The following is a 576,716-nucleotide window of genomic DNA, read 5'->3' on the forward strand; positions in this document are numbered from 1 at the left end:
TTGTTTTGGCAACAAAGCCAAGTATTTATATATAATGGTCCATCACTATGGACCATATGTAATGGCCCATCACCTATGATATACAGGAAGTGCATGCAATATACAGGAGATGTACACTTCATTTACATCACCTACAACGGGTTGGTTATTGGTGTGACTGATACACGCTGGGAGCAGTGGTGTTCCTGATTCTTGATGGGGTGAAATAAATTAAAGGTCCAGAGTTGACACGTGTTGGAGAAGAGGCTGTGCATAACCTATTAGACTTGTCCTTTCCCCAGGTCTGAGGAGGTCTCCTAACGTCCCAGAGAGGTGGGGTTTCCTTACTTTTACTGAGGATGTGCTGGCTGCTGTGTTACTCCTGTTCCACCCACTCTGGGACAGCCTGCCAAGTGATGACCTGTCACACTATGAAGACGAGGAGGTGGATCAGACAAAAGAAACTGAGAGGAAAAGAAGCAAAAAGCCGGGGATAATTAATGGCTGACATTCCAAAAACACTTCTATAGGGTACAATAACACTGCCAAATACACGTTATCCAAGAGTTTTAACACAATTTATTTTATGCTTAAATAATCAACTAGATCATCCAGTGTTTGTTGTTTTCATACATATGTAATTAGAGCTATTATCAATGAATGCTGTTTCCATATGAATATAATCAACAAATCAAAGTATTTCACCAAAACCCAAATAAAAATGCCCTTTAAAACACAGCAGCCTTAACAACCTAATATTACACTGCTAGGATGATTACAGATGATTGGCTTACTGAAAGATTCTACATCTTATAGCCAGTACACAATACAGTAATAATTTTACAGCGTGCTGCCAGTCTATTAGCTAGTAATTTCTCTTCAGTTCATTTAAAAATATCCCAAACTTGTGCCCATCAGAGCACCAACCCACTTCTAAAGCTGCAAGCATTACCCCCATTATAAAGCGAGAACAGATAGCACCCCCCTCCCCATAATGCAACTACTGTATATGTTATGGTTTTTAGGTCATTTCATTGAAAAATTGGCAACAGCAACAAATATTAGATGAAGGGCTTTGTGTTTACAGATAAAATCTTATTTTTCATGTTGCAGTATAGTGTTTGCAAAACTGGAAAAGATTTAATCAAAATAAGGTGAAACACATGCATCAAAATATTAGTACTCTGAAGAAAAATTTTCACAGAACTACAGAATTCCTCATTTTGGGAATCATTTAAATTTGCAGCAGATTTTAAAGATTTTTTTAAAATCAAGCTAGCGTTTTTGCATATACAAACATTATAATTGCTAATATACAAGAATCTGTGAAGATACACCCAGAATATCCCTGTAGGTGTAGCCACTTGAGACACCTAGCCTGCTCAATGCATTCGCAGTATTCTGTTTGTGATTGAAAAGGCAGTGCCTTATCAACATTTATTCTATTTGTTAGAATTTATACAGTGTTATTTATTTACAGCAAAACTATTGATGTTTAAAAAAGAAACAAACAGTGTTTTATACCCTGACAGTTTGGGTCCAAGAAAAATAAGGCGAGCTGTTGTGGATTTTAGTAATTTTAGTGTCTTTCCATGGTTTAACCATTTCGTCTTCATACATCCCCTCTGGCCACAGGAATTTATTTATTTTGTGATGACATCAAACTGCTTGAAATAAGCTGTTAACAGCATGGCATCTTGTATATACACTGCATTGTTAACTGTGCACTCTCCAATCCTGTGAATGAAAGTGAATTTCCATGCTCTGTAAATTGGCTCATGCTAAATTAATTTTTTTTGTTTTGTTTTGTTTTTGTTTTTGCATAAAAACCATGCGGTTAATGTGTGGAAGCAGCAAACACACGCACACTTTTATAGGTGAATGTTTAATTCCTGTTGATTTTTCTTCCAGAATACTGGCAGTAAAAGCACACAGTCCTACGGAAAGAAAAGAGAGCACAAAGTCATTTCAGAATATCTCAGAATCAATTTCATGCCTTTCCCTGACTAAACAAAATAGTTCTAATTGGCATTATGGGATTCTGTAATGGGATAAATCATACTGTTTCTAGGTATGTAATGAAATTAGTTGAGCTCCCAGCATGAAGGGAAAATGCATCCACAGACATCCACGTTGCTCATGAACTGATTTACAAATATGTTTGCTAGACACTGCGTTTCATCACCCCAGACAAAGTAACAGCTCTTCGGAAAGGATTACAAGAAATCTGTACTCTGTAATGGGAGAAATAGCATTCATTATCTCCAGGAGCCGCTTCTTTCTCAACCCACTTTCGTTTTTTGTCTCCAACCATCCACAGTGGTCTAAAACCTGCGCTCCTTGGACATCCACCTCTCTCAGCTGCTTGGGGAATGGGACCAAAAGAGCCAGGAATGTGGAAGCAAGCCTTTATGAAGGACAGTTCATGAAGGACAGAGCAAGGAAGGGCTGCCTAATCCATCTTCCACCTGGCTCCATGAGTGGCACAGAGGAGACAGAGGGTCCAACCCCTGTTCTCCTGCCCATCCCAAAATGATCATGCAGCCAGCACGTAACGACAAGTTTGTTAAATCCATCGCGTGACAGTGACGTCTTTCAGTACGGACGCACGAAGCAGAAACAAAACACTGGTGAATGGGAGCTGCAAGACCTGCGAGCTCCCCAGCACCTGGGTGCTGGGAAGGCTGTTTGTGAGTGTGGCTTGTGCAGTGCCTGCGGGATTCAGGCTGGCATGGACATGCCTGTTTACTAATCAGGTCACAGGTCCACGCGCATTCCCTGGGAGTGCTTGCGCTCTCCTATGCTGAAACAATGTGTCCTTGCCCACATCTACGCTGACATAGATCTATTCCGCAGCTGAAAGCTGTCTGTTCACAATGCAGCAGCAGCCAGGCCAGCTCGCACAGTACTGGGCGGAAACCTGTCCCGTAGCCCTGCAGAGCTTCATGCAAAAAAAAATCGTGGCTTTTCCTTTCAACCCATATTTTGCAATGGGTTTTTTTGCAATGGTCACAAAGCAATTTTTACAGCAAAATCTAGCAAAAAATGTTCACCCCCCCCCCAAACATTTAAAGGAAAAGCAACACCTCTGTTCCCCATATATATATATATATATATATATAAATATATTTATTTCTTGTCTTTTGGGACCAAGAAACCAACTGGTTTTCTATCAGAATCCTTGGTCTCTGAGAACATAACCTCTTCTATATTCAGATGGAATGTCTTCAACAGACACTTCAGACACTTGACTGAGCTAACAATTATTTAATACACCTTTGCTCATGACCTCTTATCAAAGCTTGGACCACAAAGACTCGTCTTACATGACAAAGTTCTCCCTGAGCAAGGGCTCATCTAAGGAAGGCTCTGACTTTCTGAGGGGCTCTACAAGGGCAAAATTGCCTCCTAGAAAGCACAAAAGAAATGCATCAGCAGCCATGGGAGCACATCTGCTTCTGAGGAAGTCAGACTCTGGCTTTCTCAAGGTCAGAATGTGTTTCATACATTAGGCAAAGACTGCTTTATTAATGACATTTTATTTTAAAATATCTGCCCTCCCTTATTCCAAATATGTGCTGCATCACACTTGTAGGCTGGCAGGCTCTTCATCTGCACCACTTAAGGAGTTCAATGCCCATCCTGCCTTCAGTGCCTTCAAATTCACACATTTCCACTGGTTTCCCCCTGCAGATCCACAGTGGCTCTGGGTGCACAGAGGTAACTGCCCAACAGATCTCATCTTAGCTTTAAGCATGTAGATAGCATTCAGATAGAAAGGAAAACTCCAAATTTCAAAAGAGAAGCATGGGAGCTAACTTGGGACACAATTTCATACAAGCAATGCTGTCCCTTTGGCTTGCTTTCCTCTAGTATCCCCAAGCTCCATGAAGGAGGAAGGCCTGCCCTTTCAAAACATTAAATATTTTATGAGTATATTCAGCAGCAAACCATGTGAAGTGGTATTATTCTATTAGCACATGTGGGAGGGCTCTCAATAAAAGCAGGAATTCAGTGGTTGTGCTCGACTGACCCAGCAGGTGCTATGAGTGGCTAAAAGCACACTGAAAGCAAGCCAGTCACTTTACGGTGCTTGCTCTGGAGGGCTTGATCCCATAAAGCTCTCTGCAAGATCCCACACATCGAGTCCCTGTGGTCTCATTATTCACATGCTCAGAAAACTGGTACGGCCAGGTGGCTTTAGGGGGCCATATTACAGCACTTGGAAGGGACTAAGGACACCCTGTTCTTTACTTCCACATCACTATTTGTTATGTTTTACAGGCCCTGTTTATTCTGTTCTTTAACCCTACAAATAATCCCTATACCAGATATATAGGAAAATGATAAAACAAACTCCCATTTCCCCAAATCCTCCTCTGGCCGTTTCCTAAAAGCCACCAAAGCTAAGAGAAATTCTGAGTGGAAAAAAGACACAAGGTAAATACACTGTGTGATTACAGCTATAGACAAAGCAGCCTCTTGCTTCACATGCTCTGGCACACCGTTACAGAGCAAGTGCAAGCCACATTGCACCTGATTGTGAGGTAAGACTTCACTGCGAGAGTGACAGAGCACTGAAACAGGTTGTCCAGAGAGGCTGTGGAGTCTCCTTCTCTGGAGATATTCAAAATCCACCTGGACGTGATCCTGGACAACCTACTCTGCATTTCCCTGCTTGGACCAGATGATCTCTAGAGGTCCCTGCCAACCTATGCTGTTCTGTGAGTCTGTGTCGGCCGGTGGCATTTGGATTTACTTTGGGGAGCCCTTATACTGTCAGCTGCTCTTTTCTTACAATCACTGAAGTTGGATCAATAAATTTTACAAGAAACATTTGGTAAGGATTATTTGTTGGCAAATATTTAGACACTTACTGGCTCTTACAAGGACACTCACTTGCATAACTGCCCGCAGATCACATGTCCAACTGTGGAAGAAGTCTTTCACTCTCAGTACATTTACTGGTATGCAGCTCTTTCACTAGTCATGTCTAAGTCCACTTTTAGGAGTAGAAAACGCTGTGGATTACAAACTCTATGTTTTGTGAAACTCCCCAAATCTTACACATGGCTCAGTTTTGCTTTGCTTTATGTTCCAACAGATAAAGCTCAGCTTCTATGCATGAACTCGAGGTCATTTTCTTCATACAGGACCGAGGACCACCTATTCAGCTTTGCAGCTTGAAAGCGATGCCAAGGTAGCAGAAAGCAAGCCACTGCACTGCTCAGGTACTAGCCCCTTCTCTATACGCAGTGCTGTGCTAGCAAAAGCTTTACAAGGGAAGAAAATTGATCAAACTGACCGTTCAGTGGTTGGCTTTCAACTTTCATGAGTAACTTTTCTTCTCCACATGTCTGACTTCTTTCTTTGTCTTAACCTTGTAAGCTTCACCCTGCTTTAAAGGAAAACATACGCATTAACACAGCCTGTGGAGAATGCTTGTAATTATAAACCTGCTTCCAAAACAGGCTCCACATTTTGCTGTAACAGGATAAGTAAAAAGCAGTTAAATCACATTAACACTTCATTTCAAAGATACACACAATCTATCTATCCACTCCGCTGAGCTGCACAAGCACAGGCCTGAAATATCATCTTCAGGTAGAAAATACAGGTCTACAATTTGGGAAAGAGCATCTGGGCTGGAGCACGCAGCCTTCGGAAGAGCCCCTGCCATCAACTACAGCTGGATTCATCACCACCTTCAAGGAAAATCACTTTCCAACCAGACCCCTGGGCCAGCCAGGGTCAGTGGACATTTTTAAGAGCATAGGCCATGTCTGCTGTTGTGATGTTTCACAAAGTCTGTGCTTTAAAGTGAGCAGGTTAGTAATGGAGTAAAGGGAAGAGGAAGAAAGCAGCAAAAAACCATCACCAAAGCAGAGCAGAAGTAAAACCATTAACAGTGACAAGCAGTGCAGGTTTTGGTGTCTCTAAAACAGCAAACCCCCAAATGAAGTTCATCTGTACTCATTAAAAATAGCTCAATAATCATCTAAAAATAAACACTCCAGTAATCACAAGCCTCATTCACATCACAGAATGCATCTGTTTATGTGTGGTTATCGGCAGAATTTACCCCTTGGCTGATCTGCATTGATGTATTTGTAACTATTTGTAGTTTTTCAGTAATCTAATCTGGTGCAGCAAAATTCTCCTTTGCTGGGCAGAATTTCTATTTTCCCTGATAAAGGGCTAAGAAAGAAGGGATTGAAATATGTTTAATTCTTTTCTATTTCTGTGCTCCCTACCGCATTTTTCTCTTCACCAGCAGAAAAAAAGAGTATTTTTCATGTTTGCTTCTTTCCAAGTCCTCAATTCTGTTTTCACTCGGACAAAAACCCATTAACCCCACTGTCAGTTTTACTGGAGACAAGAGCCCTGGCCATGCACTAGGAGCAGGGCATGAATTTCCTTGCAGCAGTTTGTCTCCAGATGTCCTGCCTGTTCCCTCCGAGGCCTCCAGGCCGCCTGCGTGCCAGGGACCACAGCGTACTTGGGATGGAGAGCAGCTCAAGGCACAGCCCAACCTCACCCACAGGGCACCCTGGAAGAGGGATGGGGTGTTCCTGCAGCCTCGCAGCCCTCCTTTCCTTTTGCAGGCACTGAAACAGGGCACAGAAGGACAAAACCCCATCTTGATGTGTGTTAGTATATGATACCGTTATGTAGATATGTTCACATCACCCTGAATCCTGCAAAGCCCCAGTCTCCAGCAAGGGGTTATTGCACACGTGAGTGAGAGGCTGGTAGGGACTGAGCTGGGGTTTACTCCTTTGGGCTGGTGAAAAAGCAACATAGCATACCTGTGGGTGTCAGGTACAAATTCTGCAAGGGCTTAACCTTACTCACAGACACTGATGAAACAGAACAGGCCCCAAACCTACATTTTAAATCTGCTGCCTGTTTTACATGAGCAGACCATAATGCTTTCATGGGGAAGGCGTTTTGCACACCGCAGAGCTCTGTGAGGCCTCCTTGAGAGATCCCTTTCCAGGAAACGCCACGAAGGTAAATCCCTGCCCCTTCGCCCCAATGCACGACTTGTCAAGAACTGCAAGCACTGCACTTTGCCAAGGCTTCTTGTTAAATGCAAACCTCCAGCCCTTTAGCAGCGCTTTCTAGCAGTCAACACAACCCTCTGCATTTACTGTTATTTCCTGGCAGTCCCCGTTCCATTACCATTTCACCAACTTTCCTCTCATGTGGGATAACAACACGTCTTACTACCTTCCGGGTGATCTGTAGGAAGCAATACATGACAAGTATCGATTTTTTTTCCTAGATTCTAAGGGGAGAAAGTATGTTAAAAGAAGTTACTTGAATGCAAAGACTCAGAGCAGCGATATAAGCCATGATTACTTTTCTTGTGATGATGTTGCCTTCTTCGTCGGTAAACTGCTCCTCTGTTACAGATTCACCAGGAATGTTTTTTGCTTCCTCACCCTAAAGAACGTGTTATAAGATTAGCAACATAACCTACAATCTGCCAAACCCACACATATTTCCACACCAATCCAAGCAACAAGCACATGCTAGCTTCAACTTTATGTAACAGATTGGTTTATGTCACACAAATAACGTGAAAGCCTTTCTGATTTAGCATGCCAATACCTGCGTATTTATTCCACAAAGTGTGTCCTTAAAACATGTAGTGAGCTTCTGGCACATTTGTCAGCTAATTCATGACATGATGCTCTCTGGACAACAAATAATCTTTCTGTTAGCCTGAGTCCTATGAGATGGAGGCACAAACTCGTGATGATAACATCTCTGAACAGCATCCATTAGCAGGAGACTTTTCGCAGCTTCTCAATACCCAGTACACACAGAAACATGTTCTAACACCAAATAAGGTGGGGAAAAATTGGGATTTTAAAGACGGCTCTGCCTATAGCTTGCTGAATGCAAGATCTTAAATGCACACAGAAGACAAAACTACTCAGCATTTGCAAAATTGGAAAAAGTAAAAGGTATCTTACGTGAAACCTTCTCTGGCACAGCATCATCTGCCAGCCTGCCGAGGAGTCTCAGCAGCCTGGTGCACGACTTACTGAAATCGCACTCCATCCACCAGTTCTCGCAGTACCCACTATTTATGGGACCAGTGTAATAAATCTCTAAGCAGTGTCCTAACTGCTGTGCTAGGACCAAATACTACAACAAGAATTGTTGCTAAAATTATAAATAAAGTCTAAGGCTAGCTGGTAGCCATGAACTTCTGTTCTAGAAGAACATTGACAACTTTACCTCACAAAGTCATGTTTCCAAATGTGGGTGCTGAAGTAAAGCACCACATTTGATGCTCCAGAAATATCCATCATCTGTGCTTATTTTGTATAAATAAAACAAATCTAACGTAGCATTTTGTTTCTGAAAACAGAAACCTGAGAAAGAAAATTGCAATCTATGCAATAATATCCAGTTCATACATGTTGGTTTCCATGCTTCCCAACAAACATTGGCTGCACTAAAATCAGTATTCTCCGACCCATAAGCACAGCCCATAAGGAAGGAAGCATTATTGACTGTGTTCATGAGATCATGGACAAATCTAGGCTCTGCCTCATCTGAAGGACAAAACCATGTTCAAAAGTCAAGACTGCAGATGACTTGCCTTTTCCCTCTGCTGAGAGCAGAGCTATAGCACTTGGAGATTAGATGGTCAGGGAACTCCCCTGTTTTTTCCCCAGAAATTTTACCTTAAAAAAAAAAAAAAAAAAAAAAACCTTAAAACTTTTCCTCTCCCCTTATCCTCAACCCACCATGGAAAAAACAGCAACTAGAAGAAGGAAGTGGAAAAATTGTTATATAAAACTTGTAAATATCAATATTACCAGCAAAATAATATTTGAAATTACATTATTAAAACTACATGTCAAAACGTCATAATGCTTTCAAGTACTAAGAAGCACCATACTTACTGTGGTCTACACACTACACAGTTATCTACATAAGCTCCCGGCACTGCTTTACAATGAACAGATATAGTGATGCCGTGTTTATTTTTTGTAACTATTTTCTCTCTAAACACAGCTTTTTTAATGTGTACATTATAACATTAGACTTGTATGTTATTTCAGAGTGCTAAAAGAAATAAACCTTCCTTTCTGTTCACAAGCAATTTTCTATAGTCAAGGTTTTTTCCCTGCTTTAGAGACATTACATCAGGCAAAAGCTACACTGAAGAGCCTGCTGCAGCTCTGCTGCCAACTGCGTCTCCAGTGAGTATCTGTCATTACTCAAAAGTGCAGAATTTCTGCTTATTTCATACTGAAAGCTGTGTTGAAATTACCACTTGATAATAAGTAATTAATCCATTTCAGACATGTTTCTTTTTCCCCTTGCTTTCATGGGGTATATAGAAACTGTAAAACTCGCCAAACTTTCATGCTTCAGGGAGCATCACGGAGAGACAGCAGTCTCCACAGCCAGGGGCACGTCACTGCCCAGGGCCACTTGGGTGAGGCCTCCCTGTCCGAGCCATGCTGGGACTGCGGGCACCGGGCCGAGGTCCCCAAGCCCAGGCAGGGTAGCACCCTCGCAAGCAGCACAGCAGAACAAATTGCTGCCGAAGCTTTGGGACAGCCCAGGCTGGGCCCACTGGACAATTCGTGCCCCAAAAGGACTCTTCCAAGGGGTTCCTGGAAGGAGAAACTAAACACCTACCTAAGGACCAATTTCACTCTGTACCCAGGATGAGGGAAGGAAGACTTGGGCCTGTCAGTGAGCAGGGCCCTAGCGGGAGCCAGCTCCTTCCTTTCTCATGAGCAAGATAGCAGAAATGAAAATGGCACAGGGCCTGCTGCTGCAGGCAGGGGCACCTATGACTGGGTACAGGTTTTGAGAACTGAAACCTGTAGGGCCTCCTAGCTGCAGTGGAACGAGGGGAAAACAGTGATTTTGGAGACAGTTTTATCAGCAGTGCAGCAGACAGGGAGCTGGCTGCACTGCTTCTTCCCTGGCCTCCCACCCATGGGCTCAGAGTCCCCAGCAGCTCCCAAGCAGTGAGGGCTTGGACAGGAGTGAGCCCTGTCCCAGATGTTCCTCTCCCTCAGTGCACAGCGGTACTGAGAGCTTCCCTCGTGCAAGTAAGGCCTCCAAACCCACTAGGATAAAAACCAGAAACAGAACACCACGGCTGGTACAGCATGGTTGCCAGACTACCTGGTACAACAGTACTGTTCGCACGTCCTGGCCCCTACTGCCACAGCAAGCAAGGTTGCTCCTTAAAACAAGTTAGTGAGAATTAGCGTGTTCAGTTTTAAAATGGAAAATGCATTGATACACTGCAAGATAAATGCAGTTTTAAAGGTATTGTGAATCTTGGTTTTTAATTAGCTATATGCTCCTTTAAGCACGGTCTAAGGATAAATGCTGTAAACACTCAGCAGCCAGTATGCATGAAATCCAGCTTTCACAATTTTCTTTCTTGTGGGTAGTTAAACAAATTGCAGGAGGGCTCACAATTGGCAGGAGGCAGATCTGATTTACTGACGTTTCTAATCCTCTGCAGCTATAAAGACGGATGTTTGCTAGAAAAAAAAAACAACTGCCTTACCCACTGGCAGTTCTACTTGTCAGACCTCAGAACAGCTTTGGGTTAGAATGGCACATTAGATGACCTTGTCAACAAAAGCTTTTTTAAACACAAAGCTGGTGCATCTGCGTCACAGCTGAAGAATAAAATTATTTCTGCAGCATCATACTTATGCGGGCTTCATTTCACCCTTGACCAGTCTAAATCACTGTCACAATACCAAGCACTTTAAAAATTCAGGGAGGAAACTTAACACAGTGATTACTGGAAGCTCAGTTATATCCCTGGGACTAAACCGTACAAAAGCTGCACTCTGCATGCCTCAGCCCCAGAACATGCCAGGAAGCTTTGCAAAGCAGAGTGCTTTAATGTCACCCAGTTCGCTGGAGTGTAGTCCTGCCAAAACCAGCTGGTATCCCCGCTGCTGCTCTCCAGGGCAGGAGAACTAAAGAGCAGCTTCTTCAAAGTCTTCTGCCAACTCCACTGATTTTCTTAACAGTTATTTGCAGATGATGGGTGTTCCCAGGGACCTCCAGATAAATGCAGGAGTTATACAGTTGGTGCTGCAGTACTGTGCCAAAGTTCACTGCAGATTTGTCAGACCTCTGGTTCTCTTTCATGTTTGTTTTGTTACTAGAGGGATAATAGTCCCTTTTATTCCTCCTATATAGCTAGTGTTGTTGTAACAGCGGAGTATAAAAGGTGCGGCTGGATGTCTGTTACCCAGAATTTAAAAAGGAATTTAAAAGCAGACGGAAATAAGCAAGATGGAAAGATCCTAAATATTTAATTTCTCCAAAGACTGGGGACAGTACTGCAACTGGAACAGGAGCTGTACAGAGCGATGAGACCTCTTCCTTTTCTGGTCTAAGCCACCAGCAAGACATAATCCTTTCAGTCTCGAGATCACATTCTTGTAATGCATAACCAGCAGCTGCACCTCTGTCTCCTTGGGATCTCAAGCTGCTGTGGCAGTAGAAACAAACATCTTTCATTAAGGTCATTTTCATTAGCGAGTTTTGCCTACTCAGAGAGACCTTGTTAATCACATGCCACGACTGTCTGCCTGAGCCTGTGCTGAGTTTGTACTTGCTTGTTTGCAGATGTATTGCTAAAGCTGTTGGGGGGGAACAACAGGCAAGCCAAGGAGACCCAAAAGGACATGGTGCCGCATACAGCAGCACAACAAGCCCAACAGTGGGAGATGGGTCATTGTTCTGATGCTTGATACAGGAGGACCATGTGCAAACAGACCTGCTAGCAGCACTCTGCAGCCTGAGTTTCACTTCCCAGGTGTGTTACTGCACTGTGGCTTGCAGCTCCCACCCTGCTGGTCTCTCCCCGGGTGTGGTGGCATTTGGGAGCAGAGCAATGCTGCAGCTGTCTGAGCTGGCAGGACTGCAGCAGGGAGGCTGCGCCCAGCTGAGCACATGGATGGGAACACTTCCATGTGCTGCATGTGGGGCACAGGCCCCTAACTGGTCTCACCTACAGGATGGCCACATTTTCACTCTCCGTAAGTAAGTCTCCTCTGAGTAATAACATGAGAGCTGCTGATATTGCTCGTTACTAACTGCTGCTCAGGATCCCTCTGTGCCATTCCTCCAGTGCAGGCTGAACCGACCCTCCACAATCAGTAATGGGGAGCTTCATGGGTAAAATGCATGGGAAGATACAAATCTATAATAAAAATCAGCAAGAAACAACAGAAGTACAATATACAAAGTAATATCGGATTTGAGTAATTCCTGCTTGGAAGTCTCTTTTGTTTTCCATTACAAAATTCTACCATAAACCTTTTGGCAAGAATCTTACCGGACAATTTTTGCCAAAAATTTGTACCCATGAAAGATTTAACAATCTTTGAAAAGGCATGAAAAATCAGACACTGATTTCTGTCATGAGTGAATAAAAGGAGCTTTGGATCAGGCTCTGAATGTGTGCATTGTGGCAGCACTCATTTTTCCCTTGTGTGCTAATTGCTCACATTCCTGCACTACCATAAAAACCCGTTGCTTTTGCAATGCTCCATCCCATCAATCCGCCAGGCGAACAGAAGAGGGAAAGGAAGCAAAACCAAAACCATCTGCATTACCTTGAGGTTAGAATATGATCCTGTTACATGTGGAAATGGGCATCAGCCCTTGCTTGTCTGGTTTTATGGTCTCAGCCCTCTGAAGTGCTAAATCTCATGGGAATGTGCTCGAGAGCACTTGACAGGACCCTGCTCTTGGACTGCTGGGAAAATACCTCCGGGAACAGAAGAGCCTTTCCACGTATTTGGGCCAGGACAGAGGGCTGAGGTAGCAGTTAAACGGAAATAATAGTGTTAGCAACAATTCAGAATAGCATTGAAATGAAAAACAAGTTAGGAAAGAAGAACAAAGGCAATGAAGCAATTCAGTCTTGACAGAAACTGTGGAGGCACATTGCAAATTCTTTTTTTCCACGGGACTCAATTTATCCTCCAGATTTAGGTGTTACAAAACTTCATCCCTGCAGGCTATGTAAGTACCTCTGTTGCTTTTAATGCAGCACGGAGGCAGTAATGAATATTAACTGCAGTACAACACTGACCCACGTGCAGCTCTGCCCGGTGGAGGCTCCAGGTGCACCATCCTCCATGTCCCTTTGCTGCTGTTGGCACAAGCCAGCAGAGCAGGCTCACGGCACAGGCACAGCACTGCCATCGAGTTCTGAAGCCTGTGTCCAGGCTTTGCAGATGTTCAAAATATTCTTTATTCCAGAGAAGACAAGCTCAACCCAGATTTCCAGGGCTGGCTCCATAACGTATAAGACAGTATAGGATATGTGCTCCCAAGGCCCAGGCATGACTCCCAGAAAGCAGCTGGGCATTTCACCACTGCTGGGAGTCGCAGGCTTGCTGCGTGGGGGAGAAGCCAGGAAGAAAACATCCCTGCACAGCCTCCAGTGCATCCATCCCATAGCAGCAATATGTTTAGTGGGGAGCATCAGGAAACATAGGAGTAGGGGGACAGCCCGATTCTCCTCTCACTACCACGCTGCACAACTGATGCTGGCTGAGCTGTGACATTTGGAGTGGGGTGCAGGGGCTGAGGGGTCAGGTGCAGCAGCTGCTCGAAGGGTGCTCAGCGCCAGCAAGCAAATACAGGAGCCTGCTGGGGGCTCCCGACCACTTCTTGTGGTCCCATGGCAGGAACATGGGGGTCATGTCCTCCCTGCAGGCTGCGAGCTTTGCTCCACATTCCTGTGTGCTGCACCCTGAGACCTCCTGCCCGAGGAGCTGGTCCTCACCCAGTGCGTGCCTTCTCTGTGACTTCAGTTCATCCAACCACTGCAGCTCCCAGGAATTTGCAAAAATTCATCAAGGTCCAGATCCCTTCCAACTTCAAAGCTTGATCCCTCTATTTCATGCCATCAATTCATGAGCTATACATGATCAACATACACCTACGGAAATGGTTGCTCCCTTATCAAACTCTTTCTCTAAAAGGCCTGGTGACTGCTGCTTTTAAAATTTTTCATGCTCCATTTTAACCCCGTCTTAAGTTGCGGGGAGGGAGAACAAAACAAGCAGCAGAACAAGCAGCAGCTACAAATCATCAGAAAATGACAGAAGTATCACAGGTACCTTCAAATCTGCCCTGGTGCAGCACAGCCACGTCCCGAACAGTGCAGGTCTGGCCGCCCCCCAGCACGCACGTCGTCCCCGAGGGCCTGGCTCCCTCTGCACGAGCTGCAGACTGCACCACTCTACACAATTGCTCTACCGTTGCTGTGTACATGCAACCCCAAATGACACCACCACATTTAAAAACAATGTTCTATGCACTTCTCTAAACCCAGTGGATATACTTAGAAAGAAAATGAAGACTGTCTTTTTCACCCTCTTTTGTACTCTGACACTTCCTGATGCCCAACCAGTGGACACTGAAACAGTTCAGACAAATTGGATGGCAAATCCCAAAAACAAGGTGACTATGCACTGCCTTTACCATTTTCAGCCCACTGATGCTTTATGTCTTACCAGCAATGCTCTTACAGTGTTCAAGGGTCTGCGATCACCCTCAGGCCACCTGCCCACATCTGAAAACAGAAACATTCCTAGTTCTTGTCATGTCTTATCTGCAGAGGAAATTACTGATGAATGGTTATACCCTTGACCTGCCCAGGTGCTTTCATTTAAGGCAGCAGGTTCTTCCTGTAAAAACGAGGTCTTGGATAAAACATTTACTTCTCTTGAGCTCATTTTTGCAATTATTGCCTAGTTCAGAATGGGAACACAACTAGCACACTGAAGAAATACAGGGTGAAGGCGGTCAGAAATGTCATTCTGCATTTTGTAAGTGTCTGTGTCTTGGAGAGATCAACAGCTGTGCATAGCAGCCTATCTGCCATCTACATTATACAAAAGGTGCAGTGCATGTGTATGTACCCTTCTCCACTAAACACACAAATAACAGCAACATAGGTAAGTGTCACTAATCATCACTGAAGTAACAATTATATCCTAGGCAAACTCAGCTATTGCTGTAATAGCACTACAGTGGCTGTTTGTCCTTTTCATGGCTTTACTACGTGATTTTCTAATAAGAATCTAATAAATCCTTTAAGTTACTGAGAATTAACATCATTTCTGATGAAGAATTATTTTCTTATGCTATATGCTCAAGGCAAACACTACCATACTATGCGACCGTACAAGAAACTACATGAGGGCAAATGCAATTATTTCTGTTTCTACCATTGTTATTAGCATATAAAGTATGTTGTGCTAGGGCATCTGTAAATAAATACACTAAATAAAGCCTACTGAAGGAGATGCAGGGCCTCTTATTAACTGCAGTAGGTTTCGAATCAGGATCACCTGCTGCTTTGGAGAGGCTTTCCAGAACACACCAGGGCCTCTGGATGACAACGTTCAGCCAGAGTACATGGCCCAGACTCTCCTATATCCCACTCCTGCACATTCCTGCTTTTTTTTTTTTTTTAACTTGTAGTTTAGATTTTTTTTAGAAAAGAAAAAAAGGAAAAAAATGTGTCAGCCATATCTGTCTGTAATTCGTTTTGCTCTGCATCAGATAAACACGCTGCATCTAGCTGCAGTCTTTAAGATGGCATGCAAAACAGTGAAGAACACAACATGCCATGCAGCACAGTAGTTTTCCAGCAGAAGACAACCATAAACCTCTGGGTTAAGCAAGGAAAGGCCACGTAGCATTTGGTTATAAAAACAAGCTGGCATGGAAAGCTAGTACCAGAGGGACTCCATTATGCCAGAACTGACATTCTCACACGGCAGTCCAAACCCACATCCATGCCAACGTCACCTCAAGACGCGAATCACAAAATACCTTCAAAATCAACCGCCGTCGATAAACTCTTGTAGTAATCCTCTGCTCCTCACCTGAGCTTGAATCACTCTGAATCTCACTGTCACTGTCACTACATTCCTAATAAATGCAGTTTTAGTACATTTGAACAGCACATTTGCAAGACACAACGTGCTACCAGAACTATAAGAAGAAAACAGAGGTTATCATGGACAACATTTTTCCTGTCTGTATTATATACATAACTCGCAGTCTTGCTCCTAAAGTATATGATGGGAGGCCTCTGTTCTTTGATATGCTGTAGAGCTTGACAAGTATACCAGGTATTGAATATTGCAGCAGCTTTTAAGCCTAAGAAAATGGTATTTGGAATGCATTTGACCTCCTACCTTTTTTTATCTTAGTAGTTAAAAACATTGTATGCAGAAAAATCTGTCATAACTGCTTGCTGTTTCCTCCTCAAAAATTAACAATTCAGACTAATTACATGGATTCACAAGGTATGGAAGTGAATTCCCTTACAAAGAAAGGCAACGGTCACACAAAGATTCAGTGGCCCACCTACCAAAGACTAAAAATTAGCATTTTGAAGACCTTCTCCATGCAAGTGGTTTTCCTACTCAGTATTTAACTATTTTTAAATGGTACTAGCTGATCTGTGAAGCACAATCATCTGTGTTTTTTAAGAAGGGAACTGGCAGAGCTCAGCTCAGGCCAGGTCAGAAGCCTGGTGCTGGGGACATGCAGCAGCTGCACGCAGGTGTCCGCTCCATCCTGGGGCCCTCCGACAGCCCTGATGCTTTCCCCTGCAAAACCCACAGAGCTCTTGGGCTCTGGGGCTGAGCAGCTGTGTGTGCACATGGCTGGCAGAGAGGGCTTTGATGGACTAGGCTCAAACAACTGTTTTCTGAACAGAGAAATTGGATAACTTTCTCTATAATAACTCAACAGCATCCCAAAAGTGACTCTAAAAACATGTGCAGTCGATATTGCTAACTGCATCTCTGTTTCTTTTTTTTGAATCTGTCCCAAGACATCCCAAACCAGAAGCACTTCTCAGAAATGATGTGTCAAGTAAGAGTAGGCATAGGTGGGCGGTGGAGAAAAAGGGCTATGTAACAAAAAGCAGTTGAGGCAGGATGACTGTACTCATCTGCAAAGTCTCCTGCTGTCCTCTGACACTAGCCAAATATATCAATACAAAAAAAAAAAAAAAAGAACAAAAAAACCCACACCCAACGCTATCCTGAACAAGTAACAGGAAGCAGAAGATTCCCAAGAGGGCACAAAGGTTTTTGGAGGAAGAGCGGTTAGTAAACAGCTTCAAGTGTTTTAGCCCTGCTGAAACTCTGACACTGGGAGTCACCGTGACCACAGGACATCACCTCGTTGGGGTAACAGAATAACTGCGCTGCATTCCTCTCATTTCCAAAGGTCACTTGAATGTGATGCTTGATCACTGATAGAGCATTACATGGTCTACACTGTCACTGCACTGCTTTTTTAAATTTTGGGGCAGTTAAGTGACATGGGATTAAGCCAACAATTCATTTCATCCTCCTCACCAGGCAGCAGCCCAGTACCTATGGACCAAGTTTATCTTCTGGTGCAGAACTGTGTGCCAAACACTGATGCAGACCCCTCCAGGCAGGTGAATGCTTACTACTTCTTAGGTGTTTCCCACATGGTCACAGAAAAAACTGCTAATTTTAGGAAGTCATTTTCTTTTGTTCCCCACTTCTTTCCACAGAAATGAATCTGCTTCTTTCAAACCTTTACCCCTTTATGGCTCATTTCTGAACAATGCCTTCCAGAGACACTACAATTGAAACTCTTTTTTCATGACAGCACACGAAGTATCTCACTATGAATTGGACTCAGAGTAATTAAACTACAGACTTCAAGAAGATTAAGTGAGAGACCCAGGTTTAGAAATCACGTTGTTTTCTGATACCAGTTGATTCAAAGACCATGTCCATAAAAAAGACTTGTTACTTGGAAGATAAGATTATCACCCTTTACCAAGAAAGCAAAAGTAGTGCAAAAAGCACACACATGAAATGCACACACTTATTCTTACCAATCCAGATCCAAAAGTGAAGACAAAACAGAAGTGGATGACAACTTATCTTCTCACTGATGGGAATCCAGAGGGGGGAGTGCACCACTGCTGCACACCCCTCAGCACGTGTTACAGTGCGCTTCTATGCTTATCCCTGTGTTTAAACTGAGCATAACATCATCAACCCAAGGTCTGCCCCAAAGCCAAATAAAGGAACTCTGATGTCTGCATTTAGCTGCCTTTGCAGCAGACTCTTACTTTTTTTTTTTTTTTTTTAAAAGTATTCAGTAATTAGTGATCATTAGGAAAGATCTTTGCTGCTTTAAGTATGTCACGAATTAACAACAAGATAATAACAATCATACACTGCATAACTGGTGAGACTGATTATGGTACTATCTAATAAAAGAATTCTTGATTGTATAATCGAAAGAATAGTTTAAAATGAAGTAATTTAAACTTGAATGATTTATTGCAGACCACCACAGCTGACATTTTTATTGTGCTACAATAAAAAAAAAGCCACATCATGTAGAAGCAAATACATCTACTAAAATGCATCACTTCCAGAAGTTATAGTCTCCTCCTGTACTACACCCAAGAAAAGACAGTATCAGTAGAGAGAGAAATGTAGAAGAAACTCAGTAATTCCCTTTTTCACAGTCACTGAGCCTAGGGATTGCCCACCAGCCCCAATCCCTACACTGGGCTATAAGCAATTCCTTGCATCAATTTTACTGTTAAGCTTCTGGGAAATAAATATATGCCATTGAGAAACCTATTAAAATTTTCGTTGTCTGAAACCAATTTAAAAATGAGATACTATAGGTAAGGATGTGCAAGCCAGGCAAGGTAGAACCAAAGGAGAGCCCCTCAACAGTATTTTAAGAACAAACCACCACCTGGAAAGGTGCTTTATACATTTGCGCATCTTTTGATTCCTCTTTGCTGGATGCACCTTGGAGTTGGAATGAATGAAGCCAGGGAACAAAATATATGGAAGAGATTAGATTTTACTCAAGATTTATTTTCCTGCACATTAACAGAGTAAAAAAAAAAAAAAAAAGAAAGAAAAGGAAAAATGCAGGGGTGTTAGGGACAACGAAGAAGATAGAGTACCTCTCTTTGCTCACCTCAATGTCACAAACAGAGATGAAAACAGTGGCATCACCTTTATGGAAGCAGCTCGAGGACAGCCGAGCGGTTTGGCACTGTCTGCACAGGTAGTACTTAGGCAGGAGGGGGGCCTGCTCCCCAGCGACACAGGACAGCAGTCACAACCTGCTCTAACCTCTTCCAAGGCTCAGGGCCCCCTTAAGAACAAGATTATGCAGCCCTGCTTGGCTCCTCTGACTGCCCCGACTACACTTTGTTCTATTTACACCGCAGAACATAAATTTCCACTAATTTCCAATTTTCTTAATTTAGTAATAAATAGAAAATGCATAAAGATAGATTAAATAAACCAAACCACACCTGGCACAATGTTACAAGTCCTATAAAAATTATGTTAAGCAATAGGGACTCCTCAAGCAGTTAATAATTACAGGACATACTGTACCTTCTGTTCAGACGTTACTGCTCCCTCCTCCTCTTGGATGCTTGCTCTTGGCTTGCCATCTTCTGAAGAACTCCAGCTCATCTTCTTCACACTGACAGGCACAGATGTTTTGTTGCCTTCTGTTGTTGGCTTGCTAGTCTCTTCCAAAGATTTCTGATATGCGGTTGATGATAACCTTTGCTCATCAGTACCAGCTGAAAGTTGGGGCTTTGTTTTCAGGGCTTCTTTGTCACTGTGTTTTCCCACATCGTTTAAAGATTCTTGGACATAGGATTTAGTTTTCATCTCAGCTGTGGATTCAGAGAGGCTTCCATTTGTTTCTGGCTTCCCTCCTTCTCCTTTGACATATGAGGTAACAGAATCCCTACATTGGTCCAAGCTACAGGGGAAAAAAAAATAGACAGCCGTTCAGTGTTTAAATCACACAACAGAAGGCAGAAGCACTGAACCCCTTTACTGAGCCTTCACTCAGCGCACACATTTCAGACAAAGTAAAATTTTTAATTCAGCGTGCAAGCGTCAATCTATTTAATAGCCTTGTCTTTGCATCACGGTATCTTTTCAGAAGCAATGAGAACATGGTGAACACTGGAATCAAGACCAAATGCTATGTGTTAATTCCCTTCCACTTAAGGGAAAAAAAGAAAAAAATAAAAAGAGAAAGAAAAATACACAAAACCTACCATTTCCCTTGTATAATCACATGAGATAAATCCCCAAGGCAATAATTCTTTAACCTGCTCTCTACCCAAGGAGGTGAACAAAGTATCTGTTACTCTGCAGTTACTAATAATTTTGGTTATTTTCCCCTCCAATTGCAGTACCTGTACTCCAAATAACTCATGCATCTTACAAAATATTAGTACTCAAGAATAATTCCTCAGTACAGTTTCAATAATATACAGAGCCAACGGCAAGAAACATTACTACGAGATAGAAAGCTCTGGCCAAAACTTTGTCTCAGATTACCTATGGACAGGTTTAACCTGCACCTCTGATGCACAGGTTTCTGTTTTATTTTGCTTACATTTCAAATAAACAGTTGGACTGTACACATGAAAATACTACAGCTATTTGCTGGCAAAACTGTTATAGAAGATAGCAAATTGAATTCATCTAGCTAGAAATTGACAGGTCATCTTCTAAGGAAGGCCTTTTACTTCTAGAAGAGATATTTTATTAATTGAACAGAGTATAGAAGGCAGAATAACAAGCATTGCTTAACATAACAACAGGAATCACAACACTAGTAGATCAAGTGCTTTATGGCCTTGATAGAAAAATCAGCTTGCTGAAATCAACGGCCATGTTCCCACTTGATTCAGTAAGAGTACCTCATGCTACCTGGAACCCTTAAACATTCTGAGTCAAAGATGCAAAGGATCTGCTGACAGAGAGAAAATCACTCTGCAGTCAGTCATTCTCTGCTGATTTACACCTCATGCAGAGCTGGCTTCTTCCATTAGTAATCATGGAAGCCAAGTTCAGAATAAAAGCAGGAGACCTTCACCCAGTGGGTACCAGTATGGCCAAACATGCCAGTACATACTGTAAATGCTGAAAACTTATGTAGGTCCAAGGGGAGGCTGCAAAGGCTCATGCAAGAGAAATACGTTGAGGATAAATATGTAGAAAGCATTCACCATCTTAGCAGGTCATTATGCTGAAAGCAAATTGACCTTGGGAAAGTAGAGGAGGGAAAAATGGAATTTTCTTCCCCAAGCATCCTCTTCAGTCACTGTTGGGAGGCAGTATATGGGACGAGATGGATTTGATGTTGTCATTCTTACCTTCCTATGACTTGCAACTCATCTCTTAAAACGTCAAGTAAATTAGCATGACATAACACACTTAAGTAAGTGTTATAAAAACAGTGACAATTTAAAAATTGGGTTATGGAAAAGTAATGACTATCTGAGGGAAGGCAGAGATATGCCATGAAAAGGGTGACTGCTAAAAAGGTACTCTAGAAATAAGAGTAATGCAGTATTAGTTTCAACTGATATACATTTCATAGCCCCACATTCCAATTCCATCTATGCCTGCTTAGATTCCTTCAAAATGGAAACACACAATTACAAAGAACGTGAAAAGCAATATTATCTAGAAAATGTAATAAAAACTAATCTTATATTACGCATGAAACCTGCTATATATACATGTTTAAAGTTAAATGCGTTTCAGGCCTGAGTTAAGCACCGCTTTTTCTTCTAAATACATATGCGTATATGTATATAAACACATACACACAGGGAACTACAGAACCACAGCCTGAGCACTGCTTCTGAAGGTGAAAGCAGCGCAGTTAGGCTCGCTTACACGCACACCTTTGTAAGCAGATTCTCACCTATCATCCAGACGATCTAGCAGGCTACCACCTATTCTGCGTCCCGACGTTGGTGGCTCAGTGACACTTGACGAGTCGGTTTGCCAACCTGTAATTGAAGACATTTCGCGTTCTGCTTGCTGAACACCTTTAAGAATTGACCATACTTTCTCTTCCGTCATCTCCTCAGACTCAGCTCCTTCTTCCAGATGAATGTCCTCAAACAGAGATTTAAACTTTTCTTCCGTCATCTCCTCATCACTACCAGACTTTTCTCTCTCAGGCTGTTCAGTCCTTATTCCTGTTTTGCTAGTCTCTTCACTCTGCTTTTGTTTAGCATCCTTTGGTATCCCGCCATAACTACCAAGATACCGCGGATAATCTTTAAGGTCCACTTCCTCCAACTGGCTCTGGCCTACAGAAATATCTTTGGGTGTTCCTTCTCTAGGCACTGAGAAATCGAGTTTGCTGTCGTCCAGAGAAGTATCTTCTTCAGTCACCACTGGCGGTGTTGCTGCTGTACCATCTACATGTCCCTGGGAGGTCACTACCACGTCACTCAGTCTACTGGGAGTTCTAAGGGGTGACTCTAGGCTAGAGGTGTCGCTAAAGAAATCGTCCTGATGGAAAGGGGTGGGCGGCACGAAGCGCAACCCAGTGGGAGTTTCCAGTTCCACTTGAATGGAGGGATAACCTAAGGAAGACAGCACATTTGGACTAACTGGGATGAAGCATGGAGCAACGAACCAGCAAATGTCAAATGATTCATGAATTACATAAAGTATGAAAACTGTGAAGATGCAGATTAAGAACAAATGCAGTTCTGATAGATTCATTTACTTTGTTCTAATTAGATGAACAAAAATGAGCATTGCCAAAATAGCTAGTACAGCAAAGCCAGTACTTTTGAGTATTTTGTAAATAGTCTGTAAAGATTTCAGCAATTGTTTTTTGCAGCCATTTGAACATTTTCAAGCTATAGCAGATTGCCTTACAAGCATGCATGGAATTAAATGTGGACAGGGGTGGCTGTCCGTTTATATCCAATCCAGTATCTTGCAGCCAAATTGTGTATATCTTTCTTTCCCAGTTTTTACTTCCTTGAATTTGGAAGTTTAATAAATAAACTTTAAAGACAGAAGCAGATCAAAACACAGGACAGCCACTTTTTTGCAAGTAGGTATTATTTTTAAAACAGGTCCACATTTTTAACATATTTATATCAAAAAGTACACAATACTAGCAATACAATGCTACTAATCTATATCTCCATTTAACCACAGAGCCACAAGAATGGAATAGTTAAAGAACAAGGAACAGAAATGGATCTCAATAAGGATAATAAAGAATAGTAGATCTAAATATGCAGCAGGATAAAAAACTAAAAAGGGAATTTAACAAAGGGATAAGAACACAAAAACACAGGGAGAGCTATATGAATATTTCAGGTACAGTAAAGCTATACAGGTGAGAGGACTGTGGTGAGTAAGGAGATCTTGGTGATCTTGGAGACTGAGGTGATCTTGGCGACATGGGTACAATCAGATACACTGATCAAATAAAGAGAGAAAAGAAAAGGAAATCGATGAAAACACAGGAAAATACAAAAGGATTAAACTGAATATAAATATAAAATGACAACAAAATCTGAAATTTTCTCCAGCAAATTATAGGTTGGGTAACCTACAAAAGGAAAAAAAAAATACATTGTGTGGGGTTAACTGGACATTGTACTGCCTGCAAAGGGAGGTGCATTTACAGGGTTGGGTTTTCTTTTTTTTCTTTTCCCTTTTTTTTTATTTCCTGAATCAGCTGAGAGAAAGGTAAAGGTGGTCTGGTCTTGGTGAGGAAAGGAAGCTTGAGGAAGGTTCAGAGAAGAGGAGAGACAGAAAGCAACTGCAGAAAAGCGTATTTTTTCATAAAAATACTGATGCTACTACTGAAAGGCGCAAGTAACATTTCAAGAGCAACTTTCTTAAAATGTCAACAGAAATTTTTTTCTGTAATGCAATGATTCAATGACCAGTAATGCTGCTCAGTAATGGAGGTACACTGAGCTTATATGTTCTGACTACAAAATAATCCTACTAAAATACAGAGAGACTAATACATATTTGAACCAATTACAAAAAGCAAAGGAAATAGAACTCAAAGAGAAAAGTCTTACTTAACAAGCTATTTATAATAAACTTGTCAAAAATGAAAGTAAAGGATGCAGCAACCCAGTGCCTGTTAACTAACATTTAAAAGACAAAACAACAACATTTAGCATCTTCAACATGATAATAAATACTAAGTATACCTACGGCAATTCTGTTTTATAAGCAGAACTCCATTTATCCTTTTAAGACCTGGCTCAAAATTAACCTGCACCATTCTGTGCTCAGTGGGTACAGCTTCCATGTGAAGATCACTGAACAGTTCTATTCATTAGTAGGCTGAAAAAGATATTCTCTCATGCAATAATAAAACATTTTCTTATTTTTCTACTGCCGCTGTACATTTGGACAATAGTGGTCCAAAAGCACAAAAATTTTGTGAAAATCTCAAAATAACTGATGTTTATTTGTCTCAGGCTGGGTAGTAAACTGCACATTAACGTATCTCACGCAACTGCTACACACTTGATTTATTTTTTCCATTTTTTTTTCTTCGGAGAATTCTGTTACTTACCTAGACAGAAATCCAAAGAAAATATATATACATGTGTGCGCATGCATGTGTGTCTATTTCCAGCAAGCTTGGAAAGCATGCAATACCAAGCACATTAAAAATATACATGGGCAAGCATCAAAACACAACTACCACAGGAGAAAAAAAATCAGGTTTTGTCAACTGACACTGAGGCTGGTAGGAACGAGCTCACTGAGGCGTGCATTTGTGGGATCCTGAGCTTATTCTCTGAGATGTTAATGTGCAACCTAAATACCATACCACGAGGAAAAACCCTTGACATGAAAACCAGTTATTCTTTAGAATTTACTTTTTCGTTTTTTTTTTTTTTTTTTAAACCATCTAGTTCATACAACATTATTGCATTATTGCCACTGAACTAAATATGACCATGGAATTCAATTACCATCAATGGGATCATGAAAAACGTTATTTTCATCTGCAAAACTTCTGGTGCCTGAAATATTTCCATAATCAAATATTGGTCCTTCCAATAGGGTCACAATATCTATTCGATTAATTTTTGTCAATACAGAAGTTAAGGCATCAGCTGAAAAACAAATAAGACATGTCAGGAAAAAAAGTTCAGCATTGCAGAACTGTGTAATTGTCTTTCTCAGTTACATTCACATTTTGCAAATTATAAGTTGCTTGCATACATATCTGTCCCAATGCCTTTGGTTCTAGCAAACTCCATTTGTCTAAGCAGACATTCTGCTGCCTACTAACTCAAGATATACACCTACTAAGATTCTCCCCTCCCCAAGTATAATCCTATTATAACACGAGAACCACAAAGAATAAGGTCAGGGAGTTCTTAAATAATATATTTACTTACTACTAAAACAAAATATCCTTTTACTGGAACATAAAGGGAATGTAAAGATCCTTGTTACCATTCTATTTTGAGGAACAGAACAGGTAGCTGTGTAGGTAATAATGCATGTAAGGGTATTCATGCAGTACATCCTGAAATCTCATTTACAATAATCCTGTGTTACAAGAACACAGTAGTACTGGAAACGACTTTTATGGTGCAAAAGATCCAAGTTGACTCAAATACCGTGTAGGGTTTTGTGGATTAGACAACTGTAACAAACACTACTGACCTAATGCAAAAATCAACCCTCTATTTCAATTTGAGCAGTTCAAGCACAGGTAAGAATAGCAGAATTTGCCCAGAAATGTGGCCTCAAAGAGATCCATTGTCCCAGTCACACCCGCCACTCCTCACAGAAGGGTATATAGTCTTGTTACAACCTGCAGTACTGTGAGACTACCTAAATTTTCCAGGCAGCCTATTTCCATGTTTCACATTCCTTGCTATTGGCAAGTTTTCCCTAATACTTCCTTTGCTGGAATTTAAGTTTCTTACTTGTCCCATCAATTATGGATGTGGAGAACAGATTATTTCTTTCTGCATATGTACTGAATAAATATGACACATCTCTGGCTTCTGGTAAAAATGTAACTAAAACTTTTTTTTTCCATTAGTGGTTTGTGAAAGAAGTTCATTTTGTTTTCTTCAATTTAACCTACTTAGAACAGGCAACATTTGGAATGGGCTATAATTTACAAACAACAGAAGTAACTGCTTGAACTTACTTGTAGCATTTTTCCCGTCTCTGGTAACCCATTTTTTTAATAACATGAAGCTTTGAGCAATAAGAGAATTTGGATTTTCTACTCGGATTTGATTTATTTCATCCACAGAAAAATTCAGTTCTCTTGCCAGTTCTATAAAGCAAAAAGAAAAAAAAAATGGAAAAAAAAAGGAAAAAAAGAAAGAAAACAACAACAAAAACACCAAACAAAGCACATATCTCTCAATTATCCTGTCAGGCTTAGAAATATTAACTTTCTTAGATCACACAGACATCAACAAAACTACCTGACATAAATGGGTATCTTAACAGATAATAATGAACATGGCATTATACACTTACACTTTAATTTCCTAAGACAGGCACAATTCTGAATTTTCAATCAGATCTCTTCGAGCTATTATTGTATTTACACCCAGTAAGACACTTAACCAGAGCAAAGTAAAGCTCCGTGGAGACCTCGTCACTGCTCACTGATAATGTGCTTGTTCTGGTGACCATCATTCGTGAGCTTGCTGTGCAGCTCAGGCACCAGCACTGTGTTCACCTATGCCCATGGAGAGTTGGCTGCTGCACCCATAAGCCCATGAAGGGCCAGCTCTGCATGTCAGTGTGTGGAGGGTACAGTGGGTGTATGACGAGGCAACCCCACATGGCACCAAGCTGCTGGGACCCCTAAAAAGCTCCAGCACTTTGGGGGATTCTCTGTCCCGAGACACAGACAGCCCTGACCCTGAGCAGATAAGATTCTCTCAACTATTTGAGTGTAACATCTTGGGAAATGACTCATTTTAACTGTTTGCTCTATCAGTTTCTGTTTGATTTATTGTGAGCCCGTAAGACAGTTCTTCACAGCTATTTCGTATTGGGCATCTTTGCCAAGTGATCTGCTGAATATTTTGGGAGGCCGAGTTCACTGCAAATTCAGGAGAAGGGAGGCCTTCTCCTGATGGGGGCCTTGCTGCAGCTTTTAGTAAAAAGACTACCTGAGAATGTAACAGCTGATTTCAATATAAAAGCAGAAAATCTTACCTGTCCAGCTAAGTCCCAGGTGATCGGCTACAATTGCCATCCTTATATCTGTCCGTTCACATGGACTCTGTGGACCTGTGATTTACAATTTCTCGATTAAAAGGGTTTTGCACAGAAAACCATAATACCGGACAATAGTTTATTATAAATAATAGCTTTAATTCAACTAAGTTGCCGGTAATTATATTGTTTACTAGAATGGTTGTGTGTCCTAATAACCTACAAAGCACATTTTTTCACCTGTGTAAAGCCAAATGTCAAACTACATGATGTCGTGTAATGAAACCAAACATGCTGACAATCTAGCCGTTAGACTGTACACAAGTTGTTCATTTACTGGTGGAAACCACCAAGACCAGATTAACATCTATTTTCTCTACTTTGACAGAACAAATTTGCTGTCACAAAAGAAAACTTTCAATTTCTGAGTTACAACAATGTCTTTGGCATGCTTCACTAGCTTTCTACAGTACAGGATTTGTTTAAAGGAAGAAAGAAGAGTATAAGACAGCACGTACAGATGACAATGACAGAATGAAAACTACGGTTAAGTCACTCCACAGGCAATCACAACAGTTCATGCACTAGGATCAACAAGTTGAAAGTTTTACAAACTAGGCTTGATCTCCACGAGGTGAGCCATGAGAGCTCCAGAAACCTGACTGCCTTCATTCTCACCAGTCCTCTTACTCCTCCTCCTCTCACTGTCGGCCTTTTCAATCTTTGATTTTATAGATGCTGCCTCTGTTCTCATATCTCTAGCAGACTTCGATGTAATGGAAGGCTGGTAAACTTGAGTAGCTTCTGATAATGATGTGTTCCTTGATGTACTGTCTTCTTCATCATCAGAGACCTCTGACTGCATCTTTTTCTCTTCATCAGATAGACGATCCACAAGCTTTAATGTCTCACCACTAATTCCCTTAAAATATTCAATAGAATGTTTACATACCTCCCTAAGCTGATTTTTTCTTACTTTAACTGTTGTCATTGTGACGGAGGTAGATCTTACCTTTACTGGTAATTTAGAAGGAAGCTGTTTTGTTTTTTCTTTCTCTACCTGCTCTTGTTTTGGCAGGGCTGCAGGTTTTCTAGCTAGATTGCTCCTATGTGTATTTTTTACAGGAATCCTAGACCTTGTTTCTAGACAGGGAGGAGAATTATCTTGTTTTGCTTTGTCAGGCTTAATAGCCCGTCTCACTTTACTCCCTGCATTGCTTTGGACATTATTTTGTGGCAAGACGTCTTTTACTGAGCTGGCCTTTACAGGAAGTTTTGATTTTCCTCTAGTCCCTACCAACTCTGTTGACTTTTGCTGCTCTCCATGTGCTTTTTGCTTATCTCTTACTCTGTGTCCTTGTGTTGTCCCTGTACCTTTTCCTGAAGTGCTTTTTGCTTGATTAGCTTTCTGCAGGGAACATTTCAGTTCTGAATGTTCTTTTAGCACTACATTACAGGTAATATCATCTGTAGGGACAGCAGATGAATCCAAATTGTTGTTGTTATTAAAATTATCTTTTGGAAACTCAGTGTTTTCTGTTTGCCTACAGCTTGTCTGGCTAGAAGCTGAACTCGCAATCACTTCTACGGTTTCATTTTCTAATCCCTGACCACTTGGCATCACAGCTTCTATCTTATCTGTCACTTCGCCAGGGCCATCTTTCTTCAGAGTCATGGTGGAAGCAGAAATTCCCATTTTAATTGGTGTGCGCAATTTGGGATCAACTTTAGAAGCGTTTACTGCTGCCGATGATTTTTCCAGTGAGTTACTACCAAGTGTTTGTTCCATGCAATCTCCACTGGCCTGGATGATGGGCTTATGTTCATCTGCTGTTGTTTCTACTGGTCTCTCTAGGTTTGTTTCTACAGTGTCGTCCCCTGCCTGTGGCTGTGTGATGGCAGTGACTGTACTTTTATCCCCTTCCCCCTTGTCCCCTGACTTCCCTTCAGAAGTATGCTCACCAATCTGAAAAAATTGGAGTCTTTCTTCAACAAAATCCCTCTTGCTCATGTCAATTGCACCACTGCGAGTCATCTCAAACATCTTCCCTTCATGAAATGGGAAGGGGTTGGGCTCGCTAGTTGGCGTACTTTCATCTGTTGGAGTTCTGGCTGGAGTTGTATCAGGTGTTGTTGCTTGAGATCTGTCTTCCACTGCCAGACCAAATGGCTTAGCCTCATCATCCCTTGATTTAGTCTCAAACACTTCGTCGTCACCTCGGTTATTGGACCACGGGTCAAAATCTAGACTCTTAGTGGCCACTGTTTTGAAAGGTGTTGCAAATTCTTCATCTACTTTGTAACTGAAATACGAATCGGGAAACACAGTCCTGTCAGGGTGTCTGCCTTCCAAAGTGAAAAACTGTGCCCCTGACTTCTGTTCGCTTTTATCTCCGGCCTTTTCAGAAGCTGGACCCTTCGAAGGCACCTTGTCTTCTTCAGGGCCTACCTTGCCTTCCTCCTCAATGACTTCAAGTTTACTCTGGCTAAAGCAGCGATCAGTCTGCTTTAGAATACCTTCTGTAGTCCATACGTCCTTTTTGGTTTCAACTGCTGGACCTGCAAGTTTAGAATCACTCTCAGTTAAACCATCATCTTCATCTTGCAAATCATAACCATCAAGAGAGTCAATCTCAGTCGCATCGGTATCATGGGAGAATTCTGCAGTGGTTGCTATGGAACACTCTGTGACAGACTGGTCATTATTATTCCCATTTTGCACTACATCATTCTGGGGTGAATCAAGCCCAACGTCAAACTCACTAGGTTTCCCAGAAGTGGGATGTCCTAACTCTTTCTGTTTCTCAACCTTTTCGGGGGCTCTGGGTTTTGAGGTTTCTTTCTGGTCATCTTCCAGTTCTTTCAGTTTGAATGTATATTTTTTAAGTGGAACGGGTTGATAGAGAGATTCGTCATCACTGGAGTCACTGACATCTGCTCCCGGTGGCACAGGAGAAGGTGGCTGCACTCTTATAACTGGTTCAGCCAGTTGGTATTTGTCGTGTTCATCTTGCAAGTTCACTTCTGTCATCTCCATTTCACTCTCAGTGGAATAGTGGGGCTTCTTTTCTGCCTCGCCTTGGTCTGCATCCAGTGGTGGAGGAGGAGGAAATTCAATGTAGGCAACTCTGTTACCCTTTGGTCTTTTGTTAGAGTCCTTTTTTATATGATTAGGTAGTGATTTGTCAGTTTGTGGTTCCTCAACTTCTGCCTGTTTTACAGAGGTTGATTTAGCCTCTGCTTCCTCCTCTGATTCCTCAGATACCTCAGGTATAGGACTGGGCTTGCCAGGGATATATGCTATTAGTGAGTCAGGTGTTTTAGATGTAAACTCGTAACTCACTTCCTCTGAACTTGGTGTTTCTGGTGTTAAAGGGCTTTTGCCAGAGCTGTCTATAAAGGACACTTGTTCTAGGGTGTCATCTTCTGGACTGCCTTGTGGAGAAGGAGGTTGTTTTTGCTGTCTAGCTGTGTAAAATGTCCCCCTTGTCTCTTGTACTGTCTTACTCTCCTGACTGACTATTTTTTTTATATTTCCTTGTTGCACCTCTTTCTCATATTGCTTTCCTACTTGAACAAAACTGACATAAACAGGTAAGGTCTTAATTTCTTTCACTCCCTCAGTACTTACTAATGGTGCAACTTTATTCAAGTAATCACTGGCACTGGGGTCAACTAAGTCACTCAAAGGAGATTCCTTTCCTGGACTAAATTCTAAAGAATCTGGTGATTTGCTAGGGGATAACTCAGTTTCCTCAACAGGAGGACTTAGACCTATTGAGCTCTGCTGCTTGGTAACTTTTCTGATTTCTGAATGCTTTATCTGATCATCTTCCACATAATCAATCTGTCTCTCAACTTTCTCCTTAATCACAGCTGATTGGGATACTTTAGCTGAAAGTTGATAAACTCCATCAAGCATGGCTCTCTTCTCCTCAACAATCCTGACTGGAATATGGGACACAGCAATTTCTTCTTTCCTTTTGGACATTTTATCAGCTACTTCACCATTATGGTCTCCCTCCCTGACAACAAATTCTCTGTATAAGACCTTTTTTGAGGGAGATTTTACAGTCAGTTCCTTCACTTCTTCCGAATGAATTCCATTTGCTGCCAATTTGTGCTCTGTCACAGTGATAAATTCACTTTCTTTGTCAGTTTTAGCTTCAACATGATCAACATGGTTTTCTTTCACTGTATCTGGAACAAGCACATGTGAAAGTTTTTCTTTTTGTGTTTTATGATTAGAAGTTCCAGGACTTTCCCATGTCCTATAGATTTTTTTGTCCCAGTGTCCCTTTGTTGAGTCTGAGCCATACACCAGGTCTTTTGTCTGCAGTTCTGAAAAGTATTCTGGCACGCTTTTACTCATTTCAGTTCTTTGCTTTTGTGTCTCCGAAGCACAAAAGTCTTCTATAGCTTTTCCTTTACCTGGAACAAAATCTTCCTGTATTTTCACCTCTTTCTGTAAAGCTGTACTCCCATCAACGAGCTCTACTTGTTTTGCATGTTTCTCTCTGGAATAAAACTGATACACTGGTAACTTACTTTCTTGCAATTTCTTTACTGGAATTTTGGACTGACTGTCCAGCTTTTTTTCTTCTTGAGTTAGATCCTTACTCCTTGGGCTTATACTTTGTTCAAACTTTAGCCTAATGGAACTGAGCTTTGATTGCTTCAGCTGAAATCCAGTCTGTGAAACCTCAGGTGCTCCAGTCTGCTGAGCACTCCCTTTGTGTTCCATAGTTTGTTTAGAGTCCTCTGCTGGTTGCACAAATATCCTTTTTTCAGGACTGCTGGGCAAACTGGACACTTTTCTTTCATCCACTTTGGGAAAACATTTCCCATCATGTGCGTATTGCTTCACCTTACTCCATTCGTCACCGGACGCTGGTAATTCAGAGAGCAGAACCTTCTCAGGGCTGCTGCTGGCAGAGCTCTGGCTAGAATGTATTTCTTTACCATTTCTTTTATGCTGCTTTTTCTCTGGAGACTGTAGCTCATCATTCAACTTCTCTGTTTTATCCCGAAAAAACTGTGATACTTCAGTCAGTTTTTCTTCTGCCTCCTTAACAGTCCTGTCCACCCTGTCTTCATATATCAACTTTTCTCTACCTCTGTCTAATCTGTCCTCAGTAAAGCGCATCCACATCGCATGTTTTGGACTACTAACATCTCCAGTATAGTGTAACACTGTCACTTTATCATAATGATCATCTTTAGACATTTTACCCACACCATTTTCAGAAACATCTTTATAGATTTTGGAGAGAATCTCTTTTTTGGGGGCAGTAGCTACTTTTTCTCTGCATCGTTTATCAGACCCCTGTAACTCTGCACTAAGGGGTAGAGCATGGTCAGTAACTGACTCCTCAGTATCAGAATGAGAAACATCTAGCTTTTCTGAAAGAAGCATTTTCTCAGCAAACCTGTAAGACTCCCCTCTTAGTTCTGACAACTCATCATCATGGTATTCTATTGAGTGCTGACTCAAAAGCTTCAGTGTTTTGTAAGAGTCATCAGACATGAGTTGAGCAGAACTAGGGCGACTGTCTTCTTCCTGGGACACAGGAGTGTTAACTCTAGAGGATTCCAGATAAGAAGGAAGTGACTCTTCGGCTGTGAGCTCCTCTTCTTCTTGCTGACCTTGTTCATCTGAACAAGGAAAAGCATCATGTTTTTCCAACTCTTTTAAGTTAATATCTCCCCGAGGTAAGTCTTTCTGATATACATACATTTCTTTTTCTGGATGCTTTTTTGTTTCTCTAATAATCACTTCAGTAGGTTCAGCCTGATTACCTTTTTCAATATGGACCTCTATTATTCGCTCCAGTTTGGGTTTCATTTTGCTGTCCTTCTCTGCATGTTGTGGTGAAGTTTCAGCAGACTTGCTAACATCGGATGTTACTGATGATTTATGTTCAAACAGACCTGCTAGTTCTTTGGAAGGGTCACGTCCAGACTGAAAGGCTTTCATTATGTCATGAACAGACATTGTTTCCTCAATTCTTTCAGATGTGCTTTCGGTGCATGGAGGTTTATGATAAACCATTCTAGTCGTCGTAGTGATATGAGTTTCTTCTTTTACTCGGACACCTTTGCTAAGGACACATTTGTGGTCATCTTCCTCACTGCTGCTGGCTTTCATTTGAAATGCTTTAACCTTCTCTTTAATAGACCCAGCAGGCTTTTGCTCCAGCTCCACAAACGTAGGTGCAGGTTTCGAGGCTGGTAGCTCCTCTGCTTTCTGCTCTGGAATTTCTTCAGATGACGGTTCGTAGCTGCGGATAACATGAACTACTTCAGTTCTTGTTTCTGTAATGACAGGAGGGATGGGTACATCATGGAAAAGGGGTTTTGGTCCTGTGCTTTCAGCACTTTGTGGGGCAGAAGGTGTCTTTTCACTCCTTGTTTCAAAGCCACTGTCAGATAAGGGACTTTTATCTTGATCATGTTGAGAAAAGTCATCCGGAGACTCTAAAATTGTATCTGTTCCAAAAAAGGAATCTGCAATTTTACATAACTCCTTTTCTGATGTTGAAGGCCTCATGGAGGCTGGAGGCATTTTAAGTTTATGTTCCTGCAAAGCAATAGCTGGTTTTAAAATGCGTTTTTGTCTCTCTTCACCTTCTTTTTTCCCCTCTTCAAACTTGTACTTTATGTTTGTTAATGAACTGCTACCAATATCATTTGCTAAGTAATCAATAACTTTTGACAAGTTATAATCCTTTTCCGACATGGTTTTAGTTTTAATTTGGACCTTCTCTGGAACAGATATAGGACTTGTCAAAGCTTGCTGTCTCGCTTCATCAATCTCCTCTGTACTGAACTCTACCCAGTCATCCTCAGATAGGTGTCCTTGATCACTTTTGGATACTTTAGCCGACCCTTTACTTTCTAAACACACATCTTTTTTCAGTATCTCACTAACTTTTACTAAGTCCTCTTTTACTTTCTCAACAATTTTAAAGGGCTCTTCATCATCAATTCTACCCTCTTTTGGTATCTCGGGTTGGAATGGTTTGTCCTCTGCGACATCTGTCTGCAATATTGCAGTCATTCTTATTAGATCCTCCTTCATTTCGGCAACATCTTTCAGTATCTCCTGACTGGAGGATAAAGAAGATGGTGTGGACAATTTGAGAGCAGAGGGTGTTAAGAACAAGGATGATTTTATTGGAGAAGAAGTTCGATTATAGGGAGGCTGTGTGCGTGCCTCTGTAGTCAATGTTTTAATAGGTGACAGTAACGCAGCAGCTGATTTTGTAAGCGGAGATGACTCTGGGAGCTTCTTTAATGCTGGTTCAGACAAAACATTGACTACAGAATATACTGGCACTGTTATTGTTGATGAAGTTACGGATGAGGTAGTTGCTGATATTGACCCAAGGGCTGTATACAAAGCACCTGCAGGAGGAGTTCTTATTGACTGGAAAGCTGATGGTGCTGAAGACACAAATGACCTGAGTGGAGAAAATGACATTGTTGAAGCAGTTGAAAACACTCTCTCAGCTGTGTCAGCAACTGCGCTAGCAGCACAACTTGCAGAATGTGCAGCTGCAGTGATCTTGTCTTGAAAAACAGCTGCAGCTTTGGATCCATTTATTAGGTTGGAAGAAGACGGGTATTTCAGAGGTGACACAGACCCATTAAGCAATGGTACATCTGTGTGCCCAGCTACATGTTTTGCTGGCGACGAGAGAGACGAGGCCGTCATGACCTTAGAGGATGAAACAGCATCAACTGCTGACTTAGCAGGTGACACCACTGACTTTAGAGGGGACGATAAAAGTGAGGATGCTGATGTGATGACCGATTTAAGAGGCAAACTTGAAGAGTACATGTTAATGTTGGATTTGGGGGATGCTGGAGGCGTCATGGTTATGGATGATCTCTCCAAGAGAGACCCTGCTGTAGTCACTGGAGATGTCCGAGAGGGGAATGTGGTAGTGGATGCCAGCCCTTTTAGGCTAGCAGCTTCTGTCACTGCGGGAGCTCTGACGAAAGAGCCTGAAGTAACCTGTATATTGTATGGAGGCTGTGATACCACAGTTTTTATTGGTGAAGAGATTGTCCGAAATGATCTAATCGGAGATGCTACATCACTAACAGATTTAACTGAAGATGTGGTAGAAGCTCCTAATGTGGATTTGATTGGAGAAGCAGAAGAAACAGACCATATTGATTTTAATGGGGAAGCTGTAGGAGTGTTAGAGGAAGAGCTTGATAAGGAAGTGAAGCCTGATTTGGTTTGCCCAGGCACTGTAATTGGAGCTGTTGTCCATGACTGATATGGCCGTGTTGAAAAGAATGGCTTGTATGAGTAAGTAGCAGGTAGGGATCTTGTTGCTCCTGCACTCCGTTCAACTGTTTCTTAAATTGTTAAATTAAAATCAAACATAAAATCAACAAAAATGATTGAAAAACAGAGAGACCAGAGAAGAAAATTGGTCAGTAAACGTTGTAATATTACAAAAAGCAAATACAATTGTTTGCATGAATTGAGATGGAGGAGGCAAAAGAAGATTAAAAAGGAAATAAACAATAGGAATGAACCATATACTGACAATTGGTCCAAAACAAAAAGCAACGTAAAATGAAAGACAGAAAGCACATTGCAACCAAGTCTGCAAAAAATGAAGAACAGAAAACACAAAGAAGGAATCCACAAGGTAAAAATAAAAACCACATCAAAAATTCTTCTCTTACTTCCTATTGACTTTCTGATGTCGTAATTCTAAAATATTTGTATCAGTTCTATTTTGCCTGTTTAGGTATGTCTTTGATTTGCACAACTATTAGAATTATCCTTTTAATTATTTCTGTTGTTGTTGTCATTCTATTCAGATATTGAACCTATACAAAATATAAACTTGTGTAAAAAGACATTATATATCTAAAATCTTTTTTTTTTTTTTAAACCAGTCAGAACTATTTCATGCAGAACCCAAAATTCCTTTAAGTGACAGGCAATTGATGTGCAAACTGTGAAGCAACTGGAATAAATTCAAATCTCTATCTCCCATGCACAATTCGGATATGCTTCACACTCACAAAGCCAATAAGAGCAAGAGCTTTTCTGAGTCAATATTTTAAAAAATAATAAAAATAAATGAAGAAAAGGAACTTTTGCATTTATTTATCATGCGATATTCCTTTTGGTTGGAAAAACTAAAGTAAAACTTTACATGAAATGATTTTAAGAAGCATATGTCATACATCAAATATGGAAAGTATGATATATGATAAATGTGAGCAAGCAAAGCAACTGAATCAGTTTTCATTCATGCACAATATATCATGTCAAAACAAGCACACATTAATACATTTTGTATGCTGTATAAAGCACAAATATGTAAACCTTAAAAAAATCATTTCACAAAAGGCCATTAAAAGAAGAGTACACTTTTTCTACAAGATGTAGTGTCTTGGTACCTTTTGAGGAGATTTCTTGCATCAGCTCAAAGACAGACCTGTTCAACTTTGCATTTCTCAAAAGGTAACATTAGAAAAGCAGTCAAAGAACAATATATTATGCAAAAACTTCCTGGCAAGGACAAACCTGTTAACTGTTATCATCCCCCAGAACACTCAGCTTATTCATAGGCATTTTGAACAGAATCATCATCAAACACATTTTGCATCACAGGAAATACTCATGCCAGAAGACAGTATTTCTGGGAATCCCATTACAGCATACATATCCTCTGATACAGCAATAACATTCAGAGAGTTGACACTGAAAGTAACCTAAAGGACTTTTTTTTTTTCCCTTTTTTTCCTTCTGTTTAAAGTTGGAGTTAGAAATGGGGCTGAAATATTTAAGCAACTTATTCAACACACCTTTCTCTGAAGTTACACTAATAATTTGTCAAACTTACTTGATCTGTCTTATAGACAGACAGTAACTTACAGTGAAAGAAGCTTAGCAAGGCTAATACTGAACTGTTAAACTTAAAGCACACACACACATACAATAGCAAATAAGTGTTCAGTATACCACAGGTCCATACCCTGCAAGGAGAAATATGTGGGTCCTATAAAAGCCAATTGAAGCTCAGAAGCTGATGTGGATGGCTGGTGATACTGCAGTATTAGAACATTTAGGTTGAAGAGAGCTTGAATATGAGGCCTGACTGGCACAGCCTATTTCAAGAAAGATCCACTTTCCCATCCTTATTGCAATTTTATTTTTAAGCACAAACATACTTTCTTCCCCCAAAGAAGAAAACACTGTGTACTTCATAAAATGAACTAGACTTTATAATAAAGATTAACTATCAGCAACTGCTAACATTCACCAGAAGTTCATACAGTCCCAAGTGCAAAAACCAAAACCCCAAAATCACTCAGGGAAGAATCAACATCAAAACAACTTGTTCAGCAGTTCATGTTTGGGAATGTCTTTAGAGGGACCCCACTGCACTGTGCTGAGCCATTGTGCCACAGCTGCTTAGCGAGGCAATCAATCAACAGGCTGCCCTTTTAACTGCTCTTTCTCCTGTTAAATCACAAATTCAGACATGTCTAAGATGCTTTTTCTGTGCTCTGTATCGCAGTCAAGAAGAACTGGTACAAAGAAAATGGAGTGATTTACCAGCATGTGAAGCTATGACAACTGAAGCAGCATGAAACCAGGCCATTTTACTTTCTGAAATAGCAAAGAAATTCCCACAACCATGCCAGAATTTAGAGTGGGATAATATTCTAAAAAGTGAAGTGGTTTTCATAACAGCCCTTTTTGGCTACTGGACACTCTTGGCCAAAGCAGTTTCCATCACTCTGTATCCAAGATTTTATGAGGAAACAGATGTTACTACCTTCTGTGCACCAAATTGCATTTCCTTGCTTGCAGCTGGTAACTTAAAGCACTGAGTGAACCCATACAAGAAGCTCCAGCTCAGCCCTGCTCCTGCTGCTCTTCAGCTGCAAGCTAACAGGGAGCACTGAGCAGGTTTAACCCACTCCTCTTCTGTGGGAGACCTCACTGCTGGGGAGGGCAGAGGGGTTCTTTGGCCACTTTTCCTGAGCAGGGATAAGGACAGGTAGGCAGGGGAATACCCCACCTTCCTCACTCTCATCTGCACCAGCACTGGCATTGACACCAGGGTGCAGAGGAAAAAAAAAACTGAGCGTGCATGCATGAGCTCGAGAGAGAAAACAGCCCAACCTCTGCTGCTACAGAACTGCAGAGTTGTGCCACTGAATTTGCTGGAAGGAGGGAGAGGTTCATCACTCATCTCTGATCAACAGAGCTAACACCCTGTGGTGTAAAGCAGCCATGGCAGCCATCCTGGCTCTATGCTGGGTAGTGTGCACACACTCTGGAAGAGCTGCACCTCTAAACCTGCAACCTTCCCTCGCACCAGCATTCTGCAGGTGGTGGTGGCTGATGACTGCATGCTACATGTACACAGGAGGTGGTGGCACTCCAACTGATAGCCAAACCCTGTCTGCCACCTTTCCTGACAAATACAGTAATTTTTGCATACCCTTTTTGGGTAGCTCACTGCCACAAGTAGTAACCATTGCCAATAGGGATACAACAATTAAAGAATGGCTGGGGACTTCTATTATATCAACACACCTTTTCTTAGAGTAAAGCTCATTAAGTGCATTTGGGTTTTTTTCCCTCCACTTTTTGCAAATGAGACCTAATGAACCTTTGGTGAATAAATATAAGACTTTTTTTTTTCTTCCAATGAGGCCTGAAAAAATAATTGTAAACAACATACACAGTCAAGCTCCTTTCAAGCAGCTTCCTTTTCCCTGTCTCTCGGTTCCCAACAAGCCTTTGACGGTACCTTAACAGTCCATCAAGATGTCTCAGTGGATCTGATAGCTTCTTCAGATGTTATATGCTTGAAGTCTTCTTCCAGGCCTGAGAAGTATAATATATTCTGGATATATTCTGATCCAAAGAAGCCACAGATCTTATAGGGTAATTAAAGAGCAGCCATCCAGTGGAAACTCCCAAGACCTGACGCAGTTTGTCTATGGATTTACGGAATTATATCAAAGGGTCTGTTGCAGGGTAGCAACTGAGAAGTTATGAGGCAGAAAGAGACAAGAAAAGACTAAGAATGGGGAACAACAGCATTCAACTGCAGGCAGGGGAGGCGAAGGAAGAAAAGCTAAGCCGAATGCATTGTTGTACTTAATAGGGAAGGAAAGCGATGCCATGGGTCTAGTAAAGGAGTACAGAGTTTAAGAGGAAGCAATGTGTGGTGCCAAGGAATAAAAAGCATCTGCAGTGAACAGAGGAAAAAGGGAAGAGAAGGAGAAAAGAGGGAGATATAAAATATGAGAGTCCACTTTGGCTAAGCATCTAAACATTCAAGCGCTTATCTGAATGGCATTTTTCAGCTTTGCTGAACTTTTGCATATTGCTCCCTTAGGGAAGAGGAACAGACTCATTTTGAAAGCAATTTGTAATCCTACTCATCTGGAGCTATATGGCATTTAAAAGAATGTATTTTTACTTAATTAGCACGTCATTTGCCAGTCAGGATTCTTCAAGCTCTCACAACACAAGATTTCACAGACCATCCAACAGTTTTGCTTTAGATTTTTTTTCCTTTTTCTTTCTTTCCTTTTTTCTTTTTTTTTTTTTTTTTGTAAAGTGACACCAAATACAACGTTTATAGAAAAAATGTCTCTTCTTATGAAAAATCACATATATATGGTTTAGTACTTTGTTAAGAGCAACTCACTCATTCCAGGCTCAGTCAGATAGCTGTAGCGCTTACGTAAAGCAAGGGAGACAAAATTCTGACGCCGGTCGGCTTTCTCCGTCTGTAACAAAACATAATGCTGTTTGGTGCCATCCCCCATTTGGACAATCATCAAACCTCAGCATGATAGGCCACATTTCGTGGTACATATCCCCACAAGGGAGAACAGATGTCTCCGTTCAGCTTCAGGAAGGCATGCTGGAGTCAGATTTGGCAGGGAATGGCCAGAGCTGGTCTCCATTCCTGTCTGACGTGTAATGAGTGTCAGGCACTATGGAGCGGGGAGCATGGCTACCAGAGGTGAAAGAAACCTGCTATGAACCACCAACCTTCTAGAGCAAGCAGGGAAGAGACTGCATCTCTGGGAGATGACCACATGAACTCATTCCTGCTCAATGTTTCTGCTTACGAGGTGGAAGAGCTTAGCAGACATAGTTCATGATCCTGCCCTACTGTATCTCAATACTAGCTTATCCCATTACCACTAAATAAACTGCTTCATACTACTAGAAATGGCATGATATTTTTAATTCTCTGTAAAATAAACCATGTTTGACTAGGAGAACAGGAGATCAACACAAAAGACTACAGATACAGACATAAAACATTCAGAGAAGTACAAATTCGACTGATCAAATATTTCTCCCCAGATTGATTTGTCCTGGAAACACATACACCACAATGTACACTGGCTTTAAAGTGAATACATTAAGGACAAAAAAAAGGCATGGGAGGGGATTTTTTTAATAGGCACAAAATGCAAAGATGCAGATTAGAAAGCAGACTACTACAGTTAACTAGTAAATTGTATTGTAAGTTGCTGCATTTGATGGGTTAGCTGCTAGTGTAATGTCTTCAATATTACAAGTCCTTTAGAAATCAGTTCACTTGACTGTGTCTAAAAATATGCTTTATTTAGAAAGAAAACTTTTGTTCTAGCTATATAATAGCTCACTGGGATCAAACACTGTGAATACAAAGTGATATGGTTGCTATTATTATTTTTCAACATGTAAGGAGTGTGTTATTTTTATTTTAGTCAGCAGGTGGCTACTGATATTTATTTTCCACCAGGAAGAGAAGAAAACTTTGCTGCTAGGTAAAACGGATGCATCTATGTGGTTTCTTTTATAAGGTGATCTCATTTATTGCTATCTCTAGAGTAAAATCCACTCAATTTCCTGACAATCTAATGTTGCAGTTTCCAGCAAACTGGGGATTTTTAAGCTGCAAATAACTGAGGTCTATTTGAAAATAGCTTTATACACAATAGTCAGAAATTCTTCTTAGTTATTTCGCTTTTTTGGAAGAGTCCAGTTTATTTTCAGAAATAAAATATTATAGGCTACCATTGCTAATACTTTCTCAGACACACGAGTTACCAAAGTACCAGCAGCATTATTTGAAGAGCTAAAAATCACAGCCAATAAGCTCCTCTCAATTTTGTAAAAAATAGACTTGGTCTGAATGTAGTAATTATATCTTTTTTTTTTTTTCCCAAAAGGAAATTAGTTAAATTTTAGACTACTATTATTCAACATGTAGTTTAATTTTGTAAAATATAATATTTTTTTTTGTCCATTCGTGAACTTCAACTGTTTTGCAACAGAGTATGTTGAGGATATGGTTATTCTGTAAATATTACTTCAATGCCATAGTTAATAATATTATTTATTACTTTCTGTAACATATTTACTTTTCTTCACTACTTCACTACATCTGAAGAAAATAAAAACAGAAGACAGTGTTTATATTACCTCATCATCTTGATCTGACTCTGTTTCCTTTTGGTCCAAAGATGCATTGCAGAGACAAGGAATATTATAATGGACAGCAGGGAAAAGAATATCAGGATATGAAAAGGACCAAATTGGGAGCACAAAATGCAGGCTGATTTATAATGCAAAGCAAATCCAAAATGCCAACACACACACAAAAAAATCTTACATCCAATGCAAATCATTGTGTGACATTACTGAAAGCATAAACCTATGACTTGCAGGCTGAAGCATGAGCTGTAAACAGAATCATAAAAATTACAGGAACTTGACACCACAGTAACAAGAGACTCTAAAAGCGTTCTACGTACAGAAAACCAATAAAACAAATTTTAAAAAGCCTTTATCATATTCCAAAGCATTCTCATGACCAGCATTTCTTAAAGTTTCTTTAGCAGAAAAAAGACAAACTAAAAAAGCAAAAATAAAATCAAACCAACCCTAACACAGATGTTTGTTTCCCAACAAATACCTTTTTTTGTGCTGGCAAAGTGATATTCAAGTTGCAAACAGCTGTTTGTGGCAGTCCTTTTGTAGTCTTTGGTTCTTTCAAAAATGATAATCGTCCACAGGGTTCCTGGCTGGTGTCTCTTACCTAGAGAAGAAATTACAGTATAGTTGAGTAATATGCAGTAATTTAGATAGCTAGAGGAGGCTTCTGGAGGGTTTTTCAGAGTTTCCTTCCACAGGAAACTATCTAATGGGTCAAGACCAATATTACTGAGGTGGGACTCAGCCTCCTCTCTCAGCAGGATAAATGGTGGTACCATGAAACTCTCTAATGGGAAAAAAGTTCCTGCAATCCATGTAAGAAGGGACACTGGGTGAGTCCAAACAGATAGCAATATCCCAGTATAAAACTGAGAGGTATTTTCAGCTCACCTTCATTTTTTTCTGCAATGTTCTGCACTTATGCTCAAAACTTATGTGCTTAAAAACTTCTTTTGCACAAAAGCTATGATAACACAAAGGAAACTGAGCATCCATTCATGGTAATTTAGAGGAGACCAGTCTGTATGCACTTTTTGTAGCCTGTTCTGCTGTACAGTCTGTTATCAAACATATCACCTTTTCTTAGTCCCTGGGACACAGCGATCTAATCCTGATATTCTGCTATTCGTGAACAGAAGTTCATGAATCCTTGTCATGGGTTTTCTGGTCCCAGCTTTGTCAGCAACTCTTTTGTGGCTTCATGCAAAGCACTCTCCACACTATTCACATATTAAACAATGACACTTACATCCTCAGGGCAAATTAGTTCTATTTAGCTGAAAAAGCGTTATCACAAGAAAAAAAACACCTCAGCAGAATTAGCTGGCTTGTTTTGCTTTTACCTTGATAGAGAATGGCAGTCTATTTTCTTTGAAAGCATAAAAATTAAAAACAAGCTGCTGTCCTCCTTTAGTCAAAGGGGCCAGGTTTCCATAGCAATCAACGTAAATAGGTTTTCCTTCCAGAACCTATCAAAGTAATAAAATGAAAATCAATAAAACCTCGTTTCATAATATATCCACACAAGTAAGTATAGCATGATTCCCCCACTACAGTTCCTGAGTTTAGCATAAATCTCCATTCAGATTAAATTCAGTGACAAACTAGAAAATCACTGTGCATTATGGCAAGGCATTTTGAGTGCCAGCAGTTTGGGAAACTGTGCTATGTGAGTGGCTTTTCTGAAGTAAGAATATCTAGATTTCCTTCAAGAAACTATGTCTTGGTGCCTATTCACCATAAACCAGCCCTAGTTCTGACTGTGTGTCTGTGAGGCCATCGAGAAATAATTCCAGGTCAGCTTTCTGAAAAACCCAAGGTTACTTGACAACAGCAGGTGCAAACCCCACCAAAGGCTAGCCTGGGGCATCCATCTGGAGACAGCTCTTCACGTTCCCCCCTCCCTTGTCCTTTTTTGACATCACCTCAAGAAGCTTTTTGAAACAGCATTGCTGCAAACCTTTATTTAACTGGGCTCACAGTTACTTTTACAGAACTTACTGCCATTTGGAAAACACACTGTCTGTTTACAAGGAGGAAGCCAGCTGTAAGAAATATACCTCAATGTCTTTGCTTCTTGCAACTTCTTCAAAATTCTCTTGTTGCTCCAAAGTTTTGTCCACTTTGTCATCAGTCATGCAGAAGCAACGCAAATTGGATTCCACAGGGTCATTCATTTTGGCAAATATAACAAACTTTGCCATGTAAGGAACGCATATTAATTCTCTATAAAGCTGTGTTGCCAGCCCAACAGTCTCTAGTACCTGATGGCAGTCTGCAAGCCAAAATCTGAACACGAAAAAGAACTGTTAAATCAGCTTTTCATTATGCTCAAACATTGCTCAAGCCTTTAAAAATAAACCAAAAAGAACTCTACTAATTCCATAAAATTAATTTAAAACCTTGTGTGTTTTTTGTACATTATATTTTTGTGAAAGTAATTTTACATAATCTTCGACTAAAAAGCCAAAGAGCAGCAACTTTTACATTTTAATGTACATTTTCCAAATTCTCCAATGTATGTAATGTAAATAACTCCAAATTCTTTTATTGAATGTCCATTTTCAACTTCCCTATTCTGTTGCTGTTTCCAGAAAAACAAACCCCTGTGTGGCACTGCCACCTTTGTTTAGAGAAACAGCATGTGCGATTGCCAGGAGACTCATCCCTAGCAGAAAAGGCCAGGACAAAGATTCATGTGCAACCTCAAATATGTAGTATGCTGATACACGTGACAAAGAAGCATCTGGTCCATTACTGCTTCATCAGTCTTGCAGAAGACTTATAGAAAGCCAAACAACAACAACAACACAACACCATCACCACAACAACAAAAAGCACCCTCACAATAATGCACACTGTTAACCAACAGTAACTACTCCCTGGGTGCATTTGACAAGGTCTGCCACCATACCTGGCTGAAACATTGGTTGTGAATGAGACACAGTCATTTGAAAACGTCAGCGGAGTGGTGCCTGTGATGTCCTCCCACTGTGCAGGTGAAGTACCTCCTACGTAAATATAAATCATGGAGATTTTCTTTTAAAAGTCAAGCACAGGCTACACAGGAATATTTCTATCTTAAGTTATTTTGCTTCACACAGCAAAAAACAACTTAGATAATGTTTTCCAAGAGCTGAGCTACATGTTATATATGTATTATGTCATATGTTACATACCAGGAAATGATGCTGATGTAAGGAAGATACATACCTATAGTCCATAGGGAAACTTCTCTTGATATCAGCTAGGCCAGAATGACTTCCGCAGGTACGCCAGAACTACTTCTGCATACTACTTTTATTAACAACTACATTTAATAGTCAAGGCTGAAGTTCTTTGTACTAGCTAAATATAAAATAGTATTTAATATCTGTTGGCAGGAGTTCTTTTACAATAGCATGAGATGAGACTAAAAGCCCAGGGAGTCAGTGGGAGCCTTCCAGGTGACCTCAGCTGGCTTTGCTGAGAAGAAGTGATCTGAAATCTACTGGACCGAGCACATCAGCCTCCCTAACTGGAAAGAACGAGTTGTACAGCTACTTGAGTGAGCACAGAGGCACTGCTGTCACCGAAACCTTTGCAAAGAGAATGATTTTATCTAACCTGTAATGCTACATAGAAGTCGAAGGCTGGGCGTCGTGTCTCCTTTGTACCCATTGGTTACACCTTCTCCTGATGGAGGTGGCACAGGAATTGTCATGGTTATTGGCTTATGAAATTTTCTTCTTCTTGGCTCCACAGTGACGATGGGACTGAAAGTCGCTTTATTTCCAAGGACTTTTTTAACAATCTCCTCTGGAACTGGTTGAGCCTGTCAACACAGGGAAGATATTTTAAACTAGTGCTACAAATTGGCTGTAGATATGCACAACTGTTTTTGAAAAGGTAGCTCAATTTTCCTTTAATTTTCTATAAAATTTTGTTTTTTTCCTAGGGAGCTTTCTCCTATACCTCCCTTGTGTGATTATTAGTGCAATTCATGCCTTAGTATTTTTCTCCACAATCCACTTATGATTTCCTAATAGCTAACTTGTTGAGCAAAGCTATAAATCTCAGAAGGTTGCCTGTAGTGTTTGCTGAGAGGTTTTCTGAGGTTGCCTGTTTTTAATTTACAGTGATGGGTGACATCAAATAAAATTTCAAAATGCAAGATGAGCCCTACTTTGTTAGCAGAGTATTGAGAAGTGAGGACTAGACATGCTGTCTCAGATGCTGAACAATTCTCACGTCTGCCAGGCATGAACCCATGCTCCTAAGGAACACTTTGTACTCCTGATTTACCTCTGTCCCCAGTGCTTCCTAGGTCATTCCATTACTGATTACTATTTGCTTGGGTCAAATTCAAACAGAGTGCAAATAGTTGCTGTAAGCAGCAGCTGAGATATAAGCAATTTTCAGACTTTCTACCTCAGTTTTGTGCTTCTGGAGATTCCCTAACTTTTTATAGGGGTAAAGGAAGAAGAAAGAATAAGCAGTATGGAAAGTAAAACTATGTAATTTTAACAGTTTTTGTCATGCAAGACTTGAACTCAAAAATGATAGGCATCTCATGGGAAACCCTCGTTTTGCATGTACTTTTTTTTTTTTTTAAATAATTTTGAAGTCCTTGTTTCAATCAGGCTGAACTGTGACTTGCTGTATTATTCAAACTACACACTGTACTGATAGAGTATGCAGCTACTTTGCAATCTCAGCAGCGACCACACTGCATATAGAGATGCATTTCCTTCACACTAGATAGCTCTGGAAAAGCAGCTGTATAACTATAATAGCAGAGCTTCCAGTTTCTCAAGTTCAATTGCCTTTATGTGAAATATTGTTAGTGGATGAAAAATGTTCCAGAGTGAATTCCAAGCACTGGAATCCTGATTCCAGTATCCTGATTTCAGCATCCTGATTTCAGCACCCAGATTCCAGCATCCTGATTTCAGCACCCAGCATCCTGATTTCATGAACCCATCAGACCTCTCAAGTTATTAAGTAATTTTAAGTGATAATTAGCAGAACCCAATGAAAAGATACATCCTTCAGAGTATTTCTCCACTTTCTGTGCAGTTTGTTCATGGAAAGTTATGGAAAGCTATTTGCTCTTCCCAGATTCTACCCATCACCAGGAACACCAGTGTCCTAAGCTACAACAGATGTATATAGGAGGTCTTTGACCCAGAAACAGCTGGCAAACAGCTGCATAAGCTCCATCCCAAATGCACTACTATGTCCACTGACACCAGCCACAAGCTGCTACTTGGCCACAGGAGACTGGACTGCACAGTGTCTGTGCAACTCATAGAAGACTATCACTGCAGCTTGCTGTGGCTCCAAACCTCTGCCTTTTCTCTCTGTTTTTCAGAGGCTAAGTGATACTCAAGGTGAGCTGGGTTTTTGCCACAGGGTGGAGGACTGTGCTTTGCCTGCACCAGGGGAGCACTGAGATGCAGAGCATGTGCCTGGGCAGCCACACACCAGTTCAGAGCTCATGTGTGAGCCGCAACTTGCTCCTAGGGACCAGGGAGCAGCAGGCTTCTTAGCTGTAAGCTTTGTGTATTAAGACCAACCACACAGGTCATGTCCTTACCTGGAGCCCCACGCGGATTCTTTTGGTTAGAGCACCCTCAGGGAAGGACGCCTGGACACGCGGCACTGTTGTGCTGCTCAGCACCCCTCCCTCCGGGCCGATTTGGTTACTCTCCTGCTTGATTCGTGAGACCACTGCGAAGTACTGAGGGAAATCCTTTGTGACAATCCTGCAGATACGCTTCTTCTCTAGCTCCTCAACACTGTCCAGCTCTGGTGGGAGAAGACAGTTAAAAATACCTGACATTACCTGTCCAGGTTCAGACCAGACACATCTGGAATGTGTAAAGTTTTTAGTCTGCCTTAAAATACTTTTAAACATTTTTTTTTAATTTACTACAGGAAAAAAAAGAAACAAGACAAAAAATAACACTATTAATCATTAAGCTTTGGTTTGCGCAGTGAACTTTTGCTGAAATCATGACTCTGAGTGCCAGCAGCATCAGACACAGATCTGCCAGGGCACTGAGGCACTGGCACATGACATTCTGCAGCAGCAGCTGCCATAGGATGGCAGGTCTGTCACTGGAACCCACCGAGATGTGGAAGAGGTAGTCAAGCTTCTTTCCTCTCTCATGTAAATCTGGAAGCACTAAGTGCATTGATCTTTCTGAGCACACCTTCAGAAGATGTATATTTCCAGTCCCCTCCCTCACACAGCTCCGGCATGCAGAGAAAATCACTGTCAGTTCGTGGACTAACTTTACACCAGGTGTCCAAACCAGAGCTTGCCCAGCTAAAGCACTTGAGAAAGTTATCTCCCAAAGTGGCATCCACATATTCCTGACCAGACACTGAGGGCTGTAGTAGACTGTGGATGTGACAGAGCTGTCTGCCAGCACTACCTGTGAAACCACAGTGAGGATCCCTTCCCAAATAAGGCTTCCAGTCATGCAGGTATATGCCCCAAAATAACTGCATTGTGCTCCTCAGTTCCCAGAGATACTTAATGAGTTCTCAGAAACACCTGGAACACAAACAGGTCACCAAAAATTTGCATGCTCTGCCACATTCCCAGCATGTGGGGTCACCAGGACTCAGAAAGAGATATGGAGGATCCACCTGTATTAAGTAAATTCTGTGTACATGTATGCACTGAGGAAAACTGTTGTGTTACAAGAACAACTAACCATGCAACTGTATGTATGCGTATATATATGCACTAATGAAATCCCTGGGATATAAACACTGTTCACAAATGGAGACAATTATGTGACTACCAGGCATTTCTCCTGTAATTTTCTTGCATTTTGCATTTTTAGCTATTGTAATTGGGTTTTACTCCAGCACTCCACAAGCCCCCACTCTTATTTTCATCCTTTAAAAAGCACCACATTTCTAAAGGAGAAAGTTTATTCTCAAAAAGATTATACTTCTACCAGATGCAGCAAGAGAAAGCAAGAGGACCAAAAATGGTACCACAACAACAGACACTTGTACAAGTCTGTGTGTGGCTGAGACATTTTCCTCCACGGAGCGTGTAAGCTCAATTACAGCTCCAAAAGAATTAGAATTTATGTTTGGTAAAATGTCAGTTTTCCATTTAAAACCTTCAGCAGCTAATTTGGATTAATTGCACAGTGTTGCTGTGGATCATAAGAAGCTACCAGAAAATGATAATTTCTTATCATAACGTCAGCTTCCATTTACTTTGACTCAGAGATGATATCTGAAGCCCTCTAATGAATTAGGTATTCTGCCTGCAGCGTCTGGAAGCAATGGCTTGTGCTGGAGACAAACTGGATCTTTAAATTCCCAGGCAGGTATAATCTTGACTGGTAAATCCTGTGTACTCTAGTGTTTGTCACTAGAGACAAACCCACTGTAAAATGCTCACAGAGCTGAAGGATAATCAAAATTCTCCTGAAGTAGAAAATCAAGTGTTTTATGTAAGAACTTTTCAAAATCCTTTGAGTGTGGCAGGCACTCTCCTTTAGAGGAGGAAGGTGCACAGATGAGAGTGGCAGAACAACAGCCAGGCATGGAGAGGAGTTGGACTACATATATGGACATTATGTTGAGTAATATGTATGTAAGCTTCTATGTGAAGTTGCCCTCTAACAAAAGCAAAAGACCCCCAAAAAACACAGAAGATGAGCAATCTTAAACCACCTCTCTGGATGCATAAGGAATGCAGTGTTAGCATGACAGAAGTAATGAAACAGGGAAAACTTGTCTTGGGAGAGGTCACGTTTCCTGAACACACCTTATGCATTTCACAGCAAGAACAAGCATCACTATTTTCCTCAACTGCTGACACTTCATTCCTATGTAATGCATTACAATTAAAAACCTCAAAGCTTTTGTTTGTTTTTAAATCATAGAGAAGTATGCTTTACACCTTAATTTACAGGTAGGAATGGCAAAGCAGAGAAGCAAAGTAGAGAGGTTAATGGCAGAATTGGGAAGTCTCCTAGTGTCACTGTCCAAGATTGTACTAATAGTCCAAAGAACACCTATTGCCGTTGAGTTTTGGTATGTCAAGAGAAAGGTATTACACATACTCCTCGCACAGGTCTTCCCCTGCCTCCAAAGTATATGGTACACTTATTGTAAGGCGGCTGGAGGGAGTGAGTAGCCAGAGATGAGACGGAGAGAAGGAAAGAAGGGAGGAAAGGAAAATCACTCCTTACCCTCCCTCTAGCCCATGCCATATGAGTGTTATGTTATGGTTCCTGGACAGGAGGGAAGAAACCCAGCCACATTCTCCAAGGTCAGAGGTGGACCTCACGTAGGCTAGCTCAGGTCAAGAAATGCAATCACACCAGTTTTGTCAGGTGAGCGCCAGCTGTGGATCAACTTCATCTCATATCTGATACCTTTCATTTTTACTTTCAAATAAAGTAACACAGAGCAAGTGACTTTTACCTGGAAATGGTACTAGAGAAGACACAGAACACCTGGCTGTTCCATGAGCTCCAAGGTGTCTCTGTGTGATCTGGGATCTTATTTCCCTTGCCAGGGCCTTAGAAGGAGTTTTGCTAGCTCTGAAAAAGCAAAGCTCACCTGTATTTAGCAGACTGAACAGCTCTCTGAGTTTTGCAACCTTCCTACATTTCTGACTAGCTAGAGCAGAGCTGACCTTGTCTCTGTGCAGAGACTGAAAGACTGGACAAGCATAGGACACCAGTTTCCCCAGTAAACAGACATGCCCATTAAGAAATTGCTGCAATAAAAGCAGGTCACACAGGAGGAGGTGCTCACACGCAAAAAATTACAGGAGATGGAGGGATGCAGAAAGGGGAAGGGCCAATAATAAAATGAGGGCATTGAGGCTTGCCTTAACAATGCTGGTAATGCCCCCTCCCAGCATCAGGGTTTTACATACATAACTAGGTGCTTCCAGTGCCACAGCTAGCAAGGAGGCCTCATCTTCAAATGAGGCAATGTCCCTTATGTGCTGCTTTGTCTGTTTTAGGACAGCCTCTTATCTTGCCGTTCACAACATGAGGTTTAACAGTGGTAGTTTAAAAACTTTTCTTGGAAGTGTGGCAAAATCACTGCAGAGTGATTTATGGTGGTATTTTAAACTTCAAGCATAAACAAGGTCATTCCGGTTTGATCTGTAGATTCAAAGAAGCATTTGTATAAAAACTCCCGCTTCCCATCTGAAACCACACACTGCAGCTGCCAGCATATTGTAGCCACAAATAATTACAATTCTTGTCTCATTCCATAGTCTGCAAATGACTGTCAAAACATTCGCTGCCCTGGTGTGTGCATTTGTGCCCATAATTTATCTACAGGTACAGAAAGGTACTTGTAAAAGGTGCAAGAATGTATAAAGCAAATGCAAGTTATACCTAAAAGGAGCCCTACTGAAAACGTAACCTATTTGTAAGACAGAGAGCTTTTCCTTTTTTTATATATGTAAAGACACACACACATATATTTCACTTGACTTAATTTTAAATAAATGTAATATGGTCAAAAGCTGTGAACTAGTACTCCTGTATTTGGAATCAAACCCTTCCTATTCTTAAAAAAAAAAAAACATATTCCCTGTATTCCATCAGCCCTATATTTACCCAGCACCATTTTTCAAATAAAATTAATTTAAGCAGAAGCCTGATGGCAACAAAGGAACAGACTCTTTGCATCATGGTTAACTATTCTTCCATGGTAATAAAAGCAAAGTTCTGCTATTATTTAATCCTGCATTTAATACCCTGAAGTACTTCCTTCTGGTCTGGATTATTTTGAGTTTGAGACACATTTTTCCAGCAGATGGTGCTGCTTCAAGTAAAGAACAGGCAGGTTTTCAGCAGTCCCCATGTCAGGAGAGGAGCAAAGATGTCCTTCTTCATTGTCATCCCCAAAGGCTGAGCAGCACAGCAAAACAGGAAAAACAGAACAGAAGAGCAGACTGCACCTTTAAAACAGTCAGCATATTAAAGATTCAAGAATAAAAATCTGACCATCCTTCTACACAGACAGGAAGAACCAGTGAAACACAGCAGGTCTAACACAGAACGGACCAACTGCTTTTAATAGGAAAATGGCCATTCCTGCAGCATGGAAACAGTCATGGAATCATCCAGCATTTAGGGATGATTGTACAGACGAATTTTGTTGCAAAGAGATTAAACTTCTAAGAATGACTGAGCATCTAGATGTTGCTTTTTCTTTCAGTCAAGATTGCTTCTGCCTCCAGAGTTCATACCTGGAATCAAACTTCTTAAAGCCACGGCTTCTGAGAGCCAAAATATTGCTTCAAAGCCAGGTCTAATTGTGGCATATTGCAACAAACCAGTAAAAGCTCAGATAAAAAATGCTTTTAATTCTACACATTTATATTTTATATTATCACTTGGAAGACTTTTTGAAACAGAAAAGGTGTCATCTGTATGGAACAGAATTTTGTCAAGGCCCTTGTACTATTTTAATGAAGGTTTTGTTTTCCTAACTAGAGAATAATTAAAGTAAAATGAACTGAACAAATGATCAACACAATGCTCCGGGTGTGACCGTAATATTTTTTCTCTTTTCTCTCACATAAATGATCGCCTGGGTTCATAAATGACATTTTTGTGGCTTGGAGTTTAAGGTGCTAAATATTTTCCCTCTAAGGGAATAGCTCAGTATCCATCACACTTTCTGTGATTCACGAGCTGCACTTCTGCCCACTAACCTCAAACAGCAGCTCCCCAGAAGGGAAGAGCCACCTGAAATCCTCAACAATTGTACCCTGGCTCCAAACTGTGAAGCTTACTATTTTAGGATTTAAGTACAGAGGGCTGCATGCCCACCGCTCAAATTGTTCTTATTTATTGAGCCCTCTTTCTCTGCAAGATGTGAATTTATCCATACAGCACCCCTGGGAAGTGCCTCCGTTATCAATGCAAGTTGCAGCACTCCAGAACAGGGTTTTGTGCCTAGATTTCCTATCTCCAAATTGATCTAAGCTCAGTTTAAAAAGCACAAAAAGCAAATAATAAGCAAGTTGCTTTTCAGTTCTGACTACCTCATCATGGACAAGGCACAGATATTTCACCCAAGTGCCAAATCATTATTTTCTGTTTCATATGCTAGTGCACAGAGAAGCAGGGGGTGGTGGTGAGATTTTTTCTTTCAGAAAGGCTAAAACGACACCTTCAATCCCAGTGCAATTCTTACCCAAGCAATACCATCCTGGGCCACACTTGCTCTTTTGCCTGCTCCACTGCTTTTAGGTACCTTTCTGTGATAAGGTTTATTATATTTTTCCAAACCCACTGACCCTACATATTCAGTGTTTCTGCCCTAGTGCTTGATTGGTTCTATTATATTTATTTCCAAATAAATAGCTACCATCATGTAACAAACAGAACTTTACACTTGCTCTGTATTTTTACAGGCTCAGGTGCAGCTCAGTTACTTCAAAGTGACAATACTACACCAGCTCATCCTGCAAATCCCATTCCCAGATGACCAGATCAGTAAAAATGCTAATCTCATTGCCCAGGGAACCCCTCACAACAGCACTATTTTCCTTTCTATATCCTCAAAGTTTGTCTTCTACTGAGGCTGCCCTCTTCAAACAAGGAAGATCAAAGACAGAGCCTGCTCACAGATACACCTCATAGCTGCCATCCACAGCCTGATCATTTGCTTCAAACACTTTTGCTGATAATGAAAAAACTTTCCTGCAGCTTGTGGAAAGCTCACCACACCGTGACTTTCTGTAAAAGGTTATCCAGAGAAAATCCTGTGGGTAAACCCTTACACCAAAGTCCTACACACAGGCTGTTTCATTCACACTCAGATGCAAAGAGCTAGAGCAATGGTTTATCAGCACAAGCACTGAAAAATACTTGCTAGGAAAAGAAAGTAGTGGTGGCACGGGCTCTCTGTGGCCGCAGCCTGGCTTTGCTCACAACATGTCCGCAGGGACCATCTGTCACAGCATCTTCTGATGAATTGAGTACAGCTGAGTCCTCTCATCTTAAGGGACTCTCACATAAACAGCAACATCCACACAAAACAAGGGAGCCTGACTTCCCAGATGGGCATCGAGAAGCAAGTTGTGTGTTTGGGGGAGGCAATCCCTTAGAAACAATACTGTTTCTAAGAACAAGCTATAGGATGAGGTCTGCATCTGTGGGAAAGTCAAATAGAACTGGTATTTACTTTTTACCCGTGGTTTGGAATGACCTTCACATGGCCCTGCCTGAGTAGCAGAAACACACTTACCTCCAGCTGGGATGTTATTCTCAACTCCGTGCTGTAAAGCAACCGTGCAACTTTGCTTAAACTTGGCACGACTTCAGACCAAAGCTTACCACTCTTTTCAGGATGTCTCCAGGCCACTGCTGAACAATTTTTCTTTACAATCCTTCCATTAGTTTAATATGTAACACACACTGTATTCCCCAAAGTCAGATATCCTCTGCACTGTTTTATTTTAGGTTGCTTTAGTCTGCTCATGTCAGCAAGCCTGCACAAAGATAAGGCTTGCTAAAACTTTGAGAAAACGTTTACCTTCATCCATGCCATTGAGTATTTCAGTTAAGTCTTCATGTTTGCTGTCATACTGGTGTTCCTTCCATGTTTCACCATTTTCACTTCGAAGTACGATTAATTCTCTTTCCTTTCCTCGCATTGATCCAAAATGTGGGATTTCCACTATGACAGGGCTAGACAAAAAAGGAATCATATTATTTTTAAGTCACATATTTCCTCACCACCCTTAATTTTCCTATGGTTATTAAATCCTTAAGAAAACTACAGTCGTTTTAAATTGTAAGCACTGTTACAGTAAAAATGCTTTTAAAATTGCCAAAGCTGCACAATCCTTTATCATTTAAACTGTAGATCATATATAACTTTGAAACATTTGTATGTAGCTTATTTTTAATATAAATCTTTCGAAATAGCTACCTACATGAAGAAATGGCTACAAATTTTGCTGAAGACAATTCTCCCTGCACATATATCCTGGCCTGTGGGCAATCTAGCACATGCAGCACTGCTGACCTTTAATTGACATTACCATAGTCAAAAATTTGGATTTGGCTTAAGGAATTTAAAGTGGCCAAAGTTAGTTCAGAAATCGAATTTATGCAACAGCTATTGACTGCAGCAAGAATTGTGTGTGCCTGTAGATTTTAGGCTTCAAACCAAGTCCCAAACTTTTCAAAGCTCTCCCTGGCTCTCTGTTGATGCAGCTCCTGTGAAATACAATAGGTTGTTTCTCATTAGTTTCACTTTCTGGTTCTCATGCCCAAAATCACAGCTGCAACATCTGTAAACATCACTGGGGAATGTTTAGATCCTTACAGAATGGATTTTTCTGAGTTTAGCAACATCATGACCACATTTATATTAGTTACTGTCAAACATTTTGGGGAAAGGGAAGAGAACGGGAAGGTGGTTAATAATACACCTAAGTCAACAGACAATGTACCTTAAACAGAGGACTGCAAGTGCATTATTGAACAATTATTGTGAACAATCGACAGAAACCACCATTCACTTCATGTGCCATTCCTTAACAAAACAGACATTTTTGCCAAACACTTCACAGGCAAGATATGCATTTTCAAGTATGCTACGACAACCGACTGAAATCACGCAGTAAGTGAACAATTATGGATTATGCAGCTTTAAGACATTTAAATAGACAGTATCATTATTTTCCTACAGAGGTTGTAAAGGACTTCACCTCTTTGTAACAACTCAGTGAAAAGTTACACCACGTGATGGGAGGAGTATGCAGCACTTCCACAGTATGGTGCACCAGCAAGGTGCTTGTCTGCAGTAAACTATCGATTACCTGAGTACGGAAATCACAACAGCCATCATGAGTAAAATATGAACTGGAGTCCAGTTTTCGTGTTACATACCAAGGGAGGAAAGTTATATAGTACTTTTCCCAGTTAATACGCATTTTAGATACTTTTAAGAACACCCAGGCTGTTACTCCAATCTCAAGTCCTTTAACGAAGAATAGAAATGTGGCTGCTGTCTCCCATTGTGTGCAGCAAGTAAATACCAAAAATTTGAATACATTGCTTGTTCAGATGTTTACTTTCTAGTTCAAAAGGAGTGTAAACTAAAGACTAACACTGTAGTACAATCTTTGCAGGCTAATATTTCAGATACTGTCTCTGTAAATATTTAGAAACCACACAATTTTGTGCATGACATTTAACAAGAATACTCAGTGAGAAGGTATTAAACAGGTATTGAACACCAAACACTCACCAATATTTTGAAAACCTAATGCAATAAATTTCACAATATGGCTTGAAAACAACAGTCAAAAATGTACAGAAACATTCTTACATTTTAGACCATACACTGCAGCTCCTTTGGGTAGCATACTTGGCTTTGTAAGTCTATTTTAACAAGATGCCTCTCACGGTCTGAAAAGATTAATGTTTCTCCATTGTTAAAATAAGTTATTTGCTCAATGAGATTTTCTTAAATAATCTTTCATAAATAATAGACTTGATATGACCACATTTTACAATACTCTTCCCAAAACAGACTCACTCAAGGCCTGTAAATACCTTCTCTACCACAGGGCTGAACTTAAAGGACTGTCACCGTGTATTAAAATGTATTTGATGCAGTTGAAACACTTCAAATTTAAAAAATTACAGAAGCACAGAAGTTATGAAAGCAGAATGCTGGCAGTGAATTTTACATGCCTGTAAGCACAAGGTAGTAGCAGAGCTATATTAAATCAAGCCACTATGATTTTCTTTCAGTGACATAAATCAACTGAAAGCTTCAGAAAACTAAATAAATAAATAAATAAATGGGAATAACAAAAAATTAGAAACAAAAGAAAAACTGTAGACATTCTGTATCTTTTCCATACATATCCTACCCAATAAATTTTGTTCCTTGTGGACCAAGCTGCAGGATTCGGCTAACCATGCTCTCGCCCTCATTTAGAGGGGGAGGAGTTTTAGGAAGATGCAGTTTACTGAATAACATCCATGCAGCAGGAAGAGAAATGAGAAGGGGAAATTAGGAACAAGCTGTCATTCCCGACAGAACCGGCAGTTTACACCAGGGTGCCACTCACGGTAATGAACAAAATTTATAATTAGGAAAAAAAGCCACATCATAGTGGATTGTTTCCCCTATTTTAAGCTTTAAAAAAGTCATTTCCTAGCATTTGCACTACTTGACACTCTCCAGTAAGCACTCCACCCTCGCTCGCGGTGGCCTTGCTCACTGAGAGGGACTGAGGCAGCTCCCAGCAACTCGTGCATGGCTTCTGCACGCACCGTGGCATAGGGAACAGAGTTCAATGTGGGTGACTTTAGGCCACGTTTCTGTGACAGTGACATTACTCTGGTACTCTATGAGCAGGAGGGTTATAACCTGTTCTGGGTTACAGGCTCAACTCCTCCTGACTTCAAAGAGAGGTTGCATAAGTAGCAGGGGACAGGATCTGGCCTTTTCATGGCTTTCCTTACCTTTGGCTTCACCCTACAACCATCACAGAGGCAAAGATCCCCTTAAAATACAAGGGTACTTTCAAAGTAGGAATGGCAATTTGGCATTTTTCACTATTTCCAAACAAGTAGCCTATCTTACATGGTCATATGAGGTAGAGTCAATGTTTAACTTCTTAGATCCACAGGATAAAGGAAACAAAAGATGCAACATGAGTGTAAACAGTGAAATTCATAAAACAACTCACCCTAAAAATTGTGCCCCTGCTGGCCCCATTTCTACAAGTCTACTTGCTAATCCTTCTCCTTCAACCATTGGTGGTGGGCTGGCCAGTTTATGCCTCTTCACCAAGCGGCAGGTGATGCGGGTCGGTGCAGTGCACTTGCGTGGTGGGATGATAATCCGCATTCCATGATGGCGACTACCCCTCATCGAGCCCCCACGGGCGTCAACCATAAAACTAACCAGGAAACTGTAGGGAAAAGGAAACACATCAATGAAAACAGTCAAAAAATAAGCAAGAAAAAAAAAACAGCAAAAAGTCAACTACCACAATCTTCAAAATATTATCGTAAAAGTCCTCCCAATCCCAGCTAAACTAAAAAGAACTTGAAGATTGTTTTAACACTTATACTTACGTGTTAACTACTGGTTAACAAGAGCAGGAATTTCTCAAGGTCTATCAACATATGGTGAAACAAACAGGTGCTACTGAGTAATTTGGATTAAAGAGCACACAAGTGTTATATTAGTAGTGACATACTGGAATTTAAAATCAGCCCTCTGTTACCATTAGCTCTACTACCCATAAATGAGTAACTAGCCTCACATGCAGAAAGGAACCAGACAGTGTAGAAAAAGGAAAATCAAAACTGCTTATTGTTTTGGGGATCTCAGTCTTCAAAATCTCCCCACATTCTCCTCTGCAAACACTCCTGGTGGCCGGCAGAGCAAATGTGGGCACTGTGGGTGACAGTCCAAGCTATTAATTGCTTCTACTGATGGGGAATGAGTAATATCAGTAACTTTCTTTAGTATCAGTAAAAGTATGTATGTATGTATGTATGTACTTTAAGTAAAGTATATAAAAATCAGTAAAAGTATGTAACTTTCTTTAGGCTGCTAGCACTCTTGAGGAAATCATGTCATTACTCCTCTATGAAAATGACATTCTTTAGCAAAAAAGCTACATTAGAGAAAAAACACATTTTCCAATGCATAATTTTTCAATTAATAACAAAACAGTAAACAATTACATTTTTAAGTGGGAATTTTTTTTTTTATTTTTTTTTTTATTGTTTAACAAGTGAATAATAATATTAACAAGAGTTACTGTTAATAACCATGGTTTATTTCACCTCTGAAATGATGAGAAGCTGTGTATGTGAAAAATTACTGTCCTTAAGAACAGTGACAGGGAAATAGAGCCTCCTTCCAGGACCAGCAACACACCTCACGTTCTTTCAAAACTCTGCTGCAAAAGCTCCTTCCCATTTAAGTGGGTCAAAACATACAGGTTACTGCAGGGCTAAGCAGTTACTGAGGGACTCCTTCGGGGTTCAAAATACCTTCCCTTCTTTCTCTACCATAAGCTGAAGAGAGATTATAGTTTCAGATAGATGTGGTAATGGGCCAGCATCAATGGGGACATGAAGTTATGAATTCAGCCTTGGTGCCAATATTTTTTTGTTTGCTCCTTCTCTTTGGTATGCACTGACACAGCTGGCACATCTGCTGAAGAGTTTCATTATTTTCAAAGCTGCTGCAAAAACTTCCAGAACTTACGGACTAAATCTTCAGATGATTAAGAGGTGAATCCGTTCAATTTCCTGGCTCCCTACTGTAAATTGAACTTAGGGTAAGAGCCAATAATCCAGGGGGAGTCGTGAAGATCCTTTAAAAAAAAGACCCCAAGTGCTCTTAAATATGAATGTGAATTTATGTAAGACAGTTTCATTTGCTTTTGAGACCAGCGGGATACCAAAAGTACCAGCTGACATGCATTGGCCAGCCCTGCAGATAAGTTGCATTCGAAGTCCAGCCAACGTGGGTGGGAAAAATCTGCACAAAAGCAGGAGCATAATCAAAACTTTGAATTTAGTGCTCTGTAGGAGACAGGCAGATAGGGGATGTGAGCTGTAAAGCAAATAAAAAGTTGTCCAACTGTATTACAGGGAAAAAAAAATGCTATGCTGTTCTTCAAGTCAAATTAAAATATGTTAGTAGAGATGGGAAGGTAAAACAGGCCTCTGAGATGACCCTAACTCCAGTTTATCATTCTTTGTGCCCTAGATACTTCACAAGACTGAAGCATGGAACAATATTGACCATATTTTACAGGAGTTTCCATACAAATAAATTGTATCTGCATTTCTCTCTTAGATAACACCATGCATACCACTGAACAAATCCAAAATGTTGCCACTAGGGTACCCCAATTCCAGGTAAGAGGAATTATGTTTCAGTGGAAGGGGATCTTTGCTGAATGGTTAACCACTTTCTACAAATATGAGATCTGTATCAAAGGCAGCATTCCTGATCTTTAAATTACAGCATAAGTAAGTTATGCTAATGTTAATATTTATAGATACAAGATCTTAGATGTCCTGCACACTTTGTTGAGTGGAACCTTTTCATTCACTACAAAGGGGCTGTAACAAGCAGAGACAACAGCTGTAGAGCCTGGACCTTTGGTTCTCTTTGCTCACTAAGTGCTATGAGCCTGTCAGCTTGTGTATATTGCTTTTTTTTTCCTCCTTACGACTGCTCTATACAGTGGGTGGTGAATGTTGAGGGGATAAGACAGTTGCCTCTGAGCATGTTGAAAGGTGGGCCAATGTTGGTCTTCAGAGCTGGCAAGGAACCAGCTTGTGACTAGCTGTGAAGGGAGTTCAAGACAATCCGTTAAAATTTACTACGAAGCCAGGTAAAATACTAAGTGGGGACTCACAGTCCTTGGTCACCACTGGGAAAATACTGAGAGGAATCTGTTACAGTTGTGCCTTGGCGTCCTCTTACAACTAACTGTATATGGTTTTGGTCTGCAGAGGAGACAGGGCCAACCCTGACTAGATGGAAGTGCACAGGGCAGCAGGGGCCTGACTGGCTGGAGCATCCATCCCTTCAGGGCTGATGTGGCAGCAGCTCAGGGAGGCACATCTGCACGGTGCACCGCAGAGCCGCAGAGAGAGGCCTCCCGGGGAGCCTGGAAAATCTGGGCCTGGCCTGATGGCTCAGTATAAGGCAGTGTTTTGGAGAGCTGCCTATCGTGTACATGATTACTGGCATGTTATGCCAGCTCATAATTAATCAAAAAGGTTTTCATCTCATGCAAAAATGCCAGAGCTCCCACTCAGATAAGATGCCTCTGCATCCATACTATTTAAGTGATGCAAGTATGTAAGAGTAGATTTTCAAAAATCTAGGCACCTAAATCAACTGACTTAAATTAATCAAAAAGCAGTGGAAGTCAGAAGTAAGTATGCATGAAATTTGGGCCCAGAGTTCTCAGGAACATTTATGTTGTAGATTTCAAGGCTGTGCAGAGACAGCTACGCTGGGTTTGATGACAGGCACTTACACTGGTCCAGCCTTGGCGGCCTGGGGCTCAGCACTGCTAACACGCACTACTCACAGCAAGGGGAGCTTAGTCCTCCACACCAGCTCACTCCTCACCACAGGAACTAGCCTGTTTACAGCCAGCCTGGGTGTCTACACCACACTGCAGCCTCCAGTGAAGACAAAACCCTTAGCAGATCAGCCTTTATACACATTGATGCCACATAAAGGTAGTCATTGTCAACATCATATCGTTTCTTTCTTTGTTTAGTTTTCAAGTTAGTATTTTATTGTTTGAAACAGTAACAGTATTTCCAAACAGTATTTCATGCACTTTCTATCACAAAGATTAGTAGCCTAAATTAATGCTGCACTAATAATGGAAACTACAATATGATCTCTAAAACACAATGCTAAATGCTGGTGAGCAATTTCTACTTGCATACATGGAAGGGATGAGGATGTGGGCGGATGCACTACGAACATCTACATACACTCTGACTGTGGGAAACAAGTTTAAAAAAACACAAAATGAGGATTCACGGAAAGCACAGAGTTATCACCTTGAATCATACTGGGGAAGTGGAGAGGAATAGCTGCAAAATAATTTAGAAAGCAAATGGGAAAAATTAATGTAAGATAATTAGAGGCAAGCAACAGAAAATATCAATAATAAGCGCAAAGGAAAAGTAACAATCAGAAAAATAACAAAAGCAACACATTTGAAGGCCAACTTTAGAAATGATTTGGCTTTTGCTTTGCATATTGTAAAATATGTCATATAAAATATGCTACCCATGGAAAAAAAAATAAAAATGAAGCATTCAATTTTACTAGTCAGCACAAGTCCGTAATTTCTCTGGGAAGTGCAGAAGTACATGGAACAGAGAAGAGCGCTTGTGATTTATTCAGGTCAAGAGAGAATTTATTGTAACAGAACTTCTTTAATTCCCAAAACATGGTTCACTGCACCACGGAAAATCAGTTCTTGTGCTTTCTTATAGTTTTATTTCCCAGAGTATAATGTATAAAATATGTATGGCAGGATGCCTGAAGGGAGTATCAATCATGGAATCATAGAATCCTTGCCATTCATGCCACTGCTTTCAAAAAAGTTCTGTGTGTACAGGAGGTTGGCGTAAACTACAATTAACTTCAAGTATGACACCTTGCAAGAGTGGATCAAGCATTTCTGAGTTTATCAGTATGGGAGAGAATATGACACATTAGTTTCTTTCTTTGAGCTCAGGAAACCAAGGAGTTAAAAAAGGCAACATGAAGAGAGCACAGCCACATTTCAAGATGTACAAGGACGCTCACATCTGAAAGCTGAAGGCCACCTTGGTGATGGAGCTCTACCTTTCCAGAGGCCTCAAGATTCCTGACACATTTCAGTGCACTACTTATAATGGACCCTGTTCAAAGCATATCCTGGCAAAACAACTTATCTGAACTCAAAAACAAAACATGAAGCACCATCTTGGCTTAAAAAAAAAGAAAAACCAGAAGAATCAAAATTCCTGCCAAGTTTTCCTTCCTTCTTCCTCTTTCACTGATACATTCCTGGATATCCACACCCTGGCTCTCCAGAATTCCCCTTCTGCCTCAGATTAGAGATGGGAATAAATGTTGATGCTCTCTTCTGACAGTGAGTGCAAGGTGAAAGAAGCAACCCGAGGGAATACACTGTGGAGGGGCTCCCCTGGCATGGCACACTGGGGGGCTTGGGGGGATGAGGAACGCAAAGAGCAGACCACGAGAACTGTTGACGGCTGGTGACCCTAGCTGCCACACCATTGCCTACAGCCACAGAACAGACAGGGAGAAGGCAAGGGGATAAAGCACCACCACCAAGCAGAAAAGGAGCTGCTTTTCAGAAAAGAGGAAAGTCATGATCCAATGCATATCAGATATGCCGAGCTACTGGAAGATGAGAAGGCAACATCTGTTGATTGCCCCTAGATGAAGATAATGAGGAAAATCAAACAGTATCATATTATAATAGGGAGCCACAATAGAAAGAAAATAAACAATGACTTTTTTCTGAGAAAGGAACTGAGTCATCACAACATCATTTCTGATGGACTTTATCCATCAAAAGAAAAATGTGGTAGGTCAGAAAAGCTATACCTGGTGGCAGAATATTCTGGTGATCAGATTCTCTCCCTTACCACCTCCCCTGCAGCCCCCCAGTTTGCCCCACTGCTGCAAGTCTGCAGCCCTTCTCCTCTGGGCTGCAGCTAAGGCCGTGGCTGCACTAGTGAGGACTGATGTATAAAGTGAACAGATCTGAAGTAGTTGATTCAAAAGATCCCATGTCCTTCAAAAGAACAAAGAGCCAAAATATACGTAACTTGTCAAATTAACTTATTTGACAGGGTAACTTACTCAGTGGATGTATGGAAGGTCTGTATTTTTATTTCAGTAAGCAAATGAAACAGCACAGTAAGTGTACAATCACCAGAGAAACTACTTCAAAAGAGTTACTATCTGTGCTTTACTGTCAAACTGAAAGAAAACTTCCACCAGGGATTTCACTGTGTTGTCCTGGGCGGAGTACTGAGATAACATCTTCGTTCATGGTTTCAGCACTGGACAGAAAGGGCTGATAATACTTTGAAAAAGAGGATCCAAATTAAAAGCTATCTTGCTAAAATGGAAAAGGGTTCTGAAACCAACAAGTTGAAAGGCAGTAAAGGCAAATGCAAACATAAGGAAGAAACCAAACACAAACTCAAAACATAGAAAAAATACTAAGACTGCAGAATTTCAGAAAGGAACTAAGAAACTCTAGCAAATCACAAACATCAGTTAACAGGAGCTATAGTTACCAAAATGATAATTCTCACTGCGGGATTTAGACTAGGTGTGTCATGTGTTAGATTAAGGAGGTAGTGGTCCTGCCCTACCTAGCCAGTACTGGTGCCATCTCTTTGGGAGTTTGGTGCCAAAACTGGCTTAGAAATAATCTAACATCAAAAAGGGGAGAAACCAGGAGACAGCAAGCAAGAATCTGGTGATATGTGCAAAGAACCACCTAGGAAAACCTGGTAAAATTATACTTTACAAAAGAGAGAACTACACATCTTGCAAAATAAAGACATTGCAAAGAGACAAGTAGGATATTATTCTCCATGACTATCACGGACACGACAAGAAATAGGCTTAAGTCACAGCAAAGAGATTTTAAGTTGAACATCAGGAAAAGGAATATTGCAGCAAAGGATAGCAAGCCACTGAAGCTGAGGGACTACAGACCCTCTTTTATTTTAAGTGACCATGAAGAAATTGAACGTATTTCAGGAATGGCTTGCTTACATTTTATGCTGTTATAATGCAAGTGGATGGCCTACTGGCTCTCTGAGGTCCTTTGCTAACATACCCTTCTGTGCTAACCAACAGATTGCAGCTTTTCATTCCACAGCTCCTGATATTTCAACCCTAGCATTGACCATATGCAGTGTTTTATTAGATCAGGACCTACAAATCCAACATTTTTTAGTTCTATTCACTTCTATCAGGTGCTTACACTTAACTGTGGCACTGTAGCTTTGGAGCTGTGAGATTCTCTGTGGAACTTGTGGACTTGCTTTGAACTGAAATCTTTTGGTATGTGCTGAACACATTTTCATTATAAGAATGGAATTAGTCAAAATTGAAAAGGATATGAAATTTATGTCCTGATCTTGAAAATTTTATAACAAATATTTATATTAGACAATCTCAGATACAATGATTCCTTTCAGCTATGTATTTATTTGTAAATTTTAAAACACGCAATCCAAAATTACTCCTATTGCATTTAAATCAAGTGTATGTAGTACTTTCAAAAAGCACTGTAAGTGCAGTGATGACTTGTGAGTAAATAACTGAACTTGAACTACATATTTTGGAGAATAAACAGGAGTCTGGAGGTATAAATAAAATAAGAAGTTAGAGCCCCCTATTTTTTCCTGTATGAAAGAACAGAAAGCATAACATTCTCTCTCTGATTTCGTATTTCAAATAATTTAATACAATTCAAACAAAATGACCTTGTGACACTTAAAAGCAAAGCATAAGCAACAGAAAAAGCAAAACAAGACTATTAAAGAGAAGCCTGTAGGATTACAATGTTTTTGGCATTCAGAAAATTAAGTGCAGAAGCAAGCTTCTGGTTTGATATGCAAGAATTTAGCCTGACTCCTGTTATTAAGCACCCTCATTGAAGTCAGTACAAATTTTGCCACTGGCTTCAACCAGAGCAGGAATAGGCATGTTATCAGCCATTACAGCAGGCTGTATTCTTCGGCTAACAATACATTTCCACATTTAAAGATAAAGGAGATCTGTTAAGCGACCTACCCAGAATGGACGGGACTTGAAACAAGGTTAACATTGTCCAAGGTGTCTGCAGCCCAGCTGTAGTGTCTGAGAGAATCAGAATCAAACTCCCTTTGAAACGTCAGGTGCTTTAAAAAAAGAAACACAACACTGAAATTCAAAATTAAGATGTAAAATGCTTGTCTTAAATATAAGGTCGTTAATATAATTCCATTAAAATTCAATCTGTCCCCTTTCCACATAACAGTGCTGATATCCCAGGTGTTAAATTACTAGAAATCCCATAACAGGAATTTGGAATCCACAGAGAAATTAATCTTACACATCTTTATACTTTCAAACCTTCTTTTTGTCTGCTTTTGCCACTTCCTTCAGTTACAAGTGTGTCTCTCTCCAATCTTTATTTACATGTGAAAAGGTAGAGAAGATTATTACAATTTGTACTGCAATAATACACCATACAGACAGGCAGCATAACATTCCCACACAGAAAATGCCATTGGATCGACCCTTTAAAAGCGGAACTTAGATCTGTACAATCACCACCATGGACACTGTTCTGGAGTGCTGCTGTCCCTACTCACCTATATAAAAATAGTTTTAACCCTGTGAAGCACTGGCACAGCAGTGCTATAAATAAACTGCCCCATCTGACAGACATCAAGGCGCAATTTGTTTCTGACTGTTCCTGTGGACACGCGCATGCACATGCAGGCATCCTGTGTCCCACAACAAGGTCTCACGCTATACATCCTCTTATCTGGATAGCAAAGCCATTCTAGTCAAATATATACGGTTTTCCCCCTAGAAAATCAAACAGATTACATCTGTAAATACTGTACGGCCATATTTCCAGGGTAATATGAAAGCTTCTGAACCTTTTAAGGAAGCACCATGAGAAGTTACATCAATAAGACTAAGTCAAGATACTGTCATGCAATACGCACAGACCATCTTCAGCCAAGACAGTGTTAAAAAAATATCCATGCTTCCTCTAGGCAGGTTATTTTTTGCTCACAGGTAAATGCATCTAGAGAGAGCAGTTATCTGCTTTTTTCCTCAAATACTGTGAAGATGAAAACCTCGTGGGCTGTTTTCAAATTAAATACCCTTCCACTCAAACCTGAGCCAAATGTACACTCTTTACACAGGGAAGTTTTATAACTTCCACCTTTTATTTTTTATTTTTTAATTTTACTGTATTATGTATTATTATGTACTGGCTTGCAGAGGTACTGTAAATGAACTATTTGAAATGGAAATATCAGCATTAGTAGTAAATCTGAGAAAGCCAGTCATAAGCATACGAAAACACTTCTGTTCAGAAGCTTCCACAAGACAAGCAAGCAGACAGTGCTCTGGTGTTGGCCAGAGCATGCAACCTTCCTACATTACTCTGGGGTTCCAGAAAATTTCTCTTTAAACATTCCTTGCAATTCAAACGAGCATCTCAGGTTTAATTCCAAAACCCATCAATATTATCATTTTCTGCCCACCAGTAATACTAGCTGCAGGGTACAACTTTGCTTTGTCATACGTAGCACACATTTTTTTTGATACCTCCTTCTTTTGCTACTTTAACTCTTATGGGGATCTTCCATCAATCTTTGTGCTGTAAGATAGGTACCGAGGCCTGATGGTACGAGCACAGACAACAGTAACAGGCAAACACGGCTAAAGCATGGCATATGCTAAATACTGAAATACACCAAGAGACATAAAAGATAAAATGAATGCCATTAAAAATGATGGTAATTAAACAATGGCAGTGGATTTAATTAGCACTGCTTTGAAAAATATATCATAATTTAGTTTACCGAAGACAGTTTTATAATTTTCAGTAAAACATCAGGGATTCTTCCACATTTTTGAAGGGCCTGCAGTTTCAGCAGGAAAGACACAACTGTGGATTTCTGCTGTTCCAAGTGATTTAACTCCATAAGAGCTCATACGGACTACGCGATCGCTTTTGACACCAAGCAGCTGGTATCAAAATTGAAAAATTTAGATAAACAAAAATACATTTATTCCATTGCCCAGTGATGAACTTTATCATCAAAAACAGGACAACACAAATTTTGTAAAAAAAAAAAAATGCATAAAAAAGGAGGTCAACACTATTTAGAGTTTGTCATTGAAACGTCTGCTGAGGCATAAGAGTGTCACTGTGCTGAGGCCCAGACATGTACCAGGACACACACGTCGACAAAGAGGGGATCACATTTACTGTAAACAGATGAACAATGCTTAAGATCTCCCAGCAGCACGATGCAGAAAACTCAATGCGGCCATATAATTTCTAAGGAAATACCACCCCTCTAAGATACTCTGTGCTAGATAGAGACGCTGCTATATCCTGCAAGTTGCTGTAAGTTTACTTCCATGTATGCATAGGGTTCCTTGCTCTATTCCTACACTGTCTGTGTATAAGGTGACCTTTTTTTTTTTTTTTTGGACGCATTCCTTTCTGACAAAGTGCACTCAAACAGATTTTTTGGACATATTTACAGCCAGCAAAAGCACAAAACCTGCAGCCAATAATTTTGGCAGAGAAACAGGCTAGTAAAAGCTAATGGCTGAACAAATGAATCTTACACACAGCACACATCTGTTGATCTCATTTCGTTGATCTGCTGAGGTGTTGAATTTTCCAGGCAGGCAAAGAAATCTTCCTGTGCAAGCTGCAATATGAGCAGTTCAGGAGATGGTACATCATCCTTGACACCAAATCGCAGGATTGATCCTGCGTTTGGTCAGGTCGCAGCATTCCCTACCTGGGCTGAGGGAGATTAAACATGCATTGCTACAGGGTGTGGCGCTGTCAGATGCAAATGCGTGTATGAAAATACTGACAGTTCTGCTGGCAAGAATCCCGCTGGTTGCATAACTGAATATCCAGGCTGTGTAATGCCAGAGTTCAGCAAACGGAAGAATTTACGCTTCCTCCCAGATGAATTTATCCAGACAGAAGAGATTCAGCAAGCTGCTATGCAATGGACAGCCTGAATCATCCTGCCTTTGGCTCATGTAAATTATTCCACAGAGAAAAGTCGCTTGGATTTGGTCTGAGTTACTGCATCCATGGTAACGCACTTAGACACAGCAATTTTAACTCTGCTCTAGTCTGGTTATGAGGCACAGTATGGCCTGGGCTCAGCCATCTCTGTTGAATAGGTCACCTAAAGCACTAAATGCAAACAAGAGGGAATGTCTTGACTTCTCAGGCAATTATTAGAAAATCCTCTCAAACACCCAACATGTCATGCTGGCAGCCAGGTTCAGCCAAGAATAGTTTCAAGTCTTCCTCATTTGACTCTCTTTAGACTTCCAAGTCTCCCAGTGATCTTGGGAAGAAGTGACCATGGGATCTTCTGATTCCACCTAAGAGGCCGACAGCTGCCCCTTCTCTTTTATATACTTTCGTGATAAAATTAATTCCCTTTACTCTGAGACTGCTGCTGCTGTAATGAACTCCAGACAATTACAAGGTTTACAAAAGAAGAGAAACCAAATATGCAGATAGGCAATGGCTCACTACTTCTTCAAAGTTGTCCGGTGCCCCAAAACACAGCCTTAACAACTATCAGCTTCCAGATGGTCTTTCAGGATATTGGTTTTGAGTCATCATGATCTTTGTTCCTATGACTTCCATGGCTGGAACACAGAATTTTTTTTCCTCACTTTCTCCTGTCACAGCACAGATTATCTGGAAGCCCAGTGATGTAAATGACGGATGTAGAGGCAGGGGTATTCTCCTTTGCCCAGATGTACTCCTCCTGCTTGAGCCAAAGCACCATAAAGCTTACCACATCCCTTTGGCACATGTTTGGGCTGGGCTGAAGAAAATTCCAGAGGACAGATGCATCTTTTTGCCAGGACTTTAAGGCTTGCAAAAGCCACAGCATTTTTTTTTTCTCATGAAGGTAATTCTTTGTTTAACTGTTGTTTGTTTTCAGGGAATTCATGGTTTTACTAATGTCTCAAGACAGCCCAGAACTAGAACTGACGTTGTTCCCACTATTACCTTCATCATTCCTGCTCTGTTCCTGGATATGAGAAATTTGAAGTTTGTCTAGAGCATTAAGATTAAAATAACATTTAGAATTAGACTGTCAGCCAGGCTTCCAGCCTGGCTTCATGTTGCATGACAAATTTGGATCAGAGCTGAACTGCAATAATTGCACAATCATTGCTGGATGAAAATTGGAATTACAAAAATATGAAGACTATAAACACAATGAAAACAGCCTGAACTGTACTGCTCAGCATTAACACTAGGAAGTTTTCATATCTGTTGCTTTTTGGCTGAAGAGCCACCACTACAAGGGATTCTCCAAAAAAGCACAGAGGTCCATAACCACTCATACAGAATATTAAGTTCGCTCCTGTATGTGATGTGGCGTCACTGCAACTCCTCCATGTACAGATAAGTCATTCTTAATTTTCAAGAGTTATTTTGTAATACAAAGCAGGTTAACAGCACACATTATGAACAAACAACATTCTATGGAGTTATTCATTGCAATGCTTGCTTTCAAGTCTTGTCACTTATGAAATGCAACCTAGCTGCTAAATCAATGCTTTGATGGTAATCACAAAAATGACCAGAACCATTAAACAATACAATATGTTCTCAGACAGGAGGGCCTTCCTTTCCTCTGTTACATCTATCATATCAAGAAGATTTAATGAAGGCTTAGGAGAAGTAACTGTCGAAACAACTTTACGTTCTCAGCTTCAAAATATCATTTTTTTTAGCTGGCTGTTCTAAGCTTATTGGAGGTTTAAAGCATTTCATTTGAAAGTAGCAACCTATTATTAAAAGTTTAATTGCTAGAGAATCCAATTTATGCCATTCTCAGAATGCTAATAAAACTCTGTGCAAAAGCTGTAGTAAAACTGGATAATTTGCACTACACTGGAACTTATAGATTAATACAACTAAGACTTAAAATGCTAGAGTCCCACCCTGTGGACCCTTTTCCCCATGACAGCATCCTCTGAGATCAATAAACCCCTGTGCAGAAATACTTGCCGCTGCTGAAAGGTACCTCTGTGTAAAGGGCAGCAGAAAACCTGTTTCATTAAAATCTACCTTAAGCTCCTCCAGGACATAACATTTCCACTTCACAATCCTTTAACTCGTAAGTAAAGACTTTTTGGTGAATTTTTATCCAGCTTCCTAGCAGACCTCTGGCTTCTATGATCTAGAAACTCTTGAGTAATTCTCTCAAGTCTATCAAACACCGAGGAACTCACAAAATAAAGCCTACAGCACCCTATCACCTCCAGCATTAGCTTTTAGAAATAATTTCCCACGCTATAGTCAGGTCAAAAGATTCTGCTTTTGCTGTATTAGTCATTGCACAAATGTTTGGAAGATACATAAACTGGTTAGTGCATAATAGCTCAATCTTCACAAGGCCAATTTTTTCCCAAGGGTGGAAAAACAAGAACAGCAGTTGGAGTCCAGTCTACTTGGACAGAATGGGCAGACATAATCCATGGTCTATACAGTGCAGACAAAGGTTGTTTAATGTAAAATATATTGTTCTCAGCTTATCAAAGCACTCTAAAGATGCATGTAACATTAAGCTCATGAATACTCCTAATGACTTGAATGAACAGTCTTACATTCAGAAACGTAACTGGTCCCTTGTAGACTTTTGGTTTGGGAACACACCATCCTGTCTCTTGCAGGATCAAAACCACAATGTGGTAAACCCACAATTTCTTTCTTTCAGCTCTCCTCTTCTCCTTTTTCAATGAGTAGTGACAGCTGCTGCAAGCATGGCTGAGGGCTACAGATGGACATTCCTTATAAATAAGGAGCACAAATACCTGGTGCCAGAGAGGCAGCACATACCTGATCCTTTGCTGGTACCAGCAGCTCTTCAATCATCATGCTGTCTCGGGCATAAGAGCTTCTGTTCAGCGTGTAGGACCTATCCGAACTGAAGGAGCGGAGGCTGTTGTATTTACCATTTATCATAGAAAGTGCAGGTGACAATGAGATGAACAAAAAATAAAAATAAAAAATTAATACATGCAACTTCCAGGGATAGCATAAGATGGCAAAATATACATAATATATGAAATAAATACAAGGGAAAAATGGAATAAGTAGTATTTGACTCTATTTCAATATCTCCTTCCCTATAAATATACATAAGCAAAATCACAACAGATGTTTACTGCTTTGGCAGCAATGCTGTGGCTTTAGAATAAATCCACAGAAGTGTATTCGAGTATTTAGGTGAATTTTGATAAATGTCTTCATGTCCTAATCCTGCAAGGAGACCCATGAGGGCAGGTCCTAGGGGACCTGTGGGTAGGTTACAGTGACTGCCAATACGGCTCTGATTGCTGCATCAGGTTAAACCACGAGCAAGTTTTATGTGGTGGTGTTCTCTCTTTGTGGCTGAACCACTCCTGACTTTGTTGTAAACACCCTAGTTACTCACTTGGGAAAAAAAAAAGGATAGGAATTTTGAAAAAAAAAATGAAGAAAGAAAATAGATTTGCTTCTTAATGATTAAATACAAATGCCAGTGCTTTGGGGATTATTTTGTGCATGTTAGACTATTCAAAAAATAACAATGATCACTCTGAATGTGCTGCAATTAAATCAACGTAGGAGTGTGTTACACTTAACCCTGGAAGATACATAATGGTATGTGCTAAAAACATGCTGCAGGCCTAGACATGCTTGCTACGTGACAAAAAATAAAGTAGTAAAAAATGTGAATTAATAAGAAGCAACATCCAACAACATATTAACACTTTTGAACTAGCAACACTGTTCAGACTCAAAACTCTACAACTTGTTTCATGCACTTTGTAGTTGTTAGTATAACTTTTCTAGTCCATTAGCACACCTTCCTCCTTGTGCTGGAAGCAGAATTGGGATCTTTATTACATACTGTAGACATATGTTAAGCAAACTCTTACATGACAAAGGGTATAAAGAAATCAAGTTACATTTGTTAGAACATAGGGATAATCTCTAACACTGAGCAATCTACCCCCACCCTCCACTCAAAAATAAAAGCATGTCACTTTCTAATGCTGAATAAAATGAAGATGAGCAATGGCAGCAGCGGAAGGATGTAACACGATGCCATGCCTTCTTACCTGACTTTTGGACTAAAGCAATTTACAGTGGAAAAGAAACAGGAGAAATAGAAAGCAAAGAATCAGACGGGAAAAGCAAGATGTTATGGCTGGATGGTTTATATATTTAATGTGTTTATTTCTTAATGTTACACTCAGAATCAGTAGTAAGATACATTCCCAGAAAACTTTTTGCTAAGTAAAAAACACTGTATTTGTCTCCTCTGAGCATAACATATGTGCAATGTAAAAAATGAGTTACGCAGCAACAAATAGTAATGGCGCTGCTAAAATCAGAAGCATGGGAATATTAGATTTCTCTCAAAGAAACAAATAATACGAAGTTGAACCCTCAAATCTACGTAACAGTGAAATTTTGCTCTCCCACTTGCAGAATGAGAATTTAGGCCAGTGCAGGAAGAGCAGTGTGATGTGGGGAAGGTGTCCTGTAAACCAGAGTGCCCAGCTCTGTACACAGACTTCACGCTCTCCACCATCACTGCAGTACTTCAGAACCGACCCCATCAGTTAGGGCTGTGTGTGATGACCTTGTTCATGCCAACTCGTGTTTAAAAGCAGCATGCCAACTTTGCTAATTAACTTTAGAGACGTAAGATTCTCACTTCACATCTTTTTTTGCTGATTTTCTAGCTATAAGACTATTTAAAAGCATTTTGGCATTCCTTGCCATTGTATTATTGCATAAATACGTATTAGCTTACCTAAAAATTGTAAGTGAAGCAAAACATGGCTGGGCTATTATAAGGAGCAAATGTGCACTGCATGCTTGCATTTCTAATGCAACCATAACAAACAAGATTGAAGAGCAGACATCTAAACTTTACCTTATGGGAGTTGCCATTCACTGTTAGACAATGAACTCACTTTTTGAAACAGATCTTTAAACTACAGTGTAGGAAAAAGTCCTCGGGGCTCCAGCTTACCAGGTTTAATTATTAGCTTCAGTACAATCCAACTGTCAGTAAACACATTGCAAATCCACAACTATGGAGGTAATCTCTACTCATACAGTTTTATTTGTTTTGAGCAATGCACAGTGCAGGCTTTAGCAAGACTCAAAGAAGAAATCTAAAATGTTGATCTAGAAACATGAGTTTAAATCAACAGTAGTCAGACGTTATATTAAATCTACAATATGTTATTGGGTTCACAGAAACTCTGGCTTGTTTGCTGAAACATGCAGAGTATTTCCTGTCAAATGAAACCCTACTACAAATTCAGGGTATGCCTATTTTTTTAATTTTTTTTTTTTAATTTTTAATTTTGGGAGCAATTTCTTTAATATAGATTATCTCTGTTTACTTACTCGCTGTCACCTTTAAAGAAATAAAAGCAGTAAAATAGCAAAATGATTTCATTCAGTTTTTCTGGCATTTACATTCCTTAGCTAAATGAATTTATTAAAGAATACTCAGACACGAGTATCAAATTGACAGTTGGTAGTGAAAAGAAACCTGGCTGTTCTTGATCAATTTCTAGACCAGTTGCAAACTCACAGGAAAGACACGCCTTGGAGACTGATCAGAACATCAGCAGATACCAGAAAAAATGAAGTTACTTTTCTGTATCATTGCCATAAGAAGCCGACATGAATAAAGATTATGAAATAAAACAGCAATGAACATATGCATTAAATGCGCAGTATTATCATAACACAGAAATACACCCCCTCTACTTCATTTCAAAATAGACTCCAGTTTTGTGTGAAAGAGCACTCTTGATTTGCAAGAACTTGTAACTGTGGTAACACACAAACACAAGAAACATCAAATGCAATACCTGGCGGAGCGGGCTCCCAGGCTAAAGCCCATGTATCCTTCAGCGGGCAAAGAATCGTCTCCCAACTCTTTTAGATCCTGGGGTCCAAGATATTTATCTGTATCACCTGTCATTGCATCCTCACCTGCCAGAAGAAAAGCCAAGCTGAAATCAGAAGCTACATGTATCGTAAATGTTTGTGTGCTTAGTAATTCACAACGCCCTTCTCTGCTTGCCAACAAGTAATCAATCCCGTCAACCCCACTTTCCCTAAGGCTCTTTCCATGCAGACCGTCAATTACGCACCCTCTGAGCAGGCCTGAGAAAATAATTTTATTGGGGGCAAATGTAAAAGGCAAGTCTGCACACTGACATAAAGCCAATAAAGCTATACAAGGGATGACTTCTGCCCAATCATTTAAGCGAGCTAAAAGGTTCTTCTGTACTTTGAACCATTACACTCACTCTTGCTTTCCTTACCAAGAAGCCTGAGCTGACGAATTACGTTGGGTCTCTCTGTATGCTAAAAGAAACGAGCTCTGAGGCACAGCCTGCTTGTCCATCAGTACTGAAAAGTGCAGGAAGCTTTAACAGGCACTGAGTAATACAAGAGGCCTGCCCTCCACCTTTGATATTTCTCAATAACTTTTGCAAGTTTCAATGCAAGAGGGTTTTGGTTTTTGTTTTTCCCAAATGCAGTGCTCTACACGCCCTGACTCATTTTATCCAGGTAAGACAAGCACTTATCAAGGCTCTGGACTTTACAGCCAGCTGGGGGGCAAGCGGCTAGGGCATGGCTCCTGCATATCACCCGCGGGGAGCAGAACAAAGCCGTGCCCCAGACAAGCGCTCCTTGTTCGGCAGCATCTGGCAGCCAAAATTCACCAAAGTGACACTGTTCGCAGAGCTCAGACCGTCAGACATGTTTGATACACAGACATCAGCTGAGAAGTAGAAGATCAGCACGTTAGAGAAAAGGATAGGAAAGTTAAGTCTTGGGGGAGGAGGGCAGATGTCGCAAAGGGTTAACGGAGCAGTTCGCGCTGGCTAGGAGCATTTGCATACCATTACATCATGCAAAACCTACATTCCTGCATTGACAGAGCAAGTCCAAAATATGCCTTATGCGGCTGAAGGAGTTTTTTTTCCCTGTTCCCTCTACAATGCAGAGCAGAGAGCTCCCTGTAAGCTCATTACTTGCCTACGCTCACGCTCTCCTCCTTTGTTGTGAATATCCTTTAGGCGTGTAAGAGTTGCACAACAGAGAAGTTTAACAGCGGACTCGCAAAGGTAAGCGACTCTGCACGCCCGGCTCCGGTTCCAGCTTTCATTCAAGGAGTTTCGGCTGGTTTCCATTCACTTAACTCAGGAAACCACAGGCGAGCTCTGGTTTTAAACTAACAATCAATTCTAAAAATACCCGTTCGGCTACTGCTCTGCAAACGGCAAACAAACAATTTCTCCTCCAACCCAGCAACAACGATTATTTTAAGTAACACTTTAAAAGCTAAAATAGTTTATAATATACCATAAAGCATTGGAAGAAAAAAAAAAAAAAAAAAAAAAAAACAAAACCAACATATAAACAGAAACATTACATATGAAGTTAAACTTTAAAAAGTCTTACTGTTTTGGAAAGCCATTTTCACCAGCCTGGTGAAGACTTTTCCCCTGATGTTTCCAAGAATTTCTATTAGTCCTATTAGTCCTTAAAGCTGTGATTTAGAGTTAATCTCCAAACCAGCACAAGCAAACTAATCCCTGTGGGTCATATTCGCTTCCCACACAACAACTGAGATCTTCTTAACATCTTGATCTCTTCGCGTGTATTTTAGGCCATGTGCATCTTTGTCCTCGCAACTCGGATCAAGGTTCTTTTCAAATAAGAAACAAAATGAAAAGTAATGACTACGGTTTAAAAAAAAAAATCCCTTTTTAATCACTCTGCAGACATCCCTTTAAAGCTCCTGCTGATTGGATTACAGCCTCCCTTGGCAAGCCTCTCGCCTGGTGACATAGGCGCAGGCTCTCGGGTTATTTGTATGTAAATCGGGGTGCTATGAGGGTGCAGCTCCGCCGTAACCCGAGAGCGGGGCTGGGCCGGGAGCGGGGCTGCGGGAGGGCGCCGCGCTCACGCCGCCCCTCAGCGCCCGGCCCCGGCACCTCAGCGCCCGGCCCGGCCGGGCCCGGCCCCAGGCCCCAGGCCCCGGCGGAGGAGGTGGGGAGGCCGAGAGCGGCTCCAAGCCGAGCCGGGAAGCTCCTGCCCTCGCCGCAGGTGAGGCGAGCGCTGTGGCGCTGGCAGCCGGTGAGGTTTTTGCTTCGGAGTGGCGCCGGTTCGCGGTGAGGTGGGACCGGTGACACGGCTCCTCCGCCGGCTGCGGGGTGTTATCCCGCGCTGCTGCCAAGCTGCTGGAGCGCGCTGGAGAGGTGCTCCCTTCAAAGGGAGAGCTGCACCTGGGAGTGGTGATTTCAAAGAATTCCCCGCGTTGCTTTGTGATCGTGGGAGGCTCCGGCAAAACGGGCGGTGCACATTGCAGCAGCCCCACGCTGCTTCATCCTCTGCCTCCCAGGTCAGGAGCGCTGCCCTCAGCATGCTGCGGTCTCACAGACGTCCCACCGAAACGCGAAGACAAAATGCCTCTTGGACACAAAGTACACAGAAATGCCCCAAAAGCGAGGCCCCAGTGAAAAATAAAAAGAAAATTGCATCACTTTTTTTTTTTTTTTTTTCCAATTGCCATCCTTCTGTTTTCCTTCACCGTACATTAGGTGTTGCAGAAAGATGTTCTTGTACACCATGGGCAAGCACCGCTTGGCAGCTATTGGAAACCAGGAAGTCCATGGAAAAATGGCAGCAGCAGGTCACAGCAAAGGTCTGTCTGGTCAAGAATATCCCTTCTCTCACAGCAGCCCCACTTCACAGAAGAATACAAGAACATGAAACAGTGTAAAGTCCTCCAGGACATTTTCTAGCTGGCAGTGATTTGAACACATTCTGTGAACCCAGGAGAAGTTAGTATAGCCATAAAAGGCTATTTTTTTTTCCTTTTTTAGTTCTTTCAGTTACATTCTGAACTCGCATCAGCTTCTTGCATTCCCCACAGCAAGGAAGTGCGCAAGGAGTCCCAGGATGTAACCAACTGTGGCACGGAGAGCAGCGCTTCTCACCTGCATCTTGCTGGTCTCACTGGTGCATCCTGTTCTTGGACTTCTGGGGAGGCAGCAAGCAGCCCATTATCTGCTCACTTTCCACCCACTATTTCATATGTTCTAGCCTATCCCTCATTTAGATCTTCTTCTGCGATAGACAATCCTATTCTGTTTACTCTTTTCTTCCCTAGCAGCTTTTCCCTATCTCTGATCACCTTTGTCACCTTTTCCCACACTTTCCCCATTTTTCTGATCCGTCAGAGCCTGTGTCATACAGCTGGGAACTGCAAAGCCACAGGGTAGGTGCTCTTTTTAGAGGCCAGTGAGAAATACAGGCTCTCTGGCAGCAGGAGTGAAGGGATCGTGTGGCTTGGGAAAAGTCCCAAACAAAATTTAATCATAGCCTGGGATCCAAATGGACATTTGACACTGGCTTTGCTAAAGAACTCTGGAGCTTTCGCCACTCCCTCCTCACAGCCTGTCAGGAGCTGCCTGATGGCAGAAGAGGTATAGCCACAGGGCAGAGCAGGATGCTTCTAGCTGTAGCCAAGGTTATGGTTTCACACAAGGATGAAGAAAAGCCAGTATCAAACCACTGAAACTTTTATTAATCTGTAAAAGTTTATGGAGACAGTCTCAGAAAACCAAGCATAAAAATATAATAAATCCATCCCTCCTAAAATCAGTAACAGACTTTAATGCATGAGGACGTCCAGACCTGTCTGAAAGGAGCTCATTTTTGGTATCCCAGCACCTATTCAGGGATCAGGCAGTGTGTCCTCATGTCCTCCTAGGACATCTGCCTAACCTGCCAGAGACTGATTAGCATGATACTTACCCCTACCAAGAGAGAGGAATATCCATTAAATGGGTTTAAAGCACTGTCCTTATTTACACCAAAATAAAGTTATCTACTAAAGACCAAATTAAAAAAAAAAAAAAAAAGAGCTCATTGTATTTCAATGACCATCTAAATTCTCAGCATCTGAACTACTGCTGGCTTTTGCTGTGTTTTTTTGTTTGTTTCTTCTTTACTGCTCACATAGTTTCACCCCTCTTTGTATCAGCTTTCTTTGCCTCCTTCGCCTCTGGGACAGGGGACTGCTGTGACAGAACTCACTGCCACTCTGTGGCAGTCACAGCAGGGCTCCAACTTCCACCACCAAATCTCTTGCACCCTCTTAGAGGGATGCTCTGAGGCTGAGCATCCAACTCTACAGGAGGAGGCTCCCTCGGGGCCTCCCACAGAAGGCTCTCACTGTGCTGATGCCCCCCTGGCTCCCCACCAGCCACAGGGTGTGCTGCTGGCAGCTGCACAGCGGGTGGGGTGCAAGCTCCATCTGGAGATGGTGAGAGGAAAGACCTGGTTCTGGCAGCCTCAGACTTCACATTTGTAAGATCTGAAATCTCTTCAGAAACAAAAGCAGAGCACTTATTCAGCCTGCAGCGGAAAAAGAAGTGTTCTATATTCATATACAAACTTTCTGCTATCTAAGAAGATGAGCTTTCATTTCTTCCCACACAATCGTGTTGCAATCTTTCAGAAAAAAAAAGACCATTTCTTTTTTGTGGTGTACCAGTTTCCCAGCACCTAACCTCATTTAGGTGTAATTACCAGAATAGTCTAGGAAAAGGAAGGAAGATGTCCCCTCTAATCTAGTCTGACTCCTAACTAAATTGTCCTCTGCAGGGAAGAGAGAGAATTTCTGTGTAAATACTTATTTAGCAGACATAGTAAGAAACAAACAGAAGGAAATAGTTTCCCGACACCTGTCTCCAAGCTCTGAGAATACCTTCCAAGCCTTCAATTCCTCTTACAAGAGAAACCTTGAGGTTTGTGGCATATTGAGAAATCACTGAACAAGTTTCTCATTTAACAATTTAGCTGATGAATGCTCATCATGAGGGCATGAATGTTCAGTGAGGGAGAGTTCAGGTTTAGGATGTAAATTTGTGCCCTTCGCACTTGGGAATTCATTCCTCAGGTACTGGCTTTGTCAGAGTGTGTCAGATCTTGAACACACTTGTTTCAACTAGCTTAAGCGGGTGCTTTGTGTATAAATGCCCTATCAGCACTGGGGAGCTGTGGGGAAATACATCAGTATGTTATCTTCATGGCCGCACAAGGCAGAAGAGAGAGACAAGCCAACGGGTACTATCTCAAAGCCTGTAATTCACTGCCTGCCTTGCACACTGGAATGCTTCATCACGGATTAATAAAATACCTGTTATTCAATTTGAGAGCTCCTGTTCAGCATTAGGCTTTGAAAATGACCTTTTAAATATAAACCAGTCTCTTAGGTCCCCTAGTAACAACACATTTGCAGAATACAGTCTCTAGGTCAGGAATTGATTATATTACCCATATCTTCTATATATATATGTTTGTGTTGTTGTTGTTGTTGTATATTTTTTTTGTCAAAATGAGAGCTAGTGACTACAAAAATCTCCCACAAATCTCACACATCCCTTCAGCCTTTGCATTTGGCCATAAGAAGTGATCCCATATATTAAAGACAGGTTTTACATCTTCATATCTAATATTCTGATTCCACACAGGCTTTTCTCATCTGCACCATGGGCTGAGGCTATAGTTGCTGCTCAATTAACTAACTTCAGTGTTCTGGTCAGTTAAAACAATACATTATTCTGAGCGGTACAATAGCCTAGAAGAGTTATTTGGAAAACACAGGTGCATGGTAAGAACATGATCTATTTGAGAATGCAGCAATATGAACACAGTGACGAGCAGAAAAAAAAACAGAAGCCTCAATGCATGAATTAAACAAAAGCTGCACACAATGAGTTTAGCTAAGAGCTTTTACACCTCACTGCTTAAGTGTTACAAACATTAAAAATAAACGTATTGCTAGGCACAAAGGCTAACTGAAGTGCCACAAGTAAATTGGACCCGGTCACTTCTTTACCTACTACAGAAGAAAAAAATGCAGTTCTAATGCTAGTGACCAAGGACACAGACAAAAAAAACCTTCAGGACACTGTCGTCCTTCTCTTCATCAACTCAAGACCTTTCTACTTCCAAATGTGACCTGGGAACCTAATCCCACTGTGACCTCTGGAAACCTGCAGTTCCTGATGAGGCTCACACAGACTCCTGCGCATCTGCACCACAGAAGGTCGGACCTAGCAGGGGCTGTTGGTGGAAGGGAGGTAACCAGCTGCCAAATGAGTTTTAGATTCCTAGGGACCACTGAAGCCACACCAAGCCACCAGCACCAAGGATTGAGCTGGGATGTGCAGGTTGTTAGTGCCAATAGCAGAAATCCTATTTAGAGGAACTGAAACCATAAGGTTTTATTACCCTGCTCACAGATTTCATGCCACTTTGCAGAATGATAGAGCTGAAATCTCAGCTAAAAAGTTCTACCTTACTCCCAACAAATAACGTGCTAAATTCGATGCAGCATCCTCTTTACTCAACACAAAAGTAATCTGATGTGGTTTTACTGAATATGACAACTCAAATACAATTTTCTTTGTTTTAAAGCCTAAAAATACTTCTTTTCAGACTAAGGGTTGACTATCAATGCAAATCAATCATTCCACAGCTGAACACATGGCAGAATTTAAAAAACAAAAAAAACCCACCTCATTCCTCCTGTCTTCACTTTCACTATCAGCTATTTCTTCCAAAGTATTTTGATATTTGACTCTTTTGTCTGATATTTAATTTTTTAGTTGCAATAATAAAACTGTTCTCCACAGAAGCAGCAGCAAAAGGACTATTCCAGGAAAGTGGAGGTAATTTGATTTAAAAACTGGGAGTAAGACACTCAGAAAATTAGAGGATTATCAGCAACAGCTCAAAGAATTTTTGAAAGCATTCTTAATTGTGAAGTAGAAATTGTTAGTGGGATAACAAGAAAATTATCTGAAAGGATTAATTTCCAGTCACAGGAAATAAGAGGAAGAGGTTTAAGTTAAGTAACACTGCAATACAAAAATGCACAAATACCTTCTTCAACATCTGACAAATATTCAGCATCACTGAGTATTTCAGGGGCATTGGCTTTACGAACTGCATGATTTAAATAAACAAAATAATTAAATAAAAGCATAGACTATCAATGAATCAAAAACAATGTAAAACAATGAATGTGCAGATACCATATCCAACTCATACAGTTTTTTGTTTGTTTTTAAACAAATACTTCTTCCAAAAACAACAGACTGAAAAATAAGTGACAAGTTTTTTTTTTTTTATTTTCAAATACCTTCATCATCAGACATATCGAGAACTTCATTCATCGTTTCAGGTACATTCATTTTGTGCTTTTCTGTAACAGTCTGTCAAAGAAAAAAAATATTTCAGAGCTCACTAAATTTTTCTTAACATTGTAGTTATTTCAAAAAATTAAACACAAGGTAGGATGCGTTTTTATCTGCAGTTAGCAAGACGAGATTTGATTTTTTTAAAGCTTTTTATTCCCTTGCTTTTCATAGATAAATAGAACTACAAATTAAAAAAAAGCTACATTGAAATAATACAGAAATATGCAATATTATATTTATGTAAGTCAAGGGTTTTTATGAGAACCCTCTAAAAAGTCATCTAAATCTAAAGCAGGAATGCATCGTCTATATTTCAACTGTAATGTTATTCATTCTGAGGGACCTATTTCGTCTTTTTCATTGGGATCACAATCTTTTAGGTTGGAAAAGACCCTTAAGATCATTAAGTACCAACTATGCTGTAATTTGGGAGCAGGGTTGTTCCATGTGAAGATTTTCAGAGGTGCCTCGTCAGTAATCGTGTGTTTTTTCCCCACAAATGAGAACAATTGTAACCACATGCAGGCTAAATGATTCCCCTTAAGGAATTTGTGCATGAAAGACATTCAGAAGTGGTTGGTTTTAATCCTGATGTTTACGTTGATTCAGACTCAAAAACCAATACAAAAAAAATAGAAGCAGAAAAAAAGATATTCTGAATGCCTGAAATCTGTTCCTAGAATACCCATGCATCCCACAAAGTACACAACCATGCACATTTTACTCTCCAGCTGGGGCAGAGTGCAACAAGCACTTTGGTAAAGTTTTAGATCATGCAGGAGACACTGCGGGGCTAACATTCAAGTAGTGGCATTCAAAAAATTAAACAAAACAGTTCCATCTTTGTTTATATTTTTAAACCACCATCACTTCTCATCCTTCATATACAAATAAGAAATCATTTGTAAGTTTAGGACAGAACAGTTTTTCTATCTTCATTTATTTTAAAATATTTCAGGTTTTCTATAGCCTCATAATTACTTGCGGCAGTTCATGTTTCTTGGGCTACTGCCATCACTTGAAACAGCAGAAGAGCGCCTGCATGCTCAAACATCACAAAACTTATAAAAAGCCTCACAGTATTTCATTCTGTTGGAATTACTTGCACAGCTTTTTAACATGTTGCTGTTAAACTGGTAAAATCACAGGACTTTTTTCAGGCACTACTGGATTTTTATTGGTGTTTGAATATAAATCAGAGTAAACTAACTATGCTCATCCCTGGTTTCATTGAATTTACCTTTCAGAGTTGTTTAGCCACATTACCCCAGAAATACCCTCAATAGTTTGAATTTTTAAGATACTCAGTTATAAATCAGATTTCATGATTAGGCTTCCAAAGTCTGCCAATTACACACTTTGACTGATAAGCAGCATATTTTGGTTTTCGTGCAAATGTTTCTGGGCTTGAGAGTAGACATTCACAGGCATTAATACAGGCCTTTCAGCTTCTAACATTGCTTCTAAAACAATTCACAGCTTGATCTACCACCTTTTTACTCTTCTACATCTACGGAACATAATAAATGATGTCGCTTTTGTGGCACAAACTCACATAGCTTATTAGTTCTGCAAATTAAGAATGACCTTATGATATCGGGAGTTTTTAGCTAACAACATGGTTTTACTTCTCTTGCAGCTATCTAGTTGTATACTAGGCAATCATTCAAGTTTATGCTACTCTGGATAACCTTCAACAACAAATTTGTCAGGTTGTAGAAAATTGTTTTGGAATCTTTCTAGAAAGACAGATGTCCTTGAGAAAATCAAGAGAGAGGCTGTAAGAAAGAATTATTATTATTTTCTGGCATATTCCTTTGTATTTTATTGTGGCACAATCTTATCTTCTATGTGGTAGATTTTATGTAAGCTACTGTATTACAAACCACAGCCAGGAAAGTCACAAGAAGTAAAGGCACATGAAGTAGAACTAAAACCTGCCTGTCTTCCCAAAGGTTCACTGTATTGCAACCACCTGCTTGCACCAACAGACCACACAAAACGGGTGATGACAAAACATAGGACATACAGTAAACATTTTCCATCTCTGAGATGCATAAAAATACGTACATGCACATATTTCTCTTTTTAATCAGAAAAAAAAAGTTGCAGAAAGGAAAAAGTCAATTTGGAGACAATGCTCTGAATTTATGTTCTTAATACTCTGTTCTGGCTTAATTACTATGGTGGTTCATGAAAGCTCCTCACCTTATTAGAACAGTCTTCATAAAGCAATTTGGCAAAATGTTAGTGAATAAGTATCTTTGAGCAGTATTTTAGATGCTGTGAATTGCCATTTTTCTGCTGGCAATATTTGACCACTGCCGCTAATCTCCCTTGGCTAACACTGCAGCAGGCCTTCTTGAAAGCCAGGACAGATGATCTGGATATCATGTACATGTCAGTGAATGGGAGCTGGGGTTGCGGAAGCTGACTTTGGCTGAGTACAGAAAACAGGCCTTAGCCATCTTTGAGAATAAATCAGATCCTAGGCAAAGGGGAGCTTCTAAGAAAATTCCAACTACTTTTTTTTGGTTGAAATAGTTGCTCTTAGAACAAATACAACCCAATACACATCATTCCTTGGCAAACTGCACTCTCTTAAAAGGGAGAAGCAACTTCAGTTTACAGAAGCCTCTAGGAATGTCTTTTCACAACTATAAATCAGCCCCAATTCACTTCATTTGTGACATAAACAAGATGCACTCTTAGAAACACAGCAATTATGACTAGTTATTTAAACTGTCCATTTTCTGCTTCATTGGTATGTCTACCTTAAAATATATTACAGACATATAATAATGCCTACCTTAAAAATGTATTAGTTTTATCTGATTTAATATCCACTCCATAAGCACTAAAAGGATAGGTAGAAACTAGACTGAAATCTCAGTAGACAATTAACTAAACAAAACTGAATACACTGGCTTAGGAAAAACCCTTCCATCCACTACTGAAGCGAGCTGTACTTACAATTGTAGTCATGGTCTCTTCTGTCACCACCTTCAATGTGTCAACGACTGAAATGTAGCCAAGTCGCTTTGCGATGGCAAGGGCAGTGTTTCCATTCTAGCAATTGAAACATGTAAAACAAAAGCTGAATGTTAGCAATAGTAAGTGTACAAACTATTAATTAGCTATGGAAAAATGCACAGTAAAGGCCACATAAATGTTTGCATGTCAGTGACTGAAAAATACATTTGGGGTAGTAGGACACGTAACTAGGTTTTTAACTCTTTACAGAAATGGGATGAAAAGGAAAAACACTGTCCAGATGTTTGCTGTCCTAGTTTTGGAAGAGACAATGGAGGACATGGAGGACACAGAGGCAATGGGAATATGCTTCCTTTGCTCTTTTCCTCTCCCTCCTCACATTTCCCTTGCTCCAACACAGCGGGAGCACAATGCTTTACACAGGATGGGATGACCAAGCAAGCCTGAGCAGTGGCCTCTCAGCACTTACCACAGTGAGCTCGTTGGGTGCCGCGCCGTGCTGGAGCAGGACGTTGATGATGTGGGTGTGTCCCTGCTGTGCAGCCTGGTGCAGCGGCGTGTACCCATTCTGCAGGCACAAGGAAAGGGAGAGGCTGCGTTGGGCACAGCACACTTGTCACCCCCACAGAACGAGTGAGGCAGAGGCAGAAAACTCACCTTCGTTTTGGCATTGACTTTTGCAGAATGTTGCAGAAGGAAGTTAACAATCTTTATGTTTCCGTAGTGGCAGCCAACATGCAAAGGAGTGTATCCCATCTAGAATGGATGTAAGCAATTAGCAAATGTGACTAACCCCATGCATCCCCTGACAAAAAAAAAAAAAGACATGAAACAGCAAAAATCCTGTCAAACTTTATTTCTTTGTCTTTCTTTTCCCATGAGAAGAAATATGCAACTATGGAAAAACATGCCTCTCAAGAATACCATTTCAAGTCCCATTTGTTGTGAACCTCTCTGCCTTGTAATTCTGTAATCTTGAACATATGCAATGTTGATTAACAATTTGCTTTCCTCTCCAATGCTAAGATCATCAGGTCCCTGGGGTGAGCCTGTTTTTTAAATGAATGTGTGTATACTGCCTTGCACAGTGAGGTTCTCATGCTTGATGGGTGTTCCTACAGTGTGATAACAAACAAGTAAATGAGTAATAGCAACTTACTAAAAACCAGGCCTGCTGAGGGCTGCCTCAATATAGGCCAATGTGCAGCCCATCCATTCTGACTGAAAAATCCAAAAGGTAAATCTGAAACCATGCAAGTGATGTGCCATATTTGCAAGAACAACATAATCCTACCAAAATTGGAACCCCAGCTTTTAAGTTAAGCCTCTAAAACAACCAGGTTTAATTTTTTCATGTGTCTGGCCTTGTGTTACACAAAATAGAAGAAACTGCTTTTTCGTGGCAACTGTAAAGATGGGAAAGTTGATTGTTCCCTATTAGTCCCTGCTACTTGGTTTTCATTACTAGTGAACAGGCTAAAATCATTTGTCAACATTGGGACTCGCCTATCAAATGCTCTAAACACAACTAAATATTTTTTATAGTTAAGTGTTTGGAACTTTTTCCAAAAATGCTTAATAGAAGGAGATTATGTATCACTTTAACAAAAAAATGACTAAAAGGGTAGCAAACGAGGGCTTGCTAGGCTGAGTCTGAATTTGCTCTTTTTGAAATCCACACACTTTAAGTAAGTCAAACAGCAGGTTGAAACCTGTTAATTGTAATAAACACTTGAATCAAGAGTTAACATTTAACATACAATAAAACAAAACAAAGAGGATCAAAGTTTGCTTTTGCTGCTCTTTTTCTAATCTCTTAAATTACTGAGAACACTGTTAACAGTTTAGAACAGGCTGGACTTATTTGAGATTCTTAACGTAGTAGAAATGATTAGATTATCTATCTTGAAGTAATTATCTTTTCCTTCCTTATCTTCCCTTCAAGACATCATTATCTCTTCTTCCTTAGCAAACATACTTACAATCAATCTAGAGTTGCACAAACAACAGTTCAGGAGATGGCCACCTCTAAACAGTACACTTGCTATGTTTTTCCCCACATGGAGAGAAGCTGCTTTTCCCAAAATCTCCCCCCCCAGCTCACACTGATAGCTCAATGGCTTTCCAGCAGATCCTTTGCTTGGCTCCCAGAGATGCGCTTCCCCTCCTCTGAAGGTGAGTCATCAGGATTCTTTTACGCTGGAAAGGTCAGGTTTCAAGGGCCCACTGGCTCTGAGATGCCAGAAGGGTCATATCAGCCAGCGTCCACATAGAGATTCACCATTTTGTGAGCTAGATGAAACTACACTGCCAGTCCAGTATGTCCTTTTGCTACTCAGTGGGGATTCCAATGTGGTATTGGACTCATGCTCCATTACCAGTTTTTAATGGAAAAATTAACTGCTAGCCTGCAAAAATCATATCTGATATGAGGAACACAAATACCCTGAACACTTCATAAAATACACTGCAAATGTGCTGTGCTGTTAATTTGTAAGAATTCTGCTTTCAGAAAAAGGTAATAGGTGGGGCCGTCTGAGAATATTTATTCCAGTGGCAGAAAGATCAGTAATAATATTGTTGGAGAAACGTGGACATGATGCATGCCTTGGCTCCTGGTAGAATGCAAAACAGCCGTATGGCCAGAAGATTTAACACTGAGACTGAACCACCTGGAACTAGATCCAAAAGCCAACTTTGTGTATAGAAACACTGAAAGATGGATTATTCTCTTATTGACCAAGCTCCTTCGCTCTTCTGCTCCGAGGGGAAAAGCCTGGTGCCCAAGAGGCACAGAGTTAAAAGCCATAGCCTGGCATCCTTCATTCGTGTGTCCACCTCAGTGAGGTGTGGCCAGGTCAGACACCTTGGTCAAAAGCACTGAGGAGGCAAGTCCAAGGTCTACCAGGAGTTCAGGAGCCAGCCCTACACTACATGTTCAAGCTGTTTTAAAGAAAGAAGACCCCTCAGATGTGAACTATTTCCACTAGAGAGAAGTTTCAGCTATCTGTGGGTTTAGATGCACCATTTTCTTCGTGTCGCTTTGCCTCTGACACTACTTCACTTAGTAGTGAACCCAATTCACCCAATTTCACTTATATTTGCAATGATAGTATAGATGGTAGCAGTGCCACCTACTTGAAATTACGGTGTCTATATTTTCTTCAGTTAATTACATACCTATTGCCATCTAAAAAAACTACTAGCACTGACAACCAGGACAAGTTAATCATTGCAAGAAACAGTGACGGATACAAATTCCATTGGCATCAGCAGAATGATTTTTTTCCACTGACTTATACGAACATTGGATCAGATGCCAAATGACTACAAGGAACTTTTCCCCAGAATAGTAGTCATCATGTAATGAATGCTGGAACCTTGTCTTACAGTTACTGTTATTATAGGGCTAAGAGCTCCAAGCAGTACCCAGGATCTGAGTCTGACAGGGCTCAGAACATACTCATGTACCTCAAACACAGCTTCCAAAGACAAATTCAAACTAAAACAGGCAAACTACCAAAACATCAGTTCAAAAGAATGCAGTGAAACCTCCTCATACAGGAACTTAACTCCCTACAACCCCTTCAAAATACAGGCCTCTTGACCTGCAATGTCAACAAAAATCATACATTGAAAGATCAACTGGGGAGATGAAATCCAAAGTCAAGGGCTACCTGCTGGGAACTCTCTGCTAATAACTCTAAAACATTAAAATCTGGAGAGAGTTGGAGAGCCAAGACCTGCTGATCTCAGCTCTCCCTTCGAAGTGATCTATAAAGGCTCCTCTCTACAGCCTGTAACAATGAATATTGAAGAATGAACTATCAAAACCCTGGTATTCACTGCACTACAACATCGATTTCCTCCTACAAATGGCATATAAAAGGTTTACTTGTGGTACCTCCATAAACGGCTAGAAGAGTAATTAGTGATGTTCTATGTTACTACTGACCAGCCCACTGTTGAAATCTGAGATTAAGTGAAAGCTTTCCCTCTTTCCCCTCTAAACATGTGGTAGAAACTGGGAAGGCTTAAAAAGCCCCATGATGACATTTCTGTGGTGACACAGTCACTATTCTTCCCACCACAACCATTGGTGTCCCAGAGCTGAAGCAGTCTCTTCGTGAAGTCCTCAGCACCACTGGCTTGGCAGCTGGAGACGTCTTCACTGAAAGGCAGCTTCTCTGCACAGGAGTCATGCACATCCAGGGTAGCGATGTGAGCACCTGCTAGCCTCATGGCAAAACACCAGTTTCCCCATCTGAACTCTCTGGAGGAGCCTGGGAGCTTTCTTTTAAGTTTGAAGTAACCTGTGGTCACATCACATTATGTTTGATGAGGCAGTGCCTGATGCAGCACTCAGTCACTGATGGCAGAGTGACAGAGATATGACACAGCGGGTCACATCTCACTGAGCATGCTAGACCTCCTCAGCCACCAGAGGACATCTTTCATGTTAACAGTCACCAGTGAGGGCACTGGTCAAAAATAATGCTAACTATTAGCATGTCTTTTCAGTGCCTGAGACCCAGAAAAGATATCCTTTGCTTCTCAGATACAGCACAGATTGCTATATTCAACTGTTTCTATCTCAGGAAAGTAAAAAAAAATAATTGTATTTGTATCCCAACATCCTCACTGAAAACTGATATCCTGTTAACTTTTCTGAAACAATGGCAGATTCCGCGGTTATGCAACCAAATTAACTATAAAAGCAGTAATTCTTGCTACTTGACCATGCTACTTTCATTCTCTACAGAAATGTATCCGGGAGGCTTAAATATTTTGCTACAAGAACTACTAATAATTATTAAGGGAAAAAAGAAAAAAAGCCCTGCAATTATACAAATAAGTTACTTCCAAGAAAATCAGGCCTTTTGTTTAATACAGCTCTAAAGCACATCACCTGGCAGTCAGCTGCCATGCTGCTTCTAGTTGTTCTTAAGAATGATCAGCAATATGGGAGTTAGCAGCTGGGAAGGGTTTATCAAAAGCCACAAGAGTAAGTGCCAAAAAAGATCAGAAATACTTAGCTTTTCTACTCTAACAGAACACTCAAACACAGAACACCCCTTATTTTCTTGCCCTTGCATTTTTTGAGGGAAATTATCACAAGCGTTGTATATCATGTCAGTGTATTGCTTTAATATCCTCCACTGGCAATAGCCATAAATCCTAACAGCTTGAATTACTGCATCTTTCTAGTCATGCTGACTCTCAAGCTGCTCTGTTTTTGTTTTTCTGCTATAAATGTCAGACAATGAAGCTGCAGTATTAGCGTTGGTTAGACCTGAAAATGCTCTAGTTCTAAACATCACAAAGGCATCCAGCCTTGATCCAATGAAACAAACCTGTATGTACATACACACTTCACAGCTTTGCTGAATCGGGACCTAATGTATTGAAGTACCTTACAAAGGTTGTTTATCTCAGATTATTAGGCTAGACATTTCCACATAAACGCCTGGGTAACAACTGAGCACTAAGAGCCAAGGAGAGACAGATAATGTACTATGAAGATACCATGTCTGAGCATTTGTTCTATGTGAAAGGGATTCTTCTGGACAGCACTTCCCACCCTCCCTGCTCCTTCCCATCTTTTTCTGCACTTGAAAATTAGGTATTCCAGTGGAAAAATAAGATCACAGTTATAAGCCACTGTAGCACTCAGGCTGGTACAGAGTTCCTGTTGGAAGAGAGCAGGCAGAGCTGAATAAATCTGAAATAAAAGGTCCAGCCCAACCTGCAAAACAAATCACAACCTCTTAGTCACCCTTATCTCCTACCAGCATTACAGTTTTAGAAACAAACACAGTTTTATGATGGCTTTGTCAGCCAGACAGTCGTCAGCCAAGGACTATGAGACAATCAGTTCCCCTGGCATAGGCCCAAGTGCAGAGTAACAACTGCTTGGCTAAAATGACCTGCACAGAGATAAACGCTCCAAATCTGCTCTTCATCCTTGACTGAACCAGCGCTCTTCTCCCATTGGGCTTCTTTGGCCAATCCATCACCTTAATGCTGTATCCTACTATAACAGTATCCAACAGGGAAAAGAGTTGAAAAATAACATGTGGAGACTTGCTGATTCATGAAATGGTGTTTACTTGTGCCAACTCTCAGCACATAAGCCCTGCAACAAAAACCAACACCACATGTACCAGTATAGCTTTTATGCACTCAACATGATCACCAGGAGAAGGAACATCTGCTTGCAACCAGGGCTTCAAATTCATTTTTAACTCCCAATATGACGTGTTAGATGAGCACTCCTTGCTTTAACTTCCTTGCTTTTGCATGATACTACATAGCAGCTTCAGTATCAAATACTCTTACAAACATAAATTCAGGCACTTGAATAGAATGTCAGAATTGACAAAAACTGCTGCCTTTGTAGCAGGGCCCTACCATGCCTTCTGTAAACATTAATTATTTTTTTTTAAACCTTTTTAAATGTGAAGGACTCTAAAGCTTCACCACCTGTAGTGGTGAACCACGAAGTTCTGGAAAAAATTTCTTGAGAGGGAAACCACCCCAAGTCAGAACCACAGTTGCAATGGTTACTGAGAGTAATTTGTATAATGCTCTCAAGTTTTAGAACTAGAACAGATCTTAATCATACAGACCAATCTCCCACATAAGAGATTTTCTGTAGTATTACATTTTTTTTTTTCTTCCCTACTATAGCTTGAAGGTACCAAATATGTTTCTGTCCAATCTTCCCTTTTCATCCCCAAATAACCCCAAATCATGTGTGTGGCCCTCTGAACTTGAAGCAGGGATAAGAAGTGTTTCCATGTGTTACAGCTGCAAACTCTAGATGTTTTCATAGGGAGTGTAAGTTATATATAAACGATGATTAAAGAACATGTACCAGAAGTGGAAGATGATAGCTCACTGGTCCATACCCAACAAGTTTAATGACCTACTGAGATACTGTGTTCTCCCTTCATTGACAGATACTGTACAGGAGTGACACAACCAACACTTACCTAACCTGGAAACACGATGATGAGAGAATCTATTCAAAGAAAAAAAAAGGCAAAAAAAACTATTGGCTGCTCACCTAGCCTACAATAAATGAGGTAACAAAAACATATGGATGCGAAACAGAGAGAAGAAAATGAAAGGTTAGTGTTGACACTGCTGGTGGCACACAGAGATCCCTAATACAATGCCACTAAGCTGTGTGGCTTGACTTTTTGATACTTAAGGCACAGATGGCCACAGCCCTGCCACTCTATGCCCAATGTAGTGAATCTGAACTGTATATGCTGGATGGCATTGTGCAAACACACAAGCATAGCAACAGTGCTTTTGCAGCCCACTCAGCTGTTGCTGGATCTTGCTCCCCAGTGTCTCTGTTCTTAGGGACAGCACACACGGACATTTTATATTTCCCAGACATTTTAATTCCACAGTTAATCCATCTCAGAAAGAGAGCCTGCAACTACAGAGTTGCTATATTACAAGCCAGTCATCTAAAACCTCACCTGCATAGAACAAGAGGTCAAGGCATGGCAGTTCTTAAAGCATAACACTTTTTCCTTTGCTGCAGCAGTTCAAAGCTTGCCAGCTATTCATAAGGAACTCAAGATGATCATCAGTTTATCCAGAAACTATCCCATGCAGAAATACATGGCACTGCATTGTCACTTGCCCAGTATCACAGGCCACAGTGAGTGGATATCTGACAGAGGACCTCCATGTGGCTGACTGTGTGGAGTCTGGAGACAGCACTGCAGGGCTCACCCACTGCAAACCTGGCAGGTGGGACCCTGCTGAAGCCAGTGAAAAAGCATCAAGCTCACCCCACTCTAATGCAATCCTACAAGGCATGTGGATGCTTTCTTCCGAAGGAGCAGACGGTCCCCTACAGCAGAGGGTCAGCTAGCATGGTCGGGAGAAGGATAAAGCCATTGCAGGTGTTCTTCACCATGAAGGCCTACAGCATTAATGATTCACATTTTCCCAGACATGCAATTTGTTACACTGCAAAGCAATTCTGCTTAAGTACACTGGGGACTTTGCCTGATCTATCAATCCCTGCTCCACTTCCTGACAACTATGGGGAAGTCCCATGGAAACAAGCGTATACTGGTAAACTGTTGTTTACTTGCACTAGTTACATACGTAACTGAAGAAGGAAGGTAAAACACAAACTAACTTCCTTTTTTTTTTTTAAATGATGTGAATTACTGATGATAGGATTCAAGCTGCAGACAGTCAAATACGACTTTTCTTTAAACTTGTGCATGGTTTTACTTACTAACTAGTTCAATTTTCAGAGATGCTATTAAGAAATTCAGCTCCACCCAGAGGAGACCTCTGAATGAGGAAATTGAAGCCCTTTTCCCATGCGTCTCTACAGAGTCTTGTCCCCGCTCCACCACAGACATACTGCCAAGCCCTGAGACCCAACTAACATGCCCTCTTTCTCAGCTGTGACAGTATCTCACACACTGCACCATGCTAATGTGACTAAAAGGCTATTAGTCCTGAACTGGATACGATTTGGACGCTGGAGAGAAGGCAAGGGGGACACATGACTGCCTGCACCTGTTGATGTAAATGTCTCCTTAGACTACTTACTATTTGTGGGACAGGGAATAGTAGAAGGCAAACAGACAAGCTTCACAGACTAGGAAGTGATTCAGCTCTTGGACCAAAGTAAAAGAGCAGGTTCTACAATGTCATTTTACAGAAACCAAAACCAGGTAAGGTTTCCTTTCTCCAGAGAGGCAACCATATTCATTTGAGGAAATCATGCAAAGAACGAACCAGGACAGATCTCATCTGCTGCTGGATGATCTAGCAGCTGGTAAGAATCCACACTGATTCATCTGCAAAACAGAGGCTGAAGACATGTTACAAAAGTATAAAGACAGTCAAAATCCTGGGATTTCAGCAGAACTATTTAATTTTCACACCAGAATACTGTAATCGAAATCAACAGCCTAACGCAAAGGTACAGCTAGAGTTACACAACACAAAACCAGGTACCAATGACTTTTCCCTCTACCATGGGTTATAATCAACCAACCTGCAGACAGAAAGGATGATGGATTCAGCCTTTTTTGAGATGTCAGTGTGACGACAAAATGCTAATATTGCTGGACAGTCTGACACACGGGGATATTTCTGGATGCAAGCACAGCAGTTAACTCAGAGCACACACGTAATGGAGTTGTGAAAGCTGCTACAAGTTGTGAAGGCTGCACAACTCTCTACAATCTGCAGATCAAACTGTGAGACTGAGTTAATTTTAGCTGATTTGATCAACTACTGTTCAAGCACTTGATCACAACTGATTTCTTATCCACCTAATGATCATCTACTAGATACCAACAACGCGTGAAGAATCTAGGTGTAATGAACACTGAGGCAATCTTCAAATTCTGAGCACTGTATGTACCCTCAGTAAGTATAAAATAATTTCTAAGCAGGCTCTTGGAATTAGGCCACAGACATCACACTCAAACCAATGCCATGAAGTGGGAGTAGTTATTGCTTGGGATCCCAAAATTCATGTCCAAACACCCTGGAAAGTCAAGTCTCTTATTTAGGAGTCCAAATATTTACTTTAGACAGAAGTATTTTTAGGCAAGTAAGTTTGAAATGGACCACCATCATGTATCTGTATTTCATATTAGGTAACAGCAATAAAAAAATTCGAATTTGTCCTAAAGAGCTATTCGGTTCATCTCTAATACTATTTTTGAAGACAGAATAGAGCAATATTTACCTAGAAACTAACAGGTTAATGTGTACATCAGGAGAACACTGGCCAAGTCTCACTTTGGGATACAAGAAAAAGTCTGCTTCCTAAATGTACCCATATTATAAAACAGCCCAATCCACCATGCTTTGCAAAACAATATGGTTTAGAAATTGAGGCAGTCTTGAAGGCTGATTCAAGCTCTAAGAGTAGGGGTAAGTCTTTACAAATGAACAATGGCTGTACTTGCAGAATTGTGCCTATGGATGGCTATTTAGTAACAGCTCAGTAAAAGAAGACTGCTTCATTTCATAAATTGTCTTAAGTCACCGGAAAAACTATTAATCATTTAATAACCAGAAATGCCTACTTTGCATTTTCATTGCTTTTCTTTCTGTAAAGAAAGATATTTTATATAACAGTTCTCCTGTGCTTGGTTTCTACTGTCAGCTGGCTGGAAGTATGTGCAACATGTAAAAACTACCAAAAGCAGATGAGAGTATGCATATGGTAAAAGAGCACATGACTCTTTGTAGAGAGAGTTCCGGCTTTTCTGAAAGTTTCCTTACATAAAAATACAGATCAATCCCACTTACCTTCAGTGAAATAGTAGGATACAGCTATGCTGATCTAAATATTTGGCACAGAAGAAAGAAACAAGCTTATAGCTCAAAGACTGAGCATAACACTAAACACTCAAGCTTAAAGGTCTTCAGTGTTCAAAATATATTCTATAGCAATTTATTACAAGAAACATTTCACTGCTATTTCATTTTCACCCTGAAACTGATTACTAGACTGGTCTACAGGCTCTTGTTTCCCTGAAAGAAAACAATACATATTGATAATGGTGTTCATACCTTTGTCTGTGAATCAACAGCAGCTCCTTGGTTAACAAGAACCTCTGCTACATTGACTCTGTCCTCCTGAGCAGCCAGGTGGAGTGGTGTCAGCCCGCTCTGTAAATTAGAAGCAATAGGTAACAATCTTCAGAGGTGGCACGTGAATATTAAACACAAAATCAACTATAAGTAAGATTCAAAAAGTCTTACTGAAATTAAATAAATAAATGAAGAACTCTACCTTCACTTACAAGCTGTGTATTGTGCTATCTGATTACATTTGTTGAATTACAAGAAACTAAAATTTAAAAACCAGGAAGATAATGGTTCTTTTACACAAGGAACAATTCTTCATGCAACGTTAAATGTGGGATACCAAATTATATTACAGCACTTGAAGAAAAAAAAAAGCACAGTATTTTTCCCCCTCCTGGGGAGCTCACTTCCTCAGAGTAAGAAAGATTTTAAAAGAAATATCGAATGATTGTTCAGACTTCTATAAGTTTTCTAGTACCAATATTCACTCAGATTTTAACTTTACCTTTTACTGATAGTAGTTTCCTACCCTTAAACCCAAATTCATCTCCACAGAACTGCATAGCTGTCCCCTACATCTTGCAGTGTGGATTCCTTACCAATAGCAGTAACTGTACTGCTCTTGAACAGGCAATGCTGATGACAACACAACTTAGGTGGGTCACACTGCATAAACATGTAAAAGTAATCAACTGCAAATTACCTAATGGGACCTGGATATTATGGGCCAAACCTTCTAAAAATGTTTACTAAGTGCTCAGTGCCCAAGCTGGGGCTCTGAGTACTTAGCTCCCAACTGTCCTGTGGACCCTGAAGAAAACAAATGGCCTTTTACTCTCATGGCAAAACTCAGAAGTTGGTGTGCTTTAAATATCTGGCTTCAAATGTAGGTGCTGAGCTCAGAGGAAATGTGTATCCCTACGTGAGTAGAGGAGAACTATTTTCAAAAGGTGCTGTTATCTGTATAATGAGAAACGAGAGACTGTAACTGAGCAGTAACAGATTGAAGGATGTTGCAGATAATTATTGTCTAGTGGGGCTGAACCAAAATGCCAAGCGACAGTAATTGTGGTCTCCGTATTAGCCTCAGTAGCAAAACCAAGCTAGCCAATGTAACGTAGAATGTGCCCACGGCAAATTGCACTATGGGAATACAAGGTGCATTCAGCACTGCGCAACAGTATTTGCTTGATTAAGACAAGGGCAAATCAACAACTGCAAGAGAAGCTACCTGAAGGAGGGACCAAAAATAATTAAGCTTTAAAGTTAGAAATGGGAAAACAGAGCAGCCCTGTGCAGCACCACCCACAGCCTCAGAGGACAGAGTCTTTCTGCCTGCTGAGAACAAGAAACGCTCTCCATGAAAAAAAATGTCTCTTGCCTTTCTATGTTAGCCACATAAATCCACACTGAAACTGCACTTTACAGTATCTCTGATGGCTAGAGGGGCATTTAAAGAATTAAGGCTAAAGATCTGCTAGAAACATTACCACAGAACAGACTTAATAGTCTATAAAGTCATACATACAGAAACTAAAATCTACTAGCTTCTTTTTCATGCCCCCTGGAGAAATTACACTGAAAGTCACCATGCTCTGAGGAACAACCTCTGAGGAGGAAAAATCACTTACATTAATGAACAAAATCTCAGACAACCTCACTGTTATTACCCCATTAAAAATCAACAAGTTAGTTGTTACCATTGCTTAATGGGGAGGCGTATATCTAGAGGATCCTAAAGGACACACTCCTACCCCGCTAACCGTTAGGGTGAAGAAGCCATTTTCTCTGGTGGCAGACTAGCATGATATGGAAGGAAAGGAGATGGATTTATAAATTCCTCTGCAGCACGTGGTACTAGCCATCATCAAAACTTAGGTACTACAAAATACAGTTCATCCAATGTGACATGGGGTTTGCTGCAAACTGCTCTCTTTGCTAGAAGAAATGATGATGTGCATTCAAATGTCATGTTGCTATGTTTATTGCCTTAGCACCAAGCAGGGGAAACACTTACCTTGTTGCTGAGATTTACATTAGCATTTCTAGAAAGAAGTAACGACACCATGTCCACGTGGCCGTCCTGAGAGGCCAGATGTACAGGGGCAATACCCTGTCTGGTTACAGCATTGGCATCAGCACCGTATTCCAACAGTGTAGTTGCTATGTCCATCTGGTTTTTCTTGGCAGCTATGTGTAGTGGCGTATAGCCATTCTGTCAACAGAAAGCACTTCATTGCAAGCTACTCATTAAACAATGTGATACAATCTTCAACAAAGAGAAGAGCAGGATGCATGTACATAACTCAGAACAGCTGTTTTTTTTTTTTGTTGCTGTTTTGTTTTTTGTTTTCCTATCTCCCAGTATGAATGAAAGCATTATGTATATGAAATATAGCCTTCCTTGCAGCATGTACTCTAACCTTACTGAGACTCTTGGTTCAGGTCAAGGGAAAATTAAAACATATCACTTTAGTCTTGCATTCCTTTTTTTCCTTCCAATACATGAACCCAGCAAGTCCACTACCACGAACAGAAACTGCATGATAAAATTTTCTACTTTTGAAGGAAAATGGATTTGACAGAAAATAGAAGAATATATATAAACGATCAGAATGCACATACCAAAACACTAACCAAAGCATGACAGGCTTTTGGATACAAATTGCAATACCTGTTTAATCAAGAACTTTCTATCTTTCAGGTATATATTAGCCCTCATTTTGAAGCAAACAGTAAACATGAACATGTATGCATGTGACTAAGGAAGAAGGTGTGGGAGGGCGCAAGACCTTATCTGCATAAACCATTTCATACGGTATCATAATTACCATGAGCATTTCAGATTACACAGTCCAATAAAATCTATCTAAATGTACAAAGCATTTACCTGGCTTGTGTCCTCCCTGTACCTCACAGGGCACCAGGGCTGGACATAACAGATGGAGGGTGATGCAGGTAGGAGCAAAGAATAAATACACAGGGGTACACCAATGAGTGCAGGATTGCATTAGTAGTAATCTGGAAGTGAGAGCTGCACAGCACTAACTCCATATGGAAAAGTCTCTGAAACCTTCAAAATTCATTTCAGATTTGGTTTAGGCCTTAGATACTAAGATATTTCAGGGCAGTCAGCATGACACAGCTCATGCTCTTTGTTCAAAGTACAATATGCACCAAATAAGTGGGGTCAGAGTGTTCGGCACCTCAGCAAAGCAGGCTGCAACGCTGCCAAAATGACACCCGGGAAATGTAGTGCAGTGCCATGGCTAACGAGGGAAGCACACAATCACTTAATGTTCACTTTGAAGATAAAACACATCAGGAAAAACAATCCCCTCTCTCAGACTTCCTGCACAAGACTGATGTGTAGAACAGCCATTACCACATGAGCACTTGTTAGTTGTGTTAAATCCTGCATATATGCTAAACCCTGTATAATTTAAATGGAGCTCGTGTATTTTCTAAGATAACAAATGCAGTTTCAAGCCTTTTCTCCAGAAACGGTTATAGTTTGATTTCAGTGGAATGGAAAACAGCAGGTTGCCAAGAAAAGGCAAAAAGAGATGAAAAACAAAAACTAAAATTCATCTCAGTCTCAGACTATCTTCTCTTAATAAGGGGTGTGCTCTGTCACTACAAATAAATGCAGAAAGGAACAGAGAAGTTTGGAGGGAGAGTATTGGGTTATTCTGGCTGCCATGGTAAAGAGGTAAAAACGGAAAAAGGTTAAAGATGGAAGGACAGAGAAAAAGACTGAGGTTTGTGGTGATGGAGGGGAAGGAAGGGAAATATTGCAAAGGCAATGAATGCCCAATTAAAATTGGGCACAAGCCTTGTTTTAGTCTGTAAGAATGAATGGTTCATTTGAATAACTGTTTGTATCACAGTGCTGTACTCGTACTTGGCCACTTCTCATCCCCTTTCACTGATTCTTCTTCAAGGCCTAGCTAATAAGCTACTCCTAAGGTGAGCATCAAACAGAGGAACATCACAGAGAAAACAAATGCTGATGAAACTAATTGTGGAGCTAATGATGAGATCTTTGATGTAACACATTTTTTTATTAGACCACATTTACAGAAGGAATAGGAAATCATCTGCTGTAAACCAAAATCTTCTTTCAGATGACTGCACTGTGAGTGCCTACAGCAACAAACATGCTGCCATTAATTTTATTTAGTACTGATGCTCTGCTCAGTGTGTTGCTGTGGCTCACTTGCTGCAGAATAGTAACAAATGCTTTCTTTTAGGAAGCTTACAGCTCACACTGAAGACACAACGTGGCAGTGTCAAAACTATATTTTTTTTCTTCCCTAACAGACAGGAAAGCTAACGTGACCTGACACATGGGTTTGTGTAATATTATACTGTAGTCTATAGGGTTTCCACCTTGGTTTGGGCTTCCCAAGCCCCTGGCAGTGGGAGCTGCAATCCCTGCCCCTACATGACGTATAGGTTCCTCTGGCAGTTTCTTTCCATGAAAACCAGGTCAATGTCTTCTCGTCCCTTTCAGAAGGTCCTTCCTTCTCCACAGTGACATTTAAGAGTGCTGTGTTGCAACAGTAAAAGACCAGAGATCACTCCAGTTCACCTCCTGGGACACTGCTCTGGCAGACTGCCACTATTGGCGTTCTTGATTTTAGACTGTGCCGTTGCTGCTGGCTATCCATGTTTGTTTAACTTTCCTCTCTTTTGCACCATAAGCTTGGGGACCTACCATGTATGACAGACTGTCCTCCTCTTTAGCCATGCAGAAGGGCTCCTCTATTATGGCTGTACTCAGTCATGTGTGAGAGGAATGCAATCAAGGAGAGCTGTCTGTGTACGAAACTAGCTGCTCCACTAGCTCTCCCTTTCCACAGTGTTTCTTCATGGCGATTTTAGGAATGTATCTGGGTTGTTTCAGATGGGGTATTTACAATGCACCCCACCTGATCCTACATAGCTTCCACCCTTTTTTATTTATCACTGCTGTCCAACAATTGGCCAGTATTTAAAACTGGGATCCACAGAAAATAGAGACTTTAAGCTTCTCTAAATTTGTCTGTTGATCAAATTGTTATGTATTTAAGTACAAATTCTTTCACATCCCTTGAAATCTTACACTGTGTTGTCTTGCCTACAGTATACTACAAACCAAGCAGAGCTGTGACTAGTTTTATTTTCTCAACAGTCCACTTACACTGAGGTGTAAATACCATGAAGCACATTAATAATACTGTATGTTATACTGAGAAACTTTCCACACTTACTCTGGCACAATACATTAGCACTACTACCCCTGTGTAGCAAAGCACTCCAAGCCCTGAACAGATGTCAAGATGGCTTTGAGGTATTAAGGAGATCAGACAAGTGAAAGCAAGACTTAGTAGTCACTGAGACTGAACTTCAATGAAATTAAGTATTTCAGATTTTTTCTATACCTATGCTTGCCTTTTTTTTTTCTTTGTAAAACAACTATTTTATTCACTTGCAGAATCATTCTAGCAACTTACAGAGATTTGGTTGTGAGACAATACAGTAACTGGGTTCCCTGTAATTGCAAGCACACACATTCTAGAAAGAGCAGAGGTAGATAGGAAACAAGTGGCAAAAGGCCTAGGTATTGATCCCCAGAGTAGCCAGTACTTGTACCTTGGCAGATGCGTGAGGTGAAGCTCCCTGGTCCAACAGCAGGAGTGCCACTTTTTGATTATCGTAGTGTGCAGCTACATGCAGTGGTGTTAAACCGCTCTAAAAACACATGCAGAACAAACAAGTGCTGTTACAGATCTTCAGGGAAAATTTAGGAGTTTGGAAAATTAGAGCAGATAGGTGAAAAAATACATTTGTTATTCATTCATGTATCAGGAGTCTTTGTTAAATTTTGAATCAAAACACAAAACAGGGATTTAAAAATCTTTACTGAGCTGTGAAAGCCCTTTTTACTTTTCCCAGGGAGGGTGAACAGAGAAACACACATCTGTGCTGCCCCCAGGACAGAGCAAGTAAGGAATTTTGACCCTGAGGTCAAAACCTCAGCAATGTTTTCTTTTTCTGCAGTGGATAAAGTAAACCTTCCCTTGGATCTGTAAAACCCTCAGCTGGGCCGTTTTAAATAGCTTGAGGTCCTACCGGGCTTTGCCCCCTGTCACGGGACCTGGGGGAGCAGAGCCAGCTGCTTGAGTACTCCGATAAGGACTATAAATAGTCTGGGCAGGAAGGTAGGGGAATGGCTTGTCTTTTTTCCCCTGGATGGATACAGAGAGAGCATAACGATTTTGTTGTCAATTAATGATAATAAAACTCACTTTTGTTAAAGAGATTGCAGACTCCTGACAGACCCAACAGGGATTGGAATATTACAAGAAGCCTATTCCAGTGAAACCCAGGGTGTGGATATTAGTGCGTGCAATGGTAGAAGGATATTACTAGAACATTATGTGTGCACAAATGTTTGCTGTGCAAGTGGCAGTGACCTCTTCTGTCTTACCTTTCCAGAAGCATCAGGAGATGCATTCTTCTGAAGCAAGAGGTTCGCTACCTCAATTTTCCCGTATTTTGCAGCCACGTGTAGAGGAGTAAATCCTTTCTGTGAGAGAAATCAATTACATAATATCCACTAGCACTCTTTTCCCAAAGTGCCTAGACATCAGAGGCATTCAAAGTTTGCCTCTGACCTACAAGGATATTATTTCTATCCATCCCCTTAGATAGTCCCAAGTCCAGGCAACAAGTCTGCAGCTTCCCAACTGCCCTGGCAGGTCTGAAGGCTCTCTTTTGCAAGGAAAAGCCCTATCTGCATTAAAATGACTGTAAAAAGGGAAGAGCCAGTTCCTTTCTTCAAACCACCAAAGACCCAAGGACAATGCTGGGCAAGAGCTTATCAACTCCTACCAGGAATTTCTGCCCTGCATTCCTTTCATTCCAAGCAAATGCATGGCTGACCACTAGGATGTGTTATACATCAGACTGAGGTAAGAGTGTGAAGCTTTTTACTCTTTTAACAACATGCAGCTCATGTATATCACTGTGTATATTTATGATGCTAGCCATATTTAACTCAAAAGAAGCACTTCTTGCAAATGCATTTTACTACTGAGCAACTCCCTTACCTTGGTAATGATAGCCAAAGATGCACCGTGATCCAAAAGAACAGAAGCTACATCTTCATGCCCTTCTCGAGCAGAAAGATGCAGGGGCGTATAGCCAGACGTTGTAGCCGCATTTGGAGATGCTCCTTGCTGTAGCAGCTGCTGTACTATATCTGCTTTTCCCAGTCGAGCAGAAATGTGCAGTGGTGTTTGGTCATCCTAAACATAAAGGAAAAAGCACAATTCTACATAAGAAAACTGAGCCCATACTTTGACAGAAAATGCTCAGATTCATTGTTTTTTGAAATCGCAGATGAACATTGATTCTACTTGAGGTTGTACCTGATGAGAATCAAACCTTGGCTTTCTCTTTGTCATAAAATAAAGATACATTTATGCTTTGTTGATGCATCACAAAATATTCCAGACAGATGCATAATCCTTAACAGTAAATAAACTGATCAACTTTCTTAATCTGGACTTGTCTTGCTTTACTTTGCCACTGAAGCGCATTGAGTTTAATGTTGAAATTCCTCAAAATGCAGAGAATATATAGCTCCATTCCTCACATCTTGATCTCTTTTAGGATCCCAACAACATTAGTTGTCTGGAATGAGTTGAGGTGCTTAGCATGTTACTACCTATTAACTTGTATTAAGTACTATATTTTGTGGGTTTTGTATTATCGCTGCTATTTCACAGATAACTTTACAGTAGCAGCAATTGGAGGTAAATTGGAAAAGTTAACCTATACACAATGTTTTAAAGATGTATTATTACGAAATTCAACTATTTAAAAAAAAGACTAGGAAGAAAAAAAATTGTGATGCTTAAGTTCCCTGTCTTTCTGACCGCTTATTCCAAACACAGTAACCCTAATGGTTCTATATGCAGGGGTTGTACTGCTGTGAGTCTGCATATTTTTTTTTTCAGTGAAAATACTGCTGTAGTTTGTGACCATGTTTGGAGCGTCTAATTGATAATTTCTTCCTTATTCATTATTTGGTTCTGTATTTTTGTCCTCCTTCTTCTAGTTGTACAATCTTTGGAGTAAGCACACTATCACATCAGCATGGCCAATGAAATCTGTGACTTTATCATTTTCCCTTTCCTCACAAATCTATTCAAACAGCTTTCTCTACCCATTTTTTCCCCTACTTTTTGAGCAGTGCAACCCCATGTCCTGCCACAGAGATGTTCTGGAGTGTTCTTTGACAGGGAAACTTCTGCCCATGTCCACCCTACAAAACACTGATTTTACATCCTTGGGATTTAGATCGAGAGAGTGTCAGGATGTGAATGCTGCTTCACTGCAGGGAAATTCTCCTCCAGCTAGTGAAAAGCCTTTATGATTCTTAAACATTTCCAGTTTACACCTGTTTCCCACAAATTCCTCACCACTGCTAGCACTGGTGTATAATCTATTACTTGTATTTAGTTGTTATTTATGGCAACAAATCGATCACAAGCAATGGCAGTTTGCACAGATTAATTCATTTTGTGAAATTATTTAGAGACTATTTGCATGACAGTGCTTCTGAGTACAAGCTGGTCACCTTTGAGGCTGGTCACTTTCTTTGTAGATGTACAGACCCCATGATTCACTGCTGCTGTCAGACTGCTTCCTGACACGAAATACATCTGCTATAAATATGTAATCAAGATTTCCTCATAAGTAAATGTTCTAACTAGCAACTTTATTTGTGAGCCAATTCATATACAATAATTTCACAGCGCCAACAGATTTATTGGAAATTGTATGCATTTAACCACTATTTGAAAAAAAGTTTTCCTGGTTTGACTTAAAAACGGACACAATATATGGCAGTCCTAATCGCCTTTCCCTTTGTGTTTCCTGGAACTCTATCATTTCTAAAATTTCTATAATTTTCTATGATTCTTCAGTGGCTCCTGACCATTTCTTTTTCCTCCTCTGTTACCTTCCTCAGTTGCAATTGTTTCTGTTAATTGTTTCTGCTCCTTTTTTCCAGCCCTATACCACATTCCCTTTCTGTGCCTTCCAAACTTTACTTGACTTTGTGCCCACACCTTCTTTTCAAGCCTGCTTTTCCCATAGACAGACCAACCCATCTTACAGTCAGGTCAAGTCACTGGTTGTATTGACACAGTCAGTTTTGCTTTTCTCTTGAACATGCCCATCACTGTTTGAGCCACCTTGTAATAACAATTTGTTCTTCCAGTGTCTTCCAAATTCTTTCCTTCCTATCTTGAACTGTCAAAATATCCTCCTTTTTATTCCACTCTTTGAGATGCAGAGAAATAATTTAAATTAATACATTTCCCATCCATCCACAACAGTGATCTTTCGACTGAAACAGCTTACCACGTTCATCCACCCACTACTCAACTTGCTCTCCTTAATCTTCATCCGCTACTGAGCAACTCTCACAGGTAACTCGCTCTTTTCCCTTGATATCACTTCATTTCCAGCTTACCTAAGACAGTCCCCTCCAGCTCTTCCTTTGTATCCTCTCCCCAGAGCTCCCACACCTGTTTTCTAAGGAGTTTCAGAGCTGCCACCTCTCTGGTGGGCTCTTTAAGAAGTGTTCTTTAGAAGCATAACTATTTCTGAATGCATACAGGCTGATGCTTCAGGGACATGACAGCAGACACCGGCAGAATAGGGTTTACAGTTTTACAAAAATGAAAACAGATCTGAGGCATTCCTCCCACCTTGTCCTGCCTCCTACCCCAAAACAAATCTCCAAGACAGAATATTCTATATTAAAAGTTGGTGAAGAAGGAGACATGGTATCAATTTGACATCTCCAGACTTCCTTCTTACATTCAGCTCACTCATGACTACAGTAACAAAGTACGTGATAAAACATCAGTGATCATTATGCTAAGGCCCTTGGCTTCACATGTCTTTCTCTTCCCAAACAACATGTCAGATGAATGCAATTCCCTGCTTTGTTAAATATAAATAACCTGGGGTTAGTAGACCTGGATCATTGCCTTACCTTAGCTTTAGCCTCCACCTGAGCTCCATTCTGTACTAGGTATCGAACAACCTCTGTTTGGCCAGCTCTGGCAGCCATGTGCAGCGCTGTTTCTCCTCTCTAAAATGCAGCAGCAAAAACAAAATATCAGCAGAGAAAAAATACAGGAAAAACAAATGCAACATATTTCATAAACACTAATATACTGGAGATCCAATTCAGAATAATCACCACTAGAATATTTGATACAAGTTTTCCTGTGAGCAAGATGGGGGACAAAATCAATAGTTGACATCTGAGCTGTATGCTACAAAGCAATTTCACTTTCTCAAAACAAAAGTGCCTGTACACCTAGGCCTTTTGCTTTAAAGAGAGTGCAATTTTTGTACTTATTACCTCATTACTAACAGTGTTAAAACTTATGACCATTTAAATACAGCCTAATTTGGTCCAACTTTTTCTTTTTTTCAAATTTTGTATATTTAGAAACATATTTTTCCTGGATTTTCTCCTGCTATGCCCTATGTCCCTAGGATCATTTGTTATCTGAGAAGCACTGAAATGAAAGATCACGGGGAAAAAATCACTACTAATTAAATTAAGGTTTCAAAGACCTAATTAAAGGAAAATCCAAGGAAACCAGAATTAATTCACGAAGGAAACAGCTTTCTAGATTTTTGGACGTCAGTGTGTCTTTAGGAACAAATACCTAGTTTAAAAAAATGGCATTGCAAATTTATTTAATTTATACAGTTAGCAGATGAAGACTTTAACAAAGGGCTCTCTAAGTGCACCAAAAAGTTTTTTGAGGCCAAAGTGCTAAAAACAATTAACAAGCTTTGACTTTCCTCCCATTTCTCAACTTTCAAGTACCATCTAACAATGACTTCAGTTCTTACACGTGCCCCAGGAGCCCTTGGGCACACAGCGCACATCCAGTAGAAAGGCACACTTGTATGGCTGTATGGACACAGGCAATATGTCCCAACAATCTGCTGCAATCTGTTGATAACAGCAGAACTTCCCTTAAATGGTAGGCCCCCGGGGTCCTGGGAAAACTGTGCTCAACAGTCAAGTACACATCTCAGAAATCACGCGAGGGAAGCTACAGCACATTCTCATTCTTTACTTCAGAAAATAACGAAAATGGAGCCTGCTTAAGGTCAGCCTCTTGTGAGGTGTCCTCAACCTGTCAAGCACCTCCCAGGCCGGAGCCAGAGGCTGCCTTCTCAGATGACTCCAGCAGGAGCTACAATGCAAAAGAGGTGGATGGCCAACACCAGACTTTGACACTTCACAACTGCACTGCTCACAGATACTCTAATGCATTTGCAGTTCTGCCATGCTGAAAAGCAACCTGTTACTCACCACGTTGGTAGTGTTGGGTGATGCTCCATGATGCATTAGCTGCGATACAATATTTACATGTCCCATGAAGGCAGCAACATGGATTGGAGTTAGGCCCGACTGAAAACCAAATCAACATCAGGCATAAATGTTTACTTCTGCACTCTTTTACAAGATTGATGTGGGGAAAAAACAAGTTACTCTGAAATCGGTAAACCCAAGCACTTACTCTTCTGATAAGATCTTGACTTAAAAACATACACACATCCTTAAAGGGCAGATTTTGAAATACCTATAAGTATGATTCATAAGCAAACAGAAAGAACGCTATAGGAATTCAGTACAAAGGGAAGACTTCCTGTAACATACAGCTAATGCAAAAAAAGATTCAGTGTCTGTTGTCCCTACCAAATCCAGTTGCTTTTGGGTGAACAAAAAGGCCTATTGATCTCAGTGGTGAGCTCCACCCCTACTGTTTCTTCATGAGAAATTGCATTCAAAACCATGGCATCCAGCCAGAGAGGCACAAACAACATGCACAGAAGAGAATTCCCCCTTCCCTTAGCACCTTGCAGCACCATCACCATTGTAAATCTGTACCAGTGCCCTTCTACGGGGTAAAGAGGACCAACTGGAGAGACAGAGAAACAGGGAGAATGAGAGAAGAAAAGAGCAGTCACTTAGCAGGGCATGACCTCAAGGATTTTGCCTCAGAAATCCGATCAATAGTTAATATTTCTCCAAATAGAATTACCCTAAAGTCTCTTCACAGATACTCCTGCAGAGCTGCAGCAAGTCAGCCAGAGCCTGCAAAAGGGAGTTTTGCTACCAGGAGAAGGAGAAAACTCAGTGGATTTCTGGAAATACCCTGATTAGGCAACTTCACCATTAATGTAGACAAGTCCCAGAAGGGTAGACATGAGGAAAACAGGCTTTTGTTCTTTTCTCATGTGGAACAGCAAACATGAGCAGAAAGGCAGAATAACTGGTTGAGTATGTTATTTCTTTTTCCTCTTTCACTAATTTTGTAAATACTTTTAAAATAAGACTGTAGAAAATAGAACACGTGTCATATTGGGCCATAAACACTAACTCATACTGCAGGGTTTCGAGCCTGCAGCTGAAAATGAATGTATGAATGAAAGTATGGAATCTACCTGGAAAACAGAATTTACCATAGAAGAAGATAAACAGCATTATCTTTAGCACACAGCTTATATGCATCAATGGCTATTTGCAACACATTTGGTAAGGTACGGATGCTGAGTACCACAGCTCTGAATTCTGCCTCGAAAGGTTGTTGCAGTACAGCCAGCCAGTGAAAGAGGCAGGAAGACAGGCAGAGCCCTGCAGTAAAGTACCATAATGAATCTCAACAAATTCAGTCAAATGTGGTATGAGATCATGTGGTGAGGTAGAGGCAGGAAATAAAGGAAGAGCTCTTGCTTTTGGAAAGTTTGCTTGAAAAAGTAATTCAGAGCGTACTGATCAGATGTTTAACCTGGTTTATTCACACAAGAAAATGTAGTTATGTGTTGCTGTTATTCTTCAGTAATTATTTGTATTTAAAAGGGATAAAATTGAACAGATAGCTTTTCTACATCCAGGGTGACTGATTAATATAAAGGACAGACATAACTCTTCTGTTAAGGTTCTCTTTGTGCCTTTCACTCATCTGCTAACATGACTTCTGCAAACCGCATCTACAAGCCCTGTGGCTTTAAAAAAAACTGGTCTGGAGCTACATGAGCTGTAGCAAGGCTCAGTTCTCTCAGAAAAGCCAGGAAGTGAACTGTGTGATTTGCTACTGAATAACTAGAAGAAAACCCCATGGATCAAACGAAACTCCATTTTGGGGAGATGAGCTGCTTCCATTTGTACCTTGTTTATCATTTTCTAATTTGCCTTCTTCCACAGTGGTCACACATTCATCTATGTGACCTTTGCTCCTAACTTAGCTGAACACACATATAAAAAGAACCCAAATTTTGCCACAGGTTCCTAGTTCATCTCTGAATTGTGTCAATAACAGGGTTGTTGACAATCTCATGCTAACTGAATAACAGCATATTGATTGCTGTCTAACAGATTTGTGATGACCTGTGATGGTGATTGAGTATCACTTCTGTGTGGAAAGCCAAACAAGGTCTGTGAATTAAATCACCTTTAGAATTAGAGCTTGAAGCACATGAAGAAATGAAGCACAGTCTTCACCTTCATCTCCTTAACAGGGTGAATTTCATTTTCTGTGCATGTAATTACAGACAGAAATAAGCAGAAATGAGCATGTAGAAAATTTTGCCTCTTATGTTTCACTTGTTACCGCCACTGTATTCCCAAAGCACATTAATTGGGTGTTGTAATCCATTAGTGCAACTGACTTTATTCAGTTTTATTATTTGTGGATATCTATCTGAAAATTCTTGTTCACTTGAATGGCACATGCTCTTTCAGAAATATTCAAATATTAATCAATATAAGAAAACCTAAGATAAATGTGAAAGGACCACTTCTTACCTCAGTCACAGCTTGGATTGATGCACCATGCTTCAGAAGAAGTTCCATTACTTTTATTCTGTTCTTCTTGCAGGCAATGTGCAGAGGTGTAAAACCATTCTGTAAATGAGAAAGAATATACCTTTTAATACTGCATATGTCATTAAAAAGTAGAATTGGTTATGGAATTCGTATAAAACATTCCTTTATGATAACAAAACACCTCCCAGATTTGTTTTGGCTTCAAACTGTTCATGTAAAACAGAAAAAACTTCTAAAGAAGAAAAAGACATGTCTTATACAACCACTTTTTATTATGAAATACGTTGTCCACTCATATTAAAAAATATTTCTAAAAAATGTCTTTTCACCTAAAGCTACCAAAAATTTCATTTTAGTTTAGGTTTATTAAGTGTTCACTTTTTTTTTTTTTTTGGACTTTTCAGAACTGCTGGTGAAAAAGAGCACTTTACATTTACAAGCTTTGACATTTGGATCCTTTTCTAAACTAATCTTACTACTATTTTTTCTTTCATTACTTACCACTTTACTATTTTGTCTTCTCCATTAAAAAATATTGCTTGTACAGCAGTGTGAACATTTTCAACTACCATCTTATTTAGCATGAGATGATACAGCAAAAACAAGTAACACAAGAAAATAAGCCATCCACAGCATCCAAGACTGGTACCACAACACCAGTCACTGAATGCTGATGCCACTCTATACACTCATGAAAAAAGTCTTCACAAAGTAATTCTGAAAACTGCTCAGATCTGATCAAAAATAGCTTTGTTACCTGACAGATGATAAATAATATCATATGCTTTTATAACATCGGGTCAGTGCAATTGTCTGTTCCAGTTAAGTGTGAGCAGCTCTCAACTCTGCTGTTAACAGTGGACAACATCCAGGGTAAGCTCAGATGTGTTTCAGGGTGAGCCCAAATTCCAGGTACTGCACTCAGGCTACCTTCTGCTTAATCATCCTGAGTGGGGATCAGACAGAATAACAGGACACCCTAAATGACTTAGGTGAAATTGAAATTTGTGGCTAGGTTACAAGACCAATCATAGGCCGCTGCTGGCAACTCTGAAAAGCTTAACTGTTAATGCTTTGATTATAACACAAGGCCAGAACAAATACTACAGGCCCACAAGCCTCCTCACTTGCCAGTTATAGAGAACAAAACCCAAAATACCTTGACCAAAGACACCTAATCTTACACAGAAAACAAAGGGATTGTGAGAAGCAATCTTTGGAGCCTGTGCTATTTTCAAAACAGAATCAATCCCACCCAGCTTTTAAGGGTTTCAGAAGCTCACGTAACATTGCAGGTACTGAATGAGTTACTAGCTGTGAAACCCACCACCCCAATTCATTTCAGACTGTTTGGAACAGCTACTGAAGACCCATCAAATAAGCCCAACATTTTAAAGACAGTGGATTGCAAGTAAAATTTAGAACAAAATGAATTCAGTTTGTATGTAGTTTCATTACACTGACAGGTTTTATTGTTGGTTTTGAAGTAAGAGGGCATGTGGCTCCATTGATATAATTACAATATACCACAAATAATCCTTATGCAACTCATTCTTACTTTTTACCATTTCACATCTTTGAGAGCTAATAAAAATTCTTTTTTTTTTTTTAAGGTTTAAGGTGATTATTTTTTATTTACAAACATTTAAAAGTAAGAAATCTCTCAATACTAAAAACTACAGTGGTTAATCTGCAGCTGCTTCATCTATTCAGAATCGTAAGAAGATACCAGGAGGCAAAAGTGCTCTAGTTATACTAGAAATACATAAATCCATTGATCATTTGTAAGCAAGGGTCTGCTCAGATTTCACGAAACACATTACCAAAGCTTTGAACCTCGAGCATCATCTCCTGGGCTGTAGTAACACCACACAACCTCACTGTCAACAGTCAGCAGGCAGAAAACTCTCAAACCAATCTCACGGCAACTTTGGAAGAATGTTAAGCTGCAAATAGTAACCCACTGTGTACTCACCAGTGCTTTGGCATTAGGATTAGCTTTCTTGTCCAAGAGAACCTTGGCTACTTTGTAGTGGCCACAGTGGGCAGCAACATGCAGCGCAGTCAGATAGTCATTAGTGACGTCATCTACAGGCACGTTGTGCTGGATCAGGAGCTGAACACAGTTTAGATGATCTCCTTGCGTTGCCATGTGCAGCGGAGACAAACCGTTCTGCAAAAAAAAAAAAAAAAAGACTCAACACTGATGGGTTACAGGATGCTCAGAGAAATTAAACTCTCACCTTACAGCATGTCCTGTACGAAAAGCATCTTACAAGCCCATAGAGCACCCAAAATGAACTAAATGTGTTCAGTGTAACAATGAAAGTTCTTACTCTGGCAAAAGCCGCATGGAATAATGGAGTTGTCAGAGTTTATAGACAGCTCTACCTTAAAAAACAGCAATAACAGCAATGTTCTAAGCATAGCTTATTTCAGCTAGCATAGCACAGATAAGTTGGCAGAGTTAAATGAGTTATGTGAAGAACAGCACTTTGTGACTTTTAATACTCTAACTAGGAAATCTGCTGTTTTTAAAAGCTGCATTAAACTCACCACAGTAATAGAGCCTGCCTGTGCCAGGCATGAGAAAGCAGGCCAGAGCATCACTCAGCAATCACTATAACCTTCCCTGCTCCCTCCACTAGTACTTTCCTGAATTTGGGTTGTACACATGCCTTACATCACATTACACACCTGTGGAGACCATTCTTCCCTGCTAACATTTTTACAAGAGCAAAATCTTCATATGCGACTGGACAAAAATAGTATCTGAATGAGACAACCATGTTGTGACCTACCAGAAAGCAGTGGTAAAGCTCTATTTTGCCAGGGAAATACCTGAAAGATTTATGTTTCTAAATCTCTATCAAGACTTGTTGCTTGCACTGCTTACAGCAGTTCATGAACAAGCTGCTGCATATATTACTTTTGCAGAGTAAGAACAGGTCAAACGCAAAGAGAAATAATTACAAGAACTTCAAAGGACTGATTCTGTTTTGTGTCCAAAGATTAAAAAATATTGCCTGAATCATAGAGTTCTTGTTACCAGAGGTACCTTACTTAGATAAACCTCAACACACCTTCTGTCATTTGTATTCTTTTTTACTTAGTCCTTCCAATGCCAAAATTAAATTCAAATTCAAGCTACTCTGGTAACACATAATAATATATAAACTATGAATGACTGACAGTACACTGCTTGCCATCATGAAGAAACAAAAACTCTTGCTCTCAGATGCAGTGCCCTCATGTGACCACAGTTAGCAAAGGCAAACTGGCATTGTAAAACCAGCTGAGATCTCAGGCTACCTGAAACAGATGATTTCTTTCCTCTCCCACACACCAGGATAATAGCATAACAAACACTCAAAAATAATGTGGAAATACAAAGAGTGTATTTTTTTAAATGAAATGGAAGAAGGATGATAAAAACAAACAGGCTAATACTGTCATAATTTGAAAGCAGTTTACATTCAGTGCTGAAAAGCGGAGATTCTTGGACACAGCTTTATCTTTCAAATACAATTATCTCATGAGCATCTCAGTTGTGATTTATGTTGGCCTGGGTAAGCCTCTCTCCCATTCCCAAAGGCTACTACAGTAATTATATACGCAGAAGCTTGATACAAGCATTGAATTTTAAATATTTTCACTGTCTTCTAGTTAAATAGCGGAATTAAAATAAATCATTCATTTCCCACAGTCACCAAGCCCTCCTGGTAACAGTTTATGAACTGATAATGCTTTTTAGGTGACAGCAAAATATCATGAAAGTTTATACATCATTCTGTTCCACCATTAGGAGAAACCTCCAGGTGAAAAGTGTCATTCATTTAACAACAGCCAATAAACCACACTTACTAATAGAGTACGAAATTAAGATGATGACATGGTGCTCCCTCACAGGAGACTTATATGACAGAGGCTGACAGTGTTGAAAAAGAAGGGAAGAAAGAGAGCAGTCACACATCCATTCCAGAAAATCAAGAAGATGCTTGACAAAAATTTGTTGTGCATGCAAAAATAGCTAGATTTTTTGCAGAACAGCATGAGACAGAACCAGATGGTAAAGAAGTTGATGAAGACAAAGGATTACTGTCTTTTGTTACGATCTAAAACAGGCTTGCTCTTAATTCTGTTGTAGATAAAGGTACACTGCGATCTTAAACAAGCCAGGTAAAATTTGAATGCCTTCGGCTTCCCAGTAATAAAATAAAAATATTATGTACAACAACGTTCTCCTGTACCATATCCATGTCGTGAGACAATCCACCCATGTTTGTAAGAAGTGATTTGGTATTATGAGATGGAGCTACTATATAATTAGTTTATTACTGTTTTTATGCAGATTGCCAAGAAAATATTAAAAGGTGAAGTTTAAAAGGATTCAAAGAGATTGATGGCCATATGATACCTTAAACAAAAATCAGAACATGACCACAGAGATTAAGCAGAGCATCAAATGCCTGACTTGACAAAGACAAAATCAGTGATACATAGCTTATTTGATAGCTGTGTCTACAGATTTTGATCAAGGAAAGTCATTAACTCTGAAGTAAAATAAAAAAAAAAAAGGAAAACAGCCAAATAAGCTGACAAAAACTGTAATGAAAAAAGACAGAAACTGATACAAGAGATGTCATAGCTCCCACGGCAAATCATTGGCATATTCATTACTACAATTCAAGTTCCTTTTGTTCTTAGAAAACTTAGATAACCAATTAGGTCACTGACACCCCTGAAAATAAATCTAAGGTTATTCCAGTGTGGAAAAGGGCCATCGTTACCCTAAATAACCTTTAACAGGAAATAGCTATCGAACTGCAGTCTGTATTCTTTTTAAATAGTTTCATATAACAGAGGAAAACTTTGAAAAGTTAAAATTCTTTCAAGGATATGTCCTATTGCCAATAGAATATGACTTCATTTGAAGAGAATGGAGCCATGTATTTTTCCAGAGAACTGTACCACAGCTTAGTGCCAAATGAATGGCTTCATTAATGTCATTCGAGGTACCTCTACTTCTTAGCATACCTTCTGAAAACAGCAGAATTAACATATCAGAGGGAAACTCGGGAAGCTCCTTCTGCTCACTTTTTAATACATATTTTTCCCTCCTCCAAAGAGGAGCTCCCATTTTGCTGTAGATGTTCACACAAGCTTCTGCAGGTCAACACCCAAAGTGCACCCTCCAGCCTTGTGCTATTTCCAACCCACCATCCTATGTTCTCATCTGTTTAATTTTGGCTAGTGAACTCCGGGCCAAGCTGTGTGAAACTCCCCAGGATGAGGAACAAATTCAAAACCCACAGGCCCTGAACGGCAGGTTAAGCTTCAGAATAACACCTGTCAGCACAAAATCTGCATAGTGAAGAAACGTAGTTCCTTAGGAGAGGGTCTCATTTAAGAAGATGAAAACTAAAGCAATGGGCTTTACGTTTTCTCCTTTAAGTAATTAATTGATCTACCAGAGAGTGTGGAAGAGCCTGACTGCCTTGAGTATGAGCTCTAGGCTCTGAGCATGATAGTGGCATGGAGACGTGCCCCAGGGTGCTCCTGGACAGCCCCTTGCTGTCTCCCTCTGCTTGCGGAGGTTGCAAGTCAGGGCTCTGGGAGCCCAAGGAAACTCTGCATGCAGAGGATGGGTGGGTCCTGTCTGTCAGATTACCCATGACAGCACTTGCCAGTGACTCACTGAGCAGAGAAAAGCTGGTGTCAACCTCCCCAAACACATGCTAAATATATTCCAGTGAGGGGAAAAAAAAGAAAAAAAGAAGAGGGAGGAGAAAAGCAGAATATAGAAGGGCACTGAGACAGAATAGGACAAGATGACAGAATAGAAAAAAAAATAACAGAAGGAAAAAAGACACGTTGTTGAAATATACATTGCTTACAGCCTGAGAGGAAAAATGTGGTAGAAAGTATCTTGGGAAAGAACCTCAGCAAACTGCACAATCCAACTGTCAGACCTGGATGGGAAAGTCACGGATTGTGTTGTGCTACAAACAAGGCTGCTGCACTGAGATTTAATGCCAGCAATAACTGTGCAGCACAGACCACCACCAGAAGAGTTCTGGGAAGAATGTGCTTTAATGCCAGCCCTTGGCTCTGAAGCAATCTGCACACCCTAGTGCAGGTGATTTGCAATTTCCATGTAAAACTTTGTGTGATAAACTGCAGAGAGATAAGAAGTGGAGAAACTGGTAATCAGTCTAACTCCTAAGGAAATACGAGCTGTCTCCTGCAAAGAGATATTACTCTATTTTTATCTCTTATCTCTACTCTACCTCTAGGGTAATTTGGTGCAAGCTGAAGATGCATTGTAATCATCACGTATTTATTCAGGGTACAGAGATTTTCTAGCTACTGAAATTCTGAGCCATAGTGTTACCATACATGCCTTTTTGGTTGGCAGAGAAGCCTTTCATTGTGTGTCTTGATTTAACATATTTTAGATATGCAGACAACCACTACATACGGCATCCACTCTGGAGACCTCCCACACAGTTACTTTAAATAGTTATGAAAGAGGAAAGTTATTGTCAAGCCCTTAAATATCAAAAACATGCAGAATTACATTTTTTGAAAAAAGTACAAGGATTATCCTAGCAGAGAAGAGAACAGTATCAGTTACCTTGGTTTTGGAAAGAATAGGGGCACCACGATCCAGCAGCATTTCTACAACTTGTTCATGGCCACTTCTTGCTCCGCAGTGGAGGGGAGTCAACCCATCCTGTGGGACACAAACATTGTAACATATTAGTTTTAGGCACAGGAAGACTTTTTGCACTTTTATAAAAACCTACAACATCTAAAGAAAGTAATTAATTCCTGCAGGATGCTGATCTTGCATATCTGAACAGCTAAACCTGTTTCTACAAATAGACAAAGTACATTTTGGCTGATTTTATAAACAGGTAAATAGTCATATCACCTTGGTGCTCAAGCAATGGGCTGCTTCCAGGCCCTCACTTTACATGCATTGAAGTGGTAAACGCGCATACAATAAAAAGATGAGATTGTACATCAGGTACTTTTTGCCTGCATGACTTTAAGAAAAATGGGTCTTTCATTTGTCAGTATGAATCAAAGTGAAGGGATGATACCGATATCAGAGGGAAAAAAAATCTTTCTTATTTAGTTTGATTTTATTACATTGATTTTGACAGGTGTACAGCAGATGAGTAAGCCATCTTAACTCCAGGTGGTAAAACTATGCTGGATTAACTCCTGTTTCTTGTACTGCAGACCATAATCATGTGAATTCCAGTTGAATAGGGTCTAGTCACAGTCTACTCTCAATGCTTATTATAGTTTTTAACCAAGTTACTTCAAATTAATTTATTCTTTGATTTGTACCCTGTTTACAATACTCCCGTATCCTGCTTTACATGAGTGCTATGATGAAAGATGGCACACATCTTCAGCAACTGAGAGTAAAGTCACATAGAGTTCTTCAAACACTATATGACATAATGGTTTGTTGCAAATAGCAAAGTCGTGGCTTTGAAAAAAAATAGGAAGAAAAATTTGTGGTTTTGGAATTAGTAACAACAAGCACTTCTTTTGTTACAAGCAAAACAAATACACGGGAGCTACTGTCACACGGGAACTACACTGTATTTTCATCAAACATGTCAGAGGAGAAGCCCTTATAACAAAGACTGAAATGAATAAAGCAGCAAGATAAATATTAATTTTCCGAACACAGGCCATAAAGGAAGGGGGCTCTCTCCAGTGCCTCTCAGCACTCTTAAAAGTATTTTATGTTGTCTAAAATATTTTACAACGTTTTAATAAAAAGTATTATCTAAAATTTCTTTTCATACATCCTGTGCATGTTAATTCATGAACATACACACCCTCTCTGCAAGTAGTCCCAGTTTACCTCCTTAGACCCATTTTTGCCATGCATAATTGCAATATTCTTCCTTGATACTTCCTAATCCATTACTCTCTGGTAGATTATCAGTTTAAGACTCATGAAGTGCAGCTAGCTGGGGAGATGGAGGTACTGATTCTGAGCCTCAAGCTCTTCTGCTTCTACATTGCCCTCTCCTAATAACATTTGAAACATAGCAGCCTGTAATTGTTGTGATTATTTTTCCTGCTATTCTCATTTAAATATCATATGGCCCTCACTGTGCATGTTTTTCCACTTAAATGAAGGCATAGGATTCTGATGTAGGTGAAGGAAAGATTCTTGGTTCAGACTTAACTTGATTAGGACTGAGGGAGCCATTTGTTCACACAAGACGAACACAGTTTGACTCACCATGTTCTTACATGTTTCACACTTTATGACCCCCCACAATTCATTCAAACAAACGTGCCAGGGGTAGTATACACCAAGCTCACAGAGAATGAAACACGTTTGCTCATCTTCACAGGCTGGAACAGACCCCTCAGAGCTACCTCAGTGCTCCCCAGGGCACCGAGCCCCAGCCCTCTCATGGTGCCATCCCTCCGGCTCCTTCCTGTGGCTGGCAAGGTTCCTGGGGCCCAGGAGGTGGCAGGACATCATGCTCGGCCAGCTAGAGTTCGTTCTGGTCTTTGCAGCAGTCACCACCAGCAGGTGCATCACATGGCATGACACAACATTACAATGCATTGTAGGTTCTTGTTGGGACAGCACATCTAAAGCTATTTTTATGAGAATGTCAGGACTCCCACCATAAAAAGCAAATACACTTCAAGACAGCTCACTTGGCTGCAAAGGTGGTTTTTTTGGAATTTAAAAAGGAACCCTCTATTCACCTGGCATGGTCAATTGCTACATGGCCCTAAAAGCAAGCAAAGAAATGAAGAGGCAAACAGATGAGAAAGAGGTACAATTTTGTTTTAAAAAAAGAAAAGAAAATGAGATTAGAAGAGACTGCTCTGAACTCAGCAAGACTCTACTGATTATGTCAGGAGATCTTCTCATTGCTTATTTACTGTTGATATAAACTATACCATGTGAAACATAAAATCTATCACGTGGATTAGGAAACAAACTTGCCTTAACATGGTAGTCTGCAATGGCTCAGAAAAACCATTACAAACGATTATGACAATAATCTGCAGATTAAGGACTCTCTAAGTATGTGCTGACATAATAAATCATATCATCTGTATTATCTAGCCCTCCAGAGAGCCCGAGAGCAGCTCCAGCAAAAGGCAGGAGGACAATAGGAAGAATTCTGCTTAGAGACAGACTTCCCATAAACATTGCACAAACTGTCTCTGGGACCACAGCTCTTTCTTTAGCTTTTATTTCAAAGACCCCCATCCCCCAAATAAGTGCAATACAATTAGTATCTCTGGTTCCTGTTGAGACTTGCATGGAGGTCACAAATGGCTTGAGTTTAGCAGATGCTGGTGCAGGTCACTGGGCCTCCCGGCTGCTGTTTCCCTGCCCCTACATGTGGCTGTAAGGACCCCTGAGCAGTGTGGTTTGGCACAGACCAGCCTCCCTGTCCCCCTCAGGGCTCCTTCCCCGTTAATGCCCACCCAGGAGCTCCCCTGCATGACAGGATCCACTGGGCCATCACCACAAATCCAGTACCACAGCTCTCGCACCAGTGAGCAGCAGCTTTAACCCAGTCTGTAACTGATGAAACGAAGCGCAAGCACCCAGTAAAAAGTTTCCTGTGAGGCCAATACCCAGCAAGAGCTTGGCAGACTTCGAGCCAAATCCCCTGAGTCAGAGGCAGAAGGCATCCTTCCCCCAGTGGAGCAACTACTGCTGCCTCCAGGGTTTATCATCCCCATAGCTGCTTAGTGAGCCTCTGAGCAGGTGCTTCAGCCTAGCAGGGCTCTGCATCGCATGGTGCCTCCATGCCCTAAAACTCCCAAAGTCTTCACTTCACTGGCACTATTGCAAAGAGACCCCAGTGCAGCAGGGTAACAAAGGAGGTTTGCTCTGCCTACACATGCAAAATGCACTTACATTGACAAGTCAGTGTTATTCTTGTCATTATTTTATATCTTACTATACGTAGCTTTTCTGAAGCAGCTTATGTATGATCAGAGGCATCTTAAAAGAGTGTATCCCGCACATTCTCATGCAGATATGAGTACTGGACTGTTATTTAGCTGCAAAATCAGTAAAATGAAGATTATGAAGACTTACTGTTAATCCAAGCTAAAATGTGCTCACTGCCTGCCTTCAGACAAATTCACTTTGGCATATGCAGTATTAAACAGCCAAAGCAAATCAAGCTAATTTAATCAAGCTCTCTAATTACACTATTTTTAAAGTCTTTTCTGGAAGACAGAAAAAGTAATTAGGGCAACATTCAGTAAACATGTTATGTGAAGCATCAGTAGGTCTTTGCTTGAATGTTATTAAAAAAAAAAAAAACAAACATCAGAGTGATAAAAGTTGCCCTGGGCAGACTAAAGTGGCACATAGCTAGGACTTTGCATGGTTAGTTATTGAGGAGTACACTTTAGAGTTCAGTACAAACCCCAACTGCCAGCTGCTAGACATCATGTACAAAAAAGGACAGACAGAAGATAAACAGCTAGTTAAAAATAAACAAGTCAATGTAAGTGTGAACTAAAAGAAAAAAACATGGCTGAGCCTCAAAATAGATATTTTTGGAAATAACCTCATATGCTCACACCTTATCTGAATTAACTACAGTTTGTAGGTGCATGACAATGTTTATGCTGCTCATCAAATCCTATTCCTAAGGAATACAGAGAAATCTGGAGTCCAGAGATGTCTTTTACAGTAATTTTAACAGAATAAGGATTTAGCCCTTTAGGTTAACCTTTTGTACAGTACTTCAGCATTGCAGTTTCCAGGACCATCTGCCAGAAGCAAACAGAAATGCTCATGGAGATGACTAAGGAAAATAAATGATTACCTCAACTTAACTTAATGCTCAGAAAAGACTGTATGTGCATTTATCTATAAAATATGTTCAAGAAAAATAAAAACTGATGTTACATGGAGAACATTTACAGTACCACATCCAGAGAATGGATTGCGAGCACAGATCGCAGAATGACAGCTGAGTAGCTAAACCTGTCCCATCCAAGAGTAGCAAATCCTTGTCTTGTCTGTGTTTGGTCAACAACATTAGACAGTATCTTCTGCATACTCATGTAAAGGTGAATTACATGATGAAGGAGAAACAAAGGGCTAGGAATTCCTGCCTCTGAGCAAGAGAAACAAGCAATTTTCAAAAACTGTTCTCCTTTCATGTGGGGACAAAACCTTTGTCATTCATCTTTAAGGAGTTATTTTGTGTTCCATAATCAACATCTATATTAAATAGTATCATGGTGTCCAACACATTTTATTTAAAGCAGAAAAAAAAAGCTACAGAATTCTGCTTCGTTTAAAATTCCTGGAGAGGTCTCACCTGCATTTAAAAATCTGCTAACAGAATCCTCACTTATTTTCACATGCAAATCACACCTATTTTTCAAGTTGTGTGTGTATTCAGCACATGCCCCTACCCTTGCAGAGCACTACAAGGCTGGGCTCAGACTGGGCATCCCGCTGATAGATGTGACTTGACACAAGTATCAGAAAACACAACCCTGGCTGCTTTGACTTCCAATACGTTTAGAAGTGGTCATACTGTTGCAAAAAGATATGACTGAAGCTTTTGTCATCTCGTGTTTTTTAAGACCGTTCTAAGTCTAAGACATTGAAAAAAACAACAGATGGCACTTAAGAAAAAAATGAAATGTCCGCAAAGTTGACATACCTCAATTGTTCTGCCTTGGAAAACAACATTGGGTCAGGTAGGAATAAAAAGAGAACTTTAACAGGAACATGTGTTATAATGGCTCACAGCAATTAATTTTTGGTATTGAATACGACAGCCAGGCAGACACTCCTGAAACAATATTCTTTTTAACTTTAACACCACATTACTCTGAGACCTCTCTTCCTTCTTGTACTGATTCATAAACCCGTTTTGATCTACTCCAGCGACGCTGTTGCCTCTCCAAGTCTCCTTGGTAGAGCCACTTACTGCCCAGACCAGGGGCTGGTAAACCCTTGCCAGGATGAGTCAGTGACGCTGGGAGCTAAACTTCCACTTAGTCACTAACTGGCAGAAAATGATGCCTCTGGTAATGTCAGACAAGTGCAATGATGAGTGACACCCAAGCAGGAGAAGTTATGCAAATCCCTTCTGATTTATAGGGAGAACGGGTGTTTGGAGAAACAGGCAGTGTCTGGGGAAGTTAGACAAGAAAAAAAAAAAAGAAAAACTACCAAAACAAACAAAAAAACACAACCAAACAAAAACTACAACAAAAACTAAAACCCACAAAACCTTCATGAAGCACACTCATCCATTGCCTTTTGCCTCACTGGGAAGCTCTGCCAGACTCCAGAGCTATTAATGCTTCTGCCCTCTTCCTGGATCCTGTTTCCGTTGCAGCCTGTATTTTTAGTTACAGAAATTATCCTAGTATCTAACCCTGGGGTCTGTGATACAGAAGAATGAAACAGATCGGGAGCTTTTTTAACTACAGGAAAAGAACAAGCTGGACTCAAACTATTTAAAGTCCTGGTCCCAACATTTTGGCTGCAGTGGGCCATGTAAGTTCTTGCAGAGAGGACGCAAAGATTCCCTTGCCAGGTCCCTTCCTCCCTGCTGTGACCAAATGCACATCTGCCACATCACTAAAACGTGGCCTACCCCAACACAAGGTGAGCCGAGTCCAGGATGTGACAGGACAGGCAAACTTGCCCCCTCAGCCTGGCAGCCCCAGTGTGCCACATAGGAAGCTGGTATTTCAGTCCAGAACAGATCAATCAGAATCATGGAATGGTTGAGGATGGAAGTGTTTGAAAAACATCTCAAGTACAACTGCCTTTTTTTTTTTTTTTTTTTTTTTAAGGAGGAAGAAAGAGAGAGGAAGAGAGGAGGCAGCTGCTCAGAACAACAGCCACATCCCTACATGAAAAACAAACCCAGGAGGCAGTCCTACCCCTGAGAGGTGCTTCTAAGAAGCTAACAAAGCAAAAAATCAGGGGTGAGACAAAGCCCGCAGAGTGGGGAAAAGAAGTTTAATTCTGGTCAAGTGCTATATACGCTGTCATTTTGAAACACAAAGGTGGAAAGTAAAGGGAAGTAACATGAAAGGAAAAAACAGATGTTGTAGACACGGGGTACTATGTCCTGACAAGAGTACAGGCGTATTTGGGATGCTGTAAAGACTCCAATTCTATGCGTGCTAGTTTCATCATACTGTGCATAGGACTGAAGACTTTATGCAAGCTGCTCTGTAAACCCTCTCGAGATAGATACTGTGCCTCTGCTAGTGCCAAGCACAAGAAGAACCCACTTTCCATGTTATCCATGACAAATCATCTCTTCCATATCCCCCATTTAGAAAAAAAAAACAAACACATTTTACAAAGTAATTATGAATGACTTCTTAAGGTAAAATGGAAAAAAACAACCAATAAAAATGCACGGACAGAGTGAAGAGAAAGTAAGTTGACCCAGTTTCTGAATTTGACAGAAATTAAAAAAAAAAAAAAGAACATGCCTCAACAAACACCAGAGGATATCTCAGAGACTGCTGAAACACTGGAAAATCAAACAGAAACCTGTGGATACAGTAATAAATGCAGAAAAGGTATTTTTAGGTTATATCTTTTATTTGTTCAGAGTTTTTTCTGGTGGAAATTATACAGAATAACTAAAAATGGAAGATGGATAGGTGACAAGCTAATATTTTGAGGAACTGAAAATTGTCAAAAAATTAGTGTCACAACTGAAGATTTCCCCCCCATGCACAGGAGCATGTTGCAAAGACTGCTGTGACAGCCCAGAGCACTCGTTCTGGGTTTACCTCCAAACTTCGGAACCTTTCCTTTTCTTTAGACCACTATATGTAAATAAAACACTCCTAAACTAATTAGATTGGATTTTAACAACAACAATTAGGTATAACCACCTGCATTGACCTTCCAGGACACTCAGTGACTCGAGTCAGGTGTCAACCTGCTGGAAACCGTCACTACGCCTGGCCCATTTGGTGACAAATCCAAGGCAGCAGCTAAGCACTGAGTCAGGCAGAGGCTGAGCTGCTGCACAGCCCTGCAAGAGGGAGGTGAGACTCAGCAGCAGTACTGTGCTCTGTGACACTGCCCTGTGGGTAAAAGAAAGGCAACCACGCTGCAGTTGTATGTAACTCTTTTAATATTCAAATTCTGAAAGATCTGAACTGAATTCTTGGCTTTTAGTGTATTCACATCTAATCGCAACTAGCTCATAGCAGCATTTAATTAAATGCTCTGAGAACATAGGAAGTAGTTGGTTCTGAGCTTTGCCATGCATGGTATTTCACACAGAGTTTTAAGAGACGTAAATTGTTAGCATCCTAATGAAATCTTTTACAAAAAAGAAATGCATTACGGTTTTGATAGCCTGCCAGGAAGACAAACGATTTAAGCTGTACAGCAGCTAACAGGTCAGAGGCAAGAACTCCATACAGTCACTTACAGCATTCACACTGAAGCTTACCCTTGTTTTGGCATCAATTTTAGCTCCTCGATCAAGTAGGAGTTTGACCATATTTGCATTTCCCCTCTTCGATGCAACATGCAATGGTGTGATATCATTCTGTGAAAGAAAAAAAAAAACACAAAACAACACATGAAAACAAATATTCATCTACCCGTCTTTCAGGACCTCCATGATCAGTTTTGCTCACAGAATGAACTATGCACACTTTGCTAAAGGGTAAAACAGTTTTGTTTCTCTGGGAGCATGCAAGCAAAAGAAAGCTGTTTTTTTCCACGTATGTGAATTACTGGTCTGAGACTACAACCTTTATATTATCGAGGCAAATGTTCAAATTGTGGTTGAAGTTCAAATGAGACATCCTGACTGTGCCTCAGTTCTCAGTTTTTGTATAGGAGTTAAATATCATCAATTTTACTCTCTAAACCCCAGCAATTTACTTTAGCTACAGTTTCTGAATATTTGGTGATAGGGATTAATACCTCAAAACTTCATTGGTCAATTAGAATTCATGAAAAATAAATAATAAAAGATACATCTGCAGGTGTAATTCAAAAGCAACAAGATGTCAGTGCCATTTATTTCTGTCAGCAAGCTCTGATAGCTTCTTGAGCACCTTCGCGTCACAGTTACATCACTAATTTCCTCTACACAAATTGTTCCTCTAATTGATGTAATACTTTACTTCAAGTGAGACTGTAAATAGGCAGATGTGCTTTGCTAAACAATGCCTTGCAGGACAGCAGCTTGTAGCTGTGCTGCACATTGAGGGCAGTTACATAACCAATGCGTGCGCACACAAACATGCTTTTTTAACAAGATGTAGCTAGGACATTTCTTCATGCTCTGATGAATCCTTTATCTTCTGGTGTATGAAGGCCACATCCTGTATATATTTGATCATACGGAGTCAAGTGAAGATAAAATAACTTAAACAGAGCATGCAGCTAGGGTATGGAGACAAACAGAATTATCAAGAACATGTTCCTGAGCACTCAGGGGCAGCCAAACAGCTGGCTGTGTAAAACTGGCTTCCCCATGACTGAGCAGAAAGCAGTAAATTTTAGTGAGCATGTATCCTATGCCTGACTGAACTGGAAAGGCACCCATCACCTTGAATAGCTGGAGAGCCGTACAAGTGTCTTACCTGGCCAACAGACCATTAAACAGCACTTCCTCAAAACCGCAGGTGAGTGAAATGATAGAGAACCAGTACCAAAAGAATATCTCCTCTCAGATGTGACAAGTTGACTCACAGTCTAATAGTAATGCTGAGCACCTAACCCAGTATGCTCTATCTTTATTTACAAGCAATTACACTACGAAGCTAACCTACAGCTACTAGAAAATACTAATTAATACTACCACAGAGGCAAACCACATTTTAGAAAGAAGAAATAACTTCTTTCTCTAATAATAATCACCATTAGAGCATCTAAGTTACTATTCCAGGGTAACTTGTGATTTCTTTAAAACATGAAATAAAACAAAAGGCTGCTTAACACATTAAACAAAGAGTATGCTAAGCCTGATCCTCCCAGGGATGTAAAACTGTGTGATTGCATAACATGCAATTTGCAAGTTGGTTTAGAAACAAGAGTAAAGGTGGGGGAATATCTATTTTCATGGTCAAAGAGAGGAGTCCTCCTCAAAAGACCTTCGCATTTCAGGTTAGTACTGAAATATCAGGACCTGCTCCCTGTGCAGCTGGTCTCAGCTTCTGGCAGGGGACAAGCTCCCTGGCTGAGAACATGAGGAAATTCACCAGCACCTAATAGGGACTAAGTTCATTCCTTTGCTGGAGAGCTAGCAATCCATCTTTCTTTCATCTGATACACTGTCTTTAAAAAAAGCATATAAATTTAACGTCTTGAGGATCTTGAAACTCTGAATTACATTTGGTTGAAAACAGGCAGCAGGATCGCACTAGGAAGAGATAGGTAAGTAAAGGATATGTTCACTTTAGACAGTTTGTTAAGAAAACAAATTTCACACAGCTACTCTGAAATAATGAACTGAACAGGAAGAATCAAGGAAATGAAACCCTACATACCCAGTGAAATATCTGTCCTTATGGATGAACGAGATCAGTTCCTCTTTCCTGGGAAAAGAGCACTGCAGGAGCAGTATTTCCTCACTCTCTAGTTTTCATCACACACTATTAATCTACTCAGACAGTTCATAAAAAGAATTAAGAGATGAAGAAGAAAAAGCATATTTGGCCCTATTCAGCCCTAACAGCTCAGGGAAATATTGTGGGGAAATCAAAAGGAAAAAAGAGAGAGGACAGCTCTCCATCCAGAATTTAAGTTTGGCATTTAGCTATTTGCACTTTTACTGGTAGCAAACAGTATGAAGTAATAATTGTGCATGCTGAGAGTCCTGAACCCTGAACAGAAGACGGGAAGCATTATGTGAATGCTCGCACAACTGCACACTGAAGTTTAGGGTGAGTAACTCTTCTTTGGTCAAGACTGTGTTTGTCCAAGGCTTGAAGTATCACACCCAGATGCATTACGCTCCTCCCATCTCTCAGCATACATTTGTGACAATTAAGTACAACTGAGATAAAAATAAACCTCAGACATCATCATCATTAATATTTCTGATGACAAAACGTAAAGCAAGCAAATTCAAACTCCAGTTGTTTGTACTTGTCACACGAAAACAGAGATTTACAAAAAAAAAAGCTTAATATGCACAGCTTGGGTGTAGGTTATTAAAACTGTGGTATCAGCAAACAATATAGCCACCAAATGTAAGGTTCTGAATTCTTCACTAAATCAACAGCATCTGCTGTCTTTTCAGTCTATTTTTAACTGTTTGATCTTCTATAAATTTCTCCCTTTGTTCTCAAGATAGAATAGTAAATCAGGAAACTTTTGAAGATGTTTTCCTGCAGTAACAAAGCTGAAATGCCTTCAAAAAGTAGCCAGAAAAAGATGCGGTTCAGATCTAGAATGTCTATTGGAGCACTCCTTGCCCTCGCTGTTGAAAAATCAAATGCTCAAAAAAATCAAAAATGCTCAAATCAAATGTCTCATGTAGACCCCTCGACAGCGAGATCCTTTGTCATCCAACCTGAGAGTTAACAAATTCTGTAAGGAGTATGTAACATAACTTGTGAGAATAACAACATGAAATTGTAAATAAATGCTTGTAGCGTTCTGAAGTAGCACATGGCCTTTTCTCTTCCCCTTGGCAGATGTCCTGGGGTACATGACTCAAAGTATTCTGGAAGTGTATACAGATCAAAGTGTGATGGATTATATGCATGCATTTTTTTCTATACCTCACAGCATTGTGGATGGCTGTTTTCCCTTTATCTCTATCCATTGCCTGCTGTAGCTGCTACCCTCTCATGAAGGGCCTGTGCCTTCCTTTGGAGTCTCCCAACGTTCAGAAATCTGATGGGTGAAGAGAGATCTGCTGTTCTTTTTTGATGGCTTCTGCTCATGGCTGATGAGAGGAGACACTAAGCCCTTTCAGCTGCATCTCTATCTACAGCTTCATAAGAAAATTCAAAAAACTTCAAGTTACCCTATGCTGAGCAACCTACATTTCCCATCTGAAATGAGATGAACTCCTCTCTGACACATGCCATCATCCATCACAGTTCACCACAGCAGTCCAAATTATTCCTGTTACAAATTAGCAACACAAATGGCTAGGAAGTCAGAAAAAAAAAAAAACAGAAACAAACTTAAAATGGACAGAGTGCAAACACTACGTATCTTGCAGCTTTATTTCAATGCTTTTAGAAAATGAAGAATTCCCCCCTAGATTCTGGTATGATATGCTATCCTACAGACTGCCTTTTACTCTTGTCAGTCTGAGTTTACCAACATAAGGATGCCAATAATAAACAAGAAAAGTAAATATTTCCACTTATAAGTATCATATTGGGCTCTGAAGTGTAACTCTAAATACAAACAAACAACAGATGAAAGTTTCCTGTTCATGCCTTACATTGTTTTAAATGCTGTTTGCATGGCATAAGCTTGGTAACACAGTGATAAACAGAACAAGACGAAATCCCCCTGAGGCAATGGTGCTCTACCAGTGACACAATACCCAACTGATTTCCCAGGCACCTCCGCCACAGTCAGAAGGGGGAACTGTCCCTCTCGCAGTCCTGCAAGGGCCAGCCACTGGCTATGGATAGTCCAAGCAGTTTGGTTGCTTGGTTGGGTTGAAGGACCTTCTCCATTCCCACACTGCAGCTATTGCCAGGGGCAGACCACGTAGGGAACTGTGAAGACCCACTGCCAGTCTTGTAGGAAATTGGTATTTCTCCTTGCTACCAGTGAGAGCTTACCTCCACTGCTTAGCAATCCTCCCAGACCCCCACCAGAGAATAGTTTTATAAAAAACTCCATTTCTTTACCTTCAATTTTTTATTTTTTTTATTTTTAAATACAATTTCTTACCAAAATGTTCAGATGAAGCTGGAATTTAGTAAGGTTGTCCTCAGTTTTCCCAACTGAGAGCAGACTCAGAATTGACAAAGAGTGCATCAAGAAAACAGAAGCTGAAAGCAGGCAGACTGCTAAAGTGTGAAGTTTGGAAAACCTCTCCATCGTTATGAGTCCTTAAGAAAAGAGCTTAACATTGATTGCCATATACTGGAATTGTCATCAACAATCCTGCATGGCTATTATTAGCATTGCCAGTTTGTGTGGGTAGAGAAGGATTGTGCCGTGTATGTGAAGACTGTCATATGTAACCATGCAGCTACAACACATTTTATATGAGAACAATCAGTATTTTCTCCTCCTATATTTTTCTGTAATTCAAAACTGGAGCTAAAACTCAGTACAACCCCTGCAGATAAAAGTATTATGTTCTAGTAGCTGTTACTGGGATCACTGAGACTTGCATGGGATTTTCAGCTATAAAAGAAATTAGACGTACAACCACAAAACACACAATCAGATGCTCTTCAGGAAACCTTATGACAGTTCAAAGAATTTTCAGCTTCTTTCTCCTCTATTTACTGTTAATGAATCTTATATTGCGCTAAATTAATTCTTGTGTGTACTTCTCTTTCTTCAGGACTGAGATGTATAAAATGAATCCTGGAAGAAAAGAAGGAAGAATATAACAAGGAACTGTTATGGCAAACTACCACTAGGGAAATAAAAAGATGTTCTTCTCTTATGTTACTGTCACTTACATATTGCCTGCTTGTTTTGATGGGCTAACGGTGTTCTTCTCCTCAGCCTCAGGGTCATCATTAACGCATGCTGTCCTCACACCACCCTCTCAAGATTACCAAATCCTTCCTTTCTGCATGCAAAGCCCACTCCCAGTGGAACTGAGATCTGCTCTAGAGTAAGGAGTGCTGTGAATCTGGGAGGCTCTTCACAGGGCTGGATGCAGACACATGGCACAGTGACTACATCCCATCTGCTTGGAAAGAAAGATGAGGGCAGAGATCACCTTCACATCGAGAATTACTTTGCTACCTGAATCTTCTGACCTGCTCAAGTATGGAATGGATGTGAGGGTCACAGAAGTTTCTTTCAGTCACTGCCCTGGAAGCTGCAGAGAATTATTTTTTGATTCTTTTCTAGCCACTATACTTTCTCAGAGAGGGGCAGAGCTTGTGAGGCATTTCCTTACCTGGGCTACACAGATATTTCTACTAGAAGATAATCTGAGACAGAAGGATGATACCTGAAGACTCTGCGAACCCCCGAAGATACTTTTTGCCTAATTACAATTCTCAGAAAATACAGTTTATTCAAAGCACCTTTCCCACCTCCCTGGTCTGCACAGCAGCCGTGGAGAAACACTTTTTGTGCTTTCTTGTTGCTGACTTCGCACAGGGCAATCTGGCACCACAGCTCCATCACAGCTGGCCATGAAGCACAGCAGATCAAACTGCCTGCCCTCCCTGCACACTGCCCCAGGGATGAACAAGCAAGGCCTGAATGGGAAAGCGCAGGCACTCTGCAGGGATTAGAGCTGATTTAGAGCAAAAAAGCTTTCTTGCACCAGATACTGTAGGTGTAACCAGAACTGCTAAGGAAACTGGTTTCTCGTTCCTTCCAGTGGCTGTTAGTTGGTTTTAGCATGTATCTCAATGCATCTTTCCAAGTCCTAGATAGCAAAGTGCAAAGCAGTCTACAGCAAATTTGATGGGGGCAGCAGAGAGACAAAAAGAGAAAGGAAACCTTCTGTGACCTGTCCTTTATGTTCAGCACAGTCACCTGCCCTCAGGCTGAAGGAGACCTGGTTCCTGGTAAATCAGAGTCAAGCAGATGGCACGAAGCCCCCGTAACTGCATCCAGCTCCAGAAGCAGCAGCTAAGATGGGAGCACGGCAGTTATTACCATGCGTTTGGTCACTGCGTGCCACAGCAACAGGTCTCCTGAACCGAAAGCCTGGAACAGCAAAGCCCACTTGGCAGACTGCATTTCTCTACATTAATCACTAGATTAGTAGTTCCAGCAGATGGAAAGTAGATATTAAAACCATCAAAACTCTGGGTAACACACCAGATAGTTTGATTTGAAGCTACAAGTGGTTGATGAACAATATTTGTTTGTAAGGAAATGGTGTAACAAATTGTTGCAATTCTTCAAAGCACAAGTAGTGAGGATACTCACATTAGCTTTGTTACAAAGGAGACCTACTTCACCCTCAGTTACCCTTTGTTCTATTCCTCCCCTTCTTTAGCCCATACGTGATTATCTCACAGTTAAGCAAGAGGGAAACAAGGCAATGTGATGAAGGAATTTCCTTAGCTTTGAAGAGGTTCAGAGAAGCATAGCCACACACATGCAAGTCTCTTACAGAGAGAGATGATGAACGGATATAAAATGCCGGCTATGTCCAAGCCAGTGTGTACCCTGCCAGTAATTGTAACAGGTTTACAGTAGATTTTGAGCCCAAGAAGTCAAGCAATTTGGAGTGAGTGTTTTTCCTTCATTACAAAGTGGCAAAGACTCAGCCCAATATAGAGATTCTGTTTCATTTGGATCGAGGTTATGAAGAACCTTGGAGCTGCCTCTCTATAAATGGGTGGAAACAGGGGTATCACAAAGCTGATTTTACTGAAGTCATCTCCATCCATCCTGCAGGGAACTTTCCATGTTGTGCCATCTTCCCTGCACTTGCAACAAGGTTGGAGGAGAAAGCACAGACACAGAAGAGCAAACACAGTTCAGTGGAAGAGCTGACACTAAATCAACTGCTGGTCTGGAAGAGTGCAAACCAGAAGCAGGCACCCTTCCAGCCCTCCCAGCCTCTATGTTCCACAGGTACATAGGCCAGCAGGTGCTGTCACACCTGCAAGAGCTCCTGGACCTATGCCTATTTTTCTTAGATGCAATGAAAGAAAGGAACAAGGGAGTTTATGATAGCCAAGAGGCAGGCAGGTGTACACTGGCAGGGGTGAGGGGAGCAGCTGCTATTGCGTATCACCAGGGACATCATTTATTTACAATACAGCACCACTGCTCACCTCCTGTACACACACCAGGAGCCATCATCAAGCTCTCATCTTTCCCTGCCTTCATTGCTGGAACCTTTTTCTTCCCCTGGGCCTCTCAGAAACCCACTGAAAACATACCAGCTGAAGAAATCTCTTTTGCCTCCCATCTGACCTCCTGTTTCTTACATCATTTCACCAGCTGCTCTTTTCACCACACTTGCCCTTCCCCTTAAAGCTCAGAGCTCTGCCTTCATCTTACATGTCCCTCTCATTACCTCCATCCCTCTCCACCGACAGTCAGGTGTCTTCGTGTTATCACCTTCCACACAAGTGTACCATTACCATAATCCCCTGTTCTTGTTCAAATCCCTTCCCAGAACTGGTAGTTCCCTAAACATTTTAACATGAATTTAGAGATAGAGAAGTGTCAATTTGTATTTATTTAGCAAGAACAAAGGGAGAAGAGTTGGTTGTCAAAAGTGCTTTTGATACCCCCATCCTACAGTTTGCTCTTTGTACTTCTGAAAGAAGAGTACAGACACACCGTATGATTTTATTTGGGTTATATCCCTTCCAGAACTTTGCTTTGTTGCTTGTCTTCCCAGATTGTGAGCAACTCAAACAAGGGGCTTTCCTCCAGGCAAGCCATGCTGCACATTGTGGATATTGGTTACACAAATTAAACAATGAGGTGGCAGCGGGCAGGCAGTACCTGCGGGTCCTTTTTAGTATCTGTTGTAGTGCCTCTGCCTGCTGTGCACTCTGGGCAATCAAGGATCAAGTAAGGTTTCTGTTACCTGGTGCTGATAACGATACTTTATACTCCATTTACATTTGTCTCCATTTGCCTACAAATTCACTGCTCTCCCAGAATCTGACTCATCAGTCTGATAAGCACTGAAGAACGAAATTCAACTCCATTATTACTGTTATTTATGCTACTATTCCTCCCATCAGAGCTGCCTTACCTAAATTTGCAGCCACCATGCAGTAGAGATGTGCTCTGCGGATGCCCCCACCCAGCTACCACAAGCACAACAAGCTGCTTCATGCTCTGAGTCACAGCATCAGCCCGCTGCTCTTCAGGCTGATGTCAGTGCATCTGCACCTCCCGGTTCTCTGAGCAGTCTGCCTCTCTGACGATGACAACTAATGGAGGCAGAACCTGGGATTTCCAAATCTTCAAGAGGAAGTGAGGATGCCCTTATTATTTTGGATCTACTCTCCAACAGTGCTCTTAATCCTAAACAGAGCTGCTGAAGCCCAGGATTTATTATTTTATTGAAATAAGCATAGGCAGATGATGCTTAGTGATACTGGTAATAAACACTGCTAATTGCTAATGTAGTAGTATGGCTAACCCCTCATCTTGTTTCTGAGTGAGGAAGAGTTGTCCCAAACCCATTCACCTTCCTTGCTCCTGTGATTAGCACCTATCAAACACTGAACACCAAAGTTTATGACAGTTTGAAATGACTTAAAATGCTCTAATTTGGTTGGATTAAGGCCTCAGGAGTAAGAGGGAGTAATGTTATCAGTGAAAATCAAGCATGCAGTTAGAAATTTCCCAGAAGCCCTTTACACCCCAAATCTACCTTTAGTTTCTGAATTTCACATGGATCTAACCTCAGACTTTCTTTCATCAGTAACAGAAGATCCATATGAGTGATGCATGTATGTGGAAAATAATTTGTGAGAAATATATGAGTAGATCCTTACCTTTGATATGCACCTACCAGCTTCACCCAGTATCTACTAGCATTCCTCTCACCAGCATTATTAAGTACTAGGTCATGCCTTATAATAGCATTTTTTAGCTTTGGGGACTTATCTTCGTTAACAAATCATTTAACTACATTCATAGATCTATGTTGAGTGAATAGTGGCCAGCATCTGTACTTTCCACCTGCACTCCTACTTACAGTGAAAAAACTTTCTGGGTCAAAACACTGAGGGTGCTTTCCCCAACATTTCTGTTCCTGTTCTATTATATCCTCCATCAATTCCTCTTACTAACCATAGACGAACTCTACCAAAAAAATGTTCATTTTTTGTTTAACTCCGAGTCCCATAAATAAAATAATTTTCCTAGTAAATAAACGTAATACTATTTTATCAGTTTTGTGGGTTTGCAATGTTTATCGAACGTTTTGCTTGATATGTTTTTTTTCCAACCTAAATGATTCTATAATTCTATGTAAATATGTTCTTTAACTATAGAAGCAGTGAAGTTTTTAGATATACGAATTGTCTGAAGTAAAAGAAAACATTACAATTTGCTTTTTGCTATGTGGCAAATGCTTTAAGCAGTAGCACAGTACTTATTCTCATGCAAAAGCAATTAAAACAACACATACTCAAAACCTCTGCAAAGGAGCTGCTGAATTTTCCAGTTCAGTTCTGTCTAATTGCAGATACCATTCCAAGTAATTCCCCTCATAAATACCATCTCCAGTACACACTTGATCACCCCAGAACACACACACTTTAATTGAAATGCTGTTCTACACTGGACCAGGAGACACCTGGGAAGCCCACACCATTTCCCTCCTGGCTTCCTCTATTTTTCCATTTATCTGATGAACTATCCTGTCTCTTCCTGGACTGTGGTCATGACTTTCAAGCATAGCTTATGGGATCAGGAGAGTTATTTCCCCCACTCTACCATGGCTTCTGCCATACAGCTCAAACCATCAACTCCCCTCCATTTCTGTACCTCACTTCATTTTCTACCTGTCTTGTTTCTCAGATTTCCTTTATCATCTGACACTCGCATACGCAGTGAAGGCACAGCTGCTTTATTCACCACCAACACCTGCCCTCCATGTTCACTGGAAACAACTGCATATTGAGGACAACTCAACAGGGACAGCATTTCTGCCATATGGTAAGGCTACAGGTGGAGGCATTCATCTCACTGGATCTTTGCAACACTATGAAATCAGCAGCTGGTTTTGATTAAAACGGAGGTTTTCAAGAGTGAGGACTAGAACTTAGGTTTAGTTCAGAAGCACGGACACCCTGCTCCATACACCTTAAGGTAACGAGAGCTGTCAGGCCAGGCCTCTTGGCTGGCAAGCACATCGCGCATTTCTATACCTTGTGGAAAAAGTGTTTCAAAGTAAAGATGAAACAAACTTAAGTGTAACTATGATTTCATTCTTACCCTTGCAGTGAAGTCCACAGCAGCACCCCGATTTAACAGCAATGTAGCTACATTGATATTTCCATAGTGAGCAGCTATGTGGAGCGGCGTGAACCCACTCTGGAAAAACAAACAAACAAACAATTGATAATTTTTTTTTTATATATATCTCTTTGGTACTCCCAAATTTGTATCACATCACTGACAAAAGCTAGTAATAGGAGTGTGCTGCAAGTCACCGTTCCAATTCTGTACTAGTTTTTACTCACTGACAATTATTTACACACCGAGTCTAAATAAAAACATATTGCTCTGGAGAAGGGAAAAAAAATAGCATAATTATTCTAGAAGACCAGAACTAGGACAAAACTTTCAGTTACTTCAGAAAAACAGCAACAAAACATGTATTAAAGTAATGATCTTTTGTAAGAAAATAGTTTCTAATAGAAACATCTACTTGTTATCAGTGTTGTCAGTCTTGGAAGTTAAATCTCTTAGAGATTCTTTGCAGAAGTTCAGATAGAAGTCATTTGATGATACTTGCTTTTTTTTTTTTTTAAATAAATTCAAAGTAGATGCAAATGAAAACAACATCAAAGACCATTTTAAATGATTAATATAGATTTTTTTTTCCAAGGGTTAGTACCATAAAGATCAGTCTCCCACTGAGGGTGATCACACTGTGTTATGTTCAGACACCACAAGTTATCAACCTAATTAGAAGATGTCTTACTGATAACACCACTTCACTGAGTTATTTTCATATTTAAGTAGTTTTACTTCCTTTTAAAATAATGCTAAAACATGCAGCAATTCCATCAGTCCTGCAAAGTATGAAACCTTATGGGAACTAGATGCATTTCTAAATTGTTAGCAAGCCATGCTAGCTGCCACTGCCTTGCTTCAGGAGTTTTGCAGATTTAAAACCACTCTCAGATTGCTCTATTTGCTGACACCATCAAGGTAAGTGTCATGCAGAAGCCTGAAATCAGTCCTGGATGCACAACACGACAGGGTTGTCTGCAGCTCTTGACACATCTGGTAAACATCTACTCCATGAGAATCCCTGAAAACTCCATCTTACATAATACGGCTCTTTTATGATGGCAATTAATTCCCAAGAATGCTTACTCATTTTTAAACCCTAGTTTCAGCTGCAGAAAGCCCTGGTATCTAAACTACAGTCTTCTCTAGCACATGCTACTTTATTTCATCTAAAGCGGGTGTCTATCCTATAAAAGGCAATGCAAAAAGGAGGAAGAAATGATGCAGAAGCACTAAGTCATGGAGGAGTGATGATGCATATATATATTTATATATACCTCTGTTGTTCTATTCACCATCATCTAGGTTAACACATTTGGAAGCAAAGAGGGGGAAAAAATGAACGGTTAGTTCACCACTGGTGATATGGATGCAGAAAGCGTCATGATTGCTACATGGCACGGCAGCTCAGATGACAGCACAGTTGGCACAAAGGAAGCTTGACTGAATGGAAGCTGAATGATAAGTATTTTGAATGTTAATTGTTACATGTTTATCAGAGTTCTCTAAGTGGCAATTTCACAAACAACTAATCAAATGACTTAACTGGATGACCTCTAAAGCACACCACTACATTAATGTCTTTCATTTCCAAGAGAACAGCTGTAATAATATATTGTTTATTATTTACCATTTGAGAAGATTTTAAAGGAGAAGTTAACCCTGATTTAAATAAAACTGAGGTGAGGAAGAAAGAGGCAAGGGAAGCAAAGTAAATATTTTTAGTTACACACTATAGGAGAAATTTACACGTAACTCATAAGCAAAGTACCTCACTAAGAGAGATCTTCACTGGACATGTGGTCAGCACTTAACAGCAACAAAAGTTGTTTCTTTTTACAACTGACCTTTGACTCCACATCAGCATTGTGGTCATTCTGCAGGAGCAAAGCTGCTGCCTTTGTATCATCCTTCCGAGCGGCGATGTGAAGAGCAGGAAGACGGACTTTTCCCTTCGTATCATTTTCAAGCAACAGCGAAACCACCTGGTCATGACCTTGCTGCAAAGCTACTGCCAAAGGTGTGAAACCATCCTGCAACATACAATGGGGACTCTCAACACCTATCCTGAACTTTGCAGGGGATGGAAATTGGAAGGGAAGAAACCTCAGCATTAGTGAGAGTAAAATTACAAGACACAAGCAAGCAAAACTGACTGGGACTTGGAAAAAAGCATGGAATTATTCACTATCATTTAATACATTTTATTATATACATAAGTATATGTGGCGATGATGTCTCCAACACAAATTACCATCCTTCTTCCCCGAACCTACAGGTTATAGCATCCATTTATTTTTATTTTATTTTTAAATTTCATCTCTACCCTCTTAAATATCTAAATGTGGCAATTAAAACATAAATATATGCTTTTTTAAGCATATATATATTTTTAAAATTATCAATATATTTATCTATTAATAATGCATTTCAACAATATTTGAAAAGGAATTCCACTTTCTCCCACGAAACCAGTTGTTTTACTACAACACCAAAGAGCACACTTCCATTTATGAAAATATAGATGTGACATACAATCCACTTATAAACAGAAATTATTTCCTTTCAGACTAGTAAATAGCCAAACAAAGAAATCTGGAATCAGAGACCTGAAAAATAGAATTTTTGTTTAAAAGATTTTAGAGTGGATTACCCAAACACAGGAAAAGTTCAGTCTGAGATGATTTAATAATTTTATTTTTATGGATTTTTAGAAAACTGAAAAATGAAAGAGTTGTTATTTAGATTCCCCAACATTTAAGTAGCATTCCAACCCAGGAAAACACACAGATTTGCCCAAGATAATACCCATAAACCCCTCAAAAACCACATATGCAAATTACTCTACTTGGGATATTTCACTATTACTTTTGATTCTTGATTAATATGTCTGAAGTTTATATTAGCAAACTTTGTTAAAGTCCGGTTGGCAAACACATTCTGTGACTTTTTAACTACTTCTGTCACGTTGAATCTGTATGTGTAAGTGTGAAACAGAAGTGCAGCAATGACATAGAAGAATGCAGGTCCCTACCACGTCAAAAGTGCAGAGTTAAAATGTTAACTTTTGGGAAAACTGCATTTTAAGAGCAGAAAGGAGTTCTGGAAAAAAAAAAAAAAAAAAAAAGCATTTTTGCAAAATTTTGGAGGAAAAAACAGATGGAAAATATCACTAAAATTCGTCGAATACTAACAAGGTTTTTTTGCACCCCCCTTTTTTTTGGGCGGGGCGGGGAGTCATCTTTCCTTTTTTTGTTTTGTTTTGTTTTGTTTTTCTTTCCTCTTTTTTACATGCTGCACAGCTCTGGAGGCCAAAAAAACATCATGAGCACCGCAAAGAGGGCTCCAGAAATATAGCTACACTGTACCTGCACAAATGGATGCTCTTGCCTGGAGGAACCCTGATTGAGACAGCACATGCCTTGGTGACCTGGAGGCACCCGCTTCCCTCTCTATTTATACAGCCAACAGCTGCAGCACAGTCAGTGCTTCACGACGACAAGCTATCAACATAATCTTTTCTTATCAGGCTTTCTCTTCTGATAAAAATGAGAAAAAAATTCTCATGAGAAAATAAAAGTCCTAGGAATTCATTTTCTCCTTTCCTTAGGGAAAAGGGAGTGGACAAAGGGGAGCACTTCATTTCAACACCAGAACAGCTGCCATCTTCTATACTCCAGTTTCCTAACTGATGAGAGCTGCCCGTGGCTTTAGTTTATGCAGAGATCCCTGTGCCATGGCCAATCAAACTGTGACCAAGAATATTAGCAATGACAAAAATGCATTTCCACCACATGCTATCTGAAGATGCCAACCTACAAAAAGCAATTGCAAGTATCTTAACGTCAAGTACTATAATTAGTAACTGTACCTTAAAATATAAAGTAAAGCCCACCCTTGGAAAAAAATAATTAATTTAAAAATAAAAAAAATTAAAGAAAACAGGTGGTTCTATTTTTTTTTTTTATTTAAACACCTTTGTTATAGAGTTATTATTAGTGAATAGTTAGCTATGTATTAATTGTTTAATAAGGAAGGCTTTTGAACTTAAATTGACAGAGATCAATAATCTTTGTATTAAAGGTTTGACCAAGAGAAAATAATAAAGCACCTATAAGCAACTACCACAAACAAGTAGGGCAATAAAGGCAACACTGCTTTGTAGTCTTATCTTCAAAGGAATTCTCCATGGATAAAATTAGATCACGCCTTATCAGGCTGAGTTGGAGAACAGCTCAGCCTAGACTTACATACAAAAAGCTCATGGGTAAAAATACCTAAGAATCAGAACCAAGTACCTGTGCACAACTGTATATATCTATTTTCAGAAAATCATATAGTGGCTAGGATATTTTCAAAAGTCAGAATCTGCTGTAGGTCTCTGGGTGTCCAATGACTTCGCTGTCTCTAAGAGAAATTAGTTTTCTGAAAGCTGTATTTTTCATTTAATGTTCTACATTTAAAATACTTCGTTTTATTATTTCTTGGCTTTCGTGTCTTTGAGCTTTTCCAGGAAGTACTCTCTGATGCACATCGCTAGTTGTAAGAAAAGATTAGTGATTTTGAAAACTTTATTTTGATCCATGATTTATCGCTATAATACTGTCTTCAAAAGAGACGAAATTTTCCATACATGTATCAGTGTATAGTGATGCAATGAAGCGATTTTGCACTTTGTATTTTGCAAGAAGTGTGACCTTCTCAAATCAGCATTATTTCCTTTGTGATTTAAGTTCAGATAGAGCAATCAGATGTCAGTAAAAGGTTAGAGCAAATACTGAAATACTTCTTTTTGTTTTTAAACCAGATTAAATTCAGTACATTTAGGTACTATTTAAGACTAAATTTAAGACTATTACTGTTTGCTATTCTTATAATCACCAGTACTTTTTTTCCTTCCAAGTTGCCTCACTTGAGTTAGAATTACTTTTTAAATTAAGAAATAAATTTTTATTTTATTTTTTTTATTTTTTTTAGAAAGGTCACAGAACACCCTTCAAGGATAGATCTTCTGTCATGCTGTCAGCTTGAAATTATCACTGCAAGACCAGACAGGATAATTGAATGCTGCAGAGAGGGTATCAACACGGTAATAAATACAGTTCAGAAAATACTCCAAGCGCTAAGTAACCCTGGGTTTTTACTGGCATCCCAGAGCTGGCTTCAAAGCATAGATGAACACTTCTTGCTTTATGATTGCCCCCTACATCACTCAGTACTTTTAACAAAAGTGTGGAGAATTTTTGTATCATGCACACAGCTTCCCTTTTTGAGTACATAACCTGAAAGATTACCAGTAATGACTAAGAGCACACCTATTTTTAGAACTGTTTCTAGTTAGAGTCATTTTTTGTTTTAGAAACGGCAAGAGAAGGTTTAAAAATCTTTAAAAGCCAGTAACTCAATATTCATTAGCACACTTCACAAAGAGAATTTTTACTGCTCTTTGATTTTGTATTTAAAAGACAAGTTCGGTATCAGCTGGCAAGGATCACTGCTGAAGCACATTTTGTTTTGTTCATGAACTGTAAAACTCAAACTTTTACCTCTGTGGCAAGGCTTTGACTGGCACCATTGTCAAGAAGAAACTTAACAACCTCCAGGTGGTTTTCTTGGGCTGCCATATACAGTGGAGTGAAACCATTCTGAAATAGGAAAACAAGAGTGTAAACACAAACATTTTAAACATACCAAAAATCTGCCAAACTGGTAGATTAGCAGGAAAACAAGTAAATTGCATGCTCACATACAAGTTCGTGGCATGATCACCGCTGATTTAAGTGAAGATAGGAGAAGGGTAGTGTTATTTTAAAAGACGCAATGGAATCTTTCAGCTGCTCAGATACCATTACCACAGCTACGCAAGAGTACTTCCCTTTACATCTAATGTGAAGTCAAACTGAAAAACAGTTTGAACAAACCATTTGGAAGAGAGAAACTCCGATCCTTGGTAAATGCAGCGGCAGCAATGGAAATGCAAAATGAGACATGCAAATACAAGGCAAGTCTGTAGCAACAGCAAGGACAATGACTCTTCAGAATACTTTCCAGTTTTTTTAATCTCTTCTCCATTACCTTTGACTTCTCATACACTTCTGCCTCCAACTTAGAGCTTTTGTCTCCTCAAAAAGCTGCCTTTAGTGCACAGCCTGCTTTAAGTCACTGAGCTACTTCCTATTTCAGGCACCAGGAGATCCCAACGATAGCTGGTTCTCAGTAGTTTGATAGAGTTTTATCAGTGTTTCTGACCACATTAGAGCATTTCTCCAACTATGCTTAAGTGAGTGACTTCAGTCAATGCATTACAAGTATTAGAAACTGAAGAGCTTTATTCATTCTTTGGCAATTGCTTTCCACTTACTGTCAATGTTTTTGTTTTTCCCCTAACTGTATACAGGCCACAGCCTTTCAGGAATTGGATTTTTGGGTTTTAACATTAAAGCATTGTATTTTTCTCTATTGTTCTACACATTTCTGAAATTCATGACTCACAAAACCAAAACAGCAAAATGAAATCATGAAACCTGTCCTGGGTTCAAGGTACTGCTAAAGAAATTCATGAAAGTTGCTGATTTGCACCTGAAATTGCTTGGTCTTCCTGTAGCACTGCATTCCCCACAGTGCAACAGTCATCATCTTGTGGATAAATACACTTTACAGTAACAACTTAAAACATTCATATTATATTGACTGAACTGTTTGGTACTGCTGAAACAACCAAAAACAATCCCTTTCTCCTCTGATTTATCATGTCCAAACACTAGAGAAAGGCTGAAACACAGTTAAGACAGGCAAAGACGGATTTTGAGTGACATGAAAACTTCTCATCCCAGTCTGAAAGTGTCAATGAAGTAAACAGAATAAAACAAAGAGGTAAGGGGTGGTTAAAAACAATGGGTAAAACAGAAGAGGTATTTCATCTGGCTTAAGTAACAGAGAAGTTCAGGAAGTGCTTCCGTATGACCGGGTTTGGCTGAGACGGTGTCAGCACTCTCAGGTCTGCAACATGGCCAGGGCAGACATTTCGGCAGAGTGAAAGGAGCAGGGGAAGCAGCTCTTACAGCTGCAACTCTTACAAAGGACACTGACCTAGCTTCTGCAGGAAACTAATAGAGCCAAACAGAGATGAGCTGTAACAACTCTGGTCATGTATTTGCATCAAAGACATGAACATCCTGAATTCTGGAGAGATTAAGGCAAATTGTAGTCTAAGACTTGCAGCAGTGAATTATGTCTGAGTTGTAGTAGCCACAGTAAAAACAGCTGAGAGACATCTGACTGTCACAGCAATGGGGCAGAGCTGCATGGCACACATCCAACCCAGAGCACACAGGAGAGCGCAGGTGACCTGCGGCCAAGCACACAGGCTTCACTGGCAGCAGAAACAAATAGGAGTTCAGAAAAAAAGACAGTTGGACAAACGGCATGAACTGGACATTTGATCCAAGAAGAATTTTACAATCACCAAGACACTGAGCAGCTGTGAAGCCACATGTTTACAAGGCTTACACAGGCTGCAAGGTCTGTGGCTGTTCCGGTATTTGAGTAATTTGGTGTCTATTTAGTAAAGCACTGCTACAAGCCTAAAGTGGGCACCTAAGTCCTTCCAGAGCCCAAGCAATGTGTTAATATACTCTCCAGAAACAAGGCCTAACAGTTTAGCTACGGTACAGTTAAAATTCTGTTTAATGATTACGAAAGAACCCAGAAAGTGCTTGCTGAGGAATCTAATATGCCACATTACAGGTTATTTTTATAGTGAACAGCAGTGTCTGGCATTTTTCCCTATCATTTCATGGCACACTCAATATCTGTTTACTAACTCAGCTGGAAACTAAGATTAATTTTTTTTTTTTAAGTTTTAAACATTTGTATTTAGAAAGCAAGCAGGAAATGATTCCTAATTATTAGTTTTGGAAAATAATTAATAGGTGAAATTTCTCAGAACCAAGTATTATAGCATCTGGAGGCAGAGCAGAACCTTTTCTCCTATGCTAAAGTTATTGTACAGTACTCATCATCTTTCCCCCCACACTGTGCTTTTTCATCCCTCTCAAAATAAGAGGCTGAAATTGCCAGACAGTCAACAAGCCCTAAGAAGTGGTACAAAATTCACACTTTTTTTTTTTTTTTAAGGACAGGAAGATTTGGTTAAAAAAGGCCTAACATTACTATTGCTAGTGCTATCAGGAAGGTAGAACTGTTATCTTCAAGGGAAGACAAAACAAAGCCCAACTCACACAAAACAGGGTCAGCATCAAAAAGAAATAAACAACCAAAACCTCTGGGTGGTCTCTCTGTGGGTAAGCCAAACTCAACAGAAAGTTATTATAAGCTTTAGAAAGGCTCAAGTGATGCAGAGCCACAGACAAAGCTGGTGCGGGGCAGTTTGTTAACAGGGTGCTCCAGGGACAACAAGGATCTCCCCAGGAAGACTGATCTCAGGTGGAGTCACTCCCAGGTACTGGTGTGAAATGGCCAATATAAATGTCTCTCAAGCAAAGACATCACTGGCCTTCAAATGGAGGAGGGAAATCTTTTATTCTCACATGCTAGCAGAATTAGGGTAATGTGGCCAAACCTCAGGGTGTATGGACAATGCAGTTATGTAAGGTGTTTACAATCTCAAATTATTTTTAGTTTCAGGGCTGAATACAAAAGTTCTGAGCCACAAGAAGAGACAATCCTTTCATAGCCATCCTACTTCAACAAGAAAACCACTGGAAATGTTTCTGCTTTGTTTTACTTTCTAAAAGTCATAATTTAAATTGAAACTATTTTTCTTCTCTTCAAATTCTGTAGAGCCTGAAACCAAATATTACTGTATCTAGCTAGTATAAAGGAGTGAGAAAGTGGAACCAAGTAGCCTGTTTCCTTTGTCTGGGTGAGAGAAACATGAAATACAGATCACAAATAACTAACATGCTTGAAATATTCTCTTAAATTTTTGTTTGTGTTATCTGAGAGACATTAAGAACATTTCTTTAAAATGTACTACACAACATTTTTACTGTTAATTTTTAAATTTCCTTTGTAAACAAATAACGTCTATCATGCCCACGTCTTTATAGTGCAGAATAATGGCAATACTGGGCCAGATAAGGCCACCTCCTAATCCAATCCCCCTTCTCTGACACTGCCTGCCTGCCAGCCCCTGAGCAGCAAGAACAGAAACAGGGCAGGCACCCAAGGACACCCCCTGTGACAGAGCCACCCAGCTTCCAGCTGGCTGTGGTTTATGCGTGTTTTGAACCAGCGTTTTCCTCTGTTTCATTCTGCTGCTTTGAACACCAACACTGTTTTCCCTCTTTTCAAATTTTCTATAATTGACCTAAATGTTCACTCAAAGGACTTCACGAAACTTAAAAGCTCTGCATATGCTTACAGTATCTCTTCATACACAGAAAGGAGAAGGGCTCAGTGAAGCCTGAGACACTGGATTATGTGAAACAAGATCCCTCTCATTTGAGTAAATTCTCTTCCACTGTGGTTTTATCAGTATCTCCTCTGACTCTGTAACAATTAGCAGCTCATAGGACACTGGAGGGCAGATCTAAGGCTGAAGGGTAAATGCTTTTCTCTGCTGCCTGTTACAGAAAAACTTCAAGTATCCTGCAAACACCCCTGGACATGGCTGTGCTTTTTTCATCTCCAGGGGTGTGTCTGTGTGGCTCCCAGACAGCTTAAAATGGAGATATTATTTCTATGCTTTTTCTGCTGGTGAATTAGGTGGGCAACTCAGAGTTAATCCCACCTGATGGTTGACATACCATGTGGGAAAAGACCTAAACACAATTTGGGATTTCACTGTGTCTGCAAGGGAAAAAAAGACTTGATGTCTCCATAATGCTTCTCACAGCTGACGACCTGGTGAGGGGTAGAGCAGAGGAGCTGGAAGCATTTAAAGTTTTAATTGTATGTTGAGTTACAAGGTGGGAGTGAACTCAGCACTACACTCAATAAAATGTCTGGTTCAGTAATAAAACAGCAGCTGTGTGTTTAAACTTTGTCCTTGCACCTGTCATCATTTATCTGCATTGTGTGGAACAGCCAGAAAAGGATGCTTTTTGATTTTTGCAGGACTGTATTAATCTTACTGAATATATCAAATATATTCAAGGACCAGCATTAATACTATGACTCTACCAAACAAACCTAACAACATTGTAAGGGGAGAAAGATTTTCATGTCAGCAATGTTTTTGATAGACCAAGACCCAGAAATACTACTTTACCTGAGACTGTGCATTGACATTGGCCCGATTTGTAACCAACACTTTGACTACTTCTGCTTGCCCAGCGAGGGATGCTATGTGCAATGCTGTGTTTCCTTTCTGAAACGAGAGAGTGATATTTGAAAAGAGTACAAAACTTGAAAACATGACAATGCTTTCAAGAACACGGTCCAGTCTAATATATACAGTATTTCTTTGGATAAAATACTCTTACTGAGTATTTCCAATGACTAAGTTGATTCTAGAAGATACAGAAACCTACACATGGAGACCTAAACAGAAATGTACAATTTGTTGAGTAAATCACATCCCTAATAATCTGTGACACTTACCATAATCTAAAATGTTTCTATAAGGATCCTTGAGACTGTTTCACTAGTGGGAAATGGGCAATTAGTGCTACAGTAATGTCTGTAATCAGTTGGCCAACACCTTGCACCCATGGCATAAGCGTGAACAAGAGAACAATTAGATAGGCCTGACTAACCTTTGTCGCTGCATCCACGCTGGCACCTCGCTGTATCAGTTCAGAGACAACTTCTACGTGCCCTTCTTTGGAAGCGAGATGGAGAGCATTCAGCCCATTCTATTTAAAAATATAAGGGAAAAAAAGAAAATGAAACACAAAAGACTGAACCAGGTTTTCCGTTGCACCAAACACCACATCAGGAGACGAAAGATTACATCCCAGTGAGAGGGCTGTTTCCAAAAACTATTATTATGTGAACTTTACAACCAGATAGCAATGACAGAGTATGAACTAAGTCAGGACATGCTAGTTCTGGGGTCTCAAGTTCCGTATGCTGTCCCATGACCTGATGTAAAACAAATGAAATGAAAGAATGCTAAAGAGCACAACATTCGTTAAGAGGAATTGAAATGATGTCTTGGTAAGGGGTAAAAACAAAAGTTTCACTTGGGTAAGATACGTAAACATGGCTCATCAAAAAACAAACATAAGTTATCGCTGACATGAAGCGCAAATATATAAACAGATGCAAGAAAGAGGGAGAGAGCATATCAAGCAAATTTCATGAAAGTATTTTTCAACCTGATTAGAAATGTTGATGTCTACTCCACTTTTTAAGTAGTCAAGAGCCTTTTCCAAGTTGCCAGCTCGAGCAGCTCTCAAGTAACTTGCATTCGTGTCAGACTAGAAGAAAGAAGGAAAAACTCTATTAGAAATTACAGCACCATATAGAAATATATTCCCTTGACAAAGAAGTTACTTATGACACAATGTATTGTGCACACATTTAACTAGGCAGGGAAGGATTTCAAACTGAGTTATCAAATATGGGTTAAATCCTGCCCTCCTTGCTTATGCAAACTCCCTGTGGTGTAAACAGGTTTTCCACCTGACTAGGCAGCACCACATTTGACTTCAGACATAAACGTCAATTATGCAGCACTGTCTAACACACAAGTCTAGTAGCCAGGGACACATCTGGTACTCAGCAAGGAAGACAAACATGGTGAGACTCAGGATAGGACTCCATGGAAACCATTCTGCTCTTTCCAACAGAGCTGCATCATCTTCAACATCCAAGCTGAACAGACTGGACCAGTACTATGAGATCTTACATGACAGATTAAAAAGCAAAATACTCTGTGTTGAAAGGCTGGACTACCTGAATGAAAACCATGATTCTATGAGATAAGGCATTTTACAATCTAGTGACTTGATAATGTTTTATTTTCCCCATTCTCCCTCACTTTATGGCACATTTTGATTACAATATTTGTCCACATTTCAGTGAAGTAATCAGAAATCCCTAGGTACAATGCCATTATCTCTTCACTGCATATTAATTTTTTTTTCAGATCTTCTTTTCAGGATGGCTTTCAAATTTGCTTTATTATGACCTCAGCTTGAATGTCAGGATGGCAGAAAGGATGGTTAAGTCATGAAAGAGATCGCTGAAAAGTAATTCCCATCCCCAGAGGGTTTTAACAATGAGTTATGCAAATAATCACAAAGAATGGTTTAGATAATGCTGATCCTGCCTTGGAGCAAGTGGAATGAACGGTGTTAGCTTTCAAGAGGGACAAAATCATATAATCTTTGATTTTATCTGTACCAGAGCTTCCCCTGCCATCTTGGGAAGTCAACGCATCTTTTTGTGCCTGAGAGGAACTGTCACGTTTTTTCTCAGTATCATTTCATCACAGGCTTCCATCACTGCAGCTTTAAATGCTCTAAGATCCTGTAAGGTTCTAAAAGAATGCAGTGATTACCTTTAGAGGAACAAAATAAAGGCAGTAACTGCTGAAATATAAAACATCCTGGCACCAACACTCAGTTACTTATCCAGCACTTAACTGATTTTTTTCATTCCCCATTTTCTAGATTTGCTATAGACTTTTCTCCTCTCCTGTCAATGCAGCTGCTGCAAACTGGATGTTCTGTTCAAGCACTGCCTCCAAGCCCATCTGAAGTCACTTTCTCATGCAGGATGAAGCAATCCTGGGCATAATGACAGCAAAACAGCAAGCTGCATGAAGACGGCTTTCCTGCTTGCACAGGGACAAGCTACAAAGCTCTTTCACTAGTACTTTCAATAAGAGAAGCTCTCTCTTTCAAGGACAGAACCACTACTTACAGACTCTTCATTTTCTTCTAAGTTCTGTCCACACAGCATTATACTTTTGATGTTTAATCACTAATGTACGATCTTCTTTGCTCTTAATTTTTATTTTCCAAGCACACCATGCTGATCATTACAATTGAATACAAATCAATTTCTGTGATATGCTTCCAACAAAACAGCCCTCAAATACCAATGTTCAGTTCGGCTCTATCCAAAGCAAGGTGCTACTACAAGCTGCATGGTGAGAACTGTAAAGAATATGGGGAAAAATAGCTGCCTGGAGAGACACAGTAGAACAATGGCATTTGGAAGATCATCTGAACCGTGCGATGCAGATTATTACAGGAGACAGGCCATTTTCTCAGTGCTTAGCAACAGCAGTCATTGGGGTAAAAAACAGGTCAGCACTTTATCAGCATTACCAAAGGTATGAGGAAGGGCTTAATAGACCAGGAGCCTTTTTTGTCACAGCGCAATGGCATGTCTGTTTGGCACAGTCAGCAGGTGGATGATAATTAACATCAGCTGTTTACAGCTGCTTCTGGGTGGGGAAGCGATGCACCAGACAAGCTTGCTATGAAAAAATCAGTTCCAGCTAGTCACATTAATTCCTGCCAGACAAGAAACATGCTGGTACTCAGAAACATTTGAACCTTTCTATTTGCTCAAGCAAAATGCAGGGAAATGGAAAAAAAAAAAGGAGGAAGAAGGAATGATAAATGGCTAATATTCACATTAATGGCAAACTGCTGTCTCACTGCAGAGGAACAGCAGTGCTAGTGTCTTTTAAGGACTTCTCCTAGAAGCACTTGTTCTATAAAGAGGGAGGACAAAGGTTAGGTCACACTCCCAGCGTGGGGATGTATAAAAATGTTTCAAATCAAGCCAGCTCAGGTGCTGCTAAGTGATGCACCAATCTATTCCTGAAAGCCCTCAAGCCAAGAGAATGCCTCCCTTTGCCAGTCACCACTGAGAACTCGCTTGTTTTGCTCAAATTACCAGCAACAGCCCTGCCAGCAGCAGCCAGGGGAGGCAGGTTGGGGGGGGGACAGAGCCACGCTTACCAGCTCTCACTGTGCAAACCAGGAAGAACAGTGCAGACGTGCAGAGGCACTGCAGTAAGAACCTGGAAGCACCCAGAGAAATTGCCACTCAGAACACGTTGGGGCTAACAAAAACTCTCCTACACTTCAGGTGGTCTGAGCTGGCACTCCCAGCTTCCACACTAACGGCTTCCAGTTGCTTGAATGTGATGGAGCTCGTGTGAAACTGCACAAGCTGCCTTCACAGCCAGGGTGTAACACATCCCTATGTACTGAGAAAGGCAATAGCAATGCTGTTCTAGCTACAAGTGCAGAGCACAGCACTGTATGGGCTGCTGCAGGGAAAGTTAACTCCATCCCAGCCAGACCCAGTACACTAACCTTGGCCAAAGCTCCGAAGTCCTCAGACTGAGTAAAAATTCACCCTTTCTAGGGCACCAACCACCGAAATTTTGAGGGGACAACAAATTGAGGTTGTATAATTGTGCAGAAAGTTCAACAGGGCTTCTGGGATTCTCTCCATCCATTATGGTCTCTGCCATAAGCAGAAACACGCAGTAACACCAGACAGAAAAGTGAGCCAGCATCTTTGGAAACCGAAATCAATTCAAGCCTCTCTAAAAGCAGCACTGCCAGCTTCCAGTTTCCCTATGACTAAGGCATTATTTCAGACCTACTCCAATGGAGAAGAGTCTTACAAGCTTTTTCTATCTTACAAAATGACTTGAATACTCTTGTTTTTAAGGCATTCCATTTCCAAAAACCAGGAGAACTAACAAACCATATGCAACTTTTACAAAAGCTAAGCACAGAGGTCAATCACCTCCTTTCCCAATTAAACAAGCAAATGCACAAAAACAGTTTTAACAAGGAAAATACTGTTCAGTGACTGCAATCAAGAACTCATGGGGACAAGCTCCACAGCACCTGGAGCAACCTTTCAAAGATGACAAAAAGATTTTGCATTCCAGAATCACGGGCAGCAGCCAACTTCTCACCTGAACAAGGAGGGTGAAATCAGAAGGTGAAATTCCACTTAAATATGGGTTACCCTGCAGTGCTAATGGTGCTCTCCCACCTTCTATGATTTGCATGCTGAGTGCAGTATTACAATAATACGGTTTAAGCTCCTAATCTGCTCCAAGTCTTGGGACTTGCAAGTGGTATCTACTGTTGCTTGTGGACTGGAGAAACATATTTTACAGTTTACAGTCACTTCTCAGTTTTATATTCCACCATCATTTCAGCCAAACCCACTGAATTTCCAGAACACAGCCATATACAGAAAAGTTTCAAATAGAACAAGATGCAAAACCACCAAAATAAATCAGCTACAACTGACACAAATCAATTAAATCCCATCCTTCCCCAAACATGGGGCAAATAAGCCCATCCCAGAAAATGGCAGAGAGACCAGTAGATGTGAACTTTGCTTGTCTAAGCTGTCTGCTTATTATAGCTGACCAGAAATCATCCATCTGGATTTCTAATGAAAAAAAAACATTTTTACACAAAATCTATTTCTAGTATTATCATAATATTTTTATTTTGCACTGGGGCAGTAAGAAAATACATGCACTAGACTTCTGAGTCATCCTGTGTTGAACTACTTTATTCAATAAAAGGGCAATATTGTATTTTGATAGTCCACAGCTGAACTGCAGAGCTGCTACGTACAGTTCAGGTGCCTCACGTGCCTTTTCTGCCCCTGTGGCAGTAGAGCCCACATGGCGTTTGGGAGTTTCAAGTCACAGGGATACTTCAGTGACTCGTGGTGATACAGTTCAACAGTGAGAACCAGCCGACAGAGGCAAACAAGGGTATGAGGCAACAGAACTACCACTTCCATGATTCACAGACCAGGACAGAAACTTTAAAAAAAAAAAAAAAAAAAGAGAGAGAGAAATTGATCAAAAAACATCAAACCGAAACATTCACATTTCTGGGCCTAAAATTTTCTCGACTTTACATTTCTATTTTAAGCCTAAATTTGATATTTAAAATTATTTTCTTTTCCAAATACTACAATGAAATGGAGCAGTGCCATTTCCTATTGGCACTTTTTTGCTTAAGACAGAGACTCTTGGAGTCCCTGATAGAGCCTATAATTGCCACTGCATTGCATAGGCAGGAACAGCATCAGAGCTGAGGCTCAAATCACTGAAGGATTTTAGAGTCCAAATAAGTTTAACAATAATGTTAGTAATTATTTATCCAGATTGTCATCATGCCTGGGAGCCCATGTAAAAGGCTGGTCAAGGACCTGTTATGTTAAATGCATTAAATAATGCAGTAAGGAACAAAAGAGGTTTACACGTGGGACAGTCAGGCAGGTAAGTGCTCCCTGGTGGGTCACTGCTCTTTCACAGCCACCTCCACTTCCCACCCTAGCCAGTGTCTGAAAGACAAGCTGCCTACAGACAGCACATCTACAGGGCATTTCCTTAACGGACCTAAAAAAAACCCTCCATTCTTAATTATTCAAACCTCAATATTCCCAAGAGGCATCCTGTATGCTAGCAGTCTATTCAGATCCCCCACTTCCTTTTTTTTTTTTTTTTTTTTAATCAATCCCAATATGAAATGAAGATGAGAATTTGCTTGTGATTCTCCACAGTCTTGACAAATACCAAGAGAACAACAGGCATGGGATATACATCAAAACAGCCTGAACCTCAGATGTTCTTACACTCAGCCACGAAGATTGCAGCCCTTCTTCTTGTGCATTCGGCACAGGCTTTATCCCCTAAAGCCTTTCACTGCTCTCTGTTGTGTTCCCTATGGATACTGCCTTTTCATTCTCTATATCCAGACCTAAATTAGTATCATTGTTCTTACAATTGTTTTCATTCTTGGAGACACACACCTCAGATCCTGCGCACAGCATTTACTTCTGGAATGGCAGACAGTATTTCATAAATAGTGAATTTATGAGAGTACCAGCATTGATGTGTGCATAATAACAAGCATTTTCTTCATAGATGTTAAGACTTGTTTCTTCCCCGCTGTACTTTCTGGAAGAAAAAGGAACCATTTCTGGTTTTAAGAAATGCATAAATGCAGACTGGCTAATGAACAGAGCGCTTATGCAATGCACACTTTTTTTTAAATTTTGTGTATTCCCCTTCCATGTCCTACAGTGCAACTCACCTCTCTAACACAAAGCATGATGACGAACTCGCAAGGCTGCCTGCAGCCCTGAGGAGGTTTCCCAGTCTGGAGCTCATTTTAACAGCATTCATCCCAGGGATGTCTCTGGAAAGGGCTGAGGCTGGATGAGCTGTGCTGGCAACAGTGCTCCACTTCCCAGCCCTTCTTTACCCTACGGCCCTCTAGTCCCTGTGACATGCAAGGGTAAGACCTGAGACCATTGCCCTGTTCTGAAGAAAAGCTATGTAAGTAAGTTAAAAACACTCTTGTTACAGGAAAGAGTAATTCTTAAGTCAGTTGGATACTACCTTAAGCCTCCATTTTAAAACAGAAAATGCTGATGCTGACTCACACTAGCAAATACATATTCGGTATCTTTTTCTGCAAGTGCTCACAGTGAAGTAAGAGGGTATTTATCATGAGTAAAGACAGAATCTGTTAGCAAATATCGCACCGACTGTCAGCCCAAGTTTTGGCTTGGCTTTTCCATGGGAATAGAGAGGGTCCCTCCAGAAAACTGAGAGCTTATGTATTATTTAGCAGACCCCTACGGTGTAAAGCCATTATCTTCAACATGCACAGCCCCTCTCCCATATTGACAGTATTTTTATTATGGCTCATCCCTTTTGCCTTTGTGTTCTGCTTACAGTGACTTCTTTTTCAGATTAAAAATCCGGACTTTTTTTTTTTTTTTTTTTGCATTGAGAGCAGGGTTTTGTTTTTCACTCCATCTTTAACAGTAGCTGTTGTGAAGGGAAACCCCCAGCAGGTTCCCATTGTGCTGGAGCAGGATGCATTCTGGCTTGAGTCCCAACAAAAAGATGCTAACGATGCCTAACATTTGTTGCGGGGGGGGGGGGGGGGGGGGGGGTGGGGGGGGTTGGGAAGCAATGACCTTATTTTAAGTGATGAACTTATGTTACTTCCATTTGGAAACGTGCTCAATAAAATTAGTCTTGCAGGAGCATGAGATGACCTGAGAAAACAGCTGATAGCGTGTGCGCTTATTTTGGTAAGGGTGGGCTTTCTGCAACTGACAGATTTTTTCTTTGGTGCAAGGCCCAACTCTGACAGGTAAGAAGCACTACACTGGAAACTGGAGGTCCTCAGCATTTCCTACATTTTGCTCCTATGTTAATTTAGGATTTTCCTCCAGGCAAATGTCTTACATTCACTTGGTAAGGGATAAATATTTCAGTTAAATTATACAGGCCTGTTAACAGCAATAGCTGAACCAAGTGAACTAAGCTGGCCATATGATTTTCTAGGGGAGATTCTTCATCCCTTCACCCTCCTACCTCATAACTAAATCTGCATTAGAAAATTTCACTTGCATCTTCTTCAGTAGAAAAGGGGCTGGTTGGATGGGATGGATGATAAAGTGTTCTCTGTACAAACAACTAAGGCTGTACTCATGCTTTACATACCACACCGCAGTGTTTTCTTCTGATAAGAATGTGACAGCCTGGGGCCAACTGCTATCTGCAGTTCTGCTGTTAATTATCCTTCAGAGATGCTCTTGGGATCACAGCCTTAAAAACAACCACAGGGCAAGAGGAAAAGCTCCATTCCCACTGCCTGAAAATTCAAAGGATACATCCTTTGGCTAGGGAAAGCTAGCTATTTTAAATATGATTGTAGAATTATAAATGATTTAATTACTGGTCAAAAAACAAAATCCCTCCACTTGTTTGTCTTATCATGGAATTTAATCGTCAGTTTTCTTGGTCGTATTATTGTACTATGTATGATAAACTAGCCAAAATATTGTACTATTTACTATGTCCCCATAACTTGCCCTATTTGAACTATGTAACTGTGATCCAATTTCCAACAGTTAAAAAAAATTTCACTGGTTTCAGGCTGTGTGAAATCCCTCTTCTTGGTCATACCTGTGGAGACTAAAGTATCTCATATTTCTGCAGCAATTGCACCTGACTTCACAATCAACAGTACTTGCAACTACAAGGGCTCTATCCCTTTGCAGTAGTCAACCTAATATGTTCACAGAGAAAAAAATATTACAAGAAAAATAACACATTTAATCAGTCCAAGCAATTTTCAAGATGTATTTTAGATTCTGCTCCTCCCTTCTAGAAATCTTAGACCAAAACAGGAAAAAAAAACAACACAAACAAAGAAGTTTCTTTCCTTATTGGACCACAAGACAAGGTAAGGCTGACATGCAGATTTAGCAGGTATCTTTTTGAAGATCATTTACAAAACCCTAGCTGTCTCAGCAAAATGCTGAATCTGTGCTCAGTGTTACCACTGAAAATGAGCCACCTGTATTTGATCAGAAGATGGCTGAAAAGGACCCAGACCAGGTCAGGCTGGGGCACACAAGAACATTTCACACCTCCCAGTGCAAGAGGTGTTTATGACTGCCTTTAACAGTATCAGGAGGCCTGGAGTGAGTTGTTTGCATGCAATGACAAACATCTCCTGTGAAGCTGTGACGCAGCTCTCCTCCTGTACAAGTTGCCTGGACTTTACGCATGCGGTCTTCTCCAGTGGACAATAAATCTAGCCATTCATGAGAACTGTGATGCAACTAATCCTGCCCTGGGTGTCTTTAAATGTCTGAATGACTGCTTCCTGAGGGAACTCAAACACAGAATGGAAATGGAAAGCAGCTGTTACTCTTTGTTTCTACAAAGAGTGAAGGTGTGTGATTTCCAAGGCACAAAAGACATGCACAGAGTTAAATGGGAAACCCTTGCAGAACATCCACATTACATGGATGTTATGTTCAACATGTTTATACCTGGTGAAAATCCCCCTAAAGCTGCCATTTCCATCCATAGTAGTTACTTGTCACCACAGATATTCAACAAATACAGAACAATTTAACTGGAATTCTAATTAATGTCTGACAACCCCATAAAAAGCACCTGAAATGACATCAAAGCAATCCCCCAGGGCCAATGTTCAGACAGGAGGCAAGGGTCTATGCAACTTGCAATCCTCTTTGCCAGCTTGCACTGATGAGGTTTTCAGACTCTAAAAACACAATTTTGATGTGTCGGCTTCCCCTGAAGAATTTATGAAAACATTTACAAGTATGAATGTGTTAAATTAGTGACACCAAAAGCAAGATCCTCATTTTTCTGGACTACAAATTGACATACATCTGCACAACTACACAGACTGAGTATGCATGAACAAACAATAAATCATGAAAATTTTCTTTTAATGGGAAAATATCATCCCTTTAGTACTGACTTTTGAGCTATGAGACCACCCTGTGTGAAAATACAAACCTGAACAACAAGGTAAATTGGGACACACTGTTCAAGATCATAAAAGCAGAGAAATCACTGGTTTTACCAGTGAGTCCATGTACTACGTTAGGACCAACTCAAATATATTACCAATGAAAAGCATCCAGTACAGTTTAGGACAAAAACATTTCAGCATCTAAAATTCAAAATTTGTTCTCTGGTCTGACAGCCTCAGCTTCTTGAAGTTTGTTTCAAACTCCGGGAAGCAACTCCTAAGTCTGCAATGACTCATCTCTTACTCTCTGAAGTTTTGTTTTTGTGCACTTTTAAGTATGAAGTAAATCACTGACTTTCCTAACTGCTTTTGCAGTCACAAAGAGCTAGAGAAAGGCTGGATATGCTCAGAGGGTTTCTTCTTATGTTTATATTCACCACAAGATAACAACTCTCTTATATGTCAAGGCAGATGAGACGCCATTGATCCACTCCCTGCTATTTTTCTCTCAGAAACTGGGTACACAATGAGCACAGAGGTAATTTCAGCACATCTCAGGCTCAAATTTAAAGCCATTGCTGTGCCAAAATCGCATTGTTCAGATCACTGAATGAAGGCATGAATTATGACCATTGGTCCACCTCCTGTTCTAACCTGTGTACCTAGTTCTGGAATCAGGATCCAGAAAGGAGAGGAAAAAAATAAACAACCCTATTTAAAACATTTTAAAAGCGTACTTACTTGTAATTTCAGATACATCCCCTCTGAAGTTAACGGTAGAAATAATGGTAGAGCATAAGCCTAAATCAGATAATATTGCTGACTTTAGGGAGGGAGATTTTATTTGGTCAAAGTGAGCTCTCTGCAAGACTACTAAGTAAACATGCTTCAATCAGACGTGGTTAAGTGAAATTTACTGGTGATAAAGTAGAGTGAACTGCATGTCAGTGCTTAATACAACTTTTCTTTAAATAAACTGCAGGAAATAAACTATATGGACAGGCTACTGAACTTCTTTTAGACAAACTATGAGCTTTTACTACAGTGAAGCTGGAATTTTCCTGCTCTGTTTCTACGTTTCCATTTTATACCCTCATTCAAACCAAAATAATTCTGCCTTGGAAGTTTGATCATTATTAAATCAAAAGATTGTTTGATGATAACTGGTCAAGCCATTTCTGAAGTGGCAATAATATATGCACCAACACACCCATTTACACTACAAGTATCACAAATCCCACATGCAATTAAAGCGTGCACTTTTGTGGGCTTAAGAGGCATTTGAACGGCTAGTTGTAAAGCTATCTAGTTTAAAAGCTTTGATACTTTTCACTCAGGATCCTTACAGGATTCACAAACCTCTACCAGTTTATAAGTGTCAACCATACAGGTTTCCTAGCAGGCATTATAACCTCTGACAGAAGCAAAGAGCATCTTCCAATTTACACACCTGCATACCTTGCTTTTCCGGCTGGAAAAGCCCATGTGGCTCATGTGACAGATACAGAATCCGAGGGGTCAGTGGGAATTACCAAAGAGCTTCCAGGTACTAAGATGACTCCCAGGGCAAGATTTGCAACACAACACATAAACCTGATAACAGTCAGTTCTGCAGGGCTGGTTAGAGGCATCACATGAGCTTTGTAATAGCAGTTCACTTTAGCAGAGCTTGTAACATTTACAGAACAATCTGTCCTGGCCTCTTTGTATAGACCTGCTGTGAAATATATATGGCCTGGTACAATGAGAAGCTATCAATGGAACCAATAAACCAACAGATTCAAACACACCCCAGGGCCAGAGGCTGGCTGAGGTACCTGTGGTTGTTCAGGAGAAAAACCTGGCTAGCGCTTCTCAAACTCATGAGGACATTTGTACACAGTAGAGGTAACAGCTTTTAAACGTAGGAGCTGAGCAGCCTGCCGGGAGACAAGTTTATGTTCAGACCAAAGACGCCTGAGTCCTATTAGAGAATAGCACCAGTGGATACTCTGGGTGGCGTTGTCTTGGCCATGCTGTTCTATGGGAGCTGAATTTCCCCACCAAACACAACCTGCCTTTATCTTGTTTCGGTGGGATTCTGCTGTCGTGGATATGACCCAGTAACTCCTGATCCATTTGAATCCACCCCGCTGCTATCAACCACAAAAGCACGGCAGAGCAAGCCACAGCAGGAATTATGCAGGGTGCTTGTCTGCTGCACACAGAGAAAACAGTACGTTTTGCTCCTCACTCCGCACATTCCAGATTTGAGAATTAACCCAGATACCAACGGGAAAATTGCTTTTCCCAGCCTAAGCACTGAAATCAGCAAGCAAGAACTACAAATCACACAGCCCTTCGACTGTTATCAGCAGTTTTAAACTAGAATCAAGCACTGCTTCTAAACACAGAGCTCTGTTTTGAAAAAGGAGTCTGACCCACCAGTGGGGCAACAGCTGCCTTGTCTGCCTGGACGACCGCAGAGGCTAGTACAACCAGGCTCTGTCTAGGGTCAGGGTTTACAGGTACCAACAGGATGAAGCCAGTGAGTAACACCGAGAACAATCTTAGCTCTACAGGTATTCTGAGGTGAACAGAGAGGGAAAGAGAATATAACATTGCTTGCTTTTATTCTTCAAGTGAGAAAAAGATGATCAAGTATACAGACAAATCACAGGTTTGGAGTCCTTTTGAAGAACTCTGTTAATTTGAATATCAAGGGAGGTACTTCAGCTTTTTTTTTTTTTTTTTTGACAAAAATAAAAACAACAGAACTATTTGAACATTTTACTTCACCTTAACCAGACTTCACAGTCTATTATCATGTGAAAATGACCACTGTTTCTTAGCATGGTCATGAAGTACGTTTGAAGAACATCACTGTTTAATCAAATAAAATACTTGTATTTCCCTAATGAATTAACACTTTTCAAGATGGTTTAAAATACTTGACCTTTAGTATTTTAATAAGCACAAATTTAGAATTAGTTCTTATTTCAATCATTAAAGTGAAGACCAGTTTATTATATGCTTACAGAAATAAGCTATGGCCAACAATACTACCTAGCAGCTCTATACAGTAATTTTTCCTAGGATTTGATGATAAAATAAGCCATTAGTATACAACGTTAAAGATATCACTTCTGAGTAGCAAATCTACAGGATAAACAGAGTGAAGTAGACCTTGTTTCTCCTTTATGCCTAAAACATACACAGCAACCTATAGGAGATTTAGATACACGTGGAATGAGAATCAGAATTCACCATAAGCAATGCCAGCAAGAGAAAACTTACAAAACCAGTATATACTGTACCCCTTCTCCATAGCTCAACTCCATTTCGAGTAGCTACTACACCTTCGATAAACAAGCAGTGCACACGCTAACAGAACGACCAGTTTCTAGGCGCCTCATAACAAAGCCCCGAGAAGCAAGAGCAAACACCGCCCTGCTGCAGCGCAGCCGGCCACCCCGCACGCTGCCAGCCCCTGGCTTGGCAGCAGCGAGATTTCCATTTCACCCTACTCTCCAAGCTGTGGTACACAAATTAGTAGGGCTTCACGGAGTGCTGGACTACTCAGACTCATATAAAGCATCAGCAAAGATGTTTATCACCCAGAAGATTGATATTATTGTGCCAAGAGACGGAGGAGTGCAAAAAATTATTTGCAGGACTAAAAAAGAAAAAAAAAAAAAGGATTCAAAGTATCATAAAACATCAGAATATAACAAAACTTTCTCTACAAGAAATTGCTTCACAAAGAAGAACCCCGGAATAAATGTTTTCAGTTTTGAAATTCCTAGTGGAAACAAATTTGCAAACAATGAGAGTATCACCAGAAAACAACCAGCATTTCCAAGATGGTTTTTAACAGGGAGCAACAACCCAGTCCTGTGTTGACAGGAGGTAAACCAAACCATACATATTTAAGAGAACTCATTAGGGTATATTTTCAGAGCACAAAGATATTGCTGACATGGAAAGTAGCTAGTAAACTGCTGGGCGCTATCATAAGTAACATTTCCAGCTACAGAAAATACTGCCATTAATTGAAGTTTCCAGAAAGCTTGGCACTCATCAATACTAGTAACAGGATACCACAGCTTCCTGGGAACCTCTATTTTAACTCCACAGTAAAGCCACATGAAGCATAATTGTTCTTTGTGTTTTTTTTAACTGCCATGAATAACTCAAGCTATTGAAGATCTTCAGAGGCTATCTCCCAGGGTACAGGGATGCCGTTTCACAGCAGCTTACTCACATGAGGAATTTTTAAAGCACACAAGGAGCACCTTGGAGGTCAGTGGGACTACCCTAGAGAGTAAGAGTGATAGGGTGCCTCCTTACAGGAGGCTACCAGCGTAGTAGAGTAGCAGGCTACATTTCAGTTGAATTGCCCTATGAATTATCACTGAAACAGATGTGTTGTTTTATAAAATACACCTTAAATATATATATATATATATATATATATTTTATTTATTTATTTTTTCAAAATGTGCAGGATTGGCTAAAACATTTCAGTGAAGAATGTTACGCATACCCAGGTTACTTAAGGCCCCAATGACAGAACAAAACATTACGAAGTGTTTCTGCAATTTTAACACGTCTTCTATAGAGTGCCCTGAACAGAATGCAATTATTCATAAGGAGAGAACAAATACTTCCATATACCATTTGACTGCTGCCGCAGCCTACACTGTAACCCAAATGTCAGAGCACAAAATACACAAGCTGAAACATACCTTTTCCTACATCCACTTTTGTTCCATACAATCAAAGACTTAAAGAACTCATCTAAGAAACTCAATATGCAGATTTCACTCTTAATGCAGACTCTACAAATGCTTACTTGTTCTGGAAAGCATTCTCCCTCTTCCACTGCCATTTTCTGTGGCCAGATATGAAACTTGATGACTCAATTAGTTAACACTTTGGACACTGCATCATTGTTAAAAATAGCAGCCTCAGGAAGTACTTCTCTTTTTTTTTTTTTCTTTTTCTTTCTTTCTTTTTTTTTTTTTTTTTTTTTTTTTTTACAAAGCACTAAGCACAGTCACTTGTTAGACTTCCCCTGGCTATTTAAATGGCAAAGGACAAGTGATTGTAAGACTGTTAAGTTAGTAACAGAGCATGTCCCAGGATTCCTGGCTCGCTTACCATATTTGCAGCCTCCAATCATTCCCCGTGCATGCAATCATGATCTGTGGAATACCCAAAATAGCTGCAGCATCAGCTGATCAGAAAACCACCGCTGCTTGGAATCACTCATGAAACAAGCTTTTGTCATTCTGCTTATCAGCTCTTTCTAATGCAGACTACTTTGAACTATTTCTAAAGGAAACAATAACATCATTTTACACTCTGTGTGTTTTGAATACCACATATGCCTGCCTCCTACTCCACGGTAATTTTATATTTATTCAGATTTTCTGATGACTAATTATTATAGATTTAAGTTGTTGGTTCTAGAGGCTATTTTCCTGAACTAAAAGGCTGATCTCTATATACTTCAAGTTCCAAAATTACAGAAATAAAAAGCATTATCAAGAGCAAATTTTTTTTTCCCCCAGAGGGAAGGTAAGTCTGAGAGAGATTCACAATTTCAATATAAAGATTTCTTCCTTTACAATGAAAACTATTGCCAACAGCAGGAATTTTATTGCATGCTTCCCTATCAGCAGTAGGAATTTTCTTGCATGCTTTCCTACAGTTACTGCTGTTAGGAGTGGCTACAAAGAACGTCCACCTTCTGAGAAAGGGATTACTTACATATCTTCGTTTCTCCACAAGCACCTGCACAGCACACATCGCACTGCTCGGATCCACGCTGCCTGTTTCACATCCCGCTCCCCCTTACACAGGCTGTACCCTGATAGACCCCAGTACAGCAGAACAAGGGGGTAAGATGATGAAAAATGATCTAGCTGTAATATTTGCGTCAGACCATATATGTCCAATGCCTCATCCAGAAATACAGGAATAACCTCTTTAAAGTTTTTGAGAATAATTTCATACTTTCAAGAAACATTTCTCCATGTCTGCATCAACTAGAATCCACACACAGGGCACCAGCTCTGTGCCCCTGGGTTACGATGCCAAACTTGTTGCTTCCAAGAGACTGCACTACCTAGGTAGGCAAAAAATTTGAGGCCCCAATGTATCACTAATAAGTAACGTAGGCCACACACTCAGGTGATCAGGCTTTAAATTACTTCATTAATATTACTGATGATGCACTCTAATTATTACCAACTACACTCTGCTTCTGCACATTTTTGCTTATGGCATTTCAGTATCTGAGACTAAGACCCACTTCTGCCACCGACTAAACACAGAGAAGTTAACAGTTCTCTGCAGGGGTGGAAGAGCCTTCAATTAAGTACAAGACGATGATCAAGTCAGTTTGAATGTCTTTACCTCTCTGACACATCCATGGCCGAGCTCCCTATATCAGAGATTTCAATTTCAAGCAGAGATTTCAGCCACCTCGGCCATGGTGTCACTGGGAGCTGCCACAATACAGCCTCCTGAAATATCCAACTTTAAAAACTGAATTTTGATTTGGTGTTACTATGTGTCCTGAAGACTGAGAACTATCATTTCAAAATAGCAAAAGGAAACACCACAGTTTTGGAAACCAAGAGCACAGGGTTACTAACCTGTGGCCAAATTCTTGTTTCTAACTGAATAGTGGATGGCTTTGAATGAAAAAAACAGGTGCCAAAGTACCTTCCTTCTGCCTTTAAAAATTTGCTTGAGAACAGGGAGAAAGGAAATACAATTTTTGCAATGGGATCCAAAGGAATCACATGAAATTTTAAACCTGCAGAACAGTTCTTTTTGTCAATAAAAACATTAAGTTGCACAGCTTTATGGAAACTTGCAAGAGCTCATCCAACAGACAAGGCCCACTGGGTGTTTTAACTGCTGGCAAAAAACTGGCAACCTGACAGCTCTCCTGAAGCTACAACGCTGCTTGATTGGAAAGGAGCAACAAAGTTTTTGCAGAAAAGGATTCAACACAGTCTTTTTGTGCGCCTGTTTCACCAACAGCCTGTGCCATTTGCTCCCAACAGATGGCCCTGGTCCTGCACATGGCACCAGTGGGGCCCAGGCACCAGCCTGCTCCCTCCAGAAGCCCCTCCAGGAGGGCTGTCCCATGCCTACTGCATCTGCCAGAGCTGCTTTGCCTTTCCAGTCGCTGGCTCCTGGCTCTTCAGCTTCACCTTGGTTTGATGAGACTGGTGGATGGCTGCTGCCTATTAACCTCCACGAACTCATCCGAGGTCAGGCTGTGACATTCCCACAAGAGAAGATACCTAATTCTCCCTCCATTAATTTTAAAAGGGCAATCATCAGATTTACAAAGGAAAAGTGCAAAGAAAAATTGAAATCTGACAGCACCAGAAAGTCATCTGAGCAGACTCCCATCCATCAATTCAGCTCTGACAGCTCATGTCGTAAATCATACTGACACTATTTTTTTAACCTTGCGGATCAGTTTTACAGAATTCAGGATGGGTTCTCACAGGCACGCTATTAACATAGGGTAATAAAGCAAAGGCTCGACGATAATATCAAAATCAATTTGTTATAGACATCAGGAAAAAAAATCAGGATCCTTTTGTTACAAAGCATCCTAAATTACACGAACCGCAAATTCCTATAGTCATTCTTAGCTTGGGAAAGAGAAGGGGCCTTGCACACAGAATCACGTAATGAGTAGATAAGCAAGAAAAAAAATCTCAATCTCTTCCCCTCTTTGAAAAAGATCTACTAACAAAAACCCTTTACAATCTCAGTAAAATGGCAGATTTGGTACAGATGGAGGGTTCTTTTAAACAGAATAGTGGAAATGTCCTTTTACATTATCAGTACTCTGCTCCCAAACCAGATGGAGTGCTTATGATTACTGGCTTGGAAGCAACTTACAAACAAAGCAACACATGGCAGAATTCAGCAGAAAGAAAAACATGGTTTGACGTGAGATACAGACAATATAAATATATTCCCAAGAATGGGAAAGACAAGCTGAAATAGTTTAAAACAATCTGGAACTACTGATCCAGATTTTTCAAGAAAAAATAGTGGTTGTGGTGTCCCACCCTCCCAACTGCATGATGATATTTCAAATGATTCTGAAAGGTAAAGATATAATCAAAGCCCACCAGAGCAGTGGACTTATGGTTCTGTGGTATTCTGGGCACCCCTTCCAGAGAACAAATGGTTGACAAACAGCATCATTACAGATGTGTGCTTATGCGACTTATACCTAAGAGGAGTCCTCAGTTGTAGAGGCTTCATACATGACAGAAGCCAGTGTTAGTATCCAAGATACAGAATATAATCATCTAAAAACTTCTTATCACTACAATTTGGCTGCTGAGGCTTTATAACAGCAGTTCAAGTGCAGCTATTACGCAGCAACCAGATGTGCAGGTGGGACCTGCAAGCTGTAGATTCACATGCCAGGCCAGAAAAGATGCTTACTGCACTGAACAAGAGGGGAACAATGAACCTCGTCAGACAGACACCCCCTTTCCTTGCAGGATACCCCACAAACACATTATATTATTAACCCCTACGGAGAACTACCAGGCTTCTACAAAGCTACTATCCTGAAAAAGCACATTTACTCATTATACTTTATTAGAATTATGGATACTGAGATCATACAGCCACAGCAAAATAAATAAATCCTTTCCTGGTTACAAAATACCAAAACAATCAGCATCATTTGTGTATGTGACTTTTTCTTTTTTCTATCTGCCCAATCAACCACCATCCATCATGAAAATATTATGCTTGCTATACTACCATTCAAAAGCTGCCAGCTCAGTTCATCTATTAGAAAATTTTTTTCTTCTTAACTTTGACAAAGATATTTATCTGCCATCACCCCAAATAATCTAAAGCTCTGCAGAATTAAAAAGAAAATCCTGTAACTTCTGCCACAATATTTAAAATTTATCTTTAGCAGCTTTATAAATGATTGAAGAGAAAGCCTGTGCTCTCATCCTATTCTTCCTCAAGAGCAGCTAAGATCAAAACTCAAAGACTGAAATGGGATCATTTTAAAGGATAGCCTCAAGTAATTTCACCAGTCTCCAAATACTTCAAAACAGCGTGCCTCTAAGCCAGCCCTGCTGTGACCTGTGAAATTCAGCACATTACAGATATTCCAAATGCCCATGAAAGACACACACTGAAGTGCTGCAGTGTTCACTCTATTAAGATCCGTAACAGCTCCTGTTACTTCACCATCAGTGCATCACCTCCACGATACATACAGCAGGGCAAGGAGCTCTCAGGATTATGGACTAAATAAGTGATACATGTAGAGTATGAGTGGTATGCCTGAAGAGTGTGAACTGCTATCTACAAAACCACTTCAAATTCCATTTCTTAACCCTATATTCTCAAGCTTTCAGGGTATGGTTACATTACTTGTGTTCTGCCCTGCTAATCATCTCAAGCTTTATGGAAAAGCACCTTCATTTTCATCCACTACTTGTAGTTTGCATGCCTAAGTTCCAAAGCTCCTCCAACTTGCATCTACCTTGGGGCTATAACACCAGCAGACTCTTCCCAAAAATAACTCTGACTGCCGTGAATGAGAACTATTAGGACCTAGTGGAACACACAGTTAGATAAAACCCAATCTTACTGTTAAAATGTTCAAAATAAATCAATCAAAACTTCCACCACCGAGACTTAAACAGTTTTTTCTCTTCCTCAGTAGCACCAGCTCCTCTTTCAACATGCTGATTCTACAGGTGAATCTCCAACCTGTATCCTAGAGAAAGACTTTAAAAAACCACAGCCACCATATCACAGAAATCCCATTATCAGCCACTGTATGAAAATCAAGCTCAAGATGATACTTATCAAGGCAACGTCCTGCTGTCAAGACCACTCTACAATCGTAAAGAACTAGGAGAGCAGCAGTTTCATTACACCCATCCTGTAAGCACCGACAGCAGCAGCCTCAGTTAAGCCAGCCACAAGCATTTGGTTTATTAGTATTTCCTTCTCTTCCACCAATGCATCCTTCACCACCTAGAAGACACCCATGTCACTGACTTTTTTATGGAGAGCACCTCAATAAGCCTTTGGAAAAACCTGGGGCAATAAAGCTGCAAGCTAGAATAAGTGTTCGCATAATCATCATGATAAAAATCACATGATCGACTCCTGGACAAATTGACTTGACACTATCATGCTTGAAAAATAACTACTAAAAGCCAATTAGGAAGGGAAAAAACAAAAGGCAGAGACTCCAGGCAGCTCTATGTTTAGTAAAACCACAAACCTCGCATGAACTCTCTTGGAGATGAGGAGAAAAGCAAGGGCAAAGTACTATATATGGAAAGCACAAGGAGACATGATATAAAATCTTCCTATATCATCTTGAAGCATTGCTGATGTTTGCAAATTCTCTGCTGATTAATCAGATGGCTTGTTGCATGCCATGCATCTTGTTCCAAGTCATGCTGAAAATTAGGATTTTATACAAATTGAGAACAGTAACTGCCTTGGCTACTCCTTTGAAATACTTCACTGGAGCATAGAACCCAGAAAGCGGAGATTCCTTGAATGTGAACAGCAACAGTCTGCATTTTCAGTAAATATGGAACTTCTGTGTTTAAAACATTAAAAATAAAAAATACTACTAACAGGCCGCTGATGGTCTCCATAGCCGCATATGTATATAAAAACATAAAAACATTTCTAAGAATATATGAAAAAATATGAAAGTATCAGAGGAATGTTACATGAAGTATACTGTCCATTTGTATATGGTAGCCATGTGACACAAATTTGGCTCTCTGTCTGGATTGTATTTCTAGCAATATTCAATATTCCAGGATTGCCAGGAGCAAGGAATTAATCATACGATTCATGGTGACAACAGCAAAGTATTTCATACTGAAGTTAAGCACCAGAAATGTGACTGCTGGCAAATAAGCCATTCCAAACACTCCCTCTCTCTGTTGTCTATCTTTTCTGCTTATTCTGAACATAACTGCAATACAAAGCCACAGAACTGCCAGATGGTTTTAAAACGCTCAGACATGGTTCCTGCACAGAAGAAGAGACTTCTATCATGTAATATGTTCCAAGAACAACACTGCAAAAGCTGTAGTTGTCCAGTATACCTGACAATTGACTGTCTCCGCAAGAGTTTAGCAAAACAAATAAAAACCAGGCCTCCCTGTTAACAAAATATTTGACTTTGCTTCTTGACTTTATTCATTCCTCCATCTAAAGGAACTATTGAAATGAAAACAGAAGTTTTCTCCTCCTTTATTAGGAGGAAACACCAAGAGCAGTATTCAAGTGTACCAGCTCACCATGGGAAATATGTCGTATGAGGTATCCAATGCCCTGGGAAATAAACACAACCTAATGCATACACTTAACACTACCTATACGTCCATCATTTAGGATATATTACAGTGGCTTACTATTATTCATTTATAGATGGTGCAGGGCATTATTCAATAAAAGAAAAATGGAACCTCTGGATTAACTATAACTAATGATTTGACTCTGTTCCTGAATGAAATGAAGATAATTTGATAGAGCAGGATTATGTCCAAGGTTGCTAGACAACAATTAGCCTGTTACTCATTCCAGATGTACAGACTACAGCCAAATTATTACACTGTAAATTCACATGCCAACACAAGATGAAACTTCCTAACAGCAAAACATGGGAATAGCTTGCCCACGAAGTGACTGGATTTCTAACACATACAGACATTAAAAACACAGGACTAAAAAACAGAATTAAAAACATCAATAGGAAGAGATTAGCAAAGATGATTTTGGATTTGGTAAGGAGGTAGACGAAGGGAGCATCCAAATTTCTAATGGTTCTGTGAGATACAGAAGCATCAAAGCTCCCCTGCAGGCAAACTGCACTCGGCATCGGAGGCAGAGGGAGGTTAAAAAAAGATGCCATTGAACACAAAAACCCCTGAACTTCAAGTTAGCCTGAGCTCTGCCTACAGCTGCAGCATGGGAGAACGTACTGCTCCTGCAGGGCCACAGCCTGCTGTTCTCCAGGGCACTGCATGCCTGGACACATGCAAACACATCAGCGGTGCGCAGAAGTGTGTTATACGGGACACATTCACAGTTCTGGACAGATACTGACAACAAAAAAAATATTAACTTTTATTTGTCATGAAAAAATGCCCAAAGCCCAGCTTCAACATTCAGTAAGTGCTTCGTTCAGTAGGTTCCTCCCTATCAACTTCTTTTTGTACGGCACTATCGTTTTCAAAGGAAACGTGCATCAAGGAGAAAGCACCATGAGCTACGTAAATTATTTCCTGTAGGTTTTTCTGTGAACAGTGTAAAATCAAGGAGTGCACAAATTACGAAGTAATATATATAATGCACTGAACTTCCAGTTTCTCTGAGGTCAGTGTTCTGGTCAGGTATGAAACTGTCCCCCATATTTAACTCCACACTGAAATGTCTGAGTAGCAAATACAAGAAACCTCTATGGCTGCTTCCTCCTCAAATCTTAGGTAGGGCAGTAACAACAGTCATTATTATTGACTTTTCTGCATTGGGGTTATGCAGGAATTTCCCCTAAACAGAGGGAATCGACTAAAAAGCACTCTTCCCATCAAGCTCATCATTGCTGACATACTGTGGGGGAACGAGGACAGCTGCGCAAATTGCATTCCAAACAGGACGTACATTTGTCAGCACAGATGCGTAAAAGTGTCTCTCAGTTCTCACCATAGTGCTGGCAGCTTGCCGAAATATTAACTCTATCCCTGAAGTGTTGCTACTGATTCTGCATCTCTTTATGTGCATTACACACATGAGATGCTGGCCACACTTAAGCCAGACACTTTCTGAAGTCACATTAGCACTAAAAAGGAGCAGAAAAGGGCAGCTTCAGTACATTAATGTTCCTATGTCTCCCTAGGAATTAAGGATGGGAGAGCAGGACAAAACTGTAGGATACACAATTCCTAAACACAGAGCTGAGTTTTCAAGATGCATAGAAATTTGACAGTGCATTATACTGGGTTGTAGCATGATACTTTCCAGCTCTACTACAGGCATTTTAAGCTACAACAAGAGACCTTTCATTTTACAGTAAGACAGCTCTCTTAAAACTTGTTCAAAAATTAAGGATGCCTTTTCCTGTCTTTATAGGCAAAATACAAGAAAGTCACAACTATTAAAGGTCTATGTAGAAACTATGTACCTCTCTTTGCACTGCCTTAATTCACATGCCTCATATTTTGTATCTAATAGTCAAGTTATACTTACAAAAACGTATTGCACACCCTGCATGAGGTGAGACTACTACTGTTTTTTGACCTGGCTTATGCAGATATAATTAGTGATTGTTATAATCAGTGATGACACAGCTATGCTAGTGAAAACAGGCTCATGACTTTCTGATAACAGGTTTCATACCAAATGTCTTGAACAGATGCACAAATGCACCTTGCAATGCCAGCATCAGTCATTATGATAGCATACACGGCCATATTTTATTTTCTCTAGCCTGCTTAGCTTTGCCCTACTAGCAATGCATTTATTTTCCTTGGGAGGAGCTACTACTGTAGCTAGATCTCACATTTCCTTTCCTCTTTGTGAACTGTTATTTCTTATCTGATGCTAAATTGCTTTCATGGAGCTTCTGAAATCACTGTACAGCAGTAGTATTTCTTATATCTGTATTACCAACATGATGCTTCAGCAAAAAGCAGTCCCTTGGCACAAGTAACTAGCTGGTGTTCACACTGAATTATGGAGGAGGCAGCAGCTGCTATATTTAGGATACTGAATATCTTCTTCCATTATAAATATGTTTTACAGATCTCAAAACTCACTGATGCAGATACACCTCTTCTGACTGATCAAAATCCTTTTTAGCTTTAATTGACAAGCTGACCATTAAATAAGTAGGCGCTTTCCTCTAGTTATCTATTTGCCTTAGTAAAATAAAAATCATGCACAGAAGCACTGAGAGGAGCTGGGGCCAGCTGAGAAGGTGCTTCACTGGCTCACTATGTGTGAGAGGAGCCATCCCAGAGAAGGGTGGCACCTCACCCAGCCCGCTGAGACAGGGAGAGGACCCTCCGGGGCACAGTCCCTACAACAGAGGGGAAGGAGCCCAGCAGGGTGTGCAGCCCGGCTGCATCCACTGGTGCAGGGCAGGAGCGTGTGCTCCGGTGCTGGGAGCTGACAACACATGGCTAAAGTCACAAGACAGAATATTCTTACGTTTTTCCTTGGAATAAATATCAACAGTTTTATAAAATAAAATGTTGCAAGTAGACTAAATCAAGCATTTAAGATGCTGTTCCAGCAAACTCAGTACGACTTTCCCCTGGTAAGTACATTGTAGCTTCCTACTTATCCTATAATTTGCCTATTTATAAACATTTACATTACCATAAAACATGTTCTGATCAAGACATGAGTAGTTAAAATATCATGAACACACAGAGATGGCACTCTAATTCCTCCCCTTCTCCCTCACCCCTCAACAAAAAACACAAAGTGGTATTTAATATAATTTTAGTATGCAATAGTTTTTATTGCAGCCCAGTGCTTTCCCCAAAATGATTATCCCACCCAAATAGCATGCTGGATTCTACTCACTAAAAATGAAACTACATCCTGTGAACTTCCAGGACAAGCCATCAAACTTTTCTCTGTAAATTCTGCAAATAATCCCAGAATCAAAAAATTTTCTATATTTCTCAATTCTTCTCCAGGGCAGTAGCTAACGAGCTCTGATTGTTCTGAGGCTGTTTCAGATGAGCCAAGGCTTAATGTGGTTTTTAAAAGACATCAATGTATCACCGATCCAACTTTTCTTTGGATAAAGTCAGCTCTCCAATAACTTACCTAAGTTTTTTGTAATGGTAGGAAATATTACAGATCTTTTCAAAGGCATTTCTATGTTTAGCCAAACAATTCTCTGCACACATATACACACAGTTCATCCTTAATAAATAAGGATCTATTAAAATATTCCCCAGTCTAATGCACTTCAACATGCAGACAGCTAGGCTACTGGTCTGAAAAATGCACAGAATAGTGTTGATCCTGAATTTAAACAAAAGGAAGTCATGGTCCTCATCAACTGGATTTTACTGGCTACAGAAGTAATACACTCTTGAGACATGAACCAGTATAACCACTAAGTAAAAGACATCTTTTTCACCACTAGTAAAGACTGCTTATATTTGCACGTGCCACTCCTGCTCAAAGTTAGGGAAAAGCACGTATGCATCTGAATACAAAATCTGATGCAAATGTCCATGTAATTTATTTAGGAACCTCATTAATTATGAGGACAGGCAATATAGATTGACTGTATAAATTAAAGCAATGAACACAATCAAAAGGGAAAACAAATGCATCTGAAATTGTTCTTTATTAATGCACTTTAGTAACTGTGCTTTAAGTTCAGCTTGATTTTTCATGCTAATATCACATGTTCTGCAGCATGCAAGTACTCTGCACAATAACACTGGGTTTCATTTGAGATTTAACAACAGACAATTCAAGAGGAGGGGAATGACTTCCATTTTGATTTGAGTTGCAAGCACCATCTTGTGGAACTATAAAGCCTGACGATTAGAAAAATAGTGGTTTACAAGCTTCTCTCAATAGCTGACAGGGAATGTCACCTGGACGTAAAACAAAGAACAAACAAGAATAAAGCTATTTATTTCTCTCTCCTGCTCCAGACCCACATAAAAATCAACAGAAGGTTTGCTCCTACCCAAAGGATGAAGGAAATCTTGTCCCTACCTACCTGCATACAAAGCTCTGTGGGTAGCATAGCTGATGTATTCATTGCAAAGAATTGCAGATCAGGATTCCTGAGGCTGTAATGAGAACCTACAGTCCCTACATAACGTAGAGTTCAGCTTCATTTCCCCCGCTTCTCTTCCCTCTCTATCTCACTGTACTATTATAAACTGTCATTTCTGATTTACAGAGCAAATGTCTTTCTCCCTAGAAGAGTGTACTTACCACAAAAGCTCAGCTCAAGCACTTAGTAAAATATTAGTCTGGCAAAAAGAACCCACACTAGATGCACAATGCTAACTTTTTCCATGGGGTGTGTTGTGTTTGGGTTATGGCAGATGTCATTCTGCAGACTGGATGATAAGGCATTTTCTTTTCTGATTAAAATAGCAATAAACACAGTGTAAAAGAAGGAAAAATATATGACTACAAAATTATAAAGGACAGTCACATGCAAATTTGTGTGATCTATTTTTAATTCCTAAGCACAGCTAATGACATTAATATTATTGTATCCATCAGCATTCATCAGACAATTCTCTTGCTCCTACACAATTCCATGGAACTATTTGAAATGTAAATAGAAAAAAGAGAAAAGCTCTTCTACAAGGGCCAGTTCATCTATGAATATTAAACTAAAATGAACCCTCATGGGAGCTCTGATAGACTGTTCCAGGATGGAAAACCATGTCATTACTGACATGAATCATATTTCCTAAAATTAATGGTAAGAAAATGTTCTTTTAAAAAAGAACCATCTTTAAAAAAATGTTGTGTTTTTTTTTAAAAAAGAACCATCCATATTTCTAACAGCAAATCAGCGTGTATGACCATATTTCTAACAGCAAATCAGTGTGTATGACCCAAAGAAAAATTAAGTACTCTTGTCCTCACTGTTACAATTTTTAGTAGAGATACAAGTGGAATGTAAATAACCAGCATTCTATATCTTTATTACCAACTACTTCAGCACTTGGATCTTATCTTGCCATGTGCATACAAAGTCAAAAAAACACTACTTAAAAGCTTACAAAGCCAGAAGCAAAAAGGTGGGCAGCAGCTTTGATTCTTGTGACAACACTGCTGGTGGATGCGCTGCTCCTGGTATTGTTCTTCTGCTTTAATTAGCTTATCAAGTAAATCCATAGCGTATAAAATAATTAGCAGTGATATCAGGAAAATCACTGGACTGTAGAGGAATGATAAACACACAAAGAACGTGGGCCTACTAGGATGACAGATACTGCCTTCAAACATTAACAAAATTTGGGAGTTAAACTGGTTCAAATTAGGAGTTACATTTGGGTGCTAAATTTGCAAGACGATTGTACAAATGCAATTATCACTTTGAAATTCACTGAATGTTAATACAGTACATGCATCTCACCATATATGCAAACGTATCTGCACAAATATGTGAATTTGCATTAAAAAGCTCCCCCACATTTTTATACAGTTTTATTTCACTTATTACCAGTAAGAGTTTAGACCAAGTACAAAACCCCCTTAGCACCTCACAGCTTTCAAAAATCCCAGCTTGCCTTTTGCATACTTAGAGGTAAATGGATGCAATGGCCAAATTCCAGCTCAGCAAATTAAACTCTCCCTAAGCCAGCTCCCAAAGCAGTGGCAATTACATATAGTATTCTTCTTTATCCACTGACATCAGCTATTGGCTACATTTGCTGCTAGACATTTGGCGTTTTCAGTGCCAGCATTGGAGGTTTCTTACCTTACTTTTTTCTTCTACTTTTCATCCACATAAAAATATTGGATATACACAACATGCTATGAATTACATTGTTTATTTGGCAAAGTCCTTCAGGAGTCTTCAAATTAAATGCTTTTTTCATTGAAAATGTAGTGAAAATGTATAATGACAGAAATCACAAGAAAATATAAATAATGTCAACAGGTCAGTGCCTCTGAACATTCATAATCACACATTTGCCTGCAAAATTCATGTATACAGCCCCACATGTTCAAGTAACATTTTACATGGCTTTTCAACTTAATGAACTCAGTCTACCATCTGATCCAGTATGATCAGAAATTATGCTTGGGTAATCTCAGCTACAACAGGCAATAAGCTAGGTACTGACCCTAACTGGTTTGGATTTCTAGCAATAGGGAAGGATATTCTTGGTATTTTTGGAAAGACAGCTTTACAGCTATATAATAAATAGAAGCCACGGGATAACAAGGGAAACCTGTGAGGATTAAATGCAAAAAGAGTATCCCTTCTGCTTTTCATACAATTTTATCAATGAGGTTTCAAGAACTGCAGAAAGAAATAAAACTTTGTGGGAGAGATGAGATTCCAGTTCCTCACGTGTACTGTACAGAAAGAGCAAACTGGAATTTCCAGCCATAATATTTTATATTATTAACACAGTCATCTGACTGTGCTTTAAATAGCATCATTGCCAACCAGTACTTTATAGAACTCCAGCACAGGTGTTTACTTCCATTATGCTGAACAACAAACGCACTGGCAAAAATCACAGTATTTTGATAAGCTTCTTCACAGGTCAGCACAACCATGAGATACCTGCTGGGAGGATGCAATTTGACTGCATGGGAATGAGCTGTCACAGCTTGAACTCAGGCAAGCCAAACAGCAATGCACACAGAAGAGTCCGGCACAGGACGACCCAGGTTCATCCTGGGTAGCTTTACGCATTGAATCAAGGCCCCCAAAGAAGGTCAGTAACATCCCACTGGCAGGAACAGTCACCAAACTACTTCAAGAAGGTGCCCCCAAGACAAGTTCTGGACATGCCGCTTGCTTTGTCTCTGCTCATTACTGAGGGATGCGCAGGTCCTAACTCAGGTGCCATGAATCTTGTGTCCTAGTGAAAGCTATGTTTGCCTCCTCACTTTCAAAAGATGCTCAAGAACAGTCCTTTTCCTCATTTTTGTGCGCATGTTAGATCGACATCTGACCTGAGAGAGTACCCAGGTTTCTCCATTTTATGTTGTACTGGCATCACAAATAAGCAGCAGCAAATGCTGAGTACTGAAGTATCTCATAGCGATTTACAGATTTCATTTAACAGACACCTTTAACTGTTAAATGACTAATGGGTTAATTCCCTCCTTGGCACAAAGCCCTTACTCAGAGAGTATGTGAGACTTTGCAAGCTGTTTTCTAAAAAAACATACGAGAAATAGTAAACTTAACCAGGTTATGTTTAAGAAGTAAGATATCCTGCTGGACTAATATTTTAGATACACCCCCTAAAAAAAATTAATCATGACCAGTTTTAATGTTGAGTTTCGGACAGAAGCTGAATAAAAGCAGTAATGACTCCCTTCCCTTCGTGCTCAATCCTGCTGCCTCCCAGCTGCTGAATCATGGCTCTCCTTCATTACTAAAATGCACAACAGAGATGCTGATTAGTGTCCCAGATGCTTGATAACAGTGACAGTAATCAATACCTTTTCTTTAATCTGTCTATAGAGGAAGTTATGTCCCTTTGCTCTCAGATAAAACTTCTGCTACCGTGATCCATGGCTTTAATATTGCCTCTAAATTGGATTAGCGCAAAGCACCCTGGTTGTTCCTTATCTTTTCCTAATACATTGCATCACTGTGCTACAGCTGTTGCCTGTTTGCTGACTTTGAAAGCACTGGTTTTAGAACCAAAGCTCTAGCTAGTTTTGGATCAGGCTGCCTGTGCAGCCATCCCATGTCCTGCCGAGCAACCAAGGCTGCAGCCCTCATCGACAGAGCTTGCATACATGAGCTGCAGCCACCTGGCTGGCCCAAGTGCTTTGGGGTTTTGCTGGTTTTCATTTCTCTTTTTTGTTGGTTGGTTTAGGAACCACAGTGGAAACATACTTTCCCTTGGCAAGATAAGAAGCGTAAGTGGACTTTCCTTGGGGAAACTGCAACAGGAAACATTTTGGTTTTGGCCTCAATTTTACAAGTAGTACCACGCATGTGCTTAGCTCTAAAAACAGGAGCCATCTCCCTGAAGCTTAACAATAGACAGGTGCAGGCATGCTTCAGCCAAGTCCCTCTATTTATTTCTTTGATGTTTAATTTAAAAACATATTCTGTTATATTTGTGCTCAGTAAAGCAAAAACAAGTCTCTTTAAAAATCTGTTCTGTGTACCTCTTAAAAAAAAACATACTGAACAGTAATATCACAGAGCGACTACAGCTAAATATATCTTCTCCACTGCAGCTTTTACTGAACTATAAGACAGCCAATTTTAAGACAACATTAGTATTAAAAATTCCAGCTATGTGCAGCAGCATAATTGGATTACTTTTACTTTGCTTTTTTTCAGTAAGATATTAGCTTCTTTGCTTTTATAGGAATGCATCAACTAAGATCTTTCAGTAAACCAATGCAACACAATCGATAAGTCTTAAAACCACATGCAATTATAGAACACTTTTTCAGCAAGTACTTTTCTTCTCACTGCTCAGGTCAAGAGTGCACTGTTCAAAATTTAACTGATGTGCTGTATCAGGTTTTGACACAGAATCTCTCTGGAGATTGGGATTTGGAGATCCTTCTCTGAGGAGCAGCACAGCAGCAGCCAGAGCCGCCAGCGAGCTGCTGGGATGCAACAGCCCACATCTGCCAGAGAGCTTCTGGGGTGCTCAGCCCCGGCATGGGCAGCATTAGCTCAGGCTGACTGACGAGGCCCCTTTCCTCTGGTGAGTAACTGGGTAAGGGCAGGGGAAATGCCCAGCTCTTCCTCTGCTACACTCTGCGGAGGATAAGGAATAAAAGCAGTGCGGCTTTGGACTGGTGAGGTTGCTGCCCTTTCTTGTCCCCAGAAACGGGTACGATGCTGTTGTCTGGTTGCTGCACGTGTACAAGCACTAGTGCACAACTCTCCCATCGCTCCTGACATTTCCATCCAATGTGTGGGCCTCAAGTGGAAACCACCACCAAAAGCACCAGCAGGTAAGCACTCACTGTCCTCCTGAGTCACTTCAGATGGAAAGTGACCCGCTCCTAAGGCCCTGCATTGACCCTGATTCCAAGGAAAACTATCAGGTTTGAGGCTTATCCCATTGGAGCTTGACAGGGCTTTGCCTTCCCTAAACAGATTCTCACCAGACACCAGACCATCCCTGCTCATACCTTTAGGTTTTGCAGCCTATTTATTATGTAACAGGAAAACCTTTTGCCAAATCAGGGGACAAAGCTGTGTCTTTCTGATGTCCAATACTCTCTTCAGCACAGAGGGAGGGAAACACGAGAAGTCCCTTCATTGTCCAAGTCTGGAAGGGACGATTCGGGCCACAGAGTGTAATTGCAAGCGGCAGTGCAGGTGTCCTGCTGATGTCAGCCATGTTACCGACGTGGCATTACCCTTAGTGACACTGGCAGTAAGGAACAGCTGCCAAGTGACCCACATTGGGAGGCAGGACCTACTGACCTGAGGGAGACCGCTCAAAAGCCCAGCATCTGCTGAGTCCAGTGACTTCAGAAGAGCTGTTCTGGAGCAAGAGACTTCAGTAAATGTGCTGACCAACATGTGTTCCTGCGGCTCCTGCTCTCCCCAGCACAGGTGCAAAAGATCAATGCTGTCTGCTGCACAATGCACATGCAGCCTGCCTTCCCCAGGCTGTGCAAGGAAACCACTTGTGTCACCAGGTCAGCATTTCCAGAGCCCATAACATTTCAGTAGGATCCATACCACAGGGGCAGCTGGGGCTGAGCATGGTTTTCACTCAACTCTGCTCCTCACACAGGGGACAAGGTGTGTAAAGGGCCTGCAGAACGGGTGCACTCAGGTCACACCATGTCCCCTTTAAGCTCAGTCTCCAACTCTAGCATAGACACGGTCATACAATGTCTTTCTCTCATCATTTCCAATCATCTCATTGACTCATCTCCCTCTTACCGCATATATACTCCTTAGCTCCCTATAGGTGACCCAACACGCTCTATGATACTTATAGAAATCGAGTATTTTCCACTTATTTTCATTTAAAGCAGCAACAAGAGGATAAGATCACCTCAGCAGCAAATACTCTATGGACTTTTAATGGCTCACACATGAGTAACTGACAGCCATTAATCTACAGGCTCAGTATGCGTTCTGGGTAATGACAGGAAGACATCAGTAGAAGTTTCCACCACAGAGTATTTGCAGACTTGGACTTGAAAATTCAACTTCTGAGACTGTAAGAAAATGACAGGCTAGAGTTCACACAAGAAAAAAAGCTTGGTTTTGACAGATGTGCAGCCAGCACACAAGGATATGTCTTAACAGCAAACTGCTACCTTACAAAATGCCCTGAAGTTGCACATGCTATATACAGTATGCTACTTAAAACGTCTAGTAATGTATTCTGCAGTATCCTCAAGCTTAAGGGCTCATCTGGAAGCCAGGACATAAGCAGTGTTAACAGAAATGCGTAAAAACCCACTGGCAGAAAAAGAATCCCCTTTTCTTACCCACTTCCACTCATTTTTAATGAAAAATTAACCTATTTTTAGGAACACGGGACACTTTAGAAGATTGCATCTCAACACTGCTGTCTTGCACAGAAGAAAAAAGATAGGTTACAAAGATCTATGAGCTACTGCAATGTCTGCTATCTTGCATCAAATCCTAATGGCCATTTAGAAATTTCAAGATGTTTCTTGGAAAGATACAGCAGAGGAAAATTATCAAAAATGACATTCACATCTACACTGTAGACGAATATGCCCCAAGACATTTTTGAAAACTGGAAATGAATTCATATTTAAAATGACAAACTCTATTATGACTAGTGGAATAAATATTTACAATTAAGCTGTTTACAGGGCAATTACAGAAATTTTAAAAATACTGTTTTAAAAACAAATTGAAGCCAAAAAGGTCTTCAAAAATATTCAAGTACTGATAAGACTAAAGCTCCCAACCACCATGAAGATAGTAAGCAATCAGCACACAAGTGGATTTTTTTTTTCATACACCTCTAAATTTTCAGTCACTCTTGCTACACTGCTTTTCTTTTGGTCTCACCTCATTATGGAAAATCCCAATGACCTACCAAGCATGAAAACCCACCACTCAAGACTGATATGCTCTCATAAGCCTATTAGAAGTGTTTTTGTATCAGCATTTGACTTGGCACATCTTTATCCATGTCTTAGAGTGTTTTACTTCACGTATAAGATATAACATACAGCTAGTACGTAGAGGGAATAAGATCACATGCTGCTAAAAAATATTGATATTTGCTCTTCCATTAAAGAAAAATATGTTCCCTGAGCAGAAGTGGGTATTGCAAACCCTCTCACTGGCATTGCCTCTCGGGGAGGTCAGAGGGATTCAATCCTGATGCTATAAAGATTTACACTTCAAATTCGAACACACACTGAATGAAATGCTCATCATAAAGAACATGCTCTTCCCCAGACTAAGACCACATTAAAATTGAGGCTCTAAATTTCAGTGAGAGGAAATATTAAGTCCAAAGATACACAAGTTTTGTTGCATGTTTAAGAGCCTGAGATCATCCCTCCTCTTGCTTCAACCATGGATGAAAAACAAAGCAAATCAAAAAATAACCAAAAACAGAAAAATGCCATTCTTTTGATCTATCCTTATTAAGACTGAAACTCCCCTCAAAAGAAAGGCATTAGAGAAGGAAAAAAAAAAAAAGAAAGAATGAAGGACAGGAGATGAGAATATGAAATTCATTCCAATGAATTTGGAAAAAGCAGTACTATGCCCAGACCACTGAGGCATGTTCTGAACAAAAAATCAAACAATACAGAAAAACTAGACAAACTGTAACGTTCACCTGATCTTGTTCTTTGGGATACTGGCTATGAAATCCACAGAATTAGCATAAAATGGGTCTTTCTTCCATTATATTACTACTTAGTTTTGAAAGCAAGAATACATGCGCACTTGCATTTGCGAAGTATCAAAGCACAGCAAGGATTTCATTATGTCCCAGGTTGGTTGTTTTTCTTCGAAATTTCACCTGTGGCTGTAATTTGCCGGTGCCTGTAAAATGACTTGGAGCTCCTGTACCCACCCAGGTGAAGAGGTGTATTAGTGACATACAGGGAAGCATCACACAGGGCACTGCTACCATCAGCCTCGACCAAGGCAGCCAAGCCTGCAACAGCAGAAACTCGGAAACAGCTTGCTGCTTAGCTCCTGTCAGTGGCCTCTGCACACAGGGAACAAGACATGCTTTATTGACCTAGGTTTATACATTTCTTGTAGACCACAGCAAATCTCTGGGGATTGAAAATATCCAATTTTACTTTTCATCTACTCTAAAAGTCATTCTAATGTTTAGTCACACACAGCACAATAGGAAAAGCCTTTAAGAACATTTTGCAAGGATTTCTTCTTTTTCTTCGAAGAAATTAAGTGGGTGATGTCCTAAATAGGTTCAGATAGAAATCTCCAAGGAGTGAGGTCTACAATTCATCCCAGCAGCTGATTATTTTGGAAGCACTGGGTCTGAAGACTGAACAACAGTTTATTAAGACAACTAAATATTTGAGAGATGTCAAAGAATGTTTGTAATTTGACATATCTAAGGGAAAGAATGCTGTGGAGCACCTCAGAAATGAGGTGAAAATTAGAAAGAGGTGGTAGCATCTTTTCTTTTTCTCTTCCAGTCCAGTATTTTCAATAACTAGTAAATAAGTCCCCAGATGCACTAATGGCTGCCATCCAGGAAATGCATCTGTTGTGTTTATGAGATCTGCAGTTCATAAATAATTGCCAAATATAGAATTATTCACTTCAGTGCTATCAGAGGCTTTTTTTTTTTTTTTTATAAGAAAACAGAACATACCAGAATTACACTTATGAGGCAGATCAATCAGTTTGATTTAGAATTCATGTATGCATGCAAACGGTTAGCTTTTGTGGAAAAGGACCATTTACAATTTATGTGGGAACTGAGTGACAATTGAAGCTTTCTGAGCCAGACACACTGCCTATTGTCATCAGCACCCCCTTGTATGTGTACTTGTGTGTGCATGGTCTAGTCCTTCAGCTCACAAAAACCCTAACTGCATTTTTGTCAATTTTTATGTCCCTGTGCTATAAAGGAGGGAACAGTTTCTAGGCTGTACATGTCAAATAGCATGATACCTTCATGGCACAAGGCAGAACGCTAAGTTTACAGTAGGCCACAACTACCAAATATCGAGAACCACTGGGGTTAGTGCAAAAAAAAAAAAACAAAAAACAAAACAAAAAAAAACACCATTGATTTCCATGGGGACTGGATCATACCTGAGCTGAGGAATACATGCGTACAGGAAAGATACAGTTGTTTGTATGCAGCTCAGGCATTTAAATAAGAAGAATTCTCCCAATTATGATCAACTTCTATGAAGTCCTGGAAGAATAATGTTGAACAAATAAATTCAGCCCAGAGGGGAAAAAATATATATATACACTGAAGAGACAGAATGAGAACTGGGACAAAAAGATTGAAATGTTGCATACTTGTTCAAGCATTCTGTCTCTGATTTCTATTTCCAAACTGAGTTCAAATCAATGCTTGTAATACACTGGCCATTTGCAGGATGGGCAGCATTCTCAAGCAGACCTCCGCAGTCTTCACCTTTGACTCTGGCTGGATGGACCCGAATAAACTCTGTTGTGAAGGCCACCTCACCTCTCGAGATCTTGCTGTGCTTCTAGCATGGCTCTCCACATTAACTCCAGCAGACTAGGGAACACAAGGGTCTGCCTATACAAAAAGCCATGCAGGCACATTCATGGTGGTCTACACAGCAGCCAGGAAGCCAGAGCAAAGGCTGTGCATGGATACTTCCAAGTTCTGAGCATACAGGCAATCTTATGATAGCAGTTTAAACACTGTGCCCATATAGACACACTTTTTTTTTTTTTTTTTTTTATTTTACAAAAGGGATGGCTAAGAAAGGAGTTGCAATGAATTCCTGCACACATGTGAGAAGCTGTCTGTTTGCAGAGAGCTGAGTATTTCCAAATGTCTTTGGCAGCCCAGGCGCCCACAACATGACATACTTAAGAGCCTCCAGCAGTATCTGGCCCATGAGCCACAGGTTTCTTGTCCCTTGTCAGGTACTAAGAAAAAGCAAAGCTCTTAAGTTTCCATGCCCAAAGATACAGAAAAGCATTTACACTGAGAGAGGCCAACAGGGATCTGCCCTGCCTTAGCACTAATGCAAAGAGGAATGCAGTAACAGACCACTTCCATCTCCATGGCCTGTGTTACAACACAGTCAGGAACCACATCTGAAAAATACACAAAGCTTGAATAATTAAATTGTTATAAAGCAACTACAGTCATGGAAAAGTAATGTAATATTTGGCAGGAGCCTTCCAAAAGAAACCTCTCAGACATTAGTCCAAATTCATCTCAGCTCTGCAGTTTTGTATCTGAAAGCAGTGTGAAAGAGATCTGGAGGGCTCAGTTCCCTCTTCATGCGCCCACATGCGTTCAGAAATAGTACTAAGCTGCCTGTCTGCGTATCACATCTCATGGCTTCAGCACCACCTGGTCAAGGCACACAACTGCAGCACCTGCTTGCTGTGCCCCAGGGATGGCCCTTCCAGGACAGGCTTGGTGTGAACTACCAAAGCTGCACCTTCAGCAGTTGTCAATCTTACTTGCAAGGCATTCGTCTACAGGAAATCAATTTTTACTAAAAAGGGTCATCTGAAAGAAGGAAAAAGAAAGTCCTTCTGCAAAGAAGACTCTAGACAGAGTTAATGGGTGAGTCTAATGCCACCCACAGGCATCTTCCACCATGCAATATGTGAATGCTGCACGGATACTTCATGCCAAAAACTACAGGAGTGGGGACAAATGCAAAATGATAAGCTCAGCCACTAAACCTAACACTGCAGCCAGCTGAATATACAAATAAGAGGCTGTCCTTGGCTTGGATGCCTCTATTGCTGTGCTAATTTCAATGATGAAATGGAGCAAGTGCTTCAGATATAGCAACATGCCTCAAATGGGCATGCACAGCTCCCCCCAACTGCAGTAGCTCAGGCACGCTGGATAGGAGAAAGGAGCCCTTTGTGCCTTATCAAACACTGGAGCATCCACCAGATGATCTACTTTTTAGTCACACTTTATCTCATGATCAGCTGGGCTGGGATACTGAACACATTGTGAATTGTTTAATGAAGGAAAAATAAAGCTGCAAGCTGCAGTTTGTGTTTTCTAAGGTGTTGATGAGCTATTCATTTTATCAGCACAGAAAGCACTGCAGAAGAAATGCTGGAAACTAATCAAATGTTGAAAAATATTTAATACTGTTTCTATGTCATTTTGGCTGTATCTTTTCATTGGTACTTTCTGAAAAATATACAGCATAATCAATAACTTAAGCATATGTACACGTGTAAACTAACAGCAATTTTATGTTTCGCATAAAAAAAATTTCTCTTAAAAAAATGGCTAATGTAAACCCTCAAAGTAAGTATAAGTGTTACAATTTGGCTCAGATATTCTGTGCTTACTGAAACACTGAGAACTGAATATTGCAGGTGTATTCCATGTACTACAGTAGCATTAAGGATACTTAAAGGTGAAACTCAATCTTGTAAAAAAAAAAAAAAAAAGGAAAAAAACCTAACAACAACAACAAAAAACACCACCACATACTGGTGAGCTCTGCAGCCAAAATTTTCTCCAAAGATCTGCTACTTATGCCTCCCTTCTGCTCAGTCTTCTGAGAAGCCACAGACAACACATAACACATTATCTAAGGACTTCAGTACAACATGCAGAAATTTTCTATTTTCCACTTTCATTTTAAAACAAATAAATTAACAAATGAACCAAAATAAACCATAAATCATGCTCTCATATAATTATCAAGATGACCCTGGCACAGACAGGAGCAGAGCACAAAGGCTTCAAAACTGATTTCTGTCACTTTCAGTTTCAGTTTCTGAACAGTGTAAGAGTTCATATTTGCTCACCCGCAAAAATGTGTCTATTTTACGTCTTTACTATATATACTCCCATCTCCATTTGAAGGTTGCTTCCTTATGACACTGCAAGAAAATCCAGCCTACACAATTTTCTTCTTCGGGGAAATCAGGAATCCTTTGGAAATCAGGTTCCTTTTGAAAAACGTTAATGTTCAGTCTCGGAAGATGATGCAACTGAAATTAAATGTATTGATGCTTTCAAATACAGAGATCAGACTGTGAAAGCTAATATACTCTTCATAAAAACAACAACAAAAAAAGAAAAGTTGTATGGTTGTAAATAAATCACATGCTACAGTTGACTGAACAATCAGAGGAAACCTTTATGGCTGGCTATTCTGATTCTTCCTAGCCAATGAAGGCTGTGCACGTTTGCTGGTAGGCTTGAACGGAAAGGTCTTAACTTTCTCTTTTAAATACTACATGTGATAAACCTGTTTGCTAGGGCCTGTTTTTCTGGGTTTTTGTCCATAGTGGAACTAAGGACATCTGAATCAAAAGAGGTGAGAAACTAACCATTAACAGAGCAGAGTCTTTAACACTCTTTCCAAACAGTTACATAACTACATAAAGAAAAACGTACAAAGAAATTGAGCTCTCCTCTCATCTGATAAAAATCACTCAGCGTAGCAGGGGGCATTTTTAAACCACTGTTTCTTTTCTTGTGTCAAAGCGAAAAAAACTTAATCTCTCCTTCTCCATTCTTCTTCCTGAACACACTCAAATCTTTGAGTATGTTAAACTATCACTGTAACAGAAAAGCATCAGTCTACCTGTCAATTTGCCACAGCAGAGCATTTTCTGGCACTTACTAAGTCATTCCTAGAGGACTTGTTCAACATATGGCCAAATGCAACATACAAAGTGAACTCAACATATGTTCAGTGTGATAGAGGAAAGAAGGAAGAAAGCATTAAGTATTGGTAAAAAGTCAATCTACAGTATCATTCACTTTGTTTTCAATGAAAGATCAAGTCCAAAGACTTCATTTTTGTCCTCAGCTGTACTACATCTGTCTGCAGTGCTGGGAGAACAGTTACATCCATACAGTCTGTAGCTTTCTCTTGAGCTTAAACATCCTGATCAGTAAACATTCGCCACATAGTGAGGCAACACATCTATCACACCTGTAAGCCACATATCACCTCTATCTCAGCAAAGGCTTTGACGTTGCTGATGCTGTGACTCATGCTTTATATGTAGCAAAAGCACACCATTGTCAAGTCTTTATCAACCGTCTTTTTCCAGTTTCTTCTTAACAGAAAATTAAAATATTTTAATGTTAAAGCTCAGAGATTTAACAGCATCAAGCCTTTTAGGGTCAGGTTTTCAAAACCCAAACCATTTTGCTTTATTTCACAGTCGCTTCTGGGGCAAAAATAGCAATAAAGTTTGTGGAAACAAAGATAACTGGGCTTTAATGTTCTGACACCTGCATAATCCACCACAGCACATAAACAGAAGAACAGCAGAGAACCCTAAAGATAAATGCAAATCATTGCCAACCATAAAGTTCTGGGAATTCAGCTCAGCAGCGTTTCCTTCTCTTCCCTTTTAATTGCAGGAAAGGATAAATGGTGTGACAGGCTGGGTCAAAAAAGGCTTTTGCTATTGGATATTTCCTACCAAGATGGGTAGCAATTTCAGTTTCTGATGGCAAGGGGAAGAATGAATTAAGAGAGCCTGAATTAAGCTCACAGAAGTTTCACTCATCCTGTATAGTCAAACTGAAGCCACAATAATCATTCACACAGATATGCGGTTGCAACTGGAAAGTAAGATTGTTATTTCTATCAGGATTTTATCTGCTACCATAAATAAAACAACAGAGTGCACACTAGGTAATACTTTTTAATGGACAGATACTGTCCTGTTAGTGGGTAAGGTTCTTAAAAACCTCGAGATGTTGTAGCGATTGTGCTACAACATCCTAAGTGCAAAAAAAAATAAATAAAAAACAGGAAACAACCAAACACCACATCTATAGGCTAAATAAAGACAATGATAAAGTGTTTTGAAAACATGTTCTTCTACCTTACTCTTTTACAGCAAGCAATACAAAGGACAACAGCACGAGGTACAGCACCAACCAGACCTCTCAGACATCTGTGATCCAGCTAAGCGTTGGAGGCTGGAAGATGCTTCTGTTTCAGTTCGATGGAAAGAAGCCATCCATAAAAGTCCTGAGGGTGCAGTTTGATTGTAAAGTTAAGGTGACAACTGTCAGCCAAAAAAAGGGTGCTCATGCACCCTTCCCTGTCCTTCCCATCAGGGCAGCACTTCAGTTGCCCCAAATCATTGCTATCCCTTTAAAGAGGAGTTGAATACCTGCAATGCTAACATGGGAACACCTTAGGTACTGAGATGGGGGAGAAAGAGGCGTTAAGCCCTGCAGCTTTCAGTACCAAGTGGCTTTTAGCTCAATGAGTCTAAACAGACTGAACTCCAAGAAACACCAGGCCACACTCCAAAATCACACAGAGACTAGGTCTCTGATTTTTTATCCATCTCAATGCCCTGTTGCTTCTCCAGAGACATCAACATGTTGTAGCTCACTGTATGGTTATAGATATTCTCTGAAAGACGTAAGACAGATGAGCCGCTTTGTTGTAAATTAACCCATATTCTCATTTTTTAGCACACATTATTCAGTTCCTCACTAATCAATGGCACCAGTTATTAAGCAGATTTCATTACTGGCTGAGGAACTAAGGCTGCAGGTTTCCTTTGGCTGTATTGATCAGTGTTTTCTTGGTTCAGTCTCCAGACATCCACTCTCTTGTCTAGAAAGACAGAAAGCAGAAAAAAAAAGAAAAAAGAAAAAAAAACACATCAAGACATGACTTTTATTCATTTTATCCTAGAAAAGAATATTAGAGAACTAAACTGCTTGCAGAGGACACATATTGACTATGCTGTTTATCCCTTAGAACTAAAAATTTGCATGTTAAGGAAGACATTCCTCAGCTTGCTCAGGAGACTTAGTTCAACTCAAAAACCTTGCATGTTATTTTGGCTGCTAGAAGTCCTAGAGCATATTCCCAACTTCATGCAGAACTGCACGAAGGACGGCCATATCAGCCTTGAACAGTCTAGTGTGTCTACAGCGAATAACAAAAATCCCTGAAGACAGGGCTGTTTAGATCCTCGAAGTAGAACACGTGCATTAGGACAGCAGTGTCCTAATTACAGCAATGCAGCGCTATGAGAAAGCTGTTATAACTAGCTTATATGCAGCAATGGTCTGAAAATTGTACTGTTTCTGAAACTACCTTGTGTGCAGCACAGACATCTCTGAGAGAGAAGGAATCACCCTCTACAACAATTTCCATTTCAATCCCATTGAAGCAACAACGCTCCGTTTCCTGCAGAGTTGGACCCTGTAGCCTTCACTGCAGACTCATCACCAGCTATAACAAACCATACCTTAACATTAAATTTTCAAATCCTACTGCTTTCAAAATCTGTAGTACCGTGACACAGAAAATTTCATTCTCTCTCATGCCAAAGGTAATTAGAATCCTTTCTAATACCAGGTTGTCACATCCACAAGAGCTGTAAAAAGCTGCAGCCCTGCAGAAAGCCACTCAGCTCTGAAGCTGAACACATGGGAGAGGATATTTGAGACCCAGGTTCTCCTCCTTGGTGCTCAGTCCATGTAGGCACAAAGAAAGACAAAGCCTGCTAACCTCCAAACCCTTACACTCCCCCTGTATCTTCACGCAGAAGTTAATACTTTCTGCCATCCCTTGGCTCTCTGCAGCTGGAGCATCTTAACCTCCAGCCAGGCTCCTGAGGGCTTTGTTTAGCGTCCTTTGGCTGGGGACTGCGCTCTTCGACCTCCCAGGAGGAGCATGGCCCCAGAGCTGCCTTGGCCTGCTTATGCTCACCGCTCACCTCTGGGTTAAAGCCACTGTATCTGCAGCCCTGTAATTGCTGAGTGCCTGTACATGAAGGCTTCACAGACTTCACATTTACCTTGCAAAGAGAAGAGAGGCCAAAAGCCCTTAGCACTTCTTAATTCAAATACCCCTTCAGATTCTTAGTTAAAAGCATTTTATTTAAAGGCAGGCATATTTTGCATAGTCTGTCTCATGCTATCACTATTAGGGCACAGATATTAGAATAAATCATTATTTAAAGTGGAACGCACTAAGAGCAGAAGACACTTGAAAATTGAATAAGTCACACCAGAAAATCTGGGGATTTACCTGCCTAATTTTTATTTCTTCCTATTTGTGCCCAGACACTATTCAAAGTGGTCAGTAAGGCAAGATAACAAATGCACAAGAATCAGATAATGAACCTACAAACAATACAATTATACCAACATTTAATGTCATGCAAGTGAATAACCCTGGCATTCTGAGCACTTTGCTAACAAAACCTCCAAATGATATCTTTATTTTTCAACAGTTGGCACGTAGTCCCTAATGAAGTAGAATGCTACTGGGAGAAAATGCTTGATGAGCATGCTAGGAAGTGCCATTTAGACATACCTCTGTGCAATTAAATACATTTCTCCACCTATAGTTTTGTATCTGGGTTGTTCCTACCTCAGGAATAACTTTTTATCATTTCAAAACAAATTATTCAGGCACTGGTCTCTGACTGTAGAACTGTTCTATAAATTACTGCTTAAGCACCTCTGAAATACACACATCTTGAGAAACTCAAATACACACCCGGTGCATGTGTAAAACTCCACGTCTTCTTATGCAATGGAAATTTTGCATGCTTTCTTCCTTTAAATGAAATTTCCTAGTTTCAAATGCATTGCCCTTGAGGGTATTGAGTAATGTGATAAAATAATGAAAGGTTTCTGCTCTTACAATGAAGGCCAATATACAGTGGAACATTTCTGTTGTCTCACTTTCAGGATGATCAGAGCACTGATGCGATAAGAGGGAAGCTAGTGCTTTTTTATGTGATGCAAAATCATCAAGCTGCATGTCCAGTCATTGCCTGGTGCTGCACTGCAGCTTCTGAAACAAATCCTTGTGTGTCCCCAGTGACATTAGGAGAACTCAGGGCCTGCTTCTATTTTGAAATGACAAAAGCATTTTCCTTTAAAGGTTGAAAATATTCTTGATCATAATACGTAACATTACTGCTTTGAAAGAATCATTGTGATTTATAATGGTATTCATTTACTAAACACATATATGTGGAAGCTAAACAAAGTGAGAGGGGAAAAAAAGTGTAAATAATATGCACAAAGCCCACTGCGAATGCAGATGGAATTTGTACGGTTCACCTGACGCTTGTCTGATTTAATGAAGACAGTAAATCGCACAGCACAGTAACTGCATTCCACGCTGCATACGCCACCGTGCAGCCATATCTACTGGGGACAGATAATCCCTTTCTTCTAGCTTCACAATATTCTCTCCAATTTAATCACCACATGGCATAATGGAGCCGGCTCTCCAGGATATGGGAGGAAGTCTCTAACCTAAGTATATTATCAAAATGGATAAGAGGAAAATTAACAAGAAGAATTCTGATTTTCCTCTCCACTCATACAAGTTGAAGAATAGATGAATTCTTTGCCTGGTTGCCATGAAAACTAAGAGATAGAGCCTTACCTCAGAGGAAATGATGTTATGCTTACATGATGAATAAGAAATGAGAGCGTCATGGTCCTACCTCAGCAATACAAAGCCAAGTCAAAAGTGTCTTTCTGAAACCCAGGCATGTGTGGATTCTAATCAGCTCTGTTTATAACGTATGATCATAGTTAATTGTTCATTAATTCCACCATATCATTTGTTCAGAGATTATACCCTCCACATAATGAATGTTTTGGGGTACTCTCCAGCAGAGGAAATTAAAATAGATAATAGTTGTGATTTTAAATAGTCTTCTTAGCAATCTTAGGTTTGAATCCATTGACCTAAAATACTTTTTAGAAGGTTTCAAAACATCAAAAAATTGTCCATTCTCTTGAAAAAGAAAATGCTCGCATGTGAGTCAACTTACCTACAGAATCCGCATGTTTCTCTGCGAGCACTGGGCCTCACCCTGATGGCCACCTGTGTATGAAGCTTTCCCCCTGCAGGGCATGGAAGGTGGAGGGCTTTGAACCTCCAGGCCAAGATTTCATCCCCAGTTTAACGGGCAGCCCAGACTGCAGGTACTTGCAAGCAGTGTTACTGCAGTTGCAAACAATGCAACAGAGTTGCTAAAAGAGTGCACAGCATGAAATGCCTGTATTATTGATAAAGGAGATGTTCATGTTTCACTCCTGGATTTAGTAAAACACTAAGTAATAAACTTCACTTTACAAGATGATACACACTTGTACAATGTCACAAAGAACATGCTCATCTGAGTAACACTGGTACTTAGCAATTTTAGTGCTTATTTGAGTCTCCATAATCACGGACGTGTCAAGAATGACAGCACATGCTTAACTGCCATCACCATGGGTTTGTGTTTCATTTCAGTTGCTGTCTTGGGGTAAGTTGATCCTTAATAGTTTTCACAAGACTGAATGTGGCTATATAGTCATGATGTATTCAGAAGGCTGTCACAAAGAGAGCAGTGTAAGTAATGAAATGGCTCACTTTGCTCACAGCAACGAAAAAATCTGGATAGAACACCAGATTATACATAAACTATTTTACAAATCCCTTGCTGAATATAAGTGACACACTGTAATCAGAATTTTAAGGTTTCTAAATCGTTTACAAAGAAACTTCAAAACAATTTAAAATAAAATCATTTAAGAAGCCAAATCAGAACTTTCAAGGGACTGATTTTTTTTTCACTTTCTAATTTAAAATCAGGTTTTTATTGTGTTGTTTTTTTTTTTTTTTTCAATATGTACTCATCTTGCTATTGACTTCAATCATTTGCTGAGCTTAAATAAAATTAGTGAGTTTAAGCATATTATACTCTGCTTTTCAAATTAAGAAACTGTTATCTGAAAAATGTGGCCTGAATTAGTTGCTACGCTTTTGGCCAGTATGTTCTAAATTTGCATTGGTTTGTGGCATACAAATAACTGCCCAAAAGAGAATTTATATACTTACATGTTACATATAAGTAACATGGAATAACACCTCTGTAACATTAGCCAAATAACGAGTTAATTAGCTGCCTAATAAGCATTATTAAATCAATAATGTGAGTGCAATTCTCAGCTGTAACTTAGTGCTAGGTGGTTTTCCTTGCCTTAAATCACAGATTTATCATTGTTCTTATCTTCAAGGTTTACTCACTGTCAATTTTTGACCTTTGTTTACTGATATACAAATACTGGTAACATTGGCTTAAAGCACCTATGAAGAAAATAATTTAATCTGACTCCCCAGTATTTTAATTCAATATTCAAAGTTAAAGATGTCATCTCCAGCCTGCAGGAGCTAACACCCAAGACAGTTTGCACAGAGCTGGAAGAACTGATAGCATTTTAGTATGGACCTTTTCCTCTAAAAACTCACCATTTTCTGATAGCATAAACACTATGGCCTCCATTCACCACATCACTTAAGACTAGACTCAGTTTTAAGTACACAGTGCTCCTATGTACTCCGTGGAATTACAAAAAGGCTTAAGTTTAAGTGCACACTTAAGTACTTTGCTGGATTAGTGCCAGAATATTTAGCACTTTTGACTAACCAGACCCATGACAACAGAACCAAAGATATCATGCTGTCTGCTTAGTCATTTGTGAGCTTTAAGGAACAGCGGTATACCTTCTTAGTATCTGATTCTCTGGCTGAAAGCGGAAGTAAAAGTTAAATAAAGATTTCAAAAGCAGGAGCTGCACAAAGTTTTGCTTTTCTGTCAGCTCAATACATAAAGCTGATTAGCCTATGAAGTTGCAAAATATTTTGTTTTCTGAAAACTAGAATCTGTGGCCAGCACTTAGCATCGCTTTTCCTTATGAATTTTAATTGCAATATCCAATACATATTTTGAAACTAGAGGTTTTCAAAATCAAAGCAAAGTGAAGCTTTCCTTGATTAAAGGCAAAGGAACTTAGCTCTTTGGGGGGAAATATATTTAAATTATCTCTTTCTGATGAGATAGGTGGGTTCCCTTCATTTTGCGGTCTGTACTACGAGGTGTTCGATGCAATCCCACTCCATTTGGCAGCATCAGGAAAGGGAGCACACGCCATGGTCCGTGGATGACATGTTTTTAGAAGTCATTCCAAGTACACTGTGACTGGATCTAAAAGACATGCAGCTTCTTTTTAAGCCCAATCTTAATGTTTACAATACTTCAGAATGGAAGAAAAGTGTTCTCTAAATACACGGGAAGTATGCTAATAACAGTAAGGCTGAAGGACAACAGCTTTCCTCCACTGGCTTCCCTGCGCTGGGTTACCACACAATGCCAGTGCAGCCATCAACCAAGTCCCCCACAAAATGTAACTGCACTTCCTCATTATGGAAGAAAAACTGACATCAAACACTATCACTGCTCTGGTACTAAACACTGTGGTTCTGCCCCTTGCAGTAAGTGCCCCTTGTCTTTGGCAGGCTTGTTCACGCACTCCCTGAGTTACCTCTGACCTTGACCTATCCTGCCACCACCGTTCCTCTGAGCAGCCATAAATGTGTCTTCATCAAACAGCAGGATGTATTCAAAATAAGGTTGTTACACATTAGACCTAACTTGTACTGCTAGAAAATCCTCCCTAAAGCTATGCAGATGAAATCTGCAACTACCAAATGTAAGAACTGTAGACAAATCATGTTTAGTGCATCACAATAACTGACTGCCCATGAAACAAAACTGATTCCAGGCAGTCCTCATATTAATAAGACTTCATATATTCCATTTATGTTTGCATGAACAAAGCTATCCAAGAGGCAAAGGACTGAATATTCATCTGAACAAGAAATGCATAAAATAACTGACATTAACAAAATCAACTGCCACTAGTTAACATACATATTTCTGAAAAAACACAAAAATATTTTGAATAAATGAGACAAATCTGATCCCACTGGAAGACACAAAAAGCTAAGATAAGTTTTTTCTGCTGCTAGCTTCACAAGTTTTATCACCCCCCAACCCCCATTTTTTCCCCCCTATTTGTATATTTGCTCAATATTTCCTTAAGATATTGTCTAGCTTTAATATGAAGATAACCCATGACTTTATTTTCCTTTTAGGATATCACCTTTGCTCCTTTTTCAGAAACTGTTTTCTAGGAAACAGGCAGTCACAGAGAGCAGAGCATCTTGTTAAAACTAGGACAGAGATTCTAACTTGTCAAGAAAATGTGAGAAAATTTTACTGCAAAGCAAAGAAGAGCAGAGTGAATATGAATTTCATTTTCTCCCCTAAACTTTAAGGGTTAAAAATTATTTTGCTTAGCAGCCTGCTATTTTAGGGAACAATTGCCATTTTGTAGGTGTAAGTGAAATGCTCAAATTCGTATCAGAAGTATCTTAAAACTGACAAGCCCTGATTAATTTGTGGTTACCTCTCTGTAGGCAGACCTTGACAAAGCAATAAGCTGTATATCTGTGGTGTAAATTCACATAACCAGGCAATGGATAAAAGATCTTATATTTTCAAGGACTTAATCAGATGCAATCTCCTGGATGTCCTTCAACCATTTAAATTTCTCACCCTGCTATATAAAGCTAGAGGATTTTATCATTTGTCTCGTTCCACGCCTGAATTTCTGCCCCTAACAGGCCAGCATCTCTGCCTAGGGAAGAGGGGTTTCACAAGGACGACTGCAATCCCACAGCAGCAGTGAAATCAGAGCTCAGCGGTCCTGCAGGCAGCACTATGCTTGCTTGTAATGCCACTGTTGCTCGCAAGGAGGAAAGCCATCCCTTAGCCACCTTTACTGGCCACATATCACACCTTCAGTGCTTGCAGAGCCTATCTGCACCATCCCACAAGGAGCTGCAGACCCTCCTAAATTCAGCAAGGTTTGCAGCCCAGACCCCAACAGAGATGGAAGAGATGAATGTTTTGTTGCAGCCAGGGTTTTATCTACCCACCTCACCTGTGCAAGATGTCGCAAGTGAATAAGGAGCTCCTCGTAACAAGGGTTTCAGCTCCTAACAGCTCTTTACAACCCTACAAAAATAAACTGGGCCAGCTGTCCCAGCCACTCCTGCATAACTTCCCTTTTCCCAACATCAAGGCCCTTTCTCATGCTTCCATTCCTTTATTCTCATCTTCCTTCAAATCGATTTAGAATTGTCACCAGTTTTGTTCATTTGCATTTGGTAGTAAACAAGGAGAAATGTGCAGCTTTGCTTTTGGGAACAACGGGCTACAGTTCTGAACAGCTCCCCTGCGGATCTTGTTTGGTCACAGCGTCTCTTGGCTTCCCGACCCAAGGCAGATTGTGCATGTGGCCTTTCAAGCTGAATTTATTGTTTATGCTCAGTGGTTCTTCTAATTGGACCTATGACTTGACCACAATTCAACGAGTTTAGCTCCAAGCGTAACAGGCACATAGGTCAACAAGAAGATACAAACATTAGAAACTACAGTACATTTAACCATTTCAGATTAAATTCATGCACTTTAATACCAGAATTTTGATGATTATTCCGTATATCAGGTGTGTTAAATGGAAACAATTTGGAAAGCTTTACAAAATCTCTGCAAATAATGTGTTTCTCATGAAACTTCGGCTATATGATCAGTGGAACTAAAGCAGCCTTTCAGCCAATGTCTTGGTATAGTGTACCACACGTTTCCACTCCAATAAAAGATTTTTTAAAAGCACACAGTTCTTTAAAACAAACAAGCAAAAAAACCATTCCTCCTCCAGAAGCATGTCAAGGCACCAGCAAAGATGTCCCTGGGTGGACACGACCAAGAAGTCACACACCAGGGCAACACAGAACAGCTTTTAGGTCATTAAAAAATATAAACTGTGCATGGGCCTGACTGAGTAGCAACCATCCTCACATGAGGTATGCAAAACGCAACAGGAAAAGAAAAATAGTTGGTGTTTGTTATTTGAAAACAGATCCTTAAAGTGCGGAAGTAGAAAAATATGGAAATATTTTGTAGTGGAAAACCAGAAATTAAATACTTTGCTTAAGAGCAAACCAGTGGAAGAGTCGGTGGGAGAAGCCCCTGCCCTTTTTGGTTTCTTCAACAACTTGGAAGTTTGCATACTTTTATCTTTTATGTGGGTAGCGTGTGCTGAGTGTGCAAAACATTTACTAAGCTTTTTTTTTAAATGTTACCAGACATTCTGATATTACAAAAAAGTTAGACAGGAAAACATAAGATATGCACATCAAACAAAATACAATTTCCCATAAAAGTTAAAAAGCATTCACTGTTCCTCTAGCTGCCCTACTTAGGAACTTTGATTGCACACCCACTGTCATAAGATGCTTTCCTCTCAACATCTTTTTAATCTTTTCAGACTGGTAGAAAAATAGCAGTCTTTAGTTATCAGAATTTTGATGTTTAACAGCTTCAAAGTGCTGGTGGTTTCAGATTAAATCAAGTGGCATGAAAAACTAGGACTGCAGGTATACAGCGCATTCACTGATTCTCCTTGAAGATGTTTTCTTTGCTTAGATGGTAAAAATGTAATAAAGGAAACCTTTCCCACCCACTTCTCAGCATTATTTCACAGTGGGATGTTTTAACTTTTCAGAGTCTTGTATAAGAAAAACGAAACTGTCCACAGCCACCCTCCAGAACATAAAGTCTGCTACTGCCTGCCAAAAAAAAACATCTTTTGAGAGGCTTCCTCAGCAGTACAGGAAAATGCTGCATTTACTCACACAGACTGAGCACGACCCCCCCCCCCCCTTTTTTTTTTTAAACTTGCTGCATCATGAGGGGCTTGGTATATGCATCTCTTCTCTTGGGGGATCTCCACCCTCAGGCATGAAGAGCACTTCAGGCTTATTCACTTCACCATCTAGTCAGCAATCTATATCTGAGTAATATCTGCATTAATTTTACTGCAGCCTGGGCATGAAAACACACGAGCTTCAGCACCAGAGATGATTGCTGGATTCATACAAATCCCAAGTGGGCAGGAGAAGAGGTTAGAGACTCAGATCACCCAGATGCTGATACCTGCTCGCAGGCCAATGGTAAATTTAGCTGATGAGATGGCTGTAAATGCTAAACATTAAGCTAGTGATTAATGAATGGGAAATCATTGCAGTTTCAGAGATACCATGGTAGTGTCCAGAAGGAGCAACAATGCAGTTAGAGGAAAAAGAAAATGATGTGTGGTAGAAAATAAAATTATTCAGCCCATGAAAGAATCTCGCCCAGAGCTATGAATGCTTACATATATAAGATAAACTAATTTTAAGTCATTTTTTCAGGGTTGTAATCATACATACCACAGCTAGAGTCAGTGGCTCAATTTTTCCTTTGCCTTTTGTTGCTATAATGCCCCATAAACTTGTGCTGACAAGCAGTGGGAATATATGTTCAGTGGACGTTGCGCAGCTTTGGTTTTCTACAGGTTGCAAGAACACATGGGAAGCCACCTCCAGATGGGTAAGCTTGGGTACAACATACAGGACACGTCACTGTGAAGGACAACTGCCCAGTTAGATGGGATGGCCTCGCTTAGCTGAAGAAAGTCAACGACAGAGTTACTCCACGTCCTGAAATTTAAGAGTAATCCCCAGAAAACGAACTGATGTGGTGGACAAAGTGAATTCCACTACTGTATCTTCTACCAACACTAAAAAGTGCAGCTAAAAGTACAGGTTATTATAGGGTACAGACAGGATAGCATAACTGATTGCTCATTTTTATACTGCCTTTAAGAAAGATCTCTAGAACATGCACATCGTCGTGCTCTAACTGGAAGGCAGGTACTAGGAGTTGCAGTTCTGAACTCCAAATATGATGTAAAAATTTCTGGTGATGCTCTAATTTGAAAAACTTCAGGAAAGTGGCACATGCTTGAAAAGTATTGTTTAACTTCTTGATCTATTTCATAATTCGTTTTATGAAACTATATTTTCATTTAAAGCAGAAACAGAATCCCGCTATAAACTACATTCATGGAGAAACAAATTATTTATATACTCCACCATATTGTGTATTTTTGAAAACCCCGCTAACAACTTTGTGGAAAGCTTCTCCCTCAGGACCCAGCCTGGCCAACAGCTCAGGCAACAGGATGAGCCTGGCATCCAAGGAGCTGCTGCACAGGAGCAAAAGGAACAAACTTCGAAAGTGAAACCACCTGCAGCACCATGCAACCTCTCCCAACCTCAGTGCTGCTTAACACAGACACAGGCCCACTATAGGCAACAGGGAAAGTTTGGAGATGCCCAACTCGAGGCTATGGATGGACTGGTGCAAAGGCACACAGATGGGGTGTTACAACCGAATCCCTGACTGCCACTTGCCCCATGTAAATGCAAACTCACTCACACAGCGGTTGCATTACATACGTGTTTTGCTGTATATAAATTCTTTAATTTTAGAGGGAGTGAATTTCTGTACTCAGAACTCTTCTGTGATCAGAGCACAAAGCTGCCATGCAAAGAGCTGTTTACAAGAGCACCATCCTCAGCCTGGCAGATCACTACATCATTAGGGGAGAAAAGTACTTGTTACACCCTATGGTTATTCCTCAGTACTGGTGAACTATGAGAGTACTTGAATTCAGATTGGTTACTAGTTGTTGTAGCCTATCACTGTTCAAAGATTTGCATAATCATTGTGCTTACTTTTAAATACAATAATGCAACAACTACTTCAGCAGCTACTGGAAATCCTTTTGCTGCACTCAGAATCCAGCAGTTTCCCTCCCAATTCTTATTCCAGCAGAGCTGGGATACTTAAAATCATTTTTCAAAAGACAGAGGACACAGGGTTAAAGATAGGACTGTAGCTCAGAGCTACAAGTTTTCACAGGAGGGAAAAAAGTAAGGGATAGACTTTCCTGCTTTCAAAAATAAAAGTAATGATATACTATAGCCTCATCCTGCCTACGTATATGCATTTAAAGGGGTAGTACAAATGGGTGTGGAACACATGAACATAATTAAAGCTTACATAGCGCCCGGTGATTTCTCCCTCAATAAGCACCAGAACTGACAGCTATTCAGGAACTTGCTCAGAGTCTACAAACCACAATTTTCTCCAAGCCATCACTGAATGTTCTGCAGAAAAGTGAAAAATCAGAGGCTCTCTCCTTGATTTCCACTGACAGTGGATCAGGTATCAACATGACATACCCATCCCCTCCCTCACAAGGGAGACAAGCAGCAAGACCACAGCCTTTCTGGTACTGTGCAAAGGACTGCTTCCATGGGTGAAACATAAGGCACCTCAGGAGCCTTCCTGTCTCCGGTTAGAGAAGGGGTCACCAGAGACACCATGTTTAACACTACCGACAGATTTTGCTGAGCCCCCAACTAGGCACTATGATAAATAGCATGCCGCACTCACAAAATAAATGCTGACATTGTGTCTGTTTCATTTGCCATGATTGGGTAGCAAATACCTGGTTAACGTACAGAACTTCATTTCCTTCTTGTGCTCATGAACACAATCGATGTGTTAACAGATGCCTAGGATACCACCAACTTTAACAAGAAGTAACAAATTCTATAGTCCTCTTAATTCCAATTGGATAAATAGGGAGTAGGCTATATTCTGCATAAAATGGGAGATCAGCATTTGTACAACAAAAAGCACAGCATAATTGAATCCCTTGTACCTTGTTGTTTTCTCTTTAATGATGTTTTCCAAGGAAGGATTAGAAAGATATTAAAATGAACTACAAACATTTAAAATTGATACATAAATTGCTATAGCACAACGTCTTAGACCACTCACCTGCCCAATAAACTAAAATTCAAAACTGTTAACAAAATAGTTATTATTAACAATATAACAGCTTAACAAACATTTGGGTAAACTATATTTCAATTCATTCAAATAAACCAAAGAAAATTTTCTAAGATTTTGCTGAGATGAAGGAGATGAAACAATACAATGTGTCCTGCATCCTTCTGTGACTACAAAGGCAGTATCAAGTTTTATTTCTGGTACATAACACAAAGGTGTTAAACTACCTGGGAACATCTCAGAGCACTAACAACCTCACTTGGGATGAACTCACTACTGAAGTCATAGCTTTGTAAATAATGGGAAACATCAGCCTAATTTTTTTTTAAATAAACACATTTCAGAGCAATTTTCTTTTTCAATTAGCAAAACAAGCCTTTTCTTTCACTCTAGTTCTCCTGCCTACATTAGTCTTACTTGAATAAATACTAAAGAAGCATTCTGTTGTATTTCCCTTTCCAGACTCCATACAGTGATTTCCATCTCTCCAAAAATAAAACCAAAAGCTAACCTCTTTTATGTTACCTCTTCTAGGTTAGCTTTAACTAACCAACGTGCCAGCCAACAAAGCTGAGCTCACAAAAACACTCCACTCAGGCAGCAGACATATTAGAACAGTTTTTAAGCATGTTATACGATTCCAAACACGCACCACAGATGCCAGGGCTTGATTTACAGGATGCCCAAATGCCCATAGCTCACAGCTGAAGCTGAAGGGCTGGAGGATAGTCATACATTTGAAAATGAGGGCATTGCTGTAAATTGTCTTACTTACATGCACTGAATTATCCTCTGAAGACACCTGGCTTTTTCCATTAAATATAAAGGGCTATGGCCTATGTTAGGTAACTGAAGGCAGGAACAATGTGGGGCAGCTGTATTGTCCAAATAGAGCTCATTAGCTAAAAGGGCCCCCACATATCCCAGTCTAGCTGGGGCAGGGCATTACCTCATAGAGTTGCTAAGAGGTTTCCAACCCCACAGGGCCAACCAAAATCTTTGGGCCTGGTTCCATCCCCTTCGCAGAGCACTCCTGTGCTAGCACCACAGCTGTCCCCATTACCACTCCACCGGTGATCCCAACAGCTGTATGACTGACTGAACAGCAGCACCTTGTCTTCTGACTCCCATCTAAATCAACACAGGAAAGCATTAGGCTTTGCAAATGAATTAAGTCAGGGGGAAGGTCGGAGGGGAAGTTAAATTCAACTCAAATTTGTCTCTTCTCCATTACTTGCCTCTACCCACACCACACCTCAATAACGTAGACCCTAGCCAAGTCAGACAAGGGCTAATTGAGTCTAACACCCAGTTTTAGCAGGTGCTCAGTCAGTTACACTAGTCACAAATATTTTGACTCACAGTCACAAATATTTACTGAATAGGCAAGGAATTGTATCAAAGTACCTGGGACTCATCCCAAAGACACAGTTCGGGCAACTTTATAGGACGCACAACATTTAGCAGGGCTTTGACTTTTGGAACAGTGCTGAATATTCATAATCACAAGATTCATTGGTTTTTTTTTGTGTTTTTTTTTTTTTAGCCATTGTTCACCAAATAACCTTTTTCAATTTCCTTCTTCTTCAAAAGCATCCATTTTCCCTGGAAGATACACTTCCCTCTGCCCCTCCTCCTCTCAGCCCTCAGCCCTCCCCTTCCCCCCCCCCAAAGAACAAATAATGCCCAGCCTAGGTGGAAAAGACAGAAGAATAAAAGACTCCATTAATATCATCCAGGTGGTTGAAACAGTATTGATTTACACTCACTGAGAGTCCAGCTCTAAATCTAGTCATTTAACAATCTTCCTATAATGGAAAGATCACCTATTGTTAAGTCCTATGTCCTCCCCATCTCCTCCCACCATGAGCTGATAACATTAATTAAATATAATGTGGTTTATAACCCAAACTGACATTTCCATAATAACTAATAGCCATCCATGGCAGTTGCCCAACCCTGAGACATCAAGAAGGCAGAGGAAGAGGTGAGAACATTCTAAAACCTGCCTCAATTAAATGTAATTTTCTAACAGCACAAAACATTTTCTGGGTTTATAAACAAGAAAGTAACACTGCACAGTGCCCACTTCAAATGATGCTGTAGTGCTACCCACACAATACAATGCAATCTTTTCATTATTTGGGGGGTCATCTTCAAAGAAAGAATTGTTTTTGTCAGCTGAATAGAAACACTCACCAACAGAACTCCAGCTGCTAAGAACTCACTGCTGCTAGTAGATACCACATCCACCAGTGACCGTAAATATCTACCAAAATGTCCTGCAATTTTTTAGTATTTGCCTCTGACAGGGAGCATCATGTCCAAAATCAAGGACATGATCCAAGTTTTCCTAGCACCTCAGCAAGATCCATCGACTTCAACAATTTTTCTTTCATGTTCTAATCTACATCCTCTCCTTTGTGACATCATGCTCCCAGGTGCGTTTGCACAATACCTTCAGGGTTTGTGCCTTAACACAAATGAGTTAAGGCACAATCATTTTTGCCCTACGTGTTTAGATTTGCTACTATCAAGTTCAACTGTTCAGAAACCACGAAGCAAATCTCACTGTTCCGCAGATTTGTTTGAAAATCATGAGATCAAAAATTTTAAAATACATGGTGATTTGCACTTGCTTTCTGAGTTTAAAGCTTTGAAGCTCACCCTCCTAGCTTTACCTGGTAACTATTAGGCTTCGATGCATGTGAACACCGCACCAATTCTATACCAACTGCTTTTTAAGATCACAGAGCATCCCCTCGTGCTGCAGCCCACCTGGGGTCCCACTGCCCAGGGGTGCTCCCAGCCCTGCTCACCTGAGCAGCCCCAGCAGGCCCTGGCAGCGAGCAGCAGCCCAGCCCAGGAGGTGGGCGAGCTCCTCTGTGCCCCACCAGCAGCCACACACCTACAGGTCCATCGCTGCTGACACAGCATTTAAATTTAACCAGTAGGATAGTCCTGAGCAATTTTTCCAGCACACCTGGAAGTTGTAACACCTTCAAACACCACGAGTGTCGAGATGAAATAGCCAAGACTTGCAACATTAGCATCTATTACTTTCCCTGTTACCCACAAGTTTGCAGCAGCAGTGGATGTGACAGCAGCAGCCTTCAACATCTCAGAGATGGCAGCACACAAGCCTTGCATCATGATCGTGCTATTCTGTGTCCCCAAAGAACATGCTAGGTCCTGAACACCACAGGCAAATGGAAACCACTTCAGTCTTATTGAATATTGCATAAAACATAAATCATTGAGTATGTGCCAAGACCTACCCTTCTCTGCTATTATGTACAGAAGGAAAAAAAAAAAAAAACTATTTTAGGAATGGCACTAAGTAACTTCCTTCCAGACATTCCTACAGGATAAACAATTTCTACTTTTCACAAACCAAACTATAAGGAATCAAGCAAACCATACCAATCGCTTATTATGAAAGGTGTCTTGGCTTGTTCTGAGGTGTCATTTAAGACAGTCTGTCCTTGGGTATACTCAAAATACTTGCAGTGTAGGACACTGCACAACCACCCAGAAGCAGGATTGCTTGAAGCTATAAAATAAAATTGAACAGAATAAATTGGAAACTGTATAATGCAGATCCTTCACTGTACTTGCTGCATTTCTTGGTCCAATCTTTCTCTTGTATGAACTAAACTATTTAGACTCTGAATCTTTAGAAACGTCTTGAATTCAAGCAAACACACACCGTGGTGGGCCCGCGGCGCACAGAAGCACTCTGTTTCTACAGAGGAAGTGCAGCAATTTGGAAAATCTCAGCTTGAAATAAAGTGGGATTGCATATAATACAGGGTTTTGTTTTGCGTATTTTTAAAAAGGTCATTTCTCTCATACAAGTATTGAAGGAAGCCTTAATAGAAACATTATTACACTCGAAGTTGCTTAACCAGTCAAAACCTGTGAAATATTAACCTCAGACTGCAATGCTAAAACTACTCAGGGACACAAATCAGCATGACCATTGCTGGCATCATCCAGCCTAGGACACTGCGTGCTCCCACCAGCCTTACTTTCTAACCATTGGTTGCCTCGGTCACTTTGCTGAATAAATCATCCAGAAATGTTAGCACTAATTGCTGCTACCAATGTGCCTGGAAGACCCTAAAGCTCTGTATGCTGCTTAGGCAAAGGGTTAGCTTTGTGCAGTATCATGTGATCAACAACAACAAAAAAAAACGAGTACTGCTTGCTTGTGGGTGGTGCAGAGGAACAAGAAGTGACTCACAACTCATAGTGGAAAAATTGGGGGGAAAATGTTTTAAATAGTCAGGAAAGTACAAAATGACAAACCACAATTACTGGACTTCTTACGCCCCACATACCAGTTGCCAAACCGTTTTTTGCTGTAGGTATACTGATGCCCAAATATATAAATGTTGAAGTTGCTGGGTTTTGCTCCATTCTCCTAATAGCCTCTACCCACCCTGAATCTGCCGAGTGCTAAGGAAATCCAGAAAGAAATTGGAACAAGCTACCAAATTCCAGCATGACACAAAGGAAAAAAACAATGAAAGTCTTTGATAGAGTGAAAACTCTATTTTATCTCACTCTTAAGATGCAGAAATAAAATACCGAAAAAAAATCCAGGCATTTGAGATTAATAGGTTGATATTTATCCATGTGCCACTCTGGTTGCTAAGAGATTTCCATTTTACAGCACTATGTTGTATAAACAACAACGCATTTTTGTCCACAAAGCAATTGTCTCACCTCACTGAATCAAGTGCCTCTCACTGCCACATCCCTTCTATATTGCTCTAATTACAAACTGTGCCAAAGCACCCTCACACAAAGACAGTATATGTATACTGGCAGGCATACTATTGTTAAACTTAAGTACATCAAGTACAACGTGGGCTTCCTACACCACAAGCAGAGATAACAAACTATACATTGTAACTCACAACCCATAGGTAAATAAATATGGGTTGACAACCAGCTCCTAAAATGCACAACTGCTGTGGTCCTTTTCAGCTGGGGTGGGGAAACCCACCCTGGCAGCTACATTACAGACCTGCACAGAACCTAAACAGCAGAGAAAAAAAATATTACTAATTCGGGCCAGTTTCAAACAGCAGAGCCCCAAGACAGAATCTTATTTTTCACACTTCCATTTATATTGGGAGATGATTCAGAAGATCTTTACATATACATTCACCCAGAAAAAATATGTACAGCTAACTTGCTGCAGTACATTCACTGCAGCCATCTAAACGGTCTCCTAATGTGTTCACTAGAACAGAAGGCAGTGGGTTTCTTAGTGCTTTTCATTATGTATAGCACTGCCACCACAGAGGAATAAGAGAAAAGGGCAAGGAAATGCTGACTCTCACCCAACCAAAAGATGCACATATGTTAGAGGAAATCTACATGTCATTTAGGAAACACATGCACCGCTTCTCTGAGCATATGAAGATTATCCAATCCCCCTTAGGGGGATTTCACAAAGGCACACAGAAATACTACATGCCCAGGTTTCTCTTAAGACAACAGGCTTCTTGATATTTTCTTAAAAAATTGCCATGAAACAACCAAAAATCATGGCAGGGCCTTATTTCGGTGGAGCAGGGTATAAGGTGTCATTTTTAAGGACATCCACAGAGCAGTCAAACTGGCTGTCCTCATTATCTGTCATTATACCACAAACTGTAACTATTTTGCCTGATACCTCAGAGAAAAATAGTCAGGCTTGAATCACACAGAAGCTCCTTAACTGAACAACGAGCAATGCAGTGCCTGCTGAATTTTTCAGGTCCTAGTATGCTAGAGGATTTTCTGCATCTAAGACAAATCTACAGAAGAAAAAAAAAAAACAGGCTCATAGATCTGTCACCTATTTCCCTAACAATAGAAAGTTGCTAATAACGGATTGTTGTGGCTGAATTCTGTAACACAGTTTGCTCTTAAGAAAAAATAGAAACAATAAGACATCTTATTTCTGTAACATTATCCCAAAAATGGATGTTTCAGAAGCCAAGCATGTGACATAGTCCCAACACAAAGAAAAAAAATCTTCCTCCACACACATTCCCCTTAAGTACATGTATGTAAGGCTTAACTATTATTCTGTTAAACCCACGAGAAAGCTCAGCATTTTACCTCACACCACGGTTACAAACTACTTTGAACTCACAGACAGTTTGCATATCAAGGTAACACAAGTGATTTATCTGTGAAATGAATGCACACCTTCTGCATCATCACTGCAATCAACTAATATCCAATTAAACATTCAATTGCTTTACAAACCCCCCAGTTGTAGTTATCAATGCCATTTTATAATGTTAACAAATTACTCCGACAGCTATCATGTTACACGCGAGAACGAGTTGTGATAGTTCAATTGCAAGGTAAGAAAATTGAAACAAAAGAAGCCCTGTCACAATTTGGCACAGATCTAGATACCTTTTTCTTCCGATCCCGGGATCTTTTCCTGTGTTTTCTTTTTTTCTCAGTTTCTTCATCAGCATTAATTTCTAAATCCCTGTTTTTCTTTAACTGTGATGCTGCGTGAGCCATAATGCATTAGAAATCCTTTACAACAATGCTCCCTTGTAAAAGGTGATTTCCTCGGGCACCTTTAACCAGCCCTTACAGCAAATGTTCCAATGACTGGAAGGAAATCTGTGACCAGAGCCAGGAACACATTCAGGATTCAGAGATCTCACAGAAGCTTGCAGTCACTACAAAAATACATAGTTGCAGATTTCTTCCTGTACCTTTCTGTACCTGAACCTTTATAAAACACTGCAGCCATCGTAATGCATTTAACGTAATGAAAAAGACAGCTGGGACAGAGAAAGCTGTATTATGGCTGTATCCCCTGCCACCAGCTGGAAGTGTCTAAGTGACTCCACTGAAGGGGGAATGCTGAAAAGCAGGGCTTTCTATTAAAAAAAATTCCAGAACAATAACATATGCTGTGCTGCATTTTCTTCACTAATCCTGAAGCACATTTTAAAAACCCATGAAAAAAAAATAGCATTAATGATTTACATTTCTCAGCCAGTTTTGCGTGGAAAGTCATTTAACCTATAATGAAATGGAGCAGCTCCTACTTTAGGTTAACTGCTGATGGTGACAAAAAAAAATAAAATAAAAATTTCTTTTTACCATGGAGACCCTGACTGCATTATGTAGAAAACAATGCATGCATTGCCATATCTTAACAGTGTGTCCTTTATACCCATTTTTCAATTCCGATACATTTGGTGAGAGAGGATTACAGAAAGCCCTGTTGTCTTTTTCCTTTTTTTTAAACATACTTATTACAACACATCATACAGAAAGATGCGATCATGCTAGTATGTGAAAGAGGCATTTAATTCATGGGAGATTTCCTGGCACCATCCTTTACGTGGTCAGAAAGGGGAATCAGCACTATTTCCATGTAGTTAGGAATGTACTTTTAGGCTTTTATGTCAAGGCTCACTTCAATCATCTTACTATTTTTGCCACCTGAGTCCTCAATGACTGCAGCTTTTGAATATTCATTATGGGAGGTAAAATAGCAGCAGTATTACAGGCCTGCAGGAGGATCTTTTACTAGCATGAACACAGAGCAAGTATCTAGTAAATAAGGAACCATATTTTTTCTATACAAATATGAATAATCAGAAGCTTGCCTAAAAAAAAAAAAAAAGCTGTTTTTAACCTTTCCCGGTATTCCTAGTAGTGTGCTTTGTAGTAATGAAAACTAGCATTTTAAGGCAGTCTCATTTATTTTAGGTAAGAACCAAAAGTTCCTGAAAGTGGAATCAGCATATTTTAGACAAAACTAGCATTCCTCTCCTGAGGGAAGGAACACAAAATTTATTTTAAAAAAGAGCAAAACAAAAACAGTTACATGTGAATTTAAGTGCAATTCGCAAAATCATATTGAACCATCAGAACTTAGAACAAAATCCAGACCGGTCTCATGAGGCTGTCAATGTTCTTCCCTGGAACTTGAGGTATGTTTTCTGAATCCAGGCTGTGAGGTCCAGTAAATGGCATGCATCCACTGCACTAGTTTGCACATGACATGGCTAAGAGCAAAATAACCTTTTAAATCTCCAAAACAGAAACTACTTTGAGCATTCTGTATGTTATCCAGAAGGCAGCACATAATGCACTGTTTGTCTACTGTTCACAGGCTAATAAACTAGGTTTTAGAAGTTGTTTGTTTTGGGACAACTCTTAAGAAATGCTTGAGGATGGAGACCAACCACAGTTATGTGACCTTAGGGACCTTTCCTTCTGATACAGTAAAATCACAGCTTACTGCCTGTATCTAAAACTCACTGTACCCACATACCACCATGTACCTCTCCCTACTCCTCCCCTCTGAACCTCTTTGGAAGGCTGATGTACTGCCTCGTCAAAGTTGTGGAAGGAGGAATGCTGCACTTTGGCAATGCCTAGTGTTGTATCAGAAGTAGCAAATTTCCTCTTCTCCATGTGCTAGAAGCTTGAATAAACACATTTCTGCTTTTAAAGATGCAAAGAGTATCTCAATGATGCTCAGAACATGTTTTCAACCGTAGTGCAAGGAACATAACTGCAAGCAGTCAAAGGGCACATTCAGGCGTTTATCTGGATTTTGGCCCAGCTCTTCAGTGAAGCACAGGGCAGCAATGAGAAGACTCCACTGTATGTACCAAAGGAGCCCTACTGCAGACAGGAACTGGGCAAAATTGCTGGTTTGAGGGGCTGGAGCAGCTATCTCAAGGAGGCTGGTGGAGAAACAGTCAGGTGTTCATGGGAAATGGAAGACTGCCTCATGCTTAAAATAAAATAAAAATTACACCTCGGGCTTTGCTTTCTAGCTCACAAGCTGTCTACATGACCTTGGAAGTAATTCTCTGAAGCTCAGCTCTTCCTCTTTAAAACAGAGTTGACATGAGTTCCCTCTCCAACAGAACTCAGTTACTAGCAGGGAAGTGCTCAAAAACTAAGGAAGGACCGGAACTGAAAATAAACTCAACAGAACTGCAGAGAGTTGGGTCTCTTTCATTCCCAGCACATTTCCATCTGGATTTGGAAGATTCACGAGCCTTTACCTTACAAAACCAACTTCTTATTCGAGCCACAAATTAAGTGAATACTGCTGTCATTTACCACTTGCACGCTAATCCTGTGATGTTCCATATACCTTTTAAACACATTAGCCTGTAATTTATGCCTAAATAACCTCATTAAATGAACATACAAATAATGCATTCTAAAGCATTGTATGCTTAAAATACTTGAAGCATACTTCTTGAAATGTTGGCAGAGAAATAACCGGTGCATAGGCAGGTTAAAAGCCTTAATGCCACCTTATGTCCAGGCTGTATTTCCATGCACAGGGAAAGTAGCCCGAGCTTTTGTTAATGACAATTATTCTAATAAATGAGGATAATAAGTGAACTTGCCCAATCCCTTGAGATATGCATAAGTGCAAGGATTTTATCTGTCAGGCAAGTCTGCATCATCCCAAGTATCTTTGCAGCTAATTAACCAACTGGACCAATCATGTAGATGTTTTTATTATGTGTACTACAGCCCTGGCTTGAACTGTAGATTCCAAACCCCTGAATTAGATTTCAGGAATTGGAGAAAAAAAAAGGCTTTTCAAGCTAGGATTTTAAGAAACTACATCTTAGCTATTAAAGCAACAGTCCAAAAAAAATGGAAAAAAAAGATCCCTTATAGTTTGAAGTAGTACTAGGGAGATTCTGTGTAGCTTACAGGCTGAAGCACTCAAATAGAAAAGAGGTTATGAAAAAGGTGTGAATAAAAGATCCAGACTCCTATGGAAAAGAGACCGTGTATGCAGTAGAATTTCTGCTTTTGGGGAAATAGTGAACTGGCATCATTCACTGGAAGGTGATAGGGCACTGCCAGACTGATAGTTGGATGAAGCGCAAAGGTTTTCATGCCAGATGTCATAACTCACTTCAAGGGAATTAGGTACTAGAAAACTTCATTAAGCACTTCTTTTCAGACTTCAGTAAAATAATTAAGCTATTTGATTTCACCCTTAATTACAAAGTTAATGAAATGCCAATGACTGTTTCACTACAGTCCACAGGGTCCTGATAAAGTTATGGAGAATGATAAACTGTATCTTACTTGAACAATGGGACATTAAAGTTTGTCAGTCTAACAACAATGTCTACTTAGCATCATCAGCTCACAAAATTGTAACAGTGGCTAGGAAGTGATTTTATCAACTTGAAAGTGAAATGTGTCACTTGGATTAGTTAAACCTAGTAGTCACACTGTTAAAACTACCCTCAAAAGACTGTAAAACAACATTAGCACACAACATGGAGACAGATGTTAAGAAAAACCTAGGAACTTATAGGGAAAAACATGCTTGTGGTCTGATTAATGGAGTTAATTTATTGATTACTTGGACGCTTATAGAGCAAAGACGGAGTCATCACATATTTATATTAAGTATGCAACACAAAAAAATGACAATCATAAAAATATTGGTTTACCAATAATCTGCTAAAAAATATAGATCTATTAAAATACGTGGTACAAATTATGGTAGACATAACACCATTAAAAACATTCAAAATTTAGACTGCTTAGATCACCATGGATCAATGAAGGATTATAAACACGTACAGTGCTAGAAGGTCATTCTGAGAACTTACTGGTAAACAAGGTATGTGTACATTTTCCCAAACATTAAAACAAGTTGTACAGATAGAATGGAAAAAAGAAATAAGAATTCTAGCTAAAAAAATAAAAAATAATTTAAAAAAAAGCTGTTTGAAACTCTGTTACCTTGTAAAATAGCCCTTCAGAGGAGACTCCTAAGACCAGGCAGCACTCATATGTGAGACTAACAGGCCTTGCATCTCAAAACAAAAACAAGTGAGACTAAAAGCTTATTTAGCATTTGCTTTTGTCTACTTTTACCTCCTTTTCACACATTTGGTGTTAGGGCAGGATGGACCCAGTCTTCAAACATGCAGAAGAGCTTTGAGGTCACCGAGTAACAAATGCATGGAAAATTAAAAAAGTTAAGGGCTTGTTCTGCCTTTCTGTTCGGCTGCCTTGCAAGTGAAGTTTCCCCAACTACCTTCCTCTTCTGTCAGCATTCTACTTTGGCAGTAACAATCCCAGAGAAACTGTATGATGAAACATAAGACAGTCAAAAAGGGATGCATGTAGTACATGGAGACAAGGAAAACTCTAAACTGCATTTTATAGACCACTTTTATAGTGCTCGTCCCTTAACTCCTTTGAAGTTACTCTACAAAATTTGGAATCTTATAGAATTACAAATTACTTATTTGATTTCTTTATGGCATATGTTTAAGAAAGCTTTGGAAAAATCACATGAATTTGGGGACATAGTGCTAATGGCTAAAGGATATTTGTTCATTCCTATACTAAGCTGCACCTCTTGCAGTCCAGCACACTCCCAGTACAAGGATGGCTGAGCTGCCTGCAAACTCCTCACTAACTCCCAGTTTAGGGCACAACATTTAAAGAAAACTACCAATTTTGGTTTGCCTTTAAGACTTGCATGGTAAACTGGGACAATTCAAAAGCTGACTTGAGACTCAAACCCCTGGCCTAAGAGGCAAAGAAAATGGGGCAGTAAATCTTCAGCTGTCCTGGGCCACCATACAGGCATGGTAAATCTGCCTGCAAACTGGGACAGAGGAAACAATGCACTTGTGCACCAACAGAGGAGAAAGTCTGAATACAGAAGACTGCAGAGTACCCCATACCTGGAGATTGCAAACCCTGACTTGTGAAAGAGGATTTTTTTTTTCTGTTGGCCTCAAAAAGCCTGAAGTGACAAATTAATATTACTTGTACTGCAAAAACAGTAAAAAGAAAGTTTCATGTCTGACTCACAGCAAACTAAGAAAAAAATACTGGTGTAACTTATTTGTAGAGACACATTAATTGGAATATAGACTTTGAGTGGGTTTGTACATGCAACTGTGGAGGAACCCAAGAAATATATCTGATGCAAGGAGCACAGTAAGATTTCTAGTCTGAATTGTTGCTGAGCTAATACACAAAACAACCTCTCTCTTTTCTTCTTTCCTCCAAAATAATATTGGTAAAAACCTACGTTTACTGGGAACCACTGAAATTATACCACCATGCACTTTTCTGAAAGTTTTTTGTATGTTCTTCCCTACTAGTTAAATAACAGCCTTCAACCAGGCCTGAAACAAACCAAGTACTGGTGTCCTAGGGATGCTAACAAAAATCACTCACACTATGAAAAGGTAGTAAACTGGTTTCAAACATGTTAACAACTGAAAGTTGTACCCAAGATTGATATTATATCATGATCATTGACATAATTCTCAATCCACTTGGAACTTTTAAATACCTTTCTGAAATCAGCAATTCAGCACGTTAACATTCCCAGATCCCTAACTTCTGAGCTGTGCTCTGCCTTGCCAGCCGTGCTCCCCCAGTTCTACCAACACAGCCCCAGAACACTGGGGAGGTCAGCCGGGTGGTGCTGCATGGCACCAAACAGAGAGTTCAGTTCGGGGAACTGGTAGATGCCCCTGCGAATTACACCAGCACAGCCAAGAAAAGTTATCCCAGCACATGGGATTACGTTTAAAAGTAGGCTTTGTATCAGGTCTGCTCTGAGCCCATAGAGGGGTTTCCTTCAACACAACAAAAGCAAGCAGAGCTCAAGGCGGGCCTTGGGTGGCTTTCAGGAGCACTTCTGCCAGTTCCCAAACTGAGACAAGAGGAGTTATTCCCTGCTTGTCTCAGATGGAAAACACTTTGTCTCAGAGTGGTTTAAAAATAACACGAAACAGCAGCAGGAAACGTCTTTGCGGTATTTCAAGTTACTCGGCATCGAGTCCACGCCTGCTGTCCCTTTTTTGGAGCAGCAGCAGCCTCATACTAAAAGCGACATAAAAAGCAATCCCGCTGCACAACTGTGACACCTGCAGCAGTGTAATAAATGAATCTGCTTAAGCAAACGTAGCTGCCAAACAAAGAGGGGGATGAGCCACTCACAAATAGATGCAACACCTTTGTCTGTGATTAATGGATCATTTTCCAGTCAGCTTTGATTTTATTAGGTTGCAGTCATAAATGTACACTTTGGGTTAAAGGAAATGCTGACTATACGAGCCTCCACACAAATCATTGCATAATGTGTATCAAGGGTTAGTAGCCCTTAGGAAGATCTGTGACCATGAAAAATTTGTTGTACCTTCCCCATTGTGACACAGCCACAAAAGGAAAAACATCTGGAACTTTGGGCAGAAGCAGAGCTTGATGGCTGTATCAAGTGCATTATTTTACCCACCTGCCTTTGACAGTAGGGGGCTGCACAATGTGACCCAGTGTCTCCATATTTTCTTGTTGCTAAGCTCTGCACACAGAGAGCAGCCTACTTGTTTTATTTTGCAATAAAACACTGCCGAATAAATGAAGCCATCTGCAAAGGTCACAGTAAAGGCATTCTCTGAAGTTTTCATCATTTCTCAATTGCCCTGAGACTTCCAACTGTTGAATTTTTTGTTGAATTTTTGCCCTGCATAAACACAGAAATCACAAGAAAAAAAAACAAAACGCTTACTGACCTGTATGCTAGGTATTTTTCAGTCTTGACTTCCCTGGAGCAGTTTCACATGCAAAAAATCTACTAGTAACAACCAATACTCCTAAGACAATGAAGACAGGTGCATATGAGCCAATAAGGAGTAGTAGTTTCAATTCCTTCCCCTTCCAGCACAACACTTGCACACTGAGCTCTCTCGACAAGTGCAAAGGACTTAATTTCTACCTCTAACTCTAATTACAGACGTCCCATTTTAGCAAAGTTAGATGCAGAATTTTCAGTGAAGATCCTAGTTCCCACAAAAATACACACAAATCCTTAATTTTCTGAAAAAAAATTAGATGAAAATACAAAACAAACAAAACAATACTCTCAGCATAAGAAACTCATTTAGCGAGACTCCTTAATTATTCATTATTCCTTTTCTCGTGTTCAAACGACCATCTTTGTCTCATTCTGAAAGGGTCCTCACCATAATTAAGTTAGGGAATCACTAAAATCTCAACCTGCTGCCCAAGTAAGATTTCAGCATTGTAAGTGTTCTGCACACTCCATGCAGCAATGACTTGACTTTTATGGGAAAAAGTCTAAAAAGCAGAGTCATTAACAATCAATAACAAGAGGCAGGGCATTATCAAACACCTATTTTAGAGATGACGTTTTTCTCACTTTCCAAGGAGTAAATTCACACACAAGTATCAATCTGTAGATTTTGACTGAAAACAATGGCATGTGAAAATTCTCAGTTTTCTGAAAGTAAAAACCAACATCAAAGATCGTATAGGGTCATTTGAGGAACAAAGTTTTACATTTTATTTGGCAAAACAGTGAAAGTCTGGCTACTGGAATTTCAGCACTAAAAACCGGTAGGAATGAACCCTCAGCGCAGGAAAGGTAACTATCACAGACTGGTCAAAAACAACAACAAAAATTCACTGCCACTGTAAGAATTCAGAAATGTTGTGGATGCTTAAATTTCACAAAGCTATTAATGTCCACAGGAGACCCAGTTCTTTCTTGGCCTAGCAAGGTAATACACATATATATAAAAATATCTACCTATATAATAACTATAATTATCATAGAATAGCTGCATCGAAGTGATGCCCGAAAAGCCAGATAATATTAGTGCCCTACGCAGATCAACAGAAGGCCAATTCCTGCCCTGATCTATTGGTAAACTAAACACACAGCATACAGGGGATGAGGAGGATTGTATTGCTCCTGCTTTAGAGCAGGGTAACTGTGAACTGGAGATGATGAGGGTGAGGGGGCTGTTTTGTGTGTATTGTATGACATGCTGAACTAAGTCAACAAAAGGCAAATACCATACCAGGGATGTCTAAACAGAAGTAACAGCCTTGAAGATATACGGAAGGAATCTCTTTTATACAGCTTTGCTTGGGTCTCAACTGGAGCAGCGTGTCCTATTTCAGGCACTAAACCTCTAGGAAAAGTTGTCAACCGGAGATGGGAAGAATTTATTGCTTTAACTCTGAAATCACTGTTCTCCACAAAACAAGGCTGAATGTTTCTCTTAATTTGCCAGTTAGCAATGAATAGCTTTGGACACGCATGTACACATACAGCATGAACAAATACCAGTCAGCACTGCAAACTTGCTTATTTGCGCCCTGCTCCCACCCCTTAAAAAGCAAACAAAACAAAACAGTAACAGACAAATAAGTATGATTTGATTCAAACCTGTGTAAGAACTAAAGGTTCTTTTCTTTTTCTTTCAGTCTTTGTATTTTGTTTTGCTTTAAAATAGAATTTGTTTGTGGAGGGGCTGGGAAGGAGGAAGGCTGCACAGCACTTCTGTGCAGAGATAAATGTGTTCTTCTAAAGATAGCACTAATTCTATCCAAAATATTTGATAAACCTAAACTTTTAAACAGTCAATACTTTACAAAGTAGAACACAGGAAAACATACGCAGAATGTCACCCTGGAACCAAGTGGAACAACTTACAGAGGACTAAAATATGCACATCCAGGTGGACTCCATGCAGTTCAAGCCAGGACACCTGAATGACAGGCTTCAGCTAAAATTTCAACCGCTATAGCCTTCTTGAGACCTCCTGGAAAAGTGGCAAGATACCAAAAGTCTGTTGAAGGGCAACTATGGTATTAAGTTTGAGAGAACAGAGTGGGGATAAAAAACACTTTAAAGAAGAGGAGATAAAATTGTGCCAGTCCCGTTGTGATTGTTTCACACTGACAGCTAGCTAAACATCACACTGCTCTCTCACTCCCCCCTTTGCACAAGAAGAGGGGGGAGAAAACAATGAAAAAGGGCTCAAGGGTTGAAATAAGGACAAGGATATCAGTCACCCATTACTGTCACAGGTGTAACAGAATCAGCATACGAAGATTAATCTAATTTACAGCAAACTGCTCCAGCAGGGGTCCCCCACGGGCAGCAGCTCCCCCCAGACCCCCTGCTCCTGCGTGGGCTCCTCTTCACGGGCTGCAGCTCCGGCCCGGGGCCTGCTCCTGCAGGGGCTCTCCATGGGCCACAGCCTCCTCCAGGCCACATCCACCTGCTCCACCGGGGGCTCCTCCACAAGCTGCAGCGTGGAGATCTGCTCCATGTGGGACCCATCGGCTGCAGGGGGACAGCCTGCTCCACCAGGGGCCTCTCCACAGGCCGCAGGGGAACTGCTGCTGCGTGCCTGGAGCACCTCCTGCCCTCCTGCTGCACTGCCTTGGTGGCTGCAGGGCTGGTTCTCCCCCTTCTCTCCCAGATGCTGTAGCACAACAGATTTTCCCTTTCTTCAGTGCGCTCTCCCAGAGGCCCAACCAGCATCGCTCATGGCACGGCTCTGGCCAGAAGCAGGTCCCTTTGGAGCTGGCTGTGATCTGGCATGGGGCAGCTACTGGCCTCTTCTCACAGAGGCCACCCCTGCAGCCCTCCACTACTAAAATGTTGCCATATAAACCCAGTACACCAGTTAACTTCCAGTCCTTGAAGACTCCCACATGAAATAATTTCTGATCACCCAGAAGGTAATGATATGAACTAAAACCAATCTGGATTTGTCAAGAGGAAACTGTGTCAAATTAAATAAAATGTAAGACTAGAAGAATGGTTTAGGGGAAACACAACAACACAAGAACAACAAATGAATTTCAGCAGGAATGATAGGGAGGAAAAAAAAACAAGCAAAGAGGCTGGAGAAGTCATTAAATTGTTCTTCAACGAGGTCTGGAGGGTTTAAAACATTACAGCTTGAACATGGGACAAACGACAAACAGCAGGTAGACTGCAGAAATACAGCCTGCAAAATAAAACAACCAACCTTTCTCTTCTATTTAGGATTTGCAAAACTCCAGATATATGGTGACTGACTTCTGCTACTCGACTTACAGTAAGACATGAATATCCGGAAAACAAGAGCAATCAGATGTCCATAAAACACAACCTCATTTAGCCTAAAGAAAAGATGAGTAATGGAACAGGGCAACAGTCCTCAAGTCTATCACAGCTGCCAAAATGCAGAAGAAAACAGTCTGTTCTCCACAGTCAGTACAGATAACAATAGTAGTATAAACTGCAGCACAGTAGATTTGGGTAAAACATTATGAAAAATTTTAACAATAAAAATAATGAATTTCTGCAACAGAACGCAGGAAAACTTGGCAACTTTGTGACTGACCTGTAGGAAAAGCTTTGACAAAACACCTAGGATCCATACTACTACAGAAGCCCCAGAAAGTCAGCAGGGCACTGCAAGAGCAAGAATATACCTGTGCATAGCTCATTTGCAGAAGACAACTGCTGGCCACTTTATGAGAACAGCTCCTGTAATACATCCAAAGTTGGGAAAGCAATAATACAATCTGTACTTAAAAATCCTTTGAACAACCACATGTAAATAAAGCAGCATATCGTGGAATGGTTTGATGCAGAAAGAAATAGAAACAGTAGCCCTAAATCTGTCTTGTGGGTCAGATAACCCCTTAAAAAGTGCTCTCTGAATCAAGGCATTCCTGTGTCCTACATAAACGGATGATCTACTCCATTCCACTTAATACATAAGTGAGCACTAGAAGGTTAATGCATAAGTAATTGTCTAATACATAGAAGTACCAAATATATTATCAAATGTATAAACGTTAGAAGAAACTGAGAACTACTGTCTCTCCCCTCTTTCCAGACAGAAAATCTGGAGGAAAGAGAAACTAGGAATTTACAAGGCTTGTCATCTGGCCATTTACAAGATCTCTGTAATTTTAAATTGTTATTATAACCAAAAGAGAAACTTTACATCTCTTCCCTTTTACAATACCTATTTGGATCCATTTGAAAATACATATGTTGGTGACACTCGCAAGCATTATATGACCCCTGTACCAAGAGGACCACAAACTTCCCAGCTTCCAAAAGTCTGTACTTAAACCTTACTGTGACAGCACAAAACTATTTTATTAATTTCATTAATTTTTAATTAACTATGTTTTAATAAGGTAACACAGCTAGAAATACATTTTCAGTTTCTAATATAAAACCTGAGGCCTTTAGTACGTTACAAATTATCAGAAGTATTTGCTGCAGACACCAGAGCTCCAAATGAAGATCCAAATCAAAAGTGAACAGTGGTGTGCTTGAATTATTCTATTGAGTTTTAAAGTCTTAAAAATATATTTTGATAGTATATCTAAAATAACATAAAAACAAAGTCTACAATTAGTTCATATATTAAAAAAAAATAAGAGGAATTAAACACAAACTATGTAGAAACAGACAATACAGAAGAATTCCTGACATAAATTACAGAATTTCACTCTAAAAGTGGTGAGTGCCTGTTACTTACCCATTTAAAACTGAAATAGAAAATACAGAAAAGAATTGTCAAGAACAATTCTTCATTGTCAGGATAATGGATAAGATGATCTAATTGGCCTTTTCCCATCTCTTATCCCATCGTCATATTTCGATTACTTCTGTGAGCACAAGTCCTAGGCACCATTTTTCCTCTTTATACAAGATCTTCTTCAGTACCACCCCATGCACAGAACTGTAATTTTATATATACTTACAGACTGCAACACTGTTTGCATTAAATCGCAAATGCCATACATAAAATTACAGCTGTTTAAAGATATTGTAATTACTCATTAATAACATCTGTCTTTGAAATAAACATTACATGATTTATAACAGCAGAGAATTTTACTGTTGTTTTGTTTAAGTGTCATTTGCAGCCCTAACGCTCCATCCTAGAGTTATAGCATAGAATGTGAAGGGTATTCCCAGGCTGCATGAAGTCTGTCTAACCAACATGCCAGTTATATAGGCCATGCTCAGTGCACAGTTTGAGTAGCTATGTAGTTCAGCAGATGCTGCAGGTACACTGAAAATGAAAAACAAGCTTTGCACTATATCACAAGAACTGTGTATTTGTGAATAGTAAATGAACAAGTTCCATGTTTTTCAGTAACAAGGAAGCACTAATCACAATCAGCAAGTTCACACTGGCTTCCAGCATGCAGACTGAGTAATTGTTTCATCAGGATAATAGCCTTTATGACAATCATGATCTCACCACCACTCTCAAAGATCCAAAAGGCCTCTTTTGCCCCTTACTGTGAATGCAAGGCATACTCAGTATTTGCACTTGAAGCAAATCCTACTCTGCAACTTCAACCCTTGGCTGTTAACGCAGGCAGGGTGTAATCTTGTTATTTTTCATGCCTTCACATTTAAACCACAAAAACTATGGATTTTCTCAGTACAGAGAAAGCATATACTGAAATTCTGGTTCCAGTCATGACATCTCCCACAATGTCATTAATTCAAAACAGGTAACAGAGATAGCAGTAATAACAAAATAGTAACGTGCACCTCAAAAAATTAAGATGGAATTTAATTTTACATAGATTGTTTTTCCCCTCCTTTATACTTTGCAAACACAGCAGCTTGCAGTGAATTTTGAATTTTGACCAAGGGCATAAAATATGCCTTCTGCCACCACTTGCCTCTCCCTCCTGTCTTACTGGATATGCCTGGGAGTCATCTATTTTAAAATGTAGCTACACTGTGTGTTCTAGTTTAATAAAGCAGTGAAAAATAACCCCAACTTAACCAGGTCTGGTTCACTGTTTCAGCTGAGAACAACAGCAAATGAGTGTTTATCAGTGTTCCATCAACACCCGTCCAAAACCAAAAATAAATAAATAAATGGAAGAAGAGCACACTTGTTGCAGTGTATTCACACTGTGTACTGACACATGGTCTTTCTTTGTTTGCCTCTTCTAAAATGTGGAGGAAACTACTGTCTCCATGATGAAGGGAGTGTACCCTCATAACCTTTTTTTTCTTCCTTTGCAAGATATTCATGTATCTAGTGGTGTGATGACTCAGTTCACACACAGGGATAAAGACCAAGGGACAAGGAAGCACTTTAACTTGAAACATCTTAAAAGCTGGACAAGATTTTTCATCAGTACAGGCTGCTGTCAGGGCAGGCTGTGGACTGCTGTCAGGTGGGTTTCTACCCTACAGCCTTCTCCAGCCTCTTTCCCACCTGCTTTAAGCACTGGGCCCTCTGCACCTCCCTCCAAAGTAGGCACTTCACAGAAGTGTGCATACCATTTTTTATTTTTCTTTTTTCCTCCAGAATGAGACCTCAGAAAACAGTCTTATTGCAGAAGAGAACAGCTGCCCGTTCCTGGAAGGCTGCTGGAACTGGCTCTGGGGCAGCCTGACCTCCTCAACAAGGGCTGGCTACTGCTGGCTGCTTACTGAAAAAAGCAAAGCGCTCTGGCTGTTTGTTGCAGCCCTGTCTGGCATGCATGCAGGCCTGTCTGTCCTTGACAGATATAAATAGAAACCACTCCAAACAATACACATTTATCCTCAAAAAAAAAAAAATTAGTATATGAATTACATGTTCAAGTTGGATGTGCATTTCAATTCATCCCACGTGTTCTACAGGTACACTGTCCAAAACCCCACATCATTTTCAAATTTGAATTGCTCCTTGAGAAGTAGAGCAGCTTAGACCTGATTTCCCATCCCAACTTTGGACAATGACTCTCCCCTCTCTTCATGCACCACTTTAGGTTCCCACCATTTCTTTCAGGCTACTGCCACAGCTCCCCTGCCAGTCCCATTGCAGCCTTTCCCCAGTTTGCCCACCCTATGCCTCCACCATTTCCCACGTCCCAAAGGCACCAGAGCATCCAGTCCTCCTCCACATCCCCTATGATTTTAAAAATGCCTTTTACAATTGTGTAAGCTTCATTTCCTTGGGGAATCAGACTTAAGCAAAACACACACAAACCAAAAAGCAGAGGCATCATGGAAAAACAGATATTTTGTGGGAAAAAAAAAATGACTTTCCTTTGTACTTCAATGTTTCTCTACCAGATGTTTTGGCATCTCAAAACCCTTTTTCAAAACTCTAATTACAACCTGTATTTAAAAAAACAGAAACCACACAGTGCAAAGGTGTCCATTATGATTAAAGAATCTTTACAGCTGCACAGTGGGATATTTACTAAGTAGTAGGCTTCTTTTTTATTTTAAAGTTCCCAATCACAAATCAAAGATGCTCTTCACCATTGTTATCAAGTGTTATCGAGCCTGCTAAGCAATACATCAATCTGATGGACCCGTATTTGGTAAGCAGCAAACCCAAGAATACTGACAAGATTATGGGATATAGCTGTTTTTGAAATGCTAGATGAGGACACAGCATATTATCCCAGCAATGCAATCCAGGGACAGACCTGAAATTTTCACTTCCAAAATGGTACCATACTTTTGATTCTAATTTTGCCAGCATTTTAAAAAAGTGTTACCAGAAAGAAGACTACATAAAGCAAGTACCTCTTCACTGTTTTTGATAATCCTATGCATAAATCTGGTAGGTGAAAGAACTACAGTTTTGAAGAACTATTTAGAAACGCAATTACCAGTATCAACATCACAGATAAACATGATGTGGCAAATGATATGTTCACTCACAACAGATGTTTTTGAGGCAAACATGGTTTTCTTTACCTTTAGCATATTCCCCTTAACTCATTCTTCTCCATGCTATAGAGACCTATTTCATTTCCCCCATGTAAGTGATTCTTTTGCCCTTCTTTTCGTCTTTATTCCCACTTAATTTCATATCCTTATTGTGAGGAGATGTGGGGTGATAGAATAACAGAAGCTCTTCCCAACACAAGCACATTGCAAATTCATACAGGAATACAATCTTGGTTTGTCTTTCTTCTGTCCCTAGTCATTCCTAATGTTGTCTTTTTTAATCATACAACTGGACAACAAACAGATATGTTAAAGAGGTACCTGCATGTTCCAGATTGTTGGTACTAAACAAAAAAAGTAAGGAAATCCAAAACATCACAGCCTTGTTCAGATATTGTAACGTACGAGATGAAGTAATACATCCATTAATCTTGCCCAACTCCCCCAGTAAAGAACTTTATTTTCAGATTATATCTGCTTTATACGGTTATGATATAAATTAACCTATTCTTTTTCTCAAAAACCTGCAATGTAATCTCCAGAAGTACTCAGACTCCACAAAGGATATGGAATTGCTGGAAATTCTTACATCCTTTTCTGCACAAAGGATATTGGGCTCATTCTACTGAGACCAATGAAGTAATATTTAAGTAACCGATACTAAACAGGGCAAAGCAAGCCTAAATGAATGTTCTCAGAAATTCCACCAAGTCAGGAAAGAAGTCACCTGGAAATGACATTACAGAAGAAAGGACGAGAAGCAGACAAATGAACACTCATTTATTTCAGGTCAAGACTGAGCTGGAGTTTCTGGAAATGAAGCAACAGAAGCTAGTGACATCTTGGCAGAGACAGGAGCAACAAGATATACACCAATCCAGGGGTTTGGCAGCATCTCAGTGAAGAGCTGGGACTTGCTTATATTGTTAAAACCATCAGTTTCCAACAACACAGCCCAGCTGGAAAGCCACCTTATAGCTTAAAAGGCTTTTCCCAATGATCTGCTGGAACAGGCAGCAGGACGCAACACATCTAAAGAATTGTGATTAAGCATTTCAAAAGGTAAATGATAAACTTCAGCCCTTATTCTACAAACAATCCTCTGGCTTTGCAAATATCTGACTTCTGAACGACTGAGCATGAAATCATTCTGAGTTGCTTCCAGAGACTTACAGTAAGTTGCTGCAGTTTTATGGTAATGACATCCTGCATCTTGACCAGCTATTTTCTTAAAACTTCAGATCTGCTTCTTTGTAACTGGAAAAAATAAAGCTAACTGATGCCAGTATCATTAAAAAAGTGGGAGAACAGAGGGCTGCAACTAATTACTGGAAGAAAATGTTACAGCCTAACTGGGTAGGGCCTGCCTTGCTTAAATTCAACTGTAACTTTACCAGTGTAAGAGACAAATCCAAAATAACTACTCTTTTGGCTATCTTTAGCCTTTATAACAATAACTGTTCCATCTAGTTACTCCTCCTGATTTGATGGCTCTCATGTGTCTACTTGCTGACCCCTCAGCATACACCTTAGGTACTCTGCCAGGTACAAAACAGAAGTTCTTCCTTGCAATTACACTTGAATTTGCCTGAACCTCGGTGCTTCCCTTCTGCCTTCTCCAGTACGAAGATCTCCACAAACCTAACCCTAGCCAAGGATGACAAGACAGAGCAAACTTGAACTCCACATTTAAATTGAAAAAATCCAACCCAGAATTTCTTCACTTCATCATGCAAGTCTGTGTCACTTGGAGAAGAAAATGTTAGTGTTGTTAGTAGGATTTCAAACTCCCTTCATAAAACAGCACTGTAGTAAGAAGTACATAAAAGCAATTCTCTTCTCAAATTTCAAGGCAATATTTGGGGTTTAGTTACTAATGTATTTTATTATTATTACTGTTACTATTAAAACCAGCCAGCAAGAGGGGTGGTGTTGTGTTTCAGTGATATTTTATATCTTTCTCATGGAAGTTCTGAATACAGGAGGCCCTGCTTTCTTGTCCTCTCTTTGACAGGGCTTAAAGTTATAGCGCAAGTGGAAATCCACGCAGCAACATTTTTAATAAATGCAGACTGCACATATGCATATGATAATGAAAAAGGCTGACTTGACCCCATCCTCTGAATATTTGACTTTTCAGGTCAACTGTTTGTCATGGTGACAAAATTACTGCTCTTGGGGTCACAGAAAGTGAACACCAAGGATCTAAAATATAAAAAAAAAAGAAGAAAAAAAAAAAAAGATGATGAAATTCCCCCAAAGGATACGTCTTCAATTTGCAATAATGTATCAAATGCCTACTATGCAAAACCATTTTAACTGGAAGGATTAGGTTTCAACATAGATGCTGAAGACCCAGCCCTAAGCAGAAAATTTCTTCTTGTTTTATTATTATATCACTGTTTTTAGGACATGCTGTTCATATTGGCAGCCATAAAAGGGTTGTGTCATACCTGGCACAGATAAAACCATAGGCAAAAGTCAAGGCCATTTAAGAAGGGAGAGGAGGAAGCAAAGGGAGTCCAACATGTCAGAATGTGCCCCTAAGGACATTCTCTCTGAAGAACTAAATTAACAGAATATCTCTGGTTGGTACTTTAGACTAACCAAAAAATAAGGAATTGAGAATAGCTTATGAGAGAATCTGATAAAAATAACTGGTTTTATGTTGCAAGATTCAAAAGAACACAGTAAGAATAAGATAAAATTACCTATTATACCAACAACCTTCTGTCAATATAGATTTCAAGATACCTTTGATCAAAAGTGATTTTTCACTTTGATGGTTCACATTATTATGACATTTGGCTGGAATAGGTAGAGTTAAGTGTCCGCTGCTATTTTCATTACAGACTATTTTATGCCTCAGTTGCTCAAAAACCTGATTTTGCTTTAAAACTAGATTTGGCAGGCAAACACCATCACCAAACATGTGGGTTAATAGATTTGTCATAACAAGAAACATCTTACAAACCAAAAAGGGAAAAAAATAATGAAAAAAGCTTACAACAACAACCAATACTGAACCAATCCAAAAAGTTTACATCTAATCCAGCCACTACCTTTTTAGAGCGATGCACACTGTTTTATTAATCAGCTTTACTGTTTAATTTCATGCATTATCAACAATCAACATATTGTTTTTCTTTAAAACAAAAAACATCCTGGCAGGTCTAGAAATCAGCATTCTTGTTCATATAATAGTAATAACCCCATCCTTTGAACACCGCATCCACAGGCCTGGTGAACACTAAAACAACTCTCCCCACATCTGCAACTCCAGTCCAAACATGTTTAAAGGCTTAAAAACTTGGGCCAATCTATAAGCACTGAATTGCCAACAGTACACAGCCTCCCACTGCCTCTGCAGCTGTAGAAAGGGTGTGGAAAAGCCTTCCCTACAGGCACATGTAACGCTGTCCAACCCATCCAAATTCCCTTGGAGTAGGGGACAACTGCAAGTTCAGCTGCTTGGAAGAATGAGATAACAGCAATTTTGTATGAGGGAGGCAATGCCTGTGCGACATCCAAGAGGGGAACAATCACTGATCCAAATCTGAGCAAGACTCAATAGGACAGGCTGCTTTAGGACAGCTTAATTTGACAGTTCAGCAATGAAGCTGCCAGACAGGGAGCTGAGGGCCTGGACCTTTCACACCAACAGCACCCATTCCCATGCTTTTCCCATAAAGTCAGCTGGAAAAGGCAACTCCATTTATAAGATGAGATGGGATTCCTCTCCTTCAACTCCAGGTTAGAAGACGATTTCACCTAGGCCCAGTGGAGGCCCAGAAAGATACAGAAGCACTTACAAGTTTGAGAACACCTTTAAGTCACACCTCATCAGGATGCATTCTTCAGGCGTTCCTCACATAACCTGTCCTGGGACTCCTTGTCCACCTGTATGCAAGCACAATGATCTATCCTTGTAGTACTTATCATCAAGAGGTGTGGAATGTGAATGGAAAAAATAGCTCATTCCCTCTAACAATGATCTAAAGCAGAATTATCAGTCAGTGATACACACACGGGTCTGTCAGGAGAGCCTTGCTGAACATTAGTAAACTAGCTTAGCCCAATTGCTCACAGCAGCTAAAAACATGGGTGGGGTGCAACCATAACCCCAATTACAAAGTGCTGATTGGCCTTACTGGAGTCAAGAAAAAGCCAAAATTGGCTGAAGAAGGCATAAGACTGAAAGTTTAGAATAAGGGGAGAAAGCAGAGGAGTTTACACCCATCCATGATTCCATCCATCTAAGAACAATAGTTTCTGGGAAATTAAACTGTACATGCATAGAATGATCAATAGTTTTTCCCTGACAAGTGGAAGCTGCAGTTGGCAGATATTACTAAAGTGGCTCCCTATGACATCTTTCACACCCATCTTGACATCAGATAATTTTACCAGTATTTTTAAAGTTAACATTTTTGATACACATTAACTATCAAGTGAATATTAGATTGTCAAAATAAATAAAATAAGGGTCCGACACACATTGTATAACAGAAGGAGAATTGAAACTAGACAGTAAATATAAGAAGTCCAATCAGGTTCTAGAAAAATAAGAATTAATTGTAAGCTTCCCTTCTAAAGGCAGAAAAAGAAATCCATCTCAAAGATGTACAAAGCCTTTTGAAATGATGTAGGGTATTTAACCGTATGACAAGCATTAATAGGAGTTACCCAGATAAATTCCAGCACATCAGCTTTCAAAATGTATTTAACCTAGCTAAGCCCACAATCTTTTGTTTGTTGAATCACCAGCAAATTGAAACGAGGTCTAAAAAAAAATCAATACAGAGTGTAACGTACAGACACAGACATGATTTTGGTGCACTACCATCTAGTGGACTATCTAGGAAAAACATGAAATGAAGTTTATATATACAACCAACTCACATTTAGGGAGTATACTGATCTGTGAAAACAGTCCTAACATTGAATTGGGTAAATGTTACACTAGAACAGTTCATTGGTTTCTTATGGTTTTGCAGATTTTATCAAAACTTTTGTTGGACAATTTGCTAACAATGCTATCATCAGCAACAATGACATCATCAGCATTTCCAGATAGAAAAGTTTCGCCAAAACCCCAAGATTATACAGAGCAGCTGCAGAAGATCTATCAAACATACTGCTGGCTCAGATGACACTGCTGCACAACTCCATGGCTTTCACCTGTACACACATGGGAATTTCTCCTGTAGGCACAGCTGTCCCTTCTAGCCTGAAGGATAAACTCATAGCCTGGTATTTAATGCCAGTATTTGGGACTTGCTTAGTCTGGTTAAGTTAGCCATGTTTTACAAAGCATTTTCATACATGCATACATACCTACACACAAGTGTGTGTACATATATATATATATGTATGCAAAAATGCCTTCTAAGACTTTGCTTACATGTGTATAAAATATATACATTGTTTACAGATATATGTACATACACACACATGATTTCTACATATATTTTAAAAACATATGCACCTCCCTTCTCCACCTCACCTACACATGCAATAATTAGCACTTTATGATTGCACCAAAGTTACTGTAGGCAGATACCCACTTGTGATTAACATTACTGCTTCTTCCTGCAGCTAAGGAGAAAATTAAATTTATGATAGCTAACCATTCAAGGACTAGCAACAGTCAGATACGGTGCCCTTTAACATCCCCAGTGCAATCACAGAATGGCTCCCAGACAAAGTATGCACATGCCCCCCTCTCCTCTCTACATACTCTGGTTGTCCTGCTACTTTGGCCCGCATCTGAACATTTTTCTCCAGCACGAAAATGCTGAACTCGGAGACATTCAGAGCTCTTTATGTTGCTGCTGAGATACCTTTATCACTAGAGGCTGGAAAGCAATCCTAAGTGACTGGGGATTGCATGACAAGAAAGGAAGGGGAGGAAAGAAGCTCAGCTTTCTTTCAAGTGAGACAGAGTATCACATGCTTACGTTGAATTAAGTTTCTTACTTAAAGCTTTGAAGGCCTAAGTCATCTGGTGGAAAAATGGGAATTCCTGGAAGATGTGTATTGTACCCTTGATGGTCTAATGACTTATAGTAAAGTACAAATATATAATGGTAAATGCCACCCAGGAATTCTTCACTAATATGACTATTATAGTAAGGGCAGTTTCACATTTTATTTGTAATTTTTCAACGAAGGACAGGGAGGTAAATTACCTGAGAAAGTAAATTAGACTAGAACAAGAAAAGCTGGGGCAAGGGGATAACAGAGTCTATAAGCACCAGGAATGTACAGTTTTCTCACTCCATGCATATACTGTAACTTGTTCAAGTACAAAGCATGACACATGCCCCACAGTTAAGAGTCACGTCGTACACAAATAACTCACATTACAATGACGACGGCAGAATTAAACTGGGAAAAGGATTTCCCTCACCCTGTCATCTTCCCTTAAAAGCTTTTAGTAAAACATTTTATTAAAACATTTAAATGACCAGTTGGAGCTTTCCACTGTGAAATATTATGGAGTGTGCCTTTATCGCTTCTGCAACTCATTATTGTGGGTGTTACTGATGCCTCTCTCTGCAATATAGTTAAACCTCCACGATGACTCATTCTCCTGTGTATTCCTCCTAGATATTGCTTGTGATTATCCAGAAATAAGCTAACAAATTTCAGACCATGGAGAAAAGCATGATCTTCGAATTTAACTCAGTGTAATGAAACAAGTGCATAGAGAACACATAGTTCTCTATGTTAGTTCAGTTCACTGCCTGGTTATATATAAGTTTTCCTGTTAATAATGAACCAAATTACTGGCTAGGCCAAAATGGTCTTTGTGAATGGAGTTAAACCTGGTTGGTCACAAGTGGCATTCCCAGGGCTCAGTACTGGTGCCAGTTTTGTTCAGCATCTTCATCAATGTATTGATGAGGGGATCAAGCGGACCCTCAGCAAGTTTGCAGACGACACCTAGTTGGGTGGGAGTGCTGATCTCCTTGTGGGCAGGCAGGCTGTGCCGAGGGATCTGGACAAGCTGGATCGATGGGCCACATCCAGCCGTATGGCATTCAGCAAGGCTCAACGTTGGTGCTGCACTTGGGTCCTAACAACCCCATGCAGTGGGACAGACTCAGGGAAGAGTGGCTGGAAAGCTGCCTGGCAGAAAAGGACCTGGGGGTGCTGGTCGACAGCCATGAGCCAGTGGTGTGCCTGGGTAGCCAAGAAGACCAATGGCATCCTGGCCTGCAGCAGAAGCATGGCCAGCAGGACTAGGGAAGTAACTGTACCTCTGTACTCAGCACTGGTGAGACCAAACCTTGAGAACTGTGTTCAGTTTTGGGCCCCTCGCTACAAGGATACTGAGTCGCTCAAGCATGTGCAGAGAAGAGCAACAAAGCTGGTGAAGGCTGGTGAATGAACTAGAAAATGAGACACGTGAGGAGCAGCTGAGGGAACTGAGGTTGTTTTGTGTGGAGAAGAGGCGTCTGAAGGGAGGCCTCATCACTCTAACTACCTGAAAGGAGATTGCAGAGAGGAGGGTGTTAGTCACTTTTCTCAGGTGACAAGTGATAGGATGCAGCTTCAAGTTGCACCAGGGGAGTTTAATCACAAAATTATAAAACCATTTGGGTTAGAATGAACCTTAAAGATCATCTAGTCCCAACACCCCTGCCATGGGCGGAGACACCTTCCACTAGAGTAGGCTGCTCAAAGCCCTGTCCAGCCGTGTTTAGATACGGCAATCTGAAGAATCTCTTCACAGAAAGGGTGGTTAGGAACTGCCACGGGCTACCCAGGGAGCTGCTGGAGTCCCCATCCCTGGATCTATTTGAGAGATGTGTGGATGTGGCACTTAGGGGACATGGTTTAGCAGTGGACTTGGGAGTGTTAAGTGGATGGTCCGACCATCAAGGAAGATCTTTTCCAACCTATATGATTCTATTTCTAAATGGCGTATTTTTAATGAATGCTAAGAATGTTCAACACCTCATCGACATAACCTGCACATAGATAAAATATCTGAAAAAAATATTAACATGCCAAAGTTCATCTGTATTTCTATAACATCAGTATTATTGTTAAAGACACAACAGTGCAAGAATGCAATTACTTGTGCTACTTTCATTCAATTCCTGTGTACAACTTTTGGTAGTGCTTGAAAGTACTTTTGAAAATACACAGAATTAAACAAGGTACTTCCACTCTCTAGATGTGAAAGATAAACCACCAAAGAAATGCCAACATTTCATAGCAACAATGCCAAATAAGGGTCCTTCCAAAGCTCTTTAGGTAGGCGGTGATTCAGAATGCTTCTCTTTGGCTTTCTCTGCCCAGGTCCCAGTACAGCCAAAGTCCCTTGCTCTGGGACATGAGTAAAGTCCAAATTCTGCCCTTTCTCAAAGCTATCTCCTGGCTAGAAGGATCTCACTGCTAACGGAAGACATAGCTTACCTTTTCGGTATCGATTTCACTGAGCCTAGCCCTTAACAATGCAAGGGGTGAAGCAGACTAATCAATACAGATAGAACAATGGCCAAAACACTTTCACGCCATTTTCTTAGAAACTGCTCAAGTCCCTTTCTGCTGTAGGTTAAACCATGTTTTCCTGTGATTTGTGTCTAACTATCCAGTACCAGTCATAAGACCATCATCCAGGCTCAATTCTGGTATCTCAAAGACAAAGACAAGATACTGCAGGACTAGACGAATTTTGTTGAATAACCTCAGTTGGTTCTTTCCAAGCCAGAGCAAATCCAAGTTCCGAGTTTCTGCCTGCAAGGGCAGACCACAAACCTGCACAGCTGTCTCGCTCCTTCCCATGGCTGTGCCTCCTGTGTAAACCGGCCACAGTCACCACCAACCTCGTGCTCCCCACTCAGCAGCCTTAACTACCAGACTCGCATTTCAGACTACAACACAGGCAACTAATTCCTTCCCCAACATCAAGGTGATATTCCCATCCTAACACTTTCTCTCTCCATGATGACTTTCCTCAAGCCCCATTTCAGGGAAAGGGGAGGACAGCGAGCTTGAGAATGAGCAGAGCCTCTGAGCTGTCCACCTCTGTAATTCATATTAATGACTAAATACTACAGACCTTTTCTTTCAAATTCCGTGAGGCTGGTGAGCATGACAGCTTAATCTATGCCCAGAACTCATGTATAATCAGTGCACTTTAAGAAAAAAAAACAAGCTTTCTTTTTCCAAATCACATCAACTGTAGCAGTAGCACCACACTTTTCCTACTTCAAGCTGAACAAATTCCAGTTAAGAGTTTCTGAACAGAAAAGGGCAGGGGAAGGTGTGACAACAATTTATACTATAAATCTACATAGCTTTATTAGAGTGGCATCCTTTCAGACTCTAAAAAGAAGAAAATCAAAACTAGCATACTTTTGGTAAAAAATAAATTATTATATAAACAGGGTTGAAACTTGCATCAAGAAGATGAAAACCTTCATAAAGAAACATGACATTGCATCAATGTAGCATTGTTAACTTCCACATATTACCAAAAATAACACAACTAAAAGGTTATTTCAGAGTAAAATGCAATTGTTCCTGAAATGACATTTAGGTAGCATTATAGAAATGTTTCCCAATGTCAACTTAGGCATTAAAAACATACCTACCAGCCTTTCCACAGCATGCGAAAAATCTTCTAAGATTATCGTGTGTAATGAGCCATCTGACAAGCTGTGTAACTGATCAAATCCTTTCGGGGTCACCACTTGTCATTAAGGTACCATTATGAATGCTGATACACAAATGTGACTTTTTACTTTTAATGACATACCAAACAGTAAGAAATGTTAAAGGTGAGATTGAAATCACAGAAAACAAAACTTAGTGCCACCTTATTAATTTTAATTCTCACTTTATATGCAGGAAAATACAGTAGCAACTCAAAATGTAACATAATCCCTGCAAGTATCATTTCTGATGCAAGTCAGAAAATGTTTCAATTATTTAATTTTCTTTGGAAGAGGAATGGTAAGAAAACTTGAGGTCTAGGATACTGATTAGGGAGAAAATGCAGACTGACTCCTAAGCTTTATCCAAGCCAGAAAAAACAATGGTAATCAACATCTACTGACAGCTGGCTTACATGATTGAACTAAAGCAAAATCTCAAATGAATTTCTTAAAAAACAAGCATTTACAGCACTCAGACATGGAGACAATGAAAACAACCTACTCATCTAGTCAGTCTAGTTTCCATCCAATCTGAAATTACAGTGCTGATTGGCAGATTTATACAGATCCAAAAAGTGAAGATGAAGCTGGCTGTTGGCAGCAGAAGAGAAATACTTGGCTCCCATAGGAGCTTTCACTGCTACCACACATCCTGGGCCTGTTCCATGAATCAGCCACTGCAGGACAAGCCAATTTCAAAGCAGTGGTTTGCTTGCCCATGGTTCACAGCACTACCCATCAAAAATACTTCACAGCACTTCACAAAATACAGCTTTATGGGGGGTTTCTCTCTATCACATATGGTGGTGCCTAAAAGACACCCTCCTTCAAAAGTAATTTTTCAGTGGTTAATGCAGAGTTAACGACATCTGCTTTACTAAAACAGTTTCTGAAACTGTAAAACTGAAGGCCAGTCTGGGACACCCCAAGAAATATGTTATACAAGAGCTACCATAATAAATGTGAGGGCGTGTCCTGTAAGGAACCTTGTCCCAGATCCAAATGTGAGAAAGCCCTAGTATGTATGAGGAGACCTTTATTATTTCAGAAGCCTGTAGACACTTGCACATGCTGTCAGTTCATTTCATTTAGCTGTAAAGATACTGGGGAACACCACTGGAATTTAGATTTGTATCCAACAAGAAAATTCCATAAAAATTTTAGCTCGGGATTTGAACCAGACTCTTGATTTGATTTCAGTTTCATGCTGTACTTTGCTGCTGAGCTCTTAACGGAAATGTCCTTGAACAGAAACAATTAACTGAAGTATAATAGATTAATCCCAATAGTTACTCTAATCCCTTCTATACTGACATAACTAGTGTAATAGGGCACATAATGCAGGCAGACTTGGAAATGTCTTAACAATAAGATCGTTTAGAGAAGAAAAAAGTGGTCTTTTTTAATAAAATCTATTTATTCATTTTTAAGTGAAACGTGATTTCTCTCATTGCTCCTCTCTGCTGAATTTTGCCATCTGCAACTTTGTCTTTTTCAAAATATGTTAACTGATGAGTTAAGTATGATCTTTTAAATATTTTTAAAAGTTGTTTTGTTTTGTTTTTTCAAAATTCCCTATTTTAAATAAATACAAATAAAATTGGGAATGAGGTCTTCTGCCCCAGAGATTACAGTAAGTATTATCTAATAGTGATGTTTACAGTAACAAAAATTTTGAAGCAGAAAATTCACACATCATCCATGGATCTATGCTCAGCATGTATCAGTAGCTCTGGAGCAAAGAAATTGTTCATTGCTGTTTACTAGCTTAAGCAGAATAGACAAAAGTTAGTAGCCACCAAAAAACAATGAAGGTAGTAACTTTCACACTAAAACTTCAATGCATTTTAGAACTATTTTTAAGAAGATACCTCACTGTTAAGGAACACAAGGTACCATTGCCAATTAACATTTCAGAACTCATAATGACTAGGAAGTCTCTACAGGAAGTACAGCACATTCAGACATCTGAAAACTCTTCCAGCCAACACAACACAGCCTAGCTCACTGATGAAAGCATCCTTCCCTCTGAAGAAATACCAGCTATCATACGCTACGTGCAAGGAATGGTCGCCAGAGGGAAACCAGCAAAGATGAGAAGGGATGGCAGGAAGCTACACTGATGAATCAGCAGGGGACAAGCGAAGCATTGCCAATGCACTGTCAGCATGCTGCAAGAAATGCAGTGTTTCCAAGAAAGATCAGGATCGTTTAGTGAACCATGGCAGAGTCCAGATAAGACCTACGTCCTAACTAAGCAGCCTAAGAACAAAATACCATCTGTATCTAAATTGCTTTGAATAGAGTCACCCGAACCAGTTTTATTTACTTCTGGTTTAGCTGTCTTTTAAAGATATTTTTAAATATCAACAGATGCATTTTCAACCTTCTGCTTTAACCCCTGACAGCAATTGCATTTAATTCATTAGTGACTTCCTCAGAGTATTTCAGTGAAAATATTACTACAGCATCATTGTAACACCAAGACTGCAGATAGCATAAGTTCAGAGAAGCTGTGCATTTCTTATTCATATATATATATATATATTCATATACTCAAGCAAGTAACTCAAGCACGGCTCGTTTCTACAGAAAAAGCTGATGTTGCTTATAGCACACTTGACATACTGTCACATTACAGCATTCAAACATACAGTGTTTTATTAATGATATTCCTAACAAGAAGTTCTTCTTAGCAATAACCAAAACCATGACATGACACACTGACAAGCAATGTGACAGCTCCTTTCTGATCAAATGTGCTCAACATAAATTGTGATTCGCTGTGTCTGACACTCAGTGACAGGCTAGGAAATCTGTAACAGCAAAGGCAGTGCTCTAATAACTTCATCAATATATCTTTAAAAATAACTAATGGTTTATTTCCAAAGCTTGCATGTTCTATAACATGAAATCTTTCTTTCAAGCCACATCGCAGTTCAAAATCTCCCTTGATCATCTTGCACATGCGCAATCCATCACTAGAGGGTGCAGTTGTTCCATTTCTTAAACCAAAGTTATTTACAAATTAATAAAATTCTACTACATGACTAAGCTCTTTCAATAATTTTGTTGAGTTACATATATACTGCATATTTAATTCACAGTCAGAAGAATTATATTCATTCAAAATCTCCAAATAACTAAACTGGGAGTCAACACATATCCTACAGCAAGGAACACTATCTTGGTTACAACTTGAGCTCATTTTAATACTCTTACCTTTATATAGAGTGACAGCTAAACAACTGGCAAAGCAAGAGTCCCAATATAGGACTTTGCAAATTAACCAAGCTCAATCATTACGTTATTGCTATCTGCATGGTCATTTTTACAGTGGTTATGTAACTCCTTCTACTCACTGTTTTTGTTTTCTCATTGAAAGGACAAGCTGCTTTTAACAGTATACTTGCTTTGGCCCTGGATCTGAAAAAGTACCCCCATTCAAATGGGCATCACAGCAGGCAGTGAGAATAGGGACAATTGCGTGGAGTCTAAGATAGATCTTGACACCTGATAGTTATCAAGATACAAAGATAGCACAAAAATACCTGAAACTTTTCAGAAACATTGAAGGGCCAGTTACAAAAACAGCTATCAATTGTTATAATGTTTGGAAAGCCTATAAAAAGCTATAAAACATCTTTTAAGTAAGAGATGGAAATGAGAGCAAGTGAAGCGAACAGAGAAAAATCTGGAAGCCAGTTCTAGAAACTGACAGATTATTTTTATTGTGTTTAACTTCATTTAGCATTTCTTACTGCAAAGTAGTGAAGAAAACTACTGATCAAGATTGAGATAAAGAACCTATACGGACTGATCAGTATTTAACTGAACACGGCTAAAAAAGAAACTGACTAGACTGAAACATGGAAAACATTGCTAAATATAAATCTTGCCAAGACTTAAGAAACAACACAGAAATGATTTGAGTTCATCTACAAAAAAAATACAGAAAGTCAGTATCTACTGCTTTATTTTCTTTTTAAAAGCTGAATATGCAGTAATTAAAGCCTTATTATTATTAAAGCACCAGGGAGAAAAACTTGAGCTCAATCCTTAGGTTCACAAGGCGTCGGTGACACAATTTATGGTTTCCTCCTTCAGAGGACACTTGTCTTAGGTCTCCTGTGTTTTGCTGTGATGCTGGAGCTGAATGTCTGAAGGTGCAGGCAAGAGGAGTTAACGCTAGCTTCATTCAAGAGCAGTGTCTATTCATCTGACATCTAAACAGCACCCTTGATAAACAGGGATCTAAGCAACAGGCATAACCAGAGAGAAAATAAATAAATAAATAATGTTGCTAAGGTTGGTACCTTTATTTTGTACTAAAAAAGTGTCCTCTCTCGAGTAAAATAAAACATTTGATTAAAAACAAAAAAGCCCACAGTACTTGATGTGTTTTACACCACCACCACCCCCAATAAAATGGGACCACAATCAAAAAGGTTGAAAGGGTTGAGAGTAGGAAACCCCAGGAAAATGAGGGAAACATGAATAAATCAGCCTCACCATTAAATACAAGGTAGCTTGTAGAACATGAGAAATGACACAGAACAGGCTGCACAAATCCAGGGAAGGGGAATAATTCCTACAACCACAAGCAATATAATAGTTGCAGAACATTTATAGAACCTCTAACTGCAAATGACAGAAAGAGCTTGATAACCCATCTTCACATTCATTTGGGGGTAATTTTCACAAATGTTGTCTCTTGATATTTATATCCATAAATATGTTCAATTTTATATTCAGCAGGTTTGAAACAAAACCATCATTTCACACCCCTGACTCTTGAGAAAGACATTATTACAAGCTTACAACAGCAACAAGATGTTTCAGCAATTCTTAACTAAGTATCTGAAACCCTACAGCTGAAGCTCACACAGAAATATATTCTGAGCTTATCATCAAAAAAGGGGTGAGGGGACAGTGCGCATGGCACCTAAGGGCAACTAATAAACAGCAGGGAAATGCCGCAGAATTTATTCATTCCTTTCTAAACAGAAAGGTCACAGACTAAGCTGAGAAAAGGAAAAAGCTACAAAATGGATGACAGAATACAATCATGTATTCCTTTAAGGATTTAAAATTGAAGATCCAAATTTCTATCCCCCATCTACATTTGCAAAGCAGGCTGTGTCACAGTTCACTGCATTAAAATGGTGGCAAACTCTAGCAACAAAATAACACAAGACAAAAACCAGATGAATCTAGAGTTGGACTCACATTCTATGCAAGTAGCTCTGAAGAAAATAAGCATGTTTTAGCCCTATTGCTTTGTTCTGTTTGGGATTTGTGAGACAAACATTAAAAAACTGAACTTTTAAAAGCATGTTTTTTATCTAAAGCATTTTATGACTACTGCATGGACTATAACAGGTCATCATATAAAAGTAAAGCCTGAATGCTGATTATGCGAGAGCTTTCATCTTGGACACTAAGGGCCAATACATTTGAAAAATAAAAAAATCCTTGCAGCTATATCTGTTTCCCCAGAAAAAGCATAGGAGACAAGTTAGTCAAGAAAAAAAAAATCCCATTCTAGCTGCTGCTATTTATAACAGAACAATCAATTGCAAAATAGCATCTATTGCCTAAAGATCTGGACTGCTATACTTTCAAAGTATTCCTTTCCACACCAGTAACATTTGTTTCTGTTTTGTTTCTGTGCATTATGTATTAACTTCAGCTACAGGTAGCCAAGCGCATGAGCTGAAGTCATCTCATCCTTCCAGAGCACACATCGAGACCGCACAGGGGAACAAAGCCGTGCAGATTTTGTTAAAACAATGCTATCATTCTTCACCTCCAGCCAGTGTCAGGTATTTCAATTCCTAACAAGTTTCTGCATGCTGATATTCTTTCAATTCTGTAATAACAGTCATACAGACCTTTTCCTTTCTAGTATTAGAAAATATTCTTCTATTTTATGACTATTTGTTACACAGGCACAGACATCATCAGGCTGCAAAATCTCTGTTTATCTTCACCAGAAAGGAGTAGCTGCAGGGCCTGAAATGACCACTAGACTTGCTGATGTCTGGACAGGAAAAAACACAACGTAAATAAATAGCTGCCTGAACAACAGTTTGACAAGTGAAATAATAGTCTGACAGTCACGATGAGAGGGGGCATTGGAAGGAAAACAGCATCCATGCTTATTAGTTGCCTGTTTTAAGCCAAAGGATTTAGAAACTGTACCAGTGTGCAGGCTGGTAGCCAGCCTTCAGGTAGCCTGGATAACATCCATTTGCCTTTAGATAGCTGTCGAATTCAACAATGCCAAAAGCCAATGCTTGAACACTAAGATCTACCTTGGTGCAATGCATGGAACAGCATTCTGCAGCACATGTATTACCACAACATTCTGCTTCTGAACTTCTGTGTTCACAGTTTATGCAGTACATTTTTATGTGAGACACTGCATGAGAATACTAATGCCTTGAGTTTTCTATAGTTAAACAATTACAAATACTTCAGGCATACACCCATTGGTGTCTCTCTTTTCTTTTTCTCTGATTGCCTGTGGGGAGGCGACTTCTTACTCTAGCTGGAGTGCTGCCTGCTAGGCACGTTTTTTTAGGCACATTTTTAAATTTCTTTTACCTTTAGTTTGCTAACTCCTCAAGCTGCTTGCAAGGCAGCTCCACCAACTGTGACTGGCTGCCTAGGGCTTAAGCCCCAGGGCACCAGAGCACTAAGCACCTTCTGTGCTTCTTGTATCAGAATTGCTCTTGCAGCTCTTATTCCCACACCTCAGCCTCCCAGTTACCAAACTGCTTGAGGGAGAAATCCCATGCTCTCAGCTGATCTAAGTAACCTTTGCAAAATAGGCATGTGTCTTAAAATATTTTTTGTTCCAACTATGACTACAACCAAAGCTTCTTTTTGTAACTACGAATTCTTTACTACAATTCTTGCCGGAAAAAGTGAAAAAATTTTCTTTTTTCCACCAGCCCTTTTTGTATGTGAAGTATTAAAAAACATGCAAAAGAGAAGAACTGGAGGTGCAGCCTGACACAATGCATTTTTCAACTTCATTTTCATTTAATTTTTATCCATAGATTGGCTTAGGGCTACAGTTTTTTTCTCTTCCTTTTAGCCACAAGTCAAGACAAACGGCATTGATCACACTGCATGTTTCAGTTCTCTGCCATACTGTTTTTGTGGGAATGAATCATCTGTGAGAAGGAAGCAAAAAGCAAAAGCCAGTAAGAATGACCATTAGCTCTTACATTTCAGGACATACTGATACTGTTGCTGTGATACAGCAAAATTAGAGGTCAAGATTTAAACAGTGCATGGATAGAACTTTAACAATCTTTGGTTTATTATGAGAATATGTATAATCATTATGGAGCAATATGAAATATCCACCAAAGACTGGAAGACTGCATTTAATCTTCAACACTTTAAAACTTTACATTTAATAAATTAAGGAAAGCTGGATATAGCTTTATCTGGAGATACCCTATTAGTAATCAAGCAGTGTTCTTCCCTTCAAGCCTGCCAATGTAGTCCAGTAGTTTAAATGGGTCAATGTGATGATTCAAAAACAATCATAGAAAGCACTGTTTTCTCATCATTCCGACTGGGGTGAAAGAAAACATGGCACAAATGGCATACTTCAAACTTAAGAATTCCCAACATACATATAAATACATGGGAATTACTTCAGAATAAGGAACAGATGGCATTTTCCCCAGAACCACTGCTCCTCTCTCTCCCTGACTTTTGTACAACTTTTTCCATACCTCAAAACAAACAAGCAAAAGAAACTAACAAAAGTAGAATGCATCTTCCTTTTGTTATCCAAGGTCCCATGCTTTCAGGCAAGATGCAAACCCAGGATCTTGTCTGCTGATGATTAGTAAGAAAAACTGACATCTGTCTAGACAGGACTCACAATCAACACTCCCTTGTCAGTTTAAGAAGCAAGTCAACAATACAACCACCGTATCAGAACACATCGTGTCACGAGTATCAAAATATCTTGCTGATGCTGTAGCTAGGGTTTGTGGGAAGTATGGGGAGATGACTATGAGCACTGAGGCTAAGAGTGCCATTGCAGAACTGTGTTTAAGATAAATGCCTTCTTTATGCCTTATCTTAAGGCATAAAGATAAGGTTTGAGATAAGGAACACATTCTTTTCCTTTGTTTTCTGAACCTCAAACCCAATCATCCCTTTCATGTTTTTATCATGTCCCTAAAGCTAGACAGACAAATGAGACTGACCTCAGAGTAAGTCTGCTTCTCACATGCAAATATCAGCTTGAATGCCCTGCAAATAACTAGGAAAAGAATGAAAAAAATATTGCTATAAAATACATGTACAGTACAGAAGCACCTGTGGGAGGCTAGTGTGAGGTCTGTGCCCATTTAACAGCAGCAAACTCAAATCAATGCCCATGCACAAGGCAGGGACTAATCCAGCCTTGCAAAAATAGAATGCTTTAGCAGCCTAGGAGCTGACCACTGGTTTTCCAGGCTGCTCACTGCAGGCAGGAAGGATGCAGCATAAACTGCTGTACATTTGTGGTCAGCACTAATTCTTGAGACTCTCGCTTACTTGTGCAATATTGTTCACAGTTAGTTCATCACGGGGATACTTTTCAGGATAAAGTATTTGTTACAGCTTTTTTTTTTTCCTTTTTTTTTTTTTTTTCTCTGAATAGGTAGCTTGATGGTTTGCCCTGCTCAGTGAAACCTCTTGGTTAGTGAACAGCAGAGGAGGAGGATACAGGCTGCTCACATCTGGTCCCCAGTCAGCAGTTAGCCAGACATGGCAAAGAAAAAACACCTCAAACAATGACCTTGACCTCGCTTTTATAGGTCGTGGAGGATTTTTTTTGTGGGATGGGGTTGGTTTTGTTTGTGTGCACACACACTTATGTGTATGGTTTGGTCTTTCTGTTTTGAAAGGGAGGTTGGAGAAGGAGGAACAACATGACAGAAGGGATAGCATTTATAAGCATTTCATTTATGCCTCCTAGGATGGTTCCACCACTTGCTGGCAAAGAGTGTGGCAGGGAACTACCCTTGATCCTGGACTGACAGAAGAGCTGCTTTGAAGTGGTTACTGAAAACAGCAAAAAATTGATCTCAGACTTTTGCCAATACAATGTAAAATAAAAACAGCCAACTCCAATTTTAAATAATGTTTTAAATGCCACAGAGCCTATAGGTCAGAATTTTTGTAAGTAACTGATCTTCATTGATTTCAGCCTCTCCCACAGGTTTTGAAGAACTAAAAAATAAAATCATGACATACATTTTCTGTCCACAGGGTGGCAAAAATGGGTTGCTCATAGAAAAATCCTTACCATTTACAAATAAGTATGTAATTGTATGCAACTTTGCTCCCCTACATATTTTTTCTAATTCCTAAACAGGGTAACAGCTTCCAAATTGCCCTTAGATCTTCCATTTTTCATGCAACATGATAATATTCTTATCAAGCTATTTGAGTATACACAACCTAAACATATATATATACACACCATTTTGGCAGAGTTTGCAAGATATTGCAATATATTGGAATGACTTCTATTGCTATATATCCTAAGTTCCAGTACATGACATTTTACATTACATTTACAGAATTTATTTAAAGAATGTGAAGAACACTTCTCCCTGAATGTTTGCTTCTGGCAGAAATTATTCTTCCACTTTTATTTATTTTAACCTGAGTAGACCAATCTTCATCACACATACATTGCTGCACAAAGAAGAAAAAGGTCAGTATCTCAAGTATCTGAGTTCAAACTGATCTCCTGAGTCGTCTGTCCACTCACCACTCACACAAATTTAAGAAGCTTCTTGACTCAGCATGTACTAACGATTCCTTAAAAATTAGCAGAAAGTTGCTTCTAATGCTTATGTCAGCTGCATTGACAAACTCTACATTCTTTGGGATATTTGTGGAGCTACCAGAAATTCAGAAGTACGGGTAAAACAAAACTAGCCACAGCAAAGCCCCTGAATCCTCCTCCCTATGCAGTTCTCCAAACCAAGTCAGCTGATAGCACGGTCTTCTCTGGTGGCACTAAAAAGCCAAACAAGAGTGAAGGCATTTCATAAGACTGAGTTTTAAACACATCTGCAGTCACCATTAATCCAGCCAGCAATATTTCACTGCATTATGGCTCACAATGAAACATGATGATGCATTATCCTAATCATCTCCGTAAACTACAGGGTATACTGCCGCATCTTGTCAATTTGCATCATTTTCACTGACATTTCTGGTTAGCAAAAAGAAGTCTTCAGGCAAAACAGCACACTCACAGAAACATTGGTTATAGCAAGCATGTGGCCATTTTCCCCTCAAGTCCTGAGTGCTATCTAACAGTTATTTGTTCATGGCATCATCTCTCTGTACTTGCTTGAAGAAAAAAAGCATGATCTTCATAGTGACTTCTCCGATCAAGTTGCATCTAGATCATTTTTACATGATATATAATAACTAATTTTACCGGATTTCTCTATCTATTTTCAGAAAAATTCTTTACAAAAGTAAATGGAGATATCTGAAATATACCATACATCATTTTGACTGTCCACTGCAATGCTTATTAACAGTAAGATTTAGCACCAGCAGAGTATCAGAACTTGTTTTAAAGCTCAAACCAACTGTAATTGAGACATCAAGATAGAACAGCAGCAAGGGTTCTTTGTTGTACGTAAGTATGCAGGTTCCTCGGATTCCCATAAAAACACTAGTATTTTTCAATACAACCGAAAAAAAGAGTCACTTAGATATACAAGTCTAGATCAAACCTCCTTTTTCCACCCAAGCCATAAAATAGCAGCTGTTCTGTGAAACCCAGGCCTGCAAAACCTTACTTGCACACGGCGTTTCATGTGGATTCTGAACACTAAATTCAGTGGGGCTTCTACACACCCTTAAGGCTTCACAGGAGTGAAGTCTAAGGGGAATAGAAAGGGAACTTTTCCAAGGCACATCACTGTTATCTGCCATCAGACTCGCTCACTCAGGCTTCCTCCTCACATTCTTCTGCTGCTGTACTTGTAACTCACATGCATGGCCAGTGCTCCTCTTTGGGATGCACCCTTCCCTGCAAACTCACGTTCAAAGTACTCTTACAGGAGGAAAAAAACGTTAAAAGAGATTCAAGAGGAAAAGAAAAGAATGAGAGGTCTAAGAATAGTCCTACCCGTCTAAATAGTCAGTCAGCACAGCAAAATACAGTATAGAGGATGTGCAGCTTTGTACATTTGCAATCCCCCAAAATAAGACCTGGAGTCTGCTGACAAGAATTGGCAAGTGTGGATTTTAAAACCAAAGCACTTCACAGCTACGTGATGACTATGAAAACTATAGCAAACTATGTCATTCATTCAGGAAAGTAAGTCATTTCATTCTGCTGATGATGATCAAGATTAGTTGGTTGGTGTCTTATTAATTCAAGTTCTTAAGGGATAAGTCTTATGTGGTTAGACACCAACATTTTTAAAAACAGAAAGGGAAAAATATGTTGTGTATGTACATAGCACCATTTCTCAGGCAGTGGTCCCCAAAGTCTGAACTGTTTTAAAGTGGGCAGAGAAAAGCAACAAGGAAAGTACGTTCTTTAAAGGGGGTCCTTGTACTTTCAGTGCCAAGACAGGGTGTGAATTAAGAACCTAGTTCATCCTTCTGGTATAAGAATACCTACAAAGATAGAATACAGATATACTGTATATAATTGGATATACTGGCTTAAGACAATAAATTATAGCAACAGCATCTATGCACCTGCTAAATCTGCAGACATACAGAGATACCCTGGCATACCACCTTCCTACCCAACTTGGTGCCCAGAGATTCCTTTGTTTAAAATGCAGTAGCATGTGCTGTGGAAATTACTTTAAGTGTAAGACAAAACAGAGTCAAATCCAATCAATCTTCTCCCAGTACCCACTGGTCTTGCCAGCAGCATTTTCCAAGTCACATTTGGCACTGCAGTATCCACAAAGAAATTAATGAAAGTATGGTAAAACACTTATATTTGCAGTGGTAAAGGCAGATTGATTCAGCTTTGCCACTTGAATGAGCTTTCAGTTCCAGATACCAGTAATGTAATAAGTGGTACAGAAACTTTTATCTCAACAGCATGATGGGATACAGCACTGCTGCTGGACTTGAACAGTGAGCTGAACAGGGCAGAACAGAAGGTACCAGCAGCAAAAATGAGATTTCAAGTCTATGTTTCTCTAAGCTGTTTACTTAATTATGACTTGGTTAAATCCACAGCAGGTCCATCACAATGGTGAAACCTTGCTGAGAATACAAGTTTGCAGAAAATGAACAAAATCAGAAAATTACTGTTGAACAGTCATGCTCAAAATTCAGGAATAAGCATCTCAGCTGCTTCAAATTTATGTTTTGTAATCACAAACTGGCAGAAGTGGGATCATTTCAAGTATTTTTCATCAGCCTTTTCTGGTCTAAACATAGTTCAGGAACAATTAGAAAACAATTTCTACATTACACTCTTTAAAGTGGAAGATTCAAATATGATTAAACAAACTTTGGCTACGTACATTAACAAAAACTGCCTCTGTGCAATTTTTTAAGAGGAACTAGAGGCAACAAAACTTGAAAAGGCAGAAATTAACTACCCTGAATTAAAACTGAAGAAAACACATTTTCAGCAACCTCACTACAAGAAAATGTATCCTTCCTCTGCAGGAACAACAAAAGATTTCATTTGTGCCATTATTTCACAGAATGAAGAGTAATTTGCAGAACCAGTTTTCACAGGCTACTCTTTCTAAAGAGTGAGCTCTACGAAGCCATTTTTATGAACGCAGAGGAGCCACTGTTAGGATTGGGCACACAGAAACTAAGATCAATAAGAGGAGGACATTTTGAAACTGTCGTGCAGGAAGGGATGGTTCCACTCAAGTTGCAAGGAGAAGGAATATGAATTTAAATTATGATTCACTATTTTTATAGATGTTAAATATTATACACCCTATTTACTCTTGCTATATTCACCTGTATGCATATCAAAGAACACACTGGTGCTTATTTTACAGTTATTACGTGTCAGTACATCTTTTTCGCATACCAGTAGCTCTTAAAAATAGTGGCATTTACTAAATAGATACATAAGAGAAGCCACATACCACTAACAGTGAATTTATTAACTTTAATTCACAGAAAATGCTATATACAGCATCACAGCCGATGTGTCTTCAACAGTTACAGACCTGCAGTAATTCTTTAATAATACTGTGGCTTATCACTATATTCAGAATGCACAAATGCTAAGGGTAGAGAACATTTAATCTAAGAGCTTCAGGCATTTTTGTTGTTAATGCTATTTTATATTGGTTTTGGTGCTACGATATTACTTGAGACACTGATAACAGCTAAGCATGTCAAGGATATCATTTTCCCGCAGAAAGAATCATTCAAGGAAACATTCAAAGAATCATGCGCTCTTTTTTTGACTTTGATTGGGCTAGGCCCAGAAATCCTACTGCCAATCACCTCTAACAAGCCGTCCAGGAAAATGAGAAATTCTGGGTGTTGTACATTGCAGACATCGCAGCTGTGTCAAACCACAACAGACTGTAGAGGTCTCCGGTATTAAAGCGCCACTTAAAAAGCTCCAAAGGGGAGGAAAAAAAAAAAAAAAAGGAAAAAAAACACGCAAAAGAAAGACACCATATTTCAACAGCAGGGAAGGAGGAAGAGAATGATGGAGAGATGCCACTACTATTTTTTATTTTGCCCAAAAATAAATTTCCCTCTCCCTTCCCCTTCCAAAAAAAAAAAAGAAGAAAGATGCCTTTGTCCTCTTTCTTGCCTTCTGTCCACAGCCTGAGGTGCACTGAGCTGCAGCAATAAACTGATCAATTGAAAATTAATCTGAAAAAATATATATAGTTTCATCCTGATCAGCTTCTTAATCTAAGCCAAGGAATGATTGCACAAACAGTAGTAACAGCATAAAGCAGGCAGGAATAAATGGCTGGAAAGCAGCAGGAGGGTAAGGGCAGAACAGTCTTTTTCAGCTGTATCCAAATCAAGTTAAAATGGCTGTGAGACTCAGTGACTTCAGCACATCTGAATGCACCGGAAGAAGGAAGAGTCCGCACCTGGGACAACCGCAAGGAAGCAATGCGCAATCACACTGAGCTCCAGGAGACCAATTATCTTCTACTGGGATGCAACAATCTCAGTTATGGACTTTTTCTCCCTCACTAAGTCTTCAGGTTTATCAGTGGCAATCCGTAAGAGTATCTCACAGTCCCGCCTCCATAAGTGGGATGTCATTCACAAAACCTAGAGCAAAGGCATAATACTCCCTCGGCAGATGTCAAACAGTACCTCCTACAATATCCTACATACCAGCAGCTCCTCTACATTTTTAAGCCTATTACCAAGTAGGCTTCAACAGACAAAACACCCTAAAATTGTTTAACCATTAACCACATAACTTGGTTTATTCTGTGACCTCCTTCATAGCCAAAATATTATGTAAAACGTGAGGGACCTCTCCCATCAGAGAGAAGTATTCTTCATCATTCAGGATGCCTTAACACCTTGTTAGCACAGACAGTTTTCCTAAACACATATTCACTATAATGCAACCTGTTTCATTACAACTACAAGACTGGACTAGATAAACAGAATACGAGCTCTCACTATCAACCTGGGGAAGATGAAAATGGGATAGCTGGTGTTGAGGAACGCAAGAGAACATTCCAATATGACAACTTCTCTTCACAGAATTGAAGTCTTTGGCTTCTTTCCCTTCCCCCAGCAAATTTTAACAAATTCCTACCCCATTCTAGTACTGTAAGTGAAATGATGGCAACTCTTTCCCCATTTTATTTGCACAGGCTCTTTAACAGAGCACAGGTCCACACAGTTTCCCAGCCTACTGAATCATTTTAGAAGAGGAAAAACAGATTTGCCAGCACCTGACAATCATCCTTCCCAGCTCAATCACTGCAGAAAGAAAAGCCTGTACATTATAAGCAGGAGCTCAGAAACCCCAGATAAAAAGAACCAGTAAAGAGCAAACAGAAGGCATAAGGGTCAGAAAGCGCATGACATGTACTCGTGAAAACAACATTGATGTACAGCACTGGGCATCTGGGAAATAAACCCTCATGAAGAAAAGGAACAAGAGGAAAAATGAAGGATTACATTCAGAAGGGAGTACAAGAGAAGCCTGAGGCTGCTGCAAAACAGAGATCAGGGCGGGGCTTACCTAAAGCACCGTGAGGAAAAAAAGATGAATCTGTGTGAAGCAGAAAGCAAAAACAAAACCAAAAAACACAAAACCCAAGTCTACTAAAAAATGATTTTTTTTAGGGCAAACAAGAAAAAGCAGTAAAATGAGCAAGTGATATGGCTTTTCCAAAACAGAAGATAAGTTGGGATCACAGTAAGGCAGGTGAGGCAAGTGGTCAGTGTTTAAGCATGAGACAAGAAACAGTTCAGCATGCAGTTAATATTCCTTCCTTTAGGCATATCATCTTCTCTCACTGAGTACTTCACATCTTCCAAGATTCTAGATATTAATCTCCCCATTCATATCCTGTTGTGTCCTCTATTAGGAAACTATCTATTATAGTATCTCTCTAGTCATATTTAATTCAGTTTGCCAAATTAATCACAAAAAGCATAATCTTCTTACATATTTAATATTCCATTATATGATCTTAAAGTATCAATCATCATTACACATACAAAAATAAAAAGTTAAATTCTAAAAATGAGAACCTGAATCTTTACCTCCGAATTGATGAGATCTGTTCTGTCATGGCTTTCTATCTTACAAAATAACACGTATGCATTTTGGTTTTCTTTAAGACCAAATGTGGATCTCGTGAATAGAACACTGCTACATGCTACTGCTTCTGGGTATGTAAATTTTTTTTGAATTAAATCATTCTTCACTTCCTCTAGTTTCTTATCACAAGACGTTCCATGGGTTTCTGATGACCACATCCAGCACAGCAAGCTTTTCACCAAATTAGAGTATTTCACCACATTTTCCCATATTTCACCTGTGACTTTTTTATCCAGAGACTTGTAGCAAGTAATCTTAGTAAGCATGACTTTCTGAAGTTGTCTGTAATTAACTAAGATTTATCTGTTCAACGTATATGGCTTCCTTCTGTACCACATTCAGAAATAATAATGTGATCCAAACAGTGTCTCTAAGCTGTAGTTCGGAAATAGATTCCTAAGGATGATCGACTTGAGGTACATTTCTTGTGTTTGGCAATCACACCTTCAGTTGCCAGAGGCAACGTTTGATTTCTTTATTCACATAAGTTTTCCCTGCAGTGTTGCTCACAAGAACTTCAAGGGAGTGAACTGGTTTTAATGTAGTTTCTCTGAATTTTTAAGCTTTCCTGAAGAGGATCATTAAATAGTATTAATAGTTAATCGACTTAACCATTTGATTGGCTGCAGTAAGCTAACATTGCAACATAGCCAAATTCCCATTCACAAGCAAGCTCCTTGTAAGAGAACTAGAGTCCATTATCTGAAACAGCCTGGCTGCCAATTTGCTTGTCTGCCCAATTTATGGCCGTCACAGTGTCGCTGTCTGACAACGTTTCCCAGAAGTCCCAGTGAGTCATAGCCCTTCTATAGGGATGGTCAGGAACAACTCCCAGGCAAGCGTTTGGCTACCTCTGTATTCAAGGGCATGAGCAACGGCTTCCGACATCAGTTATTTTCTCCTCTCATTTGACAGCAACACGATTTTCATGCACAGTCTGTTCAAATGCTCCGCTAGCGGTAGTGACACTGCTCCCAGCCACCTCTTCAGAAGAATGAAGCCATCATGTATTTTTAATTTGCCTGGTTTTGCTTGTAATTCTGCTTTTGCTTGCCCACTGCTGAGAAAGACTTGGTAGCCTAGCACAGTCACTGTCCTACCTCATATTTGGCGTTCAATTTCCTGTTTGCTTGCATGTCGCTGACTTGTCATTGCATCTAATGCTAATCTGAGATTAACAAATCATTTACTTTTGCAGTTTACATTTGAAGTGCTTTCATGTCACATATATGCTATCTCATCCTTGTGAGTCACCGCTTGCCTCCTGAAAATAAGGCACTCCTCAGTGTAATGACTTCTACTACAATTACTCTACTCTTCTATTCTGTGGGCTATCTTCAGCTATTATGTTTTTCTCCACTGGGTCAAGGTTCCAAGCTCTATACATTCTTACTGTCTGTTTTGCTCCGCACTTGTATTTTCATTAAAACAAACAAAAAAAAAAGACAGGCAGCAGCATTTTCATCCTCACCCTGCAGTATCCTGTGAAATTCCCGTCTGCCATACTTTGTGCTTGCTGTACCCCTTGTGTTTGGGTATTGGTTAAATCATTAGTTTTACCCCAGTCAATCTCTCTCAGCAGCTTCAGCAGAATTTTTGTTTGCATTCTCAGTCTCGTTTCTCCATTTTTTCATCATCACAGTTTTCCATGAATTGGCTTAACTTTCATGAAGACACGACTGCCTGAAATAGTTATTCTGTCCAAAGAAGGCAATGTAATGATCTATTTCTCAGTTGTGGATTACAGCAGTTGAAGAAACTCTACCTTTTCTCTTGTACACATTTATCTAGAAGTACATTATTTTGTCACAATTCTTTTAACACAAGACTATTTGAAAATAATCTCTTGTAACACTAGGACATTTGCAGAAGTCTTCCTGAATTTTGTAAAGCTTTTCCCAGCCTACTGCTCATGAATCATGCACCAACTTTAACCCATCTCAACTAGCAACTGTTCTTATTTCTTCTCCTCCTCCCAATCCCCCAGAATTTCATAGTTCTACTTGTGGTTTGTATTGTTCACTCAGCTACTGTGGACTGACATCCAGCATGCTGCCAGCATTAAATTCATTGGTGTGATTCACAAAACTATTCTTTTTAATTTTGCAAACCTTCAGGAGCCATATCACATCTAAAAAGAACATTTGCTGTGCTCCAGCAAGAGTTTGTTGCAAGGAAGATAAAACACTGAGGTACCATTCAGTCTTTGATATATTGTCTGGAAAAAAATATCTTTCTTCTATCATTACAAAATCCCTTACAGTGGCAAGAAATATAGAAGTAAATACACATTCAGGTATTTTCAAATCATAGCAAAAGCAATGTTACCAGAAATTTGTTTACTTGCACCCATAATCCCAATGATTACGTTGCAAACATTTCCCACTGGTAGACCAATCAGTTATAAAGGCTTAAAATCACACACTGCAATTTTAGCAAGTTTCTCCATATGACAACTACCTGTATCAGTAGGTACAACGTTACTGGTGTGCCACTAAGCTAGTGAACACTGCTCAGAATGGTGATTGGCAACAAGGAAGAGAGAATTAAGGATCTACCAGGCTACTTCACTGCCCATGAGAGGAAAGTGTTTTTGATTCACAGCCACCATTCTTGGGAGTATAACTCATGCACTTGTTGAGATAAACATAAATGTATTCTTAGCTTCATGCATAAGTTATCAGCTTCTCTACAAACCCTTCTAACATTACAGAGATTTCAGTGGTTAGGAATTCATGGCTCAACTCTGCTCCTATCAAAGCTCATGATGAAGCTGAAAATCTGAATGAAAACAGAACCAGATCAAGCAGGGAAGCATATTAATATAAAATGTAGACAAACTTTCAGGGAGTAAGTATTTGATAATCAAGAATGTAGCACTGTACCATCCAAACATTTAAACTACTATGCTTTATATTCAAGTTCGTGTTGCCTTTTGAGTCCCCCCGATTATACTTGGTCCTGACTCAAATACAAGAAGGTAGCATACACATATTTTAACACAAAAGGATATGGTCCAAATCTCGTCTAACAGTACTTATGGAAACACTGCACCATTTTCCCCTCTACAGCACTAATGGAGACATGAAGATGTAAATCTGAACCTGTTTTTAAAGAAGCAAATGGGCCATGCTGATAAGCACATTCACTGACTATAATCCTTATCACGCAAATACACATGGTGCAAGCTGAGACAAGACCATCTCCTGCACTTGTATTTCATTTCATGTTGGGGAAAAAAATCATCACTCGGTAGCCATGGTTACCCACAGAAGATAAGAGCAGCATTTTTCATCCAACAATGTCAGAAATGTGCATAAATTCAGGATCTGCACTTGATGTTTTTTCAGGCCTCCCCATCTGCACATTTATTTTCTGCTGTGTATCTCCTTTGACATACTAGGATTCTAGATATTTCAAGAAGGAGCTCTTTTTACTGTTTAATCTAAAAAGCAGTTTTCAGTTATCCCTAAAGGACAAATTAATTGCAAATCTTTTGTGAAAAGCAGAATCTAAAGCTTACAAAAAAAAGCTCATGCTCATAGTAAGACTGCTCTGTTTAACATTTGACACGTATTTACCAGCAAAACCAGTGACTGCGTACAAATTGGTACAAAATTGCTTTCTTCTGTCTTCACATTACAAAAAAACGATGCTAATAGAAACCATTAACTTAATTCTTTAAAATAAAAAGCTATTTTATGTCACCCTTCTTATTTAGTGAAACTCCTCCATGTTGTTTCATGGCTTACCGTGTAATACAGGTAAAATGGAAACAAAACTGTGAAAGACTAAAACCAGATTAGCCTACCAATTAATTCTGCAAAGACAAAACTCCAAGTGTCAGGTCAAGTGCAGGGCCGCCTTAATTGCTACTGCACATCTGGGACTTTACAGATCATACACCATTCACTGAAATGATAGATTTTCTCTAGAGTGCTCTTCCCTTCAAAAATCCCAATTCACCAAAAGCGAAGGAATCTTCCAGAAGTAGATAAACTGCAATTCTCACTCTAACAGACAGAGAAGTTAAGACTCTGTCTAAACATTTCAAAAACTCACCTGCTAGGTGAGTTGCTACCAGCCCACCCCAACCAACTCCCCGGTTAAATAACTAAAAGTTATTACTTTCAAATTTAGTTTGCTGTGCTTCTAAGGATCTCTTATGAAAACAGGATTCAAAAATCTGGCAGCCTAGTTCTTACTTGGCCATCTGAAAGATACTGGCAGTCCTATCTCCATGCACATCAACACACCAGAGCTGACAGATACAGCGCTGCCCATGGCAGTAGGCATGATCCACACTCCCCCTTGACATCAGTGGCTCACTGATAGGTGAGAGAGGGTGTGAAAGCAAGCACTATTTGCTGCTGCAGTCCAACAGCAGTGAACACCCTTGTTCATCTCAGTTAGCAGCTGAAACCTCGGAGCCATTTATATTTACACATATTTGTGCACTTTGTTCAAATGTTGCGTTTTTAAATCCTTATTTAGGGAGATATTCTTTCTCCTCCACCCAGATTCAAAAATATCATGCAAAACACATCGTTGTCCCAATGTACACCACTCTTCAGAGGGCCTACATGAAGAGTTGACTCCCTTGGCCACTGCATGGAGAACCTCAGAAGTCCCAATTTCTGGATGGCCTTCGTACCTCTATGTGCTAGCACAGGTGAGTACGGGCTCTTCTGTGCGCGTGTGAGGATCCATGGTGACAACAAATGGAATGTGTTTAGCAGTGGAGCGCCATCCTTACAGCTATTTGAAAGGCATGGTAATTTAAATCCAAACAATACATCTTCAAAGAGATCCTTATCACATACACAATATCCCATGCCTAGATTAGCCAGCAGCAGCAGAGAACCAAAGCAAGCCCCCAGCTGAATGAAGAATTATTGGGAGTGAAAAAACAACTGAATTTTATACCTTATCTGAACTTTACTGAGCAATTATTAATGGTGAGTGGGATTTAGAGAAAAACAAACAAATGAAAGCTGGCTCAGTGAGATGCACACAGATAAACTAGCACGCGAGCTGGACAAGGAAGGCATGGCGCAATAAAGCAAGCTTACAGTCAGTATCATTTGCCAGGGAAAATGAGAGACAGTCCAGCTGGGCCAGGATGCACACGTGTGCAGCGGAATGAACTGATGAGAGACACATTACACACCTCTGGGAACTCAGCATGCAAGCGGGACTCCAAGGAGATCCTACTGCCAGGCCTCCATAGTAGAGGGAGAGAGAGACATCAGTCTTACTTGTGCCAGCCTGAAGAAATAAGCTCTGGGTGTTTCAGAAGCCAAAAGCTGAAATGCTGGCTTAGGAATTGAGTCAGGTAGGATTTCACCTCAGAATTTTCTCTTTGGTAAAGCAAAGATGGCTCCATTACAGATCTGGCCCTGAGACGGCATGCTAAAGAAATCTTATTTTAGAGATCCATTTGAGTGGCCCTCTGTTTGTAAAAGGCTCTGAATTCTTCCTACACTGTTAACGCTCAAGGATACCTTGTTTTACTTTAGACTTACTGAAGAAAAATCATTAGTTAAGTCAAAATAATGAACAGTACAATAGAAAAATTTCTATATTTTAAATATGCTGAAAAACATGTGTTTTAGAGATACCTACTTACGCTTTAAATTGGAGCAATCATTGCCAGAAGAGAAATCCCTTCCGTCTATTACAATTCCTGCACAACACTCATTCTCCACCTCAACAATTCTGAGAGCGAGGCTCCATCAGCCTAGCCGCTTGGACTCTTCTTTTAACTGAAGAGATCTAAGTGATAGTCAAAGCTTCTTAAAAATAATTTAAATATATATATATATATATATATATATATATACATACTCAATCTAAGTTTAAACTAAGACCAATCTACTTTGATATCTGGCAATTATGAAGATGCAGATAAATATATCATGGATAAGCTTGAGAGTCAGCATACCTACTTCAATTGTGCTATTTGTATCTTTCACCAAAAAGAAATCTTCAGGATAGGAAACAATTTACACAGTAACTGCTACATAAAATGTCATGATGTTACAGATCACATCAGAAAGTGGAACACACCATTTACAATCATTTTTCAGACACTAACAGCTGCCTTAGTGTCTCTACTCATACCCCAGCTCAGGCAGCATGTATTTTAGATGTCTGCAAAGAAATCCTGGATACCTAAGGATATTAGATACTTATAATCAAACTTACCTTGTGAGATTATTTTCTTTTCAATTATACCTTTTTTTTTTCCTAAAATATCCATATAGACTAACATTTCAGTTATTTGAGATTTAAAACAATATTTCCAAGGAATAATTATAACAAGACAAGTTAAAGCTTAAACTGAGCTTTCCATTTTTGAAGTACTATGCTCTACAAATACTAATCAAAGGATTAATTTTTCTTCGCTGGGAACTCTTGCCTGCAGTAATTTCCAGGTACACACATTAGCTATATTTCTAGAAGCGCTACCAGTCTAACAATAGAATGGCATTCCAGTGTGTTTCATCACTGCCTGTACAGTTAAATGAAAACTAAATGCCTAAAGTGCAATAAGGATAAACTGAGAGATGGCCCAAGTAACACAACCCTGATTTTTGTTCTGGTATTGATCAAGGGAGGACACAGCTGTGAGGCACAGCCTGCAGCCAACAATTACCTCCCACACAAGAGTGGAAAAGGAAGGTGAACAGCATTGAAAAGATGTTTACTCTAAGCATGTGGAAAGTAAAACAAAAAAACACAAGCCAAAACCAAACTGAAAACATAGAAGCCTTGCCGAGCCATCCTATCCAATCTCTCTCAACTATTCAGAACACATAAGCAGCAACAGAATACTTCTCATCTTCAAAACACGTATGGAGAAGAGCATGGCTTCTTAGCTGGGTGATTAAAGAAATATTAAATGACCACATTACTGACGTGACAAAACATTTGTTTTCCACAAATGCTGGAAAGGACAGAGCAGTCGTTATGGACTGCTCCTTCCAAATACTTGTCAGAGTGACTTCTCTATGCAGAAAGGCATGACCTCCTGGGAGACAGGATAGCAAAGGACAGAACTTGAAGGTCCTGACCATGAAGCCTCATTTTAAAAGTTCTGAGCAAAACAGTTAACTACAAAGTGGGACTCCTCTGTAAAGAACAAAGGGATATTAGCTCAGCAGGAGCAAGAATTCAGCAGCTGGCACCATTTCTTTTGAGGCATTTACTCAAAATTTTATTATTGTGTAAGATTAATAGAGTTCAGTATGGAATATGAAGACAGCAGAATTTGTTAATAATTTATGCCAAAAATTAAGAGGACTCCTGAGTGACATAAGAAATTTAGGACTTTGGGAAACCTAATGACATGCTATTAAAATACAAGGCAACTAAAATTATGCAGCTTGGCAGAAGCAAATCAAGTTACTGCGTACAATGGTGGCTAATGAGATGCACTATAATCTGACAGGAAATAGATATGGAGCTAAGTTTTCAACAGATACCTGTTCCCACTCAGGTATCTAAATGAAGCGGCCAAATCTTCAAGCTTATTTGTCATTTGGTGATAAAGTTCTTACTCTTAAAATGGAAATATTTGCTAAATGCCTTCCAATGGCCGCTCAAATGGGAGCTGAAGATTTTGTTTCTGAACTTTTTCTTACTGAGCTCACTACTGCACAGTAAGACCCTTAAAATACCTATTCCAGAGGAAAAAATATAACGCAAGGTCTAATTCTGAGAAAAGTAGTATAGAAGTTACATTTTACACATTAGTATTTCAACGTTATGCATTTACACAGCATTTCCTATCACAAAGCTCCTAAGATGCTTTGCATGTCTTCAGTTAATTAAGCCTAACAACCTCCTGTAAAGGAAATAAATGTTATGCCTAGTTTACAGACAGCTACGCTGAAACCAAGGTGCTAAGAAATCTTTACTTCAAGACCGCACAAAAACTCATAGATGAGGATTAGAGCAAACCATTCACCCTATTTTCTGATTATTTTCCTCTTGTGCTTGTTGCCACTAAGTTGTGTGCTCTGATTAGAGCCTCACTGAAATCAAAGATTTTCAGAAGAGATACAAAAAGCAATCCAAGTTTCAGACACAGACACAGACACAGACTTCTAGGTTGGAAGAGACCTCAAGATCATCGAGTCCAACCTCCGACCTAACACTAAGCACTCCACTAAACCATATCGCTAAGCTCTACATCTAAACGTCTTTTAAAGACCTCCAGGGATGGTGACTCCACCACCTCCCTGGGCAGCCCGTTCCAATGCTTAATAACCCTTTCGGTAAAGAAGTACTTCCTAACATCCAACCTAAAACTCCCCTGTCGCAACTTTCGCCCATTCCCCCTCGTCCTGTCACCAGGCACGTGGGAGAACAGACCAATCCCCACCTCACTACAGCCTCCTGTAAGGTAACTGTAGAGAGCGATAAGGTCGCCCCTGAGCCTCCTCTTCTCCAGGCTGAACAAGCCCAGCTCCCTCAGCCGCTCCTCGATTCAGACATCTCGTATAACAGATGTGCACTCTGCATCCTTTGGCACCCTTCGCTGATTCGAAGAAACAAGATTCTGACTAGTTTCTGTTCCTCGAGGGGGGCTCAAACACAGAAGAGAAATACCAGAAGCGAGCAGCTGTGACATCTGTGTCAAGACTCTTTGCAGACAGTAGAGGAAGACATTTATTGTGCTGATCTGTATAATGCTGTAATAAGTCTGTACCGGAAACAATGTGTAACACAGAAGAGAAGCATCTTACTGGGGTGTCAGTAGACCAGAGCTCTTAGCTGTCTAAGCACCTCTCTGTATGATGCCAGAGGGATAACAAACAATTTGCAGTTCACAAAAGCTGACTAATGGCATTTATTAATGTAATGATGGCATTAAGCTACTGAAATCTGACAATGGATATCTGAAGTGAAACAATGACGGAATAAATACTATTATTCTTTCGGGTATAGTTCTTTTTCTAAGGGATGAGTCAAATGATTGGAGTCTTTTTTATTAGTGAACAAAAGCTCTTTATTGACTCCCCTTAGAATCCTGTGCCTGTTTCATCCGCATCCACACACACACACTCTGAGGCAGGATCTCAGCAGCTGCCAAGGGTTTCAGCACAATGCACTGCAGAGTAAAGCTTTTAAGTAAATCTGATAACAATATTAGTATACAGACCGTGATCCTGTATTCCCTTTAGTTTTGTACTATATAGAGCTTTAGTACAAGTCTTGACTACTACAATAGCTTGAAGACGTTGCTTAACATCTTCTCTAAACATCAGCAGAAACAGTACAATAAAATTATTTGTTCTTTTACTTGATAATTAGTGCCACTTTATATAAACTCCTAATGAACTCAGGACACCAACCTCATGTTTGTGGTGTCTCAGTATTTTCGGGTTTTATTGCTTTTTCTTTGTACTCCTTCCCACCAATAGGCACATGTTCCTACTAAGTTATTAGAAACATAGACTTATCTGTGTAGAGTAACAGCTCTAACATACAGATATTTAATTCTGTCAACTAAATTCAATTTGTATACATCCTTTCTCACAAACACCACATACGCACTCTGGATACTTAGCTGGTCTAACCATTAAAAATTCTGCACAAATACTCATCATCAGTAGATATTTTATTGAACATAAAGTAGATCACGTACCTGCTACAAAACACTTAAAAACAACACCACAGCCCTGAAAACAAAACTTCAGTGAACTTTATCACGACAGATTCAATACTAACGTAAAACTGCCCATCAAAAATATAATCAGAAGGTTTTTTTAAATCAGTGTTTTCAAGACGGCAGTTACCTGAAGGTGTTTCACACATACATTGAAAATACCAGGTGCTTCAGCTGTGACTCACTTCTATATATCAGGGCTTACTGCTTGTCAAGCTTTGTTTGTCAAAATCTGCAAATACAATCACCACAGTAAAATCAAAATGTTAAGCAGGAATGAGTCATGATAATGTCAGAATGACCTCAGTTTTTCTACTCTACACAGGTCACATGATGATTTTTTTTTTTTTTTTTTTACCACATAAAATAATTTCTGTATGATTTGTTTGTTCAGGAAAGCAAAATCACCCTCAGTGAGAATAACTCGATTTGTAAAAATCCAGACACTTTATTCACAACACATCAATATTCGAAAGCCATAAATAATGATGAATCAAATATGCTTAAAGCCATACCCCTATCAGAGTTGTGATCCTGTCTGTCTTACCAGGGTAATCATGCTGGGTTGGTACTTTAATAGGGCACTGAGGAACACCTGGATTCTAAAAAAACATAACAAGTTAGTGCTAAACCAATCATCCAGTGTGATGTTAGCATAAATACACTGCAGCAGTTGTAAATGAAATACAAGACAAGGTCTTGACCGTTTGTGATCATTACAGTTTCCGTGATATTTGAACTCCATTTTCAGTAACACAGATGAATTTCTTGTTTGGGAAGTTCTCCTGATTAATATAAACATAAAGAGTGTGGTTTCACAAAGTATGTTATGCTCTTCATCCCATCTTGTTTGAGTTAATGTGGTCAGTCCTATACCCAGTAAGAACAATTATTACATTTTTGTCCTTAATTAAATTACTACTATATATAGTTTGCAATCAGGATGTACAGCTCCTAGTCAAAGGACAGTACAAAGTAGAAGTTATTGTAATGATTCCATTTTCTGACCAAGTAGCACAGAGAACAGCATGATGATGATTTAGCAATTTTCTTCTTGCCTCCATTCATCACAGAAGAATCATTCTATAATTGCATTATTCAATTTTATAGCTCACTGCTGACATTTTCCTAGAAATTTTCCTTTTTGCACTGGATGTGTACTAATAAAATTTTTAAAAAAGCTTTGAACATCACAGTAGTAATCAACTACCGGGTAGTTAGCAGACTTCGGTGACTTGGAAATACAGCAGAGCAACTGCATACAAAATGCATCACAAAAGTCTTATAATAAGCTTGGAACAATGTAACATTCAATTTTAAATATCTCAGGTCTCACAGACACATGAGGTGATAAGACAGAGAAAGATGAAAGGTTGCTGAAGTTTTTGGAAATAAGAGACTCACTTTGAAGAAACCAAAACCAAGTCTCAGTGGCTAAGAACTAGAGTCGGGCAGTTGTTCCAGCTGGCACTGACATTTGACTTCAACGTTCATGAATTGCTAAAATTGATTGACAGTGATGGGAAATGTACACTGAAGGCAAGAAGTTTTAAGCCAGACCTAAGCAAAACACAAACCAAACACGTACACAGAAACATCTGCTTTCACATAAAACTAAAGAAAAGGGACACGTTAGGAATTTTTTAAAATGCCCTAACTTAAATAAAGAATGCTATTCATCCTATCTATTGACTCCAGCAAACCGTGAGGAAGAGTAAACTCAACCCAATTTTAATGCATAGTCTTAAATGTCTGCTCCTAATTGGATATATCTAGAGTTATAATCAGTTTTCTACTTTTAAAGGGAAGTAAGCATCGAAATGCCTTGATTAAATACGCCATTCATGTCTTTTAACAAATATTGATCTGTTCATACTTTTCCAGCAATGGTTTGTTGGTTTGGTTTTTTTTGTCTGCCATAATTAAGGTGTTTTCTCTAAGCCAATAGCTGCAGGAATTACATGGAGTTACGTTCTAATGGCTAAATAAAGGATACTGTCTCTGATCTGCTAGCAAATTTTAAGAGTGGATCATCCTGGCCCAATTACCCTGCCCTATTAGGCTGCTTTACCCTGAGATGCAGATGAGAATAACCTAAAGCTGAGCTGCATGAAGTAATGTGTATTCTAACCCTTAGCAACGAAGTGCTAGCATTAAGTAGAAATACAGAAAGCTCTATGTATTTCACATGTCCCTTAAGGTCAGGAAGGGAATGTCCTGCTCAGCCACCCTAATGGTAAAACTTAAAACAAGCAAAGCCAAGGCTCTCTGCAGTTTTATCTCTGCAGTTCCAAAGGAAATGTGCTTGTCCATCTTCCCTTCTGCCAGCCAGCAGGGTAACCATACTCAGCAGACTCTCAACATAGGTGAGAAAGGGAGGCAACAGATCAGCTAATTGTGTCTGGTGCAACACTGAATTCAGAGAACTTTAGAAAAGGATATTGGGTCAGTACTTACTGGCACAGAACGCCCTGGAGGTTTCTTACTGTGTTTGCACAAATGCAAGAGCTGCTGTATGTTGCAAAGTTTGGTTTACGTGGGAACATTTCACCTGCAGATACATTTTCAACCAAACCATAAGCAAGAGGCAAGAGTCAGGCCTAGTGTGGTTGAATAGGCTTAAAGCACGTTTTCATGTGCATGCAATATTAAAGGACCCAATAAAATCCCGGGCCAGATTACCAACTGCTGTAAAGCCACCCTAGGCACAAGGACTTCCCCAGACCCATGCTCACTTTCCACAAACTCGCCCCCGCACCACACCCCCCCCCAGTGCTGTGAGGCCAGGCCGGGGGAGCCGCTCATCCACCCAGTGCCCAGCGGGGCACCTCCTGCTTTCACAAGCATCGCCACGTTGCCCTCAGAGAGACGAAAACGCTTCAAAATGAGATTTGGGTCTCGTTTCTACCTCGAGGGCGCCCTGAGTGGAGTTGGCATACCTGGACATGCAGCATCCCCCAGTCACGTTGCCGGCAGACTCAGGACCAGCCACGAGCTCCCCCCGCCACAGCCAGAGCCGCTCAGAGCAAGCCCCATGAGGCGCAGGCGGGCCCTGACGGGACTGGTGGAGCCGACTCCAGACGCTTCTGGAAGGTTTCAGAACGTTCCAGAAGGTGCCCACGGCCCTGCCCGCAGGCAGAGCTCAGCCAATCAGCACGGCCAGTCAGCACGAGGGCTCACCTTAGCGGTGAGGAGAGCTCGAGGCCGGGGAAAGGCAGCGCGCGTGCATGCGTTACTTGACAGGAATTAATTTAATTTTCCCCAAGCTGAGACTGTTACTGGTGGCAGGGATGGGATTTCTCTGTCCGCCATGGCATTTCCCCATGCTGTAGAGGAGCGGGGCAGAAGGGGCTGGGGCACCTCGCCGCCCGCCCCCACCCGGCGAGGAGCGCAGCACTAAGAGGGGCTCCTTGTGCCCAGAGAAAACAGTTCCAGTTCAGCATCTCTGGTAACTAAGCTTTAAATTCCTGATTCCTTCCACCCAAAACTGAGACCCTGCTTCACCACTGCTCCAGAGTGCTCCTGGTGCAGGTGGAGGGAGTGGGACAGGCCCTTAAGGAACACACTCGGCCCTTGGGGATCCAGAAGTTTCCCCCTCTTGTCATGTACCAGCAGGACAGCCACCACAGATGCACATCAGAAACTTAGGTCTGTTCAGTTTGAATCCATGCTTTTTTATAAGGAGAACAGCATATGTCATTTCTCTCTTACACTTTCAAATATACTTCTGAGCACCAAATGGAGCTTGCAGGAATCACTGAGGGTGGAATTTTGCATTCTGAAATAGAGGCCTATTTTTAAGAACTGAGAAAAGCTCCTTGTGCGTTCATATTTACACAGGGAAACTGAAGCCCCTCGACAACCAGTTTCCTAAGCAAAAAAGCCAGTCCTGACAAAGAAAATACCTTCTTCAGCATGATAGAAAAACAGGTAAGCGATTAGCTGAGTACTTAAAGCAAAAGCATCTATCTGAGTAAGATAATACCTTTGAGGTGGTGAACATGTGATTTCCCTTGCTCTTCTTTTCAAGAGCAGCCTTTCCAAAACACATACTACTTTGGTTTCCAGAGTAATAAGACAGAAAACAGTCAAAAGCTTTTTGTGTAATTTTGATTAACAATGCACCTTGTTAATGTCACAATTCAGAGCACGTCCCAGGCAAAATTATAGCAGGATATTTCATCAACAAAATAGTTCACCAAAGTATGTAACGAACTCAGTCACTTGGAACTTAGAAATGAAGGTTGACTGTCTTTATAAAACAACATGGCAATTTAACCAGAAATCGTGGGCATTACGTACAGCTTTTCTGCTTTGCAGAAAAATGAGACAGAATGAAGAGAACAATCCTTACTTAAAAACCAAGTAAATCTGATATAGGAACGCTGTATGTGGTTTCAGACATCAGATGCCAAACTTTTTGTAACACTACTACATTTTGCAATGTTACTAGATGGTTCTTTTTTATTAGATGGTTCTTTTACTGTTGATTTCCTTCTCACTGTTTACTGTGAACTATAACCCTCTTTGTTTATAATGCTTAGGTATTTTTTCCATGTCAGTTTTTCCACTGAACACCCTTCCCTCTTTCAACATGAGTTGACAGGATTTTCTAAACCTGTGCAAGTGCAAGCCTGCCATCCCACCCTGGCAGCTTTTCCCCTTCGGTGGGAGGTCCATCAGGGAACCGCCTTTGTGTGCATCTTGGGACAGAGCTTTAACCAAGAACAAGTCAGTGTGAAGGAGCAGAAATGTAAAGGGCCAAGCGTTAATTCTGCCTTGAAACACATTTTGAGTCCAAGTCACCATGAAAATCATTAGCACTTCTGCCTCAGGAATGATGGGCATAATAAGGTGGAGCCTCACATGGCCAAATAACAAGTTATGAGTTTTCCAAGCCTGGCCCTGAACTGTGCATGGATTCCCAACCTACTTGAGCAGTGCTCACCTTACCTGCTCCACAATCTCACATGGCTAAAAGGAGAAACAACAGAGAAACTGGTGACGATCAGGACAGAACAAACCCTGCAAAACTTTTGCAAAGAAATATAAAGGATTGAGGATAGTCCTACCTATAAAAATATTTTTACAGCCATATAATTCTTCTATTTTTACAATCATCACCTAAATAAGTAGGATATACACATGCACTACTTTATGAGATACAAAACACATCACGAGAAGTTTGTGGATAAGGTTTTCTCACCTCAGCAGCATTAGCAAAGACCAACATGGTAAACAAGGATTTGTCAGTATTTTTTGCTAGAAGCTAACTGGAAAACATACTGAATTGGCTACCTCCTGCTTTTATTCTACTGAAAATAAATAAATAAATAAATAAAAGAATGGTACTTTTACTGTGGGCATGGAAAAACCCTGACTATAGTGGAAAAGAATCTGTGAAGTTACTAGCTAGACATATTACAACATAAATTACAGTGAACTTCAGTTAAATAGAACTTCTGCAGAATACTTAACCAGTGATTTTCACCTGGAGAAAGGGGTGTTATTTTTCATTAGAATTAAATTTAACTACTGCTTTATTTGCTTGTCCTTGAAAGATCAGCCTTTGTGGGGTCTAGTTTCAAGTCTGCAAATTTTCTTCTGGAACTCAAAAAACAGCAAAAGAGAACCAAGAAGAAAATACTACATCACGTAAGTTCAGTCTAGCCTTATGTGACACACATGGCCACACATCTACAGCAATTCAAAAGCTCAGCATCAAAAATTTCAGGTATGAAGCTGATGACCTCAGCGCTTTTTACCAATTCTGAGACAAAGATAATGTTGACCATCAATGCCACCATCAAAAAAACTTTCCGCTTCCACTGGAAAGTGCATAGAGTACATGATGCAAGTGGCCAAATTGGAATTTTTCCAAAAAAAGGATGAACAGCCCATCCTCCTCCAGTGACGAAACCTTGTCAGGATTTCATTCTTCCAGCAATTGTAGAATCTGTGTCTATATGTATACTTTATCAGATAAGTAAAAGACTCCTGAACAAATTGACAATTTCAGATGCAAAGCAGTTAATGGCTATTTAATACTCTTATCAATTGTCCACAAATAGCACTTTACACAGCATGAGAACATAAGCATAAATATGAAGAGCAGGTGGAGTTTCGAGATAAATACCCATTTACAGTTTTTTGATGCAAAATAGTTGTTTCCACTAATCATAAGTTTATTAGTCAAAATTTAGGCCAAGGTAATAAACCAATACTTTTTAGAAACATAAAATGAGCCAAAGAGGATAACTCTACTCATTTTGAATATAAGTAGTATTTTTGTTGTATTTTTAATAAAAATATATTTCAAGTGCATTTATATATATATATATATATATATATATATGAATAGAATTTCCACCATAAATGCCATTTAGCTTATTTCAATTTGCACATGCATTTCAATAGGAATAGTAGTTTAGAACTAGGCCCTGGAAATAAACTCAATGACTTTGATTTGATTCTGCCATACCTTAAAAAAAAAACACATTGAGTGATGGCATACATCAGCCTTACCCTTACAAGTTGCCAAGTCCAGAGCCTATTATCAGGTTTATTTTGAAGAGTTGGTAGCACCATTCTAGAGATAACTAAGAAATAGGTAAGAAATATTCAATATATCTATTTTAACATGTTACAGTGCACCTGTTGCACTAAGGTTCAAAATAAGTTTTAAATTTTTACATGTTAATCAGCTACCTTGTGAAATGGAGTTGTAATGACCTATACTCCCCAAAGACCTTCAACTACAGAATGGGAGAGAGGACAAGGAAATCCTGAAGAGATACGAAGGCATTTTAGGCTTCCTTCGGGAGGGTCTTCTTACTTGGAGAGATTTGGAACCACCTGCACACTGTGAAGGTTATCCAGTAAGAGTACCAATAAATCTTTAACTTGCTGTTTTGTTTTTTGTTGTTAGTTTGTTTTCAAATTTAAATAATTTAGCCCCAGTATTTATGGGAGCTTTACAAAAATAATAAAAATCAAGTCCTAGTTGCATCATGTCAGCCAGTCCTCATCATTAAAAGCCAAGCGTATGACTTAGCCATTGAGCCCTACGGGAAACCCAACCTAAAAGAGCTAGGGCATTCATGCAATTCTTCTACATCCGTTACTCTGGAAGTTCTTGATTTAGTTGCTTCTGATGAGTACAACTTACCATGACTGCTGCTGGGGAGAGAGAGAAGTTCCCAAGTTAGAAGTTTCCTTCCATGAAACAGAGCCAATAGCTCATCCATCCATGGATATCCTCTCATAGTTAGGATAACACAGTATAAAGATTCTTTCTAGTAATTTACCACCTTATGATGTCCAAATAAGAAAAGCAGGGTGGATTTAAGACATTGTAACAACTTGACTTCCAAATGTCACAGATTGACAGGTGAGCCAGTGATGCTCACCAATGTTACTGAAAAAAGCCTGAGGTAAAACTTCCTGCAGATTGTAGGCCTTAATATCAGCAAGTAGACATATGTAGATGATGGTACCTGAGTAACAAAATGCTCTGTCGGTCTGGATATCACTAGAGTCTTTTCCAATTGCTTTTCTGCCTTTCAATACTACTTCAGTCTTGTTTCTGTTGACCAAGACAGCTAGTTTTCATCCCACATTCACTCTCAAATTGTCTCACTAAATCAGATGTTTAAAAACCCTGCCCTTGGCCTGATGTACATTTTAAGTGACATTGAAACAGCTTTCTTTTGACATCTCATAGGAGAGAGCAGAACAGCTGGCCCCAGCTATGTTTGGTGTCTCTTGTTCCTTTTCTGCTCCTTTCTACTGACTCTTAATAAATACTAAATAAATTAGAATGATCCCAGGTTCACAGAAAAAAGATAACTTGACAAAGCTCAAAGTGTTTTTTTCTACAGTCAACAACAGTCATTCTCCATATCTTTGTGATTCTGTTACAGAAGTTACTTGTGTGTAAGCAATGTTAAAAACAACCCCACACACACACACCTTACAGTATTTTGCAAATGACGGTAGTTCCAAACAAGGAGCTATCATAACAGCTAATACCATAACCTACCATGTAATGTAAGCCACTTATTAAACAAATACAGATTAACATTCTAGAACTATAAATATTCCCATGTATATCTAAAAGGATGGTTTAGAATGTTTCTATATAGAAAAATGTATTACATGAATATATACACATTTACATATGTATATAGCCTGTAAGCGGAAGAAAAACCAATGTATAAAGCAGAGTTTATGAATAAATGATCATCCAGGGAGAACTGTTACAAGACCTTCAGGTATGATGAAACCAGGTATGTAGTACCTATACTTCTTTTATTTATTTATAATCATGTATTGTATTTGATTATTTTTTTATTATATCTTCCATAAAGATTCAGGGAAATGGTTATTTAATTTGAACTAATGTTGTAAACAGGTTTTCAGCTATTTTACCATATGTTAAAGATGACAGAAGATGTTACAAGAAGTGATGAAATTCATTCACAAATAAAGCCTAAGAATTCATTGTTTTTTATGGTCTGAGGGTAGGAAATCATTTTGGCTCTCTCCCAGAATGAACTGTTAAATCGAAAGATACATTGTACTCAACTCACTAGTAGTTCCTTTCAGCAAATCTCACCAATTCTTCCCATCATCAAAGTTTTCATGTAAGGGATAAGGTTCCACTCAATTTGTAGAAATATGGGTACATGCAGTTGTGAGTGATAAGGCAATAGCAATGCCAGACAACTAATGCATCAACATGACAGGAGATGCCTTCAACCTACTGATCTGCCACCAGGCAAACTCGTTGTTTGCCACAGCCACTGAACTGTACAGAAAATATCAGACTTGTGGGTAGACTGGCTTTTGAGACACATCCACAAGTGTGAAAGGCAATGAGGAATTGGGAATTTGTATCCCTGGAGGAGGAAGAGTAATATGTACCTTTGAAAATATTTTGAAACACCTCAGAATATCCGTGAGCATAATAGGGACTGAAAGGGACGTGACCTTTTAAGGTCATTTACTCAATGCTTCTCCAGACACTTAATGGAAAACTTGTCATTTAAAGCTTGTTCCCAGTAACAGCTCTCGCTTTTGAGGATTTAAGTAGACCTGCTCAAAGACATTCATATGTCACACTACTACTAAGTGCTGCTATAGAATGCAAAATACTTTTTTTTTTTTTTTTCCTTCTCTGACAATGCTGCATAATACCGAGCTCACTTGGAACTCCATCTGCCATAGCACTGAAATGAACAAGCTCCTTCTTCAGTTTTTTCTTTAAACATTAGTTCACAGTGGTATATTTCCATTCTTCTGAAAGTCTCCCCTGCATTGTACATCTCCTGGAGCACAATTAAGTACCTGTAAAACCTGACTGACTAATTTCCAATTTATAAAAAGTAATGCAATTATCTTGTTCAAATTAGATTTAATTGCAAAGCTTCTGAGTGGTCTAAGAATATTTTCTGGATACATATTCTGCTGAAAACTCTCATCATTTTCAGCAAGGTACACAACATCCATTTCTGGTTGTGTATTCCTCTCTTCCTAGTTTGAGGACCTATGCTTAATTACACCACCCTTCAACATATACTGAAATGGTATCTGGTTTACCAACTGAAATGTTCAAATACAGAGGAAAATACTAACAACCTTTCAGAGAAGCATGTCCAAAAATTCTGCAATTGGGAAAAAAACCTCCACAGAAAACTAGTATCCATTAGTTCTACAAGGCAGTTCCTTCCCATCTTATCCTCCTTTCAACAGTGCCACAGAGCTGGTTTCCAGGAGTACAACAGGCTGCTGTTAGACGTCAGCGGTTAAGTAGTAAAAACGCTATCATGGTGGATGTGAAGGTTGAAAACATCCCACTTACCATCTTCCTCAGAACATATACTCCAATAGCATCCACAGTCCCTGCATGTCAGCATTCTCCTATCGCCTTTATGGTTTTCATTCCATAAATTGGGATCACAAATAAGAGCCAAAGAAAGTGATAACAATGTAGACAGGGATGCCTCAGTGCCACATTCACTTACCTGTAAAGCACAGGGTTTGAGCTCACTAATCACAGGAGTTAGCTAATCTTTTTAGATGACTGCTGGTTATCTCTGACACAAAGAAGGATTATATGAGGAAGAAAAAGAAATTGTTTTTAATAGACATTGATTGCTTATATTGGGGAAAGAAACAAACATATTTATCAAGATATCATTAAACATTTTCCATTCTGTTTTCTGAAGAGCAGATGTGACAATGAGACAGGTGGTGGAAATATAAACCCTTCTAAAACCTCCAGGGTGTTTTCTCAGGAAGTGTCTAATGATTGTCACTAGATCTGTTGCAGCGCTTACTTTATAGGCTAACGTGGTGTAAGTAGTTGCTGGGGTTTTGCCAGCGATCTCCTAGGCAACTGACTGCTCAAAGGAGCCACAAATAGAAGCAGTAAACCCCACTCCTGACTTCAGTCTCAAAGCAGTTTGCACTTGTAACATTCACCATGCAAAAAATATGCATCCCACAAAGGTACGGGTGGTCAAAAAAAAAAATCACATATTCCCTTTCTTAACATACTACAACCACAAATGTTGGCACTAACACACAAATCAGATTCTTAATTCCCAAGAAAATAAGCAAATAGCTGATAAAAATCTTTCCAACTTGATAGATTTTACAAAGAAAATCTCAATTACCAGTGCAGCATTCACATAGACTGCTGTACTACGAGGTGATCCTTTGGGCTCCTCAGGCATGAGAAAATGAAAATTTATTCTGTATATTTTAAAGATTATGATGATTTATTATATGCTTACTTATGTTTAGCCTACAATACAATCTTAAACTTATTAAACTTAGGTCACTCATGCATTTTATTCAGTAAGACAAACAGCAAATAAAAACCTGGAATGAGTAATGTACTGTCAGCTGTTCCAAATAAGTTCAGATATTATTTAATTTCATCTCTCTAAGAAAAGCAATTCGTCATTCATGTTTGCTCATTAAATACAATTTTTAATTATCTTAAGCAATTGTCCTTGAAACTCATTTGTAAAAACACAGTATTACTTATGTGAATAAATATTAGACTTATTCATAAATGATTATCTACACAGTCGGCTCATATCCGAGTTTCCTCTGTGCTTATATGAAGTGATGATGTTATTGGACAATGGCTAGTTTTCTCTGTATATTCAGAGGGATTGGGGAAGAACTTAGGAGTTCACTTGGCAAATCAAATTGAAATAGATTTTAAAGCTAGAATTAATATAAAATGTATATCCTTTCAGGAAAGGGTATTCCCTGAGTTATTAAAACACAGAGTTCAGATGATAGGTAACAGCAGGCATAGATTTGCTAACAATGTAAACAGAACCAAAACATAAGAAATCTCATGCTGCTAACTTATGTCAGTGTTACACTGATATGGTCAAAATTTATTTTAAAAGCCTCCTACCATCTCTTTACAGAGAAACCATCAAGGAAATACATAAGTAAGCACATTACTCACACAGACACCTTTTTGAAACAGACAAGAACCTTATAAGACACATAAAAGTGTACACAATTATATCAGTTTTTATTTGAATAAATGCAAAGTTCAGTTTTAAAATTAGAAGCAGTTTTGCATGTGCATAAATCCTATCCGCTTCATTTTAAAAGTTTCACTAAATAAAAAGTCTCTTACAACATCTTGTTTAGGCCAAGTACAGAGGTTTACTGTAATTTGGAACTGTACTTTTACAGGTTGTGAATTAGAGCTACAGAAATGTCTGGTTTAAAAGGGACTCTCAATGCAGTTCATGATTAAAGAAAGAAATGAAGTACAAAAGCTAACTTGGGTATCAGAAACAGCCTCAGCACATCACACAGACCTTGAGTTAATCTACTTTTCAGCTGTGCAGCATCTGAGATAACTTGCACAGAGACGTCTGTGCTACATCTGCATAATGTTGTATTGTGTTGTGCATACACAGCCCAAGTAACCTATCAGATCATCTCATTCAACCTCTCCTGATACAGGGTGTGTAGCTTCCAGATACACAGCATATCTGGAATTTAACTGCTATATCATGCTTATCTGCAGAGCCAGGAATCCAGTTCTGAGTAGATGGCACTCTCTTTAACTGCTCTTCAGTTGGAAGCATTGAGCATTAGGAGGCCCATCCTTAGGTGAGCAAATCAGTCAACATCAGCCTGCTAGTGAGCAAGGCAACACTTCAGTTGCTGGGGCAACCACCTCATGAGGTCATTTCCTTCATTTTCTTGAAAATTAGATTCTGGTTGGAGTCCTAGCAGCAATTAATTTCTGTTTAACAGCACATCTGAAAGCTTCCACAACCACTGCTCACATGAAGAATCTGGGTGGGCTAAGCCACCAGAATAGGCACAGCCAGTGCTCCCTAAGCTGTTGGGTAGATCACACAACAGGTCTCAGCTGGACAAAGGCAATGGCTAAGGGTTTTGCAGGCTTAACCTCAGATGCACAAGGTGGCTGGCAGCAATATCATTGCAGGTTTTTCTGCAAAACAACGACAGATCTGATCAAAACCTTACAATTGACAGTAATAGCTAAGAAGACGACAAAGTATGCAGATACTCTTTACCACTTTTTAAGAGGCAATAGCATCGAGGAAGTCCAAAGCACAAAAAAAATAAAGAAAAATCACAACTGTACCGGAACAACCTAAGGCTATTAGAAAATGAGGGTAAATGGCCTTCTTCAGTATTGATTTTATCCAGAGAGTGACAAAGAATAAATGTGAAGTGAGACCTCCTGCATCAGGAGTCTTTCATCCATGCATGGACAATTTTTGCAATGTATCATTAGACTGGAGAGAAAAACAGCTGCTTGGACAAATTACAGCACAACATTTGTTCAGTGTTTACAACCAAGTGCTTGTGCCATTCCTTCAAAGAGTTATGAGTGGGAAGTTTCCTTGCTATCAAAGTTCTGCTCTCTGAGGAAACTGGAAGCATTACTTAGAAAAACACAGACAAATAGATCATTGTCAAAAGATATTCTGAAGCACAGAAGAAAATCTGTGAATTAATTCAAGGAGAAATTTATGAGGACACCTCACATTTTACATTAAATGGACTGAAAATGAGGTCATCTGCAACTGCTGCATTTTTAGGGAACAAACTGCTTTGTAAGTCTGCTAGGGAATTACAAAAGCCAAGGGACTCAGATATCTTAGTTCAACTACAAGTGAGTTACTACAACATAAGTGAGCACATTTGCCTACAAGACAAAAACCAAGAATTCTCGTACCCTTTGCAGTGCCTGACTTGCCAGAGAAAGACAATGGTGAAAAACTGCACTAAGTTTGTTACATTTCCACTTGCCTGAGTATGTTCTGTAAAGGAGATGAGGGGAGAACCAAAAGACCTGGCCCCTCATTCTGAACCACTAGGCAACATCATGAGAACAAAAGGTAAAACCTAAGTAATTAAGTTTTACAGACCTCTGATAAGATCTCTATAGGCACAAAGAGCAGGCTAAAAGATACTGCAGGAGGTGAATGAAAAGAGAATGGGATAGTGGGATAGAGGCAGTGACTGAGCTGGGCAAAAGTCTTAGAAAAATTGGGATACAGAATATTAACTACATGCAGAAAGTGGCAAATGGCAGCATGGCAAAAGCACAAAAAACACCTGCTGAATTCCCAGTAAGTCTAGCATGGGAAAAAAGGGAACTCAGAGCTTACAGAATAGTATGAGCTTACAACAAACATAGCCAGGAGAAAGCCATGGAATAAGCCAACTCTGTGTCAGTAGAAGTGACCAGAAAATGACAGATTTCAGAACTCTGCAGTATATAAAGCCAAGTGATGGTAAGAAAGAAGGGAGACTTGTCAGGGCACAGGCAAGGTTAGCCAATGATTTCTATGAAAAGGGAACACATTATTTTTTCCTCAGCAGCTAAGACTGACCCACTGTTTTACAATATGGTGGTATTAGGAAGCATTTGCTGGATCAAGTGAAAAAAAGATCCAAATCAGTAAATTATAACACTAGCAAAAAAAAAAAAAGTGCTTGCTCCATACATGTCCTGTAAAATCAGTTCTAGTAAGCCTGTTATCTTAATAAGCACTGTTCTTCAAAAGACACTGTTAACATTCTACTGCCAAAAAGTTAGCTAACCCCCCTCCCCCCCCCAAACTGATTTTTTTCCTTAATCACAGCAAACAGGAAACTAAAAAAATCATTGTTACATGCAGTAGTATACTCTCAAAGTGGTGATTCTGGTGATTCTACACAGTGTTTAAACCAAGCAGTCCAAAAAAGAATATGACATTCTCTGGTCTGCAAAGAAGCAGGTGTCAGTGCAGCCTTGCATCGGCACTCCATCAGAGACACCAGACACTTCTGAAGAGCCACAGATCAATTTAGTTTCTGGGCCCATTGTTAAAGAGCAGTGGTTCTTGTTTCATAACTGGTGGCAGTGCTGGTAACCACCTTCACTTACAGAAACCGATCACAAATTCCCAAGAACTCCTCCTACCAGGCCTCCTACCAGGAAGCTGGAGAAGGAGACAGATGAACATGGACCTACATAGAGACCATAAAGGCAGTGTAGATTCTTCATCTGAACAAGATCAACTTTCTGTCCCAGAATGTAAGACACTGAAAATATCAGTCCTCTCTGAATTCATGTCCCTGCACGTCAAATCCTATTGCTCTGCAGTGAGCAAGCTAGGCACAGACCTGGGCTTTACTCTGGCAGGGCAAACTGCAAGGAACCTACTACCCAATCTTGAAGCACTCACATAAAATTTGTCACATGCTCAGATGATGCTGGGGAAAAAAAAAAAAGTGGATTCATTAAGTGGGATTCTAGATCTGAATTCTATCATGTAAGTATCTGATTCTATGACACTACATAGTATGGTTCCAGTTTTCACTGTCTGCAGTTAATAAAGGTATGTAAATGTGAAGTTTTTTCTGCACAGAAGTGAATAATACTAATACTGTGAAATGTGTGTTGGTTCCATTTGCATTTCAAAATTTCAAAACAATCTGCTACATCTTTCAGGCACCATTTTCCATGCCCTGCAATTCACTGTTAAGAAACAGACTACTGAGAAATAAGGGATTTCTAGACATCCAGAAGAGTACTTGACAAAACAAACGCCTCAACATTTAAAGTGACATGTTACATTTTGGAGGAAAAAGGATTTCCAACAGGAAGACTTGCATTCTTCAAGAAATCTATTCTACTTCCAGAAGCAGTATCTATAAAACAAAAATATTATGCATCTTATGAAAGTAACCTGGAGGTCACTCCCGATCATGGCTGTCGGAAGCAAAATTGCTGAACAGCTGTGCTACAATCAGATAAAACAACTAAACTGAAAAGTAACTGATGCAGCTCTTTTAAAATGTTTCCATCCATAGTTTGTTGGCCTCATTCCACTGAGCAGATAGACTGCAGTTAAAGCACACATCCACCCTATTAATTCTTTTTATTACATATGAACATGTTCACAGCCAAGCAAGAGATGCCATTAATAGTACCCAATGTGATATTTCATCCTCCTAGAAGATGGGTTGGTTGCTTGTGAGCCACTGTAAGCCAGACTAAAGGTCCAAAGAAAAAATAAACCAATACTACAACCAAAGGAAAAAAAATTAAAACAATAATTCTGAAAACTGAAACTCACTCCATATCTAATTTCTTTGATAATAAAAAGTCAGCAAACACTCTTTTAGAGGATGACACCTTTCTTTATGCCATTCCAGTTCACAATGGCAAGGATTAAAAAGTGGCTGTCTTTATTGTTTGAAGGAAAGTATTTTTTCTGCCCAAGGATACTGTGAATGCACGTAACAATAAGATGTACAAACTGAAACAGATTGTTACTGATATCTCTTGGAATTTAATTTTTTTAATGATTGCAGATGGATCCAACCTTAGTTTATTCAAGATTATATCATTCTGTAACTATGAGAAGTTAGGACATGAGAAAATTAATTTCACAATGAAATTCCAAAAACACTGAGAATCTTAATTTGCATTTTCGTAGAAAATCATCTGACCATTTCAGATATTCCCCGCCCCCCCGGTCCATCTCATCTCTTCACTGGGTATCATTAGTCCAGTACTCTCAAGTAAAACAAGGAGGGAGTTGATAAGGTTGGACTGAAGTGAGGAGACTGAAGACAAAACTGCTGCTGGGATCAGGTTTTCCACATGGTCACTACACCTGTGGTTTGAATCCTTAAAGGTTTCTGAGCAAACTCCACACCTTTTTGCTAGGCTTCTCTGATATTTTGGGAAGGTAAAGACTAAAAATGGTACTGCAGGGAGTTACAAAGGATTCTCCAAGAACTCAAGCATACTTAAATCTCCACTTGCCTGAAAAGGCTAATAAAAAACATACTGCAAAATTTGATAAGTAAATTTTGCACATTCACTGTGAAGTTTTTTCTCCTGTGTTTTTAGGAGTGAAGTGGTGGTGTTTTCTTCCCCAGAAAAGACAGTGGCTTCCACAGTAGTTCTAAAAAAACTTTATTCACCAAAATAATTTCTGTTGCTTTTGGTACAATGCCAGCTAATTCCACAGCTGAAGATGATAACAAAGAGCCTGCTTTTGATCCACTACTTATTTCATGAAAGGAAATACCCTTTCAGTCACAACACTGGCATTATTTTCCATGAAGTACCATGCCTTATTTGGCATCAAGACAATACTTGGCACTTTATCTAAAAGTACCAAAATTTACCTCATGGAACTGGCATGCACAAGTGTTATATATCCCACAATTATTTCAATAAATATCAAATCAACCTCATTAAATGGCAAGCACAAGCACATCATAACGTATTACACTAATACCAGAGTATGGAGAAAACAACAACTGACACTTAAGGAAATTATTTAGTGGAAAAGAACTATTAAAAACTACAATAAATACTTATACTGATTTTTTTTAAAACCAAAATCAGACGTCCTTCTAAAAAACATACTTCTGTTGAGCTAGAAATTATGGAGCTGATTAAAGAAATCACAGGGTAAAATTTTCTGCCTCATGCTGTGGAAGAGTTTAATCACCATAACTCTTCTTAGCTCTGTGCTATGAATTCATGAATTTCAGATAAGTCAGGCATGCTTTGCAGATCCTGAAAGAGACTGAAATGCTTGGGGGTATTAGCACAAATACTGGAAGCCAACTGGAACTTGGGCAGGTACTATACCCATCTCAAAAAGGTGTGATCACAAAGGTGTCAGAACAGGGAAGCTACTCAGAGTCAGTGGGCAACAGTTTAAGGATTCTGAGATACTAAGTTCTGGCACCTCTATACCCAGATTTAAAACTGATCTTCCTTCTAAATGCTCCCCGAAAGGTGGATTCAGCTCAAATCATTTATCCACCTCAGAAGTCCTGCAGAGATATGAAATATACAACATTATGCTATTGTGAATTACACAAAGGAAAGCATTAAAGATGCTAAGAGTCAGGTTAATAATTTATTGACTGTATTTTACCATGGTTACCTGCATTCATAAACAATGAGAAAGGAATACTTATTTTGATGCTTCAGGAAACTCTGAAGGGAATCTTCAATACTGATGAACGAGACTGAATAAGGGTATTATATGAGGACACTGGAAGATGCTTTGGGAAGGCTAGTGTGAAAAAAAAAGTCTGCTAAAAAGGTTTTTTTTTTTTTTTTTTTAACTGACCCTTACTATTAATGGAAGCAGAACACAAAGCAACCGAAAATGCGATTCTGGAAGATTGGTGCAGTTTACTAGGATTTGCTTTTCTGACACATGAAATACCTTTACCATAACTTTGCTGGAAAAATCCTTTAAAAATAAACCAGTGTTTGCAACACGCCACAAAAAAGCAACCTAACAAGGTCTTCTATTTTCAACCATATTGTACATTCCCACATGCATGAAAATCACCGTGGAATCTTTACTATTTCCAGGATACTCAAGAGTTTACGTAGGATTCCCAGAAGGGGCACAACACTGTACTAACACAGCAGCAGAACTTCCACACTACAACTGGTTTTCATCAGCCAGCTCAGTCTGAATGCACAACCATCTGCACTGCTCCATGAAAACTCATAGAGCTTTAGAGAGTTATTTGACAGGGGAAGAACAGGAAGATAGTGAAGGTTAAGAAAAATAATTAGGCATGACAGATTCAGTTCCCCATGTCAGACTGCTCTTCTGAAAGTTGCAAAAACTACGTGGGAAACTCCATAGTGTGTTTGAGAATTATGGTGTTGTATACCAAACCCATTCTGTATTACTACTGGAGACACCTGGGAAAAGGCTTGCATGGAAACACGCCAGGAAGCCATTACAGGAGTTAACTCCAGGCCTCACACTGCTCATGGTAAGGAACAAAGTACCATTGCTTTAAGAACTTAATTCTAATAGCTATTGGTTCACTGGTCACAGCTTGTGAAACAGCTGACTTTTCAGTTCATAGCTAGGATATAATTCAAGTAGGTAATGTAAGATTTCGTATGAAAAGCTACAGAAATGACAGAATATGGGGAAGGTTTCTGTCCCCCATTTCTACACCCACTGTTGAGGGAGAAAATAGAGCATCCCCAGAGGATATGGAGATCAGACCAAGGTCTCTTGGGTTGGCAGGAACAGGCATTTACCTAGCAGCTACACAAAACAGAAATATCTAGAGAGCCTCTCCATCCTATAGACTCCTTGCAAATGCCTGAACAAACCCCTTATCCAGTTGGATAAGTTCTGCCCTGGGGCAGAAGGAGGGACAGTCCAGCCATTCAGCTCCTAAGACTGTCAAAATACAAGAATAGCAGCAGTACATTGCTGTTGCCTTACACCAAACCCTGAGCCCTTCCCAGGGGCTGGTTGACTCTTGGCTCCCCCTAACCCCTACTCATCCCAGAAACAGGTTTTCTCCCTACTAGCTCTCCAATTTCCCATTTTTGTTACTACTACCCCCATCCTTACAGACCTTCTGGATTTGTCTTTGGCAAAACTAATTAAATGGTAAAAGTTACGGAGACATGGAACTATTGTGGTCATTTATATTCTCCTTTGCTTGCTTTCATATTTTGCTCCACAAACTCATAGACTTTAAATGGTGAGAAGTCTGAAGACAAGGACCAAGTCCTTACCTCACATAAAAGGGCTCTGATTATAATTGTGACTTCCATTCAATTATTGAGAAACCATTCATGATTATACCTTATTAAACAGGAACTTTTCCTCTCAGACTCCTCCACATCTCCCCAAAACAGCAACCAAATGGAAAGCTGCTATTTTTCAAACTGTATTCTTTCTTGACTGCTTTCTCACTGTAAACACAATCATTTTATCCCAAGAACATCCTTGACCCATCTTCCATTAACTTTTAATATTTTACGGTGACTATCCAGTGAGTAGCATGTATGCACAAGATAACCATGACAACAAATAATTAGTCGTTTTTAGCTGGCTGAATGCCACCTGTGAAGAAAACAATTCCTCTTCTTGCAAGAGAGAATGGAAAAGACTGACAGAGCTTTAAGACACCTTGCATTAAACTATCACATCCCTTCCCTACAGTGTAATTGCTTATTTGAACACATGAGAACTAAGAGTTTTTGTACAGTAAACAGAGACAGTGCCCCTCCCCATCTCCCTTTAATTGGCTTTCAAAGCAGCTGAAATGATGCAAAGGCAATTTGCATGATAAGCCAGAACTATGGAGTTGTGTTCCACCCCCCACCCCACCCCCAAATTAAACCATTTCAGCTTTAACTGGTGACTAAAACCGAATTTGATTTTTCAATTTCTTAGATTGTCATCAATTGCTTTTTCACTGTTGGGTCCTTTGTAGGCTTCTTTCGTTTGCCTGGACATGATTGAAAATTAACACATCAGCAAGCAACAAAAAGTTGTATCTTGGAACACATACTGGAAATGTTCCCCCCTGTATTAGGAGGATTTGTCTGTGTTACCTGGAAGTCTGCATTCTCTCTCTGCCGGTTATCTCCACATACTGAAAGACGGGACAAAATGCTTTCTGTTTACACCTCAGACAGGAACACAGTCCTTCTTGTATGAGGTAGCATCAGTCATCTTGCCTTGCTCCACTGCACAGCAGAGACCTAGAAACTTGCTCCCAAATCGTACCAGCTTGTGGAAGTGAAAGGAACGCACCTGGGTACCAACCCTCTGCCTACATATTGCTGTGATTCCCTTTGCTGTGATCTCTATAGCTTATTCTGTCACAGGCAATTTGCAATAAAGACAACAATTGCGGTCATTTCTGAGTTGAGATTTTCAAAGCAGCATCAGAAATCCCAGGAAAAAAAATTAAAAAAAAAAAAATGTAATTTTGACTAAACTCTTAAGGTCCTCCTACCTTCTAATTCTAGAGCCCAGATTCCATGAGCCCACATCAGGGCACAGGAGGACTGAGTGGCAGGAAAAACATACCCTGAACACAGAACATACCTGAAATTCTACCTGCACCACTCAGCTCAAATTCATGGAAGTGGTTATTCACAAAGGCTGCAAACCAGCTGGGCCCCTCCAGAGCTAATGGTCCTAAAAGCAGGAGCTAGCTTTGCCCACAGAACCAGGACTAACCACTAACCCAGCCTTCTCCTTCTCATGCCAGAGTGCAGAAAAATCAGTCAGTGTATCAAAGAATTAAGAGGAATGGGAATTTTGGGGGAGATTTTTTAGATAGGCAAAGATTACACCTCTCAAAACTTCCACTACGCTGTTAAAAAATATCCTGGAAAGACCTGGTAAGGTCTGCAATTCACAGTTTATAATTCCAGTTTCTCAGCAGCCATCATGCCTGCATTATCATGTGCTTATAAGTTCTGGCACATCAGCCACTTGGGGACAAGCCACATGTGAGCCACCTTTTTTTAAATGGGTAGACTAAAATTAGCTTCCTGCTCCTAACATGTCTGCTTCTCCAACAAGTGGCATGCTTTAAGACTCATAAATGAAGGAAGAGGCCAAGCTCATATCTTCTCTATGAATTGTACTGAAAAAACATTACATTGAAGAAAAATGTTGCATGAGAGTAAGAGCCTGCATTTAAATCACATGTAGTACTGAAGAACAGCAAACAGAGGCAATAAAGTAGAGGAGAAGATGGGCAAATTGTTACTGAATACCTAAACACTGCAAAGCGTTAATCAAGTATGTTTCTACCTATACCAAGTTCATGATATACAGTACAACATAGTGTGAAAGTTTTCACAGGGAGTGCTCTTCATTGTAAAGAGAAAGCATCAGATTTTTTTTCCAATGAGATCAGGGTCTTTCTTGAAATCTTCACACCTGACACAATGTACCAGTCAAAGAGAACAGAATTACTCTTTTCATCCTCTGCTGTATTTCCATACCTAGACAACCCTAAAGCAAGCCAGTCATTTTCAGAATGTTTCCAGAATGATGTACCTGATTCTTTGAAATAATACATATGTATTAGTAACATAAAAAGCTTCAAAACTGTACATAAAATCTGCAGCAACCTATGCTTGCTAGCACATCTGTACCAGTTTAAGTGGATGCTAGTGATTTAGCTCATCAGAAAAATAGGTTAACCATTAGCTCTATTTCTCCTATGCTTCCAGTATGACAGATGTGCTATGAACAGTCTTGAAAAGGACAGAACAAGAACTGACAAATTGTCACCCATAATTTCAGGTGGAAGCTTCCAGTCCTAAGTCCCTGTGTGCATAAGTTCAAACTTACAAATACAGTAGTTTTAGGAGCAACTGCTTCAATAATCAGTTCTTCCTACTAGTGGTACTTTACAGCTATAAAATGGACATTGTTATCCACATCTATCTCACAGTGGGTCTGAGGAAAATGCACTTGTTAGCTCATGCATTCTAAAAAGTAGGCAAAGATTTTCCTGAAGTTAATTTAAATACATTATTTTCCTTGAAAATTCTACTGAAAGAGCCAAGAATAGAAAGTGTTTGGTGTACTACTTTCTTTTAAGAAATTTCACATTTTTCGTTTAACATTTTTCTCAAAAAAACGTAGCATTTCCAGATTGACTTTAAGAAGTGATGAAAGAAGACAACTAACTACCCAGACTTAATCCTGTCAGTGCCAGTGTCTTACAGGTAATAGGACGTACAAGAGAAAACAACAAATGCAAAACCAGGAAGTATGAATTAAAATATTACCTACTACAACAGAGATACAGCAAGGTAGCCAAACATGCCCTGAGAACATGCAGCAGCTCTTATGGCCGCTGATCCTGAGATACTGTCAGTCTTGGATAGCTCATGCCAAGAAACACACAAGTGCTTGACAGGCCTTCATAGTTGGCATTTTCTGCTTAGGCCACACTGGCCTCATTCTATTTTACTACAGCTAAGCTAGACAACAGTCAGAAACCCCCCTTACCTTACCAGTTAATTCTTTGATTCTTTCCAGTTTGTTTACCCTTTCACTTACCCAGTTCCAGCCTGTTTAATGAAAATCTCACATGATCAGATGTACCTGTCTACACGATGACAAATTATAAGGAGCTTGCTACTGTTTAAATTGTATTCTTGTTGGTCTACAAAAAATCAGTTGCTTTCAGAGGGCACTTTTACAATCCTATAATGCCTACTTCAGCTACTTAAGTGCTGTGGAAATTTAAATACCTTTTACATGGTATGTTTATTTTGCAGCCAGCGTACCACATGTTATGGCATTCGATGCAGATACCTCAAAGGAAACTGCTTCACTACAAGCTCTGAAATTCATCACCCATGATATTCTGCAGTATCCTGTCAATCAGGGGTCATCTCTGCTGGTTGGTTATACTGGGTGAGTGAGGGCAGTTCATATGCCACAGCATCAGACTACAAATTGATCCTTATTGGGTTTATTCACAGCTTTATTTGTGATTGCCAATGGAACAAGTAGCACTACAGCAACTCTAAACTACTCAAGACCAAGAGCGCGGAGAAGAATCAAGGGGCCTGACAATGTGGAGAATTGCAGTAGAAAATAGAATGCAGGGATCCTGGCCATTGGTTGGAGGCATCCATAACCTCCATTGGAGGCATCCATAGCCTCCGTTAAAGTGCGTAGATTGAAGTAAAACACATGGAGATGTGCCTCTTTTTACATCAGTACAGAAACAATTCATCAATAGCAACTTTACAATACTGATAGAAAACTACTAAATCCTGTACATAACGTGTAGTATTCTGTTGTAATATAGCAACTGGTATCCTGCATTTTATGTGAATGTAGATACAATGCAAATTTGTTGATCATTTTAGCCTTTGGTGGTGGTGCCCACTACTTTGCACATCTGTTTTGGTTCCAAACTGAATTGTTTTTATTGCTACCACATCAGCTCTAAGCTTCCTCTTGCTGATCAGTGTCCCCTTGTGAGTTCTACATTCCCTTGATTCTCAGGGCCTTGACATCTACCGCCCCTTCCCTGTTTCTTGAGGCTTTCTATTTTCTGTTCTACCTTAAAATCCAATCTTTCAAGCACAACAGTCCTCGTAGACAAAAGAAAGCAAGCTAAGTAGTTCAAAACTGAGACATTTATGCTCACATAATTGTTGCAAAGATTAACCTACTGTTGCACACAAGTTTAGGGATCAAAAAACAAGTCATTGTATTTTTAACTTGGTTTTAGTTGACTTTGCTTTAATTACTGCACTTGGCAACTAGTTTTTCTTTGTTTTGGCTTTTTATTTTTAAAAAAAGGGAAAGTAGTAGCACCATAGAACCACTCAGAGATGCTCAAGCTGTAGTAACATTAACACAATAATATTAAATAAGCTTGCATCCACAAAAACAGTAATGCCATATATATCACGTTATGGGAAATAGTTTATGCAACTATCCAACATAAAGATGCTTTACTTGAAAAGGAAAGCTAGTGTATTTCAACAAATAATTCAGTTGGAAGACAGTCATAAGGGTAGACTGATACGCTCTTGTGTTATCTCCTTTTGGCATCATAACTCTGCATCCAGACCTATAATTTGAGAAAGACAAGTTCTGTTTTTTCTCCGGGAAGGGTATTGAACCCACATGTCTCCCAGTCACCAGACAAAAGCTGATTTTAGTTCAGATCTCTGTCCTGAACCAGCAGATGGTGGATTAAGCACAGAATTTCCACACTATCCTGAAATGGGTCATTGTTACGTGGATTATTTTGCTTTGCAAAACAGTGTTTCTAAATGGAGAAACTATCATTTGACTGACTTAGGAAAGTCAGAGTAGAAAGGGAGATTCCTGTCATCATATGTGGAAAGAATTATTGTTCTCATGTCAATAAGATATCAAATACTGATGAACATGAACTCAGATTTATTTTCCCCCCCTTGGATACATCTATGATCATTTCTACAAGAAAACTCTTACTTACTAGATTTATATAGCTCCAGTCACACCCTATAATGGCATCTCTGAGGGAGACTAATCAGCTCTGCTTCCTGCCTGCAGTATATTAGGTCATCCTTCCCCCAATAGCCCTGCTTTCGAGTCACACAGCGCACTTAAAGACAGGCAGCAAGAAGGACAAATCTGTTCTTCTCCAGTCAATCTATATTAAGGGGCTTACCCTGCAAAGCAAAGGAAGTGAGGAAAGAGGATACGAATAGATTAATATAATTACAGCTTGTAAATGATCCTAGGAAATTTAAAACAGCCTGCATGAAGAACGTACAGAGACTGACGTGCTACCTGCATCCTCCACAGACCTCACAGAAGTAATAAGAGCCAAAATGACTGTTAGATTCAGCATGTCTATTTGGAATATTTTTCTCTATTTCTGTAATAATTGTGCCGTTGGGTGAAGGTCTTCTCTTTGGAGGAAAAAAGAAAATAATCAAAACCTAAAAAAACAATGTTTTTCATACATAGCAAAGGAGAGGGTTGGAGAAAGTATCTTCACACATTTTTCAAGGCCTTCTTTCTACAGAAGTATTTTAATAAATAAAATGATATACACCTCCCATTCCCTCACATATCCATAGATATTCCTGTATCTATAAGCAATGAGATGGTTTTTTTAGTATATAGTAATACTAGTGAAAGTATTTGTCTATATTTAGATGCTATATTGAAACACCATTTCCCAAAAGTTTTATAACTGAAATATAACTGAAACATACATAAATCAACAGCCAGTAGCCAAAACAAACAGATAAATTGCAGTGAATACATGAATGAACACAATTCTGATTTCTTTTCAAGCTCTGAGATAAGTTCTCATTATAGAACAAGTTGTGCAGACAAGTATAATACATACCTGCAGTGGTTGTACTCTGTGTTGAGCTCACTGTGAAAGGTCAGGCTTCAATCACTCCCTCCAGCTTGCATTGTGTAAAATTATTTTGCTCATACCACCACACTAAAGTGTTCAGGTTTCCATCTGTTAATTCCCTTGACAAACCTTAATTCCTCACAAAAACAAACTGAACAGTTTTTTATTCACTTTGGCTGGATTAAAGCTGACAAATGTGAGGATGTACACTAGCTTCTGTGCAACAATCCAGTGCAATAAAGCATAGAAGGTATCACCAAGGATCACCCTCATGGGGGCAAAGGAGGGGTGCACACCCCAGGAACTATCATCAGGCTTCCTGGTTCTTAGAGCAGATGAGAATGGTTGTGCCTTGGGAAGGACATGCTGAGGGCTGAAAGCAATGCCAAGCCCCTCTGATCATGTCTTGCCTGAACATAGCTGGGACTGTGGCCCTACGTAGGTACGCAACTCAAACATAGTACACTTGCATAAAGGACTACTATAGTCCAGAGAAGGCGTTTTGCAGGCAGAGGTTTTTATATGCCTGCGGTTTGGTTCCTAAATTTCAACTGAAATTGAACGTACTTTTCTTGCTTCTCCACAAGTATGCAGACTATCATTTTTCACAATGTAATTCATCACAAAAAAAAAAAAAAGGCTGCCAGCACTGCCATTTTGTGCTGCCACAGAAGTTTTTGCTGAGATGGCCATTAGTGCTAATGCTTATCCTGGCAACAGATCATGCTACTGAATAAATTTGCTTGCAATTATTACTTGAATTACTTAAGATTAGTGAAGTGCCAATCATTTGTTCAGCAGAGATGTATACATTTTCTAGCAAAAATCAAAGCAAAGTTGTCATGTCAACCAAAATCTGCTTAGAAGCTACCAAGATATTTAAAATGAAAAGCCACTTTGGGCCTTGGTTAATCAGTTATTTAAGAGTCTTAAGGTGTGTGATTTTACAATAGTGATTATGAAATAAATACTTTGAAAAAAAAATGAATACACAGCAATGCTAAAAAAAAAAGTGTGAGTACAGAATCCATGTAAATCCCCAAAACTACTAATTCACTTAGCACTATTTAGGTACTTAACAACCATTGGTGTGTACTAAAATACAACACCTGGAGAGTGTGACTAAATTCTGCAGTAGTTATCACCTTCCAGTACAGCCTGCCTCAGATGCGCATCCTTGCCCCTGTGAAGCAACAGAAGTGTTGGAGATCAGTCAAAAATGTAAATCCTCACCGGATGAACTATCAGCTGAGTTTAAACTCACTGTTGTTACACACCCTCATATCATGTTTACAAGTCATAAGAGGTCCTGGCTGTAAGCAAGCTGTTGCTTCCTGGGTGGTTATAAAATCAAAAACCTGCGAGGGAAAACCACAGATCTCTCTCCATATAGTAAATGGTTGTTCCTATATTCATAGCAATTGTTGCATACTCACTTTTAACTTTAATGGACAGCTCAGATATGAAGACACAAATACTGCAGCATAAGACCTGTAAAAATGGTTTCACTGACCCTTTTAACTTCAAATGAACACTATATAAATTAGTCATGAAAGTACAATTGTGATGATTTTTAAGCAAATACAAGAAACTCCATTTCCAGGTATTTACAACTTGAGGAAAAAAAACTTACCTTCAGTTGAAAGACTGCACTCTCACAGGGCCTCGTCTCTACTTTTATGAGGCACATGTTTCAGAATCTCCCCCACAACTGGGGCAAGCAAATGCTAGTATGCCAGCCTTTGTATACCTTGCACATTTGGTAGCCATTTATATCCATTCATCACAAGTACAAAGGAAATGAATGGCAAATTTGGATTTAGAAACAGTATGTATCTACTTTTCACTTCAATAAATTTAGAAAGAGAGGCAATAGCATGCCAGATTTAGATAACCCACTTTCAAGGCAGATGCCCCAAATTCCTCTTCTCTCACCCTCACTCCCCTACTCCCCCAAAAAAACTCATTGACTACATTTTTACTTCCCAACTATTTTTTTTTTCAGGCAAAAGCTTGTTAACAGGCTCTGTTCAATTCAGATGAAGTGTGAAGGTCCCACAAACCTCAAAAACCTAAAAACCACAAAAGCTTAAAAAAAACACACAAACATTTAAACATTTAAAGTTAAAAGATAAAACACTAACTTTGGCATACTAGTTACACGTATTTCCAAAACCGATTTTCCTCCTCAGTGGGGCAAGTATAGAACTATTGAAGACAATCATTTAAAACTGTTCTGTAAAATGTGGATATTACAGCTGCTTTCCTGCTGTAATGGTAGTCACATTTCTCTTCTAGCAAAGGAAGAGTGACAATCACCTAAAGTTGGGATTTGGTACTGCATTACTATGGGAAACAATGCAGTCAGATGCAGAGAGTAAGGGCTCAGTTCTTCCATACTTTCCTCCATCCACTGGTTTTCATGAATAGATCACCTATCTCATGTTGCATCACAATTACAATAGGTCTGCATTTCTTTTTGGTGAGAAGATTAGTTTTTCCTTTAAATTTAGCGTTGAAGGACTAGAGGAATTATGTGTTTATTTGTATCATGCTATCATTACATGAAAACCTGACCTTAGAAGAAATGCATAATAATAGTACTGAGTGAATAAGATGACATTTACTTATTTTTTGGACCACTTTAATTTCTGCATTAGTGACTAAATCCAAGCAGTGTACAATATGAATCAAGATGTGATTCATTCTGCCATGAATTAATATGCATTAACTTAATGAAAAAAATCCAAAGGTTATTTAAAAATCCCACCAGGGTGTGCATGTTCCAAGGATAAAATGAATCAGACTACGTAAAATTTCAAGACAGTCTCAATCCTACAACACGATCTTCTTCAGTTCTTCATGACTTTGGTTTAGACATGAGAGCTGGGTGCCTGCTAATATTTCACATGGCTATACCACACACTAGCTGTGAAGAAACAGCAATTCCAACCAGGAAAGAAGCCAGGATTTCTGTACCTGCTCCCCTCAACGTTTGATCCAGATCAGTAGCATAGCACAGCTGGTATGGACCATTGTATGTGGAATGATGCTGGCTCTTATGTCCAGCCAATGGCCAGCGTGTGATCCACCTTTCTCTCCCTGGGGCCTGGGTTCCCCTGCCCATACAGTCCTAAACTCTCAGGAGTTTACCACTACTCCAGTCTCACCAAGAGCAATAGAAATGCTCCTGAAATATTTTCATGTAGCATCATCTTTATAGCTTAACAGTTGTAACCAACTCAGCACGAGATGGTGTCTTTTCCAGTGCTAGGGAAAAGACCACAATGCAACAAGGGTTGAACGTGCCATCTCCCTAACACTAATAGCCCTCACCAATCTACAGAATCATTTACTGTTGTCATTAATGCAGTACCTGCAAGTTACTTCAGAAAGATGAGAAAATAATGCAAAAGGCTACTCTTTCCTGTACAGTTCTGAAAGAAGTGGCCACTTATATCCTCAGCCCCTAAAAAAAAATGCAGAATTTATTGTTTGGGTTTTCTTTTTTTTCTTTACTATTTTACTTCATTGCACATTCAGCATCATGGTTATAAAAGGAAAACAGTTCTGACATGCAAACCTTATCACTGTAGCTTTTTTTAAATACACTTCATTTATACATTTACACATCCAAGCCTTTTAAGACATTTTCTGCTGAAATGTAGACCAGTAACAAGATGAAAAGTTAAACACTTGCAAGACCACATATAGTAGTGACAGAAAAGTTCAAAAAAAAAGAAAAATGTTACTAAAATTCAGGAAAAGATGAAGCTAACACTATGACTGAATCTTTCAGCCTCTTCTAATTCTGTACATGACTGTCTGCTAACTACAGCACAGATCTTGATTCAGTTTATTAGGCAGATCACTGATACTGCCAAGTAACAGGAGAGTTACTCCAGAGACAGAAGCTGCATGGAGAAGGGGCTCATCAGAACATTCAGTCATGCCTTTCCCAACAGACTATGCACAGATACTGCTTTGCTCAAGATGGAAGCATCACACGTTTTCAGAAATAAAGACAAGGTGAAAATATGTCCCAAATAGCTGCTACTCCTTCCCTCATGCTCTGATTAAAAGTTCAACCCTAGTTTTGTTGAATTTATCTGTGCATGTACTCCGCAGTATGCCTTTCATTATGAATGGCAAAGAACTGTGTAATAGCATTGTAATAGTCATTCACAGAAGCGTGCCGTGATGCATTTAAAAAACCACACAGGGTAAGTCAGGCTAAGCAAGTAGCCTGAATTTAAAACTGCTGAACAGACAAGCAACTCCCACTCTTCAGTGATGATGTGGAGTGCCCAAGTGTTGAGCAGTCCATAATCTCTGCTCCTAGTTTGCCTTCTGAAATTTTTGGCTTTATACAAATATATATTCAATATTCAACACTGCCATGGCAGTAAAATAAACATTTTTTTTGGTACTCTGATACTGTGGTACTTACCATAGTGCAGTGCTGGTTATAAAGCTTTGACTTAAATTTGATGGCAGGTGAAATGGACAAAGATTCGTGCACTGAGTTGCAAAAAGCTGTATTACAGACCTGTATTCTAACCTATTCCCCTATAACTTAAGGTAGCCTTCAGAGTACTTACTGTATAACCCTGTTTCACTAGAAATTTTTAAGTATGGACCGCACCTCTGAGTCTTAAGCAGTAGTTGTTAGTGGTGGTGGTTTTTTGTTTGTTTTTAGATTTTTTGTTTTTGTTTCTTAGCAGTTTTTTTACTGTCTTTATTCTACATTTTGTTCTGTAACTCCAGTCCCTCATAGATTAACATTTTGTTGACTATTTTAGAATGAGTCCTGTGCCTCCAAGCTGTGAAATAGCTTTAAGCAAAAGTAGCAAACATCAGAAGACAAAAAAGTAACTGCACTTGACATAAAGCCCGCAAACTATGTTTTACAGTCTCACAGACACTGCATTACTGCATTTTTTTTTTTTGTCTAGATTGAGTGGCAGTTAAAGTGGTGCATTTTCCTGTTATCCCGAATATCATAAACTCAAATATTTTAGTTTTAGTCCTCACCTTTCCAGTACTCAGTAGACTGAATATTCAAAATACCTAAATATTACATGTGCCTATCTAAATTCCCTTTCTTATTTCCCAGCTGAGGAGAACATTTGGAGAATGAGCAGAGATGATGAAATGCACCTGTTCAACTCCTGATTCAGACAAGTGTATGAACTCTTCCATTTTTATGAACTTTTGTTCTATAAGAATAAGTAGTATTGTCCTTGAATTAAACAAGGTTGAGAGAAGTCAGAATTGCCTGTACTGTTGTCTGCACTCCATCAACCCAATACAGAGCTAGAGCACATTTTAAACAAAATAGGTGGAGTAAGAATTATCATTTTTCAATAAATTTTTAAATCAGTGAAACTGTGTTCTGAATCTTAAGCAGTCTCTGCAGAATCACAGCACACATTACAATTCTTTTACACAGTTCCTTCCATCAACTATTAAAAATGACCAAATGAACACTCAACACCACAAAAGGCTAACTTAAGACTCCTTTTTCAATAAAACTCCTGCTGATGGATTGAAAAACAATCTTAGACAACTTCACAATTTACATACGATTCAGCATTGACACTGTAGGTTAGTGTCTAACTATGAAAAGTATCACAGGTGGCAAAAAATTATTGACAAGAAAAGCAAGCAGGAAGGTTTGACAAAACATTGAAGTTTCAATGTATTAGCAAGTTTTGCCATTAACAGGTTTTGGTATGCATGAGGCATCATAAGTTCCAGGGACAATCAGACCAGATTTGAGAAGCTTACTATAGTTTGAAGCAATATTTGAATGCTGCAAGCAGATGTTTCTGCAGCTTCATCCTTATATTTGTTATACTTTCATGATCATTGGATTCTAAGGGGCTAGCATACTCAAAGAAAAAAATTCTATTTGCTTCATACAGCGTCTTTCTCTTCAGTTTGCACTGTAGATATTGAAAAGACAAGCATGCATCTAGACTTTTTCCACATGCCCCATTATGCCTAGAAATAAATGCTATAATCTTTTCAACCAAGTAAATATTATGGTATAAACATCAAACTAGTAAAATAATGTCATCGTCGTCTCCCCCCAAGTCATTTTAAAAAAATTAAATTCACTAAAAAGCAAGGTACAGCAACCTTATAAAAAGTTTAAGAGACTGCAAAGAAGAAATGCTGGCATTAGTAATTCAAAATAGCTTAATTGTTTACTGAAATTTGCTCTCCTTTTAGGTTGCTCTACAGAGACTTGGACAAGATGAAAAAGGATTATTTCAGGACCACTACAACTAGAACCAGCTGGGACTTTTTCATTGTGACTTCTCAGTGTATTCAGTAAATTCAAAAGGTGAGAGAAAAAAAGACCTGAGATGCATTACACAAGTTTATTCCTGAATTTATTATAAGCTATCTTATTATTACCATATTTAAAAAACAAAATATTGTAACATAGCAAACTGACCTAACTGATCTATTGGTGTCTAATGTAAAACCGAAAAAAAAGAGGACAATAAGGGATATGCTGACCCCACTTTAGACACATCTTTTCCAGTCGGATTTACACTTCTCTTTAGAAGTACACTATGAAGTAAATGGTAGAACTAGAAGTATATGCAAGATCTAAGAAGGAAAAGCAGTAACCAAGCAGTGAGGTAAGCACTATGTGAACAGAAGACTCTTGTCCTCCTGCCCTGCCTTACTCCCCATAGTCAAGACCCACACCCCAGATCCCATTATCCTTCCCACCCTCCCCAACTACCCCCCAAAAATCACCTGTTGCAGGAAAATGCCACTGCTTTAAATCAGTTTTGTAGCTATAATATACTATGGAACCTCTAAAAGAGGCACAAGAGCAAAGGTAGCTGGATAGTGCCTACCCTTCCTTTCCCCACTGACCTTGACAACAGTGGGAGTCACAGCCAACAACACTGCAAGTCAGAGAAGCACTGCTCTTCCTGTGCTGTATGGTCTGCCAAAACATGGAGTGACATTTCCTCTCTTCTGTTTTTAAGATTAGAACTAGATGAACTCTTTAAAAGGCAGCCAGCTTGCCTGCCTTGAACTTATCTTGGTCAGTAGCATCCTTTTGCTTACGACCAACTGACGTTTGTTGGTATGCACTGAAAGTAGTCTATCAGTATCAAGTACATAGGTTCCTTAAATATAATTTCCAAAAAATAGCCATATTTAGCTGCAGTTTACAATGAGGTGTTGTAAATGCCATGCTTTGCTATCTGCTGATAAAAACACCCACTCCAGGGTTTAGGCAGAATCCATGCTGCCCTCTCAACCAGCTTCCACTACAGGGAATAGCTTGATGCCACATCCCACAGAAGCTCTTCCTGTCAAGGCTCTTGCAAAGGGTTAGCCTCCCCTCCAACCTGACCCTGCCAGCTCTGCATTTAGTTTGACATTGGGGTCAGTTTTGCCACATAAGGATCTTCCTTAGAAATACATATGCATGCATATAGAAATGAGGAAGAAAAAAAGCCAGAGTGTTGAGCAACATCTTGATTTTGTTTTCAAGTTTCTATTGTAACCAACAACCGCAAAAGGAAGCGTGAGCAAATATAAATGTCAGAAGGAATAACTGTACATCCCAGAGTAAACTATTTAATTGTAAAGACATTTTCATTTCGTAGAACTACAGATTTTCACATTATTCATAATTGAAAAGCCTAGAAGAAATAGAAAGGACACCATTCATTATTAAAGTACATACATCTTTGTAATGTAAAGAAAGGGAGAAGATATGGAGGAAGAGGAAACCACCTGTATCAGTAAGTCAGACCGTGGGTATAAAAGATGCTGTGAAGTATGAGGTAAACTGAATATATGTAGTCATGGGCTCTTATTTTATAGCCAACTTCAGAGGAAAAAGCAACGAAGCATGCAGCTGGACTCATGAAACAGCACAGACAAATAGCATTGGTAATAAGAACGAAGGTCTGACTTAGAGAAACAAGGTGGAAACTTTTTTTTTATTGAAACACTAGGGGGCATAGCAGTAGTCGTCTTCATCCTGCATAATCCAGGCTCTGGGATTGTTTTACAATATTGTTGATGCAACAAAAATGGACTGTTTCTACGGCTTGGGAACTTCCTAAAGAAAATTTCAAATGTCTTTCCTGAAAGAATTTTTTGTGCTTCTTGACTGATCATAATTAGCAAAACAATTTATTCCTCCCCCCAAAAAAACAGTAATTTGCCAGTACTACTATAATGCTAACAGGTTCAGCTTGCATCTGGTCAGGCTACCACTCATGTGGTTACTCAATCCAATGGCTACATTTGAGAACAGAGTAAAAACAAAGGTTGAAACTCTTGACTTCAGCTATGCTCCTAAAGGCAACAAGAGAAGTTATGCTGTTTAAGTGTTACCGTGAACAGAGTCAGTCTTGGATTTAGTCTTAGATTTTCTCCTCAATTTCTTTTCAATAGCATTGCGAAAGAGAATGTTTCATTCTGTTATTCCACTTTCAAAAGTTCTGCTTCCAGACAAATCACCCCTACATGCCTTACTGCAAACACAACACTTCATTATTCTAGGGTTCTATCAAAAGCCATGGATGACCAGGCATTGGCTGGTTTCATTTTCATTGAGATGTTGATCATCAGATACCTTCATTGAAAGAGTTACTGAGTTGCTAATTTTATTGCATTTCTAAATATGAGATACCATAACTAATTATTTATTAAGCACTTCACAATTTTCATATTTTTAGAGTATTTCTCCTGTACCATATATCTAAAACATAGCTGGCTACTGAAATCTGCTTCAAGAACAAGACTGTGAAGACCATACTTAACCCAACTTTACTATGGTTGCTTTGATACCTTCTCCCAAATATTTTGCTCGTAATTGTTTACAAGATTACCAAAGTACTATCCTTGCAATCCCTTTTATCTTCCTGTTAAAACATCAGTAAAGTCATCAGTTTTGGATTAGCTAACGAAGCATATTTTGACTGAGCCATAACATCTTTGTTCTACCCATTAGCTGTCTGTTTTCTGTTACTTGAAACTATCACTGATTTACCCTTACCATACTTCCACTCTCTTTTTAAGGAAAGGCCCGAATTATTTTTGTGTTCCATAAATGCATTCTAAAATAACAGTAATCTTTATTTTCTCCTAGGGCTGTTCCTCTCCCTACATAAGGCACATTTTAGGTACCCGCTAGTCTGATAGAATGACTCCCTGGCTATGAAAGAAAAACTACTATGTTCACTCGCCTACGAAACTTATCTTTGCATTTTACCCTTCCAAAACTACTTCAGCTGATGTTCCTAATGACAGAATATCATTCCTTACCAGGTGGCAAGGAAATGCCAGGAAGTTGTGTGCAACTGGCGTGGAAAGGAAACTAATGAGAAGGGGTGCAGTGCAGCATATGCAGTTCTGAAACGAAGAGAGGTTAGTTACTTGCATTGTCTCTGGTACTCATCAGTTCACTAATTCATTTTAATGAGTGGCACAAAAATTGTGTAATGAAAACATAGGAAGAGCCTGAAATGTTCTCAACTAAAATTATCTGAAAAATTGAAATTTAGACAAAATTGATATAAGAAACTACTTTGTAACAACTGTGGTGCGTGGATGACTGGAACAGCTGGATCCCCCTGTGGTTTAGGGTGGACCGCCATCCTCATATTTAGATTTTTGTAGAATAAAAGGACAATTAAGTGAAGCCACTCTCTAGAATGGTTCCCTCCAACTCTATAGAGGGAGAATGGAACTAGCCACCAGAATTACGCAGACCATCTTTGATACGTTTTCTCTTTGAAAACCATTCAAACTGACACTGCTCTATTCACTACGGGTTTCCCCTACAACTCCACCCTGGTGTTTTACTACAAATACTTTAATGATATTGCCTCCCAACCACACACAACAGTAATTAAGTAAATGAAGTTACAAGGCTGTTTAAGGGAGCAGGGAAGAGAGGTAAGTACCCCCCCTGCATCACTTGCACAACATTAGTCCCATCTGATTAGGGTTCCTGTGAATCCTACAGCACTTTGCCTGAGGCTTGCATATTCTGTGTTTACATCCTCCTTCGCGTGCAGCTGAGATTTTGCCTGAAGATGATCATCTCCCATCAGGATAAACTTCATCCTCACTGCATATAGTGCATCTCGTTTTGAAGTATTTTAGCAAATGTTATTTACTCTCATGGCCTGCAAGATCAGCATGTCCACACACTCTTCATATGCAAACAAGCCCAGGCACACACCCAGCCAAAGGTAAGAAAGCAAGCAAAAAACTGGAAGCCAGCTGAAGGTGGTAAATATACTGTCCCTGCTCCTGACCAAGGAAATGCAACCCTGGACAGATCTGAAAAATCCCACTTCACCACCACCCCTTTTCACAGGTTATCCCATTCCCTCTCCCACTGAGTGCAAGAGAATTACAAATTCATACAGCATTAGAGTCATTGAGATTAAATGTATCTTATCAATACTGTGAAACCTGTATATGCTCAGGATCTCTTCAGAAACACTTACTTTCTCATTTAGAAACCAACCAACAGAAATAAGCGAGGCAACTTCAATCAAGAGAATGTCCCTAAAATGCCATTAGGGGAAGTTAGACAAATACCAGCTAGTAAAGCAAAATTGTTGGTGTTCTTTTTAGCTTCTGTTTTTCATATTATTTCGTTAGGAAAAAAAGCCAAACACTATTATTCCATGAATGACGTATGCTAAAAGGAGGAACACAGCTTGCAGTGATTTGTTAATTTCGACATTGTGGTAAGCTTCCCTTAAACTAGGAGAGGCCAACACACACAAGACAGCAATATACAAGTTATATAACCATTACCTCCCAAAAAATGATTACCCACCCCAACAATAGTTATAAACAAAACTATGAAACACTGGTAATCATCATGAAGCACTCCAATTCCCTATCATAAAATAGCTCCTTAAAGAAAAAGTATTCAAATCAATCCTTGTTTACGTTCACAAATTGCTAATGCGCTATAGAGAATTCTCAGCGGCCAAAATCTCCTGTAAGCACAAACCTGAAACAAGTCAGTGATGGTAACACTTTAAATTAAGTGTCTTAAGTATACTTAGCTATGCATTTAATTTAGATATAACAAAACAGTGCGTATTACATATCAAGAGAAATGCTAAAGAAAATGTCTCATTTGTAGTTTTCCCCCAATTGAGCCAGCTCGTTTGTCTTCTTCAATGTAAAGGGAATAAAGCAGGGTTTGCCCTGAGCTTCTTTGGGAATGAAAGGATACCAAATTGTGCCTGTTTCAGGTTAACCTACTTTCAGTTGAGTGACCCAGCACCTGAGAGTGACGAAAGAATTCATCGCATTTTTTATTTGATCAGATAGCAAACATCATCGTTTGAAATAAGGACCTAACATTTACGAGTTTAATGAAATGTTTTATATATCATTAAGAATTAAAGCCTGAAGCTGTTTGGTAACTGGAAGGTTGAACAATTCGGAGTAGTATTCTACGGAGTTTTCAATTAACACTGAGTTTCCAAAATACTTTTAAAAAAAAAAGATTAAAATTTAAGTTGCCTACTGTGGTAATCATCTCTCTTGATTGCTAAGATACACTGGTACTTTCACCAAGAATGTGATAGAGCTAGCTCCCTCTTGGCAGGGTGCTGGTTCTCTAGGCCCTGAAACTGCAGCACCATCCCTGCTGCTGTCTCTGCAGGCAGCCAGAAGTGAAGGAAGGCTGCAGGTTCTACCACCACCACCTCCACAAAGCGCAAGGGAGCTAAAGAGACTGAGGAACAAGCCCATGCCCCAGCAAGGGGAATGCAAGTACACAGGCTCTTCTTTGGAAGTGAAAGGGGGATAACCCAGATGTATTTACTTTTCTCAATCTATATTTGACAGACTGAAAGTGTTTATTTTCAAGACATAAGCGTGGTAAGCATTTCAACACCTGGCACACCTACCTAGGTGCTGTTGTTAAGACCTAATGAATTCCATAGTCACATCATTCACAGACTTTGGCAAAAGGAAATCCTTCATGCTAAGAAGCAAGCTGAAGTTTATGCAGTGGTTTAATACAAAGGCTGTTGCAGAAACATTTATATCACTTCCTGATGACTGCAGAACTGCAGTATGTAACTGAAGCTCATCCATTGTGTCTCCTGTAGCTCAAGCTCACTTTCTCTAACCCAATCTAACTTAGTTGTACATAAAACAATTGACTGCAAAAGGAAACAATATGATCTGGACTGCAACTGTCCAGCTTCTGGAGGCGATGACCCTGGAAGTCCTCCAGCTGAGGCACCAGGCACTGACAGCGACCCACACACAAACCAGCCTGGAGCACTGCCTGCTGCACTCACACTACCATGCTGTACCCAGGAGGGGCCACCAAGGAACCAGACCCTGGTGGGGGGACTCAGTCCTTCGGGTGATGGTGTGATTGAAAACATACAAGCTCCATTCTGAAGAGTGAAACCCACTGTAAGGTATCTGGTTCAACTCAAGGAAAGTCTTGCGAGAATAGAAAATTCAACCCAGAAACGGATTGAACAGATTGGCCAGCAACTCGCTGTTGGAAGACGTGCTGACGGCCAAGATCATTCAAAGGAAGGAACAGCTCAGCAACCCAGTGAGGAAACGCTGAAAAAGAAATGGAAGAAAGAAGAGCAACCCAGGCTTCAGAAAGCAATGCTGGGAAGCACCTGGTCCTATAGCTGGGAACATGATCATTCAAGCAATGGGAAAAACCGTACAAGGGAAGCAAAATTTGGCTAACTGTGGTAAATCCTGTAACTAAAAAACCTACCAACAAGGGATAAATCTTAGCCACAGGGAAAGAGACAGCTGCAAGAAGACACACGAATAAAATATTTTATTATATTATTTACCCAAAGGATCAAAGCTCACAGACCAGGGGAAATGCACCCAATACTACTTCCAATACTACTTCAGGCACTGAGAGAACTGACCCATGTACAAACCTTCAGCGTAGTGAGTCATTAACACCCCTTCTCTGTGACGACAGCTTGACACTGGCTGATCTTTGTTTCACTTTTACTCACTTGAAGTCTTTTAGGAGAGTGCAGTAAACTGCTACAGTTTAAACCCATTTAAAGGAAACTGATTTGGGTTCTTTTAACATGGTTGTTTTCTCCATATTTAATTACTGTTGCAATTTACTATAAGATGAAGATGAGACAAAAATCAGCCAAAGCACTTCAGACAATTGCACTTTTCATACTTCCTACACCCATTCCTCAGAAGGGCAAAGACCATTCAACAGCTGAATTTTCTGGAAAAAGTTGAAAACTGTAGGATGACCGTATGTCATAGGATCCAAGAATTGCCCTCAAGTTTCATATTCTCCCAAACAACAGGGTTCCTCTGTAAAAAAGTGGGCTTTAAAAAGAAAATCATGTGTTGTTCAGCATTTCAGCATGAGTTTTTTAATTTAACAGCAAATGGAATGACTGTCACTCAGGTTACAAGTTCTGTCACTTATCTACAGAGTGAATTATGTTAAAAATTCAATAACATAACACCTTGCTGTTTCATTTTATATAGAATGACAGTATCATCTACTTCCAATTTTTTTAACCACATTATCAGACTTCAGTAGCATTAGTCAACAGCTCCTAGCCCCAGGTAAATGTCAACTAGAAAGTATTTTTTTCCAGGGAAAATGAACATTTGAAATGATTCATTTCAAAACAATAAGATACTTGACTTGCTTTTATATGTATATAATTATTATTTTGTTCCAGTTTGATAGAAAGAAAGCAAAGACAATATTACTATGTACCAAAGTGATTTTCCAATCAAAGTGACATGAATCAGTATATTTTAATTTTCTGGGGCAATTCAGGAAGTTGCAGATGGCAAGAAAATGTAAATGCATTTATTTCAGAGGAACAGAATTTCAAAGTCTTAAGTGGTTTTGTTTTGGTTGGTTGGTTTTAAAGCAATTGAGAATAGTCATAATTATTGAAAATTATTTTCTCTACTATTTTGGGGCTTCACTATTTGGACATGCAAACGAAGAGTATCTTCCAGCAGTTCAGGGGGCTTTTTGTTCTTTTTTTTCCTTTAATATATTTACTGAAAATGTGGGGTTAAGAATCTATTGACAAAACAGACACTACAATCTGAACAAGTAGATACTTGCAAGCAAGGCCAAAACAAATCTGTTTATCGTGTCATTGAATTCAGTTCTCAGCACAGGATCTGTTGACATGTTAAGGTTTATGAACACCACCATACAGTCAAATTTAAGTCTGAGAACCCTTTCTCCTCCACACAAACCCAAAGATAACAACATGGCAAATAAGGTTTATGCTAAGATGAGAGATGGCTTCCTTCTAGAGCTTTTTTGCATTTTATTTCATAAATTTAAGTAGATTTTAATTTCTCAGCTTTTGAGGAACAACAAATTTAGAAATCAATTTACACTTGAATAAATAAGTTTATTTTTATGAATAAATTAAAAGCCATGAGAAAAACGTAGGAACATCTACCACAAACATTTTCTTTACCATTAGCAGTAAATACTTCTCCACTGGGAGTAAACAGCAGTGAATGTTCTCTCCCAACAACCATAATGTATATAAGAACTGAACACAGATAAACCATGGTTTGTCAAAGCAACCAATCAAATCAGTAAATCGAGTTGTAAAAGCAACAGCTCAAAAAAAGTCAGTGATTTGATATCACCACGTATCTCAGAAGCAAAACACCGTTTCTCATCATCATGACCTCACAGGTGCTGAGTTGCAATCACCAGAAGCCCCACTATAATTCATACACAGATTAATCATTTGATCATATAAAGATGAAATACCAAGACTTAAAGCCCCTAAATATTGTCCTCAGTAGTGAGGTCTGTGATGTTATTTTAGTCAAGGTAGGCTTTGCCTGTAAAGGATCTCACCCGGTTCCCATAAAAGACGGTGAGAACTTGTCTCCCATACCACTACTTACACTACATTTTTACTACAGTGGGAAAATGTCTCACCATACCCAAGAGAACTTCTGACCTCTCAGCCTCTACCCCACCAAAATGCCCCCTAAAGTTTGACATCCCAGTAACGACACTGCTGACCAGATTTTCAGCTGTCTGATAATGGAAGAATAATGGAAGAACCCCCCACCAAAGACAGACACTAATTCTGCCGAGTCAAACTTTGGAGATACAACAGAGCAAAGAACCCCTGGCAGAAATTACAAGTGTGTTCCCATTGTAGTGAGCCCTCCCAGTGTAGTGCGCCCAGGCTACTGGCTCAAGAAAAGTGGATTGAGTTAAATCTCCTCTATTAGTCCAAAATCATGATGTTGGCAGCTATAAACCTTGTGATGCCAAGCACAGATTTTCAATCTGCTGCATTAGCAGCTCATTCCTCTCTGCATGGCATATTTACATTTTATATAAAGCAGCGGAACACAACATTGAAAATGATACTACAGTTAACAACTAACTAATAAGGCAGTGAAGTGGACTGGTACACAGAATACTCTAGAATCATGTTAAGAGCTCAGCATGAGCTCTCACCTGTGTACATTCAAGAAAACTTACGCATTTCTGTTTGGAATTTCCATGACTGATTTGTGCCTTACATGTGTCACGAGATGCATTGTTAACATCCATTGTGCAGTTTGAACATCTTGGAGGGGGCAGCAAAAAAGAAGAACAAAATATCCCCCACAACAAAAATAGTATTTCCAGTAAAGCTTCTGGTATGAGAGTTCAGTGAGAAATTTCCCACTAAGAACCAAGTTGTGGCTGGCAGATAACTAAAAGTAAATGGAAGAGGATCATATACTACAGGAGTTTTGAGGTGGTCTGATTTGTTTCTTGTTCCTATAATTCTGATTACCTTTCGGAGTTTCAAAGGACCACCATCATTTTCATGGATAATTGCATTCTGGTAGTTTGAAACAAGACAAGAATACTTATCTTTTGTTTAAAAAAAAATATATCAAAACATCTTAAATCTCTAGTGACAACTGAGTTCAATGCTCTTCTACTGCTGACATTCCAAAATATACTGAAAAGTGATGAGACAAACATACAGGATAAAGCCACTCCATAATGCCCAGGGATTCAACCTGACAGCTCCAAAACACTGACTTGGTAAGAGCATGGCTGAAAATTGCAAGACAACTGAATGTCAAGTATAGGAGGCACAGGCTGCTGCTAGAAAGGAACCCCAAAGGGTGGAATAAAAATAAAACTAGTTAGGCTTCCTTTGCCATCAGAACTAATCCTGTTCAGTGTAACCTCAGCAATAAATATTGATGTGGTACCTTCATCTTCTGAAATCTGTATCCCCTCTTAATATTGCAGGGCTAAAGGCAATGTTCTACTTTCATCTGAATTGTCCATCCTTCAAAATAAATCTCCGCACCACCACCTGATTTTTCTTCATCCTCTCAGACTAGCTTGAAATTTTTAACACATTTGCAGAAAGGCTTTTGCCAGCCTGTTCTAAATGCACAGTATTTGTATGCCTTTGTGTTCATCAGGTTAAGGGTTATTTTTGTGGTGTACCTACTGGTGATAAAACTGCGAATTCAGAGCACACTTCTGACTGTGATTTTGCTATAGCAGACTGTGAGCTTTCCATTGCTATCCCCCAGGCTCTTTCAGCATCTTTTTTTTTCCTGCTTTTCTGCTCAGAAAAAGCCTAAGAACAGGAAAACCAAGAGTTGATGAAGGGGGAACGGGATATAAATGAGTACCTCAGCAGTTGAAGAAGGAAGACTTGCCACCTCTCAGCTCTGAAGGTAAGACAGAAGGTAAAGGAAAGGCTAAATGTGGAGACAACACAGCTACCAGGAAAGCAACTATCTAAAGAGCACAGGGAGAAGACCATGGAAGTACCCATTTCAGGATACATACTTCTAAGAAGAGACTCGACTCACTGGAATCACAGACTCAGTTAAGTTTTCACCAGTCTCAGGGGTTTATGACCAACGAACATCATTTGTTTATCATATTTTTCTTGGAGAACATTTCTGACTTAACTAAGTGCTTCTTTGTTGGCCATCCAGAGATTCATCTTCTGAATCAAAATAACAAGCTACGTCTCCAATGAATTGTGAAAAGCAGGGAAAATTTCTGCCAGAACCAGAAGAAATGGCTGCTCTTTGTTGAAAAGAAAAGCAAAGCAGTTCCCTTTCCATTGGGAATATTCTGGCACAAGCCTGTTTTTAACAGTGACATTATAAGCAGCTTTGATGTGCAGTAGTCACGAGGGACACACCTAAGCCTGATACAGCATAGCCCAGCAACAGTCAATTCCAACAGCATTAAGAAAATCAAACAGCAGTGAAACAACACCTTCCATAGGTTTAGAAAGCTCTAGCCACAACCCCACTGAAATGTAATTGCTTGCCATCACACACCAGTGTTTGCTACAGTTCATGCAGTGAAGGTTCAATGCACATAAGGGCGGGCTTTAACATCACCTCAGACGGCATCAACTAAAGCGTTGTGCCATTGGCCTTCAATGCTCACAGCAGTAACTCATGAATGTAAACATGTCTGACAGTTTTTCTCTCCCTTGAGAGCAGTGACACTGTACCAGTAAGCAGAGGAAGGATTTGGACAGGACATCTGTAGCCTCCTTCCCACAGGTGGAATACCACCTTTACAAGGTGAAGATACAGGTGAACTGTCACCAGCCACTGCTAGAACAATGAGACCCCCAACTTGGCATCATCTGAAATCACCTGGGCTGTTCTCTCTTGTTGGCAATTTGGTTGGCCCTCTGGAAGACATAGATCTATATGCAAGATAAGTGATAAAATTTGCTATGTACTATAAAATCACAGCTAGATTGTTAAATACCATAAAAATACTGTGTGTAATATAGTAAAAATATTAACATGTTCCAGGCTTAAAACCCATCCCAGAATTTACTTCTACACCTCTTCTATCCCTGAGGCAATGTATCATGCCTGACGGAAACATTTGATATGTCAGGAAGGTATCCTAATTTACCATTAAAAGTGTTTTAAAATTGTATTTTTTCCCCTGCTTCCTCTCCAGAGCTGCTCTTTACTTTTCTGGCAGGACAGAGAGGCCAATCTGATTTAATTTGCATTTTTGACAATCTATTAAGTTCCTCACCAAGGAAATGGATTAAGTGTGAGGCTGTCACACACTTCCAAATGATAGGAAGGCAAACACACTCAGAAAATAAAGGGTGGGAGTCTCAATATATTATCTACAACAATAATACACCTTTCAGATGCCTTTTTTGACAGTAATTGAGGTAATTCGCATTATAAATTAATATACTCAGTTAATATTTAAAATAAGTAAAAAAAAAAATGAAGAAGTCAGCTTCCTAGGTTTAATAATCTGGCTCTTGAGTGTAAACACATGAAAATGACCCGTTTCAAAATGGAAGGAAGAAAATTAAATGGATATCAGGAAAGCAAAAACTGCAACACAGAAGGCAATAATCTATCAAATGCATCCAAGTACAGTTTCAGGCAAAAAGACAAGCCATAACATAAATTGTCTCCATTGAAACTAGAATTTTATTCCAGAGTTTAGTTTAGCCACAAAATTTCCAAGCCCCAAAATATATAAAACCAATTGCAGTGACATACAATTAAATAATGTGTCTTTTAAAAAAACTTCTTGTAAAACTTGATTTTCTTAGTGATGTCCTAATATTCATTTCCAAGAACACATGTTGATTATCAGTCTTTCATTTAGATACCTGTTTACTTGTTAATCCTGGGTTTGGAATACACTAGGAAATCTACAGCCACATTGAAATTCTATGACTAACATATTTAAACACTGGGGTATTTAAATAATGTAAAAATAACTTAGTTTTGGTGGTATACTGATTCTAGCAGAGAACACACCCATCAGCATCTAGCATAAACAAAACCATCCCGATTCTACCATCATCCTTCTTCTATTATCCAAAGCCACTCCACACCCAGAAGCAATCTGCTTAGAACACAAAATGACTGGAGGAAAAAAAAAAAAAGCATTATGGAAGATTGTCTGTACAGGGAGTTACCTTTTTTCCTTTCTTTTTCCTGTGAGCTGGTTTAGCATTTTTCTCCTTTGCTTCCTCACTCATTTTTCAGCAGGTAAATATACAGGGGAAGGGGAATAGAAGAGATCACTGCTTGTATTCCAACATGCAAAGCCACTGCAAATATTCACAGCCGTGAAACCAAAGTCCATCTGCTGACGTTTCTCAGACAAGTAACAGAATAACTGCTGTTTAGAGCCAGTCTCTGCTCCTCCTGCACTGACTTGAATTGCTCATAGCCTTGCTGTTTTCTTCTGTGAGAAGCTGGGTGTTCTCACATCAAGCAGTCTGTGATTCCTCTAAAGAGGAGAGAAAACATTTTCCTCTTTCATTCTTAACTAGTCTTCACTCCTGAGATAAGATCTTGACAATGCTTCCTAGCTTGGTCATCCACGGTGCTTCCAGTCTCTTACATGGGGTTGATGAGCCACACAGAAATTAGCTGCAGACGGCTGACAAGTCTGAGAAGCGTTCACCAGCGGATGATTTGCCGTTGCTTGCAGACGCAGAAAGTGAGCCTGAATCGCTCTGATTGCCGGTCGTGTACAATACCGACATGTGTTGAATGCATCAGGGCATACCAGAAAAGGAAGCCTCCGAGAGTGATAAAAGATCAGGTTACTGGATCTTAAAGCCACTCCCAGGCAGATTCAAACAATAAAAGGCACAACACACTGCTGGAGAAATTGCTAGATGAGACGTTTACGTTTCCAGCAGCTCCATATACCCATCCAAAGGACCCGCAAATTACCACTCTGAACGCACAGTTTAAAATATTAATTATTCATCTCATAAAAGCAGCAGCAATATTTCAGCAAAACACGTATTTACAACTATCTCTGCCTGTGAGAGCTTGCTCCTCCCTTGTATGCCTGTTCCTATGACAGAATTTGTAATCTCTCCACTAATGCAGCGCTCTTTCACAGAAGTGTTACGTGCCTCATATGTGTGCATGACTGGCAGGTTTCAGATCATGTTTCCACATGCTGCTGACCTACTCCACTGAACGGTTTGGCTACTTCCCTACAAGTCTCATGGAAAAAAAAATCAAGAGAGGTCAGAGACTTCATAAATTCTCTCCAGTCTGTGCCCATTAAGCCACGTAACACACAACCTATGCATTACCAACAGCCATGACAGCAGTCATTCACAAGATGTCTCATTTATGTCATTACCACACTTAAAATTGTGAACTTCTCTATACATACATGGACAGATTCCTATGTTGACATTCCCCCTTAGGAGCTCCCCTCCCACCAAGGAAGCTGAGAGGGGAGCTGGGAAGGGGGGGGGAAATACAGAACAGGTATCAGACGTCATGCAATAGCCCCATCCACTGCTCTCATACCACTGAGTTAGCAGTACTCTAATCTGCCCATTGCTGAGGACTCTGGTCACATAGGTACCCAGTAACAATGAAGTTTTTGTTCATTTGTTTTTACCAATTCACACGTGATTGGTCTGATGGGCTTTGGGATCAACATCAGAATCCTCTTTCTCCCATCTTCACACCTCCCCACCTTTCACTCCCATTTCTGTAGCATATTACTCACGACAACCAACAAACATGCCACAGACAAAAAAGAAAGAAAACAAAAGAAAAAGATTTAATGCATGCTGTTTGCCTCAAAGCTTGTATCATTCTCTACAAATAATTTCAGTGAGCAACCACAACAGCACCATCACATGGAGGCTGTTTTGTGTGTGTGTAGCCAGCAAGTCCTCATGCCCGCTGTCTGAATGTACTGGAAACAGGCCTGCACCACCTCAACCTGGGGCTCCAAACTAGGGACAGTTCCCCACGTGAGCCCTGTAAGGTTGATGTTTTGAGGAACCGTACCTCATACGATGCAAAGTTTAAACAAACACGATCAAGAGACCACTGATAAAATTTACCTTGAATCTTAATTCATGAGCATAAAATAGAATTTATACTTAAGCAGTATTTTTGTACAAAATGCAAACAAGATTGATGATAAACAAAACCAGAAGTTTGATTTTCCCAGGCAGTTGGATTTTAATGGCTGTCTCAGAGAAAGAAAAAGAACCCCAGCCTTTCCCAATTTCGCCTTTTTTTTTTTTTTAATGTTATCTTATAAACTGAAGTGCTCTCTGCTGGATAACAGTGGGTAAAACAATGCTTAAACACTCAGAATACCACTCTATCCTAATCACATGAAAAACAAGCTTCCTTTCTTTGACTGTTTTTACCCTGCATGCATACCTCTGGGCAACGCTTAATATTTTCTGAAATAAGTCTGAATAGGTAGAGATCAAGTGCAATATAAGTGCGTTTTCCAAAACTAAGCTAAAGATCTGCTACATTGAAATGACTAGTTAAAAGAAAGCATCTGTAATTTGTGGCATGCTTAGCTAATTATATGCCTGTAAAGTCATTTTTTAAATGAAAAGGTCATAAAATAAAGCCATGCTTCTGCATAAATAGAAATAAAGTCCTCTTTCCACAGCAACCTGTTAGCTCTCAGGAAGTTGACACATGAAAATTATTCACTGTGCTCAAGTATACAGGCTGAGGAATGTCACGGGTTCCTGCTGAACTTTGGTTATTTAGCTGTGTAGCTTTTGGTACGGTCCATGAGATGAAGATGTTTAGTAGGTTTTAGGATTCTTCTGCCCTGCTGCTAACTTCCAGGGCACTTAATTATTTCTGAAATGGCAATACTCTCACATGCTACCTATTACATAATCCCTTTTATTTTCCCTTTCCTCTCATTTTCTTTTGTTTTCACAAACATGAATAATCTCCCCAACATAGGTATATATAGAACAAGAAGGAAAAACCCAGATGAAGAAATACAGATTTTATAGTCACAAGACACTCAGAGAAAGATCTCACACATCTCTTCCCTCATATTGTTCAGTTAACCATAGCAACCCTGCTGAAATTTTATCGCATCTATCTTCTGCCATTTGAAGGAATCATTCACATGTCAACATTAAACTCTTATGCGCTGTTTCATTTCCTCCTTACCTTAAAAAAATTGCCAAGTTTTTACTCCAGGTTAAGTCAATATGACAGCAGGAGAAGCTAAATATTAGATTAGGAAAGGGTTTCAAAAAAAAAGAAATCTTCAAATCATGCTTTGATTTGAAGTCCACAAAAATACTTTCTGGTAGTAAAACTATCTAGTGACTGCTGACATTTGTCCATCCATAAAATTATACTACAGAAATTATTCAAATTAATCTTCCATCCCCAGGCTTTCAGCATATTCTGAGCATATCTGCGTATTTAAATGCCTAAGGTAATAGAAATGAAGTGAGAAAAAAAAATCAAATAGGATTGCCTGAAAAAATAAAGACTTCAGCATCCAATTCCAGGAAAAGTCTTCTGTACGTATTAAATTGCTGCTGGTACACAATACCTGAATAAAAACAAAATAAAAACAAGAAAAATACTGATTTCTGAAACAGAGCAGAAATCAGGGAAGATTTAAAGAGTCAGAAGTGAGCTCCAATTTAAAAAAAGACTGCAATACCCATGCAGAATTATATTAAGTATTTTAAAGAAACACAGCCATTCAGAAAGAACCTGTGCTTAAACATACAGCAATGCTGCTATGACCAAAGGAACAGTCTAATAAATGACAAATCACAATTACTATCTACTGTCTATATGGTCCTTAAGTAATGCTCACAAAAGTTACTTCTTTGTGGAAACGCATCTGTATGTTCAGGTATATTCTGATAAGCTACAGCAAAGGAACAAGTTAACACTTTGCAATTGCATAGCTATTTGAAAAAGGAAATTAATACTACCATACTTTAAAACTCTTCAGATTACTGATGAGAACACTGCTCCCTCTAACCTACTGCTTAATTACAGTAGAGTCTAGAAGTGAACTTTCACAACCTCGTTGATACATATCTACTAGGACAGTTCTATTTTTAAATCAAAATAACTCACATAAGAGGACAACAGGATAGGCCAAGTTCTGTCTATCAGTACACTTCTATTTATAAATTAGAGTGACTTGCATGCAAGAACCAAGAGGGTACGCAACTTGTTATTGGTGACCTGTTTTGTAACTGTGTGCAAGGGGTTTTAAAAAGAACAGCTATGACAGAGTTGCTTGATTTACCAAACATCCAAATAGCTGAACAACTTCACAGTCCAACTAAAGGACTACTAGTTTGTAGAAAGCAAGACAGAGGAAAAAAAGCCAGCTTGCTTTTTATCTGGGTAGAAGTCTGCAAAAATAATTTAACAGAAACTTACAGCACTCAATGTTTACTGTCAAATCACTTTACAGATTGACTGCCTAGTACTTTCTCTTGCATCTCAAGCAATGTTCTTTATCAAAATAAGACAAAATTGAAGGTTAAATCCAGTATTACTTAGACAGGAATGGAGTATGCACTGAGACTGGAAGGCAAATGAACTCTAATCCAGTTTCTTACAAAAGAAAAAAAAAGTACAATTATGAGTCATATCCCCTTTTATGTATATTTTCACAACTGTGAAAAAAGCATTTTGAAAATACATTAAAGGCTAAAAGAAAGTTTTGAGGTCAATATGAATTCATTTTCAAATTCCATTAGTTGATTTTCATCTGTTTAAAAAGACACAATTTAAGTACTACCGTTACTGACTTTGTTAACTTTTATTCTGATGAAAACACACAGCCTATGTGCTAATCTGCTTGTTTGCAAAGGTGCCTGTATGTAGAGGTTCATTATGTCATACAAAGAGAAAAAACAAACCCAATAAAAACTAGTTGCTTGAAGATAAACTATCGAATGGTGGTCACCACTTCATAACCATGCCTGGTTCCTGGCATGGTTCAATATAAACTCAACTAACAAACTGAACATTTTTCTGGCCTAAAAATCCCATGTTGTAGGCTGGCATTGACCCACTCAGTCTCCCTCCTCCTTTTAACAGGAAGCGTAGCAATCATTCAGACCTGAAACAACAGCATTCTAGGAGAGAAGCAGAAGTGAAATAAAGACACAGGGAGGAAAAGCCTTCTGATAAATTCTCAAAGTACAGGAGAGTTTGCAGCTCCCTATGAGAAAAGAAGTTATTGCAACTCCCTGAGGAGTGCAAATACTTGTATCAAAAAAATGTAGTCTGACCTGAGGTAAACTAACTGAAAATAAAACAGAAACGAAGACATGGCAACCCAGGTTTTAACTCAGGTTAAGTAGTTAAAATTAATTTGTGTATTGAAGGGCTGAACATGAGATACTCACATGAATCAAACCCAAGCTGTCTTGTCTTCACAGTTACTTTAACATATGTTAGCTAACTGAAGTTAAGAACCTTGAGGACAAACATATCCCTTGAGGATGGAACTGAAGGGAGTCTGGGAGTGAAGCCCAGAGTAACTGGGAAGTTACTCTGTGGGAGAGAGAAAACTAAGAGATTAAATTGCTTCCCTTGCTCCCTTGAGAGAGGAATTAGCTTGCTTTAAAACAACCCTCAACAAATGAGGTTTGCAAGAATTTCAGTTCACTAACAAGAGAATACAAAACCAAAAATTAAGTAAGTAACAGATTCATACACAAAAATGTGTTAGTGTCCTGGTTTCAGTTAGGACAGAGTTAATTTTCCTCCTAGTAGCTGGTAGGATGCTATGTTTTGGATTAGGATGAGAAGAGCGCTGATAACATGCTGATGTTTTAATTGTTGTAGAGCAGTGCTTACACCAAGCCAAGGACTTTTCAGCTTCTCGCTCTGTCCTGCTAGCGAGCAGGCTAGGGATGCAGCAGGAGCTGGGAGGGGACAGACCAAGGACAGCTGACCCAAACTGGCCAAAGGGGTATTCCATACCATCTGACGTCATGCTGAACAACATATAGGGGTGGCTAGCCGGGGTGGAGGGGGGACCGGCTGCTCGGGGATAGGCTGGGCATCGGTCAACGGGTGGTGAGCAATTGCATTGTGCATCACTTATTTCGTACACATTATTACTATTAATACTATTATTATTGTTGTTGTTATTATTATTGTTGTTGTTATTATTATTGTTGTTGTTATTATTATTGTTGTTGTTATTATTATTGTTGTTGTTATTATTATTGTTGTTGTTATTATTATTGTTGTTGTTATTATTATTGTTGTTGTTATTATTATTGTTGTTGTTATTTTCCTGTCTCAATAAACTGTCTTTATCTCAACCCACAGGCTTCACTTTCCCATTTCTCTCCCCCATCCCAGAGAGGGAGGGGGGAGGGTGAGCGAACGGCTGTGTGGTGCTTAGCTGCCAGCCGGGCTAAACCACAACAGTTACGTAGTGCAAATTAATTCTCTTCCAGCTGTGTTTGAAAACAGTTACAGAAAGAACATACCTTATATCCAAGCTCTATAAATTCTTATTCACATGCTAATAGATTCTTAGGGCAGATTCTGATTTTGATTTTACTCTTTGCATTTTGCAAGACTATGAATATATTTTATAGGGGGTTCTTTGAAGGTTCAACCTATAAAACAGACAGTTCTACTGAGGTAAGACAGCAGGTTTTATACAGATGAGAGAACAAGAACAGCCTATTTCAAACTGATTTGCCCCCACAAGCATGGGGGCAAAAAGCCCCAACCTACAAACAGTACTTCCAATCACATATTTCAGTGATACTTTATGTCAGAAACCATGGCAGGATTTGGAAGTTGCCAGCTCAGTGTGTATGAGGAGCTTCCCAGCACACAGCATCTTACCACGTTTACATTTAGGAAAGAAGAGGAAGCAAACCGGCTGAGAGGCTGCCTCTCCTGGAGTTGGTTTTGACCATGCTGTGTAGCAGTGCTGTGGTCAGGCAAGATGCAGGTCACCTTCCCATGTTGTTTTCTCCATAGTGAGCCATCAGGCTAGCTGTCCCTTCTCCCGTCATTACAGGGGGGTCAACCAGTTTGGTCATCAGGCAACAGTGTCCCAGAACAGCACATCTTTGTGGTTGGTGTATACCAAGTCCAAGCTAATATCAACCCAGTTAAGACAAGTATGTGAGACAAGTATGTGAGACAATGGAACGCAAGAAATGAAGGGTAGCTATGCATAAGTGCACATGCAGCCTTTTGTTCCTCAAAATCATGCTTATTTTGACAGTAACAAAAAAAAAAGAACAGCAGCAGCTTCACAAGCCAGAAAAATGGCATAAGCCTTCATGACAGATGATTCACAATCCTACAATTCAATGAACTAGTAAGTACTGAACAACCTGAATTCAGCATTGATTTAAAAGGCCTCAGTCTGCAAGATTTTTGTTGTTGTTGTTTTTTTTAATCCAGACTCATCTAATTTTACTGATAATATCACAGCGGCAGTAAGATGAGCAGTTCTCTTTTAAACAATAGAAAAAAAAGTTATAACATTGAAGAAGCTCTGCTTTGGGACCACATTTGGAGCATAACGTGAATGTTATGCTAGTAGGAATATCTAGTCTTTTCTCTCCCTAATTAGGGAGAAAAATGCAAGTCATGACATTTCCATTAGGTAACAATTTCTTCACTTCTTACCTTTTTATTTTAAAACATATTGTATGTACCCACGGGGAAAAAAAAAAAAAAAACTTAAAACTGCTGGAAAAGCATTAAGTGGTAGCAGTAACTGAAAAATGTGTAACTTTCAAACTAGAAGTTTCCACTGGGGAATGTAAGAACAAAACATTTTTAGTCTCATTTATGCCTGACAATGCTTGAAGTATATACAGAAGGTGATATTTGGGTTTTCAAGAAGCTTTCATTCACCTGTTCCCAAAAGGAGGTCTTAGAAGACTTAAAAATCTCTTCTGCTAGAAGACTTACAATGACCCATGCGAGTCTGGCCCAGGAAGAAATAACAAGTGTGAAGAACCAAGACCAAAGCAGGAATGAAGGCTAGAAAGATGAACTCAAGTCTCAGCTGAGGCAAATCCACATGAAAAAAAAAGATCAGAAACAAGTAAGATTTGACATTCTCTGTTTTAATTCCAAATCATACCTGAAACAGAGAAACATCAAAACATTATCCTGAAGACTTCCTTCAGAGCATCTGATAAGTTCCAGAACTTAGATAAACTTGTTTGGATATCTGAAATACATGCATATAAATCTATATCTGAAATTTCTGAGAAGATGGATGTTGCCCTTGCCTATTTGGTTTTTCTTTTCCCCTCCCCCCCACAAAGCAAACGGACTTTACCTGTCATCTGCCCAAGAGCTTTTTAAAGAAAACAGCCCGAAAGTGTGCAATATCTTTCTCCTGCTTCATGTTTTAGGAAATTAGAGAGAAGTTGAAACAAAGTCATTTTCATGGTAAACACAACTTTTGTTGTTGTTGTTTTTGAAAACCTCCAACAAGAAAAGCAGCTTTTTTTTTTGACCAGCTATAACACATACAAAATAGGTGACATGATGGTCATTATTATTTCAGAGAGGCAAATAAGCCACATCCTATTCACACTCAAGGCCGTATGCTAGCCATGATCAGATTTCTCTCATTAGAAGATATGTGGATTGGAATAAATTCAGAGATAATGGAGCGGCTGGAGAGACAAGACCAGAGTGAGTGCACAAGAGGTCAAACAAATGCATTAAACTCAATTATTCAGGAATATCAAAAAAGAAATAAAATAATTATGACAGTCCCTATCACTGTGCCAATAATTTCAAGTGTCCCAGAGATTCTGAGCATCAAATGAGCAACAAATGTGTGTGCATGTGGGGGGGAGGGAAGGTGATATGTTGTTTGAAGTCTCGTGTATGTAACGATAGTTTGGAATTTCATCTTGTTCCCAACATGGCAATATGTACTGCATCTACCAGAAAGGAAGAATTTTCTTTACAAGACCAGCAATTTAAATACACACACAATCAGGATTGCTTTTAAGCTGCCCTGGGTTAGCGTCTATCAATTTAAAATGTCCATTTCCACTTGCAATTATGAAAGTAATGTACATACAGTTCAAAAATAAAAACTCTCACCCATAAAGGTCGGTCAAATATTCTCTTAAACAGAGCTGAATCAAAATTAACAATTTTTTCATACAATCTGTTGATCTATAACACCATTTAATATAGAGATTTATATCTAAAACACGTCAAAGGTTTAAAACAAACTTGTAAATTATAATTTTCATGTCTTATATCTTATTTTCTTGTGTCCAACAATCTTTTTAAACCTACAACTACATGCAACATTCTCAAGTCAAAAACATACTAACGTTTCATGTAAACAAAAAAGCTGCAAAACCATGTACTAGCACCAGCTAAAAATGCCTTTCCTTTAAGCTCATTTGAAGGAAAATCAGCCCCCAGAAATAAGTGAAGTACATGAATGCATTCTAGTTCACTTTCTGCAATCACAAATCTAATCCATCATGCAGAATATGGATTTTTAATTTTAGCCAAAGGCCAATCTGAGTTTGAGTTGTTAGTAGTTTAGAAGAGCTTCAAAAGAAAGGAAGATCTTCAACTTCTCAAAATGATCAGAGAAAGCTTTATAATTCATACAATTAATTCATCAACGCTTACATTATATATAAAGCACAACTGGATATAATAGAAGGTATCCATTGTATCAAAGTTTCAACTTTGTCCAGGTTGAAGGCTTCAAAACTGCTCCCTCCTATTCTACATGCTTCAGGATTAGCTTTATTGAAATCTGCGAGGAAAAGCTAAACGAAGGGAGAGAACCAAGGAAATGCCTCCTAGATAGTTAACTAAAAATGCAAGAAACCCGAAAGATTGTTTTACCTATGCAAGCTACACAAAAAAAAAAAATGTCTTTTAACATGGGTGTTCTCCTATTTCATATTCCAGACCCTGTAATTCATTACTAGTTTTAACTATAATTATACCCCACTGAAAACAACCATTTTGGAGAGAGTATTTTTCTCACCCTCCAATCCTAATTTTTAATTGGAGATATAATAGATCAACTCCCCAAATCAAGTATGTTTTACCCATAATGGGAATTGGTAAGTGATCTTATGGTCTTTATCCTAACACACTAGCTTTTTCATTTTGATTTCTCTCAAGTGGGAGATGAGGAGTGAGAGGGCAGCTGAGTGTATGGAAGTATTCAACAGTGGAAGGCAAAGAAGTCCTTGAAGTCAGTAAAAGATGACTACCACCATGTTTTCTTTATCCCAAACATATTTTTCTATTCCTCTCAGCAGCTGGAAGGTGAGTGGGAGGAAGAAGCCATTTAAATAACTAAAATGTGAGATGTTCTTTGTCATGATGGTATATAAAGCTTACATATGTGAACTGAAACATAACGTGCACTTAAGGCCTAGAGTTCCACACCTGTGCATTTTTTTTTTTTTTAATGGTACCACAGAAACACTCATCCTAAGCAAAGAAGCAGCAGAAAAGGAAAATAACTGTCTTTCTGTAAGCATGCAGCCTGGTTCATGAGGCACAAAGAAGAATTTGTAGTGATTCACATCTTGCAAATGTTGCAGCTATGACATGACAAGTCACACAACTGAAAGGACTCCGGATGTGACAGTTTTACCAAGCTGTTGGAAAAGAGAAGTATCTGCACTGCACTTTTAATGTACAACCTGCCCTCTTCCAGAAATGTTCATCTCACCACCAAGGGGCAAAGAGATGCTATAGGCAGCCCCTTCTGGTCACTGCTTAAAAGCACTGTTTGCTTTTTCAACCACCACTGTTAGTTTTATTCAACTGAACATATTCTTTTCTTTAGTACTCTTCAAACTGTATTTTACTTCTCTGTGCAAAATGTTTACTCAAATACTCTTCAGTGCTCACCAGTTATCCAAGGAATATGTACGTCAAGCCCTCTTAAGAATTTTCTGTACTGCCAGTCCTAAAGTCAAACAAAAGCACTCTTCCAGAGAGCTTTGCTGCATTCAGCAACGTTGCATGCATTCTTCAGTGTATTTCTTCACCACGTTTGTTTAATTGCACACCATTGCAGACAGCTTTAAAAAAAAAAAAAACAACTTCCTGTGAGGTGGCCTTTAATGCCCCTAGTCAAGCTCACTTTGTTCTTTTCGTTGTTGTTCTTTTGGTGTTTTGTTTTCCAGACATCATTCTTGAGCTTGTAGTTAGTTACTCCTGTATTTCCATCTCCCCTCTGCAGTCCCAATCATTGTACTAGTCTAAAAGACTACTGTAGGAAAAGACACTTCCAAGGTACAGGAGAATTAAAAGTCTAAACCCGTTAATATGACAGCAGATATCAGAGGTCTGCTAAAGAAGTATAGAACAAACAGCCACTAGCTGATAGATAACATAAGAAAACTGACTGGAGAGGTCAGCAAGAAGCTGAAGGGCTCTTTCCTGCTCACTGTCTCAGAATCCTTAGCTTCCCTCACCTCCAAGGGCTTCCCACCATCTCATTCCCGTTTGGAGAGCTGCTAACATAAGTTTCGTTGCCTGCACTTCTGTAGCCATACCGAAGAGGATTCGTATGTGAAATACTCGGAAAGGACCTGCTCCTCTGGTCTCCAAACGGCAGTGTTCCATCACATTTGCTGCCATTTTCCATGGTAGGTACAGTCACAAGGGTGTCTAGAGCAACCATGTGTATAATTTGCAGCTTTCTAGTCAAAACTGAATAAACAGTAATTCACAGGTACAAGTCCTCCACATGATAGCATAAAGAAAAATACTAGCATTGTTTTCAAGACCAACATATAACGGTTTGTTATATTTTTTTCAGCACCAACATAGACTGAGTTCCCAAAAACCAGTTAAACTGAATTTTTCAGGACCGCCATCTTTTCCGTTTAAATTCATGTGCAGTTCATATGCACACTTTCCACTACAATTACAAATGCCCTTTTTTTTTTTTTTTTTTGAGTATTTAACTTCACAAATTAAAAATACATTTAGTTAACTTTCAGGTGTAATTTCCTCAAATACAATACTGCTCTTCTAAAAATTTAAATATAGAAAATTAGCACAAAGTTTTTCAAGCTCAAAATTGGTGAATTATTATAGCCATGAAAATATCTTAGAAATGATCCTTCCACCCAGACTGCAATAGAGCATAAAAACTGACTTATAGGTAACATTTTCACTATAATAATGACAAATTGAGTAAGTTCCTAAATTCATTTCCCTATTTTTCCTCATCTGTTCACTTTTTTGAGCTGCATTATCATTAACCTGAAAATTCTCAAAAGAAGTATGCCCTCAATAATAGCTTTGATCTCACCAAAAACAAGTAGAGGTGTCAAAAAAAAAAAAAACAAAAAAACACTTAGGTAAAAGGTTACGTTTAAATACATGCTTTTGTTCTAAGTAGGAGAAACACCTGCAACAAAAACCTGACTGAAAGCTCTGACTGTGACCTTAAGACAATTTGTTTTAGTATTACTTTTCACTTAGCTCACTAGTCACTAGTTAAGCCCTCAAAATAATTCCAGGGGATCATCGCAAGAAAAATAATCCCACATTCTTGATATTTTCATGTGCCACACAAACTAGCATTCTTGCTCAAAGATTATCTAGATTATCTTTCTAGTTCAGCAGTCATGCCCTCTAACGTTTTCTCAGGACAAATCCTTGCACATCAGCCTCATGCCATCTCCACATTATTTATATGGCAATACTTGCAGCATCTTCTTGCTGAAAAAAAAAGGACCACAAGAGTATTCAACAGAAATGGCAATACTTGTTCGGATAACAGGAGGCATTAGCAGGAACAGCTTTCCATATGCTGCTTTAATAAAGTTCACACCTTGCTATCCGCATATGGCCTTGTTCTTCAGACTAAGTTTCAGCTTCTATTTATACAATTCTGATAGCCAGAAAAGCAGTTTAAGTTTCATTAATTACCATGACATGCAAGTCATAATGACCGTTAGCTAGAAATGTTGTACTTACGACCTTTTTCAAAGAATTAGTGGCTGACCAAGTGAACTGATTAACACCATTTGAGTATTAAACTCCAGGGTACGTCCTAAATGCTTCACAGAGACATCATTATCAACATGTTTTTAGAAAAACATAAAAGAGCAAAGTACATACAGCATACATAGCATTTTTTTTATGCACTGAAATAGCTCCAATTTATGTAACAATTCATCTTCAAGTTGCAAAAATTAGCTAACAAACACATTTTTAAGTTGTGAATATTTTTCATAATTTAAAGATGAAGAGCAGTATTCACTTTGACAGCATATATACTGATTCATTCAACCATGCCAAACATGGATAGAGGAATTACTCTGAAAGTAAAATTTTATTCACTTTATTACACTTATCCAATTCCATTATATGCACAAGGAGTTAGAATTGCCATCTAATTTTTCTTCTGTGGCATAGTACACGTGCTATTCTTTTCAAAAGCAGTTTAAAAGTAACTTTGCTATTTGTCAGTTTTTTCATTTGAGGTTCCTCCATTTCACTCCCCTTACCTATAATTTTCCCTTTAAATGAGTTATTCCCCGCTCTCTCCTCCACTGTTTAATGCTTCCTCATTTGGGTGCAATGTTCTGTCTCAGCAAGACTGAAGCTTCATACCAGCCAGCAAATTTTGAATAGACTCCTCCATTCTCACCTGCCTCTTCTGTGTGCCTTCTGTATACAAATCAGCTCCCTCCACATGCCACCTTGGTTGTAGATCTGACTTTGCCTTCTGCGCACATACCAGCCCCTGGGATCAGTGCTCATGAGAGTTCTGTGATGTTCATCCATTTTACCATGAGACACTTGTGATTTCCATTTCTCCATCCATCTTGGAGAGCTTCTTGGTTCTTGCCACTCACCTGCCTCCCCACCTTTACAATTTTGATAGATTCAAGACTTCCCTTGTAGACCTACTGTTTCATTCCTTTCCAGGCACAGGTGAATACCTGCTCACTTTCAACTTTTACACCTCAGCCTCTGTCACATTCTGCATAACATCACAAATAATGCATTCTCATGCACATAACATCTGCCCAGTTGTGTGGGTTTTTTTCCTTAAGAGTCTTTTATCATCTTTTCATATTTGCTTTTTCAATTTCTAGACTGTTATGTTCCCCGATTTATTTCTTCCCATGTGTTTTCAGACTTCAAGGTCTTTCTCACAATCCACCCTCATTTAACCCAGCGTGGTTACTTTTCCCGGTATTAGTTTCTAAACAGCTTAATCAGTACCTTTTACCCCACATTTTATATCTTCCAGGCTCCTGGAAAATACACGATCTGGTATTTTGGTTCGTTCTCTGTACTGAACCCTTCTGGAGCATACCCCTTCAATCTCTCATACTTTTGTATGAGACTCTTTTTCCCCACCTTTATCTTGAGGGATAGGAGTGGATGAAATCCTTTCATCCTGACCCGACTAAAGAAGATTCCCCATTAAAGTTTACATCTCCTGTTACAACAGCTTCTTTCTGCTCAGACAGAAGAATCCCTTGTCTCATGCCCTAGGGAAACCAGGCAGTTCTGCTACTGGCAGGATGATAGAAAACCGCACAGTTTCTGTAAAGGAGAAGTACAAAGCCATCATCATTTCATCAAAGACTGCTTCAGAGTGGCACCCCGAAAACTACAGGCACATAACTTCACTCATTTTCTTTGCTCCATCCTTTGAGGGATCTCTATATGTTGCTAAAGATAAGGGTTGCTCAAGTCTGATAATTTTCTTTGTCCTTAGATGACCGCTTCTGTGAGTGGCCATTGCTTGAACTGAGGATTCATTTATTACCCCTACTCCAACAGGTGCTGTACGGATGTAACAAAGCCATTGTATAATGGAAGTTTGGAGATAAGCCCAGAAGCTCTTGCCATCTTCTGCTGAGGCATCGTTTTGGCCTGTAACTTCTGAAGCCAGGAAAATACAATATTTAGAACTCAAACCTCCTCTCTGGTACTTTGCAATAAGAAATTGCTGCATCAAGCTGGTAGGTAGAACAAACCCACCAACTTTCTTGTAAATACATAAGAAATTCAACTTATTTTTTTTGAGAGAGACATAAGTAGCAAGGAAGTTGGGTTTTAGTTGTTAATGTTCTTTCTACTGATAAAAAAATCCTTTAGGAATTGACTCAGGCTAAAGTCTGAGTCTTTTATTCTTACATTGTGAATGAGGTAAATTCCAATAGAATTGAGATAACTTTAAAGAAAAAATCAAATGGCATATGTTGGGAAAAAATAGGTCACTGATAAGAGAACTGAAATATGTAGAATTTTACTGATTGCTGATATAATTGATAGTTACTACTATCATGGTGGCAGTTGGTTACTGAGGGTTTGTCACTTTCATTTCTATTTACTGTTTTATTGTCTATCTGCACAGAGTAAGGCAAAACAGATCTAACTAAATCTTGAAAGAACAATCTGTCTTGCTCAGAATCATTATTGTGATTTATGTATTTATGAAAATGTTCTAGAAGGAATAGTGTGCAATAGGTTCCTAGCTAAAGCAATATTTGACTGCCAAAAATAGCTGTAGCAGCTGACTGGTTTGTATTCCAGAAGAAAAAAAAAAAATCTTCTTCCTCCCCATATTTATCAACTTTTAGATTTACACTGCAGAGAAAAGTTAAATTAGAAATCCCAATTATGATGTGGTTTTTAAAGTCACAGTTCTGGAACATTCTCCCATTCTACCACCTGGCACATTGCCCCTAAAGTACTTCACCTATCCCAGTGCACATGTATCTGACTGAAACTTCTGCAAGACAAAAAGAACAGTTTACATATATATGAAGAGAGGTTTGGATGTGTTATGAAAAACTAAACCATAATCCCTTAATTATCTTTTTTTCCCCCCGAGAAAATCTAGAAAGAATTATTTTCTCTGTCCATGGTGGCTGATAGATTAACTGCTCTTGATACTTTTTTGTGAAAGAAGAAAAACAACCAGAAAAGGCATGTCATGGATTCTAATTCAGGTAAATTATCTTTGGCGTGATGCTCATAAAAGAGCAATCACTGCACAGACAAGTCAAAATCCTCAGTTATTCCTACATCATCTGTTAAGTGCAAGGTTAAAAGGAAAATTTTGCACCCCCCCAAATTCCAGAGTCTGGCATTGCATATATTTGGATTAGCAAACACCATAGAACAGATGCAGTTAACTATATTTACTAATTCCACATGATTTCTGTAAAGACCATTTTTCCTGCAGCAACTTTGCATGCACCATGTTGCGCGCTCCTGCCTGAATATCATGCCATTGTCTTCCAGCTGAGAGAATCTCAACTTTGGAGTTTGTTTCTTGCCCCCTCCCAGTCCTGACTTCTGGCTATTTCTATTAACTCAATTTAGCTTTAAACAAAAAGGGCTACAGATGCCACCTCTAATTTCCAAGGCTTTATATCAAAGTCCTGACCAGACAGATAACTGGCACAAAGACTGAAATGGTGAACTAGATTTCTAAAATGCTGCCATCTGATTCTCATCCCACACAAATATGTAATCTAAGTAATGAAAAAAAGCTTTCGTCTCAAACATCAGCTTGTTCAAAGCTCTTGAAATAAGTAAAACGTTGGAATTTGGATTGAGTCATGACAAGTTAAACCTATAATGGTAAGAAATAACCTTCTGAACAACAATAAAAAGAACATCCTTAATGTCAAGCAGAAGAGAAAGCAATTACATTTTCAGACAAGGACTGACAGTTTAAAAATATACAATGTAAAGAAAGTGTTTTTTCCATCTTAGATTTTAAGCTTCACCTTATTTATAATGTTTTTACAATCAGCTTTTCTTTCATCATATCAAAATGAAAAACAAAGTTCGTTAACTATTTCTGATGACATTTTAAAGGATAACTATTTGTCTCTGGTATTAAGACATACAGTAACTCATACATTGGTTTAATTGCATCCGTGTCCATTCCTTTAAGTAGGCACTGCACTTTAAGCCCTTCACTTTAAGCCTTTAAGGGAACAAAAATAGGAACTGTGCATTACAACAGAGCTCAGCAGGTACCAAACACACAGGCCTCGTGCACAAGGACAGCATAGTTAGCTCAGACACCTGGAAGATATGAGTATGACTGAAAATGTTTATTTTCTACCAGGATGATGGCATTTTCAGGACCAGTTCATGTCCTTCTCAGCTGAATCAAAGTAGTTTTGAAGGCAACATACGATGCTTGTAACAGCAAAATTCAGAGTACTTCTTATACCTTGGTATTTCAAGCAGAACAGAAACATACTATGAAAAATTGGATGACAGATTTGTACATTGAGCCTTTGTTTTCATTATTAGAGAATTTCTGCATATCACGAGTTCCAACAAATATGAAACTGAAGCAAAAGACAGTTCTGTCAAATGTGGTTTGTTTTTTTCAAAAACAAAAACACAGAAATGAAATGTAAGTGAACAATAAGAGGCATCTGTTCAATTAAGCAATTCCATACATCTAAAGAGCAGAATTTCCACGTACTATGGGAATAAAGACAAAGCAGAGAGAGGCATTCAATGCAACCATCTGATTAGATGATATCACAGGTCTTTAAATATCTGACTACAGCATCCCCAGTGCACACGTTTGTTTCAACTGATGACAGTAATGACAAGGAAAAACTTCTGTCCAGCTACAACACAAAAATCAGAAGATTGACTTGAAATAAATTATTCTCTGTGCAACATCTTGCCTTGTAATTTGTGAACAACTATATCTGAGAGAAATGATACCCAGCGAGAAAAAAACACAGATGGAAAAGGAAATAAGAGAAGGAGACCTGTTCCTATCCCCAGCTTCCTGGAATGTGGTTATTTTGTTCACCTTGTTCTAACCTGATATAACATCAGACAACAGTGTACACAGACTATTACCAAATTCACCATGAAGGAATTAGGGGGAAGTTCTACAAAGATCGTAACATTTGGAGACTGTAAATTTCTTATGCAGGTTTCAGGTGGTAATTTAGAAGGAAAGGGAACAATGATTCATGCCAACACTGCTAATACATATAAGAGTACAGCGCATCTTAATTTCTCACTGAAGTGCTGAATAGAACATCCAACCGACAAGGATTTACCGAGACAGAGGTCCACATTCCTGATTATTTTCTAAGGACATTGACCCAAATCACATTCAACCACAAGTGCACAGCTCTAATGACTGACAGAGGATTTTAGTCTGTTAGGAATAAGCAAGTTCTGTAGGAAAAGCTCTTAGTCAAGAAGCTTTGTCATGTCAAAGACATGCAAAATTGGCTATGCTAAATGGTAATGCTTTCCGTATAATTTTTGAAGAGTTACTGTTTATTTGCTTACATAAACAAAGCAACATCTATAATATGGAACATTAAAGAAGTGCACAACAGCAACACAGATGCTTACAGAAAGAGATGAATTAGAAGAGACTCCAAAACAAGTGAAGACAAAAGTGCAAAATGGTAGATAAACACAATCTCAAGGAGCGTTCAAGAAGACAAGACACCTCCAAAGATCTTACAGTATGCATTTTTTTTCCCCATTGATTAATATTATTGTTTAACGTCATAGGGAGGTACAAAAAAACTGACATATAAACTCAGAGAATGAACAAAAGTAGAACTTAAAGTTTTTACCTTTCTAGGGCTTTCTGGAGGGTAGAATCTGTGGTATACCTAAAAGTCAAAGAAATAGAAAAAAATAAAACTGATAGGCAAAACAATCTGCATGGTAGTACGAACAGTGTCTACATGAAAACACATGCGGGGTCTGCTGTGCACCAATCCAACGACCATCATCGCTTTGTAACGAAGGTCTCAGGAATATTCATCCTGCACCTTACAAACACACCATGTGGAATATCAGCATCATCAGAAGTATGAAGTTACCACACGTTTTACACCCCACAACTGACTGATGTCACAAGACAAATTTCACATCCCACAGAATGCGGTTGTCTCATTTTATCTCACAAGGATATTACACAAACCAATTGTTTTTAACCTACATAAAAAAGTCAATGTATCCCAGAAATGTGTTCTAAACATTGCTTCTAAACAGATCCACACATTACCATGAAGGAAAAGATCAAGTCCTTTGCAAACTGGGGAAAATGGACTGAAGAATCCTGAGACATGAGACAGAAGGGAAAGGCAAACCAAAAGCCTGCAAAGCACTGAAAGAGCACAGGATCATCCCATAACTTCTGATAGCTTTCCCTCCAGTTCTGCCAAAACCTACAGATAGCCAGGAAAACCTGCAGGATGAAGTCTGTGGAAAAAAAAAAAGCAGAGAAACCTGCTTCATCTACTTGGAAAATAACAAGAACAGAGACCGCCTATGTTTTTCATCAGCACACTTCAGTTTTAAGCATCTTGGTATAGCTTCACATTCTAGATGCCACCCATTACAGTTCTTGACCAAATGCTTTTCAGTGAGGAAAGTAGTCAGAGACACGACCAGGTAAAAGATGACTTCTTGGCAGGGTGAAGGAAAGAGGCCAAGCAGATGTCATGGAGTTATGACAGCTTTCCAGAAACTTTCTTGGATCTCCCCAGAGTTAGGACTATCTAATTCTTCAGTTCTTCAGGTGCAAAAGCAGGAAGCAGAACCTGTCAATATTATGAAACACTGTCCTTTTTTTTTTTTTTTTTGGAGGGGGGGGGACGACAAGGTCCACCTGTCTCAACTCAGATCAAGAAAAAAATATATATTTTTTTTTAATAATTTATGCCTTCCCAGAATAGTCACTCTCTTCAAGCTGCTTGATTTCCAAAGCCATTACAAAAAAAAAAAGCTTTAAATTGTTGCCATATCTCTGCTTTCTGTTAGTGAATACAGCACATGGAATCACAAAATTTACTCAGAACTGTATCATTGGCTGTCACAAACTGCCCAGATTATAAACTAAGCAAAACAACCACGTTACTATACAAACAGTCCCACTGAAAGAGAACCACCTGCATCATATTCTATTATTATTTTTAAAGGTACTTAAAATCCCTGTGAGAAACTAAGCTCAAGAGATGCATACTCTTTGTTCTTTTGTCAGTGGGAATGTAATGATCTTTTTAAACATGTAATTCAGAATGAATTATTACCAATATCTATATAGAGGTCAGCTAATTCTGTGTATTATATGAAAAGCCAAATAGTTCAGAGATAATCCTTTCCCAAGAAAAAGCCTTCTGTCCAATAATCCTAGTAATGAAGAATAAAATACTTTCACATCACAAGTCTCAAATTTGTATTCAAAGACCTAACTTTAATACAAAACATTGCAGTAATAAACAGGGAAAAAAAAACAGCAAATAGCATTGTACAATAATTCATTAAAATTTCCCATCATAAAAAACAAACAACCTTCCAGTTTAACAATTATTTGGCTACAATTCTAAACAATAGGTTCCACCTCTGTAAATATTATGTTCCAGTCTTAATTCTTAAGTTATGCAAAACATTACACTGATCATTCAACAATTCATCTTTAATGTACCTGAAGAGGTCTTTACAATCCCTAGTGAATAATTCATGTTTCCATTTTGCCATTCTCTCCCAGTGTAGAAGGAGCACCTTTAGTTCAGTCATGGCCCTGACTTCGTGAAGTCAGAACATCACCACAAAACAGTCAAAATGCTCAAGGAGAAACTGCTTCACATACCAAATCAAATTCCCAAATGGAAGAACTAAATAATCCTAGATAAATCCAAAACATCAAACCAGGATCTGAAAAGATTAGCCATATGCTAAACTGTCGCTCCCATACTGAGTGATGACTTAAGATACCAGTGTAACTGGCTGCTTACTACAATACTGTTCATGTCACTCACATATGTTGCTTTGACAGTTATTACAGGGTGTGTTTTTTTTGTTGTTGTTTTGTTTTGTTTTAATAGTCTAATCAGCACATTAGATTTGAGAAAAAATGCAGACCAGTTAAGGCACTGAATTTTTGACCTATTTCCATGGAACTGGAAGAAATGCTTCAAAAGGACTAGAAAAAAATATGAAGAATAATTGTTGTATCTTTGCAATTTGCGTAATGGAAAACATGAGAAACCCAAGACACAGCTAAACAATAGTTCAGCAATCAGTATTTTCTGCAGTCTGAACAGAAGTGTGAAAATGTAATGCCTGTGATACTATGAAGAAGATGTACAGAGGGGAGAAAAACATTTATCCATAGCACATCAAGATGCAGAACATGAGTTTTACTAACTAGTTAGCATGAACATCTGACTGATAAGAACTGGAGCTTTTCTCCATAGCTGGCATATAAGGTAAATGAATCCAATAGTTAAAAAGTTGTGACAGTGGCATGATAAAAGATATGAAGCAACTGTATGGTAAAACATATCAAGTAATGAAATGCTTATATTAGCTTCTTGTATCCACATCCAAGATTCTGGTTACTGCAGAGTTGTGGCTAGACAAAACCAAGATTGTCAACTCTTGGAACACTGGTACCTTAAGCAAGACTATGGAGCAACAAATGTCTTGTGTCTCTGTAGCAGCCAGCAGGATAAGAATACCTTGGTTTTTTTTAAGTCTTAACAATATTTCTTACACTCCACAGGAATGTTCGTTTCCACATTGCCCAAAATTAGCATTAGGAAAAAAGGGTAATTTCGATAATAGACTTAATAACCAAGGCTCCCAAGCATTACCTCGTTCAGAGATTCACAAAACCTTTTCTGACAAATCGGAAGTTGAGAGATTTGGGTTACAGATTTGCAGTGAGGGGTGGCAGGGAAGGAGTGGAATATATCTGTACTTTCCATAACCAACATAAGGTACAAGGAGTCCTCCGAATGATTTCATTTTTAATAGATTGGATTCTTCTTTCGTGATTTGTTTTTCTCATCCATTTACTCTAAGGCTACATTGAAGTTTCTGTAAATGACTGTACTATAACACTCAGTTCTTTCCGCAGCTGCTTGTGTGTCTTATCTAATAAACAGTTTGACAGAATACAGATGTACAACATCCTGGTCCCATAGAAATACGGAGCTGCAGATGGTTAAGGGAAAGTATCTCACTGCAAGTTATTCTGTTGAATGGTGCTCTAATACTTGTGCGCGCACATGTCTAGGTAACTAAGTTCTTATATGCAAACTCAGGTACATATAGTTGTGTATGTCACTTTGTGCAATACTGATTTTAGGTTGGTATTTATGAAAAGACACCTCTAAGTCCGGAATAAAAGACCTGAAGATGTTATACTTCATTTTCAAACAGTGTAAAACAGTATTTTTGAGGAAAGAAATTTAATCACTTTCCAGCTTTAGAGAATTTGGCTCCAGGTTAGGCACTACAAATAAGATCTCTATCATTTTCTCTGTGATGAGGAGGAATTAGAAATACCATGCCTCCCATTACCTTGAACACCTGCTACCACTCTTAAATGTGCCAGTGAATACTGGTCAAACTGGAATATCAATGAGAAAATAAACAGAAGATCTCATGGACAAAGATTTGGGGACCTACCAAGCTTCCACACATTCTTCAACAAAACCTGCCTGGACACTATATCAGGCAGCCAATAAGAAAGACCTTTTGTGAGACAGAATTACTTGGTCTAACAAGTTGCCAAAGAGAATCAAACGATGCCAACAGCAGCAGGAGCAGCATTATTACACTGCGGTCAGCAGCGTGGTAACTAGTAAGTACTAATTAACAATATGCAAACAGATATAATAAATACTTTCAGCAACAGGAGTCCATTCAGTCTCTCACACTGAAGTAGAAATTCCTGCATTCTCTGAGACACTGTATTATATGGCCTCCAGTCAATGGTTCTGATGAGATAGACTTACAAAACACTAGGGGCTTTATAGCTTGAACAAAACAATACACAGCCACATATAAAAACTTTGCCAATCTAACAGTAAGACTGATTTGATAACAGGCTTATGAAGTTCTACTTTTTTTTTTTTAAAAAAAAAACCACATGAGAAAAATACTTGTTTTCAGTGATGATTCAGATGAAGCAAAATATTTATTAGTATTGTTGGTAGAACTGAATTTTTAAGAGATTAAAAATGATAGCCAATGGTTTGACTTACTCCTCCTACATTTCAGAAATAACAGCCAGTAGCGTAACACCACTGGTCGATGTCTCACTGTTCTGCAGGACACCTGTCCTTAGGGACGCACGTCCCAGTCCCATTCCCTGCTGACACATCACATTCTTTGTGCTGCAGTCAGATGAGACACTCAGAGGCTCAGGTTAGTCCTGTCACATACTTTAACCCAAATACAGAAAAGAGGTATTGATGTATTAGTAATTCTTTTGGGTAAATTTTCACATTCTACAGAAGACTCCTATTTACCCTGTAAATCAGTAGCATCGCCTTCAGCTGACGTATGAATTCTGAGGTGCTCTTTATCACTCAGAACTGGTACATTTTAAATGTTTAAATGATGTACCTAGTCCCATCACAACACAGGCTTTTGTAGCATTTTAATGTCTTGGCTTTTAGTAGCTAGAATCCAGCAAAGGGGATACAAGTGCTATTACTGGTCGCTAATGGATATTCTCCTTCAGCTCAATTGCTGAACTACATTTTGAATAAAGGGTTTGATACCCAAAGGGAACAGCCTCCTTTCATTACTGTCCAACACTTAGACTAAAGGAGAACTCTCTGCAAGTGGTTAGCAGGGACAATGTTCATATTTCTATTTCTAAGTTCCCACTTATTAGAGGATAGAGGCATTGCATAATATTTAATTTATGCAGGTCACATCCAATACATTGCGTCCTACAGCTAGACATCTCCACACACAGTCTTTTCCTATTTCCATTTTAAAATTGCCTTTTATTCAGAGTATTCCATTGTGAAAATGTACGTTTGAAGACATAAAGAAACAGCAGAAAACGTTATCAATTTTTTGAGCTGTCCCTCTCAAGATGTGCAACCACCTCCCACCTATGCTAATATGATTGTGCAATTTGTGTCAACCTTTGTTACCTATGCCACATCCCACTGCCTGTACACTGCTTTCAAGAGAGCTGAAGCATATGTAAGCAGATCTACACCAGTTTTGACCCAGCTACCTGCTAAAAGTACTGAAGACCTCAGCTTGTCTACATAGTTCAAAGGAGCAATGCTAGCTCCAGAACCAAGAGAGTGGATGCTGCAGTCAGCTACCAGACAGAAGTCACATCCTTGCTGTTTTCAGGGTTACCTCTGCAGCAACAACAAAACATTCATGATCATACTGTCTCATAGATGAAAGGATGCCTCCACAATCCAGTTTAGTAATTCCTTGAGCATGATCCCTGCAAGTTTATTATTCCTCAATATTTCTTCTTATCAAGGCTTCACCTTAAGAAAGGGTTGAAATCCAGTGTTGGAAGTGTGCACACCACAGTCACTACTAGCTGAAACTAGAGATGCCAATCCTGTTTACGCTGCCTTTGGCACATGCAGCATTCTGCAGATGAGCTTCAAAGCATTGCTCCTCTGCCACATGTCTTCATGCATGTCTTCACGCATGTCTTCAGCTAGCGTAACAATTTCAGAATGCAGAGTATTTTCTCTCACCACTGTTGAGCTCATCACTTCTGCTGGGGTTTTATAGCAAAGTTAGAGATGTCATCCATTTTCTGAACTGAACTGTCTCTAAGTAACTGCACACTAATTCGTGGCAGATATCCTCAATTCTCTCTTCTATGCCCAGGACTTAGCTCTTTATTCCTCCATACACACAGAATAGAGCACTTTTGCAAAATCAGAGCCTGAACTCCAAGACTTTGGAACTACTTTATTTTTCTATCTTGAGCAGAAGCCACACTTTCTCATCTCATCCCAGAGAGGACTTAATGAGAACTTGGTTTGCTCAGGTCACACATTCAGGAAAAAAACACACTGTCTCAGGAATAGTCCTCTGGGAGATCACCTAAATCATCAGAAGTGCCACTAGAGACACCCATATACTAGCCAGTAGTATATGTTATTGTTGGGTTTTACAGTGAGACTTAAAACCTGACTAATATTTTAAAGCTATTGCTGAAATAGCATAACCACCTTAACTAGCACTATTCAAACAAAAAAGCATCTGTGGATAAAAATTACGAAGGAAAAGCAGTAACTTCTCTTCCAGTAGCATCTAACACATGCACATAATACTCCTTATTTAACATATTACAAGATTTCATTTCTAGTACATTATATGATTCCATTTCTAGTACGTTATATGATTTCAGTTGTCTTGGTTGGTTTGTTTGAAGATCTGTGCCTTTTCCCCTTTCCCTCATTTTAATTCACTACATCTCCAGTCTTGTCAATAACAGCAGAACACACTATTAGCTTCAATTTAATTGCACAACTAAAAAAGAATCTCTTTTTAGATTCAAGCTGCTGCCTTCCCATGCAGTAAGAATTTGTACAGAAGTGCTGTGTGTATTAGACAATCTACGTTTGCTAAGTTAAAGACCTAAGTAGCCTCAGCAGCCAGTTTAATATTTCACTGCAATCTTCTGACATGCTAATTAATAGCTAATCAGAAAGCTCCTAATAAGCAAATGAAATGTTATTTAGATTAACACTGGCTATTTAAGAGTTGATCACTCACAGCATGTAGAATAGTGAACCGAAATCAGCCATCTCATGCGACATAATTTCAACTATTTTTCAGAAAATAATTAGGTTCTACTCAAAATGCACTTTTATGAGACTATCTTCAACATTATGGCAGTGAAAACAGTGGCAAACAGCAAATTCCATGGGCATCACTTCATACAGTTTATTTCACTGAATTACCATCCCCTCCACCCCAAATCCTAGCCTTTCTATGGAAAGAAAGAGCTCATGTGGTATGGCAGTAGACTGTCTAATTTCATGCAGTAAACCTTGTATTCTCGTTTACAGAAGCCTGTTTTTAGATGACAGAAAATAAGCTCATGGTTCAGTCACTGCTGCAGGGGGGAAAAAGCCGAAAGAAAAACCAGACAAAGGCTTGACAAACCAACCAACCACAAATAAATGCTGAGTATTTCCACTAAAGGTCTGGATAACATCCTGGTCACGTACAACTTCCAACTGTATCCATTAATTACCTAAAGAGGCTTCATGTTCAAATTATGGAGGTGGCAACTATATCACCTCCCTCTCTTTAACAGTAACCTGGACAGACATGTTTTATACTGTCACCAAACGGCCTCTATATAGAGCTACTGATCCCAAATATTAGTGCACCAACAGTCACTATTCTTACGGTTTTGTTAATATTTCACTGATGAAGACATTTAATCATTACTGCATTTAGTGATAGGATATTTGCTAGTAGTGGAAATCGCTGAAGAGCTCATAAAAGGTGTTCACGTAGCACTAGTAACAGGTTTACTTGGCATACCTTGGTACCTTCACAGCTGATTACTACAAACAAGTTATCTGCAAAGAAAATTCAAGTAATTATGATAGGCTATTCAGAAAGTTTGAATTCTGTAACTTAAGCTTAACTTCTAACACGAATACTAAAGGTTATATTCTTCCAAGTAGGGAATGGGATCATTCTACAAGAGCTGTTTGTGAACTGAGGAAGCACTTCAAATCAATTGCTTATGAACCACCTACAGACTAAAATGATTTCAAGGCTAATTCTTGCTTTCAATACAGTATTCAACCTGACAAGAAAAACAAAACTCACAATTTAAAGTTACCAAGAAATAGTTTATTTGGTTATGCAACTGTTAAGTTTCTATGTTAACTGTTAAGACTCTTAAAAGATCATTAAAAGATCACAGACAATAAAGTTTCAAAGAGCCAGGCATCAGCTGTGCTGACAAGTGTTCTTGTGCCCTTCACCTAACCATGTTGAATTGTAATGCCTTCTTGTATCATGCATTGGGTGTTTTGAAATATTCTTTTCATTCACACATTAAATTTCAGCACTTCAGGGGAAGGCCCTGCATAGGCAAAACTTGAGTGTGCATGTGGTATTTCTTATTATGGGAAAACAAGGAAACTCACTCAAGTTCTCTTCAAGAAAAGCTCAAAGTTTCAGAAATGTTCTAACACTGTGGTGCTGCTTTCAGTAGTGTTTTCATCTTCTGAACTACAAAAATGCCAAACTGGAAGTCACAGACAAGGGTCTCTTGGGATTTTCATGTTTCTCTATTCATGAGAATGACTGAGATGTTTTGTTCTCTGATATCCTCCCCCCCTTCTTAATCTAAGTGGGACTAAATAGAAAGGAGAGAAAGCAAATAAAAATACCTCACACACTCAATGTGAGCAAGATACACAGGTAGGGTAAGGCTGTTATGGCAGGTTACATCACCTAATACTATTAACTCCAGTGCAATTCTGGCAATTTACCCCATCATCTCAATTCTTCTAAAAGTGTTTCTTTCCAAATTTCCATCAGTTATTCTTAATTTCTCTGAACTATTTTGCCAGTCACTGAGCAGGGAAAAAAAGTGTTAGAAAAATTTTTTAAATGAGCACCCCACTTTCCATTGTTCAGTTCTAGATTTACATAAAATGCTGATTAAGTATCTGCTCATATTAGGACAGCCCTTCACTCTGCTGATTAACCACACTACACCACTACACTTTTTTTTTTAATTAGAATTCTAAAAAAAAAAATCTTTCCTACAAAAATTCTATCTGGAATAAGAAAGGACTTCATGAAGAATCAATAGTAATCAAGCTGGAAGAAAAGCCTGTCCTAGCCACTACAGATACCCACTGATTCAAAGGAACCACGTGTTTAACTACTGCTACACCTACATACAAATTACAATCATTAAACAAAGCTAGTAGCTAATTACTGCAAAAGGTTCCTAAGCCACTGCAAAACAAGACAGCAATTTTTAAAGTGCTTTAACAAATTTATTATCTATATTGTTTCCCCTCATACAGCTTTTTTTTTTTTTAAACCAAGTGCTTAAAAGCACACTTCTCTTATTCAAGTTATAGAGTACTGTGAGATAGCATTTTCAGAAGTACTGATGTGAATTAGGCCACACAGTCTAACTCAGTTTAAGGCAAACCCAATTTGAAGAAATGTAGAGAAAAGAAAAAGCATTGTCTTCTTTAAAAGCATTAGCTTTCCTGGCTATCAGCTTTCAAGATGTCAAAAGACAGTGTTGCTTGAAAATGTAATTCAGTTTTTTTGATTACCAATTCACATTTAAGTTTAAGTTTGTCATGTTCTTTGAGCAAGGTTAGCAAAAGTCTTTCAGCACAGACGTTTGAAAAGTGAAACGGCTAACAAAAAAAAAAAACAGACTCCAAGAAAGAGTTGAAATTCTAAATGCAGTTTGCAAAGAGGCCAAGGGATCCAAGCAAACCCACTTTATCAGTCTAAATGAAAAAGAATAAGGATATTAGCTGACAAAATGATTTCTGAAGTTTAACTCTTTAAATAGTATGATTCAAACAAGTTTTGTTTGTTTTAAATCACTGTTTTTTATCTGCTAACCACGACAAGGAAATAATCAAAACCATGAAAGAACTAACATGCCCTCTAGAGCTGCAGAAACCCTTATGCTTTATGGCTAAGCAGCATGGTATTCTACCAGATGCATCAAATCACCATGTTGTGGGAATACTGCATTACCAAGGTTCAGGGTTTGAGTTCCCAAACCCTAACCCCCATAAACTCTCCTCCTTCTCCCCCCACCCCCTCCCCAAGAGAAAAACAACAACAAAAAAAATTGGAAAGATTTCAATCATATGTTTTACTAGTTCATTTCTATGACTGAACAAAGCACACACTGGATAGGCATCCATAGAGGGGCAGAACTGTCCCATCTAAACAGACTGCATAGGAATAGGCCACAGCTGTCTGAACACGTCTCAAAACACAGAGCTTTTTCCATCAGCTCCTTGAGTAGGTACAAACTGAAAACTGTACAAATGGAGAACAAAAGACAAATAAACAGCATCTCAAGCAAAAAGCTGATAGATTTTAGTGTGTCTACCACCTTTAAGAACATCTCCAACATCAAAACAAATTCTCCAGCAATGAACAGAAAACTTGACTGATCCAAAGCTATAAGCATATAGTACTGTTCCCCAACTAAGAAAACAACAGCAAGCAGCAGGCAATTTGCTCTGTCTTCCTAAAAAAGAGGTTCAAAGACCAAAGGTCTCCCACATGCACACGGAAGGGTTGTTGCTGATGAAGGTCATTCAGGGCAGTAGCTGCAAGCTCAAATCTTTCAGCTTCAAATTATAACACAGGACTCTGCGAAAACAGAAACACCTTTAACAACACGATTTTATTGTATCCTCTTTAGGGGCTGAGATATATCCCCTGCTGCTGCTTTTTGAAAACACGTTTCCTTAAATCTAAAACTGTACTGCGTTACACTGATCCAATGGTCCATTTTAACATAATGAAGATGCTTGCAGTGCTAATCGCCTAGGGATATGATGGCAGCGTTATTTAACCCAGCAATGCTACCATAAGATCATTTTAGATTTACCCAGACGGATTTGCTAGCTGATCTGCTGAAGGTACAGAGCAGCGCGGGTTGCTGTGGAAACACGGTACAGCTACACGCTTTTCCATGGCAACCCGGCCTCCCTGGAATACTAATGAGTGCCCATGGCAACACCAAGCTAGAGACAAGATGTCTGGAGACCCAATATTTCATGTATCATTTATAACAAAAACTATATTTGTACATTTCCTGTGTGAGATTCGATGGTTTTTTAGAGCCCTGCAGAATGTTACATCTGCAGCAATCTTGCAAAGTGTAAAAATTGTACATCCATAACATAAATGGAAAATCCTATTTCAAAGCAATGCTAAGGTTGGAGTTCAATTCCACAAACAAAAAAATCTGGAGTCAGCATACCCAAAGTTAGCATCATTTTGCACACAACCAGTACCATCAGCCCATGATGTATCACACAATTACTCATGCACAATGTTTTCGGGGGTCTATCTCGGGACAAGTACTGTTTAATATCTTTATCAATGACATGCACACTGGGATTGAATGCACCCTCAGCAAGTTTGCAGATGACACCAAGCTGAGTAGTGCAGTCAATACAACTGAAGGAAGAGATGACATCAAATGGGACCTGAACAGGCTAGAAATGTGGGCCCGTGTGAACTGCATGAGGTTCAACAAGTCTAAGTGCAAGGTGCTGCACCTGGGTCAGGGCAATCCTAGACACGAGCACAGGCTGAGAGAAGAACTCACTGAGAGCAGCCTTGCAGAGAAGGATTTTGGGGATTCTGGTGGACAAAAAGCTCAACATGAGCCAGCAGTGCATTCTTGCAGCCAAAACTGCAACTGTGTCCCGGGCTGCATCAACAAAAGCAAGGCCAGCAGGCCAAGGAAGGTGATTGTGCCCCCCTGCAGCCCCACTTAGAGTCCTGCATACAGGTCTGGGGCCTGCCCCTGCGCAAGAATGATGCAGACTTCTTATAGTGGGGTCCAGAGGAGGGCCACAAAGGTGCTCAGAAGGCTGGAACGAGCACCTCTGCTGTGAAGAAATGCTGAGAGAACTGAGGATATTCAGCCTGGAGAAGACAAAGCTCCAAGGAGAATTCATTGCAGCCTTCCAGTACTTAAAGGGGACATATAAGCCATGTTCCAGGTGTAAATAGATCAACTGATGCATTTCCTAAGTGACAGAGCAATGAGGTCAGCAATATGGGATAATGAAGTCTGCTTCATGCGAGATATTTCACAACAGCCTTATGGTTGTGGAGCTTCTCAGGTGTCAGATTTCTTACTGCTCTGGAATGACTGCAACAGCTGATGCTATCCTAGCAGTGAAAAAACCCAAACCACTGTCCCTTCAGCAAATTGTTTCAAGCCTAGGAGAGGCAGCTCCATGTGACAAAAGTTAACTTTCTGACCTAGATCGGATGCATCAGTAGCTTTCACCCATCTTCTAATCTACTTTTAGCCTGTGGAAGCCAGAAGGAACTACAAGTGCACATGCTTATGAATTCTAGACATAGGGTACCAAAAGAGGTCTGCGTTCACTTAGTCAATTCTCTCACAACAGTAACCCACAAGCATGTCATTCTACAGTCTGCTGCAGAAGTGCCATAAATGCAGCTGAACTGGAGAGACTTCCTTCATCTGGGGGCAAAGTGTCAGAAACAGAGCTCCTGGTAACGGTGTACCCTATAACATGGAACTAACCTGGAGTAGTACATGGCAAATACCTCGTCTGATTCCAGATACTGCTGCTGCAGCCACAATGCATTGAATACGTGCATACAAGCACTATTAAATCAACACAATCACATTCAGCATTATCAGATTAGTGAAAGCACTGCCTACTATTACGTTAAGAGTTTTCAGTGAGTTGCAGAAATGATAATGGGCACATTTGGATAGACCTGAGGAAAAGGTTTGGGATGAAATGACAACACAAAATGCAGACCATGGCCCTAGTATTAAATTTAGTATCAGCTTCCTTGAAATAGTACCACAGGACAAAAAAAGAGCTTATCAGATTAAATGAACATTTTTGTTTCAGAAGCTTCAATTAGTATAGATTGAGTAACGAAAGAAAAAAAAAGGCAAACTGCTTTTAAAGCAGATTAACAAATTGCTTGACAAAGCAACAAATGCACCCTACAGCGGACCTACAAGCAACAAAGTTTTCTACAGAGGAACAGAGCTTGCATTACTGCTGTGACAACACAGCATTACTCAATGCAAACTTTGTCTTCTTGCATCTAACCTGGTTGCACAGCACTGAATTCAGTTTTGTCCTTAACCATTTTTAGTCCACTAAATACTACAATACCTAATACACAAACCCAGCTTTCCTTCTGTCAGCGCTTACAGACCTAATTTTAATAGGAACCAGCAGATAGGAAAAAGGGATTTGCGTTAAGTTACAAGTTTACACAGCAGCACACGTGAATGCGTTGCAGACACTAGCCTTTTATTCCAATCCACATTTATCCTTGAATATTTTGGTGCTCTCCCTCCACTCCCCCACCCCAAGCTTATTTGTTATCCTTGTTCTCTTGCACTCCTCTTTCTTTGGAACTGCTTATATATGAGGGAACATGAAGGGTAGTTCGAGCTTGTCTCCTACAAAGAAAAATACAGTATGACATTGGTCTGGGGTTGACAATGGCAATTGCTACTTAACAGAAAAAAAAAAAAAGACTTGTTCATTAAAATATTTTATGACATTCTCCAGTGAATTAAAGGTAGGTTGGTTTGGTTTTTGTCTTTTTTTTTTTTTTTAAGCAGATTGTACCATGGGGCCAAAGTGACCTGCTACATAGCACCACCTCTGTAAGGGACCCTTTGACTCTCTCCCTCTGCATGGCACTGAGCACGCACAACATATGCAAAATGCATACAACCACATACTGTTCATTTCAGTTCTTACATACGAAGACTGTTAGGAACTCTTTGGAAATCCACTTGGGCCATGTACGTGCAGGGCTGCTTCTGAGACACGCCTGTTCCCAAGCCCACGTATTCAGAATACTATTCAATTGCATCTTTGCATCTACTTATCACTTTCCTTGCATGCCAGGGCACACACACACAGAAAAGTGGTCTTAGATATGTGGGATGCACGCACAATGTGACTGGAGTGGGACAGTATCTGTAGGCTTCTCTGCATTGCTCTGGAAAATGCAAGGAAGAACATACACAAAAAAAACCACACCTGTCTCTACTGCTAAAAATGACAGGAAAGTGGAGCAAATTAAGAAAATTAACAAGACACCTTTTCCCAAAGATAACAGACAAAACTGTCTGAGTAATTCTTCTCTGTGTAACTGAGGAGATTCTAGTAACTCAAAAAGATCCCATCTTCGGGAAGTTGTGGAAAGTCCCATGTAGAAATACATATTAAGGTCTGCACCAGTCACTTTGAGCTATTAGACCCTCAAATGATCTTAAACCTTCTCATTACCTATTTTTTTGTTTTCTTGTTTATGAAGAACGTGACACCTTTCTGCATTTTTTTTTTAAATTCCCTCTACTCAGTTAATATATTTAGCTTGCTATGTCCTCCTACATTTTCCACATTCTTATACTTCAGATATTGAATATGATGTTTTACTTTAGGGACAGGTCATAAACATGAAAAATGGTACTTGAGACCTGCTAAGCTCGTAAAATTGTGAAAGGAAATTCCAATAATCAGAGAAAGGCAAGCTAAGGGAGACATACATAACACACTGCAGGAAAAAAAAAAAAAGAGCTAATACTGCCTCTACTTAGAGGCAATCTGTACCACTAAAAGCTAGGAAGAGGTATTACTTAGATATGCTATCTTTATTGCAGCTAAAGCGTACCCATCTTAGACCAGGACATTAATGCAAGAGCAACATATTTACAAACTGAATTTCTCAGAAGGGAGTGAAAGGACCTCAGGTTTGTGCACAAGTAGATGAGCTTTCGTTCTTTCTAATGTCTCATTCAACAACTATTCACTGGGATATTAAAAAACTATTAGTGATGCATTTTAGGTACAAGGCATTCACTTACAAATGTCATTGGTTAAATTAATGCAAATAAAAGTATACAAGGCGACACAAAGCTATAACCCTTCTGAGTGTAGACTTAGCCAGTTCAGCAAATCACTTAAAGATTATACGTGGGAACAGCCATCAGAGGCACATGCTTTAGAGCAGAGCAGCCTTTTCATTACCCTTAGGTGAGAGGTTCTGTAAAATGTAGCACAAAAAGCATAGCATTTTTAAGCAAAAAAAAAAAAAAAAAACCCTCTAAATCTGTCATTATTAAGCTACTTATTCAGAGGGACTTTCCTAATGCCATGTAGTGTCCTGATGTTATCTGATAGTGGTGAGGAACAAAACTGCGTCCTCCCTAAACTACTTGTTTAAACAAGTGCATCTTCGGTGTTATACAAAGATACCATCTAAACGTATGCAAGCGTCCAAAGTGGAAAAACACAGTGAGGCCACATGAGCACACAATCACAACAGCACGTAAGGGATTGCCCCATGTTGAGTTCTGCAACTGTGGGGCCCGCATGCCATCTACTGGACGATTTTGTACTTTCTCTTACCATCTTTTTACCAGCCCATAGGTGCTAGGCTGCCGTGGGAATGTACACCCTCAAGATGTCTACACATGGGCAAGTATCTTTTAATTAACCGTAGTGTGATTGAAAACACTGTATAGTGTTGCGTGGCATGCCTTGTCACAGGCAGGTATGTATTTAAAGCCTGCCTGTATGTGCTTGCTCAACGTTTCAGTATTACAAAAATTCTCCTGCATAAACTGGAAGTGACAATGGATTATCATTCAGTTTTGCTCCTACTGTTTTCACTTATTCAATGAATGAATTATTCCTTCCCCTACACTTTTCATTCATTTCCTAAAGACACCAACCTCAGGGCCATTATGTAGTAATGAGATCCAACAATAAACCAGAGGTATTATCCTTTTATTAACCTAACTGGTATGGGTGGGAGAAGAGAAAAGCAGAGACACGTTTCACACAACTAAAACCTTGTAGTTTCTCTTTCCCCACATATTACAAATGCCAAAGGTCGTACAAGTTTATAAGGCCTTTTATTTTTATATCTTGAAATTAGAGCTGCTGCTGCAACATTACCACTGGAATTGCTAACACCATCCACCACTTGGGAGCTCCAGGACTCCAGTTTCTTGTTCTTAGTATGTGTGTCTGGGCTCCAGGACACTTGCTTCAAGATGAGTGTCTGGTATTGCCATCGTACATGAAGAACTCTGATGTGTAGCATCAGGTAATACAAATAATATTTAGCAAACTTAAATAGTCCTGTGACAATATAAACATATTCCATGTGATCTGTAATATTTCTGCTGCAGACACTGGGGGATTGGTACTGGCAAATATAATTCTAAGCCTAGCAGGGAAGTATACAGGTGAAAAATGGAATCTATTTGTAGCATATTCTATTTGCTTGATGAACAAGATGCAAGATACGGGGAAAAATACTAGAATTCATGAAATAATGTAGTAAGTACAAATAATAACCGGGACACGGTGCTCAGAGCATATTTCAGTACTTTTCTGAAAATGGTAGTCATTGTTTGACTTTCACAGTCAGTGAAACATGGCAAAATAACACCATACAGTAATGTCTGGGAAAGAGTGAGAAAATGGGTGATTACTTTCAGAAAATATGCAGGAAATTAAAGCTGCTTCCTTCCCAAAAATGGCTTGGGTACATAGAGCATAACTTAGAGGAAGCGGTTAAGCAGCAAAGCTGGTAAGAGGAGAGCTTCAATGCTGAAGGAAGGCAAAAAAAATTCAAAGGTGAAAATGTCATGAAGGAGAAAAACATGGAATGAACTCAGTTTCTGGTGAGTAAGGTGAGGTTACCTATGTAAGTCACAGAAGAACATTTGTGTCTTTACAGAAAAGATAATTTAGTAAGCGTAAGGGAAATTAATTACCTTTATCCAAGCATTAATCTGAGATAATTTAAGGGTAAAGAAATCCTAAGCATAATTGCAGTAAGTATGTTGTGCCATCACATGCACTGGAACCAGCAGGGCAGGGCACCATAGTTTTGAGCCATACACAAATGCAAAGCTTTAAGAGGAGCCCTGATGCATGCACTGTCTCTCATTGGTCTGTCCACATGCAACATACCTTGTGCTTTCTAGAAAGCATCAGGCCTTACAGCACACATGAAGAAAGCTTTTCATGCATGCAGTAAATCCAGTGATTGGGGCCACATCAAGCCTTACTGCACATTTGCAGAAAGATAAAACAGCATTTGCATCGCAAGTCTGCTGCTTCCTTCAAGCACTGAACACAGAAAGCAACTAAATATGCAAGTTCATATTTCCTTGTAAAAAGAGAGACCTCTGTCCATACTTCTGCTGAAGAGGAAAGCCATGCGTAAGGCTTTACAAGAACAAGAGCCACCATATCCAAAGAAGACAGCAAACACTGTCTTTGACATGGAGTCTGACCATCCAGCTTGCTAAACAATTTAAGGCTATTGGTCATCATCAATACATATATATATATATATATATATATATATATATATTTAGTTTTATAAGCTTATTATAGACCTTGCCAGGGTTTTGAGGGAACAAACCTCAACTGAAAAATGGAACAAAAACACTTTTACATCATCAGGTTTTAATTACACCATTAAAAGACTAAAAACTACACACACCCTGTCTTTTTTTTTTTTTCAGTAAAGGTAATGTGTGCACCATCATTAGCAAGTGGAGTAATTTAGTAATTAGTAAAGCTGAGGTCAGCCAAGGAGGACAAAGTAACTGATTTCAGAGAAAACGTTAAAGGGTTAAAAGTTAGGTTAAAAGTATAACACCTCAGGTCATTATGCAGGAAGTTTTGTTTGTGTGTTTGTACAAGCACATACCAGACAGCTGAATGTCCAAAAGCACAAAGCAGGTGCTTAATGTTAATACCTTAAGACCAGTTCCAGATTCCTATTACTGTAAAACTGTTTCTGCCAATTGCTATTCTCTAAGACCCTTCTCATTTCTTGAAGTCATATGGCTAACACAAAGCTCTGCAACATAATTATGCTCTCAAATATATTTTTAAACTACAAACCCCATGCAGTGCAGAACACTACAGATTGGTAGTTATTGGTACTTTAAACATACAAGTGTTTAAATGTTTAAACGTACAAATCCATCGTAAGAAGTGTAAGGCAGAACGTATTGGTTTTGGTATCCTGTGTTTCACTAAACAAACACATTACTCCACCATACACCGCACATGGAGAACACCATGCTGGTTATTGGTTTTGTGCTCTCATAGCTGGAATGTGTGTATAAAAGTAAGTTTAGCAAGACATTTATATTGCTGCTAGTAACAATTGGTAGAGATCCAGAGCTTTTGTATGTTCTCTTGAGACTTTCTCAACAGGCAGGATCCTGGGCTACCTTATGGAAAACATGTACTAGAAAAACCCTTTATGCAAATTCAACACATTTATCCAAGTTCCTCTCTGTACTCAAATATTGTGTCCATCACAAAATAAATTTCCTGCAGATGAGAGCTATGATATACTTTGTAGTAATGACTTAAGTATATGCTTACAAATATTAGAGACTTAAATACTACTTCTATCAAAATGAAGTTTTCTGAATAATGACATCACTGATGTAATTCACAGCCCTTACAAGATGTGAATATATTGACATGTACTTTACACAGCAGGATTAAATTCAACTATATCTATTATGAAAATGGATGTCTGGTTATTTACTTCAAAATACTAAAAACTGCCTAATACTTAACCAGCAATTTTTTACTTTGTTTTGCAATAGAATTGCAATAAATAAATTTGCAATAGAATTGCAAAACAACAATCATTAACCCCTAGGCTAACAGTCAAGACAGCAGACACTATGCAAAGATGTACTCTTCACACACAAAATGAAAGATCACTGGCAAGTGGACGCAAGATGCAGATCCACCCAGAACTTCCATCAGAAGGGAGAGGTCCTCCTCAGCCTTCCTCCAGCCACCACCCTGCTTGTGTTACCCCCAGCCATCCCCCGGCACACAGCAGAGCCTCTGCAAGCCTCAACTCACTAAAGCAACAAAACCCAAACAACCTTTCTGCTAGATTTGTTTTCTGACATTTTTGCCAGCTCCATCAGCCAGCAAGCGCTGAGGGTGGCACAAAGGCGTAAAGGCAGAAGCACAAATTCTTCCCTTTAGCACTGACACACAACTGCCTTTTGAGGAGCTTTTAGCTGCCTACTGCTTGTTTATACTTCACTCATTTAGTATCAGGCTAAACCAGAGCGCGCAGCTCCTAGATCTCTACTCAGACACCAGTGAAGACCTAACACAAGTTCTGATCATTTTGCACTGGAAGCCACTTGCATTTAATTCACATGCCACATAAACATACAGGTGCACCGCTCTGAGAGCGCTCAGAAGCTCAGCCACACCAGGACAACCAACAACATTAGATGGATGAAGTCAACCATTACTTTTTAAAAACATTCTAAAGCAACAAAAAGCTGAAAGTCTGATCCAGGAAAGCACCAAGGAGGCACATAAATTTAAGCCAAGAGGATACAGGTACGTATGCGTGCTTTGCAGAATCCAGACCTAAATGGTTTAGGTGAAAGGCACCTGGAGACACCTGAATCTGATATCTAGGGAATAAACCTGTTACAAACACTGTAGCAGTTTTGCTCTGGTAGATTGTTTTCATTATTTTGTCACGGCACCAGAAGAAAAACAACTACAGTTTGTTTTTCCATGCACAGTCAGTTCTGTAATCAACTTCCACAGCATGCTTGAGCAACAAAATTAAACACTCACGTTGTGGAACTCCATAATAATTTAGCTCTAAATGCTTCCCTAAGCCTATAGGTTACATTTCACATTTGATACAAATAAGTACCTAGAAACCATCATTTATTTGTTTTCTATTTATATATAGTAGTGTCCAAGAAAGAAAATGCAGTCTAATGCAGACTATCACTTCAGACGCTACTACAGAAAGAGTGGCATAGAAAAATCATCATGCCTTAATTTATTTTCATATTAGATGTATTGAAAAGTAGTAAACATCTAAATATTGTTAATGGTTCTTATATATAAACACACATTATGGAATAGGTCATGCAATTAACTTCAACATTTGTAACCATCGTCTTTGTATGTTCTTACCTACACAGAAACACAGTTCTTCAAGACCATGCTTGTTCTTTTTGTTTGTTTGTTTTAAAAACAATGCCATAGTTTAAGAGGCAAGCATAGGGGAAAGGTTTTTCTTCCCCATCCTTTTCTGAAAGGGTTGCATGACCTTTGTATATCAACTTCAAAAGAACACATTCTTTCTAAGAACTCATCTGAACAATACAGCAAAACCATGCTACTACCCATGCTCTTAACCAGGGACCTCAGGTTTTCACACGAACAAAAGCAAACACTGTACGTGCACTACCTTGGCACTAGCATATTAGTTCAATTTTATTTCAAAACTGACATACTGGAAATAGCAGCTAGAAGTTAAAATCAACAGTATATACCCCTTCGTTCATAAGGCATAGCTTTTCTTTCCAGTGGTTCCACAGATGGAAAGGGCACTTCTAATGACAACTGTGCCTAACAAGTATATAACACTATATAGAAATGAAACAAGTCATAGATAAAAATAAAGAACTAGGAAAATTTTTAAAATTAGAGGGCTTCTAGAGGGATTCCAGGACAGTAATAACCATATAAAATAAGAGGAAGATGCAAAAAGCATATTTAGCAATACTGATGTTATGTTCAATAAATCCATAGTGCCTTACTAACCACATGCAGTACAGTATTTGTTAGGCTTCTGAATCCAAATATAGTTAAAAAAAAAAAGACAGATCTAAGAATCTACGTAAGCGTCCATTCAATAGAAAGGCTACAAATACAATTTAAACAATCATTTAACCAAGTTTTGGCATCGCCTTGATCTACCAGATAGATCTAGTATGGACTTGCTTTATGCAAATTTGTCATTTAAGTTTTAAAAAGCACCCAGTCGGGAAGCTGAATAAATGAGTTGAGCCAAAATCACCAGAGGCAGAAACTGTTACCACAAATTCTTCTTGGATGACAACAAAACTGTAAACCTAAAAGGCAAAATGTGAAGCTCTTGTCCTTTTAAAAACTGTGTACAAAAACAATGAATGCTATTTTATGAAAACATCTTTGGTTACTGAACATTTTATAGTTATCTTTCTCCTTTGCAAACAGGCATATCTAAAACACACTAATCAAAACATCACAAAAATAGAAAAAAACAACCCAACATCCCCAAAGCATGATATCTGAAATTCTGAAGGAGTAATATTATTACGGCAAATGACCACAGAATTGATTGCAACTGCAGTATTGATTGTTTCAGTTAATGGCTATTTGCTTTAAAAATGAACTAAAGCCATACTATTTTTCTTTTCAGTTTCTTCCATGTGCTTAAACATGTTTTTAAGCTTTGTCTCTTGTAAACAATTATCCACTATGAATCAAGGAAGTGCACAATACTCATTATTTTAAAGGCTCAGTTGTAAGCACAAGCCACGTCAACAAATAACATGGGCAGCAGGATGTTCCCAAGCCTCCCATTTAGCATAAAATGCTTTAATATTTTACTGCTGTTCTCATACGCTCTGCATACACATTCCCTTTACATAGTTCAAATATCTAATACATATCCCAGGATAACATACATTCCAATTATTACTTTAACAGAAATGGCAAAACTAACTCTTTCACCAAATTTTCATTTTATTTGCAAAAAAAAAAAACAAGTCAAATCTCAGAACCAAGTGCTTAGATCTTACACCACCAGGAGAGGACTGTACTACTCTGATTTTATTATGTGATTCTTAGGATGCAGCCTGTTACGGATAAAAGCAAAAATTATATGGAAAAACTGTTGTTCTTCCAAAGGAGTTTTTACAACAGCCTACAGCAGGCTTTAAGGAAATCTAATACTGGACAGACTTACCAGCTCACTAATAATTAACCACTGAACAAAATATCACATTGTAATAAATATGCAAAGCCTCATGCCAGTCTAATTTCTAACTAAAATCCAGTTCTTCTCGTTGCCGGGTGGGAGACTGACAATCAGCCTCTCACCCAGTGATGAACTCACCAGGCCTGTCCCTCCCTGCTGGCACACCGAACACTTGTCTCATTCCAGAGACCAGGGGCTCTGAGAACTGCTGTTAAGAGCTGAACTCTGCGCTGGTTACTCTGCCTACATGTTTCTGCTGTACATCCAAAGGATTTGGACTGATTTTTGAAGGAATCTGAGGCCACTGTTTAAATCCCCTAAACCTGGATCAGCAGAGGTCTCTGCTCACACTGTAAAGCCACTTGCCCAGCTATATAGATTGAACAACCGAGCCAAGAAACAAAATTGTCTGGAAACACCAAACAGAAATTAATCAAGCTTTGCATTGACTTGAGCAGCATAAAAGCACAGATGAGAGGGAGCAGGAAGTAACAAGAGAGAAACTGCAACCTCATGAGGAAAAAACAAACAAAACAAAAAAAAAAAAACACAAAACAAGGGGGAATTCCCAGGTACTTGTTCCAAAGCACTATTAGACACCCAGAGGAGGAGGTCTGGAGACCATGGAGGGTACTGGCCCAGGTTCTACAGTGGCAAAGCTGCAGGAAGAAAAGTCTAAAAAAGCAGGACCATGAAGATCCCATGCTCTTTAAAAATACTACTACTACTAATAAAACAAAAACTTCAGAGGTCCCTGCCTGTGCCATAACGCTGTTTTTAGGAAGCTGAGAAGTGCATTTCCATTGAGCACATGATCCTAGTAACTATGTAACATAAAAGGAAAAAAGGAAAAACCTCTTTGTTTCTTAAATGTGCTTTTCATCTTTGAACGTGGTCCGAGCGAGCTTTCAATTTTCTTTTTTGGTAAACTTTAACAAAGGTTGGTTCTACAACCACTTTATGAGCATGCAACACAATTAAGCAGACCATTTTGTGGACTCTGGAACTTACCTCATCTGCCCCCCTCCCCCCCCCAACTCGTGCAGATTCTCTGACATGCTAGTAGTGGTACAGTTAAGCTCACACCACAGTTGATGAACTGGAAATGCGAATTTGTTGAGCCTCCTTTGTCTGCCCACCTATTTTCATGAAGCTCATGGAAAATTAACTTGAACTGTTTCTGCTCTGCAAAGTTTAATTGAAAGCAGCCAAGAAATTCAAGATGTCTTGAGTGTTGGTAGGGGGAGGCTAACAGAAAGGATACTGTGGGAAAACCCAGCTGAAATAAATGTGTGTTCCCTCACCAAAAACATTGTCAGCTCATTTGCAGTTATGTATTTAATAGGTCATACAGTTACACACTCAGCAGATGAAGATATGTAAATAGTTTGACTCTGATTTCTCTTCTCAACTAGCTAGCCCCATACAAATACATTCCATCAGCAGAGCTACTGCGTGCAGTTTTAGGATTCAGGCTTCTTTTGTCTCTTGGCTCTGCCCACAGTTTCCATCTCATCTCTCCTCACACCAGGCAGCTCCTACCAGAGCACTTACTAGCCAGCAGAAGCTGTGAAAATCAGAAATGGGAGAGCAAGCAGCAACAGTTCTGTACCGTGCATTCCCCTCCCTCCCCCAGCTATCACAAGGCTCCTCTGGCTGTGTCTGCCGCCTTCCCCACCGAGCTGCTGACAGCAGCCGATGAGCTGGAGGAGGCTGCGAGGAGCAGCAAGTCGGCTGGACATATCGATGACAGGAACAGAAGCAGCTACCAAGGAAGTTCACAGCTTCAGCCCCCATCAACCTCCTCATGGAAGAGCAGCATTGCCACAAAAGCTTTTTGAACAAAATGCTAGATTTTCAGCTCTTCAGCCTCTGTGGGACATTAGGCAAATGAAGATATGCTCAGCACATCAGATTCCATACATTATAAGGATCCATACATTGTTGTAGCATCGTTTTTGGAGAGGAACCAATTAAACACAAATGGAAGTGAAATCACAGTTCTTCAACTAAACACTGCACTCCAAATAGCTAAAAATCTCCTTCCTTCGACAGTTTTACTTCTTTTCCAAAACATTTCAACAGTATAAGTTGTTTATACTTCAGAGGCAAGTGCATACAATGGGTATAGAGAACTTGTTTCAACCACCGTGGAGAAATAATTACCATGAACTTTCTACCTCCCACCTGCAATTCCTGCCTGAAAGAAACAATTGCAAAGCAAAACAGTGATTTAGCTGAATGGTTGCATTTTGGCACTGTGATTCAACAACCTACAAAGTACTCACCTGAAAGAATCCTTACACATTCTTAATCACCAATAAAACTGATAACAATAAAAAACAAGAAAAGGAACTTGTAATTTCCTAGTCCAGAAGCTGTTCAACCTGGTACCTCTGGAGTTAGTTATTTTTTCCTCTAAAAGCATAAGTCCTTTCCTTCCATTCTCTACTGGGAAAAAAAATATATATATGTAGCAAAAGCAAATAGAGATAATATTTCACACCTACAATGCTTAGCTGAAACAAACTTTCATGGTAGCAGAGCAACAGCCCTATTACTAAGTGAGCTTGGCACTAGATTTGTGTTTTAGCTTCTGCTTTTAGACATCAATTTCCCTGCATCTTACACTGAATCTTCCAGGAAAACTTAGATTCACAGTCACAATGCTGCTGGCTCCAGTTCAGGAATATATTCCCTGTTCTGGGGAACAATTTGTCAGGTGCTATAGTCCAACAAAAAGTATAGATATTCTCAGGTGCCTTCTTGAAAGAGTCAAAAGCAAGAAAAACTGCACAGTATTAGTATTAATTAGGTAGTCATCATTTTATTCCACTATTTCTGCCAGGGAGCAGAGAAAGCAGATACTTTTATTGACGATGCTGCAGGAGAAGAGGAGAAAGCAGCACAGAACCCAACCCATTTATTATACAAGTATAACACTAAGCAAACACTGCTCCCGGCCCTGAGTAGTTCTTAAGAAAGCAAGAGTAAACTTTGATCACAAAATTCAGGTTTTTCTTTTTTCTTTTTTTTAAAAAAAGTAGTTCTGAAGGAGCATTTATCCTGTAATTTTCAAGAGACAGTCCTACAAGAATGCTTGCAGCTCTGTAGTTGACAGTCCACACTCAGCTTCCTTTAGGCAAGTGGTCAGCCATTAAAACTACACAAAGATACAGCTAAACTCTCCATATGAAGTTAGTCTACATAAAAATAAAACAGAAAAATCCAGCTTTCTGATTTTTCTTATGTCCCAAGATTCTTGGGGTATAGAACTGTCCACACAGGTGCTGAAACAATTTATTCTTTCCCCCCTTGCTCTGGTGTCTCACAGTTCTGGAAGATATTTAACCTTACATTTTATGAACACTGTCAACACATCTCTGAAGAATTTGCTTTTCTGATCCCTTTCCACTCTGCTCCTGCTTGCTCACTTTCTGAAAAGAGTTAGTCCCCAAATCCTGTGACTAAAAGGAATCAGAATAGCCTAAATAAATTAATGGGGATGTAAGAATACTTGGCAAGAGATACAGAAGCACACACTGATTTTTCTTCCACAATAGCTGATTCTTGGAAGCCCAACTTGACATGTATAGTATTCTTTTGTATTACTCCTGGCTTGCAAAATGTTTTTTCATGCAGCTGCTGGAGGGAACTGTCAGCACTATTTGGAAATACAAGAGATACAACTCAAAAATAGAGCAGATCTATTTCATCAAGATCCAAACACAGTCAAGCAGTTTTCAAGGCCAAAGTTTTTAATTTAAGATAAAGTAGTTGTTGCCATCTTTGCAGTTTTTACACCAAAAATACTTCCATTTCTGATTTAAGGAACCTTCTCTCACTGAAGAGTGATGAACATCTCCCTCTTTTTAGCCTCTGTGGCCTGTGGAGGAAGCTTATTTCGGTTTATTTTATTCTCAGGTTAGGGAAAAAAATTAAAAACTAAGGCAGATCAAAAGAAATAAGGCCTCGTGTTTCTTCTCTCACATCAAGTTACACATGACAGAATTGAATGTAACTGTTTATTTCAAAATGTAGAGATTAGAACTTTTTTGGTATGTTATGTGAGTGAAGTATTTTTAGGTTGCTCTCCCCACCCACGCCCCTTTAAGTTGGCATTTATTAGCGAGCGTGCTTAGTTTTTTTCATCACTACCTCACAAGTCGCACTTCTCCATTCATCTCAGAAACTTGAGAATCTTTCTTTAGGTGCTCCTTCCAGAGTTATTCCTTATTTATTTATTCAGCAGGAAAGTGCTTGAGATTTGCTAATGCTATCATGACTGATGTTCTTTTGTGTGGTAACACTATAGAAATATTAAGATACAAGGAAAGCAAAGGTTTTCAATGTATAAGATTACTAGACACTGAAAATACACAGAACATTTGTATTTCCATTATTGCATAAAGATCCAAGCTTACAAAAGAACCTAACTTTCCCACTTAGGCTACTTTGACCTGGGTTTCCATTAACACCAAGACTTGTTTTTCACCCCTCTTCACTGCTTTAGGACAATTACAAATACGGATCCGAAGCTAATAATCACATATATACTTCTGGCATACATAGTTGTGCTGCACCTACAGTTCTCCAGGATCAGTGCTTAAAAAAAAAAAAGCAAGCAGGTTTTTGAGGACTAAAAGAATCTCCCTCCTCCCCTGCACCCCAAAACCCCTCAATCAAAACCATCGAGTCCATCTGCCAGTCCCGAAGTGCTCCACCCTGGCTGACAGCACACTCCAACAGCTAGCCAGCTGCATTTTAGGTTTTGTAGGACAGCAAAGAAGGTGTTTCAGAACAAAAGACTCTGCCTAACACTTCCATAGATACTGGTGTTTGGATCTGACTCATGTTGCAAGATGCTTGCTTACAGGAAAAAGTGTTGCTATAGCACATGATTAGAAATTAAAAAGCAAAATGAATGTCCCAAAATGCATAGGACAGATCAAAACATTCAATTCCAACAAGACTGTCAGTCAATAGCTCCACAGAAGACAACCATTAAATTAAATTCCATCTGATACATATGTTGACTATTGTTTTAAACATATGACAAAAAGCAGCAAACCCAGGACGTCAATGAAATTAGAGACCAAGTCACATAGAGAAATAAAATAATGTCTTCAAAAAGCTCAGAAGACCTTGTGATTGCCCTGCACTGGTTCCTAGAGATCCAAGAAGCGTCACCCTGGCCAGATGGCACCTGGACAGCGTGGCCATTGCCAAACACATACTAGGACACCAAGGCCCAGCACACAAGCATCAGCTACTAGGAGGGAGTGGCTTTAACTACAGATGTGCTCACATCTTACCTTTCTCCTTCTTGCACTAATTCTCACCCTCTCTCACACCAGTCAAGCCCTGTTTGCTTCCTGTGCACCCTTTCTTATGGTACCAAGTCTGCAGTTTTCTGGTTTTTAGCTTGTTTCTACCCATGCTCTCGCCCAGCCATTTAACAAGTGCGGTCCCTTCAGCACTCCAGCTCCTTCCCTATACTCTTCTGAATCTCATGCCTGTGGCTGGCTCCCTCCTAACCCATCTTGAATTAATTTGGCATGAGCATCCACCCTCCAGTTAAAATCCCTGCATGCGCCTAAAGAAATGCTGCTCCAGATGAAAGGCCCTCAGTTTTAGAACTCAGTTGAATGCTGAGACTTGTGGTTTATCCCTAGAAACCCTTGGACTTTGAGAATTGTTGGTACCTCTATGGCAGTCATAATGGTAGGTATCATGCACTATCTAAAATTGATCTCTTAATTATTTTACTCTTTAAAGCAATATCTTTGTTTTAAGGCAGCCTCTGATCACAGGATTTTATGGTGCAGACACTGCATCCAAGATCACTCTCGGCTATCAGGTCAGGCCATCCGATGAACTCAGAATCAGGCCTGCACTAACAGCAGTATCCCTCATAGTCCTTCTGAGGAATGAAAACAAAAGTACGTGACCTAAATATCCAGTGCTCTGAGAAGTGAAGGTTAGAGGATTCATCTGAGCTGTTTGTGACCATAAACATCATTGCCTTTAGGCTGGTGTAATCTATGCCCTAAAGCACCTTGAAGTTATCTGTTTAGAACATAAATGATATTCAGCATGTCCTAATAAGAGCAGCGGAAAATTTGCCAAGACAAGCACAGTTTAATTCCTACCAATACTATAAAGATCCTCAAGAATCTTGAAGAAATTGGGAAAATCTCTGGGAAAATACATAACACGCCAAAAGCACTTGTTTAAATCTGGTATTTGATAGAAAGTGTTGGGGTGGGAGGGGATGATCGACAAAAAGAGAGCGAATACCTAGGAAATTTATAGTTTATACATTTAAGATTTACAAACCAGAAACTGGGTGCAAGTCTTCAAAACATTATATATGATACGAAATTCAAAACATACTTACCTCGTTCACCTAACTAAGCACAGGAGAAAAACTACTTGTATACAAATGCAAATGAGAGAACTTTTTGCCAGTAATAAAACATGTCATAAAATACAAATTTCTTCCATTTCAAAGTATTTTTCTACAATCTGATGAAGATTGTAATATTATAATGTTATCTTCTTCAATTTATTTTTCTACTGAACATGTAATTTTCTGCTTGGCTAATAATTTCAATGTGATTATGAAACAAGAATACACATCACTGCTTCTCAACTGAGGAACATGGAACTCATTTATTAGAAGTTAGCCATGTCAAAGGAACAAAAGCAGACAAATGGAGTTTTACTGCTTACTAGTACCAAAACAAGACCAGTTTTCATACATTCTCAACCCCCCCCCCCTTCCCTCTCCCGGCTATGGCAAAGGCTGAGAAAAGGGGAAAAATTAATGCAACACGTTCTTTTCTTTAGCAACTGTTATTTAAAATACAAGCTACGGTCATTCAGGAGGAAAAGCAACCTATGAGTCTGAACACAGTTAAAGGGTCCTTATACCAAATTAGATGCACATTTTAAAGAGGTTAAGTAATGCAATGCTACCTAATTTCTTCGCTCTTAACAGGTTTAAAAGGTAACAAAAATCTGTATCCATTTTCAAGTCTAACTCTTAAAATAAGAGTTGTGCAATCTAGTGGCCTTTCCTTCTTTAAAAAGAGCATTTACTCATTGGATATTCCAGTAAGCTTATTGCCCTTCCAACTACCATATATTAATATACACAGACCCATTTATCAGATGACAAACAATACAGGCATTGATGCCTATTATAAAGCAAACTAATCATTAACTGGAAAGTTAATAAAATAGGAAAGAACACATCCTTCAAAATGGAAGAGCTTTTATATTTAGTATGACCAGAATATCATAAAGCTTCAGCCAGTGTTTTGAGAGATCACTAGTTTCTACAGACAGCACTACTAGCATCCACCAAGCTTTCTGACCCAGCAAATAACTAGCCTTCTGACAGGTATGAGCGTTCTGCCAGGAAAGCAGAGCATTAGAAATATTCTGACAAGAGCACCAACCATCTAACCGGCACCATAAGTGGGAGAGATCACACACGAAGCGGCTGGCAGCCTGCCACAGGGGCAGCAGTATTGACAAATCCAAGTAAAATAGCAAGGACATTCTTTCGGTCAGGGAAGTGCAAGACTCATTCATACTGCAAGACGTTTTTGGAGGACCTACAGCCCTAGTGACACTGCTCAGCCAGTGACTGGCAATAAGAATTCAGCCTCCACTTTTGATAACCATACACTAACCACACCAAGAGATTCAGTGCATATTTCTCACTCTTAATATCTATATCCTCATTTCATGCTGAACTGTCTAGCTAAACACACAAAAAAAACCACAACACAAATATAGGTATTCTTGTTGATGAGTACCAAGAGTTAAATAATCACAAAAATGGACAAGAAGAGAAGCTTCAAATGTGTGCTTGACAGCATTACTGCAAACCTCAAAGAGCAGGAAGTATTTTTTCCACACAGATTTTTAGGAGAAGAAAGCATTCCTTCCTTGTTTTATGCTAGTGCTGTGAATACTCCTCTCTGGTTTTATACTCACAACAAAACCTCAGAGCATACAGCAGCCCCAGGAAGCAGAGAGCTCACTCATGTTAGTATCCAGGAGTTCCTAGAACACTGGGGTGGACTCAAGATCTCAGAGAAGAGGGAAGCATTAGCCTTCACTACCTGTATTTTTGGAAGGGGATTCAGTGGGTAACACTGCAGTTTACTTCACAAGGACACAAGCCTTTAGTTTCACTAGAAGTTGGGGGCATTCATAGCAAAATAGCTTCAAAGATGGCTTTCCTTTTACAGGCTTTGTATGAACAGACATCTGAACTCAGAATTACTTTTTTTTTTTTAAACTTAAGGACAGAGAGGAGAACAAGATCGCTTAATGCAAGTTTTTGTCATTATCTACCTAACCACTATGAAAGAACATTTAAAAAAAAAAATGCTGAAGTGGAGAAGGTTACTGTAACATCAGATAGAGAGACCCATTCCAGAACCCACAATCAGCTCCAAGAATTCTATCAATTTCAGCAGGCTTCAAGCCTGAGCTTTATTTGGCATGGTTCATTAAATACAAAGCTACTTCTTAAAGCCTGTACGACTAGCTTTCAGTCGCAGATTAATTGTAATCTCAGCCAGACATTTGAGAACAGAGCAGGAACAGTAACACCTGTATCACACGCAGTGAAAACCAACATTAAAAGGCCATGCAGACAAGAGCAGACATTAGCTGTGTGGAACAGACCTCACCAAAGCCAGCAACTGAACACAGAACCTGGCAAACGGTAGCAGAGGGCATACTTAGAACTGCAGCAGGCACAGCTGGCAGACAGCAAAGACACGGGCTGCCTTCTGTCCTGACCCTGCTCAACCTCTCATCTTCCACAGGCCATGCTCCATGTGCCCCTGCCTTAGTTCATTAACCCACCCCAGCGTTCCAGGTTGAAACTCCTGCAAGGTGTCTGCCAAAAATGCAAGGCAATAGGAGAGAGATGAGCGGTTGCAGTTTAAATTTTGGGCACCAAGAATATTATGGTAGGAATAATTTGTTATTCCTGCTGAGACTTCCCACCAATATTACCACCCTGGCAATCCAGCCACATGTACTGACTGGTTGTCTGTTCCCTTTGTATAATAAAACCGGGGAAGAAGAAGTGTCATGGAACAAATCTGTAATTGTATTTAAATATGTATAGATCACTTATTCCTATTAATATACATTTCAATTCTAAATTCCTACAACTCTGAACAGGCCTTCTACATTCCATCTCAATCTTTTCTTCAGTCAAATCTCAAAAAAAAAAAAAAAGATTGATTTCTGAGAAGTTTCAATCCTGAATATTGCCATCACTACTTTCCCTGGTCATTACATCACCTGACAGAGTTCTACACTAGAACATGCAGTTGGACAGTCTGTTATTAAGAGGAGCTGTCTTTCTTCTAACTCTGGAGACAGGTACTGCCATTCAACACCTACAAAAGTCAAACCAGTCACCTGCTCTGCACATAGAAGGGACAGAGGCAGCTCCACTCCCCCAGCCACATGGACTGCCACACTACCAGGAGCAAAGAAAGAAATAAGCTAGTGAGTGACTGTGATGAACACAGGTGACAAGCAAAGGCCACGATCCCATTAAATACAAATACCCAACTTCTCCACAAAGTCACTTTACTAGGAAATAACAGCTTTGCATTTTCATTTCAGCCAATGCAAGTGATCGCATATATATAGCGGCAGTTATAACATTTTCCTTTCATCATTTAGGGACAGACAGTCAATTTAAAACTTATGACGATTTCTAAGCCATTTCATTATTATTTTTTAAAAGAATTTCCTGTATAAAGATCACTACAATGTGTGGACACATTCCCAGGAAGATCAACTTGTTGGTACATTACACTTGAAAATATGTTTTATCAGTGTTTTCCAAGATTCTTAAAGTTTGGAGCTCCTATTTTCTGACTACTAAAGAGTAATATATATAATTTTAACTGATGGAAAAAACTAACAAGGGCTCAGAGTGACTAGTACAGCTGGATTTGCTAGGTTTACATCAACAGCTGTCACAGAACCAGTAACAAAGGAATTTTACTTTAAAAAAATAATTTATTTATACCAGTATTGTTTTACTTGAAAAAAGGTCATTTATTTATACTAGTATTGAAGATGTCTGCCCCTCCTCCTGTAAGAAAAAAAAAATCTAGTGTCCTTCATGCAGAAAGCTTCATGTGATTATTATGTTAAACTGCCAAAATCATCTGCATCATCTGGAACTGGCACAAAAATAAGCAGATGACAAAATTGCAGGTGTCTAAGAATTACTTCTCCTTCCACGGAAACGATCTTAATGGTATTTCTTTTTGTTGCCTACAATAGGCTAGCTTTGTTAACTGCAGCAAAGGCAGGGCATGAAAGAAACATTAACCGTAGCACATGCCTTTTTTTTTTTTTTTAAGACATAGCTTTGCTATATTATTTATGGATATCTTCTTACATATACACCACCTGATAATGTTACCACCTGCAATACTACCTATAGTGTCTATATAACTGGTTCTGTTTCTAAGCATATTTGCGTGTTACTCCCCAGTGTCTAAACTCTAGAATAATTATGTGGCATATTCCCTCGCCCCCCCAGCACGTGAGCTCAGTATGAGGTTAACAATCTTTGCACATTCACTTTACAAGCTTTAGATCACTGAGATCACTGTTGAATATTACATTTTCTTTTGTTCCCATTTGATCAAGGGACTATTCTTCTAAAACACCTTGTTTTAGAAGAACAAGTTCTTTAGGAAGACAGACACATTAAAGGCAAGGGAAACAGGCTACAGCAAACATGCATTTCATTAGAATTATGATGATTGGAACAAATGCAACATAGAATAAATGACAAGTGCTTAATCACTTCAGAAGCATGTTTTTACCTACTTGTATCACTGTAGCAAGCAATTCTAAACTGCTTATAACAATCTGGTATAATTCATTTACAGAACAAAGAACACTTCACTTTGAAAGAAGTTTTAATTTAGCCGAAAAGAGAGACTGGCTATTTCTATCTAACCTGTAAAACCAAAACTGTCATAGTAAACCTATATTAGTATCTGAAAACAAATAAAGCACAATCAAAGTTGGGGGAAAGAGCTGCATAAATAAGCAACAGCAATAAATAAACCAACAGGGACAAGACAGGCAACTTCTAAGGGTAAATTACAGAGCACACTACCTAGAATTATGATTCTTAGAGAAGTTTTCTTTAACTATGTCAAACTTCCTGATGGGCACATGAATGGTGATAAAATGAAAACATTAACTTGCCAGGGACATTAGCATTGATAATAACAATCAAAAATTGGGAGCTGGATTACTGTCCAGATGGGGGGAGAGTGAAATATTTGGAAAGCTTTTTCAAGCAGCCCAGAATTCCACTGTCCTCTCCCACACGAGCCCAAAGGACTGATATCCACTGCAAGCTGCTGATGGTGATGGAGAGGGGCAGGAGGAATGTTAACAATCTTCCCCTTTTGACCCACATCAAGGCTGAGATCACAAAGAGGCTTTGCAGGGATGGAGCCTGAAAAGAAACACAGGCCACACACAGGAATGTGTGCTGAACTGACAGACTGATGCATGTGCTTTCTCCCCCTCACACACACACACCTTTCTTTTTGTTTGTTTAATTTACAACTTAATTAGAACACTAGACTATGTATCTGATCTTTATACTGAAACCATTGCTGCTTTTTTTTTTTTCCAAAAAAAATTAAAAACAACATTATTTAGCACTTACTGACCCTTACACTGCCAAGGCCAGACTTTTCCAGCCACCAAATCAAACCCAGGCATTATTTTTCATAGCCTTCCGGAAAGATACTGTTTCTAGTGAGTTTCCCTAGGATGCAGGATTAGCTCCCACTGGAAGAAAAAAATGACTCTTCAGACTTCTCATGTGGTTTCTGAATATACTTAGCTTGCTACCTCTGACACCTGAGTTTTAAATGACACCATGTTTATTTATGAAACATAACATTACACATCACAGAAGAAAGGTTCAATGTATTTATACAACATTTTCTTCAGCACTGAAGACCAGTAACAAAGCACCTGCCCTCCTGCCAGTGTTGCTACAGTCTTTCTTAACCCTAAGGCTTTTTAAAACTGTGCTGTCAGCCTCACCACCAAAATGACTAAAGGTCATGAAAAAGTTTAACGTGTATCATGACAATAAAGAAGAACAGTGACTTCAGGAATGAGAGTGCTTTACTGAATTCAAGTCATTTCTGAAAGTGATTTCAGAGGGAAGGAAGGCAGTAAATAAGTTTTAAGCAAAGGATTCCAATCAATAAGGGCAGAGCAGACCTGGTCCACCAGAGGAAAGAAAAGAAAACACAGAAAAGACAGTTCTTTGCAGTGTAAGGGTATTTGCAACTAAGGCACTGGAATGAGATGTTGAAGCTACATGTTGAGTTCCCAACTAAGGATACAAGCACCAAGCCTCAGGCTGAGTCCTATGAACCACATACACTCCTGAACACAGGTAAGCACCTGTACCAGTTGCTGCTGTTCCACAAGGCAGATGTTTAAATGGGAGATGCAGTTTAGGATGTTCTTGCTTTTTCCATATTCATTGCAGCTAGTTCCTACCTTCCCACCAGAAGCTACTCTCCCGCAGCAGGACTGCCTCACATGTTTGCAGAGCCACGACCTGTGAAATGATTTGGCTTCCCAGATGGGCGTGTGTGCTCTCCGCAATATCCTTTGAAGAGGAACAAGCCAAATGAAGGTGTAGAGAGGAAGAAAGGAAATTGGCTCTGCCATCACTGATGGAAAACACTGAATCACACCTATAGATCATTCACTTACAAAATGGGGTCATGCCTGTAGCACAAGTCATTTCTTGTAAAAATGGACATTGTAGAAGCAAGTCCACATCCTGACACATGCTGGGCTTGTTCCCATCCATTTGTCAGGTGGCAAACACAGTGCCCTTAGAATTTAAGCTGGATTCTGCAAATAAGGTAACGAAGGGGAAAAGGTCAACTTCTTATTTGGTGGTGTGAATGTGATGAGGCAAAGCAAGGTAAAGAGGCTGAGGTTAAACAGAATATAAATGGTCTATGGTACCTCAGTGAAAGCACAGAGTAGACACACTGCTCCACACTGTAGACACTGGAAGCAATAACTTTGGAAACATTGGTCTGTATTCAAAAAACAAGTAGTATAAGTCCAGATACTCAGAAGTCATGGGGATACTTATCTTTCTCTAATTTCAAGTCCAACAAAGTTTACAAACATAACTTAGTAGATATTACGTCTAGATCTCCAACGCAAAGAGCAACTCTAGATGCACATGATGTTCACAGGTGAAGTGTTCTAACAAGTAGCTAAGAGGACCTTCCCTCGTTGACTTTCTTTACCTCTCCACTTTCCTCACCTTAAACACAACTTGCTCCACACCTCTGGATAATATATGTGCCAGTTTATGTACCTCAGATGTTACACAAGGGAGACATGAGTATACAGAGAGAACAATAACATCATTTCACTGTGCCTTAAATCTAACCTATGATGACAGTCACTTCAAGAAGTGGTCCAGGAAAGCTCAAAAACACCAGGAGACCCATCATCAAATTAAAATAAATAAATAAATAAAAATGTAATTTCTCCCTCTTTTATAGAGGAGCACTGAGGTCACTGGAAGGTAATCAACAAATAATTTTAAGTTTTTAAAATGTTATCAAATGCATTGATCCCCAGAGTTTCTCCTTCAGCAGAAATTATTGTAAAGTTGCTTCTATTTCTGGTTTCATCAACTTAATTACCCTTCATGCCATACACCCATCACATGATTATTACTATGTTGTTACTGTTATTAATATTATAGGCTACTCCTACCTATAATTTCATGACTCTCTCAGAAGTCTTTTCTTTCCCTGAGTGCAGTATCGATCCTCAGAACAGAAGGCCCACTAACCCACCTTTTATATTGAGTATTTACCATTTTATTACACCCCAAGGCTGTATCTTGAAGAGCACACTTGGGTCACCTGACCTTGTATGCTTCAGCCTCCGCATTCTCAAGCCCACAAAACAGATTTTACACATCAATCCCTCCCCCCCAAACCTCATAAAGCAGTGAGTCTCACATCACAGACAGAAAGCTTCAAAATAAGGGTAAACATGAATGAACAAGCAAGATTCTCACCCAAATTAACTGTGCCCCATCAGCAATGCCTGCAGTTTTCCTTCTTACTCCCACAAGCCTTGCTTTCCTGTGCAAGAGCCTGGCTTTTGTGCTTTTAAGTATATATTATGGTTTTGCATATAGGCTAGGCTCATCTCCGCAAGAAAAAAGGAAAGGCTAAAACTAATTGTCTTTTTTTTTCAGCTTTGTCAGATTTATTCTGTGCTGTGATTGGGAGTTCTTTGCACAGTAAGTCCAGCAATTTCAGGATAAATTTTCTATGAGCCAGTCCTAAAGCTACACAGGTGTTTTGAGGAAACTGAACCTGCACAGAAACGTCTCTGTTGCCTGAGGCTGTGCTAAACCATTATAGTCACAGAAATAACTATGAGATTACAGGGTGAAAAAAGAAAACAAAACCAAGAATTCCCCCCAGAAAACGATGGCAAGGAACAGAAAAGCAGATAATCTTTTAAAACTAAGACATGCAATGAAAATCTACAGGATAGTACATTTTGGCAAAAAAAAAAAAAAATCAGTTTTGTATAATGTTTATATGAAAATGACTGTTTCCCACCACAAGTGTCTTCCTCAGTCTTCTAACTCTCAAATTCAGGAGAAAAATACAGGCAGCTGCCTGAACATCTAATTCTATGTAACTTCTCAGCAACTGCATGATCAGCAACCTCCATACAGCAAGAGGCAGAAATTCTGACCCCACAAAAACCAAAGCCAGAACTTTAATTATTAGGTCAGGGCATAGTCATTCATAACCTTTTCTTTTTGTACTTTTCCATAAAGAAAAATAATTAACAAAGTTGAGAATCCATAATATTTTCTTCAAAAGAAAAAAAACTTAAAATGTAGTACTAGTAACAGCAGTATGCAAAGATCATAGAAGTTGCATAGAATAGGTATGAGTTATCTGAAAGTGATCTCTATCAGGATTGCTTTAAAAATATTTTCCAAAATATTTTCCAAGATAGATGTTTTATCAAAGGTGTTTTAAAACCTAAAATCAAGTCTCCATCAGGACAGTCCATAAGAAACAAGCTCTTCTATGACATGCATATCCTATCAACTACTCTGTCATCGCAGAATGTTATTGCACTTTCTCCTACGAAAAGAAGCTGTCATCACAACTTAACAAAAATAACTCTCCCCACTACAGCTACATAGAACTCCTTCCATTAGCTCGTAACATTTTAAAGTCAGAATCAGATAAAATCGGTATCACATACTGATAAAATCATGATGCATGCATCAGGTATTATATGGAAACTGGAACAATTTCTCCTTTGAAGGGCACCAACCTAAGTATGCCCTTGGAGAATAACTTCCTTGATTAGAAAAGGAGACTGAAGGACTGTACCTTTTTCTCTGCGACAAGTAAGTAGGAAATTAAGTTTTAAGATGATTCAATAGAAGAAATTATAACTACGCAGCTAATACTAAACTCAGTTTTGTAGGATGTCACAGGGGAGCACGGAAGGAACAGCAGCCACCGCTCCGGGACTAAACTGAATGGTTTTGATCAAGATACCAATAAAACTGGAAAAGACTGTAACAGGCAACGATTGACTCAGGCAGAGCAAGGCTCCTCCAAATTTCACCATCACATTAAGCAACATTTTAATAAAGCCATTTTCTCTGCTGCCCTCTTCATCCTCCTCATTCTCAATCCACGACACGTCCTCTCCAGTCATACATGCCCTGATGACAAAGGCAGCAAAAACACATGGTGCAAACAAATTATTTCCTATGTATTTACATGAACATCTACATAATTTAAAAAAATTAAAAGTTGAGAACAAGAGCTTTGATCACCAAGCAGCACATGCAAGTTATCAGAAGAAAAGCCAAACTCTGCCACTTCTTAGTCACTGAAGCTCTCCATAGAAGATAGGAGTAAGAGTTGGGAGTTCCTTCTTCATTTCCCCACCAGCCAACCCCCACAGGAAAAAAGGAAAAAAGACAGTATTTCCATTTTTCCTGATTTCCCTAAATTTTCAGGGAATAAATTAATGCAAATCTAAACTAGTTCTATCACATTAAGGGAAAAAAACAAACAAACAAACAAACACGTATGTCTAAATCTACTTTGAAGGATTTGTTTTGAAAAAGTCAAATGTTACCATTCTTATTTTCCTTCTTGTACATGTCAGCACTATAAATACTAATTTAACATACAGATTAGAATTCATGCCCACAGAACCCACAGAAATATTTTAAGCTACCCTCATGCCCCAGGTTCTGTGCCACTCAGCTTTTTCCAGAGAAGTAAACAATTAAGTGCCAAGAGCTGTTTAAAAGGAAAAAAAAAAAAGTCTTCCTTGGGCCAAGTCATTGTCAAACTCCCTCAAAGAGCTAAGAAATTTTTGTCTGATTAAAGATTGCAAAACCGTGCTTTTCTCAGAATTAAAGCAACATGCCAGGTCTTATTTTGTCACCCAGAGAGCTATGGCAAAAGGACTGCAAGTGCCATTATCAACAGCTTAACACAAAACCTAACGTATATGGGAAACAATCACACTTCAGGCAACACAGACTGGCAAAAATAACCTCCAATGGATATTCAACCACAGGATTAGCACATTAGGTTTTACATGCTGTCAAGAGCACTGAATATACAGTTTCCAAAGCAAGTTTTGAGAAATAGGATATGTAAGAACAAAGCTTCAAGAACTTTGGATTAGAGGAAAAAAAAAAAAGGCAGTTAAACTGATGAAAACGTAGGATAAATCAGAACGTACAGCAGCAGCAAACTCCCATACCAAACTTTTATCTAGAATTCAAGACTCAGGTAGTCTGATGTATATTGTACATGGTTTTGTTTTAAACTAGAAAACCACCATCTTTCCCAAAGCTTACAATAACTGGAAAAAAAAAAAAGTTTACTGTTTTTCAAAGCAGCTGTGAGTGGAATTGTGGTCTTGCAGATCACACTCAAAAGTTTATTCTGCAAAATAAGTTTTCCTCTTAAGCAGTATTTTTTTCTTATGAGAATAAGATGAGCTTTCGTATTTGAACAGTTTGGTTCCTTTCTTCTGTACAACAATAAGACCATTGTCTCCTCTCTTTTCCCACGAAGGCCTTAAGTTTACGGTAAGCTAAATGGCAAGTAAATTATACAAGTTTATAATTTCCGGAATTCAAAGTAAGACATCTTATAGGCTTTAGACAAGCCCCAAACTTGTTCAGTACTGTGAACTGACCAGATATAAACACTACAGGAAAAAATAGAACACTGCCAGTGACCCCCAGGCATAACTAACTTACTTTCAGACATTGACACTCAGAACCATCATAGCAAATGAACAAAAACTAAAGAAAGAAGTATTATACTCCTCCTCTTATTTTTCTAAAGTATGAACTTCTGAAAAAAATATTTTAGAATATATTAAAATGAAATAAAGAGCCATCCTAAATTATTAACAGCAAAGTAGTACAGTAATAAAACACTATCTTTAATTGCAAGCCATTTTCTTTCCTATGCTGTAGCTTTAGACACACTCTGCAAAGCTCTGAAGTTATCTTATGAAAAAGCAAATAGTTCTTAAAAAAATATTTTTTTAATCCAGAAGTAAATAAATATTCATGTAAAATTGCAAATCGCTGCATTAGAGATATATCACAATTTTAACAAAAACATATGACCAATAGATTATTACCCAGAAGAGATGGGTAAGATAATTTTTTTTCAATAAACCCTGTCCTCTAGCACATATCAGCAGAGCAATAACACGTGATAGAACACAATCATTTCGTAACAGAAATCAAGCAATGAGCATTAGCAAATTCCCACAGATATCATCTAGGACCTCAGAGATTTATGATAGCAGAAAAAAAATCTTCTAAACAGCTCACTAAAAATACCGCCGCTTTTTCAGATCACGTCACCATTTCTACCACCGGCCATTAGAATTGCCTCAGGATCTGAGCATCTTACAAACCCGTGTCTCAGGGAAGGAAAAAAGCCCAACACACAGAAGGACACACTAGGCGTGTAGAGCCTGACCATCCTTCTCAAACCAGTGGAAAAACTGCTGCCTCTAACGGTGGGAAAGGGTCAGATCCCGAAGGACAAAAAGTTGAAGCTTCCCAAGAGTTGTGAGACTACTCCAAGGGCAAGAGGTAACATACACGGTGTGTAGGGTGAGAACAGCCGCCTTCTTTAAGAGCTCAGTGCTTCAATGCAGCCTCATTTGCAAACCTATCAGAATAAGTCTGGAAGCTGCCCACTTTGGGAACACATGAGAGATCACACTTTGCCAGCTGGTTAAAGAGATAAATTAAAAAAAAAAAGTGCTGACAACTCCGAGATGTACTGTCTTCATATTCTCGGGGACCTGTGTCCTTCAAACAGGGGTCTCAGGAAATGCAGAAGTCACGTCTGAGGAAGAGGAGCTCTTCAGCGAGTTCAAGCCTCACAGGACAGGTGAGTGACCAGCCTGCGGAGGACTCGAGTGCTGGAGCGGTGCTTTGCTCCTGGTCCGGCCCCTGGGGGTGTTAATTCACACTGCATCTTTACGTGTGAACACCGGACCGATTTGAAGGGGAAACACGAAAACCATGGCACCCTACAAGGAGGCTGTAACTGGGCAGAGACGTTCAGCGTTTCAGTTGGTAGTAGAAGCGGTTGTTGAGGATTTAATGACTCAAAAGATACCAACTTTGCTTAACAAACCACAAAGGAGCAAAGGATAACGCTTATTCTCCCTTAATTAATTACAGCGTTGGAGTTTCCGTTTCAGGAGCTCTGGGCACAGCCCGACGGCTCCCCTCACCACACTTTCCCGACCCTTTAAAGCTCCCTTCAGCGGGGAGAGCCGCCCGCGGCCGTCGGGGCGCGGTGCGAGGGCAGGAGCGCCTTCCTCCTGCCCGGGGAGAGCGGCAGGAGCCCTGGGCGAGGAGCGGGGCCACAGCGACCGCCCCGGGGCTCCCTCAGCGGGTGCCGCCGGCCACGCCGCCCCTCACACCCCGCCGCTGACGGGCGGTGACCGTTAACGGCCGCGGCGGCGCGAGCCCCGCCGACAACCGCCGCCCGGAGGCGCCGTCGGTGCCGCCGCCCGCGTAGCCGAGAAGAGGAGGAGGAGGAGGAGGAAGCGCAGAGGGAGCCCAGAGCCGAAGGAGCCGCCGCAGCCCTCGGGAAGCGGCGGGGGGCAGCGCGCTCACCTGGTCCGGGCCGCCCCGTCCGGCGGAGGCCATGTTGCGGCGCTCCCAGGCACCTCTCCTCACCTCGCCTCGCCTCGCCCGACGGGGGCAGAGCCGGCCCGGCCCTCCCGCCCCTCGCCGCCCCCTCAGGTGGAGCCGGGCCCGACGGTGCCTCTCCTCCCGCGACGGGGGCGGGCGCGAGCGGCTCCTGGGGGCCGCGGCCGCCCCGGCCCGGCCCGCCCCGTCGCGGGGCGGCGGGGCGCGGCCAGGCGGCTGCGGGCACCGAGTGCGCTCACGGGCGCCGGGATCGGGGTGGAACGCGGGAGGGTTCTCGGGAGGGTCCCCTTCTGAGGGGACCGGGGGCTCCCCCCAGAGTCGCCGGCACTCCCCCGAGCCGCGCGCACCTCACCTGGAAACCGCGGCCTCGCCGAGGGTGAAGCCGGGGACTGCTGCCCGCCTGCGGGACCCTCTGCAGGGAGCGCGGCTCAAGTCTGTTAAAAAATAAAAATAATAATAAAACCCACAAAAACTAAATCGTCTGGCTTAGCGTTAACGAATTCCTTACTGTAGTGAAGCGGTGGCAGTTGGTTTTCTGTAACGAATACCACAGTTTTTTGGCATCCATTACAATACAACCCCCAAACTCTCACATGTGAAAGGCACCATGAGATCACCTCACGCCTTGAATATAATCAGGGGCTGTTTCTACTGATAACGATAAGCTGAAACTCATTCGCAAGGCACCTGATCGTGTGTGACACAACTGGATTCCAGCACCCCCATCAGAGCTGAAGGCTGTGCAGCCTTCACACATGAGCAGCATTGATCAAACCAGCAGTTGCGTTTGTAGCTGTTCCTAGCACTCGTGCTTGTTAAATGCCCATTAAACTATTTTAATTCATCACGTTAAAATTGATTGCATCACAAACTGTTCAAATTATTTCAATTGCAACTTTAGCGACTATGCCATTTTCTTACTGTTTTTGATTCTCAGAAGTCTGTTGTGGTACACAAATTTATTTTCATGTTTCCATTAGAAAATAATTTAAGAATTAACAACAGTTAAACACAACAAATATTATTAAGCACTAACTTACCCAGAAATATTGCTTAATAAAATCACTTTCTACTATCAAGGACCTTAGTGTTGCAGGTACAATTTACAGAATGAGCACACAGATGTATAAATTGACTAAAGGTGTTTACATATCTTTGAGGTACCATGCAATTGATTGCTTGTCACTATCACTAGATATGTACATCTTTTGTTTATATTCAGAGTCAAAATAAAAGTATTTAAAGAGAGACCTTAGCTGTGCCCAAAGTGAAGGAGTTAATTCTTGATCTCTAACTGATAGGGCTGCACTTTCATAGGGAGCAGCATAACTTTGAAAGCATGCCATTTCTTCAATCTAAACTTACCACCCAACCTGGGATAGCCAATGAGATCTGAAAATTGTTGTCAATTTCTATCCATTTCACAAAAACCCTATCAGCAGTACTTCTTTTTCTGGAGAACAAGAGTTTTTCCCCAGAATGTCTTTCTCCCTCTTATTTCGGATGTGACTCATTTCCTCAGCCCACGCAGGGAAATGGGAAGCAGAGGAGAGAAAGAAAAAAGAAAGCAACGTACACATTGACTAAAAAGAGAGCATGAAGCAAAGAGAGGCACAGTCATGGGCAGCAGCAACTAGCAGCTCTGTGGCTGGACCATACGTTGTTTTTGTAGGGCCTCATATGTTATGCTGTTACTGCATACTATCTTTCTTCACCCTTTAGAAAGGAAAACTTTAAATTTAAATAGGATTTGCAGATGTTAAAATAGCACCTTAAAATGTATTTTTTACTATATGTGAAGAGTGTCCTGTAAGTCGACTCACACCATTGATAGGAGGAAGAATTTTTAAACAAGTCCAAATGTAACGTGTATATGTAAATCTCATATTCATTTCCACAGGCTTACATACCTCACTTGTCTCAACCACACTCTCATCTAGAAGAGGATGCCTCCTTTTTGGCAGCTAGAGCGATACCTGGAGGGCCAAAAAAAGTTAACTTCCCTTACTTCAGGAGAGGTTTCAGGTCAGACTTTTCTGACTGAGGTTTGGAATTTAAATGTGCTATTGGAGTGTATTTGATCTGATACAGCACAGTAGCAGGTGGTTGTCACAAAATGAAAAAGGATAAAGCGATAACGAACGCAGGAAAAAGCTGAGTCTGCAGTAATTAGGAAAAGGGGTATTATTTGTCGAAATCAAATAGCTATAGCAGTAAACAGATTCTTAGCCGGTGTAATTGTCTCCAGCTGAGGAAGATTGCTGATAGTCATATGGCTGTAGTGTTATTGACAGGGCTTTACATGTGGACAAGGCTTAAGAGAGAGGGGACTCAGATTTTGTTTTTTAGCTGAAGTATTCTGTTAACGAGCTCTTCTCATTTGCCTCATAAAAACAGTCTCTCTCTAATGACATAGAAGACTGCTTGTGTAAGTAGCGGTTAGGAATTGAAGTCTAGGTATGTAACTCTGACTACAGCTCTCAACCACAATTAAAAAGCAATTTATTAGATGTTGCTATTTTTCTTCTTGGCTTGTAAGCTATGTGAAGTGTAAAACCAAGAAGTAGCTACTTTTTCCCAGTTTGTATCTCAGATACCTTAGGAGTGAAAGTTTTTCCCAACTGAAGCTAATGGGAATTTTGCCAATGACTTTAGTAGCTGTCTGGATTTTTGCCCAAAGATTTTAGAGAAACAAAAGGCTTTTTTTTGTTTGTTTGTTTTGTTTTCTTTGGCTTGGTACATATACCCTGTTCATCTTTCTCTTCTAATTAAACTTATTAAAACAAAATCTAAGTTGGATATTTGTAGGTATTACTCCAGAGGTTTGTATCCACCCAGCTGCATTTCCACTCTAAAGGAAGAGTTTTGGTGGTAGCAAAGCATTCCCTACTATGGGATAAGAACTTGGCCAAGCCAGGACTGACAATGCATTAAAATTTACATCCGGGATTGTGTGTGTTTTAGCTTCTGGAGCCTAATCTCAATGCACTTATCAGGTACTCTTTGCATTCTTTTGTTCGCTCCCACAAACTCCCAGCGGGCTGTGCTCTCCTCTCACTTGTTTTCAGGAGCTCTTCTAAACTCCTCACTCTTCTTTCTATGCCATGAAAATTATACTTATTGATACCACTACATCCAGATGTGCTACGCTGATTTACCTTATCAGTGTTAGGTGCATGACTGCTATCCGTGTATGAAGTTAATGCATGGTTTTGTAAAAGCTCAAGACAAAACTTCGGTGATTTCAAATTCAGCTAAGGTTTTCTCCTAGAAGACACGAACATATGAATAAGCACCAAACTGAAATATCTTTCTATATACAAGTTCATTATTTGAGGTGGACGTATTGTTTTTGATATTTCCATTATTGTAATCACAGCAACACTTCAGGTAAAGTATTTTAATGTATGCTACACACCATGCTGTAAAAATTATATTGAAGTTCATTTGAACCTGCTCAAGTACTTTAAATGCATTTTAAATATTTATATTCATGCTTTAAGGAGATGGTATTTTTTTTTCTTAGTTGCTTCTATGCTTTTGCTCTATTTTCAATCATTTCTTGGGAGGACTTTTTTTTTCTTTCTGTCAAAATGCTAACACAGGATATGAACAACAGAGTTGTTCTCCATGTTTCTTGATAGTGGGAATTGTCCTGCAAAACAAGAGACTTTTAATGGGCTAAATTAATCATCTGAGCTATGTGTTAAAGAGGTATCACCCCTCTAATATTATCTTGCTTTCCTAAATGCTGCTAAATAACTCCTACTTTACTTTTGCTTTGTTATACTACCAAAATAATATCTTCTTTTTAATATATGTTAAAAGAAGACAGTCAATGTTTGTGTTTATCTGCTTTTGACTACAGTGAACACAATTTATTTTAGACACCCTAATTAGTATTCACAAACAAGTCCACTTTTTTTAATCCCATCATTATGTAAAAGACAGAATACACTCTCTTCTTTACAATAATGTTCTTAATGAGGAGAATATAACTGCTATATGAAAGACAAGACTATACTGACTCTCACAGCTGCCCTCAGAATAGGAGTTGTTCAGAGTACTACATTGGTTTCTTAGCTGTGAATACAACTGTAATACCATAATCTGAGATTGGCATTGTCTGATCCTATCTTCCTTGCACAAACAGCATTTCAGTTCAAGCAAGTAGAAGTTTTGAATGCAGAAGAGGTTTCAGTATATGTGCCCTTTGCCCGTTTATGTAAATAAAATGTTGATATTATATTGTCGAGGCAGAACTAGATGTCTTTGCCTTTGTGTTTTTCCTCAGTTTTGCTTTTCATTCCACATTTTGCTTTAAATGGGAATCCTAGGGAACGCTTAGATATTCCAAAATGTAATTCTGTCCATTCATGACTCTGTTGTCACCAGGCTCGGTACTATTCCTTCAAATAGAACAGTAAATATCTTCAAACACAAAAGTAAATACAAATGTAGTTGTATCAGTTGTACGCACTTGTATCAAGCAGTATTAGCTGTTGTCATGTCCAAAGAAATTATCTAAATGAGATAAGCACTATCCAGTCAGAAAGGAGACGTTTTATGTCCTAAAGATAACCAGACAACAGAGGGAGGGAGGAAAACACAAGGTAAGCAGAACTGTCAAACTGATATTTGGCAAATTTAAGTATAGACCTGTCATGGCACTAATTGACTTAGCCTTGTAAGGAAGCTAGCTAGAACTTTTATACAGAAAGCATGTGAGTATGGAGTGTGGCTATGGAGCATGTAGCACCTGTATCAGTGGAAGCAAAGCTATGTGGTGTGCTGGGCTGAGGGAGGGTCAAGCTGAAACTGGTGTAAGCTGCTTTGGGTCAATACTGTCACAGCCACTAAGCACTCTTAGCATATGTTAAGGGCAAAGCAACCTCCTCTGTCTCTGAAGGAAATCATCCCGCACAATGGCATTATCCATGCATGCTGCTGTGAGGTGTTGGTACAGAGCTGCTAGCTCACTGAACATGGAGAGCGCAGCAAAATAATTTCCCTGAGCTGATCAACTTGTGATTAAGCTAGCACAATTTATGCATTGAGGCAGTATCACAAGAACAGATAAGGCAGGGGCAGTTATGCAGGGCTTTGAGTGCAACAGCAATCAGGCTGATACTGATCTCAAAGCCATTCACACCCTTGGCCTTTTCCTCCCTTTTCCTCCCTTTTCCTCCCCTCTAAAGCATGTCATACAAAGGTATCAGAAAAGCCCAAACTTGTCATCCTGGGCACCAGCTGAGGAGAAAAAAGACACAAGGTTGTTGGTGGCAGCTGTCTGCCATGAGGAGCAACTCTGAAGGCTGGTGTTGCTATTTAAAAGATAGCTTTTCTCGTTACAGCAGCCTTCCTTCTGGTGTCTCCTAGTCTTGACCACTCTAAATTAATGAAAAAAATGAATATATGGAAAAAGGAACATTTTCTGAGTCTGAAAATTCAGTGAGTACTCAGAGCAAACATTACACGTCTACCAGAAATGACTGTATGAATGTGACTGAGAAATGTATGACTTTTTAAAGTTGGTTAAAAATGGAAGCAAAAATGCCACTTTTAAGAAAATTGAGCTCAGCATATTCAGTACTTTCAGACAGATTTTCTATATAAGTAACTGTGTATTTTAATATAATACTTTATCATATTAAGTTTTCATGACACTGATAAAAAAAACAATAAAGTTAACTAAGGTTACCATATGTCTAGGATTTCCCAGATATGTTTTCTCTTTATCTGAAAGAAAAGGTGGACTTTGGCCACCTTCCTAAGTTTTCTGGGCCAGCATTAGTCCAGCTGAGTTAGTAGCAGCAGCAGCTGTGACTTGTGTTGGATATACAAAGCAGCCCCCTCCCAAGGCTGGCTGTACTGTCTGTGCACAAAGTCAGGCCAGAGGGACATGTCACATACACTTTGCTTGAGCTGTGCAGTCAGTCTGTGCTGGCTGTGTTGGGTTTGTTACACACACAAGAGAGTTTCTCTGTGGCTGTGTAATGCAGAGCATGTTGGACTCATTTCCTACAAGATGTGAGGCTGTACCTCTGTCTGGGATTTCCTGGAGACGAGAGCTTTGTTCTATGCAGGTAAATCTCCAGCAAGTGCTGGGAACACAAACTACAGGGTAAACAGAAACCGGAGAGCATGCGTGCAGTGCACTTCTCAGCAGCAAAAATTCCCTGTGAGGGAGGGGAATGTGGAGGATTTTTATCCCTGAAACTTATGTATGTTGGAGGGGGAGGAGTTGGATGAGCTGCATCTTGCTTTTGCCATGGGCTAGGGAAGAAAAGAAGGAAGCACACAGTAAACACTTCTGCCTGCTGGAATCACTGTCTGAAAGAAATGCTTTTTTTTTTTTTTTGAGAGATCAGCCTGTCCTGCTTAAATTTAAGAGGGAGTAGCAATGCTGTCTTTCAAGGATGCTGTTAACCATTGCAATAAAGTAATTAAAAACAGTTAATTTAATGTGGAACTGTGCTTACATCTCACTACTGCAGAGACTGTAGGTTTCCAAAGGAGTGTTAGCCCACTACTGTTAGTGTAGATGAAAAATAGGGGCAGGAGCAGGGCAACAAAATCACAGAATCCATAGGGAAATAGTCCCTTAGGCATAGACCTAGAAAGACAGAAATACATTTGCTTTCCGAACCTATTTTACAGTGAAGTTTCTAAGTAACACAGTAACGTGTTAAGTAACGTGTAAGTAACATGGCGCTGCTGCCCCATGGGTGATGCTGGGCCCAACAATGGGGTGAGGAGAGTGGCTTTCTGCTTTTCTGGCAAAAGTTGTGACTGTGGCAATGGAGGACCTCTGTGAACACGAGCTGAGGACATCTTGAAGAGCGTGAGCCCACAACGCTATAAATAAACGTTTATAGTGGTATTTTGTTTTCCTTCTCCTGAGGATCAGAAGCTGTTTCCAAACCAAGTAGTCCTATAGCTGCCCAGTGTAGCCTCGTGTCTCTGTTTCCTGAGGTAAATAATGGGTAAATAATCAAATAACGAGTAAATAACGAAAGGGGAGAGAGCGTGGCTCCTGCTTTACATCCCTTGTGATGCTCCCAGCCCTTCCTGGGTCAGCTGCTGTAACACCGGCACTAGTGGGTCTGAGTGCAAGAGCGGGTGTGGGGGGCTTCCCTGTCCCCGGACGTGCTCTGGCTCCTGCCAGACCACGTTACCCCGCTTTGCTGCCGCCGGGGAACCCTCCTGCGCCCCCGGCACCGGGATGGGGGCCGCGCCGTCCCCTCGACGCTGCTGAGGGGGTAAAACCGCCCGCCCGCCCCACGAGCCCGGCCGCGAACCAAGCGGACGCCGGGCGCACGGTGCGGTTGACGCGCCCGGCCGCGCCGATTCTCCGGAGCGGCAGAAGCCGCCTTTCGGGCTCGCTTTGGCGCCGCGGCGGCGGCGGGCGCTGATTGGCCGCTTTGAATCGTCCCGGCGCCGCGCCATTGGCGGGGGGCGGCGGAGGCGCCGCGCGGCCATTTCGAATGCGCAGCGCCCGCCGCGCGTCAGGCGGAGGAGGCGCGGCCCGGCCTGGAGCGGAGCGCGGCGGGACCCGGCGGAACCGGCGGCGGCTCCTCAGGTGGGCGTCGGGGCCGCGGTAACGGTAACGGCCGGGGCTCCGCCTCGGGCCCCTCTCGCTGCCGGAGGCACGCCCGGGCCTGCCGCGCTTCCCCCCGGCGGCAGCAGCGGTTACCGGGCGGCGTTCCGGTTGCTTGGTCTGCGCCGAGGCGCTGGCTGCTCACGCGCGTTCCCTTTTCTCTCTCCGTTTCAGGCACAGCCGCAGCGATGGACGAGTACACCAAAATAGAGAAGATCGGGGAAGGTGGGTGCGGAGAGCCGCGAGTCTCGTGCTGCTCTACGCCTTACCGCGTGTCGCGGGGGTTACGCGCTCTAGCTATGGGGGAGCTACTGAAATCTAGCTAAACTGCACAATGAGCCCACGGGTGTCCTGGTTTCGGCTAGGATAGAGTTAATTTCCCTCCTAGTAGCCGGTAGGGTGCTGCGTTTGGGATTTAGGATGAGAATAACGTCGATACCACGCTGTCGTTTTAATCGTTGCAGAGCAGTGGTCACACCAAGCCAAGGACTTTTCAGGTTCTGGCTCTGTCCTGCCAGCGAGCAGGCTGGGGGTGCAGCGGGAGCTGGGAGGGGACAGACCCAGGACAGCTGACCCCAGCTGGCCAAAGGGGTATTCCTTACTATGGAATGTGTGGTGCTCAGCTGCCGGCAGGGTTACACCACAACAAGGGTTCACTGAAGTAGCTATCTCTCTGTAAATGCTCTCCGAATGCCTTTCCTCTGAAGGTGACATGGTCTGCTTGAAACAGTTGATCATTGCTGAGAGGCAGCTACCTTCTGCAGTGGCTAATGTTATAACTTTCCTCTCTGAGGCTTGAAATCAGCTTTTGGGTTTGGGAAGATGCTTAGGTTGCTCCTGAAATGACTCTGTGTGGTGTACTTTTGTCTGGAGCTGCTGGTAAGGAGCAGTGCTTTGAGTGGCTTTGCTGGGATTATGTCCTGTCACTGCACTTGTCCAGGGAAAGGCTACATCATAAACTTTTGTGTAGAAGTGAACTTTAAATAAATATGTCAACTTACTACTTACACTGTACTGTAAAAGAAGATTGCTTTGATGCAGACGTTAGTCACGACCTCTTGTTCACTAAAAACCTGTCCATTGTTAAATGTAGGAGCTGGTGTCTATTTAATGCTTTAGCCTTATCTATGCTTGAGTTTGCAGTACGTTGTTCTGAGAAGCCTCTAAATGAATTGCAAAACACGGGCTAAGAGCTTACAAGGTGCTTCGTAACCGAAGCCTTGTGTGTGAATCTTTCTTCCTGAAAGAAACCAGTTTGAGTTTATCTGAGGAATTCATGTTTCAAGAAGGGTAAAAAGAGGATACTTAAGCTGGCTTGGTTTGAGGGTTCTACTTCTCTGATGAATGATAACTAAAATTTTTGATTTGAGATTTACCACTGGCTCCAATTTTAGCTTCTGCTGAGACCTCCAGCACTACCCTCTCTCCTGCACTGAGGATTGTGCTAGAGGTATTACTAGCGATCCGGCCAATGGGTGGATAGATCTTTGCAGAGGGGGCACTGTTATATTTTTGGCAGCTAAACCTTTAACCTCTTAATATGATATCAAAAACACAACTGGCTTTAATACCCTGGGCATGAGGAGGTACAGTGATCCTGTTTGAAAATTAATTGACCCAAAATTTGAGTAATACCTAATTTTACAACTACATCTTCAAGTATTACACCTGCACTATGTGCCTTGTCCTAACAAATTAATACTGTTTATGCGTGGTGTGCTTTAAATAAACACCTATTGCATGGTTAAAATACAAAAGCAAAGTAATAGTTTGTAATCAAGCCAAATAACTAAGCAAAAAATACTTGGTTGCAAGGACTCTTGCCTATATTATCAATTCTCATTTGCACTGTTTTATCTGCACCTGAAACTGGGATTTCGTGCATGCATTTCACTGTTTGTTTGTTCAGGTACCTATGGCGTTGTGTATAAAGGTCGGCACAAAACTACAGGCCAAGTGGTTGCAATGAAGAAAATACGTCTAGAAAATGAGGAGGAAGGTGTTCCAAGTACTGCTATCCGAGAAATTTCCTTATTAAAAGAGCTGCAACATCCCAATATAGTCTGGTATGCATATACTGGTATTTAGCTAAATTCTTTGCGGGACACTAGGTCTCTCTTCAGATAAGAAATGATTTTTCCACTGTTCCCATGAAGTGAGAGTTAGTCTATTTGCCTGTTTGCTGTGAAGCAGACACTATATTATACTATAGTCCCAAATTCGGTGTTTATGCCAGGTTTTAATTAAGACTTCCTTCTGATGTCCCTTTCCATTCTAAGAATTGAACAAATCTGTTGGCTTTTGTAATTTATGTTAATTATCTTTAGAATGGAGACAGTGTACTTCATGAAAACCGTTTAAAGCTATTTCTTTAGCCAGTCTCATAAGGTTATTTGCCATCTTGGAACAGATCGTCTGACCTTGGTGTCCTTATGTGAGCCTCTGTCATCAATCACTTCCTTGCTGTTTTGTAGCAGAGCTTTAGGCATTGCATTATAACACTGACATAGCTGGCACATCTGAACTACGCCTGAAGTTTCTGTCAGTGGCTACCCAATTTGAAGAATTGGTTGCAGCTATTGTATTCCCCACGCAATATTTACTTGCTCTTTAATGCAGCAAAATACCTTAGATTTAATGTGACTTGAAACTGGCCACACTCCAGTTGGGTAGTGTCTCAATGTATGTATACACGCATCTAGGAACTCTTATAACCTGTTAAGGATGGAGGAGGTGCACTTAAACCTGCACAAGTCCTGCTGCACCTAGTAGGTTCCTATTCTAATGTAGAGTCCTTAAACTCTTCTAGTAGTTCAGGCGCTGCTGTAGTAAGCCAGCTTTTAATGGAAGCTAACCACGAAAACCCCACATCTTTTTAAAAAGAAAGTGCATTTTTTTCCTCGGTCTTCCCATGTCTCATACGAGGCATGAGGGAACATAAGTTTAAGAGGAAATATATAGGGTGTTTGACACAGTTTCAGATGTACTTGATTTTTCCAAACAACAGTGCAACTCACTAAGTCTGTAACACTTGAAGACTGAAAGCTTTGTAAGATTTTCACATTAGGAGTCTAGAAATGTCAGCTTGTGTCCCTGTTGAGAGGGGAAATGTAACAGTGAGTCTGTGCACTTTGCAATGGAGTTGACTGTTTACTCAATTTTTAGTCTTCAGGATGTTCTTATGCAGGATTCAAGACTGTACCTCATTTTTGAATTCCTTTCCATGGATCTTAAGAAATACTTGGATACTATTCCATCTGGACAGTATTTGGATCGTTCACGTGTTAAGGTAATGAGGATAATTTTTTAATGTAATATATAAGTTAAAGAAGATGGACCTACAAAGCTATAAGCAACTCTTGATTCTTAATTCCTTGAGGAGGAATGAAAGGTTAAAGAAGCAGCTGTGGATAATAGAATCTTTTAAAAAGAATTCTGCTCTCAAGTGCAACTTCATTCTTTCAATTATGGAATTAAACTGGCTTAAATGAAAGTAAACACTTAATTTGTGTGGGTTTAAGATTGATTTTAACTCAATATCTGCAATGCTTTGGATCTCTTTCCTGTTCCTGCGGGGAGACCTGACATAAGGAAACAGCTTCATGTTGCAGAACTGTTAACTTGCAGTGAAGGTTACAGTGTTTTTTTTTTTTTTCCTCCCACTTCACCCTGTCTACAGAGTTACCTGTATCAAATCTTGCAAGGTATTGTCTTCTGCCATTCAAGACGAGTTCTGCACAGAGACTTAAAGCCTCAGAATCTTCTAATAGATGACAAGGGAGTGATTAAACTGGCAGACTTTGGGTTGGCTCGAGCCTTTGGAATTCCAGTGCGGGTATACACTCATGAAGTAAGTTGGAACATCCTTTTGGTGAGTTGGACTATGCTTACTAGCTTCCTGGTTATGACTATGAAACAGCTGAAAATAGAATTGTGGAGCTTTTAAAGTTGTTATAAACTGGCTGTATTATGTTTTACTTGATGGCTTTACAGCTTTCTGACTGTATTTTACTCTAAAATGCTAATGCATCTTATGAATTCCACTGATACCTTGACAGTGAATCAGATAGGCCAGAGTGGCTGCGTATGCTTCCTGCTCTTTCAGGAGTTCAGGCAAATGTTTTTATAGGGTTTGTTACCCTTATTTGCTTCAAACGTCACTTACAAACATTTTCACTGAAACATTGCACTGGCAATTATTTTAACTAAAAAACTGTGAATGCTCCTTAATAATGAGTCATTGTGCTTACAGTCGATTAGAGGACCCAGTTCTATAAACTTTTAAAAAAAATCCTTGTTCAACAGGTAGTGACGCTGTGGTACAGGTCTCCAGAGGTATTGCTAGGATCTGCTCGTTACTCTACTCCCGTAGATATATGGAGCATAGGTACCATATTTGCTGAGCTGGCAACTAAAAAGCCACTTTTCCATGGGGACTCGGAGATTGACCAGCTCTTCAGAATCTTCAGGTATGTCAGACTGGACCTTTCCCTTGCTTGTGCTGTATTGCAGAAGAGTGCTGTGCACTTAATAAAATCATAAGAGTGCACACAGCTTTCAGACTAGACTGATCAGTATTTCGCTTGTGCTTGCACAGAGCTTTAGGGACGCCCAACAATGAAGTATGGCCTGATGTGGAGTCCCTGCAAGACTACAAAAACACGTTCCCCAAATGGAAACCTGGCAGCCTGGAAACACACGTCAAAAACTTAGATGAAGATGGGCTTGATCTGCTGTCTGTAAGTAGTCTGTCTTAAACTGCCTGTAAGGAAACTGAGCAGGTAGTTTCAAATACTCTAGAATGTCTGCAGCCATGCTAATCGGTCTTGATAGAATGGAGATTATGGAGATCTTCAAATGCCATCAGCAGTTGTACGGGCAGTCATTCTCACAAACCTGGTACCTGATGTGAAATTGACTTGTTTTTCCATAATAGCAAACTTGATTTGGACTACTAGACTATAATTTTATTTTCATTAAGCTGTTTTGTCCTAGCTTGTTTTATACTGATAAGCCAGGTGCAACTTGAAAGTGAGGATGAAGTTCTACAAACATCAGATCTAACTAAAAGCTCCTGCCCAAAAACTGTAGCTGTCACCCTCTTGGTGCCAGCCCTAATTGTGATGTGGTTGCATGACTGCTCATCTAGTTGGAAATATTTTTTCCTGTGTGGCAGCATGTGGATTAATTGTGGCTGGCTCATCTTCATTCATCTTTCCTGGTGGTCTTAATTGACTAGAGATGGAAACAGCTGGATTTATTGATTAGCCGTGAAACCAGAGGCTAAGTTCACATCAGTCTGTAGTGTCTGTGTCAGTTGCCTTTCAATATCAAGCTAGAGATTTTAGCTGTGATGGGTTAACTCAACTGGCGTGTTTTGTGGCTACTTTATAGTTTCATGGCCATACTGTTAAACTACCAGAGCCACACTTTTACTTGACAAGTTCTTCAGTCAGACCTTTCTGTTTAGTGCTCTTCCAGCTCATGTGCTGATGCTGCACAGTAATGTAGGTCACTTCTTAGGTGTGCTTACATGCACCTGAATACAAGATACAAGACACAGGGTACACAAGATACAAGGTACAAGAATGTACCTTGGTGACTTACTGCTTGGCTCTCCTAAAGCTACACTTACACAATCCAGGTTTGCATATGGTGGGGGTGTTCTATGCATCTTAAGATAAGTCAAAACGTCTGAACTACCTTGCTATGAGGGGAATGCTGTACAGCAATTATCCTTATAGCTGGCTCATGTTTTACGCAGTCAGAAACAATAAAGTAGTTTATTATGTATTCTGTAGTGGTGTTACTCAGGAAGCTCAAGTGACTACAGCTTCTCACTTGTTCTCTGTGAGAACAGAGCCATGGTTCAGGCTGGCAAACTGAACAACATTTCTTAAATACATAGTTGTTTTGGACAGCTCTCTGAGGCTTATAGCAGTATTTACAGAAATAACTGACTTAAGTTGGAAATTATTCCTCTGTGTGCACTGACAGCATCACTATTAAATCAGTTTGAAAAAGAATTGCTTCTGCGATTGTATTTTGGGATGCTTGACACAGACAAAAAAGAATTACTTAAGTGATGTTAACACTATACTAATCTCAAAGTATATTAAATTCTGTTAAGTCTTCTATAGTTTTGCCTTAAATTAATATTAAACATTTAGCTTCCCATTAATGCCTGGTAACAGTGGCATGGTTGCATTATTGGGCATCTGGAATCCATTTAAGTTTCCTATGCCACTTAAGCCTGAAGCAGGAACATAGCTTTGAAGGCAACAAAAATGAATAGTTCATTCTAGATTACAAGCACAGGTTATATCAATGAAAACGTTCACTTCTGCAGAATGTTGCAGTTGGAAACAATAAGTAAAACAGCTAATTTTGAAAAGGGGTTGCACCATTTTTGTGTTAAAACCATCTGCTTGAGTGAGGTTGTAAGCTTAAGACATTCATGAGTTAAATAACTTCTTTGGCTAGCATTTCTAAGCAATTAATGGCAGTCACCAAAAGCTTTGGTCTGTCAGACAGATCAGATTGCTCAGAAAAGAAATGGTTACTTAAGCTATCAGCTGAAATGCTGTAGTCTTGATATTGAAGCATCCCCTCTTTTTTTTTTTTTAGGGAAATTTGCCCCTTTTTGTGATACCTTTGATATCAGTATTAGGTACAGGATACTTGTCTTCTGGGGCATAGCTATAGGGAACTCTGCTTGACTTAGACCTGGGCGGGTACAAAGCTAAATCTAGAAGCACTATTGCATTTGGCAGAAGCCCTGAGAACGTAAATGCAAATTCTGTAGTTTAAATCAACCTGGACTGCAAGCTCCCTGTCAGATTAAGTCCAAGGATAGTTTAATGTCAAGGTGGACTACCGGGCAGAGTAATATTGTTTTTTTTTTTTTTCTAAAGTATAAATTAGTAGTGGAGATGGGGAAAAGCAACTGGTAGAATACTGATTATTTGAATTTGAAATGTATTTTCCTTTAGTAAGGACAAGTAAAATGGAAAAGACTGCAGGGGTTTTGCTGGTTTTAAGCAAGTTCTTAGCATTTAGGGGAGCATTCTACCAGACTTGGGAAAATTTAAGGGCTCTCTCAGGGCTGTGTAACCCATGAGGCTTGGAAGGAAGACTGCAGCATGTCAGTCTAGCTTAACTATGTCTACATGCAAGCACGTGGCTGCTCAATCAAATGAGGTAGCTTCCTACCTTTCCTCTTTTGGACCTGACTGCGTGATATAAATTGTTCTGCTAGCAGTTTAAAGAAGTATCTACAACTCTCTTGCCTTTTCTAGGAAGTTCTGGGACTATTTTAGTGGCTACGGCATCCACTATTTTTTTTCCTATCAACTTTATTATTGAGTTCTTCAGCTGAATTAATTAACTTTACTGAAAAGAAATCCAAGTCTTAAAACTGTTTTAAAACTTAAATCAGTTCTACCTGCTTTACATGTGCAGGTGTACTTCTGTCCTAAGTGGACCTCATAGCTGAACAAATCACTATATATTTTAACTGTAAACAGCTGCACCACACTGAAGGGAAGCAATTTCATAACTTCTTATATATCAATATAACAAAACAAGTGTAGGACCACTTGTGCATTAAAAGACCATTTAAGCATTTTGGGGCTTTAACAGACTAAAATTATTGACTTAATTGAGAAGCTGATGCTAATAACAATTATTGCTGTTTGATGCCTGGTTCCGCATTTAGTAGAGCGTATATGTTGCCCCCTGATGCAGGCATGGGCTTGGTTATTGAATATGAAAATAAATGCTTCTTCACTTTATGTATTAATACTGTTCTGACTCATAGGTGGAAATGACATCTATTTCCTTGAGAAACTGTGGAACACAAGAAAAAACGTGTCTCTATGGTTACCTGATGATTACTGTGGTTAAATAATTATCTACTTAACATGATTTGAGTATACATTTCATGAGGGAGTAAGTGTTTCTTTTCCTTTTTTTTCCAGAAAATGTTGATTTATGATCCTGCAAAAAGAATTTCTGGCAAAATGGCCTTGAACCATCCATACTTCGATGACTTGGATAAATCTACCCTTCCTGCTAATCTGATTAAGAAATTCTAAACCTTTGGACTAAATCAACCAGAGTGAAATAATTGTGATTGGTTTTACTACTAAGTCTGTCTGTAACTTTTATGTCTGTCTGTCTGTCTGCTCTAAAACTGTGGCTGTTTAGTTTGTTTTGGTTTAAGTGTTACCTAAATATAAATATTAACCTATTAGTGCTGAGTTCAAATACAGTGCAAATATCACTGCTATTAATGCAGTGAACTTTCTATAAATAAAGCTTTAAATGCAGCAAAGGACTCAACTTCTTTCCAGACTATAGGTGCTCTACAAAAGAACAGTCTTCTTCAGAATGTGCTGGTAAGGTACTGCTTATCTACGAAAGCAGGTAACTAAAACTATTAAATTTCTGGTTTTGATATGATAGGAAGTTCCTCTGAAGATCAAGCTGTTTCATTGTCATGCACAAGTGAAATTTAAGACTGACGTTATACTGAATGTGCCAAATGACATATAAAATGAGATATTTTGAACTGAAGAATTGCAGATTACTACTTAAGCGAAGTAGATGGCCAAACTCATTTTAGGGTTTGCTTTTCTGAAGGTATTTGGAAAACCTTTGCTGTGTGTGCTTTTCTGTAATCTTGAAGGCCCAAGAATTTACCTAGGCATTGCATGTTAACATGTGAATTAGCGTAGTTCTAACTCTTGGAACAGGTAAGGTGTGTGATCTTAACTTTTACAGGGAGAGTGTCTATATACCAATGTGTAACTGATTAACAGGGCCTCTCTCAACTGCTAGTAGTAATGCACTTCTCATCAGATTCTTATTAAAGGCAGAGCCCTCTGGATTATACTTGAAAAGCTAATATCTTCATATAGGAGTATTCAAGTAAATGTTGATTTAACAAGGCTGCAGTGTGAATTGTAATCATAATTTTGAGATGCTACATGTCTACAGACTCTTCCATTATTAAAACAGGAGCTTTCTAAAGCTCCCCAGCATTTAACTATGCAAGTGAGACTACTATAAAACCTTCAGACAAAATTCATGAAGCTATATACTGATAAATGATTGTACGTGATTACATTTCCAATTGCTACCTCTATTCTTGGCTTTTGTGTGCATCAATAGGGACAGGATGCCAGATTAGAAGAAAAGCAATGGAAAGAACTCTTGTGACTACAAGATTAAAAATTGTTATTTACGTTAAAATAAGTTGATAGACTTAACTGTAGGCTTCCACATATAGTGTTGTAGCTGCTGTACCCTCTAGTTGTGGGATGTCACATCCGTCAAGTTTTACTGAGTCTAAGCACCATGGAGCTCTTATACTTTCTGGCTTAGGGCCAAAGCTTGCAGCAAAGTGTGGAATAGTAATGAAGGTGTTTAAGTTTCTAAATCAGGCATGTGAAAGGAGTAATACAGACTTCAAAAATAGTGAACTTTGAAAGTCTTTCCTATGGATACTGAGGAATGAGACTTTGAAACAAAAGCAGTGGAGAAAACATCCTGTCACTTGGCTGTTTATTATTGTCTATTTATGAGTAGCTGAAAGTATTAGTGTTAGACCTAGTTTTTGTCAACAAGTTGCATTGTAAGATGTACATACCGGCTGGGGGGTCAGCATTGTTCTGCAGGATGGTTCTTAATCTCCCTTCTAGAGGTCTCTGGATACTGTCACGTTAATGGAATCATTTAGCAGTAGACAGTCGAAAAGGAGTGACTTTTTTTTTGAAATTGCTTTTATGGAAAGTTACCTCTTAATTGAAGGTAGATGGGAAGAAGATTGCTATGGCTGGTTCATTTCTATTAACATCAGAGACAGGATGCAAGGCAAATTACACTAGGGGTCTCATTTGTCTGCTTTTGAGTGTAGTAACTTGATTTGAGCTTACAGGCTAACGGATAGCATTGCTGGTGCTAAATGGTTACACCAGAACAGAAAAATGAGGGGGAACCTATAGAAGACAAACACTCTAGCCAGCAACTGCTCTGAGAATCAAAAGTTAATCTCTAAACTATTATTTGGGGTCTTAACATTTGTCTCTTTGTAGTGGACAGATTTAAAGTTCTTCATGTGCTGAGAGGGAGACTTTAGGCAAACTCAGATTTTGTTGTTTGTGATACTGACAAAGCCTTATTTCTGTCATGTAAGTACAGGTGTCTATCTCAGTTTTGTGTGGTACAGTGAATGCTTTGGCCTATCCTAATAAAAAGGATGTACTAAACGTTGTACTAAATTTGTACTAATTTGTACTAAAATTGTACTAATGTACTAAAATATTGCTGTTTAAAAAAGCTATGAGCCTGAAACTTTTGTTTACCCAAGTACTGTTATGACTGGTGATGTAACAGTTCATTCAGAGCTGCAATGGTAGCTATTTTAGTATTCCTAGCAAACAGGACAGGGAAATGAGTGTTATGCCATCTACCTGTCTGAGGTCAGATATGGTGATATCATACCCAATGACAACTCATTTTAGTAGCTCTGTTCTGAAATACAGTACACATTTCAGTGATGCAAATAATTTGCATTAAAAAAAAAAAAAACTATACTGCATAACTGTCCTGCTGTCCAGACCTAGTATGTGAAAAGCTTGTGATGCTGAAATTTCAGCCATCTGAACTGACTCTTTATGCTGGCGAAAACAGGAGGTGCTTTGCTATTATTATGCGGATAATAATTGGCAGCCCTATTTATTGATAGTGCTTTGGCTGTGAATTGGGAGAACTGTATTGCTACAGTACATTACTTTTGTCCTTCAGTTGAGGCCATCGTAGTGCTTGGCAGGGTTTCACTGGTTCATAATCTTTTATTAGGGCATTTAGACAATTGAATTGTACTAAACTAACAGTTGGATATGGGCCCAGCAAGCAATAGCCAGCATATTTCTCATAGCTGCAGACAATGTTCTCTATTTTAAGGTGATCGTTCTCTACCTTTCCTGAAGCGACTTGGAGCTCATGTATTGTTTGCTTCCCCACTGAATTCGCAGTGGACTTAGTCCTAAGTCGCTTAGTAATTAAGTTATGAAATGCCAATTTGCTATTCTTACTAGTAGGCAATATAACTGTTGAATTTAAAGCTGCCTTTAACGGCTTATATAGTGACAGAACACCTGTTAAAGACCCACAGGTTTGCAATATAGTTTTTAATGTGAGAACTGAGGTGTGTGTATGTGGGGAGACTATTTAAAAGCGGTCTGGTCTTGGTTGAAATAAAGTTCCATAATGTTGCATCAGTATTGTGGCAGCTGGTCAATAATGTTTTCTACTTGGGAACAGGCAAATCCCAGCAGGGAATGATACTTAAATCTTTAATTAGTCTTCCATCCCATTAAAAGGTAGTGTGGATAAAAAGTTGGGGTACACAAGACTGAGATTTGGTATAGGATCAAATTAGGCTTTTGATTTTAAAAAACGAAAAAGTTCCAAGTGCTAGCAGGCTCTGTACTTTCCAAAACAGCCAACCTACTACTGGATACTTGCAGACTGAGCTCAGCTGCTTTTATTTTAGTTGGACATAATTCAATTTAGTGAGGATATGATATACTATCTGCTCTTTGGAAATAACTGACTCTTAAAAACAGAGGTTCTGTAGTGAACAAAGAAAACAGGAAAAACTTCACTTTCTAAATCCCTTGAACAGGGAAGCTACAGTAAAAGCTGATGTAAAGAGAAACCTATACCTTTTAATGTGCTGGTGTAGATGTCGGGGTCAGAAGGTGTCCTTCCTGGGTCAGTTTTCCTAGCAATACTTTTATGCTGTGGTGTTCTACAAATCCATCATCTTTAATTTTAACAGGTTAAGCATTCTCTGCCACAGACTTGTTTCAAACAATGCTTCATTTGTATGCTGTTCTCTTCCAGTGATTTGTTGTCTTGTGGGTATTTTCCTATCGCTGTTTATGAACCTTTACAGCACCTGGAAATGGATCAGTGTCACTAAATACCTGTTCCTGAAATTGCTGTTAGCAAACATGCAGAACTCATCTGTTCATGCATTTTCCTTTTATCCATATTCTTTATCTCTTTACAATCCTTCGCAACTTGATCATAAATCTGGTATCCCTCTTCCTTGCTTATTTTCTTGTCCTAAATATTTTCCCTTATCATACATCAACTACTTCTCAAGCCATGTTTGATTTTGAAAATGCAAATATCTATTTAATTTTCTCACACAGGCTCTTATTATTAAAACCTGTTGGCTGTGTATTGTGTTATAAATCATGCTCTGCCCAGTAATTTAGTATGGTAGGAGATAGAATAAATTGCATGAAGGATTAAAGATAAAGGCAAGTCCAGGGAGATTAATACCTAGTACTGTCCCCTCCATAGGCTGGAATGCTCTGCATTAGTTTGTACTATCTCAGAGTAGCGGTCAGGGGCCAGGTGGAGCGAGGTCTAGTGATCTGTCTGGAGAACAAAATTTTCTCAAGTTGTTTGGTTCAATGTAGTGACTTTCTCCTCACTTACAAGGGGAGAAAGGAAGAATAGGAGGGATCTGAAGGAGGAACTGGTGGATGAGAGGGGTTTTTGAAAGGAAGTAGGAGGAGGCTCGGAGCATAAGACAAAAGAAATGCAAGGAGTAGAGAGAATTCAAGAGAAAAAAGGTGATCTGAAGGTTACGGACAGAGGTAAGCACACATAAGAAGCTTCCTAGATACTACTTCAATGGAAAAAGCTTTCAGTTTGAGACTCACTTTCTCCTTTTAGGTCCAAACCTGTTGGAACCCTTCTAAAGGTATTGTAGCAGACTTAGTTTCTAATTTGGGGAGGAGCAGGAGAATACAACACTTTAGATCTCAGTGGCAACCAAGGGATACCTCATGGAGGGAAAAGTAGCTGTTTCTCAGAGCTGAGGCTGGAACAGCTGCCACAGCTTTTATTTACCATCCTTATGCTTTCCTTGTCCTAATGTGCCCATGTGCTGTCTTTAGCACCCATTGCAGAGGTAGTTGTCCTCTGCTTTAGCCAACTAGCTTCTTATTCACAAAGCAGTGCCTGTTTAAGGCTCAGATGTGACTGTTCTGAGCCTGGTCAGCAAGCTGCAGCTGACTTACTTGCAACCTGCTCTGTTGGCTCTATCAGACTGTCTAGTAACCTTTGATTTAAAGGATAAAAAGGAAACCACACAACCCAAACTGCAATTTACTCAACTCAAATTGTAAGGCTAAGTATGGTATCTCATCTGTATCTGTATCTTTCACTAAGTGGATTACAGTTGTACTGGAAAGGTGGGAATCTCAACCTTAGGTGCTATAGAGGTATGTTTACAACTCATGGTAATTTTTCAGTACTGGGTCAGGGCTATTCTGAATTTGATTTGCTAAAGAAAACCTTTTAACACTTAAAGCAACTGCACTGATCATAATGGAACCAGAAGTGCATGTACTGCAACTGGCAAACTGAATTCACTGAAACACCTCTCAATTTGCTGGAAAACAAGAACAGTACCTGCTGCTTTATGCCGAGTGCAGAGTCAGTGCCAAAGGGAAGATGTTAAGGTAATGATGTGTGTGACAAGAGTAAGTAAGTTCATGATTAAAAAGATTTAATAAAACGAAGGAAAACACTGGATGCTTCTGAACAACTAAAATTAGAAAGTGTCCCTTATGCATAAGTCAGTTTCTGCCTGAAGACTAAAGCTACTGTTAACTAAATCCAGAGAGCAGCTCAGGGACATAGCAGACTTCTAGGGGCTGAATAGGGACTGCCTTGGGACAATTCTGCAGGACAGCTGGTAAATACATGTTTGGTCTAATTCCTATGGTGCTGAAAAAAGATAGTTTGGCACTTTGCTGCTGTGGGTAAGTCTTTTTGGAGTATGTATAATCAACTTTTTTTTTTTTCAAGGAGGAAGAGAGTATTGAATTATTCTGACAAGCTACTAAGGATTCATGCAAATTACCTCCCCTCCTATTAATTACCTAAGGAAACCTTCCTGTTTGTCCTGCAACACGCATTACTAAGTGCTCCTTTGCTTTATATGTTGAAATATGGGGTAGATATGAGATTTATATTGGCCCAGAAGGGATAGGAAATGTACCTGCTAGTCATAAACCACTTTCAAGATATCTATTCAGTGAGATTGCAGCTGCATTTGCTGCACTTAAAATTACACTTTTAAACAGCAAATAAAACTATTCTGCAACAGATGATGGAGAACTTGCTAGCTTTCCAGTTCTTGGGGTTACTTCTGACTAGCCAGTTTTGAATGGCAGCGTTTCCTGCTTGGTGTCTGCAGACCTTCATGAAGATATGACACTGCTACTGGCTCTGTTTGATCTTATTTTGTATCTGCTTTGTAAAGGCAGAGTGAGAATAAGGAGAACCCTGATATAAAGGTCATATTTGATTAAGCCTGACTATCCATTTTCATCTAAGCACCCTCACCTTATTTTTTGGCAATCCTCATCAGCTTATGGGGGCAATATAAACATTTCCCGCTGCTTTGATCACTGTTTGCTCTGGTTTACATCTGCTATGTAAATAGCTGTTTTCAGGTAATGACTCTTGGTTCTGTTTGCACTGCATGTTCCTGTATAATGTAGTATTTCCTCACATGTAAATGTCAGTGGGGTAACTAACGGGTGTTTAACTGCTGTTGGGGCACATTTCTCTTCAGAATGGTCTGCTGGCTACTTCGGTATATTTTCATTGTTTGAATCAATAGCCCCAATCTGTGGTGATGCTACTGTGAACTGATTGACAGATCTCAAACATACATATCCATAAATGGCTAAACTGGAATGAAAGAATTGGAAGGGGCAGCTGGTCTTTCCTAGTTGCTAAAATGACAAGTAAGTTGTTATACACTTGAGGATCAGTGGCGTTAACAGATTAAAAATCTCCAGATCAAATAACTCCAGATCTTTAAATGTAGTACAAGCCTTTCTGCTGCTCTCTGTAGAGTTTGGAGTGCCCTGCTGGAGGAGGGTTGTTTAAAAATACATTTTCCTGAACTATTTTAAGTGGTAACCTACTGAATTTCATTTTGAGAAGGTCCTGCCTACAACTCACAAAATATCCAGTATGTGCAAGGCAACATGTTCTTGACTGAGAGTCAAGACTTATGATCTTGGTAACCTTCAGCATGGATCTTTAATGCTGAAGGAAAATGCTTTTCCCATGACAGTCTAGACTCACTTAGCAAGCACCACCCGTGGGTCTCTAATCCAAGAAGGCTAAAGGAGCTTATCTCATTTGGTTCACTCTGCATCTATTGCTTTTCTTTGTGTAAGACTAACTATCTATCACTCTTCCTGCCAATTACTGGTCTTCCAGCAATGTTATTTTTGCTTTTAAAAGAAGAAAAAAAGATTTAGTGCTTGTCATTCAAAGTCCTTTCAGTGCTATTTTTCTTCCCCTCAGCTATCTGAGTCTATTGACTTAAGAGATATCAGAGATGGAGCTTTTACAAGGCCATTCTCCTTGACAGTGATTAGAGGAAGATCATCATAAGCAAGCCAAGGGCGCTCTCTGTGTGGCTTCCAACAGAGACTCGAGATGATGATGAGGGTTATCTACCTCAGGCGGTTGTCTCATGTGAGCATTTTGATTCAGTAATATCAGAGGAAAGCTCAGGCTCTAAAATGCTCCCAATTGGTGGCATAAGGAGATAAAAGGAAAGGTCAGTCCTTTTCACCCTGTAGACTCTCTTAATGGATCATGCAGTGAACAGCTTACTGCTGTGACCTAGCAGGTCTTCAGACACCTGTGGGCATCAGAAAGGATTTGACTACTTGAAGGAAGGCAGGGAAAGCTTAAGTATCTGTTAGTCCCTCTTCACAGGTCAACTTTGGTTGCTTCCTACAGGATCTGGACGTTTGTGTCATCTTAGTTTGGTTGCTCATCTTGTGTGAGCAAGTCCCTGAGCTTCGAAGCACCATTTCAACCCCTTGTGTGTGAACTGTGGACAGTAGTGTAAATAACTCACAGCTGAATTCAGGCTCTGAAAATATAAAGCTTTGCACTACACCCGTACTTGGCACTGCCTGTTTTTCCCCCTAACACAGGCATGTGTTTTCAAAGCTGCTAAACTCACTGGCTGGAAAAAAGGGAGAAGGGTTTTCATCTATTAGATTTCCTTGATATTAGTGTAAAACTATAATCTAAGGCTGAGGAATTACAGCTTCTGTGAATTACCTCAGCCAGCTCAGAATCTCATCTTGAGATGTGCTGGGAAGTTAATAGTTCCTCAGCATCCTTCAGTAACAGGCAAAATGATGAAAGGAGGAAGCAGAACAGCGTAGAACACTGGCAAAAGGTTGAGAGTTTATTTTGCATTATCTGTAAGGAAAAGTGTCATGGGGAAGCCTTTCTTAAAAGTTGTGTGAATAATAATCTTGATATTAATAGAAAAACAGTGTTTAAAAGACAGTGATTTTTTCATCTCTTTGCAGAAATGTTTGGTACTTCAAGCACCAGTAATGACTACATTTAATTAATATTTGGGGCTTAATATATAAATGTATGAAAATAAGAAAAACAATGGAACTGAAGGAGACATCATTTTAGATGAACTATGACAATAAACAGTAAAGCCTTGGTATGCATTTAGTATAAAGTCACCTTCTAATTTCTAAAATTGCCTTGTTTCATCTCCTTGACCACGAGGTGTCACTATGGCACCTAAATACCAGCAACAGCTCTGCAGAGGGGGAGGGAAGAAAAGAAAAGCTATCAGAGTCTCATGGCTCCATGAAAAATTGAAGGGTATTTATTTTCTGGTAGGCAGCCAGGCTGAAAATACTATCTGAATTGAAAGCCTTTCATGAAACATCTGGGCAGTTAAATTTTGCTAACTTCAAAGATGTCCAGTACCACACTGACATACTGATTTCTTTCTTTAGTGAAAAATCACTTAGGTTAACACAAAAAAGCCTCTGTAAAACTATTTCATGCTGAAATTAATGATCAGAATTACTTCTCTTAATAAAGTGAGTATCACAGAAGTGCCAGTCAATATAGTTAAACTGCACCAGACTCATAAACTCTCAGAAACTTGTGAGACTGTTTAGTTGTCCACAAAACAATGGCCAGTTTTGCACTGGATTTTATGAAATTTGCAAATTTAATCTCCAGATTTCCCATTCTGTATTTTGTGTGAGTAAAAGTGTGTATGTTTTGGTTTTGTAGTCTGTCATTTTCTAAGAGCTTGATTGATTCTTTGCTGGTAAAAATAAATATAAAAACTAAGCTTATAATACTGAATTTAAGGTCTTGTTTTTATGTTATTTCAGTATTCTAAATGCAAAAACTTTCATCTAAAAGCAGAACTAGGTAAAGTAGTTCCCAGATGACTTAATCCTACTGTCTGAGGCACAGGATCATATGCCTGGTAAAATTCACTCTGGTGCTGGTGTATGAATCATTAGGGTTTTTTCTCCTCGCAGTGTATACAGTGATGTAAAGATAAATAACACAAATCTACACTAATAACCCTGTTCACTGAGCTGCTTGAGGTGGGAAGGCAGGTGCTAATATGTAGTATGTACTTTGATAGTTCTCCTTGGGAATCGAAAAAATTCACTAATCACTTCCCAATTCTCATTCAAGTGCTTATAATATGGTCTAGGTAAGAGTATTTTTTACACATGGATAAAGAACAAATAAATGTAAATATACAGGTGTCTTCTCTTAGGAGATGTGGCCCTGTCAAAGTACTTGTTGTGTAAGTGGAAAAATACTAGTTCTGCCTCTTTATAATGGGGCTTTTTCAGTGAGAGAGATGTAAAATAAATCACATGCAACATACTCATCTCACTATGTGACATCAATTCTAAGGACAGAGACTAAGTGCAAAGAAAAAGTCAGTCTTTTGTAAAACCTGTCATTGACTTAGAGTCACCATAGATCATTCTTCAATTCATAGAAACTCTGCCAAAGACAGGCTGCGTGATTTAACATCTACTGCTCATCTTCAGAAACCCAGCCTACAAGTCTGGCTGTGCTCCTTTCCAACAGGAGTGCTAAACCTCACGACTTTGCATGTACAACTAGAGGCAATGGTCCTGAGTCATTAAACATTGCAATGCAGTGAAGAACACACTCAGATTTAGGAGAGAGGTACTAGGTAGGACTGAAGTTGGGAAGTACCCTGTGTTTGGGGAGCTTGAGGCATCACTCAACTCCTAACTAAAAGGCTACAAGCAAGAACTCTATGGATTACGTGTTTTTTTTTTTTTTTCTTCTTCTTATGAGTAAATGATGAGTCCTAACTAAATCAGAGTTCTCTGACTGCTCCTGACAGGCACAACAAAAACTAGGCTGGTGTCTTCAAGGCAAAACAGAAAAACGAGAGGAATACAGAGGAGTTTCATTTGCCCTCATGTCAGTAAGAAGAATAAGTCTCAGCTCTGATGCTATGGCCTGCTACAATTGAAATACACTTTATATGGAAGAGTGAATGTCTATACACAGATTTCTCATGTAACATGTTCCATGGTATGAAAATACTTTCTTAGTTAAGAACAAACTTGGCTTAGAAAAAAAAGTTTTCAGATAATAAAAAGCAGTGCTTGTACAGATTTTTCCTCTTCAAGCTTTGAAAAAATGTCAACTGTTTTAAGTAGCGCTCAACACCTTTACACTGTTATATGAACTCAAAGTAATTGAGATTATTCCCTACATTTTATACGCCTACCAGTTATTTTAAAACGTGAGAGTGTTTTCAAAGCAAGATTCTGTTTTGCTATCTCTCTGCAACCAAGCAGCATTGAAAAGTGTTTGTGTTTTGTTTTCATCATTACTTTGTTTTCTTTGATTCTTATGATGGGAGCAAATGGACTTTAAATTCATTGAATAATTCGAATGATGAAACCAATCCTTTTAGCAGATGTAATGTGGAGAAGCCCTTTAGCCTCTGTGAAGATTTACATTAACTGTGAACTTGGCCTTTAGTGTTCCTAGCATTATTTCTGTAACAAGCTGCACACGAACGTGCCTGTTTGCTATGGAAAGCCACAGGCTGGGGGAAGCTAAAGCAATGCTGCAGCCTCTAGATCTTCCATTTGTAGACCACACGTACCAGTTTTCCCTCCCAAAATGTGATTATTACATTTACAACACAAACCAGAACTGAAACATCAACAAAACTAGAAACTAAGCTGTTCACTGTTACCTCCAGCAGAGAGCAAAATAAACACTTTCCTACAGCATGCTTTTCTATGGCCAGAATCAAATTTCACATCAACCAAATCTAGCAAGCGACAGGTCACAACACATGCCTTTAAAATACCGAGGAAAGCAAAGCTGCTTCTTCAGCAGCAGCCAGATAAACCAAACCAAACCCTCAAAATTCTTAACAGCCTCAAAGTGTGTTATCAGCAGTCTGCCAGCTGTCAGTTCAGTGACCAGCCCACGTTCTGCAATGGTTATTCTTTCTGTCATTCTTTGTGTTTGACTAGGGACTGTCTTCTTGTCTGTCTCATAAAGTCTGTCCCAAAAACATTCTGTTACTTCAAGTCTCTTGGGAAAAAAAACAAAAAACATGGCTCTGCACTTCAGTTCTGGCTTGCTAAGATTGTGGAGGAGCACAGAATGAGGACCAAGTACGCAGACCTCCTTGCTTTACCAAAGGCACGGTCAAATGAAAAGGTTACCACAAAGCAGCTGGCCTGTACTAGGCGATACGTGCCTTTAGCCTATGATAAATGAGAGGTGGTCCCAGTTTACTCTTTACTCCCCCAAATTATTATTATTCATAATAATAAAAGTCTGATATAAGTAACTGAGCCTTCAGCAAGTTCCCTGACTAGCAGGAAAGTTTCTCACCATCTGCCACTACAATTTCAATATGACAGGCTCACAGCATTTGCCATGATTTTGACAGTGCTTGACTTTGTTTTTTTAGTAAGTTGGCTTCTAAAGCAAATTTTTGCCAAAAGACCCAAAGGGCCTTTCACCTATTTAGAAGTTAAACTTAGCTTTTTAGGTTTTAGCCACAGGATTGTGGAACAAGAGTGCGAGACTCCCATTCAGAGGAGTTTCAAGCTATGGGAGTTATTATATGCAAGCAGGAGGAATCAGTCGTGTCAGAAATATTTGGCATTAAAATAAGTGAGGGTTTATTATTATTACTTTATTACAATTATTTTAATCATTTCTGGCTATAAAATTATGGGCTGTGTGATCACTATTGGTCCCGTAAGACTTTCTGACCAGTTACAGGAGCCAAACTTAAGACATAAATATTGCTGGCTTAATGTCCTATAGCTACATGGGATTATCAGCGCCACAGCTTTCATTTAAAAGGCTGCTTCTTTCATTTCAAAGTCTCTACACCTCACAGAGGGACCAGAAGGGAAAAGGCCTTACCAAGGAGAGTAACCAACTGTACCAGATTCTGGCTTGGCTACCTGGATCTGCTGCCAAGACACAGCTACTGCCTTGTGCAAAGTGCCCCAGGCACCACACGTGGCATGGGAACCTGCAGCCCTGTATGGAGGGTTGGGGCTTGGCTCAGCTACCCACATCCACACACCCTCCACAGTGCTATTGCTCTGGGGTTCATGAGCAACCCTCTTCCTGTGGTGCCTGGGACTCATGCCTGACAGCAGCGATGGGCCCTGGAGGGGCTGCCCTCCAGACAAACCCATACGGATCTGCTGTACAGACTGCCAAATAGGCACTTTCACAGCAGGAGACATCTTCCCCACAGAAGGTAAAGTTATGGCATAAGAAACATTCAACCAAACCAGATACCGGATCACCTGAGCATCCCTGAGACCTTCTTAATGCTGAAGAAAACAGAGTGCTCCAGAGAGCCTCAGATGAACACATTTGGAACATGCGAAGGTCCCTAGTGTTTTCTCCATGTATTTAATCAGATGCATACATCCCTTACGAAGCTGCACAAGACCTTATGCTATTAATGAATGTAGTGTGTATGACAGATAATTAAAGGAATGCTTCCCCAAGGAAGCTGTGAACCGGTCACCTATACAATAGGTGACAGAAAAATTATGAAGAGATGTTTTCCTTCTTATGTTCTGCAGAAGGAAATGAAACTGAAACATCATTTTTCCTCAGACCTTTCTGGTTAATAAAGCCGAGAAAAAAAGAAAAGGTTATACTCGACTTAATTTCATGAAAACTCCAGTTGGAGATTGAAGGAGAGGCAGCAGCATACAGGAAAAGATACAGTGTTATCTCTTTTTTCCTGGTCAGCAAAGTTATTTTACCTTTTTTTCCTCAGAATCCTGTTCAATGTCCTCTTAGTGATCCAATCCCCAGATTTTACACAGAGCTGCAGCAGATGACTCCTTACAGAAGGACACATCAATGAATGAAACCAAACGTTTATGAATGGGTATCCACTAAGAAATAAGCTTAGAGGTATTTTTAATTTAAATTTTTGAGAGACATCTTTTACATTGCAGAATGAAAGCAAGAAGATGTTAATGCACTTAATGTAGCACTACTTCAGCGGAGAAAAAGAGAGAAACAAGAAGTAAAAAAAAAAAAAAAAACCACAAAACTACAGCTGAAATAAATTTACCCTCCCACTAGGTTAAAGCCCACTGAAATAAAGCCCAGAGAGGAGGGAGAGGGAATGGCACGAAGGCTTCTGGGGATAGGAAGGCTTTAAAAGCTGAAGTAGTAGGTGAGTTGGCTGCTTTGTAACTGGTGAAGAAAGAGCAGTACTCAGAGTTAAATGAAGTCAAAGGTAACCTGTTTCTCCCCTTACCTGATTTAAATTGGTTTTCTTCTTCTGTCATGTAAGTAATATGTTAGGAAAAAAAAATGTTATATTACATGGTCTATAGGAAGCTTTCTTTCTTTTCATGGGATTTTTGTCATTTTGTTACAAGAGGCAATGTTTTTATTCTAGTAGCAATCTAGGTCTGTATTTGTTTAACTTGTATGTTTGCCTACAGGTAAGGATTCCTTACGGTTTCCTCTGCCCTGTGTTGGTACCAAGATTGCGGTCTACTAGAAGCCTTTTCCTCCTGTTTTTGTTGGGGTTGGCCTTATGCAAGCTTATGACACTGCAGGAGGCCTTTTGTAAGGAAATAACTGTAAGCTCCTGTTGTCTTTAGACTTCAGTCTCTGCTTCCTGCTGCTATACTACATTATTGTGCTAAAGAAAGAAGTGGTTAAGGAATGAGCAGTAAAACCCCTAATAACTACAGGGATGAGTTGTTATATGGGACATCTCTTGACCACAAATCCTAGCTGGTTATTAATAGCTGGAAAAATGCCTTGCTTAAAGTTATAGAAGGCATTGATGCTGCAGCCTTGTACAATGATTGAGGATAAAGAGATGTGGGGATCTCTGTGCAGCAATTAGTTTCTACATAATATCTTTATCCATTGTTTTTTTTTTTTCCCTATTCAGTGGGGTAATCTGCTTATTTCACAAAGGTGTTATGGTGCTAAATTAATCTTAGTAAGATGCTTTTATAGCCCTACCTAATATACTACAGAAATGTTACTGATTAGCGATTCCTATTGCTTGAATGAGGCTTTCAACAAACCATTCAGCTCTTATTTTACTTTTTTTAGATGCTGAAATACACTTTATTTGACACTTTTCTTTCCTGTCTCCTCTGCTTCTGGCAACCTTCAAAATCCTCAGCAAGTAGGTAAAGTACCCCAAAACAGAGAAGCTGAGCCTCATTTATCAGGAAATGTGTGTGTTCTCCTACCTAGCCACAGAGATATATCATAACGAACTGTGCAAAGATAGATTTGATGGGTGGTAGGCTCTCACATACCACTCAGCAGAAAGCAGGGCCAAAAAGAGGCCATCTGCATGGCTGGCCCACATCCAAGGGCAATGGGTGTAAAGGCTGTCCTAGCAGCTCACCTGTGTTACAGCTCAACTAGCTGCTCCTGTGTCCTCCTGCAGCTGGAGGTCTGAGGGTGGCTGTGTAAGAGGAAGGACTTGGAGCTGTGTTTGTGTGTGAGGCTTGCAGGCATTCTCAGCTAAAGCAAATACAGGTAAATCCACTAATGGTGGTGATTGTGCACCTAAAAACAAGCCTCAGTTTCTCTTGGTGTTGTCTACTACCTACTGTTCAGCCTCACTTAAATACTAGCACTTTATTTTTTCCTCCCCCCAGTCCAAAAGGCAGCGAAGTATGTGGTATTTTCAAGGGCCCATTTGTTCTGACAGTATGTCACTAGCACAGGGCAAGGACAAAAGACACTACTCTCCCTGAACTTTAAATTTTTGGTCTATTTTTAGGGAAAAGTGTTTTTTTGATAACCAGCTTAGGTACTGACAAACTCAATGCTTACACAGAAGTGTTCTGCCTAAGGTTTGGGTCTCTAATGAAAAACTGGCACTACACCTTTGTGTGAATATAGATCTCAGTTGGAGGAACTCAGGAATTACTCAAAAGGTGTTTATGGCTGATGGAGCAATGTGCTGTGACTCCAATCTGGTTTCCTCATATCCTCTTATCTGGGAGGAGCTTTATTTCTCATGAGAAATAGTGAGGGCTAGTCTATCTGGCTCTGACTAGACCTTATTTTGTCCTATCTGAACTTCTGCATGAGCTCTCAACACTAATGGTAGTACTTGCCCAAAACAAAGCTTTTCTTCTACTCTGATGTGAGTGTACCCACAGTCATCTTTAATCACATGGCTTAAGAAAAGCTTAAGGAGAAGGATGCATTGGGGGAAGATGGGAAGAACCATTTCAGTTATAAAGGCAATTGTAGGCAGATCTATATTTAAACATAGATCTTTTTTATAATAAAAATGATGTAACTTAAACTAAGGGCTTGGAGCCAGAAAACCACAGGACAGAAGCTCAGGAGCACAGCTGCAGCTTGCTGTTTAAAGGGTCCTCAGCTGCTCTGGATGGAAGTGAGAAGCTCCCACTGTGGGGATGATGCCAGACCTTGTGCTATCTATCTGGAGCTGAGAATTGAAGTGAGGTGGCAGGAGTCAGAAGGTTTGCAGCCTCATTTTTAGGTGAAAAATAGTACTGTGAAGGCAAAAGCCATGAAAACACTGATCTACTAGCCAGCAAAGAACTCAGAGACCTATAAATACAACTTCACATACTTTAATGTGTGTAAACCATTCAACAAAATAAGTTATGCTACAGTGGCCAAGTAGTAAAAGGCCTTAAGAAAACTGAAAAAGCTTATAATAATGAAAGGCTATTCCCTGAGCAATAGAAGAAATGTGTATTGTGCTAAGTGATCGTGCTTTGTCAGCCCTGTGTGTGAAAAGAATACTCAAAGTGAGTAAGTAGTGAGATGAAGAGGGTGGACAGAATTGTTAGCAAGACACAGTACTTACCTTGTCTCTCTGTGGTCAACAGGCTGATGGCTACACTTAAAGACATCTTCCTACTACTACTGCTCACTGCTGTTTTCTTAATATGCTACTGTACAGCCTGGAACTGGAAACTGATTAATTCCCAAAAGGCAAAGGGGCCACCTAAAGAACAGTGCAGCACAGCTGACTGTGGGGGGTTGCAACACAAAGCTGGATTTAACATATTACTTAGGTGCTTGGTTAGAGCTATATGATTCAAGGCACTTTAAAAAAAATAAAATAAATAAAATAAAAATCCAGACAGGCATCTTGCTAAATCATGTGATAATGCACAGTATGAACATCACCCAGAATCATCACCAGCACTTACTGCAGATTGTGGGGAAAGCTTTCATCATTCATGAAATATATTGGGCAGGACTTATCCATCTCATTCCCAGGAGCTGCTGCCTGGGTCTAGCTACTGTACTCCAAGGGGCTTCTGCTTTGCAGTCTTTCCATCTGTAGGCATTATCACTTCATGGATCTGGCCCTCTCTAATAGACTAACCCTTTGCATGGAACAATGCAAGAACACTACTGTCTTCCACAAACAGATGAGGGATGAATCCCTCTGCTTTCCCTCTTTCCTCTTCACATGCTGAGTCTGTGCTTGCCATTGGCAGGCAAGTGATGAGTGCCTGAATGGACACCTAAACCATCCAAATACGGCTAAAATACGGCACGGCTAAACCATCCAAATACAAGTGGTTCTGCCCATAGGACAGGGAGGGAAATAGCAGAGAAGTATTTCTGCAGTGAAATGGGACCCTTCTTAGGGAGGGCCACAGCAGATGAGTGCTCAGTTATTCCCTGATAGCCTTTCCACCTTTCATGAGTTTTGACTTCTCCAATTTTTTTCCCACCCCAGGCTGAACACAGCCCTCAGTGTAATACAGATAACTGCTTTCTTAGTAGGCAAAAAGGACTACTACTTCCTGAAGAGATTTCTGATTTCCTAGAGTGTGCCAATCTCCACAAATGTGCAGACAACTCAGCACAAAAATAGTGATTGTGCCACTATGCCCTCCTTATGCCCAATTGCAGCCTGTATCAAAGAATGAGGATATTCATGAAATGTCAAGTGCCCAAATCAGATGGTTTTGACTTGATTAGCTCTCCACTCAAATGCTGTCAAATCAGAAAATGACATTGTAGCTGACTGTTGAATGGACAAGGAGAAAATGTCATGTCTGCGTGTTACTCCCCAGGTATTGCAATTAAGACCAAAAGGGAATTCAATGAGAAGATGTCTTGCACTGATGGGTCCCTGAAAAAATGGCAATAGAAGGAGCAAATTAGCTGATCTGGTAGCTTACACCTAACAGTCCATTCAAGAACTTATTAGGATTAGCTGTGCACCTAAAAGAGAGATCGGGTCAGGTATTACTTGGTTGCATGATCCTGAAAAAAACACTTCTTTGTTTTGTAGCAGAGTTGAAATGCAGATAATGATCCAGAGCCAGTATGGTAAAGCTTTTGGATAAACATCCAATAGATGAAAAGTGTCCTGTGGCAGCAGTAGACTCTTGTGAACAGTTGAGAGAAGGTTAGATAGTGTCCAGCCTGACAGGATGTGGCTTAGTGAATGGGCAATAATTCCATTCAGTGCATCTGGTGCAGAAAAGGCATGCTCAAGTGCTGCATGTTAACCTGTAAAAAAGTGTGAGTGATTTTTTTTTCTATGCATGCTCTCATCAATGCCACCTGGATTTATTATTAGCACTCATTGTTACAAAGACTGCTCTCAGTGCTAGTGCATCAAGAGATCTAGCTAGCCCCACAGAAAGTGTTCTGCAAAAATGGCAGGGAAAAATCCCTTTTAGGTATTCACATGCTCCTTTGCAGTGAGCTGGGTGGGAAAAGACACACCAACCTCTCCAGCTTGAATCCTTCTTTTCCATCTTTTTTGGAGCACAGAGAACAGCAGTGCTGGCTCAGACCAAGGATCCATGTGTCCTTTATGCTGCCTCCAATACCCAGAGAAAGAAGAGTGTGATTAAGTAGTGACAGCTCTCCTGAAAACTCCCAGCATTTGTTTGACTTGGGAAACTGCTCAGTCAGGCATAGTGTCTATGTATTTATTAACTTCAGTAAACATCTCATTCATGGACCTTTCCAGATCTCCTGTGAACTTGTGTAAGCTCTTTGCATTCCCAGTGTCACAAGGCAAGTTCTGCAACTTGACTGCCCTGAATGGGCACCTGGCTGATCAGGACTCAAAAACCAGCTTAGAATGAGTGAAGGTGCAATAGGCTGAATTACTGGATTTCTGCTTGATGTCTGTGTACCCAGGTTTAAAAAAAAAAAAAACTAAAACAAAACAAAAAAGCTTTTGAAGCCTGAAGGGAGAATGTAGTTCTAACTTGGCGGTCATCTCCCTGGACTAAATCCAACCCATATTTTATGGACTGGGAGGGTGAGGAATGTCTCCTTAGTATTTCTTCCTAGAGAAAAGGAAAAGCCATGGAGCTAGATGAGAACAGCAAGGTTATCAAATGCTGCACCTACAGCTGCAGCTTATGCAGCAAGTGCCTATCTTTTACAGGTACGTGGCACATCTGCTCCATGTACTGCTAGTCAGTACAGGCCACAGAATTCCTTCCTGGAGCCCTAAAGCAAGCTCAGACCAACAGTACCTACTGCAGTGTATAGCAAAGAGGTAGCAGATGGTAAATCATTTTATGACATCTAACAAACTCTAAGGCACCAGCCTCTTTTTCCCCCTCCTCAGCTACATAGGGACAATTAGTTCTATCAACAGCTAGGAAAAGTCTGCCTGGCTACCCCAGTACTGACCTTCAGTCCCCTCCTCATGGTCAGAGAGACTAGAGATGCTTAAGAAAAGAAAGCAAGTCTTTAACTTAATTACCCAATTACCTTTTGATAATTGGCCAATAATCTTTTGAGGCAGCCATTTCAATTTTTTATTCCTCTTATTTTTTTCCACAAAACTAAGTTTGCTATGACTACAGCAGACAAACTTGCCATAAAAACTGTGTGAAGTGCAGACATCAGTCTCCACAGCATGTTACCACTGCTATTCATTTTCTATCATTTGTAACCTGAGAAAGAAAAGGACATGCAGCAGTGGGGACCACAGTCCTCCATTGACTGCAGCACCTTCCAGAGATGTACTCTCATCAGGTCAGGAATCACTTCAACATCCTCAAACTTTCCTGTCCTTGTCCCGCTGAAATGAAATGGGAACAAAGCTGAGGAGGTCCTGTCTCCTCAGGTGAGTCTGAGGGAGGCAGGAAAAGTTGTGTACCCTGACCATGCTGGACAGTTAGAAAGTAGAGGCAAATCTTCCTCTCCAAAGATGAATAATGACTGTGCAAGTATTTACACTTGACTGCAAGTGTTTGCACTTAACTGAGATTGTTTTACAGAGTGCTGTGTGTCTTATGGACTGCAGGACCAGTGACACTAGGTCCCATTTCCTGCACGCCAATGAAGCCCTTCCTGCAGACTCCACAACATGGGAACAGGGAGGATGCAGAGCTCCCAGAGAGCCCCTGGGGGCTCCTTTAGAAACCCCCTTTCTTCATACTGCCAGTGGAAGAGATGTCATTTATCAGACTGTTTTATCATGCGATAAGATTTGTTAATCAACTAAAAACTAACCCCAGACACCCCACAAAAGAAAATGTGAATGCCTGTGTTGATTAACTCACATCTACAAAACTTTGTAAGCAGACTGTAAATCTAAATGAGGATCCAGGACAAATCTAAAGAATAATCTGTGCAACATGTAGAGCACACTGATGTTTATAAGGGGGTGGGAGAATCACATCTATTACTTGCTTAGAATGACCATCTTATATTTATGACAAAGATGCATTTTTAATTATATACCCTTAAACTGCTGAAAATTGTTTTGTGTTTTTTTTTTTTTTTTTTTTAACCTCTGAAAACCAGAACTGGTATCTACAGGCAACCTCCCCTTCCCCAGTTTATCATCTTTGAATGGTACCTGAAATGCTGTCATGCAGCTGGTACCTGCGTCTGCGACTCCGTCTCTGAATTCCTGTTTGTTTTTTGAAAACTGTTGAATGCTTCTACCTTGAAATCCCTGAACAGGCCAATCCCTGGCTGACACAGAGCTTCATTGTTCTGCTATATGCTGTCCCAGTGGAGGAGAGCAGCTGGAGATCCCTTGTATGTTGGGATAAGGACCTCACTGTTCTGGAATAACCTTTGACATGGGACAAAAAAAAATAAACCAAGTCCAGCAGGTGGTAGTGGGCTCCTCTGTAGGTCAGCTGACTGACAGGGGGGTATCAGCACTGCATGGAAAAGGACTTGAGATGAATCAGCAATATAATATGTCTTTACTGCAATGTGTACGGGGAGTGTGTGCAGAACCTCTGTCTGGGCACAGCGACAGCTGCAAAACAGCCCAGCAGGATGTTGTAGTGGTATGGCCTGCTTACAAATGAAATAGTAAGGCTAAACAATTGCAAAGGAGCCATCACAACTGTTGTCCTATGGTAATTGCTCTCTCTGAATCACATCTTAATCTTCTCAGTTTGACTTTCTCCAGAGCTTAGATACATTAGCATAATCATTCTTCCATTTCTAATGTTCAAATTTTCTTCTTAGCCTTGTGCAGCCTTGATCCAAAAGCTTTTCAAATTTCTACATGAAATCGAGATTTTTATGTAAGCAGCAGTGAGGGATTTAGTTTTTCTAAATAGATATACGATAGTCTCATTGCTCTGTCTGCTAGTGTAGAATCAATTTGTGACAGATTATATTTTTTTAGCTGAAGGCAATGGTGTATGTTAGCTGACAGTGAATTAACTTGTTGTAGAGCCTGTAGAATGGGGATTATTGCTGCTAATACACTCCTATCCTGCATGCAGCACACAGAGCAAACTTTTGTTATCAGATTTGGAACAAAGACAAGCACCAATGTCTAAGTTCATTAGGTGGTACCTCAAAGCCCAAAGTGTGTGTGTGTGTGCAGAGTATCTTACCCACTTCAACAGGAATTTTGCCTATTAGGAAGTAGACTCATGTAAATGCTGTTAAATCATTTTCATGATTCAGGAGTGGCAAGCAACCCACTTTAAAGATACCTCACTGCATAGTACATGCCTTGAACTCCAACCCAGAATAAATAAATGCTAGATTATCTGATGACAAAAGTATAAAAGGGATAAAAAGGGAAAAAAGGGATAGATGAGGGATAAAACCTGTGGTTTTATCTGACAAAGACAGCAAATCTCTTCTAGACTGACAAAGACTAGTCTGATAAAATGAAATATGTTACCACTTTCTGGAGTTTAGATACCAAAATCAATCCTATTTAGTATATTAGATCTTTACCTAAATAACTGTGTAAAGGAGATGGAAGACTTGGCCCTCAGAACAGGATTTCCAAGATGCTTTCAGTCAGACTCCCACTGCTTGTTACTGGAACATGGCAGGGAAAAACTTTCATTTTACAAATTGAACCCTTCAGGGTATAAATTGCTGTGCTTGAAGGATATTTGTGGGTAAGCTGATGAAGAATTAGGTCAATAAAGTACAGTGGTGCTCCTCCCTTACTTCCTCTGGTACTATCACGCTATCAGTGCTCAGAAGGGATGTCCAGATTACCCTCTTCTATGAGGTAATCCTTTTTAATTCATCCATGTATTTAGTGCTATCTAGCTTTCCTTTATACATCTTGAAGCCTGATCCAACCAGAAGACAATTCTGACTACATCTTCAGTAAATGAAATTAGCAAGTTGCAGTTGGTCTGGCCAATCCTGTATTACTCACAAAACACTTTATTTCTGGCTCTGGTGTGCTATTTGTGGGTTGGGAGGCTGAAAGCACCGGTTTGAGTGTTGATGCAGGTTCTTTAGGCCAGACCTTACTTGCTTGCAGTTCTCTCTGTCTTAGGAAAAACAAACAGAAGAACACTGTTTCTAAGAAATAAGCTGAGACTCTCCAAAAAGAAAAGATATGCAACTTTCTCTAAATGGCCATAATAATTAAAAAACAAAACTAAAAACCAACCCAAAGAGTAACACTTCTAATTTGATCCTTTCATGCCGCCAGTTTTATCATAATCATTCTTGTGTTTTTTTTTTTTGTCAGTATTGATCCAACAGCCTTTTCTAACAGTAAATTCAAAGGAATAAAATTTTGCTCCCAAAAATATTCTAAATCACTGACACATATAACATCCTCAAATTGCACTTGAGGAGAAATGCACATTGTGTTCTGAATGCAACGTCCTTTGTATTGCGTGAGAGCTTTAAAAAAAAAATCACAAATGACGTTCTTTGCATGACATCTTGTAAAAATCTTCTGGAGAAGCACCATCTTTCTACCTTTATCAATTTATAAAGTCTGTATTTGAGGATGTAGTTTCTGAGAGCCCACTAACAGGTAATTAGGATTTCTGTATAATGGCTGACAACAACAGTAGTGAGAAAGCAGGAAAAACAATGGCTGTAGAAACTTTTGAGTCTGCTGAAAACCTTATGGAGTTCCTGCTGTTTACCTGTATTTTTCCTCCCCATGGCTGTCATGACTAATTAGCTTAATGTCCCTTGGGTAATATCATGGTAATTAAATATCAGAAATCACATGGAAAAGTGGCAGGAGATATTTTTTTTGTTATCCAGTTTAACAGTAAGCAACAAGCGCAGACCTTGCCCCATCCCCATCGTATACAAACACTACAGGGCTTCCTTGTTACATTCCCAATCATAAATCCTAATATGCCATACAATTGTCAGCTCAGCAAAATTCAATGAATGATATCACAGCTGCATGCTTACAAGTGGCTATAAAAAGGGTGGAATCCTTTTTACAAATTTAGAAAGCTTCTTCAGAGAGATGAGAGACAATTTGTAACTAAACCATTTTATTGACTTTTTTGCAAAATAAAAAACACAAAATAACCACCATGATTAAAGGCCAGAGACAGCATTAACCAAATGAACCAGCCACTTGGTTATAGTAGCTGATAACTAGCACAACTGGATATTATTGCATATACCTCAGGTTCATTTATACATCCATTAGTTTGGCAAGATTACAATCATACAGTAGCTTTGGTTGTGTAAAACCTAGTAGCAATACTTAAAACGTGACTAGTTAATGTTTCATGACAACAAATACTTATCTCATCTTAGTCTTGATGCATCTTTTCTCAGTCTTTTTTCTCTACAATTTTCATCTTCACTGACCAAGAATTAAGGAGACTATATTTGCAACCGTCACTTATAGCCCTTCTTTATCACCATATGGTGACAAATCTTTATCAGGGTAGGAATCTGTTGCTTGCCTTATAAAAGTCTGTAGAGCAGCATCTCTTTCCATGCTGGGCAGCTTCTACCACCCTGCAGTAGCATCTGCCAAGAATTACTCCGGTCAGAACTCAAATAGGTAGAGATGTATATGGCTTTCGGTCCAAAGCATTTCCTAACCTACAGCATAGGGGCTTGACCATACTGCCTTGCCTTTGAATACAGTAAGGAGAAAAAAAAAAAAAAAAAACCAGCTTTTCACAGTGGTATGCTGAGATGCCAGCACAAAACAATATTAACAGACCTACTACACAATACTACCCTTGGTTACAGAATTGTGCCTGAGACACTGTACAGGATTGCATGTGTATGTCCTACAGTCTATGTATTTTAGTTTTGGTCTTTTAAAAATGCTCTCATCCCTTTGTAATCTAGTGTAATACTGCAGCTCTAGAGCAATGGTTGATTAAAAAGTCATAAACACCTAAGGTATTTGAAAACTCTGGAGGCCTTTTCTTTTTTGCATCACTCGTGGAATTCCATCATTCTGCCCCAGCTTTCTAGGAATACCTGTTTCCAGAGGAAATATATGACCTACTTAAAAATAATCTAACACTTTGAATTCTATCTGGGAAAAGTTACAAAACAATTTGGATCAAACTGAAGTGATGGTGTGTGAAGATCATTCTTCACTTACAAAAGGCTATAACACTAGATAACTCTTACTTGGTTTTGCAGCCCTTTCATTTGCTTGCACTGAAGCAAAATGGAATTCGGCATGAGGAGTGGCTGCATGGTTAAGATTTCACCGAACAAGGTAACTGCCATGCAGTAATTCAAATGCAAGCAGTATAACTGCTTTTTGTATTCACATCCATACTAATATAAGGATATAAATTAATAAGCCCTTCTAAATGGTTTTAGAAATATCCTCTTTGATCTAGACATTTAAAACTTCTGAATACTTAGAATCACTAGATTTCACATGGCCCACAACTTCATAATTATTTGCACTTACGTGGCAAATATTAGAAATACATTTGCCTGCAGTTGAACGGGTAATTATACTACCTATTATTCAGCTAAGCAAAGATCAAGCGCTCTATAACTTGCAGTTACTGGATCTTATTCTAACCTTTTACTTTAGAAAGGAAAAATAATCACCTAATTATATCACCAATGCACAGTACTTTAAAAAACAAAACTTATACTAGGCAGCTAGATTTTTTTTCCTAAAATGACTTTTTATGAGATACTCTAAAAGCTGTCTCTTATGACTGAGGATTGTCTATTTCACTGTACTCGCATAGTAAAAATAGTTAAAATCTAATACAAAGCTGCTACATGGTTATTTTGTGGTTTGTAAAATAAAATGATATCCAGATTTTTTTCTGAACAAAATACACTAGACAGTATAAAAATATTTCCCAATTGGAGATTGAAACATTAATGCTGGATTTTTTTTTTTTTTGGTATAAAAAGAAATGTAATAATGGTAGACTTATCTGCTTCCTAACCAAAAATATACATATGACTTTGAGGAGCTGTTCCAGGCTCACTTTCAGTGAGCTTGTGCTTTTGACCCTAGCAATAATAAATGCACACGTGGAACAGAGTTTCCTGAAAACCTGAACTATATCTTATTTCTAACAATAAGACTAACTTCGGACACTGGCTATGGATTTCCAGTTACGTGCTTTGTTCAGGCAACTACAGCAGAGGAATTCCAGAAGCACCACTTCCGCTTTGAATGGTGTTTATTCAGTGCAACATCTTCCTTTTCTCTTTCTTTTTTAACTCGCTGGTAGTGATCTTCTTCCTTTAAATACCACACAGGTGGCCAGCGATGCCTCTCAAAATATTCTTGATTATCTGATTAAAAAGAAACAAAGTCCCAAAACAAAACGGTAAGTTACACATTCAGAAACATCTTGATTGTCTGCCAAAAGCTCTACAGCTAATCATTTATCCAGTGTCTGCGTTAGCTGACTTATCAGGAATTTCCCCAGTTTCCTGATACGTCTTACTTATGGGGTGAAAAGAGTTTGAGAGCAACTGCACCTGAGACCTCAGTCCACCAAAGAAGAGTATAAAAATGAAAGCCCTCTACAGCATGTATCTTTCATCATGGAGCCTGAAAACAGCTCTGTTCCTTCTAGCACCACTGAAATAGGTATAGAACATAATGCTTGCCCAGGAATCAGGCTAATGACTATGACCTTTCCTTATAGATTAGAAGAATATATGAATGCTACACAAGATAGCTGAGCTATGAGACTGAACCTCTGCACTACCTGAGTTCATCTTTGTCTTCAAATATAATGGACTGGATGGGGAGAAAGAAGGGAAAGCCTCATGAAAACTGAGGAGGAAAGTTGCTCATACCTGAAGATTTAGCTTTGATTTCCTTGCGGAATTTGGAGCAAACACTGTTGTAATTGGTGCAGATGTAGTGCAAGCACCATGCTGCCAGCTGGTTAGCGTTGTGAAACTGTAAAAAAAACAAACGAAGCATATTCCACTTCCTGAAGTTATCATTTATTTTTCAGCCTCGACTAACAATTCAAGTTAGAGTCATCCTTAGTAGACATGTATCTGGTAGCACTCTCCCAAGCTTACAGGGAATCTTTTGAGGTTGAATTGCCCTCTAGATGTCCCAGACCTTGTCAGACAATTCTGCTGGAGCACAGTGGCCCAAAAGGCTCATGAATAGGTGCTTAGCATGCAGATTATCTGGTAAACTGCACTTAATCCCACACAGGATCTGAGCCTGAGGCACACTAGACCTCATTTTTCTGGTATGTTTGTACCAGTTATTTTGCCCTGTCAGTTACTACAAAGCCTACTCTGAAGTAACTCACTGTGAAACTACAGTCATTGACAGAATTCAAGCACTACTGAAAGCTCAAAACAAAATCTAGTACAAGCTTCCTACAGTCATAAAGAAGCAAGAACTATAATGCAAATCAGACTGTAATCATGTGTATCTATTCTGGCATTCTGACTGTCTATTATCATCTCAGGTTATAAAACATCACACAGCTGTACAGGCCACAGAGGATATCCTAACAGTAGTTAGACACATTACTTCCGCCTTCAAGCAGAAAAATAAAAGGAAGAACCCTTCATAAAATCAAAATTAAGTGATGTAAGCTGCCTTTTCTTGGAAGGGGTTAAGTCCTAATTTTGTAACAGCATTCAAGATATTGCAAGAGGCACTTGAAAGCAGCTGCAGGACATCTTGCATGGTGGTCAGCTTCTGCTGTATTTCAGTGCTACTTTAACTCCAGACTTCAAGACAAGCTGGAGCCAGACACATCATTAGTGTGAAATCAAGAATAATTTGATTAAAAGATATTTTAACCTGTACTACTACAAGCTAAATAGCAAATACTACTTGTATTTGGTAGACTGCTGTAGCACTCACTTTGGAAAACAGAGGTGTGCAGTTAGTTAACTGAGTTGGGGGCTCTCTGTTTGCATGGTTTCTGAGACTCAAAAAACATTGAAATGTGTTTGAATACAAAGCACTCTCACTGGCTCTAAGTAGCCAGTTTAAGCATTAAGTCTAAGAATATAAAAAATTTTGATGTTGCAATACAGGCCTAAATGTATCTACACAAACTACAGAGAGGAACCCAAGAATCAGTTACCATTACTAAGCTGAGCAGCTCCATTATGTTAAATTTCAGATTGCTAAAACATGGCCATGAGACTGAGGAGCTTGGAAGCTTCGAGATCAAGACAAATTAAAGACAACTACCCCCAGTTTACTTACATAGATGTTTCATCTTTGAACTAACGTAAAAACCTCCTTTATAATAGAAATACATCTCAGTTTTATTGTCAGTCACTCTCAGAACTAAAGATTGAGTTTCTTAGATGCAATGCTCAGAACCAATAAGGTGCTAAAAGTACTGCAGTTGACCAGAGTATCTTTAAAAAACAGCGCGCACTAACCTGAGCCAATTCCAAATAGGACAGTACCTCTCCATCTATTGCAATGCCACTCACTGAGGCTTTTGTCAGCTCTTGTACAGCATGCTGTTCTGTTAGAGAAGAAAACTCATCAGCCACATGGGAAATAGTCACATTTCAAGGTCAGATCATCCACCACTAACAAGGAAACAAGAAGCCACATTCTTCCTCCTTCTAGTGTTAACTGTATCATTATGCAAGTGGCACATTCACCTGGATATTCTGAGCAACTTCAGATGTGACCAAAGCCAAATTCTGGCCTTTACAGTTATGTCTGGATATTCTGCATCACTGGTACAAACTCTCTTACTCCAACAGAGCATAGTCCACATGAGTACCTGCCCCTTTGTGTCAACCCAAAGTATTAATTTCTGCTTTCATTCACATTTGTTATCTTTCTTACAGAAAATGAGCCTGCAACTAATAATCACTTATAGAAGGACGAAGTTCAGCAGTTGCCTATTTCTGCTGGAGTGCAAACTTACAAATTAGAAAAATGGATCAGCTGTCTCTTTTGGGTAGTACAAAAGCGATAGCCAAGTTTTTAGGCAACAGCAGACTGCTGCAGATACACTGAGTATACTGACAGCACTAATGTAGAAAAGTTCATTTCAAGTCCTCTCAGATTAGTTGTTCCTAGGGAGCCAGCTACCCAAAAACCTACTTCAAGAGAGTCTCCTTAAGCCTTTTCTAGAAGCAAAAACATCTTAGAGGTTTGAGTGTTTATTGGGGCATTTTGTGAACTGATTTGGCCCTACTGAGTTAAGCTGTTGGCAGTAGAAAACTCAAAAATTGTTTCATCAAGAATTAAATAGAATAAAATATTCTTAATAACATATGTATATTTATGCTGCAACTACTTAGAAGGAATAACCAGGCAGTAAAGAGTTGGTCTGTCACAACCAGTGAAGACAAGATACACATTCCTGATGCACAACTGAAGGAGAGCTAGGATTTGGTATGTGATTAAAATTTGCATGCATTTTTGTCATGTTAATACGTGTAAGCTTTGCTTCATCTGTCTCTGAGAGTTTTGGCCTTGACCATGTGTTTAGAACAATGACAAGTTACATACATAGAGACAAACAAAAATAAATCCCAGAGGTCTAGAGTATGCATGGATTTAATTTTAAAACTAAACAGTATCCTATCTGGTCATTTTTCTCTAAGCGTGATAGGAAACCCTCTTCCTGAAATGAAGGTTGAATATCCATGTATATACCAAAACATTCAACTCCCATTTGGGTAGTGAAAAGAGATCCAGATAGCATTTCTAAAACATGACCATCTCAATGAGTTTTGAATTGGTTCAGTTATCCCTTTTGAACAGAAACGTGTAAAGGAACACTTCATTCATTACATGATGAAAAGTCCAGTGTTCATCCTGTTTTCAGGTAAATTATTAACTTCTGAATGGATACTACAAAGGACTTACATTGTATCAAGGCTAAAGAGAAGGTTTACCCTTCCAATTCTTAAAGCACAGAATACTTCAATGTTCTGAGGCAGTTTTGCACAAAACTGAAAAAGGCAAGAAACACATTTTTATGTATGAAAATATGAGTTTGCATTACAATTTTCCTTTCAGGGGGAAAAAAGTTTCCTTCACGTGAAAAAAAATATTCTGTGTTCCAAAATCATTAAGACATGTTTAAGCTGTTGCACAAGACACTGCATTGGACAAGGTCACAAGTCCTTACCTGCTAACGCAACCAGGTGAGGAAGGCAAAACCTATTTGCCAGTGCAATTAATTCAAGTGTGTCCAGTTCCTGACTGGAGGACAACTGCTTGGTGTATAAGTAATCTAAAACTGCTTGCATGGAAGTCTTATTTATGTTGGGCAGAACTACCTGGAAAAGATATTAAAAAAAAAAAAAAAAAAAAAGAGTTGTTAATAATAGATGTTTTTTCATAGAAGGGCCATATATTACTTTTGCCACTTTGCTGGACTCTATTTTTCTTCATTTTAGGATTATAAGGAGAATATTTTTCAAGTAAGGAATTCATCATTAACGTTCAAGAAGCTGCCAACAGGTTAAGTCTGCGTCCAGAGTCAGATCCTTTATCAGTGTACGTACAGGCAACTCTATCAAGTTACTGGAGTTGGATCCACATCAAACAGTGGATCTGCGCAATGCTTTCTAACCTGCAAATGGACAGCTTTGTGGGAAACATAAAAGCCACTGGGCACTTCCCATGCCAAACCTCCCTTGGTAGACTTCTGTAGGAATGGAATCTAATCTGCTCCTGGCAAGGGATATTCTGGGGATTCTGTGAATAATCGAAACCAAAGGATAACAAACCAACCAACAAAACAGCCACCAACCCCCCATCCCAAACAAACAAACGCGCACACAAAACCAAAAAACCTTCTCAGTCTGTTTAAAAATAACCAAAGTATCAAAGTAAATGATGGTTGGAAAAGGATTGAGAACTAAAGAAACGAAGCAAAGAAAATACAAACCATTTCTGTAATTAGCACAACAAAATATCGTGCAACAAAACTACCAAGACTGAGATAAAAGCTATCTGATTTCTCACCAGCACAACCCTAAATCCTTTTCACTGAAGGGATACCTAAAAGAGGAAGGAGAATTAGAAGACCTCACTTTAACCTATCACTGTAGCACCTCAACTGCATTTTGCATACATGATCACTCCTTCAAGGAGCAGGGTAAACCTGATTCTTGAGGGTCTCAAGGTTGCAGCAGGTAAACCTGCTTTCAATACCCAAGATAGCTGATTCATTTAATCATCAATTTGTAATGTACACCTTTGCAACTCAAGAGATGCTGCTGGCCCTGAAGAATGCACTGTGGTATTCTGAAGAACTTGCAGTTAAAAAAAAAAAAGAGCAGAAAAATAATAATAAAATTATGATGAGAAATTAAATGTCTATGCAACTTAATCTGACTACTTGGAAGGAGTCAGCACATAATTCCTGCTAGAACTGAGTTTACTGTTCCCATATAGCTTGCAGTCAAATTTTGGGGGCTTGGAAATTTTTCTGTCAGCTCTATCTGGGAGGGTGGGATTCAAGACCTGATTTGTTAGTATTAAAGAATGCTCTCATGCATATCAGCCACTCTGGGAAATGCTCAGTTCTCCAAGTAAGAGCAGCTAGTTGTAAACCTCATTCCTTATTAATATGTTTTGCTAATGCAGAGAACAGAAAATTCTGTGAATGAGTTGATACAATGTTGTGTCCCAAATACAAAAAAAAAAAGCAGATCATTTTGTTTTTGTAAAGCAAAGAAGAACATTAATATCCACATGTATTTTAAAACTTCCAAATTCATTACTGAATGCTTTAAACTCTACAAAAATTGGAAGCTAAATATTTTAAATTGGAAAGATGAGCTAAGACTGTCAAGTTTATCATTAAAAATAGGCTGGTAGAAAATAAACGTGTATTCTTCATTGCCAAGTGTTGCTTGCTACAATCAAACTGTGTCTTTTTTTTTAAATGAACCACTTGTTGAACATGCCTTTGGCAAAGGAATTGTTTACAGCTGTATTAGAAGAAACAAGAAAAACTGAAGTAGAACATAATCTTCTTGAATATTAAATAGAAAAAAACTCAACTCTTCAAACAAGTGAGACCCTTGATGATAGTAAAAACAAAAAACAAAACAAAAAAAAATCAAAAACTGGTTATGGATAAGACAGAGAGAAAAAAATGCTAGCAGAATGTTTAGAATTTGAAAAACAGACAACAAAAGCACCTGAAAATACAAGGCTTCTGTTGCAAAATCTTAATTCAAAGCATTGAGATCTTTTATACAGCACTTTATATCTGCTTTACTCAAGAGAACAAGCCAATGCCGTAGAGAAGCTGAGCTCAGTTTCTGTCAAAGTACTGTGAAGCCAGCTCCCTTCTCTATCTTCCACATTCTTTAATGTTTTTTTCCTTTTATATTCAATGTCTCCTGTCCCAAGTATTCTTTGAAATGCTTCTGATTGTATAAACATACATTCACACAACTTCAAAGCTTATTCTAAAGAAATTCAGAAATTTATATTTAATTTGTTCCATATCTAATATTTTACAGGATTTCAGGTTTTAAGTGCATGCTCCAACATTGGAGAAAATCTCATGCCTTGTGGAAAATGTCTCATCATCCTAGGAATCCTAATTTAATGCCTTAAGAAGAAAAGCAACCCACGTCTGCAAGGGAAGAAAAGAATAAATATAAAGAATCGTTCCAGGGATTAATTGCAACCGTTCAAATAGCTCCTGAATGTCGATTACCCCAAATCCATCACACATTATAAGCAAATGGACAAATACCTCACTGTTCAAGCTTTCAATAAACGATCCTCCAAACATAGCAGACATCCATTCACAGCTACAGATCAGTAGTGGCTTGTGGGCATTTATGGTCCCGTCATCCAATTTAAATGTCACATCTGCCATGGAAACAAAGGAACAGGCATGCTGCAAGTCTGCGTTTATAGTGAAACTGTGACTCAAGAATGCATGTTTCAACTGCACTTCTTTAACTGGGGACTTCTTTCACTTTTTTCCCCCCTCTGAGACAACTCTAAGTTTTTTTATACAATTAAGCGAAAATAAAACCTTAAAGCCTCACTTAAAAGAGAGATATTGGATGTTCAACACTTTGGAAAATTGGGTCACTTATTTAAAAGCTTCTGTATAGATTTGGAGAAGTTAAACTCCAGAATCCTAGGCTGACAAAGTTGGTCCTGAGTAACACTGTAGCTTTGGTCTCATCCTTCCTCTCAGAACAATGTAAATTGTCACAGTTTTTGAAGTCTGTGAAGAGACAGCAACATGAATAACAGAATTAGTACTTCTCCTGTTGAAGGGTGTATTTACTCACCAGAAAATGTCCCTTTGCAAAGGCACTCTTTTATCCGATTAGCTTTTCTGACATGAAATGCTTTAGTAATCTCTTGATTCATGAAGGCTTCTTTATTCATAATATTTTCCACCATCATTCGCAAATCAAATACTTCCAAGATCTCAGCAATCTGAGCTAGTCTTGTGAGATCTTTTTCATTTTCATCCAGTTGCCCTGTGTATAAAAACTGCAGAACAGTTCTAAAAGGTCCAGCCTGCACAGATGAATCCATTTTTACCACAGTTACAGGACACATCCTATTCGAGACAGGATTCACTTGCATTTCCTTATGCATACTAACAAACCCCTTTCCCCAGGATGACAGAGATCTTGCTGCAGAATTTGTTTCACCAGGTTTGGGTTCAAGCGTGTTTAAAGAGTCAGTACTTTCTGGTGCAGGAATTTTAATAACATCAGCAGATTTCAAGGATGTCTCCTCACTGTCATAATTTGTCTCAAGGTGACTTGTCAAAACATCCTTACTCGCATTTTCTTTTTTACACTGTGTTTCATCCAAGTCTGGACTTCCCTCACATTCCATTAAGAAAAGGTCATAAAACTTTGAAGAGGAGGTAGCTAGGTAAATCTTGTGAGCAAAAATGTAGTCCTGCTCCTGGAGAACAAACATAACATCTGCGCACAGTGGGCTTTCCAATAAATATCCAGCTTCGTTCATGTTCAGTACAGGACACTCGGGAATTTTGATAACTGGAGGAGGGGCTTTTGGAGGTAGGAATGGAGCCTGAAGCAAAGGTTTTTGGACCTTCTTCAAATGAGATTTCCAGAACTGCAGGTGTCTTCTGGATATCAGGGCAGCTCTAATTGCATTGTCAAACACATCTTTAATTCCAAATTGGTCAAATACACTGGTTTCATAATATGGTATCCCAAGCTCCTTGGCAACCTCTCTGCCTCTTTCTGGTGGCAAAATGTCTCCTCTTTTGATCGGCCTAGGGTTAAACAAAAATAGATCTCCTCACACACTATGATCATCACAAGGTTATGCCAGAAAGCAAAGAATTTTGCAAAATGTGTCAGCACCAATTTTGAGATAAATATTATTTAAATGAATACAAAATACAAAATTAAGCCCACAAAGCCCTTTGGAAATCTAGAACTGCTGTATCAGAGAGTTTTAGAATAGCACATAGCTATAATTCTGTTCAAGGTTGGTGGTTTCTCTGCAATGCAACTATGTTACTGAAGATATGTATAAAATTATTTTCACAAAATGGAGTAAGCACTCTCTGTATTAAAGGGAAATTTAAAATAAGAAAAATTGATAGAATGCTTGAGAACTCTCATTATTAAAATAAAAACTTCCTAAAACACCCTTCTACTCAGCCATTCAATCAGTATCTTTCTTTGCATACATACGTTAAGCTCAAGGGGAAACCGTCATGACAGAGATGCCACAAATACAGCTAAATATGAAAAGAGAAATATTTCTTAAGCTTATGCTTTTTAAAGAAAATCACAGTAGCCTATGACAAAGTTGTAACTGAACAAGCACTTCAAGAGACAGGCCCTGTTTTGACTGGAGAAGCATTATGTGGGATCTCATGAATTTCCAGAGCAGCTCAAGTACATGATATGGGGTAAACAAACCAGAAAATCTGGGCTGGTATTCAGTTTCCCAACAAAAAAATCATCTCACCAGAAGATATGACCTCAACAATGCATTCTCTGAACACACCATATTGGACAGACACAAGCTGGCAAAGACTTAACACACTCCAGACAACAGCTTGCTTTTGTTGCCAGCTAATAATCAGTTCAGGTGGCAGAAGTCTGTGCTAGACATGTGGAATACTGATTCAAACTTTATTAATAGTGAAATATTAAAGGAGGGTTAGGGCAGAAAAAGAATTTTGAGTTTTGAAAAAAGATTCCCTTTTAAACAGTCAACCAGAAAACCCATCCCACCCACCCAAAGGAGTAATCTGTTTAAAAAAATAAACCTAAGAAAAGCATATTACCAAGTCAAGAATTTGAACACTAGGCAATGTAGGCAATGTAAAGTTTTGTAAGAACCCATGAAATATTAATTCAGCCCCTTCGTGGATATTTGTTACAATAAATTCTTTAATTACATTATCCTAGGTATTATTTCCATTAATCTGGTCTCATTTAAATTCATACAAAATGTGGAAACTAGAAGCAAGCAGAAACACGCGAATGCTCTTTTCTGAATCTGGGAAAAAGAAAAGCTTCTCTAGAAGAACCCCCCACTCTCTCTCTATCTCAGAGCTTTAAAAAATTTAATTTGCAAGCACTTACTTTCTGGCACAATCTAGGATTACATTACAGAAGAAAAAAGCATTGAGAATTAAGAAAACACGAACATAATCTTTCAGTTTAAAACAGTACCTGACATTAAAACAGTACCTGACAGTAGTGACAGGACAGGACATGATGCACATGCTCGGATGGAGAATGACATATATGAAAATCTCCAGTAATCATCATTATATATAGTAGTGTCCAGCCACTCAAGCGAGATTAGATGTCCAATGTGCAAAAACATTGTGGTGAACATATAATAATAACAACTCTGTGTGTTGATGAACTAACCAGCTCAAACAACGGAATTAAAAAGATGCAAGCACATATATTAACATTTTAGAAAAACAGGGATATAAGGCTCTATCATTTCTCTTTGGAAAGTACTATATCTGATTAACAAAATTATTTTCTTAATTCTTATTTTTGTTTAAACTTTACCTTGCCAAAGGCCGTCTGGCTCTGTTAACAGCCTCAAGATCTGCATAGCGGAGATCTAGTTGGCAGCCCACCAGAATGACAGGTGTGCGAGGACAGAAATGTTTGATTTCTTGATACCACATCGTTTTCACATGATTCAGGGAATTAGGATTAGCAATTGAAAAGCACAGAACAACTACATCAGACCTAGAAAGACAACAAGAAGACACCAGTTAAAACCCAACAAGCATGCTTTCCATTGTAGCATCACCTATTTTCATCACTCCAGCTTGAAGCTACTCCACTCTATGCTTTGAACAATGCTCTGACACCCAGACTATCAGGATACATGTTGTTCGTGCAAAGACTTGATAGAAGCTATGCATATCATCACAAAAGCATGGGAGCACAAAGCCACATACCTAGGAATCATAGAATATCCCGAGTTGGAAGGGACCCAAAAGGATCATCAAGTCCAACTCCTGGCACCGCACAGGTCCACCCAAAAGTTTAGACCATGTGCCTAAGTGCACAGTCCAATCGCTTCTTAAATTCAGACAGGCTTGGTGCAGTGACTACTTCACTGGGGAGCCCGTTCCAGTGTGCAACCACGCTCTTGGTGAAGAACCTCTTCCTGATGTCCAGCCTAAACTTCCCCTGCCTCAGCTTAACACCGTTCCCACGGGTCCTATCACTGGTGATAACGGAGAATAGGTCACCTGCCCCTCCACTCCTCCTCGCGAGGAAGTTGTAGACCGCAATGAGGTCCCCCCTCAGCCTCCTCTTCTCCAGGCTGAACAGACCCAGTGACCTCAGCCGCTCCTCATATGTCTTCCCCTCTAGGCCCTTCACCATCTTCGTTGCCCTCCTCTGGACACTCTCCAACAGTTTAATGTCCTTCTTGTACTGTGGTGCCCAGAACTGCACACAGTACTCGAGGTGAGGCCGCACCAGCGCAGAGCAGAGAGGGACAATCACTTCCCTCGACCGACTAGCGATGCCGTGCTTGATGCATCCCAGGATACGGTTGGCCCTCCTGGCTGCCGGGGCACACTGCTGGCTCGTATTCAACTTGCTGTCAACCACAACCCCCAGATCCCTCTCTGCGAGGCTGCTCTCCAGCGTCTCGTCGCCCAGTTTGTATGTATAGCCAGGGTAGCCCCGTCCCAGGTGCAGGACCCAGCACTTGCTTTTGTTAAACTTCATGTGGTTGGTGATTGCCCCAATGAAGCACTGCCCCTCAATGCTGAGAGATGATCTCTGCACGTATGAACAGAGCAATAAGCAGAGAGGCAGAACTTGCCATTCTCTACTTTTATGCTACAGTTATTCACAGGCTGTCACTGCTTGAGAAATAATTCTGCTGACTGGGAGCCTAAACTTCAATTCAAAGATCACTGGTGCTTAGGAGTTAGAAAGGAGTTAGGCAGAACTTCAGAACAGCCACACAGGCAGACAGATCTCTTCTGAACTTGTCATGGAGAAATACTTTTACTGCACCCTTTTAGATAATAAAGTTGCCTCCTCTGCAATGCCCTTTGAACAGGGGTACCTCCAACATCTTTAATAAATAACCTGTTAAAAGGACAAATTACTGCAGAATTTACAGCAATTACCACTTCTACAGTACAAGTAAAAATACAGTACCTCAAATTAGTGCAAGTAGGAAAATATTTGCTAGCTTTTAAAGGTTTTAGGAAAAGCCAAAGTACTTCACTAAATAAAATTGCTTTATAAAGTGTAAGTATGACAATTAAGGTTGGCAGTTCAGCCACCAAACCATCACCTAACTTGTCAGAGCTAGCACCCTAATGCAGAGAAATGCTTGAGTACTTGTCTCAGAGCATTCCTAACTTGGGACAACTTCATTATTTATAAGTTAGGATGGGATATTACAAAGTGGTTCTCAAGCTCTTGGGTCTCTCATGAGAGAAAAAAAAAAACAAAAAACAAAAAACAAACAATGTTGAATTGAAACTCTTAAGAAAAAATGAGAGGAAGGGACTTTTTGAGGGGTCAGCTTATTCCTAGATAACTGTCAGCAGAATAACCTCGGCAATACCATGTCTCACTTCCATCACTCTTTAATTTAGCACAAACGTGTTGTGTCTGCAGTTTGTGTAATGTACAGAGCAGGAGCAGTGAATCTTAACATTCACCTTTTAAATAATGAAATACCTCCTCAGTGCTGCTTTCTACATTTCACTGAGGGCACAGATATATCCAGCAAGACTGTTTCTAAAGATAGCTGCATACAATACAGGTACTGCTGTGAGCATAAATTTCATGCAAGAGGAATGCTCCAGCTCTGGGTTTGTAACTTATATAAACTGCAACCCATCTGTCATATCTAGAGACAAGGCCTTTTCAAAGTGGAAAGCTATCTGCTAAATAGAGAGGGTTAAGTAGCCAATACAAAGGTCTTCTATGTAACCGAGGCATACATCGATTAAATTCAAACTTGCTCTATTCAAGGTCACATCAAAATAAAACCAAGACCCCAGTAGACACTTCCTTAGCTCCCAGAAAGGAGTAATCAATGAACTACTAAGATGAAAAATTTGTGTTACACGTATTCTGATCTGGTCAATTGTTTAATTCAAGATGGTCAGAACTACCAGAGGCAACTGTTGGCTGTCTTTCCAACCCTAACTATGACCGAGCATCCTGGAGAAACAGTCTGTCTTGTTCAAAAATTAATACCTAAGCCAAATAATTGCTGTCCTGAGTATCCAACCCTCCTGACGCTACAAAGCACAAGACATGCAGCATCACATCTCTGCAAACCAGAGGGAAACAGAGCTCCAGCAGGAGCTCGCAAGCAGGAGATGACAACAGCTGCCCTGTAGTTCTGCTGCTGGCCACACGCCTGGGCTCCTGAGATAGCCGGGGCTGAAGACCTGTTCCTTGGGGTGAACAGCCCCAGACTACCCAGCAGACTGGTCCCAGGGCAGCCCTGTGGCCTGGTGTGGGTCCAGCCCTTGCCAAGAAGTGTCACGTCAGCTCGTGTGCTGAGCTGCATGTGCTTCCTGATCAGCCTGTCACCTCTGAACTTCCCTGGGCGACCACAAAACCAAGCTGGGGGAAGGTTTCTTCACCTTTAACTCCTAAAGGGACAAGGAACTGCACCAACAGGGCATTTCTCCTTACTGCCTTCTGAATGAAGTAAAAAGCAGAATGAAGAGGTATTTTTTTTCCCACACTTTATTTATCCTGTGTTAAAATCTGGATTTTCCCTTAAAATGCATATGCTCAGAGTTCTGTACTGTAAATAGCCCTGTTCCATGAACAGGATGGGAAAACACTGGGTAGCTACAGAGGTCACAGACTGAACCAGCACCACAGCAGGGGCTGCTAGCTCCTAAAACACATCCACCTTATCACAAGAAATTAAGTTTTCATTCAAGTCATGAACATGATTTGCACTGTTAGCACAAAACACAGACAGAAAACTGTGAGAAAGTTTAACTATCTACATAGGACCGTGAACATTTGGCAAAAATGGACCTTTGGAAACTTTAATCAAAAAACCTACATTTCATTTTAATGCCGAAGGCACACTTACAACTTGCCAACTTCCCAGTACAAAATTTGGTTTGACAACTGTTCATAAAAGCGAGAACCTGTCAGGTTAAAATAAGGCATTAATATTTCCCAAACAGTAAAAAATATATACTCCCAGGGAATGTAAAAGGATAGGATTGTTTTTAAAAAAATCTAATTTATCGCCATTTTTGTGTGGTTTCGTTATTGAACAACACTGAAGGATGAATGAGTTTTACTTTCACTTTCTTCTTTCTCTCTGTAGCAGTATATAAAAAAATGCAAGCTACTTTTTTTCAAAAAAGAAATTTAATAACCAACTCCCAGTAAAATTCAGAAATGATTCAAGAAATATTTCCACTGGCTTGAAAACCTAGAAGTGTTTAAGAACTTCTCCAGCACATTCCTCTTAGAGCACCATCCGAGATGAGCACAGAAGACATCCCTTGCACGCACTTTTGTCAAATACAGTAGAAGCATGTGGTTATACTTAAGGCATATGCTGACGTTTGATATTGAAATACCAAAAGAAACAAAGATAAGTATTACACACACACAAAAAAAACCAAAAACAACAACAACAAAAAACCACCAGCAAAGAGAAAGAGTAGCTTGGATATCCAATTCATTGTTTTGTAGATTCAGTTGTTTGTGTTAGAAATGCATAACTGATTTATTTTTAAATTCTGCTTTCCATAGGCTTATCAGAAGAAACTATGAGTCATCTATTCTTATTTGAAACATCTAAACATACCACCAAACTCGTAATTTCTGCATGACTTGCTCCAGTGTGGGACCAGCCAACAGTGCAATGCTCTGCACTACCAGTGCAAGAGAACGGCTTTCTTCCTACTCATTGGGGCTGCAAACAGAAGGGAGCACAATGTGGACGTGTAGGACTTGGCAGGTGGATAAAGGGAACAGGTTCTCTCAGCTGTAGGCCAATCAACCACCACTCACGTTATCACCTCCTGGCTGACCAGTCTCCTGCATTGGAGTCACACATTAAAGCACAAGAGCATTTAAAATGCTCCCCACGGAGTTGGGGAAATAATTCTTAACGCAAAACATTTGCATCTGAAGCCAGCCCAGCTTGGCCTAAACATAGTTAGGGACAACCTGTAGGATGCTTCGGTAGGCAAAGAAAGCATGTCATAAACATTCTGGGATGCAACATGTCTACAAACATAGGTATTACCTCAATGCATTCAGTGATACATATCCAAACCTGGATAAGAAGAACTTCTGGCAGAAGCAACAACCCCTTTAAGACTTCAGAGAATGAAAAAGAAACCCCAGAGAACACCATCTCTGGCAGGAATCAGTACATGGTGCGCTGCCATCTTGGGAGTTCCTAGTGTGTAAGATATGAACTCTGTAAGATGTACAGAGAACACTCCAAGTCACTGCAGAAAAGCAAGTAGTACAGCACAAAGACAAGCCAATTTTATTTTAGCAACCTCAGGATTCAGCAGTAGTCAAACTACAAAAAACCACTGTAACCACCCGAAGTTTCTCAGCAATCACTACAATCAGAAACTCTTAACGTGGGGGAGAACAGGCAGTGTGTTAGCTGTGTGACAAGCCTTTCTGAAAGAGCTGTTAAAAGCAGCAGAGAGTTAGTTTTCTACATGAGGCTCTGTTCTGTAACATACTCCATTGGTTTGGGACTGAGATTTTGAAAGACTCATCTGCTTACATGTTCTGTATGTTCCTGAGCTGGCATAATGAGCTGCACTGCAGAGAAACTTACACACCACGCTGGTGAGCCATCTCTCAATGACAAACTGCTATGCATTTTCATCTTTCCTAATACTTTTATTTTAGACAGAATTTCACGGAAACAGCAATATTAAATGGCATCTCATAACTTCTATGACAAGCGTGCTTAAAAGTTTAACATTTCATAGTCTGAAACTAGAGTTATAAACTGTAATGATGGCTGCAGATATGCTAACGGGTTTATGTCTCATTCAAAAAACAGGATGCCTTCTGAAATGTACACACTGTATTACTTAGGAAGAAGTTCTCTCTAGTTTATAATTTATGAGATACTGGCAAAAACTGCTGCATGCAAGAATTGCTGGTCACGTGTATGGGGTATCATTTGTCATATAGTCATGGAATAATACTGTTTGCTTTGTAAAGATGAAGAAATAAAGCTGAGGAATACAGAATGTGAAGAGGAGACGTGTCTGATCTGGAAATAAATGCAAGGAGTGGGAAAGAGGGCAGAAGAAAGGTTGAACTGTATTGCTATGCTATATTTGTGTCTTTCTAGAGGACAAGTTAGAAGTACAAGTTTTATTTTAGAGAGCTTAAATGAGACCCAAAAAGAGTCAAGTCCGACAGAATCAGTTTAAGGATAGACAAGTTATATTTTGTATGACAAGAAGTCTGTTACACATGCTTATTCAAGTGAAACTTTCAGAATAGACTGGGGGGAAGGGAAAAAAAAACAGTGAATTTCTCCTCTTATTTTTTCTCTATTTCTAGATATCAGCTTTCTCTGATAAGAACCGGGGTCAAAATAATGGAGTCTATTCTTAGAATTTTATAGAATCTTAGAATTTTAGAGATTTTTTTCTTTGATAGAAGTTCATCCAAACTGCTAGACCCACTTGAATTTACCATTACAGCTAATCCTTAGGTGTTTATTTATCAATTAAAAGTTGTTTTGCTTTTGATTCTTCTCATTTTTTCCTTACACACTTCCCATAATATTCCCCTGTGGTTCCTCAGAAACCCATGTCACAGCTGAACTCATCCTATTTCAGACAGAATTGGACACGACCTATCTCTAGGGTCTACCTGCGTAGTCTTTAAACCACCTGAAAGGAAAGATTGCGTAGGGCAGCCTGGGTGCAAACACCAGCTTCTGCAAAGTTCACAAACACAAGAGGCTCAGGCTGTAGAAGACCATCTAACAATTAAATCCAGAATCTCATTTACAAAATCCTGCTATATCTCCATGTTGATCCAGGTACATTTTGAAGAGAGAGATACACTCAGTTATACAACATTTTTTCATGCATGCATCTCACAGAGCTGCAAATAAATGAATAAATAGTGCAGATAGCTATAAGCAAGGCTGATAACATGTTTTAAGTGGACTCAGTTTTTAGTAAATGCAGTTGCAGCCATCACATGAAATGAGAAGAAATTCGTTAAGTGACTGGTGAGCATAACAAAATGACCTGAAGACACAGGACTTATGTGCACACACTCAAAACAGATGAGTCGATAGGAAAACTAAAATGCAGGGGGTGCCTGGCATGTGAAAAACTGAAGGTATCTGGGTAAGGCAGGGCAAGACCATGCAATGCCCTGGATGTGAGCAGAAGAATCAATTAGTTCTATACTTTACCGACTGCAGTGAAGCTTCTTAAGTACTGGTATAATGTGCGAAACTGTCATAATGCCCTGAAATATATTCAGATTTGGTGGTGAGTAACATGCAGATCTATTTCTAAAGTTTCTGTAACATCATTTTTAGTAAGAAACAACAGTAATAAGAAGATGATAAAGCTACCTTCAGGAAAATTGCATATTTCAAGGCTGTGCTTCAAAAGTGGAAAATTACCCCATACATTCCTTACAAACAATACACCATTCTTAAGTGCAAGCATTTAAAAATCTCTCCTATTTCCTTTGAGGTACTCATGGGAAAGTAGTGGTGCATGTACAGAGAATTAAAATACCTCAACCTCCATAGCAAAAAGCTGTAAGAGCTATTATTGTTCAAATGCCTGACCAGCAATAGTGCTAAAAAGAATGACAAAATCATGTGGAACAACATAAGAAGCAGAAAATAATTTTATTTTTAATTTAAAGGACTGCTTACACAGTTTGGGGATTTGCTTCATTTTATTGCTGGCTGTAAGAATTAAATTTACCTATAACTCTGGTTCAGTATATGCATATGAAAAATACAAAAATACAAAGTGCTAAATAAAACTTTGCAGCTGAAATAGGCTGCCTGCAAGCTACCCTAGCATGATTCTGGGCCAAATTTTACCAGCCTCAACTCAGTAAAACTCTCCTTGGAATCTGATATGTTTGCACCATACACATCCATAATATACACTACACACACCCACTCCCTCCCCAGGAGCAGAGATTTTGATTACTTCATTCTTAACACAAGAGAAAAAAAAAAAAGATAAACAGAATTCTAGAGATAGTTAACTGAAGCTGAAATTCTGAAATTTTCATATCAAGGGTTATACAAGCAAGACACAAAGCCTGAACACCAAGTCAATGGAGAAGGATGGAAAAAGACAAAGCCAGCAAGAGAGACACCAGAACTCATAATACCATAAAAAGGGACTGATAATGATTTAGCTAAGAATGTTTTTGTCAGCTGACTGCTGCCTTCAGATGGAAGATAAAATAACTCACAAAACAATGGACAAAACAGACACATAGAGAAAGGTGGGCTTTACAAGCTTATTTTCTGTTATTGTACAGAAGCAGCTTACATATGAGAATTACACGTTATTTCTCTGCAGAGAACCAATCAACTTTCATCAAAGATACTGCAGAAAAATAAAGGAAACAAATGAACCCCTTCTTAACTCCCATCCCATCCTCTTAAAAAATACCAGGAACTAACGTTCCATTAGAAAAAGCACAGCTTAAAAGAGGTAAGAAGAGATTTAGCTAATGTGTCATCTAAATCAATGGTATTTAGTAGAAGAAAAAATATTTAAAGGTAGGGGATGGATGTGAGGATGGAAAACAAACAGAAAAAGGAAGATTCAAACCTAGATCCTAAAAGGAATCATGCTTTTAATTAACTTTAAGTGCTAATGAAGGACAACAATAGGAACAAGACGAAAAGGGAGGCAAAAATCCTACAGAAGAGGAGAGAATGGTGGGTTCTGGTTTGCATCCTGTATGCGAGTGACTTCTGAAATCATGGAATACATGAAAACTGAACATAAATAAAGACACATCTAGCATCTGTTAATCTGGGGAAAAATACGGACTACCATTATTTTTGCTTTTCTTGGGCTATCCCCCAAACCAGCATATTATTCATTACTTTTTCAAAAGTACGTTAAAAAAAAAAACACACACACACAAAAATACCCCAGCAACAACTGTTGTCAGGAAGCTTTCGCTGGCAAGTTGATGTCAACAAGTTATTGGTAAGTGAATTGAGTTTAAAACACTTATACCTTTTTGTGCATATTCTGATACATTTATAAAGAAATCCGTACTGAGATCCTGAGAGCCTTGGTGTAGAAAACAGCTCAAGAATTCTACCTAGCACATACACATAAAGAAATAATTCGCTGAGATAAAGATTTCTACAGAAAGCCATTTCCTAGGTTTAGCATTTCTGAAAGATTCTTGTTTTTCCTTGCAGTACTTAGGATAAAGCCCACATACCCTCTTCCCATTGCCTCCCCAAGACAGTGACTTGTGAGAGCAAGGGAAATATGGAAAATTATGAAATACAGTAAATAATATTTGATACATACTTTCACTCAAGGAAGGCTTGAAGTATTACAGCTCTCTCTTTATTCTAGATACATTACATATATGTCAAATTGAGTCTCAGACCCCACTAACATTCATTTGGCACATAACTGACTTTTTAAAGAAGGAAGGATTCTTAACAGCAATTCCAACCTCTTTCTACTCACAATATGGAACTACGGTGGGATGCTGAGAAAACACATAGTAGATCTGCTTTGATTTTACTGCTTTATACATGAAGTGTATACTTTCCCACTGACTGAGTGGAAAAGCCTCAAATGTTAGTGTACAAAATGAAAGAAGAAAAAATTAGTGCATGCACACTTCTTATCAAAATAAAGTCTCTTGAGGATGCAATCCATCTATGAACCTCTCTGCTTATTCTAGTCTTTCTTGGGGCTGATCTGAATCAAACATGAAAGAAAAAAACATTTCATATCAAATATCAAAAATGTTCTTTACATTTCTTCAAAACTGCTTGGTGAAGAACCTGAATAGCCTATAAACCACTGTAAAATAGAGGGAAGGCTCACAAATTTTAGTATCGGAAGATGATTTGAAGATACTGCACTCTATTTTTGCTTTTGTGGTAGCAAAAGGAAGCAGCAAGGGCAAAGACACAGATCTGAAAGCAAGTGGATTCCCCGCCAGCTGACCCTTTGTCATCAAAGCAAGAGACTCCTGTGTCTGTTAAGTACTACTGCTGCAGAGACACATCTCTGATGCTCCCCTCCAATCCATGTCAGTAAACAGCTCATCAGGTATATGGAAAGAGAATTATTGTAATATAAAAACAAGGATTCTTAGGACAAGGAGTCCTGCAAAAGTGTGGGCTTTTATTCAAATCACTTCTGAAACCTTGGTCTTTCTCTGAAGAAAGGAGAGGAGCTCCTGGCTCAATTCTCAATGTAGACACAGTGAGTGACGGGGACACTGATCTATCTAAAGGCCTGGTAACTCTGCAAAGACACCCACCTTGTCCTAATCTCGCTGTATTTCCTGAAGGCAAATACCATTTTACATGAAATTTACCTGGGTTTTGTTTTTACATAAATACCATTATCACTGTATTTTAAGAAAGAGAAAACAAAACAACCTTTAAACAGATTGGCAGAAATCTTCAAATAATGGTGATAAACCCATAACTCAAGGAATCATTTCAGCAGCAGTCAGAAGGTATATTTTTGTGGATTCAATTACCTGGAAGTAACTGGTTAAGGGAATTGTAATCACACAGAAAAAGACAAATACACGTTTCTTTGTGTACATACAATACCCACAAGGCTTAGGAAATCCATTCACAACAGAGAAAATACTCTAAACATATTTTAAGAGGCTCTATCAGTAGTCTCATAGAAAGGCTCGTTCACATTTATAAGTCACAAGGAAAAAGCTGTTTTCTGCCCATGCTGTATGAACAGATTTTGTTTGGTCTACAGCTCATATTTAAGTCGCAAGTAAATAAATCATCCTGGCTGCATTAGCTGACAAACCACATTCATAGTATTGAGGATAAATATTTGTTTGGGACTGAATTAACCCTTTGCAGATTTGAGCTCATGTTTACACATACTTGAGCTGCATGTATCAAAAACTTACTAATCAAATTGTAGTCAAATGTGTTTACCTGGGGAAAAAAAAAGGAAGCAAAAGGAAAACAAGTGCAAGCCACTCTTTTTCCCATTTTGCTTTTAGAAATGGTTTGAACACAATGACATGATGTTCAAACAAAACCAGATTGGACAGGAGGACAGAGGGTAGAGAATCCTGACAAGCTGGTATAAATGTAAATGTAGATGTTTTCATGTCTTTACACATGCAGTTCTGTGCCCCCCGGGGACACTGGAACATAATAGCAACTTCAGCCTTATATGAAGTTCCCACTTTATTTGCAGTCTTACAGAATGCAATAGCACTGAGACTATGTTGTTACTGGATGAAGAGGTGACTAGGTACTGGAAATGAATATGCTAATCTTAACAAACACATTGTATTTTTGTTATTGTCACTTTGGAGTGATTTTGCATCAAATGAAACCCTGCGGGAGAGTATCACCAGATGACTATTTGACATCACATGCTGCCTAAGCTGAACTGAACAGGATACCTCCAAAACTAAAACATACACTCAAGTTTAAGGAAAAAAAATAAAGTAATGCTATAAAACACTGCAGAAAATACTTCCACAAGTCCCTCCAGCCACCTCCCTCTCCCTCCCTTAATCTGCCAGGATCTGTTTCCCAAAGCTCCTGTTATGAATGTGATTATTAAACTGAACACCACACAGTAGAACGTGAGCTGGATCTCACTCTCTACACGCCCATTTTAAATGATGTCAGTACAAACATTAACTATTACATTCTCATTAACACCAAAATGTTTCTCTCTTTCTCTCACACGAAAAAATAGCAGTAAAACATTCCTTTAATCAATCTCTTTTCACGTTTCTATCTGTGAAAAATAATTAAGAAGGATTTATCTTTGCTGCAAGTCCTGCTAACTGTTCACCCTGTCATCAATAGCATAATCTATTTATATAATGTTTTGCACAACTGTATGGAATAATATTTTCCAATGAGCAACAGGTGAATTAGTGACCTGCTGGTTCTTGTTACACCATGTTTAAGACAATTAGAGGCCTTGGCTGAGTATTTGGCTGAAGTAAACCTTTCCTTGCACAAGGAGCATAGGCATAAAACAATTTTGAAGGAAATTGAAAGGGTATCTCATTAAATGATATTTCAGACAACCAGAAGCACTGGGTACTTGGAGATGTAGCCTTGAGCAGTTTGGTATAAACTGCATCTTTAACTGTACTGCCTCACCTAGGAGTAGACTAGTTCAATATAAAAACGGTAATTTAAAATAAATTCATATAAATGTGAACATTCAATATTTTTATTGAATGGTACAATGTTCAGAAATGCTACAAGAGATAAAATGTTAAACAGCTTATTCAAAATAAAACTAACTTAAAAAAAGAAAAGAAAGAAGTGCCACCTGATCAGTGTTTACAGTTAGGAAATATTACAACTGAAATTCTGTTTAAAAAATAAATTCTTTAGAGATTCCAGTTACATACTAGATTAAGAGACTTGCAGAAGAAAAACCACTAACAGCACCGTAAGTTTCCCGAACAACCTTTTTAAGTTGACCAGGGCATAACAAACCTGATTCTACATAGGTTCGGCTCTGCTAACATCACAAATTAATTCCTATGTTCACATGCTTAATCCCATGAGATCTCAAGTTATTCACGGCCCCGTTGGTTTTTGCATGATTACACGCTAAGCATGTTGTTTTCCCCCCTCTCCTGTCCTGTCAGTAAACGGTGGATCAGAGTTCAGAACACGCCTGATTTTGTTTTCTTAATCTCCAGTAATCTTCTCAGTGACACACTATCTGTTGCAGAATATCAGGAGGCCACACCAAAGATGAACAGTTAGAGGAAATGTTAAGTTACATCCATATTTATCAAAGTAGGCTCCACATGCTGCCAAATGTTAAAACAGTATCTACTCACATACTTGAGCAGCACCGAGTATTAAGGTCAATGTTACCTTAAAGTCACACACAGAGATTATTGACAAATGGTACAGGTTTTGTAGCCCTGGACTGCTGCGGTGCTGCCTTAGCTTCTGATGCAAAGTTCAAGCTAATTCATGACTCTTAAAATAGACCACTAACACAGGGCTGTATACAAAGGACGGTTTGTACCAACTGCTGTACGGAGTTTTACACTGTGAAAATTTAACTGATGGATTCAACCAGCAGAACCCTCTGCAGTGATTCTGGGGGACAAAGAAAAAAGTCAACCTCCAAAGTCCCTCATTTCATCAGGTAGCACAGAGTGAAAACAGTAAGACAGTACATTTTGGCAACACGAAATCCAAAGCTGGGACACAAAATCTACAGTGGACATTCCCAGCTGGAAAAAAAAAGAAGTCTATGGAAGCTTGGTTATCGGCAGAGACTGAAGCAGAGAGAATATGGAAAAGTAAGTTTGAAAAGGTGAAAAAAATGTGTGAGGACCAAGACCTTGCTTAAATGTCAGTTATGGAAAAAAAAACAAAACAACAAAAAAAAACTGTCCAAAAAACCTGTCCATCAGCCATCTTCTTCAGCTAAGTATTTGCCCCATAGAGGTAGTCTGTTCTCATTGTACATGCTTTCAGTCCTTGTTGAAGTCCATGCTGAAGTTATGTTATACATGCTGGAATAATCCAGATTACTTTTTTTTTTCTTTAAAGCTTTTTGAGCGTAATCCATTCACTAACAGACACTTGATACTTATGGAAGAACGTTTTTTCCTTTCTTTAGCTTTAAATAACAAAATACAGAAGAGTCTCACCTGTGATGGAATGGGCTCTGCTCTCAATAGGTGAGCTGCCCAATCAATGTCACAGTTTTTAATACAAGAACTATTCCTTCCATCAGTTTTCCAACATCTCTGCTTGTTAGCTCAGCAACAAGTAGGTAATTATATCATACACCACTTAAACAGGCAGGGAGTGCTGACGTTCAATTTTGTGTAAAACCACAATCATATTTTGGGAATGTTTTTTAAAGTTTGAAATGGGACAACATTTGTTGACAGAGCTTAGCAGGCTTTTCAAGGAAACGTAGTGTAATAAAACTATGCTGCTTTTAAAATATTTCTCTCTTTTTAATCCTTGCAGTATATAATCCTCTTTGCAGTAGGCAGGAATATGATAACCCTTGATTGTTTCTAAGTCCTTGCTTTTTAAAAACCAAGATTTGCAAATTCTACGGCTCTGAAATTTTACTACAAATATGATTTGAAGTTTAGTTTGGATCAACTTACCTTCCATAAGCAAAGCGCCTGTCTTTGTGGTGGTCCCCAAATGTATCCCACAGCCTGAGAGAAACACTCACTTCATCCACAACATCTCGTGAGCGTTCAAGGACCTAAAACCAAATACGCATTATGTTCTCTCTTCCTCCATCAAACAAGTACATTTCTAATTTGCCTTGTAAAGAGATCAAAAGCATGCTACATCAAGAGTCTATCACATGTAGTCTTTGTTGAATGCTATATTTTATAAAACACAAGCAGAATGTACAGCTTTTAAAAGTACCTTTAATTTAAGAAAAAAATACTTTGGAATGAGAGACTTGGGGAGATGTCAGCTTCCTTGCATATCAGACCACGGCTGCAGAAGAAACTGCACGTACAATACTTGTGAGCTCATTGCTGCATTCTGGCAAAGAAAGGCTAGCCAATAAACATTAGTACAACCTCACAGCATGTGCTCCATATTTTGTAGACCTGCAGTCCTTACCTCTTGGCAGACACGGTACTGATCAATGGCCCAGACAGTTGGTACGTGAGTTGCCAGCAGCTGATACTGAGTCAAGGTTGTATTGCATGCTCTTGCACAAATTAGACGAGTCTTCCCCACTGCATTATCTCCAACCACCACACACTTGATAGTTTCAACGTTGGGTCTTTCGTAGTCCATGTCAGTGTCCATTTATCAAGAACTGTAACAAGACAGTTAGACTTATTTTCTATTACCGTACAAAACAATGCTGGTTAGAACCAGAGCCTTCTAATTCTACTTCTTCAGAGATGCTTGAAGAGGACAAAGTCTCAAGGAAAAGCCTGTAGTAAACTGTACCAAAGCAAGCTAGCTGGTCCTTTAAATACTGCACAGTTATGCAAATGCAGGGCTATTTTGACCACAGTCAGTTTATGCTGTTCACATGCTATTTTCACTTCGGTTTCTGTAAACACAAGCCTGTTTCCAGAGGATAGATCTTGGTGAAACAAGGACAACTAGCACAAACTTAGCTTTTGCTAATGCTTTTTATGCTACAAAGGAGAAAAGACTGGGCATCAGTAGCTTTAACCTGAAGGATTCTAGTACAAACCTGCCTTCAGTAATCTTGCCCATTCAGGATTTGATTTAGGGCTCTCCAAACAATATTGCTAAGACCAAGTCACACAGATGGTTTTAGTTATATGCACACAATAAAACTGACTTGTAAGATGACTCCAGAGACTCTGTTCTCTACAAACCACAACTCCCATTAATTCCTGCACGTATTACACACTCTTAATTTTCCAAGGAATTTTGTAAAGATCAGGGACCCAAACAAAACCTAACAGCCCAGTAGAAACTTGCAAATACACTCATATATACCCACAAACTTTTTAATGTGATACAGAAAAAGTAAAGAGACTTAGATTGTTGAAGATACTAGCCTGATGGAAAGTTATTTACTTAAATATTTTTTGGCAATGTATTGAACAATGCTTGGATATGAACGTAAGCCAGAACAGAGGGATATTTGAAAGACTGAAATCAACTTTGCACGTTTTCTACAGAAGTCTGTTATTTTCATATAAAGGGACATGGGATCATAGTTCAACATATCTGATTTTGGTTTTCTAATGTCTAAAAAGTCTCCAGCAATCTGGTCTCTGCTGGGGAATATAATCAAGGAAGGGGACAAGGGAAAGTGCAAGGCACAAACTTGTTCAGAAAGGCTTGCCTAACAGTTATTTCAGCAAGGAAACATAAAACAGTTAAACTGACCAAACACTGATCATCATCTGAAGCTATGTCCTTTTTTCCTCAGAAGAAAGCGCTACAGACAAGTCATTGAGTGTCTTTTGTTTCAGTAGCTTTTTTAGTATTCATATCTGTGGTGGTTTTACTCGGGTGGACGGCCGAGCTCCACCACAACCGCTCTCTCACTCCCCCTCCTCAAAGAGGAATGGGGGGAAAATATCATGAAAAGGGCTCAAGGGTTGAGATAAGGACAGGGAGATCGCACAGTAATTATCGTGATGGGCAAAACAGACCCAGCATAGGGAGATAGTAAGATTTATTACCTATTACTAACAAGCTAGAGAAGTGAGAAACAAAGGAAAGAAACCAAAAGCACCTTCTCCCCCTGAGCGGCGCAGGGGAACGGGGGAATGGGGGTTATGGTCCGTCTACGGTGCTTCTTCTCTGCCGCTCCTTCTCGGTCATGCTCGTCCCCTGTGCTGTGGTGTCCCTCCCACGGGATGCAGTCCTTGCCGAACTGATCCGAACTGTTCTCTTCAAGAACTGCTCCAGATATGGGTCTGTGCCACGGGGTCCATCCCTCAGGAGCAAACTGATCCAACCTGGATCCCTCATGGGCAGCAGCTCCTGCCAGGTCACCTGCTCCTGCGTGGTGTCCTCTCCACGGGCTACAGGTCCGGCCCGGAATCTGCTCCGGCAGAGGTCTTCCACAGGCCGCAGCCTCCGTCGGTGCAGGTCCACCTGCTCCACCATGGTCTCCTCCACGGGCTGCAGCGTGGAACCCTGCTCCACTGTGGTACTCCATGGGCTGCAGGGGGACAGCCTGCTTCACCATGGTCCTCACCACAGGCCACAGGGGACTTCTGCTCCGGTGCCTGGAGCACCTCTCCCCCTCCTTCTTCACTGACCTTGGCGCCTGCAGGGCTGTTCCTCACTCCTCTCACTCTTCCAGCTGCTGTGTGGCGCAGCGTTTTTTTTTCCCGTCTTAAATATGCTCTCACAGAGGTGCAAAACATCACTTATTGGCTCGGCTCTGGTCAGCAGTGGGGCCCTTACCAAACATGGGGCAGCTTCTAGATCCTTCTCACAGAAGCCACCCCTATGGTCCCCTGCTACCAAAACCTTGCCACGTAAACCCACTACAATACCTCATTTGCTCATAAATGTAGAATATACGTTAACTATCAGGTTATCCAAAATATTAGATACAAGCTGTTCTGGTGTACTTTTTTAATTGTGTCAATCACTATGTCACTATTTAAGAAAAAGCATGTATTTAGTAGTTGGGAACCAACCACTAATTTTAAGTGCATTCTTTCACTACTTTAAGGGATGTAAGCTGGAAAAAAAAAGTCAGTGTTAGGACTGAATGCTACACAAATATTTAAAAGTTTGAGCATGGACTGCCAAAGAAGACCTGTAATGGCTATGATACAGTTGTTTTAATTGATATTTATGTGTGGCTGGGAGAAATTAGAGACCACATTGAGAGCTGTGCAAGAGTGAGTATGTGCCACTGAGGTGTCACACTGCTAAGTTTTCACAGACATGGAATGCTTCAGGAAATGCCACAGCATAGACTAGCACGTAAGGATACATGTTAGAGGGCTGTTCTACCCTAGTCTGCAATGTGGGCCCAGTGACTCTAGAGCAGACAATGTGGTTTCAAGCTTGTATGCATAATATCTACTGCATGTAAACCTAACGGGCCTGTGATACCAACCTGCTATGTCGGCAAGAGGTTTTAGCTGATAAGGAAAGAAAGCTATTAAGATATTGCCTTTATTCTTTCATCTGAGTTGTGACCTGCATCCTGAAAGGTTACTACTTGTGCAGTAAAGGACTACAGAGACTTTCCAGTTACTTCTGCCATTCAACCACAGCTGCTGGTTGCATGCAAGCTCTCATCAGGCTGACACCTGGGAGGGCTCATGGGCTCTGTACAATCTCCATGAATCCAAATATAAGAGAGCTAGAAAGAGAGAGAATTCCTCTTTCCTCCTACCCATCCTTTCCAAGAATACAGCCATGATATAAATAAAAGAAGACAAACACTATGGTGTTTTCCACATTACAGAAAATAAGATATTTGTACACTGCTGCCTCAAAGCCAGGGACCTAACTGAGCAGCAAAAGCCCCACGAAGTTTCAATAAGTGATCTAAAAATGCTTCATTTCAAGTCTGAGAATTAAGAGTAACCCCCAACATAATACATGGTGTTAAATTACTTCATATTTTATTCATGCATGGACTAGACATCACAGATGGAATGTGTTTACAAGGCTGGAAAACAAAATGAAGGTGCATGGCCAGCCAGTGTGTCTGGTTGGTTTTAAACTACCAAGCAGAGAGATTCCAAAATAAATTTTCCTCCAACCCAATATTCCATTTAAATGTTGCTATTCAGATTAGCTGAAGCACTTTTATAAGAATCTGATTTTACAATTCTTCAAAAGTTTATAAGTGGTAGTTCTGCAAAAATGCACTACAGTCAGTCACAAAATACATATTAAGTGCAGGGTTTGGAATGTTAAAAAAAATTCCAAGAGAATAACAAAGCAAGTTTAAAATTAATAGGCAAATCTTAATAAACATAATGAGAAATCAATGCAATTATTTGAGAATCCTAGAAAAGGAACACGTGAAAATGAATTTTTTTTTTCTGATATACTTACAGATTTACCTAAGGCAAAGATATCACAGAACTCAGACACAGCATGCCCGAATGCCCTGTTGTAGATCAATGACAGACTAATGAAGATATTTTTAGCATGACTCAATACTGCACAGGACAGATTAAAATAAACTGGGAATAGAAAAACAAAACAAAAAAACCCACCCCAAACCTAAACCTTCGTGGCTATGTTAAGGAAAGCTCTTAAAACCACTCTAGTAGATATGAAGTATCTCTGTACTAAAAATGCAGATCATTTTAATATTGTTCACTAGTTTTCAGAGAGTGATTAAAACAGAAATAGCTTCTAAAGAGACTGACAGACATAAGCCTGGACAGATACTTAGACACCTCAAATAAATCTGACACAAGCTACAAATTACAATGTAAACAATTAGCAAAATGTGTGGATTAAATGCTTATAAATGTAACCAGAATCTTTTTGGCTTCTGGAATGATTAAAGGCAGGAATACATACAAGACTTTAAAGATACAGACATGGTCAGTTTTTTTTTTTTTTTTTTTTAAAAGGTATCCGTTAGGTTAAGCTCATGCTAAACCTATTATATAATCACCCTGATTAAAAATGCTAAATATGTTGTTGCAAAACTTAAAAAAAAAAAAAGATTTGAGCTCTGAAAGTCTGGTAACATCTGGGAGAGCCAACAGGAACTAAACCAAAACTGGTCAGACAAGAGCAATCCAGCTTATGTGAAGCTTAAGAAAAAGTAGCATAAAATTCCAGCACCAATGAAAAACTTGCCAAACCCAACCTACAACAGTTTAGTTTACCAACAAAAGACAAAAGGAAAAAGTAAGAGGAAAGTTACTGGAAGTATGACCAATCTTAGAGAGGACACTGGCAAAAAAGCCACAGAAGAACAGAAAGGTCAGCAAATGAGGAGCACTAAGAAATCTACTAGGGGAACCATCAGATCGAACATGGCTGTTACCACAAAGAAAGCAGTGAAAGATTCAGCTGCTTAATCCAGTTCTAAGGAAGGATGAGGAGATGGATGGAAATGGAAAAAAGATACCCACAAGAATAACATAGGATCATAAAAATCTCTTAGGATGTTTCTATTTTCACATTGTCACCCTTGATTGTTGGCATATGATGAGGAGACAGAGACAGCCAAAAATCAGATGTGAGTAGATTCAAGATCTAAGATAAAACCAATTAATTAACTAACTTCATTGGCAGGAAAGAATTATTCTAAATAAAGCTGATTTATTTCCAAAGAAGTGTAAGGTTACTGTCATGAACCATAGCTTGCTGATGTTTATGGTCACTAATGTCTTCCTCTGTTGTTTTACCTTGAATTCTGAAGGATGCTTGCTTTTTTGCTTAGTTTTTCCTCAATACTGAATGAGTTGTTATTATTATCACTAAAAACAGTTGTGGTTGCTATAGCATGCAGATCCTTCTGGCTAGTCAGCCTCAGTAATGAAACACTGCTTTTCTAGAGAAATTTTCCAACAGATCTGTAGATGGAGCAAATCATTTAATCATCTAGTGCACTAAAACACAGATTAAACATGACAGACACACACAACGCCTCTCTACATGAATGTAAGTATATTTACATACGAAATATAACCAGACTCTAATCATGAACTTGCCTTGCTTTAAGAATGCAGTTTAATATGTTTAAAGCTATAATTGCAATTTTCTCTTCTGGAACGAAAGTGGATGAAGATCCAAATCTAATAGCAATCCCCAGGAGCCATCCCTATAAAACCCTATGTGGGATCAGATATCCACCCTTATGGATCTCACTGCCTGTGCAGCTAACTGCCCACTTTGAACTTCCTAGGTATTTTAAATCATTACTTAGTTTATACTAAATATACCCAAGATTTTTCAAAGAGCAGTAGCTACTTATCAAATCTTTTCAGCAAAACAGGACAAACAAATCACCAAGAGTGTCTACTTTAATCAGTGATTATGGAGTGATCCTGCAGGCATTTACTTCTTAGCTTAGTGCTTAAACATGTCCAATAAGACTGAGAGAGCATCTCTTAGCATGAAAACAAGCAAGTACGTTTCTTTGTTCTTGCATTAAGAGCAAACTCTTTAGCTGAAGTTTCAGAGTGACAGCATGTAAGGAGCTTGCCTGCCCAGTAAAGCTTTTCTTTAAGTTATTTCATGGGAAAAAAAATAATAAAAAAAATTCTAACCTGTCTCAAGGAATCTAATTAAACATGCAAAACATAAAGGCTTTCAAACAAACAGGTTGCCAACCAAAATTATGTCATCACAATTACTAAAGGAATCTAATGGAAAGAGACACCAAAATTTGCCACTACGTAACGTGGATGGTGTGAGTGGGAATTGTTTGAAAAACTCAGGCCAGCAGAAAGGTAGTAAACCCATCAACATTTATTCCTGAAAAATACACTCTTCTGAAAACATTTGAAAGAGCATTTCTAGGTACTCCATATTTCAATCTAGTCTGAAGACGTATTTTTTGAGCATACTTTTGGAGTGATGCCCTCAGCGAGCCATTACACAATAACACATCAAAAGGGGCATGAAAAAATTGACAAGGGTAAGCAATGATCTTACCTCCATCCCCAAGTTACAAAGTTACTGCTTGCAACCATTGACACTGGAAAAGGAGATGCAAAATACCAAGTTCTTCAGACACATAAGTCATTACCTTGCAGTGCAGAATCCCAAGGCACTGGCACACTGGCAAGGACCAAAGAGCTCATGAGCCAGAGCAAATGTGAAAGTGAAATGTTTGTTCTCAATATCTAACCTGCCATGTGTTGTTTCAGAATCTAAATGGATGAACACACATATGCCAGGGAAAAAAGCAGGGGAACTTACTGTTCATTTGTGTGGATTAGGGCCCTTCATCAAACCCAGTCTACCTCTGTGATGACACAACACCATTGGAGCACTTCCTTAGACAACCAAAAATCTATGATACTCTTGAGCCTTCTGAAGTGTGCAGTCCACAAGGACATGTCTTTGTGTTTTACTCACAGACTTTCAGACAAAAGAGAACCAAATGCAAATGCCAGCAGTAGACTTGAACTATGTCAATTTTCTGACAGGTTCTGGGAGACCTGAAGTGCAGAAATCAACAAGCTGATTACTCTGAGCAGATTACGTATTATTTTGACCTGTGACATACATTGCAATATCCTCTGTGATGAGATCATGTCTCTAGAAATTAATCCATACAGCAGGTGAAGGACGTTTAACCATTTCAGAAGCCAGGTACAAGAATCTAGGATGAATCTTTTCTGTACTGTGGGAGAACCTACAACACTGCTACCCCTCCCTTCATCAGTTCTTCAGTCTACCTCAAGAACACGCCATGATGCAGAGCAGTCCCTTATAGCTCCTTCTGTTTCTTCTTTTTTGCTGTGCAGAGAGATGTGAGGAAGAGTGACCACACTGAACCCACCCCCGGTAAGAGGGAAATAATCTGGGCTGCCACATGGTTGATTTAAGGCTCTCGCATAGTTTTGCGAATGCGTTTTGTCAGGATTCAGGATGCACCTGGCTCCAGTGGCTGCTTTCCATTTACCAGAGATACCCACAGCAGACACAAGGGGCTAGGCAGTGACCAAGCTCTGGCATTGCTGTGTGCCATAACTTGGCATATCAACACTAACTGAAATTAGCTGTGGCTGACATTAGTAAAAGTGACTGAGAACTGAATAAATGAAGAACAGGCAAGACTCATTTGGACCAGGTGGTAACCATCTCCAGAAAGCTGTTACTTCAAAAAGCAGCCCCCCATAAAATGCCATTGTGCACTGAGACCTTAGATTATTCCTCCTTCTGCAACAGATCACATTGCAGGAACAGATTAACAGTGCAGCTCTACTAGCATTTTAGTTTGGACAAGAATACATTTTTGAAGCAAAAACCCCAGTCATCACTACTTACCATGCTTCGGTTTGCATCAGGAACGGCCACCTAAGTGAACAAACTGAATTTGTTTCAGATTAATCTGAAGTGAAAGACATGCCACCCACCACTAAAGAGTGAGCATTCACTCCACACCAGATTAAAGGTAATCTGAAGGAACACCTGCAGCCCCTGAAACGTGTACTGCATGCACACTGGGGCCTCAGCACCAACATTTTCATCTTCAGATCCCCTGCTACTGCACTGCACGACCCACTAATGTAGACAGCATCAGATGCTTTGGCTCCTGGTTTGGTATTTGGATCAATATTTTGGACAAAGCTGCAGCTGAATCCTTAGTGACTGCAATGGTCAAGAGTACCTGGGATAAGATATAAAACTCAGGATTAAAGGGAGAAGCATCACTGAAAAAGCCTGATTCAGCACTACTGGTTTTCATGGTCATGAACATACCATGAAATCGTACTCTTATGCAATTAAGGAGCTCAAACAGCATTACACTACTGCTATTGTAGTAAAGGTTATTACCGATTTTACCAATTTATATAAAGACAGGTATTGACATTGTATGCTCTCTTTGGTAAGAAAACAACCAACCAACCAACCAAAAAAAGAACAAACAAGGCATTCTTCCAACTTCTGCACATTTCTATGGGGAATATATTTATCAAATTTTGCTAGAACTACAAAGACAAATATTCTAGAGACACCAGTGACCTTCTAGCCCAGGAAGCTGTTGAAGAATTCACTTTCTGCTTTTTTCGTTCCAAAAGACAGGATCCGGCTCTAGTTTCTTGAACTTTATGTGATATTTCTCATGTGTTAATCAGTGATGTTTTAGGAAGATTTTTTTTTTGTGATTTTATTTACTCTCACGTATGATTGGTACAAGGAAACTGTACAAGGTGAATGAAATCTCTAGATGACAGCATAAAAAAAATCTAAATGCTGGCTAGAATAGTAAATACTTCATGATTTCAGACTTCAGATAAGTGCTACTTCCAGATCCTGGCTCAAGTCCTGCATTTATATCTCAAATGCAAATCCAGTGACATTAAGTGAACTGTGCAAGAAGCAAGTGTATGTGGAGTTTACTTGTAATGTCTAGTGCCACACAGAGACTCGCCAAAATTTTTAAAAAGAAGACAGAAATTGCCATATCTTTTGCCATGTCTTTTATATCAGACAGAAAGGATAGGAAAACAGAAAAGTAGAATGTTAGATGAGAACCAAAGGGAATCCATAGTTTAATCTCATGAGCCTACCCCTATTAAGAAAGGGCCCAACTGTCACCGCACGTACCCCAGGTGGCACCAACTCTAGCTCACACGCCGTGTCACCACCCAGTCCTTCAGCACATGGCCTTGAGCTCTTTTATGCACACACCATCCACGATCCAAGGGTATTTTCACACTGATCTGACGAGTCTTTGCCTCAGTGATGCCTTGCTGTGAGCTCTGTAACTGCTGTATGTAGCAATGACTGCTCTGCCTTATTCTTCCCCTCTTGGGTGGGGGAAAACAGACCCTGCTTGGGAGACAGTCACAGGTACATTAAGTGTTCTACAACACTTGATAATTTTCTTCTGGCAGAAAAGATGGGAGCAAAGGAGGGACATGTCAAACATCTGTTGCTCCTGTGCATTTCCTAAATTCAAGGCTTCTCTCTTTTCAGCTCCTTCAGCCAGGGCAACATCTGGATGCAGGATTTAAACAGTTTTCCAGTGAACAACATGTATTAACAAAAAATCAAACATTGGGATTTACCAGTCAAGTGATCAGTTCTTCCTCTCAGTCTAATGCTCTACAGTATTTGTGAAGCCTGGAGTTTTAAAAGGGCAGGAGTTTTAGAAAGCTCCCCAGAGCTAAAACTGATGTTTATTTCTTCTTGGATAAAAATACTTGTACACATCTGAGCATGTCCCAGATCTTACCCTCTGTAAGTATTATGTCTGTGAGATTAAAAAAAAAACATTATAAACATTCAGCTCACCAAGTTATTTTTTTCTGTTAATAGTGAATGGATACATCACAGCCCTGAGGCATAGCATCAGGCATACAAATCCAATGGGCATAAAAAAAAGAAAAGCACAACCTAATGGAAAAGGACCTCAGAAAATTACTGAAGAGAAATTAAGCTGCTCTACTTCCACGTGCTGTGACCTATCCTGAATCATAGCCTGTACACAGATATGTCCCATTCAGTTGCTACTTATACTGAACAGTTACACAGCGACTGTCTCTGTCCTAACAACAGTGCTTTCCTCCTCGCATGCTCTATTTTTGCCTAGAAAAAGTGCTAGCTTAAGAGCTCCTGTGAACACACTGAACAAACTAATTTCCACCTCAGCTTCTATTACAGCTCAAGCTGAACATTTGGCTTCAAGTCAGCTGTGTGTCCTGAAATAGTACACAGACTGAGGATGAACAAAGTCATTGAGAATATTCTGGCATCTCTTCCTTGCTCTCACTGTGACCATATGCACAGCTTCAAGGGCTTTTTTTTTTTTTTTTTTTTTTAATTATTACTATCATTTTTAAACAAGTACATTGCTGCCTTTGGGAGCCTGAGTAGTGCTTTGACCAGCAGAAGGCAACCCCGAGCTCTCTGACTAGTCCTCCTCAGCCTGCCCAGTGACTGCTTTCCCTTTGCTCTAGATGTTGGATGCTACCATATCCACTACAGGCTGACTGAACAAATTAAGGTCTACTACCGCGTGCCTTTCTTGGTCCTCAGAGAGGTCCAGCCAGCAGACACCTGATAGCTGCGTGCTGCAAGCCCCCCACAGCAGCCTCCTGCTGTAGTCACAGCAACCCACAACAGACTCCACAGACACAGCAGGAGAAACGAAGGGGGGAAAAAAAGACGAAGAAAGATAAACCTTTGCAAGCCTTCGGGCTTCTAGGAGATGCCACTCAGAAGCGCCAAGAGGTTTCTGCTTCCCGTAAGCATCATCTATTTTTGCCTCGAGCCTCGTGGCTGGAAGAGGAGGCCGGAGGGCTCAGCTCCAGCGAGGACTCGGTACCGGGGAGGGGAGGCCGCCTCCTCTCCCTCTCCCGCGGGGGCGGGAGCGCACCTGCGGGAGCGCGCAGGGCTCGGCGGCACCCGGCCCGGAGCAGCACGATCGCGCCCGGGCGACGCGGGACCTACCCGGGAGAGCGGGATGCCCGGGAGCCGGGGTGCAGGACCGGGCCAAGGGTGGCAGTCGCCGCCGCACCCCCTCCCCGCTGCTCCTTACACCGGGGGGGCGCCGGCAGGCGGCGGCGGCCCGCCGTGGCAGGCAGGCAGCATGCCGCCCGCTCGGCTCGGCTCGGCAGGGCTCGGCTCGGCAGGGCTCGGCTCGGCTCGGCTCCCCCCGGCCCGCCCCGCGGCGCTGACTCGGGCGGGAGCCGCGCGCCCTGTGACGTGCGCAGCCCGCGGGCTATTTATAGCGCGGCCGCCGCGTTCATTCATGAAAAGCGGGACGCGGCGGGAGGGAGGGAGCTGGACGGGGACAGCGACACGGACGGGGAGCGGCCCCGGCCCGGCCCCGCACCGCCAAGGGGACCGATCTGACCCAGCGGGGGTGACTGGGGGAAAGAAACCGTGCCCTTACAGCGGGCTGGACTTGTACATTGCCAGTCTTCCAGCAGTAACACTGCCTTTTCTTCGGAAAACGTTACAAACTTGTTTAAAGAACACCTTGACTGACAGTACCGAACTGCATTTTGGTTATAGTCAACTATATTTTTCAAATACTGTGAAGCCAAACTCACATTAACCAGGTCAGACTGCAACAATCCTCAGTAGAGTACAACTGTGTCACGAAAAATTACAGTTGGCAACTTCACAGGAGGTTATTGGGTGAGGTACTGCAAATATTAAGCATTACTTCCCCAGCTTTGCACAGAATTTGGATGGACAGGGGGAAACAAATCAGAAATTAAAACAACTCTTGTTGTCCGTACACTCTCACTCAGGACATCTGCTTGCAAACAAAGAAGTATCAAATTGATAACGCAGTCAACAGTAACAACAGAAAACGAATTAAATCGTACAACCTACGGGTTTAAGATTAATAGTATGATTACCTTCCATTTTTTTTTTTTAAGCTTCAAGCTCTGCATGAACAACTTTTTCTCTATAAATGAGGTTAAAAACTTTCATTCTATGTAAGAACAATCCCCCTGTGTACTCGTTTCTAGGATGTGCAACTTTTGGGGAGCAGTAAGGCTCAGGTTCAGCCTGAATAATTCAGGGACTGGGCAAAACAGGGTGGTACAGAAGGTATCCATTTTACTGGGCTGTTTTAGAGTGGCAAATCTTAGTTTCTTATTGGCACCTTTGTTTTACAGTTTAAATATTCATGTTTTGAAGAAAAATCACAGAGCTAGAACCCTATTAAACACACCTAGACTCAATGACAAGGATTACTCAGGTGTTTAACAAGGGAAAAGAGAAATAGCACTTTGCTTTTGATGAACAAAAAGTCTGAAGTTTCCCTCTTTTTTTCTGTCCCATCAAAGGGTACCCAAAGCCTGAAGGCTTCTGCAGCTGTGGAAGCAGCTGCAGCTACTGTGTAGTTTCCATTTAAATGACCATCTGCAGCAACTTCTACCATTCAGTGCCTTCCGACCACAAATGTGTAAATTCCTATTTAATTCAGACTGCAGCTTTTCCAGCGAAGTATAAAATAAAAACCCAGAACAGCTAGAAGCTGTCTGTCCTGTGTCACATAATCCTATTGAGCGGTATTTATATTTTTACAAACATCTTAACAAACAGTACAGCTTTGACCACCAACTTGTCTGAGCAACATACCTTCACAAGTAGCTGGAATGCATCTCTAATAGGGTGTAGAGCAACTGACAGTTTCTAGGCTTTGGTACAAGAAAGGACAGCAATAAACCACAAGTATTCCCCCTGAGTTAGCACAAGCATTAAAAATACATGAGTGTTAAAGCTTTACTCAGTTAGATGTTTAAGTATTCCAGGTAGCCAGCTTGCATTTTTCTTTTTTGGTTTTCTGTTTTCAAGGGTGGCTAACAGCAAGAGGGAGAGGGTGAAAGAAATAAGTTCCATTTTTACCATCCCCGAGGACATGGCATTGGACTATGGCTAGCACTTAACTACAGAGCCTGGTTTTGCCAAGTCCATAGAGCTTTCCAAAACACAATTATGGGCTGCCAAGTGTGTCCCATCGTTGCATCTCTGTTAAGTGTTGTTAACTCCATCACGCAACTCAGAGAATAACTGGATAAAAAAATAAGAATAAAAAATGTGCATTTGTACACAAAGAATTCTACTTAGAATTATTTTAGTTTTACTAAATCACAAAATGTATTCGGAAGTGCAAATGTAAGGGTATATTCCATATGCTCCAACATTTTATTCGTTACTCTGGGGCCAAGTGAACATTTTGGTTATGAGAACATATTTCTCAGATGATTAAAAATATCATGAGAGAACATTAGTTGTGCGTAAACCATAACTGAAGTTACAAATAACCTTTCTTCTCCTGGCTCTGGAAAGTTAGTTTAACTTCAGAGGCTCCTCCAACACACTCTGTTAGCTGAACTCCTTAGGGAGCTTTCTACCATCGCAGAACTGCTGAAGCTTAATGCCCTCAGGCCCTGCCATCCTCTGCGCTTCTGAGGGACCAGAGGAAGGCTCAGGAGCAGATATGTTGAAAAAATACCAGTCAATAACAAAAGGTGATGGAAGAGGGGATTAGAAACATTTACTTCAGCTTCTCTGTGAAAACTGTTCAGAAAGAGAAGGAAATGAAGTAGCCCATGCTTCTCACCACCCCATCATAATCTACTCTGCTGTATCTGCAGAAGCGTGATAGTCCAAGCACACAAGTCTGGGGGTGAGTTTTTATAATACTGTGTGTTAACATTCTGAGAAAGTCTGCATCTCAGACTCATCTGGACTTGATGCCATGTGGAAGCAAGGGCTTCTTCCCTGTACTACAGGTCTAGGTAGGGTCTATAAGAGATGTCTGCTTCAAAAAGTTAAATAAATAAATAATCTAGTGATGTTGGCATTTGCTCCTTCTGGGGAGTCATGCTTTTAATTCAGGACAACTGATTTCCCCTCCATTTTTGGTAGCAACACCCAAGCACAACTACAGTTTCCTAAGACAAGTTACACGCAGATGAGCAGACAGCATGGACAGCTATGGGACAGGGTTTGAGCATACACTGAGGAAAGGCAGATCTGACATTGTAGAGGCAACCCAGGACAGCACAAGGATAAAAATCAATAGCATTGGACATATCGGAGCTCTCCCCTTAACTCTGAATGCAGGGGCCCTTTATATTAGAAGAGCTTTTAAGAACAAGTTGAGATTAAGAGGCTTTTAGGGGAAATAAGTTTAAATCCATGAGGAATTCAGTAAAGCAAAGTAAGTTAAATTATCCCATATAGGTATGGGCTCTGTGTTGCATCTGGCAGTCTCACAGGGACAGAAGGTGCTCCCTACAGTCTATGAAACCTGCTTTCAACAATACAAAAGAACATGAATGAACGATGTACAATCAAAATAAGGAGACATGGTACATCAGTGATGGACTTCACCATCCTCCTATTGTATGTGAGATATGTAGTCTTAGCCAACTGGCAGCAAGTGAATTAAAATATCAGAATTATCAGAATTACCCAGCTCCCATCATTGAAGTCTACTTTTTCCCCACAATTAGGCTTCGAGGCTTTAGTTATGTGGGTAGATCAAAATCACTTCTAACTACTTCTGTAATGGATTGGTATATACTCCATTAGATTTTTTTTCCATAAAAAATTCATAAAGAGAATAAATGCATTGGAAAAAAATATGTAAATGCATATTTTATGAGCGCTGAAATAAAATTCAAGTCATTTCTTGTCAATACACTTTTTTTTATTAATGGGTTTGCATTCAGAGCTGTATTATTCCCATGCCAAATGCATATGCATTCACAACTGGCTTTCTCTTCAGAACTATTACATATTGTATGCATTCCTTTAGCAATGTGAGGTTTTTTTTGTGTGTAATAAGGACAGAGTTTAGAGTTTGAGACAAGGTGCCTCTACTTAGTGATGTTAACAATTGTTCTCAGCCAACTGTGATACAAAGCAAAACAGATAGGTCAGTTGCATCCCTTTTCGTAATATCCCACACAATTCTGTCTCCGTTCTCAGAGATGGAGACGTGATGGATGCAATGATATCCCCCCATTGTATGCGTTACAGACACTAACAGACCACCATGCTTTTTTTTTTCCTCCAGTTGTTTACTGAATACTAAATACAGTGCAAGACCATCATCCCTTTAGAAGGCAACACTGCATTGGACCTTACTGAGGCATTCTGTGAATGAGATACAGCACCAGTTTGCTGCGTGAATTGTATGTCCAGTCTTTTTCACTAATGGAAGGATATGAAATGCTGAATATATGCACACCTTGTACACAGTCCCCTTGCTGTGCAGCTCTGAGAAGAGCCTACTTGTTTTCTGAATGGCCCCTTGTCAGGTATCTGAAGACACTAAGTAGACGCCCCCTTATCTGGAGATGGAGAAGAGAAGGCTAAACATAGCTCCCTCAGTATCTCTGGGCGTATCTTGTTTCAGGTCCCTAACTGTATAGCATTCATTCCACTCTCTTCAGTACTGTGAAACCCCACACTGGACACTACTTCATGTGCAGCCTGACAAGCGCCTGAGTAGAGGGGAATAATCACTTCCACTGACCTGTTCCTAATACAGCGCAGAACATGGATAGTCTTCACTGCTGGAAGGGCACCTGCTGACTCAGGTGTGTCTCAGTTCCGCTGAAAGAGGCTCTGACATGAAACCTTGCAAAACTCTATTACTGCCTTCACTACTGCACTCCTCTTCTGTACTGGCTGCGTAGTCTGGTGTTAGAAGGGAGTGAATTCATTTCACTAGTCCTAGTTTGCAAAGTTAGGTCTACCAGGACACAATTAAGCAACATAAAATTTCAGCTTAATAAGAAGGACAGCAAGAGGAACAGCTGAATGATTATATAAGAGTCTCCCAAGGGAAGAAGTGGAAGAGCTACAGCTCACTGAATTCACAACCCAGAGAGGACAAGGCAGTATTAAGAATTTGTAACACAGCTCAGTTTTCTATTAAATGGGGATTTATTTATTTATTTATTTTAAGATAGAAGGTTTGCAACAGCTTGTAATGGTTATATTCCCTGCTTCTAGATCCTCAGAATTACAACATGGGTAAGAAAGATTTAATCAGCTTATGTACCACTTCCAAACACAAGCTAAATGGGAACAACTGACTAGTAGGAGGATATCTTCTTGAATATTTATCATTTTGCTGCCTCACAAAGGAACGAAACTAGAAATGACTGCATCAAAATGTCATAAGACTTTTCCAGCTACCCGGAGCATGCTAGCTTTATCAGCTATTTCCAGTATTTAAGGGGGCTTCCAAGATACAGGAGGCTCATCTTTAAAATCAATGGTTTGCCTTCTAAGAAAATCTGTTGGAGCACTGTATTCTATACCACTCGCTAACCAAAATACATGCTAATGTATCAGTGAAAGCTGCACTAATACATGAAGAATTATTCTCAAATCTTGGCAATTTTGTCCATAACTACTGCCTTCGTTCACCAACTGGGACATACCAGAAACACATTTTCAGCCCAGAATAACTCTTTATTGCCACTTCACAGGAAAACATCCATATATATATGAAAACCTAATCCCAGGTGCAAATTCTCACCTTGAAGAAGTGATTTCATGCCTATACTACATTATCCACTTATCTCACCTGTGGTGCTGATATCTGCATAACTGTTAAAAGTTTTTCTTAACCTTTCTGCCATCCACTCAGATGTTAATGGAAAGGAAAGAATATATTTGGGGAATGAAATGAGAGTCACAGCAAACAGTCAGCTGGGGAAGATTCTGTCTGTCTGACCTTCCAGCTGGTCTCAGTCCCTCCTCTACAAAGATCAGTCAAAATTCACTTCTGAGTACTGAGTTTTAAAGAGACAGGAATATCTGGGAACTACAATAAAAAGTTCTCAATGGCAAACACTGTCTTTGCTTCTCACTCTTGATCTGAGCTATTGAGCTTTAAAAGCCATATATAAATGGATGTGCTCTCACTCTTTAAAGCATTATAAATGCTCTGCCTGCCTTTTGAGGCCTGTAAAAGTCACCTATCGTATTCAAAGTCCAGTAGCTTTATATGCAGGAGGATACAAAACGCAGACCAAAACTGAAAAGCTGAAATACTGCTCAATGACTGCATAAATTCTAAAGGATTTCTAAATATAAGTCTCTGCACCTATGTGCAATTGCTGCACCAAGTTGTTTATACGGGCACTTTTAGAGAGATCACGCAGTCTTGAACAAAGCTCCCTCGCTACAGGAACCTGAGGGTGTAGGTTAGAGGTGGTGATGGGAAGAGAACAAACGTGGATTTTCCCTCCTTTCCCCAGTAGTCAAAGACTGGTTTAAGAGGTCTCTGAATCACTACTTGCATACAAGAGCATCCAATAGCCATATTCTGTTCTCTCCAGGGGACCAAAACAAAAGAGCTGGATTAAACAGTAGAATCAAGGGCAACTTAATCTCACCATCATTCATCTGTGATAAACAGCCTTGTTAAATGTGATTTACTCTTGCACCTCTGTCCTATAGGTGGCTATACACTAAAGTAAAAGCCCCCGGTTATGGTTTAAGAGTCTGATAGAAATGCCACTGAAACTGATGGGGAAGGTTTCTACTGATCCCTATGGGCTTCAATTTAGGTGATAATTCAAGAAGAAAAAGATCTGTAGAATTCCTGTTATATTCTGTACATCCTCTGCTTCTGAAACATACATGATTTTTAAAGAGAGAGCTTTTCCTGGAATGTAAAACCTTGTGTCTCTTACAGCTATTTACACCAGTCCAGTGACATGATTTAGTTACGCTAGCACAGATTCCCATGCAAAGACCTCACTTCGGCAAAACAAACTTAAATTTAATGGGTTAGCTTGGAGTATATCAACAGAAGGTTTACTTTGTCCAAACACTGCTCATCTATTTTAGTGGTTTAATTCATTATGTTTAAGCAAATCTAGTTCCCACAGTTTTTGTCTCCCTAATGAGTCAAGGCCTTAGATCATACCCAGAAAGAAGATTACTGGGATTGGTTCTGGTGGACACCTTTCTCCCTTTGAAAGGCTTTATATAAATTCTACCAAAACGGTGTAGCTGAAGGATAATGGTAACTGTGGAAATTGCAGAGGAACGCACATAGTGATCCACTTTTATATCTTGAAGAAAAGCCTCAGAAGCAGCAAATGACAGTTTGCACACTTCACCGCAGGCTGTCTGATGGGCTTTTCCCAAATCACTGTTACCAGGAATAGTTAACAAAAAATGATTCGATTTTTCTGTAACACTACTGATTAAAAGCCACCACCTGTGAAAGCACATCTTTCTTATACACTTTTACAGTTTTTACAGAGAATTTGGAATATACTACCTCCAGAATCTATCCAACTATCAATCATTGTTACAGGTTTGAAAAAGATTAGGTAAAAGAGAACTTAAAGGATTCAAGATACCATGTATGCGGTGTGATTTGAAAAGTATGAAGAAAAAGCCATTATTTTCCACTTAAATTCAAAAACTACAGTTAAAATACTGTATTATTGCAAGAGGAATGTTGACAGTTCCGTAACTATAGAATTACTACTGGGGACCACTGTTGCAAACATACAAAGAAAGGAGGATTAAGAGAACCAGATTCGCCCCTGGAGAAATTCTAATGGAACCAGTCACATCACCTCAAGTAAAGCCTCACCCACAACAATTTCCCTCAGAAGACTGGGAAATATTGGTGGAAACATTCTTCCTTATTTACTGACTAAGGATCTAACTATATGTCTAAGCATGCATGTCAATGGAAATCATGCATCTGAAAGAGAGCCACATTTAAGGAGTTCAAGTGTTAAGCAACCGCCATAAATCAAGAACTGAAACATGCAAGCGGTCATGAGGTCCACAACATACACACCTGTCTCAGACCTAAATGTCGCTCAGAACAGTTATTGGGATGTTTGCCCATTTATGAGCCCAGACACAAACACATTTCATCACTGATAAAGTCGGTGAAAATAAGCAAGTATCACGCCAAGTATGTTTTTATTGCTGTAAAACCTCATCTTGAGAGTGCTAAGCCCTTGTTTCCAAAGTGTGAGACACAGGTAATTCCAGTTGCCAACTGGATGTTCTGGGGTGACAACACTGCTTTTATATTACAACTTGGATTTATTCTGTTGGGTACCTTGTCTAAGCTCCCTGGATTAATAGACATTTCTGACTGCAGCATTTCTTTCCCAGTTTCTCACTTAACAAAGAATTGTTTCCTGATTCTGCATGGATGTTATGAGAATCACCCACTCTCCTTTATTAAAGGTACAGAAATTAGAGATGTGCTTAGTACAGGATTTCAATGTGCTGTGAAAAACACTACTAGAGAACATATTTAATCCTAAGGATTAAAAGCTATGAACATAGCACCACTACCCATTCCCACCAACCACAGACTCATAGCAGTCCCCCAGTTTTCATACTTCCTAGTCAAAAGCTTGGGAAGGACCAGCTCAAGCAGTTTTAAGATTTAAAATTTCCTGTTCTACATTAATTCTACTGAGGGTTGCTGTTTCACAGGCATACATGCTCCTCTGCTGGTTTTACACAGACCAGAGCTTGTTTCATATCTACCTGAATTGGCAGCTAAATTAAATTGCTGGAGTCTGCATGATTGTGTGCAGTAGCATACACTTACCCATTTTATTCTATTGTCTGTAGAGCATTCTACTGACTGTGGAGAAAGTAATCTCTGAGAGCAGTGGCTTCTTTAACCACAGAGCTAAATTTACTACTAGTCATCTCATAATTCCTCAAGTGACATGGAAGCCCATAAGAAAACAGACCGTGACTGGGATACTAAGGAGCAACTAACAGCTCTACAAAGACATGCCTTCTGCAGATGTAGCATTTTCTGACCCAAGCACATGACTTTACAATACATAAGTTAACTTCTATACAGACCTGCATATACGTTCTCTTCAAGAATTTATACCCAGTAACAGAAATTAAATCTGGAAACAGTGAGTTCACAGAGTACGTTTCACAAGAACAATAACCATCTGTAACTTAATTAAATGAGTTATGAGAGTTACGCAGAAATCCATTGAGAGACAGAAAATCAGGCTGGAAGCGTGACTTGCCACTAGGAATGAGGGTGAAGAGAGATACTAGGAATTCTTAGATGTGCCATTTTGTGTTATTACATATTTCCATGACGATGAAATCACTCATAGTATATTAAAAAATTCATAGCATCAAAACTTGCATACATGTAATATTATACACTGGCTTTCAGGAACTGCACTATAAAATGATTCTATTTTTGTTCCTCAAGTATATGTTTGTCTTTGACAGCGCACTGGAAGGGGCTCATTAAATTACTAATGTAACTATTAAGGCTATTGAATTACCAATTTTGAGGGATCGATTCAAAGCACATTAAGATAAGCAGAAATCCAAAGGAAACAACCACATCTCTTCCCTTCAATGACCCTCCTTTCGGGCTTTGAATGATGAAACCTCTCTCTCATGACAGTATTAAACCCTTCTTTGGATGACCCTCTCTGCCCAAAACACTGAAGTAGTTATTCCAAGGGCTCATAAAATGTTCTGTTCGGTGGCACACAATGGGGGACGAGGGGGTGGTGAGGAGGAGGACGGGGTTTGTGTTTATTTTGAGAGCCCAGGGGGAGAGACTGCTCCCTAAGCTTCCTGACAAGATGCTTATTTTTATTCACATTGTCACTATGTTTTCCCATGAACAAATATACTTCAGAGGAAATGTTTCAATAAAATGTATTGGGATAAAAAACATGTTTACTTCCTCTCCATTTATTATGAGAAAGCAATTTGGTTACATGAGAAAGTAAGTAAATTGATTCCCTAGAGAAGTCTGGGAAGGGGGTCATTTGTGCAGGGAACCCATTCTTGAAAATATTGGCAACATGTCACTGTGTTAGATGACCTGTAGAGGCTTCATTTGTGATTACAAGTGAATACATCAGAGATTTACTGTTTCCTTTGTTCAGAGAAAAACCCTATCCTTTTACAATCCTGTCTTAATTAAAATATTTTCCCTTTGACAAGTTTTTGTAGCATGTTACATTCCTATCCGCATTATTATAATGTACATTTAATATATATGGCAAGATACAAATCCATTTTCCTTATCGTTTCTGAACATAAATAGTTATTTTCACCTACTGGCCTTTTTAGTCCAAATTTCATTGACTACTGGAAAATTTGACCAGGGGGCTGGACTATATGGCCTCTTGAGATTCCTTACAGCCTGAATTTCCCTATGATTCTAAATTCAGGAGATGTGTTTGGTTTTTACTAATTCTTACATATGAAACAGCAGTTTCCTAACAGTACCAGCTCAGCACAGAAGTAGCTTTTGCCAAGTCCCATACTAGCCTTATTAATATGCACCTGTAATTCAGGCTAGCAACAGCCCCACCTTTGCTTAGGCTGCACAGAGCAAAAAAAAAAGAGGGATGCAAAAAAAAAATTGTGCTACAAACTCTTCGTTTTGGGAAGTCACTCATTTCCTCTGTCTGCAGTTACTCTGGGTAAATATTCACTCTTGAGAATTAGACTTAAGAGCTTCTATTTCTTTGATGCTCTGAAAAAAAGCTCAATATTGGGTCAAAAGCTACTATGTGTAGAAGCCAACCATTACACTAGAGTACACACCTTTATACATTTGTTTTTATCTACTAGAACATCAGAACAAAGTTGAGTAACCCTGTAACCAAAAGAATTAATTCTAGGACTTTTCAATTAAGGCTTTCAATGCAAAGTTCTCTAAGTCACAGATGCTATAACTTTAAAATACACGAACAAAAGCAGCTGGACAGAACAGCAGTGGTGACAGCAACACTCAACAAAGTCAGTCAGTTTTTTTCTTTAATTTCTCCCTGGCATTACTTACCTCACAGGAGAAAATAACGTTCATATCCATTTTTAACAGCTTGATCAAGAGCAGAATTCCATTAAAGATATTTCATATCTTTCTATTACTGTGGCTCTCCTGAAGGGAAAAGTAGAGAAAAAAATACAATAAACCTTACTATTTTCAACCTAAAAATCATAACACATGCAAAACTAAAGACAGCTCTTATGACCTATTTTATATTTTAGAACGGGCTTGCTTGGTCAACAGAACAGTCTTTCAAAGTTCCAAACACAGGTAGACTGAATATCTGCACTAAAACACTAACTTTTCACTCCAATGCATTGAAGAGGTCATGGATACAGACAAGATTTTGAGCATAAATGGAAATTGATACACCTCTGTCAAATAAAGCTGGGTCTTGAATAGTTTTCCTCTAGATGTAGATACAAAAAGCACCCTATGCATGAGAACCAAACGTTGCTGTATCAGTCAACTAGTTCTTCATAGGTTAACTAACAGCCTCTGAGGAGGGTTTTTTAGCCCACCTTCAAGGGGGTGACAAGACTGTCTAAAATATGAAGTAACAGCCTGATGATGTTGGGATTACTGTGTTGCATCCACCTTTAGTCCCAGGTGAAATTAATTATAGAAGTGTCATGCTGGGATTGGTAGTTGTCTGCATTATTGTGGTATGGTTCTCATCCAGAAGCAATGCTGTGGTTTTACCAGGAACCTAACATGGGTGCAACATTGATTTCACCCCTGATGCTTCCCTAAAAGCAAAGCTCAAAGAGCCAAGTAGCTTCAAAGGCTTCACACTAGCTCGAAAAGCAGAAGTAAAATGCAGATTCTTCAGCTGAAAAGACTAGTGGCCTGCTTAGCTTTTCTAGGCATGACTCTCTCTCCTAAGTAAGATTTCAGAGTGCAATTTAGGACTGAAGTTAGTTTCCCACAGAAATTCCTGCCTTCTGTAGATACCCTGCACAAGACAACAGTGGGAGCGTAAAAGGAAAATGAGGTAACACCTGATTCCACCTTGTGGAACAGGCAATCCACTGGCACGAGAGACAGGGACACAATCCTTATAGCCTCCAGAAGTAATTCTACTGCCCTAGAAGCAGCATCTTTGCCAGTTAGCCATAAGCATTTTAGTTGCAAAGAATATGTCTTCCTCAGCTGCTACTGCACGCAGCTACGGCTGTTAAGAACCTTCTCACCATGTTGTCTGCTCTCTTCACCCTGGCTTTCACTAGGACAGGCCTGCACAGCCTACACATGTAGCTCCCTTTATCAACCCTAGCAACCACAGCCTCATCCCACAATGAAACAAAATCCCAAGTAATGAATGAAATAGCAGCATTAGCACACACGGGATGGGATGCTCAACTGCTTAAATAACTATTTGTGTGACATTGTACTATTCATAACTGTTCATTCATTTCCTCAGTACTGATGCCAGATTCAAAGTTATCTGCAGCTTCTGTCAGCACATCCCTTTTAAAAAAGGATCTGACTTATCTGATCACAAACTCAGAGCTTTGTGTTTTTATTTCACTGAGATCTCATGCTTTCTAACCAGTTTTTCTCTGCTTTGCCCTCATTAAAATCTACAGACACTGACTCCACAGATATATTAAGATTCTTCTCACTTTTAAGCAGACATGCAAAGCCCTTCCACAGCTCATTCATAATTCTTTTTCAGAAATCATTAATTATTTACATCGCTGTCCTGTTAAAGGCCTCATTGAGACTCTCCCACTTGCTGAGAGATTTTTTATTTTGTTATGCTATAAGGTCAGACCAGTTGTTTAAAGCGTATAAACAGATAGAAATGTAGTTAAATCTGATTTTCATCATTACTAAAGCATAAGCCTAAAAGTTCCATTTAATTAAAATAACAAAGATTCTGTCTTCCGTCCCCCTGCCCCTGAATCGTACTTCCACTCACTGGTTTTAAAGGTAGTTGGGACCATAAAAAAAAGAAAGGTTCTAATCTTAATTAGCACTGTGCTTCCTAATTACAACTCTAACTCAGTGAAGATCTTCACTACCATGGTAGTAGGGGCAGATCTTCTGGTCTTCTGAGTACATATCATCATCACAGAAAGAGAGCAGGTAAACCATGCGTGCAACTTCCTTATTTGAGTCTTAAGGGGCTCCTGGCTGAAAAGACCTGGCCTGAAGCTGCAGAAAGCAACAGTTCTGGCTGTGGCAGCACAGCTCTTTCCCTCTCCCATGCAGGAAACAGGCTGCCACCTGAACCAGTGCTCACACAACGCAGTGTTGTGAGCCCACTATGGTGCTGTCTGCAGGACACACAGTAAGGACATCATAAATTGAGGGAAACCAAAGCCAGCTGGAGCAAGGAGTAATTCAGTGAGGGATGTACTTCTGTTCTCCAGGTGGGGAACTTTCTTTAAGTGTTGGGAAGCAGAGGAGCAGGTGGTTGTTGAAGAGGCTGGCAGGTGACATGACTGCAGCACAAGGAAGGCCCAGGAGGAACACAGACAACACCACACAGAACACCGGGCTCTCTGAATGGCGCCTCGGGACCAGCACATGGTCATGGGCAACCTTGCCTAGGAGCCTCTTCTGCTGCAGACAAATCAATCCCCTAATGCAGTGACACCAGAGAAAACTCAAGGAAAATTCAGCACAATTTTCTCCTCAAACCCACCCCAGCCTCACCTTCGGGTTATTTCGTAGCCTATGGTGATACAATCTTTTCTCTCCCCCAATTTTTATTTACTTTTGAAAAGATTATTACCAAACTAACAATATTGCAGAACTTTATCCTCTCAAACTACATAACAGCTTCTTTCTACCAGCCTGTCACCTTCACCTATTTGTTTCATGTTTCTATAACATCACAGTTTTTCAGTATATCTGTCCAAAATTTCTTCACCAAGCTTCAGTGTATTACGCAGAAGAAAAATAACTGGTTATAAATGTTTCCTGCTTTAATACAGTCTCACTTCAACCTTTTCCCTTTAAAATTTTAAATACTGAAAAAAGTTCACGTAAAACAAAGTGCAGAACGTGAGTTCACTGTTACAATCTTTGCTATGACACACCTCACTTACTGTACATTACATGGTTGAACAGACACTAGAAATCTAACTTCCCATTGATATCTAAGCCAACGTTTCCTCCAAACACATTTTCAAACCTTTAATGGTCCAGAACCCTGGTAAATGTTAGCGTTTCACCTTTCCTACGTCAGTTTCAACAAATGTGTCTTTACCTGAGGTCTCCCTTGGAGATGAAGGAATCTTTTCCTGTATTGATTACCTAGAGGAAAGGAACTGATCACATGTACGTACTTTTATTCAACTTGACAATCAGGTTCTAAAAGAAGATGGGGTACCATGATTGCCATTAACATGCTACAGTAGGAGCACTCACAGTGACTCAGTTAAACCGCTGCTCAACAATATGTTAAGTCCCATGCTCCCCAGTTCTGGAAAAGTTTTGCCCTTTTCTCATTCCTCTTTTCTGAGAGCTACAAAAGAGCTGGGCAGGGCAGAGCCCACCGTTGCTCCCCCAGAGGTCCCCAGCAACTGTCAGGAACAGGAGGGGTTCTCTGCCTTCATCCTCCTGCTGGTCTTTTTTGGAGACACGTCCTTCTGCACAACCAGCTCCTCTTACATCTGGTTCTCTACATGCATTTGTGCTCAGTGCCCGCTGCTAATTTCATTTGTGTAATGCAGAGATCCATTAATAATTTAAGATTAAAAAGGAACCCAGGCGCAGGAGCATTCCATTTCTGCTCATGCGATAGATGCTACTCCGCTAGTACGTCAACTCAAGTTATCTTTGTGCATGCTACGTTAATTCAGTAAATTCCTTTTCAAACAAAGTCCATTCAGAAACTGCCTGGAGAATCTACACAAGAAAAGAAGTTAATTTTTTAAGGTGAACCTGCCAGATTAACACCCATAAAGAGAAACATGAAGAGAATTTAGCCCATCAAGTTTTCAAAACGACGGGGGCAAACAGGGTAAATCGTAAGGAAGCCCTCTTCACGAACAAACCAAAGTCATACCAGACGTACCGTTCAACGTCCCAGCGCAGTACCTACACCGCGCTCACCCGGAGAAATAAACAAAATGAATAAAATACTTTAAAAGGAATCGAAGAGCGCGGCAGCGGCACCCGGAGGAGCCGTCAGCGCCCTGAGCCCGGCCGCAGCCAGGCGGGGACTGAGGCCGGGCAGGTGCCCGCTCCCCGGGCTCCTCTCCTCAGCCGCCCGAACGGAACGGAACGGAGCGGAGCGGAGCGCAGCCGCCCCGGCCTCCCCCGGCTCCCTCCCGGCGCTCGGCAGGAGGCCGAGCGGCTCCGCACCGCGGCGCCTCCCTCCCCGCCTGCCCCGGGCCCCGCTGCCTCCTCTCACCCCAGCGCCAGCCGCCGTCGCCGCCGCCGCCAGCGCCTTCTCCTCAGCGGCCCGGCCCCGCCAAGCGGCCCCTGGGCGGGCAGCGCCGTCACGTGAACGCGCTCGAGCACGCGGGGCCGTTAGGGCCGTTAGGGGCCGTTGCGGCCGTTGCTGGGGCGCGGCGCGCGACGGCGCTTCCAGCCTCGCCCCTCGCCTCAGGTGAGGCGTCGTGACCCCGCCGCGCCTCGCTGCCTGCCTCAGGGAACGCCGCTCCCCGCGCCATCCTGGGCACTGCGAGGGGCAGGAGACCCGTGAGGGGCTGAATCCCCCCGTGGTGTGTGTGTGTGTGTCTGTGTTGAACGTTTCTGTCTCTGCTGAATAAACGCGGGTGTTCACCTCAGTTTCCTCACACATTTTCATGTTGAAGCTGAATCCTAGCTAAAGAGGAGCGGTAAGTGTTTTGCCACTTTGTCCTCGCTGAGTGTGACCTCTGTACCAACAATACACTGACAGCACTCTTTAAAGAGAGCACTTGAGGGAAACCATGAATAGCCGAGCTTTGTGCAGTATCTCAGAGGGTTGCGGAGTGTATGGCTTAGTTACAGCTCAGGGAATGGCCCAGTACTCTGGTAGGAATGGAGCCATCTCTGCTTACCTGGTGTCCTGATTGTCAGCCCTGGATCTTTCTGTCTGGGGGTTCAGCGGGAGTTCAGAGGACTCGGGGGGGATTCAGGCTTGGTGCGCTTGCTAGTGCTTTATGTCTCTCAGCAGGGACATTTAATGTTGGTTCTTGAGGGTTACTGACAGCTTGGATCTTCTGAGGGAAGAAAAAAAATATACAGGGTCTAAAGACAACACAAACTAGCGGCATTAAAGGTTTGCTGTCAAAATGCTCCCCCATTTCAGTGGCAGAGGTCAGCCACGCTTCTGTTTAGAACTAACAAGTCTATGCCCCAAACCGCATAAACCACAGCAAAAGTGGAGTTCATTGAATTTGCTTTCTGTTTTTGATGCTTTATATTTCATGTGCTTTGCTGTGTAGTCATGAAGGCCTGAACAGCCTTACCTGCTATCAGCAGCGTCATGCATGCTGTATCGATATGCTGTATGGTGCAGCAGGGTGGATTACCCTGTGTGGAACGCCATGCAGCCTTGGCTAGTCTGCCTCCAGCACATACATCATTGCCTTGGAGTACTGTCAAGCACCAGCATACCCTATGCTGTAACTTTAAAAAAAAAACAACATGGGAGGATAATCACAGGACTGCAGGTCTTACTGTGAGCCCCTTGCTAAAGGAACAAAAAGAAAAGTTGCTAACAACTTCGCTAAATGTTAAGATTTTGAATAAATTCTGAAAGCGAATTACCTTTGTTGGTTGTGTGGTATCAAGGGAAAAGAAACATTGTTGGGCCACATTTATTCCATAGAAATGGAAGGATTATTTTGCTTGGGAAGAGTTTATTCAGACTTCTGGTAACCCGTGTTTAAAAACACAGTAAGGAAGCTTCCACAGTGCTTCCACAGCATGTGAGTGCAGAAGTGTATGGTTGTGCAATTTCAATGAGTACAAGCAGTCTAAATTCCTGTAACTCACGCTGGAAACACTATTATTTGCAAGGCAATTGGAGCAGACAGCAGAGCTCACAAGGTTATCATTTGCGTCTGTTCAGAAGATGGCCTCAAACCTTGTATTGGCTAATATTTTTAGCTCTGCTAAGTAAACTCATGTAAGATCAGAGTCAACCCATGCAACAGGTTATATAAATTGCTTTAAATCAGCTGCTTTTTGTGAACACTGAATACCTGGCTTCTATTTCTTGCATTTCTTTTAGCACTTGAAAATGAATTTAAGGTGTGTGAAAGGTGCGTGACTGACAGTTCTGGAAATTGAACTCCCATGTTTAATCCCAGACTGGGTACAGCACAAGCAAGCTTCTCAGTGCTACTGGGAGAAAACGGTTAGGCCAAGGGTAGTCCATTCACTTACTTTCTCATGCCTGCAAAGGCAGGGTTTCCTGGGAATTGTGACTGACAATTCACTTTAAGACTTAATGGGAATATACGGCTAGGCCAGGTAGCTTGGTAAGTACTTCAAAACCAGTGTAAATAGCCTGTAGAGAGCAACAAAGAGAATCTGGCTGTTTGGGTCTGTCCATCAACTGGTACATGAGCTCTCCATCTTTGCAAAAGACTTGGGATCATAGGGATGAAATAGGAAACCGCATAATGTGAGTAGTCATAAAAAACACTTAAAGACTACACTATAAGATTAATCAATGATTTCTTAATCACTGATTGCATGATGTACCAGGATATAATGATAAAGCAAATGGTAATAGGTATTGTCTTTCTAGGCACACCAGCTTTTCGTGGATATTGAGCGTAATACTATTTGATGCATTTCCAAGGTATATTTCCTTAAATATCAGGCTAATTGTTAATTTATTACAAGAGAATGCTAAATGTATTTTAATACCACGATATCAAGATGCCAGTTTACTAGATTTTTTTTTTTTCTAGCAAACACAGAGATACAAAAATTATGTGAAGGAAGCTGTGGAATCTTTGTCTGTCAATTAGTGAAATATGTTTTGTAAGTTATCAGAAACTGGTGTTGCACTTAATTTTTAAACTGTCAAGTTGTTTCCTCACTGCCCTGTAGTTACCAGGTAGAGGATATCTTTTTACATTAAAATTGTGCCTTGGATACTAAGGTTACACGTTTAATTCAGAAAAAGCAAGCATTTAGTAATTCACCTGTTTTCTAAAGTATGATTGTCCTGTTTCAGCCTTAACCTACTGTTAAACAGTACTATGGAAATCTTTACAGCACACTTACTCTGTTTTCACCGATTTTGATTTATGATCCTTACTGTTTTTTGTAGATAGATTCGTTTATGCTTTTAAATGCAGCTTCTTTTTGTGCAAAATTGCAGGTCCTGAAGCTGTGAGCAGACATGGAGGATGTGATACTATCCTTCCAAGTGGACATGAACTAGATGATCAGAAGCTGTGTAAGTTCCAGGCTTCCAGGAATGGGTGCCTAAGTATGTTATTAAATTCACTGTTAAGAATAATCCTTGGCTGACAGTTGTGTAATTTTTGTGACAGTATCTCTTGAACTCAGTCAGAAGACAGGCTGATACCAGTCATGATGTCAAGACTGTGATTACATTGCTCACCATTCACAGATACCGTGGTGACAAAAATATTTATGGTTAAGAGTCCTTTCGTTGCTACACCGTAATACATGAACTGCAGTTACGTTATTCTGACTAAAGTAGCTCCCGATGACTCATGTCTGGAGATAATAGATTTGGGAGAGGTTTTTGTTCTGTAGAAAAGTGATATAAAATCTGATCTGTGGTAATTAATACATTTGTCCTCTTCTTCAGCACCCACTAAGCACATAAGGTGGAGTTAGACTGAGTGAACTTTCTGAAAGTCCTAACACCTGTTTTCAAACAGTGCCTGGAAGCATGATGTCGTGCTGAAAGTGAACAAAGCATAGGCCTTTGTGCTGTGGTGGAATAGGAAGGTTCATCTACTCGGTTCTGCAGTCCGAGCAGTGGTGACCAGGGCAGTCATATATGGGAAGTGACAATGAGCATGTCAGGGCAGTGATGCCCCTGGCCTTTCCAGTTAGGTCTGAAAGCCAATGACTCATCATGCTACAATTCATTGAGATACTTTTAATATTTTACCCTCTATTGCCACAAATGTATTCTTGGGGTTATGGCAGTGGTTACTATAGCCCTTTACTACCTTAGCAGGCAAGAATAGGCTTCAGATAATGGTGTCCCATTGCTGAGTGCTCTCTGACTGCCCATAGCCTCCCGCAGGCTGTGTCCAGCTCTGGCTCACATTCCCATCCCAGCATTTGGTGGTAGGGCAGGTGGAACTCCTGTTCTCCACAGCTTTGTGTGGCAAAGATCACACTGACCTTATGTCCCATGGGGCATCCAAATCACAGTGATTCAGCTACTCAGGATTTTCAGAGTCTTTCCTAGAAAGCCTTGTGATGTCTTTAAGCTGCAATACAACAAATCATTCCAGAGGAGTGAGAGGTTTTAGTTCTTTCCTACAAGGTTTTGGCAAGCCTACACGTAAAACACTATACATAGTTCAGTGGGAGTTGTGAGCAGACCAGCAGCTGAATGAGACATCAGAAGGCATACTACAGCATTTTGCTGTTTACATCATCTTTATAGGCTGTTATAAACATAATATTCTAACACTGAAGCAATGATCGCTCTGAATCACTTTGTGATTGTGTACTAGAGAAATCTTCTACGTAAGACTGAAAGAGGTTTGGCTGAGTAAAGATGCTGGCTTGGAAACTACATGAGAGAAAGGATTTCACTGGCTGGTTGTTTTAACAGTGAAATATTTTAGCCTAAGCAGAAATACTAGTTAGGCTGGAGAAATGCCAAACCTATAATACACAAAGTCTACTTTGCACAGAGCAGAGGGAATCCATCCCTACTTGAATCTCTCTTTGCTTTAGGGCTCAGAAATGGGCAGGATTGAAATGACAGCAGAATTCCTGAGGTCTAGTGGTTCTTACAAATAAAATTGTACTTGCTCTGCTTTGACAGATAGTTTATGTTTATCTAACATTACTCAAAGTGGTGTTTTCATACAGCTCCTTCTTGTTAAATAAAAAAGCTTATAACCAGCTTGGACAAACCTAACCAAATGAAGAATACACTCTGAAGAACTCTGGAAAGAACAATAATGTTATGTAAGGAGGATAGAGAAGACAAACCTTTTTCCTCGTTAATTCCCATGGTTTCATTAAACAGTCAGTGAATACGTTCAGCCACCCCTAGCTAGTCTTCTGGAAAGCATAAAATTGAGCAAGGAATGTTTATGTTACTTAGTAATAAAACCAAATTGATTGAGGCAAAAAGAATCATAAAGTAATGTAGAGTGTTAGATTGTCTGAAGCTTATCCAGCCTCAAGTTCAGATGTGAAACTGAGACAGAGCAAGAACTGATCAAAAATTCCTATACCATCCATTTCCTACACTGGAACTGCTGAGCTCAGGGATGGATTTACTATGGGGAATGAGAAGGGACTAAGTCTCTCCATTTGCATGGGGCTGTGTGTCCCTGCAATGTTTAGTAAAAGCATTGTGTCCCTAGAGTCTTCCTCTGTCTAGCCTGAGTTGCAGAATTTAACCCTGCTAGAATCCAAGGTGGATTGCAACAATGTGTAGTGTGTGCAGTCCTTTACTCTGCCAATACAGAGGATTTGCACCAATGTAGCTGCATTCCTAGCAAATCCTCAGTATAACAAGCCAAGGCCTGAAATACCACCTGGACTTCTGGACTTGGTTCTCAGCAACCTTTCAGCATAACCTTTCACCATGCAGTGAGTATGAAATGCGACCAAACCAGAAGAGCACAGTTTTATTCTGCTTCACAAAGAATAAGTGATCAGATGCAACTTGATGGAGAGTAGGTCCACTGTGAATTAAATATTCGTTAGCTGAAAACATACACTGGGCTTAATCAAAGTACTTGTTTGATGATGCAGATTCTTGCAGGGAGCAGTCAGTTCCCAAGAAAAAGAGAGTTTTGTCTCCCTTCCTAATTTTAGTGTGATACAAATTTCAGATTGTTTCATGTGCCTTTGCTCCTGATCTGGGACCAGTGAGGGAGATGAGAATTAGCACACTGCCTCCAATCCCTATCACCTCCTGCCACTGAACCCCTCGTGTATACAATGTGTGGGAGTCTCACCTAAGCATCACTCTCACGTAAGCATCTTTTTTGTAGTGACTGTGCATATCGGTTCAAATACTGCTTGCTGGAAAACAACTCTAGAGCACATTACTGGAGCTTGCTTGCTCCCATTACCATGCTTGCTCCCCTCACCCTCATTTATCCTGTTCACTAGTTACAACAAAGAATTAAGGGCGTAAAGTATGATTTTGTTCCTGTCCTGACAAATGCCTCTCACAGTTCCAAAGGACTTTGGCCAGAACAAACCAGTCTGTATAACTGTAGGAAAAACAGTGCCTTCCGCTATCTCAGAGTATGATATACATACAAAAATAGATACAGATATGCCTGAAAAGGCACCACTGGTATTTTTTTTTGTAGCTCTCTAGATGGTACAATATGTTATTGCAATTACATGTAATTGTCAAGTCTTTGAACCTCCTGTAAACATCCTTTCCAGACCCAATAATAGGTTACTGTTCATAAAAGGAAATTTAACTGTAAACATGCATGCTGTTCATTCTTCTGACTGTTTATGCTGTCTATTCTGTCCATTTTCACTTCTTTGTTCTTTCTCACATTTATCAGCTAAAATAAAATGTGGTTGTTTAGATAACTTTTTTTTCAACAGAAGTTTGGTTTTAAGGAGAACCCCAAACCAACCCTCAGGTCAAAGTAAGACGTTCTGCCTCGGGCTGTGAGTATAGGGGCTGCAGCACCACACAAAGCCATCTCTCAGTTATTCCCAGTTTCCTTAATAAAAATTTTTAGATGTGACACCAGGGTGGTAAAGGCTGTGAATCTTCAGATAAATGGTCAGACTCTGGGCTTCAGGGATGAAGGCCTGGCAACCATGGTACTACAGTAGAGCCTACAGGGCATCAAGATTCTGTAATGTGGAAAGGGATTTCAGCTTGCAGCTGTGTACTGACATGCACATTCCCTGTCTAGTGTGCAGAAGGAACACTTCTGTAAGCTGGGTCTTTGAGACTGTTCTTTTGATCGGCAGGTCACAGACTGCGTTACTGGGAGCACATCATTTACAAGAACTTACTCTAGCAAGTCAAAGATAGGAAATCAGCATCAGTACTTCCAGCTATGGAAAGTTTCCTTCCTTTCCATCCCTGAATCTATATTGGCTCTATATTGAAAGATAACATGGCAATCTGGCCCCTCGTCTGTTCTATCATGTCACTTGTCCTGTTACATATTGTAACATATCCTAAGAACAGAAAATACAGTGAAAAACTTGATGAAATCCATAGTTAAAAGCCCTGTTGTTTTTAAAATTTGGAGTTGTTTTATGGTAGTTATATGACTTGTTTATTTTTTAGACTGAAATTGGTCCATGAAGTAAAAAAAAAAAAAAAAGCCTTAGTGACATAGTGACATGGTTGATATTCTGCATTATTTGGCAAGGGCATTTGTATTTTGGTATAATGTGGGCCATTAGAAAGAGAGTTAAGAAATATTTTGTGATTGGCCACGGTAAAATTGATTGATAAAGCACATGCATTCATCTGAAAACATTTCAGTTTTTGGTCTATTTCTGAGCTTTCAAGCACTCTTGTTAATTATTTATTGATAATTGATCCTTCTGAGAATGAAGAAGCAAACAGCACTGCTAATTCTATAGTGATGATAATGTAGATTCATGTCTACTTTTTAGTGGCAGAAAGAGGCAAAGAAAGCAAAAAGGCCCATGGCTCAAATCAGTAGAAATCTGAGAAATGATGAGAAACGTGATGTCTTCAGTGGTTGCTGTTTCACACTTGGAGAACAGAGCTGTCATTTTTTGCAGTTAGAAGGCTACCAGGAAGGGAAGTAAGTGAGCATTTCTGTGACTCTGCCAGGGCACCTTGTCTGGTTTATGCATCTCTATTGAATTCTGTGTGAGAATTCTTCCTCTGAGAACTGAGGAAGATCCAGTTTCACATTTGCATGTTCTAGGAATCTAGTAGTGTCTGCACTGTGACAAGAATTTCCCCACAGTTGGGATATTCGTTGTCTGAAATTGGCTAAACGTTAGGATGAAACTGGGTGTGTGAATATAAAGAAAGCGTCATGCCCTAAGAACAATTGCTTTTTAAGGGATTCTTTTCTCACTAGCCTGGGTTCCGATGAAATATGCTGTGTCTTTCATCTCCTCTGTGTAATGGATTGGGGCTTCTGAGCTAAAGCCCAATTTGTTTTGTTGCCTGGTGCAATGCAGCAGCAGCAGCCTGCCAAATAGCTTAGGTATCAGTAAGAGTATTGCCATGGGCTTATTAGCTCAAATGCTGTCTTGGGCTGATGTGGTTCCACCACTTTCAGTTCTAGGGCAGCGTAGGCTTCCTGGGTATGAGCGGTGCAGACCTCCTGTCCATGTTCTATGGGAATAGCTGGCCCATTCTTTGTGCCTTATTTATGCTGATGCACAAGTACAGGCATTGTGTCAGCCCTAACAGATTCAGCAGGATAACATCTCTAACGATGGCTTTGCTGGTGTGAATAACTGAAGGCCTTGGGTTTGTAAGAATTCATTCTCAGAATTTACAAGTGAGGTGTGACAAAATCACTGTGGGTTGAAGGTAAAATAACGTGTATTGCAAACAAGGACTTTGCTATTTAGCAACACCTGCTTACAGAATGTTCCAGTTCAGTTCATTTTAAGCCCAGTACTTACATTGCTGCCTCACCATTCGCTTTTTCCCTACCTGCAAATCATAGGGTGACTGTTTGAAGAAGATTATGTGTCTCAGAGTGTGTGGGTGAATGGAAGGTTAAACATTTTGACTGGCGTTCAGGTGCATCTTGTGCAATCAATCCCAGTGATATCATATTCAGTCAGAAGAGTTTCCTGTTTTGGGGAGAAGAAAAGGGAGGGGGAAGGTGAAGGGTAGGCTCTTGAGTATGTCTTCAATGTTGCATTAGAAAAAAAGGACTTGGGCTTTGATTGTTGGCTGCAGCTGGGTTCCGAGCAGATATGATGACATGCTGAGTGTTTGCCGAAGTGTTCAGGAAGGCGAGGGAAAGGGGCTGAGACCCAGGACCTGTCTGTTCACATTTCTCCTGAGGTGGCAGGCAGATGGGGAGAGCTGGGAACATGGCTGTATCCTATAAAATAGTGTGTGTTTCTTTGCATGGTCATGGAGGGGCCAGATATATTTGCTTTATGGGTACTGTACTTGTATAACAAAGCAAGACACCTTAACAGGAAAGAAAAGGTCTTTTCTCTGCAGTAAGATGCTGAAATGTGTCCAGAATTTTGATGTACATAAATAAACAAGATAGTCAATGCTTTGATAGTTCGAAGATGATGATAATGGGTGATTGAAAGATTCTTTTCTACATGGAGCTCAGGGCTTAATGGACTAATTCTGACAATGATGTCTGCACTGCTCTTTGCATTTTTTTCAGTTCGTGTTTCAGTCAGTGAAGTTCTCTCAGCATATTGGTAGCCACTGAATGCTTTACACAACATTTATGCTCTTGCCATTATGATTGGAAAACTTTTTTTTTTTTTATTTTGTACATGATGTTCTTGAAAAGTACTCTGTCAAGAGCACTTCCAAATTATCAGCTCATCCACAAGTCACTGTCTGTCTATCAAGATTTTCCTGTGGTGCTAGAACATTAGTTTACTTGAAATGAGTGGGCTTCACCAACTGGTATTCTTTCTGGCTGCCCTTCATGTAGAATTGGGAAGTAATATCCCTTTTGCAGTCTTGTGCAGCTAAGATATGTAGGTTGGTGCCAGTCTCTGGTCTCTTGGAGTTAGTGATATTCAAAGCCTTGAATGTCTAGGTTATTTCATCTGATAAAGGAATGTCTGTTATCAAGGGGCAGGAATTGCATGTTTTGTCATCATTTAGAAGGTAGCTGGGTATAAACGGTTTGTTTTGGACATCTGGGATATATGATGCTTGTGCAGCTGGACACAGTTAAATTAAAAACAACAACAACAAAACAAAAAAACAAAAACAAACAAAAAAGCCAAAAAAAAGGAGCAGATTGAGTAGTTTTGTTACAACAGTTTAAAAATGTATACCTTCCTGGAGAAAAAATCTTTCTGAGGGAGCAGATGTAGTGCAGAGATTTAATAGAAAGGGCATGGGACAGGAAGCTTCATGTCTCTGTAGGCTGTTGGAGGGATTCCAATAATGATGTAGAATCTGAGGAGTGGTAGGACACAGAGGTGGTGAAGCAGCTGTGGATGGTAATGCATTCCTAAGCAGTTCTGCAGTTGTGTGCAAGGAGTAAGAGGTACTAAAAGAAAGGTACAGAGACAAAAGGATGTATAATCTGGTACATTATCCTCTTAAAAGTGAAGGATAGCCTGGCACTGTCCTTTGCTATCTGGCTTTCTGCAGCAGAGCACAGCTACCTGAGTATTTTGGCTTCACAACTGACAGACAGTCACTGAGAGAATAGTAGGGCTCCAAGGTCATTGCACGCTGGATGCCGGAAATGTAAACACAATTTATCTTAGAAAGACACTAAAGGTGGCTTGCACCCCTCAGCCTGCCCTGCCCTCCCCTCCCCACCCTCCAATAAACCACGCACCTTTTTAGCACCATTTGTCATCACAGAGGGAGGCCTTTGATGACATTTTTTATTTAGTTGCACACGATAACTGGGTGCAGCATAGCATAAAGCAGCTGTAAACTAGGGGAATAACATAATCCATCTATGTATAAATCTAGTGACATCTGCTATAGTTATCGCTATATCATGATTCTAAGGCAGCTCAGTTGGACACAGAGAGACAGAGTGTTTCCTCTAAATACAGAAGCTTCCAGCCACTAATAAAGGTATCTTATGTAAAATTTAATTTAGAATTTCATAGCTATCAGTTTCCTTACAGCTGCCTTTTCCTGTACAGTCATTAAAACACATATGTTCTGCAGATGCTGGCAGGGTTTTCAAATACCACATGCAAAATGGAAAAAGGACATTTTCCCTTAATGTAAACAATCTTTCTTCTTGCAATAAAGCACTTTTTTCCAAGATTTACTGGCTCATTACTTTTAGTGACCATCATGGAACTTTCTTTCTGAAAAATGTGGAACACCTGTCCTTTTAAAACCCAGTCTTTTTGAGATGTCTCAAATTTGGCATCCCAAAATTAAGGTCCTCCAAGTGGATAACCAGCCTTTGGAATTCTGGCTATTGCCTTTACTCAGCCCAGGTGACCCCTCATTGCAGCACGGGGAATTTTTTTATCATGAATTTCTGGTTAAGTCTTAAATCTCTCTCTGGCAGAGCTGTTTTTATTGTTCTACCTCGTGAAAAAAAAAAAAAAAAAAAAAACAACAAACACCACAAACACATTAGCCAAACTTAAGACAGTGCTCATGAATCCGGAACGAACATGGAAGTTTGACTCCATAGGCTTTAAATTACATTCCAAATAATTTTTTCCCTAAATGGTACTCTATAAAAAGGCATGTAATTTGATTATTCTTTACTTATACGTTTTGTACTTAGTGATCCTGGGCAGAAATAATGTTACCTGGAAAGAACCTACATGAGAATAATAAGGAGAGGAACTGTTGTAGTAATAGGTCAGAAAGAACTTGTGGCTGGGGAGATCTCTTATCAGCATTATTTTTCCTCAGTGCTATTAATCTGGATAAAGCTAAGTAAATATCTTAGACATGCTGGAGTTATACAGTGATACACTTATGTCCTGTACCATTGGTAGCCTCACCTAGCCCCTCACTTGCATAATTATTAATGCTAAATCATTAATTCTTCAGTCAGACTCACGAAGGCCATTTCTGTGTGAAATAGGGAATTACTTTGAGCCCAGGAGCAGAGTGAGAGAAATTATTGTCTTCAGAATCCATTGGGAACAGGACCATCAGACTGAGAAGAAGGTAGCTTACACATTTGTTGAGATTCAGGTATTACATCTAATTCTTCTAGGACTTAAGTTGACAGTCTTCCCTCTCTGCCCTAATGAACAGGCCATTTGAAAGAACACTGAACGTGGTCATACCATTTTCTTTCACCATAATGCCTGGCAGTGCAATCCTGATCCTGATCCAACCATTAACTTCTGACTCTGATTCTTAGGTTTTATGCTACGTGCCTGGCTCTGTCAGTCTTTGTATATGTACATACGTGTGTGTATTTAATAACACAGTTCTATGTCTGCCTGTCTGGAATATCTTGCTGTATTCATTTGTGGTTCAACTGCATACGCTGTTATGTACAAATAGACATACCAGAAGATCACAGCTACATTAAGGCTTTAAGGGAAACCATATGGAAAGTCATAGGTCAGTGAGCAGGCAGTGGAAAATTGAGCTACATTATCAGATCAGAATTTGGGTTTTGTGAAATACAGTGTGTAGCTGCAGCTGGCAACTTCTGCCAAAACATTGCATTTAAAGTAATTATGTAAAGGAAAATTGGATCCTCACACTGAGACTCAGTTGCTTCCTGGAAAAAACACTAGCAATGGCACACTTTCCATGTGCAGATTTCTATCACTACTCCAGTTGTGCAGGTGTGCCGTATATCATTCCTGACAATTTCACCTACTATGATTAACATCAGCTGAGTATAGTATAAAGCAGAACTGGTCATTGGCAGCTTACACAAATGCTGCAGCAGGATAAGTGTACAGTCAGGCTGAGGCTAGTAGAAAGCTTCACTTTGTGGCTGTGGGCCTGTGGCCATCCCATATCAGGTTGGTCACCAGTGCACTTGGGATTTGTACCAGCAGAGAGTTCATGCTGCCTTCTGTCTGTGCCACTTGCAATAGAAGAGGGCCATTAGAGGAGATGGTGAAAGGATACTCTGGCAGATCCATGCCCTGGCAGGATACTCTGGCAGCTCCATGCTCAGGGGCGACCTTATTGCTCTCTATAGGTACATTAAAGGAGGCTGTAGCGAGGTGGGGATTGGTCTATTCTCCCCCGTGCCTGGTGACAGGACGAGGGGGAATGGGCTAAAGTTGCGCCGGGGAGGTTTAGGCTGGATATTAGGAAAAACTTCTTTACCGAAAGGGTTGTTAGGCATTGGAATGGGCTGCTCAGGGAAGTGGTTGAGTCACCATCCCTGGAGGTCTTTAAAAGACGTTTAGATGTTGAGCTTAGTGATATGGTTTAGTGGAGGACTTGTTAGTGTTAGGTCAGAGATTGGACTAGATGGTCTTGGAGGTCTCTTCCAACCTAGGAATTCTAGTGATTCTAGGATTCTGTGATTCTGATTCTGTGATGCCCTCTGAGAATTTCCTCAGTACAGCAGGGATCACTCACATAAGTCAAATTCAGCAGACTTAAGGACAATTTGAGCATCCCGGAGAAAAAATTGATCAGTGACCTAGTTTTCCATCCATTTGATTGCTTTATTGAGACAGAATTCCTGATGCCAAGGGAATCCCGGAGGTCTGACAAGTCTGGTGTGATAAGAGATGTTTGAGTTAAGCACTTTATGGATGAAGAGGACATGATGTCACAAAACAAGTTTGGCTATTCTTACTTCCATTTAGAAACTGTGTTAATATTTGGAGTCTGCCTGCAGGTTTTAAATGGAAAGATCTCATTTCTCTGCTGTAGTATAATGTTTAATACACCAGACATTATAATGTTTAATATACCAGGCATACAATGCATTGCTCATATTGTTATGTGTAACTCACTTTTTATGTGTACCGTGAAATAAAGGAAGTTCCCACTGCTATCAGGTTTGTAATTCAAAAAGTGTCCATAAACTAAGAGCAAAAAAAATTTACAGGCATGTGAGTGAAAGGTAGCTGTAGGAATGCTTTCTCCAATGGAAGAGGTTTGAGAATCTTTCATATTTTTCAAAGGAGGTGAATGACAACGCTTTACACTTGTATTAGTGATGCCCATATTTACTGAACAATATATTTACTGGGTTTGTTTCTGATGGCAAATATTTGTGTCTTCTTATTGTAGTCCCACAAGCATGGTTCATTTTCTATCAGTTCATCAACAATCTTCCATTTAAAATACACCCTGAAAACCTCTGTTACAGCTGCTGCATTTAGCATTTTTTTTATTATGAATGTTGCTGCAAACTACTGATTTGAATGAAATCCTCATTCATTCAAATGCATGAGCAACCTTATGTATATAAGATAAAAACAGTCCCAGGTGAGGGAAAAGGAGAAGTCATAAAAGATAAGAATCTGGTGAGGTCATACATACATATGAAGTTACTTATTGTTTAATCTGGGCATGATCATGTTAAACCCTGGCTTTGACGGAAGTTCATCATTCTGCCATCACAAGCTATGAACGTGTTCATAATAAATTTCTGCAGCAAGCACTAACGAAGACAGCAATTTGGAAGAAATTTGGCCAAAAGGCCCATTGTGCATCTTAGGAATGTAAAAGATTATGTCAGAAGTCTGAAGGCTTCTGATGATTACACCTAACAGTTGGAAACCCCAAACTTAAAGATTAATACCAAGTTATTCACAAATCACAAATGCCAATTGTCATCAGGCTGGCACGTATATTGCTTACAGCTTCCTCTAATTCTTCAGGACTTACTCATGGATGACTTACAACTCACATTGGAATGAATACTGTGTACAGTAAATTATGTAAGAAGATTGCACAAGGTGCCTCTCCCGTGACGTAACTTGCATTCAATTGTTAATCATAAACCTGGGGCTTCTGAGCTTCAAATAGCATGTACAGCTGTTATACAGCCAGATGAAACATCATCTGAGGAGTCTGGTGAAGTTGCTCAGTTCTTACTGGCATTTGTTGAAAGCTGTAATCAGCATGTAAACCAAAAAGAAAGCAAAATCTTGCTTCAAAAATAAAAGCTTGGTGAATGGGAAGGATGCTGAATTTTGAAAAAGTAGTTTATTTTAGCAAAGACATGTTTTTATTTGGTCTTTTCTGGACACATGACAAAGCCTAACCCTAAGGGAAATCATTTGCTACAGCTCAGTGGTGTGTTGTATTATTCTCTGATGAGATTTGTTTGCTATGTCAGTTTTAAGAGCAGTTCATAAACGATTCATGTTGATCAAAACCAGAGGAGCTAGAAGGTTCTTAAACATTCATTGCAAGCGATGTTTTTTTCCCTTAAAACAAATCCTCCTTCCTTTTTGTTAGCCTGACTTTTCATGAAGTTTTCTTGTACAGATGACTGAAAAAAAATAAAAATAATCTTTTAAGCTGAAGTTGTGCATGTCAGCTGGAACATGCCATTACCATAGTACCCTTTCCCATAGTTATTAACCATAAGCCAGTCTATAAAACAATACTAGGTTTCTCTGCATGGGGTATGGTAAGTAGCTTGCAATTACATTGTTTTTTTAGCCTGGCTTAGATTCTGCAGTGATATAAATCTTCAAGTAAAGCCTATTTCATTCCAAGAGATGTGTATTCCAAGCACATCGTTTGCTTTATTACATCTTTCTTCTGCTCATTTGACATTCTTGTCCTATGGTAGATAACTGTTACACAATGTTTGTAGGAGGCAAATAAACAAGGCTCTTTTTTTTTTTTTTTTTTTTTTTCTATAGGGAGTTGTGAGAAATGCATTTGAGTGATCTGTATGTGCCAATGTGAAGTTTATGTATTTGGGCTTCATCAAAGCCATTAGTGCTTTTTCTTAGGCTGGCCAGGAAGGGACCAGGTGTAATTGCAGAAGGGTGATATGGTGTAATACCCACGCTGCACAGTGGCTGTGCATGCTTTCTGCATGCTTTCTGCCATTGTCAGATGAGGAGCAAGGTCTGTCTATTGCACCGTGCCAAGCCTGTACAGTAGGCTGGGTGGAGGACCAATACAGCAGACTGTTAATGCCTCATTAAAACATTCTGTTACAGCCTCATAAGGCATGAAGACATACTGGATGTGGGGAAGAAATAAAAAAGAAGAAGAAAAAAAGGACTGGATTAACAAAATAACATTTTGCTAAGTCTACAGACCCCATGAATTGGGAGTTGTCAGTGAAAATGAAATGCATTGCAAAACAGTTGTGCTTTTTTGTGATACTGATGACTATGATAAAACTGTTTCCATAATTCACATACTGAATTATACTGGGTTATACTGGATTAAGTGAAACATATGTCTCAGTGATCGGCATAATACTTTAAGAAAGGAAGAGGAGAGGTGGACTTTGTAACATAATGATTCTTTATTTGTACCTACTGTGTAGGCTTTGAGTCACAAAATCAGCAAAAATGTGCACCCATCCCTGTGGAGTTTATTCTGTGCAGGGGCCAGGTTCTCCAGTCCAGATGCTTCATGATGCTTTGATGGCAGAAAGCTTACAGGTTAAAATGTCTTGCTACTGTGAATTTTCAAAAATGTCTCTTCACTTTTTACAGAAGGTCTTCCTATGCTGTGCTTTCTATCCCTACAAGGACTGCAAGAATTAGTTCAGAGTAGTCCATGGACAAAATCTGTCCTACTGTATTTCTCTAAAGAAGACTGGCAATTGTTGACTGAGCAGTAGATTTTTCTTGAAGAATGACATGTGTCCTCCAGTGCTTTGCAAAGCCTTTAAGAGAGCTTGGAATTGTTGTCTTTGCTTTTAAATGAAGGTGTGGGGATTGGGATATGCTACCCCCTCCTCATCTGCGGTCACAGAGCCTGGCAGAGTTGAGCACAGTTCTCTTTCTGTGCTGGCAGTACCCAGACTAGCTAAATTCAGAAATGAAGGCTTTTATAATTAATAGAAACATTTGTGCAATAAATATACTCTAAGAATCTGTTAATAAGGGTAGCACCTTCCTTTCCTTTTTTTCTATAAACAGCTGTGGTTGAAGCTTGCTACTTCTCCTTTCTGTCTCCTTTGCTGGGTACGGAGTCTTCTTTGCTAGCACACCCTTACCTGTCTTGTCATTTGCCCAGGTGGCTTAGATAGTGCTGAGTCAGAGGTGAGCTGCTAAGTCCATGTCTGGGGTTGTTCTTTGTGTCCCAGCCCCCTGTGGCTGACATATGCATATTTTGACTGGGGCTGCTGGTTGCTGAACTCTGGACTTGATAGCATGCTGGAAACAGGCTTAAAATACTGCAGTAGGTGCAAAAGTCAATGTGTTACTGTTGATGCCTGTAATTACGTCAGTGTAGCAGTATGGCATGCCACTCTGTTTTCCTCCACTGCAGGCCATATATAGCCTGCTACACTTTGATCTGCTCAGCAAAACCGAATGGATTCCTTTTCTCTGTAAACAGCAGCTGGGTGAAAGGAAAGGGCAATGGAGCCTGAAGGTATTCGATGAATTGGAGCTAGCTTTGAATATATTCACTAACAAGATGACAACCCATATGTGTATTGCCAGTGTCAATTTGGTCTGTACTTCTTGTAACTTCTAGAGCACATTTGTGGTCTTGTCCAGTCTGCTCTGATTTTACCTTGGCAGATGTTATTTTGGAAAGAATATGTGCCCTGGCTAAACTGGTGTGGCGTGCCTTCCCGTGACGCTCTTGTTACATGCATTATTGCAAATAAGACTCCCCTTGTTCTTGGCAAAAAGGACAGGCACATTCATCCAAAAAGCCCAGGTAGCTTGCATTTGCTGTCACTTTTGAATGTGGATCTTCACCTAAAAGGAGTTTCAGCTACACAAATGGAAGAGTTTTGTACCATCAGATGCAAAGCTGACTTGAAATGAGCATATTGAGGCATATAAAAGACTTACACTGAAGTTGAATGTCTCAGAGGGTCAGGGAGGCCCAGCTAATTTAGAATAAATACTTTCATTTTAAAACATCTGTTCTTGAACTGGGGCAAGTATCATGAAGCCTGGAAGATGGTGTTATCTTTTCCTATGTCATCCCACATTTTCTAAGCAAGTGTTCATAGTTCACATCTGTTTTATGTACTGTCTGTTAGATTTACTGCATTCTTATCAAATACTAGAAAAAGAAACAAATATCTTTACACAAACGTGGTTATAAAATGGTATTATAATTCCAGGGCCTTCAAACACTCATGTTGGAATGAATAAAAGCAGACATTTCTGATTCATTTTGCAGGACAGAAATGGTTGTCACATGGCTCATACTATATGAAGTGATATAGAGCAGTTCTCTGACTATTAAATCACATACTTAGTAACGAGCATAGATGGTAAATGCAGAATTCATAACTATTACAATAAAGTGTGGAGTATGAGATATATTAAAATTCTTAGCATGCCAAAGGGTGTGAACTAGATTTGGAAATCTGATAGTGGTTTTTAACACCTCTTTCTAAAATGAGTTAGATGCAGAATAATCTAATCAAGATGTATATCCAAAGAATGAAATGAAATGAATTCAGAACCCAACTTTCTGCATCCAGAAACTGCACATCCATGAAGTTCTCAAATAAAACAATGCAGAATCTAGGTTTCTTTTTCTTAGTGAGCAGAGGAAAGGTGAGATATTAAGATTTTAAAAATAGGCAAATGCTGTGGTTTTGCAAAATCCTGCTTTGAAAGTGAGCACTGAAAGCAATTGCAAATGCAAAAGCAAACGTGACTTCTCATGTGCTATCCATTCACATCAAGTCAACAGATTATGTGTAACTATAAACGTGGTTTTGATTGTGATGGAGACACAGGCCTCATGAAGGCATGCATGGCTTTGTGAATTTGCAAATAGAAAAGTGCTTAACACTGCCTTTAGCAACAGCAAGAGTGCTGCAGGATACAAACACAAAGTATTTTCTAACCCTGTGAAAACAAACACATTCTTCAGCCTTAAGGTAAGTTTGTTTTGACACTGGTTAAAGTAGATTGAAACAAGGCAAGCTTTTTTGTTTAGCATCCAAAGTAGGGAACTCTGGGGAGAAGGGTAGCATTGAGCACAGAACTGGTCAGGTGAAGAGATCTCTCTTTGCCTTAGCAGGAAAGAAGGAGCTGCGTTACCTTATTTGCTTTCTGTCCTTTTCTCTCTCTCATCTTTATACTGTTATCCTGAACGTCTTTTAACTGTACAAACTTTGCTATTTTTCCCGTGGCTAAAATTTATCTCATTTAATTTTACTTTCTCCTAGTTAGACACCTACAGTAGGAATCAGTTCCCTTAAACAAAGACATGTAGTGCCATTCCAGATGCCCTAACAGTGTCATTTCAGATGCCCTACATTTTGTAAGATTTTGACATAGGGCTGGCAGGTATGACAAATGACATAAGGGAAATCTTTGCTCTTCTGGAGCAGCAATGGTTATGATAGGGCATCTCACACAGAACTAGACCCTTCCATTTAGGCCATAGACTGAACAAGTTATCTTGGCTCCTTGTGTAGTCAGAGAACAGGGAGGCTGACTTTCAGATGATGGTTGTTCATACCTACCTTAGACACCTAGACAAATCATTCATCCCCTCAAAATATTTGTCTCTTGCTCCACCAGAGAATCCAGGTGAGTGTTTTCAAGTTTAGGACCCTAACTTGTGGATGGCATGAGTTAGCCATGATAAATCTTGTCCTTTGTAAACAAAACAAAACAAAACAAAAACCAGAAATTATGGGCTTTTAATATAATGAGTTTGATTTAATAGTATTGCTGAAATTTATCACTTACAGATGCATTGTAGGAAATCCTGAGGATGAAACTGGCTGAAACTTGTGAATTAAAGGTGCAACTGGAAATTTGAATTAATTGGTATTTAAGGAAATACAGAAGAAGCTTTTATGTGGTTATGTTCAAGAAAGATGTGTGTATATCTTTTAATACTAGGCCATTCCTCTCAGTTTTAAACTGGCTTGTTAACTGTCACCTGCCTAAAGTAGGTTTGTTGCAGATGTGATGGACTGAGGATACAAATGAAGCATGATTTATGAGAGACAACGTATATTATCTTTTATTAGACCTGCTATTCTATCAGGAGAAAACAGAAGAGTATTCATTACACAACCCAGTCCTTTAGGTTCTACAAGCTTCTGTTTTCTTCCAACTATTTCAGTGCAGCTATTAAAAGATACTACTCCCCTTACAAGACTAGCCTCATTTATTGTGTAAGGAATGCATATCTATTAATAGTGGAAATGAGGTAAGGAGGTCAGGACCATGAACAGAACACAGAGTATAACCTTTAGAGTTGTCCCTGTCTCACTTCAATTAGACTCAAAATGATGAAAGGATTCCTTTGATATTCTAAACCAGCATGGGAAATGTGGCAGTGAAGTTTAGTGTGATATTTTCCAGTGCCATTTGAACACCAACAGGATGATTCTAGGTTTGGCCATGCTATTCAGCACAAAGCTCCAAGAGGGAGGAGAGGACTATATATGTCCCTGTCGTGTATCCCAACAGATGCACACAGGCTGTGGGATGAACACACACATCCCAAACCAGAGAACAGTCCCTACACTGCCGTATGGTGCAAGTGGAGGCTGATGGAATGCAAGATATAATACAGTCCAAAATTGGAACTTCTCCATTTACACAGATATAACTCCTTGTCTAATTTTATGTCACCTGTTTGCTCTTTTAAATATTTAGGCATCCTTACTGATAAGAATTAAGAATCCCTCACAGTAGTTTTAGAGGATTCAGTCATTTTAAAACAAAATGAGAGTGGGAGCAAATAAATTTTTCAACTTTGAATTTAAAAGCTTAGGGCTTATTTATTTATTTTCAGTTTTATAGGAGATAAGTGACCAGCTTTCCAGCTTTTTTGGGTTAGATCTGCCAATAAGGACTTTGCCTATGAAAAGACTGAAGGCATTACCTGGTGACACTGATTCTAAAACAGTGAAAAAGGTCTATGCAAAGCTATCTGCAGAATTTTAGTTCTTAAAATGAGGTTTGATCAGTGTATAAGTGGCCTACTAACTGTCTCTTGGACTTGGGCTCTAAAGGGTTTTCCTTCCTGTTTGTTTTTCACACTGTTATTTTAAATATATGCAACTATCATGTTATTCCCTTGGTACTGGAAAATCTTGTGTAGACTGACCGCTCCCTGCTGAACTCTGAATATTATATTTGTTTCTTCCCTGCATTTCTTTGCTTGCTTCCTTGCATGTGTGGGAATATGCATGCATAGTTTCTTTGTTGGATTGCTTTTATATTCTTTTCACAGACTACTTTATGTTGGGTTTTGGTCTGCTAGTGATCTCTGTCCCACAGGGTGAAAAATATTGTAAGCAATGAAGTTACCTATATGCTCTGGAAAGGCTGGAAAAAAGAATTTGTTTTGTTAAAATGAACTTAAGACATTGTTTGCTGTTGAAAATCATAGGCAACTAATATTAGGGTTTATTAATAAAGTGTCAAAGTGTGCAAAGTAGTTACCAGATGATATAAGATACAGTCCACTGGAAATGTCTTGTCTGAGGACTGTGAGGATTTTTTGCCATATTCTTCTGTTGGGGTACTAGTGGTGAGGCTAGGTAAAAAAATCACCTATTGTAAAGACTATAGAGCCTACAGAAATAGGAATGAAGGATCTGTAGAAACCCCTGGAACTCACTTCTGGACCATGGCAGCAACTGTGTGAGAGACATTGATGACTACAGAATCACTCATTCAATAGACTGTTTGCCATCCTAGGACTCTGTGTACTTAACTGACTGTAGTAGAGAGAAGGTTAAACATAGTCCCTTATTTTAAAGGTTCCCTTAGGAATATTGAATTAATTAATCATCAAGTCAACATAATGTTCCTAGCCACGGTAAGTAAAATAGCTTGATTAATGTTTATTTCCATTGTAGATCTCAACCTGAAGGACTTCTATAATGCATGCTCCAGCAATATATGTTACTGATAAGGTAACTTATCAGCATTACTGATGCCGTCTTGATAAAATTTTTCAATCATTTTTCATTATTTATCAAAGTGTTTCAATAGTAAAGATGTTTGTTTTGGCAGCTCTGAATACAGAGAAATGTTGAGACGTTCTCACAAAGCAGTTTTGTACATTAGGTATGAATTGCATAGATTCTGTTTCACAACATGCTAAATTTTTTTATGGTGATCATAAAATCAGAATAATTGGATACTGCATGTGCTGAGATTTCTGACATTCAACATTCTTTGAAAGAAATGTTAAAAAATTGAAAGGGATTTCATTCAGAGCTCTCAAATACCTGACTTTTGTTTTTAATTTCAGTGAATATAATTACCTTTGCCTTATTCAGCTAGTCTCTTAAAGGAAAGTTGATGTTTTAGGAAATTGTGACTTTAGAAAAAAGTGTATATGGATTATCTGAGGAATATTGCGTCCAGAGGGATTCAGTAAAACATATTCCCACACTTTAGAAATCTTGGATTAGAGCATGACCAAATGTTTCATGTCTCATGCTCCATCTTCATATCCTAGTTCTTTCAGTTTATTATCATTTGAAGAACTTCTGTCAATTCCCACATTCAAATGCTGCAGCTGTTTTGCACATAAAAGCAAATTGGAGGGGTTGCAGAAGCCTGATAGATTGATTCCGTTAAGGCCAGGGTTCAGATTAACATTTGTATATGTTAGAAGCTTCACTATTGTTCAGAAAACAGATCGAATATAACATTGGTTTAGTTCTGTGAAAAAGAAATTCAGAGATTGCTTTTAAATGTATTAAAAGCTGTAATGACTTCAATTTTAAATAATAAATGGAACGTCTGAGATTGCCTTAAGCACTTTGTCTTTGAGGACAACAGAAATATGCAATTGAGAGGACAATACATAACATGGTAAGGAAAATATTACTTCACTAAAATTTGTCCTAAAATAAAACATTTTTGTTATTTTTTTTTATTTGGCTATGTACGTGCTTGTTTCTATTTATGTATATATTGCTGTATCTATAGAAGAGAGCTTGTCACCATATCTAAAATACAACCCTTAGAGAATAATCTCCACTGTGGAAAAATTTTAAGAAAACTAATATATCTATAACATGTAACCTTTCAGGTGAGATCAGTGCTCTACATCTGAAAAGCATTACAAATCCATTAAAAACAGTAATATATGAAAATGTTTTAGGTGGAGTAATACATAATATTTTGAAAAATAAAATCACGATGCATGTTTTCTGGTCTTGTTATTACTTCCTTGCTTCCTGAGGCCAGTACGTCTGATCTCATTGAATTTTCAAAGAATTGCTAGTGAAGTCTCTCCTCGAGCGTGTAGCTGGAGTACTTCAAGACATCAGGAAACACTAGATCAGGGCATTAGAATTTATACACAGCCACTCCAATAGGTCACTTCAGAAAAACCTCCACATAGTATACATAGAGAACAAGTATAGTGCAGACTTGCTATAGCAGCAAGAGGTTTCCTCACTGAGTAGTGACTGCACTCATATGGTTTATCTTAAAAACGTCATTAAGTTTTGACACATGGGTGGTATGACTAGTTGCATTATATGGCTTTATATACATGCATATATATATAGCATAACTCTGGAAAATCTGCTACTTGTATCTGAATGTGTTAAAGCAGCAATTCAAACAAGATAAGAACTACTGGAATAAGCAGATTTTCGTTGTATATACATAAACCTTTGTCAGGTTTTCATTTTTAATGCTTACCCGGTGACCTCAGTCAGACAAGACAGTGAAATCTGCAGAAATATCAACTTGGGTTGTGTATTGTTTAAGTAATGTTTGCTGTGTTTGGGAGGATTTAATAAATTAGACCAGTGGCCAAAAGATCCTAATCTGCTCATAGCCCCCAAAGAGCTACACGGGTACTTGATCTAATGCACTTTTCTTCTAATCCAGGGTCCTGTTTAAAAAGGGTAAAGTTGAGCAGAAAGTTTAAGTGTCTGCAGAATCAGGCCTTTATCATGCAACTAATACATTTTTTCATATATTTACATTCATATATATGGATGAAATATAAGTATATATTTACATTCGTATACACACACATACTTATTAGTTATTTTACACTTTAGAATTTGTGAAACATGACAGCTTATATGAATACAGTGGCCACTAATACTTTTTATGTCATAAATATCTGTTGGCAAAAATAAGATCTTTAACTCTTACTGCAATTTTTTTGGTAACAAATATTTCCATTAAAATATAGAAGTCTTCAGCAAGACCCTACTCCTGGAAGATAAATATATATATATATTCTCTGATCTGCTGACAGTAGAAGATAATGGTGACACTGTAGCTGTTGTTATCCACCATCTTCGTCCAAGTCTGATGAGGAAAGATGGAAGAATCAATGACTTGGTAAGCTGGAAACAAACTTTAAAAGTGAGAGTGAGCCAATTATAGTAAAATACTAAGTAAAGTGATGACTTCTCTACCGCTTGGGATATTTAATCAAGTCTGGATGCCTTCTGGAAAATATTTAGACAAAAAAACAACACACATTGTTGTCATCAGTGTAGAGATGGGATGCTTATTTCAGACACCATATTAAATTATCTTTGACTCTTGCAGTCATTATTTACAAACATTATATATATCAAATCAAGGAGGAAGTTAAAAAACACATCTGGCTATTTTTATCCATATTGCTACATGTAAAATGCTTGTGACTTAGTGTTTCAAGGCCATAAAATTATAAAAGTAGCTGAAGCACTGAAAGCATTTAAAACCCCACCAGCTCTTTTCTGAAGACATCTATGGTAGACTCAGGTGCCTGCCAGTGATGATTTCACAGTGCAGCAAGGATAGATAGGAGAAACGGGACTGGGCATAGTGTGCCTCTTCATTCACACTGCAGGAAGGTGTACATCTAGGCTATCCTCCAGGGTAGAATAGGACACAGCACGCCTTGGAGCTCACTGAAATGATACGGGTTGGAGAGGAGCTTAAGCTCAGGGCTGGGCTCAAGTTGGAACTCATCCCCCAAATACAGTGTAGATCTGTCTTATGCTGATGAAGATTGGGCAGATTCTGGAGAATCTGGAGTGGTAAACCATTAGTAATAAAATCTTACAGTTTAGGATTTACAAACCACTGCCAGTCCTTACTTTTCAGAGTAGCCATTCATGCTTAAGGTATGCTTGTCTTAAAGCGTTACATAACTGAGTCTTTGTAGTCTGATGGGCAGCAGTCTCATGCCAGGTTCATGAAGGCTGTATAATTGCTTGCTGTCTCTAGTTGCCTACAGAAAATAAAAAGTTGCTGCAGAAAATAAAAGATAGACTTGATAGGGACATTCATAAGTCATGAGATCCATCTCCTTGACTGAAAGTGGTATGAACTGTAACTGTGGCAGCCTTAAGAACTGTGGCTGGAGAATTTCTGGCTGAAAGTGGGATGACAGTGTTGTAAAATATCCAACTATCCTTTTTGCCTTGTGCATTCAGACAATCCTACATGGCTTAGAAATGGGGCAGCTACATTTGCAAGCAGCAAATTTGATCACAGCTCTAATTTTGTTTTCTCAGTTGCTCCAGGAAACATATGAGCATCTGTAAAAATGCACCGTAGTACAGCAGATAATATCACAGTACAGGGCACCTAGTTCTCACTCACAACTGATTGTTCCCATATATCATCATTAAAAACTCCTGGGCATAATGGGAGTAGCAGGAGTCAGAGCTTATTGTAGCACAAAACCATGGTCTTGCAGCCACGACTAACAACCTGTATCAGAGCTTGTGAGTCATATTCTCTCCATTTAGTTTTCAAAGGTAAGTGGTTGTTTGCATCATAGCAGCTACCATGTAGTCAGCACAAAATAAAAGGAGAAGGTACAGATTGGTCGTCTTAACCACCACCAGAATAAAGTTTTTTTCTGGTTTGCTGAAAGTGTCAACAGCACTGTATTTAGGTGAAAAGTAATAGATTATGACATATGGAAGACAGCACTGGAAGTAATTACTTTATTTAAAACTTAAGAAACATGTGTCCTGGTTTCAGTTAGGACAGAGTTAATTTTCCTCCTAGTAGCTGGCAGGGTGCTATGTTTTGGATTAGGATGAGAAGAGCGCTGATAACATGCTGATGTTTTAATTGTTGTAGAGCAGTGCTTACACCAAGCCAAGGACTTTTCAGCCTCTCTCTGTCCTGCTAGCGAGCAGGCTAGGGATGCAGCAGAAGCTGGGAGGGGACAGACCCAGGACAGCTGACCCAAACTGGCCAAAGGGGTATTCCATACCATCTGACGTCATGCTGAACAATATATAGGGGTGGCTAGCCGGGGTGGAGGGGTGGCCGGCTGCTCGGGGATAGGCTGGGCATCGGTCAACGGGTGGTGAGCAATTGCATTGTGCATCACTTATTTCGTACACATTATTACTATTAATACTATTATTATTATTATTGTTGTTGTTATTCTTTTCCCTGTCTTAATAAACTGTCTTTATCTCAACTCACAGGCTTCACTTTCCCGTTTCTCTCCCCCATCCCGGAGAGGGAGGGGGGAGGGTGAGCGAACGGCTGTGTGGTGTTTGACTGCCAGCCGGGCTAAACCACAACAGCCCATTTGGCGCCCAACGTGGGGCTCGAAGGGTTGAGATATCGACAGATTTGACCGGAGTGTGTTAAACTAAAATTGGTATAAGTATTCGACCTGCTTAATAGTTGCTAGTCACAATGTTGATTGCCTTAATCTCAAGTCTGCTGTGCCTGTTTCCCAAATTGAGTTTTATAGCAAGTTACTTTCTGTATGTGCTCCCTGTCGTGCTGTTTACCCTTTCCGGGCCCTGGTTTAAGATTGTTATGGTACTGTGTGGTGTAACGATGGCTTATGAAATGATGAAGTATCTGGTCATGACTCTAACCTGGTATTTGTACTCAGCACTGTCGTCGACTCTATACTTCGGAAACCATATCTCAGAAACTATTAGCAATTACACCTATTGCCTTTTTTCATCAGGGAGTCAGTCTCTGGAGGGGACAGGGGAAGATATTTTTTCCTACCTGTTCACTCTCCCTTCCTCCTTCACCACCCTCTTATCCCCCGAGCTAGTTACCGTAGCTCTCCAAGATGTTGAATATCCTTGGGATACTCAGACCAGCATGTTCTTGTTGTTATGTCTCCTGAATGCGCTTCAGGTTTTGTTTAAGGTTAAACAACTACTTAGGAATCTCATCCGGAGATCTGTCTTGAGGCGGGATAGTTGCGAGTGGCAGGGAGTGTGGGAGGATATGGGCAGGTTTCTAGGGCAGTGGGCACCTCCAGTGTTTTGGACATTCACCCCTGAACAACTGCAAAATCCTAAAAAACTGGTAGAATGCTTGAAAAAAAGGTGTCATGACTCTGGCAGTTCCAAAGTGACACAAATCACTGTGGCGTGCTGGGGTCTGGCTTGTGCCTATCGAGCTGCAATTGATGCTACTATCAACCTAGTGACAGACCCTGCGGCCGTTCCAGTCCCGGCTCCTGCAGCCACTCCAGCTCCAGCTCCCGCAGCCGTCCCAGCTCCAGCTCCCGCAGCTGTTCCGGCTCCAGCTCCCGCAGTCGTTCCAGCTCCCGCAGCCGTTTCAGCTCCCGCAGCCGTCCCGGCTCCAGCTCCCGCAGCCGTTCCGGCTCCAGCTCCCGCAGCCGTTCCAGCTCCAGCTCCCGCAGCTGTCCCGGCTCCAGCTCCCGCAGCCGTTCCAGCTCCCGCAGCCGTTCCAGCTCCCGCAGCCGTCCCGGCTCCAGCTCCCGCAGCCGTTCCGGCTCCAGCTCCTGCAGCTGTCCCGGCTCCAGCTCCCGCAGCCATTCCAGCTCCCGCAGCCGTTCCAGCTCCCGCAGCCGTCCCGGCTCCAGCTGCCGCAGCCGTTCCGGCTCCAGCTCCCGCAGCTGTCCCGGCTCCAGCTCCCGCAGCCATTCCCACTCCTGTGGCTGGGTCAGAGAAACGAACTGTAGCAGTGCAAGTTGCCCCTGCAGAGGGTACTCCAACCCCTGTGGCAGACCCTGTGGCTGGGTCGGAGAAACGAACTGTAGCAGTGCAAGTTGACCCTGCAGAGGGTATTCCAATCCCTGTGGCAGACCCTGTGGCTGGGTCGGAGAGGCGAGCTGTAGCAGTGCAAGTTGCCCCTGTAGAAAAGGTGAAAAAGTGGTATAGAGACGCAGGTCGTTTAGAACGCAGAAAGTCTTCTGCTAAGTCTGGGTCTGGAGAAGACGAGGCTGGGCCATCAAGTGTGCAGGAGGATGAAGATGAGGATGAGGATGTCAGTAAGTCAACAGTAACTACCCGAACCCTATACCAGCGTGAGCTACGAGATGTACGAAAAGATTTTGGTCGCTGTATAGGTGAACAGCTTGTCACCTGGCTGCTCCGGTGCTGGGACACTGGAGCCAATGGTGTGAAATTAGAGGGCAGGGAAGCCAAGCGGTTGGGATCCCTTGCTAGAGATGCAAGCATTGACAAAGCAATTGGAGATGGAGCACGATCTCACAGCCTCTGGAGGCGTCTCCTGTTAGCTGTGAAGGGAAGGTATCCCTACAAGGAAGAACTTGTATGTGTACCAGTCAAGTGGACCACCATGGAGAAGGGAATTCAGTACCTGAGGGAATTAGCCGTACGGGAAGTAATTTATAAGGACTTAAACGATGCACAAACATCCACAGATCCAGATGAAGTCCAGTGTACTCGACCCATATGGCGGAAGTTTGTACGGAATGCACCATCAACATGGGCCAGCACATTGGCAATAATAACCTGGAAAAATGGTGAAGATCCCACAGTGGGTGACATGGCTAAACAACTCCGGGAGTACAAAGGAAATCTCTCCTCTTCCCTACAGGCCTGCGTCTCGGCTGTGGAGAAACTCTCTGAAGAGTTCCACCAACTTAAAGAGAATTTATCTTCCCCCCCACCTGAACAAACCAGTGGCCACCGACTAAAAGAGAATACTTTGGAGAAACTTTTTGAAGAGGTCCAGCAACTTAAAGAGAGTGTATTTTCTTCCCCACCTGTACAAACCAGTGTCTCAGCTATTAGGGGTAAACGTGCATCCATGCAAAGAAGACAATATGGTGGGTACACACCCCGCACCACCCTGTGGTTTTACCTACGTGACCATGGAGAGGACATGAGAAAATGGGATGGAAAATCTACTGAGACCCTAGAGGCACGGGTACGTGAGTTGCAAAAGAAAACAATCGGGAGAAAGGGGTTCTCTGAAAAGTTTGCTGCTCCAACTTCTAGCAGGCAGTCTTTTAAACACAGAAATGAAGATTCTGACCAGGACTAGAGGGGCCCTGCCTCCAGCCAGGGGGAGGAAAGGGACAACCGAGTTTATTGGACTGTGTGGATTCGATGGCCTGGCACGTCTGACGCACAGAAGTATAAGGCTCTAGTAGACACCGGTGCACAATGTACTCTAATGCCATCCAGCTGTAAAGGGCCAGAGCCCATCTGTATTTATGGCGTGACAGGGGGATCCCAGCAGTTAACTGTATTGGAAGCTGAAGTGAGTCTAACCGGAAATGAGTGGCAAAAGCACCGTATTGTGACTGGCCCGGATGCTCCGTGCATCCTTGGCATGGACTATCTTAGAAGAGGGTATTTCAAGGACCCAAAAGGGTTCTGCTGGGCTTTTGGCATAGCTGCCTTAGAGACAGAGGACATTAAACAGTTGTCTACCTTGCCCGGTCTCTCAGAGGACCCTTCTGTTGTGGGGTTGCTGAGGGTTGAAGAACAGCAAGTGCCAATCGCTACCACAACTGTGCACCGGCGGCAATATCGCACCAACCGAGACTCCCTGATTCCCATCCACGAGCTAATTCGTCAACTGGAGAGCCAAGGAGTGATCAGCAAGACCCATTCACCTTTTAATAGTCCCATATGGCCAGTGCGAAAGTCTAATGGTGAGTGGAGACTAACAGTGGACTATCGTGGCCTGAACGAAGTCACGCCACCACTGAGTGCTGCAGGGCCGGACATGCTAGACAGTACGAACTGGAATCAAAGGCAGCCAAGTGGTATGCCACAATTGATATTGCTAATGCATTTTTCTCCATCCCTCTAGCAGCAGAGTGCAGGCCACAGTTTGCTTTCACTTGGAGGGGAGTCCAATATACTTGGAATCGGCTGCCCCAGGGGTGGAAACATAGCCCTACCATTTGCCATGGTCTGATCCAGTCTGCGCTGGAGCAGGGGGAGGCTCCTGAACACCTGCAGTACATCGATGACATCATTGTGTGGGGTGACACTGCAGAGGAAGTTTTCGAGAAAGGGAAGAAAATAGTCCAAATCCTTCTGAAGGCCGGTTTTGCCATAAAACAAAATAAAGTTAAAGGACCTGCACGAGAGATCCAGTTTTTAGGAATAAAATGGCAAGATGGACGTCGTCAAATTCCAATGGATGTGATCAACAAAATAACAGCTATGTCTCCACCAACTAGCAAGAAGGAAACACAAACTTTCCTAGGTGTCGTGGGGTTTTGGAGAATGCATATTCCAAATTACAGTCTGATTGTAAACCCGCTCTACCAACTAACTCGTAAGAAGAATGCTTTTGAATGGGGCCCTGAGCAACGACAAGCCTTTGAACAAATTAAACAAGAAATAGTTCATGCAGTAGCCCTTGGGCCAGTCCGAACAGGACCAGATGTAAAGAATGTGCTCTACACCGCAGCCGGGGAGAATGGCCCCACCTGGAGCCTCTGGCAGAAAGAACCTTGGGAAACTCGAGGTCGACCCCTGGGGTTTTGGAGTCGGGGATACAGAGGATCTGAGGCCCGCTATACTCCAACCGAAAAGGAGATATTGGCAGCATATGAGGGAGTTCGATCTGCTTCGGAAGTGGTCGGTACTGAAGCGCAGCTCCTCCTGGCACCCCGACTGCCGGTACTGGGTTGGATGTTCAGAGGAAGGGTCCCCTCTACACATCATGCAACTGATGCTACATGGAGCAAGTGGGTTGCACTGATTACTCAGCGGGCTCAAATAGGAAACCCCAGTCGCCCAGGAATCCTGGAAGTGATTATGGACTGGCCAGAAGGCAAGTACTTTGGGATATCGTCAGAGGAGGAGGTAGTCCGTGCTGAAGAAGCCCCACTGTACAACAAGCTACCAGAAAATGAGAAGAAATATGCCCTGTTCACTGATGGGTCCTGTCGTATTGTGGGAAAGCATCGGAGATGGAAAGCTGCTGTATGGAGTCCTACACGACGAGTTGCAGAAGCTGCTGAGGGAGAAGGTGAATCGAGTCAGTTTGCAGAAGTGAAAGCCGTTCAGCTGGCCTTAGATATTGCTGAACGAGAAAAGTGGCCAGTTCTCTATCTCTATACTGATTCATGGATGGTAGCAAATGCCCTGTGGGGGTGGCTACAACAATGGAAGCAGAACAACTGGGAACGCCGGGGCAAACCCATCTGGGCTGCTGCATTGTGGCAAGATATTGCTGCCCGGGTAGAGAACCTGGTTGTAAAGGTACGCCATGTAGATGCTCATGTGCCCAAGAATCGGGCTACTGAAGAACATCAAAACAACCAGCAGGTGGATCAGGCTGCTAAGATTGAAGTGGCTCAGGTGGACCTGGACTGGCAACATAAAGGTGAATTATTTATAGCCCGATGGGCCCATGACACCTCAGGCCATCAAGGTAGAGATGCAACATACAGATGGGCTCGTGACCGAGGGGTGGACCTGACCATGGACACTATAGCACAGGTTATTCATGATTGTGAAACATGTGCTGCAATTAAACAAGCCAAACGGTCAAAGCCTCTCTGGTACGGAGGACGATGGCTGAAATACAAATATGGAGAGGCCTGGCAGATTGATTACATCACACTCCCCCAAACCCGCAACGGCAAGCGCCACGTACTTACAATGGTGGAAGCAACCACCGGATGGCTGGAAACATATCCTGTGCCCCATGCCACCGCCCGGAACACTATCCTGGGCCTTGAAAAGCAAGTCCTGTGGCGACATGGCACCCCAGAAAGAATTGAGTCAGACAATGGGACTCATTTCCGAAACAACCTTATAGACACTTGGGCCAAAGAACATGGTATTGAGTGGGTGTATCACATCCCTTATCATGCACCAGCCTCCGGGAAAGTTGAACCATACAATGGACTGTTAAAGACTACACTGAAAGCAATGGGTGCTGGGACATTCAAAAATTGGGAAACACATCTGGCAAAGGCCACCTGGTTAGTCAATACTAGAGGATCTGCCAACCGAGCTGGACCTGCCCAATCAAACCTGTTACGCACTGTAGAAGGGGATAAAGTTCCTGTAGTGCACGTAAGAAACATGCTGGGTAAGACAGTCTGGGCTACTCCTGCCTCAGGAAAAGGCAAGCCCATTCGTGGGATTGCTTTTGCTCGGGGACCTGGATGCACTTGGTGGGTAATGCAAGAGAATGGGGAGGTCCGGTGTGTACCTCAAGGGGACCTAATACTGGGTGAGAATAGCCCATGAGTTGAATTGTAGTATGTTAATTATCATATAACACTGTATGTCACCGCTACCATGGTTGCTATATATCATAGATGAAAATGGTGATTAATTAGAAAGTATTGGAAAGAGTGTAACCTGAGCATGACATAAATGGTATGGAATAAGGGGTGGATATCTGTCCTGGTTTCAGTTAGGACAGAGTTAATTTTCCTCCTAGTAGCTGGCAGGGTGCTATGTTTTGGATTAGGATGAGAAGAGCGCTGATAACATGCTGATGTTTTAATTGTTGTAGAGCAGTGCTTACACCAAGCCAAGGACTTTTCAGCCTCTCTCTGTCCTGCTAGCGAGCAGGCTAGGGATGCAGCAGAAGCTGGGAGGGGACAGACCCAGGACAGCTGACCCAAACTGGCCAAAGGGGTATTCCATACCATCTGACGTCATGCTGAACAATATATAGGGGTGGCTAGCCGGGGTGGAGGGGTGGCCGGCTGCTCGGGGATAGGCTGGGCATCGGTCAACGGGTGGTGAGCAATTGCATTGTGCATCACTTATTTCGTACACATTATTACTATTAATACTATTATTATTATTATTATTGTTGTTATTCTTTTCCCTGTCTTAATAAACTGTCTTTATCTCAACTCACAGGCTTCACTTTCCCGTTTCTCTCCCCCATCCCGGAGAGGGAGGGGGGAGGGTGAGCGAACGGCTGTGTGGTGTTTGACTGCCAGCCGGGCTAAACCACAACAACATGAAAGGTAGCATCAAAGCTGTTCATTGTGTGCACACAGCAAACATTTACTCAGTCTGCCAACAGGTACTCATGGTGGCATGCATAGTTTAGTGGCTTCATGGCACTGCCAGTGAGATAAACCCTGTTCAGGCAGACTTTGGACAGGTCTTTATATCCTAGTGGAGGCTTTTGTTTCTTACATTCTTATTTTCTTTTTTGTTGTTGTGCTTTTCTTGCCACTGCCTGGGGAACCTGAACTCTTCCAGTGACAGCTGTGTTGGCTGGAAGTTGTTGGCTGCACCTGTCCAGGACACATGCATAGTGGGACTGGGAACTCAGGATCCTTTGTGCAAAAGTCTCCTCAATATTTTAAAGTAATTTTCCACTAACAGAGAAATCAGATATTTATCTTAACTTTATGATCTCCAGCAGAGAGTTCTTTGAGAAGCAGTGAAAGTCTATGAGAATGAATAAATACTTGATTTGCTTTGATTGCATGAGTGTAGAGTTTAGCAGAACAACCAAAGACCAGCCACATAATAGTCAAATGGTGCAGGTTCCTAGGGCATCTGAATTACCCCTTGACCTATAAACAGTACCCAGTCTCCTTCCACAGCATTGTGATTTGACTGAACAAATTGCGTACTAATATAGAAACAGCTCCAGGAACTAAACGTGGCAAATTTTTGATGGCTTTACTAGTATGTTCAGGAGTAATATATCTGTACAGTTGCTTTACTCAGTGGCTTTACTTGGCTACCACTTGCAGAAGTAAAGATTATTGAACACTGTGCCAAACATGCTTGAATGAATTACTTTCTCTAAGGGAGCCATCTCTGTGTTTATATGCAGGAATTGAACTGAACTTTCCCAGAATACCTTAATGGGAAAAAACATTTCTCTGCTCATTCTCCATCTGTAAGGTACCATAGATGCTGTTTGCAAGTTTGTGTGTAACTCCTGCCTTCAGGAAAAGGTTTTCTTCTTTTTTACTGTTAGATAGCTGAAAACCATGGAAATGAAGAATAAGTTTTGTATCACCACTACTCAGATATTTATTTTTTATAACACTCAACATTAATTCTTAAAGGTTAAGATTCATTGCACTAGCGTGAGATGTTATAAATGTGTTTTACTGGGTATTTGTTATCTCTTGTGTGGATTTCATGTGTATAGATGCATATACAGTGTGCCTATATATAAATTATGACTAAAATATATATGCCCTGATATTTGTTTAGATACTTGAAATTCCAAGGAAAATCATGGATTCCTAGTAAATATTCCTTAACCTGTTTCTGTGCTTTACAGTAGATGGTTTTGTTGTTGATATTCCACATTGTGAAACAGTGTATACTGCTTAGGCAGCTATTGTAGGAATCAACTAAATGCAGATCAAACAATAACTGTTTAACTATATAACTGCTAAATTGAAAATAAATATAGCCTAGTTAAGCAGCATTTTTGTAGAAGACAAGATTAGTGTTGGCCTTTTATTTATTTGTTCTTGTTTTACTAAGAGACTACACATCAGAGAGGTTCCCTCCATGTGCCATCTGTTTCTTTGCAATTGGGAATGGTAGAATAATTTTCTGAAGAACTGCTGACAAGATGTGGCAAGGGAGCAGTAATCCGTAAGGATGATATTTCTCATTAAAGTCACTCAGCTCATCTGTGATATAGCAAGCTCTTGATTTACACTGGTCACCTCTGGAGCAGGGAGGACAGTGACTGCTAAGTAACATTTTTTATTGCACAGCCTAATGGTGAGGTTCTTGACAGTATCTGGGATTGCTGTTAGATCAGTTTTCATGGCACAGACACATTTAGCTAAGTGAGATTATTCTAGTTAGACAGTTTATCATCATAACAGATGTGATCATAGATGTCTCTTGACCTTAGTTACTTCATGATGTCTTAATATTGGCTGGCTGTTGTTATATCATTCCTTAGGTTCTTGCTAGGAAGGGCAGGTGGATTGTGAAAGGTCCCTCCTGAACTACAGCAAGGCTTACTTTTTGTTTGGCCTTGTAGAGATCTCATGGTGCCTCTATTTTCTATGGGTGCCTCCTGCTCTTCTGTCAAGTCTTAGTGTGGATTGCTGCTTCTGCTTTTACTGAATTGTCAGTTTATGGCACGTTGGCACAGGTGGACATGCCAGCTAGCTGACAGTAGTTGCACGCAAAATTGGTCTAGGACAATTTAAAAATTAAACAGGTGCTATAAAAGTTGGGTGAGGTGCAAAGGGCAAAGAATATGATAGAAATGAGACACAGTCACAGATATGGCGATCAGAAGAAATCCCATGGGTCATCTAGTCTGGTCTCTTGCTTAAAACAGCACTACATACCTTGGAGGGCTGAGACCACAGGAGAGCATAGATAGGTAGCAAGTATACCTGGACTAAAAGAGAAAGATACATTATCCTCCAGTTCAAGAACCATCTCTTTCCACAGTAAAATGAAAGCTACTTTTAAGATATGATCCCCACCCCTACTATTTTCTATATATCAGTATTTTACAGCAAATATCAGCTGTCTTTTCAAGGGGATCCTCAAAGTACTTGAAAGTGCAGAGTAAGTTAAGCCTCTGTATAATGTGAGGAAAAAAAAAAAAAAGAATCCATGATTATTGTGTAAATCACTGGCTGAAATAAAGGAGTTATTTCTCCTTCTCTGATAAAGGGCAGCTGCTGTGTTTGTTTTTTGTTCTTAGTGTATAAGGAGCCTTGGGACAGATATGTTTTCCTACCTTACACAAATAGAAGTAAAGAAATGTAAATGCTAGTCAGCTTTCAAGCAGAATCATGTTTAGTCTTCAGCTGATAGTATTGCCAGGTGAATTTCAGATCTGAAAGTCTGTGTTCCTTCTGGCGTACGCGTTGTTAACGGGAAAAACAAATTAAAAATCTAAGGTTGTAATTTCACCCGCAACCCTAAAAAGACTGAAAGATATGCTTAGTTTTATGTAAAACCGTAGTTAAATGAGCCCAGAGTATAATTCCATCACGATTTATGTAGGTGCAGGAATACTGCCTTAATTATCCATGCCAGTGGTTGGCGATGGGATGCCATACAGTTCTAGCAGGAGTGACAGTGGCTATTCATCCATTCATCTGGCCTGGCAGATCTGAGAAAATAAATATTTTTCATAATGTTTCACTCCAACCTTTACTTTTAAATGGGTTATTCTACCCCTTCCTTTTCCCAGGTGCTCAAAGGAAAATGCAGAAACACAACTGGACACTGGAGGAAAATCAAGATCATGGCACAAGGTAGAATAACTAATCACAGTAACTGGTAGACAAAAGGGTACATGCCTTCAAGCAGTGAGAGCCCCAGCTCTGTCATGAGGTGGTGGATATGCTGACTCACATTAAGGTGTTCTGCTTAGCTTTCTGGCAATGCACATTTGCTTTGTTTTTGTTGCAAACCATCCAGTTAGGATCCTCTGGAAATAGAAGCCTGGAGGAACAGCATGATTGGCTTGAAAGATTATTTTGTTGTGATTGCTAAACCAGCTGCACTCTTCCACCAGCTCACCATGTCAGATTGACATAAGCATGCTCCAGTGCATAAACACACTTTAAGATGTTAAATTCATCCAACCATCTCTTCACTCCTCAAGGGCTGAGATAAAGAGGAGTGTGACTGGCAGTTACTGGAGGAAGAGACTAGCAGATCACAGAAAGCCATTCTGACTGCTGAGCTCCAAGTCATTTAGTCAGAACCATTTAGCACTGCCTTAATAAGTCAGTAAGACCAATAACATTTTGAACTGGGTAAATAGAAATGGGAGATTCTTGAGTAGTCACCCAAATATCCCTCTGTCACAGATATGAAACATTAGAGCAAAATTTGATTGTATCATCCCAAGTAACGCTCAATGAAGGAATTAAAGAGGATGTTCCCTGAGAAAGTTCTACAGTCCAGCTATCTCCAGCACATTCTTTCTAAGACGGTCATTGCTATTTGACTGTTTCTTGTTGGCCTCTTCTCCAAAAAGACCATCTACACAAATGTGAGCCCTTGGCCTGGAGTCTATGCTAGTTGTTTTCTGGAATATCAGCTCCATGAATTGAGACTTGTAACTCTCTTACAGGGTAGTAATTCAAAACATCAGACAGAGTCAGACCAACAGCTTCACTTAGCTAATATCATGTAAACAGAAAAATCCATTTTTGCTGGCTGCAAAACTGGCAGGGTTCATTAGAGTTAGTACACAGACACTTGAATATTCTGGTAACATGCAGCTTTGAATGGTCATTTTTTGAAACAAATAAATGCAAAACTTTTAAGATACTGTATATGAAGATAAAAGATGCACCTTGAAACCTGTAGAGGTGACACTGGAAATGAAGGTAGTGTCTCATGAATGGATTAGTAGCACATTATTTTTGCCAACATTTTGTCTGTCTTAGCTCAGAAGTGAGAGGCATAACTATCTATTTACAAATACAAACTTCTAACTTGTCCATAAATGCAATAGCTTCCCGTGTAAATTACATATGGATTGCTCAAACCAAATTCTTTTTGTCTTTGTTCACTTGCATTTGCAATCTTCAATATTTCCAGTGAGTCTGCTAAGAAAATCTCTTCCCTGAAAGTATATACTTCTTATGTTCAAACTCATAATTGTAAAGTAAAATTAAATTTAAAAACGGTCTATACGTCTGAATTGTAAAAATCTTCAGATTTCTTTAGTCGTGGACATGATTTGGAAAGTTACTTGAGGTCTCAGCAGCCTTGAAATCATCACGTGGATAAAAGTACAAGAATAAAACAGTTGTCACCAACAGTGTATTTATCATCATGATCCTTTTGCTGTTTCTTACTTATCTTGCATAGACAATGAAGAAGCTGAGAACAGGCGCTGAGTTCTCTTCATCTCTGTGCCTGGTCCTCTTGTTATGACAGGATCCTTACTACACAGAAAAAGGGGAAGCTGTCCCTCTTTAAATATGCTCTTTAAATCAGACCAATGCTTTCATTCAAAAGAATGTTTGCATGTGTTTGAATGTTTTTCTTGATACGTTTTTGCCATCTGTGTTGGTGGATGTGTGCATGTAAATGCATGCAAGGCTTACATGTGTTTAGGGAAAGCCTCTAGAATGCAAAACATTCACAGTTTTTGAAGCTAGGTAGTGGTCCCATATTTAACACCAAATATTTAAGCAACACATCCACATTGCCTTTGTTCTTGATAGACATGCTCTATTTGTCCTGTGGTTTGTGATGACTGTCAAATTATAAGAAAATCAAGACGAACACCTGCTTTCTGAGAACATGCTGAAAAATGAACGCAAGAAAAGGTAGTCTTGAAAAGGGATTTGCAACTAAAAGGTCACATGGCATATTGGTGACTTGTTTAATGTACCAAGAATAAGATAATTTAACTTGCTTCTCAAGGGTTCTGAGCAAAGACCTAGTGTTCCTCTGTACCTGGGAATGACTTGTGTTTTGGCATTGTGTTTGGAGACCTTTTAAAATACACAAAGACCTGTCATTATTTAAGCAAGACTGTCCCATCCTGTTGTTCATCACTAAGTCTCAGGGGGTTACCTGAAAAGTAATGTCAGAAATTGACATTGGAGAAAGGAGTTCTACCTTTTTATCTTTGCCACAGTGGAGGATTCTGAATGCTGCCTTTGGCTCATGCCAAGGTGTTGGCTGGCTCCCATTTTGATAACCCATGCAACACTGAAGACATTTTTCCTGTGCTGCAGCTTCGCTTATATCATCCTGATCCTTCAGTTTACAGAGAGGAGGCCTAAAGAGAGTCACAGTTTGCTTGTACCTGAAATTGCGTGTAAGAAATTTTAAGAGATTTATAATTGCTTTATCAGGTATATTTTTTCAAACCATTTTCTCAAAACGGACAGGGTAGGGGATGTGTTCATGAGCAGTAGAATAAGAAAAGACCTTTTTACCACAGCTACAGATTAAGTACATCTTACATCAGCTCTTGCTGCAAGGTTAGACACTTTTGTTTGAAATGCACCTCCTTAGGTTGATCTTGCTAGACATCCTTAATGATGTTTCCTGGTTAGTCTCCCCATGCTAGTTTTATTGTTGGATATGGGGACTGAGGTTGCTTTGCTCTTTGTATAGTAAAATTATAGCTCTTTGCTGAGACCAGAGCTCATCTGTAGTCTTTATTCATTAACTTCTTAGTGGCAGCCCCAATTAATCTTTTGTAGACATACTCTGTAGAAATGAATATACTGCCAAATAGCAAGAGAGAAGTTACATGTCTGAAGCAGAACATTTTGATTTATTACAAGGGAACCTTTCAGAAAGCAGATCTATATGCACTCATGGAAGACACAGAACAAGGCAAAAGATCAACATCCTATAAACCAGCCTTCTGTGTACTGCTTAAAATCTTTTTATCTCTACTTTGGCAAAGAAGTATGGTCAGCTCCCACTGAATTATGGAAGAACCATAAATAATAGGGTTGAATTAACAACCATGGTCTGAATGATATCATGGAAACTACTTTGCAGCTTGAACACTGTAGACCTTTCTGTATATACTATTTTCTTCTTAGCTGTTCCAGTGGGTGGCACAACTCCTACATTGCCTTTTTCCAAGATATTACTCAGTATTTGGATATATTAAATTATTTTTACCCTATTATTTTGTGTTGGTGCTGGCAGCTGCAGCCTTGAGTTCTGATCATGTTGTTTAGCTGGATGAAATATGGAGTTAAGCTAAATGGGAGGAAAGTGCCATTGTATTCTCTTTAATCCAAGACAAAAACTAACATCTCTGCATTCGTGCTTCCCCCCCAGCCCTTGCCCCAAAACACATGCCTCCTCCAAACTGTGATTATCTGACTTGGAAGAAAATCTAATGTGTTAGGAAAATATGTAGTTTAGGACTTCAGAGCAACTAAAGCTTTTCACAAACAAAGCAATTCTCTTTCTGGAAAGAAAACAAAGTGTCTACTCACTTCATAGGACCTGCTTGATGGACCAATAACTTAAGAAATTCTTTTGAGGTCCTCACCATTTCCAGGGTGGAAATGGGAAGGGCACTATCCTGCACTTCAGATTAATCCATACAGTCTTCTGTTAAATCCTTCTCAGGGGCAAAGAAGAAACCTAGACCTCCAAATTCTGTCCACTGCTGGGAAACGTCGGTTAGAACTCATGATGTTTCTCTCCATGTAGTTGCCTTGCTGATGAAGAGTATCTGGTTTGGCCTTCAGTGTTATAAAATGCTCAGAAAGACTAATAGGACCCAGCTGCTTCAAAGTTTCCTCAGTAGTCATTTGTTCTCCAGTCCTACATCTCTTTAATGCTTTAACCTTTAAATAAATAAAATAAAATACAATGTTTGCCGTATTGCCCACCAACTCTGCTCTGGAAGGTAATTGATCCTGTTGCAGTCCCCATTTCAAAACCTATGAAGACTTTGAAACTTTACAGCTGGTTGACTCCTGATGTGACAAGGCTGTGCTCTTCAGCTTATCCTCAGGCAGAGGACATGAGGACATACTGTGGCAATAACAGCACAAGCATTTCCTTTTAAATTCTGGGTTTTCTGTTCTCACATGTAAGTATGATTAAGGAAAAATTATTTGCTTTCTAAATTTTTTTTTTTAATAGTAACAGGGACTCTGAGGTATTTCCGGCTGTTATTTTGTTTGTAAGTCTGGTGCCCAAGGAAAACACTTGCACAATTGTAGTGGTTCTCTCTCTGTCAGTTCTGCCCCTACTTCCATTCGTTTTTGAAGCCAGGGGTTAATTTCAGTGAAATCTGAAAGGGGAATAGAACTCACAGAGGTGTTTAAGTGGGTACATGATTTGGGAGAATTGGCATGTGACTAGAAGAGAACCAAATGAAGATCCCCCGAGAGGACTCCAGCGTTATATGAAACATTTGGTTGTAGCGTATCTGTTGAAATGTGCCTGACTATCCAATTAGCATTCGTGCACTGCCCAATTAGCTATAACTCTGCTTTCTAGCTGTCTTCTGCAGAATGCAGCTGGAAATACTGCTGTAAGAATTGGGTCATGACAGTAGGGGACAAATGTATAAGAAAACCAGTTCATTAGTTATACTACTCGTGTAACAACTAATTTTAAACTAAGTGTCCCAGTAGTCAGGTTCACATAAATCTTTCATGTAGGAGGCTTATGCGTTTATCTTTCAATAAAGAATGCTTTTTATTTTTCAAATTTGTATTTTGTAGATTCACTTCTCTTTTGCTAAAATCTGTCTATAGTAGGTCTAGCTCCTTTTGTAACTCTAAAAGGAGCAAGGCTGCAAGGGTATTCTGTATGGTAGGTGACAGATTCAAAGCAGTAAATCAGGATTACCTACCAAAGCTCATTAATTTGCACATATAAAGCAAACTTCTGCACCTCATCTGTGTGTTTAAAGAACTTCAACTTTTCTGGTATTTTTTTAAGTTACAGCTTCTATTCCTCCAGATCTTTATACACACGGGATAAATTCCCCTTGACTTCAGTGTGTTTCTACCAACCAGAAATTTTGCTTCTGGCTTTCTTTAGGACTTAAATTGTGTGTGTGCTGGAAGAAAATGTCAGATTAGACTCAGGAGAAGAAGAAATACAAAAAATAATCACATGTCTAAACTATGGCCAGAAAAAGGAAAGTGGGAACTGGATTATTTCAATTTAAATTACATTTTATGTTTGCTTGAAAATCCAAATGTGGATTTAGTTTTCCCAGGTTAAATAACATATCAGAAGTACTGTGTGGGACAGCAGATACTTCAAAGAAAGTTGATAGGAAAATGCACATAGTAGAAATTTTAAGTAACTTTTTACTGCTAAATGTTGTTATATCTTGTGGATAAATAAGGAGGGCATTTTTTTAGTCATTTTTTCCACACTTAACTCTTCTCCACTTGTAGGGAAGTTTCAAAGGGCAATTTTAACTTCCTTGTAAAGAAAAATATGCTACAAACGTGAAATAGAAAGAACTTTGGTTTCTTAATTGTTCTTCATGTTTGTGTTGCTTCTGCAGTTCCAATTCTACTGGTGTATTCCGATGCCATGTATGTAAAACATTCTCCTTGCTAGCAGTTTCATTATTAGTTCCCCATTTCTGCTGCATCTTTTGCTCAAGTTCCTGGCTCTGCTGAGGGGATTTAGTTAGCTTGCCCTTGCAGATGGCTTGGCAGAAATAAGATTCTGTGAGGGCTCTGAATGAGGAGGGGGGAAGTGACAGAAAGGAGGTTGTTAGGACAGACCTGTCTGTGCAGTGGTGGATGATTAAAGGGTGAGCACGGGGTAAGGTGGATGACACCCTAACTCATAGTGCGTGTCTTCCAAATGGTAGATGGGCTGGGTTGCCAAGGAATTGTGTTTAGAAGAGGAGTATTTCACCTGTGGGCATTTGGAGCCTGTGGATATTTTGCACAATGTTGTTCTTCATTGGAAAGCAAGACCTGTAACTATGTGAGTTCATCCTTGTGAACAGCAAGGACATTTGCATGAAAGGGAGAGGTTCAAAGCAAGGCTCTGTATGAATGAGAAACCTACAGGTAAGGTGAGAGTGTAAATGTCTCTGGCAGGAGAATAGTGAAAAAACAGGAGTCAAGATTGCTTGTATGACATTTCTTCTTTTCTATTCTTTTCTGTGAATTTCTCTCATTCTTTTCTGCGAGGGGACAGAGCTTCTTATCCCCTATGTTCTCTAAGGCACATTTTTCATGCTAGCAAATACCAGCTCTGAATATGATTGTACTAATAGAAACCTCCTTTTAGCGTTACAGTTTTTCACTTTGTTTAGGGAACAGATGGAAGGTATGGCCAAAACACTGTTTCCAGGGGAAACTGCATCTTAACTAACTTAAATCCTGAGCATTTCCACCACCAATTTCTTCCTTTAAAATCTTTACTCGTTTTGAAAGAAGGGTAAGGCTTTCGGTTACCAGATACAGCAGTCCCAACATTTGTCACGGCTCTGGCTGCTACTTTGAACTTTAATTCTTCTCTTAAGGAAATTAAAAAAATTGTATTATTACTACCCAGGTGTCCTGGTTTCAGTTAGGACAGAGTTAATTTTCCTCCTAGTAGCTGGTAGGGTGCTATGTTTTGGATTAGGAAGAGAAGAGCGCTGATAACATGCTGATGTTTTAATTGTTGTAGAGCAGTGCTTACACCAAGCCAAGGACTTTTCAGCTTCTCGCTCTGTCCTGCCAGCGGGCAGGCTGGGGGTGCAGCAGGAGCTGGGAGGGGACAGACCCAAGACAGCTGACCCAAACTGGCCAAAAGTGGTTTTCCATACCATCTGACGTCATGCTAAACAATATATAGGGGTGGCTAGCCGGGGTGGGGGCGCCGGCTGCTCGGGGATAGGCTGGGCATCGGTCAGCGGGTGGTGAGCAATTGCATTGTGCATCACTTATTTCGTACACATTATTAGTAGTAGTACTATTATTATTATTATTATTATTATTATTATTATTATTATTATTATTTTCCTGTCTCAATAAACTGTCTTTATCTCAACCCACAGGCTTCACTTTCCCATTTCTCTCCCCCATCCCAGAGAGGGAGGGGGGAGGGTGAGCAAACGGCTGTGTGGTGTTTAGCTGCTGGCCGGGTTAAACCACAACACCAGGACATTTTCTTCATGAACTGTTATCTAAAAATAACCCATATATTATCCACCAGAACAGCAATGAATGGTTATAAAACAAAGTGAAGGGTCATGATTATTTGTGGCTTCTTATTAAGGTGTGAATCTAAACCTCTAAACCTCAATTTGTTGATTTCTTTTTTATCAAGCTGTTTTTCTAGCTCCGATACCAGCACACCTAGCTAGATGGATAATTAGTTTCAACATCAGAAAGACTTCAAATAGAACAGTGCTGTGAACTGAGTGGTCTGGTTCCTTTTAAGTGCTTACCTACTGCAAAAGTGTTAGACAGAAAGATTTTGTTGTTGTTGTTTTATTTTATTTTATTTTTTCAAATTCCAACTTTATTCAGTCTTACACTCTTATTCACACAGGTCACTTTGGTATTAGTATTAAAAAACAAAAGTAGTGGACAATTTAATTAATTAATTAATTTTCTTTCCCCCAGAGAAAATTACACAGCATCAAACACTTTTTAGAATAGTCATCAAACTGTTTTTGGTAGCTGGTTCCAGGTAAGAAATACTCAAGAGAGGAATATTTGTTGGTTAGAGATGGTAAGAATAACTGATTTTAGAGAATTTTCCCGTCTGAAGTAAATTGTTAGCTTACTGGTAATCTCTCAGGCTGTTCTAGTGTGATCTGTAAGGAGCAGGCCATTGGGTTCAAGAATGTCTGTCATTAAAAGTGACTACTTAGGGTATGTCTGTAGAGCATGATGGTTTTGCTCTTAATGTGTAGAAATTCCTGCTGTTGGGTCATTAATAGTGGTCTTTGGACCATCCAGCTCAAAGCTTGCGCAGATAACTTTATCTACACTGTGTCTTTGATGGCATTCATTTCCAAGCAGAAAGCGTGTTTCTCTGCAGTAACAGAAGTAAAGACACATAAATAGGTGGAAATATAAAAGCCAAGAAGATAGAGAAGGGACATTATGAACCTTAAAATAAATCCAATGCCTGTTGCAGCCAGCCGTCAGCATTTAGTTATCTATCTGTTATATTATCCTATAGGATGCTTTCAAGGCCTGCAGTTTAGCAAAGTACATAGTGAAGACTGAAGCAGGGCCTATGGTAAAAAGTACAGCAAGCAAACAGAGGAGATTATGCTAGCCATAAAGGATAAGGAATATGGAGATAGTAGTGATTCAGGTCATGCAAGAACTTGCAGACAGAGATACAGGAAAGAACTTCACAAACATCAAGGGACAGAATATACTGAAGATAAAATAAGCCTTGAATGATTTTGAACGATGCACTTGATGTTAACAAAGCCAATAGAGCTGAATCACTTAGTTTTTTCTGTATTTTTGGTTTGGGTGGATTTATTTATTTATTTATTTATTTTACTGTTTTTAATTTAAAAGGTAAATAAAATAATTAGGAATATTGAGAAAACAGACTGACATAGCAAGATCTCTGCTGATTTCCTGGGGAGGAGTTCCAGAGTCAATATTTGAAGGAACAAGAGAGATCTTTGAGGTATATTCTTTAAATGAATGTCACCCCCAAAGTACTTGTGTTGGATTCTGAGTAACCACAAAGAGTTACAAAATTCCAGATTGCTGAAGAACTCAGGATGACTTAAGGAAAGCTAGTAAAATATAGATCAGTCCCCAGAGGAAAAGGCAGTAAATGAAATGGGACAAAACTCAAGAAGTTTGTGCTAGAGTGAACCTTTCCAGTCCTGCAGTTAGTCATGTAATTGGTGCTGTATGTGGATGCAGTGGTTTTCCTGTACATATCTGCTTGCAAAAAGGGGACGTGAATGATCTAATGCCCATCTTCTATTTCAGTATGTTCACATCAGTTTAACTGTGCCATAACTCACGAAAAGGTTTGCTCGAATGCTTTTCCCCAGTGGCAGGATGACATGTGACATTAGATGTACAGTGTAATATCTTTTTGCAACAGTATATGAAGTAAACTTGATACTTTATTTAGAGAGGGAAAAGTATGGATGAAAGAACCATGAATTCAAGATGTTAAGGTTAATGGGTCAAAATCTAACCTAAATAAAACTCTCAATGAGAGTTTTGCCTGAGCAAGGACTGTGGGATTTAGCCTTAAGAGAATTAACAAGGTACATCAGGTCTCTTCACTGCTCTGATTGCCAGAAGCCTGTCTGGACTGTGTCTAGATATACATTCTCAATCACAGAAGATTAAAGAAGCAAGTACAGGAAATGATGTGTACTGTTTCATATTGTCTATTCTGCGTCTATGTAGACAGGTACAGTAATAACTCTACAAAGAAAATGAGAGGAAAAACTATGGAATTATTTTAATCGGCTAATGTTTTTCTCATCTACTTGTTTTCTGGGAAAGTAATTATTTTCAAGTAATTGTATGCTGCCTTTTAAAAATTCTGTTACAGTTCATTCTTCACCTCAGAAATCCTCTTTGATCTTTTAAAGCTGTTGTGGATCCCTCCCCCTTGAAAAAAAAGAGTCTCATAAAATGTTTGCAAGTCTTGTTTATATATCCATAACATTTTTCATTATGCTGTGACAGCTTCACTGAAAAATTATTTTAATTATTTCAAAATGAATCACACAAAGAGTGAATATGAAAATATAAATCTTATGTCTGACTGTACTTTAATTGCTTTGGCTAATGAAAGAGGCATGAGATAATCTGCACAATGCAAAAGCAAAATTGCATGAACAATATAACCAGTATTAAAAATGTGCTGAATCTGTACTACTCACTCTGCTTCAGTGGGAAGATATAGGGACTGTACCTGTACTGCAGTGCTTGCTTTCTGCTACTGATATGACAAGCTAATTTCATTAGGAAATGGTGTTGAAAACACCTAATAATTACCTTTCTGTTCTCTAGGTCAGCAACGCTAATGAGCAAAACAAAGTAAATTTATGTTCCTGAAGCTGTGGGCCCTCTCATGACAACCTATCCTCAAGAGTTCATTTATGTGAGTAGCTCTTATGTGACAGAGTGATGTGAGCCAATGCCTTGTATATGTTATTAAAACAAAATGCCCACTGATTGTAATAAGTAACATATTCCTACAAGCATGTCAATGAAGCCAGACAAAAAAGTGCACCAGCAGGTAAGAGAATTATTTTAAATATATACACACACAACAGATCAAATCCGTAGGCCTGATTAGGTATTGTCTTTTTCCACAGTAAAAATTTTTGCTTCATCAGTTCCTAACCTTGTGATCTTTGACTGAATTTTATGTAAGACATTGCACACAGGCAGTTTACTTTTACAGACTTCTGAACTTTCAGCTGTTTAGAAGCTGTTGATTGAAGGTGATGAATACAACAAAGAACGAGGGTTTGACAGAAAACTGGTGTTAGAACTGTTACTTTGGTCAGCGACTCTTCTACCAACATAATACAGGAATGCTACAGGGTTATTAACCAACAAATCTCTCCTCTGTAGTCTAAAAATATCTCCCAATTGGGTGCCTTAGTAAAATGCCATGTGTTATAAATGGCAAAGCTGATTTTGAACTTACAGGGATAGTGAGGAAGGACTGCTAGAGCTTTGATATTTAGCAGAGTGGTAATGGACATGTAGCTGTACACATAGATAACCCTAAGTAATTGCTTTCCCTGCTTAGATTGGATGTTTTTTATCTTGGACTAAAGCCCTAAGTCAAAATCCTGCCATTGTTTACAATTGTTTTCACAGGGTTTGTGTGTCTGTTTTTATTTTTTATTTTTATTTTTTTTTCAGTTTTGGGACAATCCTCTTTAATAATCTATCAATCTCAGTTTTCTCTTGGTTCACAAATATTGCACTGAGTTGTAAATCTGTGTGGTTAATGCCAGGAACTTGCTGACTCAGGAAATTAGTAGTGATTAAGAGAGGCTTTCACATAGGTCAAATCAGCAGTGACAGCATATTTTTGCCATCTGATGGCTGTTTTAGGCTCGTACTGGCCGTGGACACTTTCAATTTGGATAGCACACTGCATCCTCTGCTGTTATGTTTTACCTTCCGTGATTTCAACAATAAAAGTTTTATCCAGTATAGCAGTGGGCCAGATGTTTCACTAGTGTAAATCAGAGTGATACTACACTCCCTTATGCCAACAGTTCATCTCATTCAATATGTCTCTAATAACATGGCATGGGTGCATGAAACCAAAACTGTGGGACTTAAACTTTTTCTGGAAATGCTGATCGATGTGTTTTTCATGGGAGGAAAGGCATTTGTAATTAATGCTGTCTTCTCACATGCAGTGAAACCATGCAGGACGATCTCAGTTTATTGCAGGTTATAAGTCAGCATGGTACACTATCTGTCCAGGGTATAAAGCATTTTCATATCCAGCTCTATTATTTCAAGCTGTTAAATATATTTCCCCTAGGAATTTGAGATTGCTTTCCCTTTACTCACCTGGACCTTGCAGTCCATTTTACTGTTGCTTTCTTGTATTGTGTTAACCTGTGTTGGGCAGTGTGATAATTTGACTCTTTGTCAATATGAACACCCTTGTTGCTGGGGGCATTATTAGCTTCCTCTCTTCCACAGTATTCTGGGAGTAACTTCTCACAAATTATTGAAGTTCTGCTCAGTTTGCTAATGAATTTCCCTGGTGTTTTGTTGGTTTAATACAAAATGTCCAGGTATTTTAAATACAGAGAGTATATAGATATAAGTTAAATGAACAGACAGGAATTTCAAGTTTGCTACAGACATCCATTATGCAAACGTACCAGAGAAACCAGCTGATTTTTCACAATTCCATTGCATGAGTGTAAGTAGATTTTCCTAATTTGAACATCTACCATACTGAATTTGTTCCAAGCTGCTGATTCTCTTAAGAAATCTCTCTCTAGTGAGCAGCACCATCTGTATTCTTCTTTCTAAATATTTAAACTAGGTATTATTTCACACTTGTCAAACCTTTCAAGGCTTTATGGTATTTCTAGACTGTTGTTTGGAACAAGCAGTTTGGAATCTGTTTTTGTGTGCTCTTGCTACTAATTCTATTTCACCATAACTGATGTAAGTGTTTACTTAGCTCCCTCCAGTGACTCAATGAGCAAATAAGTCCATGGTGTGCTATCATTCTAGCTACTGCTAAACAAGTTACCACAAAAGGCTAGTTCAGTTCTTTAGATGAAATTATATGTAGCATTCTGCAACATAATGACTAAATACTACGTGCTAAAACCATTTTAGCTTATAATAAACAGCAGCAGCTGAGATTTACCACATAATTCTGCTATTATTTCTTATTAATGCTTTCTTATACTTGGCAGAAATAATGAATGAATTTGAACATTAAGTGGGAGGGAAAAAAACCCACAATTCTAAAAGAGCATTAGTGTGTTTTGGAGAAAAAGGATGGGTTCAGAATCTGAATTCATTTTCTGAGTTGTGCTCAGAAGAAGATGCTACTTCAATGCTATTTATGATGATATGCAGAAAAACACTAGCTATAATCAGCTTTGGAAACAAAAGTATTATACATTTTATCTTGAGGAAAATCTGTCTGCTTTTACTACTGGTAGAATGAATTTAACTGAAATAGGGTCCATTTGTGAAAATTGTTCAATTTTTGAAATATATGTGAAGAACAAAAAAAAATACAGTTGTTTATGAGCTAAATTGAATCAGGAAATGCTCTTGAAGCTGAAAAACTATGGAGAAGGCTGTGCAGATAAATTGCTATAGTATTCATGATAGGAACAGGAAAAATGAAAGTATAAAGAAAATTGATTAGATACTCAGAGGGAACTTTTAGTCCTATTGAAGTCCAAGGAAGTTTTGCAGCTGATTTCAGTTGCACCATGATTTAAATATGTCAGAATGAAGCTTTAGAAGAGATTCTTCAAGCTTGTATATCCATCACTGAAAATACATCACTGAAGACTTTAATTTTAGAGGATTGCATTTGCAGTGTAAAGAAATAATTTTTAATTTCTAATACCCCACCTCAATTCCTTTGGTAGTTCGAGAAACAAAAAAAAAAAAAAAAAAAAAAAGAAGGAAAGAAAGAAAGCTGTGAATAATAAGGTTCTTTATGTTGGGACACATTCTCAGTTATTGTAATTTATTTGTTTTAATGTAGCATCTAGGAATTCCCCCCTCAGGACCAAGCCATCACTGTATTTGGACAAAACCCTCATAACATAGTGCCAAAGAACTAGTAGAGTATGAGAAGTTAGTATAACACATTGTGAACTGGAGCCAGGCTGAGGGCAATGACAGGAACAAAAATCTTGGCTAAGGCTATTGATATCTTATTTTCACACACACAAAAAAAAGAAATCACAAACCCAAGAATTTTTATTATTGTTTCCTCTTCACTTTTCTTTTCTACACTTTGCTCTTTCCTCCTCTGCCCTGCAACTTCCACTGTCCTCAGCAGAAAAAGCAGTGAGTAGAGCACAAAAAAGAATGAGGGAAGAAAAAATGTGACAACAAACTTAGATTGTTATGCTGAAATTATAGAAAGATGCCAAAATTGTTAAAAAGAAGAAATAATGTTTCCACAGAAATACAAACGGTGGTAAAACACAGTTTTAAACAACTCCAATGTGTAGAGGTTGATCTGTAGTAACAAGCCTGGTTTGTACAGCTGTGGAGCTGGTGTAGTTGTGGTTCAGTGCATGGTGACACAAAGCAGGCAGAGCAAGGACTTCTCCCTGATCACCTAGAAGGAAAACTTTCTCCAGTATGGTTATAATTTACAAGTATCAGTACAAGTACAAAACCAGCTTTAGATGGTGGAAAAAAGAAGTTAGTAAGCATCTTCTACAAAAAAAATGTGCACTTTCTTGTGGAGATTTGATAAAGCAAATTCAAAAAAGTACTAAAAAAATTAATTGTCAAGAAAATAGAATATCCTAAAATCTTGGGACTGGATCTTTGCTTCTTAAGGGTGTTTAATGGTAAGATTGTACCAATTAAACGTACTAGGAATTTTATAGTATAAAGTATTTCCTTTTGGTTGGACCACTTAATTTTTCATTGTGCAATAAAGTAATGCAAAATACAATGTATTCCTGTTACAACTGGCAATGAAACAAAATTAATATTTTCTTGCATCATTTCCTGAATGTTAGCATATACTGTTGGATTGTCTTTTGTTTGTTCCTGTGTGGGGGAAGTTGTGTGTGTGTGTGTGTGTCTGTAAACTGACCTCTACTTCTGCTGGGAATATACTTACTCATAAGGTATTTCAATGTAATTGCTATGGACCTGCACCATTTTTACCCAAGTTGAAACATTGTCTGTTATTTCTTGTTGTTTATACATTCCGTGGAAAATTAAGCAGGAAAAGCTGGGTCAGAGAAGCTGGCTCCGTGCTGTGCTCTGAACATGACGGGAGTACTGCTCATTTGTATCTCTGGTTCAGCAGTGAGCATCCTTCCATGTTTTGTGTTCAGTTATTGTTCCCAGAGCTGAAGAGGCACCACAATACCCAGAATATTTTCCACCTTTGAGCTCATTACAGTTGCTGTTTCTGCAAATCAGTCTTCCCTTTGGCTGTACAGACCAATGACAGCCACAGCCAGTGGGATTTTGGCACATTTGCTGCTATTTGGTGTACATTAGAGAAACGTTAAGGACCTCTTTCTCCTTGCTCTTCTGGCCCCTGTTCTTCTTCTATCAATTTAATTGTTTAGGCAAGACACAGCTGACACTGGAGGGTGGCAGGCAAGGCCACAGAGGGCTCAGAAACACAAAGACAGAGATCATTAATATGGCTTTCTAATCCACGAGGCACCGTTCTGAAAATCAGGGCAGTGACGAAGTAACAGCATACTCTGTGGCTCATATAATTCTGTACCAGTTCAGACTTCAGCCCCAGGACAGGTGGTCTTCTGCCTGAGCGGAGTGAAGAACTGCAGTGGGAACTCCATGGGCAGGAATGCCTGTTTTGTATGGCCAGGTCTGGGGCAGATGATATGGGAGCATAGCTTTTAACCAGGCAGTGAAGAAAAATAAAAATGGGCCTCCAGTAGCAGACCAGACTACCTCTTCTGTGTGAAAAAGAATATAAATATTTTAGTTAGTTTGGCCAGTGAGACAGAAGAATTGTTTGTATTTGGGTTGTTACAGGGAAGAGTTTAGGTATATGTATTTTTTAGGTTGTCATATCAGGGATGTCATCCATCTGGAGTATTGAAGTTTGATCACCGAGTCAGAATGCTGGAGTCCTTTTGTGAGGTCCTCTGAAATTAGGATGCCTGCTCTGTTGCTAAGCTTGGTCTCTCTGAATCTGGGTTTGCAGTGCTTATGTTATGGTTTGCTCATGATTAATAAAATATTAAGTCTTCCTTTCCTGGCAGCAATGAACAGATGGGGGAATCAGCTGATCTGATGAACTCTGTGTGTACATATACGCAGTCAACAAATAACCAGAAAAATAAGGATCATGCTCAAATGTTACCTATTTTAAAATATTTATAGAACCACAAACTAAATGTGCTGCCAAAAGGGTGAATTGACTAAGGAAAGTTTATTATTGTATGTATGCATTATTTATCTGCTCTTTCATTCATAACAGGTTTAATTAAAAAACTGAAGTTTTTCCAAATATTTATTCAGGATGCTGTTATTAAATGTAAATGTGGCATTTTGCATAAAGTCAGTGTTAACTTTTTGGATTAGAATTTTAAAGAGCAGTATACAAATCATAAGTATTTCTTCGGAAGCATTTATGTGCTTTTCATTTCAATAACAAGTCAGCTGGCAAAATTGTGTAGAAAATAAGTATCTATGAGAAGCAACAGACAGCTCTGGAGCATATATCGAGTCTCTATTGCATGTCTAAGATTGCAAAACACAGTAAACCACACACATAAAAGTAGCTTTAACACAGCAAGAGACTAAAGCCAAAATAGTCTTGAGCTGGCAAAGTAAACCTGCATAATTACCTAGCTTACCCTTCCCTAAACAGCAATTCGTGCCGTTGTTAGAGGTGAGACGTGTCACAGAGCAGAGCCCAGCCCCTGGAGCACAGCTGCCAGCCTTGGGGAGAGTGAATGAGCCCAAGGGATGCTAGGGAGTGAGGTGATCCCAGTCAGCTCCCAGACCAGGAATGACAGAGTCATTGATCCTGGATAGCTCTCATGTAAGCAGGGGCACTGTTAGTTGGTGGCTGTGCTGAGGAAACAGGCCCAGACAGGGTTTTGGGTACAGAAGAGTAACAGTGGAGAAGTCTGAAGCAAGGAGAAGATGCCTAAGAGGATCCAAAGAGAACAACGCTACAAGAATGCTGTAGCACACTTTGAGCTCACATCAGTTTGTATGGACGTTCCCAATTCAGTACTGAGGCCTCAACATCCACTTTTGCCCCTTATGTTCCTCAAATGCTGTCACTGGCTGTTCTAAGGAGTGACCATGTGTGTGTCTTTGGGATGCAACACTTGCAGACCTGTTAAGTATGCTGCACTTTACAAGGCACACGTCCAATAGAAAATTTGTATTTCTGTGCATCACTGGCTAAAGCATGTTTGCAGGACAGTGGCTGAAAAAAGGAAGACTGTGTTCAGAGGACAGTTCTGAAAATGGGATTTACAAAACCCAAACTGTACACAATGTCGTTTCCTAACCTTGGACAAGGACCACCCACGACTGATCTAATGTTGAACAAGGCTGGAGACATATAAGATATTTTCCTTATCAGTATTTCTAACTTTGCATCAGCCCAGCAGTTTTCTCCTGAAAGGTGATTTCTCCATTGAATGACAATCAGGCTACGTCGCTATTAATAGAAATGAAGAAGTACACATCATCTGCTCTACCCTCCCCTCTTGCTGTCAAAGCTAAGCACCTAGGAGACAGCAAATGTTTCTTTTTACTAATGGAAAAGTACCTGGACAGACCTCACTTGCCCTGGGAAGGCTGAAAAGTGGGCCACAGGCACTTTCAAAATTAAAAAAAAAAAAAGCCTAAACAGGAGGCAGGCAAAAAACAGCTATGAACCAATACAGAGAAAATACAGGGAAAATGTCCATTATCTCTGAATTTCAGCCAAGATGACTTTCAAGACTGCCTTACTTTCTAAGGTAGTCCTTCCCATCAGAAGGCTTGTGGTGGAGCAAATTTGCTTTTTTTCCAGTCTCTGACCTTCTAACAAGATGTACGTTTTTGGAATTAAGAAGGTGGTTTTGCTCTTTAGCCTGTCCCTCTCCAGATACCCTCTGTACTACACAACTGCGATTCATTGATAGGGCACCTCCTTTTGTGTATGCAGTGACACAGGTTTTATCATACCAAGTGTGGTATGATAAAAGTTGAATATAATTTCAAAATAAATATCTAACCCTTCAATAACTCTTTCTCAGAACCCGTGTCCAGAGCACGAGTGAGGTCATTATCATTTCAGGGAGGAGGGTACTGAGGCTGCCTTTTGCACTGCTTCCATACAGAGTTGTAAGTAAAATCACAAATGTGTCATTAAAAATTACCAGGCATGAGAATTACTGTTTATTCTTTGTACTGCCTGATGAACAGAGCCCTGTCTTTCTGTGCAAATACTTAGTGAACTTAAGAAATGCCCTTTGAATGCATTACGCACAGTGATTTGGTTTTAGGGGAATTTAAAGAGTTTACCAGCTTCTTCAGCAGTCTTGACTAAAGGTTTCCTGACCTTCCTGGGATATATAGGACTGCAAAGAAGGGAGTTATATGTAAAATGTCAGAAAGCCTTTAATGAACATATTGTCCAGAAGTTCCCATACTATGTCTCATTTGGGTGGAAAAATTTGCATTCAGTACACTGCCAGTCTTTGAGAGGGCCCAGACTAATGCCCCAAATGCCTCTTTTAGTGAAAAGAGTCCTTTTATAAATGAATAAATTAAAAATTTATAATAAGATTTTATAGATTTTATACATAAAAAAAGATTTATGTTGCACAGTAAATTGAACTGTTAAAGAGCGAAAGAAAGTGTAAGGATCCTTTGTCTAAAGCACCTTGAGCAATAGTATCTCATCTATTGCTTTGTTAGTATATAGATTGTTTTATTACTGTATTGATAGAAGCTGGTCAGACCTCAGATCTCATCTTTCTAAACAGTAGGGTAGCTCTGGGCAGTTCTTTGCTGGAAAACTGCTCTAACTTTCAGGCAAATATGAACCAATGAGTTTATGAGTATCTTTGTTGAAGAGATCTGATGGCACAATACCTAGTCTCTCTTTGCTTGAGATACCTACATCAATGCCATCATAACCCTGGCTTTTGTAATAGCTTTTAAGTAGGCACAGTGAATATTACAACAGATTACAGTTGCTGAAATGTGAATTTGCTTTCAGTCTTACAACCAAAGTAGTTTAATGTCAGTCTTGTTACAGCTGCCTTTGTGGAGCCACAAAATGTCCAGTCATGTCTCACTTCCCAAATGGCTTAAGAAACATGCCTCGATAAAGGCTACTTGGGACCATATCTTGGAATACTTAAATGCAGCTGAAACTGCACTCATGTGAGGCTGCTATTTCCTTGGTTCTGGATTTAAGGACTGCACATTTTGATGGAATACAAGATGTAAAGGTTTTATTTCCTCATCGACTCCATGATTTGTGGTCAGTCTTTTGGGCCAAGTGGCATCCATGTGAATTGCGTTTAACTGGATTTCTGATTGTTGGATAAGAACCATTAGATTTGCTAGAAGCCAGGTATTACCAAATGCTCAGAAAGATCTTAGGGTATGGGAATGACTCCAGTCCTTTTGTGAACTTGTGCTTGCACTTTGAACAGATGCCTCAGCTTTTTCAGCACATTGCTGGGAAACAGAATCCTTGAAATGGCTGGAATGGTGCCTGTGCGTTCAGTGCTGGTCTCTTCTAAATGACGTATCTTACACTCTGGAAACAGTACATAACACTGTTGTAGTAAGCCTCGTGCATCCCCAAAACAGTGTCAAGTACCTGTAAATAACGAGTACAAAAGATGTAATTTCCCCTATTCCCCATGGGCAAAATGTACTTCATATGTAGATTTATTTTAATGGAAATCTCTTACTCTGTTCTTTGGTGAGGAGTGAAAAGGTAAAAACTATCACAGTGGCTAAATCTCTCCTTGGGCATTCATATGAATGCTTATGTTGATTTTTCATTTCACTTTACACAAATATTTTGTGCTCAGGGGAAATAATAATTTCCCAGGGGAAATTATTTGCCATCATATTTTCAGTGTTACTATCTTTCAAGGACTAATTCATTACATACAGCTGTTCCAAGGTGAAGGTTAAAGAGGAATGAAAGAACAAACTAAACTTCTGTAACAGTTTAGAGTAAAAGAAATATTTGTGGAAAATCATAGGAATTTACCCAAGTCTTCCCTTCTGCCCACTAGGCTAAGTAGCAACTGTTCTGCATGATTGACTCATCTTGGAAACATTTGTATTTGAATAATTTTCCCAGTGTTTATAAACCTTCCTGGGTAAAAATTTTTGTGGCCTGTGTCACAGTACCACTTCGTTGCAGTATCCTCTGCTTTTTACAATTTAAAATGAGAACAGAACCAAGTTTAGTGAGAATATTACAGTGATCTTTATCAGACTGTTCAGGATAAGAGTTGTTGTCATTAGGAATTACATCACTGTTTTAGGCAAATTGTTCCAGATGTTCTGCTCATTAAGAATGTGAATCTTTTTAGAAGAGTAGGACAGAGTAATTCTTTAAAAACCATTGTGGATTGACAGACAATTACTGTATTTCTAAATGTAGATTTCATGGAATTCGCAGTTCCTGAAATAGAGTGAAAAAGGGAAATTAAAGGGAAAATTTTAATAGGCACCTATCCAGAAAGAAATTGAACACTACATCTCTAATTGTTCTTACATGAACTTGGGCTGAAGACCTGGTCTTTTCTCAATAGGGGAAAAAAGTCTGTAGAATAGGGTTTGTCTATACTTTGTATTGCTAATTGGAATTTACATAATATATACACAGAATCAGGCTTTGTAAGGATGATGCTGAACAGATGCCTCTGAAATCAGAATTTTCTGTGCATCACAGAGGAGGACAATCGTTAAAATCTCTTGAATGTTTGAACAATCTCTTTCAAGTTAAAATGTTGTATAAAGGTATTAAAATTTAGCCCAGAGGACTCTGCGTGTGAGAACCCAGTTCATTCAAGTCTCACTATACCTTGCAGTTTTGTTTCTCAGGATGCTTGCAAGCACATTTTCCTTTCTAAACATTCAGAATCTGTTTGAAATGTTCTGAACAACTGTAGTTTGATGTATTCAAATTCTTAAATAATTCAGTGGATCTCCACATTTGTACATAAACACTCTCCTCAATTATTCACCAAGAAGAGCTGTTTTTCAAGGAGATACTTTAGTGATCGTACTTCTGTCCAGACACACCCTTGATTATACCAGAGCTATTGTGAACACTGACAACTTCCAGTTCACAGAAGCTAATCATTTCTTCATGTAACTATCTTATTCTAGTTACAGGTCTTATGAGAGTACCGGATTTCATGGGTGGTGAGCATGAGTAGTCCCTTTTACAGAATACAAGATTTTGATAGAGGACCATATTAAATACCAGATTTTGTATTAGGAAGAAAAGAATGTTGAAACTTTTTGTTCTTGCTGAAAATCCTTGAATTTACTATAGTTTTACATTCTCATAGTCCTCACAGTATGCTTAAAAAACATTTGTACTTCTGATTCTTTTTCAGAGTCAGCTGTGTGACATATCAGATAATATATTTCTTGGAATGCATTTTACTTGCTTATTTTGAGGCATGCACATGCAATAGATCTGGATTTTTTTAACATAATTAGTTCTTTGTGAAAATATTTTCATCTTTCCTTTTTTTTTTTTTTTTTTTTTGACCAGCCTAAGATGCTTTAAAATACTAATTAAGCTTTTGGTGGACTGGAACAAACAGTAGGTAATGAAGAAGTGTATACAATAGAGATGTTGGAAAGCAGAGAAAAGTACTCCAGATCAACAGAATTACGATTCGTGGGAAGGAACAGTGGGAGAGAGGGATGAAAAAAGGAAAGAAGGAGACAAAGAGAGGTTTATCATGTGAGCAACAAACATAGAAGAAAGAAATCACATAATCTGTCTGCAGAAGCAGAGGTTTCTTTCCATAATTTGCAGTGATTTTTTTGTCCATATATGATAAGACTACAAATCTTGTCCTAGTATATACAAATACACATAAACTCTGGTTCTAATTTTCACATGACTTTAATAAAAACAAAATGAAACCAAATATTTGGGTTTGCCATCCTGGAGGGGTGGATTCCATGGGCTAAAACCAGATCTCAAGAAGCAGTATGATCAAAGTGTGTGAGGTATCTCAGCACCATTGAATGTTTGTACCCTTCAGAACCAATACATCTGTCCCTCATTGCATTTAAGGCAATTAGCATAACTTGTTATTTGTGAAATCAGTGACGCCTGTGAGAGTTCCAGGAATGTTTAGCACATTTCAGAATCTGAATGTTCAATGTCATTTATCCTTAAGGTGCTCCAAGAGCAATGAAAAACTTAGTGCACTGTGTGGAGCTATGCATCTTTTGTACATTCTATATTTACAGCTGTTTCCAGCTGAATTCCTGTCAGCAGATAAAAAAGCAGATAGAGAGCAAAAGAAATACCTCTCAGATATTTCATTTATGATGTAGAACTCGGAGGATAATAGCCTTGATGTATTTCCTGCTTAATGAAGTAACATTCCTCTGAGGTGGGTAATTGCTGCAGTAGGGCTCTGTTCAAAGCGATTTGTCTCTGCTCTTACTCTGCATTCACCATGGTGATACCTCAGCCTCCTGAAGTTTAGGATGTTACTTTCCATTTGTGAGCTATGATCTTAATGAGGGCAATTGTTACACATTACCCAGCACTGATTATTGGTAACAAGCTCTATGTTGCAAGTATTCTCTGTGTGATCCCCACTGAAGTTAATGGGGTTGTAGGTAGAGCTTGTTGAGTAACATTCACAGTTAAACGGAGGTACTGATCTTGCTTACAGTGAGATTAAAGGTTGAATTTCCATTTCATTTGGTGGGAGCATGGCAGGGAAGAGGTAGTATCATGAAGTACTGCTTACATCTGGAATCCGAGGTGCCAAGAGCACTGGTTTAGCAGCATTTCTCTCTATTTGTACCTGTACTAAGGGAATACCTATCATTCCTGCTGCGTGTGTAACAGGAGCGCTCAAAGGTCTTAATCAGTGATCCTGACACTGAGGTACTAGCTAGTACGGTTCCTTATCAGCCAAAGCTGAAGCAAAGACCAGCCAAAAGAACGGAAACAGATTTCGAAAAACTGTGCTAAGGGTTCTGCTTTTGTCACTCTGTTCTGCTATCTGCCTCCAAGTTACATCAGGCCATTGACTCCTGTCACTGCTGTTCCTGGGAAATATGAAGTAAAACAGTGACAAAGATGAATTGTGTGTCTCACTCAGAGGGACTGGGGAGCTGAGAAACATGGGTTTCAGTCTCCCTCTGTTTATTCTGGTTGTTTTTATCAGGCTGTCGATGCTACTGCTGAGTTACAGAATTGCTGCTGGGCTGTATTGCTGCTGTTGTGATGAAAGCAATGGCTGTGCAGGTTAATGCTTAGTCCATGTGTTCTGTTGTAGTGTTGTATGCAGACTAAATTAAGTAATTACGTGGTTTCTACCTTTGGTTTGCACAGAAGTGGACATCATGGGAGTGTTTAAGGGTGATTTTTCTTTTTCTGGGCCTGCCCAGGTCAACCCCACAAGCGAAAATGGAAGTCTGGTCACAGCAAATTATAAACAAAAGTAAAGAAAGAAACCTGTATTTAAATGGCCCATAAAGAAACTGTAATGAATAACCATGTACTTTCAGGATCAACATACATACTATAGAAGGTGTAAAGAGAGACTGGATAACAAAAACAAACAAACAAACAAACAAACAAAACACACACACACACACACAAACAACTTTAATAATCTAATTTAATTTTCTTTCCATCTGCCCCTTGTTTAATTCTGGCAATCATAGCATGTTCTATATTTCCTTTTCAGTGCATTATTTCATGATAAAAGGAGTCTGGAGAAAGGGAGGAAGATAGTTTCATTTGGACAGCAATCAGAGAGAATTTCTATAAACATCTGGTTCTGTTTAAGACAGTTTTAAAAGCATTTAATATAAAAGGCTATTAGAAGGTAGCAAAATGAATGCTAAGTGTTCTCACTGTGTTAGCAATGCATTTTTCCCTCCTGGAAGTTTGCATACAATTGAACTGGAGTCAAGTTTGTGGATAGGTTTCACAAAGATAACCTCACATTATCTAGTGTGAGTGAAAGAGACTTGCAAGAACAACAGCTAAAGTCATTGAAGACCTCTCTTAAAAAAAAAAGTTCATAAGATGATAAAAGCCCAACTGGATACATTTCAACCAGCTGGATTTCAGTAATTGAATGAACACAGTTTAACAAGTAGTTAGAGATGAAAAGAGAGTAGTGAATAAAAATGGAGACAATGGAAAATTCATGACACAATGGTCTAGTCTTTTTCTCATTTGGACAGGGCTTAGTAGATAACTTGGAGGATTGCCTGTGTCTTTGATACTGTTATAGTAAGTGATATGCTCAAGTGATAACACCAAAGAGCAGGTTTGTAGCACAGTTTGTTATTAGTAGCACGTTTTTATTGTCTTGAAATACTTCAATCACATTTTTGTTCAGTAAAAATAAATTATCCCAAAGATATAAATAGGATTAGTGGCACAGCTGCAAGTAAACGTACATGATTTAGAGTTTATATTGAGTAATTACAACTGTATAAATGTTCATTAATAGAAGAAACAACATAAGCTGAGGATGAAAATTGGACATTTGGACCCTACTGCTCACTCCTTCCTTTTTTATACATCAAATGCTGCTGATGTTTGTTAGGCAAGCTGTAGTGAAGGTACCCCTTTGTTGTGGTTTAGCCCGGCTGGCAGCTAAACACCACACAGCCGTTCGCTCACCCTCCCCTCTCCCTCTCTGGGGTGGGGGAGAGAAACGGGAAAGTGAAGCCTGTGAGTTGAGATAAAGACAGTTTATTAAGACAGGAAAATAATAATAACAACAATGATAATAATAATAATAATAATAATATTAATAATAATAATGTGTACGAAATAAGTGATGCACAATGCAACTGCTCACCACCCGTTGACCGATGCCCAGCCTATCCCCGAGCAGCCGGCCCCCCCTCCACCCCGGCTAGCCACCCCTATATATTGTTCAGCATGACGTCAGATGGTATGGAATACCCCTTTGGCCAGTTTGGGTCAGCTGTCCTGGGTCTGTCCCCTCCCAGCTCCTGCTGCATCCCTAGCCTGCTCGCTAGCAGGACAGAGCGAGAAGCTGAAAAGTCCTTGGCTTGGTGTAAGCACTGCTCTACAACAATTAAAACATCAGCATGTTATCAGCGCTCTTCTCTTCCTAATCCAAAACATAGCACCCTGCCAGCTACTAGGAGGAAAATTAACTCTGTCCTAACCGAAACCAGGACAGATATCCACCCCTTATTCCATACCATTTATGTCATGCTCAGGTTACACTCTTTCCAATACCTTCTAATTAATCATCATTTTCATCTATGATATATAGCAACCATGGTAGTGATGACATACAGTGTTATATGATAATTAACATACTACAATTCAACTCATGGGCTATTCTCACCCAGTATTAGGTCCCCTTGAGGTACACACCGGACCTCCCCATTCTTTTGCATTATCCACCAAGTGCATCCAGGTCCCTGAGCAAAAGCAATCCCACGAATGGGCTTGCCTTTTCCTGAGGCAGGAGTAGCCCAGACTGTCTTACCCAACATGTTTCTTACGTGCACTACAGGAACTTTATCCCCTTCTACCGTGCGTAACAGGTTTGATTGGGCAGGTCCAGCTCGGTTGGCAGATCCTCTAGTATTGACTAACCAGGTGGCCTTTGCCAAATGTGTATCCCAATTTTTGAATGTCCCAGCACCCATTGCTTTCAGTGTAGTCTTTAACAGTCCATTGTATGGTTCAACTTTCCCGGAGGCTGGTGCATGATAGGGGATGTGATACACCCACTCAATACCATGTTCTTTGGCCCAAGTGTCTATAAGGTTGTTTCGGAAATGAGTCCCATTGTCTGACTCAATTCTTTCTGGGGTGCCATGTCGCCATAGGACTTGCTTTTCAAGGCCCAGGATAGTGTTCCGGGCGGTGGCATGGGGCACAGGATATGTTTCCAGCCATCCGGTGGTTGCTTCCACCATTGTAAGTACGTGGCGCTTGCCGTTGCGGGTTTGGGGGAGTGTGATGTAATCAATCTGCCAGGCCTCTCCATATTTGTATTTCAGCCATCGTCCTCCATACCAGAGAGGCTTTGACCGTTTGGCTTGTTTAATTGCAGCACATGTTTCACAATCCTGAATAACCTGTGCTATAGTGTCCATGGTCAGGTCCACCCCTCGGTCACGAGCCCATCTGTATGTTGCATCTCTACCTTGATGGCCTGAGGTGTCATGGGCCCATCGGGCTATAAATAATTCACCTTTATGTTGCCAGTCCAGGTCCACCTGAGCCACTTCAATCTTAGCAGCCTGATCCACCTGCTGGTTGTTTTGATGTTCTTCAGTAGCCTGATTCTTGGGCACATGAGCATCTACATGGCGTACCTTTACAACCAGGTTCTCTACCCGGGCAGCAATATCTTGCCACAATGCAGCAGCCCAGATGGGTTTGCCCCTGCGTTCCCAGTTGTTCTGCTTCCATTGCTGTAACCACCCCCACAGGGCATTTGCTACCATCCATGAATCAGTATAGAGATAGAGAACTGGCCACTTTTCTCGTTCAGCAATATCTAAGGCCAGCTGAACGGCTTTCACTTCTGCAAACTGACTCGATTCACCTTCTCCCTCAGCAGCTTCTGCAACTCGTCGTGTAGGACTCCATACAGCAGCTTTCCATCTCCGATGCTTTCCCACAATACGACAGGACCCATCAGTGAACAGGGCATATTTCTTCTCATTTTCTGGTAGCTTGTTGTACAGTGGGGCTTCTTCAGCACGGACCACCTCCTCCTCTGATGATATCCCAAAGTTCTGGCCAGTCCATAATCACTTCCAAGATTCCTGGGCGACTGGGGTTTCCTATTCGAGCCTGCTGAGTAATCAGTGCAACCCACTTGCTCCATGTAGCATCAGTTGCATGATGTGTAGAGGGGACCCTTCCTTTGAACATCCAACCCAGTACCGGCAGTCGGGGTGCCAGGAGGAGCTGCGCTTCAGTACCAACCACTTCCGAAGCAGATCGAACTCCTTCATATGCTGCCAATATCTCCTTTTCGGTTGGAGTATAGCGGGCCTCAGATCCTCTGTATCCCCGACTCCAAAACCCCAGGGGTCGACCTCGAGTTTCCCCAGGTTCTTTCTGCCAGAGGCTCCAGGTGGGACCATTCTCCCCGGCTGCGGCGTAGAGCACATTCTTTACATCTGGTCCTGTTCGGACTGGCCCAAGGGCTACTGCATGAACTATTTCCTGCTTAATTTGTTCAAAGGCTTGTCGTTGCTCAGGGCCCCATTCAAAAGCATTCTTCTTACGGGTTACTTGGTAGAGCGGGTTTACAATCAGACTGTAATTTGGAATATGCGTTCTCCAAAACCCCACGACACCTAGGAAAGTTTGTGTTTCCTTTTTGCTAGTTGGTGGAGACATAGCTGTTATTTTGTTGATCACATCCATTGGGATTTGACGACGTCCATCTTGCCATTTTATTCCTAAAAACTGGATCTCTCGTGCAGGTCCTTTAACTTTATTTTGTTTTATGGCAAAACCGGCCTTCAGAAGGATTTGGACTATTTTCTTCCCTTTCTCGAAAACTTCCTCTGCAGTGTCACCCCACACAATGATGTCATCGATGTACTGCAGGTGTTCAGGAGCCTCCCCCTGCTCCAGCGCAGACTGGATCAGTCCATGGCAAATGGTAGGGCTGTGTTTCCACCCCTGGGGCAGCCGATTCCAAGTATATTGGACTCCCCTCCAAGTGAAAGCAAACTGTGGCCTGCACTCTGCTGCTAGAGGGATGGAGAAAAATGCATTAGCAATATCAATTGTGGCATACCACTTGGCTGCCTTTGATTCCAGTTCGTACTGGAGTTCTAGCATGTCCGGCACTGCAGCACTCAGTGGTGGCGTGACTTCGTTCAGGCCACGATAATCCACTGTTAGTCTCCACTCACCATTAGACTTTCGCACTGGCCATATGGGACTATTAAAAGGTGAATGGGTCTTGCTGATCACTCCTTGGCTCTCCAGTTGACGAATTAGCTTATGGATGGGAATCAGGGAGTCTCGGTTGGTGCGATATTGCCGCCGGTGCACAGTTGTGGTAGCGATTGGCACTTGCTGTTCTTCAACCCTCAGCAACCCCACAACAGAAGGGTCCTCTGAGAGACCGGGCAAGGTAGACAACTGTTTAATGTCCTCTGTCTCTAAGGCAGCTATGCCAAAAGCCCAGCGGAACCCTTTTGGGTCCTTGAAATATCCTCTTCTAAGATAGTCTATGCCAAGGATGCATGGAGCATCCGGGCCAGTCACAATACGGTGCTTTTGCCACTCATTTCCGGTTAGACTCACTTCAGCCTCCAATACAGTTAACTGCTGGGATCCCTCTGTCACGCCATAAATACAGATGGGCTCTGGCCCTTTACAGTTTGATGGCATTAGAGTACATTGTGCACCGATGTCTACTAAAGCCTTATACTTCTGTGCGTCAGACGTGCCAGGCCATCGAATCCACACAGTCCAATAAACTCGATTGTCCCTTTCCTCCCCCTGGCTGGAGGCAGGGCCCCTCTAGTCCTGGTCAGAATCTTCGTTTCTGTGTTTAAAGGACTGCCTGCTGGAAGTTGGAGCAGCAAACTTTTCAGAGAACCCATTTCTCCCGACTGTTTTCTTTTGCAACTCACGTACCCGTGCCTCTAGGGTCTCAGTAGATTTTCCATCCCATTTTCTCATGTCCTCTCCATGGTCACGTAGGTAAAACCACAGGGTGGTGCGGGGTGTGTACCCACCATATTGTCTTCTTTGCACGGATGAACGTTTACCCCTAATAGCCGAGACACTGGTTTGTACAGGTGGGGAAGAAAATAAACTCTCTTTAAGTTGGTGGACCTCTTCAGAAAGTTTCTCCAAAGTATTCTCTTTTAGTTGGTGGCCACTGGTTCGTTCAGGTGGGGGGGGAGATAAATTCTCTTTAAGTTGGTGGAACTCTTCAGAGAGTTTCTCCACAGCCGAGACGCAGGCCTGTAGGGAAGAGGAGAGACTTTCTTCGTACTGCCGGAGTTGTTTAGCCACTTCATCCACTGTGGGTTCGTCACCATCTTTCCAGGTTATTATTGCCAATGAGCTGGCATATGATGATGGTGCACTCTGTATAAACTTCCGCCACATGGGTCGGGTACACTGGACTTCATCTGGATCTGTGGATATTTGTGCGTCGTCTAGGTCCTTATAAATTACTTCCCGTACGGCTAATTCCCTCAGGTACTGAATTCCCTTCTCCATGGTGGTCCACTTGCCTGGTAGACATACAAGTTCTTCCTTGAAGGGATACCTTTCCTTCACAGCTAACAGGAGACGCCTCCAGAGGCTGTGAGATCGTGCTCCATCTCCAATTGCTTTGTCAATGCCTGCGTCTCTAGCAAGGGATCCCAGCCACCTGGCTTCCCTGCCCTCTAATTCCACACAATTGGCTCCAGTGTCCCAGCACCGGAGCAGCCAGGTGACAAGCTGCTCACCTATACAGCGACCAAAATCTTTTCGTACATCTCGTAGCTCACGCTGGTATAGGGTTCGGGTAGTTACTGTTGATTTTTCGACATCCTCATCCTCATGTTCATCCTCCTGCACATTTGATGGCCCAGCCCCGTCTTCTCCACACCCAGACTTAGCAGAAGACTGTCTGCGTTCTAAACGACCTGAGTTTCTATACCATTTTTTCACCTTGTCTACAGGGGCAACTTGCACTGCTACAGCTCGCTTCTCTGACCCAGCTACAGGGGTGGGAGCGGCTGCAGGAGCTGGAGCAGCTGCAGGGGCTGGAACGGCTGCGGAAGCTGGAACTGGAACGGCTGCGGGAGTTGGAGCTGGAACGGCTGCGGGAGCTGGAACTGGAACGGCTGCGGGAGTTGGAGCTGGAACGGCTGCGGGAGCTGGAACTGGAACGGCTGCGGGAGCTGGAGCTGGAACGGCTGTGGGAGCTGGAGCTGGAACGGCTGTGGGAGCTGGAGCTGGGACGGCTGCGGGAGCTGGAGCTGGGACGGCTGCGGGAGTTGGAGCTGGAATGGCTGTGGGAGCTGGAGCTGGAAGGGCTGCGGGAGCTGGAGCTGGGACGGCTGCGGGAGCTGGAGCTGGAATGGCTGCGGGAGCTGGAACTGGAACGGCTGCTGGAGCTGGAGCTGGAACGACTGCAGGAGCTGGAGCTGGAATGGCTGCGGGAGCTGGAGCTGGAACGGCTGCGGGAGCTGGAGCTGGGACGGCTGCGGGAGCTGGAGCTGGAACGGCTGTGGGAGCTGGAGCTGGAACGGCTGCGGGAGCTGGAGCTGGAACGGCTGTGGGAGCTGGAACTGGAACGGCTGCGGGAGCTGGAGCTGGGACGGCTGCGGGAGCTGGAGCTGGAATGGCTGTGGGAGCTGGAGCTGGAACGGCCGCAGGGTCTGTCACTAGGTTGATAGTAGCATCAATTGCAGCTCGATAGGCACAAGCCAGACCCCAGCACGCTACAGTGATTTGTGTCACTTTGGAACTGCCAGAGTCATGGCACCTTTTTTTCAAGCATTCTACCAGTTTTTTAGGATTTTGCAGTTGTTCAGGGGTGAATGTCCAAAATACCGGAGGTGCCCACTGCTCTAGAAACCTGCCCATATCCTCCCACACTCCCTGCCACTCGCAACTATCCCGCCTCAAGACAGATCTCCAGATGAGATTCCTAAGTAGTTGTTTAACCTTAAACAAAACCTGAAGCGCATTCAGGAGACATAACAACAAGAACATGCTGGTCTGAGTATCCCAAGGATATTCAACATCTTGGAGAGCTACGGTAACTAGCTCGGGGGATAAGAGGGTGGTGAAGGAGGAAGGGAGAGTGAACAGGTAGGAAAAAATATCTTCCCCTGTCCCCTCCACAGATTGACTCCCTGATGAAAAAAGGCAATAGGTGTAATTGCTAATAGTTTCTGAGATATGGTTTCTGAAGTATAGAGTCGACGACAGTGCTGAGTACAAATACCAGGTTAGAGTCATGACCAGAAATCTCATCATTTCATAAGCCATCGTTACACCACACAGTACCATAACAATCTTAAACCAGGGCCCGGAAAGGATAAACAGCACGACAGGGAGCACATACAGAAAGTAAAGTGCTATAAAACTCAATTTGGGAAACAGGCACAGCAGACTTGAGATTAAGGCAATCAACATTGTGACTAGCAACTATTAAGCAGGTCGAATACTTATACCAATTTTAGTTTAACACACTCTGGTCAAATCTGTCGATATCTCAACCCTTCAGGCCCTACGTTGGGCGCCAAAAGGACTGTTGTGGTTTAGCCCGGCTGGCAGCCAAACACCACACAGCCGTTCGCTCACCCTCCCCCCTCCCTCTCCGGGATGGGGGAGAGAAATGGGAAAGTGAAGCCTGTGAGTTGAGATAAAGACAGTTTATTAAGACAGGAAAATAATAATAATAATAATAATAATAATAATAATAATAATAATAATAATAATAGTATTAATAGTAATAATGTGTACGAAATAAGTGATGCACAATGCAATTGCTCACCACCCGTTGACCGATGCCCAGCCTATCCCCGAGCAGCCGGCCCCCCCTCCACCCCGGCTAGCCACCCCTATATGTTGTTCAGCATGATGTCAGATGGTATGGAATACCCCTTTGGCCAGTTTGGGTCAGCTGTCCTGGGTCTGTCCCCTCCCAGCTCCTGCTGCATCCCTAGCCTGCTCGCTAGCAGGACAGAGCGAGAAGCTGAAAAGTCCTTGGCTTGGTGTAAGCACTGCTCTACAACAATTAAAACATCAGCATGTTATCAGCGCTCTTCTCTTCCTAATCCAAAACATAGCATCCTACCAGCTACTAGGAGGAAAATTAACTCTGTCCTAACTGAAACCAGGACACTTTCCAAGACTCGTTTTGGAGAATTAGAAAGCAGGTGTTCTTTATTAACAGCGCTGGGTATGGGGGGGATAATTCCACCCAACACGTACACCTAAGGAAGACAAGGAATACTTGCTTATGGTACAGTGATATCCATGTTCATGCAGTTCACAAGAAAGGACAGGACTTATGCTAATGGTTTCTCAGACCTAATTATCATATTGTCCCTCCTACTATCACAGGCTCAGTAACCTCTGGAGGTCGCACTTTGGGGGCTTTCTGATGAAGGCTCATAGTCTTCTTCATCTTCTACTTCTCTCCTTTCTGTTTTGCACATGCTCAGTCATTGTTTAACTGCTTCAGCACTTTTGATCTTTTACAAACTCAGCTAAATTATTTAAGTTCTACATTGGGCACCGTGTTCCTTCATCAGCCAGGATTTTGTGGATAGAGCTGAGTCTTCTTATCACGTGAGGCCAATAAAACAACTGAGTAATTTAAACCTTTGTGGCTGCTCCCGCCCCCAACACTTTCCCATTCCCATGACGACTTCTCATCCCCCAAATGACTTCTCATCCCCAGGTCTCACTCAGGGACCCGCCACCCGCAGACGCTCCCCATCAGGAGCAGACACCCCCAAACCAATTGGCGGCGCAGGCAGCGGGAGAGGGCTGCGTTCAGCCCACCCCCCCCCCCCCAACCCCCCCCGCTGACCGGTGCAGGAATAAGTGCAGGCAGAGGCTTTGCAGGGTGGAACAGTTTGTAATTTATTCCTGGGGTAATTGTGGCTGCCACCCCCAGCCCGTCCCCAGGTGAGGCCCAGCCGCCTGCTCAGGCGGGGGGCCCGGCCTGCCGGCCCGTGTGGTCTCCGGCCCCCGGCTCCTCCTGCCTGACCCTATGCAGCCAGGACGTGTCCCCAATGTCGTCGTCCTGCTGGGACCGTGGCAGTCTGCGCCCGGCCTGCCCCGCGTGCCAGGAGAAGCTCCTGACAAGCTCTCCTCCCATGGAGGGGCTGCGCTCCCTGCGCCGGGGCGAGACGCTGCGGGAGCGGAAGGTGGAGGGGCTCCTCTGGCGCTGCTGCTGCTGCTGCTGCCGCCGTCCCAGCCGTGCGTTGCGCTGGAACCTCCTGCGTGGTCGTCGGACCAGGCGCACGATGCCATCGATGTGCCCGCGGCACAGCGGGCAGGTGTCTCTTCCGGCAGCCCAGACGTGGACACACTCCAGGCAGAAGGTGTGCCTGCAGGGGTCGATGCGAGCCGCGTTGGACAGCTGGTCCAAGCAGATGGGGCACGTGTCCTCCCCAGGGGCCTCCTCTGGCTGCTGCTGTGGCCGCCGGCTCATGGTGCCTGTGGCCACCGCAACGTGGAGCAGGCACTTAGCAGCAGCCTGGGGTCTTCAGCAGCTCCCTCGCTTCGCGGGTCGCCGGCAGGACCTCGATGCCTTGCGTGTCGCTGTCTGGATCTCGATGCCTCGCGTGACACCAGCAGGACTACTGCAGATAGGAGGAGGAAGAAAACATTGTAGCAGCAAAGAGACATCAGCTTTCTAGGTTCAACCAATTGTCTAGAGTACTGTAGCAGTAACTGTTCTGTGTATGGATTGCAAACATTGCCGTTAGAATGGCAAATCTGCTTGTGATAGGTTATACATGGCAAGACCGTGCTTAGGACAGATGAGGCACATAGATGTCTATAGATCTGAGAACATTACCGAAGGACCTCGATGGCTCGCGTGCAACAAGAACGGCTTTGCGTGTGCCTCTTGCCACACCTCCGCCTCTCTCTCTCCTTCCAGCCTTAGGACCTCGAGCTTTCGAGTACCACCAGCTGGACTGGCCGCAGGCGCGCCGCACAGGGCATTTATAGCCAGCCACCTTTTGTGAGGTCATAGGGTGACATCAACCAGGGTCTCGGGGTGCCCCTGATGGCAGCACTGACAGAGGTCACCTGACTGTTGCGAGAAAATGCTGATGTGAGATGGCTGCTCCATGCTGACAGAAGCCAAGTAAGGAGAGCGGTATCAGGCTATTAAGAAAAGCCATCTCGGAAGAGACCGAACCCAAGAGTGGGCCAAGGAGTGGGCCCTAAGGTATCAAGAATAAAGCGTCACTCAAATACGTGAGACTCCCATCAAGTCAGTGCTGCCATCAGGGGCACCCCGAGACCCTGGTTGATGTCACCCTATGACCTCACAAAAGGTGGCTGGCTATAAATGCCCTGTGCGGCGCGCCTGCGGCCAGTCCAGCTGGTGGTACTCGAAAGCTCGAGGTCCTAAGGCTGGAAGGAGAGAGAGAGGCGGAGGTGTGGCAAGAGGCACACGCAAAGCCGTTCTTGTTGCACGCGAGCCATCGAGGTCCTTCGGTAATGTTCTCAGATCTATAGACATCTATGTGCCTCATCTGTCCTAAGCACGGTCTTGCCATGTATAACCTATCACAAGCAGATTTGCCATTCTAACGGCAATGTTTGCAATCCATACACAGAACAGTTACTGCTACAGTACTCTAGACAATTGGTTGAACCTAGAAAGCTGATGTCTCTTTGCTGCTACAATGTTTTCTTCCTCCTCCTATCTGCAGTAGTCCTGCTGGTGTCACGCGAGGCATCGAGATCCAGACAGCGACACGCAAGGCATCGAGGTCCTGCCGGCGACCCGCGAAGCGAGGGAGCTGCTGAAGACCCCAGGCTGCTGCTAAGTGCCTGCTCCACGTTGCGGTGGCCACAGGCACCATGAGCCGGCGGCCACAGCAGCAGCCAGAGGAGGCCCCTGGGGAGGACACGTGCCCCATCTGCTTGGACCAGCTGTCCAACGCGGCTCGCATCGACCCCTGCAGGCACACCTTCTGCCTGGAGTGTGTCCACGTCTGGGCTGCCGGAAGAGACACCTGCCCGCTGTGCCGCGGGCCCATCGATGGCATCGTGCGCCTGGTCCGACGACCACGCAGGAGGTTCCAGCGCAACGCACGGCTGGGACGGCGGCAGCAGCAGCAGCAGCAGCGCCAGAGGAGCCCCTCCACCTTCCGCTCCCGCAGCGTCTCGCCCCGGCGCAGGGAGCGCAGCCCCTCCATGGGAGGAGAGCTTGTCAGGAGCTTCTCCTGGCACGCGGGGCAGGCCGGGCGCAGACTGCCACGGTCCCAGCAGGACGACGACATTGGGGACACGTCCTGGCTGCATAGGGTCAGGCAGGAGGAGCCGGGGGCCGGAGACCACACGGGCCGGCAGGCCGGGCCCCCCGCCTGAGCAGGCGGCTGGGCCTCACCTGGGGACGGGCTGGGGGTGGCAGCCACAATTACCCCAGGAATAAATTACAAACTGTTCCACCCTGCAAAGCCTCTGCCTGCACTTATTCCTGCACCGGTCAGCGGGGGGGGGGGGGGGGGGTGGGGGTGGGCTGAACGCAGCCCTCTCCCGCTGCCTGCGCCGCCAATTGGTTTGGGGGTGTCTGCTCCTGATGGGGAGCGTCTGCGGGTGGCGGGTCCCTGAGTGAGACCTGGGGATGAGAAGTCATTTGGGGGATGAGAAGTCGTCATGGGAATGGGAAAGTGTTGGGGGCGGGAGCAGCCACAAAGGTTTAAATTACTCAGTTGTTTTATTGGCCTCACGTGATAAGAAGACTCAGCTCTATCCACAAAATCCTGGCTGATGAAGGAACACGGTGCCCAATGTAGAACTTAAATAATTTAGCTGAGTTTGTAAAAGATCAAAAGTGCTGAAGCAGTTAAACAATGACTGAGCATGTGCAAAACAGAAAGGAGAGAAGTAGAAGATGAAGAAGACTATGAGCCTTCATCAGAAAGCCCCCAAAGTGCGACCTCCAGAGGTTACTGAGCCTGTGATAGTAGGAGGGACAATATGATAATTAGGTCTGAGAAACCATTAGCATAAGTCCTGTCCTTTCTTGTGAACTGCATGAACATGGATATCACTGTACCATAAGCAAGTATTCCTTGTCTTCCTTAGGTGTACGTGTTGGGTGGAATTATCCCCCCCATACCCAGCGCTGTTAATAAAGAACACCTGCTTTCTAATTCTCCAAAACGAGTCTTGGAAAGTGTCCTGGTTTCAGTTAGGACAGAGTTAATTTTCCTCCTAGTAGCTGGTAGGATGCTATGTTTTGGATTAGGATGAGAAGAGTGCTGATAACATGCTGGTGTTATCCCACCCCAGCTAGCCACCCCTATGTATTGTTCAGCATGACGTCAGATGGTATGGAATACCCCTTTGGCCAGTTTGGGTCAGCTGTCTTGGGTCTGTCCCCTCCCAGCTCCTGCCGCATCCCTAGCCTGCTCGCTAGCAGGACAGAGCGAGAAGCTGAAAAGTCCTTGGCTTGGTGTAAGCATTGCTCTACAACAATTAAAACATCAGCATGTTATCAGCGCTCTTCTCTTCCTAATCCAAAACATAGCACCCTACCAGCTACTAGGAGGAAAATTAACTCTGTCCTGACTGAAACCAGGACACCCTTGCTATAAGGGTTATTCTTGCGTCATGTTTTCATTTTGGAACAGAAACTCTAAAGATATCAAAATAGAATAGACAGTCAAATTCCCCTCATCATCAAAGCAAACACCTAACAAAAAGATACCTGAGGTCTGAACAGGCAAACACATTCTGAGACAATCTTAAGTATACTAAGTGTGGAAAACATCCAGTATAACTCTTTCGATAGAAATGAAGATATAAAAATTTAAGGGTTCCTTCAAATGCCTGGGCTAAAAAATGTAGATTGAGATTACCCCTAACTATTGGAATTATATTATGTAGTTGGTGCAGGATTAGCTCTTCTCAAGCAGAGCTAAGTGAGTGAACAAGCTGAGCTTAGAGAAGGGACATTTTAAAACGTATTTTGTTGCTAAGATTTCTGTTGGCTTGCTGTTCAGTTTTTCTTAAGAATTGGCCCTCAGTGATAGCTGTTTTGTGATTCTGACCCAGTTTTCATATGTTTCTGGTAAAGAATCTGATCCAGATTTAAGGATGGAGCTACAAATAAAAAAGTTTTGTTTAATGTTTAATGTAAAATTGCACTTCAGGAATAACCAGATACTTCCTGCTTAGCTAGATGGAAAATGTGGGGCTGGGCTTTTGCTGTTAACGTACAGTCTCAGCCAGTCATATTTTTTTAGTATTTTGTCTTCTAATTTAATTCAAGTTTTCTTTCACGTTTGCTCAGAGGCTGAAGTGCCAAATCAGGACTTTGTCACACGGTCCAGTAATTTGACAAGAAAACAGCTGCAATGTATGTTAGAGGAGAATTCAGCTCAAAGAACAAGAGGAAAAGACAAAAGAGAATTTATATTCCAAGCCTGAAAACAAAGATACATTATGACTGTGTTCTCTTAACAAGAACATTGGGTGTTTTCAGAGTATTTATATAAGAGAGTAACACCATCTTTAACTGGGTAGAAAGTAATACTTGTTCTGGAGGCAGGAAATTTTACTTGTGCCACCTGTTATACACACTGTGCGGATGGTGGATACTAACAGAATCAAAGAAAGCAGATTAAGAGGAGAGCTGAAAATAGACTTACACACACACACACACACTGCTCCTTCCTGCAGTGGCACTGCACTCGAATTGCCACAGGGTGTGGTGCAGCATCTGTCTTAAAAATGCCACCCTTAGACTTGAGCCTAGCTTTGCCCAGGGCTGTTTTGAAGCTGCAGTTGGAGACAGAGGCAGGCAGTGGTTCACACATGGTACTGCCTTAGACATGTGAACTGTCAGTGGCGTTATGATAGTTCAGAAGCAGAGGGGGGACCGTTATCTCTCTTACAAATGGGGGGTGAAAGCTCAGAGGGGATCTGGCTCACGCTGTATGCTGTCTCCAATGTCCGGGCTCCAAGAGCCTTAGTCTATGGGCCAGTTCACAGGGGTTGGCACAGGTTTGTGCTGCCTAAGTTCTGGCAAAAGAACTTGCGTAAGATGTACCACACGTGCCTGGGATCCTCCCTGAGTCTGATGGGGCATTCATCTGACTATGCGTGGTCATACTTTCTTGATGTTCATCTCTTTCAAGGGCTTCAACACTCAAAGGCATCTGCTGCAGCAAGCCAGAGTGCTTGTTTTTTTTTTTTGTTTTTTTTTTTTTTGTTTGTTTTTTTTTTTTTTTAGAGGGAGCATGGGTGCCCTGTAGCAGGGCTTATAGCGGGACAGCACTGCCTGATGGGTGCTTTTGGAAGACCAACTGACAGGAATCCTACTGTGAGGCCAGGATGTACACTGGATCGCAGTCCAGTATATTCTGTCATCCTTCCTTCCTGCCTTTGTGACCAGGCTAGTTTCTGCCTCTCCCAAGTGTTTTTATTGTATACTATTACATCAGTGTGAGCCTCTCTTCTTAGACGGTAACATTGCATCAGAAGAAGCAGGAGAATAGACATGCCTGAGTGCTACTTGCTGACATTTTAGAACCATTTGTTGCATATGAAAGGTGTTTGGCTAAACTAACATTTTAACTTTCACCAAGGTGTGCTCAGAGAAGTGAGGTAACCCAAGCAGCTTTCCCCAGAACCTGTTATTCCACATTTCTGAGTGCTCATATTCCCATTTTTTTAGGAAATAATCAAACAAGGTGTAGGCTGCATCAGGAGATGACTGTACAGAAAGACATTTGAAGCATGAAGTGGCACCCTGGACAGACTACATTTCTTTGGGATTTTAATGCTAACCATATGGGATGCCTAGCAATTTTAAAAATCATCCATTTACTTACATTAGGTGAGGGAAATGCAGGCAATATAAATTTTAATACTTTGAAACTGCAAGACGTCTGGTTGCCCAACATCTCCTGTACTGCTGTGGTAGGATTTGTAATCTTTTCAGAAGAGAACAGAAAGAATTTGCAAGGCCACTACTACCTTTCAGATTCCTAACTAAAATTATGTTAAGGAAATATGAGGATAATGTAGCTATTTAAAGGTACCATACATTTTTCTGTTAAAATCTGGACTGCTTTTATGATATTCTCCTGGAAAGAACATGTGATCTGATGTTGGTAATAAGAGAATAATAGTGATATTTGGCTTGAATTTCAGATTGTCTGTCGATTGTCTGTCTTCATTAGTAAGCCTACTCCTTAAAGTATGCTGAAGCAATTCAGCAGCATTAAAATACCTTGTGAATGGCTTATTTTAGATACTTTCTTAGGAACACTGTCCATATCAATATACTTGTGTACTGTGCTGTTCAGAAAAAATGTATGAGTATGATCTCTAGTGACAAAACACACCCCGTACAGACCCATACACACCCACACATACACGTGTACGCACACACACACACACACACACATTGAGTCTTGACATTGCCTGTCAAGAATAGCTTTGCAGGCATCAGTTTGTCTATTTTAGTGCCTTTTGCTGCACGTTGTGTTAGGAGAGGATCACATCTCTGTGAACTCTCAACTAGACCCATGCCAACAAAAACATCCAATGAAGATATAATTATATTTTGAAATCATGTACTGCATTTCCATATATATATATTACACGAGCTTTGTAGAGAAACAAATCCCATTTGCAATTTAGTACATGTGCAGATATGCATTTAGGTTGTTTTTCTTTGCTTTCCGTTGCTTTTCTCTTTATACTGATACAATCAAGTCCAGAATTATGATCTCTTAGTATTGCACCCGGTATTCTGTTTTGTACAGGATCATCATGCACTATAGATCATGAACTTACACTGATGTAGAGGATGGAATAGACAGGCATATAGCCTGTACTGTAAGAGCAGTATTTTTTTTTTTTTTTATAACTGTGAATGGGGGCTGTTCTTGAATTTAAAACCATGAGAACTGTGTGGACTAATCACACTTCACAGCTATGACTGTTATTTGCTTGTTGTAATAATATGTTTAGTTGAAGAAAAATTGTGCATCTGACCACCAGCTATCAAGGGATGCCCAGGAAGAAGATGAAGGGAATGCAATCTATGCAATGAATTCTGTCACCAGTAAAGTATTCTGTAGATTTTCTTGAAAAGAAAATGGTAGGTTGTGTGTGAGAAATTTAGCATTTCCCTTACGATTATATTCTCCTTTGCCTACTGCTTGCAGAAAGGTGGCACTGCCACAGTAGCTCTTTCCTGATAAGAAATGCTGAACAGATACAGTTAGAAATGGTTTTCTATTTCTGGTTGTCTGGATTTGTAGTGACAGGTGAATTATCCCTGCAGGAAAATACAGAAAAAACAATGATGTCACTCATTTTCACAACTCTGTTCTGGTAGAAATAACTACCTAACCTCTAAGAACACAGAGGCCCTTCGGCTGAACCACAATGACAGCCTTGTTGCAGTTATAGCTTCATCATCTGTGCCTTGCTCTCACTAAAGTAAAAGACCAGTGTCTCTCCTTCTGGATGTATTGTGTAATACATGCTCTTATATTATTGATTACATACCCTTCTGGACTTTATTAATTGTAAGGAAAAATAAACAAGTTAATTAATGCTTTCAAGCAATTTTTAACATGTTATGTGGATACACAATCTGCTTGCTGTATACTTCAAAGTGTAAACATATCCATTTAAAAGAAAAAAACCTCAGTGGCATAAAGAGTAAACAAGTGACAGTAGTTATTAGAACAGGAACACTTTTCTTTCTTTTTCTTTAGCAGACTTTCTTTGGATACTTATTGATTCATAGTTTCATTTAATATCTTAAAAGGAATAAACCTGAGTATCATGCATGGCTGGGACTGAGTAGGGAAAATGGGTCTGACTTCTCTATCATTCACTGCTGCTGGATGAGTATGTGAACAGGCAAATAAATGGAAAAGTGTTTCTCTTCTATTTAAGTCTATTCCCTTAAGACTCTAGATGTCTCTTTTTTTACTTTATTTTATTTTTTTCAGTTTTTCCCTGCAGATCATGTTTACCTCAAACTTTTGACAAGCTGAGGTATGATGTTTTGGAAATAAAATATACAAGAAACATTTTGGAAGATACCATGAATATGATTAGTCAGCAGCTGGTTATTGTTCTGAGGATGTTGTTGTTGGGAGACAGATCTGTCTTTGAGTTTTGGAAACTTTTGGAAATTGTGACCCCTCTAACTCTGAGTAGCCTCCCTAAAAGTTGTTAAAGACTGTGGGCTGCCAACTTCAACGCTGTACTGACAAGCAAGGAGAGTGGAAGTCTTAAAGTTCTCATGAGGGTCAGGAGGCTCAGCCCAAACGTTTACCAGCTTTGTGGCAGTGAACCTGGAAGCCTGACCTCTGCAGCTGTCCTGCAGCACACATCAGAAAGCTGTGGTGTCTCTGGCAGATCAATATGGTCCTAGGCAGGATTTGTAGGGACTCTGAATTTGATTTACTGGAAATCTGCAAATCACTCTAATCATGTTTAGAGAGAAATACTGTTTTCAGCCTGTTGATACCACTCTGAATCTATTTGCTGAAAATTTTTCATAATTTCTAGTATCCCTAGCAATTCACTAGGAGGACTGAGAAGTGTCAGCACCCCTCCTTTCCTCTTTCCACCAAAGATGCCCCATGCTGTGCCAAGTGTGTGTGGATTGCTTTCTGTCATGATTAGGCTGTGATTTTACAGCACTTCTACTCACACCAATTCAGTACCTCTGTGGTTTAATTCCTTAATATTTAATGTCTCAGGGATATTTTCCAGTTCTTCTCTGTTCCCAGAGGGTCCGCTTATTTGAAGGCAGCTGGAGTAAATCTTTGTTTTTTGTAGTACAAACTGAGGGTATATTTCACAGCACTGTATAGACATGAATCAGAGCAGAGACTCCTGACAAGCTAAATCATTTTCTGAATAACTGGAACTCACCCTTTTTTACAGTCTGACTGCCAAATTTAAAGTCTCAGGCCTATAAAAACTTCATGTATCCTTTCAGCCATGAAGTATTTGCAGTGGAATAGCCTTGTTGTCAGCAGTCAGCCTTTAATGGCAGAGAAGGGGAATAGCATCATCTATATTTGGTTCAAAATCAGCAAATTTCTGTAGGAGCCACAAGACAAGCTTTGATTTCATGAATTTATTTCTGTATGTATGTACTGATTGATTGATTGGAGCTCTCAGCTTGAAACTGCTTGAACTTTGTTATAGTGCTGTTATTTGAAACAATAGCTAATCATTCATCTGAACTTCTCTAGCAATAAGTTTTGTCTAGCTTCTAAAAACATTTTTTTACATTTTAGCCGGTTTCTAATCTAATTTCCACATCCTGTTTTCTTGCAGCACTTATCTGCTCCAGTGAAATTGTTCAAGAGAATTCCATACTCATTAACTCTCTATCTGCATTTCCATGACGACGACTCTTTCCTAGAAATGGAAAGAGAGCTGCAGAATTGATTCGAAGCTGAGGTCTCCTCCTTGTTTTAGCTATAGAAATTTTTGTAGAAACATAAACCTTAGTGCTCGTAAGATGAGAAAGAAAGAAGCAATGTTAGCACATTGTTTGTTTACCCCTGGCTTCAGTGTTACCTTTTTTTGTGTCTGCTGTCCAAATGGAGTGGCACAGACTTCAAAACTACATCGGGCTGATATGGCATGGCATTTGTATCACACTGTCATGTCAGGGATGATATCTGATAATGATAATAGCAAGTAAGAACAACAAATAATTTTGCTTGACAGCTATAACACCTATGGCATTTAAGAACTAGCCTCTAAGTCTATTTCATAAAAGGCAAAGTGTTGCCTTTTTAGCCCATTAGAGCAGTATTTGTAAGAACCAGGAAAGCTATGGAGAATTTATTTTCACATAATTACCGCTCATTTCTTTTTATCTCTCATCTAGCTCCTTCCTCCTTTCCATTGACTGACCTATAATCTTGTTTCTCATTCAGATGTGGGAATTTCCCTGTATGGAAAGGTTGCACTAATAAATTGGCAGGAAATTCCTCTATACATTACATTTTCATAAAATTGAAGAAGATCAAGGGTTATGAAATTTTGCTTCTGATCCCAGAAATAGTTTCCCTCTTTAGACTCACATGCAGTGAAGAAGACCACGTCTGGTCATTTTAATAAAATTATGATGATTATGTTAAGATATTTTCTGTTTATGCTAAAGCTTTTTGTAAATTTGTGTATAATCATCTAAATCATTGATGCTTTAGAGAGGCAAAAGGTTGCATTAGTTCTTGCAACTGACATGAGAGTATTAGACCCTGAACAGAAACTGAAATATGTGAATATTTAATTTAATATGAAAAAGGTCACCTGGTTCCTGTTCATGGGGTAATAGGAGCAATTAAGTTGGTGCTGTGTTTAGGTTTTAGTTTTAAATGTTTGTAAACTAAGTAATGGAGATGTTTTAGCATTAACTATCTTTATGTGACATTAGTGCAGCCAGACTTTTTTCTCCAAGACATTTTCAATGTTAATCTTTAACAACACTGTGACTCTAATAGTGTAAACATAATGTCAACCAATAGAATAAAAGTACTGAGTGTACAGTGAAGTATCTGACTAACATTTATGAATGAACAATAATAGATAATCAAGAATTATCTACTTTGAAATAATTTTTAGCTGAGATCTCTGTATCTCACTTCTGTTTTTTATCCAAAGAGGCAGAGAAAAAATTTGTAAGTAAAAGAGCTGGTAAGGCTTTGGTTTTGCTTGAAGGCCTGCGAAACAAATGGACCAAGGGCATTTAACAGGTATATCTCATTGATTTTACTCAGCAAATAACCGTTTTTTCCTATAATAAATTCCATTTGATGCTTTACATTATGAACAAATTAAACAACAGGCATTTGACTGGACTCTTTATCTAAAAGTGTATAGGTGACAGATGGATTTTGAAAGCTTGCATATTCTCCAAAGAATACATTGGAAATTATATAAAATTTATAAATTAGAATGAGCCTCATGGTTCCAGTTTCTGAAACTGTTCTCAATGTGTAGGAACACAAATTGCTAGCATATCAAAAGTCAGTTCAGGCAGTTTCAACAAATGAGGCCTGCAGACCTTTTTTTTTTTTTTTCAAAAAGCATTTACTTGGTTTTCCAGTTGACTACTCTGTCCATTCAAGAGTAAACAGAAACAAAGGTGTTATTAAAAGGGATAATATAGACAAACAACCAACAATGTTGGGTAGATTTTTTTTTTCACTTCATAATCTCCAGGTTGGCATATTTTAACAGGAGATTTCTGTGTTATTCTAGTTCCAGTGAGTTTAAAATTAATCTAACTCTTGTTAAAACAAACTCCTCTGTAAAAATCATTGCATTCGTTCCATGCTGATATAATAGTGATTGTTCATATAACAGGTCTCAGTAGGGTCTAATTGTTACTACATGGGCAGGTTTTGCTTGGACATGGTTGCAGCATTGGTCTCATCTCAGATCTTATGGACTGTATTTTCTCCTGGGGGTGAGTAGGGTTTTTTATACGCTTCCTGGTCATCTGAGGTGACAGGGCAGGGCTAGGTTTGCAATATGTTGTAACAGCCACAGCACTGGATGCTGGTTGGAAGGACAGCACATCTTAAATCAGAACCTGGAATTCTCATCCTTCGTCTCTCGTTTGATCAAGACAACATGATTGCTGATTTTCTTGAGCGGACTTTCTGGTTTTCACTCTTTGTAGATACCTTAAAGTCTTCCTTAATACTAATACAAGAGGACCCTTCAGGCATAACTGGATGATTTTCCCAGGTTTATTCTCCGGAGAAATATGGTCTCAGCTTTTATACCGAAGCACTGGCTGGTAGTAGAAGTGTAGGTCACTCCTGAGTTCCATGGGATCAACTTTTGATCTAGAAAATGTTTGTGTGTGGTGTTACTACTCAGGAATGGGCAGTTTTTGTTCTTCATATTAGCAGGGTTTTTAAAGTTGTTTTCATCTAGAGCTGAATTGAAACATCATTTTTAGTTAAAGGTTCATGAGAATGTCACCAAAGATTTCATGTTATCATTTTGGATAGAGATACTTCACGGGTCAAAACAAGCTAATGTAGTCTCTATGGCCAAGAGATTGCACCAGCCTATTTGTTTCAAAGAGCGCAAGTTTGTTCTTTCCACAACTTTTGATGCAGGTCAGTGATTCCATTAATGTCACCTGATAAGCATGGCCTTTATAAATTAATGATCACATGCCCTTGGAAACCTAGTCCTTGTTTTAATTTAAAACAGAGGTTCTTTATTTCAGGGGGGTGGGTTCCCCCTATTTGGAAGCAGTCAAATGTGTGTTATCTTTATGCCATGACAGTTCCTGAGTATGTCCTGGAAAAGCTCAAAGTCCTGTGCTAATTGCTAGGTATAATATATTTAATCATTTTATTGTGACTTGCCAGGTGGAAATGTATATTATGTTCTTCCAAAAATAGATAAAAGCCAACAAACACATAAAGAATCAGAGCATTAGAATCTCTCTTTTAGAACAGCGCTAGTAGTGAAGCTGCCCTTTTTTCCCTGTAGTTCTCCATATTTAATCTCAGATGCTGATAGGATTGGAAAGTTTTTCTCCATTATTTCTGCATTATTAAAAACCAACTTTTCTATCAATAATTAAAGGTGGCATGATCTTTTAATGAGAATTAGTAGCTTTGCTAAACTCTACCAAAGTATCAGTTTACCAGTGTGCTTGAGGTGTAGGCACATGTAGCTGTGAATTTTCCCTGTATTAAAAAACATATACCAGCTTCGCTAGACTAATCTGTTCCTAATGAAGGGATACTGTAAGGTTGCTTTAAAGGAAAAACCTAAGTAATAATATGTGATTTCATTTTGCAGTTCTACAACCTCAAATCCTTAGTGACTTGGAGGAATTAATTTTCATTAGACCTGCCTTTTGCACAAAGAGACAGTTAAGCCACCTAACAGGCTAGGGTGCAGGTGTGAATGTTAAGGTTTTTGACAAGAAAACTTGGGCACATAGATTGTTCCACTCATGTTATATAGAAATCTAGTGAGATTTTTAGGTCTATTTCACACATAAATGCAGTGTACACCATCTCAAACCCAGAGAACTGACCGATCTGGACAGAATTTACAAATGTATGGGTGAAATTTGGGTCTTTGATACAAACTGTAGGAATTGTTGAACTCAAGAGGAGTCACATGTATACAGCATGAATGGAGCATAGCATTTAGGGATATTGAGTGCCTGGTGCTTACGCTGAAATGAGCTTACTCTAGGACACTCAGCACCTCCCTGTTGGATTCTCAGTCCATGTTACAAATCAGCACAAAGAATTGTCATGGTAAGAACCAATGCTTTAAGCTGGGCAGTTGTCAGGGACGGTAAAAACCAGCACATGAATGTGAATCCCAGACTGACCTCTTCAGGATGTCGAAGCGCTTATTTAAATCCTTCCTGAAGCAGAAGATTTTGAGTTTGAAACTTTTGTTCATACAGTTAATGAGGGGATGGGGAACATTTATCTTGGTTCTAACCTGCCATAAAGTTTTGAGGACATTAAAAGTTTTTGTAGAGCCAGACCCATCTCTCTCTCTCTCTTTTTTACTTTTTCCAGGGGTTTGGCCTATTCTTTGGTATTCCTTATCAAGAACCTTATGGCTAATAAGAGATGGATTAATGTGACAGCTTATTATCTGTATCCTCTTCTGCTCAGTATGACTTCCCCAAAAGAAAGTAGAAATAAGCAGCTAACACGAATCTGGCAGCTTTTTCGGGCTGTGATATTAAATTTCCTGGACAATGCTAAGATTTTCTTAAAGCTCATTCATTTTGCTGATTTTATGTGAAAAATGGGTGTGATCTGAGCAGAAGTTCCCAACTTGAAGTAATATTCAATTATATGTTTACAGGCTCAGTAGAAACAAAACCCAAAACTGATCTGAGAATAGAACCAACCCAAGAATAAAAGGATGGAATTGAGCCTCATGCTTTTCAGGTTAGCCCCCTATTTACTTACAGGACTTTCCAAGCCTTCATGGTATCCATATTTATTTATGCTTGTCAACATTTTATTAAAAATTTAAGGATACATGAGTTATTCTCATGACATAAATCTGTTCTGTAGGCAAAGAAAATGGATGTGCTTTGGAAAGCCAGCCCTGAAGAGCGGGTTAAACAGGCAAGGTAAAAAAGGATGCAAAACTCAGCATATACAACTCTCTCCCAAGTGCTGAAGTTGACTGCAGATTAGGAAACAGCTGAGTCTCCTATCAAAGTAGTGAGATGCAAAATACTTCTTATGAAGCAGCTTGGTCCTTATTACAGCTGTGGTACTCAATACACCTAATCGTGTGAGGTGCACATGCTTGATAAATCTAGATCTCTCTGAAACTGAGCTCCAAATACCTTGTGCAATGGGTCACTAACAAAGATGCTTTCAGACGGCACAGGCGAGATCAGAATACAGTTCTTAAAGTAATTTCCTGTGTAAGGCATTGATGAGACAATAGATCCATTTATGAGGCTCTGTTCACTACAAAAATGAGCAAATGTTCACATTATATTTAATAAATCCCTTGACACCTTGTTAAAAGGGTCTATGTTTAGCTGAAGTCTTGGCATGAATGTACTTCCAGAGGTTTAATGACCTTTCACTTTTGAGGTGTTCTTTATTTAAACTAATGAAAATGAGCTCCATTTATAAGGCTTTTAAATGCTGATTAAAAATTAAATCAGCTGTTCATTATCCCCAGGTGGCATTGTTCTAAGAGCAGTAATTCAGAGAGAGTCAAACAAGTAGTCTTTTTTAATGTGGCTAGATCTTGGACTGGGAGGCCTTTATTAGAACTGTTTATTAATCACCAAACTTTCAACTTTGAATGCAAATGTGTCCGCCAACACAAGTCTTCTCCCCTCCATTTCTGTCTCTTACTTGTTAGAAATGTGGAAGAAAATCAGGCCCATTTCTAAAGATTCCTTATGACATGCACAGCAGAAATGTAAACAGCTTTGGTGTTTTGCAATCAAATGAAATACTGACCTAGTGGGTACCATCACATTAATAGCAATAAACTGAGATATTAGCTATAAGAAGGTCTCACTTTATGCACTATTTGCTCAGTGGTTTGGAAAGTTTCAGAAGCATTTACAGAACAAATCACAATGAACAGTTTAGCCAGTGGATGATCAAGCTAAATAAATTCATTATGGCTGCTGAGAGCACTGGCATGGGATTTAAATTGTTAAAAACTGTAAAATGCTAAGAGAACAGCATCTTCAAGCCTATCAAGTATAATTTACTTGAAAATCAAAAACACCTCTTGAACACCAAGATTATTTTACAGATTTTTAATGTTCTTCTTAGTTACAAAATTTCACTTGATAGAGTACTTGATCATCCTGAAGTGCAAGCTTAACTAGAGAGAGAGATACTTGGACACAGCGAAGTATTCATGATCACTTTGAGAAGAGGTAAAGCAGAGCATTCTTGAGAGGATTTAGACAAAAGAAGAAAGGAAACATTGCTATACCATGTAAAACACTAAGTTCCACCATAAATAATGCTTTCCTTTTTTTTTTTTTTTTAGGGTCTATGTGACTCTGCACTTGGTTACTTGTGGTAAAATGAGTGCCAAAAGGATGTTGGGTGAAATATGCTGCAGAGTACTAGGGGAGCTAAGCAGTGCTGTTACCTTGTTTCTGCTGCAGCAAAAAGGGTGAAAGAAAAAAAACCTTTGTGGCCCCAAAAGCTTTGAAATTACCTGCCCTGAACGGAGGCTAGGGCCTTCACCGCTATTGCTACTATTTAGAGACCACTATTTAGGGGTATTCTCACGTTGTTTCTTTGAAAATTCTGGCAGAGCTGAAGAAGGCTAGATATCCCAAACGGCTGCAAGGAAAGCTGGCTGTAACTTCGCCAGCTCTTCAGTGCCTTGCCTGGTAAAACTTGTAGGTGGCCAAGAGTCTCTTATTCCCAGATTGATGAATGGGAGAAGAGACTTCAGTGCTGATGTTACGAAGACAGCTTTGCAGAGACACAAATACGTACTGCTAGCTTGTGGGTGATTTAAGCAGTCACAATCACGCGCCTTTTACCTTGTGACTTTTGAATGGGTTTTGGAATTGGGCACATGACACCGGGGAATGCAGTGTGTGTGTCAGAGGTAATGAGCAAACATCCCTAAATAGGATGCCTGGCTGGAGAGGTATTCAGACTTTGGTCAGTGAAACTTTAATTTCCCTCCTGCCCCGCAGGTTAAAAGTTCTTTTTTTTTTTTTTTCCTTTTTTTTTTCCTGTTCTTGTTGGAGAAAGAATAATAATATAATCTTAGTGTGAAATCTAGTTTTAAATGTCAAATTCTAGGAATCCTCTCTGCCCTAAAGTTAATGCAGAACAGATTGCAGTGCAGTGGTAACTGCATGTCTAAAATAATGAAAACACCGATGTTTTGAAGAATGTCCTTGGCTGATAGCTATATTTAATTATCTAAAGTAATTGGAAGAATATTATTTCCCAAGGTAATGTGTATTCTTCATAAAAAGTCTTACTGTTCCTACTGTTTCACTCTTTTCTGTGGAAGAACTGGTTTTGTAGAAAGAGTGGTATTTTGAGTGGAAAATGCAAACACCTGTGGATCTGGAAAAATGCATTAAAAACTACATGGACGGGCTGATCCTAGCTGTCTGCATACATTAGTATTGCATGCAGTGTTGTACAAGCAGCAGAGCCAGGATTCCATTTTTCTACCAGTCACGTGCTGTTATTAGGTTTTCGTGTTATGTGTAGGAGCTTGTATGAAGCGATACTTATATATATATGTACAGAAATAACAGATAAGCACACAGTAATAAATAAGGAGCATAGCATAGAAATTTTACCTTGAAATCCAGTCCTTCCTCCCTGACTCCTGGTTTCATAAAAATACAGTAAGCTTTTAGCTTTTTTTTTTTTTCTTTTTTCAAGAAAACAAATACTTTTTCTGAGTGACTATGAGAAATTGTCACTTCCCGTTGCTCAAAGAAATGCTTTATACTCCCTCTACCTACTCCGGAAACAAAACGATTATTTTCCAAGGAAAAGAATATCTCTAGAGAGGTCAGAACTGTGTTAGCAGGAATGAGATCTAGCAGGCTCTTTAACAAACTCAAAAAGAATGGGAATGAGAAAACATTATCACAAGGACTTTTGTTTTGCACACCACATCTCTAATCAGAAACAAAGGTATGATCTTTTCTCTCATCAGCAGCTTTGGGGCTTTTTCACAACTGGAGAGTGCTGTTGTTCTTTTTAGCAATATGCTAGAAAAAATGTCAGTACAAAGGGACAAGCCCCTCCAAAATGATTTTTTTTTCTCCAATAGTCAATAGTTTTGTAGTTCCAGTGTATATTCTTAACTTTCCCACGTGTGAGCATTGCTAAATTAAAATAATTCCTCAGCCTTTGGCTAAGTCCAAAGGTCTTAGGTTTTCAAGTGCTTATTGTTAATGTGTCCTGCTCTGATGTGCCTTGTTTACTTACAGGAATAAATCACTGGCTCATGTGAAACATGTCAGCTCTCTAGATGATGTATCAGGGCAGTTAGGAGCTGGTCATATTTCAGTTCACTGTACTGTCAGCCTGTATAGAGCATTCTCAGTCTCATTTAGATGTCAGAAACAATCTAGTCAAAACAGCACAAGTCTCTGTTTAGATTTATTCATCTTTCTCTGCAGAGCAGATGGAAGCAGAGCTAGCTGGAATGCGGTGCTGCCTTTAGGAGGGTTTAAGCTGGGCCTGAATGCTTACCTGGACAATAGTTACAGATCTGCAGGTGCTGGGCCAGTTACAGCAGCTCTGCTGACAGGTGGTAGCTTGTTTAGTGGCTGTGACCTTATTGCTTGCAATTGAACATCACTTGTAGATTAAGCCCAAAATGTGATGTTGCATCCTTCATAAAGCTAGAATATTGTCTTGCTTTGTTCTACTTTTTTGACTGTATTCAGTGCTTATGTTGGAGTAGTTTTTACACGGAAACAGTTTTGTATAAAAGCACATTCTTGATTCGGAGGTTATGTCTTCATTTAAACAATGTCAGCATTCCTCTCCGTGTAAAAATAAGTTAGCTTGAAAAGCAGATGCAATTATCAGAGGTTTAGAATAATTATTTAATTCAGACATCTAAGAGAAGAGACAAGATTGTGATGTAACCCTAGTCAAGCCTTCTAGTTTCTACCACTTCTGCTATTGAAGTAAACTTTTAATGGTCTAGAGGATTCTGAGGTGTCCAAAGGTGTTTACATGTGTGCCAGGAAATAGATTCAGCTGTCATTCAAATATTCTTAAAGAATATTCGTTTTCCTTGTGGCTTACTACTACTGTTCAGGAAGCAGTGAATGATAAAGCACATTGTTTCTTGTAGTGGAATAAGTTATAAAGAGTTATTGCCAGTGGATTTATAATCAAATCCCAAGGATAATGATTTACTTTGGGCAGAACTCAAATTTAACTTTATTTAGCGATCTTTTGGGAGATGCTACAAACAAAAACAATATTCTTAAGTAGTAGAATCTACATCTATAATTCTGATTTTGCTGAAAGGGGTGTAAAACCTTATATATCTATTTTTTTTGTGGGCCTGAGAGGGCTCCAGGATAAAAAATCTGTTGTCCAAATCTCATTTTGATTTAATCTCCATAGATTGCGTATGGATCAGTCTCTTTCAGAAGACAGAATTAGAAAAATAGATTAACTTTGTTAGAGCAGCCTACTTCATCCCAAACCAGTGATATTTTGTTGGATTTTGCCATTACCAGTATGGAAGGTACAGGCCTGTATTTAGGAAGTTAGTTTTGGACTTTTAAAAGACAAATTCTGAGAGCACAGAGATGATCTTATGGAAGTAAAGAAACTCCCAAGTGAAGAAGTGAGCAGTTGTGCCTTGAAGAACTGAAAAATGGTATTTCAAATAGGTCAGGCTATTTATATAGCCTGTAGGTAAAAACACCCTCAAGTTTTCCTCTGGGAAACTACAGAACACTGGATCTTGTTGCTGTAGAACAAGTTTAGTCTTATGAAGTAATTATGAAGACAAACTCAGGACACTGAAAGCAAAGAGGGTGTGGAGGGAAGCTGCCAGATTCATTCTACAGAGAGGAAACTTGGATAAGACAACGTTCACTGGATGAACAAGATGAATACAGGCTGTTTGACACTGTCACACCTAGATCGCTCTACAGCTTTCCATAGGCATTTCAGGTTGCATCAAACTATTTTTTTAGTTTGGAACAGGAGCATGCCTTTGAAACTAATCTCCCACTTGTTACCACTGTGCATTACAGACCAGTAAGCTGGATGCCTTTCAGGTGAAAATAACAGTAGGATGTATCTAATACACTCCAAACACTAACTGCCCTTAGGCCACAGAGTCAGACTAGAACTCGGCTAAAATAACTTTGCCATAGTACATACTCTGTGCTCATCAAGTCCTCGGCACTGTTTTGTTCTTGCCCTTCAGTCCTAGTTTATATAGATGTGGCTTTTTAGATACTGTTGTCAGGATGGCAAAGTGGCAGGTGCCTGGAGGAGGTGTTCTTCTCCTTTGCTGAACATTTTAACACAAACCTAGAGTGTACCTGCAGGCTCCAGTGAGTGAATTGCCATCTTTTTTGGCTTCTTCCATACATGTGAAATCAATGGGAACTGAAAAAAGACTTAGTAAGTAATCCCAGTCATCTATCTATCCTTGCTAATGCAGGAATTTTCCCCAGAGCTTGGAAGGGAAAGTCCAGCCCAAGTCCTCCTGGAGCAAATTCCAGCCATGCTGTAAAGACATCTAATGGACAAGATGCAGTAAATATCCCGTATGTCAACCAATCCACAGTTTGATTTCAGTTTATGCTACAAAATCTGTACTTGTTTCTGCAAACTCAGGGGATTAATTCATTCAGGCACTGGCTTGTTTGCTGTCTTTCTGTTTGCTACTCAGTCGTTGTCAATATAAATTTCCAATACTGCTGTAGAAGCATCTATAAACCATCCTGTGAATGCAGAAGAATGAATCACTAAATATTATCCTTTCATCCATCAATCTCTAGTGGTAAGTTCACAAGATACACTGCTGGTATCTTAGGCATTGTCAAGGCGTTATTTTCATGAGAAAATCATTCTTGTCACATGTCAAGTATTAGGATACAATATGTTTCTAAAAATGCATTAAGGGGTATTGTTATGAGGGAGCAACAACAACAACAAAATAAAATCACATGGACAATAGTAATTAATCACTTGAAGACAAATTCATTTTGTTGATTAATCAAACCAAACCAAGCAAAATCGAGAGTCAGACAACCTTAAAGATTCTTAACGGGTCTCATAAGCCTCAAAAAAGAAAGGTGATCTACAGTAACAGAACATAGTTGAAAAGTTGTTTCCCCTCCCTCATTATCAGCTTGGAGATGTGTTGGCAACTGAGATATGATCAAGAAGTCCTTTCACACTCTGAACTTTCTCCAGAGCATTTTAAGCCAAAGTTCCATTTCATTTTTCTGCTAAATAATTTGGCTTCATACGTTAGGTGTGTTCCTTTAGGATTGAACCCCTGAGCTCATCTCCTTTTTTCGTAGTGCTGCAGTGGCTGAAGCTCTCCTCTGTTTTCCTCAGTTTGCACATACAGGTCAACAAAGCCAGAGGCATAAGGAAATGTGAAACTTTACTTGCTTTACGTTGAAGAGGTCACTGGTGATCTACAATTCAAGGCTTGCAACTGAGATTTCTCCAACAGCTTGGGTACAGGCAGAAATCACGTTGTACTTGATTTCATAGCAGAAGAGGAGAGAGATTAATTAATCGCACATTATTTTCTAGTATTGTTTTGAACATTCACCCTTGATCATTCAGACCTTCTTCAGAGTATTATCTAGGTATGAAAAAATCAAAATGTGGCTTTTCATAGAAGAAAGAATTGGATTTTCTTAAAGTCTTGTGGAAATATATAAGCCCCGCAAATGTTGTGGAATTTAAAATAATTTCTCAGTAGTGCTGAACACACTTTGTGTTAAATGTTTTAGCTGAGATTTATTACACTAAATTTATCACCTCTTAAACATGATGTAAGAGTCTGGGCCTGCATAATTAGAAAGGCATAGTGTTAATGCTCAGATATTAAAAACATCTGCAGCCAAACCATGGGGAAATAAGATTAGGGTAATAACTTGGCTGCAGTCTTCCAAGATGCTTGAAGTTCCCTGCACTCTCTCCCTAATAACAAATTGTAAACTCGCTTGTTCAATCAAAGGTCTGTCAAGATGTGGTTTCACAGTAGTTTCTAACCCGCCATAGGAAGTCAATGGAGTTTTATTAAATCTCCAAGGAAAGTTCTTTGTGTAGTTACATTCCCTGATCCTTAGTTGCCTGGCCTTCTTCTCTTAAGCCAAAGTATTTCCTGGGAACCTTGTTCATTCTTGCTCCCCTTGGTGGCAAATGTTCTGGCCTCAAACATGTTGCCTCCTCTACCTTCCCCTGGTGCCTATTTACAATGAACAGAATTCGAGCCTGGGGAACCCAACTGGAAAGGGGAGCAAAGAGTGCACAAAGCATTGACTGTGGGGATGACTCTGGGTCCGGTAATGCTTCCCTGTGGCTTCCATGCAATCATGTGCTGATTCCTACCAATTCAAGCAATTAACACATTAGATGTTTGCCTTTGATTCTCTCACATTAATTATTTAAGCTGTTGCTTGATGTGAAAGTTTATACCATTAATGTATTGGCACTGTTAATATTTAATGATCTAAGGCATAGGGAGGAAAGGGAAATCAATATTTCTGCAGTGTTTTTCTTCCTCTTAAGAAAGACACAAAAATTTGCTCTCTTCTATCTAGCCATTGACGGTACTAATGTTAATTGAAGCAAGTGGGTTGGCTGGGTTCTGAAACCGCTCTCAGTTGCACAGTTATTCTTTCTAGCTATTCCTACTGCTAGCAGAATGCCAGAGGCTGCCTTACTTCTTTAACATTAAACATGCCCAAAATGATTCTTCTCTGAAAAGGGGAAGTCTTTCTCTTATGAAGTTTCCTGGTCTTGATAAACTCTCAAGTCTTTAGGGATTAAACTCTGAAGACTTTAAGGATTAGCACACACATGCCTTTCAGGAAAATCAGTTTTAAAAACTATAGAAGGAAGAGTGTAGAAATCCAGTAACATATGGGGAAACCCTTGAAATTGAAATCACTTGTGTTTATTTTCAACAACACAGTAATTATTTGTCTGTCTTGAGAGTGCTCTGTGTAGATGAGGTGTTTGTTTCTTTATATACTCAGTCTTCCAATAGTGTAGCTGTACTACCAGATTTCTCTCTTCCTGGTCATAAGAACCTGTCTTGTGTAGCAAGCTGCATGTGTATGGACTTTATTTTCCTTTAACTCCTGAGGAACTTTAGAGTCAAATTTGGATGAAATTCTGTGGATATATTGCTTTCTAGTAAATGGGAACAGATACAAGCATTTGACAAAGCAAGAAGTCTATGAACTCTTGCCTTTGCAGCAGCATTGTTTGGGGTGTCTTTAGGCTAGAAACCATCTCCAAAGAAAAAAAAGGAAGTTGTTTTTCAGGTTGTTGTAATCTTTGTAAATGATGAGCATAAATCTCAGAACAACTGAGAAAGGAGGCAATCATCTATCTGCTATTCCTTGTGGAACTGTCTGCATAAAAGAAACATTTGGTTGTATACACCTTTGTACCATAATACCATCAATATCCATGAGACTGCAGCTAATGAAAAGACAGAAAGCCTATTATTTTAAAGGGACCTGTGGAAAAATATTCATGATCTGAAGGAGCTGCCAATCAGCCAATAGACTGAAAATGTTCCTAATTCATAAAAAGTCCTACAAAGCTGTGAAGGCAGCCAATTCTGTTAAGCTACCTTGAATTCATCTTTGCTGCAATCCACAGTTGGAGGACTTGCATCTTAGATCTCATTGCCTACTTAACATCTAGAAAGCTAGTACAGCAGTTTTGGGGATAGCCACTATCTGGTTTGCTGCTTTCTGGGTTTGGAGAATTCTGAGTAAGGACTGAATTGGTCAGGATGCTTGTGGGAAGTCAGCCAAGGCCCATGGAAGAGCTGTCCAAATGCCTCCACTGGCCAGAATTGCAGGCACCAGCTGGAGAGAGTTTGTTGATATTCTTGTGTTTTATGATGGATTGTTGGCATGGCCAAGAGCTAGTACGTTGTATACCAGTAGTAGATTTACGTCTATATCAATTGTGTTCGTAAAGGCACTAACGCATGTTTTAAAACCGGAGTGTTAATATTCCTAATAATTAAAAATAGAAGGTTAATATATGAAAGAAAAAGTGACTCAAGGCAATATTGGAGGGGGTTTTGCTGCAGGGGAGCAACAGAATATTTGCTCACATCAGAGTTGGTCGATTATTCTGAGTACGGCTGTGGCAGAGTTAGGTTGCTGCAATAGACATGTGGAGCTGGATTATTCTTTGCCTCCTCAGTAGAAAAGTTAACTTGCCCAGAAGTTCAGTTTTAAGATCATCAAATCTTGGGAATACTGGTAATGCTCAGGTAATTGTTCTGTATTTTCCTCTCAAAGCAGGAGGGGAAACTCAGGTGTTGAAAAAAAAAATTACAATTTAGGAAAAAATGCATTTTGTTTCTAAAAGTGTTTCACTTCTCTGTAACATCAGTGGGGCTTGCCAAGGATCCTTGTCCACTGACCTACTGGACTGAACTTTACCTTTATGTCCCTGTGGAATGGCTTCTCACATGCTGCTGTGTAGATCTCTGGTAACCTTTGTAACAACAAACTTAGGCTTGCATGGGTCTCTTCTCAGAGACACTGTCTGCATTTCCCAACTACATTGTTGCGTGCTCAGGAATTGCTTGCTGTTGCAAATGATTAGACCTGTGACATGGGTGTAACATCTTGGCTGATGCTTATGAGAATCCTGAATAGCAGCATATGGCTTTATTTTTCATTACACTGAGTCTGTGATTAAATTCCAAAGGCACTTTTCACATTCTCTTAAAATACATCTGGTTGTTTAATTTTTGGGTGTCTCACTTTGTTTCCAAGTATCATGGAATGATTAAAAAGTTACCTCCTGAGATTGCCAGTGTGTGTGATGAGACCGAACTGAATAATTGAGCTTCACACCCAAGAAATATTTCTAGTTAGGTAATTGTCTTTCCAGAGGACATAGCTTCTATGCCAGATTTCCTCATACCCCCAGAAAACCCACCATCTTTACCATGGTTTGTGAACCACATGTCTAGTTTTTCAGTGACTTCCCTGCTGAGGTGATTTGAGATGTAGAGGTGACAATATATGAATTTCTAGTCCATCTGTCATCAGGAAACAGTTGGAGGATGGCTGGAGGAAGGAAATTGAGTGCAGTGTGTATTAATGGAATTGAAGCTGGGCTGGAAGCTTGCAAGCACCTTTTGTTCCTGAGGTCCAGCTTCTTTAAAATAGCCTTCGTGGGTACAGAAAGGGACAATTGTCCTGTTAGCTCTGGTCCGATGAGAGACAGTGACTAGTATGTCATAAATTCTTCCTAAAAAGATTCCTCTAGAAGGCACGTGTGAGAACAAGAAATAGAAATATGTGTTAGGTGCTGGAGGTCATTGGACCAGTGGCACCTGAGACATCATCTGAATGTTGAATAGGAAGCAAACAGTGAGGTGGCAGAATTATGTAGGCTCATTTTAACATGTAAATAAATACCCCTTTCTCACAGAGACTACAAACAAAACTGTCTATTTAATGGGGAAGTAGGTGCATAAGGAACAAATAGTTTTCTCTCCTGTTGAGCTTGGCTGTTTCTGCTTGTCTCTGACAAGCCCACTGCTTGGTTTCTTTGCCTTTTTAGGTTCTGCTCAGAGCTTCATGTACATTCAAGGCAGAGTGCCCTAAGAGGTCAGGTTGAGAGAGGTGCTTTTGTGACCTAGCCTGACTAACAGAAGGTACTGAGCAGCATTGAAGTAAGCCCTTTCAGCGATGTCCTCATTCTGGGAGTGATGGATCCAACTGAAACTAATGGGCCATCACCAATGTGCAACTGGCTGCAGGACTGCATAGCCAAATGAAGATCTTCTGCTTAGAGACCGCAGTAATGACAGTTTTCCACATAAAGAGAAGGGGAGGGGAACATATCTGACATATGTGAATGCTCTACAAGTAGCATATGTTCTATATATTGGATTTAGGATGATGAATGAACTCATTGTGTGTGTTGGCAGGATTTTATTTTAGGCACGTGGTGTATGGTATCTCAAACATTACATAACTGGATGTTAAAATACTGTATACTGACACTTGGGATCACAAACTTGGTATAGATGCTGATGACCTTTCAATTATATTAATTATGTATATGTAGAAAGTCATGGGAGTCTCTTGATCAAACGTATTTTCATGCAATTTTGCAGATGGTTTGTTTGTCCTCTAGGAGCTGGAGCATTACGCAAGATATAACTGCTCTGTATTTTTGCCAGTCCTGTTAGTGAGGCTAAAGAACACGCTAGTCCCTGCAGCCAGAATCTGAAAGAACTGAAAGTGATGCTGCAGATAATGTGAATAGTAACATTAGTTTCTGATTATTTGCATTACTTTAATAGCAAGTGGAGCCATTATGCCAGATAGTTGATACAATTTTGAGTGTGGTTTAAAGAACTGTAAAACACTGGTTATTCAGTTCTATTCTGCTATGTAGAACTCCTGTCATCAGACTTTTGGCAGGAGTACTGTTTTGTGCTCTCTACCCTGCCCTGCCTTCTCTGCTGCTGTGTTCAAACCAGGGCAGCAAGTCAATCAGCAGCCTTTGCAGCACTCCTGCTGCCTGCTCTTATAGGTAAGCAGCTACAGTGAAAGTGCTCCATACAAAGTGGTTACAGTTCCCAGTGCCATCTAGTGGTTTTCTTCCTGAAAATAGCTGGAGAAGGAGACATGGAAAGAAACTTAATTTCCTTGTATTATTTCCTACTAGCTTGGTGAACTCTTCCTATCTGGAATGGTTTAGAAACTGTAATAGATATTGGTCTAAGCTCAGGGACATACTCAAAAATGGTGGAAGTGAAAAACCCTCTAACAGGTAGGTACTTTCAAGACGTCAATTATAAAGAAAAGCTTGCTCTCTAAATCCTCCTGTTTTAAGATACACCCTTTCTTTATCTCAAGGATGTTTGTAGATGGACATGGAGAAAAGGAACTGGAGATAAAGTATGCTGAGGACAGAGAGCTGAGGGCATGAATGTGGGCTTAGTTCTGGAAAACAAAGTGACAGAGTTGTCTAAATTCCTGCTGTGCTGCATTCGCCCCACGTTCCAGCTTCATGCTGAGGGAATTTCTACACAGTTGGTTGCCCCAGGCCTGGTACCTGCTCGCAGGGAGATCCTGACTCACTGGACCACTGCTAGCACTGGGGGAGAGATGTGTGCGATGGAGGTAGGGATGCCTGGACTGGATGGGCAGGGGCTGGGCCTGTCACCCTGCCCTCACCCTGCCAAGTTCCTTTCTTCTGGCTGCACACTACTCCTTCTTCAGGGGACAAAATAATGGCATGAGTTGTGCCTCTTTTTATACACCCATGCACATTCCTCTGTCCTTGCATGGGCCCTGAGATAGTACTGGGATTAGGGAATGACCAAAGCCAAATTCTGTTACTGAAAAAGAAAGGGAAATTGGAGGAATCAGAAACACTTCGGAGTGCCTCAGGAGAGGCTTATTTTCTGCATACCATTATGGTGCCTCCATGCATTGTCCATCCTCATCTAGTTCTTTGTTGGGGGCTAGCTGAACAGAAGGCTGGAGCTTGCATGTTTTTCTTTACGTGAAAACTTTAATGCATTCATGTAACCTGATGAAAAACAAAAACAAAAACAAAAACCACAAGAAAAGCCTGATTCTTTTTCTCCTGCTCTTACTCCTCCCTTCCAGCCCATTCTTCCAAGGCCTCTCTTAAAAGCTCCCTTTTATATCTCACCGGCATATGTTTCAATTTTCACTTGCTGGGTGTGATATTTGGTAACATACGGATGAGTCATATTAATAACTTATTGAATCAAAACATAAACTCAGTCATTGCTAGATGTGCTATAGCCTTTATTTTTGCAGTAGCACCTGTCCAGTCTTAATCACACTGTGCTGCTTAGTGCACCTGGGCTTTTCTCAAATGTGTTAGACCTAGAAACCTCATCAGTTGTAGCTCCAGCAGGAATATCTCTTTGCTTTGATTTCCTGACATGAATTTTCATTTTAGTCCAGGAAAGGGCTATGAATATCCTTTAACACAAACGATCTTATAAGTCTCTTTTTTAAAGTAAAATAGCAGTGAAAACTGTGCGAAAGATCTATTTAAGAAGCATTTTTACTTTCAAAATAAAATGTTTGCAAAATATAATCAAAATGTTAAGAAAACAAACACTGAAACTGTGCGGCAACATAGGCACATCTGCTGTAAGCAATATCAGTGTTACTCTCTTGTAAATTACAATAGCCTTCCAAGCCCTAGAACACCATGACATTTGTCTCCAGGTGAGGCTGACCAGAAATCCCATCCTACAGTAAAGGTCATTTTGCCCACGTAATATCTTCCTGCCAGTATAAGGTGACTCCCAAGTCTTACTCAAAATGAGTTTTCAGCCTCTTCTAAGTCTCCCCTCACTGTTCCCTAACCCAGATGGCACAGAAGAGGTGCTTCTGCAGTAAGAAAAAATAGATTCAGTGATGAATTCCTGCAGGTGTAATAGGAGAAAAGGATTTCATTTTTTTTTTCAGAAACACATCCTTCTGTTGGATTATGCATTTACCTCACTATCAAGCAAAACATCCCCTGTCCGTGTCCCCATTTTGTTGCTTTCTTTCTAGTTGACCAGTCAGTTCCCATGAGAAACTGGACAGGAAGCCCTACAGCCTTTACCCTGCCAATGCTGAGAGAGAGGCAGGAGACAAGTGGTTGGCATATTAGTATTTCCTGCAGTGTTGTTTCAGGTTAGTTTACCTGCTTTAGGCTAAGAGGAAATTGCATGGAGATGCTGCCATTCAAAATATGGCTCCTGCTGAGTCACCTCTTGGGGGTGTCTATCACTGTCTCCCATCACCTTAGACATGGGAGAGAACACACTCCTTTGGAAGTGTCAGCAGCTGTCATTCGGGTTGAAGGGAGGATGATATTCCTAATGAGCAATGAAGAGACAGCTTCAGCTCCCTCCCCATCAGCAGGGAGTTTTCCCAGAAGAGTAAAGGTTCTGGGGGCCTTTGGCAGATCAACAATTAATTTGTGTAGGGCCAGGTTCATAAATACAATGAGGATTTCTAATAGATGTGACTCAGATCACTTGAATGTTTGACACTAACTAACTGACTTTACCTGTTGGCAGCAATGTGCAAAAGCTTCACGTTGTTTTGCCATACCACGATTAAACTCCTCACTAAGTGGTGTCTTATTTTCACAGTCATAGTGGGCAGACTGGGGAGTTCAGCTGTAACAATCTTTCAGCCTCCTCTGGGCATGTGTAGTCAGCCCTGGGTGTGTATAGTCAGCCCTGAGCAGCCCACCTGAGAAATAAAGCATTACGCAGGAGCCAGAGGTGAGAAGCAGCAGGAATGGCAGGAAGGAAGTGGAAATCAGCTTCCTTCAAAGAAGATTTAGGTGGACACATGGAAATGGAAAGCCAGGAAGGGGTACTGCAGTGAGACCCTGTCCTGGTTTCAGTTAGGACAGAGTTAATTTGCCTCCTAGTAGCTGGCAGGGTGCTATGTTTTGGATTAGGATGAGAACAGCGCTGATAACATGCTGATGTTTTAATTGTTGTAGAGCAGTGCTTACACCAAGCCAAGGACTTTTCAGCCTCTCTCTGTCCTGCTAGCGAGCAGGCTAGGGATGCAGCAGAAGCTGGGAGGGGACAGACCCAGGACAGCTGACCCAAACTGGCCAAAGGGGTATTCCATACCATCTGACGTCATGCTGAACAATATATAGGGGTGGCTAGCCGGGGTGGAGGGGTGGCCGGCTGCTCGGGGATAGGCTGGGCATCGGTCAACGGGTGGTGAGCAATTGCATTGTGCATCACTTATTTCGTACACATTATTACTATTAATACTATTATTATTATTATTATTATTATTGTTGTTATTCTTTTCCCTGTCTTAATAAACTGTCTTTATCTCAACTCACAGGCTTCACTTTCCCGTTTCTCTCCCCCATCCCGGAGAGGGAGGGGGGAGGGTGAGCGAACAGCTGTGTGGTGTTTGACTGCCAGCCGGGCTAAACCACAACAGCCCATTTGGCGCCCAACGTGGGGCTCGAAGGGTTGAGATATCGACAGATTTGACCAGAGTGTGTTAAACTAAAATTGGTATAAGTATTCGACCTGCTTAATAGTTGCTAGTCACAATGTTGATTGCCTTAATCTCAAGTCTGCTGTGCCTGTTTCCCAAATTGAGTTTTATAGCAAGTTACTTTCTGTATGTGCTCCCTGTCGTGCTGTTTACCCTTTCCGGGCCCTGGTTTAAGATTGTTATGGTACTGTGTGGTGTAACGATGGCTTATGAAATGATGAAGTATCTGGTCATGACTCTAACCTGGTATTTGTACTCAGCACTGTCGTCGACTCTATACTTCGGAAACCATATCTCAGAAACTATTAGCAATTACACCTATTGCCTTTTTTCATCAGGGAGTCAGTCTCTGGAGGGGACAGGGGAAGATATTTTTTCCTACCTGTTCACTCTCCCTTCCTCCTTCACCACCCTCTTATCCCCCGAGCTAGTTACGGTAGCTCTCCAAGATGTTGAATATCCTTGGGATACTCAGACCAGCATGTTCTTGTTGTTATGTCTCCTGAATGCGCTTCAGGTTTTGTTTAAGGTTAAACAACTACTTAGGAATCTCATCCGGAGATCTGTCTTGAGGCGGGATATTTGCGAGTGGCAGGGAGTGTGGGAGGATATGGGCAGGTTTCTAGGGCAGTGGGCACCTCCAGTGTTTTGGACATTCACCCCTGAACAACTGCAAAATCCTAAAAAACTGGTAGAATGCTTGAAAAAAAGGTGTCATGACTCTGGCAGTTCCAAAGTGACACAAATCACTGTGGCGTGCTGGGGTCTGGCTTGTGCCTATCGAGCTGCAATTGATGCTACTATCAACCTAGTGACAGACCCTGCGGCCGTTCCAGTCCCGGCTCCTGCAGCCACTCCAGCTCCAGCTCCAGCTCCCGCAGCCGTTCCAGCTCCCGCAGCCGTCCCGGCTCCAGCTCCCGCAGCCGTTCCAGCTCCAGCTCCCGCAGCTGTCCCGGCTCCAGCTCCCGCAGCCGTTCCAGCTCCCGCAGCCGTTCCAGCTCCCGCAGCTGTCCCGGCTCCAGCTCCCGCAGCCGTCCCGGCTCCAGCTCCCGCAGCCGTCCCGGCTCCAGCTCCCGCAGCCGTTCCGGCTCCAGCTCCCGCAGCTGTCCCGGCTCCAGCTCCCGCAGCCATTCCAGCTCCCGCAGCCGTTCCGGCTCCAGCTCCCGCAGCTGTCCCGGCTCCAGCTCCCGCAGCCGTTCCAGCTCCCGCAGCCGTCCCGGCTCCAGCTCCCGCAGCCATTCCGGCTCCAGCTCCCGCAGCCATTCCCACTCCTGTGGCTGGGTCAGAGAAACGAACTGTAGCAGTGCAAGTTGCCCCTGCAGAGGGTACTCCAACCCCTGTGGCAGACCCTGTGGCTGGGTCAGAGAAACGAACTGTAGCAGTGCAAGTTGACCATGCAGAGGGTACTCCAACCCCTGTGGCAGACCCTGTGGCTGGGTCGGAGAAACGAACTGTAGCAGTGCAAGTTGACCCTGCAGAGGGTACTCCAACCCCTGTGGCAGACCCTGTGGCTGGGTCGGAGAGGCGAGCTGTAGCAGTGCAAGTTGCCCCTGTAGAAAAGGTGAAAAAGTGGTATAGAGACTCAGGTCGTTTAGAACGCAGAAAGTCTTCTGCTAAGTCTGGGTCTGGAGAAGACGAGGCTGGGCCATCAAGTGTGCAGGAGGATGAAGATGAGGATGAGGATGTCAGTAAGTCAACAGTAACTACCCGAACCCTATACCAGCGTGAGCTACGAGATGTGCGAAAAGATTTTGGTCGCTGTATAGGTGAACAGCTTGTCACCTGGCTGCTCCGGTGCTGGGACACTGGAGCCAATGGTGTGAAATTAGAGGGCAGGGAAGCCAAGCGGTTGGGATCCCTTGCTAGAGATGCAAGCATTGACAAAGCAATTGGAGATGGAGCACGATCTCACAGCCTCTGGAGGCGTCTCCTGTTAGCTGTGAAGGGAAGGTATCCCTACAAGGAAGAACTTGTATGTCTACCAGTCAAGTGGACCACCATGGAGAAGGGAATTCAGTACCTGAGGGAATTAGCCGTACGGGAAGTAATTTATAAGGACTTAAACGATGCACAAACATCCACAGATCCAGATGAAGTCCAGTGTACTCGACCCATATGGCGGAAGTTTGTACGGAATGCACCATCAACATGGGCCAGCACATTGGCAATAATAACCTGGAAAAACGGTGAAGATCCCACAGTGGGTGACATGGCTAAACAACTCCGGGAGTACGAAGGAAATCTCTCCTCTTCCCTACAGGCCTGCGTCTCGGCTGTGGAGAAACTCTCTGAAGAGTTCCACCAACTTAAAGAGAATTTATCTTCCCCCCCACCTGAACAAACCAGTGGCCACCAACTAAAAGAGAATACTTTGGAGAAACTTTTTGAAGAGGTCCAGCAACTTAAAGAGAGTGTATTTTCTTCCCCACCTGTACAAACCAGCGTCTCAGCTATTAGGGGTAAACGTGCATCCATGCAAAGAAGACAATATGGTGGGTACACACCCCGCACCACCCTGTGGTTTTACCTACGTGACCATGGAGAGGACATGAGAAAATGGGATGGAAAATCTACTGAGACCCTAGAGGCACGGGTACGTGAGTTGCAAAAGAAAACAATCGGGAGAAAGGGGTTCTCTGAAAAGTTTGCTGCTCCAACTTCTAGCAGGCAGTCTTTTAAACACAGAAATGAAGATTCTGACCAGGACTAGAGGGGCCCTGCCTCCAGCCAGGGGGAGGAAAGGGACAACCGAGTTTATTGGACTGTGTGGATTCGATGGCCTGGCACGTCTGACGCACAGAAGTATAAGGCTCTAGTAGACACCGGTGCACAATGTACTCTAATGCCATCCAGCTGTAAAGGGCCAGAGCCCATCTGTATTTATGGCGTGACAGGGGGATCCCAGCAGTTAACTGTATTGGAAGCTGAAGTGAGTCTAACCGGAAATGAGTGGCAAAAGCACCGTATTGTGACTGGCCCGGATGCTCCGTGCATCCTTGGCATAGACTATCTTAGAAGAGGATATTTCAAGGACCCAAAAGGGTTCCGCTGGGCTTTTGGCATAGCTGCCTTAGAGACAGAGGACATTAAACAGTTGTCTACCTTGCCCGGTCTCTCAGAGGACCCTTCTGTTGTGGGGTTGCTGAGGGTTGAAGAACAGCAAGTGCCAATCGCTACCACAACCGTGCACCGGCGGCAATATCGCACCAACCGAGACTCCCTGATTCCCATCCACGAGCTAATTCGTCAACTGGAGAGCCAAGGAGTGATCAGCAAGACCCATTCACCTTTTAATAGTCCCATATGGCCAGTGCGAAAGTCTAATGGTGAGTGGAGACTAACAGTGGACTATCGTGGCCTGAACGAAGTCACGCCACCACTGAGTGCTGCAGTGCCGGACATGCTAGAACTCCAGTACGAACTGGAATCAAAGGCAGCCAAGTGGTATGCCACAATTGATATTGCTAATGCATTTTTCTCCATCCCTCTAGCAGCAGAGTGCAGGCCACAGTTTGCTTTCACTTGGAGGGGAGTCCAATATACTTGGAATCGGCTGCCCCAGGGGTGGAAACATAGCCCTACCATTTGCCATGGTCTGATCCAGTCTGCGCTGGAGCAGGGGGAGGCTCCTGAACACCTGCAGTACATCGATGACATCATTGTGTGGGGTGACACTGCAGAGGAAGTTTTTGAGAAAGGGAAGAAAATAGTCCAAATCCTTCTGAAGGCCGGTTTTGCCATAAAACAAAATAAAGTTAAAGGACCTGCACGAGAGATCCAGTTTTTAGGAATAAAATGGCAAGATGGACGTCGTCAAATTCCAATGGATGTGATCAACAAAATAACAGCTATGTCTCCACCAACTAGCAAGGAGGAAACACAAACTTTCCTAGGTGTCGTGGGGTTTTGGAGAATGCATATTCCAAATTACAGTCTGATTGTAAACCCGCTCTACCAAGTAACTCGTAAGAAGAATGCTTTTGAATGGGGCCCTGAGCAACGACAAGCCTTTGAACAAATTAAACAAGAAATAGTTCATGCAGTAGCCCTTGGGCCAGTCCGAACAGGACCAGATGTAAAGAATGTGCTCTACACCGCAGCCGGGGAGAATGGCCCCACCTGGAGCCTCTGGCAGAAAGAACCTGGGGAAACTCGAGGTCGACCCCTGGGGTTTTGGAGTCGGGGATACCGAGGATCTGAGGCCCGCTATACTCCAACCGAAAAGGAGATATTGGCAGCATATGAAGGAGTTCGATCTGCTTCGGAAGTGGTCGGTACTGAAGCGCAGCTCCTCCTGGCACCCCGACTGCCGGTACTGGGTTGGATGTTCAGAGGAAGGGTCCCCTCTACACATCATGCAACTGATGCTACATGGAGCAAGTGGGTTGCACTGATTACTCAGCGGGCTCGAATAGGAAACCCCAGTCGCCCAGGAATCCTGGAAGTGATTATGGACTGGCCAGAAGGCAAGTACTTTGGGATATCGTCAGAGGAGGAGGTAGTCCGTGCTGAAGAAGCCCCACTGTACAACAAGCTACCAGAAAATGAGAAGAAATATGCCCTGTTCACTGATGGGTCCTGTCGTATTGTGGGAAAGCATCGGAGATGGAAAGCTGCTGTATGGAGTCCTACACGACGAGTTGCAGAAGCTGCTGAGGGAGAAGGTGAATCGAGTCAGTTTGCAGAAGTGAAAGCCGTTCAGCTGGCCTTAGATATTGCTGAACGAGAAAAGTGGCCAGTTCTCTATCTCTATACTGATTCATGGATGGTAGCAAATGCCCTGTGGGGGTGGCTACAACAATGGAAGCAGAACAACTGGGAACGCCGGGGCAAACCCATCTGGGCTGCTGCATTGTGGCAAGATATTGCTGCCCGGGTAGAGAACCTGGTTGTAAAGGTACGCCATGTAGATGCTCATGTGCCCAAGAATCGGGCTACTGAAGAACATCAAAACAACCAGCAGGTGGATCAGGCTGCTAAGATTGAAGTGGCTCAGGTGGACCTGGACTGGCAACATAAAGGTGAATTATTTATAGCCCGATGGGCCCATGACACCTCAGGCCATCAAGGTAGAGATGCAACATACAGATGGGCTCGTGACCGAGGGGTGGACCTGACCATGGACACTATAGCACAGGTTATTCATGATTGTGAAACATGTGCTGCAATTAAACAAGCCAAACGGTCAAAGCCTCTCTGGTATGGAGGACGATGGCTGAAATACAAATATGGAGAGGCCTGGCAGATTGATTACATCACACTCCACCAAACCCGCAACGGCAAGCGCCACGTACTTACAATGGTGGAAGCAACCACCGGATGGCTGGAAACATATCCTGTGCCCCATGCCACCGCCCGGAACACTATCCTGGGCCTTGAAAAGCAAGTCCTATGGCGACATGGCACCCCAGAAAGAATTGAGTCAGACAATGGGACTCATTTCCGAAACAACCTTATAGACACTTGGGCCAAAGAACATGGTATTGAGTGGGTGTATCACATCCCTTATCATGCACCAGCCTCCGGGAAAGTTGAACGATACAATGGACTGTTAAAGACTACACTGAAAGCAATGGGTGCTGGGACATTCAAAAATTGGGAAACACATCTGGCAAAGGCCACCTGGTTAGTCAATACTAGAGGATCTGCCAACCGAGCTGGACCTGCCCAATCAAACCTGTTACGCACTGTAGAAGGGGATAAAGTTCCTGTAGTGCACGTAAGAAACATGCTGGGTAAGACAGTCTGGGCTACTCCCGCCTCAGGAAAAGGCAAGCCCATTCGTGGGATTGCTTTTGCTCGGGGACCTGGATGCACTTGGTGGGTAATGCAAGAGAATGGGGAGGTCCGGTGTGTACCTCAAGGGGACCTAATACTGGGTGAGAATAGCCCATGAGTTGAATTATAATATGTTAATCATCATATAACACTGTATGTCACCGCTACCATGGTTGCTATATATCATAGATGAAAATGGTGATTAATTAGAAAGTATTGGAAAGAGTGTAACCTGAGCATGACATAAATGGTATGGAATAAGGGGTGGATATCTGTCCTGGTTTCAGTTAGGACAGAGTTAATTTGCCTCCTAGTAGCTGGCAGGGTGCTATGTTTTGGATTAGGATGAGAACAGCGCTGATAACATGCTGATGTTTTAATTGTTGTAGAGCAGTGCTTACACCAAGCCAAGGACTTTTCAGCCTCTCTCTGTCCTGCTAGCGAGCAGGCTAGGGATGCAGCAGAAGCTGGGAGGGGACAGACCCAGGACAGCTGACCCAAACTGGCCAAAGGGGTATTCCATACCATCTGACGTCATGCTGAACAATATATAGGGGTGGCTAGCCGGGGTGGAGGGGTGGCCGGCTGCTCGGGGATAGGCTGGGCATCGGTCAACGGGTGGTGAGCAATTGCATTGTGCATCACTTATTTCGTACACATTATTACTATTAATACTATTATTATTATTATTATTATTATTGTTGTTATTCTTTTCCCTGTCTTAATAAACTGTCTTTATCTCAACTCACAGGCTTCACTTTCCCGTTTCTCTCCCCCATCCCGGAGAGGGAGGGGGGAGGGTGAGCGAACAGCTGTGTGGTGTTTGACTGCCAGCCGGGCTAAACCACAACAGCCCCCTTGTTTCTCTCTTGTCATAACAAAGGTACAGAAGGACTTCCAGTGCCTCCACAGAAAAAAAGGAATACATCCTTGTACTCGCTGACTTGCATCTCACTGTCCAGATGTTTATTAAATCCTGGATCTTATTGGATAAAAGATGGATTAATACGGTTAGCATCAATCTTATGATAATAAAAATGCAGACTATTCTTTAGTCAAGTGATAATTGCCAGTGCCATTCATGATTCTGGTCTCACATAGCTATCTGTAGGGTTTCTATCTGGAGGCTTTGTGCTTGTGTTTCACTTTGAAAAAAACACACTTGACTTTTCACAACTCCTTTCCCTGTCACCTGTTACCTCCTCCTATGTGCTGTAACATCAGTCCTAGTGTACTTATTCTGGTACCCACCGATGAGGTCTGAAGGAAGAGGCAAGCAGCCAATGGCAGATGACTTTGGCCCATTGAATATGACTGCTGATGTAAACTGCAATGTAGGATGCTTAGCTTAAAATGTTTTTGTTCAAAAAAAAGTCACAAATGAGAGGAAATAGGGAATTGCAGATCCACTGAAGCCTTTTCCCAGGCCACTGCACCAAATTGTAACCATCTGGACAAATGCTTCAAGAAGCAAATATGAAATAATTATTCTAGGACAGACTAAGGTATGGAAGAGGATATACGAGCCCTTTGAGAACTTGGAATGGCAACCAGCTCATCTGGCAAGAAGGAGAGCCAGTTTGAGTCCGAGAGTCAATCCTGAGAGTCAGTTTGGAGTCTGATTTGTGGCTGGCAAATTGAAAAGGCCCAGGAGAAGGAAAAGAGATGAAACGTGGAATTGCTTAGATGAAAGAAGCAGATCTCCTGAGAGGGACAGGACAACACTTCCGTTCAGTATTGACAAGGCAGAGTTCTGAGTTATTGCTGTCCTGATTTTTTGCAGGGTGGAGTTGCCATGTTCTTTTATGTGATGACAATTTGTACACCAGTTACGGTACTCATCCTACTAGCTGGCAAGAGACAGAGCAAGTGTGGTTCTACACAGGTTGTGTAACTTTGCTCTATTGCTTTTTACTAGCTGTGCCTAACCGAGCACAGAACAGTCCATTCTAACCAGGGTTCATACTTACTTTGCTTCTGTTTCCCTTTTCAATGTTTTATTTGGAGAGATTTTTTTCCTTTTGACTGTTACAAAGCTTTGTTAAGCTATGGGAGGTGATCATTTTAGTATCTTGTCAAAACAACCCTGGGAATATATTTTAAGACAAAATTTTGTTTTATTAGTTTCTATTGGAAGTTTCCTTGTACTTTGTACTAGCAGAACTAGTTCATTATTTTTATAATGATTTTGCTATAGTTCAGGACATAGAGCCAACAGAGTTCAGCATAGATTTTCATTTTTAGAACGGCTTCCACTGTTCTTGTTTAGTGTGCGAAGGATACTAGTGGATCAATGTTAGACAAAAGGATTTTACATTTAGAAAATGACTTGCTGCAGTTTCAAAATCAGCCATTCCTGTTGAGGTTGATCTGTTGTCAGTTTATTTAGTCTGTACAATCTAAAACAGCAGTAACAATCAACAGGGTGTGGGTTAGAACATGGTAAGTGTATTTCCCAGGAGCCTTGGAAAACACTGCCAAAGTCTGAAACTGGATACACATCTTAGAGCCCACAACTGTATGGAGGCAATGAAGCCTTCAGTGTTGTTCAGGAGATCTAATAATTGATTTTGTGTGTTGGGTTTTTGGAATGTCAATGTTTTATTCATGATTACTAAACTAACCCCTTCCAATTCTAAATGCTGCTTATTTATTCCATTCACTTTAGGCTGTTTGCTGAGAACCACATTTTAGTAGCTATGGAGCTGGGTAGGAAGTTAAGTTTATTGCAGATTTCATGGAACAACTTCCCTTCAAATCCTGTCACAATCCTGTTGATTGTCCTAAATGGAATTCAGTTCCTTTGGCCAGTCTGTCATCTTTTGCAGATGTAACATGAGATGTGGGAGAGACAAAGCAGATGGAATTGTTTAAGGTACACCTAGAAATATTTCCACCTGGAGAACATGGGGCCTTTCTCCTAACCCCCAGCATAAAGGCTGTTATGATACTTCAGTTCCACCCTACTCCTTACCCCGCTTTTCACCTGCGCCTCCTGCTGTAATGTTAGCACAGATATTTTTATGGTCCATTCCCAGCTCCATGGAGGGATGTATGGAAGTCAATAGTAAGCCCTTCTTCAGTTAAATGGATTTCATCAGACAGTATAAATTTACTCATGGATGGATGTTTCTTGGAAACTTCTTGGGTTTCAGCAAGCTTGGACGTTCTGCAGCGGAGCGGGGGATCGGGACAGGCAGGGCTTTTTTTCCGACATCGACGCCGCTCGAGGGAGCCGCCAGGACCCGGCAGCCCTCGTGAGGGAGGCTGACGAGGCGTAGGCGGAGCCAGCAGCGCCCCCTCCCCTGCCGTTCAAAAGGAGCCCCTAGGGAGCGCGAGCGACCAGGACGGGCAAACAGGGCGTGGTGCGTCGGAAGGGCGGGGCGCGGCAGTTTGCGCGGCAGTTCGCGCAGGCAGGGGCGAGCAGGGGGGGCGGCGAGGGCAGAGTTTCCCCCCGCCCATAAGAACAACACCTTTAACGGCTGTCGACTGCTAACTAGGCTGCAGTGGTCTACACCAGGCAGACTGCTCTCTCTAGAAAGTCTGTGTCCACCCAGACTGACCGCCTGCTCAACAATGCGGCAGTTCAGGTCTCTGGGTGCAGGGAGTGTCTGAGCCTGTTGCTGCCATCTGAGGGAGGCAGAGGCTCTGTGTGTGTGAGGTGCGAGCAGGTGGATGACCTGGTCCGCCTGGTGACAGAACTCAAAGAGGAGGTGGATAGGTTGAGGGCTATCAGGGAGTGTGAGCGGGAGATAGACTGGTGGAACGACTCCCTGCAGGGCTTGAAGGAGAGGTACCGGGGTGAGACACCCCAAATGGGGGTGGACCCCCTGCGCTGTCGGGCAGAGGGAGGGGACCTAGGAGTTGAGGAGGAATGGAGACAGGTCCCTGCTCGACCTTGCAGGCAACGCACCCCCCCCACCGGCCCCTCCTTCCCAGGTGCCCTTACGTAACAGATTTGAGGCCCTGGAGCTTGAGAGGCCGGTGGGTGAGGACGAGGTAGAAAGTCTACCCAGGAGGATGCCTAGGGCGAGGAAGCTGACTCCACGCCTCAAGACAGCCTCCACCAAGAAAGACAGAAGGGTGATCGTTGTAGGTGACTCCCTTCTCAGGGGAACAGAGGGCCCTATTTGTCGACCTGACCCTACCCGTAGGGAAGTCTGCTGCCTCCCTGGGGCCAGGGTCAGGGATGTTGCCAGGAAGCTTCCCAACCTGGTTCGCCCCTCTGACTACTACCCTCTTTTGATAGTCCAGGCTGGCAGTGATGATATTGAAGAGAGAAGCCTGAAGGCTATCAAAAGGGACTTTAGGGGACTGGGACGGTTAGTGGATGGAGCGGGAGTACAGGTGGTGTTTTCGTCCATCCCTGCAGTGGCAGGGAGGGGTACCGAGAGGACACGGAAAGCCCACCTGATTAACACGTGGCTCAGAGGCTGGTGCCAATACAGAAATTTGGGGTTTTTTGACCATGGGGCACTTTACTCAGCACCTGGCCTGGTGACCGCAGACGGGTCCCTATCTCCAAGGGGAAAACGGATCCTAGCCCAGGAGCTGGCAGGGCTCATTGAGAGGGCTTTAAACTAGGAAAGAAGGGGGACGGGGCTGAAATAAGTCTTGTTGGAGCTCTACCAGGGGGAACAATGGCAAGGCCAGGGGAGAAGGCAATGGCCCGACTGAAGTGCATCTACACTAATGCACGCAGCATGGGTAACAAACAAAAGGAGCTGGAAGCCATCGTGCAGCAGGAAGGCTATGACTTGGTTGCCGTCACGGAAACGTGGTGGGACCACTCCCATGACTGGAGTGCTGCAATGCTTGGCTATAGGCTCTTCAGAAGGGACAGGCAGCACAGAAGGGGTGGTGGTGTGGCTCTCTATATTAGAGAGTGTTTTGATGTTGAGGAACTTGAGGCTGGGAATGATAAGGTTGAGTCTCTTTGGGTTAGGATCAGAGGGAAGGCCAACAAGGCAAGCATCCTGGTGGGGGTCTGTTATAGACCGCCGAACCAGGATGAGGAGACGGATGAGGAGTTCTACAGGTAGCTGGCAGAAGCCGCGAAATCGTCAGCGCTTGTTCTTGTGGGGGACTTCAACTTCCCAGACATATCCTGGAAGCACAATACAGCCCAGAGAAAGCAGTCTAAGAGGTTTCTGGAGAGCGTGGAAGATAGCTTCCTGATGCAGCTGGTTAGTGAGCCTACCAGGGGAGGTGCCCCGCTAGACCTTCTGTTCACAAACGGGGACGGACTGGTGGGAGATGTGGTGGTCGAGAGCTGTCTTGGGCAGAGTGACCACGAAATGGTTCAGTTCTCTATTCTTGGCGAAGTCAGGAAGGGGACCAGTAAAACTGCTATCTTGGACTTCCGGAGGGCTGACTTTGGGATGTTCAGGACACTGGTTGGCAGAGTCCCTTGGGAGGAGGTTCTGAAGGGCAGAGGAGTCCAGGAAGGCTGGGCACTCTTCAAGAAGGAAATCTTAATGGCTCAGGAGCGGTCTGTCCCCACGTGCCCAAGACAAGCCGGCGCGGAACTAGACCGGCCTGGCTGAACAGAGAGTTGTGGCTCGAGCTTAGGAGAAAAAGGAGGGTTTATAATCTTTGGAAAAGAGGGTGGGCTACTCAAGAGGACTATAAGGATGTTGCGAGGCTGTGCAGGGATAAAATTAGGAAGGCCAAAGCTCATCTGGAGCTCAATCTGGCTACTGCCGTTAAAGATAACAAAAAACGTTTTTACAAATACATCCACACAAAAAGGAGGACTAAGGAGAATCTCCATCCTTTACTGGATGCGGGGGGAAACTTGGTTACAAAAGATGAGGAAAAGGCTGAGGTACTCAGTGCCTTCTTTGCCTCAGTCTTTAGTGGCAAGACCAGTTGTTCTCTGGATACCTGGTACCCTGAGCTGGTGGAAGGGGATGGGGAGCAGGATGTGGCCCTCGCTATCCACGAGGAAATGGTTGGTGACCTGCTACAGCACTTGGATGTACGCAAGTCGATGGGGCCGGATGGGATCCACCCGAGGGTACTGAGAGAACTGGCGGAGGAGCTGGCCAAGCCGCTTTCCATCATTTATTGGCAGTCCTGGCTATCAGGAGAGGCCCCAGTCGACTGGCGGCTAGCAAATGTGATGCTCATCTACAAGAACGGCCGGAGGGTAGACCTGGGGAACTATAGGCCTGTTAGTTTGACCTCAGTGCCAGAGAAGCTCATGGAGCAGATTATCTTGAATGTCGTCACGAGGCACTTGAAGGGCAACCAAGCGATCAGGCCCAGTCAGCATGGGTTTATGAAAGGTAGGTCCTGCTTGACGAACCTGATCTCCTTCTATGACCAAGTGACGCGCCTGGTGGATGAGGGGAAGGCTGTGGATGTGATCTACCTTGACTTCAGTAAGGCTTTTGACACCTTTTCCCACAACATTCTCCTCGAGAAACTGGCTGCTCTTGACTTGGACTGGCGTACGCTTCGTTGGGTTAAAAACTGGCTGGGTGGCCGGGCCCAAAGAGTCATGGTGAATGGAGTCAAATCCAGTTGGAGGCCGGTTACTGGTGGAGTCCCCCAGGGCTCAGTGCTGGGGCCGGTCCTCTTTAATATCTTTATCGATGACCTGGACGAGGGGATCGAGTGCACCCTCAGTAAGTTTGCAGATGACACCAAGTTAGGTGCGTGTGTCGATCTGCCTGAGGGAAAGAAGGCTCTGCAGGAGGATCTGGATAGGCTGGAGCGATGGGCTGAGGTCAACTGTATGAAGTTCAACAAGGCCAAGTGCCGGGTCCTGCACCTGGGGCGCAACAATTCCAAGCAGCGCTACAGGCTGGGAGATGAGTGGTTGGAAAGCTGCCTGGCCGAGAAGGACCTGGGAATACTGGTTGATGGGCAGCTGAATATGAGCCAGCAGTGTGCTCAGGTGGCCAAGAAGGCCAACAGCATCCTGGCTTGTATAAGAAGCAGCGTGGCCAGCAGGTCTAGGGAGGTGATTGTCCCCCTGTACTCGGCTCTGGTGAGGCCGCACCTCGAGTACTGTGTTCAGTTTTGGGCCCCTCGCTAAAAGAAGGACATCGAGGTGCTCGAGAGAGTCCAGAGAAGGGCGACAAGGCTGGTGTGGGGTCTGGAGAACAAGTCTTATGAGGAGCGGCTGAGGGAGCTGGGGTTGTTTAGCCTGGAGAAGAGGAGGCTCAGGGGCAACCTTATCGCTCTCTACAGGTACCTTAAAGGAGGCTGTAGCGAGGTGGGGATTGGTCTATTCTCCCCCGTGTCTGGTGACAGGACGAGGGGGAATGGGCTCAAGTTGCACCAGGGGAGGTTTAGGTTGGATATTAGGAAGAACTTCTTTACTGAAAGGGTTGTTAGGCATTGGAATGGGCTGCCCAGGGAAGTTGTTGAGTCGCCATCCCTGGAGGTCTTTAAGAGACGTTTAGATGTAGTCCTTAGTGATATGGTTTAGTGGAGGTTTTGTTAGTGTTAGGACAGAGGTTGGACTAGATGATCTTGGAGGTCTCTTCCAACCTAGACGATTCTGTGATTCTGTGAATAATATGAGGGCCTCAGCTTCAGTGAGGACTCTGTGTGCTTCTAGGCTCGTTATTGCAGCATAGGAAAGGAGTATAAAAGTTCCCTATTTCCAAATGCCCTGTGTTGCTCCTAGTATAGAGCAGCTTAGGGAATCCCTGGAGATGGGACAAACACATCCTCTTTTCCCCCACACTAAAAGAATAAATTGAGAACAAATGTTTTTCCACTTTAAAAAGATACTTTTAATAATATTTTTTCTCCACAGGAATCTTTGAAATGTCAAACTTTCATACTCAGCTGGAATTAAGACTTGGAAGTTTGAAGCACTGGTGGGTATGGTTCTTGAGAAATAATGCATCCACAGCGCTAAGACATCATGATCTCTGCTCTTCAGTCTGTTGTCCTTTGCTGAACTGCCTGCCCCCCACCCCCCCGATGTTCATTTATAGTGACCTAGACTAAATAACAGCTGTCTTTCAGCTTCCATTAGATGTTTTTTTACAGTGGGGAAACTGAGTCTTAAGAGCAATGCCCTTTGCAATGTTATGGCTTCAGAAAGCTTGCTGGGAAGCTCAGTACTGTCTTGTTATGATCTGACTCAGGATGCCTTCCCCTTACTCTCCCACGACACTTCTAAAAAGAAAGACTCCTCCTCCTCTTTAAGAAATAATGCTGGTAAAAGTTGTAAACAAAACTGTCTGCCTTGTACTCCTTTGCTTTTTCATTCATAGCTAATCTCTGGAGCTTTTTGATGGCTCCATCATCACATCTCTTTAGTCCTGGGCACGTGGAAAACCTGTCATTGTTCTTAGGGGGAAGAGATGGGTGGAAGCTGCAACCACATTCTCCCCATTAAAATGAAGGAACACTGCCCTTGGCCAAGTTCTTTTTACTGTCATTCCAATTGTGCATTATGTTTTTCTGGGAAAGTTGGCTTTGAGTGCAACTGGCAGAAGTTTTTGCCTATGTGTTCCTTGCCAAAGGGTGAGTCTCTGCATACAGCCGTACCCTCAGACTTCAGGGTCTAACCGAGCCTGTGCTAAGCTAATGTCTTGGGTCCTCCTGCATCCAGCTCTGTGGCCCTGGCATGCAGTCAGGATAAGAAAGGTGAGAGTATAGTTCTGCAACACAAGTGGAGTGTTTAAATACGGAGTTCTTCTGTCCTTTTACTGTACTCTTAAAAATGTTTGAGCAAACATAGAACAAAAAAGTGGCTTTATTAAATGAGAAAAAATAAGTTTGTAAAGTTGTTCCAAAACTTCCCTAAGATTCATTAAATGACATGAAGTCAGAGGATTAAAATAAATGTGAAAATAGCTGAAATTCAGAACGATTTATAAGATACAGAGAGAAATACTGGAAAGTACTTTTATACACTAGAAGAATAAAATGTCCATTTTCTTTGCTGGAAAATGTGCTGTGGTTTGGTGTTCAGATAGTACCTGATACAGACCAGCTGTTGGATGATGCAGTGGCTTGAATCAGAGACCTGAGCAAAGTATGACACATAGGTTAGGTCTCCATGGAGTTCTCTGACATAAAACACCTCTGAGTCACTTCTCTTCTTTGGCCAGTCCCAAGTGGGGATGGGATAAGAATTTTCCTTCTGACCTAAGCTGGAGAAATGACTAAAATGCCTTTTCTTCATCCCCCCCTAGATGTGCAGGCTGCTTGGCTTCTTCAGACAGTGAGGAGCCAGGACTCTCCATCCTCCCTTGCACGGGAGTAAGGAACTTAGTAAGGAACATTAGTAAGGAACTAATGGTGGTGGAACTCTTGGAAGAACTGGCTTTTTGTGTGTATTGATTTCCATCCTGAAAATGGCAGAACTAGTAGCACTCATTGCTTTGGGTTTTGACACTTGGCTGTCGAACATGCTGTGAGTTGTAATAGAAATACATGCAACTGCTCTTGCTAATGCGGAAATGTCCGTATCTAATAGCATAGCAAGCTCGCATCGGTTTTGCCATAAGTTTGTGCACTAAAATGATGTCCCTTCTTTAGCTTGCTGTTTGTTTTCATGAAACTTGTAAGAATTTTTGTGTTCCATTGCTTTTGCTGTTCCAGGTTTAATTAAAATTGGCTACTGGTTCTCAGATTTATTAGGGGGAGAAAATAGTGGCAGTGATGGACAGGCACACAAACATTTGCACAGTATGATCACACAAGTCTTATTTTCTTGTGTGTTCTTTTTCCTTTTTCTATAGCCAAAATGTTTCTGAATTTGGCATGAATTTCTGGAGAGTTGGCCTGAAACTGCAATTTCTTTGGCAAATTGACTATTAAAAGAATTTCTCAATGTTCCATCCAGGGGCCCTGGTTACTCCCGAGCGTAGGTTGGTAAGCAGCTTGGAGAAGGGAGTCTTCTTCATTCCACCACCCAGGCATACAATTCATGTTATAAGGTATTTCAAAGAGCCTTTCTGTCTCAGATTGGAGGCAAGGGTACCAAGACAGCAAACATACTAAAAAAGACTCTGTCAACTTTTGTGCCTCCTGCAATTATTAATTCATTTTTATTCATTTTATTTCATCTGAAGAGTTATACAGTTGGGAAGGATGACAGAGAGATAGGACAAAAAATTTTTGCATTTAAAAACAAAATCTGCATCAAGATCACTATAGTGAAAACAAGATCTTCCTTTGTTCTTTCTTATATTATGAGTACTTCATGATATTAAATAGAATAAATGTGGATCCAATAAAAGGAAATATTACTTTTATTTAGTGTCTGGTAAGCCTATTTAATTCAGTGTCAAGGAAGGTTACAAAGATTAATATTGCAGCTGATAGTTCTAAAGGGCTGAATAATTTTATGACCAATAACACTTCTAACTCCTTAAGCTAAATGAAATCTCATGCTTCAAAACGTATGTTGACAGCAAACCTCTCTTCACTATTCTTTTCTTCTACTTCATATAAATGGTGAGATTTTGGCTTCAAGGTGCTTCCTGCTGTAAAGCACTAACTAAAAGCAGGACTTCAGGATGAATTGCTGAAAGCAACTTCATACTTCCATAGATCCTGTATATTGCTATATTGCATGCATGAGAGTTTCATTAGAGACTGTGAATTCTGCCCTACATGTAATAGTAACAAAAACATAAAAAAATGGTTTTTGCTTGTTTGTTTGTTTTTTAATTCAGACATTTTAACATTGCTAGATTCAGCTTCATTGTTGTGTCAAGCTCTGTAAAGCGGTCAGTGCAAGTAAACATATCACCTGTAAAATGTATGCAGTACTTTTTTTTTGGACTACAATGGAAATTTCATCTTGCCCCAAGACTCCAGTTCTCCAAGAGATGATTTATAGTCTTATTTGACATGAAATAAAAATGGAAGTGTTTTGTAGTGCTTTGCACACATCCACTTCCAGATGAAATCAGGAACAGAAATGCACTTTACCAGCTTTCTCCTTCTATGAACTTCTAAAAAGTTTCAGTTCATCTAAAGACTTCCACTTCCATCAGTCTCAAGTAGGTGCACCAGGCTTCTAAATTCTTCATATTCTTATAAATAATCTGCTTGCTTAAATTGTATGGCATTTGGTTTTGCTATTGTAATAGTCATTGTGGTTCTTATGTCCAGCTATGAAGGAATGTGGTTGTGTTTCCTATGTTAAAAATTGAAATTCTAATTCCAAGGTTATAGTTATTGTATTATTAAGTCTTCTTTTTTATTTTTTTTTTGTTTTTTATTTATTTTTTTGAAGGGCACTGTTACTACGGATATAATATAAAGGTGGATATAATTGTAATCTCTGCAATTAAGACATTGTTCTTTGTGACTTGCATTTGCCTCCTCCTCTCCTACCCATATAAACAAATAGAGATCTGTGACAAAATGGAAGTGAGAAGAATCAGAGAAGGTGCAGAGATCTTTTCAGGTGGCTCAAGATGGGGTAAAGGTGCTTTCACTGGGTAATGTGTTGAACTATCCGTGTTCCAGGGCAGATGGGATTCAAGGCAATGAATTCAATGACAACCAGAAAGACACATCAAAGGTGGTAATCCTCTGAAAGCAGAATAGTTGAACAGCTATTCTAGATCTGTTGTAGTCATGTGTTATTGTAACTTTCATGGAAGCGTTCTTTTCCCTACATATGTCTCAGACCTTTCTTTTCTGTTAAAAGTGCTTGAGAAAGAAATATTGTTTGTTGTTTTGTGCAACACACTGATTACATCCTTCAAAATTGTTCTGTTTGTAAAAGGTTTACCAGCAGTGTGCAATATTATTACATCAGATATGACCCAGAAATGGCTGCATTCTGTGGCAGTCAGCAGAGCCTTAAAATTGCCTGTGATTTTCAATAAGTGATGACAATTTCTGGAGGCCTGTAGGATCTTATTTTTCATGAAATTCACATAATTCTTATATTTTTTAGTTGTTTCTCTAGAATTTTTCAAGTTGCAGTAACAGGTTTTGATTAGACATCTGAAAATACAAAAATTGATTTGTTGCAGTTGCTTTCTGGTTTAAAAGTGCAGACAGTTGGGAACAAAAAAAAGCAAAATATGATTTGACGTGGTTGGCTTTCAACACAAATAACAAGTAGCCACAGCAACCAGCTTTGGAATAAGAAATGTATCCTCTGGTTGTTCATTCTAAAAGGTTTGATTGGTTTGTGACCATGGTGTTAACTGAGAGAAGTGTAATTTTGGAAAGGATTGAATTCATAACTAGCTCAGCTGCATTTATTTACCCGAGGTGGGCGAAATGTTACACTAAGGAATCTAACTTTTTGTAAGGTATGCAAAAATGACTTCTTATATGGGGGCAGAATTTTGCTTTGTTACAGTTTCATAGGAAATTCAGTGATCATTGCTTTTTCCAGAGATAATTTAGGTTTTGTGTCCAGAAGGATTTCTCTTATGGTGGTACAAAGGCAGTAAGAAATAAGGTAAAAACCCCCACAAGGGTGCTATAGCAATATACAGGACTTCTCTTTGCCATTTGTCACTGCTGTACTCTGATGATCTGGACTGTTCAGTGCTACGGACACCCATAAACCCTGATGGTCTGTTGATCTAATTATGACTGATTCTCTCTTTCCCACCTAGCTTGGCAGGGAACACTTGCACGCCAAGCAGAGCATGTGTGTGAGCTGACATGCTGTAGCATGGGAGGGGCTGCTGTTTTGGTTCCAAAGTATGGCTGTAGTAAGTAACATTCTTTGTTGCTCCCATAAAGGTATGACAGCGTTTTAAATAATAAAATGACAATGCAAAGACTGGAGGGAAGAGCTGTCACAGCCTAATTGAAAGTTTGTTATGCTGCTTATACCATTATCATAAAACTCTTTATCATGTGTCTGTAAATGTGCAAATTAAAAACCCAGAGGTAATTTTGTATTTTATCTGCATGTAAAAAGATTGTGAAATTATCATCTCTTTCATAGTTAAATAACTTTAACCTGTATGGTGACCTTTGAATATGCAAATAACAGAGCTTTGTTGGATAGAATACATTTTGTTAATTATAAAACGATAAGTGGAGAAAATCTGAAGAAAACAGGAATTCACTTTGAAGTAATCATAGTGGAAGGTTTATGTGATAAGGAAAAAGGAAACGTTTTATATTTATGTGCAGGCTCAGAAGAATGATTGTCTACTGCTGTTCAAATCTGTGACTCTGCAGCTGTAATCAAAACCAGCAGGAGAATTTCTAACTCACATCACCAGCAGCAAATTTGGTGAATATATAATGCATGCCCAGAGACTTAAAGAATTTCAAATGGCTTTTAAGTAACAGGGCTTTTTCTTTTTCTTTTTTTTTTTCATTTCTTTGTTGTTGGTGGTTTTGTTGTTGTTATTGTTCTTCTCAGTTTTAAGATGTCTTTGAAAAAAATGCTGTGACCATGAAACTGAGTAATAATTAAACATTTTTCTGCAGGTCAGAATGATCATTTTCACATAAAGAGGAGAGTGTAATGAACATGAGGAGAGAATTAGTTGCTCTTAGGCATGGTATAAGTTGTTTTTGAACAAATCTGTCTAGTCTCTCGCTAAGACAGGCATGCTGACTTGCAGTTTTGCCATCTCATGTGTACATGCACATTTTCAGTTACTGTTTCTTGATTTGGTGATCTCTGGAATGAGGTGCGTTTGGTTTTCACTTTATGCCTGGAACCTGGCCCAAGATTTCAGTTTACTTTCCAGAGATCTATGGTGGGAATCATAAGCTGCTCTATTGTTCTAGCAATTTAGGAGTACTCCCACATACCATTACACTACTAGAGGCAGCAAAGTTTAAGTAAATTCCATCATTGACCTCAAAGGGGACAGTTGCAAACCCTCAACTGATAATGTCGTTTATGCTGACTTGCAAGCAAAAGTAATACAATCTTACGTATAGAAAGAGCTGGTAATAATGCCTGCAGAATACAAAGCTTTACTCAAGGGATTCTTGCTTGAAGGTATGGTTAATATGTGAGGTAGGAAGTCTGTGTTGTAGGCCTATTTGCTGTTGGTATACCATTCACTGGCAAAGTTAAGATTTGTGATTAGCCTTAGTAGACTTCCGTATTATTGTAATAATGATGCTTTTTAGGCAGCCTTAGCTGTGTTGGATTGTATAGAATAAAAATGACAGAATCAAATTCAAATTGTAAATCTTCTGGGTGAATTCTATTAATATCTTTTTACAGGCATTTACTTATTTTCATAATTTCCATATTAACAGCTGTAAATAACAGTCAAGTCTTTGTTTCATCTCTCATTTTTTTTATCAGACAGTATTTGCTCTCCATTGAGCTATACAACAACCAATCCAGATTTGTTTCTTTACGGATGTTTGTTCGCAGTTCTGTTCAGGAAAAGTAGAAAATAAACCCCTTTTCTTTTGTCTCACTGGATCCTGCAAAACTCACACTTTCTCACAGTAGATCTTCTGATTACTGCTTACTGTGTAAGTTTTGACAGAAATGTAGACAGTCTGGGAATTAAGATTCCAAGGGGCTGCAAGCATGCTATGTTTTGACTACTACATATGAATACTTTTAAAGGCTGCAAACTATGCTGTCAGTCAGAAATACATCATGTGAGCAAAATGTGGTTTCTCTGGCTAAAGTGCGAAGGGCTTTATCAAGGGACACGGACATGTTTTAGGAGGAAAATCCCTAGAGAAATGCTTAGTCTAAATTTCTCAAAAGAGCAGATACTAATGTAAATAATTCTTGAAGATATTTTGCTGTAAAGACTCTGTTATAACATTCATGTGCTGCATGCTGTAAAGAGAAGCCTCTTAGGTTGTTATGTTCCAAGAAGTGTAATAAAGGTATATGAAAGTAGAGAAAATTGAATTCTAACATGTGGGCAAGTTATGGACCATTTGTTGAAATAGTTTCATATTTGTACCTGTCCTGATAATATTTCTGCTCTGGGAGTGAGTGCGGAAACTTCAGTGCTGCCATCACACAAGTCACAGCAGTTGAATTTTCTATCAATTTCTCACAAACTCCTCCCTGTGGATTTTCATGCCAGAGTCCAGTACTTTTGTCATTATCTGCTTTTTGTAGGCATCTATTGTAGGCAACAAGATCATGAAGGAACTGGGGCAAATTTAAAGGTAGGTCAGACTCTCTGTTCCTTTCACTTGCAGAGTGAAATTAGTTCTTGACATTAGTCCATGGCTATAATCAGTGGGAATTGCTTAGCCTACATATTTCCTGCTAAATTAAACCTGATAGAAATTGTGAAAGCATCAAGGCCTTGAGGCTTATTGGCACAGAACAGTCTGTGATTATGCTTGGAAACTATCTGGGCCTCCACATACATAGGTACTGCTGGCTGGAGGGAACCTGGGTCATCGTAACTCTGACACACACCTTGGGACTGTACAGGTGAATACTGTTTTGCATGGGCCAGAAACATGCCAGGAACCATCCTGCCTGTTTAACCACACGTGTTCATATTTGAGTGTCTGCAAGTGTTCAAGGGTGTTATTTAGTTTATTATTGTACTTCAGGGTAGCTGCAGTAGACTGAAGAGCTCTTCAGTGAAGAAGTAGAATCCAGGTACCCAGCCATTGCTTTATAGCCTCCTGAGAGTACAGACTGAATTGTCTGAGCAAGAGCAAACTACAGAGGTATTGTGTCTTCTGGAACAGGATCCTGCAAAAATCAGTCTCAGGAACCTTAACAGTAGTTTATTTGCTGTGCTGAAGAAGGTTTAGCAGATAAGTGTGTGTCTTATCTATTATTTAAGCTTTCTTGGCAAAGAAAGGTGATTGAAGAGATGGTTGTGATAATGTTTGGATTATTGTTTATGGAAAACAAATTCTGTGCATCCTTATTATTTTTTTGTTTTGCAAAGATAGAAGACTGTGAAAGTTGGAAAGATGAGCTGCATAGTAATATGTGATTGGTACTGGGTTCTGGGGAGTGTACGTATGCCAAAAACTCATTTGTAACCTCATACTGATAATGGACTTAACCCAACAGGAAAGTCATAGCTGGCACACTTCCAAATCTGAAAGATTTGAATTCGCTGATGTTGGTATCTACTGTTTCCTAGACATGTAGAGAAAGAAATTCTTTTGGGCCAGAGTAGGAGCTTGTCCTAAGAATATGTGAAAAACTCAATTTCCTATATCATCCCCTTGCTTTGGGTTTCCCCTAGCAATAGGAAGACATTTGAAGGAACCTATTTATTGCTGCCATTCCTGGAATGGGGATGCATTGGTGAAAAGAGAAATGCAAGCAACAGCTTCCCACACATCTTCCTGTTCTCACAGTCCTCAAAGAATGCCAGATCTCATTTGATTGGACATGATTTGGGCATTATTTTCATCCAGTGTGTGTGTGTGGGGAAACACAAAAGGAATGCCTTCCTATTGGAAACCAGGGTTAGCTCTTCAAAGAACCTGCATTCCATCTGGGTGCTCATTTACCTTTCCATAATGGAAGAGGTAATTGTACCTCTGAAACTGTAACATTTCTAATATTTACCATTATTAGCTATGAAAGTGTAGTACAGCTCTTGTGATAGGACTGAGAAGCAAACTTGTTCTTCTTATGCAGAAAGGCTGTCTTAAAAATGGGAATGGACTATTACAGGAACTTAATAGAAAAAAAAATCTTTTCCACCACCATATGGTAGTGATTTAACACAAAGCATTTTCCTGCCAAGATATCCCGTTACAATGGCAGGCTGCCAATAGCTTCTCTTCTCCTCATTCAAACAACAAAAATATCCAAAAAGAATTCTTTGGCTGAATCAGGCTGTTGCTTATAAATATATACTATTGGCTGGTACTCAATCTACATGCTCAGTTTCTCTAGAGAGACAGTCCATTTCACTGTAAGAGTACTGGAAAATGACGTACCCAGCTCAGCTGCTTTAGGACATTTCTTTCTATTCCAGGTCTTGGAAAGAAGAAGTCTTGCATTGCTACAGTCATCAGTCCTCATTGCTAGTTCCTGCTTGAACAAATTTTGATCTTGGTACAAAACTCAGCCCATCTTAGTCATCTCTCTTCGGATCTACACGTACGAATGTGCAACTCAGAGGCGTGAGCTCTATTCTCCAGACACTTTGGCAAAGTTCACTGGTTCTCTGCAGCTCAGAATAGAAAAAACCTGCTGAACCAAGCCTTATGTGTAACTTAACAAGAACTTGTCATGGATCTGTGGTTCCTTCCTAAGGCTACCTTATGTGATTAGTATATGCAGCATCAAATTATACTCTCTGTGTATTATAATGAGGAGACAGGGAACCTTCTTTCCTGCTTAATCCCTACCAGTAGGAAAGGCGTAATGGTTTAATCACAGAGCCTAAGGTAGTTACTGATATCCCCAGCATCAAAGCTCAAGACTAGCTAGGGATACTGACTTTGTTTATGGCAATGTCCCATATTGATGCTGTTGTGTGTTCAGGAAGATTTAGGCCTTTATTACCATTTATCTTTGTCCTTCTACCTGAACTATCTTCCTCCAGGAAATGCAACTTGTAGTCTTCAGCTGAAGTCTTTGATGAAGGCATGGCTGTATATTGGGCAACACCCTCAGATGGTATAATCCGTCACAGCTTTTTGGCCTTTTTCATAGACATCTCCTGCTTTCTACTTCTGAACTGTACGTATCTTCACTAAGTAAAGTGCCGTTAGATGTAGTTGCTTTGTGACATTATCAGTACCTCAGGACATCTGATGTCACTATTGTTCTGTCTGTCTTTATCTGCACCTCTGTTTCTGTGCGGTTCCCTAGAGATCATGGAAATATATCAAACCAAATAACCATCTGTCAGGGGGCAAAATATTCAATGATTCATCTTTTGGCAAAATCATTTCCTACTGTGTGTGCAAAGCTTGCTGAGCTTTCAGCCTTGCTGAGAATAAGAAATGGTTCTATTTTCCTTGTTGTCCTCACTTTCTAGGCAGCTAGAGCTGTGTGTACTCATTGCACTATAAATCATTTTTTCAGTTTCATCTGTGTTAATATTAATCATACGTAATTTTGTCCTTGTGGACAGACTAATATGTGATTAGCCACATTTATGTGTGTGTGATAAATTGAGCTGCATTATGTTGCATAGTTTTTAGGTGCAAATGGTATGATTGTTGGCGAAATCTCGTTCTATATTCTTATGACACTTTGCTCCTTTTACTAATAACTCTGGTGCTTTTTATATCAGTTCACTGAGGTGAAGATAGTTCACAGCTTCTTTTTCTCAGAAAACTAATGTTGGGAACCTTTGGAAAATAATTAATGAGTCATCTTAGATATTGCATAAATCTTTCACATCCAACTTTAACAAATAAAGGAGTGTTGCATGGAATGATAGATGAAATTGCCATGGTTGTGGGCTAGTTTGAGGAGTTACCATTTGCTCGTTGTAAAGAATTTGAGGAAGGTGTAACCAGTAAAGTTGTGTGTGAGCTGTAAAAGGCCCCTCTGCCCTCCAGTACCAGAACTCTGGAATGCCCTGAAGCTGTTTCATCTCTGCAAACAGACCACCCCTCGCTTGGAGGTTGCAGTTTCTTTGCTGAATTTGTTCTTGCATGTGACTTTCAAGAAAGGGATCTGTTTCTTACTGAACTTAATGTAACAAAATTGCTTTGTCTTGCAATATACTGAACCAAGATTTAACACTTGGTCTAACACATGCAGTCTGCAGTGTGACAGCTGGTGCTGGTATCATAGAAGCCCAAGTTTAGAGCTAGGCCCCCCGTGTTAAGCAAACCTCAAGCACAAATAAAAAAAAATAAATTGCTGTCTTTCGTTTTCCTTAGCATTATGCAAGCAATCTACCAATCTGTTACAAGCTTGTCAGTGTAAATGCTTGTCAAAGTGCTGTACACAGTGATACTAGCATCTCCTCCATACCAGCAGATAGAACTTGATCTGCAAACACAGGTGACAAAAAGGGAGGGAGCCTGGAGGAGAGCCCTGCAGCCAAACACATGGGTCTCACAGTCCCCCTGGTTCCTTGTTAGCAGACTGGAAGATCCAGCGGGAAGCACAGCAGAGTGATGCTGGATAGCAAGATAATTATAAGATCAAACTCTGTAAAAACCAGAGAAGTTGGAGGCTGACAGGCACAACATCGTGTCCTTTATATAATTCATTACTGTCAGAAGAGAATTTATCATCGATCTGCAGGCAGATTCATGTTTACCTGAATGTAAGGGGCTGTTGATTATGCAGTTGTAGCTGTAGGGCAGCAGGAATAGGGAACTGGCCACAACAGATTACTTTGGCACTATCGTGTGACAGACTGGGATGATTCTAGGAGACCCTGGCTGCCCAGCTGAGTTTGTGCTCTTCATATCTGACCTCTGTCTCCCTCTCAATGTGGCTGAAAGTAGGAGTATAGACAAATGGAAAACTTGTGGAATCACTCGGTAGTCATGCAAGCAAAGGAACGCTAAAGAAGTTTGTATCTTGTAAAAGCTGCCAGAGGAAAATGTGGGCCTTAAGTCACTTTTAAAAAATTCTCCCAAGTCTCAGACCTGTCTCTAAAGCAGTGATTTAATGCATCTTTTTTTCCTTCTTCCCACAAGCCATTCTGACAGTGCTAGTTAATCATTCTTTTTTCCAGCTATGTTTGAGTGCAGTCAGAGCCCTAAGTGGATGAGGCCAAAGATGTCTGGACTGTCATTACCATCTGGGATCACAATCCTCTTTGTTGTGAAGGGAGAAGGAAGTGGGGAAAGTAGATGCCCTCTTCGGTCCTCTACTTGGGTAAAGGTCCATCTTCCATGGGTCAGTCCTCCACTCAAGCTTTTCATTAGTTTCTCCTAGTTTCTTGTTCCATTTGCAAGCAGCTATTTTGGATAGACATGTTCCACTTTAAATGGAGAGAGACCCTGCTGCTGCAGAGTGTCCTTCCTGGGAAATTTTCCAAGTGCAGCCAAATCTGAAGAGCTTTCTGCTCTTTTGTTCTGTGTTGTGCACTGCACAGAGATATTGTTGGATAAGCCTCCTATCATATTGTGGGAGTCAGTGATAGAGAAAAGAGCTTCAAGTTAGTAATGACCCATTAAATGCAAGCCTAATTGATCAACAGTTAAGAATGGAAAAAAGTTTCCTGGTCTGTCTCTTTCTAATTAGGCTATTTGCCTTATTCAGCAGGCAGTTAGGCAACACAAGTGAGTTAACGTAACAACACAATGTGCCTCCTTTCTCCTACCTCTGCTTCTTAGGTTTCTGCCAAATTAGTGAATTGAATCAAGGTGCTGCTGACTGCAATTAGGTGAGCCTGAGGAGCGGCAAGAGGGGAAGGGAGGGACTTGGTAAAGGGGTGGTTGGGAGAGTGAGAACTTAATGTTGTGAGCAGGGAGGTAGTGTAGTTCAAGTGCTTATGTGTCTGTGTTCCTGGTCTTGTGGATGTTAGAAGTGAAACGGACCATCCTGTCATGGTAAGAAGGGTTTTTCTTCTCCTGTGTTGGTAATGTGGTTATGACATCAGGAGCTGTTTTTTTTTTTTTTTTTTTATAAAATTTTCCTGTGTCTGGAGTCAGGGCAGACTCAGAAACAGAAGGGATGGAGATGTTAACCATTAATGTATACGGTCTTATAGTGAGGAGGAAGGAGAGGTAGAGAAGTAGTCCATCATCTGCTAAGTTGGCTGCTTCAGGAGGGCTTGTTCATATCTTGAATGTGGTAAAGAGGGAGGCATCCCCTTCTAATGGGATTTAGTCTTGCTGGCATCTGTCCTGAAAGGTCAACTGTGGATTCCCTTTTACAAAACAACTAAATTTTCTGTTGTTCTCTTTACACAGTGTTCCTAGCCACTGTGAAACACAGGAGAAGGCAGTGTTGTTTGGGCTCTCCTTGCTGCTGTTTTCAGTCTTCGCATAGCTTGAGGTCTCTCTTTCAGAAATGACTGTACATAAAAAGGGGTACTTGTCCCCCAGGCTCCGTGGAACAAGGTTGTCTAGGAGTAAGGGGATGAGAATACCCTCACATGACATAGGCAGAAGGTGGAATGAAGAGTAGTAATTTCTCTTGCTGGTGCTATGGTTCAGTAAAGGATTTATTTATTAAACGCTTGTAGATGGTAAGATCCAATTTCCTATTAAACCATTTAGGAGTGACGTTCTAGGAGAAATCCTTTCAATGTTCTAATCTGAGTGGAATAGACCTTTAAAACAAACTGTACCGCTGTAAATTTTTTCAGGAAGAAATAGTTCTTTTAAGGAAACAATGCTATAAAAGTCTTCCGTTCCTTATTAATTTTAAAAAGATAATGTTTCTTACATTTGGCTGATGAAGGGAAATATAACTATAATTTCTGAATTACGTTATTGGTGTGTTGCCTGGTTATTTTCTGAGGAATTGCTCTATGGCATTAAGGACTCCAGTAAACTTCCAAGAAATGAGAATAAAGCCTTTTCCAAACCTAGTTTTATGATGTTGACTGTCTCTGGGCCAGTCAGCTTCTTGTGTTTCATTCCTTCCTGCAGTGGAAAAATTGATGTATGTGTTGTTGTTTTTTTTTCTTTTAATCAACTTGATTAAACTTCAGATCAACTTGAAATCATCTGATGTGAGTATTGTTGGAGGTGACGTGATTGAGAGAAAATCTTAAAGAGCCTCTTTAAACTCCATTCTTGTTTAACTGTGAGTCCTTTTAGGAGTCGTGTGAAACTGTATCCAGACACAGTCTTAATTTCAAGCAGCTGAAAGTTGGCTGCTGCGTAGGCTGCAGACAGTGTGAAGGTTGAGTGTCTTCTCCGGAAGCCTCTTAATCCACTCCTTCATAATGGTGTGCATAGGGCAAGCTTGCTAGACAGCCCCTCTATTTAAGAGTTTATCCTCTGTACAGTATTAGAACTCTCTATTTGCATGTTTACACATTACCTCAGCTTTTGCTTGGACTGTGAAATACAACTGTCATTTTCTAGCCTTAAAAGGTTTGACTAAGTTTATCATCTTTTGATATAAGCTCACTTTCTTTCTTCTCTAATTTCAAAGGGATTGTTTGAGACCTGTTTTGAACCTGCATACTTATTGTAGGTTATACTTCCTTTTGTTCTTTTTTGAATTATTTTCTCTGCAAGGATTTTAGCACCAAATTTGCGTCACTAAAGTGAGGGCTGACACCTTCCTATGTAGGAATTGGTGTTTCTTTGCAATGCAACCTTACAGTCAGTATCTTACGAGTAAAAACATAAGCATCTCTGAACCCTAAGAAGAACCCAATATCTTTAGTCTTATTAGCTTTCAGTTCTCATCATTGGCCATTCAAATAAAGGCATCACAATTTTTGCCCCATCTTATTAGTATATGGATTCAAGACAAAGTTAATGAGGGTTTCAAAGTCTCCTGAATTTGTGCATCTGTTTCTTGCATCTGAAGTTCCCAATTGCTAACTTACCTAGGTTTCTCTCAAGATCATCTTTTTGACAGGTTTGTGCTACAATCCTCGGTGCATCTTCTGCACTTACAGTGTGTCTTAATTAGTTTCTGTGCACAGCCAGGCCATCTTTGGCTTGTCAGACACCTCCAAGGGAGCTGCCTGCCTATAGTGTTTAGGTTTCTTCTTAGTGTTTGTCTTCATCTACTTGTTTTAATATCTGAAAAAAGATAATACATTGGAAAGGGGTGGGGGGAACCACAAAAGACAATGCAATGGAATTGGAATAAAAGCTTTCATGAGACATAAGCAATTTCTGTGTGTATTTCATAAAGATGATTACAATCAATGACTTTGCAACCTTTAGAAGAACCTTGTACTTCTATCATAGCACTCTGTATCTTGAGAGTGAAGTTTTATCCTTGTTCAGTGTGTGCAAGTGCCAGCAGTTCCTACAGGGTTACGAAGCACTGTGCTGTAAGGGAATACATCCATTGTAATAAGTCCTGGATGCTGCAGAGTGCTTTTGCTGTGCTTTGGAATATCGGTACTAATCTCATATAGCACCATCAATTCTAGGTTCTAATCCCTTCAATTTTAACTTTGAGAAATATAATCAAAGGGAAATAGGGAAATACAGTAGTGAAATCTTAGTATCATTATTTGTTTTCAAGCTAAGGATCTGCGAAAGCATTGCTTGATTTGTTTGAATGTTAATGGACTGTTCTAACCTGGCATCTGTTAGTCACTTAAGAATTCCCAAGCAGTTCAGGCTGTCCTTTATAACCACCGTTATCTTCTGATTCAGTTTTATTCTTCTTGCTTTTTTCTCAAGCCTATGCACTCCAACAATGTATGAGGTGCAAAAATTTACATAACAGAGTGGTAAGTGCATTTGTCCTTCTAGAATATACTCTGCTGCAGCACAACTACCTTGTAATGTAGAAATTGCCATAGTAACTACTCATTTCTTATTGATTAGATGGATAAAAATTCTCATAATATACAAGCAGAGTAACTTGCTGGCATATGGCTTCAGGCTACCCCTGTGGCAACTCTTACTTATGCAGAAAAAGGAGAGAATGCATATAAGGGTGGTTTTTTTTTTTTTTTTAGATGAATTAGTATTCCTTGAGTTAGGTCACAAGCTAGCCTTTTCTGCCATAATAGAGCTTAAAATTTAAATTAAACCTAATATACAGCTCACGAGGCGGAATACTAATGCATTGGTTTGCTATTGGATCAGGACAACAAGACTTCACCTCAACATGAAATCTGGAAGGGAAATGGGAAGAAAGGAAGAAGGGCTTCCCATTCCCCCCCTCACCTAGGGACAAAAGTAACTGCTCTGCTGAGCTGACCCCTAATGGGTAAAAGAGAATTTTCTAGTTTAGCAGTTGTGATAAATACCTCTGGAAGGTGCTTCTTACCACACTAGAATCAATTGCATGAGAGAATAAGTACTGCTTTTGTGTTTCTTTAGTGATATTATATAGTGATGATCTTCAGCAGTGGCATTGTGAATGCTTACTGAAAGCAGGATTAGGCCTGTAGTGAGTTATAGTGGCTGACAGCTGTTCATGTACTGCTGTTGCTCAACGTACTGTTGTCTCTTACAAGCTGAAAGATGCTCCTACCACGTTTGTTTTGAAAGACAAGGTTTTTGTGAATTCTGTCGGGACTGAGACTGCAAAGCACTCAGGTAGGATGCCAGATAAAAATTAAGCCCAATGCATTCTTCAAATGTGAAGTAGCAGTTTATTCAGAATAATATAAAACAAAAGAATGGCAACACTCAACCAGTGTTTTGATTGTTTGTTTACTGTAAAGGCTATTCTGAAGCTGTTCGGGACTCTTTTGTGATGCCTTGGTGTTGGCTATGATTGTATCCATTCTGTATGATTATTCCAGGATGCTATTAGCTGTGTGTATAGGAGACTGAAGATCTTAAAGCAATTTGCAGTTCGGATCTTCCAAGCTGTTATCACAGGTGGTACCCATGCACAAGTATCTGCTTTTCTTGACTCCAGCCCTCTTTTACCTTCTGAAGTCTGAAATGCTGGGTTAGGGCATCACTTTGTATATTACACCACCCTTCTGCTCTGTTATTTTTACCTACAGTCTGACAGCCTGACTTCAAACATTGTCTGACCTTAAGGTTGCTTGAAGTCACTAATCTGTAGGGTTGCAGGAAATGATGCTACTGTTTCAATAAGGTAGGCCTTCAGAGATTCTGCTCAGGAAAACATCCTTCTCCCTGTAGGCTACAGACAAATGGAGGAAGCTCTTTGGCAGCTGCAGATACTTTCAGTCTCTAACAGGAGGAAGTAGGTTTGGCTCTTCATCTTCAATTGGCCTGAACTCTTGGGTGCTTTTGTAGAGGCTTTTGCAGGCAGTAGTGGGAGGTTCAGTGTTCGGTGTCCTTTGTCCGTGTACTAAGATCTGGGAGATAGGCCTGGAAAGCAGCCATAATGTAGACAGGAAAAAAAAACAGCTGTATATAGAGGATGATGTAAGAGTTTAAGCTGATAATTATTTTTTTATATTGTTTCTTCCATTTCCCTCTTGCCTCCTTAACATCTTTGCTTTTTTGCCATTGTGACCCCTTTTTATTGCC

The 576,716-nt window shown here is 40.2% G+C and overlaps 3 protein-coding genes and 4 long non-coding RNA genes across 35 annotated transcripts; 5 read left to right on the forward strand and 2 right to left on the reverse strand.

Moving 5' to 3' along the window:
* Positions 1–542: 542 nt before the first annotated feature.
* Positions 543–359,288, reverse strand: ANK3 (ankyrin 3). Of its 12 annotated transcripts, XM_040564167.1 has the most exons (47): positions 359,192–359,288; positions 357,634–357,715; positions 316,126–316,164; positions 145,211–145,312; positions 144,647–144,745; positions 144,160–144,258; positions 139,472–139,570; positions 135,773–135,958; positions 133,902–134,000; positions 123,295–123,393; positions 115,440–115,538; positions 110,778–110,975; positions 108,782–108,880; positions 106,286–106,384; positions 104,939–105,037; positions 101,976–102,173; positions 101,354–101,452; positions 100,516–100,614; positions 96,896–97,093; positions 94,861–94,959; positions 84,937–85,035; positions 84,749–84,847; positions 84,259–84,354; positions 81,228–81,300; positions 80,969–81,031; positions 73,864–73,987; positions 70,817–70,919; positions 64,972–65,078; positions 57,317–57,541; positions 54,136–54,290; positions 47,177–47,388; positions 45,205–45,412; positions 44,513–44,609; positions 43,659–43,887; positions 42,942–43,067; positions 42,080–42,202; positions 41,587–41,613; positions 39,809–39,890; positions 27,711–35,468; positions 27,096–27,170; positions 26,065–26,196; positions 24,866–25,009; positions 21,808–22,480; positions 19,461–19,839; positions 7,345–7,428; positions 5,285–5,377; positions 543–1,916 (listed from the first exon to the last, which is right to left on the reverse strand). In XM_040564167.1, exons 1-46 carry the CDS (start codon positions 359,215–359,217, stop codon positions 5,309–5,311), a joined length of 13,779 nt encoding a protein of 4,592 aa, XP_040420101.1. In that variant the 5' UTR covers positions 359,218–359,288; the 3' UTR covers positions 543–1,916; positions 5,285–5,308. The 12 variants fall into 12 exon arrangements, with proteins under 12 accessions (XP_040420101.1, XP_040420107.1, XP_040420105.1 ...); XM_040564173.1 differs by lacking the exons at positions 357,634–357,715; positions 359,192–359,288 and adding an exon at positions 326,928–327,113 and having other exon boundaries at positions 29,058–35,468; XM_040564171.1 differs by lacking the exons at positions 357,634–357,715; positions 359,192–359,288 and adding an exon at positions 326,928–327,113 and having other exon boundaries at positions 21,808–21,895; positions 27,774–35,468.
* On the forward strand, positions 88,399–92,453 carry LOC121073345. The gene is made up of 3 exons (XR_005821640.1): positions 88,399–88,492; positions 91,242–91,412; positions 91,841–92,453. It is a non-coding gene; the product is annotated as an uncharacterized LOC121073345 (long non-coding RNA).
* On the forward strand, positions 256,644–288,886 carry LOC121073344. Of its 4 annotated transcripts, none has more exons than XR_005821637.1 (4): positions 256,644–257,056; positions 257,249–257,338; positions 284,897–284,999; positions 287,969–288,886. It is a non-coding gene; the product is annotated as an uncharacterized LOC121073344 (long non-coding RNA). The 4 variants fall into 4 exon arrangements; XR_005821638.1 differs by lacking the exons at positions 284,897–284,999; positions 287,969–288,886 and adding exons at positions 276,042–276,166; positions 276,249–276,385; XR_005821639.1 differs by lacking the exons at positions 284,897–284,999; positions 287,969–288,886 and adding exons at positions 276,042–276,135; positions 276,249–276,385.
* A 5,458-nt stretch (positions 359,289–364,746) lies between the features above and the next one.
* CDK1 (cyclin dependent kinase 1) lies at positions 364,747–373,211 on the forward strand. 2 transcript variants are annotated; one of them, XM_040564085.1, is made up of 8 exons: positions 364,747–364,863; positions 365,056–365,106; positions 366,791–366,947; positions 368,047–368,170; positions 368,561–368,731; positions 369,187–369,350; positions 369,479–369,620; positions 372,861–373,211. In XM_040564085.1, exons 2-8 carry the CDS (start codon positions 365,070–365,072, stop codon positions 372,975–372,977), a joined length of 912 nt encoding a protein of 303 aa, XP_040420019.1. In that variant the 5' UTR covers positions 364,747–364,863; positions 365,056–365,069; the 3' UTR covers positions 372,978–373,211. The 2 variants fall into 2 exon arrangements, with proteins under 2 accessions (XP_040420019.1, XP_040420020.1); XM_040564086.1 differs by having other exon boundaries at positions 364,829–364,843; positions 365,045–365,106.
* Positions 373,212–396,057: 22,846 nt separating this feature from the next.
* Positions 396,058–448,772, reverse strand: RHOBTB1 (Rho related BTB domain containing 1). 11 transcript variants are annotated; one of them, XM_040563767.1, is made up of 12 exons: positions 433,023–433,161; positions 431,407–432,092; positions 422,339–422,540; positions 421,861–421,964; positions 408,028–408,213; positions 405,283–406,253; positions 404,730–404,848; positions 402,138–402,288; positions 400,420–400,508; positions 398,845–398,950; positions 398,123–398,331; positions 396,058–396,672 (listed from the first exon to the last, which is right to left on the reverse strand). In XM_040563767.1, exons 3-11 carry the CDS (start codon positions 422,528–422,530, stop codon positions 398,162–398,164), a joined length of 2,088 nt encoding a protein of 695 aa, XP_040419701.1. In that variant the 5' UTR covers positions 422,531–422,540; positions 431,407–432,092; positions 433,023–433,161; the 3' UTR covers positions 396,058–396,672; positions 398,123–398,161. The 11 variants fall into 11 exon arrangements, with proteins under 11 accessions (XP_040419701.1, XP_040419704.1, XP_040419703.1 ...); XM_040563770.1 differs by lacking the exons at positions 431,407–432,092; positions 433,023–433,161 and adding exons at positions 412,304–412,411; positions 412,778–412,903; positions 414,917–414,972 and having other exon boundaries at positions 396,058–398,331; positions 422,339–422,363; XM_040563769.1 differs by lacking the exons at positions 431,407–432,092; positions 433,023–433,161 and adding exons at positions 412,304–412,411; positions 412,748–412,903; positions 414,917–414,972 and having other exon boundaries at positions 396,058–398,331; positions 422,339–422,363.
* LOC121073117 lies at positions 448,771–472,372 on the forward strand. 4 transcript variants are annotated; one of them, XR_005821509.1, is made up of 5 exons: positions 448,771–448,957; positions 451,444–451,554; positions 455,907–456,061; positions 469,871–469,927; positions 472,183–472,372. It is a non-coding gene; the product is annotated as an uncharacterized LOC121073117 (long non-coding RNA). The 4 variants fall into 4 exon arrangements; XR_005821510.1 differs by lacking the exons at positions 469,871–469,927; positions 472,183–472,372 and adding exons at positions 460,013–460,125; positions 461,589–461,900; XR_005821511.1 differs by lacking the exon at positions 455,907–456,061 and having other exon boundaries at positions 472,183–472,359.
* A 19,831-nt stretch (positions 472,373–492,203) lies between these two features.
* LOC121073119 lies at positions 492,204–494,680 on the forward strand. The gene is made up of 3 exons (XR_005821512.1): positions 492,204–492,271; positions 493,123–493,237; positions 494,596–494,680. It is a non-coding gene; the product is annotated as an uncharacterized LOC121073119 (long non-coding RNA).
* Positions 494,681–576,716: the final 82,036 nt, after the last annotated feature.

This window comes from Cygnus olor, chromosome 7 (genome assembly GCF_009769625.2).
Source record: "Cygnus olor isolate bCygOlo1 chromosome 7, bCygOlo1.pri.v2, whole genome shotgun sequence".
Classification (NCBI taxonomy): domain Eukaryota; kingdom Metazoa; phylum Chordata; class Aves; order Anseriformes; family Anatidae; genus Cygnus; species Cygnus olor.

Bases quoted from the DNA above. Each gene is read 5' to 3' on its own strand.
- ANK3 (XM_040564167.1), bottom strand. From the start codon at position 359,217: ATGAGAGTGTGGTTGAGACAAGTGAG. The intron at 65,079-70,816 runs GTATGTGCTGCC...CTTTTTTTAAAG, and splicing joins TGGTACCAGCAAAGGATCAG to CACCTGACGTTTCAAAGGGA. The intron at 25,010-26,064 runs GTAAGTTCAAGC...TTTGTTTTTCAG, and splicing joins AGACGGGAAAAATGCTACAA to CTGATGCCTTAACTTCTGTA.
- CDK1 (XM_040564085.1), top strand. From the start codon at position 365,070: ATGGACGAGTACACCAAAATAGAGAAGATCGGGGAAG. The intron at 365,107-366,790 runs GTGGGTGCGGAG...TTGTTTGTTCAG, and splicing joins AATAGAGAAGATCGGGGAAG to GTACCTATGGCGTTGTGTAT. The intron at 368,171-368,560 runs GTAATGAGGATA...CCCTGTCTACAG, and splicing joins TGGATCGTTCACGTGTTAAG to AGTTACCTGTATCAAATCTT.
- RHOBTB1 (XM_040563760.1), bottom strand. From the start codon at position 422,530: ATGGACACTGACATGGACTACGAAAGACCCAACGTTGAAACTATCAAG. The intron at 400,509-402,137 runs GTAAGGACTTGT...CTTCTCTAACAG, and splicing joins TCACCTGGTTGCGTTAGCAG to AACAGCATGCTGTACAAGAG. The intron at 398,951-400,419 runs GTTAGTGCGCGC...TTTTTTTTACAG, and splicing joins CCTATTTGGAATTGGCTCAG to TTTCACAACGCTAACCAGCT.